General features: G+C 45.9%; 1 protein-coding gene across 1 annotated transcript; it reads left to right on the plus strand.

Moving 5' to 3' along the window:
• The first annotated feature begins 153,041 nt into the window (after positions 1–153,041).
• On the plus strand, positions 153,042–431,753 carry LOC146811372 (integrin alpha-M-like). Its single transcript, XM_085618488.1, has 30 exons — positions 153,042–153,193; positions 226,435–226,552; positions 237,550–237,656; positions 278,120–278,184; positions 278,676–278,790; positions 283,726–283,853; positions 302,911–303,053; positions 306,261–306,414; positions 316,857–317,001; positions 319,853–319,929; positions 320,609–320,735; positions 334,861–335,009; positions 354,027–354,167; positions 354,832–355,038; positions 365,150–365,280; positions 376,337–376,497; positions 383,239–383,390; positions 389,678–389,809; positions 389,983–390,056; positions 392,723–392,864; positions 395,334–395,444; positions 413,622–413,701; positions 415,651–415,734; positions 417,200–417,272; positions 417,378–417,485; positions 423,899–423,973; positions 424,684–424,800; positions 426,371–426,469; positions 426,745–426,855; positions 430,989–431,753. The coding sequence occupies exons 1-30, from the start codon at positions 153,154–153,156 to the stop codon at positions 431,352–431,354; spliced, it is 3,732 nt and encodes a 1,243-aa protein (XP_085474614.1). The 5' UTR covers positions 153,042–153,153; the 3' UTR covers positions 431,355–431,753.
• The last annotated feature ends 122,591 nt before the right edge of the window (positions 431,754–554,344 follow it).

Genomic DNA, 554,344 nt, shown 5'->3' on the forward strand with positions numbered 1-554,344 from the left:
CTCTATCTCCCTTTCTCCCTCCCTCTGTCAGCCTCCTCCCTCCCTGTGTCTGTCTCCCTGTGTCCACCTCTGTCTCTGTCCGTCTCTCTGCCCCTCTCCCTCCCTCTGTGTGTCACCCTCTGTCACCTCAGCCCAGCTTCCTGGGCACACACAGTTTGCAGGTCTTGCAAAGGCCATTGGCTTGTTCATGTGGGTTTGTTTCTTCTCTGCGGGCACCCATTGGGCGGAGTGTCTGAGTCTGTGCTGCTGCTGTGGCGGTGTGTGCTGACACTCTTTCAGTGTGCTGCGTCTTCATTGGCTGCTGTTATGTGCAAATTGTGCCTTCATACCCATGTCGTCCTGCAACGTGGCCACCATTAGTAGGCAAAACAGTACTGTGTGGGGACACACTGTTTGTATGGCTGTGCCCTTAGCCATATGGGCTGAGGGCATTGTTGTGTGCTTCAGAGTTGCTCTATGTTGGTTTTGAGGCCCACCCTCCCAGCATCAGGGACATCTTGTCTTGTGTTGGTGTTTTGTGTGGCCTGTGACTTAGCATGGCCTTGCTTGGGGCATGGGGCATGGAGGCGCTAGTGGCATGTGTGTGTTTTTGGAGTGTGGTTGTGTCTGGTGCTGGCTTTGGGGGGTTGCGTGCATGATTGGTATTTGGGTTGTATATGGCGTTCCCCCCATGTGAGTTGAGTTGTTTGTGTACTCACCAGGCTCTCGGACTCTCGGACTCCTTCTACTCCGTCTACTCCCACCGGCGGCAGCGTGGCCATCACCTTCTCCTCCCAGGGATGGTAGTGTACCGGTCTGCGGGCCGGACCTCCTCCAGTGATGTTGGCCTGGTTGTGGTCGTCTGTCATTTTTCTCCCAAGCCCACACACCAGCACCCTCACCCAACATTGCGCATGTACGAGTCGTACTAAGCCATAGCAAAGGACAGCACTGTACAACAACAAGGCCCATGTACGCACCGTACAGATGCAAAAAACACTCGTACTGAACCAGGACAAACCAAAAAAACACAAGGAGAGTCAATTCGAGGCACACAACACCACAAAACATATCCAACAAGGCCAAATACATCCTATACACTGACCTGCAACTGACAAACAGCTAAACAGAGGCCCAAACCACTACCACTCCTTATAACACACCCACCCAAAGTTCAAACACAGCCACACCCACAAATGGACCAATAAAAAGGCCAAGCTCACACAAACAATGATCCTTTGCAACAGATCCCCTACTGCCAGACCACAGAGACAACGCACTGCACCATACTACATACATCAATACACCTTACACTTGCACTCCTTCACACAACCACCATCACAAACACACCCTCATCACATTCACACACACACACCTGCTCAACCACACTCACACACCCACAACCATCCACACCCCCACCCCCACAACCATCCACACCCACACCCCACACCATGCCCACTAACAAGAATCCAAAGTTCACAAAGGAGGAGCTGGAGGTCATTGTCGACGAAATCGTCAGAGTTGAGCCACAGCTCTTTGGAACATTGGTCAGACGGACCAGCATATCCGAAAAATCTGCCATGTGGGAGAGGATAGTCAATTCCGTGAATGCTGTTGGGGCCACCAGAAGGACCAGGCATGAGTGCCAAGCCAGGTGGTACGATCTGCGGAGGACGGTCCGCCGCAAAATGACGGACGACCACAACCAGGCCAACATCACTGGAGGAGGTCCGTCCCGCAGACCGGTACACTACCATCCCTGGGAGGAGAAGGTGATGGCCACGCTGCCGCCGGTGGGAGTAGACGGACTAGAAGGAGTCCGAGAGCCTGGTGAGTACACAAACAACTCACCTCACATGGGGGGAACGCCATATACAACCCAAATACCAATCATGCACGCAACCCCCCCAAAGCCAGCACCGTACACAACCACACTCCAAAAACACACACATGCCACTAGCGCCTCCATGCCCCATGCCCCAAGCAAGGCCATGCCAAGTCACAGGCCACACAAAACACCAACACAAAACAGGATGTCCCCGATGCCGGGAGGGTGGGCCTCAAAACTAACATAGAGCAAATCTGAAGCACACAACAATGCCCTCAGCCCATATGGCTTAGGGCACAGCCATACAAACAGTGTGTTCCCACACAGTACTGTTTTGCCTGCTAATGGTGGCCGCGTTGCAGGACGACATGGGTATGAAGGCACAATTTGCACATAACAGCAGCTAATGAAGACGCATCACACTGAAAGAGTGTCAGCACACACCGCCACAACAGCAGCGCAGACTCAGACACTCCGCCCAATGGGTGCCGGCAGAGAAGAAACAAACCCACATGAACAAGCCAATGGCCTTTGAAAGACCTGCAAACTGTGTGTGCCCAGGAAGCTGGGCTGAGGTGACAGAGGGTGACACACAGAGGGAGGGAGAGGGGCAGAGAGAGGGACAGAGACAGAGGTGGACACAGGGAGACAGACAGAGGGAGGGAGAAAGGGAGACGGACAGAGGGAGGAGGCTGACAGAGGGAGGGAGAAAGGGAGACGGACAAAGGGAGGAGGCTGACAGAGGGAGGGAGAAAGGGAGACGGACAGAGGGAGGAGGCTGACAGAGGGAGGGAGAAAGGGAGACAGACAGAGGGAGGAGTCTGACAGAGGGAGGGAGAAAGGGAGACAGAGGGAGACGGACAGAGGGAGGAGGCTGACAGAGGGAGGGAGAAAGGGAGACAGAGGGAGACGGACAGAGGGAGGAGGCTGACAGAGGGAGGGAGAAAGGGAGACAGAGGGATACCAAATCACCCATGGGTGGTGTGGCCATGTCCGCTCGTCAGCAGGTGGACTGTGTGCATGTAGACAAGGTTTGGCACTGCGTGAACCCCCCCTTCAACCTTTGACAAACACTGGGCCATGTGTCAATCTGTGCACGAGTACATCCGTGCTGCAGGCACAAACAGAACCTTACACCCAGTATACCCACTCACTGTGTTTGTCAGAACCCTGTCACAAATTGTTAAGTTACCTACCTGCATTCTCAAATAGCATGGAAAAAACACCATTTGGCCATGTACAGTGCAACACGTAAGGCGGCTCTGCATGGCTTGCTACGCCCGCTCACTACACTGCTGACTGCGTTCACAAAAGATGCATTAAGTAAGATTGTGTCACACATAGGTAAAGTGTCGAAAGCTGTGGCCAAGGGACAAACCCATGCACAAGTGCACTGTGTGAGGAATGCTCGCCAAATCCAACCACCCAGAGGAACTGTGCCTAATCAAAAATGAATGAACATGGATGTTGCATGTAACACAATTAACACTGTCTCTCTCACACACAGGTCAACGTCGTCGATCTCCCCCCACCACTGGGGGGGAAGACTCACAGGACCAGGCTCTGCTTGAAGAGGACCCCACCGGCAGCGACGACTCTCACCACTCCGTGGATGACCCAGACCAACCTGGCCCCTCTGGTGTCCAACCACCTGCAGCACCTGCGTCAGGTACAACTGTGCCAACCACCACCCCCATTCCTGCCACATCCCAGGAGACACCCAGGAGCCCTGCCCGCACATAACAACACAGCCAGTCTGTCCAGGAGGGACAAGGTGCTCCGGGCACCCAGGAATAGGCAGGCGACATCGCAAATGCCATCCCTCAGGGGTCCCGTGACCTGATGTGCCCACAACGGCAGGCCAGGCGCAAGTGGGCAGGGGTGGTGGGAGTGGAGGACGGCGGAGGCGCAAACCTAACCAGTTGGCTCAGGAACCGGTAATGTCACACGTCCACAACATCCTGGACGCATACCGGCGTGACTCCAGAGGCATCGACCAGGTAGTGGAGACCCTCAATGAGATGAAGACCCTGCAGGTCGAGCATCATGCCAGTCATCTACAACACCATGGACGGATGGAGGCAAGACTGGCTGAGCTCCTGGCAGTGCACAGGGACGTGAGCCAATCACTCCGTCAGATCGCCCAAAGCCTGGCAAACCCTCCCTGTGCCACCAGGCGTAGACCAGCACCAAAAACAGGGAGGGAGGAGGAGGAGGATTCATCTGACGGAGCGTCCCTAGCATCGTCAAGGCCTGCTTCTGAGGGTCCCCGCAGGAAAGTGGGTCGTCCACGCAAAAGACCGTGAGAGTCAGCGGAACATCACCATCTCCCAGGTCACCTGGCCTGGCACCTGGCCCTCTGGCCCAACAGCAGCACAGCAGCAACTGACATTCTCTGCCACATGGCCTTGCTGGTCACTGTCTGACCAATGTTGACAAAGACTGTGGCACAGACTCTGATGACATTCAATGGCAGGATACCAACTCCCCCTGTGAACTTTGGATTCTACACTCCCGCCAAGCACCTCTTGTCACCCCCCCAAACACGTACCCCAGCACCAATAAATTTCATCACAATCACAAGATGATGCCGTCAGTTTGCATTATTCCACTACATGTGTGTGTTGTAAAGTCAAACCATGCCTGATTTCAGAAGTAACTCCAAACATCCATACCCTGGGGTCTGAGTCTGGCACAGGACACACATGGGTCACAACGTACCATCCAAGACAGACATGGAGCACCATACTCACCCGTGATGGGCCCAACCAGTTGAGGGGGTGCCCGCACAACTGTGCCTACAGACCTATTTAGAAGAGCAACAGTCATGCGCAGAGGTCAGGGATCATGTGGAGTGTCCTGGGGTGGGAGTCCCAGGTATGTGTAGACACGTGGCAGAACCATGTCCTGCATGCTTGAGTCAGGTGGATGTGGAGAATGGTGGGCCAGCCAAGGTTGGATGCATGGAGATGGCACAATTGGGTGTTGGATCACAGTGCCACAAGGTTGTGTTGTGGTTGTGGGCTGCATCCTGAGTGTGTGCGTGGATTGAGAAGGTCATCCTGCAGCTGGCAGTGATCCACTCCCCCCATCTCTGTTGGACGTTGATGTGGCCTGGTCGCCGGATGTAGTAGCAGAGCTGTGCAGATGCACCCTGGATGTGGACAAGTATCATGGGATTTCTAACGCACATGTCCGTAGAGTGCAGGGTAGGATTAGACACGGATGTCGTAGTTGACCTGGGGGATGGTCTCCCTCTTGCCTTGAGGTTGATGGAACTGGGGATCTTGTGCATAATGCAGAGTGTGCTGCCGCATGAGGCACAGATGCTGCTGATCAGCATAGCACATGTCAGCAAGCAATCCATGATGAACACCAGCTCGTTTGCGTGGACACTGGGTGCCCTTGCTGCAGGGCCTGCAGCAGCATGCGCCATGTCAAGAAAACAATGCCACAAGTAGCACACAAAGACAAGGATCTCAGGAAGGAACTATGCAAAAGGTGTATGTCAAGGAAGGAATGTCTGGTTCAACATGGCACACACACACACAATGGATTCACATGCAGCACAGTGGCCGTCGTGGAGACTGACATGCCACAATACCTACACAGCCATGGACATCATGCACAATACAAAATCTAATCCCTGACAAACAGCTTGCATCTTGCTACTCTACACATAGACTCATATGCACCATCTCTGAGAACAATGCCAGACATGCCGCATGCACAGTGGCAACAGACCACCATTGACAGAGATGAGGCACCTTGGAGGCAGAGGGACACCTTTATTACTCATGTGTGTCGGAATGCTAATGCAACTCTGTCAACACATACACAGGTCATGTGGATGAACACGTGGGACCAAAACTGGCACCCCCCTTACCACCACAGATGCTGGAAATCCATGGCACTGGCACACAAGTGACGGGTTACAGCTAAACACCCCCTGCTGCTCACGGAAAGGCTGCTATACACCATTGAGCCCCTAATGGGGAATTCACACACCATGTCAACCCGGTGCAACCCGTATGTTTCCGAGAGCAGTGTTACACACATTGATGGCTCCATCACAATCCACAATCCCATTACAGATGACTGTCACCAAGTCTGACCATCAATTCAGGTGAATTCAGCTCCATGTCATGTGCCCCATGGTGATTCTACATGTATGTAAAGTATCCAAACATGAACAGGAGCAGTGCACACACATTCAAAACAAATACCACTCCCAAAAAGCCGTGCTGCATCCCTTACCCGAAGGAGATTTTCGAACTTGTCCGTGCATGTAACGCTGATTCAGCACATGTTGCTGTGTTCATGAGGAATAGCAGGAGCACAACAATGCCACCAGCAGACAGCATGCGCAAGTACCTGTGGATGGGAGACACACCAGAAGTCAGCCAAAAGAAGCACATCCGCATGCATGTGCATGTACTCGACACGTATAAGGTTGTCAACATGCTAGGTGACAATGATGAATCTGGAAAAACATTCTTCTATTGCACCATCACTCGAGTGACACATCCAAACACACCTCTGACTCACTTGGCAGAAATGCAGATGGACACACACATTGCAACACTTGCCACACACGGCCCAATGCGTGCACACTCAGACACTGGAACTCACCACTAAGCAAAGAAGTTGCGTATGAGCCGACTCCGCATGTCCTCTACCGCTTCCTTCTCCTCCACATCACTTGCCTCGTGACCAAGCCCTTCATCCTCCACGGGTGGATGGTCCTGCTCATCTGGATCCAGGATGAGTGGCACAGCTTTCTCCACTGCCATGTTGTGCAGCATGCAGCACACGAGGAAGATCTTGCAGACCTTCACCGGTGCATATGGGAGTGCGCCACCGGTCTTGTGGAGTCAACGGAATCGGCTCTTCAGGAGGCCAAACGTCTTCTCTATCACTCGCCTGGTCCGCCCATGGGCGTTGTTGTAGCGGTAATCGGCAGCCGTGCTAAGGTTGCGGAGAGGCGTGATCTGCCATGGCATGTTGGGATAGCCAGCGTCCCCTACATGGAAACATCATGGACAAGAATGGGTCAGGAGAAGCAGAAAGACAGGAAGATGACGTTAAATACAGGACTGCCAGAGTATACCCAACAACAATACATGCTCGTTCTATGCCCAGCTGCAGCATCATTTCAGGCACCCTGCTACGCCTCATGATGTAGGCATCGTGTGCTGATCCCGGAAAACGAGCCCAGACATGTGAAATCACCATGTTGGCAAGACACACCACAAGGGCATTAATGGAGTGGTAATGCTTGCAGTTCCTATACGCTACCTCCTGTGCCTGTGGTGGTACCAAAGCCACATGTGTTCCATCTATGGACCCAATGACACGGGGCACCCCTCCCAGGGCATAGAAATCATGCTTGACATCTGTCAACTGCTCAGGACTTGGGAATTTAATGAACTCATCCAGGTGCTCCAACATGGCCTCTAAAAAATCATGCAGAACACAGCTGAACATGGTTTGGGACATGCCACCGAAATGGGCAATGGTATGTTGAAAGGTACCCGTGGCAAAGAAATGTAGGGCTGCCATCACCTTCATCTTGGGTGTCAGTGCAGTAGGATACCTGTGTAGCGGTTGGAGGTGTGGTGCCAGCCGTGTCATCAACTCCTCAATCAAACGTTGGGGGAATCAATCATGTTCCCTCAGGTCAGCCAAGTCCGGAATTGCTTGAGGGAGAGGCGGAGCCCTGCAGTGAATTAGAAGGGACAACGAAGAGTGAGTACAGTACACCACCAATGTCAATGTACTGAGCACATGCTCAACAGGCAATACACATATGCTACATACAGAGTCAGGTCTGTGCAATATGCCCTGGACACATATGCCAGGCATGTGACACTCCTACCAAGAGCCAGCTACAAACGTTGATTCTCAACCTCAATATGCCATGACATGAAACTAACTGTGGGCCAGTGTAAGTGAGCAGGCAGACGCATTACAGGAGTTACAGACATCCAAAAATGTGCAGAAGAAGGATGTTTATTGTACAGACAGGTTGCGGAACACTAGAGGCACAGGTCACATGTCATAGAATAAGGACAGACCACACACCTTGCCATGAAGGATTACATGTCAAGACTGATCACACATACATTGAGAGTATGCAGATATGTCCTTGTTTTGGAACTCCGTGTCGATGCATACATACACACCTTACGTCGGATTACACATGTGTGCTGGTGTGCGTAACAGTGAATAGAACTAGATGCAGTTTCCCTTACTCCCTAAAACTAGAATCTTCTTGATCAGCAATCATGCTGTAGCTGTAAAATCGACGTGTGCACTAATTGTGGGTTTAACCACACCGTCACCCTGACTGTAAACAATCTGGGTTGGTTTCTCTTCCTTTCTTCTGTGTTAATACTCAAAACTGCTCCCGTCATGAAATAATAGTCATGAGCGGGCACATGTTCCCCATATTTCTATATAACGTGTCTACACACGTTAAATCACTCCCTTGAATCTCCAGAAACTATGGCAGGCGCTCCCATTGGACACAAGCTGGTCCCGCCCCACCCCAGGCAATCACCTGAGGTAATGACGGGACACAGGAAGCGGCGTGTCATGGAGCAGCGCCATGTGCTGACACACCCCCACGAGGGTCAGGCAACAAACAGGCAACGTGCAGTCCTTTCTGCATGCTTCACTCAGGACACAGGAAATGCAGCATCATCACTGTGCGCCACGCTCACCTGAAACCCATATCGCATGCCACGATCCCACCCAACAGTATAAAAGCCTGCTGCGCACTACACTTAATGTCACCGGGGAGGAGGCTGGACGCATGCAGCACTAGGTTTTCTAGCGGGGAGCACGCCTTGAACTGTATGTCGTTTTTCTGATTTCTTCTTCCAATAGGTTGAAACTATAGTAGATCAAGCACGCCCTGACGGTTTTTTCTGCTAACTAATTCAGTATCTTTGATATACCTTCCTAACCAGTCTGGTTTTTAACCCTTTTGTCTTCATCCTTTACCGTCTCCCACCAGAATGTGGCCACAAGGATTTACCCCCTACCCCTCCTATGGGGCAAATAGGTTTTTCCAATAGGGTAAGACTTCTATTTTATTCACATGAATGTCAGAGTGAACACAGATGCCTGACACTCATATACATTTTTCACCTTTTTCACTTTAGGAGAGAGCAGTAAGTATGGAGCGTGACTGTGACACATCAAGGTCTACCGAATGACAACCATTTTGAGTATTATATGTTTGTCTCACCCCCTCTCTCCTACAGGTCTCTCTAAACAGGTGGCAGCTGGCTATAGGCCTACGCCCCCAGTGATAAGATTGGAGCCCAATATTTAAGGTCTTGACGAATGCCACGTACCCAAGTGGACAATACAGGCAGAAACATGTTGACCCCCTATTAACAATCACTGATTCACAGCGGCGACGGGATGATAAGGTCCCCACTCACCGCACTTATATATTTTAATCCCACATAGTAACCCCATGGAATAAAAATTGTTCAGGTATACTATGATGGTTTTTAAATTCACTCACTCCTTTTTTTGTTTGGGCCCCCACTTAGTTTAGAAGTGCATCCCTGTCTCCAGGTGTATGCCCGCCCTCTATCAAACGCGGTTTTTAGAGGGTGAGGACTGGCAGATGATGAAGCATGACACCTGGTGGTGTGTGATGCCAGTCCGCCAATTTCTGTGATTTGCCCCCACTAAATTGGGCATCTCTTAGACACAACTAGGGACGGTCCTTTCTGTGGTTCATAGCTTTGGTTGGGGGCTGACCGTTCTCTAGTGCCCTAACGCCTCTAGTTCCCTCCCCGGGCCAGACCCTGGGTGTAACTGTGGTTCTTTCCCTTCTCTGTGCGTAACAGTGTGCCATGCCCATCTACACACAGACACATGTTGGTTGCAGCAACTGCAGATGCATTTGACCAAACACCTACAGCAAACCTATGGGAACACATGACACACACATGACATAGCTACAGAGTGCAACGCGGGCATTCACTTGTCAGGGGTAACATTCCGTGTACCTGGCATCAGGGGACATTTGCGGGTGTCGGTGACTGTGCAATGCCAGTGACGCATGGCCCACCAAGTCTGTACTACATGCACACATGTCAAAGGAGTCAAGGGGATGTGTGGCACATAGGGCACCATCACACGTGACATGTGTACACAGCTCATCATACTTTAATTAGCTTCACACCTCAGGAGTATGGTGCCACATCACAGCCTGACCCACCTGTGCCCGACACATGTAGTACTGCACAGACAATGCCTTGATGTCCAGCCTTGGCCAAGTATGACAGCTCAATTCCTTCCTGTGTACCGCCTGTCACCACTGTCAGGTGTGAAACGCACCGTACATACGCTCTGAGGGCGTGTGTAGGGTCCCTATCACTATGGGAGTGCTGGTGTACGTGTACGCCATAGTAGTTCGGACTGTACACACGCGTGTGTACGGTCCCTATCACTATGGGGGTGCTCGCGTACATGTACGCCATAGTAGTTCGGACCGTACACACGCGTGTGTACGGTCCCTATCACTATGGGGGTGCTGGCGTACGTGTACGCCATAGTAGTTCGGACCGTACACACGCGTGTGTACGGTCCCTATCACTATGGGGGTGCTCGCGTACGTGTACGCCATAGTAGTTCGGACCGTACACACGCGTGTGTAGGGTCGGTCCGTATCACTATGGTGTACGCATACGCCAGCACTCCCATAGTGATAGGGACCCTACACACGCGTGTACGGTCTGTATCACTGTGGCGTACGCATATGCGAGCACTCCCATACTGATGGGGACCGTACACACGCGTGTACGGTCCGTTGCAATGCATTTGGGGTGCCCTAGGGCTGTGGAACGCACCGTGCCTGTGTTTTAACATAGGATTGACATAGGGGACACATGAGGGACAAGTATAGGGGCCTAAATGCATGCTGGTTGTCATGGAGACCGAGTTTCATGTTTGAATTTTGCATCATGTGGCCAGCAGAAGTCGGTTGGAGACAATATACTTTGTTGCAATGTGATTGTTGACATTACATCATGCTCAATTTTTAAGCCATGCAAAGCCTGTCACTGGGGTAGTTTTAAAGTGATTGGAGGACACGTAGGATGCAAATGTGACTGGGCCAATCACTCTGTACTCCTGTAAATGAAACAGTCCAGCAAGGAAGATATAAGGCAGCCAGGTCCCTTGAGAGAACACTTGCCTGCATATCCTTTCATTCCACAACACTGCTGCTGCTTGTGATTCCTCTGGCACCATGTCCAGGTCTGTGGAGAGGGCCCAGCCATTCACCATGGAGGAGAATATGGCGTTGGTGGATGTGATCCTCCCACAGTACACCATGCTGTATGGTCGACCAGGGGAGCAGGTGAGTGCAGACTCCACTAGCTTAAACTGTGCCCCTTTTTGTGACTGTGACTTCTGGCATTGTGTCCAGGTGTGACAGACATGCAGGGTTCTTCATAGTGGGTCCCGGGGGGGGGAAGGGCTCATGTCTCCCATGCAGAGCATGCTGTAGTTCCTGTGTGCACAACGCACTTGCATAGTGCTTACTGTGACGATCACTGCATAGTGCATGCCGCTTTCGGACTTCCTAATCCTCCTGGAAATGTTGTTTCTACAGTCCTGATGTGAGTCTGTGCTCCCCCCAGGGTGACAGGTGCCAGTACCCACAGATGTGTGTCTGTTCAGTGTACCTGTGGTGAGAGTGTCCAAATTATGTGGTCGTCCCCTGGACATTGGTGTGTGTGTGTGTGAGTCCCCTGTCATGTGGGTGTGTGCATATGTGGAGTGTTGCACCCCAGCTGCATGTGGGATGGATATACCCTGCCCATCTGATGTGAGCAGGGAGCTGTGCTGGATGTCTGCCGTGCTGAGACAGCCCCACATCTGTGACACCCCCAGTCTAGTGGCACATGTGCAGAGTGAGGTTTGTAGCGGCAGTTGCCAATGCCAGGTGATTGTTCAGTGCCTGTGTGTGTCTGTGTACTCTGCTGAGGTAGCGTAAGTGGGCTGGGGCATGTGACTGCTTAGGGGTACTGTTCAGATTCCTGGTGTAGCTTGGGATGCACAGTGTGAGCCTGCATCATTGATTGTGTTGCACCCCTCATGCCACCTGTGTACTTTCAATGGCACCTACTGCATTTGCCCATTCCCAGGAGGATGATGTCACTATGACAAAGGTGCAATGAGTTGGCTGCATACTATGGCCAGTTCAAACATGCATAATTTGTAATATGTGTGTCTGTGTATCATTGATAAGGTGGATTGATGTATTGTCACTTTTGCATCCTCACAGGTAGGCGTCTGTGCCAAGGGGGAGATCTGGACGCAAGCCGTCAGTGCCGTGAGGAGGACGGAGGGTCGGAAGCGGCGCCTAGCCCAGGTGAGGAAACGCTGGCAGGATATCCGCTGCTGGACGCGGAGGATCGCATGGGTCCTGCTGGGGGACTCACCTGAGAGCCACAAAAACCGTGGGCGCCGGCGTCTGACCCACATCCAGAAGCGTGTGCTGGCGGTGGTCTTCCCCGACTTGGACAGGCGCTTACTGGAGAAGCAGCAGCAGGAAGGGGGTAGGTACATGTGTGTTTGTTGTGTGTGACCAGCTTTTGGAAGTGCGCAGTTGCATGGATACACTGCCAGGGTTTAAATGTGCAGTGCATTTTCTGTTCCCCAAAGTAAAGCGGTGCTGTTCTTCCTCCCTTCCCCTCCTTGCCATGTTTTCCCTGGTCTATGTGTAGTCACTCTTGCACAAGGTTATCTAGGCTGGCAGTTAATCCAAGTGCCCAATGCTTGCAGCATCATGTGTGGGGGTGGTGTGTAACAGGTTTTTGGACGTTGCCTGTGCCATGGCCAGTTCTGTCATTGTGGGGTCCATGTTAGTTGGCACTGATGCTGAGTCCTGACATGGGAGTGTGTGTTTCATGTGTACTGCCTTACTGCCTGCATGTCGAATGTTGTGCCCTCTGACATGATGTGCTTGAGTGTGAGATATGCATAGTGCAGGGATGGTGGCTTGTGTTCCAGTCATATCCATCCAGGGCCATGGAGTAGTGTGGCCACTACAGTCCCCTGGGGCACCTTTTCCTAGGTATCATGTGTGTCATCAGACAATGTGGACATCCTCTGTGTCTTCAGCATAGTTTGGGCCCTGTGGCATAGTACCCTGGCCTCATTTGTATTCAGGTATACTGTGCTACATGTGTCCACTGTACAGGGTGACCTAATGTAGCTGGTGCATACTCACAGGGGCCAGTGCCTGTGTGTCTTGGTACAACTATCTGATGATGGTTGTTTGTCAGGGATATATGTGGACAGGCGCACCAGGGGTAGTTTGTGTACGATCAGGATTTATTGCAGGCCATGTGTTTTCATCCCAGACTAAGAGGTGTAAGTACTTCCTCTATCTCAATCACATTGTCTCAGGTGGGGGGGGGGGGGGGGGGTTGGTGCGGGCAAGGCCTACATGTCCAAGCCTGAAGTCTCCTTGCTCGGTCTGGCCAGTGTGTGATGTTTGTGTGGACAAACACTCAAGGTGCAGTGACCCAGTCATGTTGGCCATGGTTTTCAGTATTACCTTTGCAGCATGTCCCAAGAGTTGATAGACATGGTTCCTGCTCATTCCTTTCTTGGCTACGCTGTGTGTCGCTGATGCTGTGCTAGATTGTCCCCAGAGCCTGGCTCCTCTGTACAATTTGATATCAAGTTATTTGCTATTGTGTCATGCTCTCCATATTTTAACAGTGGCATGGTGGGTCAACAAACTGTGTGTTGCAGGGACTACATATGTACCTTGTATTGTAGATGTTACTCTTGTTGCTTTTCAGGCTATGCACTGTGACCTATGTAGAGTTGACTCATGTGACATATGTATACAGGTGTCTGATTTCTCCTGTCTCTTCACCTTGCCCACACCATCGTCGGGGGACTACGAGGGAGACACTGGCACGGACCGTGAGGAGGGAGCAAGCACCAGTGCCAGCAGTGCTGAGTTGGCTGGCACATCGAGTGGCACGGAGGCCGACGGGAGTGCAGCGGAGGACCTGTCCAGTCAAACCACCACCGACTATGACGCTGACAGGTCCGAGGCTGAGCTCTCCGAGGGGGCGGAGGCTGCTCCCACAGCTGACAGCAGCACTCCATCACTACCCGCCCCCTCCATTCCGATCACCGGCCTCCCACTTGCTCGTGTCCCTTCCCGCCGTGCTAGGTCACCACGTGTCTCCTTCTTGCCAAGCACCGCACCCCCTGCCCCTGTCTCCACTGCTGCCACCAATGCCGAGTCTGTGGACATCCTGCGGCAGTTGCAGGTTGGTCAGACTGCGATGCTTAATGTCCTCCATGGCCACAGCCGAGTGCTCAACCAGATGGAGGCATACATGGAGGGCATTTCAGCTGCGCAGTCTGACCAACGCAACTTGCTGAGGTCCATAGACTTGACACTGACTGCAGCAGTGGGTCTCCTGCAGCGCTACGTCCCCCCTACCCCTGAACCATCCACACTTCCCACTCCCATGCCTGTCCAAAGCACACCCAGACGTCCCCATGCACGCACCCCACCAGACACAGGCACCACACCACCAGGGAAGGCAAAGCGCACACCTCCTGGCACGGACACACAGGGGGAAGTAGGCACACCCACTGGGTCGGGGGGGAAACGGAAGACACGCAGCCAGAGTGGGAGTCCACATTCCTCACGACCACCACCCTCCAAATCCACTCCCCTCAGCTCTCCTGGCCAAGAGTCGGACACAGGGTCAGTCCTGCCCAGTGTGTCCATCAGCCCCAGTGTGGCACCACCCTGCAAGCGGTGGAGGCAGGACACCGGCAGGGGAGTTGAGTCCCCCCCCCCTGTCCACACCCTCCACCAGTAGTGCTGCAACCCATCCCTCCGACCCCCCCCCTCCTTGGGGCCTGTGGTTCCTTCAGGTGCAGGGGAGATGCTGGGCGACCTGGCAGTAGTGTGCAGCACCGTGCTCGAATCCACCTTTGGCGCTGCCCCACCCCCTGTGTTGGAGTCATCCGTCCCTGCACCCACAACACCTACCCTTGCCCCTCCTGTCCCTGCGGTGCCTGGTCCTTCCCCCCACATGATGCCCCCCCTCTGTGGATGACAAGGTAGTCTGAACTGTGCAGGCAAGCTAGGGGACACACATCCCAATGTGTCCCCCACCTGGATTGGAACTATGGACTGCCCTATGGGCCTTGTGCATATGGAACTTTTCATACAATACATTTTAGAACATTGCTGAATAAAGCTATTTTATTTTCCTTGGCACACTACTGCTTTTCTGGCATTTCTGTTGGTGGTGCTGCTCCATGATTTGGGGTGGCGATAATGTGTTAGGTGTCTGGGATATGTTGTAGTGTGCTGGTCGTGGGGTGGACCCTGTTATCTGTGTGCCATCACACGGTATTTGCTATCAAACTTTGCTCATGTAAGCTGTTACTGCATGGTGACATTGTCCCAAGGTGTGTACCTTCCTCTGTGGACCCTGACATCTTCCCTGCAGGGTGTTGTGAAGACATTTGTGCAGTGCTGTGTCTACATTTGCTGGGTGTGTGACGGACCCCTTCAACTTTGGCCATGCATGCTGGGCAAGGTCTCCACCTGCATCATTTGTGGCATCCTTGGGGGTCACTGTACTTGTGACTGGAGTATATTGACATGACTTCATGTGTACATGTTACCTTTTCCGCACTATGCATGTGTGTACTCCTAGCCTCGCACACATGTGTTTCGTGTTCTGCTGGGTCTCTGAGCACCTGACTGACAATTGTGGGCATTGTATCTGTGGGTACTCCACCCCTTTCTTTCCATGGGCACAGCTGGGAGGACTCTGCACCCACCCCTCCTGTGTCTGGGCACTGCTGGGGGACTCTGCACCCACCCCTCCTGTGTCTGGGCACTGCTGGGAGTGATAGGCACCCACCCCTCCTATGTCTGGACACTGCTGGGGGGACTCTGCACCCACCCCTCCTGTGTCTGGGCACTGCTGGGGGGACTCTGCACCCACCCCTCCTGTGTCTGGGCACTGCTGGGAGTGATAGGCACCCACCCCTCCTGTGTCTGGGCACTGCTGGGGGGACTCTGCACCCACCACTCCTATGTCTGGGCACTGCTGGGAGGACTCTCACCCACCCCTCCTGTGTCTGGGCACTGCTGGGAGGACTCTGCACCCACCCCTCCTATGTCTGGGCACTGCTGGGAGGACTCTCACCCACCCCTCCTGTGTCTGGGCACTGCTGGGAGTGATAGGCACCCACCCCTCCTGTGTCTGGGCACTGCTGGGAGGACTCTGCACCCACCCCTCCTATGTCTGGGCACTGCTGGGAGGACTCTCACCCACCCCTCCTGTGTCTGGGCACTGCTGGGAGTGATAGGCACCCACCTCTCCTATGTCTGGGCACTGCTGGGAGGACTCTGCACCCACCCCTCCTGTGTCTGGGCACTGCTGGGGGGACTCTGCACCCACCCCTCCTGTGTCTGGGCACTGCTGGGGGGACTCTGCACCCACCCCTCCTGTGTCTGGGCACTGCTGGGAGGACTCTGCACCCACCCCTCCTATGTCTGGGCACTGCTGGGAGGACTCTGCACCCACCCCTCCTATGTCTGGGCACTGCTGGGAGTGATAGGCACCCACCCCTCCTGTGTCTGGGCACTGCTGGGAGTGATAGGCAACCACCCCTCCTATGTCTGGGCACTGCTGGGAGGACTCTGCACCCACCCCTCCTGTGTCTGGGCACTGCTGGGAGTGATAGGCACCCACCCCTCCTGTGTCTGGGCACTGCTGGGGGGACTCTGCACCCACCCCTCCTATGTCTGGGCACTGCTGGGAGGACTCTCACCCACCCCTCCTGTGTCTGAGCACTGCTGGGAGGACTCTGCACCCACCCCTCCTATGTCTGGGCACTGCTGGGAGGACTCTCACCCACCCCTCCTGTGTCTGGGCACTGCTGGGAGTGATAGGCACCCACCCCTCCTGTGTCTGGGCACTGCTGGGAGGACTCTGCACCCACCCCTCCTATGTCTGGGCACTGCTGGGAGGACTCTCACCCACCCCTCCTGTGTCTGGGCACTGCTGGGAGTGATAGGCACCCACCCCTCCTGTGTCTGGGCACTGCTGGGAGGACTCTGCACCCACCCCTCCTATGTCTGGGCACTGCTGGGAGGACTCTCACCCACCCCTCCTGTGTCTGGGCACTGCTGGGAGTGATAGGCACCCACCCTCCTATGTCTGGGCACTGCTGGGGGGACTCTGCACCCACCCCTCCTGTGTCTGGGCACTGCTGGGGGGACTCTGCACCCACCCCTCCTGTGTCTGGGCACTGCTGGGGGGACTCTGCACCCACCTCTCCTGTGTCTGGGCACTGCTGGGAGGACTCTGCACCCACCCCTCCTATGTCTGGGCACTGCTGGGAGGACTCTGCACCCACCCCTCCTATGTCTGGGCACTGCTGGGAGTGATAGGCACCCACCCCTCCTGTGTCTGGGCACTGCTGGGAGTGATAGGCAACCACCCCTCCTATGTCTGGCCATGTACGCTCCATGCATACACCGGTGGGGGTACGCACCATACATACATGGGTGGGGGTACGCTCCGGACATACACTGGTGGGGTGGCAGTAGGTGTGTGCGTGGTACGACCCGTACCCACGCTCTTAAGGCGTGTGTACGGTACGTACCGGATTTGTTGTGTTGGCGGTTCGCGTCATCACCCACTTCCGTTGTGGCGGATGCTGGCGTTGCTGGACACGCCCCCACCCCCTCGAGGTGACCAGGCCCTGGAGGTCAGGTATGTGCAGGGCATGTATGACTTGTGACATGGGTGGGGGTTTGGTTTCCTGCCCCCCCCCCCTTTGCCCCTGGGTGTGGTTCTGACCTTCTGCGGCGTCTGCGTCGGTACCTGTAGAGCAGGTGGACTGCTATGAGGGCCGGGATGACACGTAGGTTCGGTTCCATGGCTGTCCGTCGCGTACAGGTGCTCCTTGTGCACATCGTCCTGATTTCCCGGCACTTTTTGGCAGCCGGAGAATATAATCCGTGCGGGGTGACGTCGGTGCGGATCGTACTTCCTGGTTCGTGGACCGCAGGCTGAATGCGTCCCGACGTCACGTCGACGTTGTCTCGGATCACATTGGTATGTATTTTTTCGTCGGTCGGTGTTTTTTACGATTCGTACGGGAATGGTGTTTCCGTGCGAATCGTACTTGCATGTTGTAATGTTTTTTAACCGGGTACGAGTCGGACGGAGAAAATGCTCCGTCCGACGGTTCGTACCCGGTTTCTCCAGGATCCGAATCGGCACCTTTGTGTGGGGAAACAGTTTTTCATTGCATACCGACCATAAGCCATTAATTACCATTTGGTCTCCAGGAAGTGAGAGGAATTCCACAGCTCAGATTGCTCTGCTTAAGTCAATGCTACAACAGTAACATTTTGATGTTACATCTGTACCAGGTCGAAACAATTGCTCAACTGATTGTTTATCTAGATTACCTTGTAAGGAGAACGAAAATAACATATGGAATGATGATGAGAGTGAGTTGGTGGCATTTGTGAAGGATGAATGGGTGATATGTGATGATGCAATTGTTAAAAATGAATGGATGGCTGAAGACTTTAAGGATGATGAATCTCAGTGGTGCACTGCAATCCTTTTCTCAAGTGGCAACAGAGTTAAGTGAGAATGGTAATTTGGTACTCAGAAATAACGAATGCATACCATTGTTGGGAGTGAGGGAGAAGTTAAAGAAGACTTGTCATGCTGGACACATGGGAATATCTGCATTGAAGAGCTTGTTGCATGAAAATTATTGGTGGCCGAGAATGGATGTTGAGGCGGAGCGTACTGTAAGACAATGTCAAATTTGTTCTACAGCAGATAAAAATTATTCCACAAAAAATATACCATTATTGAATGTTGGATGGCCTTTATTGGCTTGCCAAAAAGTGGGTGTAGACATTGAGGGTCCATTAAAAAATTAACCCAATGTCATGTTGTTTACCATTGTTATTATCGATTACCATTCGAAATGGCCCAAGGTTATGGTTGCAGAAAATGTTACTACTTCTGTTGTAATGGAATTCTTCATGGAGATATTTGGCAGAGACAGGTTTCCACAAGTCATTGCCTCTGACAATGGTGTACAGTTTGATCCTCACAAACGTCCACTTTCTTGCAAACACATCACATTAAACATGTCAGGTCTACCCTTTAAGACCCGGCATGCAATGGCCAAGTGGAGCGCTTCAATAGGTACTTAAAAGAAAGCATCTATTTGCTCATGGTTGGGGATATTCCCTTTATTCTAGCAGTGAGGAACAGAATATGGTCGTAATGGATTACTCCAAATTCTGTCAAAGGACTGTCACCATTCATGTTACTCAAGGGAAAGCAACCATCTTCCATTTGTCCATGGTGGCTAAAAACCAGACTGAGGAATAAGATGGGAGTCACTTCAAAACCTAATCTAGAAGAAGTGAGATCTATGGTATCTAGAAAACAGAAAGTCACCAAAGAATGGTATGATTTTCTGCATAAAGTAGCAAGACCGAATGCCTCTGTTGGTGACTTTGTTCGGATAAGATTTCATGGCGGGTGGAAAAGGGAAAAAGTAAATTCATCAAACCTTTTAGGAAAGTGAAAATCAACAAAAATAGTGTCAGTACACAAGATGGAAAATGTTGGAGTTTCAAACGTATTGCTAATGAGAAGTTTGATCATCAAGTCATGTCGCCCCAACTAGAAGGCGGTCAGCAAAACAGTGAGGGATCTTCCCGTGACAATGGTGTTACCATTATCTTATGAGTGACTTATCTATGCATCAAAATGATAGTTCCAATCTGTGTGTGTTTGCGAGTTCAAGTGATGAGACAGTGGTTGAAAGGCCAGAGGACAGTCAAAGTGGCAATGAATCTGTTGCTCATAGTGTAAAAAAATGACCTAGAGCTAGAATGCCTTTAAGAAAGATTTTATTTGATGATTAATGCTAGTCACTTTTTGCTTTGCTTATTCTATTTTTGTCTATGAAGAAATGACGTGTTATATTCATGCATAACTTTATTGTTGTAAACTAAGCATTGCAAATTATTATTATTTACTTGTTGTTTGTCTCCCCCATGATCGTGCTTATAATGATACCGTCCTCCTAGCACCCGCTCCGAATGTTCGGGACTGGAGGATTCTAAACTGAGTGTCTATGCCTCACACGAGTTCCTTCCTCTCTATAACTGAAATGATACATCTTGTTTGCTCCTTCCTCACTGCCAGTTTCTTTAGTGCAACACCTTCCTATATTGGGGATTATAGACAGGCTGTTTTGAGAGGACTCATCATGTCAAATGTCCCACTTAGCAAATGGTGAAACTGCTTTGTGGCATTCTCTCACTATGTTTGTCTGTCTTATGTGTGGTTTCTATTGGCTGCTAGAGTATTGTTTATAAGAATGTAGATTGCTGTTATTTGAATCTGTGGACTGTTGTCACACAGGTCTCCTGAGCCTTTTGCTGTGGACTAAGCTATCCTCTGTTTAGTCAAAATAGGTCTCTATTTAGCATGATTCTGGATACAGACTACATGATTTCACATTTGGCAAGATACCCCTGGACCACTGTCTGCTCTTAAAAAATGAAAAGAAAACTGTTTATTTTGAGGAGAACGAGCTGCATTAAAAAAAAAATATTGCTTTATTTAAAAGCAACTACAGACATGGCGGTATTCTGACCCCAGTAGGCCACCATCCCTGTGATTTTAGCGATTCCTAGGGGGTCACAAATTGCAATCTACCTCATTAATATTAATGAGGTAGGTCCATCTGCAACCCCCTAGGAATTGGTATGTAAAACTCTTGGCGTTTCATACATTGGACATTGTGATCACCTAATTGTGATTCTCAGAAAAGTGCAATTAGGTAACCGCAATTTCCAATTTTGATACATGTGGCCCTTTGTCGGTGTCTGCAAAGAGCCACAAGTCATTATATTATGCATTACGTGCAAGGCACAGGAAGCATCCAGTTGTTATTGCAGGGCGGTTGGGGAAATTTCTAACCACTTCAAGTTCACAATTTCGCTCTTATTTACCTTGTCAGCTTTGCTTTGTGCAGTTGTCAGTTCAAGCCCGAGACTGTCATAGCCTTATGACTCATACTCTAGATTCTAGAATGTCCTTAATGCGAGTTGGCCTTGTTGTTTACACTGTGAAACGTGCTGAGCTGCCTCTCACTGCTGACGACTTCCCATCAGCAGGGTCGAACTGGCCTAAGGCCGATGGAATGGTCTGACAGATCAGTGTGGGGCTGTTTTTTTATGGCCAGGTGTGCCGGATTTTGCATTTGATTTCCTAGATCTTACCACTTTTTATGCTATCTGCTTCGCTCATGGGGGCCACTTTTATTTTTGTCCCAGTCCGACCCTGCCCAACAGTACCTTAACTGATCTGGATGGTGTTTCACTCATTGGAAGGTGGATGGCCATGTCGTCTGCAGGGGGACACTAGAGGGGACAGCCCCTTAGTGTTTCCTCACTGCCCAGGGGTAGTATTTTTTCTGTGGCCTCCTGGCCTATGAAGTTAGCTGCTGTCAGTGCAAGATCACGCCTCCCCAGGACTCCAGTTGTATGATGTGCCTTCCAGGAGGTTGGCGTGGTATTTAGATGGGTTCGCCAACTTGATATTCCTCTTTCACCCACCCTACCCATTGGCACGCAGAGCCAGTACAGGAATGGAATAACAAAGCTCGCCTGCGTAATTCTCAATGGAAGATACCCCTAACCCAGGGGCAGAAACAAGCGAGGCAGTGAACGTAGCTTTCTGGGTGGAATTTACAACATTGGCTCAGGCACAGGGCGCAAACTGGGCCATACGGGCTCTGGCGGATCAAAGAGCGGCAACTTTCGTGGGCCCCCCAAAACCCAACAGCCGACGGCTCTGCTAGGCCGTAAGACTAGGACTCAAGTATAGCTTCCTTGAGCCAGGACACCCCCGCCTCCTCAAGAGGAAAAAGGCGGGAGGACCCACAAACACCCCCAGGCAGAGGAAAGCGAGGAAGGTACCACTAGACTCAGCTGCCCCAGAGGTCAGAGAGTCTGTGCCCAGCACGGCGGCCTAACCGATTGGGACAAAGCTTGCCCTGCAGCTGCACATAGCAAGCGCCAAGGCAAAGCAACCCAGCAGCCCAAAGAAATCAACAATACAGGGGCAATTGGGTAAGATGATGGACGTGATGCAAGGGCTCATGGCTACGGAAAAAACCCTGGCAGAGTCCATCACCTTTGCAGGTAGAAAGAGGGACTCTGAGGGGCAAGGCTTGAGCACAGTGCGGAGTCGAGGTGAAAATACACTGCCCGCCAACCCTGAGAAGGGAGACAACCCTCAAGAGCTAGTGCAGGCACCACAGAAGGTAGTGGCGCAGGAAAGAATGAGACCGGCCTGTGAAGGAACATAAGTGGGGATACAGCACCAATAGGTTATGCACCACAAGCACCCATCTTATCCGTCAGGTCAGTGCTAGCCTGGAGAATCCCATTAGCCGCAAAGGAAAGGATTTGGAAACAGGAATTCATAGACATTTTCTCACTACTGATGCACAGCAAGGAGGACCCTGACACAGCCATGCTGACAGCAAGGAAGAGGACAAGCAATATAAAGGTAGACCCAGGCCGGAGCAGACACTAGATAACTGTCTCGAGGCATTCGCAATCCTGTGAACCATAATCATGGAAAAGGCCCCAGAGCAAGGCCCAGCGCTATGCAGTTAAAATAGGACCATCCAAGATGAGGGCTAGATCAATGGGAGGACAGGTTGGTTAACATACAATAGGGATTTCAGGCCAAAGATGGAATACACACACATAATGACATGGGACAGCAAGGACGTAGCGCTTTAGATGCAACACATGGGGACCAGAAATGCACCTGCCCACAGGGAGGCAGGGCAGTTCAGTATGCCGCTTCTACAACAACGGGGCATGCACATGGGGGATGGCATGTAAGTTTAGCCACACATACGGCAAGTGCTCTGGCGCCCACCCGGTAACAGCGTGCAGAAGACAGGGTCCAATGCCGGACAAACCAAGGGGGACAGGGCCCAACGCAAAGCAGACATAAGGTTGACAACACATTACCTCCCTCACCTATTAAATGTAACACTTTAGCAGCATTACTGGCAGGTTATCCTTGGCATGATGCATGAGAACTACTGTTCGCAGGTTTTACAGATGGCTTCATAATCCCTTACACAGGCCACTGGTAGTGAGAACGGCAAAAAATGTGTAGTATGCCATGAACCTACCACTACCTGTGGAAAGTAAATTAGTAAAGGAATGCCAGCTAGGGCGAGTAGCTGGTCCTTTTGAATCCCTTCTACTAGAGAACTTGATCATTTCCCTACTAGGTGTTGTCTGCCAAATAAGAGCAGGGTAAATTCCGCCTCATCCACCATCTGTCCTACCCCAAGGGCACATTGGTGAACGATTTGATGGCAGAGGGTCCATGCTCTGTGACATATGCGTCCTTCGAAGATGCAGTGGAACTGGTTTGCCAGGCAGGACCACTCACACAGCTGATGAAAGCGGACATAGAATCTGCATTCTGGCTGTTACCAGTCCACCCCAGCAGTTTCCACCTGCTAGGCATGCATGGTGTGACTGCTTTTATTTCGTCACGTGCATGCCAATGGGCTGTTCTGTTTCCTGCTCGTACTTTGAAGCATTCAGCATCTTCTTGGAGTGGGCACTCAAGGCAAAAGATCCGCTGGGGAGTGCCATCCACTACCTGGACGACTTATTGCTGGTTGGGAAGGCAGGCACACATGAGTGCCAAGAGACCCTCTTAGCCTTTTAGGAACTCTGCAACGAGTTGGGAGTGCCACTGGCACCCGAAAAAAACCAAGGCCAAACCCATGCCTTAACATTCCTGGGCATAGAGTTGGACACAGCGAAGGGGATGCGTCTTTTGCCATGGGATAGGGGCACTCTGCACAGAGATACAAAACATGCTGGATATAGAAAAGGTGACACTGGGTAACACCCAGAGCCTATCAGACAGGCTCAACTTTGCTGCTAGAGTAATTCTGGCAGGAAGCCCTTTTGCTTGCAGATTGGCAAGGGCTTTCGCCTAGGCAGTCAGGAAGCATCACTTGGTTCGGCTGAAACAGGGGACCAAAAAAGACCTGGCTATGTGAACCACATTCCTGAGAGAGCTCAATGAGGTTCTGATCTGGCTAACCCCACGGGCAACCAGTCAACAGCTTAGGCTCTTCATGGACGCATCAGGCGCGAAGGATTTGGAGCCATACTAGTAACTAAATGGTGCACAGCAAAGTGGCCCAGCGCTTGGCACAAAGGGGGGCATAACAAAGAACGTGATAGGTGGGTAGGATGTGGCCTGACAGCTAGAGCGGTCGACCTCAGAACTAGGGAACCGGGTTCGAGTCTCGGCAGGGACGCTCAACATCCTGTGATTCTGGCCAAATCACTTAATCTCCCTGTGCCTGACAAAAATGAATATGTGTGTCTGTAACGCAACTGGTGCTCATGTAAAGCACTCTGATACCTTCGGGTCTAGTTTGAGCTATATAAAAAAACCTCCCCAAAAATGTATCAGTCCTAGAGCACTTCCCCATAACATTGGCACTCCAGCTTTTGCACAGGGAACTAAAGGATAGGGAGATAGTGTTTTGGTGTGACATCAGGTTGGTATTGTATGTGATTAATGCCCAGACAGCAAAATGCCCCATCCTGCTGGGCCTGATCAGAGAGCTGGTCAAGATGTGCCTGTACGGCAATGTCGTCTTCCGCTCGCGCCACGTGCAGGGCGTAAAGAATACCGCAGCTGATACACTTACTCCTTTCCAGTGGGAGAGATTACGATTGGCATGCCCAGAGGCAGATCAGGAGATGACGCCCTTCCAAGATGATTGGCGGAGACTGGTGCAATGGACGCCAGATTATTGGCTCTAGGTGAGCGAGCATTGTCACGCAGCATCAGAGATTGGTGCAGGAAATGCTTCTCCACTTTCATGTCTGTAACATCTACTTAGGCTAGTGGAAGTCCGATGCAGAGGGAAGACAGGGTGCAACAATTTGTGCTATGGGCAAAGGACAAAAGGAAATTCCCATGCCTGGGTGTGCAGGCATGCTGCAGCGATAGCCTACTTCACCAAGCAAGCAGGGCAGCCAACCCCACAAGCAGAGTTCCGCTAAGAGCCGCTCTGAAGGGATGGGCATGGCACGACCCCTAAGCAGTGGACAGCAGGCTTCCAAAATAATTTGCTACTCTAAAAAAGATGCTCGACGAGCTGGGTAGCAGGTGCACCACCAGATATAAAAGAAACACTGTTCAGGGTAGCATTCACACTGGCATTCTTTTACGCCTTCAGATGCAGCGAGCTAGTATTGCGATCAAAAAGGGACACAGTGTTGAAAGCCCTGGCAGCAAAGGACGTTTAAGTAAGGGGCAAACAGCTGCACATCACGGTGAGGAGCTTTAAGACAGATCAAGCAGGGAAGGGTGCAACCATCTCCCTACATGCCTTAGAGGGGAGCATGTACTGCCCAGTCATGATAGCGCAGCCATGCATCCAAGTACACTTGGGCACAGCAGGTTTCTTTCTCATACACTTAGATGGCACAGCACTCACCATGTTTCAGTTCCGCAGAGTCCTGTCCAAAGTAGGCCTGGGCCAAAATTCCGTTCCGTTCGCGGAAATTGCGATAATTTGGCATTTTCGCGTTCCGAACAAAGCGCGAAAATTTCAAAATTTCCGCATTCCGCAGCTTAGCGATAATTTGTTTCTTGCTCGCGCTGTAAAATAATACTTCTCGCGTGCGCGCGATCACCTTACCTGAATCCCCGCGTTCGCCGACAAGTTTTCCTGATCCGGTCGCGTTCTCTACGAGATGTTGGATTGTTGGTAGCCATTTGCGCTGTCTCGCGACAGTTCGCGCCCGCAGTAACATCATGCGTCGCGCGATCATGTCTTTCTTCTCGCAATCATACACCGCGAGACAAGTGAAAACAAGATGGCCGCGCCCGCCAGCCACCGCATGGGTAAGTTGGCGAGCTGCGACCACGCAGAAAATACCGCGAATGGGCGTGAAAAAAACTTCTGCATCTTCGTGATATTTCCGCGTGTTTGCGGAGATTTTTTACATTTTTGCGATAATTTGCGAAAGTGAGTTTCGCAAATTCCGCCCACCCCTAGTCCAAAGCCCTGCAAATGGAGGGTTACACAGAAGGAGCCTACTCTGCACACTCTTTTAGGATTGGAGCAGTCACAACTGCATTCAAGGAAGGCTTGCCCAGTGACAGAATAAAATGCATTGGCAGCTGGGCATCCGACAAGTACAAGCTGTGCGTATGACCAAAGGCAGGAGATGAGGTGCCCAGGATACATGCAATGCATCAGGAAGAACTAACAGAAAAGTACAAAGGTGGCACAAGGGGTTGCATGCAAAGGAAAGGCAATGACTAAGGTGGCAATATTTTGCATTATACATAGGGTGGAAAGCAAGGGGCCATTACAGCCCCCAGTAAAAGCTGCTGCACCGACCAACTGCAAGGGTTTAGTGGTGAATTGACAATTCAACAAACGCACTGATGCAATTCATAAATGTGCACGAGAATGCAAAAGACAGAAGCTGTTAACGTCAATGTAGACATTTGAACATAAAGTGTGTTAAATGATGGACAGGAGTGTTCCACCACCATGGGAAGAAGCTCATGAGGAGGAGACGGGCAAAAGTGCAGTGAAGAAGGGAACATCACAAAGCAGGTGTGGGAATGGGGGCCCATTACTTCGAGACCAATTATCTAAGTGTTCCTTTTCATTGCACATAGGTACAAGAGTCTGGGTTATCGGCAACTCTTTCGTGGCTAGGGCAGCTAGATGGGTGAACTTGACTAAGTGGAGCAGACACCCAAGCACGCATGTGACATTGATTGGCACCCCCGTCATGACACGGGCGATGTTGGAACCCAAACCAAGGCACACCCTGAGGGCAGTCAAGGAGGTCGCCGACATACTGGCTATACACTTAGGGGTAATGACCTTACCACACTGGGCATGGGCGAACTTCTACACGACATGGGGGTGACACTGATTAGACTAGCAGTGGACCTGGTTCCCTGTGACATAATCTGGTCTGAGAAAATCCCCAGGGGTGAGTGGCAGGGTTCTCGGTCACACTCAGCAGCGGAAGCCTTTAGGAGAAGGGTGAATGTCACAATGCAGAAGTTTGCTAGGAACTCTGTATTTGGCTTTGTGAGGCATGACCTGCTATGCACAAGAAAGCCTGGCTACTTTACGAAGGATAAGGAGTACCTATCAGACCTGAGCAATGAGGTGTTTGTGAGGAACATTTGGTGGGGCCTGAAAGCATTTGGTTGCAGCGAATGAACCAAAGAGCTACACAGGTGGGGCACCCTGAGTCATGGCGGGTCTTATGGGTGATCTTAATGCAAAAAAGATAAATGCTCCATCAGGTGGAGATGGGGCCGCTAATATGAGATCCTCTGGCAATAAGGAGCCATAAGAATGAAATGGTGACCCCTTCATCCCATGAGGGACAGTTGGCATCCTGGGGTTGGCCTTAACTCGCTTCGTGGTGGTACGGGTGCAGCAACCATTAATATCATTGGGCCGCAGCCCCAATGCAAAATATACAGCATTGGATGAATAATAAGACAGCAAGGTAATGCCCGGTGGCTGTAGATTGTTTCAGGATGGGTGTCAGTGGGTAGTCCTGAACGGCGCTGCACTCGGATGATCACCTGTGAATTAATCCTACGTGTTGTAAGGTGCCCGGGGAGGCACGGGAATTATATTTATTAGAGGCCTAGCGGGTGCGCGGCGCGGACAGACTCAGCCCACACCAGCTTGCAGTGCGGAGACCGCGCCCTCGAGCGGGCGGCTCCTTTTATTCAACCTCGCACGCCACGCCTCGCCTGTGGATGTGGACGTCTAGTCGCACCACTAGACTACGGGATATTACATCCCTATCCAAATCGGTCAAAGAAAATACACAAAAATGCAAACTCCGATCATAAACACAGTTCAAACAGTTCAAACCCCCAGAGGGATAGTACTTGCGTGCTCCCCGTCAGCCGCCGCCGACCATCTTCAGCAGGCAAAGTCCTTCCACCGTTGACTGGAGCGGAGGTTGGGTCTTACTATGGGATATTTCGAGTATGCGTCCACTAAAACCAGCGTGTGCTTTCCTCCCGGAAAGCTCCCAAAGTCTAGACTCACTTGTGACCACGAGATGGTACATGCCTCTTCGGTGACCACCGGTGCTGGCCTCTCCGGGTTTCCAGTCAATTGGCATAGGGGACATCGCCTGACGTACTCCTCCACCATGTTTTCCAGCTCCGGGAACCAGACTTTCTCCCGCATTCTGGCCTTCATCTTTGTGATTCCTTGGTGTCCCCCATGGGCTAGTTGTGTCGCCTTGTGTCTCAAGGTCCGCGGTATCACCAGTCTGGGCCCTCGGAGTAGGATCCCGTCGCTTGTAGCGCTGAATTCGTTCCTTCTGTGCCACATCTTTGCGGAGTACTCCCGCTCGTCCGAGCTCCAAGAGTTGGCTTGCCGTCGGTAGTTCGTCCACGCCCCCTCCTGGACCGCTTTCAGGGTTCGGCTCTACACGGCGTCTTCGGCAGCCGCGTCCCTAATGTCTTCCAGCGTCATATTCACCGGGCATGCCGCTGTGGATGCAAGGTGCACATATTGTTCGTTATCCTCACTGTCTTCCTGCACGTCAGTCGGGGCCGGGTGCCAGGATAGAAAGTCGGCCGGATTCTTTGCCCCTGGCCGATACACGACTTCCATTTCATACGGCTGCAGCTGGACTGCCCATCTCTCAATGCGCGGCGGTGGGTGAGGCGCCGTCCCTTTGAAGAGGGGCACAAGCGGTTGGTGATCTGTGACCATTGTAAATGGTTGTCCCTTGAGGTACAAATGGAAATGATTTCAGGCCCATCTAATGGCCAGCGCCTCTCGCTCAATTTGTGCGTACCTGGCTTCTGTCGGGGTGAGTGACTTGCTGGCGAACGACAGTGCTGCCCACCGACCTGGTTCCTGTTCCTGGGCCAGCACCGAGCCAAGCCCGACGGGGCTGGCATCCACCAGAACTTCTGTCTTCTTGGCCGGGTCAAAATAGGCGAGTGTGGCTTCTCCCAGCAGAGCATCTTTTATTCCTTGGAACGCTGCTTCCTCCGTTGGTCCCCATTGCCACTTGGCGTCCGACCTTGCGAGGGGTCTCAGGGGTTCTGCTCCCGGCTTTTTCGGCTTCTCTGCGATAACTATTGGTGAAACCCAGGGCGTCGGGCAGGATACTTTCTCAATGATGCCCTGTCTCTCCAAGTTCTCTAGCTCTTTCTCGACCAGTGGCCGCAGGTGGAAAGGGACTCTCCTATGTCGCAGCGCGACCGGGACGACGGTTTTGTCGATGTGCAGTTTGACTGGGCTGCACTTGATGCGTCCGAGGCCCTGGAACAGCTCCGGGCATTGATTAAGCAACTCTTCTACCTGATGTACCTGTACTCTCCTCGCGAAGGATATTAGCCCCAGGTCTTCTGCCATGTTGCTGCTTAACAGGATGTCCGCTTCCCTGTCAATCACATGTATCGTCGTCGTGACCTCCTGATCGTCTGCCTTGACGGGAACCGTGATTTTTCCCTTCAGCGGGAGGGGCGTGTCTGCTCCATACGCGTAGATTTTGATCTTGGACGGCTTTACTGGAGGACAAGGCTTTAGGCGTCGGTATTGTTGGAGGCCCATCACGTTCACAGAGGCCCCCGTGTCGATGACTGCCTGCACTCCCGTTCCCGCCACTTGGACTGTGCATGTTGGTTGGGGTCTACGGCGTAGTTTGAGTTCCCTCGCAAAAGAGATGAGGTATGCTTCTCCCTCGTCTTCGTCTGATGATTCTCCGCTCATCTCCTGATATCTCCTCCCTTTCGCCTTCGATTCGTCTTGCGGCTGCACCTCCGTCACCGATAGGTGTCGTACTGCCTTCGTCGGGGGCCTCCGGTTTCGGAGGTCCCTGCCTCTCGTGCGTCTTCGGCATACAGAGGCGAAATGGTTGGGAATCCGCAATTGGCACACGTTTTCCCCTGCGCGGGGCAGTCCTTTGCGGCGTGTGGCTCATGTCCGCAGTACCCACATCTTGATTTGGTCTCGTCAGGCTTCTGACTTCTGATGGCGTCTCCCCTTGGCTTCGTTCGGAGGGCGTCCGCCCGTTCCACTTTGATGTTTTCGGCCTGTTCCAGGGGTTTTGTGAGTGCCTTGTCCATTTCATTTGCTCTGGCTGCTGACAGGTCATGTGTCCTTGCTAGTACTAGCATATCTTCGAGCGCGATTTTTGGTTGGCGCAGGATGAGCCCTCTCAGCGTCTTGTCTCGGCACCCTTGGATCAGCTGGGCGCGTATTTCTTTGGGCTGGTCATCTTCCGTACACGTGCGAGCGAGCTCTCGAAGCCTGGCATAGAATACGTCCATTGATTCCCCTTTTCTCTGTCGAACCATGTCGCAGCTTGAACAGCTCGAAATCGGGGTTCAATTGGGGGTCGAAATGGGCGTCGAGGGCGGCCACCGCCGCGTTGTAATCTGTGGCTACACCCGTGTTGGGTAGGTGTTTGAATAGTTTAAATATCTCATCTCCCGCGTAGTGCAGGAGTAGGGACCTCTTCACTGCGCCGTCCGTCTCCCTGGTTGCGACGAAGTAGTTGTTGAGTCGCTCTATCCAGATCTTCCACCGGGGAGAGGCTGTTGCAGGGTCTTCAAGTTCACTGAATGGGGGCAGGACTCCCGACGCCGCATGTTGGAATGGAACGTGGACTGGGCCGGCCGCTTGACCTTGTGCAGCCCCTGGGCCTGGCGCTGCTCCCCCGTCGTTGTCCCCCATCTTTCCCTTGAAGCCGGTGGTTCGGCTCACGTGGCTAGTGGTCCTGGGCTTGTGCTACCAGTAGGGGTGTCTTAAAATATGTGACCTCCACCCTGTTGCGTGCCCCTCCACCTTCCTCTGGCTTGCTGCCATCTGGCGATATTGAGCCCCTGGTAGGGTGTGCTGTGGGCCTGCTTTGTCCGTTTCTTTGCACCCTCCTTTGGGCCTACGGGTGGTGGATTGCCTTGTGCTTGTTTCTCTATGAATTACATTTTTTTTTTCCTTTTGTTCCTTTATTGGCCACGTACCTCTCACAGCCTCCTGTGTGGCATAGGCTGTTGGATTGCCTTGTGCTTGTTTCCTTTCCCTTTTCCTTTATTTTCCCCTCCTGGGGCCCGTTGCACTCACCGCCACGTTACTGCTGGCACAGCCGACCGGGGGACACATCTGGGGCCTAGTGCACGTGCGCGCTGCTCTCGGCGCTCCGTGGCTCCTCCGGTTGTCTGTCTCACCCTGCCGTCTTCACCCGCGATGCGTCGCGGGCCCTGAGCGGGTGGGGTGCGGGGTTACAGAGGACCCACCTCATCGCCAGTGTAAGGTGCCCGGGGAGGCACGGGAATTATATTTATTAGAGGCCTAGCGGGTGCGCGGCGCGGACAGACTCAGCCCACACCAGCTTGCAGTGCGGAGACTGCGCCCTCGAGTGGGCGGCCCCTTTTATTCAACCTCGCAGGCCATGCCTGGCCTGCGGATGTGGTGTGACATCTAGTCGCACCACTAGACTGCGGGATATTACACGTGTGTACTGCATAACAGAATATGAATAAACTTGCAACAGTTTTTCCCACAAGAAGCACGTGGTCTGTTTTGTTAATGATGCAAATGTATTTAGTCACAAAAATATGTGTGTAGACATGTCAGATGATAGAAGGCTAGGGGTGGAAATGCTAAGCAGCAGCGGCCCGTGCAAGTAAGAGCGCAGGGGCCAGGTGGGGGGGGGGGGATTTCAACAGACGACGAGGGGAAATTAATTCTTTATTTAATTTTCCCTCATGGTCGTCTGTGGAATCCCCCCCCCCCCCCCAACTCGGCCCCACCGCTCTTACCTGGACGGGCGCAGCTGATGCTAAGTGCCGGTACTGTTCTTTCACACCTTGAGAGTTCGGATCCAGCTTTCTCCAGTTGAGGGTTAGCTGGATTCTCATTCTGCACTTCAAGAATATAGAAGCTGATGTGATGCTGCCACCTTCTGTTCACTGTTGTATAAAGCTTGTTGTAGCTTAATAAAAAGAAGTTACTTTTTGTGCTCTGTAAATTTCAGCGATTTGCACACTGTGCAAATTGCGGAATCTACAGTTTAGCACTGTTTATCTGGAACCTTAAAACAATAGAAGTTACCTTTGTGGTGACTGGTTCAACTTGCAACGATTTGCACACTTATACACATCTTGGAATCTAACTGTGGAGTAAATAAGGTATAACACGCAATCCTCTGCTGATGACATATGTGTCTTTATGAAAAAAAAATATTTGTAATATATGTATAGCTAAAATTTAATGGAAGAAGACATGGGCAAATAAGTGTCTAAATACAGTATTAGCATCAGCAGAGGATTGCGGTTGCGTGAGTTATAGTTGCCTGCACTAACTATAACGGGGGAATTTCAATGGTTTTTTATGATTAAAATTTCCGCTAACTATAACATGTGTGAAACCTATGGTTTTTTCAGTGAATTTGCAAGGTTTTTTAAATGCTAATTCCTAACTATAACGTGTGTGAAACCTATGGTTTTTTCAGTGAATTTGTACGGTTTTTTAAATGCTAAGTTACTTTACGCCATTCGTGGCGTGCGCGCCCACTTAACGCAGTTCGTTCCGTGCGCGCACGGTGCGCTTCGCGCACCGTGCGCGCACGGTGAGCACGCGGTGCGCTTCGTGCACCGCGCGCCCACTTTACGCAGTTAGTGCCGTGCACGCACGGTGGGCACGCGGTGCGCTTCGCGCACCGTGCGCACATGGAGGACATATGATGCGCTTCGTTGTGAAAGGTAATATTTTCATTTTTAAGGAATTATTTATGCCAAGCACAAATGGTGCCCTTCGGGTACCATTTGCACACGGGGTGGGGAGAGTATGGATAATTTTTGTTTTTTTAAGGAATTTTAACCGTACGCGTACGGTAAGCGTAATCGGCGAAATTTTCGAAAAAATTAAAATTCCCTTTTTGGCCTTGGGGGATCTTTGGGGACTCCCTCAACATGGCTAGGTGCTTAGGAGCTGTCTAAACAGCCCCTTTACATGTTTTTGGCTTTTGTTTTTCAAGCCCCTCTCAGAGTGCGAGAGAGAAAATGGCGGCCGCAACTTCCTGGTTTCGACCGATTCGAATGTTTACTAAGATCTAACAGCCAATCAGATTCGCGCTCGCGCACGGCACCGTACGCGTACGGTAAGCTTACCGTAAGCGCACCGTAAGCGCACTGTAAGTTGCCACAGATATATATATTGATTTAAATGCTATTTTCTCAGGAACTACTGAACAGATTTACACCAGACCTACAAAAGGCACTTCCTTGACCTGAGGACTACCTCTCTGCCAAATTTCAAGTAACTCTGTTCAGCCGTTCGGGCTGTAGCTGTGTCTAAAGGTCCTATGGAAAAATGCATGGGAAAAACGCGTTTTGGGACCCCCCTTTTTTCTCAGCCCCCGCTTGACGAATCCCCCCGAGACTTTCAGGGTAGGAGCGGAGCGTAGCGCCCCACCTATTTTGAAAATTTCGCGAGGATTCGTCGACCGGCGCCAAAATTATTCCAAATAGAATGTTGCGGTTTTCCTATGGAAACAGGGTCCTAACTATAACTACCTACTGGCGACCGCCAGTAGGTAATATATATATATATATATATATATATATATATATATATACATACATTTTATGTTAATACAACTCATATATTTGGTCTGCATTCCGTATTTATAGCAATCTCTTGCATTTTTGATTCTTATTCCTTGTTCTTTTTCTTTTATCTTCTGTCCCTCTTGCTACAATATGATGCAAACTGTAACTTCTCCTGCTTAATTTCTACAGGAACCTGGTGATCCACCCCTCCTTAAAGTGGTGCATTTGGTTTTGATCAGTCAATTCTTATCTTGGTGTTATTGATAGTATTAAGTTTAAACCCATCCGGACAAGAAGTATTTTGTATTATTATCTTGGCTTTGTGCTTGATGAATTTCAGGTCGCTATCAAACAATTAAGAATTTATTTTGAAGGCAAAATAAATCTGATCATACGCAGACAAATTATTCACCAGGACACCGGGTCCCTCTTAATCTATCCATACGTATGTCACTGCTTTGAAAGTGTTAGCTTCTTATTGTGAGTTTGAAAAGTTTACATCACAAATATTATATGATCAAATAGTTTCAAGATGTTATTCTAAAAAAAATACAACAAAGACTTTTAGGATGCAAAATTCCAAGTGTAGATGAAATCGTGGCCATTACCAAAAGTATACAGTGTTCCCAAGAAGGTTCAAAGCAATTGGAAACCCACTTCGCCCATGTTGTGAAAGTCAATAGTTTCAGTAACACAGGCTAGCCATTTTAATGCCTATGTCAATAGAAGTTCTTACTAAGAATCAGGGTTTGCCCTGCTAATCCTACCACATCCGGGCACAGGAACTATTATAAATGCAAACAGCAATGCGAAGAAATAAGAAAACTCAATGTTTAGAAGGAAAAAACAAATTGATCCCTCTCGCTGAGCATAAATTCCATACACTTATTTGATTTGACAAATACCAACACCAGAAGTAGTAGTCAAGAAGTATATTTATCTTTTAAATAACACAACACACAAATCATGTACACAAGTAAATACATGTATATATATACAATTCCTTCCTACCCGTTCTTGGGTTATGGAAACTAAACAAGAATCAAACAATACAATACAAATAGCAATTTGAAAGGAGAGAAGATAGTCCAATACACACTCAAGGAGATACTTCAACCCTCTTCTTAAAGAGGAGCATGTAGCAATTTCTTATGCATGTTATTCATAATCTTTTGGACTCCTCCAAATTGTGGGGTTGGAGCATTTCAGCCCATTCATTTGGGCCTCATCAGGACAAGGGCAAAAGGAATGCAACACCTATAACTTAACACGTGGCTGCCCGTCTTGAAAAAAATATGGGTGCCTTGAAAAGGTCGTTCCATGTATGAGCAATTAAAATTCAACAGTAAAGTGCAGAGGAGTTATAATTCACCCTCCATCGTGGCTTAGTAATGCTTCGCGGGGAAATATAAGAACTTGTTTCCACGGTGGAAGGAAATCAAGTTCTTGTGTTTGATGCTAGAAATCCAGTCTACGCTCGGACACCCTCCGGTGCGGCATCTTCAGTCCAGGCTCGCAGCGGGATGGCAGTGTTCTCCGTGTCAGAAAGGATCACGTGAAAATAAAATTTTAAAAAATACAAAATAGAGTTTATTTATTCCTACGCATTGCTGTTTTAATTTATAATATGTCAATAGAAGAACATGTTTCTGGACCCCTAAGTCGAGCGCCCCTGCTCTCTCAGACCAGGAAAAAAAGCACATCCTAGGCGGAGGTGTCACACCTCCTCCTTCAGGAAGGGCATGGTGCTTGAGAGGGAAGCTTCAATGGACTGCTGCCTTTGAAATGCAACCCCGCCTCTGCTGCTAGCAGCAGATGGCAGCACCCAGTTTTGACCCTCACTTTGGGCATGAAGACCAGCCGGAAAAACTAGGAAGAATAGGAGATGTGCCCACCTATGCCTACTCTACCCCTAAGCAGTGGTGGCTGGTGTAATTTGGAACTGGTGAGACGTATACAGACCGAATCAATGTATGCGAGCGAGCGCAGCAAGCATGCCCGATGGCAATAAGGGGGGTTCAGGGGGGTTCTCCCCCCATGAAGAATATATTTACAAATTGGCATCTTTTTGGTGCGATTTTCAGCACTATTTCTGTAATAAATGGACTAAAAATTCAGTTCTTCTAGGCATTCATAAAAGAAAACTCATACGGCAAGAGTGATGTGAGGCCCCACCAGTGGCAGCTGTGCGCTATGTACACCACAAGTGCCAAACTTCCAACTTTCTCAACGCTTGTTCCTAAGTGTTGCAGTGTCCCTGAAATCACATCCTGCTAATAAATGAGTTGGCCTCTTATACAGCAATAGCAGTGAAGCTGTAAAGACATTTAACAAGACCATGGGATACAGAAGATCCCGACTCACCTGTCTGGAGATAGACCACCTCCAGAAGCCTTCAGGAGCATCAGCGATTTTAAGATGCAAACCCTCCTCAAAATGGCCTCTTCCAGCCTAGGAGCAGTAGCAGAAATCTGGGGCTTTGAAGAGTGTTATGCTTTCTGCTAATCTCAATGAAGTTGATTGCTGTTACTATTATTAACCTGTTTATTTTGTATGATGCAAAGCAGCAGGCAGCGTGCCTGTCTTTAAAATGTTGCCAGGATTCTGCTAATTTTACCATCTGCATTATTAGCCCTAAAGTTATGTTTGTGCCCTGCTGCCCGTCTGGCTATGTTTGTCGTGTGTAGATGCCTTTGAACGTGCAAGAAACCCAAACTGATGTCATAAAACAGCAATGAATCTTACTGCACTGATGCTAACAAACATTCACTACTAAAAGATCCCATAAGACAGAACAGCGTTCATACACCCTTCGGAGTCCAGTTGTGCTGCTTAGCTGGCTGTCACTGTGCTCATAACTGCACTACTGACAAACTTATGCCACCCGCTGCAGTCCACCTGAATACATTGAACAGAACATGTGCTTAATAATAGCACTTACCACTGTGCAACAGCAAGCACAAATGTCCAGCAAATTGGCTAACTCTTTTCAATTCAGACTTTAACCCATTCCTCTATGCTTTGCTTAGCAAACGGTTTCAAAAGGCATTATGATCATATGAAATACCAGAAAAAGACCTGCACAGTTGCTCAGTTGCTCAAAGCCGCGCGCATACTGAAAAACCTTGAAGTGCACGATTGTCTCAACTTAATATAAACTTTTTTTGGCTTGTACTTCTGTTGGTTGTCAATTTACTTACTCATATACTATTGCGCAACCTCCTCTGATGTGTCTTTAAAACGTACCTTTTGTCCCAAATTTGTGTCCTGAATTTTGACCTTCTATGCTGAATGTTTGTCCTGACATTTTGACCTTTTGAATTTTCAGACCCACCATTCTGAATATGCACCCATGCCAGTTGGTCACCCTACACCACATGGTGGCCATGTCTATTTTTGAGCGGAGCACCCCAGGAGAGTGTTTACATATTCAATATGCATGATTCTTAAAATAATACCAGCTCATCCAGGCCACCCCTGGAGCTTTGTCCACCTGAAATAGTCCAAATTGTCACACCTGTTGGAGTGTGATGTCAGCAGTTATTGTGGCACTGGCATGGGCAGCAATGGTAGGGGCAGCATGTGGTGCAAGCTGCAGGGCTCTCCCGTGAAATACCGTAGGCCCTGGCCCTTTATTCTTATTTTACAAACTAAGCACTCTTTTCTGTGTGTGCCTTAATGTGCAACCAAAGGCAGGTGTGCTGCACTTTATTGACTGCTATGCCTGTAACAAAACCAAGCGTTGAAGTTCCCAAGCCCAAGCCTTGGATTGTACAGAGATTTAAATCTGCACATGATGAAGCATTTCTGCTGATTTTATCGTCAAAGTCTTGCTCTAAATTTCATAACAATGAGGTCCGTAATGGTCTGAATACTTTATTCTGCTGCTATACATTTTGTGTGGAGGGATGTAAATCTTGCTCTGTGAGCGTCCTCTACTCCTGTGTGCCTGCAGCCTCATCTCTGCAACAGGATAAGTCCAAGGTTGGTTGGGTCAAATTCCACCTCCTACCCACTGCTCCATTACTGTCTCCAGAAGGGAGACCCAATATTGGCAGCGGCCCCTAGTCCTGTGTCCTCGCCAGCCAGGTCAAGAGATGAAAACAGGATGTGATGCGGGTAAGGGGGATGTATATACTATCCCTGGGTTGGGTTACCCCACTACTTCCTGTTTTTCTCTCCTGGCCGTAGGTGGGTGTACACCTCAAAATTAATTACTGGGAATAGAGAACATGGGACGTAAAGATAATGGGTAAAACTGATGTTCTTTATGTTTTTTTCCATCAGGCAACACAGAGAAGCTACTCATAGATGACTTGTCGATTCTGATGTTTTTCCTAGAATATACGTTGTTTAACCAACCACTTTATTGTATCGCTCCAAGTCATTTAATTAAGTTATTATACATGTCGTTATAAAGTTTTTAATTAATTTCACGTATTTAAATCCTACTGCAAAATGCTAATTAACAAATAAATTGTCCTCTCATTTTTCATTTGCATTTTACACTTAGCACAAATGAGTCAGTCCTGCTGCAGCTCAGGTGGTGATTCACTGCCTGAGCTGCAGCAGGACTGATGCCTGCCCTGCCGTTGCCGATTCACCCCGTCCTCCGATTTACGCTTCAGCCATTCGTTTGCTGATGGAATTTCCGGACAAGTGCCACTTAGGGACACTTGCAGCCAGAACTTTTGTCCAGATTGGGCTGCAATATATACACCCCACCCCCCACACACAGTCCTGATGAAGACCCGTAGTGACTACCGAAAGGAGCACCTCGTGGGTTGAAACGTCAAGGATACACCTAGGCCCAGACCAACCACGGCCCTGCATAACAAAACAAGCATTAATAGCAACCAGGTCTCACGGTTATTAGGCTGGCCACTAAATAAATAACCTTGTCCTGTCCCCTGTATATAAATCCTAAACCACCCTGTATATACTGCACAAATTGTTTTTCCACTTGAGCACCATATATTTCACCCATTGCAAACAGTCACACTCTTTAAATTTTGTAAAATGAATATATTTGAATGAATTAATTCAGATAAAATGCAAAGTGGATATGCATTCAATGTTTTTTCGTGATTATCTCCGATCAATGTATACATGTGTATAGGCGTGGGCGATATCCATGTCTTATGAATAGTTTGGTTTTGCGATAATTTGTGCGTATATGAAATAACTCTTTAAACACCCTACAGAATCCATTTTCTTTATATATCTTTTAAAAGGACAACATTGAAACCCAAACACAGTAGGCCACTTTTTGCCCTGCAATTAGATACTTGGCCCACATGCCTACTAGCCTGTTGAACTCTGCGTGCTTCTCTCACTGTGAGGGAAAATTAGTATGCACCTGATTCTAATCGCTCTGCAAAGCGTGATCACCAATCGAGAAGGCGCACCACTATTAAAGTCCAGTTGCGGCTCGCAATAGGTAGGGGGGAGTCGGGTGGGGGGTCCTGCGGGTGTGTTAAAAATAAAATAACACAACTTACCTGGTCCACGCCGCCTCTGTTTCTGGCCTGGGCCGTGGTCCCGTGTTGGGGGCTGCTTGGCGCCTTCTGTTCTGCTCTGTCCTGGGCTGGTCCTGCGCTTTCTGAACAACAACCCTGGCCCCTCAGGCTGTGCAGTGTGTCAGGCAGCCAATCCTGGTGCTGCATTAGCAGCGCCAGGATTGGCTAGGGCATGGAGACGCCCCGCCCATTAGAGACCGGGGGTTGCTGCATGAAGCAACCCTCGGCCTCTCGGGTCCCGACTCCCCCCTCGCTCTCCTGGTCCTTAGGAGGTGGCTGTAGTGCTCATGTTCGGGCTGGTCATAGAATTGACCAGCCCAAATCGAGCATGCGCACTATTGCAGCTGCGCTTTAGTAAGCGCTGCTGTCAGTCACCCTCCTTGCTGCTGCAGCCAGCCCCGCCCCCACCCCCTTCAGCACCGATTGAATGCGGAGCGGCTCGCGAGTACTTTAAACTAAGTTTGCCATTTTGCGTGCTTGCGGTGCGACTTGGGGCCATGTGGCCAGGTGGGGGCAACGCCCCAGCGCCGTAGTGGATGCACCACCACTGCCCCTAAGGTGTAGGAGGCAAGGTGAAGCACATCTTTCAGTCCCCGCCATCATGAAGATCGTGAGACTCCTCCAATCAGAGCTAGGACTATGCCCCCTCCCACAGGAGGGTGGCATAATTGAGGGTGTAGACACCCAGGTAAGGCGCCCATTGGCCCTACCTATTACTCCCTTAAATGTAGTATTTAGTTGACTCCCCCAGACCCTGGAACTAGTTACCGCTGACCTTAGAAGAAAAAAGGATGAAGAAGATGCTGTGCAGAGAAGACTGTTGATGCCCACTGACTTGGCCCCAGCCCTACAGGCCTGTCTGCAGCCCTCGAATATCCTGCAAAGAAATAATGCCTGTTCTGCAATCTGTGACCTCCTCAACCCCTGGGAGGACTGCCTGCCTTTGAAGAGGACAGGAACTCCCAAGGACAGTGGCTCTGTCTACATGAAAGCAGCACAAAGGGCTTTCGTGCACTCCGGATCCCCGATCTATGACCACTCTGCACCCAACTGCTCCAGCATGTGTCCAGGTGGCCCACCAATTCAGAAAAGGTTCCCCAGCAATCCGGAGTCCAGAGTTGGCTGACCCCTCCTGGACTCCATAATACCTGCAGTGTGAATCCAAAGGATCCCCCTGACAGCGACCTGCTCCGGTAAGACAAACCTGACGTCACATGACACCCCTTCACCCGAAGCCCCTGGCCCTTGAGGAGTTCGACTGATGATGTCCCTATGGCCTAAAGCATCCAATCTTACCTCTGCTGTCACTGGTTTCCTTCATGCAACCTCCAGTTCGTCACCTGCAACCTGTTCCCCAAACCGAATTTCTCCATTGAATTGCACTAGGCACCAGACACCATGTTTGCACCCTGCACCTGGTTGCCCCTGTGCCGCTTGTGGTGTATGTTTGGTACTGCCTTGTGCCCTCCCGCCTGTGCTTGTCTAAACCTCCGAAGCTTGAGCCTCAAAGCTGCTTTTACTTGCCTGCAAGTAGTGTGTCTTCAAGCACCCCCAGTCTCCATTGAGTAACATTAAGCCTGGTCTTCAACTTTGACCTCTGCACCCTGCAGCCCCAGTGCAGCTGGTGGTGAAGTGTTTATGCTCACCTGAACCTTGCTCTCTGCTGACCCTGCAACCCGAACACTGGATTTGTAAGTTGTTTACTTACCTGTTAAACCGCATTGTTTTTCTACATTGGATGACATTGTAAAGACTGAAAATTGAAGTGTCCACTTTTGAAACTGAAAAGAATTTCTATTTAAAAATGTGCTTACCTTTTTGCAAAGATCTTGGTCTTAAAATAAATCTTGAGCAAAGCTTATTTTTATAAAATTGGTGTGGGTGTCTGTTGTGACTTGAACAAAATTAGACAGTAAACAGCTTAAATCGGTTTATTCAGCGTCACTCGCTGGATATACAGAGGTATGAGAGCACACTCAGGGGTATCGTTGCTGCCACTCCGTGTTAAATGGTTGCTAGAGCTGGGAAGAGAAATGACAGATAAGAAATGGTCCTCTGCCTCAGAATTTCCTAAGAAGGTGTCACGCAATGCTACATTTAAATACATACAGTATATGATCTTACAAAGGGCATACCTCACACCACATCGCCTTAATTGTATATTTCCTAACATACAACTCACCTGCCCTAGGTGTCAGGAGGAGGATGCAGACCTGCTTCACATGTTGTGGGGGTGCCCGCGTTTACGCATGTACTGGCAAACTGTTGGATATAGAGTGCAGGAGGTCACTGGTACGGCTGTCTGGTCATCGGCGGAAAGCTGTCTGCTGGGCCTGCATAAACGACCCAAGGGGCAGAGGGTCCAATATAGATTTGCTGACTTGGCTGTGCTTATAGCAAAACATGCCATCACAATGCGGTGGAAATCAGCTTCCCCCCCCTACACCTCTCTCATGGCAGACAGAAATGGTCTGCTAGGGCACTGCTGAGAGTACGATTACTAGACAAGAGGAATTCAGAGAACTACTTAAAATCCCTGTCTCTCTGGATTGGGACCATATGCTGGAAACATTTAAAGCCATTGATATGCTAACCCCTCCACCATCGCAGAGCGGACCCGGCCCAACCCCACATTCCACATCCCCAAGAGCTGAACTAGCTGCTACCTGATATTGCCGTTTCCCCCTTATCTCTCGGAGGACCTAGAGGCTTATATGTATGTGTGTTATGAAACAATTTGTTATTAACTGTGTGAATACAATCATTATTTGTCTTACACTACACGTTAGTGGACCAGGAACTATGGGGGTGGGGGGGTAGTTCTAAGTTTTTGTATTTGTTGATAAAGAATAGTGTGTCAGACACTTATAGGTCTGCTAATAATCGGATATCTCGCTATTAATGACATGTCAGTTCCGTATTTTTTGCTCTTTAGATAACGTGATTTTGTAATGACGTGTTCTTGGATGAGAATGTCCACATAGTCATTTACATTTGGGAAATACTATGTGTATTCATGTATGACACCTTTTCCTTATTAGCGCCCAATTGCTTGGAAGATGTATTGCATTTATTATGCTGCTTGAAAAATCAATAAAATTGTGTTTAAAAAAAAGAAAAAACGGTTTATTCAGTTCAGGCACATAGACGTTGCAGCGTCACTTTCTCCTTAGCCAGCAGCAACTGCCACTCTGACTGAGTCGCGAGGAGCGCTGCATAACAGAATAACGTCAGTATAGCAAGATTCCACGGAAACACGTGGCCACCAACACAACTGGAATCATAACATACCTCCCTTCCCACTACACACAGGTAGAACCAAACAATGTTAAACGGTAAATACATATGAAGAATAAAACAGTAGGAACAAAAGCAAAAGGGAAGGTAAGATACATTAGAAAATTAATTTGGTGTGCAAAGGAGAGGCTGAAGCCAATGACACTAATCATGGTGAAACATACAAGTTGCAAAGAAACACTGCACCCCGCAGAAAGATGAAGCACTACAAAAGTTACAATCACTAAGTCATAATCAAAGAAATCCTGAGAACAATGAAAGGAGGACTACCCCGCCACGAAATCCTGCAAGTGGTATGGAGGCCCCCTGACCCGTAAGGATCTGTGACTCCATTGTGCAACCTGAGAATGGTGAAAATCTTGACTCCCGTCACTGAGACTCTGACGACCACCCAAGTTATCACCATCAGGACCAGATGCATGCAACTCTGCACACAAACGAGAAGTGTTCAACAACTGGTGATCATGCACCAACATATAACCTGAACAAGCATCTCTTCCATCAATCAACCTAGGTGATTTGTCTTGTGAGCAGTACTTGGCCACCCTACGTAGGTTCCACTTCTTCCCATTGGTCAACACAACATACCACTTGGGAATCTCTTTAACTTGGAAAGGACCTCAAAACTTACTTAGACCTTTAAGCCAACGACCAGATCTAACTTTGACCCAGTCTCCTACATGAATGTAAATGTAAATGTAGTGCATTTATATAGCGCTCCGCACACCCCAGAAAGGGTCTCTCAGGCGCTGTGCACATACCGCTGTGGAACCCTTCTTGGCCTTTCCCTGTGAAGTGCCCATTCCTGGGCACCCCCAAGGTGAAGCCAGGCATCCTAGCGCTTTTGGGGCCGTTGTGGAGATTAAGCAAGCTATTGCCCAGAGTTGCAGAGCGGGGCCCATGATTAGAATAGGCACCGAGGCAAGAATTATCGGGTCCGGGGAAATTAAGCCCAAGACCCGACGAGGCAGGAATTGAACCCTGGTCCGGGCCAGACCTCTGCATCAGGGTCTGCTGCTCTAACCATTGAGCCACACTTCTCCACGTGGCTCAAGGACTTCGTCCGTGCAGGAACGGGAGTGGATGCAGAAGTGGGTGCACACTCATCACCGACACACACCCTTCCCTTTTAACAACTCTCTAACCCAAGAGGGTACTAACCTAAAAGAAGGTTTCCTTCCACGCATGGCAACAAAAGGAACCACACCAGTGAAAGAATTTTCTGTGGTACAGTAAGCCCATATTAAGTCATTCAAGCTGTCTTCAACGTCCAAATTATTGGCAAGGGCAAGACCTATCGCTTCCTTTGACCATGCAGTTAGATCTTTCCACGTTACCATTGGATTGGGGATTATAAAGCGCAGTGAGAGAATATTTATTCCCACAATTGTGTAAAAATTCAAGCTTCTCACTGGAAGTTAACTGTGCGCCATTGTCCGTTATAGGCACAGTGGGAGAACCTTACTCTAAAATATTCTGCGCAATACTTTTATGTTGACCCTAGTGGTAAGTTCAGGAAGGAGATGCACGATCAACCATCTAGAGTGAACATCCATGATAACCATGCCAAATCTCTTGTTAAGATGAACACCTATCATCGGTCCAATGAAATCAAGGCAAACACTATGCCATACCACACCAGGATCATGGATGGAACTCGGGACAGACTGTGGTCCTACCTTCAACCTCTTTTCGCACTCTCTGCATTCACTGCACCTTTCAACCCATTCAACCACCTCACCATCCATAACTGCCCACCAAAATTCGCTCCTCAATCGTTTTTTTGTAATGGTCTGCCCCAGGTGCCCTTCATGGGCTAAATCAAACAACCTCTTACGAATGCCAAACGGAGGAACAATCTTATCACCCCTCATAACAATCTGGTCTGCAACAGTGGATAATTAATCTAAAACAGCATTAAAGGTTCTCACGTTATGAGGCAAAGTGCTCTCCCTTCGTTCACCTTTGATTATGAGGTCAAAATCAAATTTAAAAACCGCATCTTGCATCATGGCATCTGTCCACTCTTCTTTTTTTTTTAAACTTTATTTATTGATTTCAAAGTTGGGTGAACATTCAAAAGTTCAGAATAATGAAAAGCGAGACGGCCATAGAAACCCCGCAAACCTCCCCCCTCTCCCTTCCAGGCAGAACAACATCATAATTGCAGCACATAGCGACACATCCTCTACAGTAAAAGAAACGCATGGCAGTTTTGAGGAATGTTCTTACATACAGTCCACTAATACATACTAGGAATGAGAATACATCAATTCCCGGGTATCTTGTAAAATCTACAAATGTTCTGGCGACAGGCAAACTCCTCCAGAGGGCCCTCATGCTGTGGAAGAAAAATAAAAAACATAGAGGTGGCTGGCCATAGTATTCACAGTATGTCAGGATGAGACATCAAATATGCCGTGAGGGGGGCCCAGAAATCTTTGGGGTGGAATGACCCCGGCAGCTCCTCCTCGTAGACCTGCAGCTGTTCCCTACAGTACATCAAGTCACGGAGCCATTTTTTTTATAGTGGGAGTAGCTCTGGCTCCCCAGCATTGCGCTACCGCCCTTTTGGCGAAGAGGGTGGAAACTGCCACAATGCGCCTACTACCAGGCTTAAGGCGGTTAACGTAGCCCAGCAGAGACAGCTCAGGAGTGCAGCACACAGGCTCCAATACAATATCAGTGAGAATGGTCACTACTGCAGTCCAAAATGCAAACACACCCTTACTAAACCAAGCAACATGGAGAAAATCTGCATCCGCTGCTCCACATCTCACACAGTTAGCAGCCTCTCTCAGACCATATTTGTGGAGCTGTAAGGGGGAGTAGTACACCTGATGCAGGAATTTGAAAGGAATAATTCTAAGATTGCAGTTGGATGTGAGGCGGCCTGTAAGTTGGCAGCACGCCGTCCAGACCTCCGACGCAATAGGAACACCCAACATGGCCTGCCAGCGCAGACAAGAGGGATGCTCCTCCTGGTCCCGTTCACGTAAAGAGGCATTATAAAGATTTGTAATTAGCCCTTTGCGACTCTCTCCCGTCATTAGTACCTGCAGCGCTCGTAAAGTAGTGGGCTCAGTACGATATTCTGGATATGCTGCACGGACAGCTTGACGAACCCGGACGTATGTGAAATTGAACATAAAGCTTCGATCTGTGCCATTCTGCGCCTCATGCAGCGTTTTAAACCGCCCCCCCCTTATATAAGTCGCCCAACCGAGAGATGCCCGCAGCAGCCAATTCCCGTAAGGCGGGAGTCTCCTGTGCTGCTGAAATATCAGGATGGGAAGCTAGTAGCAGCAGTGGAGCATATAGATAGGATAGTTGAGCCCTTGACGCAAGCATTTGCCATGCCCACGCTGTGCACTGCGTAGGGTTAATCTCGGTCCGCGGACCTCCAGATCCCCCCGAAAGGACCACCGCCTGCAACGGGGTAGGAAGCACAGCATCTGTTTCAATAGCCACATGAGGCTGAAAGCTCTGTGGGAAATGCCAATAATGCGCAAATTGCGCTTGAGCGCATAAGTAGCAAAGGCGAAGATCAGGAGCCTCAAAGCCTCCTCAGTCAAACGGCTGCACCAACTCCCATCTGCATCTAGGTTTCTTACCTCCCCACACAAATGTTAATAGCGCAGATTGAAGAGTGCGGAATAGCGCTATGTTCAATTTTATAGGGATGTTGACAAAAAAATACAATAATTTAGGCAAAAAAACATTTTTAGTACGGCCACCCTATCCGCCAGAGAGAGGGGCAGGTGCGACCATCTCGCGGCTTGTTCGGAAATGCGTGTAACCATGCGGCCATAATTCACGGAGACTACTATATCGGGATCCCTGTGTATCCAAACCCCTAAATATTTCACGGGGTCGGAAGTCCAGGACAGTGGGAAGTCCATCTCAACTTCTTTAGTGAGCGCAGTTAGGGGAAACACTACAGATTTGGACCAATTTATCCCTAGGCCTGAAAATCTCTGAAACTGCACATATTCCCTAAGTAACGTACATAAATGCACAGCAGGTTCACGGACATACAGCAACATATCGTCTGCATAAAGGGAGACAATCAATGGCCGCTGCCTGAACCACAGAGCAGCTGCAGCATGTTTTTGGTGCAGTTTACATGCAAGGGGCTCCAGAGCTAGAGAGAGGAGCATAGGTGACAGGGGGCAACCCTGCCGGGTGCCTCTCCTGATGGGAAATAGGGATGACACCCATCCGTTAACCCGGACGCGGGCAACCGGATCAATGTAGAGTACCCTAAGCCACTGCAAATAGAAAGGAGAAAAGCCCATCCTACTCAATACAGTAAGGCCACTGCAGAGAGTCAAAGGCCTTTGCTGCATCTAGCAGCACAGCCACCGCTTGGAAGTCTGACTCAAAATAGTGCAAAGTGGAAAAAAGCGTGCATAAGTTATGGGTCGTGGAGCGTTCCACAACAAACCCAGACTGATCTAGCAATACCAATAGTGGAACCAGGGGTTGCAGCCTAAGAGCTATCATTTTAGCTAAGATTTTGGCATCAATGTTAATGATCGATAGAGGGCGATACGACCCGCACTGATTTGAGGGCTTATCCGGTTTCAAGAGCGTGACAAGTAAGGTCTCCCGGAGAGAGGATGGCAATGTCCCGTTATCATATGCCTCTGCATAAACTGCTAGTAGCCGAGGAGCGAGGTCTGCTGCATATGCCTTATAAAATTCACTGGGTAACCCATCCGGCCCAGCAGCCTTACAGCTGGGGAGAGACATTATGTCCTCCTTAACATCCTCCTCATCAAACGGTTGTACAAGATACTCTTGATGGGTATTTGACAGCCACCCAATGCCACATCATCAAGATATTCATGTATCTCCTCCGTCGATGGAGATTCTCTAGAAGGGTATAGGCTGGTGTAGAACTGCAAGACGATATTGCAGAGATCCGAAGTCGAGTGGCGAGCCACCCCATTTTCATCAAGGAGCTCAGTTATGGGCTCTTGACTTCGTGGTTTTGAGAGTTTCTGCGCGAGAGAGCGGCCAGGACAGCCCCCTTCACCATAATACCGTGCTATCCTGCGCCGGGAGCAATGAAGCAATTCCTGGTCAACTGTCTCATTATGTTCCGTAACCAGCTCCCTTATTTCGGCTAACTTTGCAGTGGTAGGGTCTAACTCAAATTCCCGTTCCAATTTAGAGATTTCAGAAGCAAATTTTTTTATTCTGCGCCTAATGTCGCGCAAAACTCCAGACTAGACCCCGATACACGCTCCCCTGATGGTAACTTTGAAAGCTTCCCATAGCACTCCCGCGCTGTCCACTGTACCCTCGTTATCTCTAAAATAATGTTTTATCGCCTCGGCTATAGATTGCTTAAACACAGGATCTTTGAGTTCTGAAGGTTGAAGTCGCCTCATGCAACACCGCTACTGTCCAGGTACAGACCATCTCCGAGACCAGCCAAAAATCTATGCGAGACCAGGACCCGTGCACCGAGGAAGCATATGTGCTCTCCCGACCAGGGGGATGGCGCTTGCACCAAACATCATGCAAATGGCCAGTGTCTAGAAGCCCCCCCCCCCCCCCCAATACGATTGCTGCTGGAGGAAACAGCGAGATTCTGCGCCACACATCTGAGTAAAAGGATGGGTCATCCACATTCGGTCCATAGACATTCACAATCAGCACACTCTCTCCACCTAAACGGCCATCGCAACCCGACCACACTCGTCTGTTTCAGATCGAATCTCAGTGAAGGGTACACCCTTTTTCACCAGGGTTAACACACCTCTGAAGTAGGTAGAGAAGGAAGACGATGCCATCACACTCGCCCAGTGCGTGCCCACTTTGTTCGCTGAGTCCCTAGTCAAGTGAATTTCTTGCAAGAGGGCAACCTGCACTCCCATGCGATCCAAATAGGCAAACACCGATCTGATCCTTTTGGGGATATTTAGGCTAAGTACATTCCATGTAAGGAACTTAACGACATTAGTCATGAGGCCACATAACAAGCATAGCTGGTAAGCAATACCCAGGGGTCAGTCGCATACACTCGTATTGTGCGTCTGGACCATTACTATTATCATTCTGCCGTTTCCAAACCAAAGCCCCCCAACCCCCCACCCACTTCAGCTGCCCCAACATGCCAAAGCTATCCCAATACCCAATCCAACCACCCCCCAAACTCCCAACAACAGCAATACAAGGTTGGGGTACACCCATTCACGGGGGGCACAAAGAGCCACTAGCCCCCTACGCAGTTGGAGGTAGCCGAGCAGGTCCAAAATGTGTTAAGGCATGCACTTGTCACTGTCAACACGCCCAACCTAAGCTAAGCACTACAAAATCCCGGGCGACAGATGCGCCAATGGAGATCACAACGTACCAGGCCTCAACTGCATGCAAAAGACAATCTCCAAATAAGGGCCCCTCCCACCGAACACTGGCAAATGCCACAGTTCTTTCAGAAGTGCCATCATTCTGAGACAAGACAGCTCCAATGCCAGTGTCACTGGCATCTACTGTGACAATGGTATTAGCATTAACATCGAAAGGCACAAGTATGCCTGCATCACAAATTCCTTGCTTGATTTTTTTGAAACGACTTTGCTGCTCTGATCCCCATGTAAAGTTGACCCCCTTTCTCATAGGTAACTTCAAAGGTTCAATTTTACTTGCAATGTTCCTTCAGACTTGCAGTAATACTCAATTAACTCCAGGTTTGAGCGCAATTGATTCCTGTTGCAAGGGATAGGAGCTAACTCTATGGAAGCAAGTACATCTTTTTTGGGTATGACACCTTCCGAAGAAATGAAGTGTCCCAAGTACTCCACTTCCGAGACCAGAAAAGCACATTTGTCCCTACGTAGCATTAGGCCAGACTCCAAAAGCCTCGCAAGGGCCTCCTTTAACGCCTAATTGTGACTGCTTACACTATCACCAAATACCTGGATATCATCTTGGAAGTAGATAATATTTTTTAAACCTTTAAACAACTCAGACACCATCCTCTGAAAAAACACTATCCGCTAAAGATAAACCAAAAGGCATCCTGGTAAACTGGAAAGTACCCTCCATGGTGATAAAGGCTGTTAAGTGTTTTGAGGAGTCATGTAGGCGTATTTTGTGATAAGCGTGATGAAGATCCAATTTTGAGAAAAATGTTCCCCCTTGCAACAATAAAATAAACTCATAAAATTGGGCAAAGGAAAGGTATCAGGAATGTCAACACAGAAACGCAAATTTCCATCCGCCTTCCCCAAGCAGAACTTTCTACTGGTTCGGTGACTCCATTGGACAACATGTCCTTCAACATTTTCTTGACTTCACCCCTCACCATAATGGGAACCCTCCTAAGCTTATGATGACAGGTTTAGCACCTGGCCTGAGTTTTATTTTGTGAACATAACGCTCAAGGTTACCAAGCTCATACATGAACACCTCTTTGGCTCCCTCTAGGATGTCTTCTACAGTGAGATCATCCACCACCATCACGTGTTCAACATCATGGAGATCAATTTTAATATGAAGATCACACTGGTGGTATCAACCTAAGATTGGTGGACCTGATTCAGCAACGTAAACTTTGCCTTTAACTGACCTGTTCTTAAAAAACAATATCTGTCAGTATATAACCCAGAATGTCTATCTCCTCTCCTTGTTATCCACCTGGGTTTATATCTTTGGGCATCTCCTTGATATCCACCTGGGTTTATATATTTGGGGATCAACCTCACATTGGGCCATTCTTGCTGATAAATACACTTAGATACAATGATATACAATGACCCGGAGTCTACCATGAGGTCAACTTTCTTATTTTTTATCAGAAATTCTGCCTTGGGCCTGCTTTCCCGCCGATCATCCAAATTCGATCCACCAGCCAGTAAGACATCTTCATTGTCAACTACATCCCCTAGTGAACGTTCAACACAAAGTATTCTGTCAGGCCTGGTCAAGTACTCACCAAAGGGTGTCTCATCAGACAACATGACCACTCTTCCTTTGTTGACTTCCCTACACATCCTTGCAAAGTGACCCTTATGGCCACACTTCCTGCACTCTTTACCATTAGCCCCGTAATTTTTTGAGTCAGATGCGTGATAAGTGCTTCCACACTAGCCACATATCTTACTTCCAAATTTATTCGGATAATTCCTGCTGCCAGAAAAGCTTTTCCACCTTTAACATTAGATTTGGTGGACGCAGCTACCTCCCCATCACTCCTCTCCACCACAGAGGTTTCTTCTTCACCAGTAATGTTCAACCTCGAGTCTCTACGATCCATCTCCTTCATCCAAAACTCTGACTCTTCCACAATCTCCACAATGTCAATATCATCCTTAAGAGTGGGATCTTTTGCAGCACACACGTGTTCTTGCGTTTTCCTGCTTCTGCATTGCACGATCAACTGATCCCGTATCATTTCTTCAGCCATGGGACCAAATCTGCACTTAAGGGAGAGTTCACGTAATCCGGTATCAAATTTATCAATAGATTCCCCAACTCTTTGTGGTTGAGTGTAGAATTTAAACCTCCTCATCACCATATTAGTCTCCTTCTCAAACCTCTTCTCCAGCCTTTTCCTGGCTTCCTGATAAACATCCTCAAAGGGTTGACCACACTCATTTGTGGCAACAGGAAGGTACTTAAAAATATGCTGACCTTCTTTACCTAAGCTAGTAAGTAAAATTGCTCTTTTCCTGTTGGAACTGAAATCTTGAGTATCCAACGCTTCCAGGTAGTTGTCAAAAATGTCAATCCATTCATCCCACTCAATACAAGGGCTGCATGGTTGTGTGAGGAAATGAGAAGAAAGAGCTGTCACACCAACACGGTCACATCCATGTTTACAATGATGATGAGAAAAACCAAGAAGGGGAAGTGAAAGATAACAGTCCAGGTTTTGCAGCTTCTTTACCTTTTTAACAAAATTAAGAATAAATGGCAATGCACAAAGAAGCCTGCAGGGGAACAACACTCAAGAAATGAACTTCTCCTTCAATACAGCAAAAAGTTCTCTTCACACCTGACAAAAAAAAAAATTGCCGGTGACTTTAACTCTAATAGAAAGACCTGGCCCTTTAAGAAAAGAAGCTCCTCCCACACCGGCGTGTCTCTCCGAGCTGCTCCAGACTCCGAGGACACATCTTGTTGTCGCACCGCATTCCTTCACCAGCAGGGCCATTGCACGTCAGGACTGTAAAGGCTTATGCTCTCACTGGCTTTTCTGATATCCAAACGGCACACTCACAATGAACTGTGTAAGACTTTATCTTCAGAAATTACGCCAGCTTGAATTTAATGCCTCACTGCTCTGCTGCTTCGCGCTGTATCTCAAACACGATGCCTCTCCACTCGGCTGTATAACGCTATACTTTACATGTTGGCCCCTGGACGCACCATCAATTTCATGCGCACCATGACACGTGTAGGCTCTCCACTGCGCTCTATGTGCAATCAGGCTGAAGATCGTCGCCAGAAATATGATGTGACTTGAACAAACGTAGACAGGAAATGGCTTAAATTGGTTTATTCAGTTGAGGCACATAGACGTCGCAGCGTCCCTTTATCCTCAGCCAGCAGCAACTGCCACTCTGAATGAGTCCCGAGGAACACTGCGTAACAGAAGAACTTCAGTATAGCAAGATTCCACGGAGGCAAGCGGCCACCAACACAAGTGGAATCATAACAGTGTCCTTTTAGAATTGCGTGCCATTTATTGGTCATTGTGTGCACAATAAATGTCCTAAACCCCTCTGTGTTAGGACTAAGGCTGCTCGCCCACACTACCACAAATAGAGCACTTTGGGTTTGCATTGAGCCCTGTACACTTCTGGGGGGATATCTGGACTCAGTGCATGGTATAACCACGTAGGGGTATATCATATACAGAGCCAGCATCCTACAGCGCATCTTCCCATACCAAAACTTCAATGGGTTTTTGATCCACATAGACCTCTTTTGGATCATCCAGATACTACTGCCACTTGCTCAACCTCTTTTGCCATCACCTCTGCACTGGACTTAAGCCCTGCGGATTGAAACCAATACAATGCAGAGGTTAGATACGGTCCTTCTGTTGCTGTTGTTGCCGGTGTTCTGGTTGATGGTGTTGTTGGCTGCTGGACGAAATGATGTCAAGTTGCAGTCTTGTATTACAAGCAAAGTGAAGGAATAAGCTCTCAACCAAATCATGTGCTTCTGTGTTTTTGTTCACACCTGTAGAGGTGAACCTTCAGGCACCTTCTTTACCTGGTCTCGTAACAGATGCAACAACGAGATAGCTTGGCCCATCGTACTGTCCTCCTTGCTAACTTCCCGTGTGAAAATCTCAAAAGGGAGTAGCATCTGTGACAGGCATTTCACTAGGCCCCATTTGTCAGCATCCATGGTCATAGCTTTCCCAACTGCATCCTCTCCTCTTTGAATGGCATAGTCATTGATCTGTTTGTACTGCTCAAACAGATGTTGCAACATGTAATAGGCCAAGTTCCAACGTGTTGTCACCTCCTGCATCAGGGCTTTAACTGGTGCTTTATTAGCTTGCTGAATAATCTGCAACTACTTCCTGGCTTTAAAAGAATGGCTGAAATGAGTACAGATTATTCTGCAGGTGGTCAGTATGTTACTGACTAGGTCTTCTTTTTTGAGAAAGTCTTGCACCACCATGTTGATGCAATGGGTCAACCACAGGACCCTGAAGTAGCAACAGTCTGACATGGCCTTGACTATGTTATTGCCATTGTACGTGGCAATAAATCCAATTTTGAGACTTCAGGGTCGCAGTCATTCTTTAACTTTGCTGTTAAATTTGTCCAAGATGTTTATAGATGTATTTGATTTCTCCATGGCGAACATGACCACTGTTGTATGCCACCAAACGCTTTTAAAACTTTCTTCAGGGCCAAGACCTGTAAATATCTTTGCTTTACCCCTGTAAAAGAGATCCAGTGTGCAGTGATGCACATGTAATCAGTTGCCTGACAACTGTTCCACACATCTGTCATCAGGTGGATAGTGTGAACAACACTTTGCTACAAGGTTGTCCAACCTATTGCAGCACATTGTGATTGTTAGAAACGGGGTAGCTTGGCCCGGAACGGGTAGGCTAAACTCAGGAGCAATGTGTAAAGCATCTGCGCAGCCCACGCTCACAGGTGACACACCTGGCACACACTACAGAAGAGACTCCACACCAGGTTATATAAAAATAACTTTTGTATTAGGTACAACACCTTAGAGAACAGTCACAGATATATATATACTGTGCCAACTGGCACTAGGAAGCAATTTACAGGGGATTATGTACAAGGCAGCGCCAATCGGGTCACTGCCAGAACCATTACAAAGGAGAAATAGTAAATACAACCATCAGTAGTAAAGGTATAACAGCCAGTACCTACTGGCGAGGCCATGCACCTAGCATCATCACGTTAGCATAAATCAAAGTAGGCATAAACATGTGAACATAGAGGCATCATCATTAGCATAAAAGCATGAGCAACACCTTAGGCATAACATTAGGCATACCTCATTAGCATAAATCACGTTTGCAGTAGGCCTAGAATGAAAACATCAGGTCAGGCATGGAAACCCATTATGCACCGCACCAACATAAGTACACTGGGCATCTCATTAGAGAATATTAGGCCCACTCCTAAGTGTAACTACATTATACCACAATAAACAGTGTAAGCGTTAGGGGGAAAAGCGTTAGGCATCATCATCAACGGGCATCAAAATACTTTATACCACAATCATGGGGCATGGAATGCAAGCATAATAGCAGGACCTTTAGGAAAGATCACAGGAGCATGAATGCAACATCTTTAAGCATAAAAGTATATCATGCAAACCCCTATTAGCATGGGGCATACCATAATCAGTAGTGCACACAGTTTACTGTCATTTTGCTGGAGGGTCCTCCTTAGTAAGCAGAACAAACATGCCCCTGGCTGCAGCTGCCGCGCTCCGGTGGGACAGCTGTAAGGACAAGTACGGGCACTACCGTGCCTGGGGAGCCCCCACCCTCTCAGGCACTCGGATGCAAGGATATGCTCACAACATTGCAGATCAGCTTCTGGCGCCACTGCGCCGGAGGAGCCCCTACTCTGGAACTCAAAAAGAAAAATGACGCAAAGGTTGCAGCGACCCGCCGTTGCTCCTTTGCGTCATTTTTCTTTTGGACACCGACAATGTGCCTCGACCCCCCCCAGGCTCGCCACATGCCCCACTCACCAGGCTCTTCTGGGTCTCTCAAAACAAACAAAAATGATATGGCCCACAGGGAGAGAAAAAACGTTGCAGCGGCCCGCAACTGCGGCGCCGCTGAGTAACCATTAGGGTTGGAGCACTTCTTTGTGCTCTGAGGGCAGCCCACACCCTGGATCCTAAAGAAACAGATACTGCCCACAACGTTGGAGCAGCCCGCTGTCCTGCGGGACTGCTCAGACACCACCGGCACGACTGCCCCGGTGCCTCGTGAGCACCAACACTGCGCCCACGAGCGTTGCAGCTGCCCGCTCTTGTACAGCCCAGCCCGGACACGGCCTCTGCTGGTGCCACTACCGGCACCCTTGATCCCTCCAAGAGCCCCCACACTCACCGGGACTCTTGGGTGGCGCTCACCGGGTCCCGCGAGTCTCCCGTTGTCTCTGGTGGCACCTCCTTCTCCAGCTGGCAGGCTCCTCACGGTGGTGTAGGCCCCCGCCTGCCGGTTGGCTTCTGCTGTTGCTACCGCTCGCGGGGCTCTTCTCAGGCACACGGGGGCCCCACTCGGCGCATGCAGGCTACCGGGCTCTTCCTCCTTCGGCTGCGCGGGGTTAGGCGGCCTCAGCTGCCCCCTGCTCTGGAGCCCGCCTCCAACCTGGCTTCCATTCGCGTTCTTCTGGCTCCCCGGGCTGTGGCGGTGATTCTGGTGATTCCTCCATGCGGGGTAGGATCCCACTGTATTTTTAAATGAGCAGCTCTCCCTGCGAGCATGCGGGGTGGGCTCCCGCTGCTGAATGAAATATGAAGACGGGGTGACGCCCGATCCTCTGTCACCACAACGCGGGGTGGGCTCCCGCTTTTAAGTACGCACGCGGGGGGGTGTGGGGGGGAGTCCCAAGCGCTGGGATTTCCTCGAAGATCTGTGTGCTGCAGGATTCATGCTCCTTCCTGGCAGATGTAGCGCTCACGAGGTGCTAGGTAGCTGGCAAAGATTCAGGGTCCCACACAATAAAGTAGTGCCCACGAGGCGCTAGGGGGCCATGGGAGCAGACAGGCAATGTTGGGCAGGATCAGCAGGCAGTGGGCAGCTCATCCGAACAGGACAACAGTTCCTTGGAGCAGTCAACCCCCATAATGTGGTACTCCTCCTGGCACAGCAGTCTTCACTCCAGCAAAGGTCTCTCACTGGCCCTGTGGACAGCAGAGGGGTACAGATGGGCCCAGGGGCCAGCACGCAGGCCCTTATGGCAGTACCTCCTGGCAGAGTGTCCCCTCCAAATCAGAGTCAAAGCACACCCACATGGAGCCTCAGCTCCTCTATATATACATCCCTCACCCCACCTACCAGAAAGGGCCAGAAGCTTCTGGAAGGGTCTCTGGGGAAACCAGTCCCAACTGGTTTTGGGGGAGGTGTAGAGCACCCTGTCTGCCAGACTTCCCTCCTCCCTTCATGAGCTGGGGTCTGGGAGACAGACACACCCCAGGGGGCGGAGCCAGCCTTCCACAAGGCAGGCACACAGCACACCGAAATGCCAAGGTTTAAAAGTGGCATTTCCACAACGGTGAAAATAAATCTATGCACACCATTGCGCAGCATTTAATATTTCCATCTCACACATATCAAACATGGCATATATATTTTCTACCATGGGGGGGAGGGGTTCCTAATGTAAGCCTATGGAAGGCAGAAAGCACACGCACTTTGCACTGCTAACCAGCGCTAAAGTGCCTAGAGTCCTGAAACCACCAACCTTATGTCAGGAGAAAGACTAGGGGGAAGGCCAAAAGGTTTCGGGATGACCCGCAAGCAGGGCCAAGTCCAACAGCGATGCAGCGCTGGAACAGCAACTCTGGCAAAATAGGTCCGACTTGGTACCTTCCATTTCAGGCAGATGGCTTCCACAAATTCTAAGAATCCCATTCCTTCCACAAAACAAAAAGGGAAGAGGTCCCATGCTAACATTTTTGCCAGATTCCTATTGTAAAAGGTGCCATTGGGTGGGTCCGGTCTTAGGGCGCATCCTGTCCGAGCATGTCCGGAATAGTAGCCTGTATTTTTTTCTTCTTTTCTGGGGCACCCAGTAGTGGGACAGTCACTGTATACCGTGTTGTCTCCAGCTCACTCCGAGTCTTGTGCCATTGTGAAGTCGCTGAGGTGGGTGCACTGCTGGGGACAGGGCTGCGTCGTGTGAGGATGTCACCCTCTTCTTCCTCACCATCATCACATCCCACCATGGTTGCACTTGTAGCTGATGTTCCCCAGCTCTCCCCCTCACCTTCACCACCACGAAAATGTTCAGCAATTTTTTTAAGGTTCTTCTCCCACTTGATTGCGTGGTGTTTTTTCATATGGGCCGTTAGGCCTACAGTACCATAATGTGTACCAGACTTACCTTGACATACTGCAATGTGCTCCCCCTCGTTGCTAACCGTAAAAAGGTCTCATACTGGGGAGGAGAAATTTGTTACTGTGCCCCTGTCAAAGACTGAAGAAGAACTGGAGGTAGGTGGGCGTGTCATCGATTGCCTCCTAGCAGTGCATACTTCTACTGAGGCAGTGATTACTAGTGCAGGTCTCTGCTGGGGCTTTGCAAATATGGGAGCTGGGTGCGCTACCTATGCCACATCTCGGGATCAGGTGAATAGCAATTTCGGATTCCTCTGTGTCACCTGTCAAAATGACTGCCTCATCGTGCTCATCATCCCCTTCCATAAGTCTATGGATTTCTGGAATTTTCCTTTCCTCTTGACTCTCCTGGCGTCTCCTGAACTCTGCCGGGTTCCAGTCCATGTCCCAATCATCATCATCAGAAGTGGTGCTTGGAGAAGATGGTGGAGTAGTACCTTTCCTTTTTCTTGCTGGAAATCTGAGAGCCAATGATCATAAAAAGTGAGGTTCTTGTTCGGAAGGGAGCTCAACCTCCTTTTCTGCTCCAACATCAGGAAGATGTACTATTGCTGGCTGCAGCTGCTGTCCACTTTGCTCTGTTTCCTGAAATGATTGGGCACCACTTTGTGAAAGGGACACTTCAAATTCATTGTCACTGTTCATCGGCATTACCATGATTGCTGTGGCCGCCTCACTGACAGACATGGTCTTCATGGGCTTAGGTTGGGGTGCTGCTGTTTATGCATGAGTGCTGCTCTCAGCTAGCTCCATGGAGGCCAGTGCAGAAGGCACACAACGTGGTAGTCCAACAAAGGTTTGGGGTGACATTTCACTGTTGGGAAGCTGCTTCTTCTCACTGACCACTTTCTTGAAAGCATCTTTCTTTGGGGCCATCTTAAAGATCTCAGTTGGCAGTTGCATTAAGCTGCACAAGTGTAAGAGATTGAAGGACTTGCGTGTGACTGCACAGGCCTTCTATTTGACAGTACTGTGGGTGATGTCTCTTCTCTTGTGCACTTAAAAGCAAACAAGCAAGAAAAACATTTAGGGCCTGATTACAATTTCAGACCACCACCGACAGACTGTTAGTGGCGGTCCACCTGACAGACAGCCCTTTGTTATGACTGCTGCATTTTGGTGCATGCCGTTGGGGGCAAGACCACCACAATCACAGTCTAGACAAGAGGCGTGCCTAGGCAGGCACCACCGTCAGGATTACAATGTCCCTTTCCAACAGCTTTTTCATGGGGTTACGACCACCATGAAAAGGCTGTTGGAAAAGTACTTTGGGGTTCCCCATACAGGGTCCTCATCCCTTGTGGGCCACTGAAAAGTGGCCCTGGGGGCACATGTAAGGTCCCCCCACACACTCCAATGCTGTGCTGAGTGCCATGCACCACATGATGCATGGCACATGGTGCATTGATGTGCACAAAGGGCTCTTTTACACTGTGGCTTGTGCTGCCACCCTTTTCCTGAGCCGCAGCACAAGCCACAATATAAAGGAGCACTTTCGGACAGTCATATCATAATTAGGCGGGCCGCTTGTCGGCTGGTCTCCTGACCGCCACAACAGCGGATGGCGGGCCAACCACCTGAAATTACAATCAGGCCTTTAGTCTGAAACGTGGCATTTTTGCAGTTTGAATTAGTACAGACAAAGGCAATATTAGTGTGGTTGTTTATTTATGTAGTAATAACCATTTTAAAGTTTAATCACACCACCGTACCCTAACATTTTATTCACCATCAGAATATCCCACAATATACAGAATGATAGAGCTCTTTCCTCTATATCCATATTAGCTAAAGGAGACACATGTGGCACTCAGGGAACTGCATGGGTAAATAGAATAGTAATCTTTCGAAAAAATTGAAGTTAGGTTGCGCATATGGCAGACAAGGTGGTCCAGGCGAAAATGGAATAATCATCATTACACAAATGAATGATGCTGATCTGTCTAAAGTGCACCGCCGCCAAGGTGTCTAGGAGGGAATGGAATTATATACCTAAAAAAACTGAATGCTGTTGCATGGCTGGGCACCTATGGTGGATGAATGGATGGATAATAGATAGGCAAACTGGAAAATAAATAAATAAATAAAATAAATTTGAAAACAAATTACAATTTCAAAAAATTCCAATTAAAAAACGGCAAATAATTTTTTTTTTAACTATTTAGAAATTTAAAATACGTGGAATTAATAAGAACATCTATAACTAATTAAATATATATATATATATATATATATATATATATATATATATATATATATATATATATATATATTCACTGAAAAAACCATAGGTTTCACACATGTTATAGTTAGCTGGACATTTTACTGATAAAAAACCAATGAAATTCCCCCGTTATAGTTAGTGCAGGCAACTATAACTCACGCGACCGCAATCCTCTGCTGATGCTAATACTGTATTTAGACAATTATTTGCCCATGTCTTCTTCCATTAAATTTTAGCTATACATATATTACAAATATTTTTTTTTCATAAAGACACATATGTCATCAGCAGAGGATTGCGGTCGCGTGAGTTATAGTTGCCTGCACTAACTATAACGGGGGAATTCCATTGGTTTTTTATCAGTAAAATGCCCAGCTAACTATAACATGTGTGTAACCTATGGTTTTTTCAGTGAATTTGCAAGGTTTTTTAAATGCTAATTCCTAACTATAACGTGTGTGAAACCTATGGTTTTTTCAGTGAATTTGTACGGTTTTTTAAATGCTAAGTTACTTTACGCCATTCGTGGCGTGCGCGCCCACTTAACGCAGTTCGTTCCGTGCGCGCACGGTGGGCTTCGCGCACCGTGCGCGCACAGTGAGCACGCGGTGGGCTTCGCGCACCGTGCGCCCACTTTACGCAGTTAGTGCCGTGCACGCTGGGTGGGCCATGTACGCACGGTGCGCTTATCGCACCGTGCGCGCATGGAGGACATATTATGCGCTTCGTTGTGAAAGGTATTGTTTGATTGTTTGTTGTGCTATGGAAAAATCAAATGCTATGCACATATGGTACCCTTCGGGCACCATTTGCACACGGGGTGTGGAGAATATGGATATTTTTTTTTTGCAGTTTTTTTACCTTACGCGTATGGTAAAAGTAATCGGCGATTTTTCGAAAAAAATTATAATTGCATTTTTGCCCTTGGGGGTTCTTTGAGGACACCTCCATCAAGGCTAGGTGGTTGGGAGCAGTCTAAACAGCCCCTTTGTATGTTTTTTGCCTTTGTTTTTCTTCCACCCCCTCAGAGTGCGAGATAGAAAATGGCGGCCGCCGCTTCCTGGTTTCGACCGATTCGAATGTTTACTAAGATCTAACAACCAATCAGAATCGCGCTCGCGCACGTCACCGTACGCGTACGGTAAGCGCACGGTAAGCGCACCGTAAGCTGGCTCAGATATATATATTGATTTAAAGGCTATTTTCTCAGAATCTACTGAACAGATTTACACCAAACCTACAAAAGGCACTTCCTTGACCTGTAGACTACCTCTCTGCCAAATTTCAAGGAACTCTGTTCAGCCGTTCGGGCTGTAGCTGTGTCTAAAGGTCCTATGGAAAAATGCATGGGAAAAACGCGTTTTGGGACCCCCTTTTATCTCAGCCCCCGCTTGACGAATCCCCCCGAGACTTTCAGGGTAGGAGCGGAGCGTAGCGCCCCATTAGTTTTGAAAATTTCGCGAGGATTCGTCGACCGGCGCCAAAGTTATTCAAAATAGAATGTTGCAGTTTTCCTATGGAAACAGGGTCCTAACTATAACTACCTACTGGCGACCGCCAGTAGGTAATATATATATATATATATATATACATATATATTCACTGAAAAAACCATGGGTTTCACACACGTTATAGTTAGGAATTAGCATTTAAAAAACCTTAGAAATTCAATGAAAAAACCAAAGGTTTCACACATGTTATAGTTAGCTGGACATTTCACTCGTAAAAAACCAATGAAATTCCCCCGTTATAGTTAGTTCAGCTAACTATAACTCGCGCGCCCGCAATGCACTGCTGATGACGTCACATATTACATCACTCATGACATGGTCAGTGACATCACTCATGACATCAATGATGACATCTCAAATGACATCACTGATGACATCATCCAGAGAATGTGTGTTTTTCTGAAAATTACATATGTTTTATATATGTATATCTCAAGGTCGATGGAAGAATAAATGGGTATATAAGTGTCTAAATGGATGAATTGTTTTTGAAAAATTGATTGTATAACTGACTGATTAAGTGTATCTTAGTGAATACATGGCTTAGTGAGTAATGTTTAAATATGTAAATATCTGTATCAGTCTCTCACTTTGTGTATAAGTGGCTGCATGGGTTGGTGAGTAGCTACATGAGTGTCTATATAGGTTATTAGTTGGTTTTTTGAGTATCAGTGTCTGATGTCTGTATGGTTCGGTGGGGGGTATTATGTAGTGCATAGGTGCATGAATGAATGACTCACTCTTTGTATGTGTTGAAGACAGCATGTGTGCAGGACTCTATGGGTGGATGAGTGTGTGCATGGGTGTGTTAGTGAGTGAATGACTGTCTCAATAGTGTCTCTATGAGTAACTACATATGTTTTAAACTAGTATATGTCACTATTGGTGTATATAAGCGAGTATATGTGAGAGTGAGAGATTGGAAGAGTTCCTGTATGAATAAGTATGTGTTTCTATAAGTGATTGTTTAAAAGACTAAGTATGTGTAAGTTTCTGTAGAAGTAAGTGTGGCGGTGTGTGTATAACTGTATATGCAAGTAAATGTATGTTTGATTCTTTATTAGCATGAGTGACTATGTGTGTGAGTACCTCTATGGATGAGTGGCATTGTGTAACAGGATGTATACATGTATGAGTACATATGATGAGTGAGTACATGTATGAGTGACTGTATAGGACTGTTGGTGAATGAGTGGATGTGTATTTGGATCTTAGAATTACTGTATAGGTTGTTGTAACTGATATTGGTATGTCCATTGTTTTGAACATTTTAGTTTCTATTTTTGAATGTGTGTATCAAAGGTTATATTAGGGTGAGAGGAGGTCTGCCACTCTATCACAAGGATGATGTCATCAGTGATGTCATCAGTGATGTCATTTGAGATGTCATCAGTGATGTCATGAGTGATGTCACTGACCATGTCATGAGTGATGTAATATGTGACGTCATCAGCAGTGCATTGCGGGCGCGCGAGTTATAGTTAGCTGAACTAACTATAACGGGGGAATTTCATTGGTTTTTTACGAGTGAAATGTCCAGCTAACTATAACATGTGTGAAACCTTTGGTTTTTTCATTGAATTTCTAAGGTTTTTTAAATGCTAATTCCTAACTATAACGTGTGTGAAACCCATGGTTTTTTCAGTGAATTTGCAAGGTTTTTTAAATGCTAATTCCTAACTATAACGTGTGTGAAACCCATGGTTTTTTCAGTGAATTTGCAAGGTTTTTTAAATGCTAATTTTTTTTTTTCTTCTATTTTTTTAAACATATTTTTATTTTAATTTTCTATCCTTTTATAAAGACTATGGTTAAATTTTTAAAATTCTTTAATATGTTTTTTTTAAATATATTTTATAAAATAAACATGTAAAATTTATTTGCAGTACATTTTTTCCGTTTTTTTATTTTTTTTTTAGTACGCGTACCGTAAGCTTACGGTAAGCGTACGGTTTACGCAACGTCCGTAATTTATCTACGCTGTTTGCGTATATTTACGCAATTTGCGTAGCCGCGCGTACTCCGCGTGGGACGCGTACGCGTGTACGCTACACGCGCACGTTACGCGGAAGTGTCGGGGAGTGACTGTTATGCGCATGCGCGCAAGCGCGTGTCTTTTTTACGCGCATGCGTACTTTTGCCGTAAGCGTACCGTAAGCGTACGGTAGGTCATGTGATCATGAAACACAACTTTTGATTGGTTGAAACTACTTTCAGTTCTAGAACTCTCCTACACCACACCCATTCCCCTCATTTCTGCTTGTGATCCCTTAGGAGAAGGAGCTGGGTTGTCTTTGTGATATGATGGCAGAACAGCAGAGCCCTTCTGAGAGTGAGGCTAGCACTAGCAGCACTACCTTGAGGCAGAGAGCGAGGAAACAAAAGACCTCTTATGTATGGGATTATTTTACTTTTCCTGAAGGCCAGCAAAAGGTAAATGCACCCTTAGTAACTTGTAAGCTGTGTAAGCGTGTACTTTCAAGAGGTAATCCTGACAGGAAGTATTCCTTTGGGAATCATACCATGATGAGACACCTCAAGGATGTACACAGAAGGACACATGCTCGACTTACTGGAGGTAACCCTTCAGAAAGTCAACCAAGCACATCCACAGCAGCTCAGCCTGGACCATCATCTGCAGGGCCGAGTCCTTCTTCTGCAGGTCAGGTGAGCCCTTCATCTGTGGGGGGAGCATCTCCTTTTTCTGGCCCTCTGGAAATTAACCCTCGGTTTGCGAGGGTTGAAGTACGGTGCGCCCATTGTCATGATCTAATTACTTATAGGGAGACCAGTGTTTCCCTGGTGAACAGTAAAATAGATCAGCACACTTGTCGTACCGTCTAATATTCCCAATCTTTCTTTCCTCTGTCCCTGCATGAACACAACGGCTCTTTTAAGAGCCAACCTTATCTTTCATCTTTTTTTTATATATGTTTTTAAAAACTTTTTTTTTTTTTTTTTTACCGTACGCGTACGGTGCGCTTAATTTTTTTTTTTTTTTTTAAAAAACACTAAAAATCAATGATCACATTACAAGGTCCTTGAGAGACTACAATTATTATTATTGACTTACCATACCCACTCAAAAAAATATTTATTCATTTGTTTTTTAAAAAAATTGCTTTAAAAATGGTTCTAGTTTTCGAAAATGTTCAATATCAATCTGAAAAAAAAGAAAAAAGTATTAATATTTTTAAAACATTTTATAATACAGTACACATATTTACATATTTATCAAAAAATATTTTTGCCTTATTTTTGCTGTTTTCAGAATATATTGCATTTCACTATAAATTGTGAAAGCAATTGCATTCATCATTTAACAGCGGGCAAAAAAAAAATAACAATCTCAAAGATTGTATTAAAAATGCCCAGAATCTCTTTTTACCTAAACTTAACATTATAGAAATGCATAATATTCTAAAAAAATATCATCTAATATCAATACTTATTTCTTTAAAATACCGTCTGATATTTTTCTTTCAGAAGTATAATCACAATATTATATCTCAAATAACTCCACAATACATCTGGTTCCATTTTCTTTAGGCCAAATAATAATTTTAAAATTCTTTTTTGATTAAATTTCCAATGGTAATCCAATAAAATTCTAAAGTTTTATTTGTACAGATCTCACCGATTCTCTGTAACATATTGGTTCCCGAAAGATTTATTAATAATTTATTAAGTCCACAATAGAATTGGTTACCTTTCCACATGGCCAAATAGTAATTTAAAAAATCTTTTTTGAAAAAATTTCCAATGGCACTCCAATAACATTCCAAAATTTAAATTGTGCAGATGTTACCGATTTTCTCTAAATTTTTGGTTTTCGAAAGTTTCATTAAAAATTAAAAAAGTCCACATTACAATTGGTTATCTTTCCATTAGGCCAAATGATAATTTAAAAAATCTTCATTTTTGAAAATTCCAATGGTAATCCAATAAAATGGTAAAATTGTTTTGTCCAGATCTTGCCAAGTCTCTCTAAAATTTAGGTTTCAGGAAGATTAGATAGGAATTTGCTAAATCAAAAGGCAAACGTTGCTTAAAAACCAATTGGGAATCATTACACAGTGCCCAGCCTTTTTCACATTTAAGATAAACTGTGTAATGTCCAGAAGTAACAGTAGGTCCTTCATGGAAAATTATTGCAACAGTTACAAAAGTTTTTCCTGAAATTGATAATTGCTGTCCTGTAAACTTCTTTATTAAAGTATCCAATTTTGAACCATCAGCTCTACATCGTTGCATCATTAAAATTACATACTGTCCGTATTCCTTTAAAATTAATGTTGAAAACATGTCAGATTGACACTCACCGCATTGCATGCTATGATTAGCATCTTTAACTAATTTAGCAAAAGTGACTGTTTTACTCTCTGGCAATGTCAAAAAAATAAACCTTTCATTATCAACATTAGAGCCACATATATTATAACAGTTTTCACAACTATGTTCCCATTTATAAGAGAGACCAAATAAATTATCAATTGCAACTTCTTCTTCCTCCAGTACCTGAAGAAAAAACATCAAAAATTCGTGTGCATCTTGCTGTTCATTTTGAGAAAACTGTGTTCGTCCTGAACATACATCTAAAAGTTTTCTAATTTCAGTAGCACTTTCTATTTGAGTTTTATCATTACTCAGCTTTTGAAAAAGGAGACTCAGCTCAGAACAGAATCTTTTTCCCTGATTTACTATTATCTGCTCTTGCAAACTTTCCAGATAAAATGCAACATTCAGCACTACATTAGCGTAGCAGTTGACACCAGAGCTATTTTCAAAATGACATCCTACAACCTCTTCTTCATTTTCCTTACTCTTTTTGCTTGCAATTACATCACTCCTCTTTTTTTTCCTCCTCTCTACATCTTCATTACAGATATTCTCATTTCTCCTTTTACGAGAAACTACACGTTTCTCCAACACAGGATACTGACCTAAATGAGGAGCATAGCTTCTTCTTAATCTATTATACTCCTTTACACAATTTGTATCAGCACTAACTTTTGAGTCATCAAAGTCTATCATGAATAAACCTGATAATGTTTTCACTCGTGACAAAGCAACATATGCCATACCTTCTTTGAACACAGTTGAACCAATGTTCATAAAAGCACAATCTACAGTTAATCCTTGAGACTTGTGAATAGTTACAGCATATGCTAGCGAAAACGGAAACTGCTTCCTACGTACATATAAGTCTTTCACAAGCATGAAACGAACTGAACAACGACAAATGTCTTTAACTTCTTCTATCTGATCAAATTTTATTTTTAAACATTCAATTCCATCTTTTTTCTGATAATTAATAAAACCCACAACTCTTCCCATAGCTCCATTAACTAAACCTTTTTCAACATCCAAATTTCTCCTTAAAAATACTCTACAGTTCATGCAAACATATAGATTTTTTTCTAATCCAGCTGTTTTGGAAATGTTCTTCTCTAGTGAATCCAATTTATTTTTCAGTGTGCCTGTTACTGTGACAGTAATTCTTCCATCCTCAATTTTGTCCACTGCTTCCAATTTCCTGATCTCTTCCTTTTCCAATTTCAAAAGCTCCTCATTGAATATTAAGCATTCACGTAGAGTTGGCATTAAGCAGATGACACTTTTGTTTTCTGCAATGTTCTTGTATATCTTCTCTGCAACTATTTCTTCCTTTGGAAATAAATTATGTAGCAGCCGACTCTGTAATGCTTTTTTGCCAACTTCTGTGAGTAGTCCAATTCTGATATCTTTCAGAATACTTCCATATTCTTCATCGCTTGCTTGCCTCATATTAGTAGTAAGTTCCTTGTACTCAAAGAAGGACCAAATATTTGTATTTCCGATGCTTCCCAATGACTTCTTTGTGTCTTCATGTGTGACAGTATTAAACACTGGTTGTCCTTTAACTGGAGTAAGTTGCAAAAGATCTCCAAAAACTATGACGTGTTTTCCACCAAATAACATGTCATAGTCTGTCTTCAAAATTTGCTGCATTCTTAAATGCACAAAGGCAAGCATTAAGTTTGAAACCATGCTCACCTCATCAATAATGAGAACTTGCATCTTCTTCAATACTCTTGAAACTTCCAAGGATGCTTCTCCAGTTAGCTTGTTGTATTGTATTTTGTTCTCATGCTCCACTGGTAACATTAGCAAACGATGTAAAGTGATTCCTTTTATGTTATATGCTGCTAACCCAGTTGGAGCAGTAACCACACAAGACAAAGTAGAATCCGTTTTTTGCTGTAGGTAGCTTCTGATGACTTTAATTAGGAAACTTTTTCCAGTTCCAGCTTGTCCGCTTACATACATCCTGATTGGATAAAATGTGCATGAGCACTCTTTTTTTCATGTAGAAATCCGTGATCAATTTTTTTTCTGATCTCTTCATAAATTTGTTGCTGCTCTTCATTCAGTTGTCTTTCCAAATTTGGTAAGTCTATAAATTCTTCTTGAGCTTGATTCATAGCCGTTTCCACTTCATTCATGGCTATTGCAGCTTCATTTTCAACGATTGGTTGTCCTAGGGGATCTTGACTGAGTGTTTCTGAACTTTGGCTGTCCTGAGAACTGTCTCTAGCTATTTCTGCTGCAATTGTAGTTTCCTGTTCAATTTCTTCATTTAACATTTGCAGATAACTTGAGAATGTACTGCATTGTATGCTGTCTTTGCAAGCATTAAAGGAATCTTCATAGCTTTGAAATTCTCCCAGTAGTTCATCCTCTGTACGCCATGGTTTAAACAGTTGTAAAAGAGCCAAGTAGTAAAATTCCTTCTTGTCAGTAGTGTCGCAACTCAGCTTCCTGTGATTTATCAAACTTCCTTTTGTTTGCTTCACCAAACATCCTTCCTCACCAATGACTTTATATTTTCCATTGTTGATGTCTTCTGCGGCTTTCCGTGAATAAATGTAGTTCTGCAGCACTTCATAGAGACACATGTTCTCCAGATGTTGACTTCTCTTGGGATAATATGTGTCCAACATGTTTGATTTCAAAATAGCTGTACTTTCTGGGTCATTCTCGGCCAAATATTCAATTTCTCCAACAGATTTTAGTACCCGATTTCTCATTGCTGCAAGGCCTAAACTTGCCCAAATTATTCTTCTTGATTTCGAGTAGAGACTTGCAGAAGATAACCTATCTGAACATTCGTAGGATCCAATTTCTCGATGCGATAACATCTTCAAACTGAAACTGTACAGCTTCTTACTGACAGTCTTCTCGTGAGAAATCTCTTCCCACATTTCCTTCAATTCTGTTTTTTCTGATTTCGTAATGTAAGACGTTACATATCGAGCAACAGCAATGGAATTGTCAGCTACATACTGTATATCCATGTTAGCGTTCCACATGGATAAAATGACTGGGTTGTAGTCATTTATATTTTTTGATTCTTCTTTTCTTTTTAGGTTGTAGGTATTCTTAGGTGATTTTCTTGTGATAGTATGTCTCACAGCTGACATAAAACTGTTTACTCTTCCATTTGAAAGAACAGGTCTAGGAAATCCAAATCGACATTTAGTGTAGTATTTATCTTTGCTCTTGTATTTCCGTCGACAGTATTTTCCACACCGATGACTTTGGAAACGTAAAACTTGCTCCTTTAACTTTTTCTCTTCTGTGCTTTTTGGTATAGCACATGTTGCATATTCTTCAATGTAAGATAACACTGCTTCATCAGTATCTGTTCCAAACTTTGGGGCATCCTTGATCCACAACAGCATATGAATATGAGGAGCACCTCTTGCTTGGTACTCTTTTCTCCAAAAGAAATCTACTACTTCTCCAAGAGGTGGATTATTTTTATTGCAGATGAAGGACATCATAGCCTCAAATCTATGATTGAAATATCTGAAAACATTAACCGGATCCAATGAGCACAGTTCTCCTGCTGTCTTGTATTCGATGTTTTTAATGTTTGAATTTGCCTCTCGTAGAAAATCCAGTAAATCATCCCAAGCGTACTCAGCACAGCTTAGGGTAACGAACAGTGTTGGTGTTCCTAAATTCCGTAACATGCATTTTAATTCACCATGACGTCGGTACCAATATTCATTTGTCCCACGCTGACAAGCCATCAGATTGATCAGTTGTGTTTCCAAATGATCATCTCGGTGCTGCACTTTCTCCATAAAATCCTTAGCAGATACATTTTGTAAATGTACTCCACTTTTTAAAATGTGATTTACTGCATAAGACAGTGCAGACAAATCACTTTCAAATAAAAGATGGAACAAATAAGGAATACTTTGTTGAAATCTGGGATCTTCAGCATGTAGTCTTGTAGTCCGATACTCAGAAGCTGGAATCTGTTCCGGACGTTCATCGTATCGTCCTCCTTTTCCTTTAGGAAACAGCTGGGGAAAACATCGAGCTTCCAAGCTCTCCTACCATACACTCACGGGAGTTCCTTTTGCTTTCTTCATCTGAAAGAGATCAATATTGTCTCCCATAACTTCTTTTGAATGAAGAGGATGTATGCTAAAATGTTCATAAATTTCTTCTTCCTTTGACTTGTCCACTTTTTCAATTTGTCCAGTTGGTGTTTCTGTGTCTTCTTGTAAATCTTCTTCTTCTTCTTCTATATAAATTGATTCATACCATTTGTTATTCCTTTTCAAATACAAATTTGCTCTTTGTACTTTCCGCACATCTACCAGCTCCTGCCAAATCTTCTTATTCTTTGTAGGTACACCATTAACCAGAATAATTAATGGTTCAGTTTCCAAAGTATCCGCATCAATAGTTTCCATATTTTTTTTCAAATCCAAGGGCAAATACACCACTCTACCTTTTAAACCTCTCAGTAAATCTGAAGGAGGTAATTTACCAGTTTTGGGCTCCATACGTACTATGGTCTGGAACGGATGAACACATTGAATGAGTATAGACTCATATGTATTTAATTCAGAAAGTTCAGCAGGAATAGCATCCAATTCTAAATTATTATGTACAGCTCTGGTCGGCATTCTATTTTCCTCTAACTTGTTGTAACAGTATTTACAAATACGCTGATCTTCACCCAAATCAAAACAATTTTCAAGAAATATATATGTGGCAAAATCCTTCCACTTATAATTATCTTCATTTTCACTCTTTCTGTAGAGATCAACATTCCTAGTTTGTTTTCTATAATGAGTTCTGCGGCAACAAATACAAGTAAAATTTGGTCTTTCATTAGAGATTATTGCAAATTTTGTTATGTGATCATTAAATGTGTTACTTACAGAGGGTTCTACATTCTCTTCCACTTCTTCCTCATTTACTGTGTCCTTCTCTGCACTGTTTTGTTCAGGACCAAAGTAACAAAACTGAATTTCATCAACAACCTTCTCTACATCTGATACCGTTCCTCGGAACAGAGCCCTATTCAATTCATTTAACTTTATTGCTGGACTTTTGGCAAAATACAACCGTCTCACAAACTTTCTCATTTCAGTATGATGAACAGCCAGCATCCTACAATGATGGAAAACACTATTACACACTTTTCTAGATAGACAAGCCAGAGAATGACCCTGCAAACCAGTATTCTCTCTCACTCTGCATGGATCCAGACTTTGAAGCACCTTAATCTTCTGTTTTATACTTTTTTTACTATATTCTCTTAGAAACTCACGAAATTTGTCAATAGATTCCTGACGCACAGTGCAAATACTACTACAATTCCAAGTGTACACTGGGGCTTTAGGACGTCTCCCCATAGCCTCATCCGCCATCACTTGTACCTCATCTCTTGGAACCATTATCTCCTTCTCCATTATGCAACCATTTTTCACTTCGTAAGCACGACCTCTGGTGTCAACTGCATGTAGCAAACTATTACTTTGAAAATAGCTCTCTTCATTAAAAAAAGGTTCACTACTTGAACTATGCATCCACTTTCCTAAAAACACTTTACAAAAGTTTGTTCTGTTCACTACTCTTTTCCTTTTGCTATGTGATTTCAGTACATTAACCATTTTGTCTAATGTACGCATCCTATTCAAAATTAAAATGAATAGTTTCCTTTTTAATTCTAATGCCTTTGCTGCAATGGCTTCAATTTCTTTTTTTCTTTTATAAAACTTAGTCTTTTGCTTATATTTCTTCACATCCTTTATCAAATTGGACATAACTCTTCTCTGAAACATTTTTCTACGTATCTCTTTAAACGCTGTTTTTCTATTTATGTAAATCTTTTCAGTTGCAGAAGGTATATTTGCATTAACTAAATTCTCAATTTTTTCCTGTCCTTTTCTTTTCAAAACATTCTTTCCAGTACAGACATTTTGTACATTTTTCCTTCTTTTGAATATATTTTTTAGAAATTGTTTTGTCTGCTTACCAGAAGATTTTTTCTTTTTCCCAACATGAGCATCTTCTACTAACTTTGGTCCTCCAGTTGTCTTCAAATATAGGTTTTTTTTGTGGGTTTTTTTAACTCTGGATTTTGTAGGCATCTTAAATTTTGTTCACTGCTCTTCAGCAATACCTGAAAAAAACTAAAATAAAAATCCTTTATTTTATTTAAATATATTACTACATTTCTTTTCACAATAGTCACAAAACGAAATTTCTTTGCCAATTTGAAAGCACACTTACTGCTCTTTTTTTTTGGCAAGTGTTAATCACTTTTACAGACTGACACATTATGAATCCACTTTTCAGATTTTTTAAAAAGCCCATGTCCAGACTGCTTTTTCAGACCACCACCATGTGTATCCTGGGTGACTGCCTACACTCCAGCAAGGGCAACCAGCCTTAGTGATGCTGAATGTATTTGCATTACAGACTGAAACCTCAAACCCCACTCGCTTGTGAATACTGTGCATGATTATACATGGAAAGGAGCAGGGTGTGTGCTAAGAGTCTGCTCCTGCACCAAAAAATCGCTCCCCCTTTTTCCTACTAATGCAACTGTGAAATCACCAGAGCAAAACGCAATAAATCTCTGGCTGTAATTCCTATTTGCACACAGAGTCATGTTTTCACATTAGTCACAAAACGAAATTTCTTTGCCAATTTGAAAGCACACTTACTGCTCTTTTTTTTTGGCAAGTGATAATCACTTTTACAGACTGACACATTATGAATCCACTTTTCAGATTTTTTAAAAAGCCCATGTCCGGACTGCTTTTTCAGACCACCACCATGTGTATCCTGGGTGACTGCCTACACTCCAGCAAGGGCAACCAGCCTTAGTGATGCTGAATGTATTTGCATTACAGACTGAAACCTCAAACCCCACTCGCTTGTAAATACTGTGCATGATTCTACATGGAAAGCAGCTGGGTGTGTGCTAAGAGTCTGCTCCTGCACCAAAAAATCGCTCCCCCTTTTTCCTACTAATGCAACTGTGAAATCACCAGAGCAAAACGCAATAAATCTCTGGCTGTAATTCCTATTTGCACACAGAGTCATGTTTTCACATTAGTCACAAAACGAAATTTCTTTGCCAATTTGAAAGCACACTTACTGCTCTTTTTTTTGGCAAGTGATAATCACTTTTACAGACTGACACATTATGAATCCACTTTTCAGATTTTTTAAAAAGCCCATGTCCAGACTGCTTTTTCAGACCACCACCATGTGTATCCTGGGTGACTGCCTACACTCCAGCAAGGGCAACCAGCCTTAGTGATGCTGAATGTATTTGCATTACAGACTGAAACCTCAAACCCCACTCGCTTGTAAATACTGTGCATGATTATACATGGAAAGGAGCAGGGTGTGTGCTAAGAGTCTGCTTCTGCACCAAAAAATCGCTCCCCCTTTTTCCTACTAATGCAACTGTGAAATCACCAGAGCAAAACGCAATAAATCTCTGGCTGTAATTCCTATTTGCACACAAAGTCATGTTTTCACATTAGTCACAAAACGAAATTTCTTTGCCAATTTGAAAGCACACTTACTGCTCTTTTTTTTTGGCAAGTGTTAATCACTTTTACAGACTGACACATTATGAATCCACTTTTCAGATTTTTTAAAAAGCCCATGTCCAGACTGCTTTTTCAGACCACCACCATGTGTATCCTGGGTGACTGCCTACACTCCAGCAAGGGCAACCAGCCTTAGTGATGCTGAATGTATTTGCATTACAGACTGAAACCTCAAACCCCACTCGCTTGTGAATACTGTGCATGATTATACATGGATAGGAGCAGGGTGTGTGCTAAGAGTCTGCTTCTGCACCAAAAAATCGCTCCCCCTTTTTCCTACTAATGCAACGGTGAAATCACCAGAGCAAATCGCAATAAATCTCTGGCTGTAATTCCTATTTGCACACAGAGTCATGTTTTCACATTAGTCACAAAACGAAATTTCTTTGCCAATTTGAAAGCACACTTACTGCTCTTTTTTTTTGGCAAGTGTTAATCACTTTTACAGACTGACACATTATGAATCCACTTTTCAGATTTTTTAAAAAGCCCATGTCCAGACTGCTTTTAAAGACCACCACCATGTGTATCCTGGGTGACTGCCTACACTCCAGCAAGGGCAACCAGCCTTAGTGATGCTGAATGTATTTACATTACTGACTGAAACCTCAAACCCCACTCGCTTGTAAATACTGTGCATGATTCTACATGGAAAGCAGCTGGGTGTGTGCTAAGAGTCTGCTCCTGCACCAAAAAATCGCTCCCCCTTTTTCCTACTAATGCAACTGTGAAATCACCAGAGCAAAACGCAATAAATTTCTGGCTGTAATTCCTATTTGCACACAGAGTCATGTTTTCACATTAGTCACAAAACGAAATTTCTTTGCCAATTTGAAAGCACACTTACTGCTCTTTTTTTTTGGCAAGTGATAATCACTTTTACAGACTGACACATTATGAATCCACTTTTCAGATTTTTTAAAAAGCCCATGTCCAGACTGCTTTTTCAGACCACCACCATGTGTATCCTGGGTGACTGCCTACACTCCAGCAAGGGCAACCAGCCTTAGTGATGCTGAATGTATTTGCATTACAGACTGAAACCTCAAACCCCACTCGCTTGTAAATACTGTGCATGATTCTACATGGAAAGCAGCTGGGTGTGTGCTAAGAGTCTGCTTCTGCACCAAATAATCGCTCCCCCTTTTTCCTACTAATGCAACTGTGAAATCACCAGAGCAAAACGCAATAAATCTCTGCCTGTAATTCCTATTTGCACACAGAGTCATGTTTTCACATTAGTCACAAAACGAAATTTCTTTGCCAATTTGAAAGCACACTTACTGCTCTTTTTTTTTGGCAAGTGATAATCACTTTTACAGACTGACACATTATGAATCCACTTTTCAGATTTTTTAAAAAGCCCATGTCCAGACTGCTTTTTCAGACCACCACCATGTGTATCCTGGGTGACTGCCTACACTCCAGCAAGGGCAACCAGCCTTAGTGATGCTGAATGTATTTGCATTACAGACTGAAACCTCAAACCCCACTCGCTTGTAAATACTGTGCATGATTATACATGGAAAGGAGCAGGGTGTGTGCTAAGAGTCTGCTTCTGCACCAAAAAATCGCTCCCCCTTTTTCCTACTAATGCAAATATAAAATTACCAGAGTTGTACACAATAAATCTCTGCCTATATTTCCCAACATGTGTAACCTGGGTGACTGCCTACATTCCACCAAGGGCAACCAGCCTTAGTGATGCTGAATGTATTTGCATTACTGAGTCCAACCTCAAACCCTTAAACTATTCTTTTTTTATACCAATACACCTTAATTTATCGTGAAAACATAGTCCATATTATTTTACATGTTCCTCACATTTAAATTTCTCCCAAAACAGAAAATAATAAACACAACTTCAACAAAAAGAATTACATTTCTATTATTCATTTCTTAATTTACCATATACATCTCCTCTCAAACTCTAAACTCACCTTTAAAATTAGTTAGTTGTGAAAGAAATGTGGCACTCAAATAGCAGATTATCAGAGCCAGGATCTCTGTTCTCTACACCTCTCTCCTCTCAGCAGAACCAGATAATGGCAACGTTTCCCTCTATTTTTCCACACATATACATGTAAGTTTCAAATCTCAGTGCTTCCCCCTTTTTTTCAAATGTAATCACACATTTCTATTGGTTGAAAACCAACCCTTTTCCAAAAGTACCCTTCCCCCAACTTGACTTCTGCCTAGTACCCTTCCCCCAACTTGACTTCTGCCTGCTACCATAGCAACAGCTCATGGAACACTGCTGTGTGGAGTTAGGTCAGAAGTTCGCCAAACAATGTTTCAATTCCACAGAGCAAGAGTGCTTGACTTTTCAAACCTTACAGCAAATCCATAGTACTGTTCTTTGGTAACACATTTTTCTGTACCAATACAAAACATGCTTCTATAAATTTACACATACAGCCTAGTTTTTAGTGTAGAATGGTATGAAACAGCCAATCAGTTCTTTTTTTTTATAAAAAAATATGTATGCCTCCATTTCCAAACTGTCTTTCATTTCTTTTTACCATTCTACTGAATTACACCTCCTGAGTGCATCCAGATCTCCTTTGAAGATGTTCACAGTGTGGATTGTAGGACACAGCTATGTCTTCTGGAGTGAAAAGTTTGCAGAGAAAACAGGTATTGTGAGAGACCTTGCTTTGCCAAATGTAGACATTAAATGGATTGGTCAGAGAGGGTTAAAGTGGCACCAATTGATGCCATTGGTGAAATCCTTCATGCAAATCCAACACCCTGACCTCATAATAGTGCACTGTGGTGGCAATGACCTAGGCACTTTGACTGGGGTAGGTCTGGAAATGCTTATGAAGGACACCTTTGCACAACTGTTTTCACTTTTCCCTAAAACTGCCTTTGTGTTTTCCAACATATGCCAAAGGCAAAAATGGAACTGGTCCAATCATTTCTGTCCGCAGATTGACAAAGCAAGAAAGCACGTCAACAAATCTGTTTCTGCTTTCCTCCGTGACTATGGTATGGGTTCCATTTACCACAACAACTTGCGTTACGACATGCAAGACATTTATAGAGGAGATGGTGTGCACTTCAATGATGAAGGGAACAGAGTCTTCCTCTTGAACCTTAGACTCTGCATCGGTACTTACTTGTAGGTACCAATAAAAAATAACTTCATAAACACAACGGCTCTTTTTAGAGCCCCCTAATATCTAAACACTTAAATCTGAATTTCATTTCTTTTATTTTTTTTTTTGTTACCGTACACTTACCGTACGCGTACCCCGTGATTTTTTTTAAAATCAATAAATGTTTTCTTTGTACTTTTCTGTCCTTCTTTGACCCCCTCACAAATGTAAGGGGGTCTGTAACTCTCCTCCTTGCCCCCTTTTCTTGTTATCACTCTTTTTTTTCTGAGTGAAACACACAAAATGGCGGCCGCCGCTTCCTGGTTTCGGCCGATTCGAATGTTTACTAAAATCGAACAGCCAATCAGAATCGCGCTCGCGCACGCCACCGTACGCGTACGGTAAGCTTACGGTAAGCGTACCGTAAGCTGGCTCAGATATATATATTGATTTAAAGGCTATTTTCTCAGAATCTACTGAACAGATTTACACCAAACCTACAAAAGGCACTTCCTTGACCTGAGGACTACCTCTCTGCCAAATTTCTAGTAATTCTGTTCAGCCGTTCGGGCTGTAGCCCTGTCTAAAGGTCCTATGGAAAAATGCATGGGAAAAACGCGTTTTGGGACCCCCCTTTTATCTCAGCCCCCGCTTGACGAATCCCCCCGAGACTTTCAGGGTAGGAGCGGAGCATAGCGCCCCACCTATTTTGAGAAATTCGCGAGGATTCGTCGACCGGCGCCAAAGTTATTCAAAATAGAATGTTGCGGATTTCCTATGGAAACAGGGTCCTAACTATAACTACCTACTGGCGACCGCCAGTAGGTAATATATATATATATATATATATATATATATATATATACTGTTCCACAAGTGCCACTGGCTTAGGATGCACTCTCCATCTGTATACCTTAGTTCCAAACGGCAGCAGCGCAGCCATCAAGTGCACGGGTATAAATCAAAAGCCTAACGCGTTTCAGACATTCCATATGTCCTTGTTCACAGGCATGAGCAGCAACAAATTTAAATGGTAAAAGACTCGGAATCAGATTGCAAGTCCCTTTTATTGGCCACAGGTGAGCCACGTGATATTCAAATTGCATTATGGGATCCGTAGTCTTTTAAATTAATACCATAGTTCGTATTCAAACACATGTTGCAAACTCACATATTAAATTCAATCCAGCCATTAGTGGGCTCCACGTGAGCTGTAGACTGCGTTGCATCATTAATATCTGCCAAACAGATGGACTGATAACAGCTTCCCTCATAGAAAGCCACCGGACCGCTTTGCTTTCATGTGGTGGTGCAATCCCCACGGCGAGGCTGCCGCGCATTTACAAACTGTTCCACAAGTGCCACTGGCTTAGGATGCATTCTCCATCTGTATACCTTATTTCCATACGGCAGCAGCGCAGCCATCAAGTGCACGGGTATAAATCAAAAGCCTAACGCGTTTCAGACATTCCATGTGTCCTTGTTCACAGGCATGAGCAGCAGCAAATTTAAATGGTAAAAGACTCGGAATCAGATTGCATGTCCCTTTTATTGGCCAGAGGTGAGGCCACGTGATATTCAAATTGCATTATGGGATCCGTAGTCTTTTAAATTAATACCATAGTTCGTATTCAAACTCATGTTGCCAACTCACATATTAAATTCAATCCAGCCATTAGTGGGCTCCACGTGAGCTGTAGACTGCGTTGCATCATTAATATCTGCCAAACAGATGGACCGATAACAGCTTCCCTCATAGAAAGCCACCGGACCGCTTCGCTTTCATGTGGTGGTGCAATCCCCAAGGCGAGGCTGCCGCGCATTTACAAACTGTTCCACAAGTGCCACTGGCTTAGGGTGCACTCTCCATCTGTATACCTTAGTTCCATACGGCAGCAGCGCAGCCATCAAGTGCACGGGTATAAATCAAAAGCCTAACGCGTTTCAGACATTCCATATGACCTTGTTCACAGGCATGAGCAGCAGCAAATTTTAAATGGTAAAAGACTCGGAATCAGATTGCAAGTCCCTTTTATTGGCTACAGGTGAGGCCACGTGATATTCAAATTGCATTATGGGATCCGTAGTCTTTTAAATTAATACCATAGTTCGTTTTCAAACTCATGTTGCCAACTCACATATTAAATTCAATCCAGCCATTAGTGGGCTCCACGTGAGCTGTAGACTGCGTTGCATCATTAATATCTGCCAAACAGATGGATCGATAACATCTTCCCTCATAGAAAGCCACCGGACCGCTTTGCTTTCATGTGGTGGTGCAATCCCCACGGCGAGGCTGCCGCGCATTTACAAACATTTTCACAAGTGCCACTGGCTTAGGATGCACTCTCCATCTGTATACCTTAGTTCCATACGGCAGCAGCGCAGCCATCAAGTGCACGGGTATAAATCAAAAGCCTAACGCGTTTCAGACATTCCATATGTCCTTGTTCACAGGCATGAGCAGCAGCAAATTTAAATGGTAAAAGACTCGGAATCAGATTGCAAGTCCCTTTTATTGGCCACGGGTGAGGCCACGTGATATTCAAATTGCATTATGGGATCCGTAGTCTTTTAAATTAATACCATAGTTCGTATTCAAACTCATGTTGCCAACTCACATATTAAATTCAATCCAGCCATTAGTGGGCTCCACGTGAGCTGTAGACTGCGTTGCATCATTAATATCTGCCAAACAGATGGACCGATAACAGCCTCCCTCATAGAAAGCCACCGGACCGCTTTGCTTTCATGTGGTGGTGCAATCCCCACGGCGAGGCTGCCGCGCATTTACAAACTGTTCCACAAGTGCCACTGGCTTAGGATGCACTCTCCATCTGTATACCTTAGTTCCATACGGCAGCAGCACAGCCATCAAGTGAACGGGTATAAATCAAAAGCCTAACGCGTTTCAGGCATTCCATATGTCCTTGTTCACAGGCATGAGCAGCAGCAAATTTAAATGGTAAAAGACTCGGAATCAGATTGCAAGTCCCTTTTATTGGCCGCAGGTGAAGCCACGTGATATTCAAATTGCATTATGGGATCCGTAGTCTTTTAAATTAATACCATAGTTCATATTCAAACTCATGTTGTCAACTCACATATTAAATTCAATCCAGCCATTAGTGGGCTCCACGTGAGCTGTAGACTGCGTTGCATCATTAATATCTGCCAAACAGATGGACGGATAACAGCTTCCCTCATAGAAAGCCACCGGAGCGCTTTGCTTTCATGTGGTGGTGCAATCCCCACGGTGAGGCTGCCGCGCATTTACAAACTGTTCCACAAGTGCCACTGGCTTAGGATGCACTCTCCATCTGTATACCTTAGTTCCATACGGCAGCAGCGCAGCCATCAAGTGCACGGGTATAAATCAAAAGCATAACGCGTTTCAGACATTCCATATGTCCTTGTTCACAGGCATGAGCAGCAGCAAATTTTAATGGTAAAAGACTCGGAATCAGATTGCAAGTCCCTTTTATTGGCCACAGGTGAGGCCATGTGATATTCAAATTGCATTATGGGATCCGTAGTCTTTTAAATTAATACCATAGTTCGTATTCAAACTCATGTTGCCAACTCACATATTAAATTCAATCCAGCCATTAGTGGGCTCCACGTGAGCTGTAGACTGCGTTGCATCATTAATATCTGCCAAACAGATGGACCGATACCAGCTTCCCTCATAGAAAGCCACCGGACCGCTTTGCTTTCATGTGGTGGTGCAATCCCCACGGCGAGGCTGCCGCGCATTTACAAACTGTTCCACAAGTGCCACTGGCTTAGGATGCACTCTCCATCTGTATACCTTAGTTCCATACGGCAGCAGCGCAGCCATCAAGTGCACGGGTATAAATCAAAAGCCTAACGCGTTTCAGACATTCCATATGTCCTTGTTCACAGGCATGAGCAGCAGCAAATTTAAATGGTAAAAGACTCGGAATCAGATTGCAAGTCCCTTTTATTGGCCACAGGTGAGGCCATGTGATATTCAAATTGCATTATGGGATCCCTAGTCTTTTAAATTAATACCATAGTTCGTATTCAAACTCATGTTGCCAACTCACATATTAAATTCAATCCAGCCATTAGTGGGCTCCACGTGAGCTGTAGACTGCTTTGCATCATTATTATCTGCCAAACAGATGGACCGATAACAGCTTCCCTCAAAGAAAGCCACCGGACCGCTTTGCTTTCATGTCGTGGTGCAATCCCCACGGCGAGGCTGCCGCGCATTTACAAACTGTTCCACAAGTGCCACTGGCTTAGGATGCACTCTCCATCTGTATACCTTAGTTCCATACGGCAGCAGCACAGCCATCAAGTGCACGGGTATAAATCAAAAGCCTAACGCGTTTCAGGCATTCCATATGTCCTTGTTCACAGGCATGAGCAGCAGCAAATTTAAATGGTAAAAGACTCGGAATCAGATTGCAAGTCCCTTTTATTGGCCGCAGGTGAAGCCACGTGATATTGAAATTGCATTATGGGATCCGTAGTCTTTTAAATTAATACCATAGTTCGTATTCAAACTCATGTTGTCAACTCACATATTAAATTCAATCCAGCCATTAGTGGGCTCCACGTGAGCTGTAGACTGCGTTGCATCATTAATATCTGCCAAACAGATGGACGGATAACAGCTTCCCTCATAGAAAGCCACCGGAGCGCTTTGCTTTCATGTGGTGGTGCAATCCCCACGGTGAGGCTGCCGCGCATTTACAAACTGTTCCACAAGTGCCACTGGCTTAGGATGCACTCTCCATCTGTATACCTTAGTTCCATACGGCAGCAGCGCAGCCATCAAGTGCACCGGTATAAATCAAAAGCATAACGCGTTTCAGACATTCCATATGTCCTTGTTCACAGGCATGAGCAGCAGCAAATTTTAATGGTAAAAGACTCGGAATCAGATTGTAAGTCCCTTTTATTGGCCACAGGTGAGGCCATGTGATATTCAAATTGCATTATGGGATCCGTAGTCTTTTAAATTAATACCATAGTTCGTATTCAAACTCATGTTGCCAACTCACATATTAAATTCAATCCAGCCATTAGTGGGCTCCACGTGAGCTGTAGACTGCGTTGCATCATTAATATCTGCCAAACAGATGGACCGATACCAGCTTCCCTCATAGAAAGCCACCGGACCGCTTTGCTTTCATGTGGTGGTGCAATCCCCACGGCGAGGCTGCCGCGCATTTACAAACTGTTCCACAAGTGCCACTGGCTTAGGATGCACTCTCCATCTGTATACCTTAGTTCCATACGGCAGCAGCGCAGCCATCAAGTGCACGGGTATAAATCAAAAGCCTAACGCGTTTCAGACATTCCATATGTCCTTGTTCACAGGCATGAGCAGCAGCAAATTTAAATGGTAAAAGACTCGGAATCAGATTGCAAGTCCCTTTTATTGGCCACAGGTGAGGCCATGTGATATTCAAATTGCATTATGGGATCCCTAGTCTTTTAAATTAATACCATAGTTCGTATTCAAACTTATGTTGCCAACTCACATATTAAATTCAATCCAGCCATTAGTGGGCTCCACGTGAGCTGTAGACTGCGTTGCATCATTAATATCTGCCAAACAGATGGACCGATAACAGCTTCCCTCATAGAAAGCCACCGGACCGCTTTGCTTTCATGTGGTGGTGCAATCCCCACGGCGAGGCTGCCGCGCATTTACAAACTGTTCCACAAGTGCCACTGGCTTAGGATGCACTCTCCATCTGTATACCTTAGTTCCATACGGCAGCAGCGCAGCCATCAAGTGCACGGGTATAAATCAAAAGCCTAACGCGTTTCAGACATTCCATATGTCCTTGTTCACAGGCATGAGCAACAGCAAATTTAAATGGTAAAAGACTCAGAATCAGATTGCAAGTCCCTTTTATTGGCCACAGGTGAGGCCACGTGATATTCAAATTGCATTATGGGATCCGTAGTCTTTTAAATTAATACCATAGTTCGTATTCAAACTCATGTTGCCAACTCACATATTAAATTCAATCCAGCCATTAGTGGGCTCCACGTGAGCTGTAGACTGCGTTGCATCATTAATATCTGAACCAGATTCAATTCAAAAGGAACCCTATGGATAAAAGGAGAGGGTGTGCTTTGGGATATCTTTTTTCTATACAAAATGTCCCCCAGCCACTTGGTCAAACAACATGCAAGAGGCATGGCTACAACAAATAAGACATGCAGGCCTACGGCAAAAGCACACTGGCTAGAGGATGTAGCCTTACGGCTAGAGCGGTCGACCTCGAAACTGGGTTCCAGTCTCATCTACGACGCTAAAAATCCTGTGATTCTGGGCATATCACTTAATCTACCCGTGCCTAACAAAAATCAATGTGTTCATCTGTAACAAAACTGTTACTCAAGTAAAGTGCTCTGATACCTGATATCTTCGGGTCTGGTTCAAGCTATATAAAACTCTAAAAAAAAAAAACAACAACAACCAGCAAGGAAGACATGGCCACAAAAAAGAAGACATGCAGGCATATGGCAAAAACCCACTGTCTGGCTACACAAAATAACCACCAGCCACATAGTCAAATAACAACAACCAGCAAAGAAGGCATGGCCACAACAAAGAAGACATTCAGGACTATGGCAAAGGCACACTGGCTGGCTACTTAAAATGGCTGCCAGCCACATTGCCAAACAACAAGCTGGAGACATGGCCACAACAAAGAAGACATGCAGGCTGATGGGAAAAGCACACTGGCTGCCTACACAAAATAGCCGCCAGCCACATGGTCAAACAACAACAACCAGCAAGGAGGCATGGCCAGAACAAAGAACACATGCTGGCCTATGGCAAAATCACACTGGCTGACTACACAAATGGCTGCTAGTCACATGGTTAAACAACAACCAGCAAGGAGGCATGGCCACAACAAAGAACACATGCAGGCCTATGGCAAAAGCACACTGGCTGGCTACACAAAATGGCCCCTAGCCACATGGTCAAACAACAAGCAGGAAGCATGGAAAACAAAGAACACATACAGGCCTATGGACCATGACTATACAAAAAATAATGCTCCCTGGCCAAATGGCATGGAGAACAAAGACGAATGGTGACCTATGGCAAACGCACTCACACACTGGCTAGACAAAGGAGGCATGGTAACACAGGAGAAAACCGCATTAATTCAGCAATGCCAAAAAATTAAAATTAACTGGGCTAAAAAAGTTTACACCACCACACATCCTCCTAAAGCATCCAATATATCACCACACCCATACACTGTTTGCAGAAAAAAATTGAAATACCTAAAAAAACACATTTTGTAATGTGGTTCAATGCCATCCATTGCCTAAATTATGTTTCAATTCAACAGACACCACAGAAACAGCTGTTTCATGCACCCATGACTAGTACTGGGCCTACTGGTTGGAAGGCCCATTGGCAGACTAGGCCACACAGTTAATTAAAGGAATATTGAACATTTATTAAAAAAACATGGAGAAAATGTACTAAACTGTGCAACATTTTTCCTTTACAAAAGAAGACAAAGAACATACAAAAAAATTGCAAGGCCCCTAATGAAACTGCAGGCCAGCCTTCACAATAAATTCTAAAAATCAAATAAAAGTACAAATAAATCCTGGTGCACGCCCCCAATCAAACAAACAACACCCTTATATAACAATTTTTGAACTTACTAGTGAAATCTCAAATACAAAGTGTGAGGGATCACTCACGGCATCCACTGACAGGCTCCGTGTGAAGCAGCCAGCGATGGCATAGTAAGAACTCCATTACCCAGAAGCAGAGAGCATCGGACGTCAGGTGCACCCTGTGCGCGACGTTCCCCAAACCCGGAAAAGGAGGAGAACCAGCAGGAGAAGCTGACGATTATTCTGGAGGTTTCCTGACGGTTGATGGCCGTGCTTCTTTGTGGTTACACTGATTCCCTGGTTGGGTAAGGGTGCCGTAGGTACCACTTTCCTTTCTCTGCATTATTAGCTCGTGGTGCTAACGCTATGAGCTCTTGCTGTAATTTCTTTTGTTTTTGTGCAAGCCTGTATTTTCCCTGCATTGGCGAGTCCTTTGGCTATATGGGCTCTTGCAAGGGAAATTAGCAGGATATTCTAACCTGCCTTAACCTTTGATCATTAAATTACGAGGTCTATCACCTTTTGGGGCAATCATTGAAACTTCCCTGTTGGCGAGTCCAGTGCAGTGTCTCTTGCAGGGGAGTTGTTCTTGCTTCCTGTAACTTTCTGATTTGTTGCTAACAGAGAGTGAACTCAACTCTCTGAACAAATCATTTCATTGTCGCTTATTGTGGTATACCTTTAGATCGATTATTGGAGAATCAAATTAAGCCACATTTCCTTGTTTTCCTCCCCTGCTTGTGAGGGTGCATTTTCTTTCTTTACAGGTAGTTACAGTGGTGGGTACTTATATTGCTAGAGTGGGTTATTACACTTGCCTTATTATTCCGGAAGAATATTACTATATTCTCTTTTGTATCCACAGGTCTCCATCCCCGCTTCCCCATCCTTCCCTTCCCTTCCCCCGTTTGACCATCCTAAAGTCTGCGTATTTCTTAAACCAGACTTGGGGCTATTGAGAGGTGAGCCTCTTTGAGCATAGCTTCGATCCTGAGGATACAAGTGGTCTGGGACATAAAGTCCTTACATCCAATGGTATATATGTAACACGCAGGGAGAGTGATCCTTCCAGCTCCAAATCCAAATGAAAAGTGACCAGGAAATGGACAGAGCACTGGTGGACAGGAACAGGAAGTTGGAGTGGCTGGGGCACTTCCATCCAGTTGGGAAAAAAAAGCTTCTCGCACAAAAAAAACAACTCGAATGACCCTTTGGAGAAGAAAATCCCCTTGAAAAGCCTCTCAGTTGCTTCTTGAGCACAAAAGCTGCTTAAGCAGTGTGTCGCGATTTGCACTACATTGGCTCTGTTGTAGCAGGTAGCCAGGTAAGCGGGAGTGAAGTATTGCGCGAGCCTACTGGCAGCCAGAGATTATTACCAGCGAGCGAGCGTCAAAACAAATCTCGAGCGCGTGAACAGAAAAGAAAATCTGCTTCGCACCCGTGAAGGTTGAATTCCACAAACTCACCGAGCAGAGTTTACCGCCCAGGCATATTGTGAACATTCCAGGGCTCTCTGGGGCACGTCGATCTGTAGGCTGCATCAGTCTACCACAGTGAGACAAAGACATTTGCTCTTCAAGCCATAAACAACGGTAGCGCCAGTGCCCACATGGATCCTGTAGTGTCTTCTGTTATTTTCAGAGCAGTTAACACTTGGTGCATGCCGTAATTGGTCACTTGGCTGCTCCAGACTCTGGTTTCAGCCAGATTTGTACGTCAGGTCAAGAACTTAACTGGCATGTGTGCAGGGGGAGGGAGGGATGGGGCACCCTTGCTGTTCCCGGCCAGCTCTGCCGGTGCAGGACTTCACCTGATGAGATGGGCATGACACTACCAGTCTTGGCATGGCCGGTCCTACTCAGCGCACTACAGCACTGCAGAGAAAACACACTACAGCCGGGCAGCTCAATGGAGGAGAGACCCTCTCCCTTTCCTTAGCTAGCACTCTGCTCTGAGAAAGAGAGCGCTTCAGGCACAGTGGCTTAGTTACCAACTAGGGAGAGAACGTTATCACAGAGCTTGTCGATCCAGCAGGGATAGGACAGGAGCACAGTAAAGGAGAGGCTGCAGACGAAAGGAGTGCGCAGGGGAGAACATTTTCAATTCTGTTTATTCACCACTAAATCAATTTTTACTCATTGATCTGATACTCCTAACATGCATTGGCAATACCAATATAAGCTACTCACAGAAGTCTGGTTTGTTAAAAGAGTATGTTCATTGATGTGTGATGTGTCTGAATGCAGTTTTAGAAACTCACAGAGAGGCACTCAAAAATTGGTCAGTCATTGGTTTACTTGCCAGAAAGTGTCACTCAAAGTGTCACTCATTTGAGAGCAGAATGTCACTCATATGCCAACAGAAAGAATAGAAATGTCACACATAAGCAAACTGAAAACTTGGCAGCTATGGATTGCCCCTGCTTCAATCTAAGTCAATAGGGAAAATACTTTCTTGCAACTATTTTTTTTAAATGTCCCACTTACCTGCTCTAAAATGTTGGCATGTATGCAAGGTCTCTAGTTTTTTCATTTCTTGGCTTGATTCAAACATAGAGAAGAGGCAAGCAGCTCATCTGATATAAAATTAGTATATATATTTTGTTTAAAGTTACTACATAAAAACACAACTCTGCCCGAGTAGGACAATGGATGTAAGTCGAAGACAACAATTTCTATAAAGACTAAACGCCATAATCTGACTTTCTGGAGAGACGAGGAGCACGGACATGTTGAGCCCAAAGTGTCACCCCCTCTGCATGTATACCTCATAAAGGGGTGTCCCCAACACAGCCTTATGGCCAGTAGAGGCTGGCAACGTTAAAATATTGTGGGGTGCGATGCCCAAAAAACTCACCATATAAATGTTGTGTTTGCTGGCCACATGGCACATGGTCTGATCACTGTCTCTCTCTTCTGGCGCTCTCTTCGGTGTCTAGGGGCAGAAAGGGAGAGACTTCCTCCCATATGCCACGAGAATCCAACCAATATTGGAGCTGCAGCGCAGCTCTAGGATTGGTTGGAGCAGGTTAACCCAGCGCTCATTTTGAGGCTAGGGGCCTGCAGCTGCAATACCTTATCTGTTTATCAGCCCTGGGATTGCAGGCTCTGAAGTGTGCAGGTAGCCTGCCAATCTGATATGCGCACTGACAGGGGGCTGAAGTAATAGTGCGAATGCACTAATCAGCCCCGCCCCATGCCCTCGCGCTGTAGCAGCGCGAACCTGCCACTCATAATAAATGATATTTATTACCATTTTATGAATGTGTGTGTCTGCTGCACTGGCAGCAGGTGGGGTGACGCTCCTCTGCCATAACGGAGGAGCCGCCACTGCTTATGATGTATATGTACATCATTGAAACATGTCACATTTGTGACGGAAGTGTCTTTCCAGGGATACTCAAGGCACCGGCACATTTTTGAGAAAACATTAGCCAGTATTTTCTTACTGCAATTATGGAAAGAGGGCTTTATTACCACCATTGCATTAACCCCTTCGATGCGTGTGACGGAGCGGTTCCGTCATGCGGGTCGGTTGCGCTGTGCGCATGACGGGACCGCTCCGTCATGGCCCCGCCCGTGCACGGAACCTTCAGCACGGCGCGGTAATCCGCGCCACGCTGAAGGGGTTAAAGACATCATTTTCTATGAGAGATCCGTTATTAAGGAGCACTGCATAGTTAGAGGAAGCTGTGGTGGAGTTGTTTGCACTTACCACCCCCCCACCCCCCTGGCCCTAGTGGTTTTGTCTCAACATGTAACTGTAAAAAGGAGAAGTGGCACCTACAACTATCCGAAAGTGGCTGGATTAAGACATTTCATGTCTTATAAAGCGCGATCACAGTTCTGCAGCAGAGACGTGCCCTGCTGCCCAGCTGCCCGTGTCTCCTGCCTGTCCTGGGAGGATTGCGCTTCTGCTTCACACAACAGCTCTGTCACTCAGTAAATGCCACGTGTCACCAGCGCCTTGGGCCAAAAGGGGCAGTACAGACCACATACTCGCTTCTTAGTGTGAAAAAGGACGCTTTATTGAAGGCAGATGCACATCACAATAAATTCACCCTAAGCTTTATGCTCACAAAACTAGACCTCACTATACAATATTTCCCCTAACCTCCCCCAACCCCGAAATTTCCTGCTCCGCGTAACATCCTTATCTTGCAAATACACTCAGCCTGTGACATTGACCTGTCAACCTGTTAAATGGTAGCGGCAGTTTCAGTTGATAATCTTTCAAGTATTTGCCCGGCGGTAATCGCCTCTCATACCACTCGATAATTTACCAATAAAAGAGGCAGGCGCCGGAGACTGGAAGGCAGGAAACAAAGTTTTATTCCGTCGGAGCAGAACACATCAGATCAGACAGCAAGGTATCGTCACGAGGTGCTCTAACTGCATCTCTGAGACCTGGTCTCTTATACACTGGTTTATTGCTTTATTACATATAGTACATTCTTGAGATTCCCTTGATGCCTGAAAGAACATCCCCTGAAGCCCCGGCTCAGATCCGATCCCACACATAGATACAGTAGAAGTTCCCACCCTACCCGCAGTGGGAGATGGCTATCGCGCAGCAGGGAATTCCGCTAATTCCCGGGGGTGTGTGCAACTGGCCGGGTCTCAGGGGGTAGGGGCTTTGATCTACTGTAATCCCTTTGAAGTGGGGTGTTTCCCTTACAGTAGGGGCAGTAAACTGCATCCGCAGGGCTAGGTGATGGCCTGGGACCAGTTCAGACAATGGGGCGCAGAGGAAGGGGGTTATCAAAGGAGAGGCATGACCATGTATGGGTTGTCGGTTGGAAGTGGTTCCGTAGCAGGGTCGCGCAGAAGGAGAGGGTTTATGGCCTGTATGAGAGAGCGGGGGTGGCCGGCGCGCGGGGGGGGATGCTTGCAGCGCCAGGGGAAAGCGCTGGCGGTCGAGAGTGAGCGGGGAGAGAGTGGGGTGCCTAAAATGGCGGCTGTGCATTCGCTGCGCGTGGTGCTGGGGAGGGGCAAGATGGCGCAGATAATGTTCAGTTTGCGAGCTAAATTTCCACAGTCCTCCCTTTTAACATATCTCGCCAGCTTGTCCGGCCAATATTCGCCTTTGTTAGCCTTTCAGTTACAGTATCGTCAATGTTCGTCACACATTTAAAGATACAGAGTCTTTAGGGTAGGCAGGAGTAATCTGACACATTTGTACATTGTCTCATACAGTTTGATGAAGCAGGCGAGGAGGAAGTACATTCAAAGTTACAGTATAGTTGTGTACATGGCTGGTGTTGTATGAATGTTACTATACAAAGTTACATTTTCTTAACTTCTCAGTGTACAGTCGGAAGTGATTGATGCAACATCATGAAAACTTGATAAGAAGATAGTTAATATAATAAGGTGGTTGGGAGAGGATTTTCAACTTTGACATGGGTTCTTCTTTCCAGTGTCCTTGTTTATAAAGAGCTATCACTGGTAAGCTCTCATTGTTGTTCTTCTTTCGTTGGCACTGTTGAGCACCGGCGGTGGAACTAAGGTCCAGCTCAAATCCGATTTCTTCACGTGGCAGGGTGTGACCACTCACTGTTCTTTGATCACAGTCCTGTTCCTTAACACAGTTCACCACAGGTACTTTTGAGACAGGGTGCCGGCCTTTTGTTCCTCGGTAGTAGGTCAAAGTCATAGTCCAAATGAAAGAGGAAGAGAGAATGGGGTGGCATGGGATCAGATCAAAAATGCGGACCAAGGAGAGCAGAATCTTTTCAGCACTGGGCCCATCAATCGGGCCCGACGGGTTAAGACTTCAGGCACGCTGGTCAGTGAGCAGGGGCCTCGATGTAGCCCTTCGCGCTCATCGTTCTGATAATGGTGCCTCGTCTCACACTCTTGTTGCTTCGTCGCTTCCCCCTTGGTCGATGTCATAGATGTTTTATGATCCGCAGCCAGACTGTGCGTCACATCCGACCCCTCTCTTCCGATGGCTGCAGGTTATCCTTGAATAGGTTATAAGAAACGAAAGTCTTAGAGATCTTGGCAGGGAAGACATTTACATACTTCATTCTCTCTCCCAACCACTGAGTAGTTGCGGAAATGCTCTTATCTGTTACTATATGATTGGTGTCTATTAACTCTGATGTTAATGTGCGTGTTACTAATCTATTAATTACTGCTGTGGTGCAGGGTTCTGTGGGTGTCCCTGTCCATCGTCTGGCCTTCTAGGTGTCAGTTTCTGCGCCCTATAATGCAAGGTTTGGTAATACCCGTAAGTGCGAGGTGCTATGGTCATGCGTTCACGAGTATCCTTTTCATACAGTAGGTGACCCTTTATCAGTTTAAAACAGGGGCCATCAGCTGTTTTGTTCGGGATACTCTGAGACGGCTAGTATAGGGCTGGAGTTATCTTTGGGAGAACAGGGTGCTTTAGACATTTTATTCCGGGCCAATTGGTCAGGGGTAATTCTGGGTGGTGGAGATGGTGTCCTTTAAGAACAAAAACCACTGACATATAGTCCCCGTGTTGTGGGTCAGATTGGGAGACATCAGTCGTCTTACCTGTCCTTTCCTTCTCAGCCGATTAGACTTAATGTTTGTAAAAAGGAGAGGTAGTAACGTGGTAAAGTATGGTCGTTTTTGTTTCTATCAATTTGTTCGAACACCACTGTGTTCAGGCCAATTATACACTTACCAAAGAGGTGTATGTCGTTAATTTATTCAAGAAAAAAAAGAGGGCAAGAAAGAGCCTTTTGCGAGGGAGGGGGAGAGAGAGAGAGAGAGAGAGAGAGAGAGAGAGAGAGAGAGAGAGAGAGAGAGAGAGAGAGAGAGAGAGAGAGAGAGAGAGAGAGAGAGAGAGAGAGAGAGAGAGAGAGAGAGAGAGAGAGAGAGAGAGAGAGAGAGAGAGAGAGAGAGAGAGAGAGAGAGAGAGAGAGAGAGAGAGAGAGAGAGAGAGACACGTGTGCATCAAGTAGGCTATTCTGGCGTACATACGACACAAAACGAGAGAGAGAGAGATGGGTAAGATAATAGGTCACTTGGTGCACACACAACATGGAGTAGCATGGGTCTGTTCCATGTAAGAAAACACAAGCGGGGAAAAGACATAAATTCGGTGATCACGTACACACAAATGCCGGATAGGGTGTGACAGTACATGCGTCAAGACGGAGACTCAGGGCTGCGTCGAGCACGGGGACCTCTCCTTTCCTGTCCTCTATTCCTATGCATGCTGCGTACCTTCAGTATTTTGTAGTTCATCTTATGGGTTGTCTGACCCTTTATTCTCCTCCCTTTGATCGGTGGACGCACACTTCAATCATACAATGACGCTCTCTTCAAGTGATCCGAACATGAAATGCATACACATTCATATCGTATAATCGTAGTACACACGCACAATCATATCATACAGTTTTTCATGTTCTCAATGGTGGTCTGTAATTTTACACACTATCTCACAACGTTTGTCTATGTTTTCCCTGATGTTGAACTTGGTGCGGTCCATGTCCACTCCACTCTTCAGTCGGAACTTCGTCGTGACCTATAGAGGGGAAATAAGAGGGGAGGGGAGGTGCAGTATTCAAAATACCCCAGCGCGCGCAGACACGAAAGGTTCTACCTACCATGTACCAGGCTAGCCGCAGGGTTGGGTAATACCACGGACCCATTATTCTTTAGTTTGAGGCAAAGATGCTCTAGTTCATTCATCTCCTAAATTCGCGTTCCCTGGTCGTGCATGTATTTCTCAATTGGTCGTGTATTATGGTGCAGGATACCATACCTTGCATGCGACATATACCTTAAGTTATAGTTCATTATTGATTTGACAATTCTTGGAAAAAGGGCAGGCGTGATGGGTACAAATTCCGTTAAACAAAAAGATTTTTAGGCAAATTGTGTCTGTATTATCTGTATGCTTTCGCTTAGGAGTAACAATCATTTATTCAAAAAGAAAAACCTTCAACAACCTAGATGATTAGTCATGACACTGAGTTCGTAATTCCTTTTTAAGAAGCCCTTTATTTAAAACAATGTCAGTATGGAAATACGGGCCTACAGCCGCCACAGACCGGCCACGGTGTGAGAGGCGTCGAGCAACATGAGCAACACTGGATTAACATAAAAATCGGTTCCCCCCTCTCCCCCACCGCCATGTGTGAAAGCATCGCATACATGTATATATATCTCTTTTTAACACGAATGTCACGTGACTGGAACGCCACAAGGAGTTGTAGGCCACTCCTACATCAGCGCCATCTTAGGGCGGGGTCGGGCCAGTGCACAGTCTAAGTCTTTCCATGAATTAGCAGTTGAACCAGAATCCCTTTCGGTAGTTCGAGAACTTTCGTTAGCGTCAACTTTGCGTCACTGCAACCTTGTAGCAATGCCACGGTTTGTTCTTAGGGCGGGGCAGCAGGCGGGTTCTTCCGCCGACGCTTTACTGTCTCACTGTATCAAGCGGAGGCAAGGTGGCTGCCGCCCGGGGGCAAAAAGAGCAATGGTGGTGGTTTTGTCCTTACCGGAAGTCCGCAGGAGTCGAACGTCAAATGACTCCAACCAATTCTGCAAGGCTGAGGGGAGCGTTCTGTCAAGGGTGGGGCCCATGCCCTAGCAAACAAGCTTTCGAGTCCAGAATTGTCTCACGGTGGGCCAGGCCTGGAACCGGAGGGGTCGACCGCCGGAGTTCAAGGGCAGCAGTAGCAGCAGCTCTTCAGTACAGTCACCGGAGAGGAGCCAGCAGCAGTAACAGCAGCAGTTCGGGTGGTGCTGCCACCGGGGTGATTCCAGTAGCAGTGACGACAGCAGTTTGGATGGTATCACCACCGGGGTGGGTCCCCGATTACCTTGCTGCGGGGGCCCACTCCTCACGTCGGGCGCTAGCGGCAGTCCTGGTGAACCCGGTGCTTGGGTGGTTGCCTGGCGGCCGCGTGCAGGGGTGCCGGCTCAGCCGAACGGCGAATGAAATGGCAGGGCGCAACTCAGCTGGCCGACGTGTGAAAGGTGTGGTTTGGGGTGCCCTCATCTGCTGGCGAGCCTCCACCTGGGGAGGTGGGGGAGGTCCGTCCGCGTCGCCTCCCCCCGCCAGGGCACCCTCCGTTATTGAAGGAAGAAGTGACTGGGAAGACCCGCACAGCGTGCCAGGGTGAAATTCAGCAGGCCGATGAAAAAGATGGCTGGGTGCAGCTTAGCTGGCCGGTGAGTGAAAGACGGTTGGGTGCAGCTTAGCTGGCCGGAGAGTTAAAGGCGGTTGGGGTGCAGCTTAGCTGGCCGGCGAGTCAAAGGCGGTTGGGGTGCCTGGCAAGCCTCCACCTGGGGAGGTGGGGGAGGTCCGTCCGCGTCGCCTCCCCCCGCCAGGGCAGCAGCCATAATTGAAGAAAGAAGAAAGAAAACGGGAAGGTCCGCACAGCGTGGCGGGCTCCGCCTTGGTGTTGCCAGAACTTCGGCGCTTCGTATAGCCTCCGGCCTATTCGCACAATCGCTCGCCACTGATGTCAATGGATTTTTGCATGGTTTTTATAGCCCAAAGTCAACTAAGAGGGACCGCCCAAAACAGGCCAATGTTGCAATTTCGAGGAAGGAGAGGCGAGGACGGTGTCACGTGGACGTTAAGGCTTTGGGATGGAGGTTGCAGCAGACCGTCATGTAAATAGTTGTTTTAAAACGTGTTTTAACCTGTTTACCCTGTTGGTGTGTTTGTTATATCCTATAAGTTATTAAAATGTTATAACTACATTACTTCGTTGGAGTGTTTGTACATATTTGTAGTCAGATGACGAGCACCAGGAGGTGACTGTGCAATCGGAAAAATAACATAGCCCAATTGTGCGCGAGCTAGCCCTAGTTCGGTGACGTCGATGGTGGGTGTCAGCAGGCTTCCGTTTGTGCGGGATTTTGTCATGCTTATTGGGCGGGGTGGGCAGTAGGGCAGACATGTTTAGGTAGCGAGAGTAATGGAGTCGGGCTACCTCGTGGTCGTCTCGACCGTGAGCTTGACTCCTTCCCTTGGTTTCATATGTCCCACAAAGGGCTAACTCCTAGCGTTATTTTAGTTTTTGTAAGGTCAAAAAGGATCCTACCAGTGCCTTTACTATCTTGTCGATTCCTGTTCGTTCATCCTTAGCTAATCGATTCATTCTGGTGGACTCTTTCTTTCCTATCTCATGGTCGTCTAGCGTTGTAGTCGACGTTGGGTTCGGCACAAGAGGCTCAGCCGGCGCGGAGGCCGTGAGGGCCGAGGCCCTTGTACTGCTTTCGCTCGTGTTCGGGGGTTGTGGGTGTTGTACTATTGATTGGGAGGGTGCATACGGAGGGGGCATGTAAATGATCGGGGGACCTAACAGTAATTCGTCATTCGTTTGCTGCTTGGAGGACAATACAGGGTAGAGCAAAGAAGGGGTCCTAACAGCGTACTGGCCTGAGGTTTCGGGCTCCTGTCTTAGTTTAGTTTCCCTTTTCTCTTTTATGTCTTCTTCTAACTTTTTAGCGGCAAGGTGAGCTGCCTTTCGTAATTCCTTTTCTGCTTTTACTTCTTCCCTCTTTTTCCGTTGCGTTGCTTCTTTGCGCCACATGCCGATACTGTCAAGCATAGTAGGCGTCGTCTTATTGCTACGCAGAGCTATTTCTAGCGCTTCTATCTTATGGTCGTCGAAGGATCCCATCAGTGGCCACTGACTTTCGGGGTCCTTCTTGGTATATTTATGCCACAGCTTGCTATAAGCTACGGCGACTAGTCCATATTTAGTGAACATGTCCTTATTAGGGGTGCCTTCCAGTGGAGCCGGATGGTTCACCTCTAATAAGCGGTCCGGGCAGAACCAACTACCAATCAGTGGGGAGAAGATAGGCATGACGGGTTTCAACGGGGACAAAAGTCAGCACTACCTATCTTTTCACTGCTTGCAAAGACTAGACAGAATATCTCTATTCTTCGTTATTTGTAAGCAGAGAATACCTCCAAAGAACCAATATCGAACAACTAGTGTTCGGACAATCAATCAATCAATCAATGGGGAGATAAAGATAGGCACGACGGGTTTCAACGGGGACAAAAGTCTGCGTTACCTACCCTTCACTATTTGCAAAGACTAGACAGAATATTCCTATTCTACGTTATTTGCAAACAGAGAATATCTCAAAAAGTACTATTCTTCAAAACAATCAATGTTCGGACAATCAATCAATGGGGAGATAAAGATAGGCACGACGGGTTTCAACGGGGACAAAAGTCTGCGTTACCTACCCTTCACCATCTGCAAAGGGAGAGAGAGAGAGTATTTCTACTCCTCCCCGTTTGTAGACAGCGAATATCTCAAAGAGAACAATCAATGAGCATAATCAATGAGCAATACTAGTATTCAAACAATCAATCAATTATTTCGCACTTTTGTCGTATTTCATGACCTTACCCGGACCGCGTGGACAGTTTCTCGTCTTCCGCCTCCAGCGCCCGATCGTCCTCTATTCTCCGTATTTGCCGCGGCACTCCTGATGGTTCCCAGTCAGGACCGTAGATCACTCGAGAGAGGTCTGCTCGGAACCAGTGAAGTTCGGATGATCGGCTGCCAGACGAGGGTCTATTGGGCAGGAGCTCTCCCGATCGTTGCAGTCGTTCACTCTGTCGTCGGGACCTCTCCCACTGGATCCACGTGTCGCTGATGGGCCCCACGTTTGGGACGCCAATTGTTAAATGGTAGCGGCAGTTTCAGTTGATAATCTTTCAAGTATTTGCCCGGCGGTAATCGCCTCTCATACCACTCGATAATTTACCAATAAAAGAGGCAGGCGCCGGAGACTGGAAGGCAGGAAACAAAGTTTTATTCCGTCGGAGCAGAACACATCAGATCAGACAGCAAGGTATCGTCACGAGGTGCTCTAACTGCATCTCTGAGACCTGGTCTCTTATACACTGGTTTATTGCTTTATTACATATAGTACATTCTTGAGATTCCCTTGATGCCTGAAAGAACATCCCCTGAAGCCCCGGCTCAGATCCGATCCCACACATAGATACAGTAGAAGTTCCCACCCTACCCGCAGTGGGAGATGGCTATCGCGCAGCAGGGAATTCCGCTAATTCCCGGGGGTGTGTGCAACTGGCCGGGTCTCAGGGGGTAGGGGCTTTGATCTACTGTAATCCCTTTGAAGTGGGGTGTTTCCCTTACAGTAGGGGCAGTAAACTGCATCCGCAGGGCTAGGTGATGGCCTGGGACCAGTTCAGACAATGGGGCGCAGAGGAAGGGGGTTATCAAAGGAGAGGCATGACCATGTATGGGTTGTCGGTTGGAAGTGGTTCCGTAGCAGGGTCGCGCAGAAGGAGAGGGTTTATGGCCTGTATGAGAGAGCGGGGGTGGCCGGCGCGCGGGGGGGGATGCTTGCAGCGCCAGGGGAAAGCGCTGGCGGTCGAGAGTGAGCGGGGAGAGAGTGGGGTGCCTAAAATGGCGGCTGTGCATTCGCTGCGCGTGGTGCTGGGGAGGGGCAAGATGGCGCAGATAATGTTCAGTTTGCGAGCTAAATTTCCACAAACCTTTACATCGATAAACACTTTAACCTACATCTATTATCATCTAACTATCCATGTATCCTAACTCTTAACTTTAACTTTGCTTCCTCCAGGTTTAGCTTCATTACCCCCCGCCCCATTGTCCTGCTTCCTCTATATTCACCACCATCATCTTAATGTATAACCATGGCAACTGAAATTGCCTCCTACCTGCACCTGCTCTTAGCGACAACGAAAATACAAGAACCCCCTTCCTTGAGCATCTGTGTCCAACAGAACCACCTAAAACAAGACTCCAAAATTGCCAAAAAAGGCCTCACCCCACTTCCCTTCCCCAGAAACCCTTTTTTTAACAGGCCCGGGTAGGGTGTAAAACTTATTCACCTGACTAAACACTTGGTGGCCCCCGTGTCACCTACCAAAATGATGGTGCCAACCTAAAATGGCTTTTATATATTGGGCATAAAGCCCAAAGATGCATAGCCCAAATTAAGCCCAACGAATCCCAATGTGGCCCAGACTGTACCATTGCCCCAAACTACCCGGGGGGCCCACCTCCTGTTGGTCGGCTGCCCCCCAAGGCCCATTCTCCTTACCTGTTTAATAAGCGCGACATTGACGAGTTACCAAGATAAAATATGAACAATGAGGTTTTTTGTCATTATATTTTTTGTGAGGTTTCCCGTAATGCTGTGCTTCGAGGCAAAAGGGGTATATGCTGTATGACAAGTAGTCAATAGACAACAAAATGCCAATACTGATCTCTCCTTTTACCTTATTTTTAAACACGTCACAAAGAAACAAAACAAAGTGACCACTAGACTTTTTTCTTCCCAGTTAATGAATCTATCAATATTTATTTGAACCACAAAATCAATTAATGGACAGTTCAAAATCATTATAATCATTTATATGTCAAATAGCTCCCATACTTCACTAATGCACAACTCTCTCATACTAACAATCATACATTAGACACATTTCCTAATTAAATTCCCACTCAGTGTTCGAACTTGCTCTCATTCATTCCAGCAGCCAAACAACCAATCATTCATACACACCCTCAGCAAATACTAAAAAGCATTTTTATACATAACAATAGTTTAAGGAAACAATATTTTAAAGCAAGCAGGACCTAAGGTGAATGTATTTCACAATGACTATCAAAAATCACAAACGATTCCAACATATAAAAACACTCAATAGGTCAAAAATCACACAAGTCGACGCGTTTCAAACTCCCCAATCCAATTATTGGTGTTCTCCTCAAGACCAACAAAGCTGCAACAAAACAAAACAAAGAACAATTCACGATCACTCTATGTGCTCCAAAAAACCTCTTACCTCCCTGTCTCACTCCTACCAAGAGTCACAGACTTACCTTGGCTTTTTTAAATAATAGATCAGCCGATCTATTCATCTGCAGGACAAATAGCGCATTCCCTGCAACAACAAATCAAATGACAACCGCTGAGGAGACCATTTCACATTGGTATGAAAGCCAACCATGCGGTAAAGACGGTGTAAATACAACACCAAAGACACTTACTCGTGGCAAAACAACGCGCATTCTCTTTGGAAGCCAGAGACAAGGGACGGAAACAGCTTGCTCACACAGTGTAGCAACCAGGAAAAAACTAACTATGAAGAAAAGTTGTATATAGGCCACTTAGTCGATTGTATATAAAAAGATACAGCCCTTCGTCCACATATCGCAGGATTTTTAAACTTACTTTTCACAATCCTTTTTTCTTTTGTCTGAGCTTTTTTGACACACCCTTCGATGGTAGACCGCTCATTAATTGTACATCTACTCTAAAACAAAACGGGAGGAAAAGAGGGACGCCGTAAGTCTCCTAATTAGCCCAATAGCTTCAACAGCAGGTACTTTACCTCATTGTATTCTCCATACCTGATTTTGGCAAGGGAGTGGGCTCTTCACGATTCCGTAATTTCAAATGCCATCAGGACGCTGCGGATATTTGCTTCCGGGGTGATGCCGAGTATACACGGTTTTATTCGTCTATCGACGTCACGTGATCGCCATATTCTTCCAGGAACGCGCACCGGCGCTTGTCCTCATGGTAATTGTAGTTATAAGTATTTCGGTGATCGAAACCGAAGACTGAATATGCATGTCTGTTCTCCATGAAAAAAATGCTCATAATGGTGGTAAAAAAGATTTATATGTTTGTCAAGAAAACCATAGCCATAGGATCGTATCTACACTTCACTTTGAAGACCCGTTTTTAGCACAATGTTTCACATTTGAAACCCCTTTAAAGAAATTGTCTTCCAAGTAATTTGCCTCAATGAATGACATAAGAAATGTTTATTTGACCAATATTCGCATTGTCAAAGCCGTGCGCGAACGTATTAGTGCTAGAATTGTAATCAACCAATTATGGTAATGCTTCATATCATGAATATGGTCAGTTATGAAATATATGAGACATCCTATCCCAATTTATAAATCTAAGATAGTTAATTTAATCCGTTTACTGCTGAATTATATTTAACAATCAACATTGCTTCCCTGCGAGTCAGTTTTAGTTCTAAATTGCCGCCTCTAGTATCTAGTTCAACTTTTGAAATGACAGTCCATTTAAGGTCCTTTTCGACATGATTGTTTAACCTCCAGTGATTTACCAGAGGTGCTGTATGGACATTTTTCCGAATCCGTGATTTAGGTTGTGAGATCCTAAATCTCACTTCCTGGTTAGTTTTACCAATGTATAGTTTCCTGCACGGCCAAATAATTCCGTTCACTACATTTTTTGATTTACGATTCGTAAAAGATTCATGTTTCCAATAAATGGAGTTATGTGAAAACACTACTCGTTCTTGGGTAGATTCACAGCAAGAACAAGTGCCGCATTTATGATGTCCAATTACCGGAGCCAGGCCTACATAGTCTCGTACCGTCTTTGGTTTTGGTTGGGAGATTGCTGCTCTTACAATTTGGTTTGAAATGCTCCTGTCTTTTTTAAAGGCAAAAAGTGGTTTTAAAGCAAAGGACTTATCCACGTCTTTAATTAAATGCAAATTCTGATGGATGACTTTTTTTAAATTACTTGAGTTGAGGCAGAAAGTTGACACACAAACAATTCTGTCAATCGATGTTTTCACTCTTCTTTCTAGCAGTACCTCTCGCGGGGTAAACCACGCTCTTTTCATTGCTCTTTACAGTAATATTTTAGGGTATCCTTGGTTCATCAAGTCACCTAACAAATTAGTAGCATGAAAGGTGTATTCATCTTTATAGGTACAGTTCCTTTTTATCCTTAAAAATTGTCCATAGGGCAAGTTATCTTTTAGACATTTGGGATGATTGCTTGAAAAATGTAGGGCTTTATTCCTATCTGTAGCCTTCTTGAACAATGTCGTAACTAGTCTGCCTTCTTCTGCATATACCTCCACATCCAGGAAAGGCATTTATGTGTTGGAATAATTCAGACTAAGCTTGATATCCACAGACCTATTGTTCAACCATTCATGGAATTTAATAAAATCTTCAGCAGAACCTGTCCATACCATAAAAATATCATCAATGAATCGTACCCAACTCCCAATGAATTGGGAGAAGGGATTGTTTTTATATACGAATTGTTCTTCATATTTCGCCATGTAAAGAACAGCTAGCTCTGGGGTGAATGGACACCCCATAGCTACTCCTTTCACTTGGAAGTAGAAGTCACAGTTGAAGTTGAAATAGTTTTTTTTAAGTGCAAAACTTGCCAGTTGTATTATAAAATCTGTTGGTACTTGTGTCGGTTTGTCTCTACCATTCAAAAAGGCATTGATTACTGCTAATCCTTCACCCTGGGGGATTTGAGTATATAAAGAAACCACATCTAGTGTGACCAAGAGATGGGTTCCTTGAACAAATTGGATTGAATCCAGCCTGTTGATAAAATCAGTCGTATATTGCAAGAAAGAAGGAACTTCAGACATAAATGGTTTTAGAAAAAAATCAACAAACTTAGAAATTGGCTCCATCAATGATTCACAACCCGAAACAATCGGCCTTCCAGGGGGTGCAGTCTCATTCTTATGTACCTTCGGTAGTACATAGAACAACGGAATTCTTGGATGTTTATTCCGCAAGTATTCTTTTGCCCAGGAATCCCTGGTCAAACCCCTTCTGTAGAATTTCAAAAAGTGCTCCCTGTAATTCAAGGGTTGGATCTTTACCAATTTTTTTGTAACATTCCACATCTCCTAGTTGTCTCATGACTTCCAGCGTGTATTCTGTTGTTCCCCAGACCACGATTGAACCCCCTTTATCCGCTTGCTTTATCGTTATTGATTTGTCATTTTTCAGATTAAGGAGGGCTTCTTTTTCTAGTTTTGGTGTATTATGTTTCACGAAACACTTTTTCTTTTCCATCTCTGTAATGGCTGATAGAACCCTTCTTTCAAACGTGACTACCTCATTTGCAATCTTTGTTTATGGGGGGCAAAAAGACGACTTATTCCTTAAACCTGTAACTTCCATACTTGGGGTGAAAGAATTTGCCGTAAAAAATGATTTTAACTGTATTTTCCTACAGAATTCGATGACCTCTGTTTTCATTCTGACGAAGTCAGTACTCTTTGTAGGGACAAAGGATAATCTTTTTTCCAAAACCAGTTGCTCATCGACAGATAAAGTTTTTTTAGAGAGATTGAAAATGGGAGAGACCGTCAGCTTTTGTAGTTCTGTCTTCTTGTAGACATCTCCCATGGTTGGTCGTTGAATCTGGTTTTTCCACGGGCTTTCTGCTGGCCTCGTCCTAAATAAGGAGTTTGTTGTTGCTGGAAATAACCTATTCTATTTGAATTCCAGCGTCCTTCGTTATTCTCAGTCTCACTCCCACTAGAGGAGGATGAAGTTTCTGAAAATATTAGAAAATTACTTTTAGATCTTCCATGGTATTCCTGTAAGTATCTACGCGACTCGACTCTTGAATAGAAATCTGTCTGAAGATACGCATAAACTTTTTCCAAGCTGAAGTTTTTTTTATCCTTTTCAAATTTGTTACTCTTTTGGTTCACTGTATAGTCTTTGAATTCCCCAATTTCTTCATCGACTTTGTCCAACAATGCTTTGGAGTCTACTATAGTTTGATTACCTTTAATCTCTGACTCAAGAATCTCAATTTCTTCCAGTTGTTGTTTGGGGATTCTAAGTGCTTTTTTCCACAGTTAGGATCATAAGGTCTCTGCTACATTTGGTCTCAATGTAGCTATAGCCTTTTTTGTACAACGGATCCTCTATAAAGATTACAGGCACATTACGAATTTGTAATCCACCCGGTATTGTTCCAGCTTTCAAATGCTGAACTAGAAAATGATCATGCAAATCAGTTCTAATTTGTTTTTTCTTTAGTCTTAAGAGTTTATCTGACTCATTTTGATTTTTAGCTGAGGCACGCAAGGAGGCTGAGGCAATGAGAGGAGGAGTCTCTAGCAATTTTTGGATATGTTCCTCGCTATAGGCAAAGGTTTCACGCTCTGTCATTCTCCTACTGACCTCTCACCAAACAAAATTCTCAAAAAAATAAATCAACAAACACAAACCTTGGAGGTTGCCCGACGTTTGGCAACACCCAATCTTACTCATGCACTTTTTATAGCGACGCATTTATTTCCCATGCAAGAAAACCACACGGATAAACATCCGCTATAACAAGTTGAAACAACTAGGGTTTGGACTCATAATCAGCAAGGCAGAGCCCCAATACACAATAAACAACAAAATGCCAATACTGATCTCTCCTTTTACCTTATTTTTAAACACGTCACAAAGAAACAAAACAAAGTGACCACTAGACTTTTTTCTTCTCAGTTAATGAATCTATCAATATTTATTTGAACCACAAAATCAATTAATGGACTGTTCAAAATCATTATAATCATTTATATGTCAAATAGCTCCCATACTTCACTAATGCACAACTCTCTCATACTAACAATCATACATTAGACACATTTCCTAATTAAATTCCCACTCAATGTTGGAACTCGCTCTCATTCATTCCATAGTATTTGTTGAGGGTGTGTATGAATGATTGGTTGTTTGGCTGCTGGAATGAATGAGAGCAAGTTCGAACACTAAGTGGGAATTTAATTAGGAAATGTGTCTAATGTATGATTGTTAGTATGAGAGAGTTGTGCATTAGTGAAGTATGGGAGCTATTTGATATATAAATGATTATAATGATTTTGAACAGTCCATTAATTGATTTTGTGGTTCAAATAAATATTGATAGATTCATTAACTGAGAAGATAAAAGTCTAGTGGTCACTTTGTTTTGTTTCTTTGTGACGTGTTTAAAAATAAGGTAAAAGGAGAGATCAGTATTGGCATTTTGTTGTTTATTGTGTATTGGGGCTCTGCTTTGCTGATTATGAGTCCAAACCCTGGTTGTTTCAACTTAGTATGACAAGTAGTGGCATAGATGTTTATAATATTATTATCAGCATAAAAATGCCACTGCACGTATCGCCTGCTAAACTTGTGTTTGTGAAAGGACATTTCCGGACTGTACATGAAGCAGTGCCCTGTACAACCTGTTTATAGAGACTTTTTAGTATTTACCTCTAAACGTGCATTGACTGTAATTCCTGATCCCAGCAACAGCAGATTCCTCACCTCCTTCCCACTGACGGTCAGCGCTGCTTGTGGTGATCCTACAGAATGCCATAGCCACGAGGGAACCTGGAGGGGCCAGGCACCCCCATAAAAATGCTTGCCACCTCCTCCAAATGAAACTGGCTGCAGACAGGGCCCAAAGGTCAAGAGACAGTTTTCAAAACAAAAGCCTAGCTCATATTATCACTTCCTTCACCACAGCAGGCAAGTTAAAATTAAAGACCTGCCATACACTCCAAAACGGAGTTATCTACATTATCACTTGTATAATTTAAATACAAAACCAGCCAAAGGAGTGGGGTCAACGTTTCAACTAGTATTTATTATTTGGGTCTCATCAGCACCAAGGTTATCCAACTATCATTTATTTTATTTATTTATAAAGTTTTGTATAGCGTGAACATGACCCCGAAGGGTATCAGAGCGCTTCGCATTTTGGAAGGGAAGGACATAATACAGGGAAAATGGCAAAGGGGGTAACAGAAAATATCACATTTCGCTAATACCATAGTGTACCAGGAAGAGAACAAACATTGATTAATAGGGTATATCAGACAACCCTGAGCGGTACAGTTGTTAGACCAAAATGTAGTCAGAGGGACATTGAGAAAACAGATGAGCCATGCCCGTTTAAGGCAAGAACTTGTTCATTAGGATTATTTTTTCTTCATGTCTGAAGTCAGCCGTGGAGGAGATTCTGCTGACTACCGGTGGGAGAGAGTTCCAGATCTTCAGGGCCAAGCCAGAAAAAGCTCTGTGCCTTGTTCTCTTTTTGTGAAAAGTCTGAGGTTTCAAGAGAGAATTTGCACTTCTTGATGGTCTATCCCCTCCAGATAATTCAAGCTTTTGAGCCAGGTAACCAAGGGTTTTCAAATGGAGGGCTTTGTGCGTCAAACAGGCAATCTTTAGCTGTATTCTTGCTTCATAGGGTAACCAGTTTAGCGATCTTAGGGTTGGGGCTATGTGAGCATTTCTTTTTGTACCCGTAACCAATCTGGTAGCGGCATTCAAGAAGCCCTGAGTGGGATCAAGGTATATTTGGGGAGGCCACAGAGCGTAGCTCTGACAAAATCTAGCCTCGGCAAGACAAGCGCTTGAACCACCTGCTTGAAGTCAACTTGTGGAAGTAATGGTTTGAGATTTCTAAGAATCCTCATCTGGTGGTTAGCACCCTTGCACATCTTACTAATATGATTCCTCATGTTCAAGTGCGTGTCCAGGGTGATTCCGAGAGATTTAGCTGAATCAATGATGTGAGTAGAGCAGTTGAAGGCAGTGAGGTGTTTCATCCAGAGACCTATCTTGGGGGTGTGATTAGGAGGAGATTTGAGAAGGAATTCTGTTTTGGCGATGTTGAGCAGGAGGTGGTTCTCAGTTAGCCGGTTTTGGGTATTTGTCAGGGTAGAGTTGAGTGAAGTGAAGTCTTCAGAGGAGGTGATTTTCAGGTAAAGTCGGGTGTCATCCGCATACATATGATAAAGATTGTTCATGGAGTTTAGTGCATTTGCTAATGATTCAAGGAAAAGATAAAAAAAAGTATAGGAGAAAAGGCAGATCCTTGGGGAACTCCCATGGGTCCACACTTAGTGTGATCACATGGGTGTCCCCATTAAATCACTTTCTATTGCTCCTAAATCTGAGTAGAACCATCAGGTATGTAACAGTTCACCACAGTTCACACCCTTGATCATAATCAATCTCCACCTTGTCTCTGACACAAAGTGGCCCGGTCACATCCGTCCTTATAAGTTAATCTGTATTTGAGTCTGTGTTTCGGCCTGTGGTGTGAATCTCACCCTGGCCCTCGTGCGCCAATAGGATCATCAAGGCCAGACTAGCATCGGACGTTGCCCCGGGAGACTGGAAGGGTGAGGGACACTTTTGTTACTGGGGGCCAGTTTTGTAGCAGTGCAGCAGTTTTAAAAGCATGCAGAGATCCTTGAATATCCAACAATTTTAAGGCAACAATGTAAGTGCCAAGATAACTCTGGTGATTGTTGTACCTGCTGGAGAGAGATCAAAGTTTTGTCAAGTGGCAGTTTTGACTCATCTAAGGTAGCACAGAGGGTTAATATGCCTGCTGCAAGGAGCATGTACTATCGAGATCACAGAACAGCATTTTATGTGCACAGTTCACTTTTGTCACGGAGATCCTTTTGTTTGGTGTTGGGTGGCAAACTTTGCTCCGCCAGCGGAGTTAGCGGAGTTTTGCAACTCCGCGCTCCACTTTGAGCGCGTAGTTTAGCAAAAAAAACTCCATCAACCACCGGCAGAGCGGAGCGGTGCACTCGCCCTTCCCTTCATTGAAGACAAGGCTCAGGAGACTTTCAGTAAATAAGCCTGGGTATGTTTATCCACCGGGTGGCAGTATAGACTGTCTAACATGAGTCAAATTTATAGGCAGGACTATAATAGCTCGAGCTAAAAATACTGCAGTCAGCAATGTGCATAACAAGGTCAGGGATCTCTGCCAGAGTGGGGCTGAGAGGAGGAAGGCAGATTCATGCAAGCTAAGGGGGAAAGCGGGTAGAGCACACAGTCCTTTGTGCCGTCTCCAGTGCATGTAATGCCCTCTCTCAGACTCCCACCATCTCCATACATAGTCCCCTCCATACCGTCTCCATATACATAGTCCACTCCATATCTGTGAATGAAGCTGGATGGAGGCAGCGCTGTGGAAGGTACACCGCACACACAAAGGGGCGCTGGTACTTACCATGCATGGAGCGCTGCCGTACTCCACCAAAGAGCGGCACAGATCAATACGGCAACACACGCTGTACCCTATTCATATTGAAAATATCATGGATCAACAAGCACACAACAGGCCTCTAACACCAGTGGTGGGACTTAGCCAGCTGGGACAAGGCAGCTGCTGAGAGATGGCCAGATGTCAAACTGTAGGTGCCTGTGCGTAGGAGGTGCCATGCCGAGCTGTTCTTCCTTTCATTCAGTGGGATTCAATTTCTCATACGTTGCTCATCTGTGTTGCACTATAAATGATAGCGGCGACTGCTGGACCCTGGTCTCTCTCCACTCCCAAGTCCCGACTTAAGTCCCAACACAGAGTCCATTTCTCTTCACTGGCAGTGGCAACATGGGCCTGCTGGAAGTTGGAATGCTCCAGCAAGGAGTGGTCCATCCTCTGCATCGTTTTTGTGATCGAAGCCACCAAGCTGCCTACAACCAGCATCCGCATTAGGCGAGAAAGGGCCCGGGAATGAAGGGATAGGGAAGATCTGAGACTGATGGCATCCATGTTGCTGTTTTCTTCCAGTTGGTAAGAGCATGATGATGACTTAAAGTCCTTTTTATGCACAAGTCTTGCTTGCAGCCTTGCACTTACTGTAGAAACTCTGCAGTAGATGATATTGTGTTCTGTTAGGTCCAGACTCAAGAGTGGAATACTGCAATACATCGCCCACTAAACTCCGCAGAATTTCACTGCGTTTTTCTGCACCCCCGTGAGCTCCGCCCAGCCTTACTTTTGTTACTGTGCAGTTCAACATAAGTTACAATCGTAATCTAGTTTCAAAAGTTATGTTTTTCCCCAGTCTTTCATTATCCTAATTCTCTAAAAAGGATTTGTTTGGTTAGAAATAAATTCTTATTAGTAAAGTGAAATCTAAGCACTGTGGCAAGGGAGTAGCCAGAAAATTAAAACACCCCCCACTTCGAATCAAAGCTTTTACGGGACCAAGCAAACGAAGCAAGTCATCACAACCCTCCCCAGAGGAGCTCTTTTGTCTCTTCCAATCAAGAATCCATCCATTCATCCTTTCATCCTCCCGCTGACATCCACAATTTCACCTTTACATTCTGTCATTCATTCATTCTTTCATCTATCATTCAGACTTTCACTATTCCATCCATCAGCCCACCTATATTCAAACCTATGTATGCATCTCAAAACCTATCCATCCATCTTTGTTATGTTATATGGGTTTTATAAAGCGCTTGATCACAGGGAGCAACAGAAGACGGAAGAATCTATCCATCCATCCACCCTTTCACTCATCCATCTCTACATCCACTCTTTCACTAGTCCATCATCTTTTCTGTCGTTCATCCAACCATACACCCTTTCACTCATCCATTCACCCATCCTTGCTCTCTATCCATCCATCCTCCCTATCACTCATTCATCCATCCATCCTTTTACTCAGTCATCCAATCATCCATCCTTTCACTCATCCTTCCACCTAACCACTCATCCATCCATTTCCCCTTTCACTCACACATCCACCCACTCACTCATCCATCCATGCTTTCACTCATCCGTCCATCCATCCATCCACCCTCCCTCCCATTCACTCATCCATGCCTTCTTTCACTCATGAATACATCTACTCTTTCATTCATACACCCTCCCTTTCACTCATCCATTCTTTCACTCATCCGCCCATCCACCCTTTCATCCATCCATCCTTACACTCTCCCCTTCACTCACCCATCCATTCTTTCTCTCATCCATTTTTTCTCTCATCCATCCTTTCACTCATCCATCCACCCTTTCACCCCATCCATCCATCTTCCCTTTCACTCCATCCATCTGTCCATCCTCTCTTCCACTCATCACATCTATCAATCCATCCACCCTCCCTTTCACTCATGCATCCATTCTTTCACTTATCCATCCTTTCATCCATCAAACCGCTCTTTCACTCATCATTCATTCTTTCACTCATCCATCCTTTATGTCATTCAGCCATCCATTTACCCTTTCACTTACCCATCCATCTATCCTTTCACTCAATAACTTCTCATTGTCTGCCAAGTTGCAAACAGAAGAGGCCCATCAAGAACTCCACACCACTGTAGCTTCTAAAGTTGGGGGGATCACGGCATCTCTGCATCCATTAATCCATCCATCCATCTATCCTTTTGTTCATCCATCTATCCACCCCTTCATTCAATCCATCTATCCACCCTTTCACTCCACTTATCCATCCATGCTTTCACTAATCGATCGATCCTTTCTAATCATCCATCCACCCTTTCACTCATCCATCCATTCACCCTTTCATCCATCTACCCAAACTGCTTAATTGATCCATCCATTCTTTCACTTATCCATCTAATCTATTTGCAGGTGTATCCATTCATCTACCCTCACTTTTACTTATCCATTCATTCTTTCACTCATCCATCCTTACAGACATCTCTTCACTCATTCACCTACCCACCCACCCTTTAACTTACACACCTATCCATCAGTCCTTTCACTCATTCAACCAACCAACCAACCACCCTCCTTTCACATAATTTAAGAGCGTTGTCTGCCGAGCTACAGACAGAAGAGGCCCAACAAGAACTCCCTCTCTGCTTAAGCTGCGAGAGTGGGTGTTCACGGCGTCCATGCACTGTGATACGTTCTGAATCCTGAGTTTCTGCTTCCCCAGTCCAATCACTCGTAAAAAATGCCTACCAGTATGGAGTACATGTGAATCCTTTACCTTGTCTTATGTAACATTTTCGATACACTGCTTTACACATGTATGATTCATTGTCTCTGTATGTGATGTAAAATGCTCCGACAGCCTACACTGGTATTAGAGGTGCTATAAAATGAATAAAATACTTGTGAGAGAGTGGCTATCGAGAGATGAGAGGCACTGTTGGAGGGTGATAGTGAGGGAATCATTGAAGAGCCCCAATAAAGATGGCTGTATCCTGGCACACTGTAAGGTCATCATTTACTATGCTTTAAAAAGTAATACAATTGAAAATATGAAAAGTGTGTTATAGAATGCAGCATTTGTGCCATTTTTTCCCAAATTATCTTGAGTGGAGAACCCCCCGAGTTCCCTTGTAGTGGTCAGGCTTGCTCACTGCACTTGCTCGCTATGCACTATATGGGGGCTGGTCTGACAAAGTTTGCCATGGTTGCTTTGGGTTCCCATTCCGGCCCTGGGGGTTGTCCTTATAATATGTACATACGATCTTTTCTGGTAGCCAGATTGGGCTTTGCATCAAAAAAGAATGCCTCTTCGAAGCAGGAACTAAGTTTGAGAAATGTTTGAATTTCTTCTAAGATTTGACACATTGTATGTGTGCTGTACTGTACAACACACATCCAAGAATGTGGGATGGTATACAAATTATCTAGGCATTATATTTTGTTTTGTGAGGGTATATTTGCAGTACAACACCTATGCTCGACATCACACACACCTTTGCACAATGGTGCAAAGGTGTGTGCATGACACTTGGCAGCCAGATTGTACACCAGCACAGGGAAAGAAAGAAACAGCAGGCCATTTTTAATAAATATAGTAATTTAGAAAATATGTTCCATTATTTCACGACTTTTTTCAAGCTATTTTTCTAAAATACTCCCCATCACTGGTCCATTTATTAGATCACCAGATCTATCTTTATCCACAACACCCCTTCCCCGTGCTTAGTAATCTCATTAGTGCTTCGAGGTTCACTTGGGATGGAATACGCAGTTGATAAGCAACAAATGAAATCATGTAGGACCCTTAGTGCACTCACATAGGAACAGGGATCACCCTAACATCAGAAAACTAACACATGGTCCCCAGCAATGACACAGAGACCCTGACATGGGGGCACTAACACCCTCACTGGCTCACTGCGGCAGGGACACTGACCTTGACATGGGTACAGCGACAAATGTTGACTGACACTAGGGCAGTAGCAAGGGGACACTGACACAGGGGCGATGGCACATAAGCACTACTACTAGGATAATGACTCAAGCAAATCAACACTGAGTTTAGGTCACTGACAAGTGGACACTGAAACAAGACTACCAATTCTGACATGAGAACAATGACACGCAGCACAATCCCTCATGCCGGGACACTGGCATGTGGGAGTTTCACTGGCACTCAGGGACTCTACGACACAAGAATATTGACACTAAGATATAAATACAGCAGCAAAACACAGGGGCACATATTTAGGGGACAAGACATTAGGGTACCCAAATGAGTATACTGTTGGGGCATGCTGACACAAAGACACTGACACCAGGATGCTGTCCTCAGAGATAGACATATTTCACTATACTAATTCACCACTAATCCTTATGGGTTCTGAAGTAGCGTGCTACTCGCCAAGAAAGTGCTTCAACACCCCATTAGGGGTAACAAGCTCTATATAAATGCTAACTTTTTTCCCTCTACTATCCTTCTCAATCCAAATAACTGACTAATATCCACCATTCAAACTACTTTCATATTTCACTATACTAATTCACCACTAATCCTTTATGGGTTCCAGAGTAGTGTGCTTCTCGCCGAAAAAAGCGCTTTAACACCCCATCAGGGGTAACAAGCGCTATATAAATGCAAACCTTTTCCCCTCTTCTATCCCTCTGCTATCCTTCTGTATCCAAATAACTGACTAGCCTATCCACCACTCAAATTACTTTCATATTTCACTATACTAACTCAACATTAATCCTTTATGGGTTCCGGAGTAGCGTGCTACTCGCCAAAAAAGCACTTCAACGCCTTGTCAGGGGTAGTAAGCGCTATATAACTGCAATTACAATTACAATTACATTAGAACACTGACAACGGTACATCAATACTGACATGGGGATGTTGACATGGGGCAGTGATACTGCAACATTGACATGCATGACAAAAATTTAGGCCAGGACACTGACAAAGGGGCACCAACACTGACACTGGACCCCTGACACAGGGGCGCAAGCAATCACACAGACACACTGTTAAAAAGACACAGTCACGAGGGCACAGGCACAAGAGCACCAACACTTACATTGGGCTATTGACTTAGAAACAGTGACACTGGAACACTGGCATTGGGGAACAAACATTGATGTTGGGACGATGGCAAAGGTCAGTGACACTGGGAGATTGAAAAGGGACACTATGATACAAACACTAATATACTGACGCTTGGACACAACACTAGAGCAAGCATTGAAAATGCAATAGGTCTTGCCTTTGATTAAGTTAAAGCCATTTGATTTGCTAATGGTATTGTATAGAAAAGCAAATGGCTTTAACTTAATGAAAGGCGAGACCTATTGAATTTTTAACGCCAACCTTTTGTCCTGAATGTTGACCTCTTGTCCTGATTTTTTGTCCTGCATTTTGACCCTTTGTCCTGCATTTTACACTCACCGTCCTGAATCTGCACCCATGCCAGTTAGTCACCCTACAGGGGAAATGGCTTCTTTAAGAATGGCTGCTCCTGTTCTACAATGGCACAGATGAGCAAAAGAATGAAATGCTACGCCGAAGCTACCAGTGATTCAATATAATTCGAGCATTCTCTCCCTCTCAGTGAGCCAGCCTGGCCCATGTGCCAGGAAGTAAGCATTGTAGCTCGCTGTGCTATGAAAACTCAAGCGGTCTTCATTGGTGAGGTCCAAGAAAGCCAAAACACGCCCAGGGTTCTTGTTCCCCCTATGAAGACAGACCACCCCAAACCACTTTGCAACCCCCCCCCCGCGGCGTTTAAAAAATAAGTAGTATTATAACAACACATTAACAACTTTTTTTTGTTTTTCAGCCCCAGCAGTTCGCCACCGCAGTGTGATAGGCTCGTGCAGCTGAGTGAGGCCGATCCTCGTGTGGAAGGCGTCACAAGCAGCTGGGCAGCAACTGTACATCCTAAAGGCTGTAGGTACAACTGGGTTCTGCTCACACCGCACTGAAAGAACCAGGGCACAAGCCCTAAACAAGCACTGGCATAGCCAATAGGTCTCGCCTTTGGGACCTTATAAGTGTTTAGCCATGCAACAGTTGATGTTGTTGCACCAAGGATATTGTGCTGCATAACTAAACACTTATAAGGTCCCAAAGGCGAGACCTATTGGCGGCCGTTCTTGTCTCGGTCACTCAACCTTTCCTCCGTCATGGCTCCTCGGTTGGGAGAAGTGAATGGCACAGCAAGGACTGGGGAGGTCTGTCTTGATATTTGCATCCACGGGGGGTGTCAGGGCGCTCTGCTTCTGGTTTACAAGGCCGGTCGATGCTCTGCTTCTCTTCCCGGCGGCCGAGGGGTTCGTTGCACCGTGCACAGAGCGTGTCTTCCCGGTAGTGGTTGGCAGATGTGGGCCCTGGCGCTCTTCAGACTTTGCCTCGGGGGCAGAAGGAGCCCAGGTCAGTATAATGTGTGCTATAATAAACAGCCCAGCGTTAGTGCATCACCTGGAATAACAATCCCTCCAAGATGCATCTGCAGAGGGTTAGGGTTTATCGTTTCATATTGTCAGCCCAGTTGTATTCTGGGACTTGTAGTCCTGATTGAGCCATGACAGGACTTCACCATGACTGCACATACCAATATTCAAAGAAAAAAACGTGCCCCTGACGCGTTACTCAACTCATGGAATAGGTACTATTGAGAGCTCTTCATTAGATCCAGTAATGTAAGCGTGTGGGGCAAGATTACTTCTACGATTTGGAAGATTGTTTATTTGCGTTTTCAAGAAGAGTGGACGCTTTTTTCTGCCGTCCCACTTGGACGGCCTTGGCCTGCTGGCGTAAAAGGTTTATTATCTTCTTTATGGGGCCATCTGTTTTGCCCCATAAAGATAACAAACCTTTTACGCCAGCAGTAAGTCAGGGCAGCCAGTCCAACTGGGACGGCTCTAAAAGAGAAAAGTGTACGTCACTGGAAGCTCTTTTCCAATGGCTGGCCACCGTTTACCATAAACGCTGATGCCAGCCAATGGAAAAGAGGGGTGGGGCTTAAACCCCGCAAGTGAAAGCTACCCTAAATCATTCAATCGTGCCAGCGAGACTGCGCATGTCTGCGCAGCCTACGCCAGGCGAGACCTAAAAAGAAGTGGGGGGACGCTGACGTCACGACAGTTAGTGATGTCACGAAAGGTGGCTTGAACCATCAGACTCATTGCCTCCCCTCACTCACCCCTTAGATGCGATTGCATCAGAGAAGCCTGCATTCAGAATGAGCTCCGATCTCGCCCCAGAGAGGCCAAAGAGTGAATGTGTGGCTCCACTTGTTCCAGTTAGCGAGCTCCCGGTAAAATAAGTGGGGGGACGCCATCCACCCTCGTGGTACACCGACTTGAGCCCTGGAAAGAACCCCTGTCCCGTAGCCCACCGCGGAGGCCCCGGCGCTGATAGAACAGCTGCTCGATGATGCCCCCATCATAGCCCCGCACACCTCTGCACGAGGGCGGCACAGCAGACCAAACACAGCTTTTCTAAGGGGTCCAAGAGCAGTCGTGCGTGCAGAGCAGGACGCGGACTGCAGCTTCGACTTTGAGACAAAGCTAAGTGCCCCCACCTGACTTCCCGGGTGAGAGCGGCCACACAGACTCGCTGGTTGTCTCAAAGTAAGGCTCGTCCAGAGAGATACACGAACAGTCTCTTGGAAACAAAGTGCATCTCACAGGATGTCAGCGAGACCAGTGTCTCTCTTAGTCCGAGCGAGACCCAGGTCAAGGGTCACATCCTCGGCGGTCTACTGTAAAGAGAACATCCTGTGCCACATTAAAGCGCATCAACGACTCGTCAGGAAAGTAAGCGCTATATAAATATAATTATAGAGGATCAAATCTATCTCATAGTGAGGCCACGTCCAGTGTCAGGTCCCTACTAGTGAGTGAGAGACACACCCAGCATTAGGGATCACACTCAGCTCCCCATGAGCCTTAATAGCCCCCTCCCCACCATTTACCCCAATGCAGTGCATGGAAAGCTCTAAATACGAATGCACTGGGGGTGCTGTGTACTCACTAAAGTGCAGTGCACTTTTTTTGTGCAAGCATTATACCGTGCTCCGGGATCTCTGCAGTTATTACACCACAGGCTGGAGTAAAGAACCCCACAATCCCAGGTGTTCTAAGCCCCCCCCCCAGAATACAACCCAAACCCGCCAACTTTCCCCGAAATGCAGTGCAATTCCATGTGCTCAAAGCCAGTGTTCCGAGCCCCGGCAGTTCGGTGCCCTGAATTAAATCCAGCCCCCTCTAGTCCAAGACACACGTAGGCGCTCTGGGCCCCAAGTAGCGTTGAGCCGCCTAGACTCCAGTGTAGCGCTGCGCCACCTGGACTCCAGTGGAGCGCTGCGCCGCCTGGACTCCAGTGTAGCACTGTGCAGTGGCGTCCCTAACGCAGCCCTCGGAGGCCGCCCCTTCCCTGACGCTCTGTCTCATTCCTGCTCCCTGAGATCAGCGGGCACTGCCAGCCTCTTATTGTGAATGAGTCCCACATGCCAGTCCCACTCCAAAAGCCATCTTGTGTTAGGGCAAGCTGTACCCCGGCCCAGCTTGGCGGCTTCAGTAGGGGGTGCATCTCGCTCCGGGGGAGGTGGGGAGAGAAATACATACCTGCCTCCCCTTTGGCACGCAAATACATGTCCGTAGATTATGCACAAAAACGGAAATCGCCTGGGGGCACACAACCTGCTGCTCTCTACCATAGTACCCCCAGGGGCACCCCGCTGTCCCCCCTCCCCCATAGTAGGTTACCCAAATGACACACACAAGACAGTTGGTGTGGGGTAACAATGCTGCAGGTTTATTACATAATTCCAGAATATGTAATGGGTGGGTTATCTTACGGGCGATCCAAGGGCAGGCAACCAACTGGGTCGCCTGCCCGCCTGATGAGCCGGGCAGCACGGGAGAGATGCCCGCTGATGCTGCCATCCATGTGATTCTTTCTACGATTACGTGCCGTTGGTAACTTCTACTCACGCCCCCCTATCGGGGAGGAGCGTCGCTTAGCAAGCCCCCGGTTGTTCAGGCCCACAACCGCCCGCAGGACTAGTGGGGCACGACACGACTTCCGGGACCCTCCCATGAGGCTCCTCGGTTTTCGCTCAGGCACCCCCTATGGTGCCGCGCAGAGGTACCCTTTGTACCGGCCTGCTTCCAGATCGCCTTGTAACTTCGCCACAGCCCTGGAGGCGGCTCACCGTCGCAGCCAGGGCCCCCCACCAACCCGCTATAGTCTTACCTGCACCTCTCCTGTCTAGGGCTTCCTGCAACTAGCTGGAAGGGAAACATCCCTGCCGAAAGAGGAGTTTGAAATGTTGCCCCCTTTCTGACACTTTGACAGCGCTGGCGGGACTCAACCTTTGACCTGTGGGATCCTTTACAACCCCAGGCACAAGGCTTGCCCGTGGGCTATAGATGGCCCCATCTATGTCCCCAAGCCCTAGACGCAATCCTGGGTTGGATAGGGTCTGCTATTGTGGCAAGAGGGAATTACATAACTTTGGACAGTCCCCTCTGTATGCTAAACCTGGTGCACAGGAGTGCTCCTGGCTGACAGCGCGTGACCATGGGCAAGGGGCGACTCTTGCCCCTGCCCACCATCCCTTATTTCATGGAAATGATGCCCCTACAGATCCCTCAGTGATGAACCCCCCTAGGCATACCAGCTTCGGTAATCTGTCTGGTTTGAGCAGTGCGCGCTGTCTGCATGGTTCAGGCCTTGAGGATTGACTAAGTCATATTATGTCCCTTCCATCATGCTCCCCGGTGGGAGGTGCCCCCCCCCCCCCGCTAACCCAGGTTCCCCGTTCCCTGCAGCTGCCGAACGCGAATTAGTAAAACAAGAGACATGGTTCACACTCATGGTTATTTAATCTACCTTAACTTATCCACACAATAACAAAACAACTACAATCACGGCACACCCAAACGGGTGTGGGGGGGGGGGTCGTTGGACATCCTTTCAGGGGCGAACATACGTTTGTAATAGTCCGACTCCCACCGCCCCACCAATTCCACCTTGGCGGGTGCTAAAACAGCTAGGTGGGCCGCCGTGGCTGCTCCGATCCTAAATGAGTGGCTGGAGTATCACTTCTCTGGCTGTCCCAGCCCTGCCCTGGACAAGCTGGCCCCTATCATTCGCTCGAACTGGTATCCGGGGTGGGTTGGCCAGGGCTGTCCCGCTTGGAGCAAGCGGTTGCGGCATGGGGGGCCCCGCATTTGCTGCACTTGTGAGTGAACCGGCATGCTTTGCCCCAGGAGCAAGACCCTGCATTAAAAAGCCTGCAGGTGCCGGAGGACTGTGCCCTAACGCCCGGCTTGCGGCCCCCCCCCTCGACCGCCCCGAAAGGGCATCCTGTTCTGCACTTTCCCCTCCTGTTTGTCTTCCTTGCTCTTTTCACTATTCGCTGCGCCTGATTTTGTTGCTGCCTCCACTGTGTGCTTGCCCATGTGCTTCACCCATAACCTGACTTCCAACTGATCCCAATCAAGTTCTGGACAAATGGCCCTCTGTTTCCGGAAGTCACAATCATAATGGTACCACCCCATGCCCCCACACTTGGCAGCCTCCTCTGTGATTACGCTCGCGTAGTGGAAGAGACCTGGCCCTTCATCCGGGAATTTCTCAACTATCACAGCTGCCATGATGGCGAAAGCCTGGCCCCAGGTCACAATGTTTTTCTCAGGCCATGTATGGTAACGCACCTTCCTATCCTCCTCCTTGGTGCCCATCCTTCTGGTATCTACCCCCTCCGCCCCGTGCATGAGAAGGGTGAAAATATCTATGAATTCCCTACGCCAAATCCCTTCCTTGGCCACTAATGGAACCATCCAAGCTAGGGAGCAGCGGCCAGATACTAGCGGGCAGTGGTAACTAGCGGCTTGGGTACTACAGCTAGAGTCTGGGCCGGCGTGGGTCCCACCGGGGGGACCCCCGCTGTTAGGTTGATGGTGCTTGCCGCGGCACCAGCCACTACATCCGTTGGGGGGGAGGGCAGCGGTGGGGGTGCCACCACAGCCGGAGGCTGGCCCCAGACTTGAGTGAAGGCCCCCGGCCCCGGAGTTACGCATGGTGGGGCTGAGGCGGGCGGCCCGACCCCTGTGGGTGGCCTGACAAGCAACAGGCCAGATCTGACCTCCTCCATAAAGTTTTTTAAAGTATCTGAGAGCTTACCCAGGTCGTCCGATGTCGCAAATGTCACCTGGGATGGGCCCGGGAGTGTGGGGAGCGGCCCAGTGCCCAAGCCAATGATTGCCTGGGGGGCCATGGCGGCCCTTTGTGGGGCAGCGGTTCTGACCCGTGCCGGCGGTTGTTCGGCCGGAAAGTCCTTGATTGTGGGGCGGCGAATTCTTTTCGACCGCGAGGGGCCTGCGTCATCTCCCAAATCCCTGTCTACGGACGGAACGTCACTGGTTATACCAGAGTCCGAGGGGTTACTGGCTTTCAAAAGTTCCGTTGCCCAAGCTAAGCCCTTGGTCTTTGCCAACTCCAAGAAGGCGGCAATGCGGGCTTCTTCCGATGTGCCTGCCTCCTTGGCCTAAGGATGCTGCTTCTGGCCCTCCCTTCCCCCACCTGCCCCTACTTACTCCCGTAAAGGTGCAGAGTACGGAGCGCGTCCGGCTTGCGTTTGTCCGCTGTCAGACCAATGAGCTGCCACTGAACGAAATGGGCCTGGGCGTAAGTGTAAAACAAACCACCGTAAAAACAAGAAGGGGCCAAATAAGAACACACATGCGCGAACTGTAAGGTAATAAAAGAGGGGGGGGGAGGCGGGGGCAAAGAAACGGGTAGACATGCGCGCAGCCATACACATAACGTTTCAATTCAGCCGCCCCGTGCGCCTCTTCACCCTTCTATCCCCGCCCCCCTTGCCCAGCAACATCACTTGTTGCCCCCGATAGGCCCCCTAAGGCCTTAAGGCAGCCAGCAGGCACAGCTCGCATATTTATATAGCGCAAACTCGACCTAGAGGTATTGCCGCAAAATTCGCGTGAACAATGCAACCCCTGCATCAAGCATCGGCCTTCTAGGCAGCCAGCCCCTACATGCTGCATATTTATAAAGCGCGAAATCGACCCGAAGGTATTGGAGCGCTTTACGTGAGCGCCGTATGCAAATCACACCTAGTGCCATATCTCATGCTTGATGTCCCCGATCCCGATCTTAAGCACCATATTAACATTACGCATCGAGGCACGAGGGGCTTAAGTACACTATTACCATGCTCTAATGTCCCCGTACACGAGAGCTCCGCACCCGCCATTGCGGACGAGACCGCTCGGGCCCGAACCTGATTATTCAAAACCGCGTCCGCTCGCAGGTTAAATCGCCCACAACTCAGCCCAACTCCCCTCATCACCCCCACGACAACGTACTCGCTTCCATGCGCACGCAGCCCAATGCCTGCCCCCCCGCCCGTACTGCATCGCAGCCACCGGAGGGGGCGGTGACTGATCTCGGGAGCGCCACCCGCGATCCGCGGGGGGCCAGGCAGCTCCCATCCTTGTAGTGCTGGTGGGGGGGTGGGGAAGACAAGAGGCCCAGGGCCCACGCACGCGCATAACTTTTCCCACCGCACGACTGTCGGAACAGCTCCATGGTGGACACCACAGGCGGGTGCTCACCGATGTTGTGAAAATTCCACCCGTGTCCAATGCTCGTGTTGCCAGGCTCGGGACCGCGGGAACTCGATCCGAACGCATGGAAGCGCTACACATGAGCGCCAGCTGCCTAGCACAAGGACCCAATCAGGTCCAGTTCTTTTCGTAGGCACGGGAAGATCACGCGATTTGGCCAGCAGCAGAGGATGTCGAGAGGATGCCGAGACTCGAAACCACCAAATCGGCCACTCTGTCCCCTACGCTTCCATCAGAGGGACTCGGACATGCACCGTACCCATTTCACCCCTGACACTTTATACAGATTACACGCTTCATCGTGGCACGGGCCGGGGCGGAACGGAAGCCTCTCCGACCGTGCCAAGCGCCAAGACGACGACCCAAGCACGAGACGGGAACCGCCACCGCTGTTGCCAAGGCGAGGTAGGCGACATTTCTAGAATAACACATGCGCTGCCCCGGGGGCGGGGGGGGGGTGGTCCGCGACGCGCGAGACACGAATCGACACCTCAAGAGCACGGAAACATGCTACATTACCCATTCATTTTACGGCACAGGGAGAATCACAGAATGCTTAAGCCGGCACCGAAACTCGAACCTGGCCAGACGTGCAAACCCTGTGGAGCAACTCCAGCAACCTCACGCGGCAGCCGCTGCCGGGGCGATGCCCCCACTAGGCAACGTCCCATCCCCCCCTTCCGAACGGCCCTGCGGCCTAGTAGCGCTCACTATTGCGCTTTACCCGCACGCCCCCCAGGCTCTTCCTTCCCGCAACGAAACTGGCCATATACGATATCGAGGCGCAGGACCCCACTTGCGCCCCCCCCATCCGTGGCCATCCGGGCACAGGGCCCCGTCAACCTGGTACTGCCGAGGGACAGGGCCGGGGCGGGGGGGGTTTTGCAAGACTCACCGTTGCTCGTTGCTTTTTAGAACCGTACGACGACGGTGAGGCCGGGATCGCAACACGAGGACGACGACCGATGGCGCCAGAGACTGCGACCGATCAATGGCGAGGTGGGCGACAAAGAGGTCGCCAGGAGGGTGGGGGAAGGCTAAATAGCCTCCCCCTCACACCAGGGCCAGGAAGTGACACGCATTGCGCGTCACTTCCAGCCAGCCCGAGGAGGTGGGCTCCGGTCTGCGTCCCCGCCCCCCCCTTGTGGGAAGGGGTGGGGAGGGGTGACCGGTGCCCCGGGGGCACTAAGGCGCGGACCGCCAAGTGGCCCCCTGCGGGGGCCGCGGTCAGCGGCAGAGGCGCACATCTCACATGTAATATATGCACGTGTGCCGCGAGGGTACATGACACGCGTGTGTGTGTGATGGAAGTACAGCTCTCCTTGGCCGCATCATATGCACGCCTCTCCTGGCGGGTAAACTGTGTTTGTGGAAGTGCAAAATTTACAAGAGACATATTTTTTAACCCCCTCACACACACACACTCTACAGATTCTGAGTTAAACAAAAGGCATGGCTCGCCTGGGGTGTATCGTATAAAGCTTATTGCACTGTATACACAATAAGTACATCTCTCTTGGGGTGCACCCTTTGCAACTTTCTCAGGAAAGTCACCACACGGAGCTCTCTGCGTGTTTCTTCAGAGAGGAGACATTGTGAGGGGCCCGCACCGAGGGATGCAAATATTCGTTTTCTTAAATGATATGTTCACAATATGCAGATCGCTCCAATAGGTGCACACAACGCATGTGTCACCCGTCGACATGTTTTATGCGGCAATCCACTATGCAGTAAATAAGAATGGAAATAGAGCCAGCAAAATTAAATTACACACTGCAGAAAGGGAGAGAGAATGGAGGCAAGATGGACTAGACGAAATAAAGAGAAAGCAAGAGACAGACAGAGAAAACAAGCTTTTGGACGGCACTGCAAATGAAAAAAAAAGTGCTTACTTTCCTTTTAAAGGAAATAGTGTAAATCCGCCCGTAAAAGATCCAATCCCGGTGGGCGGGGCCAAACGTGGACAGGGTGGTACCCAGGAGGGACTAAAAAGCCTCCTGAACAATCAGTACACCCCGTTTAGCATAATTGGTGACGTTAAATGACGCACACCAATGAAAATTAGGGCCGGAACCGAAAGTGAACTTCGCAAACCGTATCGATTCCAAAAGCCTCGCATGGCGATGCAGCGCATGCGCTCTGCTAACCCCAGCCGAGACCTACAAATGAAATGGCACAGAGACTCTAACACAAGGGCACTGACCAGAGGAACACAATATTGGGGTGCTAATCTGTGGTTAGCTGACATTGGAAGTCTTAAGTGTCTACAGTTTCTGCTTCATGCCTCTTTTAAATATGGCGGCATCTTTGTCGTGTCATAGGAGTGGGCGATTAACTGGCCATAAGAACGTCATGAATCTTCACCAGGTCAGCATTTCTTGACAGGGAAATCACCTGTTTTTAATGCTCAATTAATGGCTTGATATGAAACAGACATTGCAGTTACTGTCACCAAGTTGTCATTGGCTGCGTTTTCTAAATGTGATGCCCATGGGTTGTTTGGTCCCCTAAAAAGCTCAAATAGAGCTGTCTTCAAAGTTCCTGGGTTGGTGGCAATAAGTGAGTGGTAATGCTTAATTAATTATGCCTAACATTCTAGGTCTTACCTACTTAAACCAAATTGGAGTAGGAATAGTGGTTGCTGAGTGTAATTTGGTAGATTGAAAATTCCTCTAAAGGCTTTGCACTGAGGCTTGATGATAGAAAATTTCCCAGGGTAGGCTTGGTGACCATAGGGGATGATTGGCAATAACTTTGCTCGTACTACTTTTATTATCACTTCAGCCTTGGGGCTGTTTAGATTGTTATTAAGTTTACAGAGTGCAAATATGACAGCATGGCTTTCCTCATCAAATGCTACAGGAGGGTGTTAGCCTTTCCATTTCCATTGAACCATACTTCCAGATAGTTGTAATGGAGCGTATGTCCGATTTTTAACTGACCAAGTCTTCTGAACTGTTTGGCTTTGTTTTTATATTTTACAAAAAAACAAAGGCAGAGCCACTGGAATTATGCGGCAGCAGTGGGCCATCTAATGCGTCAGGTGTGATTAAATTATGCAGCAAGAAAAGGCAAACTATGCAGCGTAATGCGATATATTTTGTGATAGTATTACTTTTTTTCTGATTTTTACACTTTTTAAAACTGTCTGGGCTTAGATTGCACCTCATTAGTATTGGTTTAACACCCACATATAGTAATTAGCAAGAAAAAAGTGACCAGTCAACTTTTGCAAAGGGAGTTCCGCACACATGTCCCTGTGTTTTTAGTCACTTTTGAATCGCTTGAGCTAGAAACAAAATCTTTTTTTTGTTAAAATCTGCAGATTATGCAGAAGATGATGGATTATGTGGCAAAGGTAGCAAATCCATTATTATGTGAAAATAGCCGTGGCTGCACAATCTCCTAATTCCAGTGGCTCTGACCATAACCTTTGTCTTCTTGACATTGACAGCAGGGTTGGTATTTTCGTTATAGAGGTGTAGCTGGTCAAGCGGTTGCTGCATGCCAATTTTGGTGTGATCCAGAATGATGGAATCGTCTGCATACTGTAGTTCGTACAGTCTGTATGTGCCAATCCTAGCAGATACAGCTCCGGCTTTGGAAATGGCACGGCCGAGGTCAGCAGTGTAAAGATTGAACAAAGTTGGAGCTAACACGCTACCTTGTTTCAAGCCTCGTGTCGATATGTTGTGTGTGGCCATGATCCCATTGCCTAAGTTAACATGATATATATGGATATACATGTATAAAGGAAGATAATTGCCTTTAAAAGAATCTCGGAGATGCCCCATTTTGCAAGACCTGAAGAGAGCGGTGAACGAGGTGAGATAAATCAACTGTGCTGGGTGGTTTTTGCCTGAAGCCAGTTTGCTAAAATGGAGTTCAGCTTTCCTCTAAAATCCATGCCTCTAGTTCAAGTAGGAGGTGTTTAGCATACACTTTTTCCTCCATGTTTAACAGCGAGATTAGTTGGTAGTTTGATGGATCGGCGTTTCAGGGTATTTTGTGGTTGAGATTTAACATGGGTCCATGCCAGGAATCAGGAATTGAAAGTTGAAAAACATTGGTGATAGAGTGGAGTAAGGATATTGCCTCAGAATTCTGTGTTCGTCCTGAATATGGAGCCTAGAAGGCTGTTGCGTCCCGTTCTCTCGGCTGGTTTTCAAAGCCTTGCCGACTAAGGTGTTGCCAAATGAAGTTGATGAACTGGTAGCCGGACCGACTTAAGGGAGGTGCGCTTGGTGGCACCGCACTTGGCGCTGACTTTGGGGGGCATCAACGTGTTTTCAAGTACAATATGGTTTTAAAAGCTCCTGCTGCCACGTTCCTTGCCTCCAGCTGGTCTCTAGTGATTGATGGGCCTGCTGCAGAGAGATCAAAGTTTTATCTAGTGGAAGTTTTGACTCATCATAAAGTAGTGCAGGTGGTTAAAATGCCTGCTGCAAAGCACGCGTACCATGCAGATCACAAAGTGCATGTAATGTAAATAGGTTAGTGTGTTACTGCTTCTGTCAGAGAGCTCCAATAGTTACTTGCAGTATATAAGTTTAAATCCTAATATAGAACAGTGATCTATTAACTATCATTAAAGAGCTGCATGCAAACTGCAAGGTATAGATGGGAGTGTTATAATATTCCCCCCAGTCTTTCATCATCCTAATGTTGCAGAAAGGGTTCACTTGGGTAGAAATCAATTCTCATTAGTAAAGCCAACCCCCAACCATGGTGTTATGTTTTAAATTCTAAGTTTCTGTTTCTCCAGGCCAAGCACGCAAACTATACTGTCTACCAGTAGGGATGACTTGTGACTCCTACACCTTGTAGCCCTCTGTCTGATGTAACATTTCCTATACACTGATCTACACACTTAATATCCATTGTCTCTTTGTAATGTGATTGTGATGTAAAGTGCTCTGACACCTAACACTGGTATGAGTGGCGCTATAAAACAAAAGAAATGCATGAGAGAGAGAGCAGTTATGGAGACCTGAGGGGCACTATTAAAGGGTGGTAGTGAAGGAATCCGTGCAGAAGGAGGTCATTGGGGGGGCTCCAACACACCGGGCGCCACCCACGCTAAAACCACCCCTGACTGGTAGGATAACTGTCTTGGGTCTGTCCAAAGTGTTTCACCCGTCTGCAACTGTCAGGTTTAGGTGAGGAGAACAGCCTGACCCAAGGAAGAGGTGAGAGGGTAGAGTAACAGAATGGGGGTGAGGGTAACAGAACAAACGAGAGGAGCGAGAGGGTGGCGACAGGGGCAGGTGATGATTGGGAATGTGACCACGAGCAAGCCACAGGTGGTGGGGTTTATGATCAGAGAGGAAGGGTAGAGACAAGAAGTAAAAGTCTGAAAGGATGAAGACAAAGAAAGGAAGGTGTAGTAAATCACTTCTCTACTATTCTCCACTGTATAGCTCTGTAGAATGTATCATGACATCATGGAATGCCTGTGTGTCTCTCTGGGCTTACAGTGGCAGTTGGTCAACTCAGGCTGAGCTGTTGGGAGCCTGCTCCTGGTGGGGTTGTCTTTGTACTATCTATCTACTCTTTCTATCCTGTTCATCTATGCTGGAAACGAGCCTCTAATAAAGGAACATCCTACATGTACAGATGGACTCTGTATCTTCATTTACAACAATCTTTGGCGACGATTTTGAACCTACATGTGCAGTAAGGAGTAAGGTCAACCAAGGAACTAAAGGACAAGCAGTTAAATACTTTAAGGACTTTCAAAACGTCAATTGAAACTGAGAGATAACGCCCTAGACAGCCCCACCAGTGTCCTGTACCATCTGGACAGCCTGCAGCCTGGGCGTTTGTCTCCATACTTTTAAGGAGCCTGCTGTCACCTGTAAGACTTCAAGAGTGCACAGTCTCCCTGGCAACAAGCCTGCGGTGTCCTCTTGCTGTATTTGAGCCCTCAGTCTGCCTGGGAGTGTCGTGACTTGTTTGCACCCTCAGTGATTTGTCACCAAAGTCTTATCGTGAGAGCAGAGGTGTATTTAGAAAATGGAAGGGAGACTTCTTGGGACAATCTGAGCATCCTGCGGTGAGCAACTTTTATTCAACTGGTGAGGAAATCGGCAATTAATGTGTTTGTTTGGTAAAGCTGCATGCAGCACAAGCCATTGGTTCGGTGAATGTGTTGGCTTCTAGTACGTCCTGTTTAACTGTGTACTGAGGAATGATTTGACCGCAAACAGGACCAGTCTTACAATGTCCGTGCAAGCCATCTGATCAGTGATGTTCGAATATTTCTATATTCGCCGCGAGCGCCATTTAGGGAGATGAAACTAAAATTAAAGTTAACAGGAAGCATGCTGTGTACTGCGAGTCGAGACAAACTGCCATACACTAAACATGTCACAGTACTCAACTGCTATCAACTGTAAGCCAAGACGTTTACGTCGCTGAAAGAAAGATCACAGGTCAGAATAGGTGATTTACTGGAGTGAAACCTGCACATTTAATTTAAATGGAGCCAATTTAGAAAGAGACTTGGGAATTTGTTGTCCGCAGTAAAGGCAAGCTGCTAGAGGGATCGTTAGGAGATCGGGTGACACGCTGGAAGGTATGTCTAGCACCTATGAGGCAGCCGTGTTTGAGAAAACTTGGTAATTGGCGGCACCGGTAATCTTAGGTTAAGCATAGTGTTCGTTTGCCCTGAACTGATTCACGGACTGATTCACTGATCTTACCGTTTGCCAGCCGAGTGTTCCTCCTGCGGAGCTGCCATTCTTACAATGATGGCGTCGTGGAATCTCCATATGTCCTAGCGGAGAACCGGCGCATTCACAGTGCTACGTCATCAGCATCCAGAATCTGACCTGAGAAGGACTTTCAGTGCGTCATGGCGCAAGGTCACGCAACGTTGAGCAGCCATTTTGGTATTTTGTTCCCAAGGTTACCGGAACGCAATGCCACGGAGTGTAATTAACAGGAAGATAAACTTGACAAAGCAGTTAAACGTGAGGAAAGGAAACAGTGAGTAATTGCTGTCCTTTTGTTTGAATGCTGCGCTTCGAAAGAATTGTCTAGGAAATCGGGATCGCAACACAATTAACTTAGTGTCAATCCCGAGGTTTATTGTGTATACGCTGCATTCCACCCGTAATGGTGTATGAAGACTGTCACAGCATCAAATTTCTTACAACACTGTCACCTTGTGGAGCTTTTAATTATCACAAGTAAGGGAAAAAATAATACATCTAAGAGCTCGTTCAAGAGGAAAATACATTGTTATTTATTTTAAAACTATTTGCGGGGTGGTAGGACAGGCAGTACACTCATAATCAAAGTTTCCACTGGAATATGTCTGGAGAGGCTGAAGTTCACATGGCATGACTGTAAGTTCAGAACTAGGAAAGTATAATACTGTGGAAAAGAACACAGAGCAAAGACAATGAGTTTAAAACCAGGAATGTCAAGAACAGGAACAGCTATTGTTTTGGTACTGATCTTCAAAAGCACATAAATTAGTAAAGTCACGAAAGAAGACCTAAAAGGAGTATCCTCTTGATCCTCTTGATGCCGCCAAAATGTCAGAACACAGGGTATGAGGTGTTGAAAAGGAGACTGTTGTAGTGCTGGTGGTGTATTGCGTGTTCAGTCAAATTTACACATTTGATTTGGGTGCTGAACTTGAAGGGTTTTCATTCAATTCTGTCTGCATGATGAGATATTTCTCAATCACTGCCATGAGGAATGCAATTACACTGGCGGAGTACATGATGTTAATATCCATCTAAAATATTTTGGATGCACTGTTGGTACATAGCGAGCTGGCAATTAGCAAATATAGAAGCTACTTGAAGGTGATGAGAACAAGGAAATGGTTATTGAGAGCCAAACCAGAACATGGAGGAGACAAAGGTATCACAACCAGTATCGGGCGGGGACAAAGGTCCCAGAACCAGTAGCAGAGGGGACAAAAGGTCCCAGAACCGGCAATGGACATAGTTCACAGAACTAGTACCAGGGTCATAGAACCAGTTCCAGAGAGGACAATGGTCACAGAACCGACAACGGGGATATAGGTCCCAGTATCAGAGCCGAGTGGAGACAAATGTACAAGTAACAGTATTGCAACCAAGACTAAGTGTTCATTTAAAAAAAAAAACTTCAAGCTAGAATGGAGTTGTGTGTAGAGACCTTTGGTAATGCTTATACTGATGATGCATGTTCTGTAGTTGTGCATATCTTTCTTTTGTGGGGGCACTCAGTTTATAACATAGCCTCTTCAGTGGGCGGTTAATGCTTAGCTGTTTCTAGGCGGTCAGTGCCTCAACTTGTTTTTTAGGGTGACGTTTACTCGATTACTCTCTTTGTACCCTAATTAGGGGAGGTTGTGGGGTTTTCCAGGGCGAATGCCCTGTGGTGTACCCTATTTAGGGGAGGTTGTGAGATGTTTTCCAGGGTTAGTACTCTGTGGTGTACCTTATTTAGGGGAAGTTGTGAAATTTTCAAAGGTGATGTATCTTAGTTAGGAGAGGTTGCAGTTTTACGGGAGGTTGTATGGTTTTCCAGGGCGAATATCCTGTGGTGTACCCTACTTAGGGGAGGTTGTGGGGGGTAGTCAATGCTTCTAATTTAGTTTGCAGTTTTACAGGGTTTGCACCTTGTGGTGTACCCTATTTATGGGAGGTTGTGAAATGTTTTCCAGGGTTAGTACCCTGTGGTGTACTCTATTTAGGGGAGGTTGTAGTTTTGTTTCCCAGGGTGAGTGCTCTGTGGTGTACCCTATTTAGGGGAGGTTGTGAAATTTTCAAAGGTGATGTATCTTATCTAGGAGAGGTGGTAGTTTTAAGTTAGGGGTGGTTTACGCACTATATCGGTGAGCACCATTTAGGGGAAGCTGTGTTGTTTGTGGGTAGTCAGTTGTCTGTGCTCTATTTCAGTTTTATCTAATGTGTTGTTAGACAGTGAGCATTATGTACAGCTCACAAGTGTAGTGGGCCTTTGGGCGGTGTGTGTCCCGATTTAGTCTTCGTATGTAGAGTGTACTCATTTCCGGGTTGGTGGGGTAGTCAACGCCTATAATTTATTTTTGTTTTTTTGTTTCCAATTTTCCATAGTGTTCTCTATATTTTTTATATAGGAGGTTGTGCAGTTTTTCAAGGGCACTTCTCCCTGTAATGTACCCTTATTAGGGGAGGTTATGTTCTTTTCCAGAGTATTTCTTTGGGGAGGTTGTGGGGGTGCCTCTAATTTTCCAGGGCGAATACCCTGTGGTGTACCCTATTTAAGGGAGGTTGTAATTTTGTTTTCCAGGGTGAGTACTCTGTTTTGTACCCTATTTAGAGGAGGTTGTGTTATTTTCCAGGGTTAGTACGCTACGCCGGGTTTTTTTGGTGGAGGTTGTTGGGTTAGTTCCCAGGGTTACTGCCCATGGGGCATCTTTTCATGTTGACACTATGCTCCGGTTGAAGTTCGCCTACTTGGAACTCGTGGTCAATTGTTTCAAGTTCGTAGGACTTTGAGGGGGAAGTATTTAGATCTCTTCCTTTACCCTTAACGGACTTTTATCAGTGTCAGCATGCCTTCTCCCTGGTGTATTGTTGTTTTTGTGGAGGTATTCTGGACCGTATCTTACCTCTGTTGTGCCTTTTATTTGGGGATGTCGTTTTCTCCCAAGGGTCAGTGCCTACACTCACTTTTGTTTACCAGGGTGTTTATCTTGTGGTGTACCCGTGTTTGGGGAGGTTGTGGGTGTGATAACTCTCCATTGCATGGGTTTCATTCATCTAAGCCATGTTTCCCTAAGGGAGGGGGATGGGGTGTGTTGTAGTAATGCAATGTTATTTGTAGTTTTAAGGTATTTAGTTTTCCTGCTTCTTATTGCATACCTGCTCATGCTAGTGGTTTTTCTGTTATCTCTTGTAATACACTATTAGATGTGTGCATCTCATTGTTGTACTTTCATGTTAATGTTATATTTGAGGTATCTTGCATATCTTTCTCTGTATTTCTGCTGTCGTTCCCTAAGGAAGGAGGGTGTGTAGTAAATCACTTCTCTACTATTCTCCACTGTATAGCTCTGTAGAATGTATCATGACATCATGGAATGCCTGTGTGTCTCTCTGGGCTTACAGTGGCAGTTGGTCAACTCAGGCTGAGCTGTTGGGAGCCTGCTCCTGGTGGGGTTGTCTTTGTACTATCTATCTACTCTTTCTATCCTGTTCATCTATGCTGGAAACGAGCCTCTAATAAAGGAACATCCTACATGTACAGATGGACTCTGTATCTTCATTTACAACAGAAGGCGAGGTAAGGGGGCTCAGGACGGTTGCGCGTTTTTCCTAGGCCTATTGAGGAAGGAAGGCATTCCTACCACCATGGCCTTTAAAGGCCTTATTTCCTGTGAGGAAGCCGTTATCACAGAGCACCGCTCAGCGCGCAGAAGCTGTGATAGAGCTGGGTTTTGGCAGAAAGGGAAGTAAGTGTCTCCTACAACTAACTGAAGGTTGCTTCATTAAGACATTTCACATCCTTTAAAGCGCAGTCCGTGTTCCGCCGCAGTCGTGCCCTGCTGCCCACCTGCGCGTGCCCCCTGTCTGTCCTCGCGGATGGCGCCCTTCCTGTCCTCGCGGATGGCGCTTCCGTTCCTCACAGCTGCTCTCTCGCTCGGTAAGTGCCACGCGCAGCGCCCCCTCCTCTATGGTTTATTCAAAGCTCGACAGTGCCCGAGTTACCAAGATAAACCGGAACTTTGCTGGAGCTTTCCTTCGTAGGTATTTGAGAAGTTTCCGCCATTCTGTACCTCGGGGCAAAAGGATGTCAAGAAGTGACATAAAAGTTTTATTTTAAAACTATTATACATACGAATGTCACAGCAATTACCACCAGCTAACCCTGTGTTTGGAAGGGTCATTGGTATTTGTGCACGGCAGGTTCGTTTGTTTATACACTCTGACAATTATACAGTTAAGAAAAGTGAGGGACTAAAAGAGGGAGTAATGTAACCAGGATCACACAATGTGGTTAAGTTGAACAACTAGGACATCTCTCAGGTGTCCGGCCCCGACTGCTAAACACTTTAAAACTAGACAGAAAACTCTCTCCCACCCGTGCGCCAGTGTGGGCAAAAGAGATTCCAGAAAGGGCAGAGATAAAGCGTATACAATGTATAGATCTGTGATCCTGAGTGCAGTGGGGGCCCGGAGATAAACTGCACAGCGAGAAAGCAGGAAACTTTGCCCCAATCCTGGCTTCTACTTGACCACATTGTGTGATCCTAGGAAATTACTTTTTTCACAGTGCCTCCTTTTCCTTCACCACCACACGAGAGCACATTGAAATACATCTATTCAGGGTGTGCGCTGCATAAAAACAAAAGACTATAATGTTACTCCATCTATATGAATACCCAATGTATAGGGGCATAAGAAAGCAGACTGCCCTCTTGGTTTACTAATAACATCGTCGTCAGGACAGTGGGGACATGAAGGTTTCTAAGGTCATGTTTAGAATCATCACTTCTAATATCTGGCACTCAGTGTAATGGTATACTTTAGTATACCAAAATGAATTGCTTTGCAACAGTCGCATTATAAAGAAATATACTGTTTTGGATTTTGAAGATGTTTATCATACATGTACTGGTGGTTTCACCTTGGAGATACCCAGAAAGGGACCATCTCACAGGGATAGCCAGGATGGGTTCCCCAGCGGTCTATAGCGCCGGGACGCCCCGTTGCTGGGGCAGCTGTGCGCTTTACAAGTCTACAACATTTACATTTACATTTACTCTCTTAGCCCCTCGTCCCCTTCCCCTGAAGGTCAGCGCTGCTTGTGGTGACCCTACACTGCATGCAGCAGACAGGAACCAACTAAATGCCAACACAAATGGGTTTGAAGTGAGCTGACTGGGCACACTTCCAAAACATGTGTTGTTCAACATTGCAGGCATGAAACATTCCGGCCTTGCTGCTGGTCTTCCATAAGCAGAACCGCCCCCCGCCATCCCCGACTCCTGGGGAAAAGCCTGGTGCCCATTGTAGCCAGTCCGAGCCTGCAAATGGATGAAGGACAGATACCCTGGGACAGAAAGAGAGGGGGCAGAGAACAGTGCCCTGAGAAAGAGAGTGACAGACAGATATATTAGCACTTGGATATGGGTTGGCAGAGTTCTGGAAACTCAGAGTAAGGGGCTGAGACCCTAGAACACAGAAGAAAAGGAGCAGACACTTGTGCACGGTGATAGCCTTATCCGAAATGAGATGGTGGTGGCGTACATGGGAGATGGCACAAAACATGGGTGACAAAGACCATGACACTGAAATGAAAGAAGAGCCAATACTATGGCATTGAGTGCTAAAATAAGCAACAACTAAAATTGCGGCCAAAACAGATAGTGCCCTTCTGCATGCATTGCCAGGATACAGGGGGCTCCTCGAAACACCGTGCTTGAGATATAATGCCCATGGGAGGAATGTGCCCAGGAAAATAATGTTCCTCAAAATAACGTGCCAGGTCAAACAAGCCTCCCTGGGATACTGTATCAAAGAGCCCGGAAAAATGCCACTCAGGGTGTTGTGTGCCAAATGATGCTCTGTGATGTCCCTGAGAATCGGATGTCAGAAGAGATTAAACAATGCCCCAGAGTTTCCTGTACAAGGGGAAATAATAGCTTCCATCGCGCTACACTATGGGAGATAAACAATGCGGACACAAGAGGTGTTTAGGTCGGAGCTTCCCATTACGTTGTGATTTACTTGGAAGAACGTGGCAGCCTGCAGTTAGTTGAGCCCCATCTCAATTTTGAGATTTTCTAGGGAAGAAAAACACCACAAGTGCCATCAAATGAGCACTTAAGAATTTACGCAAATTAGGAGTCAAGAAACAGATGTACTAAGGCACATGGTCTGGGTCACACTCACAAAGTTGGACTTTTTTGCGACTGCAAAATGGCCTTTTGATATGTACTGACATCAAAGTGCGATTTGGTAGCATGTTACAGAATCACAATTCGAGTTTGAGACTACATACTGACTTGCTATTTGGAAGGGGCATGTTTAGGGCGTTCCTTTCAAACAGCGATTCGCAATGGGATGTTTTAATGGTTTGCGACCAAACCTGTAATTCTCCTAATAGAGCTGCTCTCACTCAACCCTACAGCAGTTTTTATATGGCCTCTCCATCACTCAGTATCACGTGGTCTAGCTGATCCGTAATGGCACCTTCTACGTGGACGAAAGTGGTTGCATCATGTCCCCCCTTACCGAAGACCCCTCGCAGGCTAGTTTGACTGCCCTCGCCGCACTGACGGTGTTGCCAGCTGGGTGAGCGTTGGGTGCTTTACCCCAGTTTTCCTGCTTAATACTTAAAACGATTCTTCAATCTGATTTTCTCATTGTGCCACACCATTGCAACCTGGCACCAATTCGTTTCCTGCCCTCCCAGGATTCTGTCCACCGTAGAGGGCACTCACTCTCGACTGATTGCTCTTCCAGCCTTATTCACCAATACCATCAACTACAGATGCCTTTTCACCCTGTGCTTATTAATTAGAGGTAAAGTTTTGGCTCCCAGTCTTGCCTTCCCACCACATGCTGACAGGTTCACTAGCCTTCCTGCATAATTCCTATAGAGCATCACCACGCGACTCGTCCAGATGGCTTGGCTTTTCACCATTGGTCCTTCTTACTCCACACTTTGCCTTCCGGCTACATTTTCTGCGTATTTATTGTGTCGAAACATCACCATACTCCACCCGATTGACTCATACATTTTTTGGGGGCTGAACACCTTACTCCAGTCCCCATCTTCCCCTTCGCCCACCCCCTATGCCAGATCAACTCGCTACCCGCACCCCTCTTTTCCTTGCAGATCTTCTTCAAATCACCCACTCTGCAGCACCAATCCAGTCTTCAGGGTCCACCTGGTCCTTGCAAGTGTTTTTCCCTTGATATATTTCATTTCCAACCAACCCCCTATTATTATTATGATATTACCCTTAATTCTTCTTGTAGACCACAGGGTTCTTCATCGTCTCCCTATTCTGATGATGACTTCCCACTAACTAGAGAGTTTGAAATGGTTTTGCCTTTAGATAAATACACAGAATCGCAGACCCCCAGTTTCAAAAACCCTCTGGAGTCAAGAGTCATTTGCTTTTTTGAATATACACACGTTACTTCTTCAAATGTTTTGCACTGTGTGATCACTGTTCAAAGCACTTACATTTTCACAACACTCTCCAACATTGTATACATGTAATTAGATGTACTTATTATTTTTTCCATTTGATTGCTTGTCGTAAAAGGCTTTAATAACTGATATTCTTCTGGATGGATTATGCATCCACATACCACTGAATGTTACTTTGCAATGAGTCCAGACCATTGTTCTGTTTATATTATATCAGTGTTATTAGCAAGAGGGAGTCAGCAGTGAGCAAATGGAAGTGGAAGTGTGATGTAGGGAGCCTTAGGCTCAGTGCTGGAATACAGTGCTTAATTAATTTGAACCGGTGGTTTCCGGTGCTCGGTACTAGCACTTAATTGTAAGCAGCAGGTCTAGTGGCAGTCCACCACATGGTGGCACTGTTTGCCCAATCTGGAGATGAGCATAAGAACAGTGTTTAATAAGTCAATATTCGTCACAAAAGAGAATAATACCTGCTGCCATTATTGTAGCTCTGGGTGGCCTGGAATAGTCTGACTTGTCACACTTCTAGAAGTGTGATAATTGGTAGCTGTGCATGTACTGTCATTGGCAGTGCTGACAGGGGCAATGGGTGGTGCAGGCTGCAGTGACCTCCTGACAAGGGCCCTAGCACTTATTTAGTTTACAAACTAAGCACTGCTGGAATATCATGCTTATTACGAGCTCCTATTTCACCAGTGCATTTTCACAGGAACCTAGCCACTGATGGAAGACAGGATGTACATTATCGGTGTTAGAAATAGTAAACAAATACATCTTCCCTTGAAATTAAGTCGAAAACAAGTCTCGCCTCTGAACATGACAGAAGATTGGGAATGGACAAATAATGCTTGCTTTAATTAAAAGTATGCATGCTAATTTTTATTTGTATAGCAGGTGTCTCTGTGTACAATACATATGTGGGACAAATTAAATTGGTAATGATTGAGTGTACTTTTCATATGAAAAACAGTCTCCCATGCATCCCAATAGAGGTAAAAAGAAATACTCAGACAATTGAAAGGCAGTGAGACTAAAATGCTCCTGTGAGTTGATCCAAGATGTGATTGACAAGGCCTAAAAACCACTGGCTGAAGTGTCCTGAGCAAAAATGTCAGTCCTTGAAGGAGGCTGGCCCAAAGCCCATTTCTGTATGTGAAAAGTATGTATTGTATATGCTGTGTTCACTGTGAATGTCACAAGCACCATTACATGTCAAACCTAAAATCATCAAAAGTTCACCAGTCTTGTAAAATTCCATCTGTGATCCACAATAACATCCCAATCAAATTTGAATTCGTGCTATGCATGTAAATGCTGCCTTCCAAAACTTTAAAGATAATGGGAGTTAGTAAAGTACTACCACCCACTAGCGGGGCTTTATCAGTCTTGGATATCACGCCGGACATCTAGAATTAGAAGGTTCCTGTGGTTGGAATTTTTAGAAAGGAACTTGGCTTCTGACACGATAGGGGAGGAGTTTATCTAGCTCCTCACAATTGACCACTAATCAATCTTGACTGGTTGCAGCCACTTGGTTCCCCTCTGAAACCTTTGTGCTGGCCAATAAAAAAACACCATAAGACAAATTCCAGTAATATAAGAGTCAGTGGACTTTAGGTCATCCCACTTCAGCCACTGCCCTTCATGTGTTTTTCGCGGTTTGACATTGCTTGGATGGGCTATCCATCAAGACCATGGCGTTTCGCGTATAGTTACTTTGTTCCATTTGGATTGCATTAGGTTTTGGTAATGAGGAATCAAGTAGTTGTTTACTAGGGGCTTGTTTTTTTGACGTCTTACCATGTCATAAGGGCACACTGCTACTTACTGTCCTCCCTTGTACGTTCCTTTTGTTTTACTGTCATGGTAAGACGTAGGATGTACAACATCTTGTTTTACAGTTTTTTTATTCACAAAGTAAGGATATGTATGTGCCTAAGCTTTCTTGAAGATTCAATGGAAATTCTGGGAAAGTATCTAGTATGCACTATTTTGTTGTGTATGCCTTTCAAGTTTGTGAATTAGGGCAGCTAAGGGCAACACACACCCCAAGTTGTCCAACTATTACCAAGCAATTTCCCTCACAAAAATTCTGACCTTTTGTCTTTGTCAGTACTTGTTTTAGAGGTTAACTTAGACAGGAGCATCGTCTATGATCCAACAGCTAATGTTGCATCACAGAATATCGACTAAAAGAAAAATTAAATTACATAGATATGAAGTTAAGTATAGTAAACCTACACTTCCTTGTACAATAATTAGATACATACTTCCCAATATTCTGGTTATGGTAATATTTTTGCTACAATATTTTTGCATCACAATATTTGAGAGTTGATGTTCTGTTACCAAATCCTATCTAAGCGCAAACCTCAGGTGGAGCTAGTCGCCCCTCAGAAGACCTTTGTCTAAGTCTGGGACTTGGGCATCTTAAAGACTAAATTGGCTTTTGCCTGACTAGGTTGGTCTCCAAGCAGTTGGTGCCCAAAGAGTACCCAGCCCATGGATGAGGAAGGCAACTGACCTCTTATGCCACTCTCTGGGGAGATAGAGGGATGACGGTATGTGATTCTCGTTCCTTGGTGAAGGCCTTTTTACCTATCGCCCTGCTAGCCGAGCAGCCTATAAAATATTTGCAGCGTCCAATAACTAGTGTCCTGACTTCATTGTCTTTTTACATCATGTGGACGTGACATATTGCAAGCTGCTGGATTGTGGGACCATAGCTCAAGGACCCTCTTGAGTTTTGGGTATGTAGACCCAAATCCTGCTAGCTAGAAACTCTGTGTGTCAACAGTACCTCAACACCCTTTTCCCTTTGTGTTGTGCTAGGAGTCGCCTAGCAACCTGAGACTTTGGCCATGAGACCCTGGTTTGGATCTGTTTAATAAATAAAGCCTATGAATTTATCATCAGCATTTGCCCTGCCATTTCAGAAATCCTGTGACTAAGCACTACCATTTATTGGCACATCTGTGGATTTACTCATTGTCAAATATGACTGTATAAAGGAAGTCACTGATGAACTGTACATTGAGCCCAAGTGCTGGTGTTGGTGCTTCCAGGGGAGCGAGTCTTTGTGGTGTAGACCGCTGAAGGCTTTAGGCAAGCCGAGGACTGGACCAATTACATTTTTTATATGAGGCGGACAGAGTGCGGCAAAAGTCCAGCGGGACTGTTGGGAGGTGAGCACAGATTGGTGCAATATAGCCTAAATAGATACTCCCGGAGATACAAGCGCCTCGGAGAAGAAAACTCTATAAACCAGTCTTGTATAGGGACTGACCAAAAAGGGAAAGCCGCACTGTCACCACGGCTGCCATATTGGGTGAGGAAAGAAATAAGCTGTGGTGTTCGAAAAAACATTTAATCACAAAAGGGTTTTAATTCATGACTTAATATTGTACAAAACCCCAAATAATGGCATAAAAATGGAATGCAATACTAACTAAATTGAAGGTTGGTAACATGATAACACGTGTCAGGAAGCCCAAAGTCTAACTTGCATGTAATGTAAAATACCAGGCAGTAGAGCAAAATATTTAAACGACAGTTGCCAATTTAACTGACCAGAGCTCTCACTAGAAAAGTGTCAGTTGGAGCGTAAAGCTAAATACATACATTTTAGAAACAATATTAAAAGGTGCTCTTTCAATAGAAGTCTCTGGAAGCTAATCACGTGACAGAAGCTAGTTACTTTCTGCACAAAGTTATCTAATGAGGTGGCAGGATCTTCTTCCAAAGGAAGCCAAGACGTCCTTGAGGAGAAAATACTATTCATGAATATAAAATTGAGCTCATTATTCTCCAAACAATCCAGCTTCCTGTATCCAGGACTGGAAACGAGGTGAGTTACGCTTTGCAGAAATGTGCAAATATACAACCTTAAATAAAACGGCTTCTGTGCGTATCAGAATCATGAAATTTAGCAAGCACGTTGGAGGGTAATGGATACCTTAAATTAATAATAAATAACATCCATCTTTGTTCACAAAATATATTGCTAAACATGTTGCTATACATATTTATATAAAACAATAATACCGTAATACCCTGGGTAGCTGTGATTGTTTTCACCAACGGCGGCTCCTACACAATGGCAGAGGAGTGTCGTCCCCCCCACAGGTCGGAGCCAGTAGCTGAGAAAAACGATATCTTACCATTGTCTTATTTTTTAGCGGCTGGCTCTGAGCCAGCGTGTACAGGGAGGGGTGGGGCAGGGCTATGGGAGGGGGAGGAGGAGTGGTATGTGCACTTGTATGTGTGCATGTCAGTTCGGCCGGCCAAACTGACATGCGCACTTTGCTTTCCCCAACCCAGCTGTTTTGTACAGCCGGGCAGGAGAAACAGCACAGACTCCCTGTGCCTGAGCAAGCATCTTTTCTGCCTGCACAGACCAATCCCCATGCTGCTCTCATGCTCGAGGGCAGCACGGGAATTAAATGGGGAGTCCATAATGCTGCTCCAGGGACTGCTGGGAGCAGCAGAGCAGAGAAGCAGCGAGAGATGAGGCAGGCATCATCATGAGGGACGTTTTTAGTTTTTTTAATCCCCTACACACTCTCCCTGAAATGCCTGTGCCCCTACACCTGCCCCCCACTTTTAAATGATAGTTGCCACCACTGTTTTTCACATGTGTTTAGGCACAAAAAGGGAGCCACTACCTTAAACAGTGTAATCAGCAGTGTGTAGGAGAAACAAAGCTTTATTAAGGAGAAAGCACACTATAGTGATGCACATTATGTTGAAAATGGGTCTATAAAAACAAATCCTGATGAGAAGCCCGGGGCACGTTAGATGCTATAATTGTATTCCCACCTGGTTGCTCCTGTCTCCTTCAAAGTTTGGATTATCACCATTCACTGTGCAATATTGGGATCTGTGTTCTTGAAGAGCTCTATAAATAATCATATTTTTCATATTAAAAAGTTTAGAAGTTTGTAAGTGGAAGTAGACCTGATCACTCCTGTTCAGCTATTTAAACCCTATAGAAATCCTGCAGCTCCCTGATTCGATTTGTAGAGTAAAAACTAAATTGAGTCATAACTGAACAAGTTTGTCTAACAGATCAAATGAAGTGTAGGAATACCTGAGAATATACAATTTAATGAAAAGAACATACATGAGGTATTGGTCCACCGTCTGAACGCCATAGGTGTCAAAGACAAAGCTCTTGCATTGTTAACATCCTCTTATCGGAGAGAACTCAAACTCTGAACCTTGGTCAGTTTAAATTTTCACCCTTTACACTACCATGCGGCGTTCCCCAGGGTTCTTCATTAAGCCCAACGTTATTCAATATCTATGTCTCGGATCTCGCCTCTTTAATCAAAAGCTTCAGTTTAAGACCAACATTGCCCTGAGCAGTTGGATGAGCAGTCATTGCCTAAAGCTGAACTCAAGTAAAACTGAGGTTATACTATTTGGCAATCTCTCTCCAGCATGGTCTTCTGCCTGGTGGCCCGATAGTCTGGGTTCTTCTGCCTGGTGGCCCAATAGTCTGGGTTCACCTCCCCTCCCTGCGACCAAAGCTAAAAACCTGGGCTTTATCGTGGACGATAAGCTCAGATATGAGGCCCAGGTATCCAAGGTAGTTTCCTCCTCATTCTATAATCTCAGAACTTTGAGGAAAATCTTTCCTTTCATTTCTAGAAATACCGGGAAGACTGGTCTCTGCACTAGTCTTGTCAAAACAAGACTATTGTACATGAACCTCCAGGAAAAACTTCTCAGAAAGCTTCAAGCGGTGCAAAATGCAGCAGCCAGATTGATTCTGGATATTCCCAAATATTATTCTGTGTCTTCAGGCATCCAGGAACTACACTGGCTCCCAGTCCAACAATGAATTAAATTCAAACCGCTTTACGCGGCCCATAAGGCCTTGCATAGAGAAGGTCCAGAATTTCTTTGGTAGTTTTTTAACTGGCATACTCCAAACAGACATCTTCGGTCGGCCAGTGCTAGACTGATTACCACCATAAGATTAAAAAAACTGAACTGGGGAGGAAGGAACTTCACCAACACAACAGCCATGCTTTGGAACTCTATTCCACCATATCTTAGGGCCATACCTATTCTGATTACTTTCCGAAAGGAACTTAAGACATGGTTATTTAACAACTAGTAACTCCTGGCTCAGCATGTTCATGTGCAGCAAGCACCAAGACACCCACGGGTAGACGTGCGCTATATAAGTCTCTATAAAATAACATAACATTAACTAATAAGGTCACATCTAAGGAGCCATTTTAGCTGCAGATTGCGAAAGACTTTCATAGTCTGAAAAGGATGCAACCTTCACCTGTGGGTCACAGGGCAAATTTTAAAGATGGTGATTCAGCTAAATCACTTAGGGGCATATTAACAAGGGCTTTATCTCCGCTTTTTTGGCTTTAAAAGCCAAGGAAGTGGAGATAAAAATATCGCCCTATCAACAACAGGGTGTTAACATGCAAAATCGCATGTTAGCACCCTTTTTCGCTGCGCTTCCCTTTGCATCTCTAATGAGATGGAAAGTGGGCGTTCCATAGCAAAATAATAGGAGAAATCTCGCTAAGCGACATTTCTCCTATTATCAAGCTTCACGCTAACCCTGTTAGAGACAAAAAAAGCAGCGCTAACCACGGTTAACGCTGCTTTTTTACGGCTGCTAATTTTCAGATTTAGCCCTGTAATCCAATGGGAGGTGGATTACATGGATAAATCCACCATTGGCTATCAACAAGGATATCCCTATCCTTGTAGTTTTATCACTGCATTACCGGCGATAACCTCCCAAAATGCCGCTATCGCTGGATTTTTTATCGCCTAGGCGGTTAGCGTTGTTAATTACACGATAACCAGGTGATATTATCCAGCGATAGCGGGCGTTAAAAAAATGAACGCTAAGTGCCCTTAGCGTTAATTTTCCCTGTTCCTTGTTAATATGCCCCTTAATGAGCGCCATCCTTGCCTGCATGACATGGGGCCCTTCAGATGACTTCCTATGAAGGTAATAGACTTCTTATGGGTTGGAGAGAAACCAAAGATGAGCCTCAAGACCCTAAGGTGAGATATGACTAGAGTATATCGGAGTGTTCCCAACTTTTAGTGTTATATTTGGGCCTCAGGATTATCATAACTTGAAGGAGCTCATATAAAGGGAGTAGAATTAGCTGTAGCAGTACTATATGAGTAACATTCACAACAGCCTGTAACAGCCATGGTGTGGTTTAGATAGTGAACTAGACCCTTATCCGTAATTCTTTTTTTCCACATTCAAGGCAAAAATGGACTCGGCTGCACAAAAGAGCAGGCGGGAGAGGATGTGGCCTAAGGACTAGATCGGTGATGGACCTCGTATCAGGTTCGAGTCTCGGAAGTGACGCTCAACATCCTATGATTCTGGGGAATTCACTTAATCTCCCTGTGCCTAACAAAAATGAATATGTCCATCTGTAACGTAACCGGTGCTCATGTAAAGCGCTCTGACACCTTTGGTCGGGTTGGCGCTATATAAAACTCAAAAAGAGAGCATGTCTTTACAAGTTCAAAACTGTACCAATTTGCAAATGTGGCTCCCTTATTTAGCTATCTGATTGGCTAATGGGGCTATTTTGTTATTTTGGCGCTCTGACCTATTTTCTCCCCAAGTCCATTTTAGGTCAGGAAAAGCCGATGCATGTCAACTTTGCAGGATAGCTACTACCTATGTAAAGCGGACCCATTTAGATTTATTGTATGCAAGTTATCCTAGGTGGTTATCCTGAAAACCTGGCCTCGATGTTGTCCTAGACCAACATTGGATGTGCATCACAGCATCATTATGGTACAATGAACATTTCCAGGTCGAAAACAAAACAACATGTTTCAGTGTCATGGCACAGGGCATGCTCTGTGACCTTACACACATATTTTCCCAAAAAGGGAGTTTCTGTAGTTTCAGGACCTGGAGTTAATATTTAATGTAATTAGGAAGGGTATCTGTAAATACCTTCAACTCCTGGTTTGCACAGAGAGAATCACCTAGCATCGCTCTAAAATGTCATTCGTAGCTTGTCGCTTGACTTTTTTTTTTTTTTTTTTACCAATGCAGCGATGAATATTAGCTGATTGAGTTCTGAGATCTGAACTGAACTGATCTGAGCGAGGATTTTTCCAAGACACAGGCCGGACGCTGCATGAATTGTAGGGAGGTTGGGGGGCCTCCCCAGAGTTTAATTTGTACCGGTATTTGCCGGTGCGACACACTGGAATTTATTTTCAAACACCGGCACTTGTTTTGAGAGTACACCACATGGCGGCTCAGTCAACCTATTTTTAAGACAGCACAAGAGTTTAGCAGCTCAGTGAACTATACACTAATAAAACTCGCACTTCAGCCTTACAGTTTGGGGTGACGTGCAAAATAAAAAATATTTCACTCGTTTAAGAGTGATGGTTAGTAGGTAATGCTGGCCCTGCCTTTCACCAGCAGCGGCAGGTGCTGTGGGTGGTGCTGGCTGAGTGGAATACCTTGGGCCCTGGAACTTATATTTCTACAAATTAAGCATTGTGTTCCCCATATTTTTAGTTTTTACCCCAAATAACCAAATCCTGACAACCAGTACAAGATTGATTGACAAGTAATGGTACCGCCCCGGCTATTCTGTCGCTTGCGTCAGATGATCACAGTCCTAAATGCCAACAGGGATTAACGGTTAGTGTTGGAAACGGTCAAAGGAGTCGATTCACGCAACTGGTAAAATGTATGTAGCAACTTTTATCTACAGCGCGTGGGCTGCAGTCATGATTAAGCAGCCGCATATGAGAAACTCTGCAAGAGGGGAAAGCTATGGAGGAGTGGAAATCTTGAATGTCGTCTTTCACTACCGCGTCTGTGTTTTGACTTCCTTGGGTTTCCGTGAACAGGCGGCTCTGGTGTGAGTCGCATGCATGCCAACATTTTAAAAGGGAAAAGTGGGAGATTCTGAAAAAAAGTACCCATGGGGAATGTGTTTTCCCCGTTGACTTAAATTGAAGCAGAAGCAATTTTAGCCAGAGGCAGCTGAAATAAACCTATTTTTGGCTTCAAACATCAAGGGGCATATTATTAAGGGCAGTATCGCCGCTTTAGCGGCACTTTTTGCCGCTAAAGCGGCGATATACTTATCGCCCTATTAACAAGGCGGCGCTAACATGCATTAGCGCATGTTAGCTGCCGTTTTTGTAACGCTTCTCATGTTAGCGATATACATCGCCAATGAGATGCAACATAGGCGTTCCTACGAGCAACAACATGTAAAAAGTCGCAAACACGACATCGCTGTATCAACAATGCTGCCCCTGAACAGCGAAGCGATAACAAAACGCGCACTAAGCCCCCATTATCGCATGATTCTAGCGCCTGAAAAAAAACTGACTTACCAGTATTGCCTATGGGAGGTGGATTGTGTGGTTAGGTACACACTCCCCTATTAACAAGCATTTCATTAGCGCTGTGAAATCATCGCAGGGTTTCACACGCTAATGATGAGTATCGCACTCTATCGCTGGATTGTACATCGCCTCTTAGCAAAGCGTTGCTAATACGCCGCTAACACGGCAATGTAATTCAGCGATAGAGGGCGATAATGAAAACCGCGCTAAGCGCGATTTGCGATATTTATTGCGTGTTCTTGATAATATGCCCCTGGGAGTCTCCCGCCTGAGTACGGTCCTTTGGCATGTATGAGTAGGGTTGCCACCTGATACGTTTTCTATCAGCATCGCCAGTATTTTGATGTCCCAGCTGATTCAAATATAAACAAAATCACCCAAAGCTGGTATTTTTAGCATTTAGCTGTTCAAAAGTCAAACAGCAAATATAAACAGAAAACACTTCTAAACGTGTTCTGTCTAGAGCTGCATTAATGATCTATGACTAATAATTAGAGTAAACAAAGACATAAAAGTCATGTTATAATAGAATACAAACTTATTTGATTTAGATTCCTATTTAGAGGGAGAGGTGTGGCGCAGCGGCCAGGGTGGCTGACTCCAAAGTACATGGCTCACGGTTCGATCGCCTGCGGCAGCTCAGCTTAGCACAATGTGACTCTGGGCAATAGCTCACTTAGGGCCAGATGTATCAACATTGCATTTTGCGATTCTATAATTGCGAATTTTACTTATTCACTATTATAGAATCTCGAAATGCAATGTATGTAGGTTTCCCAAAATAAATAGCGATTCCTACATATTGCTTAATAGCGAATCAAAATTTGCAATTCACTATTAAGGAATGCCTTCCCATTCATTCCAGTGGGCCTAGAGACTCATAGGAATGAATGGGAAGGCATTCGCAATTTGCGATTACCAAAGTGGTAATTGCAAATTGCGAATGCAATTCAAGGGTGCAAGGGGGCCAAAAGGCCACCCTGATGCACCCCCAAAAATGTCCTGTGTGCCCATGTGGCGCATACTGCCCTAAGGGCACGTGTATGCCCCACATGGCACTTGGAAAAATGCCATTTGGTGCATTTTTCTAAGGATTTGCAAGTTACCACTGACTTGAAGTTGGTGGTAATTTGCGATTCCTTCAAGCAAGGTTGCAATTTTTTAATGCTTCCTGCATTGCATTTAGGGAATCGCAAATTGTGATTCCCTAAATGCATTCGCAAAATAGATAATCGCAAAAATTGCGATTCCCTATTTTGCGAATGCCTTTTGGGATGATACATCCCAAAAGGGTTTTACCGTTCTCAAACGGGCCGATTTGCGAATCAGCCGTTTGCAAACGGTAAAAAGCTTGATAGATCTGGCCCCTAATCTCCCCAAAGGCCCCAGCACCTTGAGACCCTTAGGGGTGAGAGTAGTTCGCGTTTTACAAATACCGGATATGGATTTAGTATCACGTCCAGGCCTTGCAGACTCTTAAGACAACAAGAAAAGGCCGGTATTTTTCTCTTGGAACCGTGCCAACCTCAGAGGGGCAGATTTAATTAAAATACAGTCAAGTTGTTGATACGGGTGAAATCAAATTTGCAATATCTGAAATTCAACGTTACAAGGTTGGCTGCTGTGTTATGCTTATTTCTGAGAGTGGGCTGCATGAAAGGAGTGGCAAGAGGGAAACGCGGGGGAGCGCGGGAATTTGGCCGGATACGAGTTTACGAGAATAACGGGGAGCTTAACGTCTTATCCCAAAGCTTGAAGGTCGGTGGCGTTGTCATTATTCCGAGTTGCGGATATATTTTGATTATTTTCTGAGAACTTGGTATTAGCCATGTGCGTAAGAAAGGGATATCGTGACTCAGCAGTGCCCTCCTGTGGCCACGTGAGAAAGTGTCTTGTATGTCGAAGCTCTACCTCATTAGTAGGCCTGGGCAAAAATTTCGTTCCGTTCGCGGAAATTGCGATAATTTGACATTTTTGCGTTCCGCGGAGAGCGCGAAAATGTCAAAAATTCCGGTTTCCGCAGCTTGGCGATAATTTGTTTCTTGCTCGCGCTGTAAAATGATACATTCTCGCGCGCGCGCGATCGCCTTACCTGAATCCCTGCGTTCGCCGACAAGTTTTCTTGATCCGGTCGCGTTCTCCATGAGATGTTGTATTGTTTTTAGCCATTTGCGCTGTCTCGCGACAGTTCGCGCCCGCAGTGACGTCATGCGTCGCGCGATCACGTCTTTCTTCTCGCGATCATGCACCGCGAGAACAACTCAAAACAAGATGGCCGCGCCCGCAAGCAACCACATGGGTAAGTTGGCGACCCGCAACCATGCAGAAAATCTCGCGAACATGCCGGAAAAAAACTTCCGCATCTTCGCGATATTTCTGCTTGTTTGCGATAATTTTAAACATTCTCGCGATAATTTGCGAAGGTTAATTCCGCAAATTCCGCCCACCCCTACTCATTAGGCGACGTTCGAGCTTTCCTTTCGCCTTCAGCCTTTTGCACAAGAATCAATATAAATAAGGGCAAAAGGATAAGAATATGCTATTAAAGCATGCATCTTGTCGGTCTTGTCACACATCTTAACCCTTCCGACCATATTTAGACTGACTGTCGCGCCAGCGTTTAAAATTGATTTATCTTGCCCCAGTGATATTTGCAGACACCCATCCTGGCACTGTGCACACTTTAAGCTTGCCCAAGAGATTTACAGCCTTTATTTGCATTCTTACAGTGAGAAGTAAGAGTCTCCCCCTCCCGCCCAGCTCTTTAACACATACCTAGATGGAGCTCTGATAGCTGGAACGGAGAGGTCACTCAGCTGGAAGAATAGGGCCTTTCTGGGTGGAACTGGCCTGAAGGGCAATCTGGCAATGCCAGAAGGGCAGGTCTGACTGTGTGGGTCATTTTTTTTGTCTGATTGTGGGCCTGTTTTATAGCCTCGTTGTTACTGTTGATTTCCGTAATATCACCACAAACATTGCCTGCAGCAAGACCACATGCATGCACCCCCATCCCTTGTAAAACTCATAAAATGCCTTTACAAGTTCAAATTGCCTCGATTTCCAAATGTGGGCCTCTTTTTTAGCTATCTGATTCGCTAACAGGGGTGGGGGCATATTTTTTAATTTTAATGCCCTGGTAGATTTCCTGTCCCAGTCCGACCCTAGTCTTCCCCACCTGGAACAAGGTCTTTGCTTGCAGGTTGTCTTGTCCGATATCACATCAAGAATGGGGTTGTTGATGACACAGTGCATTAAATCTCAGCTGCCACAGATACAAACGTCGATTGCGTTCCTTCATGACCCTCCCAGTTGCAGTGTCGCTTCTTGCTCAGGCCAAAAGGTTGGCGTTCTTTTCTGTTGTCCAAGGGGACTCGATAGGGAGCTTTTCTACAGATTGTCCTTCAAATTGTGATGATTCATGTAATCTGGAGTGCCTGGAGGCACAGGAGAGCGCTGTTTCAGTCTTTTACCATCAGGAAACAGTAGGGGGAGACCTGTAATCAGACAGTACATAACCATATCCTCCCCTCAGTGGGTGCGTGACCTGAATACTGAGTAAGGAATGCCGTTATACCTTAATATCATAATAAAACAAATAAAAATAAACTGACTTACCTGGGTACCGCCACGTCTGCTCCATCTCCTCTGCGCCACAACAGGAAGCTCCCAGCCTCCCAGCATCGACATGTTCAATCACAACGCTGCCTTAAGCTAAGCAGAGTTGTGATTAGTCTGAGCGCCGTGCATTGGCGTTCAGACGGGGGCTGGGAGGATTAGCATGTTCCCCACCAGGCTCTGTAATGCAACCTGGTGGGAAAGAGGCAAAGTGCGCATGACTGTTTGACCAGCCCTCTCAACAGAGATGAAAACGGACCTGTCATAGTGAGATGAAGAGACAGGAGGTGGAAGATAGTGGAAGAAAAAGGCATGAAGTAGAATCAAGAGTAGGCAGACTTGGTATTTGGCATCCCTGGCATTCAACTGCACAGGAGGTCGGATACTAAGAAACACAGAGGGCCCCAGCCCTCATTTTCATGCAAGTTAATCACTGGGTGCAGGGGGTCCCTCACATCCGTTGACCCCGGTGCCAGTACTTCTTCTACACCAATGACCCAGTCACTTACGGGTAATCCTTATTACTCTGAGTCCTGGTGTTCCTCGTCCACAGACCTTACGAACTGAGACCTTCCTAGTCCTAACAATAGACTGGGTTTTGCCTATCCCAGCAGACAAAAACAAGCTGAACTGCTGCACTGATAAACAGCGGGATGTAGTGGTCCTAAGCCTTGCTCCTTTCTCAAGGACACTAACACTAGTTCTAAACTAGGGATTTTGTTGTGATGTTAGTTCATGGTTGTGAACGCTTGAGTGTTGTCACTTACCTGAGGTGTCTCACTCTCCTGAATGAGGTGTGAACACTGCTGTTGGGAATGTGTTGTAATGTATATCCATACTTGCAAAAGCTTAAGTCTTACGAGTTACCCCTAACTATCAGTATTTGCGTAGAGATGATACACTGACTGTGGAACTTCCAATTACTGAAGAAGGGATCCATGGTGTCATACATGAGATGCCAACTGTTAAAATGTTGAAAAGCAATGGGTTTTTTACATAGAATTTTTTTTTTAAACAATACATCCCACTTGATGCCTTACTTTCTAGCTTTTGTTTGGGGCGGTCTTACATAAAGTCATTCCATACAATTCTTGTATGGCTACCATTACAGCCATACCCAAACCAGGTAAGCCTTCCAATGACTGTGCCTTATAAACGCAATTCTCATCAATTAATGTTGAAACAAAAATTCTGGACAAGACCTTAGCTAATATTTGGGCAAAATCTTCTGATCATTAATCAGTCAAGACCAAAATGGCTTTAAGTCATGCCGAGGAACTCACTATTGTATCAGACGCGTACAGTTGGCTCTGGCACGCACTGACCAACTCCGTGATCCTACTGCACTGGTTCTGGTGGGTTTCGAGAATGCCTTTAACTTAATGAGCTAGTGTTTTGTCCACCTGGTTCCAGAAAAAATGATCTCACTGGAGCATTATTTATATAAATTATAGAATACCCCTATACCGTCCCACCTATTTCTTTGCCGGGTTGCAGTTCTCACTGACGAGCTACCTGTGGGCAGCTGGGCCTCTAAGAGTTTCAGTTAACAAATGTGTTCATACTTCATATGATGGTGGACTCAGGCTGGCAGACATTACGCTCTACTATTATGGGGTGCAGTTGATCCCTCCAAATGACTAGCTGACTGATGGCAGGCGTGACCCTAGAGCAAGACTCAAAATAGATACCCTTGACAAATACAGCTGACTGGCTCGATTGTGCAGCAGAACACCCACACAAGTGCTGCCTCCAATCACTAAAATGCCTCTTGGTTGCTAGAATCAAGTACTGAGATTGACTAAAGAGGCAGGTACACTAGCTTGGGAGACAACCTTGTGCCATGGCAGCTGGATCGCTAAGGGAGCACCACTAAATGTTTCATACCCGGGATTTTGATTGGGACCTCAAAGTTAGGGAAGGTCTGGGTTTCCATCCACAATAAATCATTTCAACAATTATCAATAGATTATACTTCATAAGTCAATTTTTTTTGCTATTTGAGCTTTGTCACTCTCTTGATGAATATAGAAGTGGTTTGGACCCCATCCCTGCGCGAAACCCATTAGGAGTCAAAATTAGTTATTGAAAGACTTGAAAAGATTGGCATCTTGAGGCTCTTGAAAGCCCTGGTAATGAATACACCGGATCCTTTGAAAGAGCTTGGAACCAGATGGGAGCCATAACTGGGTGAGATGTATGATGGGTGCTGGATGGATGCTAAGATGGTAGTCAGACAGTTAACAGTACCATCCAGACTCTCTTTAGTCCAGTTTAAGTACCCTCATAGAGTCTACAACGCTTAAAGATTATCGCAGTTAGGAAGAGGGCCGGTCCTAACTGCCTACGATGTAACACAGCTGTGGAAATCTGTTTTCATGCCATAAAGGTGTGTTTATTTTTTAGACAACTTGGACCCACATTTATAAACCACTAGAAACAGTAACTGGTATACCATTAGGCAAATACCCAAAACCACAATACTAGGCATAATGACCGGGCGGGTTGGATCCCAGGGGCCGACTGCTTGTAACCATTGGCTTGATAGTATCACAAAGAGATATTGCTTGCCACTGGCGCCCATACAGAACTAATGCAATTGCACAATGGCTTAAAGGTATGGATTTTTGTCCTACAGCCAAGGGATCTATATAAAACTCAAGAGGATAACCCAAGATACATAAAGAGGTGTGAGGAAATTGATTGGATTATTTTCATAGTACACTGCCTATAATATGATTATTACATGTTGGAATGTGAAAACTAATGTTTCAAATGTAATCTGAGTATTTCCTTCTGTTTCATGTACAAATATTGAAAATGTAAGTACCAAAGGAATGTATTCATGTGCAAGTTGCACATGTAGCATGTTGTTATACTTAAAATGCAATAAGAAAATGTATACACATAAACATTTGGTACTTACCTATGGTGTCTCGATATCAGGCATGAGATTAGAACACTATTTGTTGTTCCTTGATGAGATAGTTGTTAAAGATTCTACAAAGTGCCTTTGGTGGCTCTTGGAGATGGTTGCATTTCCTGGGCTCCCCAGTTCTCTGTATCCTGTCAGTAAACGTCAAAACACCTTTACAGGTGTCCTTTAGGCCCTATGGAAACTGCCTATAGGATAGGGAGTGGAAACTTAGGACTAGTGAGGAAAACCAGGACTCAGAGTAATGAAGATTACAGATAATGGACCAAAACATAACTACATCGCAAAGATTTGCGTCTCCCAAAGCTGACACATTTAACAGAAATTTAACAAAAAATATACAGAACTCATGAAGTTAGGACACTCAACACAAGAGAACCAAAATCTGCAGACAAATCCCCTTGAACACACAAAGGTGAATGAGCTATGAAGGTATGTGGAGAGGGCCATCTTACTTCAGCCCAGATGTCTCTTAGAGAAGCGCCTCTCAACGCTCCTCAAGATATAGGACTCACCCTAGCAGAGAACTTGGCGAGATAGCACCCCTAAGCTCTTATGCTGTTGTGAGCACTAAACAAATCGAACAAATTAATGTAGATAAGGTTGTTTTCTTTCCTCATCATGCAAGACCAAAAATAACAAACAACAAATTGATTTTAGGGAAATGTGTTGTCCCAGCTCAGTAGATAGATAGACTCTATGGATATCCAATGTATGAGGTTTCTCCTCTACCGGCAAGTAAGGGGAGGAAAAAGACAGGTATTAAATCTTGGTAAACATAAAAAACAATGAAATATGGGAAATTAAAACAGTAATGGATGAAGTATTACTTTGTATAATCTAAAGAAAATTTCTGCTCAGAATAAGGCGCCAACCTGTCTCACCTGACACAGTGAACAAACTGCAGTAATTCAGCTGACTGAAGAGTTTCAAAAGGGGCTTCTTGCAAACCTGTAGGACTAGCAGGTCCAGAGAAGTGTCTGGGGCAGGGACTAAGGGCATTTTAGACAGAAACTTTTCAAAAGACAAGAAGCCAAATCCTGGATGGGTTCAGTATCTTTTTTTCCAGGATGGTCTAATAGCAGCCTACTCACTTTTAGAGTCGAAACAGTCAACCCTAGCAACATACGTAAGAAAGTCAAGAATTTTGATACGATCACAAACTGTAGTCTCTAAAACCCTTAGATTAGCATCAGGTATGAAAATTCAGCCAATGTCTGCAGTAAACATTTAGAGTTACAAGGCGTGAAGATTGTTGTATGTATAGTGCAACCTCCGGAGAGCAGTCCTGAGGCTGTGGAGTAAGAGTAGCCCCCGAGCTCCAGGGGGCCCTTCTCGCACTGCGCACAGGCCTGAGGGCTTCTGACTGGACCCAGAGCACGGGGCCCCTTCCATGTACTTTGCAGGTGGCGGCCCTCAAGTTTCATTACGCCACTGTCCTGAGGCATTCAGGTTCTCCTCTCAAACTCCAAAGCCCCATCCAAAGAGACTTGAGGAATAAGCCTGGAAGTGTTGGAAATTGTAATGGAGATGTAGCAATCAGGAATATGCACAAAGTTAAGTCTCTAAACTGTGACACCAGTGGGAATCAAAGGTGCCTGAGCCAATAAGGGATCGCCAGCAAGCACTTGAGCTTGGACATCCTGGATCTTCCAGAGAACCTATGGAATTAGGAGAAATAAGGGAAATGGTTAAAATAGCCCCCTTGTCCCAATGTATGGCTAATTCATCCATTGTCCAATTTCCAGAGCTGGGACTAGAGAGAAGAATTTTGGTAGAAGTGCATCCTTCCGCAATGAAAACAGGTCGTCCAGGGAGGACCGAGCCAGGGAGACATTTACTTAAAGACATGGGGCACTGATTCAGAGTCTCTGAGGTTGCAAACATTTGCCTTAGGTGGTCTTCAGGCCCATTCTCCAAGGCCCTGGGCCTCCAAGATTGCTGGCCTACTTGCCAGTTCACTGGACCAATAGTGCCATTTCTCTATAGTGAAAACCCCTTTCAGTTGGTGTTATTTCTATCCCACCAGCCAGTTATCCCTGCTGTTTATTTATGGTTTTTTTATATTCTTACCCATTATCTTCATCTCCCTCAAACACACTTCAGTCCTTAAATAGGGTACTGTTTATTTCAACAACATGTCTTTGGACACCACCATTTCACTATTATTTCAACTCAGCAGTGAGAACTCATCTTTTTTTTACCTGGTTCTACACTGGTTTTAGCACCACTCCACTACTCAGAAGTAAAATCCTTTTACAGTGGTGTGCAGACAGCGTTGAGCTTCAGCAACCATGTATTTAAAATCAAAAGGATGTGTGCAGTGCAACTTCACCTGATGACATCATTGTTTTCAGGCTTTATAAACGTTCTGCATTTCAGTACTTCGAGTCCGCTTCACATTCATCAGTCAGCTACTGTTTCATTTGTACTCTGTGTGCTTACACCTCTTAAGACATGTTTGAAACTTGTTTATGCTAAAAAAGCAATTGTTGTGACTCCCGGTGTGGCCGTGTGATCAATCCTAACCGGGATGCTGTGTGAGGGGTAAAGGCCAGCTTAATGAATACCTGCGTTCATCTAGTGTGAAACTGCTCAAAAGTGTTGCCAGATTTTGAGACTTTACCCCCCCCCCCTCCCCCCCAAGCCCAAAGCTCTCCAGGTTCAAGCCCAAATTCAGCCCAACTCAGACTAGTATCAACCCAAAAATAGCCCAAAGTTGCAACCTTCAAAGGATGTAAAAACAGCCTTCAGGAAACATTCAGACCGTAAATCTAATTTCAGTTTAACATGAGTATAGTGGGAGGAGTTTCAATGGGCACCCATGCACGTCCACAATCATGTTCAAATTCTATTTATAATTACTCATTTTGAAGATTGGCCCCCTCAAGGACCTTCTAACTGGCACTTCTAGCCCCACAAATATAAACCCAAACCTGGCACTGATAAATGAACTTTACAAGAGCAGACTAAAACCCACTTAAATTAAGCCCAAGTGCGGAAATGTTGAAACTCCTTAAGTAATGTGGCTCCTAACTAAAACAGTATATTTAATCAGTATATTTAATGGCTGTCGCAGGATTGACAGCATAAATGATACACATATAAAGAAACCACCCTGAGATTAAGGTAATTCCAGCACAACTGGTTTGGCAAGCTGGAAGGGTCATCTCAGTCCGACAAAAGGCCCATAACTTCTAGTTAAAATGTAAGAAGTTAAATTACGACAGACGTAGACTCACTGCAGGACAGAGACCTAGTGGATCTCCTTCTAACAGCGGGAGTCAAAATGATACTCACTAAATGGAAAGACACCTCCAAGGCAACGTTCAAGGGATGGCTCAATTGGGTGACGTATCTCAGAGGCGCTGACACAGCTGCCCTACGTGACTCACCATGGAGACAGCCCTGCAGGCGGATGTGGGCATCCCTGGACAAGTACCTAAACCCATATGAGCCGCCCTGAGTAGGACTAGAAGAAGGACCCGGAAGCACACCCTCACATGACACTAGCGAGGAAAATAAAACTTCTGGCATGCTATATCTCTCTCTCTTTCTACCCTAATTCCTATCCTTGCCCCTTCCATTCTCTCTCTTTCCCATACGAGGACAGTGGATGAGGGCAGTCAAGCTACCGAAAATGTACTACAGCTAACCCAGCCAGTTTGGGCTGCCCTGTAACAACAAAGCGTTGATGAGTAGATGTTATATGTTAAATGTTATATGTTGTAAAAAACAATAAAAAGTATATTGAAATAAAAAAAAAAAAGTAAGAAGTCCAGAAGGCAGATAGTCACTTACTCTGAGTCCCCTGCCCTCCACTCCAAAGTCCTTCACTGTGACCACTTGCTTACTCTGGCACTAAATGTTATACGGGGCCTTTGTCGGTGCCTTTGTGTTGCAGCGCAGACTTGACTAAAGCTCTCAGTGTTGGAAAGAAGCAGAAGGGTTTGTTTAGGGCCAAATAAAAGCAAGTCTTATGAAGCAGAACGGGAAAAGACCCTTTCCCAACACCTTTAGTGATACCCTCCCCCAACATCTCAACCCTAGCACGCCCTCAAATCTGCTGACACCGTCATCACTCCACGTGCCCCATCCCATGCCCTTTCTTCATTAGCACTGTTCGGCTCACCTTTTACCACTGACCTGAGCTGTCTCATTAGGCTATGAAGCTAATTTACACCTTTCACCCACCCTGGGCTTTAAGTGAGGCAGGTCCTAAAACTAGCTTTGAAATGGGTCCCTCAGGAGGCCTATGTTCATACACTTAAACTTTAAGGCAAAAGCATGCATTTATTTCTCAGTAGTGCATATAAAAAAAAACATAAGGTAATTCATGTCCGCAAAGTGGTCTCCGTTTACATTTTAACTTCATTTTCATTCCATCCTTCATTTCCTAAGTGTATTTGCTTTTTTTTAGATGCATATCTGTAGTTCAGAAATTCTCTCTCTTTCTTCTACTTGCAGTCTGCAGAAGAGTTGTGGCAAATGTGTTCTTTTCTACCTCTTTTTCTTTCGTCTTTCTTTTCTCCATCTTTTATATCATTCTTTACTGTTTTTCTTATTCCCATTCCTTAGTTTCTTCATGATAAATTCTCTTTTCGGACTGATATGTGATAGTCATTCAATATTTTTGTACTTTTGAGAACAAACATTTTAATGAAGAAATGTGAAACAACAAAAAAAGCACTTCAAGCGCTCGCAAGACTGCTGAGTCACTATTTGTCTGAGTGTTCAGGGTTAAAACTAGTGTTGGGAGGGAGGGTATGGTGCCTGCAGGGTCACAGCTTGGTCAACATTCTGAGAACATTTTATTATGCCCGATGATTCGTTGAAACACCCTGAGAAAGCGATGTTGTAATCTGTAGTGGGCAGGTGGGTCATGGAATTAAGGATGCTCGTAAGGGTCATCTCGCCTTCCAGGAATTCCCCTGGTGTTTGGCAATGGCAGCCCCCGCTTCCTCAGACGGGTTCACACTGACTGTCCGCATTAAACTCCCCCGGATTGTTTCTGCTTTCGAGCTCGAAGGAAGGGGAAGCATGTCATGCCATCTCACTCTTTTTTGGGAGAGTGAGTGAGCTGAACGTGTCAGTGCGAGAGGGAGGAGAAAGTGCACAGCTGCAACAACCACACTGCCCTTTAAACACATCTGGACCCGGGAGAGGCAGCATCGCACTGGGGCTGTCTGCACAGGATGGCGAGGACTTCCCTACTCCTGCTGACGCTGGCTCCAGGTATGTGGCGGGGCACACTGGCAGGATGCGTGCGAGTGCGACTCTTGTCCTCGAATTGTGTGGCAAAGATGCGGTACAGCAACTCAGACAGGAGGTACATGGGCACAGCAGGGTGTGAGTCCAGTTACTGAAATAATAGGATGCATTAGTTGAGAACTGAGGTGCGTTTGCAGAACTGTGTTTGACCCCCTGTACTGCAATAACGGAGGAGCTGCGCATTATGATGTAATTGTGATGCACAGAGTCAGAGCTACGGGGAAACCAGTACTAGTACAGCAAGGAGGGGCCCAGAGAGCAGGTAGCGCTGTATGTGGGTGGATACAGGTACTGGAATACTGGGGTCCTGCAGGATCAGAGAGACGTACTTGTGTGGCTCCCCATGCAGAGAACGTGGAGGGTGCATGTCGCCAGTTAGAATGGCGGCCGCCGATCCCAAGCAGAGTTCTGCATCTCTCTTAGCGTTGCAATGGCTGGCGGTGCTCCAGAGAAATACTGAAGGGTACTGGCAGAGCCCAGTGCTTAATTTGATTCAGTGGTTTCCGGTGCTTTGCACTGGCAGTAATTGTCAGCACCGGCACTTATGACAGTCTGCCACATGGTGGTGGTGTCTGTCTAATTTAGAGATGAGCACAACAACAGTTGTTTATTAATTCAATATACATTAAAAATGACTAATACCTACCGCCCGAGCCACTCTTATAGCTTTGCGGGCATGGAGTAGTCTGAACTGTCACACTTGCAGGAGTGCGATGGTCAGCAGTTATGTTGGTACTTCCATTGGCAGCACTGGCAGGAGCAACGGGTGGTGAAGGTACAGTGGGCTCCTGACAAGAGCCCTGGCACTTATTTTTTGACAAATTAAGCCCTGGGCAGAGCTCAGGGCCCCATCCACAAAGGCCTCCAGTCTCGTGGCGGGACCTCCGCACTGAAGTTTCTAACGACGGAGGTCGCGCCACGAGTAAGCCCCCCCACCACCGACCCTGCCACGACAATAGTGCAGAGGCCTTTGTGAAACAGACTCGGTGTGCTTGTGTCAGCACTGGAATATGAGGGTATGTTGTAGGTGAGGGTTGAGGTGCTGTTGTTGCCAGAGCAGCTATAAGGTGCACCTGGAGTGCTGCGTGCGGCTCCCGGCCTCTAAGAGCAGGGGCGTAACACAGGCCCCTGCAGCCCCCGCAGTGCGGGGGGGGGCCCTCGGCACTGCACTCTGGCCAGAGAGCTCTTGATTGAGCCTGGAGGGGCCCCTCTTCGTACCTTGCAGGGAGGCCCCCTCAATTTTCGTTACGCCAGTGAGCAGGGGCTGCTGCTACAGGTGGGGTTGAGGTGCACTGCCAGAACTGTACCCTCCTTTACTTACTGGTAAGGCGGGGCTGCGGTCAGTACTTTACTGGCAGCTCTGACTTGCTCTCTCTCAGAGGAGGTTCAGCTGTCTGCCCACCTCGGGCCATACCACTCTCCTCTGGCTGATATAGAACATGTTACAGCATTAGTTTAATTTGTGAGGGAGGGCTGCAATTACATACATCGTTCTGACTTACTGTCCCTAATATGTGAGACCGTCGTTTGCCCGCATTTAAAATCGTAATTTGTTAATTCCTTTCCCTGCTCTTCTGGTCTCTCTTTCTTTATTTTAGTCATCCGCAGCTTCGAACCCCCTGCATATTTGGGCACCTGCACTTATTTTAAAAAAAAAATAACAACTGGAGGCAAGTTTTTAGGGCTGGGCTGCAAGTGGGTCCCAGTTTCAGTTGATGGATATACAAGCACATTCATGGCTCGTGTGTAGTACTTAATTTGTCCAGGTTGTGGGAGCTGCCAATAATTTTTGGGGGCCAGGGCTTATTTTTCTTCATTGGACGGATAAACAGTAAAAGACAAAGTAAGGCGGAAAAGGGAGCCAAAAGGGGGAAGAACAGGGAAAAGAGTGACACAGGGAGAACGTAGGGATGAAAAAAAAACCTTCAAAGTGTATACAAAAGAAAATCCTCAGCACATGAAAAATGATGTCACAATAATTATCAAAGTGCAGAAGTGTGAGCACAGAATTCGAGTAGAAATGAAATTCCTGTGGTACAACTTAATCAAAATTAGTAATGTTGGGAAACCCAATTAGTGTATTCAAATACACAGTATTAAGCCCATGTGCTAGGATATATCTAGTTAATGTAAATCATACCATTAAACAATTCAATAAAAACATAATATTTTATTAAAAACCAGTTAAAAACAGACAAAAGCAGTTTATGATCCCGTCATAAATGCATCTAAGACATACAAATGTCATATATACTTGAAACAAATTCCTCTAAGTTCAGGGGCACAACTATTACCCCTTGTTAAAGTGCAGTTTTCGGACCCTACAACACACAATAGCTACATCTAGCAGTTAACAATCCCACAAATTTAAACAGAGAGACAAAGACAGACAGTATAATTTGTCATTAAGGTAACACATCTGTTAATCAATTTCAGAAGGCTTTTCATACACACAATCTGAGAATATAGTGTCTACACGAAAAGCTGTTCCCACAGATTGTGTTGAAGTGCTGCGTCGACGCGTTTCGATGGTTTGATTTAATTATCCATCTTTTTCAAGACAAAAAATATTTCATCGTCTCTCTTATTGTAGGCACTGTTTGGTTGCCGTTGTAAAAGACTCCTTATAACATATCTCGATCTCCTCGGATTCGTCTATTATCTATTTATTCTCTATGACTTGTCACCGGACCATCTTATTCAGCGATGGAGTTTATTATGTTCCAAGACCCTTATCCTTTGTCTTCTCAAAGTGAGGCAGATTGATTCTTGCTTTGTAACTCGTCCACAACTTATCTTTAGTAATTTATACCGTCTTATTTGCAGAAAACCGCTTAGCGTGTTATTATAAAGTTTTAGTGTAAAACGGACCCGTATCGTTGCCTAGTTACGGAATTAGCTTCTTTATTGGGCCGCAACAGTTCCTTCTCAGTGATCCTGTGTCGTATCCAATGGGTTCCTTCTGTCCTCGTAACTGCCCGCATTCAACACAGAAAAGTAAATTCTTGTTCTTTTCTTTTATTCCTTGAACCTCCAAACAGCCGACACGTGTTTTGTCGCTAACAAGGAAAATCGTCCCGCGACGTTATCAACGCTATGGGGGTCATTATTATAGCGGGCGGATCGCCACTGCCCGTATGGCGGTGGCGATCCGCCCGCCAATTCCCACCGCCTGCCTACCATTTCCCCCCACCATATTACGATGGTGGGGGGGGGACCCCGGAGAACGGAAAGACCGTCCACCGGTTTTCCGCCAGTCTGACAGCCGACCGGGCGGAAAAGGGCTCCAATATGGTGCCATCCATATTAGGAGGAATGCGGAGACGTGCCTTTCCTTGGCGGCAACGTCATGCAGTTTCTGCCTTAGTTGCGGGCCCCCAGGGTGTTCGGGGGGTGGGGGTGCACTCGGGGGGTACCACTACATTTGAATGCACAAGGTGGCAGGCACCGCGCGGTGCCTCTCACGTTGTGCATTCAAATGAACAACATGCATTTTTCACATTGCTGCGGGTACTGCTTTCAGCACCGCCCGCCGCAATGTAAAAAATGCAGGATGCGCCCGCCAGTGTGGCGAGCGCATCCTAATGCCACTGTTGGGACCGCTGCACCTTCGGCGGTCGGTCCCTGGCTCCCTTGCGATGCGGCCATCGTAATGGGCCCCTATGTTCTCTGTACGTTTCTCTTTTTATTGTGGTGACTGGTCTAAAGGTGTCGCTCCTCATGTCTGTCCGTGTTCCGTACTCGGACAGACACGAGGAGCGACGCCTTTAGACCGATCACCACATATCACGAATCAGAGACTGAGTGACACACTTGGACCATTTGGATACATACATGACCGTAGAGCTCCTAAATGATTTTAGGCGCTACAATTATATTTTTTGACAAATGTAGCGCTGTGCCTACACACCTAACATTAAAGGGCCTCTTGCGAGCAAGTAAGTGCAATCCAACCCGTGTGTAAACTCTTGTCTGCTCAGGTCGGAATTACGAGGTGAGAGTTATTTATTGCTTTTGAATATTATCGACATTAAATTCCTCACCCTTCGTTTAATTTTGCTAGGTCAAACCTGACGATATTCAACAGAGGAAATGTGTACAGTGTTTACCGTTCAGTGCAGATTTTGGTGCGTTAAATAACAAAATCTGCATGTTATTCCCCGAAAACTCGTAATTGTGCTATTTATCGCACCCAAGAAATACTGCACCCTGGAGTTTTGTTATTTATGAGGTACAATAAATGCCACCTTGTTTCAACACAAACTCGTACTCAGGCCCAAACTCGAAAAAATAACAATAAAGGAGATCACTAGATACCTTAACCTTTCAAGACAATCTGAACTTTAAAATAAGTCAATTGATGAACCAGTCTCCTAGCTCCTTGCAAACATAAGCATTTTCTTCTGAAGAATTTAATTTCAAATTTTTGAACCTGTATAACACGGGCCAGGTGGTTTTGCCCTGGATTGACAATCATTACAGTGGTTTCTAAGTAAATCCTCACGGGGCAACAGAGCACAGAGTAAAATAAAAAAACACACTTTAACACACTGTGGCATAGTTCTCATTAGTACAACCGGTGTAGTAGCACCGGGGCCAAGATATATTAATCGCTCCCTGCAATTCAGTTCTGGCTTTATCTCATTACCCAGAAGCTGGGGCAATTTGCCCATCCACCCTTGAATGCCTCTGGCAACACAAATGAGTTAGCGAAGTTCTATCAAATAAAAGAATGCCTCATTGGGTCTTTCAGAAAACAAAACACAGACGCGTATATGCTTCTCTCCTTCTCTTCACACCTGTATTTCGCTGTATACTCTGAGTTGTGGACGCTCTGATGAGTCCCAGCTGTTTCCTACCTTACACGATTTTGCGTCCGCTTTTGAGTCAGAAGCTCTTAATTTAATTTCTCAAGTAAATCCTCCTGCTTCCGATGCCTTTTTAAAATATATATAGTATGTCTTTATTGGCTGATTAAAACACTATATATACACTGTTTTTAAAAGAACTCCCAGCCCTCCCCACTCTATCCCTCCCCCTTCAGCTTCCACTTCCTGCCTCTGATGCTTACTCTCTTTCTGCTACTCTCTTATCAAGTCTGTGTCTCTTCTACGTATTCCTCAACATTTTAATTTTCTTAAAACTTCTCTGTCATCTGGTATCTTTCCTTCAGTATTTTAATAAATCACTTCCTTCTAACTCTTAAGACATTTCTTTGTGACCATAAATATTGAGAATTCTGGAATGTGTCATCCTGTTTAAGTTATCTTGCTTTTTCAGGGCGCAATTTACTTCCTCATACTCTGGCGCCTGTCCCGGCAACTCTGCTGAGATTACGTAATCTGCAGTATATCGTTTCATCATTCAGTGCCACCATCTGAAACTATCTTCGATTCTGTGTCTATGGATGTATGTATATGGTATTTCTATAGCGTGATCCTAGCAAAACGGCAGAAGAGCCCTGTACAGGATCAAAGAGAAGCATGGAGCCAATGAGTGATAAGAAAGGAACCCGGGTTGTCCACAGTTCATTCTGGTACTTTTTAGTAAAATTGTACACTGGAATATTGAGCACAAAAATATTGTGGCACACTAATATCATCGACAAAATTTCATAGACAAAATATTGAAATGCAAGTACATATGGGGAAGTATAGATATACTCTGACATCTTTGTACCTTGAAGATGTATATATCAGATACATATATGTGGAGCTAGATTTAGAAAATGTTACATATTTACCTTTCCATATTTTGTCCCTCGATATTTTGTCTAAGATATTAGCGTCCCACAATATTCTGGATTTGGTATTCAGGATCCATCCTTGCGGATCTCTCTGTGGCTATTGAAACAGTGGATCTCCGATATCCCATATCTGCACTTAACTCTCTGTATCTCAGGTCCTGCTCTGTCTTTGTTTTCTTATAAGGTTGTTCCTTGTCGCTATTTGGGAAAGATTCTTTGTTCACTACGGTCTCTTTGCAGCATGGAGTCCTAAGAGCTCTGCGCTTGGCCATCTACTCTTTACTTTGTATACCATTCCTTTGTCTTCTATTATTTCAGTTTTATTTTATTGCAGGTGATTTCTAGGTCTAATTTGTATTGCCAACCTTCAAAGCTTTTTGGAATGTTAGCATTTCTGCTTGTCAATCTGCCATCAAAAACCGGGTGGTGTCTCATTTTGTCTACTTTCATCCCTGCAGAACAGAAATACCTTTCTGATGCATATTACATTTCCTCTTTCAATTTCCTTTTCTTCTACAATTGTACCTTCCAGAAGTGAGTGTAATCTTGGTATATTCTTTAATGCTTTCATAAACAGATTTCTTTGGCTTCACGTACATGCCTCAACCAACTGTAAAATGTTGAGAAGATCTTTTATTTTCTTCCCTCCTCCCTGCTAAAGTCTTTATCCAATGTCCCATGTTATCTCGACTCGATTGCTGTTGTTTACTCTGTGTGGGTAGGCCACAGTTTACCCTACATGTACCTTATTTTATTCTACACTTATTCATTTGCCTTTTAGTTGAGTTCGGGAATTCTGACCATATTGCAGTATTACACCTTAACTATCTCATTTGCACTGTATGCCAATTTCACTTTGGTTGTCAATTTCAATACATGTGTTTGTTTTCCAGTGTAATAAGGGTCTAGCTCCATCCTATTTCATTGATTTACCTCACCTTATCCACCTAGCTGATAGTTATTATCTGTTGGAAAACATCTCCTGGTGTGTCCTCCGCAGTGCTAGGTGAAATACATATTTATTCCATTCTATTAGGAAGCGGGTTCCAACATTATTCTGCAGAATTTGTTTCCACCTACAAGAGAAGAGAAAAGGCCCACAAACCAAGAAATAACTGGTTTGGACGAGTTTTGATAACTGTGAGTAGGTGAAGTTCTCACCTACTCAATTCAAGGGAGGTCCATTGACAACCCTGTGAGCTTCCGCTATTCCTCGACTTTCCCGTGTATTTCCCATTTAAGGTCCTTTGTTTTACTAGACCCACAGCCTTTGAATGGCCTTACTGACTTTCTAGAACACTGCCAGTATTTAGAAAGTGTTTGAAAAATCATTTGCTGAATTTGGCTTTCTGTCTTTATTCTCAAAAATATGTGCCCAACTTCTTGTACTCCCATCCCACTCGAGCATTTTCATGATTTCAGGGTCTTTTCCATTCTTCACTTTCTTGCAATCCACGTGTCGAATAACTTTTATGAACCACCGCCACAGACTTTGATCTACGTTTTGTGTTATAAGATCACCACTCTTTTAGCTGTCACGGTCCCTGTGGCATCTGGGACACAATGTTCTTCTGCCTCCATTGCCGATCCCCAGAATGCCAACCAATGCAAACAAGGTAATACTGCTGCTATTCAATTACCCACCCCTTGCTTGTTCCATTTCCTAGACTGTAGCACCAATTCCCTCACCAGCCTCATCACATAGGGATCCTATGTTGCCAGATTCGTCATAATAGCCACCACAGACTCATTGCCCACCACAAACGTCACTTTTCTGTTTCTTAACTTGGTGCCCTACACAGGTGTTACTAGGAGCACTAGAAAGAGTACAACCAAGTAGGCAGTTCCCAGCGCCAGGACACCTCAGGGTAGCAGTGCGCTTTATAAGCTTTATTAACATAACATAACAATCATTTAGGTCGTCAAGTCAGTCATTCCTCTGCTCTTCATCTACCCTTCCAGTACATCTGAATCGCTCGGACACTGCTGTATCAGAAGAAATCTCTACCGGCCTGCGGACCGGATTACAAGCACACCTCAGCACAGTGATATGCTGTGGGGTTCAAATATTAACACCAATCATACTGACAGCTGATGCTCCTTGTAACACCTATGCTGTGGTGGGTCCTGGATGGTCAATCCTTTGCTAATGCCACAAGCTTGAAAAACAACCTACCTGTGAATCAATTTTCAAGCGAAATTCAACTTTCACTGAAACTATAGTATTTTTTCAACTCACTATTATTGTTCATGTGTATCGCAGCCGCGGCCCGTGGAGGGAGTTCCGTGGGGCGGTAAGGCAGGGCGGGGGAGGAGCAGGGTGGGGGGTTCTAAAAACCGGAATATGGATAATTGCAGGTAAGTAAACAATTAAGTAAATAAAACGAATTTTGTAGCGCGTGCTGCATCGCATTTTGCGATGCAGCGCGCGCTACGAAATTCGTTTTGTTTAACCAACTGGGCCGCCTACCCGCCTGATGAGCCAGGCAGCACTGGGGCAAACCGCACCTGTGCTGCTCTTACTGGTGATCCTCTTCCCGGATCACGTGACACTTGGTCCCTTATTACTCACCCCCCTTTCAAGGCAGAGCGCAGCATAGCAAACGCCCGGTTGTTCAGGCCCACAACTGTCTAAAGGACTAACGGGGCCCCAACACTGTTTTCCAGGAACCTCCCATGAGGCTCCTAGGATTTGGCTCTGGCACCCCCTATGGTGCCGTGCAGAGGTACCCTTCTGTACCCGTCTGCTTCCAGATCCCCCTGTAACTCCGCCACAGCTCTGGAGGCGGCCACCCCCACCAAAACAGCTATAGTCTTACCCGCAACTTCTCCTGTCTAGAGCCTCCTGCAACTCTAGATGAAAGTGAACCATCCCTACTGGTGATAGATGGACACCATCTATATCACAATGGCCCCTGACGTTAGCCTGGATCAGCTAGTGTCTGATGAAACCAAAGGCCCTTTTGGCCTGTGGATTTGTGCCAAGAACTATTCACCCTCATGCCGGAAAGTTCCCCTGCATCACATGACTCCGCCCGTGCCAACTCTGGGCGGGACGATTGCAGACACCATGGCTAACCTTGCCCCATCTATTTGCTGATCTCACCTAGCTGCCGTCCTTCTAGCATTGTGTGTGCCTGAACACCTGCGTGCCCCATCTGTGGGACAGCAGCCCACTTGCTAGGTGACTGCTCCCCCAACCCGCCTGCCTACTTGGCTATTATGGCAAGAAGGATTATACTTAACCTTTGAACAGTCCCTTTGCTTGCTAAATCATGGCGCACAAGAGTGTGCATAACTAGAAGTATGTGACAATGAGCAAGGGGGTCATCCTGCCCAAGCCATGTATCCCTTATTCTTTATGGGAATTTCGCCCGCTCAGTCCCCTCTGAGGTGGAACCCCCTAGGCATACCAGCATAGAGAATCTGTCTGATTTAAGCAGTGCACACTGTCTACCATATGGTGCCTAACAGTAAGGATTGACTAACTCCTACTTTACCCCTCATCCTAGAATACTCCCAGATATGGGGTGGCGGGGGTTCACACTGCCCACTCTGCGCAGCCCCAGCGGTGGAAAATTGCCTGCTCCGTTAATTTTAATTCTTTTTTTTTTTTTCATTTCCTGGGACGGCAGCACACTATGATGGCTGACAGCGTCCCCACCCAGCGAGGCTAATCTAGCTAACCGGGCGGGCATTTGAGCTTAACTGCAGGAACATGTCACCTACCCTTATTTCTGGGTGCACTTACTTCGCCCCGTTGACCAGACGCTTGCACCAACCCTTTAATTGCTAAACCCTGGTGAACCTCTTACTGGTGTCAAATCTGGTTTGAAACAATATATGTCTTGTGCACCTTGTTGGAGACATCTCAGCCTTTTGTGCAGTGACAACTTACGCAGCGCCCCCCTCTTGCTTAACTGCCGTCTGATCATAGATGCACAGTACCTACTGTCCATCTCTGACCCTGGATGCTTCAAACCCCCAAAAGTGTTGGGATCCCAGATCCCTAGTTTACTGTTTAGCTGCAGTACACCTTCAGTGGATCCGCTTGGATATACCACAACCGCATTGGTCATGCGAACATTATGAAGTGCACAATTTTCGCCTGGGTGCGCCTCTAGATGAGACTGGCTCCACTCAGCTGTAAGGCCAGAGACACATATATTAAACCTATTTACTAGTTTTTGCCACTTTGCCCCCTTCTGGTTGGAGCTCTGTTTTCTGTGAAGCGTGCGTGCCTCCGGGGCATGATGTCGCTGAATAACCAGTGTATGTTACCAACTCGCCGGTACTATGTATCGCTAACTGCCCTACTTGGATTGACGGAATGCTGAATGCTTCCTAAGGACTGTAGACTTACTGCTCAAACACAGTCTGACCCCAAAACTTTGGGACAACTTTAAGTATTAACCATGCCCTTCATGGTACATCTACATCTACCTCAGCGTTTGCCGAGGGCACATTTTAGCTGCATCGACCAGACATAGCAAGACGACGAGCTTGCGAGCCCCACTCCGCCACAACTACAATTAAACATAGTCCATCAGGGGCCGAGGCTTTGCCTTCGCAGCACCTCTCTTTGCGTTGTAGTTGCCCAGAGTAAGTGTAAAATTGTACGTTCTCACCATTGGGCTGGTAACCAAAGACAAAGAAAGACAGAACCTGGGCACAAGATCCCTGTTCCCTAGTGTAAAACAATAATTATCCTGCACCATTATCAAATGTGCCTCAAGCACCCAATGGGCTCTCCACCTGTTGCTATGTAGATGTCTTCCAATTCCATGACATAGGCGACATATCACCCTGTTCTGCCTTTGTGGTCAACAAAATACTATCTGCCGGGATTTCTCCACTAATCCTATGATGCTGAACCTGGATTTGTAAGGAGCATGTGAGGTGTAGCGATCGTCCCAATACTAGATGCCATGCATCCAACTTATCAATATCGTCCCACTAGTGAGGGCACTACGAGGACTTGTGGGACGGAATAGAGGTCTAAAGCATTAGTGCCAATTAAGAACTGCCAGGAAACCTCTGTATCATGCAGGAACTAACCAATGGGGCCCCTTCCCTGAAAATCGGCCTCAAACCAGTAACCCCCATGATATCGCAATCCAGACATACACCCGGGGGGGGTGGGGGCGGTTCAAACAGGCGACTCTGTTAAAGGTGAAATAACGTGCAAATTCCATCACTGCCACCCGGGCATAATAGTAAGTTAGAACCCCACATCGATATAATGCAAACAAACGGACAGCCGGACACAGCTGTGCCACATCCAAGAAGAGCCTGCTACGGTTTAAAGCCCCCTGAGGGGAGGAGTACAGTTCCTGACTCCTTCGAAACCAACAAAACTAAAGAGAAGGCGGACCTCTCTGGAGCGCCCCATCTTGTCCCCACTGAACAATGACCAAATGAGTGGTCACTTGCGACACCGATTGGGTCGATTGCCCAGACAGAACTGATATTGAAACAATTGAAACCTACATGGTCCACGATTTAACTCAGGCGCCATGAGACGGTCTTGAACAAGGACAGGTGGACAGCGAGTCACCAGATTGTCAATGAAATATTGATGGATTTGAGACAAAGGCACCATCCAAACTACTGAAATAAAATTGGCGAGAATAGTTCTATGAAAGAAAAGCATTGAATGAATCGCTCCTCAAAGTCAAAGGACATATCCACCCACTTTGGTCTACCTTGCTGAGAAGGATGGAGCAATGCCCATTATCGGAATTAGTGAATGAAGACATTATTCATTCATGTTCAGCCAAATTGAGAGAGACTGCCCCCCAAGTGGTCTTCCCACTTTATGGCACCCTAGCAGTACAAATTGGTTTATTGCACCAATAATTAACCCCAAACTGATATACTGTTTTGCCCAAACCAGGGCACCCTGTCCGGTTACCACCAAGGCAGACGTACCGCAATGCCAACTGAAGGCAGAGTAAAACACAATTTCTGACCTAGAGCTGTTCACGGCGAAACATACATAGAGACGCCCAGTATTGCGCAAAACTAGAATCAGCATACGCCTGCACTATATACAGCAAGGCAGTTCTACGGAACACCTGACAATTGTGCCACTATATGCCAGGACTCATGTCAGGCGGCCACTTCCTTTTGCACCACACCTTGCTCCTGCTGTGCTGCCAGTCATAGTAACACCACAACTACTAACCCTGACACAAACGTGATAATTCCGCCTATTCCAAGCCCTCAAAACTATTAGGATGGCTTGGGCAGCTGGCAGCAGTGATTTCAATGCCAATTGCATTCATCCATGCCTGTTGGGTCATCTCTACAATAGACAGACGGCGCCAACTTGTGGCAGACTGTCCCAAGCGCCAGTGAGCAATTAAGTCACGTGCAGCGCAACAGCAACCACTTGGTCAAATTACACCGGTAAACTTTGTGCTGTAATTTAGCCTTAGTGGCCGCTATGTAGTAGGCCGATATGTAGTGGCCGCTTAGTATTTTGCCGCTATGTCATTGCATCCCTGTATTCAATACAATAGGGGCACTACACCTACAACAAGTCCATCTTTTGGCTTAGTCAGTGCTTCTATTTGCATCAGATAAATAAGCCACAATTCTAGGTTAGTTGTGTAGCCAACCAAGAGCTAGCCGCCCCCATTCATAGCTTCCAAGGTTTTAGTTTGCTATGTGTGACATTTTCATCATATCAGTGCACCTATGAGTGACATTTAAAGGCCTATGACTGACACTTTCTTGTGAGCAAAATCAAGCAATGAAGATGAGGGAGACATATCGATATCAGTAATTACACAAATATACCCGTGTACGGTAATCTATAGGCCATACAATTCATAGCTCTGACTAGTTGGATCATAGTGACCGTTACTGGTAGGCCTGGCTAATAGTAACCCCACAGATGGCGCCACTTGCCACACCCCCCGGCTCATGGACCCAACCATGAGCCAACACATGCAAACGAAAGGACAAACCGGCTGTAAATTGCTCCTTTACATGGCAATCCCTACATAACATCGTGCTCAGATAATGGCCAACATATGCACATTGGAGGGGCAGAGTTGCAGTCTTAGAGCAAACCTCTTTTGGACTGTGGGCAGCGTTCCATGTTTAAATGTTTTTTTTTTTTGTTTTGTTTTTTACACGTAGGCCCAAGACGTAGTCTGCAATGGCGGTGGACACGTACCCCACTCCAGTGCCACAGACCCGGACCCCATCAGGCGTCGTAGCAAGATAGGCCTGTGTAGGCCCGGCGTGTGCACCCACATTGAAAACATGGAAGGGCAATGTGTGTTGGGAACCGTAGTGCTCTCCGAAGTGCACTTGTTTAATTACCAGTTGAGAACCTATGCCACCTGTGCATTTACAAGTGAAAACATCATTGCTTCAATCACGTACCCTAAACCTGTGTTTCTTCGAGGAAAAACCACCCCTTCCCAACCTACCAATATATGTTCATCCATATAGATGTGGAACTGAACCAATATGGGTAACTTAACAGCACCCCAAGACCCTGATATGAGGAGATGATACGGTGTTCATCAAGGTAAACTTCTGTTTCATGAGTTCTCTATACCAACGTATCTCTCATAGTGTCTAGTGACCAAGCCATCTTTGCCCTTTACCTCAGCATTGCAGGCAGAATACATATTCGAGCCAAGAGAAAAACATACATATTCAAGGCAACCAGAAACTTCCACTTTCAAAAGATGGCAGAGAAGTGAAGGAGTGTGCGCACTACAGGATCCAAATGCACTACTACCCTGAAATACTCTGTGAGCAGAGCAAAGTGTGTATAGAAACACCACTGTGCTGCGTGGTCTCCTATTCTGCCACGCAACAAATTTCATGCCTTTACTTCTGTCTGTAAATTAATTTGAAAACTCGTGTGCTCACTCCCCTATGGGCTTAACACACTTAGAACATTTAAAACACGTGTGCTAAAATCTGATTAGACTGGTGTGCCACCCACCTTGATCTGGCTGTTTCTTTCATCGCATCCAGATATATGATATAACTCGTAACCTCAACCTACACAAGTCAGGGCTGATGGCTTAAATGGAAACCACGCAGCGAAGTATTTCCTAGTAACTCCATATTGGCAAAACACCGAAATGCCTGTAAATATCGAGTGAAATAAAATCCGGATACTATGCCTTATTCCTAAAATGCACTTTACAAATGTAATTTTCCCTTGGCGCTTTAAGAATCGGTGTATTACCCAACTAAGTTATTTTCCTTCTTAGAAAGAGGTAGGTTGTTATATGCTGACCTGCAAGTCAAATCTTGGCAGCACTCGCAATGACCACCTGAGCTACTCTCTCAGACTCGGTCCAACAGCCATCTCCCCTAGAGGCGGTCAGTGGGCATAGCATCAGTAATATCCATCCACTTTATTTTATTAAGGAAGAGCGCAGGCTCAGTGTTCCAACCGTACCCCTGGAAAAATGTCATTTGACAGCAAGCTCCTAGAAGCTTTCTTCAGGCGACAGCGCTCTCCAATGTAGAGAAACACCCGCCAAAACCGATGTATTCCCTTTCGCCGACTGCGCAACAACTGGCGATCACCCATCGAGACTACAAGGTGATAGTTTTCCAACAGCTCCGCAAATCAAAACCCCGTGGAGCCGGAAACTCCAATGTGACCAACATTTTTTTTTTTATATGGGAAAAATCTGATTTGTTTGCTCAGTGCGCAGCTAATGCCCGCTTCCCACCCAACGCAAACAGGAGCCCAAAGCTGGTTGCCAGTCCAGCTGTAAGCAAAGCCATCCTGGAGAAACAGCGATGCCGTGTGACATCACTGGCTGCACCCCGGGCACTTCTGAGGCAAGCCCATCCTGGAAGCAGGTCCGGCCGCCCTTCACGGCCCCGGCCTGATCATCAATCATACGAGTAATTAGCGATCACCCTTTCTGTGCTGATCGGAACATCATAAATCACACCCACCCATCTCAGAACCAGAAAACCAGATCTGAAAAAGAGGCAAACACAGTGAGTAAAGAATCCGAGTTTGCAGGGCAAAGTCACATCCATGCCAAGTACATGTCAAAGTAAACAATAAAACAGGGATCTGTAAATTAGAGTTGGGAATGTTGGTGCAAAAGAGGGAAAATTTAACATAAGGCAAAATGTTAATTGGCTTCGCCTTTTTGTCAGTGTAACACACCGGCCCAACAAGGCATGGATGGCGGATGGGGGGGGGAGTCGTTACTCATAAGGGGCGCCATTCCCAGCATCATTCCTTTTATTAAATGACCATCGCTCCACTCCTGTCCACCGATCAAGACTATCTAGAGCTTGATCTGGGCAGGGTCCCAGGATAAAGCTACAGGTTGGGATCCACGATGAATAAACACTTTTCCGAATCAACAACGATGTATAGAATTCTTCTTCTATTTGGCCGCGCTAAGGCTTTATTCATAATGGTTACCGAGAAACACGCCACAACACTGTTTACGGTCTCGGTACCCGACCTTGCCAACACCGTGAATCACCACCCTAGCAGGACCACTTGATGGCTGGCTGCGGGGGAGTAAGGACTCTCTCCCTCGCTACTGCTGCAGCTGTTGCCCGGGCAGCATCCTCCACCATTCCGCAAGAAATAAACACCCTAGTTTCTCTGGATACCGCTCAGCGCCCAAAGCAGAGACATCGGAGAGCCCGCCTCCCGCTATCGCCAGACCACGTCAAATACTTGGCTGCGCTGCATTCTGCCTGGCGCGCCCAGCGTGAGGCCTCCCCAGGGACAAATCTCCCTATACCTATGGTAGAAACGAGCAAACCTGAGAGATCACGCATGCCATCCTCACGAAATTGTGGACATAACGGTGCGCAAACCGCCCCCGGCGACGGATCCCAGACACTACGCCGCATGACTCTCTGCGCTGCGACACCCGCCCGGGAAGTCTGAAGACCCAAGTGGACCCCCGCTCGGACAGCCACCGTGCCTCACACAGCAAGACCCTGTGGGGGAACTGGGGAGCACTAGGGACAAGGGACTTTAGGCAGCCAAAGGCTCACATCCCACTCCAACCGGTGTGCCATGCCGCCGCTCACCAGCTAGCCGGCAATCCAGAGCCCGCGCCCCCAAGGGCAGACCTGGGCACCAGGGGCGGTGGATGAGATTTTAAAGTGGTGGGGCGCAAACGAATTAGCATACAGCACCGTAACGAGCGAGCGCAGCGAGCGAGCCCGAACCCCAAAAGGGGGGTTTGGGGGGATAACCCCCCCCAAGAAAATTTTGAAAAAAAAGAAGAAAAATCGTGCATTTTCAAGCAAATTTGAGAAAGCAGGAAGGTTAATAAAGCAATTGTGAAAGTGCAGTTATTACATTAATAGATGGCATAACATAGGTAGCTGCTTATTCAGTATTACCACAGAGCTTCATACATTCTGTCCTATTATGCTCAGGTGCTGAATTCAGACTATAAGACTCATGGAAATCTCAGCTCTAAGAGTAGAAGAAGTTGCACAGCAGTGTAATGGTTGCCAGGCTCGTTCCGCAGGAGCGTCAGGAACTTGAAGAAAAGTCCACAGTCTTCCCCTACGGCCTTCCGACTCTATTAGACTCTAGAGTAACGAATGGCACGCAAGGGGAAAACAGGGAAACAAAACAAGGAAAGGCGGGGGAAGAAAAACAGTCTTACAACATACTGAATAAGACTCTAGAGTAACGAATGGCAAGCAAGGGGAAAACAGGGAAACAAAACAAGGAAAGGCGGGGGAAGAAAAACAGTCTTACAATATACTGAATATAAAAGAGGCAGCGCAATGCGCTGTTACCGTGATTCTGGTTGAGCTGAACTTTGTACACACACTTCACATAGGTCCACGCAAGTACCCCAAATATAAATGGTATAAAGCAGTGTTTCCCAAACTGTGGTCCGCAGACCCCCAGGGGTCCGTGACACATTCCCAGGGGGTCCTCAGGCAGTAATTTTAAAAGCACAAAAAAGTTCCTTGTAGAATCAGCAGTTTTCCAGCAACAATAAAAGTGTCAAGATTACGTCGGTGCCCAATGGTATTCCCATCGAGCTCTACAAGCTACGCCCGGATGTGTTGGCGCCCCACCTGCGCGCGATGTTCCTGGCGGCCCACTCGCAGGGTTCCCTCCCGCCGGACCAGCGCCTGGCCACAATTGTGGTGATCCACAAGGAGGGGAAGCCCCGTGAACGGGTCACATCCTATAGGCCGATTTCGCTTTTGAACGCGGAGCCCAAAATCCTGGCCAAGGTGTTGGCCAACCGGTTGGTTGGCGTGGTGGGCGACCTGGTCCACCAAGACCAATCTGGCTTTATACCGCACCGCAACACGGCGCTCAATCTGCGGCGCTTGCACGGGGTGCTCGCGCGTGTCCCGTTTGTGCGGGAGCCGGCCATCTTGGCGTCCTTGGACGCCACCATGGCGTTTGATACGCTTGAATGGCCATACATCTGGGCGATGCTGGCGAAGTTCGGGTTCGGCCCGGGTTTCATTAGCTGGGTCAAATTGCTATATTCGGGCCCATTGGCGCAGGTGGTAGTGAATGGGCGAGTCTCGGCCCCATTTGCGCTGGGGAGGGGTACGCGACAGGGTTGCCCCCTGTCGCCTCTCCTGTTTGCCCTGGCCCTGGAGCCCCTGGCGGAGTGGCTGCGGTGGCACCCTTCTATCCGTGGTCTCCGCTGGACCCCCGAGCATGAGGACCGTGTGTCCCTCTACGCTGACGACATCCTTCTGTATCTCGCCTCCCCGCGTAACTCACTGATCGTCCTGGTTGATGTTTTGCGCTCATTCGGTCGCAACTCAGGCCTGGTCATCAACTGGGCGAAATCCTGTGTCTATGTGCTTTCCGGGGAGGCTCCGGCCCTACCACGGGACTGTCCGATCCAGATTGCCTCCCAAGGTTTTCGGTACCTGGGTATCTATATCACACTTGACCCGGAGGCCCGCTATGAGCGGAATTTGCTGCCCCCCCTCCAGCGCTTGAGGGAGGACGTGGTGCGCTGGCGGCGTCTGCCGCTCTCGCCGCTCGGCCGAGCGGCTTTGTTCAAAATGATGTCCCTGCCGCGATTCCTCTACGCCCTCCAGAATACTATGGACTTGGTCCCGGCACGCTATTTCCGTGAGGTGGAGGGCCTCCAGCGGCGCCTGTTCTGGGACGGGAGGCCGCGCATTGCTCTGGCTAAATTGACGCTCCCGTGGTACGATGGGGGGGTCGCCCTCCCGGACATTAAACGGTATTACTGGGCCTCCCAACTAGCTGCAATTAATCATGGCCTTTATGGGCCCGCCTTGAACCCGGCATTTGAGATGGATAAAATGCTCCTACCCGGTGGCGATTACAATCGCGCGCTCTACTCTGGCGCGCCCGACTCCCGTTTGACGGGACCGACGCGTGTTATGGTGCGTGTCTGGCACGCGGCTAATGCAGCTATGGGGTGGAAGGACCGTTTGACCCGGGCGTCACCGCTGTATGCGTCTGAGAGGTTGGGCTCCCTATGGACGTCGAAGGGCTTCGAGAAGTGGGACACGATCGGAATCAGCACGGTGGGAGATCTCTGGACGAGGGGGGGATTCAAAACTTTTGAGACGCTGCAGGCGGAGTTTCAGCTGCAGGGCAGTGAGTACTTTCGGTACCTACAAGACCGCCATGCGCTGGGCTCCGTCTTCCCGGACGTCGCATCCATTCCGGAGTCTTCCCCCCTGGAGGACAGAGTGCTGGACGGCCATGTACCGGACAGCACGATCTCCCTCATATACAAAAAACTGATCAACGATAGATCGTGCCTGCTGACTAGTCTCCGCGAGGCCTGGGTTGCCGACGGGCTGGAGCTGGACGACGAGGATTGGATCTCCGCGGTGGCCTCTCCGAAAGAGGTGGCCATCCCGGCTCGCCTTCGTTTCGTCCAGCTCAAGATCCTTCACCGGGTTTACGTGACGGGGCCAAGGCTTCTGCGTATGGGTTTTGCTGGTGACGGACTGTGTAAGCGTGGCTGTGGTGCGCTGGCGACTTTCATGCATATACTGTGGGAGTGCCCGAAGGTGGAGCGATTCTGGCGTGGTGTGCATGAGGTCCTGCGTGTGGTTACGCATGTCGCGCTGCTGCCTGAAGCGAGGAGATGTTTGCTGAATGTATGGGAACCGAATGACTATTCGGTCCCGCAGACGCGGTGGGTGACTCTGGGATACATGATAGCTAAGCGTGACATTGCTCAATTGTGGGGATCCCAGAGGCCCCCTGCGGTGTCGGCCTGGAAAGAGCATATGGATTGGTGTATGTTTCGTGAAAAGGTGGTGTATGTGGCGAGGGGTAAGCCTGGGGCGTGGGTGAAACTCTGGGGCCCCTGGAACGCCTACCGCGGGGGTATTTGTGAGCCACCACTGCTACCGGCTGCCTCGCCTGCTCCGTCTCCCTAGACGGCCCCCCTCCCTCGGCCGCGGGCGCGTGGTCCCCCAGTCCCTGGCCTACTCCCATTCCCCTCCTCAGAGTTCTGCTGCTGGTTTGGATCCCCCACTTATGGAGCACGTGCTGTTACTTTGGATCGCGGGTTGCCTTGCGGGTGTGGTTTTTTTTTTTTGGTGTTGTCTTGTTTCAAGAAAAGGGAACCGTACTGTGGGCTTGGAGCTGTGTGGCCTGCACCATTGATTACTCCTGTTTCACTGCTCTGCACTGCCGAGAGACTTTTGCTGTATGTATGCAATATGCTTTTGTCATTCTAGCGGCCGGCCGGGTGGTTGTAGGCCCATACCTGTAACTTTTACAACCTGCAATAAACGGTTTCAAAAAAAAAAAAAAAAAAAAAAAAAAAAAAAGATTACGTCGGTGATTAATGTACCTGCTGGAGAGAGATGAGAGTTGTGTCAAGTGGCAGCTTTGACTTATCTAATGTAGCACAGAGGGTTAATATGCCTACTGCAAAGAACGTGTACCATGCATTTTGAAAAACATTTTTTATGTGCCTAGGTTAGTGGGTTACTGCTTTAGTCACAGATTCTTTTGTTACTGTGCAGTTCATAAGTGACAATAGTAATCTAGCACAGTGACCTATAAACTGTCATCAAAGAGCTGCTTGCAAGCTGCATGATACAAGTTAGAAACATATGTTTGTTTCAAGTCTTTCATTATCCTAATCCTGCTAAAAAGGTTTATTTGGGTGGCAATACATTTTTATTGTTAAAGTCAATGCTAACCACTGTTATGTTCTGAATCCTGAGTTTGTGCTTCTCCAGACCAAGCACTCTTTAAAAATGCCTACCAGTATGAATAACATGTGAATCCTACACCCTGTAGTCGCATTTGCCTTATGTAACATTTTCTATACACTGATTTACACGTATGAATCATTGTCTCCATGGGGCAGATTTGCAAGGAAATTGACTGTGTGTGTCGCAAGCCATTTGGCTGCGCCGCACTGAGTCACTTTCGAAGCACAGGGATGCGACATATTTACAACAATATGTTGCATCTCTGTGCTTCCCCCTGTGCTGGCGCACAAACTGCTGCCATGCGCCTGCACAGGCACATTTGCACCATGGTGCAAGGATGCCTGTGTCGTGGGGAGATTGTTTACATGCAGGAAGGGTTACTTCCTGCACATAAACAATCAGAAATGGCGTTTTTCAACTTCTAAGTGTGCTGCATTAGCACACATAGAACTTGCAAAACGTCATTGTTTTACTGATTGTTTATGTGCAGGAAGGGAGTCCCTTCCTGTACATAAACAATCACCAGAGGTAATATCCTGTTTCTATGCGTGCTGCAGAATGCAACATGCATAGAAAGAGGAGAAATTAATACATTTCTCCAAGTTGCCCCTCCCTACGCCTCCCCTGGGGTGGCGTAGCATTCAGACACATTTCCAGATTTACGATTCCTCGTAAATCTGGAAATGTGTCTGGTTCCATGGGTTATGCGTGGGAACACCCACAGCAACACTCATGGAACGTCCCTTTCACGTAAAGTGCTGTGTGCAATTGGGCCATATTTACAAGACCAGTAAAAGTCACGCAGGGTTGCTTTTCCTGCCTTGGAAATATGGGGCACTAAAATAAAATGCGTCACCGGTGCATCACTTTTTGTGACGCACCTGTGGCACAAGGGGCTTGTAAATCTGCCCCTATATGTGTGTGATTTAAGGTGCTCTGACATCCTTCAATGGTATGAGAGATGTTATAAAACAAATTAAATACATGTGACAGAGGGGCTATGGAGAGATGAGAGGCACTGTTGGAGGAGGATAATATGGGAATCATTGAAGAACCCCAACAAAGATTGTCATATCCTGGTGCATAGTAAGGTCATCATTTACTACTCTTTAAAAGCTGATACAATTCAATATATAATGATAAATTTGTTGTAGACTGCACCATTGTTTCCTAAATTGTCTTGGGGGGAGAGCCTCCCAAAGCCCCCTTTGTAGTGGTCAGGCGCACTCACTGCACTAGGTGTGCACTGTATGGGGACTGGTCTGAAAACATTTGCCAGGGCTGCTTTGGGTTTCCAGTCTGGCCCTGGCAGGAGTCTCATACTGCGAAATAAAACCAACCATTTAAAAGTTAGTCATGGAGATGCAGCGCTAACCCTCCTGTTTTTTACAAATTCTTTCAATATAAAATACTAAAATCCTTAGTAATTCGAGTATCCGTTTTGTGTGCACACGTGTGTTTATTGTTTTCGAATTACTGTTTTAATGTTTGAAATTTAAGTCATACAAATTGCTTGGGGGTCCCCGGCTTCCAGTGGTGACTCAATTGGGGTCCTCAGGAGTAAACAGTTTGGGAACCACTGGTATAAAGGTTTTCGCAATTTGCCAAGGGGAAAGGTTTGATAGGCAACACAAGCAACGAATCGTTCACCCTGCGGGAGACAGGTCCGGCCAGTGAACAAAGGTGAGCAAATCTGTGTAGTCTCCAAATAGAACAAACACTACAAAACTTTTAAAAACAGAGATAACAATGCATTTCTTACCTCAATCAGAACTTTTTGTATTCAAACAAGTAGCAGCATTCACTTTTTGTATATCAAATCCGCACGTCTCTCTTTCAGTGTAGCAAACTTGTCAATTACTTTCATGTTGAAGTCCGGTATCTTTTGGACTAGCTTGCTCTCTACAGATAGCATCGCCAAAGCATTTAGTCTTTCCTCTAGCATGGTGTTCCTGAGGAATGTCTTTATGCGCTTTAAGGCTGAAAAACATCGTTCAGCTTCTACTGTTGTCATTGGAGTCGTAATCACAATTTTTAGTAAAGTCACTGTCTCTGTAAGTGAGTTTTCCATATGCAGTTTATGAATTAAACTCAGCAAAGTCAAGGCGCTTGTGGCCTTCCGGTACACAGGCATTCCGTAGAGTACAGTTAACTCAGTTCTCAGCTGCTCTTTTTTGAGCATAGGATACGCTTCCACAGCCTGATTCAGAGCACGCTCAGGGAAGGATTCATCATATTGTGCAAACTCTTTACTTTGCAATAAAGTCGCACTCACCAAATGTTTTGAGAACGAAAATCGTTCTTTCGCCTGCACAATTACAATGTCACATATCTCCTTTCCAATTCGAACCAGAGAGGTGATGTTTTGTCTGCGGTTTGCAAAAACAGAATGCTCCGGCAGTTTGCTCTCTAAATCTTCAACCCCATCTCTCACTTTCATAATCTGTTGTACAAATGCAGATGTATTGGCTTTCACAGAGACAGTATCTAGGTCTTTTCTTTGCAACTGATCGTATAACACATCAACAGGAATCATTATGTCATGAAATAAAAACAGTAAGAACTGAAACTCTTTGTCTTGTAGTGTTCTAATAAAGCCATGGGCTTCATTCTGACTTGTGTGATCAAAGTCTGCTCTGGATGCTATGGCGACAAAACATTTCTCAAGGCCCTCCCTCTGTTCAAAGATTAAGTTGACTGTACGAATGTGAAAGTTCCAACGAGTTGAGGATCCCCTTGGTACGCTTTTGTCCACAATCTCATGAAGGGCTTCTGTTCTTTTGGGGGAACGTGTGAAGAATGCTGCTATGCCTCCGATATCCTGAAAGAAAACTCGTGTCTCTCTGATCTTTGATACCGCCAGTTGCATAATAAGATTGAGTTGGTGGGCGTAACAGTGCACAAAATGAGCCTTAGGGTACACATCTCGAATTCTCTTCTGAACTCCACTAAGGCTCCCACTCATTACGGATGCACCGTCATAGCTTTGTGCGATAAGTTTTTGTTTTTGAGGCAGGTCCGGGAAAATTAAGTCCAGTTGACACAGTATTGCTTCAGTGATGGTTGCTGCACTAGAGTCACTTAAATGCGTGAAGCCATAAAATCTTTCCACAATGTTTCTGTCACTGTCAAGGTACCGAAACACTAACACGGACTGTGTTTGAGTGGACACATCAGTGGTGTCATCAGCCTGAATAGCCACAAAGTCTGTGTTTCGCAACTCTTGCACAATATGGCTTCTTATAATTTCGAGCATACAGTCAAGGAGTTCATTTTGTATTGTATTAGAGGTGCCCTTAAAGACTGTAGCATGTGCTAAATGTCTTTCCAAATCCTGGTCTATGGTTGACATTAAATCCACTAGGCCTCGGAAGATCCCAGGTTTTGAGGAAGTTTCCGATTCATCATGGCCTCGCAATGCCAGTTCGAAAGCACCACAGAAACGAATGCAATCAATGATCTTGGATAGATTTTGTCTGTTCTTATCCACAGCTTCATTGTGTTTTTGAATGGATTTGCGATACGCATCATTTATCTGCTGCTCAATTGGTGCGTCTTCCCCCAACATTCCCAGTCTTGTCAGGTTTTCCAGATGATTTCTTGTGAGCGCATGCTTCTTTATTTTTTCAGCGATGTGCTTCAGGTCGACCATTCCTTGCCGTGTCCAAGAAAAGTCACCGCCAAACAGCAAGCAGGGGAAGCAGAACAGAGAATTGCGTATAGGGCAGCCTGTAAGCCAATCAGCTTTTGTGTACCAGGCATTTGAGAATGTACGTTTTGACATTTTTCCTCTGTCCTGGGTAGTTTGCTGTAGGTTTATTTCAGGCTGATGAGGTCCCAATTCTTTTAACTTCAGTTTTTGTTCAAGTGGCCGTGACTGGAATGACTTTGTAATCAGCTCTTGTACTGTATTCATGATGGGGTGTCGGGTGTTGCTGGCCTTACCAATATATATATTCACTGAAAAAACCATGGGTTTCACACACGTTATAGTTAGGAATTAGCATTTAAAAAACCTTAGAAATTCAATGAAAAAACCAAAGGTTTCACACATGTTATAGTTAGCTGGACATTTCACTCGTAAAAAACCATTGAAATTCCCCCGTTATAGTTAGTTCAGCTAACTATAACTCGCGCGCCCGCAATGCACTACTGATGACGTCACATATTACATCACTCATGACATGGTCACTGACATCACTCATGACATCACTGATGACATCTCAAATGACATCACTGATGACATCACTGATGACATCATCCTTGTGATAGAGTGGCAGACCTCCTCTCCCCCTAATATAACCATTGAAACACACATTCAAAAATAGAAACTAAAATGTTCAAAATAATGAACATATCAATATCAGTTACAACAACCTATTCAGTAATTCTAAGAACCACATACACATACAGTAATTCACCAACAGTCCTCTACAGTCACTCATACATGTACTCACTCATCATATGTACTCATACACCTGTACATCCCGTTACACAATGCCACTCATCCATAGAGTAACTCACACACATAGTCACTCATGCTAATAAAGAATCAATCATCCATTTACTTGCATATACAGTTATACACACACCACCACACTTACTTCTACAGAAACTTACATATACTTACTCTTTTAAACAATCACTTATAGAAACACATACTTATTCATACTTATTCATACTTATTCATACAGGAACTCTTCCAATCTCTCACTCTCACATATACTCACTTATATACACCAATAGTCATATATACTAGTTTAAAACATATGTAGTTACTCATAAAGACACTATTGAGACAGTCATTCACTCACTAACACACCCATGCACACACTCATCCACCCATACAGTCCTGCACACATGCTGTATTCAACACATACAAACAGTGAGTCACTCACTCATGACATCACTGATGACATCTCAAATGACATCACTGATGACATCACTGATGACATCATCCAGTGATTGTGTGTTTTTATGAAAATTATATATTTTTTATATTTATGTATATCTCAAGGTCAAAGGAAGAATAAATGGGTATATAAGTGTCTAAATGGATACTTTCTTTTGGAATTTTTTTTCTGTAACTGACTGTTTAAGTGTATCATAGTGAATACATGGCTTACTGAGTAATCTTTAAATATTTAAATATCTGTATCAGTTTCTTACTTTGTGTATAAGTGGCTGCATGGGTTGGTGAGTAGCTACATGAGTGTCTATATAGGTTATTAGTTGGTTTTTTATCACTATGAGTGTCTGAGTTTCTGTATGGTTCGGTGGGGGGTATTACTTAGTGCATAGGTGCATGAATGAGTGACTCACTGTTTGTATGTGTTGAATACAGCATGTGTGCAGGACTGTATGGGTGGATGAGTGTGTGCATGGGTGTGTTAGTGAGTGAATGACTGTCTCAATAGTGTCTTTATGAGTAACTACATATGTTTTAAACTAGTATATATGACTATTGGTGTATATAAGTGAGTATATGTGAGAGTGAGAGATTGGAAGAGTTCCTGTATGAATAAGTATGTGTTTCTATAAGTGATTGTTTAAAAGAGTAAGTATATGTAAGTTTCTGTAGAAGTAAGTGTGGTGGTGTGTGTATAACTGTATATGCAAGTAAATGGATGATTGATTCTTTATTAGCATGAGTGACTATGTGTGTGAGTTACTCTATGGATGAGTGGCATTGTGTAACGGGATGTACAGGTGTATGAGTACATATGATGAGTGAGTACATGTATGAGTGACTGTAGAGGACTGTTGGTGAATTACTGTATGTGTATGTGGTTCTTAGAATTACTGAATAGGTTGTTGTAACTGATATTGATATGTTCATTATTTTGAACATTTTAGTTTCTATTTTTGAATGTGTGTTTCAATGGTTATATTAGGGGGAGAGGAGGTCTGCCACTCTATCACAAGGATGATGTCATCAGTGATGTCATCAGTGATGTCATTTGAGATGTCATCAGTGATGTCATGAGTGATGTCAGTGACCATGTCATGAGTGATGTAATATGTGACGTCATCAGTAGTGCATTGCGGGCGCGCGAGTTATAGTTAGCTGAACTAACTATAACGGGGGAATTTCAATGGTTTTTTACGAGTGAAATGTCCAGCTAACTATAACATGTGTGAAACCTTTGGTTTTTTCATTGAATTTCTAAGGTTTTTTAAATGCTAATTCCTAACTATAACGTGTGTGAAACCCATGGTTTTTTCAGTGAATTTCAAAGGTTTTTTAAATGCTAATTTCTAACTATGCCTACAGAGATAGGACATGTGAAGAAAGAAGAAAAAATGCACAGAAAGAAACAAAAGAAGTGCAGAAAGAAGCAACAGAAGTCCTCAAATACGAAGATAAGTGCAGGAAGAAGGATAACGTGCAGAAAGAACAAAAAGAAGAGCAGAAAGAAGCCTTGTTGCAAAATCATCCTGTACCCTCAACTTTTTCAGACGGATACTGGTGGTAACTGAGTCTGACTAACCAGTCCTAGAGCCAGTGCTATGTTAAAAGACACTTAGAATACAGTGAAAACACCTACATACACTAGGTAACATTATGCGTTGGGGTCCCCCTGTGATTAGCATGACCTCCTCTGTAAGCCCCTAGTGTATAATAGGGCATGGGGATTAAATCTACCTCTTAAAACAGGCCACAGGGCGTTTTTGCACACATTAACTCAGGCCCCGTCCCCTCCCTTCACCACTGTGTAAACACGCCCTGTGTCCATTTTTAGTTGGGAGATTAAGTTCATTTGAATCCTGAGGGTCCCTAGGGTCCAACTAGCCCACTAGGTACCTCCAGTAAGTGCCACAGAGCTGCGTTGCAGAGAGGTGTAAAAAGTGGCACGGCCTGGACCACCTCTCTGCAATGCAGCTCAGTGGCGCTTACTGGAAGCACTTGGTGGGCTAGTTAGCCCCCAGGGGCCCTCAGTATTGAAGGGAAATTATATCCCCAATTTAAAACATGCCATAGTGCGTGTTTGCACACGTCACCTCAGGCCCCGTCCCCTCCCTTCACCACTGTGTAAACGCGCCCTGTGGCTGTTCTAAGTTGAGAGTCCCCCTGAATCCTAAGGGTCCCTAGGGTCAAACTAGACCACTAGGTACCTCCAGTAAGCGCCACAGAGCTGCGTTGCAGAGAGGTGTAAAAAGGGGCTTGGCCTCAGAACACCTGGCTGCAGCGCAGCTCCCTGGCGCATACTGGAGATGCCTGTTGGGGGCGCGTTTGCAGAGTGCTGCACGGAGGGGGCATGGTCTTTTATTTATTTTAGTTTTTTAAGAAGGGGGGCTGTTTGGTTCCCCTTCTTATTCTAATTTATTGGCCCTGATGACCCCACCCCCAGGGCCAGTCTCCTAATTATATTTTTTTGACCCCAATCCCCAGGGCCGGCCACTGTTTTTTATTATTTTTAAAAAATATATATTTATAGACACACCTAGGACATGCTGGACAAACTGTACGTACCTATCACCATGATGATTTGCGTGATATTCATTAAAAGGCGACTATGCATGCAATGAATCCACGTGGAATGTATTTACACCACTAGTGAAGCTCTGACATGTCTGATGCCCTACCGTGCCTAATCCTGGTAGACACCCGTGTCGTTTATTTATACAAACATGGGTAGCTATTGACGGGCACATTTAATACACATGCACACCAAGCCATTCAAAGGGGATTCGACAAAAATTCGACCAAAACTATGCAAGAAACCCCCCTCACGGTTAATAAAACACACATCCACTGCCGGATGTGTAATACTTTTTATTTTACTCTCTGGAAAGGGGACGAACATCACTTGAGAGTCACAGCGTGCTCCTGACAGAGCCCAATGCTGTGTTACACCCACCATTGCCTGCCGAGTGCCACACACCTCTGTGTTGTATTCCACTAGCTAGTGCATATGCTATGACACTCTCTAGCCCATGTGCACTGTAACACCACCCCGTGAATATGTCATGCCACACTTGTCTTCGCACGGGTTATATTGCCCCATCTAACGTGCCTTTCTCGATGCCTATGTTATAACGCACAGTGCTATGCCATACATATTACAATCTGGGATCCATATATTTGTCACAGTGCATATGCAACGTTACACTCCCCAGCACATATTTTATATTACAACTTTAGAGACTAGTTAGGTTACACAACACTGCCCTGTGCATATTACACTCCAAGGCGCATATCGCATAGCACGCGCTAGTGCCTGTGCTATCTCGCGCTCTCCAATGAATCTGTCATTGCGCACAATGTATTGCAAATTATATTTCACGCCCGGTTCATCTTATATCACACTTTTTGGTGCATAGTTTATACCATACACTATATCTAGTTTTCATTTTCAATCGTGCTCTCAGGACTATGTTCTATATAACACTGTGTTCACCTACCCTTTTCACGGGCATTACATTTTGCGATAGGGGGTGGAGGGTCAGGGGGTGTTTCTGCCAAGTGAGCCCGGAGTCACAGTCACAAACGTCCTCTTCTTCCTGAATAAAAGTGAGATTATGCTGCATACTTGTTCATATTTTAAGTAGTTCGCACAGACACAATGTTTTAAAAACAATAAAGTTCCTAATACCCGCCTTCTCTGAACAGTTAGCTTGCTGCCCCATCCCCTTCCTCCCTGTCCTCTGTTGTGTGAATCCATGGACTAGCCTCCTCCCTCCTGCCATGCATGGTCTGATGTGCTGCCACTGCCCTCAATTTAGTATGATGTACCAGTCCAGTCCTCCTGCCCTCCATTGCCCAATTCTATGCCCCATCATTGACCTCCTGCTTAAACTCTGTGCTTAGCTTGCTGCCCCTATTCTCCTTCCCCCTGCCCTCCGATGTCTTTGTGCATGCCCCTGCTCCATCCTTTTTGCCCACCATGTCCCATGGACCTGCCACTCCTATCTACTCTGAGTGTTCTGTTGAGCTGCCACTCCCCTCCCACCTGCCTAGCATTGTCAGATGACTGTAACCTGTCCCTGCCACCTCCACCCTGCCTGTCCACATGCCATGCCCCTATCCTCTTCCTCCTGTCCTACATGGTCCATTGTACTGCCACACCCTTCTGCCCTCCCTGGTCTGTTGTGCTGCAACTGCTCCTCCTGCCTGCCCCGTGTGGTCTGTTGTGAGGTCCCTTCCCCTGAACTTTCTTGTCTGTGCACAGGTCCTGACCCTCCCTTCTATCCTCCATTGTCCTTTGTGCATGCCCCTCCACCCTCCTTCTTGCCCATCATAGCCATTGTGCTGCCACTAACCCTCCCACTTGCCATGCATGGTCTTCTGTGCTGCCATGGCCCCTCCCACCTTCCCTGTGTGGTCAGTTAGCTGCCCCTGACCCCCTCCCACCTTCCCTCCATGGTCTGTGTGTATGCCATCACAGTCTCACTGTTGCTCTTCATGGTGTGTCTTGCTTCTAGTGCCCATCCTGCCTGACCTCCATGGCTATCTTGCTGCTCCTGCCCTGCCCCCTTGCCCCCAGCCCTACTCCCTCCCTCCTGGCTTGTCTGTTCCATTGTAATGCCCCTGATCCGTCCCTCCTGCCCTTTATGGTCTGTTATGCTGCAGCTTTCTCTCCTGTCTGTCCATTATGGTCAGCTAGCTACCATTGCCTCTTGCCCCTCTGTTCTCTGTTGTCCATGTGCATGGTCCTGTCCCCTCCCTCTTGCTTCTATGGATTGTTGTGCTGCACTCCCGTCCTGCATGCCCTGTGTGGTGTATTGTGCTGCTGCAAACCCTGATGCCTGCCCTGCAGGGTCAGTTTGGTGCACCTCTCCATGTCCCTCCTGTCCTCTGTTATCCAAGTCCATGTCCCTATCCCATTTCCTTCCATGATCCAATGTACCATACTTGCGAACATTTTGAACTTGGTAAGAGGGAGATTTTGAAAAAAAACTGGGGTATTGATTTTCCCCTTTGAGTTACATTGAAAAAGAGGATATTGTAGACAGGAGACAGATCAAATAAAGCCCATTTGAGCTTAAAAACATTGGACGTTTCCTGGCTGAATCGGGTCTGTTGGCATGTATGGTTGTACTACCATTGCCTCTTCCTTCTGCCCACAATGGTCTATTACATTGCCACAGCCTTGAAGGAGGGTAGATTTTGTATCACAGGGGGCCCCTGGCCCGTTCTGTCCACACCTGAAGTATGAGACCCTTGTCCTTGCCCTGCCAGCTGCATTTGTAGGCCGTATTAAATTGACCAGCGGGTCCTGTATTGCTATATAATTATCCTGAGACATCCTTACCACTCAGCCAGCATAAAACCCCTGTGTAGGCCCTTCTGTTCAATATGTAGGCCTCTTTGTTAAATTGACCATAGCTCTGCAATTTTAGTGTATAGCAGTCTGAAGGCAGGTCTGCGAGGCCTTCTGATCCAAACTAGTAGCCCCCACCCTACCCGAGTGCTCCGTGCTCGGTATCAAAGTTCAACATCCCCCTGAAGCTGTCGACATACAGTAGGCTGCATCCTGGACTGGTACTTGCTTCCTGGGCAGGTTTCCCGCTTTTAAGGAAGTGGCAACCGCAGAGCGTCAAGTTAGGAGAACTGAGGAGATTTTATACATGAATATATTGAATTCCCGTACAATACCCATTATTTTCTGCTTGCTCTATGGAACTTACGATAAGCGATTGGCCTGAGAGACTGACCTTTTCACCCAGTCCATTGTCAGCATTAAGTGGGTAAATGACGAAATGTCTGGTAAAATCTGCAGTCGAAGCTTTTGGGTAGAATACGTAGGTAGATGTAGCGTGCAAAGGAGCCCACAAAATGATATAAAAAGGGAGCACCCACAGATATCGACGGACTACCTCGCCGTCTGTATGTAGGTTAACAGGCAGTGCAGGTTTTCCCCAAGAGCTGGGAGCTCTTGTCTTCCTTTGCTTAAAATGTCTTGCTCTGCTTTGCTTGAAGTATCTTATTCTATTTTACCTATATGAAATGTCATGTTATGTTTAACCATTGTTCTCTTTACTTTTGCATTTAAAAGATTTTGTATTGTAATTGCAGGAATGCTTGCTCTAAGAGTAAACGTGAGTGTTCCTAGGTAACATTTTCCTTGGTGTAACTTGTTTCTCATGATGCATTTATAGATGTGTTTTCTCTCTCTCTCTGTCAGTACATTAATTGAGATACAGAGAATATTATGACAGCTGTATGATTATCTGGATTCTGTTTTTTGTACTTTATGTCTCTATTCTGCGGTTTCTTTGAAGTTGCATCTTCTCATTAAACTGCCATTGTATTCTGCCTCCAATTCCATGTCTCATATGTCTGTTTTCTTCATTTTTGGAGCAAGCGTTCCTAGGCACCCCGGCTCAAATTAAGGTGCCCCTTTTGTCCCTGACTCACTCTCCTGCTCAGTTCTGTGGTGGCTCCCGGGGATCTGGGGACCGCCCCTAGCTTCCTTGACCCGTAATAGATCTTCCCTCCAACAGCCTCTCTTGCAAGTCCTGTATTGTTGGTTTGTTGCCCCTGCCCCCCTTTCCACTGCCCTCCATAGTCTGTTGTGCTTCCACGGCCCTTCCTGCCTGCTCAGTGTGGTTAAATTGTTGCCTTTGCACCCTCCTACCTGCCTTCAATTTTCAGAGTCCGTGCCCCTGGCCTCTGCCTCTCAACAGTATCCTAATGAACAACTAGATTGCTAACATTCTATATTTATTACAAAAGTGTGGAACGCCTGACATCATCTTGATGTAATCAAAACTGTAATACCTAGAGCATTTCCTTTAGAAATTACATATATGAGAGGGTCTTATTGGCATCAAAATTATGGTTAGTGCTCTAAAAGACTAAAATAAGGACATATTTTCTGAGTTTTCAAATAGCGACAAAGCACTTTTAAATTATTTGTTATCTTTATGTTTTTTTATCCAGTTGACCACTTGATTAAATGTTGCACTTAGGGGAGAGGATGTGGTGTTACTTCCAGAACTGCAGACTTTGCAACTGGGGAACCAGGTTGAAGTTTCTGCTTCAGCTCGACATTCTGTGATTCTGGTCAAATCACTTAGTCTCCCCATGTCTACAACCAAAATGAATTTGTTCTTGTGTGATGTAACCAATGCTCATGTAAAGCACTCCAATACCTGACTAGTCTGCACTATATAACACTGCAAAAACACAAAATAATAAGTGTTTTGCACACTTCTGTCATTGGGCTATATTTGGGCTACATCTGGTTGATTTTGGGCTACATTTGGGCTCTTTTGTCTCCGGTGGCCATCTTGGGAGATTTATTTGTTATGAAGTTTCCTAATTTCCTCATGTACTGCAGTCTCCTCAGTAGGAAATGCTTTCAGTTTTTTACTTTGATTCCATCATGAAGGTATTCAGATATGTCACACATTTGCCATAAATTCTGAATGTTAGCACTCTAGTTGCTCATTAGATCACTGTAGTAAAACTACTCCACCATGGAAGTCTGCTCCTGGTATTAAAAGTGCATGTTTCAGTCTGCATGTCAGAATTTTTTAATGAAATAGAAGAGGATTTGAGAAGTCACTCAAAATGTGCCCTCATTTTCTTTCTTCAGTATTAATCATAATTTCTATGGCAAAATGAACCTCCTCATTGTGTTCCTTTTTAAATTAAATGTTTTAAGTGTTACCAGTTTATTCCAATCAAGATGGCTTCAGGTGTGCCATACTTTTGTCATAATGAAGACAGTAAGCGCTCTAGTTGTTTTTAAGAACATTCTGGGACATTCTGTCATTGGGCTATACTTGGGCTACATCTGGGTGATATTTGGGCTACATTTGGGCTCTTTTGTCTCTGGTGGCCATCTTGGGAGACTTATTTGTTATGAAGTTTCCTAATTTCCTCATTTACTGCAGTCTCCTCAGTAGGAAATACTTTCAGTTTTTTACTTTGATTCCATCAAGAAGGCATTCAGATGTGTCACACATTTGCCATAAATTCAGAATGTTAGCACTCTTTTTGCTCATTAGATCACTGTAGTAAAGCTACTGCTCACCAGGGAAAACTGCTGCTGGTATTGAAAGTGCATGTTTCAGTCTGCATGTCAGAATTTTTTAATGAAATAGAAGAGGATTTGAGAAGTCACTCAAAATGTGCCCTAATTTTTCTTTCTGCAGCACTAATCATACTTTTTATGGAAAAATGAACCCCCTCATTTTGTTCCTTTTTAAATTAAATGTTTTAAGAGTTACCACTTTAATCCAAGCAAGATGGCTTCAGGTGTGCCATACGTTTATCATAAGTAGGACTGTTAGCGCTCTAGTAGTTCTTTGGAACACTCTGGGAAGCTGCAGTAGAACACAAAGGAATCAACTGACAGTCTCTGCCCTTGTTGGATGTACATGTTTTACTGAGAATATCAGACTTCATTCTCACATGACTGAGAAAGATAATGTGAATTTACAAAAAATAAGCTCTCAGTTTAGCCTATAGATCACCTTCCAAACCTCTGTGGTAAAAGCATGAGAAAATATTTTTCTCTCAATCATGATATCCCAGCAGAAGGCTTTTTCACATGGTGAAATCACCTTAGAACATACCACAATTCCTAAAATGAGTATGGTACCATCAACAAATGATTTATAATGTAACTAAAGTCTTAAAACCTTCTATTAACTGCAATGCTTTTTAATGAGGTGCTATCATGTATATTTGTCCCAAGATGGCTGCCAACACTTCTTGGATGAAGTGCTGACAGCCAATCAGATCTCAGGATGAGATGTGTGGTTAGGCTCCGCCCACATATATATATGCTTTTAAATGCTATTTACTCAGGAAATACTGAACAGATTTACACCAGACCTGCAAAAGGCACTTCCTTGACCTTATGGCTACCTCTCTGCCAAATTTCTAGTAATTCTGTTCAGCCGTTCGGGCTGTAGCTCGTTCTAAAGGTCCTATGGAAAAATGCATGGGAAAAACGCGTTTTGGGACCCCCCTTTTATCTCAGCCCCCGCTTGACGAATCCCCCCGAGACTTTCAGGGTAGGAGCGGAGCGTAGCGCCCCACCTATTTTGAGAAATTCGCGAGGATTCATCGACCGGCGCCAAAGTTATTCAAAATAGAATGTTGCGGATTTCCTATGGAAAAGGGGTCCTAACTATAACTACCTACTGGCGACTGCCAGTAGGTAATATATATATATATATATTAAAGAAACCTGTCAATAATCAAAGTACAACGTATAAGGTGCAGTGCAATAATATGAAATTTCAGTATAAATACATTATACATATATATTGTGTGCATTATCCTAATACATCTCAAATGACTGCTAAAAATAGAGCCGTACTGCCTCCTGCCTCTCTGTGCCATAGTGTTGCTGGAGGCACTGAAAGACACTGCTTGAGGGCCTTGAGAGTGACCACATGACATACATGCTCTAACTACGATGTAAAAAAATATATAGCATCAGTTGCCTTACCTTTAACACTGGTGTTTGCTGGGTTGTAGCCGGGGTCGGGTGAGAGAGCAGCAAAGGAGGTTGGGGTCCTCTTGTTGTTTGCTGGAAAATTGCCCCAAAATGCGGTAATGTTGCAGGTTGTCAGGTGCTGAAAATGAAAAGATAACAATTTATTTTTGAAACAGTAGGGTAATGAAACAAAGACTGTGGGGAAAAAACATAACGCTCCAATAAGCATTAATATTAACAATACCCATTACAATTCACAAAACAATAAAGGCAGGCTCGCAACGCACTGGGAAATTCACAGATTTCATTTGAATCAGATTAAATATTCACCAGTGTACATTCAAAAGTTAAAACTTTTATTTAGCTATCCGCATGTTTTTGGACGTCAGCACACGGGGAGGCCGGTTTTGTTACAGTAGCGTAGCTGCAATATCGGCCCCCAGCAACAAAAGAGGCACAAAGCCTTCTGCTAGCACCCCTACCACCCTCATACCCGCCACGCGGCCGGCTGAGCTCTTGACCAGTTTTGGTTCCCAGTCCAGCCCTGGTCCCTGACCATCCCTTTGACACTTATAACATGGGACTCTGCTTTTAAAGGAATTTTCAGACTGGTGGTTGTGCTCCACGAATAAAATGTTAATGACGACTTGAAGATAATTAATATCCAGTATGGGAGGCGGGGCTTTCTTAGTTCAGGCCCCTAACCCAGAAACTTTCACCCGGAGAACCTCCGAATTATTTTCGTCACTTATTCTATTATAAAGATCGACGATGCTGCCCTCGGAGCCTTCCGTACAGGTTCACTCACTTCAGTCGGTTGGGGCCAAGGAACCTTTGAGTGAATTAGCGCATTCTAAACACCTCTACCATACAAACTGTTCTATATTTCCTCATAAAAATGGACGTATGTTAAAAAATTGTGGAAAACACAATTAAAAAAAATATTCCCCCAAAACGTCACAGTCTTAAATCTTTAAAAGCAGCAATATTTTAAATCTCGAAAAATACACGACATATTTCAATACATCGGAACACCTTTAACTAAATGCACTTAACAATTATTATTCAATTCGGGTCTTCTCTGCGGATAGCTGTCCTGTACATGATAGGTTGACCCAGTCATAAGGTAAAGTGTGGATCTTAATTACAAAGCGTAATCCCCCAATGACACTTTCCATATGCATGAAAAACATGTTGTTTATTTTTAAGGGGCAGTAAAGACATGTATCGTATTGTAACATTCATACAGTGCTTACTGTTCCTGCGGGGGCGTTGAAGCGCCTGCCTACATGGGTAGCAAGCTACATGGGAGTGTGGCGCAAGGCTGTAGTCTTTGTCGGTGTTGTATCACGGCATTACAATTTAAATCTACACATACATCTTCAATATATTTAGCAAGCACTATTTTAACAGCCCCCGCATATATTATTTTCTGATGACCGCTGTCACTTAGGTCACCCCCTTAATTGCAGAAAGTGCTGCCCTAAGACCGCAACAAACGGCAAAAAACTAGGAATACCGAATGAAGGAGGGATCTGCAGCCCACCCAGCTTTGGAAGCAGCCAAGGAAGCAGGCCTTTGAGCATGATTGGACCTACGACAATTCGACAAATAATTATCACGAATATAGTGCCAGATTATTCAAACTGTCTTTTTAGCAAATAGAGTGTGCAATTTTGCTGAAAAATGAATATTGAGCCCGTATAAAAAAAAGTCAAGAAATTCAGGGTATAACACTTTTCCAATAACCAATTACCCATATGGAGGATGGGGGCTAGCAATTAGCATTTACTCGGCTCAGTGTGTTGATAAAAAGGGGTTGGGGACTGTCACAGGGTTGTTTTGCCTGCTTCATGGTGGCCTCAATGTACCACAAAACACTGGAGAGATGCCACCTGGTTTGAACAAGGGATGAAACGATCTGTGCGGTATGTGCTTTTAACACAACGGGCCGCAGCCGCGGGTGTTGGCGGTGGTTGGTACATGTGTGGGCACCTCTGAGCGTCACCTCACTCTCAGATATCCTTCTCCCGACCGGCTGGTCCCAGGAGCTGCTGGCCACAGGGCCACTGAGGGGTTCCAATGGAAGTCCGTAAACCAGCCTCCACAGACCACCCAACTCCAGAGGGCACCCCAGCCGGCTCCTCTCGCGCCAGGGGAACTCCCTGGGTTGTGTGGGCACCAGGCCCCTTCCAAGTAACGGCTGGCCTCACACCCGACAACATGGCGCCACGGTCGCCCTCACACTCGAAGCACCTACTGACAAGAAGGGGCTGTAGGCCAGAGAGTCCGCCGCCATCTTGTTCCTGAAAGTGGTTCATGCCTCATGGCTCAGAAGTCCGAAACTTCAGACCGAGTAGCACTAGAAAAAAGTTTATTTCATATTTCACCTACTGTCCCCTGTATTACGTACAAAATTACAAAGGCCCCCGTCGCGCACAGCAGCCTGGCACGAGTTCCTGCCCACCAGTGAACCACCCTGCCAGGCTGCCGCGGGCGCTGTCAGCAGCGGGCACGTTTCTGCCCCTGCCTTGGGTGTACTTTCTTTCACCAGTGGCCTGTGTATGCAAATACAGGCACGCATGCACAGAAGCAGAGACAAGCACATGTGCGCACACCTACACTGAAGTGTGCACACACACATGAGCTCAGTCGCACACACACGTACACACTCGTACTTAAGTGTACACACAAACAGAAACTCAGTCACATGCGACACGCACACTCGTGTTTAAGTGTACAAACAGTGGCCTGGCTGTGTATGCAAATACATGCACGCATGCACAGAAGCAGAGACAATGTGGCTGCTACTAAAAAAACATTTCCCCTGACTGATCGTGCCTGCATTCACCACCATTTATTCTTCTCTGTAAAAAGAACTTTTCCATCTTTGACTTTAACACTCAAACTTTGGGCATTCCTAGAAGCTCTTTACAAGTGATTCGGACCTCCATCCAGTTATGACTCATATAAAATCACTCTCATACATTAAATTAAAGGCTTAGATAAAGAAAGGGCTGCATGGAAAGCAGGTGTGACAGAGGTTGATATTGGAGTAAGGCTGACCTGGTCACTTTTCCATAATTCTTGACTAAAATTTCCAATACCATTGACAAACGTGGTTGTGTACAGGAGAAAGTGCAACATGAGCTGGTACAAGGCTCCTAACAATTTTATCAGCCTCACGGAATGTTTAGTCTTTGGTCCAAGGGCCTTAGTGGTGTCAATTAGTTGTACTGAGGAATCTGACCCATCTCCAGGTAATTCTGTTTAAATTATTATTTTATTGGAGGTCTATTTAGCGCGAACTCGACCCGAAGGTATTGGAGCGCTTTACATGAGCACCATTTACGTTTCACAAGGGAGCATTCCTTTTTGGAAGGCACGGGGAGAATAAGTGATTTGCCAGAATGACAGGATGCTGAGCCTTGAACCCGGTACCCCAGCTCCAAAGCCCTTGACTCAACAGAGTTCTAGTCGAAGAACAGAGCTTCCACATTGTCGGATGTTTACAATCCCAGACACTATGCACTTCTGGCAAAAGTCAGGGATGAGTTGAATATTTCCTCATCTAAATAAAATGAATGATGCTAATGTGATGTCTGTGTGCACTTACGCAACTGTATGATTAGGCAGTCTGTATCTTGAACGTTATGGCGGTGGGGAATGTTCGTCACCGTTTAACGGGAGATGGTGGAGAAATAAATCTTCACAGGGAGACACGAATTCTAGAATAATATTTTCTTTGCTCATTGGGGGTAAAGTTTAAATTGGCCCCGGAGCTCTGTATTTTAGGATTAGATTGCTAAATCAGCGGAGCCAATCACTTGAAGGAACGGCTAAATTAAACAAATGGGTTCTGCTTCAGACTGCGCGCGCTTCTGTTCCTGTCCGCAGGGAGTCGGCGCTGCTGTAATTCGTGCACTTTTGAATCCATAATCATATGGAAAATAGGAGCTCTTCTAATTTATGCGCGTGCTTGACAGGACGCTTGTTCGCAGTTCTTCTGGGAGATAACACATTTCCATACCTCGAGTTCTGATCCGGGATGATTATACAAACGAGACGGTGCGAAGTTTTGAGGCAACTTTTTTTTAAACCAGCTACTCTTCTAAGATGTAGAAATGACGCATTTTAAAGAAACGAGCACGCGATGGTGAAGTGCCTTTTTCAGCAACAAACATAAATAAAGCTGGCTGATTCAGTTCTGATCAAATATGTTTGTACATTTACTGTTAATATATCATCATGCCCCGAGGTCAATTCCGTTTTATCATTTGATTTTCAAGCGAGGGAGTATATCTGATTACCTGTTACAGATGGCCCCCGCACAGGACTCGAGGTGTTTCAGACCTGCTTATATGATTTGCCCTGAATACATTCACATACGGATCGGGGCTACTCACAAATAGAGCAGCCCAAGGGCCATCAACTTACTTCAGTTCAGTTATTCATCTGGTCAGTCCGCCCCCCGCCATAAATACTTGTATCTTACCTGTCTATAGGGGAACTAATGAAGGTCCTGCGCACACACACCGTCCCTCACGACCACGAGGCTGGGCTCAGGCAGCGACACGCACGCACGAGTCAGTCAGTCGAGACAGAGTGAAGTTCAAGTTAGTGAACCTCAACCCGACCGTTACTTACGTCGTCACGCTCTCGGCATCCAATATGGATTGCCCGCCCCTGCGGTGACCGGCCAATCCTGGCGCAGTGGCGCTGCATGCAGCACCAGGATTGGCTTGGAGGGCACAGTGACTCCTCGCCCTGTCGCCCTTTTGCTGCCAGCGCTGCCGCCAGCAGGTCCTGCACCCCCCCCCCCCCTACTAGCTAATGGGGCCGGCCTGGGTGCGCATGCTCGGGCAAGTTGCTGCCCGGAGCATACATGCGGGGATAAAAACGTTTTTTTAAACACAGACACCAGCCAGCCCGGCCCGCCCCCCCCCCCCCTGCACACTCCCGATAAAGTCGGGTGCTGCCCGGCGCGGCGGCGCCGTGTAAATGAATGGTAAGTAATATTTCGAGTTTAAAACTTGATTTATTTTAATTCTTTAACGCGGGTCCAGGGCTGGTGGGGCTACGCCCCTACGGCCCAATGGACGCACCGCGGCTGCTGGGCACCAGCGCCACCCGTCATCGGTGGAGGTATGGGAGTGGGAGGGGGGATGAACGACTCACCAACAATCTCCCTCAGCGCTCCAGCAATCCTGGGGCAAAGAAAACCCGACGCGAGACAACGAGTTGAGACGGCATGTCGGGCACGCAAAAGAGGGCGCAAAATCGTGGGGGAGGCATATATTACCCTCCCCAAGTCCTGGCGCCCAGGAAGTGAAGCCCCTAGCGCACCGCGACCAGGCTGGGGGGACTCCACCCAGAGTCCCTGCCCCTGATCGGGGCGGGGGGTGGGGTGCCCAGGCGACACTAGAATGATGACCTCTCTTGTTTCTTATTCCGTGTCTTGTCTACAACACGTTTCATGCCTGACTGAAAGGCAGCTTTTTTTAGTGTTCACCTTTGCTGCAAGTTAATATGGACCTGCAGTCCAGAAGGACCGAACACCTAGCTCTTCAAAAACTCAAAATGACTATTTGCATTTTGCCTCGATATTAGCATTGTTCATGAACAGGAAGTCATCAGTTGAGTGCAGACATAGACAATTTTAAAACACGTGTGTTGTTGCTCCTCAAAAGCTCGAGCGCTGCACACACTACTGATTTCCTCATCACGGGCTCTGCTGTATATATCCTGCCCTAGTGTGCAAAATCTATTCTTGGGGACATGGAGCAATTTGGAGTCTGAGTTGGCCACTTTCCCCGCCCTCTTCAATACCACGTCAGCATTCGAATACATAGCACATCATTTAGCCTAGTCAGTATAACTGTTCACTCTCCCCTCCCACATCCACCTAGAAGTATTGATGTATCCGCTGAAGCTCCCCTTTTTCAATTTTCACCACACCTCCCCATAGTAAAGCCACCCTGTAACTGAACAGTAGTACGAAGAGCGATCCATCCCCCCACTTTCTTTTCCACCTTTTTTGGGACTACCCACTAGTTTCCCTTCTTCCTGCCCACATTATCTGTGTCTCTGGTCCTTTTAACTTTGTATCTTCTATTAAACCTGTCTTGAATTGCCTCATATCGTCAAGTGTTATCTGCCAATCGAGGTAATGGCCAAGTGGCTGCCTCGGAGTGCGCCGGTTACCTACCTGTAATCTTCATTACTCCGAGTCCTAGTCTTTCTCACCACAGTATAGTTTCCCATCCCTCCCTGCCCTTCTTTGTGTGGGACTTCATCTTTCTTGTGGCTTTGGTTGCAGGATGTTATGTGGAGGGGTGGTTCCTTGTCTGTCATTGGTGAATGACAGAGTCGGCCATGTTGGAGGGGTGGGAGGCTGGTATGCTGACTTTAACTTTTGGAGTTTCTGTGGGAGGCTCAAGCTCATTGTGTGATTACTGTGGCAAGGAAGACAGACAAGGAGGTAATGTTTCTCTAGCTGAGGGATGAGTTCTTCCCCAGCTGCACCCTTTTCTTTCCCTCCTCCCCCGCCCACTACACAAGCCTTTTCTTCTGTCGCATTGTACTAGTGGGTGACTTTCTCCAATCCTGGAAAATTCACTTTTAAAAAGGTGAAACCCTGTCTAATGCAGCTGCCTCTTCTGCACGGCTGGACTGAGAACCAAAAAAAACGCTGGCAAATTTTGGCTGACCAGCCCCCATACGGTGCAGAAAGAGTGCAGCAAACGAGGCTGACCGCTACAAATGGGAGATTTTGAGGGGTGGGCGGGGTTTCACCCCCAAGAAAATAGTCCATTCTACAACACATTTATCATTATATATTCAATTGTATTAGCTTTTAACTCCTTCTGTGCCCATGACGAGCTGGACTCGTCATGGGCCGCGGTTGCGCTGTGCCCATGACGAGTCCAGCTCGTCATAAACCCCGCCCGCTAATGCAACGGCCGGCACAGGGCGGGGAAAGGGCGTGGCACACAAGGGGTTAAAGCATTGTAAATGATTTGCTTACTGTGCACCGGGATACAACAATGTTTACTTGTGGTTCCTCATTTTATTACTACCTCACTATCACCCTCCCACAGAGCCACTCATCTCTCCATAGCCCCTCTCTCACATGCCTTTTTTGTATTATAGCACGTCTCATACAAGTGTAAGGTGTCGGAGCACTTTACATCACACACACATGCAGAGAGAATGAATCATTCATGTGTAAATCAGTGTATAGAAAATTTAACGTAACGCGAAGGTGACTACAAGGTGTAGGATTCAGAACATAACACACGGTTAACGTTGACTTTAATAATAAGAATGTATTTCTCCCCCAACAAACCTGTTTTAGCGACATCAGGATGATGAAAGACTGGGGAAAAATATAACTTTCTAACCTGTACCGTGTAGTTTGCATGCAGCTGCTTGATGGCAGTTCATAGCTCACTGTGTTATGCACGTAAAATATTGTTCTTTGATATGCATGGTTCTTGTTTTTTGCAGCAGCCATGTTAACCCTCTGTGCTGCCTTAGATGAGTTAAAACTTACACTAGACAAAACTCCCATCTCTCTCCAGCAGGTACATTAATCACTAGAAGTAACTTGACATTTTTATTGTCGGTTGGAAACTGCTGAATTTATGAGTACATTTGCAGTGCTTTTAAACCTGTTACAAAACTAGCCCCCACTAACAAAACCGCCCCGCCCTCCCAGCCTCTTGGGAAAAACGCCCATGCCCGGTACCGCCAGTACAGCCTTGCTCTTAGGGAAGTCTATCACATCCGACCAGGGGTGGCCATGTTTCTGACTGGACAAAATCAACGCGTGCTTTGGATGGAATATCCCAGAAAGGGCATGTATGTAACTAGAAATTCAAAGGTGGTGCAACGTTCCACTGCAGGTGTACGCAGGCAATTGGGCACCATCCTTTGGTGCCATATGCTGTTGCCAGGTGCCCCTCAGACAACTGACTTGTCCTTTCCAACACAGGGTCTCAACTCTCCTTGTACCTTAGTCACATGGTACCCTGGGCCGGACTGGGAACCGAAACCGGCCCTGGCAAGGAGCTTTGCCAGACCAGGTGGGGGGGGAGGGGGTGCTAATGGAAGGTGTAGTACCGCTTTTGTTGCAAGGGGACGCCCTAGTAACAAAAACGGGCCCCCACCCTGGCGGACCACCGGGGAAATGCTCAGTGCTCGCTACGGCCAGTCCCGCCCTGGTGGCACCATGCACTTACCGTAGCAGATAAGGCTATATATTGTTGCAGGACCTGGAGGGAAAGCACTTTCCTCCTGATTTTATAAATTAATGTCATAGATGTACTTAGGCAGTGACAAAAATAAAAGTGATGGATGGGAATCAGTGCAACGTACCCCTACTGAAAATGTATTACTTTGCTAACTCTTTTTAAAGTATGGCTGTAATTTTTTTTATTTGCAATATGAATGTCTTGCATGCAACAAATGAAACGATTAACTGATTGATTATTTTATTGCGTTGCATTTGCTGATTACTTGCCATTTTGGCGCCTATCTGTTTTTGAGAATAATGACCTCATTTACTAATGTCTTTGTGCACCTACATTGAACCTACCTCATAACCCAGTCCTGTATATATTTAGCACACATAAGGTGAAGGCAGGAGCCCTTTCAAATTTTCTAAACCACTGACAATTGCTGTAGGTAGCATTTCACCCCATCGTTTTTTTCCCACTGTGCCACTCTAGACAGAGGTCCATGGTAAACACATCAGTATACCGACCCTGCTCCTTATGGGAACAGTCCAGCTCACTCTGCCAAGCGAGGCACGTCCAGCAGTGACGTAGCAAGGGGACGGGGGTCCTTCCCGGGTGGGACAAGTTTTGGGAGAGCTCTTAGCAGCGGCCGTCGCGGGGCGGCCCACTCAGGAATGGCTAGCAACCCCCCACCCATTCTTACCTGCAGCCGTCGCGGGTCGGCAAACGAAGGGACCGCCACAGCAGGGCCGTTTCGACCATTAGGCAAGACTAGGCGGCCGCCTAGGGCGGCAAAAGGGGGAGGGCGGCAAAAAACATGAGTTTTTGTATATCTAATGCGTTAATTCTTCTAGCCTGGATGACGGGGAGAGAGTGATGGTAGTAAAAGGGAGGGGGTGGCATTTTTCAATTCTCGCCTAGGGCGGCAAAACACCTAGACATGGCCCTGCGCCACAGGTGGCAAAAAGTCTAGCCACGCCACTGCCTTCCAGAAGGGGACAGAAGCAACCCAAGATCGATTTCAACTTTATTAGGCCTCATCAGTGAGGCATAGTTTGAATCCTGAAGCACGTCAAGCAAAGGGACCATGTCTGGGGGCCTTCCTATTTTGTCATTGAAGCGCTTGCAATAATGTCAGGTACTTTTGTATTCTCTGGCACTTGAGTTAAGGATTTAGGCCTCTGAAATTGTTGTTTTTGCACTCATCTCATTGAAAACACAAAGAGAAATTTGCAGCACCAATCTTTCATAATCCGGTTGACTTTAAAAAATGGGAAGTTAGAAAGCTGGAAAGGAAATGTCAAAATATACTTCTTGATTCAGCAGCCCTCGTTTTGTGAAAAAAAACACAAGAAATGTGAAATACTTTAAACTGCCTTTCAAGCATTGGGGGGTTGCTGAGGTTTCAAAGATTTGGGTAATAAGCTGTCACCTCGAATTACCACGTGCTAAGTGAGCAGAGCTCCAGCAAAGAACACGTTGACAAAAATGGGGCTAAATGGTGCGTGTTACAGCACAATTTTCAAACAAAGTTGCTAAAAAGCCATTTTTTTGCAAGCTACTCGAATGGGGCACTTTGGAAATATTTTCATACTTTCGATTTGTGCTAACTTCCAAGCTAGACCTAACAAGAGATATAGCGTGGCTAAAAGAGCTGGCCCATAATCAGACTTGAAGGTCATGCCCCACTGGTGATCCACCACCGCGTTGTCCTGCCAGATCCCAAGTCCCCCTGGGGCAGCTTTGCTCAGAGGCTTTGCACAACCTGATCTTCCATATGGAACTCGAGGAGGCCATGGTGACATACTTTGATATTAATTGTGACTCGACAGCAACTAGGGCCCTGGAGTGGGAGGCTTTCAAGGGAGTGCTGAGAGGCGAGTGTCTAAGAAGGTATAGAGTCGAGCTTTCAGCACCAAGTGCATTAAATCTAGAACTGCAGCAACAAGAAAGGTTTCCCAGTTGCAAGGAAAGGCGAGCTTGGATACTGCTGCCCTGCCCGAGTTACAAGCTGCAGAAAAGATCTTGGAAAAATGGGATGTGCTGGATACATTTACACTCAGAGAGTAGAGGCAATGGCTATAAAGAGGTGATGGTAAATCAGCCCAGCTTCTCACATGGCTACTTTGTAGGGAACTCCCCCTTATGCAAATACTCCTGCTCAAAAGACCAAAGGGTGTCTACTCAGGCTGGCATTATTGAGGCTTTTAGTTCCTTTCTGAAGACCATATACATGCGCTGGGGAGGTGACTGCCTCCTCTGCAGCTGACGTCAGTCATGCCTTAATGGGGAGCAAATGGACTTACTGGAGATGGATCTCACAATGGGCTATTATCATGCATTCTGCAGCTGCTTGGGAGACTGTAATACAGAGGTTACTAAAACGCTCCCCATTCTTAAGATCTTTGGAGACCTGCTCCCTACAACCCTTCCGCAGAATCAGCCGAGATGTGACTGTTATCCAATGAGAGGAGGGCGGATGCTTGACTTTGAGAGACAGGCTAGTATTCGATGGACAGATTCATCACATTCGAGGAAGCGCAGTTCCTGTCTGGAACTGGACCGGAGCAGTTCTTACAGTATTAAAAAATATCCCGAGTGGCCCAAGGGATCTGGGCCAGATTCCTGACTGACCCTTCAGTCTCGGCGGTCCTGACTGCGCTTTTGGAGTTGGGTCCCACTATGCTATTTTACCATTTCCATAAAGACAAAAAATCGATCTCTCAGTCCGACAGTTTGGTGGGTGGTAATACACAAACTGGGGGGATCATGGACTTACCTCTTTAGCCCACCTTTTGCTTTACTGGGATTAGTGCTGGCAGAACATTGAGTTGCTATACAATGGATGCAGCCGCGAGCGCGGACCCTAGTATCCTGGGAGGGACAGGCGGGACAGGCGGAAGTGGGTACCGCAGAGGAAATAAGGATGAAGATAGTTAGAGCGGATGATACGTTTGTGGATAATTTAGAAGTATGGTTTGTAATGCTCGATACATTGATATTAGTAGATGAGATGGATGCCAGTGGGGTAATACAATTGTGGTTGAATAATTTGCTTGATGAACGACTGCTGACACATGATTGTTGCTCTGGTCCTATCTTTTGTTTATCACTATGCCGCCTGTCTCATGGTTTCCTGCATAACTACATAAATGTTTATTTTTAAACTTCCAAGCAAGCACTACTCTCCCCGGCAGTTTTTTGGGGAGACTTCCCACAAGACACATTGAATACATGAGAACACATAGTGGATTTTTAGCACACCTCCCCATAAAAAGTGTCCTAAAAGCTGTATTTACTGATAAATCCTATCATTTTTCAAAATATATCTAGCATCTTTCTTCGTGTCTTCCTTCCCCATCTTTTCATTTTCCATCCCACCTTTTCCAAGTAGATTCCCAATAATATAACATGAGTGCAAACCTACCATTAATAGGAACCGTAGTAGTGTAAAATAGATCTTACAGTCTCAGCCCATAGACAAATACTTTTAAAGTTAGAGCAATTTTATAAGATGAGATTGGTGTTATCGGATCAGAGAGCCGCCATATACCTAAGGTTAAACTAGTGGGCTCTAAACTTTATTTTTCAGAGATCACCTAAAGAAAATGTCTTCTAGTTTGGATTTCCAGCGACAAACTTTCGGGTTGGGCGATGGATAGCAGGAGGCTTCTTAAATTGCACGCACAGTGAGGTTTGTACTAGAGTGCACTGGATACAAGATAGTGTGCATTGGAGCACTCCTCTCTCTTCATGCTTTCCATGTGTTACTCTCTTCTCACAGACATCTCTCTCCTATCAATGCCCCTCACTGCCCCACTTCTCCCACAGCCCATACTGACATTGTTGCACACCTCTCCTGTCGCTGTCCATGTCACTGCCCAGATCTATTGACCCAGTCCCCCTACTGCCATTATGGATTCCCCAAATTGTACAGCAAGGTCAAGTTACACATTGCGGATACAAGTGCGTGTTATTGAGGACTCTAACAACTACAGCATTGGTCAGTGCAAAAGTGCTTCTTCATTGGAAGGTGATAGAAAGTGCTTGGCACTTAAGTTGCATTTAAATTAAGACAAATGTCAGAGATCCAACAAATATCAATATTAAACGGTCTTGATCCCTCAGCGGCTTTGATACCCAACCAAGGGCGCTCATCAGCACTCATTATCACCAAACAGGAGTGGTTGAAATGTTATTTTTTAATTATGTATAAAAAAATGGTACCAATATTCACAGTTTGTAAACAAAGCAAATGTCCTGCTTCATTCCAAGAAACCCCTGGAGTTTCGCTAGTATGTATAATATCTCTAGCATGTATATTCTGCTATAAATGGTGCTCCTGTGAGATTTTGCATGCAGTTGCTGTGTCACCGTGACCCAGTACACAGTTTGTACCTACATATGGGTAAAGGTACCGGGGACCTGGATGAGGAGAACATAAGACGATCAATCTTTGGATACCATGTCGATACTAAAAAATTAACCCCGTAAGGGCATTTATTTTGGTAATTTACAAGAGTGTATCACTAAAGTCCTATGAAACCTAAAAGCAATGATTGGAGAATATGAGCAGAATGTAGATACAGAATGAGATTCCAATGCTGAGCCGAAGATCACTGCTAACTATGACGACATGCACAGCGTGTCACAGGTTTTGTGGTGATGAAATTCAGAGCTCAGCATGCCTAATTGATAACATGTTCCAAGGGCCTGAATGATGATGGAGGGGGGCAATCAAGTAAGTTCCAACAATAGACTGAGGGATGTTGCCTATGTAGGGGAGTAAGGAAACCGACCAGTTGGTTACCGGGTATTAGTTTGTTGAGACATAAGGAAACAGGGAAGGGTTTTGGAAGATAAGCTAGGCTTTCGGTAACCAGATAAGATTCCTAGAATAAAAATCTGATTATTTAAAACAGAACAGACAGGAGAAAGAGGCAGGGAACAGCAGTCTCTAGGTGAACCCCAAGGGGTCACTTGCTGATCTGAGTCAGTCAAAGTCAAAATCTCTTTATTCAGCAAAGCCATAAAAGTCAATAAAAAACACAATACAGTACATACCTAAATAATTAATAAATTTTCGGCAAAGAAGCTTTGGGGGAAATTGAACAATTTGAAGATTCATAGGGTCATAGAGGCCACCATGGCTATTACTTAAAGGACCATGTGGTTTTTCCAATTGCCCAGAATCTCCGCCTCTCACATCTAAGTTTGTTTGAAGACCATAAACATTGTCCCTCAGAATGCTACATGCCCCTCTTGAAGGAAGATTAGCTCCCCTAGTACAAGAATTGACGGGCTTCTCTGCGGGATGTGGTCCACTCGATGACATAAGGTTCAGAGCTGGTACAACCGAGCCAGAAGATAGGGATCCTGCTGGCCGCCCTTCTGTAAAGACAGAATTCAACTTGGACAATTCCTGCTCAATTTTAATTAAACGGGACACAATAGGGCTCAAGGCGTCAGCCAGTGAAGTTACAATACAGTAATGAGTTATGAAGCTCCTCCATCAGGGAAGATAGTTTTCTTCTCCATTCATCCGGATATTGTCGTCGAAAACTTGCCTTGGGCTTAGCGGGCACATTGGGGGGGCCAAAACTCAGTCTTTGATTTTGTCTTGCCCTCTACTCTCTTTCTCTTTCCTCCACTATGCTTTGTTTTCCCTCCTTTATCTAACCTTTTAGGTTGATTTGCAAGCTTTATGCAAGGATAATTGTTTGGGGTATTTATAATATCAAAAGTATTCTAATTATTATTGATCTTGGACTGTGGTGAATCCTCAGTAACCGTGGTACCATTACAGTGTCCCGGCAGTATATGAGAGGCTGGTGGGAAAGACAGAGATAAACGCCTCACCGCCAGTACTATCTGCTTGTTTATGACCCCCCACTGCCCGCTGCAAGAAACCATCCAGAGTGATACCAGGAATAGATGCCTGGGGGGTTGTTTTACGTTTCCCCATGAGCAATCAGCTGATGAAGCCCACCAAAGGATAGTTAAGATGTATAAATACCTTGCAACATAGTTGAAAGAGGGGTGACCCAGCCCAGCCGCCTCCAGGTGATGTCGGGCCCGGTCTTAGCCTGGTCTTTGCCCGGTGCACATGCCCGGGTGTGTCCCATGCTGCGGGCAGCTATGAGCGCTAAAGAGCATACTTTCCAGTCCTGAGGCTCCTTCTAGCTTCGGTGTATACTGAGGGACGAAGTCCCACCCCAGCACCTGGAGCAGCAAGCAATGCAGGTGAAGTGCAGGCAGGGAACAGCTGGACTGAGAGACCCCCACTGCAGGAAGCTATGAGCGCTAAACAGTACACTTCCCACTCCTGAGGAGCCGTCTAGCCTCGGTTTACACTGGGGGATGAAGTCCCACCCCAGCGCCTTGAGCGGCAAGCAATGCGGGCAAAGTGCTGGCAGGGTACCACTAGAATGAGTCAGATAAGTTCAAAGGAGAGGTATCTACAAGAGAAAATTAATAAAGGGGGTGGTCAGTTGAGGGACGGATATGAGGTGTGCAGAATAGTTGGGCAGAATGGAATCTGGTGCTGCATTTCGAAGCACTAACCTCAGGAGGAAGTTAGTGTAGGCGTAATGCATGTGAGGCATTTGAAGCCTGCAGCGAACGTACAACATAAAGGGTTTGGAGACCTGATTTATTCTAGATGCAATTTTAGATGCAATGTTAATTCCTTTGGCTTAGTTGTTGGTGATTGTGTAACTATTTTGTAGTTAGATGAGAGCTTTGATAGCCTCCATTCCACTTCTTTCCTTCTAACCTCTTGCTTTAATGTGAAAAGTTCATGTGAGAACCATTCCCTGCTAGCAGAATTACGCAGGCAGGTTCTTAGGTTCTTCCTGTGAGATTATAGTGTCTAACATCTCTGAAAGCACTGAATTTATTTGTTGGAGGAGCACAAGAGAGTTATGCAAGCAGGACGAAAGATTTGGGTTTAAAGTTGCCATGAAGAACGTGAGATGACAAAAGAGATCTAGGATTAATTAAAGTAAAACAATGAGTATCCTACTTAGGTTGCAAAGGGAGATTTAGGGAAGTTTGAAGAGATGTGAGACTGAAAATGAACCATATGATGGATAGAACAGTGAGTGGAAAGCAGAGGGAGGTGTCCGTGTGAATTGACCGACTCTAGACTTTGAGAGATGGAATGTAAGGAGAAAGGAGATGGGAGAGTCGTTAACAAGAATGTTTGAGATAGGAACAAATGCTGAGATTGCTCTAAAGGAAGGATCCTCTTCTAATATTAATTTGGAGAATGGAGAGGTGATCCATCATAAAGTAAAACGAGACACTGAACAGGAGGCAAAGAACAGAGCAGCCAAGCAGGAATCATGATCTGATGAGAGTTGGTCAGAGAATGGTATAACGTGTAGGGAATATAATTCAAATGTAAAGGAAGGTGAAGAGCAGCTGAAGAGGGTTAAGGATTGGGCCATGAAAACAAAAATAAACACCTGTGAGAAGTTTATTACACGGAGATTGCCCCAGAGAAGAGGCATGAAAGGAAAACAGTATGTTAAAATATCATACAAAAACAAACAACAGTCCATTGTACAGAGTTATCTGCATTATTGGGAACATTTTTCTCCCGTTATTTGATTGTACTACCAAGTATTGATATTAAAAATATTGAGATATAGAAATATCGAAGCCAAAATGTCGACATTCACAATGTCGACAAACCCATTCTTATATATAAAATAACTAAAATATTGAATTCTTAATATTGTTATATAAAAATATCTAAAGCTTAAAAATATCATATCCCAAAATGTAAATAACAATAATATGGACTTTTTAAATTAACATTAAAAATAACACAAATATCAGACAGCACAATAAAGACTTAAAAACGCTACATTGTAAAAATTGTAAGTGCATTTTATTAACATTATTTTAAACTTCTAAATTCACAGACAAATTATAAAATATATTATTATAAAATTAAAATCAATTAATAAATGTAATTTTATAAAATATATTCACATTAAAAAAGAAATATATTTCAATAAATAAAAGTATGTAAAAAAAGAAAATGTAAAAACATTTATATTTTAAAACATCTCATATATAAAAACATTACATATAGCCAAAATTGTATATAAATTTAAAATACAATTAATTTATCATACAGTAAAACATATATTAAGTGGAGAAACATCATTGTCTGTGAGGAAATGTTCAAATCATTGGATTGAAATGGAATTGTAATGAAAAAGGTTTGAACTTTCTTCGTGGTTACGGAGCATTATCTTCTGAGAGGCAGGGATTAGTGACGCCACAGATGCGGTCTCTGGCTGAGACTATAAAAGTCACTTGCCATGCCCTACAGCTCATGCCCTTTGCCCTGGGAAGCAGTTTGACCAGAGAGGCCAGTCTCTCACCACACCCACCAGGGCATGCCCTTTTCCCTAGGAAGTGGTCAGACCCGAGAGGCCAGACCCTTGCTACAGCCTACTGTGCACGCTCATCACAGTGGGAAGTGGTCTGGCTGGAAAGGCCTGTCCCTTGCTAAAGCCTACAGTGCATGTCTCTTGCCCTGGGAAGAGGTGTGACCAGAGACACCAGTTCCTTGCCCACACCCTAATCACACGCCCGTCGCCCTGGGATGCGGTCTGACCGAAGAGGCTAGTCTCTCGCCACACCCTACTGTCCACACCCACCGTCCTGCAATGCGGCCTGACCCAAGAAGCCAGTACCTCGCCACCCGCTCACACCCGCTGTCCTGGGAAATGGTCTGCCCAGAGTGGCCAGTCTCTTGCCACATCCCATTGCACACATCTGTCACCTTACGAAGTTGTCTGATAGGAGAGGCCAGTCACTCGCCACATCCTACAGTACACTCCTGTCGCCCTGGGAAGCGGTCTGACTCAGTTCCTTGCCACACCCTTCAGTGCATGCCTGTCACCCTGGAAGCATTCTACCCAGACAGGCCAGTCCCTTGCCACAGCCTACTGCGCATGCCTCTGGTCCCGGAAAGCCATTTGACTGGAGAAGCCAGTCTCTCAACACACCCTACAGTGCACGCCTATCACCCCCGAAAGCACTCTGAGCAGAGATTCCAGTCCCTTACCATACCCTATTGGCATGCCCATTGCCCTGGGAAGCAGTCTTATTGGAGAGGCCAGTCCCTCGCCACACTCTACTGGGCACGCTCTCCACCCTTGGAAGTAGTGTGACCAGAGAGACCAGTTCCTCGCTACACCCTATAGTGCACCTCTGTCACCCTGCAAAGTGGTCTGACGGGAGAGGGCGCAGACACGGGCCACACCCTACTGCAAACACCTGTCAAACTGGGAAGTGGTCTGACAGAAGAGGTCAGCCCCAAACCACAGCCTACTGCGCACCCCCGTCACCCTGGGAAGCGACCTCACCGGAGAGACCAGTCCCTCATGACACCTTACTGCACATGCCTGCCTGCCGGCCTGGATAGCAATCTGATGGGAGAGGCCGGTCCCACACCACACCCACCGACACACGCCTGATACCCTGGGAAGTGGTCTGCCCCAAGAGGCCAGTCCCTCACCACAGCCTTCAGCGCATGCCCAGTCACCCTGAGATACGGTCTGACCAGAGAGGCCAGTCCCTCACCACAGCAGTCTTCTTCCAAGAGCACTGTGCTTGCATTGTAGAGTGTGACAAGGGACTACCCTCCCTGGTCAGACCGCTTACCAGGGCAACAGGTGTGTGTAGTAGGGAATGGCTATAGACTGGTCTCCCTGGTGAGACCGTTTCCAATGGTGACAGACATGTGTAGTAGGGGTAGCTAGGGACTTGCTTCTTCGGTCAGACCACTTTACAGGGCGATGGGAATGCACAGTAGAGTGTGGCTAGGGGCTGGCCTCTTTGATCAGATGTGTTCCCATGACCATGGGCATCCATTGTAGGATGTGTTGAGCAACTGGCCTCTTAAATTAGACCACTTCCCAGAGCAACAGAAGTCCCTATAGGGTGTGGCAAGGGACTGGTCTCTCCGGTCAAACTGCTTCCCAAAGTAAAAGTTGAGCGCTGTAGACTGTGGCGAGAGACTCGCCTCTGTGGTCAGAACGCTTCTCAAGGCAACATCCGTGAGCATTAGGGTGTGGTGAGAGACTGCCCTCTCTGGTGAAACCGCTTCCCAGGGTGACGGGTGTGTGAAATAGGGTTAGTGATAGGGACTCTGAAAAGCCCAAGTGTTGCACGAAGAACAAGTGTGGCAAATGAAACACACCCTTTCAGCTAGAGAGCGGTAAGGGTGCAGCATGTAGCTGGTGGTGAATTTTGGAGCACATTGTAGCAAATATAGTACTAAACAGCCGTGGCCCGTGGAGGGAGTTCCGTGGGGCGGTAAGGCGGGGCGGGGCGGGGGAGGGGCAGGGTGGGGGGTTCTAAAAACCGGAATATGGATAATTACAGGTAAGTAAACAATTAAATAAATAAAACGAATTTCGTAGCGCGCGCTGCATCGCAAAATGTGATGCAGCGCGCGCTACGAAATTCGTTTTATTTATTTAATTGTTTACTTACCTGCAATTATCCATATTCCGGATTTTAGAACCCCCCACCCTGCCCCTCCCCCGCCACGCCTTACCGCCCCACGGAACTCCCTCCACGGGCCGCGGCTGGTACTAAAGCATGGTAAAGTAGATCATTGCCATTTACAGACATCACATTTTTCAATGAAATGGCCACTAACTTTGCACAGACATAGTTTTACTGATAAAACTATATAGTACACTGTTATGTTCTGGGCCCTAGGCCCACATGTCGGATGAAAAGACGACACAGACACAGCGTTTACGGTACTGTGAACTAGCCCCGAGCACGTGCACTCCGGCCCTTTTATTAGCGGGGTCACCTGACTGGTGACGCCCGTGTTGGATGGGTGAGGGGGTGTGTGTGGGCCAGCCCTCGGGGGAGTGGCTGGCAGAAACACTAGACCGTGTCCAGCAGGACACAACATTCCTCCCAAATTTTAATAAAACGAAAAGATAACAAACAAAAACGTCCAACCTATGGAAAGAAAAAGAGAAGAAAAACAAACTAAAAGAAATGGAAGCCTCACAGTTCAGAGATGTAGTTCGCAGGACAGCGGTGGACAGGTGCAGCTGTGAGCATCAAGACATCTTGGCACATGTCCATACTTTAACCAGGTATATCTGGGGACGAACACAGTGCTGATGATATCCGGACCTTTCGGCTTCGCTTCAGTTGAGGAATGGTCCACCTCCGAGATGTTCATCAGTCCAGCATACTCTTGCTGTGAGGCGATTAGTGTTTATTGTTCAACATGGGTGCATCAGGAGCGTATAGATGAGTCCACTGCCACACCGGACGATTGCGTCGCTTGACCCTTTGACGACAGACTTGGCATTCTGTGACCTGTTGAAATTCTCGGTTAGATGGCCTGGCTACTTCCTGGAATCCATTGGTGGGGCACAGTAAATTCCATCTCTCACGCTCTGGGAGGCCCCTTGGATGAGTTGCCCTGGGACTGCATATGGGCTCTGACTCTGGAGCCACTGCCTCGTCACTCGTGCAAACTTCAGGGGTGGATGTGTCTTGGTCAGAAACATGTTCTCGCTACCAGGATCAGAGCATGCGCCGGTTAACCAGATGGTCACTGCCTTTTCGGATCGTCGATTGTTCTGGCAAGTGGTGTGGGACTCCAGTTATTGTCATTGATGCTCCAAGGATGGTAGTGATGCACATGACAGATATGGAGTGGCTGCCATGAGATGACTCGCACCACATCTGGTGATAATTAGCAGTGATTAGGGATGACTGGCGAATCTTGGCAGTCATGATACTCGTCGGGCACTTGGTGCAGTTCTTCTGATTTGGCATTTGTGTAAGTAGAACAGGGATGCCCTTTTCCTTTAAGCAGCCGGCGACAGGTGGATGACGGTCACTATGAAGAACCCCAGTGGCTGTCGTATCTTAGAAGGTGCACTCAGGTGATCGTGCGAGTACTTGTTCTAGTCCCCTTTCGTTGATTCCCACTGCTCACTTGTTGTCGTCCGTTTTCCTGGAATAGGACTTTCACTGTCCTATATCTCGCCACTCCTTATCACGTAATGCAGGTCGCTTCTTGCTGCAGTGGCATCTTGCTGCAGTGGCATCTTGCTGCAATGACATCGTGTTGCAGTGGCATCGTGCTGCAATGGCATCGTGTTGCAGTGGCATCTTGCTGCAATGACATCGTGTTGCAGTGGCATCGTGCTGCAATGGCATTGTGTTTGCAGTGGCATCATGCTGCAATGGCATCGTGTTGCAGTGGCATCATGCTGCAATGGCATCGTGTTGCAGTGACATCGTGCTGCAATGGCATCATGTTGCAGTGGCATCGTGCTGCAATGGCATAGTGTTGCAGTGGCATCATGCTGCAATGGCATAGTGTTGCAGTGGCATCGCAATGCAGGTCGCTTCTACACCTGCTCTGAAAGGTGGCGATAGGGCCACGAAAACTCACAGGGACCTCATGCTCACTCCGTCGTGTTCTCTGGGCTATACATTTGCTCCCGCCACCGATCTCTTCACCGGTCCGGTCAGGTAGGATAGGGCGTCTTCGCAGGTGCGCCCGCCAATTTCAGGGATGGTAGTGGAAGTAGGCGTGCTTTGAGGGATCCGCATGTTTCGGCTGTGATTTCGAATTGCTGTATGGGGTACATATCTCCCTTTTCTTGCGTCAGTAGTGGTGACGCGCCACTCGGAGTGCTGGACTCTCCTCCTGCCTGCAAATGGACTGTTGCGTGGCTGCTTCTCTCGGCTCACTACACTTTCAGCTTGCCAGGGTAGGTAATTCTCAGACTGAAGACATTGGTATTGGCATCAGGGTGTCTCTCTCTCTCCTGGTAGGGGTCTCTTCTTCTCTCCACCAGCCTGGGGTCTCTTCTTCTCTCCACCAGCCTGGGGGCTCTTCTTCTCTCTCCACTGGCCTGGGGGGTCTCTCACTCACTCCACCGGCCTGGAGGGTGTCTTCTTCTCTCCACCAGCCTGGGGGCTCGTCTTCTCTCTCCACCAGCCTGGGGGGTCTCTCCTGTGTGCCGAGTCTTCATAGGCTTTATTTACGTCACGCATGCACGGACTAATCAGGAGCCGGGGAGGTGCGGGAAATCTCAGACGGCCGCTACGCAGCGAAGAGTATGCCTGCTCACCACCGGAGGGATAACACGGGCAGGAAGACACAGCAAACAGGTAGAGCGGCTCACTGCTGACGGGGCTGACACGGCCCCTCGACCCCTCGGGCACACCGCATTCGCTGCTGGCGGGGACAGAGACATCACGGGCAGTGCGAATACGCACACGCGGGAAAAACCGCCGTCGCGGGTCTCAGCAAACTGACACGGGTCATCACATCGGTGGAAAATCTGGGCAGCAGGCTTTGTCAAAATGCGGGGTGGGCTACAGCCGCCTCACCTTCACCCCGGGGCTCTTCACCCGCACCTCGGGCACTCCAGTGACTTCACCTGCTGCAGGGGGTGCCCTGGATACGGGCAGCATACATTCCCCCTATCACCATCGGCTGCACACGCGGGCAAATCCCGCTCGTCGCCAGTGTTATGTTCTGGGCCCTAGGCCCACATGTCGGATGAAAAGACGACACAGACACAGCGTTTACGGTACTGTGAACTAGCCCCGAGCACGTGCACTCCGGCCCTTTTATTAGCGGGGTCACCTGACTGGTGACGCCCGTGTTGGATGGGTGAGGGGGTGTGTGTGGGCCAGCCCTCGGGGGAGTGTCTGGCAGAAACACTAGACCGTGTCCAGCAGGACACAACATACACAAACAATAATATGTGGAACTTGGGTTTCAGCGAATATTTGTCATTTAGGCATCACTAAGTAACATTTCTTGAAATGCTTTCATCTTATTAAAATCTTTGTTTCCATCACAATTAAGAATTACCAAAAAAGTGCCCAATTTGTGCTTTCCTAAGTGCTGACATATTTTGAAATATTTGTACACTTCGTTTACACTTATTAAAATATTATTGAGTAAGTACAAAACATCATCATTCAGTCTTTCTTACACACCAGCAAGGCTGCCACCTTGTTACTTTTACTAAATCTTCTCACTTTGCAATCAGAGAAAGAAAGTTAAACATCAGTCCCCATGTTAAAAGAACAAGCAGCAATTTATCTGAAGACATAGCCTGACATTTGACTGCTGTTTTTGAACGCACAGCAAATGCGCCAAGAGAAATCAATATTAATCATTCAACTGCAGCATGGTTATTTTGAGGTAATAATACCACATTTGGGGCCATATGTAGGTAATTTCTATTTACCGATTCCTAAATACCGAATTTTACCGATTCGGTATTTAAGAATCGGTAAATAGAATGTAGGTAATAAATCGGTAAAGTTTACCGATTCGGTAATATTCGGTATTACTGAATCGGTATTTACCGAATCGGTAATAAGGAATACCTTCCTATTCATTCCTATGGGCCTGGAGGCCCATAGGAATGAATGGGAAGCCATTGACTATTACCGATTCGGTAAATACCGATTCGGTAATAGGGGGAGTATAATCAAGGGTGGCAGGGTGTCACATTGACACCCTGTTGCACCCCTGAATCGTGCATGTGTGCACATGTGGCGCACATACATGCCCTAAGGGCATGTATGTCTGCCACATGGCATATCTAGAAAAGCACAAAATTGCTTTTTAAAAGGTATTCAGTATTTACCACCAACCTGTAGTTGGTGGTAAATAACGAATCCTTAAAACAAAAATGCACTCACTTGAGTGCTCCCTACATAGGATTTAAGGATTCGGTAATTTACCGATTCTGTATTTTACCGATTCGGTATTTTACCGATTCCTTAAAATACCGATTCGGTAAATTACCGAATCCTTAAAACCTGCCTCCTACATCTCAAATGGCTAAACACCGGTCGGTAACGGAATATTTACCGATTTTCGGCCGTTACCGACCGGTATTTAGCTACCTACATATGGCCCTTGGAGTCAACCCCGTAACCCTAAGAACCCGAGTAATTATAAATTACCTAAACAAAATGGTTCACTTAAGATTTCCGAAGCCAAAAGGGGACTGGGGCCATGAACATGAATGAAAACACATCTTAATTAAAAGTCTAAGTAAGCCTAACACAAAGATACCCCAAAGCAACATATCTCTGTAATCCCAAGCACGAAAAAGAGTGTGAAATTATTTCCTTATTCTAAACTCGTGACCAATAAAGAGTCATGACATAAAAATATATATTTCGAAGAGTTGAGGAATTGGTCACAAAGAGAATTTAAATCAAAGACACTGCATGAAAGAAACACAAACAATACTGATAAGGACTATACACAGCAATAGGCTGCCATTCATTTAAATGATTTAAACATAAGACAACCATTCATTGATTTTGGCAATAGAAATGGAATTACAGTATGTGAATCTACCAAATCATTCAACAGTCCATATACATAAGTACAGATCGACGTTTCAACCCAAAGGTTAACTTGACCAGGGCCATCATCAGGACAATGTGTCGCAAAAACGATAATACAATTTGAAACCAAATTAAACCAAGCAGAGGTGCATCCAATAAATCAAGGAATTAGCGTAATTTAAGGCTGTGCTGGGAGTAAAACATTTCCCAACTGTCACAAAGCAATTAAACCTCAGGGCAAATACCGGTGTTACAACCGGGGGAGCATAAATCATGCAGTTGCAGCGCTCAATTAATTAAGGTATCTGCAGCCTCAGTGACAAGGGGGCCACACCCTCATTTCCTATGACAGTTAGACCACAGAGCAAACATCGGTCCTACAGCAGGGAGAGCATAACTCAACCCAAGCATACAGTCACAGCGCTCAATCAATTAAAGTGCATGCAGCACCCGTAATCAGGGGGCACAAACCCTTGTGTCCTTTGTGACAAAAAGTATCGCAGGGACGAAGTGGTGTGATCAGTGCTTGCCAGGATGAGAGGCGTGCCCTGTAGGGTACAGTCAAGTACTAATCTTTCTTCAAACTGCTCTAAGCATATACTGGTATATCTAGAAATAGCTTTGAACTGATACTGGACTTTTATTTCTTATATGATCCTGCAGGACACTTGCGAGAGCCACCCCAACCCGCGTGTACTCTTGCAAGACTTAAAGAAAAGGTATACTACACTATGGCCCAAGGGGGATCCTTCTCTGACCCCCTACAAGTGCCAAGGATGGTGGTCAGATTCCCTTTATCCTGTCCCCTTCTACTAATTTTTGTTCACATATTAAGGACACCAAGATGAGTCCTCGGGTCCTGTAATTGCGGCTGCAACATTAATTTTTAGTTTGTAGCCAGCCATTCAGAGCGCAAACTCCCATGAGATTCGCGGGAGCCTTTCGCTCCAGCTGGAGCGAGGTGGGCATCTGGAAAAAAGCCCCCTTAGCCATTCAGATCACTCTATTATTTGATGTTGAATGCCCGTGGGACTCTCATGGGGCTCCCATATACCCAACCGTCCAAATAGCTACACATTTTTAACCCTATTATTTCAAAAACTACTGAACGAATTCATACCAAATGACAAAAAGCATGCTTTCTGGGTATAGATCTAACTTTCTGCCAAATTTGATGAAATTCCATTCAGGCATTTTGGCTGTAGTGCTGCTCAAAAATCCCTGTGGAAATTGTATGTGGAAATTGTGGTTTGGGGCTGCCCCTTTTTCTCAGCCACTTGTTACAGTTTAACCCAAACCTTCCCAGGAGGAGCTGAGGTTGTTTAACCTTTTTATTGGAAAGTTCCATGTGGAATCATTAAACAGAACCATATTTACTAGCAACACTCAAAATCTATTTCCTATGATAACTAGCTCCTAACTATAGCTACACATTTTATAATTTTTAAATTATAAAAAACATTTATATAATTTAAAAAATATCATTGAATTAAAAAATATCATTGAATCTATTATCTACCTAAAGCTCCAAAATAACTAGGAGCTCAGTAATAAATAACTGTAATTACTTACAAATAATTAATTCAACTAAATAACCACACAAAAATACAATTTAAAACAGTGCCCACCAAAAACTCCTGCAAAACCAGACCAGCAAATAACGTAATTATTTTTTATATGCAAAAAAATAACATTACCCACTCAAACCCCAAAATAACTACAACCCGAACAATGAATAACACAAACAAATATTAACCAATTAATACAACTAAGGAATATGAAAAAGGCTAAAAACACTAACAAAAGACACTCTGGGAAGCTTTCAAAGCTGTAATTAGGGGAGAAGCTCTGTCATTATTATCTGGACAGAAGAGGGAACAACAAAGGGAAGTGTCTAATATAGAAGAGGAGATCTACCACTTAGAAAGAGACATGGAAAAAACGACCACACCAGCTTCGCTCCACTTGCTGCGTCTTAAACAAGATGAATATAGGGCGTTAGTTACAGAGAAGGCCAAAGCACTGGGAAGAGAGAAACTCAGTAGGATTTATGATCTAGGTGATAAAGCGGGAAAATTGATAGCATGGCTTGATAAACGGGAATGGGCGAGCAGATTGGTCCGGGTTCTGCAAGATGCTAACAATATTTGCATCACCGACCCCCAAGATATTGCAAACCGTTTTTCCAGTCACTTTGATGTGGTGTATACTGCAGTAGCGCCATACACCGAGGAAGACTCTGCTGAACTGTTAAGGGACATAACGCTCCCAATCCTCTCCTTGACGGACCAGCAACTAATGGACAGCCCCGTGACAGCAGACAAAATAGCGCAGGCGATCAGATCACTGAACTCAGGAAAAGCTCTTGGCCCTACCTCGTATTCCTATCGAGTTATACAAACTCAACCCTGATAAATTGGCCATCTATCTTAAAGCCATGTTTGAGGAGAGTAGAGAACGGGGGAAGCTACCTACGGACCAACGAATAGCAAACGTAGTGACAATATATAAGGAAGGGAAACCCAAGACAGACTGTGCCTCATATAGGCCAATCTCCCTCCTTAATGCTGAGCCCAAGATCCTTGCCAATGTATTAGCTAATCGGCTAATTAAAATCATTGCTGAACTGGTGCACCCAGACCAATCCGGTTTTATACCACACCAGAACAAGGCGTTAAATCTGCGCCGAGTACATGGGGTCCTTGATAGGGCGGACACGATTCTAGAACTAGCTATCCTTGTCTCCTTGGATGCCACCATGGCGTTTGATACTATTGAGTGGCCTTATTTTATAGCTGTCCTTCGAAAGTTGGGGTTCGGCCAGTAATTCATTCAGTGGATTCGCCTTCTATATTCAGTGCCACTGTCACAAGTCATGGTTAATAATAAAACATCGGACACATTTCTTTTAAGCAGGGGTACCCGACAGGGATGACCACTTTCCCTCCTCCTATTCGCTTTAGCACTGGAACCCCTGGCGGCAAGGATCAGACGGGATCCAGTTATTCGTGGTATGTGTTGGTCGCCTGAGTGGGAAGACCGCATCTCGCTTTATGCGGATGACGTGCTACTCTATTTAACATCTCCCAAACGATCCCTAACTGCAGTTTTAGATATATTGGCAGTATTCGGCAGATATTCTGGGTTGAAGATCAACTGGACCAAATCCCACCTCTATGTCCTGCAGGGGGGTCCACCTGACTTGCCCCAAAATTGTCCACTTCAGATTAGTGCCACGGGATTAAAATATTTGGGGATTTATCTTACCCTGGACCCCACGCTTCGATTAAAAAAAATCTCCTTCCTCCACTCCTACGATTAAAGCGAGATATAGACAGCGGGCAATCTCTTCCCCTCTCTCTCCTGGGCATAGCTGCTCTTTTTAAGATGATGTCCCTCCCCCGTTTTCTTTATGTCCTTCAAAACTCGCTTGACCCTGTTCCGCTGAAAATATTTCAAAGAAATTGAACACCTTCAAAGGGAATTATTATGGACTGGGACACCACTAATAGCCTTGGGTAAACTTACTTTAAAATGGTATGATGGAGGCATTAGTCTTCCAGATATAAGGAAATATTATTGGGCTACACACCTGGTGGCTATTAACCACGGCACTTACGGTGACCCTGATGATCCAGGTTACCGTATGGATCGATGACTCCTCCCGGGAGGGAATTATAACAGATCACTTTATTTGAAACCTGGCCGGCTACGGTTGACGGGCCCCACTGGTCACTCAGTAAATGTATGGCACACCGTGAACAGATCCCTCGGATGGGAGCATAGACTGATGTTGGCCACCCCCCCTGTGGGATTCCCCACAACTAAGTGGCTTATGGACATCGAAAGGGTTCGATAAATAGGACATGATTGGCATTTCACAAATTAAAGATCTATGGGAAAAAGGTGGGGTGAAAACATTTGCCACTCTCCAAAGTCAATACGAACTAGCCGACACTGAGCTTTTTCGATACACACAGGTTAGCCATGCACTACACTCACTCCTCCCAAAGTGCCTCCTCCCTTACCCGAATCGTCCCTATTGGAGGACAGGATTCTAGATGGACACCTCCTGGATAAGACTATCTCCTTAATTTATAATAAGTTGATCTATAATATGGTAGACCCACTCGCTGTACTGAGGCAGAAATGGACGGCAGACGGGATAGAAATGGAGGATGGAGATTGGACGGAGGCAGTGTCCTCTCCTCGAGTGGTGGCTATTCCTGCACGATTAAGACTGGTGCAGCTTAAAATCCTACACAGGATATATATGACTGGCCCCCGACTAGTGCAGATGGGAAGAGCTGAAACAGGAGACTGTCGCAGAAGGTGTGGGCAGATAGGTACCTTTATACACATCATATGGGAGTGCACACACATTCAAATATACTGGAGGGAGATACATGAAGCCATGAGGGAAGTCCTCACAATCACTATTCGCCCTGAAGCACGCAGATGCCTATTGAACATATGGGAACCAACTGACCTGAACACCCATCAAACGCAGTGGGTCACCCTGGGGTTCATGCTAGCCAAAAGAAACATCGCTGAAGCTTGGGAAGCGGCGCTCCACCCCACACTGGGGGAATGGGAAAAGAGTATGGACTGGTGTATATTCAGGGAAAAGACAGTATATTTTGCCCGAGGCTGTCCTAAAAAGTGGTCCCGCATTTGGACACAATGGAACTCATATCGTGGAGACATTTGCACCCCCCCCCCCGCAGAGTATTGAATTGGATGACCTGCTCCATCCCTGAAATGTCTTTACTGTATATAATGTGAATGATTATTGTCTCAAATTGTCATGCCTTGGTTGATATTGAGCAGATTTTGGAATTGCTTGTATGTCGATGATTGTTAATTAAAAAGATTTATAAAAAAAAACACTAACAAAAAAAGGAATTCTATTTAGTACACTACCTACCCTAATCCCCTCCCATACCAAACACCTCATAAGAAAAAAAGAACATAATTTTCAAAAATGTACATTAACATTAATAAGTTTTAACAAAACATATATATAGTTTCTAGATGTTTAGTGACATATATGTGCGTGTGTGTGTGTGTAGAGATGTAGATATAGATATAGATATAAAGAGAGATATATATGTTCTTCAACTATAACAAACATATTTAACACTTTATAAATGTATTTAACATTTAAATAAACAATACAAAATTTACAGGTTTCAACTTTCGTATTCCAACAAGTAACCGTTTTTCGGCCCTAGCGGATATTGATTGGATGGGGAGATAAGATTGTGTGAAATAAAATCAGGCCTGCTCTATATCAACCATCCCATGTTGGATCCTTGGGACTGTGGTGTAAAAGGGAAGGGTGCGAACTCAAGTGAAGCCAAGTGTGACTTGGGGTCTATATGGGAAACTCAGGAAATAAGCCCCCTAATTATGTTGAACACTAGGCGCGGTGTAGCTCCAAATTTGCTAACGCTGCGCTCCATCAGATTCACAACACAGGGATGCACCAAATTCACAAGAATGCGGCGCACCCCTGTGTTTCCCCTAGCGCTGGCGCTATATCTATCTGCCAATCACCAACACAGGCACCCTTGCACCATAGTGCAAGGGTGTCTGTGTTGCAGGGAATAATTTTTTGCATGCAGAAAGGTGTTCCTCCCTGCACATAAGCAATCACTAATGGTGATTTGTAACTTGTATGTGTGCTACCTTGTGCAGCACACATAGAAGTAGCAACTCATCATTATTTAATGATTGTTTATGTGCAGGTAGGGAACCTTCCCGCACATGAACAATCACTAGCGGCAATTTGCTCTTTCTAAGTGTGCTACATAATGCAGCACACATAGAAACAGCAAAAATAAGGAGAAATTAATAATTTCTCCTTGTTTCGCCAGGTTAAGGCCAGGTTTTCCCAGGACTGCCCCTTATGTACGCCAACCTTGTAAATAGGGGGCAGCGTTAAAAGCAATGCCCCCCAACACCCATTGCCCGCCCCTTTCACACTTAGGGTCCGATTCCGATGTAGGACAGGCTCAGGTCCGTCCGACATCGGTCAGGAGCCGTAACTAACCGACCTGCTGTCGTCGGTTACGGCCCTGCAAGTACGATGCGACCGAACAGGGTTCGGTCGCACTTGTATACTTCACAATGGGAGCATGCATTCCGAGCGGAATGCATGCTTGCATTGTGAAAAGCAGGGGTGCAGTTCATCCCTGCACCCTGTGGCCGGCACCCCAAGGTGCCTGCCACCGGGTGCAGGGATCCACAGAGGGGCATCATAGGTGCCCCCAGGCCGCCATTCGGCAGCCTCGCACCCATGGGGGCCCTACTGGGGGCCCCCAAAGACAATTTCCGACTGCCTTTTCGTGCCGGAAAGATCAGCACGAAAAGGCACTGAAAATCTGCCATCGCACTCCCTCGGTCATAAGTACTGAGGGATTTCCGGACGGCGGAGGGGTTCTCTGCGCCTGTCATCAGCCATCCGGAAATCCGAGTCAGATTCCTTTCCGACCAAGCCCATTGGAATAGCTCGGTCAGAAAGGAATCCGGCCGACACGTTCCGATTCGGTCAGAAGGGCTCCGACCATCGTTCGGAGGCCTTCCGTATGAAATCGGAATCGGCCCCTAAGTGCTGCGTGAAAAAGGGGCTTTATTTACAAGGCGGAGTTAAGCCACATCAAGTGGCTTAACCCCAGCTTGCAAATTAGGAGAAGGGTTTATCGCCACCGGAACGCCATAAAAAATGACGTTCTGGTGGTGATAAACCCTTGTAAATATGCCCCATAATATCATGATCTACAGAGAGTGGTGCTTTGCCTTGAGGACATAGCAGATGTCAAACACAGTCTTGAGCCTAATATATACTCCTTCAGCCCTAACATGTCATCTATAACCCTCACAAGTGTCCCCGTATCTGTGACCCCTAATTGGCCTACTGAAGTTGGGCAATAGTCTAATTCTGTGTGTGCCATGGCCATTAATCCCATTATTTGCATAAGCTCCAACCCAACTTCACAGAATACTAAAAATCCTTTTCTGGAACTTAGCTGGTATTGCAGGCAGACTGGCAGATCCTGATTGACTCAAAATGATAAAGGATTATCATATTCTTTGTATACAGGAAACATGGTCATGTACAAATGTGCACATTAAAGGCCACTGTTCAGTAACAATGCCTGGTCTGCCATCCACACATGTTCATAATAGCGGTGGTCTCCTGACCGTAATCAATGGTGCATTTTCATGCAAAATAGTCAAATCCTACTAGGACTCCCCACACTTCTAGATAATTTGCCTCTCTTTTCTCCTACATCCTGTTTTAATCTCGATACATTTTTATCATATTAATTTTAACTGTAGAAGTCCATTCATAATGGACTACCTTGAGTCTGCCCTTGGGGGATGTCATAAGCTGGGTCTTTGGGGACAACTCCATTTTATGACATGGCGATTTTAACCACCACCTCTGCCCGATTGGCAGCAATGTTGTTTGTGGTTTGTGGGACAAAGATATTAGTGATTATTCACACTTTGACCACAATATATGTGGTGAAGGTCTAAACAAAACAATGGTGATTAACCGTCTTAAACTCACTGTTGACTGGATGGAGGAGCCAGGTAGTGGGCAGGTGTCTTTTATTGGGAGGGGGAAGGAAGTTTATTTGATTTTATTGCTGATTCAGAAGATCTGGGATTGAAGTTATCTTATTTCTCCACTCCTCCTAGCAGCTTAAGTGGCCCAAATCCTTTAATTCTACATTTATCACTGGGACAAAATAAGATACAAGATGTACCCACATCACTACTCCCTAGTTACACAAAAAAACAAGGACTTCCGTTGCAAATGGGCAGACATAGATACTTAGACAGTTGTAGATCACCTAGTCTGTGAAAATGCATTTTATGGCTTGTCTCGACAATGAGACCAATCCATCAGACATTCTGGAGGCGTATGCAGGCATCTGCCAGTGTGCATCGGAATTTGCTAACTGCCCCCAAAACTTCTCAGGTGCCCAGACAAAAAAAGTGGTTTGATAAAACTTGCTTGCAAGCATTTAGCCGTTTAAAAACCGTCCTGAAGAAGACTCCCAGGAATTCCGGGGAGGTACAATACTACACATATCATTATAAAGAAGTAACCAGAGTAAGGAGGACAAATATTAGAAGGAATGCTTGGGGACAACTTGAAAGAGCCAGTGCAACTTATGATGCTTCCTTGTTGTGGAAGCTGATGGACTCGACTTACTGCACTGAAGGCCATAAAACCATAACCAATGTCACCATCCAACCATCTGCATGGGTGTCGCACTTTTAAAAAGTGTTTGCACAAAAATCTCCAACTACTGTAGTTCATAGTGTTGTAGATCCCTGTAATTTTCTTGGGCTCAGTGATCATCAGCAGATCACCTTGGAAGAAGGTATCTTGGCTGTGAGAGGTTGCCCTAGCAACAAAGCTCCGGGCCCGGACAGGGTCCCTATTAACCTCTTTACAAACAAACATGGGCCTATGGGTACCACTTCTAGTTAATGTCCTGAACAGTGCCATGAGCAGTGGCCTCCCCAAGTTCTGGTCAAAGGCCATTATAGTTCCTATTTTCAAAAAGGGGGACAGAGAAGATCCCTGTTGTTTTCGCCCCATATCACTCATTGATTCCATGGCCAAGATGATGGGTAGGATCCTGCTGGACCACCTTGAGACCTGGGTGCAGGAGAAAGGCATTTTGACACCAGTACATTATGGGCTCAGGTGAGGTCTAGGGACCATTGATCACTGTCTCAGCTTACATCTTTTGATCACTAAGTATGTTCAGATCAAAGAAGAGTGTCTATACCTGCCATTTATGGACCTCAGTTCTACCTTCGAAAACGCCAACAGGGGCAGACTCTGGTCCAAGATACTGACTATGGGCGCTGATAAGAAGATAGCGCATTTACTATCTAGACTCCATGAGGACGTGGGGGGATGCGTTAGATACGGCTCTAATTGAGAGTGCGCATCCCCCTTGAAGATCAGCCAAGGCGTCAGGCCTGGTTGTGTGCTTTCCCCATTTTTGTTTAGTATTTACATTAATGATTTGGAGGCCGCTCTATCAGAGGTGTTCTGTGGTCCTCCTACATCAGGCACTAAAGGACTACCTGTTCATATGCCCGCCAACCATTGTGTACTTATGTCCAGGACTGGAGTTGGTTTACAAAGACTGCTTGACAGTTGTGCAGGTTATATGAACAGGCTAGAATTGCTCACAAATAAGTCTAAATCGTATGCCATGATTTGTGGCCACCCTAAGAGCAAAGTGAACTATTTTCAGCCTACTGGAACCACAATTGAGACAGACACAACTTTCACTTACCTGGGAATTCTCTTTACCAATAACTCTACTTGGCAGCATCTCTTAGAGGTCAGACGCACACACTTAGAACAGAACAGGGCAGCTATTCTCAAGCTTGTGAAGAAACTGGGCTTGTCTCCCTTGAAACCATGGTCACCATTTATAAAGTCAGATGTATGTCGGCTGCCTTTTATGGGGCAGGTATCTGGGGCTGTTGCAATTCAACCTCGTTACAAACTGGCAAAAACAGCTTCCTGCGCCAAACTGTTGCGGCTACCCCAGTGTGTCACTGCCAATATATGCCATGATGATCTGGGTTTACAGCACTTAGAGGATATAATTAGGTCAACCTCAACAACAGTCATGGCAGCTTGACTCGCGAGTGGAGGGCGGGAGGAGGGGTCACGCGGGGGTTCCCGCCGAGTGGAGGGGGTAATTACAAAAATAAATACACTTACCTTCCCGGGTCCTGTGCCATCTCAGCTCCTGGCCGGGTCCCGCATTTTCCTGCTCTTTTGCCTCCGGCAGGAACAGGAAGCAGGCAGCCTCCCTCCACTCCCCTAAGCCAATAACAATGCTGCAATGGCAGTGTTGTGATAGGTGCATGCAGCCTACATGGAGAAAAGGGAGAGTGCGCATGACTGGTTTGGTCGGCCCCACAATCAGGGCCCGCAGCATTGGACAAGCCACTCCTCCCCTGCCTTCGAGATGAGACGCCCACCTGCCCGCCCCAGCTAAACCCTTCTGCTTTCTTGCGGTGCGAGAAGAAGAAACATAAAGTGTTAGTTTTACCATTTTACGTTTCTGCTTCTCGCACTGCGAGAAAGCAGTGGGGCGACGGTCCTCTGCCCTAATGGAGGAGCCGCCCCTGCACAACACTATAATGGATTTCTATTTGGTGCCGTTGTGAAACCACCCTTAATAAGGCCATTATCACAGACTGTTTGGCCCTGGACCATGCACACTGTTTTCAGTAGCTTCGGTATGTTAAAACACAGCTGTATCTAATTGGTTGCCATGAATACTTTGATAACCCACAGGCTACGAGGAACTCAAAAGCCCTTGTTAAAAAGGAGCTTGTAGCCCTTCTGGCAACCAGCAGAGAGGCAGGGGAAAGTGGTAAGATGAAGGTCAGAACCTACGCTTTATTAAGGGCGAATTTCAATGTACAGCCCTACCTGATTATTATTACCAGCAAGCAAAGATGTTGTAAGATTTCACCTGAATATTGCTCACCTGCCGGTTGCATATCCATCTCATGCCCACCATGACAAAGTTGTGATATCCTGCCCTTGTGATGCAAAATCGCCACAGTCGCAGCTGCATTTTTTCTTTTTCTGTGACCTATATAAGGCCCCAAAGGAAATGATGCTGGTCCCTCTGCTAAGAACCCTTAATATTAGACGATGCAGGCCAGCGTTACTACATCTCCAGCTTCTTCAGAGGAAACTGGAAATGCATGCAATCTATAGATTTATCTCAGCCTCTGGCAGGCTACTTAAAAATGGGGGAATATAATGACCAAATGCAGGATATCCTTTTTGGGTTCCTTGGCAGCAACTGTTATGCACACCCTGCTACTGTAGATTATGCACTGTTTGCACTATGCACTTGATTACATATATTCATGTATGTTTGATGCTACTTTGTGGGAAGCTTATTTAAATGAACTCGGAGCTTGTTGTTAATGTTGTCACGGAATTGCCTTGTTTTTATTCATTGAGTATAGTTTTGTGTGCTTCTATGGTTTCTCAAGCAAATGAAGTTTTTATACCACTACTACTACTGCCACTACTACATTAAAAACATTTTAAAACACTAATAATTTACAATATTTAAGTTTTAGATATTTAATATTTAAATATATTGTTTAAAATAGAGAAATTATATACTTACCAACGACAATACTTAATTCAATATAAAGATTTGCACAATATTATGTCTTCGATATTTAGAACCATCAGTTTTCTGAGTTCGATATTAAGGATGCACTCCGATAATTTAATTGTATATATAACATTTATTTACAGCACTTCTTGACCTAACACTTCACACATAAATAGAAATAGTACAGTTAACAATTTAGGAGGCAAACGAGCAAATATAGAGAAGAGTGGAAAGAAAGCTAGTTGCAAGACAACTAAGTCTAAAGTAAGTCCAGGTGAAAAAGGAGTAGGGACATTTTTCGTGACCTCCTGCAGATGAGGAGCTCTGGTTCGGTTCCTAGTAGTCCAGGAAAGCACTTTCAGAAGTTGGTTGCAGCACTAGCGAAGAATTTCTTCGGGGCATTTTATTTATTTATTTGTTTATTTTATTTTTGCAGTTTTGTATAGCGCGAACAAGACCCTTGCAGGTATCAGAGCGCTTTACAGTACAGAGAATCAACAACAAAAAAGCAAAAACATATAGGTATCGTGAAGTAGGTGAATACAGTAAAGATGAGCATACACGAATAACATGTATTTACATGGGAATATCAGAGAGTCAGGGTAAGGAATGTTTTGAATGTATACCATTCAATATCAAATGAAAAGAACCCTTACTCCAGAGTCACCTCTAACCTCACAAGATGGTGAGCAGCTTGGCAAGATGAGACACTTTTATCACATGTGGAGCCTTGAAATCTGATTTTATACTAGTTTGCGTTGGCACAGACGCAATACTACCTGGGCAATAGCATAAACGCCTAGAATAAATATGTGGCAAAGATGTATATAATCATTAAAAAAAATCAGATGGTGTTAGTACTAATGGCTACTTTTGAGTTCTCAGTAAACAGATTACTCAACCTAAGCAGGCATCGCGTACAAGTGTGCACAAGACTGGAAACATTCCCACCAAAAAACCCCTTTTCAGAAACCAAAAGAGGAAACTGACAGCACTGACTCTTTCCACACCTATGGGAAAAGTTTCGGTACTCTGAAAAAATGTCCTCATGCCAAGAGAAACTAAGATGTCTGTCATGTGAGACTCTTGATATCAGAGTTGGATTAGAAACCAAAACCAGCCCTGGTGACATTTTTAAATGAGTCCCACACTGGACCTTGGAAATTCCATGAAGCATGACATTCTGTCCCTCCCCAGTGGCCTTAGGGTTATTTGCCCCTCTCCCACAAATGTTTAGAATAAAAGGGTCTAAATGGTACAAACTACGACAGAATTTTTCAAAAAATGTTGGCTAAGAGCTTTTAGTGTAGGTCAAGCCTTTCAGCCCCCTTCCCTGCAGCCCGCTACAGAAATAACATAATGCCCAAATGGCCAGTCCACCTCTGCGTGCTACCAAGAGATTTCCACTTTCACTGCCCTCTCTTTGTGAATGAGTTTCCTCTAAGCAGTGCCATGTTTGTGTGAGTTTCGTACAGTAATGCTCTACCACTGTGACCTCCCTCCAGCAGAATTATCCACGCGTACGTTGTTAGGTCTATAAGACTTTGGCACCACAAGCTTGTTGAAGGCTGTGCCCACTCAGAGCTACAGGACTCTTACAGTGTGCGCTTCCTCTAGCAAACCTATGGCGGCGCTGCATGACCCCAGGAGAGTAAGCGGCCTCCATCAATAGGGGAGAGGATGTGGTCCGTCGGCTAAACTGCCGACTTTGGTGCTGGAAACCAGAGTTCGAGCCTCCAGGTCGCGTCCACATCCTCTTATTCTGGGCAAATCACTTAATCTGCCCGTGCCTGAATGTGTAATGTAAATACGGTGCTATGTAAAGCGCTCCAATACCTTCCGGTCGAGTTCACGCTATATAAATATGCAAAAAAAAAGTTTGTCAATGCTGAATGTCTTCAGCCGTGTCAAGCATCCTCCCAACAGTGCCTTGTAGCGTCCTCCTGACAGTGCCTTATAGCATCATCCTGACGAATATATGACGTTACAACGCAAACAATTACAACCCAGTTTTTATGTCACAACTACCATTACATTGCATGATTTTACAACGCATCCCATTACAACACATACCATTACAAGTGCAACAGTAGGGAAAGTGTTGGATAGTGTAGGGGTAAAAATTACTATTCCCATGTACCCCAAAACCCATACCCACCTTAAAACTAAACAAGCATTGGCATAGCCAATAGGTCTCGCTTTTGGGACCTTATAAGTATTTAGTTATGCAGCACAATATCCTTGGTGTAACAAAATTAACTGTGCATGGTTAAACACTAATAAGGCCTCAACGGTGAGACCTATTGGCTATGCCAATGCTTGTGTATAGAATGCATAGAGTATAAATTAAATAAATAAAAATGTAAAAAAAAATAATTGAGGAGACAATCTTATTTGTACATGCTTGTTTCCACGATTTACATACCAAATATTTACACTGTTCAGCTCTTCCATGGTCTGTAAGCCAAGCCAGTCCCTTGGCTTGGCTCTGCTCTCCCTGTTAATGTGGTGGCTCCCCTACTTGAACTGTAATTACCAGTATTATCCAAAGAACTGTTCAATATCAAAGAAAAGGCCTGAAATCTCGGGGCATTTGAACGGCCTTGAGTTACTGGAGATAACAGGAAGAGGATGTAGCATTACGGCTAGAGTGGTCGACCTCGAAGCTGGGGAACCGGGTTCGAGTCTCTGCAACGATGCTCAACATCTTGTGATTTTAGTCAGACCACCTAATCTCCCCGTGCCTCACAAAAAAGTGTCTATTTGAAACAAAACTGGTGCTCATGTAAAGCGCTCTGATACTATCTCGGGTCTAGTAAGCGCTATATGAAACACGGGGAAAAAACACTTACACAGCATCAGTTTGATATTTTGAATATGGCAAAAAGTGGTACTCCGTGAGCGTTCATGGAAGTGATTTAGGGGATAGCACGGTTTTTACCTACAGAAAAGAAAGTTGACTGCCACCGCAGAGTCGATGTGCATTCCGACAGAGGAAATGCTGACATCGCCTTTTCTGTTCAACCGGCTGCAATCTAAGGTATGCTTACAACGCGCAGGTAAATAGCTTAGGAACGGTTGTCGCCATGACTCACTTGACTTGATGGAAATACAGGCAGGCGCTCAAGAGGCACGAGCTGTCAAATTAAGAAAAACGTTTTCACTAGCTTTCCAAGTACTCTTAAGAAAATATTCTAGAGAAAAATATTCCGCCGTAAATAGATAGTATCCACAGATTAACCGCAGCTGACCCTCCAACAACCCCACCCCCCGCCGGCCACAAATAAAACAAGACTTGTTTTTATTTAATTTTTACAAATGTATTATAATTGAGATGCATAAAAAAAGAACCAGTTTTAAAGAGGCACAAAACGGGCCTCAGTAAATATAATCAGAATGACGAATCATATTAAAAACAAGCAGCCGCAAAAGTGATGCAATCGCGATCAAACATCGAAAGTAATCGCGGTAAACATCAAAGCGGCCGTGCGGCCGTGAAAGTGAAAGTAATCGTGGTCAAGCGTGGCGCGCGCGCCCGCGCACATGCACTGTAGGTCTAGGCTGGCCTGGTAGCACTTTTTGGAGCCTTCTCAATAAGTCTCGCCAGACCAGCGCATGCGTTGGGTCAGGCGAGACCTAAAAATCTCTTTACCTACCTTATAATGTGTTGTAATGGCATGCGTTGTAATGGTATGTGTTGTAATGGCATGTGTTGTAGTTACATGCTTGTAATGGCATATGATGTAAGAGCAGTTGCATTGTAACAGTTGTGTTGTAAAGGTGGTGCGTTGTAATGACTGCGTTGTAATAGATGTTTCCTCTCCTGACAGTGCCTTGTACTGCGCTCCTGACAGTGCCTTGTAGTGTCCTCCCGACAGTGCTTTGTAGCCTCCTCCTGACAGTGCCTTGTAGAGTGCAGTTCCTTCGGCTCTGCCCTGTCAGTGATACACGACTCCAGCAGTGCCTGGCAGGTTCAGCCTCCTCCAGCAGTGTCCCTCTAATCCTTCTTCTGTTTCTCTTCCAGTGTTCCTGCTTTGTGGGGCCTTCAATATCGACACCGACAACCCTACGAGGTTTCAGGGCGACGGGAACGGGTACTTTGGCTTCAGAGTCATCCAGGTGAAGGCAGACAACACCTCATGGTAAGTAAATGTGAGACTTGCTCGACACCCACGCTAGTCATCATCGGCATAACTGGGGTGCACTTAAATATTGCAGGAAACGCCAGGGGAGGTCACACAGTCTTAGACACACTCTGAATGTGGTCCAAAGTCTGACACTGGCGCTAGTCTGACCTCTACACAATGGGAGATGCTTTCAACCATGGGTGTCCGCAGAAATGTTTCCGGGGGCGGGGGGGGGGGCAAAGTTTTAACTTTATCATCATCCTCCGACATGATTGAACACAAGTATTAAATACATTTTAAAAAATCTAATAAGACAAAGAGCTTATATAAACAAAGAAACCCATAGGGGGAAGAGAAAAATCTTGTGATGCGCCCCAGCAGACGACCTGGCAACTACAATGAAACAGAGGGAAAAACTAAAAATGGCCGGAAAAAAAAAAATTCTAAATCAGGTTGATGTGGTTCTTGAGAGATCCACATCAGCAAACCTTTCATTGATGATACAGTGGACATTTGTGTCAAATTCAAGAGCTTGTAGGATCAGCCTCGCTAAGCCACATCGTCTCAAATAATATTAATGAAGCAACTCATTAAGTACCAAAGCCATGACTGATTCCATCTATCCACTTGGACAGAAACTCACAGAGGAGTGTCCAGAGCATCGGATTCTTCAAGATGGTCGATAAGTTGTTCAGACATTATTTGCTTTGTCTTTTTTTCTGAAGTGGGTGACAGCACCATGAGATCAGAGATATAAACATTTGCAACATCCAAACCATCTTTTAAAGGCAGACGGCTAACAACACTGGATTTCCAAACTTTGGGGACAAGTGCAGCTGTGAACAATGCATTGATAATATTAGCAATTTCCTAGACACTGGCAGTAGTAGTTCCTTGTAATATTCTCACACAGCACGAGTCATTGGGAAAGCCAGGTTTCAACATGGACAGAAGAATGCCTACCTCCTCTTTAGAGTCTGTGGAAAAGCAAGAGAGGGAGATCTCAGTGCAGAAGTAAAGGCCATCCTGCTTTGCCGATCCCTGGTGAGTTGCACTACTCCTGCTGAAACAAGGCCAATGGAGGTACCAATGGGTGAGGCGGACTGGCCTCAAGGGACCTGTGACTATTGCTCTAGGGTATGCTGCTTCGTAGGCCTACCTGCAAGACTGGAGTTGAACTTCAGTATGGATTGTTGTTTCAATGGGCGAATGCTGCAGGTTCTGGAGCAGGCCTGGTTCTAGCAGGTGGGCCAGGCCCACCCAGACATGACCTTTGGCCCTCCCAGTCACAGCAGAAGAGGCCACAGAGAAAGCACCATCCCACCTGCTCTGTATGGCTGTTTGGAAGAAAATATAATGTAAATCTAGAGCGTGTAGGCTACTCCGGAATTGTCCAAAATGTGGCACACATTGATTCACCTGAACGCGCCCTTGGCCCATCCAGATATAAATTCAGGGAATCGGACCTGTTCTGGAACCTGGTATGCTCAGTCAAAAGACTGGCATTGCCCCACCAGCCGCCACGTAAATCTGTCCTGGTTTCCCCTTAGCGGGTTCACCTCTGGTTGGCGTGATTGCTCGTTCAGCTTCTTCCATCAGGTTAATTCTGAAGGCTGAGCACAAATACAGCCTGCTGTTTTTCATGACGGAGGTAACGTTATGTTTCCCTTTCCAACGAGATCCTTTCTTGAGGTTAGCATATCTTTGTCTAACCTTGCCTTTCCTGCAGCCATTTGTCTCTGAGTTCATTTTGGAGGCTGGCTGATGCATGGAGCGCAGCTTTGATGTCACTTCCGCCTTTCTGCTGGCTGTCGAGTGAGTGCAGCTGCTGGGAGCATGCTCCCGTGTTCTCCTGAAGGAGCTCTGAGTGAAACAGGGAACAATCCTTGTTCTGTCTGACAATCCTCCATCTGAGTTTTTCCCTGGTTGGGTTAATGAATTTATTTTAGACTCTTGTCAATCCAGAACGATTGATAGATACTAGTGGATGTATCAGGAAGCTTGCAATGGTTAAGTAGACAATATTGTATTCTAATTGGTAGCTTGGGGCAGAATTCATACCTGAAATGTTTGCAGCAGTAAAGCTAACTGAAAATCACTTGTCAGACGTTGACAAACTAAGGTTTTCAATAGTGCCTGCTTTCTCTAGGTTTGAGGCATCTATCAACGCTTACTTTGAAATTGCCTACCTTCCACTTCATTAACATCCTATAACTATTACTAGCTTCTCATTTTTTTACCCTAGCCTTATTTGTTTGCCCGACTGGTGTTAATAGCCCATGAGACATGTCCTTCCCACGTAAGTCACCGAGTCGTGGGATGGATCTTAAAGACTTCTCCAGTCAGGTTCTAAACCCAAACGCAGGTTCGGTTTGCTCCATACTACCTTAAAGCGCTGACTTCGCTCAATATCCAAGCTGCTTGTTTTTCTGGTGCTTGGGCTGGGGTCAATCAAGGCTTCTCTTTGGAAGTGCGGCTAGAACAAAGTCACATGCAGTGCAGTTCAACACCAGCAAAAAAGAATCAGAAAACCAGAGCAAGTAACAAACTGCAAGTTCCATTGAAAGGACAAGATAACCGACTCAAACTAGACCCAGATTGGTGCACCGTGGCAGAAGACTCAGGGAGCCACCAATGGCAACAACACACAAATGTGATCCAGATTGTTTAGCGATGACAGGTGTCTCCACAATTTAGGAATACAAGCTCTACTAGTTTAAAAGACTACTGGGATTAGAACTACCACTTGGAATTCACACAACATTTCTAAAACTAATGATACATGTCAGACCGAGTTTGGCTTTCTATGAGGTATGAACCTCAGCACAGATATCCAGCCCTGAAGGTTACAATGATGAATGAAAAACAAGTGCCTTCTTGGGAAATGTCCACAGGAATCTTTACCAGAGTTGAGTTTTGCGTGAGGGAATTCCTCAAAGTCATTTGTTCAAGATATTGCACCTCGCCTCAGTAATGTCTCTGTCCACATTCTCATGGTGGTTTTGCCGGAATTCAATCAACCTACAGTCATGCAAGTAGTCACATTTTTCACATAGCCCCTTACTGCATTATTCTTACTAGGATGCTGCCATGTTGGTAATGCAGACTGTCACAAGTAAGCCTTCCTTTAACATGGGTTGCTTTATGGCTCCTGGCCTGGTCATGCACTGGAAGTGATGATCAACTGTGGCTGAATATGCCCCAGTATCAGTGATGTGTGGTGTCCATCTATCTGCGCTGTGTATAGCAACCCCAGATGCCTATCTGGAAGCCATCCAGAAGACAGCCTCATAGCTCTACCTTTCTTTCTTGAATGCCCTTTTACCTTTCAGGTTTAAAATATGTTCTGTGCTTGGGGATTTGAGAAGTTCTGCAATGGAGGCCTCTACATCAGGAGAATTCTGCATGATCAAATGTAGGTTTTGAGATGCAGGACAGTGGCAGGACTTGGTGAAGAACTTTGGTATCTTAGAAAAACTGTTCAACAGAAGCGCCTAGCTGTTGCAGAGGGATGTCACTGGCAATGTCTCAGGATAGTTCTCCTTAGAGAGGCCCTTTTGAGGTAACAAAGCAGTACAGTGCCTCTCGCTATATATTTCCACATAATCCAGGGGAAAATATTACGGGTAAGCCTACAAGTTATGCAGTTATCTGGACTCCACAGACAATGTATTACCAAGCTGCCTTCACCACTGACATGCTCCCTGGATCTCACTCATAAATCTATTAAAATGACCTCAGTAGACAATCACACAAGTGTAGGCGGCACTGTGGAATGACGGCTGTTCCATTTCACACTGACTGCACCAATCTCAAGATTATTTCCGTCCTGGTTGATTGCGCCACCCTTAAGTGGCCTTGTTACCCTATATCAAGGTGGCAACTCTCATTTTGTTTGGATGACCTGTTTTAGATTTGACTTAAATGTAACCTACATGCTCACATTCTTTCGTATTTGCCCTACTAACCTTATTCCCTGGGATTCTAAAATGAATACCATACTTCTCAAGTATGTTCTTTGGCATAGTCTGACTCTAATTACTCATTGGTCTTGTTTCCTGCTACTTGACATTCACCAATTTTGGTACTCACACAGGAACCAGGGATTGCTACTGGGCATTGAGCGTGAGTTTAGTGTCCTGAGGCGGAAAGCCGGGACTTTTAATTTTTATCATTTGCACGCTTTGCTAGCGCTTTCTTAACATCTGTTTTAAGTATTCATTGCATTGTATCATATTTGCTGCTGATCTGCTGCCGGCGCAAATAATTGAACGATATAGAGGTCGCCGTTTTAAACAATTTTAAGGGTAAAATTGGAGTGCCTACCTAATATTGTACTCACCGCTTGATGTGACTCGGATCAGCCCCGTCGCAGCCGAGTAAGTGCTGCCGGGACCGACGCCATCTTGGGTGAGGGCTGGAGCAGGGCGAGCAGGCGAGTGTTGAGCCCCTCCCACCCTCCCGCCCCTCGTCATTACAAAAAGACCCGTAAGCTTCCCTTCAGTGATTGCTACTGGGCATTGAGCGTGAGTTTAGTGTCCTGAGGCGGAAAGCCGGGACTTTTAATTTTTATCATTTGCACGCTTTGCTAGCGCTTTCTTAACATCTGTTTTAAGTACTCATTGCATTGTATCATATTTGCTGCTGATCTGCTGCCGGCGCAAATAATTGAACGATATAGAGGTCGCCGTTTTAAACAATTTTAAGGGTAAAATTGGAGTGCCTACCTAATATTGTACTCACCGCTTGATGTGACTCGGATCAGCCCCGTCGCAGCCGAGTAGGTGCTGCCGGGACCGACGCCATCTTGGGTGAGGGCTGGAGCAGGGCGAGCAGGCGAGTGTTGAGCCCCTCCCACCCTCCCGCCCCTCGTCATTACAAAAAGACCCGTAAGCTTCCCTTCAGTGATTGCTACTGGGCATTGAGCGTGAGTTTAGTGTCCTGAGGCGGAAAGCCGGGACTTTTAATTTTTATCATTTGCACGCTTTGCTAGCGCTTTCTTAACATCTGTTTTAAGTATTCATTGCATTGTATCATATTTGCTGCTGATCTGCTGCCGGCGCAAATAATTGAACGATATAGAGGTCGCCGTTTTAAACAATTTTAAGGGTAAAATTGGAGTGCCTACCTAATATTGTACTCACCGCTTGATGTGACTCGGATCAGCCCCGTCGCAGCCGAGTAAGTGCTGCCGGGACCGACGCCATCTTGGGTGAGGGCTGGAGCAGGGCGAGCAGGCGAGTGTTGAGCCCCTCCCACCCTCCCGCCCCTCGTCATTACAAAATGGAGCCACCACACCGGAAGCGCAGCGGACGGGCGCAGCGGGCGCGCCGTCAGCGCGCCGACGGCGCGCCTAAGGCAAGCCCGTCTGCGCCCGTCCGCGACAGGCCGGGACCCGGGGCCACAATCCCTGTCCCTTTTCTCTTGAGCAAATGCCTCATCTCCTATTCAGGGAATGAGCTAAGAAACTTGAATATTGCGAATTCTCACACTCAAGCATTATGTGCTAAACTGGAACCCTCATGCTACACGGGACCAGTCAGCTGTGGGAACTGTCAATGGGTGAGCAACCTCGGGCATGGCCCCTTTAATCCCGGCGCCGCAGAAATAACGTTAAAATGCATTTATCTCAACGTTAGGTCCCTCCCCAAACATGCAACGGAAGTATGGGACATTTTGGAAAATGACCAACCAGACCTAGCCTTCGTCACGGAGACTTGGCTAGATAACCATAACACTCCGGATATTGCCATGGCCCTTCCAGAGAATTATAAAATTCTTAACCTGAATAGGAAGAAAAAGAAGAGAGGAGGGGTTGCAGTGCTGTTTAAAGACACTTTTTCTTGCAAACAAGAAGCAATCACCCAGGCTAGTACCCACGAGGTTTTGGCATTTTCCCTATCCTCCAACACCACTATCCTACTCGGAGGAGCTGTTATTTATAATCCCCCGGGCTGTACCTCTGAATTTAATACTCATCTCCTGGCTCAGGTTATGCCAATCTGTCTCCAGAATAAAAACATACTACTCGTAGGGGATTTCAATATCCACTACGATGATAGCAATAACCCTCTTACTAAACAACTAATAGAAAACATGGAGATACTGCAGTTATCGCAGAGAATTGACCAACCAACTCATCAGGCCGGTCATATTCTCGACCTGATTTTCTCCAATATTAACCCTATTTCCATCTTAGGGATAAAACCAGTGCTTTGGACAGATCATTCCTTGGTCGAATTCGATATAAAACTATCAGTCAAAAACACTAAGCCCTCTTATCAAATAGCAACTCATAAAAGAAGTTATGCTAACTTCAAGGCCGAAACCTTTATGGAAAACTTTGTACATCACACCATAGGGGAAACAAGTGTCGACGAAGCAACGGATAGACTGCAGGACCACATCGCAATGGCTCTTGAGCATTGCTCTCGACAGCGTCGGAATCCCAAACCCAGCCGTACTAAGTCAGAAAAATGGTACGGCCAGGAATTAAAGATACTTAAAAGGAAATGCACCAAGCTTGAGCATAAATGGAGGCTAACAAAATCTCAAGAGAATAGGTCAATGTATAAAATAGCACTGTCGCACTATACCTTAGCCATCAGGAAGGCAAAAAAGGACTACTTCTCCCAGAGGATTCTAGAGAATAAAGACTCCTCCAAAGAGCTCTTCAAAATAGTTAAGGAGCTATGTAGCTCGTCTAGTCTATCATCTGATTTGATTCCATCACAAATTAGTTGCGATAAAATGAGCAGCTTCTTCTGTGAAAAGATAGACAAGATTTATTCTTCCTTTCCTAATTCGGAAGCAGGACCCCTCATAGATCATGAGCCCCCCTCTCCCCAAGTCCTTTGCACTAGCTTTGGGCCATTCTCCGAAGAGGAAGTGGGCAAAACAATGATAGAAACTACATCTGGCTCTCCCTTGGACCCGTGCCCCCATCATATTTTCCGACAAATTATTCCCTTCATTTGCCCTGCAGTAACTCAAGTTTTGAATCACTCGTTAGAAGTAGCAGAATTCCCACGCAGTTGGAAGAATGCCATAGTCAACCCCCTTTTAAAAAAAGCAGGCCTAGATATTAACAATCCGGCCAATTATAGACCTATCTCCCAGCTTCCCTACCTGTCGAAAGTCTTGGAGAAACTGGTCAATAGGAAATTGGTCAGTTTTCTCGAGACTAATAATTTACTAGACAGCACGCAAACAGGTTTTAGGGCCAACAACAGTACGGAAACAACTCTCCTGGCCGTGCTTGATAACATCAGAATGCTGGTGGACCAGGGGAAAACAGTTGCCCTAATCCTGTTGGACCTCTCGGTGGCATTCGATACTGTCCCACACAAATTGCTCCTGGAGACACTAGCCACCAGAGGCATTAGGGACAGAGCATTGGGATGGCTGCGGTCCTTCCTATTGGAAAGATCCCAATCGGTGCATTTGGGCAAGTTCTCATCCTCCCCCCGGACCATCAAATATGGGGTCCCACAGGGGGCTTCGCTAAGCCCTACTCTGTTTAACGTTTTTGTGTCTTCCCTGGCCGGAATCGGCAGAAAATGGGGGGTGGAAATTTGCTCCTATGCAGATGACACCCAACTTACGGTAGTCCTGGATGAGAAGACCAATTCCAAGGACAGACTTAGGAGTTGCCTCTCTGATTTGGCTGATTGGATGCATAAACACTATCTCAAGCTGAATGCAGACAAATCAGAGATATTGCTGTTTGGAGGCCACACACAAATGTGGAACGACACCTGGTGGCCTGAAGCATTGGGCATCCCCCCCGCCCCTACATTAACAGCAAGGAACCTGGGGATAACGATCGACACATCCCTTTCCATGAAAGCTCATGTAGCCGCTGTATGCGGCAAAGGCTTTGCGATTCTGAAGATGCTCAAAAGAGTTTTTCCTTGGATTCCATTAGAATGCAGAAGGATCCTAATTCAGTCTCTCTTGATGAGCAGGCTAGATTATGGAAACTCTCTGTTTGTTGGCATGGCGGGTTATCTTTTCACCAAGCTACAAACACTTCAGAACGCAGCAGCCAAGGCTATCTGTATGAAAAGGAAATTTGACTCGGCAACAAATTGTCTGCGAGATCTGCACTGGCTTCCGATGAAGCAGAGAGCAACTTTTAAAATGCTGTGCATTACTCATAGAGCACTTCATGAGATAGGCCCTCTTATCCTTAGAAACAGGATTCGGTTCTACATTCCCACTAGACACCTCCGCTCACAAATCGCGGCGCTGGCCAGCATACCCCGGGTAAAGAAAGCCAGAATGGGTGAACGAGCATTTTCCTACATTGCCGCAAAGAAGTGGAATGAACTTCCCATGGCCCTTCGACTTACAGTGGATCACCTGCGTTCAGGAAACAACTAAAAACTTTCCTTTTCCCTGACTTTGACTAAAGACACCTATTTTTCCCACTGCATCCTTACTGTAGCAATCGCAGCGCCGTGATATCCCCCGGGATGATTGTTAGCGCTTTATAAGTAACCTAAATAAAATAATTAAAAAAAAACACCCTAGTGGAAGCTGCATCCACCTGCAAGGTCTTTATGCCCCCAATTGCTCACTAATGTGAAGTTCTCCTTGTAAAGATGCAGCACTGTGCAATTAAATACATGCAAATACTAAATGGAAACAAAGAGTGGAAATTAAATACAGTCTGGACAGTGTGCTTGACAAACGTTTCCAGTATTTTCTGGAGTCCATCTAGATGAAAAAAGACAAAGGAAGGGAACCCTAGAGAGAGTTGCCTTGTGGGCGCAGGGATCCTCCATTGACCTGTTTGCGTCTAAACGGGCAGAGTTGTAGGCTTCAAAGAGGTCGATCATAGCAGCTCATTGGGTGGTGTGGGAAGGATCGTTTTCAGTAAGCAGACTATGCTGTGGCCATCAAGAGCCTTGTGCATGGGACTTTGACTGGGACTCTTCTTTGTTTGCTTGTAACCAGTGGAGATACTTCAGTGCTGGTGTAAGATAATTGACTGGTTCTCTTGACAACAAGGATGGGGCATGTAGCATAGGCTTGTCCCCTTTGGAAAATGGAGGGAAAGAGGCAGGATGAGGAGAAAATTGGACAAAGTATTTCCAACAATCCGTTCATACTCTGCTGAGTATTACACACACAGGAGCTTACACAGTAGAGGGCTGCTCCTGGGTGGAACTACTGCACCAATTCCCAGTTAGAGGCAGAACCCTCAGTAGGTACCCGCTAGAGACTGCGGGGTGTCAACATAGCTAGAATTATTAGACAAAACCGGAAGCACCAGTCTCCCAGTTGTTAGTACAGTAGAAGTGCAAAAGGAAAATAAAAACAAAACATAGAACACATTACAAGCTAAGAAGGCCTTTTTCAATATGAGAATGTGACAAAGGAAATGTTGTTGAACTTAACTGAAATCATAACAAGATAAATTTAATTTCTGGAGGTATATTTAATCTCGCTCGCTCAGAGACATCTTTTGATGCCTTACCGGCCCACAACACGTACTGCTCCAGAAACAGGACCATCCACACATCTGAAAGACTACCTCAACACTGCTTCATCAACAGAAATAATTTCTAGGGGAACCACCAATCAACACCAAACACAAGTGAGCATTTCATCGAGAGACCGCCTCCCAGTTTTCTCTGAAGCTATGTTTGGCAACAGTCTTGCCTTTTATAGATCACTCATACACTACTTCACTGATAGGAGAATTCACTGCCATGAAGGAAGTACATTACACCCTCAGACATGGAAAATAACTCTGATAGAACCCACATATCTATGTCCGTACCCGTGGAAGCCAACGCTGGTATGGTGGGAACCCCTTGTGCGTTGATCTACTCTAACTCTAACACACACTGCTCCACCTCTGGAAACATCTCTGGTGGTCACATTACACAAGGCTTCCCATGCGAACCCTTGCCGCAGAGACCCTTTCACGCATGACCCTCTTCATAAAGGGACAGGGAAGTCAGAAGTGTACTCACATTGGGTTATGCGTAGGTATTGGGACAACTTCTGACTTTTTACCAAATCTCCCCCCAAAATGTGAAGCCATACTTCTGGGAAGCTGCGACGGTTGCAGATTCCAGGAGTACTCCCACGTATTTATCTATCCATCAATCCATTTATGCTAAGTAGCTTTATTTTGTTTCTACTCAGCAAAAACATTTTTCTCTGTAGTGAAACAACTAGTGCCGAATGCCCTGCAATCTTGGGGTGTTACTTGCTAGTTATTTGCAGGAAAACGGTTTTACTCTTGTTCTTGATAGAAAGCTATAAGTATATTAAGTGAAGAAAACAACCTTCCCATGATCTGCTAGCGCCCCTAGTGTTGCACGCTTGTTGGTGTTCTCCATTTTTTAGATCAGGCCTCCATGGAACAGTGATAACCTCCGCTCCTCTGAGCAGTTCTGTTTGTATGGAAATACCTCCACACATGGGAATTCTGTGTGACCACATTCCCTTTACAGGGGTAAAATCCCAGCTTTCCTGATTCTGTGTATCAGAAAGGGCAAATTGTCCTTGTATGTGATTGTACTTTTTTCACCTTAACCCCTTCCATGCTGCGCAAATTCCGCCGCTGTGCTGACGGAATCTTGCGCGGGCGTGGTCATGACGGAACGGTTCCGTCATGAGCACAGCTCAACCGTGGCTCATGACGGAACCGTTCCGTCATGAGCACCGAAGGGGTTAAATGTCATTTAGGTGCACACATATATTTGTGAATCAGATCCACACTTTCCACTCATGCAGAGCAAACCAAGAAAGACAACTGACACATTGCTTCATGCATGGCAGGTAATATTGCCCTGGAAGGAGCCTTTGTAGCATTGCCCTTTGCATTGGGGACCCCAGTGGTGACAGATGTGAAGGTGAACCCTTCATTCAGCCCACCCTCATGAAATGTTTGGCCTCACTGAAGCATGGCAGAGGGCAACAGTGATGCACTCTTTCAGATGCTCTGCTAGTGGTGTTCATTCAACCTGTTTTTGGTCTTCCTTTCTCTACAGGGTTGTTGTAAGCGCTCCTCTTACAGGAGGAGATTCCCGCCAAAAGACTGGAGCGCTCTACAAATGCAGCTACGTTCAGGAAGCTTGCGAGCCAATCCCAGTAAACAGTAAGTACATCCTTTGCGAAAAGAGGTGAGCCTTACGTGTGGGGAAAAGAGGATAGTTTGGAATTAAAGGCAACAAGATGGCTAAATCCCGCCAATTATCTGCATAGTATCTTTATTTCTAACATAATGAATCACCTAAGACCCCATAACAGTTCTGATTCCCCACATTCATTGAATCCTTCCTTTTTTAGGTCTCGCCTGGCGAAAGCAGCGCATGCGTTGCTCTAGCCAGGAGAGCACCTTTTGTAATCAATTCTGCGAGGGTTCTCATGCACGCGTCTGCAATGGACAAAGATGGCTGCTCTCGCCATTTGTCCATTGCAAACAGCATGCGCGTGTCCGTGGGACTGTGTGGGCAGTCCCACGCCATTTTGTTGCCATCGCGTGTTTTTTTTTAATGTCAGTCCCCCCGGGGCACAAGCAGGCATCCACTTCTGTCTTTTTGCTCAGATCAGCCGTCCTCACAGAAGTGGATGCCTGCTTGTGCCCCGGGGTAACTGCAGACAGCCGTTAGCATTTGCAATGCAATAGGTCTCGCATTTATGTGAGTTTGAGCTATTGACATTGCAAATGACAATGCCTTTTATTTATGTTTCAAAAACAAGAATAAAAGGCATTGCCATTTGTAATGTCAATAGCTCAAACTCGCGTAAATGCGAGACCTATTGCATTGCAAATGCTTGTTCTTTCTTCTGTTCCAAACTATTCACAGGTGCGGGACAGAGACATTTTAAGAAATGGGCAAAGTGGGAAATTGCCCAGGGTTCCACCCTCCAAGGGGCCCCATGGGAAAGCAAGCTTTCTCTCCTTGATCTCTATCTAATCTATTTCTATGTCTAACCCTATCTCCCTCTCTGCATACCTCTGCCTCTGGTTCAGTCTCTCTACCCTGGGCCATCGTAGGGATTTTTGGATTCCCAGTTAAGACTTTTTTTCACTATTATTGAATGACCCTGTTAAAGTTTAACATATAATTTAATATTGTTTGCCATCATGCAGACTTGAGTTGGCAGGAAATGGTTATTAAAATGTAAAATGTATTATTACAGGTGTCCCCAAAACATGTCTTGCCAGGGCCCCCCCAAATCCTTAGGATGACACGTGCGAGAAACCAATCCCTCTCTGGTGACTGGCTTAGAATGTGTAAATCCTGCACTTTTGAACTCAGTGGGCTTAGGAGTCCTATACCATGCCTTCTAAAGTCTTTTAAGGTTCTCCTTCAACTCTTCTTGGGCAAATCTACCTCACTTGGTAAAGATCCTAAAATACAGACTTTTAATCAAGGATGCAGTACTCGCCACAGTGACTATATAGTCTTACGTTCTGTTTTGATTCATTTTTTAACATATCTGTCCTATAGTTATTTTCTGCAGGCCTGGTCAAAGAAATAAGACAGAAAATTAGATATGACGATTGTAGGAGAGTAGGGTCTGCTATCCTATGGTCACCCCAAATTTTTGCTTTTTGCTTCACTGGTTTTTGACATATTGAGGCTGTGGGCCTGCCAATCAGACCCCCAGCCTGCTGTTCTCTCTACTAAATTAAAACTATGCACCCTAGGTGCATAACCAATTGGAAGTGGATCACCCTGTCAGCCCCTGTACCAGTGTACACTAGGTACCCAGGGCATTGGTGTACCCAAGGCCTGCCAGGGGCTGCAGCATGTATTATGCCACCCCAGGCTTGGCCTAACAATCTGACACAACTGGCTGATCACTCAGCTGGGGTAAGTTGGTGTAATCACCTCTTACTTAGGTGTAGTATACCTATACCTAACCTTAAATGGGACACCTGGTAACCTATGAGTCACTCCTATGGCAGGCCTTAACAATCCTGAAGGCAGAGTGCTTGGTTCCATGTGAGATGGTGCTCTGGCATGAGCTGAGCCTGTCTGCAGTGGTCGGAACAACTTCCTTCTACTGTTTCCAGATATCGTCATACCATATACTCTTAAGTGCATTATGAACCTCGCGGTTAAATGCTATCTTTGGTTTGGCTTTATCAAAACATGTCGAGTAAGGTGTCATACGAATTGGAATACTAACCCCTCGCCAATTCTGGCGACGGGGTTAGCATTCCACCCTTCTAGAGGGACACGACATGTACAGTACCTGAAACCCGGGTAAAATCAGACATAGCCTCAGCTCCACAAAATGGATGCTGCCACCACAGACACAAGTCTGCCCTCCTGCTGCTGGGAGTCCTTCCAGCTTGGGAGGTGTGGACAAAGGGTTTCCTGCCAGGGGAGGTGCATGCACCACCCCAGACAGGATTTTGTGTATTGGTCAGGTAGGGCTTGAAAGAAACCAGACATGCCTGTGGCTCACAAGGAGCCTCGGTGCATATGCCAGTTCAAACCGGTCCTGGGGCACACCAGTCCCGGGCCTGGGGCGAGCTGGACAAAGGATTGGGGGTGTAACCACCCCCCTTCCTGGTCCCACCCATAGGGAGGGACCTAGCAGGTAGTCCGGCCCCTAGAATCCGAATAAAGGTAGGAGCTGTGTCCTAGGACTTCAGACATCCTGGAATCAACTTGAAACTAAGAAGAAGACGGGAACTTCGACATTCTGCTGCACAGAAGACTGAAGAAAATCTCCCCTGTGGTCAGGGAGTGACCACCTTGCTAACGCAAGCACCATCCAGCGAATCACCGTCTGCTTTGCCGCCGCCTCCCGCCGGAGCCCGAGCCCAGAGACTGACAAGACCTGGACCTCCAGACCTCTCACCGCCCGATCCACAGTCCCTGAAAAGAGGAGACCCGTGGAGGCACCGAGACACGTGGAGCCAGCCATCTTGGAACGACTACGACAAGCTGACCAGTGCAACAACCGAGGCTCCCTCCAAGTTGTGCTTTGGGTCCTGAGAAGCCCAACCCTCGAGCAGCATCTGCACCAAAGGTGAGCCCTCCAGCATCTCCACGATCTGCGTGGGGCCCTTCTGCATTTTGCCACTCGACGCGCCTAACCGGTTGCTGGCCCGCTGGCTAGTGGCCATCTTGGCGACGAAATCTACGACAAACACCGCTGGTCTGGTTGCTCCAGACTGGCCCTTGCTCCCCTCCAAAGGAGCAATCCCTCTGACCTTGCTGGTCAGAACCAACAGCTGATTTCCGAATCCTCCTGCAATTGCTTTTGCCAAGGCTTGTTTGCTTCGATCAAGTCGCCGACACCGCCGACAGCGAGAGCCTGCGTGGGACAGCTCGTGAGCCGACTCCTGGACGTCGTCGACCTCCAGGGACCACGTGGCTGCGGAGACAAGCTACCCCTCATCACCTGTTTGCACCCGACATCGCCTGGTACCCACCTGGTGCCACGCTGGTCACTGGCTAGTGACTGTGAACACTGTCCCCTCTGCTTACAGGTCTTCAACATCTCCGATCCACTCTTGGATCCACTGCATCTCTTCCCGACCGACCGCCTGCAGCATCTTTGTCCCAGGCTCAACGGAACAGATAGAAGAAACCCGACGCACTTTGAGGCCTATGCACCCGCTTCCTGTGGGTGAGGTAAAGCTGGTACTCCGGTGCCCATGTGTAGTAATACATCTCTAGTGCCTGTGTTCCAAATCTTAAGTTCCTAGGTCATCCGGAAGATTCCTTTTGCAGTAACTTTGTACTTTTTACGCACCCATTGAAACCTATGGGAGCACGCGTGTGACTATTTGCTCTGCACACGCCACCCGTGGACCTCCTGGTCACTAACTGACGTTAGCTCCTTGTAGGCCCAGCGATTCTAGAGGCCCTAGGCCTTTTCCCTTTTCTGTTCGTGGTACTTATACCACTATTTTAGTATATGGTTCGAGTGGCCACCAGGGCCTATCCATATAAAGTGCAACTTCTGTGTATTCTGTGATAATCTTGTTTGACGATTTGTGCTCCTGTGCTCATAAAGAGACTAGGGGTTACTTTGAGAAATAAATACATATATATTTTGAATATATATCTGTGTGGTGTCCTTTCATTGGTATAAAAGGGGGTTACTATTGGTAAAACAGCTTGCTTAACACGCATCACGAGTTTAGCCTCAAAGACTGCTTAGCCTACGCTACCACTAGGGCAGCTAGTCCGAAAAGGTTGACTTACAACCACACCATAAGGGTTGCTTGGCATGGTACAAGGTGGTCACTAGAACTAGTGAACAGCATATACCAGGCCAACTTCTCACATTGGTGAGCAGCGGTGGGATTTGAGCTTGCTGTGTTTTACCATTGTAATCTCTTGGTTACCAATTGAAAGATCACATAGGTACCTGTAGGTACATATAAAACAAGATTAGATATACTTAAGTTCTACTGAACTTAGTTGTTGTAGAGCAAAGGGAGTAGCACACCCTGACTACAACTACTAGATAGGTTTAGTAGGTAAACCCAAGTGTAGGTAGATTGCAACACATCCACCCACACTTAAGAGCAATGGCCGGGGCAGAGGGGTCCACTGTACCCATCTCTGTTGAGAGTGACCCCCAGAGGGCACCATCCAGCTTTGCTACCCTTAATCAGAATGAGCTCAGGCATTTGGCAACTCTTAGAGGCCTTAAACAGCCCAAGAACCCAAACTCTGCTGAGCTCAGAGAGCTCTTACAGAATGATGAGAATCAGAGAGCACTCAAGAAAGCTTCCCAGTTAGCCCCCTTAGGGTCAGGAACAGGAGGCCCCCCTTCTGAAGATACTACAGAGGTACCCAGTTCCAATAGTCACCCCTTAGATGGGATGCCTACCACAGAGGATGAGAGTGAAAAGGATACTGACAGTAGTGAGGATGAAGGGAGAACTAGCCCAGTGCCAAGTATTATACTTGGCCCAGCTAAACCAAGGCTATTGGGGACTGACAGTGGGTTCAACCCACTGGATCTCCCCAGTGGACTTAACACAGGGCTTGGAAGGCAAAGGAATCGCTCAGGTGACTCCCATGCTTCCCATGGCTCTAGAGGCTCTCAAGGTCACTCCAGGAGAAGGATGACCACCCCTCAGAGGAGGGAACATGAGGCCAAGATGCAAGAGGCTCAGCTGAGGATCAGGAAGCAGGAGCTAGAAGTAGCCCTGATGGAAGAGAAACTTAGCAAGGCTAGACAGCATAAAGAGAGTGGGTCTATACCCACTGGTGGCAGCATTGTCCCTAAGGACAAAGATAGGGTTTTCGACAATAGAAACCTGTCTAAGGTTGTGCCCCCCTACAAAAGTGGGGATGACATCCACAAGTGGATAACTGCTCTTGAGAGAGCCTGCAAAGTACAGCAGGTTCCTGAAGACCAGTGGGCAGCAATCCTCTGGCTCTCCTTTGAAGGAAGAGGCAGAGACAGACTCCTCACTGTTAGAGAAGAGGATGTCAGAAACTACAGAGTCCTGAAGAGTGTTCTGGTAGATGGGTTAGGCTTAACCACTGAACAGTACAGGTTAATGTTCAGAGACACCCAAAAGACACAGACTCAGGACTGGTCTGAATACATTGAATGTGCCACTAAGGCTTTGGAGGGTTGGTTGCTGGGAAGTAAGGTATCTGATTTTACAGGATTGTATAATTTGATGATGAGAGAACAGATTTTAAATAACTGTCAAAACCAGCAACTGCATCAACACTTGGTTGACTCTGATCTGACCTCTCCCCAAGAATTGGGAAAGAAGGCAGACAAATGGGTCAGAACCAGGGTTAAGCAAAAGAACCAGAACCAGGGCCAAGGGGGTGATCAGAAGAAAACAGACCAAAAGGGTGGAGATCAGAAACCTAAAGACCAGAAGTCTTCAACAGGGCCCCAAACTACTGCTAAGGAGGGTGGGTCCCAACAGTCCAAGAAGAAGAAAGAAGGTCAGAAGAAACCCTGGTGCAATCATTGTAAAAATACAACTCACTGGACTAGTGATTGCAAAAAGGGTGGAGCCCCCAACACTGTTGCCCCTAAGGCACCTGCTCCCAGTACTACTGTTAGCAGTGTTGGTCCCCAGACAAAGGGTGTAGTGGGAATCACTATGAGAACTGAAGGAGATTCTGACTTAGACAGAACCCTTACACAGGCAGTCTTGATCTGTGATGGGGACATTGATTTGTCCCTGACTGTGAGCCCCAGTAACCTGGGCAAGTACAGACAGACTCCTTTAATTAATGACAAAGTGGCTCAAGCCTACAGGGACACATGTGCCAGTGTCACTATGGTGACACCAGGCTTTGTGGATCCTGGACAGTACATACCAGGTGAGAACTACCTGGTGACCAATGCCAGCAATGCCACTACTTCACATAGTGTGGCAGTTGTTAACTTCTCATGGGGAGGGGTAACTGGCCTCAAAAGGGTTGTGGTTAGTGCAGACCTCCCAGTAGAATGTTTGTTGGGCAATGACCTAGAGAGTTCTCTATGGTCAGAAGTGGAGTACAGGACTCATGCAGAGATGTTAGGTATATCATCACATGTCCTTGCTGTGACCAGGTCACAGGCCAAAAAGTGCCTCACTGAATCACAGGTCTTGGATCCTGGAACAATGGACCAAGCACCTACCAAGAAGAAGAACAGGAGGGTCAAGGCTGTGCCTTCCCCCCTGCCTCAGAGTGATGATCAGCCTTCCCAGGAAGCTGATCTAGAGGACCCTGAAGGAACTGTCCCTGAAGAGCTTGAACCTGACCAGGTTGAGTTTCTGGGGACAGGGGGACCTTCAAGGGCTGACTTGAGGCAGGCTCAGTTATCCTGTCCCTCTCTTGAACCCCTCAGACAGCTGGCTGCTGCTGAGGCTGCTGGGAATGCTCAAGGTACCCATAAAGTGTATTGGGATGAAGGGCTCCTTTATTCAGAGGCTAGAGACCCCAAGCCTGGTGCAACCAGGAGGTTGGTTATACCTCTGCAATTTAGGGGCTTCCTTCTTACCTTGGCCCATGATATTCCTTTAGCAGGACACTTAGGCCAGAACAAGACTTGGGACAGGCTTGTCCCTCACTTTCACTGGCCCCATATGAATGAAGATACAAAGGAGTTTTGTCGCTCCTGTGTTACCTGCCAAGCCAGTGGCAAATCAGGTGGCACAACAAAGGCCCCCCTGATACCACTACCTGTGGTGGGGGTCCCCTTTGAAAGAGTGGGAATAGACATAGTGGGTCCCATGGATCCTCCCACTGCATCTGGGCACAGATTTATACTGGTGGTAGTGGATCATGCCACCAGGTACCCAGAGGCAATTCCCCTTAGGACCACTACAGCTCCTGTTGTGGCCAGGGCCCTGCTGGGAGTATTCTCCAGAGTGGGGTTTCCTAAGGAGGTAGTATCTGACAGAGGTACCAACTTTATGTCAGGATACTTGACAGCTATGTGGAAGGAATGTGGTGTCAACTACAAGTTCACCACCCCTTATCACCCACAATGCAATGGGCTTGTTGAGAGATTCAACAAGACCCTAAAGGGTATGATCAAAGGATTACCTGAAAAGCTCAGGCGAAGATGGGATATCCTTCTACCCTGCCTTCTGTTTGCTTACAGAGAGGTCCCACAAAAAGGAGTTGGCTACAGCCCCTTTGAATTGTTGTTTGGGCACCCTGTGAGAGGCCCACTGTGTTTGGTGAAGGAAGGATGGGAGTTACCTCTCAAAAAGCCTAAGCTAGACATAGTGGACTATGTACTTGGTCTCCGCTCCAGGATGGCTGAGTATATGGAGAAGGCATCTAAAAACCTTGAGGCAAGCCAGGCCTTACAGAAAGCTTGGCATGACCAAAAGGCTGTCTTGGTTGAGTATCAGCCAGGACAGAAGGTATGGGTGTTGGAGCCAGTGGCCCCAGCAGCCCTCCAAGACAAATGGTCTGGACCCCATACAATCCTGGAAAAGAAGGGAGAGGTCACCTACTTGGTGGACCTAGGAACTCCCAGGAGTCCCCACAGGGTACTCCATGTTAACAGGCTTAAAGCATATGTTGACAGGGCAGACATGGGCTTGCTCATGGCTACAGATGAGGGACAGGAGGAAGAGAGTGACCCTCTCCCAGACCTGTTGTCTCAGAACCCTGAAGATGGCTCAGTTGAAGGAGTGACCCTTGGAGGCAACCTCACTGCCCATCAGCAGACTGAATGTAGACAGGTTCTACAATCATTTTCACATATGTTTTCCTTGATACCTAGTCAAACTGACTGGTGTACCCATGTTGTGGACACTGGTGACAGTCTGCCTGTAAAGAACAAACTTTACAGACAACCTGACCACGTCAGGGACTGTATAAAGGCTGAGGTACATAAAATGCTGGAATTAGGTGTCATTGAACCCTCAGAGAGCCCCTGGGCTAGCCCAGTGGTTCTGGTCCCCAAACCTCACACCAAAGATGGCAAGAGAGAGATGAGGTTCTGTGTGGATTACAGAGGACTCAATGCTGTCACCAGGACAGATGCACACCCTATTCCAAGGGCAGATGAGCTCATAGACAAACTAGCTTCTGCAAAGTTTTTGAGCACATTTGACTTGACAGCTGGCTATTGGCAAATCAGGTTAGCTGAGGAGTCTAAGGCCAAAACAGCATTCTCAACCCCAGGTGGGCATTATCAGTTTGTGGTGATGCCCTTTGGTCTGAAGAATGCACCTGCCACCTTCCAAAGGCTGGTGAACCAAGTCCTTACTGGGTTGGATGACTTTTGCGCAGCATATCTTGATGACATTGCTGTCTTTAGTTCCACCTGGGAGGATCACCTGATCCACCTGAAGAAGGCTCTTGAGGCTCTGCAAAGGGCAGGCCTCACTATCAAGGCTACTAAGTGCCAGATAGGGCAGAGTAAGGTTGTGTATTTGGGCCACCTTGTAGGTGGGGGCCAAGTTCAACCACTGGAGAGTAAGATACAATCCATCAAGGACTGGTCCCCTCCAACCACCCAGACTCAAGTTCGAGCTTTCTTGGGCTTGACTGGGTACTACAGGAAGTTTGTTAAGAACTATGGGTCCATTGTGACTCCTCTTAATGATCTGACATCCAAGAAGATGCCCAAAAAGGTTCAGTGGACAGTAAGCTGTCAAAAGGCATTTGATGACCTGAAGGAGGCCATGTGCTCTGCACCTATCCTGAAAAGTCCTGACTACTCCAAAGAGTTTATTGTCCAAACAGATGCTTCTGAGTTGGGTGTGGGAGCTGTGCTGTCACAACTTAATGTAGATGGTCAAGACCAACCCATTGCTTTTATTAGCAGAAGGTTGACCCCCAGAGAGAAGAATTGGTCAGCTATTGAGAGGGAGGCCTTTGCTGTGGTGTGGGCCCTGAAGAAGCTGAGGCCATACTTGTTTGGCACTCACTTCAAGATTCAGACCGACCATAAGCCCCTCTTGTGGCTAAATCAGATGAAGGGTGAAAACCCCAAACTGCTTAGGTGGTCCATTTCCCTACAGGGGATGGACTTTACAGTGGAGCACCGGCCAGGTACTGACCATGGGAATGCAGATGGTCTCTCCAGGTACTTCCACTTAGGACATGAAGACGAGACTGGTCAAGGCTAGTTTAATGTCCCAGCGTTTGGGGGGGGGTTGTGTAGGAGAGTAGGGTCTGCTATCCTATGGTCACCCCAAATTTTTGCTTTTTGCTTCACTGGTTTTTGACATATTGAGGCTGTGGGCCTGCCAATCAGACCCCCAGCCTGCTGTTCTCTCTACTAAATTAAAACTATGCACCCTAGGTGCATAACCAATTGGAAGTGGATCACCCTGTCAGCCCCTGTACCAGTGTACACTAGGTACCCAGGGCATTGGTGTACCCAAGGCCTGCCAGGGGCTGCAGCATGTATTATGCCACCCCAGGCTTGGCCTAACAATCTGACACAACTGGCTGATCACTCAGCTGGGGTAAGTTGGTGTAATCACCTCTTACTTAGGTGTAGTATACCTATACCTAACCTTAAATGGGACACCTGGTAACCTATGAGTCACTCCTATGGCAGGCCTTAACAATCCTGAAGGCAGAGTGCTTGGTTCCATGTGAGATGGTGCTCTGGCATGAGCTGAGCCTGTCTGCAGTGGTCGGAACAACTTCCTTCTACTGTTTCCAGATATCGTCATACCATATACTCTTAAGTGCATTATGAACCTCGCGGTTAAATGCTATCTTTGGTTTGGCTTTATCAAAACATGTCGAGTAAGGTGTCATACGAATTGGAATACTAACCCCTCGCCAATTCTGGCGACGGGGTTAGCATTCCACCCTTCTAGAGGGACACGACATGTACAGTACCTGAAACCCGGGTAAAATCAGACATAGCCTCAGCTCCACAAAATGGATGCTGCCACCACAGACACAAGTCTGCCCTCCTGCTGCTGGGAGTCCTTCCAGCTTGGGAGGTGTGGACAAAGGGTTTCCTGCCAGGGGAGGTGCATGCACCACCCCAGACAGGATTTTGTGTATTGGTCAGGTAGGGCTTGAAAGAAACCAGACATGCCTGTGGCTCACAAGGAGCCTCGGTGCATATGCCAGTTCAAACCGGTCCTGGGGCACACCAGTCCCGGGCCTGGGGCGAGCTGGACAAAGGATTGGGGGTGTAACCACCCCCCTTCCTGGTCCCACCCATAGGGAGGGACCTAGCAGGTAGTCCGGCCCCTAGAATCCGAATAAAGGTAGGAGCTGTGTCCTAGGACTTCAGACATCCTGGAATCAACTTGAAACTAAGAAGAAGACGGGAACTTCGACATTCTGCTGCACAGAAGACTGAAGAAAATCTCCCCTGTGGTCAGGGAGTGACCACCTTGCTAACGCAAGCACCATCCAGCGAATCACCGTCTGCTTTGCCGCCGCCTCCCGCCGGAGCCCGAGCCCAGAGACTGACAAGACCTGGACCTCCAGACCTCTCACCGCCCGATCCACAGTCCCTGAAAAGAGGAGACCCGTGGAGGCACCGAGACACGTGGAGCCAGCCATCTTGGAACGACTACGACAAGCTGACCAGTGCAACAACCGAGGCTCCCTCCAAGTTGTGCTTTGGGTCCTGAGAAGCCCAACCCTCGAGCAGCATCTGCACCAAAGGTGAGCCCTCCAGCATCTCCACGATCTGCGTGGGGCCCTTCTGCATTTTGCCACTCGACGCGCCTAACCGGTTGCTGGCCCGCTGGCTAGTGGCCATCTTGGCGACGAAATCTACGACAAACACCGCTGGTCTGGTTGCTCCAGACTGGCCCTTGCTCCCCTCCAAAGGAGCAATCCCTCTGACCTTGCTGGTCAGAACCAACAGCTGATTTCCGAATCCTCCTGCAATTGCTTTTGCCAAGGCTTGTTTGCTTCGATCAAGTCGCCGACACCGCCGACAGCGAGAGCCTGCGTGGGACAGCTCGTGAGCCGACTCCTGGACGTCGTCGACCTCCAGGGACCACGTGGCTGCGGAGACAAGCTACCCCTCATCACCTGTTTGCACCCGACATCGCCTGGTACCCACCTGGTGCCACGCTGGTCACTGGCTAGTGACTGTGAACACTGTCCCCTCTGCTTACAGGTCTTCAACATCTCCGATCCACTCTTGGATCCACTGCATCTCTTCCCGACCGACCGCCTGCAGCATCTTTGTCCCAGGCTCAACGGAACAGATAGAAGAAACCCGACGCACTTTGAGGCCTATGCACCCGCTTCCTGTGGGTGAGGTAAAGCTGGTACTCCGGTGCCCATGTGTAGTAATACATCTCTAGTGCCTGTGTTCCAAATCTTAAGTTCCTAGGTCATCCGGAAGATTCCTTTTGCAGTAACTTTGTACTTTTTACGCACCCATTGAAACCTATGGGAGCACGCGTGTGACTATTTGCTCTGCACACGCCACCCGTGGACCTCCTGGTCACTAACTGACGTTAGCTCCTTGTAGGCCCAGCGATTCTAGAGGCCCTAGGCCTTTTCCCTTTTCTGTTCGTGGTACTTATACCACTATTTTAGTATATGGTTCGAGTGGCCACCAGGGCCTATCCATATAAAGTGCAACTTCTGTGTATTCTGTGATAATCTTGTTTGACGATTTGTGCTCCTGTGCTCATAAAGAGACTAGGGGTTACTTTGAGAAATAAATACATATATATTTTGAATATATATCTGTGTGGTGTCCTTTCATTGGTATAAAAGGGGGTTACTATTGGTAAAACAGCTTGCTTAACACGCATCACGAGTTTAGCCTCAAAGACTGCTTAGCCTACGCTACCACTAGGGCAGCTAGTCCGAAAAGGTTGACTTACAACCACACCATAAGGGTTGCTTGGCATGGTACAAGGTGGTCACTAGAACTAGTGAACAGCATATACCAGGCCAACTTCTCACAACGATGATGCTATTATTCACCTAGCGCAAGCAGTCATTAAAGTTAGAGGATATATCACTCAGGATGATAGCAGTTCTATATTAAAATATTTTGACCAAATAGATATTATTACAGAGTCTACCTCTGTAACTGCTAAAGGTACAAGTAAAAGATGACTAATTTATGGTATGATCCAGGCTGCTTGGATTCTCAAGCTATATTATACAAAACATTTATTATCTACTCACAGCTGTGATGATTTGGATTCAAGTATTATAATGATCTTAGTCGAAAGTATAAATCGCTGCCTAAGTCTTAAAAAACCTGGTTGAGTAATAGCAATTAGAAATTTGTATATATTTTGGTCTCTGGTAGTCTCTGGAACCTCAGCTTTGCAAGAAGGGCCCAACATTTTGATTTCCAATTAATCTTGGCAGCCCTACCTCGAAACAATTTATTTTGATGCTGTAAGGTTAAAAAATAATGAAGTCAAGTTTGACCCAGATAAATCCATATCTAATGAGCTCACAACACCTGTATACTAATTACCAAATACACTAAAGATAGTATGGTGCCTGGTCCAGATGGAATTTCACAACCTTTTATAAAAAAATCTCTAGAAGTCTGAATGAGTCAAATCTACCCTTGTTTACATTTGTAAGTCAAATTAGTCTAAACTGTGATTTTTTGGGGGAGGATAGTATGGGAAACCAAATACTTCTAGAAAAAGACCCAATTCAGCTGCTAAAATCTTTCTGGCTCTCTTCCTTCAGTGATTGAAGAAGACGGAGGAATAACTCTGCCTGATACCAATGGAGCAGACTGACTTTCACCCCAGTCTTGGTACAGCCCACCCCGGTGTATTCACTATGGCATATTTAGTGGATGCCCACAGTAAGGGGTAGCTTACATGCCTGCTTCCTTCACTGGTGTGTGTGATTCTGTTAATATCCTACGTAAGAGGCAAAACTCGAAAGCTTGGACATTTCCTCCTTCACTCCTTTCACTGATAAAAGCCCACATTATGATACTTGGACCCAAGTGAAGTTGAGTTTTAAGGGTCATGTTTACATTAGTTGTGGCGTTGAAAATGGAGTGGAGCAAGGGTATGTACTAATGCTGATGCTCTTTTCACGTTACTCAGTGGGTTTAATATGTGCCCTTACATTTGCTTTTGGCTTTTCACCGAAGATCATTTACAGACATATAAAGATCTGCCTTCATGCTGTTGATTGGGTTATCTTCAGTAGAAGTCCAACTGGTCTGCAGTGTCAGGTTGTCTGTCTCTATAGACATTATTTGAAGAACAACATTTCTATAAATAATTCAAAATACAAAGAGCTGATTACAAGTGCAACGTTGAATTCCAAATCCACTTTTGTCAACAGGTGTAGATATCCTTGGTAGCTACTGCTGATGCTTGTTGGCCAAATTCCTAGCAAATTTTTTCTTAGTGAGTTGAGTTCCAGTAATATTTGTGAGTGTATTAGTACTAATATTAGCCTAAACCACTTTCCCAGATGGTTCTTGTTAGAAATGGGGGTCTCTAGTTGGCAGAGGTAGGTACCTTTGTCCAAATAGGGATCCTTGCTTCTAGTCAGGGTAAGGGGGATACACTTCTAAAATAACCCCTGCTCACCCCTTGGTAGCTTGGCACGAGCAGACAGGCTTATCTCAGAGTCAGTGTGTAAAGCATTTGTGAACACATACAGTAATAAAGTGAAAACACTACAAATGGACACCACACCAGTTTAGAAAAATAAGTAATCTTTATCTAAACCAAAACACGACCAAACAACAAAAATCCATAATACAGTATTAAAAATAAGGCTTTCAAATTATAGAAATAGTTCAGTTCAATGCAAGTTGTAAATGCAACACTTTTCTCAAAAGTACCTTAGATGCATCAAGCAAAACAAACAAAATAGCCACAGGGAAGGTGCTGCGTCGATTCCTTACTGTGTGGGTAGTTACTGCGGCCCCCAACGATGCAACAGGTGCCTCGATGGGATGAGTCGATCCGGTACGATGCTTGGTTTCGTGCAGCCGCACAGCAGGCTTGCGTCGGGATCGGTGTGGTGATCTCGGACTTCGGAAATCATTGCACCCGATGCGTCGTGCCGCGATTTCTCGAGCCTCGGCAGGCGCTGCAACGGTTTCTTCGGAGATGCGTCGGAAAACAGGTGCGGATGTGACACGCTTCTTCAGTGTTGCGTCGATTTTTCAGCTCCCAGCGACAAACAGTCTCTAGAGGTCCTAAACAGCAGCAGGCACCTCTTTACAGGTTGGAATTCCCAGCAAGGAAATTTAGGGGAGCTGGCGGTGAAGTCTTTGTGTTTCTGAGACTTCAGAACAGGAGGCAAGCTCAGTTTCAAGCCCTTGGAGATCTTTTCTTCAAGCAGGTGACAAGCAAACAGCTAAGTCCTTTTCCTCCTTTACTTGGCAGCAAGCAGCCACTGCAGGCCAACCCTAGACAGCAAACAGCACAGGGGCAGTATTCCTCCTCAGCTTATCTGGTTCTTCTCCTTGGCAAAGGTTCCTCTTGATTTCCCAGAAGTGATATGAAAGTCTGGGGTCTGGGCCCCACTTTTTATACACACAAATCCTTTGTTCTCTGAAGGCAGAGAGTGCCTGTACCCAGCCAAAACCAGTTCGGTCCCACTGGTGCAGCTTCCTGGCAGGAGATGGAGACAGCATTGTTGAAGGCAGACCAGGCCCATCCAGGTGAAAGGGAAATCTCCTCCCTGTACTCTAAATGCAGCCCAGTCTACTCAGCCCAGCCCTGACTCATCAGACTTCTGGAGCCGCAGCCCTGTCATCCAAAAGCCAGACATGCAATACACAAACCTAGCAGAGGCACACTGGACGGTTAGGCCAGAAAATACCTTCTTTCTAAAAGTGGTATTTTCAAACACAGAAAGTAAAAATCACTCTGATTAAAAGATGCATTTTAACATTCTGAGTTCAGGCATTATAAACGTTATTTTTCTACCTTGTTCCTACGGCCAGTTATGTTTATGAGATGTTATAAACAAACTCCCCATTCTGTCCTATGGGAACAGGTAGCCTTGCAACAGTGGAAAACAAAATTGGCAGTAATTCACTATCAGGACATGCCACACACATCGTCCTATCTTTAACATACAATGCACCCTGCCCGCAGGGGTACCTTGGGCCTACCTTAGGGGTGACTAATTTGTAGAAAAGGGGAAGTTTTAGGGACTGGCAAGTGTGTGCACTTGCCAAGTCGACATGGCAGTCCCATACTGCACACAGGCTCTGCAATGGCGGCCAGAGTTACATTTTACAGGCTGCTTCTGTGGGTGGCACAATCAGTGCTGCAGCCCATTAGCAGCATTTGATTTACAGGCCCTGGGCACACACAGTGCACTATACTAGGGTCTGACAAATAAATCAAATATGCCAATCAAGGAATCACTAATCCATAACATCAATTTACAAAGGGAGCACTTGCACTTTGGCACTGAACAGCAGTGGCAAAGTGCCCAAAGCATCTAGACCAGCAAAACGGAGTCCAACACACAGCAAAAACATAGGAGGCAAAAGCAAAAATGAAATGGAGACCCAGGCCAATGGTGCCAGGTCTAACAGTTCTTATTCGTCCCGAGTTCCTCTCTAGGAGTCAGTTGTATCTCTGCTGCCATTTCAGAACAATTCAAAGGCATTTGGCCTTCTTCTTGTCCTGACTACTCTACGGTAGTGGGTCACTTGGTCTCAGAAAATATAATGCATGCCAATAATATTGTACCCCAGAGTATGACCTAACTGGTATTACCGTGATTATGAGTTAGGCCAACTGAAATTACTACATGGAATTTTGCTCAGCTTGATTATGGGTTTGTTGAATATTCCAAAATTGTTTTTTTTCGAGACGGCATTAAGGCTGGAAACTTCACCTAAGGCTTTGGCTGCAGCATCAACCAAGTCATATTTCCTATGTTTTTCTGCAAGGACAAACATAAAATGCTCCTACCTGCCATGAATGCTCCCTTCCACTACCTTCCCCTACTTCCCCTACTTCCCCTACCTTTATATCTCACACCCTAACACTCCCAGAGGATCCTGCATATGTTTACCACCTGCTTAGAGCAGGTGGTAAATGTATGTGTTAACTCCCACAAAATTCGGACTGTGATTTATGGCCAGAAATATCAGTCCCACACATGTATTCCCCATTCCATGGGGTTTCATTCCTACTTGGGTGGTGCTGGAGTGGGTTTTTTCCTTGGTAACACTAAATTTGCATCCAAATACTGTCCAACTCGTAACCCGCACCTTTGTAGCAAAGTGTAGGATAAATGTTCTTAACTGCCCCTGTAAACAGCTGATGGCTTTCCACTTAAGATCTTTCACAGACATACCCATGTTCTGCTTTATGCTTAGGATTTTGTTACCTTCGATCTAACATCCAAAGGTTGGTTTCTCAACTTGAAACTCTTTATACATACTGTTTGACAATAACGTTTCTCTATACAGCTCAAAAAAACAAAAGAGCAGATTACAAGCGCTATGTAGAAACCATGGACCGGACATATCATTCCTGCATGAGGCATGTAGCTGGTGTGTTAAAAATCATACCCCAAAGCTTTTCTAAGGTACATTTTGCCACCTAAAAAAGTGCCGAAATTTACCTGCGAGAACCCATATTTATTTCACATTCGGGTGGGGTAATCTCAGGCCGCTTATGGGGAGCCAGGTATACTTGGCCTCACCTGTGGAGCTGTGGATGTTTGCCTCTGATGTCCTGTGTCTGTTCTACTGTACAGTGGTAGCCGGCTAATAACAGGCAGTGGTGTGGCAGGTGGAGAGGGTATGGGGGGGAGCATGGGAGGGGGAGCATGGGCGGAGTGGTAGGTTTAATAATAATAATAATAATAAATAAATAAATACATAAATAAAAGGAGACTTACCTGGAGCTGCCGGCCACCTGCTGGCATGAGCGGGCTGCTTTTACGCTCTGCTCAAGACATAGGAGTCTGTTCTGTTTCTCCAGCCCAGCTGGAGAAACTTAAGTGCGCATGTGTGTTTGGCCGGCCTAAGACGGCTGGCCAAACACACATGCACACTTTAAGTGCACACCCAGTCCTCCTCCCCCCTCCAATGGCCCTGGCCCGCCCCTTCCTACAGCGCTGGCTCAGCCAACAGCTGAAAAATAAAACGATATTATAATATTGTTTACTTTTTCATCTGCTGTCTCTGAGCCAGTAGGGCGACGCTCCTCCGCCATTGCGCAGGAGCCGCCCCTGCGTACTATGGGGCAGATTTACAAGCCCCTTGCGCCACTTTTGCATCACTTTTAACATGGGAAAAGGGACGCAAAAGTGGCGCAAGGGGCTTGTAAATCTGCCCCTATATCTCTGAAGACTAGGTGATGTACTATCCCTTCAGCACCTTCGCTCTCAGTGGTAGTGATGGCGAGCGGTCACAGGGTTCTCTGGGAGGTAGTGTGAAGGTGCACCAACACAGCACTCACCGAGCGCAGGCAAATGCACATTAGGAATGTGTCTTCCTCGGAATGGCATAATCAGCGCCAGTGCTTGCTGTGTAAGGCTTTCACCTCACCTTTTCAAAAGGGCCTTTGGCCAAAAATTTAACTAATCGTTTCTTTTTGTAGCGGTCTTTTACTTTCAGAAGGTGTCTCAGACCCAAAGCATTTTGAGGCAAAATCTCGAAAAAGGCGTTTCATTACTCATCCCCAGCCCAGGCTGTCATGGGTTGCTAGTGCTGAATGCATATTGGGCAAACCCCTATGAAAAGTTTTCATAGAAGTCTGAAGCCCAATGAGATTTCTGATTGCATTAATAAAGTGCCTAATCCGCTCTGCCAGCCGCTACTTTTTTGCCCTGAGCTCTTTTCATAGAGAAGGTCGTATCTTCGCGCCTTATTTCGAAATTGCCCGTTAGAACAGTTAAGTGGCAGGCTACCTTCTCTTTGTCATGCACTCGCACACGGAGGTGGGTCACCATCTCACAGGAGAGGTGTCGCGTCCACGTGGCAATAATACTGCATTCAGTACTATATTGCAAGGAAAGCGTATATTTGATGTTCTTAGCTCCAGTTATACTTACCTCCTAAGGTAACTACGGGTGGACAGAAGAACAGGAAACATAGTATCGCCATTGGCACCCCTCAGTCCCCCCTCCAACAAAATGCATTACCCAATAATAACACACACACACAGACTGTTTGATTGGGTACAAATGCTGCAGGTTTATTACATACACCGTTATGTAATAGGTGGGTTATCTTACGGGCGATCCAAGGGCAGGCAACCAACTGGGCCGCCTGCCCACCTGATGAGCCGTGCAGCACTGGGGCGAACCCCGCCTTTGCTGCCGTCCAAGTGATTCTCTTACAGGATCACGTGACCGTTGGTAACTTCTACTCACGCCCCTTCCCGGGGCGGAGCGTCGCATAGCAAACCCCCGGTTGTTCAGGCCCACAACTGCCCGAAGGACTAGCGGGGCGCCGACACGGCTTCCAGGACCCTCCCATGAGGCTCCTCAGATTTGGCTCTGGCACCCCCTGTGGTGCCGCGCAGAGGTACCCTTGGTACCGGCCTGCTTCCAGATCGCCCTGTAACTCCGACACAGCTCTGGAGGCGGCCACCGTCGCCGCCAGAGCCCCCCACCAATACAGCTATAGTCTTACCTGCAACCTCTCCTATCTAGAGCTTCCTGCAATCTAGATGAAAGAGAACCATCCCTGCTGGTTATAGATGGTCCCATCTATATCCCAAAGCCCTTGACGCTATCCTGGGTCAGATAGTGTCTGCTGCAACAAAAGGCCCGTTAGGCCTGAGCAGTTGTGCCAAGAACTATTCACCCCCATGCGGGAAAGTTCCACTGCTTCACTTGCCTCAGCCCCGAGCCAACTCGGGCGGGGTGGGTGCCGACACCCAGGCTCACAAAGCCCCATCTCTTAGCTGATCTCACCTAGCTGCGTCCTCCTAGCACTGAGTGTGCCTGAACACCTGTGTGCCCATCTATGGGACAGCAGCCCACTTGCTAGGTGACCACTCCCCCACCCGCCTGCCTGCTTTGACCATTATGGCGAGAGAGATTTTACATAACCTTTGAACTGTCCCTTTGTTTGCTAAATCCTGACACACAGGAGTGTTCATGACTGAAAGTATGTGACCATGGGCGAGGGGCCCTCTTGCCCTTGCCATGTATCCCTTATTCCTTATGGGAATTATGCCCATTCAGTTCCCAGCATGGTGGGGGAGGGCTATATAGCCTCCCCCCCTCGCACAAAGGAGCCCCGGAAGTGACGCCCCTCGCGTCACTTCCGGGCAGGAAAGAGGAGGGGGACACCGGCCGGAGTCCCTGCCCCCCCGGAAGGGGAGGCGGGGAGGCGTGACCGGTGCCCAGGCGACACTAGGGTGCCGACCGCTCTAGTGGCCCCCTGTGGGGGCCGCGGTTAGCGGCATATACTTACCCTAGAATGTAGTGTGTGAAATATAACTGTGCGTCGATGTTGTCGCCCTCGATTTTTTTGTAACGATCTTTATTAGGTTTTATAACATTCATAACATGGTTTACAGACCAGCCATGCCAGCTGATTACGTATATCAATGCAACATGGATCCCATTACAACCTCTACATTCATGTCATGCTTATTCGGGTGATATTTGTCGGCCTTGATATGGTGACATATAACTGCTTCTGATGTAGGTATGGCTGTCGTCTTGTATGTAAACTCTGTTATGTCCTAGGATACTGAGCTGCGTTGATTGTATTATATATTTGTATTATCTGTGTACTGTTTGATATATATTTATATATATACATGTGTGTGTGTGTGTGTGCGTGCAGATGTGTGTGTGAGTGAATATATATTTGCACATGCACATATGAGCAATATATATATTTTAATCAATGTATTTTTTATTTAAATTCTAAATCCGAGCTTCAGTACTAGACTTGGTGCGCCAGGCCCTTGAGATCTTTCCGTTCCTAATGTCCTCTGAAGAAGGAGAAACCTCACAAACCCTGCTTCTTTGATGCCAGTTAAACCCTGACACTGTCCTTTCTACCCTGATGCCAAAGTTGATAAAGTCAGTGGTAGTAACCACAGCTGTGTTTACATTTTGTCATTCCCACCCCGTGCCCCCAGCCACCACGCGCCCGAGCCGCAGGGATGGGAAGCGCGGCCAAGGAGTCAAGGCTGTTGGGTCATTGAGGGTCAAATGGCGCCCTATGTCACTTCCTTTACCCCCGGCATTTTGTTGAATTAACAGACATACAGTGATGGTCAACTTCATTTTAATACTAGGGGGCAGATTTATGAGCCCCTTGCGCCACTTTTGCGTCACTTTTCCCATGTTAAAAGTGACGCAAAAGTGGCGCAAGGGGCTCATAAATCTGCCCCTAGATTTTTACCCACACTTGACTAGGATTTCGTTCGTTCGATGAATCTCTATTAATCTTAAACAGCCATAAAAGAATACTATAATAATACAGATATCAATACAAACTGTCTTAAAAAATACAATAATAATACAGATGTCAATGAAAACATTCAATGGCTCAATCACGGCGGTATCCAATTACAGCATACATTAAGTGGGCGTACAGTAATAAAACAAGCATCATTAAAAAACATTCAGTGGGTCAATTACAGCAGCATCAACTGACAGCATACAATGACTGGGCGCACACTTAAGAGCCGCACAAAGAGATCTAAGACGGGTCTGGTGGCTTAGTGGACTAATGCATCCATGGCAGGGGTCTGTGTTCAACCTCATGGTCACAGGTTCAAATCATGGGGAGTCCACTCAGACTCTCATCCTTTCTGAGGTCGATAAAATGAGTACCATTGATTTGGGTAACAATAAACATCTGTTATTCAACACCAAGTTGCCCCATTGGGGTTGAACGTGTGCTTTACAAATTGTTATGTTATTGACACCTTGGCTTCCAATGTAAAGTGCGCCTCTTGTAAAATGTATAGCAGCTAGGCAAACTTCTGGGGTTTACTCTGTGTGACGTCTTTTGCCAGAATGGACTGGTTTGTCGCCCCGAATTAGCACAGAGAAGGCCACGAAGCTCCATTCACTTACTGTGGCTAAAGGGTCACGCGAGTTCATGGGCGGAAGTGTGTCACTGTTGCTGATGACAGGGCACTGTCACCCAGCTGCAGTTTGTCCATCAGTGAGTTCCCCTCTCTCAGCCTTGTTTTCTTTTGATAAGGAGAGCCACGTGGGCAGCATTGCACAACTTTCAATATGAGCGGTTTCCTCATTTGAGACTACACACAACCTTAGGAGCACGAGCTTTCCCCAACGTAGGTGAAACAGGAACTGAGAATAGTGTCGTGGGAAATGCTGGTCACCCCTGGGGCGTGATCGGCACAACATGGCGTCATTTCTAGGGTGCAAGAGCTCGGGGTACCAGTACAGAGACGCAGTCGGTCGTACCTACGACTAGAGGTGGGCGAGCCAACACATTAACGCGAGAGCCTAGCCGGAGCTGAGCCAAGGGTCGGGCTAACCCTGGCTCTAAGCCTTGAAAGTGTTTGGCTTGTAAATCGGGCAAGAAACATCTTGTAAATGTATGACTAAGTCCCTTCAGAATTTAATAATGTGCGTTTCTTTAACACCTGGAAGCCTTTCACTTTAGCTTCTATGTATGTATATTTTATGTGTGGAAGCGTTTCACCTTTGTACAACATCAGAATATTTCGCTTCATCGGGAAGTAGCTATTAAAAGTTACAGTTTTTAAACACGAACGTAGAAGCATTTATGCCCGTCCCTAAACCCCCATGGGATACAATGAGTGCACTAAGAAGCACTAGTAGACAAGTCAATTGCCGTGAACCCTATATGTGGCCTAGAATTTTTATTATAAATGGAGCATAGTATTAATTAAACACAAGTGATTTTTTTTTATAACATAAGGAGTTTAAGTAGCTGCCATAGGTCACAATGAAGAAAAAGTAGGCATGGTGAAATAAAATATTTGCATAGCATCAAACAGTTTGGTCAAGTAGGGGTGCTGGGATAGATCCCAAGTTTTTTAGTTTCACAAAGTGCAATTGAGTCACTAGTTGTGCTATCCGAGTTTGTGTCATGAGGGCCTGCCCCCTAATGCTGGAATGGGCATTGCCTCTCATAGTGGCCTTGCAGGCCTCCCGGAGACTACCTGGTGAGTAAACTGATAAGCGGTTAATATCTAGGAGTACCTCTAGGTACGCTCCAGGGCTTGAACAAGCTGTGAGGTGGTCAGGAACCAGGCACTGAGGCACCATGTTGTTCTTTCCCCCACCCCTCTGCCATCTCCCACCTGAAAGGTGACTGGTTCGTTGTCTGATATTCCCCTCATGAGATGCAGCATCCTCACATGCAGAGAAGATTTATTGCAGACAATAGGAAAAGATTTATATGGGAGAGGGAGCTGTGGACCCCGCGGTGGGACTATATTCTCGAGGCTGTAGGATCCAGACCTGCCAAGTGTCACAGAGCCCCAGTCCTGAGGCCCAGCCTACCAGACCTCTACCCTCCCTAGGTTCCACTCCAGGGTCCCTGGGAGAATCTTGGGGACCCAAGATATAAATGAAGCCACCCCCATGATCAGCCTGCCAGCCGGGGGGGGTAGGACCAAGTCCCTAATTGCTAGCTGTGTAGGGGAGGCAATCTGCAGGGGATGTATATGCTCAGAAGAGTGTGGAGGGAGTCCTCCATCGTGCCCTTCAGCTGCATGAACCTCCCAAGAGCACTGCGGGTTACACAGGACGCCACCATCGGCAGGGAGTTGTGGAGGAGAATCGCCATTCCCCTAGAGCTGGGATCAAAGCCCGCGTGATACACTCTGAAGTACCCATACTGAGCCAGAAGGGCGCAATTAGTTCCCATGAGGTGTGTTTCCTATAGTATTAAGACCTGGGGCCATCATTATGGAGGAATTGTAAGACTACATCCCTCTAAATATGGTCCAACAGGCCATTCACTTTCCAACCTGGATACTTCCAGGATTGCTGAGTGTAGTAGGTCGCCGGTAGTAACCCATGCTAGACGCCGTAAATACTTTCTCCTATTTTCAGTCTGCGGTGATTAGCACTGCAGAGGCCAGCACTGACTTCCACTTTATTTTTAGTCTTCCAGTTATACCACACAATGTGTGGTTTCCTCTACAATACCTGAGGGGCATGTATTCACTTCCAAGATGGTAGGAAATTATACAAGATTTACGGACTTCCATTCCTTATGTAAGGACACAGATGGGTTAGCGTTGACTCATCTTGTATGTTCTATGTGTGTTTCATCTAATTTGTGATTACGGATGATACCGTAGACAGTTCTTGCTTGCCATTATTATGAAGCTCTGCTTTTCATTTGCTATTTGCCAAAGATTGCTCACTCTGTTATTATGACACCCCGCTTTTCATTTGATATCCGCCAAGGGTCGCTTACTCTTTGTCACATCACATGTTATGAGTATATTTGACCAAAATACACCAAAGCACACCAAGTGGTTGTAACTATTATCCAAAGACTTCCACACTGTGTGGTTCAATTCGTCATGGATCAATGTCCTTTTTGTAGAAATCCACAAAGAGTCTTGAATCAGGTCCTTTTGCTTGTTTTATTTCATTTCTTTAAACATGGAAAACAGCAGCAGCCGACGTACGTTTCGCCCCCCTGGGCTTTCTCAAGGCTCGGATATGAAAATTGAGTTAATTTCCGTATTTTCAAACGCATAGTATTGGTTAGCTACCCTCAGTACTGATCCTTCCAAACGGGATGTATTTGGTGCAATATCGATCAGGCTGGCAGTAGGACCTGATTCAAGACTCTTTGTGGACTTCTACAAAAAGGACATTGATCTATGGCGAATTGAACCACACAGTGTGGAAGTCTTTGGATAATGGTTACAACCACTTGGTGTGCTTTGGTGTATTTTGGTCAAATATTGTTCTAGGCTGTTTCAGTCCTAGTGGAAGCATACCCTGTTGGGTGGGTACTGTGACACCATGAGAGCACCCTGACAAAAAGTTTTTTCATTAAATGACACAATCAAAAGTTACTGTGAATGGACGTGCAGGTCATAGGGCATACCCACAATCTTTGGAAATAGTTCTGAGTATATGCCGCTCACCACTGGCATTTTAGGTCGCACTTCATGTCAGAATGATGCACCAGTAAATCTCCTCCCGCACTACTAGGTGGGAATACTACACTGCTAATGCATATCTGTATCAACTTGTTCTCTGTGTTTTTTCAGATAGGATTTGTCCCTGCGTAACTAGTTTACAAAAGGTAATGTTTTCACCACCATTCCTGGGAGGTTTTCGTATTGGGCACTTAACCATATTTGACTACTATCCTGATTCCATGTAGATTAGGTTTTGAATGGTCCTGACGAATGGCCTTAGATCATCCATGACTACCGTGTTGGAAAGAAACATGTTGACCTCCTTTTAAATAGATCCCTTGAGATGCCTAGGAACATTATTTCCTTCACAGTTTCCCGTTGTTTCAGATATGAAAAGACCCATGACCACAATAAATAGTCCTTAGGTGGCTCTTAGTCATTTTTATACTTTCATACTTCTTTTCTCCAATCTACACTTTTAGCACCCTCACTTTAGGCTCATCATGGCTAAAAACATCTAAAAAGGTGTCCGTCAACGATCCCTCTCAAAGGGCTTGTTGAGCATTGCAGCAACGGTCCAACGAGGAGCTGCCTGATGATGAAGCATGCCACCAACTGGGTGGGTGAGGGCTCTTGGTTCTGAATATTTCTATGCGTTTCTTAGTATGGGTGTGATACCTACAAGATCTCCCATTTGACACATCCTAGGAACTTCATACTCTTATATATTGGAGGTGTCAATTACCTCTCAGAAATCTGAGCCATGTGAGTACGGTTTGTAGTCAGTCCACAGAATAGACTGCTGCTGGATGTGTGTGCCACTTGTAGCACATAACGTTATAACTATACGCCAAAAAAAAAAAACAAGTCAACCAAAACCACATCCCCAACAACCTCTCTCCCTAATCTTCCCTCCAAAAGAAGCATCTGTCACCCAAAAACTATCCCCATCACAATTGTAGGCAATGAGGGAACTGATCACAAAATCACCGTCCTGAAGTTCCCAGCCCCTAAAGTTAAAGTAGGATACATGTTGCTAGTGTGCTTCGATATTGTGTAATAAGTAATAAGTAAAGGCCACAGAGTCACCCTGTGTCAAGGCAATTTGTATTATCTGTATCAGCCTGGGCTGGGGGCCTCTTGGTGGCACCATTCTCTGCTGCGGGCGAGCCCCTCGCCCATTCCTTGTCTGAGTCCGAGCTGGCTGAGATGTCGCAGCAGCCCTTGCAGGAGTGCTGCCTCCATCTGGAACGACTCTGCCCGGCGCCCATGGACCTTGGAGTTCCATGGCCCAGGTGATCCCAACATGACAGCAGTGGGTTCAGCCCCAGGGGGCATTGTTCAGTTAGCCATTTCCCAGCCTCATCTGGAGCATCAAAGAAATATTGCCCTTGAGGATGACCTGCTGGGAAGAGGAGCGTATATCGTAGCGCCATAGACCTGAGTTTATTTTAACTTGGTCATATGATTCGAGTTGAGGCTGGGCCTGTCTAGTGTAATTTAAGAATACACTCACCCGGCTGGATTAGTACATGAGTTGCCCCTTTATCTGTGCCTCCCGCAAGATCAGGTCCCTGTCTCAGTAATTCAGGATGTTGACTATCATAGGGTGTGGCAGGGCTGGAGCGGAGCCCCCAGAGGGGCCTTTGTGCAAGGGAACTATGGGCTTGTCCAATGAAAAACGACGTGGACAAGCGGGTTAGGCCAATCTGGGAGTTAATTTATTGTTCCAGAAACACTTCAGGAGTGTTCCCTTCCACCCCTTCAAGAATTCCAACAAAGCCAAGGTTGCTTCTGGGACTTTTATTTTCAGCATCTTCTGCCCTGGTTATTGGACCTTGGAGGTCGATGTCAGACTGAAACCTCAGTTTTCAGCTCACACATCATGTCCACCAGTTCTGAGATACATCGCTCTGCTTCAAAGACCCTCGCTGTAGTGTTGCCAAGATCCTGGCACAAAAATGCCACTTCTGCTTGTACCTCCCCTACCTTAAATTCGAGGGCCGTCTGTAAGTCCTGGATCGCTTGGAGCATTATCAAGGGTGTCCTCTCCACCCTGGACCTGGGCAGTCTGGGTTTCTATTCCTCGATCCCCTTTATGACAGCCTGTAGGAGCTGTACATTTGTTGATCTTGGTTTTAGCCGGGGTTACCGGGGGTAGGTCATGGCATCTCCCAGGGTCCTCTTATCACCGTTAGGTCCCTCCATGGCCTTTGTAGGTCAGCGGTACATAGGACTCATTGACTCCCGCCCACCTGCATCACCCGAGTTGGGTGTGGGTGGCACAAGCAGCAGGAAGCCACAGATAATGGCCCCTTTGCGGCGCAGGCTAGAGCCGACAGTCCCTCATCTCTGCTCCTTACTACGGAACTCTCCTGCCCTGTGGGGACCTCCTGCTGGCACTCTGCACCTCCCCACACTGTTGACAACATAGGACCCCGGCCCCTCGTGCCCTTTATGGTTTCCAAAGAATTTAGGGGGCCTCTCACCCATCCTCAGATCCGGCTGGTCACGGCCGCCGTGCTGCAATCAGGCCAGACCAAGACGGAATTGCCCTGCGTGATGCGTTCCAGGCCCACATCGCCATTTCTCTCATGGCTGCCGATGCCACCAGGGCCCAGGACACCATCCTGGGTGTCGGTTTCTGGCTATTGTTACCCCCTATTAGTTTTGCTGAGTGGGGATGCTGCCGAGTGATGGGCCGGCCCTCTGCAACCACCCCAATTTGTCCAACACCTACCTGCCTATGTCGTGGTTCCCGATGGCTGTGCTGTGCTGGCGCGGCTCATCTGTGCCCTTCTGTGCTCATGCCCTCCTGGAGCAGTCCCACTGGGCAACCCGCCCGCCAGCACCATCGTCAGTAATTGCGGGTTGGGAGCCGATTGGGACCTCAAGAAAGTGAGACCGCCATCTTGGCCGTCCCGGCACCACCCCTATTTTTTACTTAATTAAAAAAATCTGTTGTAATTTTGAAAACTGATTTGAATTGCATGAGTAGCAAAGTAGCTTTGTTAAAATATACTTTATGCTGCCTAGCTAGAATTGGCTCACCATCTGTTTTGCCACTGATCACACCTCCAGAACGTGAATAAACATTCTTGACAGGAGGAGTTAACAACTCTGGCTCAGAGTAAAATGGCCTGCCTCCGAGCCCAAGAAGCGCAATGGGTAAAAACTGATAGCTACATAGCAAGGATTAGCTACCTGGGAATGGATAGGAACAGTTGGCAGGACAAAGGGAAGCTTAGCACTACTATTTTTGCCTTGGAATGCCAAGGCAAAACACTTCTCCTTTTGGTTCCTACAACCCTTTCAGACAGACAGGCTCCAGTTATAACAGGAAGAAGAACCAGTTTTGTGCCATCAGATGCTAAAACGCCTCATCTAAATAGGGGGGTGATAAAGAAGCTGACGATAAGGCTGCCTGGTGGCTGATGAGTTCCCCCATCTTTAAACAGTGGCTTTCAGAAAGGCAAAGAAGATGTGCTGCAAAGGGTGGTGGAGGAACTACAAGAAAATAGTCTAGATTGGGAAACAGAATTCCTCCAATCACTGGCTAGTGCATAGACAAATCTTGCCTCCTCATAACATTCCTGGACCTGGCAAGACTCCATCTGAAGGTGAAGGCTCAGCTGGAAGAGGGCTCTTGACTCCTGCTGGAAAAAGAAGACACACGCCACCTCCGATCAGCCAACCACGCCCTCGCCGCCGTCCCCCGCATCCGAAGAGCGACTACAGGAGGAAGGTCCTTCTCCTACCTGGCCGCCAAGACCTGGAACTCCCTCCCGACCGACCTGCGCCTGACCCAAGACCACCTCTCCTTCAGGAAGAAGCTGAAGACCTGGCTGTTCGAGCAGTAGCGGCACCCCCCCCCCCCCCCCCCCAGCGCCTTGAGACCCTACGGGTATGTAGCGCGCTCTATAAGTGTCATTGATTGATTGATTGATTGATTGGAATTTAGTCACTTTAGCATGGAGCTGAGGCTCGCCTAGGAAGGTCACACCTAAGGCAGGCAAGAAAACCATGGTTTTTTTTTACTGTGAGAGCTTTTTCTACACTGAAATCTGTATCAGCTGGACTTCATGGCAAAGGAATATGGGTTATAAAGCCCTTCCTGGATGTGGCTTCCAGCCTTGCCTTACTGGAGGATTTCAACTTCCAAAAACTTGACTAATCATGAAGATAAAACTTGAACTGGGATTAGGCTCATCTGATTGATCTGATTTACAGCACCATCAGTAGCCAAGATCTCACTTTGTCCAAACTGTGGATTTTATAACCAAATGTTTCAACCAGAGGCAGCCATATCTTTGGACATGCCCTGCTGGAGAAGTTTGATAAACGAAATCCCAAGATAAAGGCTTCGACCAGGATGACCCGCTTGACATATATCGGACCTCCGCTCCATCACGATCGGCCTGAAATCACCCCTCGGTCCAGGTAAACAGCAAGAACTTGATTATCACTGTACTTTTTCATTGTGATTTTTGCCTTAAAATCTTTGTAATTTTCTACGTTGGTTTGGGACTATATTGTTGTGTTTTTTACTTTAACATTTTTGGCACTGCTTGAACTTAACACAAACGTCTCTGGGGCTTCCCTCCTGGCCATTCAGAGCTACAAGGGACTGAGATTCTCTAAGAACTGTATTTTGATCTAACCAGAGTTGATTTATTGAGTTGGTAGGGGTACCCCGCCCCCAAATTATTGACTCTATTCCGGACAGGTGATCGTTTTGCAAATGATATTAAGGACTCTATACCTATGTCAGACACTATACTGATAAAGGTACCTTACCGATTTCTATGAGTTTTCAAGTGGACTGAAAGTCCTGTTGAGTACCTGGCACAACGTGATAGTTAGCACAAAGTCTTACACGCTGTCAATTCTTCCTACAAAGCAATCATGATCAAAGTTCAGTGTGTAAAAAAATAACCTTTTGTACATATTTACTGTATAACCACATACTTTGAAGTGACAATACGAATAATGATATTTGCTGCTGCTAAACAGGCACGACCGCTGGAAAGAAATTGTAGCAAACACCATCCTTAAAATATGTAAAATTGTCGGAAACAGAGCCTTGGTGAGAAACATTGTGGCAATATCACACAAGGTGTTCCAGCAAAGCAACATAGCAAGTACAAAGTAAGGGTACGGGAAACTGCAGTGACTATAGCAGAGCGAGACAGTAAGGCACGTAAAGGGATATATAATTACTAAAACATATTGCAATGCAGCGCTGCAACCAAAGTTGCTGCACTGTTTTGCTTGAGAGGGAGAGCGCAGGAAAGCACCATATCTACAGAGATAGACCGCCAGCACTACACACACCTTTGCACCATAGTGCAAGGGTGTGTGCATAATGCCTAGCATAGATTTTGTACTGGAAGGGTACCGTTTTAGTACAAAATGCTATGCTTAGACAAACTTTAAAACTTTTCATACTTTGTACGTGTGCTGTACCGTGCAGCACACATGCAAGCCTTCGGAGATTGGAGAAATAATGGCAGTTCACTTCGATAACACCAATGTCAAGGCAGCATTAATTTTTCTGCAAAAACCTGTCTACTTTTTTTAGTAGCTTGTGTCAAAACCCATTGATGGTTGGATGGCAACACCCTTGTGCTGCCCATGAAGCGGCTCCTTGATACAACGTAATGAAAAGCACTGCTGTGTTACTTTAAGGAGGGTTTCCATCCTGCACAAAACTACATTTCAAATAAACATTTTGTTCTCATTTGCGTCACTTTTGTGATGCAACCCTAGCAAAAAATATTGATAAATATACCTCAAATTGCAAACAGGAGAAACCCACCAGAACATAGGGAATGGCTACAGGACATGTTAGAATGTGCGACGTCAGAAGAGATCAGAATGAAACATGTCAGAAAAGACGTAAAACTAGAGGATGACCTAAGGGCTGGAGACAGATGTACACAGACTTTCAGATGGGGGCTGGCGTACTGGGCTCACAGCGCACAGATGACTAATAAACTAATGCACCACATGACACACATGTTGCTCAGTACTGAGTGCTGGAGGAGATAGTAGGACAGATTGTCGGTCTGTATTAATGAGCCTGTACTCTGATCAGGAAATACTATGTGCTTGACCTGTCATATTGTTTTACTTAAATCACACTGTTATCGCCCAAGTTCTAGTTTACATCATATGGGGGTTCGGGGTGGGGGAAGGACTGGGTAGATGATTTGTGTTGGCACATCATAGATGTCAAATAAGTAAATGTAAGTTGTGTGATGCCAGATGTAACAAACCATTAATGATGAAAAACTAATAAACATGTTGGGAAAAAAGTTCAAACAGGAGGCAAAATAGCACTATAATTTTTCTGCACCGAAACACAACATCCATCATGTCCTCCATCTATTCTGGAGCTCCCACCGACCCTGCCCCCACCACACCTTCAACCTCAGACAAAAAGAAATTGGACCCCGCCCACCAGCGTCATCAACGCGGTGTTCAGCTCTGCCACCTTTCCGGAAACCTAAAGCATCCCGAAGTCAAGCCTCTTCTGAAGAAGCCCTCAGCGGACCCATCCTACCTCAAGAACTACTGCCCAATCTGGCTCCTCCCCTTCTCGGTCAAGGTACTGGAGAAAGCCGTCAACTACCAACTCACAGACTACATGGAATCCAACTACCTGCTCGACCCTCCCAATCTGGTTTCTGCCCGAACCACAGCACAGAAACCGCCCTTAAAACCGCCACGGACGACGTAAGAGCGATCCTTGACCGCGGGAAGTCAGCAGCCTTGATCCTCCTGGACCTGTCAGCGGCCTTCGACACCGTCTCCCACCACCTCCGCATTCAAAGACTTCACCACATCGGCATCTATGGCAATGTCCTCAAGGTACTTTCCTCTCTGCTTACCGGACGCACTCAGAGAATCCGCTTCCAGCTGTACTCTCTGACACCAAGAGCATCATCTGCGACATACCCGAGGGCTCCTCACTCAGCCCCACACTGTTCAACATCTACACGACTCTGCTGGCATCCATGGCTCGCAGCCATGGTCTCAACATCATCTCCTATGCCGACGACACCCAGCTCATACTCTCCCTCACCAAAGACACGAGCATCACCAGAACGCCATGACTGACATCACTGACTAGATGAGAGCCAACTGCCTCAAACTCAACACAAAAACAAAAAATGAAGTTCTCCTCTTTGAAATATCCCACTCCATGTGGGACGACTCCTGATGGCCCTCCACCCTCGGACTAGCACCCACCACCACCCACACCCCCCCAACCTCGGAATCATCCTCGACAGAGAACTCTCAGCGTCAGATCAACTCGGTGCCTCCACCTTCTTCAACACCCTCAGAATGCTCCAGAAAGTCTTCAGATGGATCAAAACCCACACCAGAAGAACCGTCACTCAAGCCATCATCACCAGTCACCTTGACTATGGGAACGATTTCTACACCAGAACCACCACCCTCCTCCTCAAACGCCTCCAAACAATCCAGACCGCCGCAGCAAGAATCATCCTGGACCTGCCCAGATGACCCAACATCACCGCCCCCACCTCTGTTGCCTGCACTGGCTACCCATCAAGAAGAGATGCTACTTCAAGGTGCTCACGCACGCCTACAACATGGGACTACAATACCTGAACAACCCAGAATGCTTCTTTCCGATCCAGGGAGGACCTGGCCTGGCAGTTCGTTCTGGACTGTTCTTATGAAGCACAGGGTCAAGACTGATTTACCAGATCCACAAAAACTCTAAGGGACAGGTGGCAGACTGACATTGGGGAGCTTGACGAGACAGACTGGCAGGAGGCACTCGCTTTCCCACGGGAGGTGGCAATACCCTCAAAATTGAAGTTAGTGCAACTAAAAATCCTTCATCGAATCTACTATACACTCACAACTCTGCACTGCATGGGTCGTGCTGACACACCACTCTGTCTGAGGCAATGTGGGGGGCAGGCTACCTTTTATCACATACTGTGGGACTGCCCGGAGATCAAACTGTATTGGGAGAGTATCATGGGCACCATCTTGCGGGTGGCCCGGAGCTACAGTCGAACTGGAACCCAAGAGATGTCTTTTAAATATCTGGGAGCCTACAGACCTTACCCATATGGCCCAGGACTGGCTGACGTTAGGTATGACGAAAGCAAAGCGAAACATAGCTCAATACTGGGGCGTGAGGCTCATTCCCTCCCACTGTCAGTGGTGCTGTGACATGGACGGCGCAATGTTAGCGGAGAAAGAGGAATATGTACATAGGGGATGCCCTAAGAAGTGGACAAGGGTGTGGGGAAAATGGAATGCTTTCAGGGAAAACATTTGCGATCCGCATTCAGAGGAATCAATATCAGATGTCAATGACTAACTGTGCGGGTTGGGAAAATTCGGTGCTCTCAACATTTAGATAAACGTGAAGAATTGACTATGAGGAGGAATTGTGGAGAAGAGCATGTAAATGTAATTAATTGTTCTGTGCCTAATTGATGTATCATCATGTATCAATATCTGTCAGACTGTAATATTAAGTGCCAATTAATAAAAAATGCAAATAAAAAAGTTTTTTAAAAAAAGACTGATTTGCATATGGCTAGGTCCAAACTGGGGTGACATAGTGGCCACAAGAACGATGGATTAACCCCAGATCTGTGACTGGGGTGAGAAGTTGATAAGTTTCAGCACTCCGCCTGACCTTACACCAGCCCACCAAACACCTGGGGTTTGCCGCCCTGGCCCTAACCACCGTCCCTGGCATCCATTGTACCTGAGCCAGGGGGCACTACTTCTCCCACTTACAGCCAAAACCTGGAACGACCTCCACATCCACCTCTGAATGTCTATCTCCCTTGCCGACTTCAGGAGTAGACTCAAGAGCTGTCTGTTCGAGTAGCTCCACCTCATGCAAGCGCCTGGATATCCCTCGGGTGATTAGCGCGCTCTACAAGTTCTCATTGATTGATTGATAATCTAAAAGCGGCCTAACAAAATAAACTGAATACTGAGCCAAATACATTCTTGAGCTCATGCTAAGAATATTATCTAGAACAAGCAAAAAGCACTTTGCAAAGCACAAAGAGTCGAGCCAAGGAGGCAGGCATTAAATTAAGCCTGCCAAATTGCATATGCACTAATGCCAGCTGGCCAAAGCCGCGGAATGCCAGGGAACAAGGAAATGAATCAACTGGCATGGAACAAGTGCAAGTTGGCTATGAAAGCAGCCCCACAACTGATATGCAGGATAGACATGAACAAAGCAAGATCCACCAAATGTGCCTATAAAGCAAAGAAACAAGCATTGGCATAGCCAATAGGTCTCACCTTTGGGACCTTATAAGTGTTTAGTTATCCAGCACAATATCCTTGGTGCAACAACATCAAGTCTTGCATGGCTAAACACTTATATGGTCCCAAAGGCGAGACCTATTGACCTAGAGATGTGCGAGAAGAGAGGCAGCTGTGCTAGAGATGTGCGAGAAGAGAGGCAGCTGTGCTAGAGATATGGGAGGAGAGGCAGCTGTGCTCGAGATGTGCGGGAGGAGAGATAGCTGTGCTAGAGATGTCGGAGAGGAGAGGCAGCTGTGTGGGAGGCAGCTGTGCTAGAGATGTGCGAGAGGGGGCAGCTGTGCTACAGATGTGGGAGGAGAGGCAGCTGTGTGAGAGATGTGCAGGAGGAGGGGCAGCTGTGCGAGAGGAGATACAGCGGTGCAAAGCAGAAAACACCTATGCTGTAGGTGTACAAGACGAGGAAGCTGTGATGCTGATGTGCAGTGAACTAAAAAAACAGAATAAAATGCTGGAATTAATCTCAGCCTCCGGTAATTACTTGGGCCACACTGCAACCCACTGGACAGGGAAGGAAAGGAATATGGAGAAGCACATATAAAGGAAGAGGTAGGAGAAAGAACGACCAAGAGAACAGTGGGAGAGGAAGAGAAAAATCAAGGAAGGGGAGAAAAAAAAGGAAAGAACGCAAGAAAGGGTCGAGAGACAGATGGCATGAAGAGGAGAGGGTACAGGTAAGGTGGGACGGAGCAGGAGAGGGAGAAAGAGCGTGGGGAGAGAGCCTGTAAGAGAATCGGAAGGGAGAAAACAGGAGGTAAGAGAGAAAACGGGAGGTAAGAGGAGAGATAAAGAAAGGAATTATAACGTAAACAGACTCAGAAGGTAGAGGGAGAATGAGAAAAATGGAAGAGAAAGAAAACACGAAAAGGAGAATAGAACAAAGAAAAGGAGAGAAAGACAGAGAAAGGGAGGGACAGAGAGAGAGAGAGAGAGAGAGCGCGGGAGGGAGAGAGAAAAAGATGGGTGCAGGAAAGAGACGTAGGAGAGGTTGGTTTCTGTGACTTCACAGTGTGTGCAGCTGGACGCTGTGGTGTGGTCAGTGCATCGTGGGTCCTAGTGCAAGGCAGGCAAAGGGCCTCCTGGATGCTGTGGCGTGGTCAGTGCGTCGTGGGTCCTAGTGCAAGGCAGGAAATGAGCAAGTTGGCTGTTGTTTGAACTTTTTTTAAATACAGGAACCTTCAAGAATCAGTGGCCCCTCAGGTGTCTGGGGCCCGGTGTCACTGCACCTACTGCACTCATGGAAGCTACGCCCCTGGCTGGGTGTCCACTCTGTCTGCCGTGTCCTGTGCAGAACTGTGAAGGCGTGGGTTGTGTGTTTCCGTGCCCGCTGGGGGGGTGGGTGCTGTGTGTGTTCTATACACGACTGCTTCTGCCTCGTTTGGAAGTGCCAAGAAGCACAGGTGTGCTGTAATCAATCTTTAAATGCAGTGCGCGCATCAGAGTGCGCGAGTCCTCATAAGGATTGTACACGCCACTGAGAGGCCTAAGAAACAGTACATTTTCTTCATGCAGCTCTTTCTAACCACGTCTGAGGTTTCCTAGCGCTATGAGTGACTGACAATGGCGATGAGACGTAAGATGTATTTGTAAAGCACACGATCACACATGGGGTTTTCTGGTGCCGTATGACAGATGTTTGTGGTCCCATAGCTAGAGGCATTGCTGCGGGGAGGGCAGGGCGGGGCGGGGGCGGGCGGGACTCACTGCACTGCCAGTCTGTGGCTTAGGCTGCTTGGGATCCTCCACGGCAAAGATAGTGTACTCTGAGAGGAAAGCGGGCTCTGCTATCATCCCGGCCAGCAGCTGTGGCATTCGAGGCTGTAGCAGGGAGACGGAAATAAAACAGTAATGAGGGGAGACACACACTACACTGTTAAAATAGAACTACTCAGGTCCAGCAGAAAGCAGTACACAGCAGACAGACCCGAAACAACGCTTACATGTCACATTCTAAATGTGCTAGAGGGAAAAAAGCAGGCAAGAAACATGAACACGTTAAATCATTTAAAACATATTTGTAAGAGCCTCCGATCACTATGCAAGACACGGGAATTCTGTGAGTGATGAAAAAAAAAGTAACGGAAGAAGATGAGGGAAAATGGCAGAGTTATTTACATATCTGGGCTGCAGAGGGAAGAGTACATGTGAGGGAAGAGAGACAAATACAGAGGGAATAGCATGTGTGAGGAAAGAGAGAAAAATAGAGAGGGAAAAGCACATGTGAGGGCAGAGTGAAAATACAGAGAATAGCACATGTGAGACCAGAGAGAAAAACATAGAGGGAAGAGCATATGTGAGGACAAAGAGAACAAGTACAGGCTATGCCAAGCGGAAGTGATCGTGTTTGCAATCAAACATCAAAGCGGCGAAAGTGAAAGTAATCGAGCAGAGCATCAAAGGGCTGGGTGAGAAGGGAGGGGGGAATGGAAGGAGCGGAGGAGCAGCTGTGCACGTGCACGCCATCGTGCACTCAAGCTTTAGGCCAGCAAACCATGTGGGTAGCACTTTTGAAAGCCCACTTACAAAATGTCTCAAAGAGACAGCTTTCGCTGTCTCAGCGAGACCTAAAAAGGAATGTATACCTTCGTAACCACATCACATGCACACGATCCAAGAGCACATCTTTTAAGCAAGTGATCCGGCGCACTTTCTGTATCTGGAGGCCTGGGTATAAAGGTTACACCATTGGTTGCATGGAGCTTTTATCATCGACTGGAAGTGTATTAAAGAAGATATGAGTGTAATGTGCTATGGCATGGCCAGGGACATCTTAAGGAATTTGAGGGCCCTGGGCCAAACATATTTTGGGGCCCTTGTTTGGAACAGCTTTGAATATATGATCCAATTTCATTCTTTTCATGCCCTCTTTGGCCAGGTCACTGACTCTGCACAAGCAGTCTGGTCCAAATCCTAAATGTGTTCACACCTGATATTCAGGGATAGTGATGTGTGTTTGAATATTGTAATATAGAAGCAGCTCACTAAAATAATTGCAAATAATCTCTATGGCCTACTGCCAATTCTCACATGTGAGGTTCTGTGTTGATCTAAAATGACCTTTTTTATGGATGTTTCTTGGTGTTGAAAAACTAGCAACATTTCTTTGCAAAATGTCTGTAATAGACTCCCACCCACCATTCATATTAAAAATAAATGAAAGGAAAATGGTATTTAAAAACAATCCGGGCCCGATTCACAGAACTAACTTAAGACAAAATCCTAAACTTACTACTTTTGGTATTCACAGAAGTTATGATTTTGTCTTGTTTGTCTTAAGACAAACTTAAGACAAACTTAAGACAGACTTAAGACAAACTTAAGTCTGTCTTAAGTCTGTCTTAAGTTTGTCTTAAGTCTGTCTTAAGTCTGTCTTAAGTTTGTCTTAAGTTTGTCTTAAGTCTGTCTTAAGTCTGTCTTAAGTTTGTCTTAAGTCAAACTTAAGACAAAATCCTAACTTCTGTGAATACCAACAGTAGTAAGTTTAGGATTTTGTCTTAAGTTAGTTCTGTGAATCGGCCCCTCCATGTTTAAGAACCATTCAAAGTCACCAGGGCAGGAGAATCAGCAGAACGGAGCTGGCTCTATCAAGTGGCCCCCTGAAAGGCTGGGGTTCTCGGCCAGAGCCTACTTTGCCCATGCTTTAAAACATCTCTGGGGATGGCGGGTGGGGGGTAGCAGATGATTATAAATTAATATGTTAGATATTCCCACCATTAAGGCAGGCGGGTGGACAGACAATATAGCTATTGAAATGGGTCGGTTTTCAAAGAAAATGAGATTTTGTTGGAGACGGGCTCTTTTCATAACGCTTTTTCATTGGCAACAGTTGCACAAGAACTAAAAAATGACCTTTTTCTTTGGGAAAAAAATATCATTCTGTCTGCAGAAGGGAGAGATTATTCAAGCTGTTCCTAGAAAGGTGCAACTAACAGTGGGAACTGATTAGAATTCTATTGTTCAGATTTTGTTAACCATTCATTAATAGAATACCATTGAACAATTAACAAGGATTCAACACACACAGCAAGAGACGTAGCCATGAGGCCCGAATAAGCAGCGCTAGAAGAATTTGAAAAGTACAGCATGACACAGCAAAATTACAACACCACAACAAAACAAGTCCCACAGGCTTGCAGGAAACTGAGCAAACCTCTCCCTTGTGAAATGGAATCAGTCAGACAAGATAAAAGGCAAGGCCCACTCATCTAATTGAAGACCCTAATAATACTTTCTTTGTCCAAAGACTAGGTCAAGGACACACAAGGAGGAATTTAACTTCCAGAAGCAAACCAGCAGTTGCAAAACAAAAATTGGAATTAAACATTAATCTCGTTTCCAGCACATGGTTTACCCCTAGGTGGCACTGCATAGGAGCAGTTCTCTTTTAACAATCATTTAAAAACTCTGGGGCAGATTTACAAGCCCCTTGCGCCATTTTTGCGTCACTTTTAACATGGGAAAAGTGACGCAAAAGTGGCGCAAGGGGCTTGTAAATATGCCCCTCTATTGCTAACAACATCATGGTAGCCACTTAAAGAGGAGCTCGTAAAAATGCATTACAATGTTTAAGACTGTTTGATTTGAACCCCTCCCACACAAGATTACACAGCATGAGTTGTATTTGTGCAAATGGCGATGGGGCAGCCAACACTTATTACTGCAGGGAAACACCAAAGAAGACAGCTTTGTATTCAATAACTGTTGATTGGATTTAACCTTCCAATGTTACTAAATTTTTAATGGAAACCGTGCTGCTGAGCATACCTTTTAGAACCCTAAAAAGCATACTCGTACTAAGGGCCGCCTCTAGGGGCGTATTATCAAGAACGGTGTTAAAATTATCGCCGCTTTAGCAGCAGGAAACTGCCGCTAAAGTGGGGATAATGGGCTTGATAATATGCCCTAGAGAATTCCAATAGAAGCCCAGGTTCACACTAGAACAAGGGCTTCTATAGGAATTCTCAAGGGCATATTATCAAGCCCATTATCGCCGATTTAGTGGCAGTTTCCTGCCGCTAAAGCGGCGATAATTTTAATGCCGTTCTTGATAATATGCCCCCTAGAGCGGTGCTGCCGGTGCTACCGCACTGGGCGCTGACTTCGGGTGGGCGTGCCCTATATTAAGGCTTAGCACCCCCTGCCACGTTGTTTGCCTCCAGCAATTTTCAGGCAACCATAACTCCGGTGATTAATGCTCTTCCTGGAGGGAGGGAGGGCGGGAGAGAGAGATAGTTTTGTCTAGTGCAAGAGTTTTGACTCATCATAAGGTAGCACAGAGGGTTAATATGCCTGCTGCGAAGAACGGATACCATGCAGATCACAAAGTGCATACAAGATAAATAGTTCAGTGGGTTACTGTTTTTGTCAGAGAGATCCTATTGTTGCTTACAGTTTATAAATTAAAATCCTAATGTAGTCTTTCATTATCCTAATGTTAGAAAATTGGTTAATTTGGGTAGAAATCAATTCCTATTGTAAAGATAACTGCCATCCTTGGTGTTACTTTTTATATTTTGAGTTTCTGCGTCTTCAAACCAAGCACTCTTAAACTATAGTGCCTAGTAGTATGGATGACATGTGATTCCCACACCATGTAGTCCTCTGTCTTATGTAACGTTTTCTTTACAATGATTTACACATGTATGTTTGATTGTCCCTGTATAATATGTGCATGATGTAAAGTGCTTTGACACCCTACACTGGTATGAGTGGCACTATGAAACGAATTAAATGCATTTGAGAGAGAGTAGTTATAGAGACTTTAGGGGCACTGTTAAGGATGTTAGTGAGGGAATCCGTGGCGGAGGTCGTCATTGGGGGGAGGGGGCCAACAAACAGTGTTGCACCAGGCGCCACCAGCACTAACGCCGGTCCTGCTAATACTAATAATGAACTACAAGACACAGTGAAAAAAAGAGGAACATACACACCTAAGCTGCGATACCCGCTATAAAACATAGCACTGCTTGATCTTTGCTTACAAGGGATACGCTTCCTGCTTGTGGTCTTACAGGGCCACACCACATCCCCAACCGATTCAAAGTATGTATGTTGTAACAAACGGAAGTTTCAAAACACAATTTATTTTCTTTTTGCAATTTTATATAGTAAACTCGACCTGAAGGTATTGAAGCGCTTTACATGAGCACTAGTTACATTACACAAGGACACATTCATTTTTTATAGGCAGAGGGAGATTAAGGGATTTGCTCAGAATCACAGGATGTTGAGCCGATGCTGAGATTCGAACCTTGTTCCCAGCTCCAAAGCAGCTCTTTTTTGTGTCTCAATTCTTTATCAAATTCCAAAACAGCTCTGGCCGTTACTTCACACCCTCTTCAACTTGGAAGATGTTCTACTTTCAAAATCAGTTTCAGGCTAGCCTGGCACCTACTAACCCTATGGCTAAAGGCACTCGTTGTGTCAGATTGTAGGCAGTCTTTCAGAGCTCAGGCCCAGGACTTCTAGGGTTATAAGGAGTGGGTGGTCTGGTTTGTCCAACTTACTAAATTTGGATGATTAGACCGGGATTCACCTTGTAGGGTCAGTTCTGCAGGAGGAGCCTTTACTCTTCAGATGGTTGGCTAGGTTTAAATGGAAATCACCTGACAATATCTAGGGGATATTGCAGTGTGTGTGATCTATAGGTCTGCCATTGGCAATATTGTTCTTCTTTATGGGGAGTCCCTCCTTCCTTGGATCCATTCTCTTACCCGCATTGAGATGCCTACAGGAACTCCAGCTCAATTATGTATCATCTCTATCGCTGTAACCTTCTCTTTCTCTTCCTCTTACCTCTGCAGACACTCTGCCAATATCGCTAGGCCTCACCATGACGACAGACGATCACTCTTTGACTGGACTGACTGTAAGTATCAAGCTTCTTCAGCAAGACCTGGTTGGTGCCCATGACCTGTTACGCTCAGACAAATCAAAACTATTGGTCTGGCCAGGAGCCAGGGGAGGGTAAGGTCTGAGGACCATCATAATCAAGTCTCTCTAATGGTATTCACAGAAACAACCAGGTTCTGCATCTATCAAGTGGTATTATCAGGACTCTGATAGAGGCGAGCCTAATGAAAGATCTTACCTAGGATCATAACGCAGCCCCTGCAGAGCGAGGGGCCTTGTGCATCCCCTTTCAGCTCAAGGTTTATGAATATATGAGATATGGAGATCTCTGGGCGACCACACCATTTTCTGCAGACGGCCCACATCTCTTTCTGTAATCTTGTCAGACCTTCTCTCAACTACACACTGCTTCAATCTCCATTTGTTGTACACCAGGAAGGTTCTTCTATTTGTTTAGGTCCTTTCCCTACTGTGGCCACTCATAACCTTTTTTTATTTTCCCCACAGGCCTGTGGTCCCACGTACACCCGCCTGTGTGAGAAGAATTCTTACCTAAGTGGCATCTGCTATCTCTTCGATAAGGACTTTCAGGTGACGCAGGAGCTAAGACCCTCTTACCAAGGTGCTGGAAAAGATCAAACGCTGTTTAAAGCTGTAGGGTCACCTGCTCATATACCTTGTTTATCAGGCTGTACAAATCTGTTTACCTACCTATGCCGCTACATTTGTGTGTATCCACCAGTCAGAACTCTGGTTAAGGTATAAGAACAAGTTTTATTAAATATCTAAATAATTATGTTTCTGATATTCAAAGTCGGCAAAGTGTTCCTCTGCTAAGTTCATGAAGATTTGTTTCAGAACTGTTAGAGCTTTGTGAAGATCACAACAATTTTGTAGCTTAAACAAAATGGAAAACATTCTTGCACAACGGTTATTTTGTAGAATAAGACATCAAATTCACATATTATTTAGCAGAAGAATGATTTGGAAAAAAGCGTTTTGTGTGAAACTTATTTTGCAAAAATACTTCTTTGAATGAATCTTTGCACGAGAGAAGCTTTCTAAATTTGACATAGAAAGTGCAATGTTTGTCAATTTCATAGACAATTTTGCTGGTGAAGTTTAGATTTCACCTACCCCTAATTTCTATGTATAACAATGTAGCATACCTGAGCAAATGGACTGCCACAGAAATTCATATAGGTTTGGACATCTACATTTGTGTATGAAAGCAATCTTGTAGGAAGTTTAATTCTTGTAACGTTAGCATTATACTGTATAGGAACATTTGTATAGCGCCACATATTTCTGAAGAGGCAGCAAAATGCCCTGATTTTCCCATGGATTCTGGGTTCCTGGAATAGAGTGTTTAAAAAAGTGTTGGTTGTGGTTTAACATAAGTGGGAGATGTTGGGTGAAGTGCCTGGGGTTTGAAGACATGCTGCCACCATGCTGGAGTCTACAGCACATAGCATATGGATGAAATGTTGCCAACAGTGTGAGAGAAAGTGCATCCATGCTTATCTACTCATAAATTGGTATAGATCATCCAGAATCTTCATTAGCAATGATGGGAAGCCCCATGTCGTCAATGCCTTTTTGAAACAAACTCAAGGTGATTGTCAATAGTTTTCCCCCAGACAGGCACTGTATTCAAAAGCTTGGTTGTTCCATAATTTTTTATTGGAGGCACAGTCATTAGTGGAGCAAACATTGACCAAAGAGATCTAGACTGACAATATGTCTGGAGGTTTTGTTGTTGAAGAGAGGTGCTGCCCCATGGATTGTTCGGTGAGCTATGCATATTGCATTAAACAAGACCCATCCGGCTGCTAGAGCCTTTGTAGGAAGAGATAGATTCCATTGGTGACATCAAGGAGAGAGAGAGTACTAATATAATGGCGGCTTAGACTTTTTAGGGGACCCAGGTATGGAAAAAGTCATTAAAGGCATCGCTTCATGTGGAAGCGTTGTTTAGCTGCTTAATTTGCTTGACAAATCCAGCATGAGGCAGTCCTTAATTATTGTCCAAATAAATCCGGTCCCATGCTTAAGCCAGACTGAAAGCCAGATTAGGAGAATTTCTAATTTAATAAAGTCGGAAGTATAACCCTAGCCCAGCTCTTCCTGAGTAACAAATGAAGTGCAGCTCTGAGGTAAGGACAAGAGACATCTGTAAGATTTATTTTCTTCATTTTGCAAAGAGGAATTGCTGACTTAACTCCAAATGCCAGATCCATAAGAAGGTATTGCTACACATTTGGCATAGTAAATCTTAGTCAAAGCTTCAATGGACTTGTTGCCATGTCTAGACACAAAATCAAAAAGGGCTGAGATGGATCAAGTAAAGAGTCATCTTTTACTGGAGAAAAGACTGGGCTGATTGTTATATGAGCCAAGCATGGCCCCAAGGTAGGGAAAAAGTGACCCTACTAATAAGTCGCTCCCTCACTCTAAAAGCTTGTAATTTAGTGGGCCTAGGTCCAACAACAAGACATGTGACTTAGTAAAATTACAATTTAAGTTAAGGCTGTACATAAAGGCAACAAATGAGTCTAACAGTTGTGTTAGGCCATTGGCCATCCTGGAGAGTAATTCTGCATCATCAGCATAAAATAAGGCCCTAATCGGGCAAAAACATGCAGTTGTACAAAAGAACGGTGATGGATCAAACCCAGATCTGTTGACTGGGTGTGAGTGTTTGATTGGTTCTGATGCTCCGTCCATCACCACCCCCTTTTGTACTGCTTTGTTCGCCACAAGTTGGCAGGGTATGCTCAGACGTGAGTCCCTTGCTCACTTTGCCACTGGATTCAAGCAAGCCTGGCTGAAGACGGCTGAAGTGCCAGAAACCGGTCCTAGGAAGCTTGTTTCCGGTCCAGGGAAGGCATGGCTTGGCAGTTCGGGCTGGACTGTTCCCATGAGGCACAGGGTCAGACTGATTTGCATATGGCCATGTCTGAACTGGGGTGGCAGAGTGGGCTAAAGAACGGTGATGGATCAAACCCAGATCTGTTGACTGGGTGTGAGTGTTTGATTGGTTCTGATGCTCCGTCCATCACCACCCCCTTTTGTACTGCTTTGTTCGCCACAAGTTGGCAGGGTATGCTCAGACGTGAGTCCCTTGCTCACTTTGCCACTGGATTCAAGCAAGCCTGGCTGAAGACGGCTGAAGTGCCAGAAACCGGTCCTAGGAAGCTTGTTTCCGGTCCAGGGAAGGCATGGCTTGGCAGTTCGTGCTGGACTGTTCCTATGAGGCACAGGGTCAGACTGATTTGCATATGGCCATGTCTGAACTGGGGTGGCAGAGTGGGCTAAAGAACGGTGATGGATCAAACCCAGATCTGTTGACTGGGTGTGAGTGTTTAATTGGTTCTGATGCTCCGTCCATCACCACCCCCTTTTGTAAAAACATGCAGTTGACATGTTTTGTCCCTCAGGAGTGCCCCGTGCAGGTAAGAGTGGTGGGGCGGGGTGGGGTTGGGATTCAACAGACAATGACGAGGGAAAATGAAATAAATAAATAATTTTCCCTCGTTGTCGTCCGTCAATTCCCCCCCACCCCGCCCACCACTCCTACCTGCACGAGCCCCTCCTGTTGTCCTTCCGAGATCAAAATATTGCCCTTAATGATTTGTATATAACGTAAAAAGAAGAGGGAACAAGATACAGCCCTGGTGGACCCCCCCCCCCCTTCCAGTTAAAAGGAACTGTTACAATTAATTTAAAGAGAAGACAAGTGTTTTGCAGAATCTGCTGCCTAGTCAGGGCAGAAAAAGTTTTGTTCAGCCTCAAATGTATTACTTGTCAGTATTCTAGATTATGGACAGGAAACAACATCTGGGAAATCAATTTAATCTCAGAGACTCTGAAAAGTTTTTTAAAGCTGACAAAAGATTAGTGCTTGGTATAATGTCCCCATAAATTATAATAAGCGCCAAAAATGTGTGCAGCTTTTGTGCTTTTGTGCATTTATAGTAACACTGGATTGTAGCAGGATTGTACTATATCCCTGTGGAACACTTAAAAGTCTCTTATTTGATTTCCATGTGAACATTAGAAGAATTGTGACAAAGAATTTGAGTGACTCTTTACACTTTTTCCTTTGTGTTACATTTGGGACACTTTGGGTGCCTTCAGTGCCCTCTTCTGAAAGCTCTTATGGTGCTATGCTATTTCCGCAACATAGGGGTATGTGTGTGTGTGTCGGGGTGTGCGTGTGTGTGTGGGCATTTATAACCCACGCTGTGGGGACCGGCCCAGTCCTCATGGCATGTATTAACCTGTCAGAACCTGACAAACACTATCTTTGTCATGACCGGTGAGTCAGGAGGACCTGTCCCCCTAGTACGATTAGGTACTTTCAAGCAAGTGTTTAAAAAAATGAAAAGTGCAGTTATGTTTGCCTCTGTCTGCTTTATAACATACCCTACTATCAAAGCGGGCGTGGAGTTAGAATAGTAAATACACACTTCATTACAGTCAATGGCCGGTCCTCATAATAATAGGTATGTTATTGTATTGTATGGTATTTGGATTTATATAGCACTTACAACCCCTGACGAGGCATTGAAGCACTTTTTGGCAAGTAGCACGCTACTCCGGAACCCATAAAGGATTAGTGGTGAAATTAGTATAGTGAAATATAAAAATAATAGTGGATATATTAGTCTATTATTTGGATTGAGAAGGATAGTGGAGAGATAGAGGAGGGAAAAGGTTTGCATCATTTATATAGCGCTTGTCACCCCCAATGAGGCGTCGAAGCACTTCTAGGCAAGCAGCACGCTACTCCGGAACCAAAAAGGATTAGTGGTGAATTAGTCTGGGAGAATATGAAATTAATTTGAGCGGTGAACATGTTAGTCTGCTATTTGAATTGAAAAGGATAGGGGAGGGATGGAAGAGGGAATGGTTTGCATTTATATAGTGCGTGCTACCCCTGATGAGGCATTGAAGCGTTCTTTGGCAGGCAGCATGCTACTCTGGAACCCAAACAGGATTATTTTGGCATTAGTATAGGGAAATATGACATCAATTTGAGTGGTGTACATGTTAGTCTGTTATTTGGATTGAAAAGGAATAGTGGAGGGATAGAAGAGTTTTTTCCGGGGGGGTTTATAGCTGTAGGAGAGGGTTTGGGTTATGTTGTGTGTGTGTGTGGTTTAACTCTGGGGTGGAGAGGTGATAGTGAATCACAGTAATATTGATTATTTTATTTAACATCAAATGAAATTGCCCTGATGAAGTGATGAAAAAACTGTGAAATGTGTTTACATTTGGGTGCAGTCATATTCGTGAAGTTAAAAGATTAGAATGATACTCTCTTGATCATTTGCTGTAACAAATATGAGCTGTTTACAAAAACATTACTTAATGAAACTCTATTTAGTGCTCCATACCATCTTTTATAACTAAAAAAGGATGTTCTAACCTTATACATGTCACAGAGTTCTGCTGTTGGTTCCCATTGTCAGCTGCTCCACTTGTCTTTCTGCTACATTTGCTTCCATACCTTTCTCACTCTTTCCTCTCTGCTTTCCTCCCATCATTCCAGAGTGCATTACTGGGGTGGATGCTGTTATCCTTTATGACGACTCGCGCAGTATCACTAGCGACGATTTCAGCACGATGAAGACCTTCATGGCCAACCTCATCATATCCTTCAAGAATTTCAACATATTGGTATATCCCCATTGATTTTTTTAAAAATGTTTTTATTGTTTTTATTGATTTTATCAAACAGTGAGCCAGTCATCGTCAGGTGTCCAAAGGACATATAGGTTTGCAATATAATCGTACATGTTTAGAACCATCTTAGGCCAAGAAACATCAATAGTGTCGGGCATCCCTAAGTGTCCTCAAATGGCCAGACATAATGAACTAGCATCCTTAAAATAAGTCTCTAACAATATACCAAAACAGATCTTTCTCAGCATTCTTGTTTACATCATCATTTTAGTGAAGCGATGGGTAATGCGTTAAAGCCGTCAAGATTCAGTGCAATTAAACAGCTTAACCAACAAACAATTGCCTAACCCCCTTTCACAAGTGATACCCTCTAGGGATAAAGAGTCACGATACTCTGCTTTAGGTGGGTCTGGTTTCTTTATTGTTCCAAGGTACAAGACACACTATAGGGGTTGCTACGACATCTTCCTGCTTGGCTCGCCTTCTCGTGGTAGGTGTCCCACTGGCTTAGACTCCCGTCCGACTCTCCAGGGCGATGCACCGAAGAAAACAAAAACACGGGAACACACAGGTGAGATGAAGGACCTTCCAACGGAAGTGAAGCAGGGTAAGGGGAGTGAAGGGTCACCGGGGCTGCCACCACGTAGTACTCAAAAAGAGAAAAAAGAATCTTCGTAGGTGAAGGTGAAGGGACAAGTGTGAAAGAACGTTACCGGTGTCCAAACACTGACGCCCACTGTGACCACCCCAACTCAAGCCTACCCCGTCCCTCCCCGTGGAAAAGCAAAACCCAGGACTCGGTCCCGTACCTTGCCCAGCCACGCTCCTCCTGGAACGTGGCGGGGCGAGTCGCGTCTCCGTTGGCCTCCTGGCTTCTTTGGATCCTCGACCTCAGCTTCCTCGATCCCTCCGCTCGTTTTCTCGCCGTCTCCTCCTCTTCCTTGCTCCTGTACTTCCTCTCTCTCTCCGCTCCTGCTTCCTCCACCGGCTTTCGCGCCGTATTGGTCTTCCGGGTTCTCTTTACAGGCCAACATGTCTCCGGATTGGACTGCTGTTGTTGACGTGCTGGTTACGGGCTCCTCCCACAGGGAAGTCCAGTTTGGGTTAAAGGGCCCGCTCTCGTCCTGTGGCCGGGGTGGAAATGAACAGTCATTATCGTCTCCAGCCCGTTCCTCCTCCTGAGTGACCCCGTGACAATTCCCTCCCCCTGGAGTACCCCGATCGGGGGAACAAGGGAAACGGGAGAGAAAGTCTGCATTTCCCTGATGCGACCCTTTTCGATGCCTAACGTCTATTTGGAAAGGTTGTAAGGCCAGAAACCAGCGGAGAATGCGTTCATTATGGCCTCGGTTCCTTTGCAGCCATGTGGGGGGAGCGTGGTCCGTATACAGTATGAAGGGTCTGCCCTCTAAGTAGTATCTGAGTTTTTCAACCCCCCCATTTAACCGTCAGACACTCCTTCTCTATGGTGGAATACGCTTGTTCTCGGGGGAATAGCTTTCGGCTGAGATAAAGAAGGGGGCGCTCATGGCCATTCTTGTCCGGTTGTGACAGGACCGGCCCTATCCCTATACCAGAGGCGTCTGTTTGTAAGATACAGGTGTTGTTGAAGTCCGGGGTCACGAGTACAGGGGAGGTAGTTAGTGCGTCTTTTAGGGCTTGTAAGGCCTGGGCTTCCCGATCGGAGGGGGCTTGTAATCTGGGAGACGTGTGTGTCTTACGTAATCGGTCTGTAAGGGGCCCTGCTATGGTAGCGAAGTGGGCAATAAATCTGCGGTAATAACCGACTAAGCCTAAAAAAGCTCTTAAGTCCCTTTTGGTTTTAGGATAGGGAACTGTCTGGATGGCGGTCACCTTCTCAGTCTGGGGAGCGATGCGTCCCTCCCCCAAGAGATACCCCAAATAACGGACTTTCTGAAAGGCCACCCTTGATTTCTTTAACGTTAGCATGTAACCCTGAAAGTCTCAAGCTATCAAGGATGTTCCCTAAATGGAGCAAGTGTTCCTCCCATGTCTTACTGAACACCACGATGTCATCAAGATAAGCCCCCGAATACTGTAGGTGAGGGGCCAGGAGGGTGTCCATGGCCCTTTGAAAGGTAGCCGGGGCTCCATGCAACCCAAAGGGAAGGACGGTAAAGTGGTAGTGGCCGGACGGGGTGGAAAAAGCAGTTTTTTCCTGGTCGGCTGGGGCCAGTGGTATCTGCCAATAGCCCTTGGTGAGGTCGATGGTGGTTATATATCTGGCCTCACCAAGGCGTTCTATGAGCTCATCTACCCGGGGAAGAGGATGCGCGTCTTGCTTGGACACTCGATTCACTGCTCTAAAGACAATACAAAACCGGATGCTACCATCCGGCTTGGGTACCAGGACGACAGGAGAACACCAATTGCTATGAGAGGGGACTATAACCCCTGAGGCCAACATCCTCGCGATTTCTTCCTGGAACGCGGTTCGTCGGGCTTCAGGTATTCGATACGGTTTTTGCTTACCCACTACTCCGGGTGGGGTGGATATGCAGTGTTCTGCCAGGGAGGTCTTTCCTGGCTGGTCAGAAAACACGTCAGCATATGTCAAAAGGAGGGAACGTATCTCTTCTTCTTGTATAGAAAGGAGATCAGGATTGATGGGGGTCTCCGTGACTGTGTGAGGTAAGGGGAAAACTGCAGACACCGTATGGTCTACGGACGGAGGGGGTCCCAACCATTTTTTGAGCAAATTGATATGGTACATTTGTGTCCTGTTCCGGGTCATTTGTAAGATGTAAGTGGTTTTCCCTATCTTGCGGACTACCTTGAAAGGGCCTTGCCACTCCTTTTTCAATTTGTGGGTGGATGTGGGTAGTAGTACCAGCGTCCAGTCTCCTATGCTCAATTCTCTCCACTTAGTACCCCGGTCGTAAAAGGTTTTTTGTTTGGTCTGCGATGCCAATAACTGGGTATGGGCCAGTGTTCTTAATTTATGCAATCTGGTCTGCAACTGTCGGGTGTAGTCAAGGAGGGCTTCTGCCTCCTGGAGACCTTCACGCTCCCAACTATCTTTGGTGATCTCAAGTAATGTTCGTGGTTTGCGGCCAAAGAGTAGCTCAAAAGAGGAGGTCCCCAAACTAGATTGATTCTGACTACGGAGAACAAAGAGTGCTAGGGGTAGTAGTTGATCCCAATACTTTCCATCCCCAGACAGAAGCTTTATTAAGGTAAGTTTTAGACTACCATTATAGCGTTCGACTAATCCGTCTGTCTGGGGGTGATAAACAGAGGTGGTAATATGTTTGATCTGCAATTGGTCACAAACTTGTTTCAGTAGTCGTGATACAAAGGGTGTGCCTTGATCGGTGATGATCTCGTGGGGAAATCCCATACGGGAAAACACCTCTACGAGTCTTTGCGCTATGGCGGCAGAGGTGGCGCCTCGAAGGGGGAAAGCCTCAGGATATCTGGTGGCATAGTCAATCAACACCAGAGCATACTGGTGTCCGCGTGCTGACTTGGGCAACGGGCCGATAATGTCCATACCCAGTCTATCAAAGGGGGTGCCGATGATGGGCAAGGGGTGTAAGGGAACTGGAGGGGGAACATAGGGATTACGACGTTGGCAGATTTGACACTCCTGACAATACTTTTGGATTTGGGCATATACCCCAGGCCAGAAGAAATGTTGTAAGATAGCCTGCCCCGTCTTTTCTGCTCCGGAGTGGCCCGCCAACAGGTGGGCGTGTGCAAAAAACAAGATTTGGTCCCTGAACTCTAGGGGGACCACTAGTTTGGGAACTGCGTCTTGTTTAGAGAGGCGATATAGCAGGCCATTTTTCTCAATAAAGGTGGGAAAAGTCTTGTGTAAGGGGTTCTGGGGGTCTCGGGCTTTTTGCCATGCATGTGTGAGGGTGGCGTCATTCAACTGGGCCATCCTGAAATGGTTATCTCTCACCCAGGGTTCAGGCGTAAGTAGGACATCATGTTTTGGAGAACCCAGGGCAGCGTGCATTAAGGGAGTAAAACACGGGGTGTCTATCCCTATGATTAGGGGCTCCGGGAGGTTCTCCAATACCCCCACCACTACCTCCACCTGTATATCTCCCTCCGTAGCTAATACCAGCCTAGCCAAAGGGTATTCCTTCACATCCCCATGTATGCACCGGATATGCACGGTTTTCCCAGGTAGAAGCCATGAGGGGTATACCAGTTCTCTCTTCACGACCGAATGCCTGCATCCTGAGTCAAGGAGAGCCCTTACCACCTGCCCATCAAGAGTTACACTTACGTAGAAGATCGGCTCAGTTTCTTGGGTGAAAAGTACAGTGCGGGGAGCATAGCTCACGTCCATTGGTTCTTCCTCCTTCTCTCTTTTCTTGCGACAGTACCGGGCAATGTGTCCCCACTGCCCACAGTCATAACATTGGGGGCCTGAGTATGTCGGGTTTTCCGGACGAGACATACGAGGACGGTTGTTTTCGGGTAGGGGCCGTGAGGGTTTTTTCTCTGGCTTTCCCGGGCCAGTGGGTCGGATGTGTCTCTCAGGTTCTTTTACAGGAGGTCGGCCTTGGGCCCTGGCGTATGAAGTCGCCATCTCAATGGCTTGTTCCAAAGTCAGTCCCGCGTGCTGCTTTAACCAGCGTTGGGTTGAATACGGGAGGGCCTCCAGAAATTGCTCTAAATAGATCTTATTCATGACCTCTTCCATGTTGGCTTCATGTGGTTTAAGCCAGAGGTCAGCGGCTCCTTTTAGCTTGAAAAATAGAGTCTTAGGCAGATCACCTGGGACACCACGTTCTTGGCGAAACTTTAACCTGTGGGTCTCGTCATCCACACCCAACCTATCCAGGACGTACTGTTTCACCACGGTATAGGTGGCGGTTCCATCTCTGTTTACCATCTGATAGGCCGCTTGGGCTTCTCCGGTTAGGAGTGGGGCGAGGTAAAAAGGCCAACGGTCTCCCGGCCAGGCACTGGCCCTTGCGGCCCTTTCGAAGTTCAAAAAAATTGCCAAGGGGTCGTCTCCCGGTATGAATTTCTGCAGGGGGACCACTGTCCCGGGTGGATTGCTGGCCCTACCCTGTCCCAGGGTGACCAGAAGTTAGGCATGTCCCTCGGCGAGTTTTAATAGACTATCGGCTTGGTTCTGGATTGCCGAAGTGAATACTGCGCGATCCGCCTCGGCCTGACTAGAGGATTTCTCCACCGCCCACTCGAGTTTGTCTTGGCCCTCCTTCATCTGATGGATAAGGGCTTCCATCCTGTTTCGGATGTAAGGTGTTACTCCTATCTGGCTCGCCACTTGTCACAAGTGATACCCTCTAGGGATAAAGAGTCACAATACTCTGCTTTAGGTGGGTCTGGTTTCTTTATTGTTCCAAGGTACAAGACACACTATAGGGGTTGCTACGAAGTCTTCCTGCTTGGCTCGCCTTCTCGTGGTAGGTGTCCCACTGGCTTAGACTCCCGTCCGACTCTCCAGGGCGATGCACCGAAGGAAACAAAAACACGGGAACACACAGGTGAGATGAAGGACCTTCCAATGGAAGTGAAGCAGGGTAAGGGGAGTGAAGGGTCACCGGGGCTGCCACCACGTAGTACTCAAAAAGAGAAAAAAGAATCTTCGTAGGTGAAGGTGAAGGGACAAGTGTGAAAGAACGTTACCGGTGTCCAAACACTCACGCCCACTATGACCACCCCAACTCAAGCCTACCCCGTCCCTCCCCGTGGAAAAGCAAAACCCAGGAGTCGGTCCCGTACCTTTCCCAGCCACGCTCCTCCTGGAACGTAGCGGGGCGAGACGCGTCTCCATTGGCCTCCTGGCTTCTTTGGATCCTCGACCTCAGCTTCCTCGATCCCTCCGCTCGTTTTCTCGCCGATTCCTCCTCTTCCTTGCTCCTGTACTTCCTCTCTCTCTCCGCTCCTGCTTCCTCCACCGGCTTTCGCGCCGTATTGGTCTTCCGGGTTCTCTTTACAGGCCAACACGTCTCCGGATTGGACTGCTGTTGTTGACGTGCTGGTTACGGGCTCCTCCCACAGGGAAGTCCAGTTTGGGTTAAAGGGCCCGCTCTCGTCCTGTGGCCGGGGTGGAAACGAACAGTCATTATCGTCTCCAGCCCGTTCCTCCTCCTGAGTGACCCCGTGACACCCCCCTCCCCTTCCCGCGTGCTCAGCTCACAATATCCAATAGCAGCATTTGTATCGCAATCATCTTCACAGGGGTGTGCTTCTCAGTTCCAAATTCTGACGTGAGTGAACTGCACAGAGCTGTTAATTTACCCAACATGGCAATCAAATAATGTGAGGTGCCCAAGTATCTTGTACCCTCGGAACAGACCCTTGTGTGACAAATCCAACGTACCCTAGTAGGACAAAACATCTATTGCAGCGTATTCTTCCAGCATTGCATACCAGCTCAGTGAGATCGGTGTTTTCCTTAAGTCTCTATATTCCTCCCTTTTCAATTCCGTCCCCTCCGCCTTACCCCATCTAAGCATTTCTGTGTGCCATTCCTGTAAGGACGGGGCTCTAGTGGCCTTCCATCGCGTGGTTATGGCCCTCTTGGCTAGAAGGAGCGCAAGGTTAGCAAACCGTGTGGTAGAACTGCCCTTTTTTTTCACGGGGTCCCAGACCTAATATACAGTATTCCAAGGTATCATTCTGGCATGTCGGAGCCACCGCCGTCAATATTTTGCAAACCGTCGCACAGTAATGTCCCAATCTAGGGCAAGCCCATATCGTGTGTACCAGCCCCGCGTTAGGTGTGTAGCATCGCGGGCATTCATCCTTTGCCCCTGAAAACATAGCGCTTAGCCTGTGTGGAGTTAAGTACGCCCTGTGTAGCAACATCAATTGGATAAATTTAAATTTGGGATTACGAGAGACCTTTTTGGTGAATCCCAATATAGTGTCCCATTCCTTATCTGTGAGTGCCCGGCCCACGTCTCCTTCCCATTTGTCACGGAGCTGCTGTAATGAGATCGCTCTCTCCACTCGAATTCCGTAGGTTTGCCATCTTTTCAGTCGAGCCCCATTAGCCATTAGATTTTGCATGGTAAGCAGTGTATTCGTGGGTGGTTCTGTATTCTCGGGCGACCACGTGATGCGTATATATCTGGAAATATGTGCGTGTAATAGGAACAACGTATCAGGGGCATCATGTACGCGTACAAACGTCTCATGTGACATTAATATTCCCTCTGTAAAAAAGTCTCCTAATGTAGTAATGCCCGCTTCAGTCCAAGCCTGTAGGGCACGTTTAGAGGTTAGTCCCGAACGTATGGGGATACCCAACAGAGGAATGATGGGGGCATACGGTGTCATCTGTCCAGTGTACCGCAATGCACTCCTCCAATAAGTAAGAGCTAATTTCAATAAGTGGGGTGTCGACGCCAGCAGGGGGGCTCGTGGTAGAAAGAGTCTGTGGATGATCCCCTTATCCCTGTCTCGTAATGACATATCCAGCTCGTGCAGATTGCGTCCTGCAAGCCAGTATGCCAGCCATTGCAACTGGCTAGCATAGCAATACGCACGCAGATCCGACACCCCCATCCCTCCTTGTTTTGCGTGGAGTTTCAATTTCGCCAGACTAATGCGTCTGCGCCCCGTACCCCATATTAGTTCTGTCATGAGAGAATTCAACACTTTATAGGATCTCGTGGGGACAAGTAACGACAAGTTGGTAAAGAAATAAAGGAGCAGCGGCAATAGCACCATTTTCGTGATGGCCACCCAGCCCGCCACCGATAGGGGCAGTGAGACCCAGAACTGAATTTGGGTTTTGAGAGCTGCAATCGCATGCCCTAGGTTGCCGCCTAGCAGGTCCGAGGGACTGCGATAAATTTGTATGCCTAGGTATTTAAAGGTATCAGGTGCTATTTGAAAGGTCCAGGGACCGAACCGAAAGTGTCCGCTCCTCTCAGCGCCGTCAAAAAAATACGCATACGACTTGGCAGCATTGATGGTCAGGCCAGAAAGACCTTGGAATGACTCAAAAATGGAGGGCATTGGATGCGGTTCAGCGCCCATATCCTTAATGTACAATATGAGATCATCCGCATATGCCGAGACAGTGTGGGACGTACTACTGCGCGTTATACTCTGACAGACTGCAAAAGTGCAGAGTCTGTGTAAAAGTGGCTCTAACGCCAAGATAAACAACAACGGTGACAAGGGGCATCCCTGTCTTGTCCCCCGAGCCACTACATATTGTCCCGAGATGTGCCGACCCGTGCGTGCTCGCGCTGTGGGGTTCGTGTATAGTAAGCGCACCTATTCTATGTAATCTTCAGGTATGCCAAAGCGTGCGAGAGCATAGAACATATAATCCCATCGTAAGGAGTCAAACGCCTGCCTCAGATCAAGGGATATGCAGCCTTCCATAGTTTCCGTGCCGCATGTGCCTAACATAACTTGGTGTAGCCGTCTGGTGTTGAGTGCTGTGCTTCGACCAGGTACAAATCCGCACTGATCGGAATGTATCAGCGCGGGAATAAACTGGTTAAGGCGAGTGGCCAACAGCCTACTCAGGATTTTGTAGTCCGTGTTGAGGAGTGATAAGGGTCTATAGCTCGAAATAAGTAAAGCATCCCTCCCGGGTTTTAATAGCGAAACCACTAGCGCTTGCAATGTAGTAGCGGGGAGCCCATCACCCTTCAATGATTCGTGATAGAGACATTGCAGATGAGGAGTTAGCAAGTCAATATACGTTGCGTAAAATTCTGCCGGTAGGGCATTGTTCCCTGGAGTCTTACTATGTGGTAAAGCCTTAATCGCCTGCCGTATTTCCGCCCCTGTTATTGGTCGTAGTAGGTCATCACGTTGCTGTTGTGTAAGTTGGGGTACGCATAGACCATCAAAGAAAGAGCCAAAGTCGGTGTCAATGGGTCCGGGCAGTGGGCCGTAAAGACATGCATAGTAATCCCTAAATGCAGTAATAATGTCTAATTGCGTGTTTACCACCAAATCTACGCTGTTCTGAATTTCTAATATGGGTGTGGGCAAGGGTGCGCTGCGGACCAACCTTTCCAGCAGCGGCCCTGACCTGTCAGCTTGTGTGTGTTGCTTTTGCGTGTATAATCGGTAATCCACAACACGTAGCTCTTCCAGCAGCTCTGCATATTGAATGTTAGCCTCTCGCAGCTGTGTCAGCTGTTCATTCGTCCCCGCGGCCTCCCCCTCCAGCGCGGCTAAACTACCCTTCACCTCCGTAAGTCGCTCAATAAGATCGAGTCACACACTTGTCTTAGTGCTGATTGCCACTCCCCTAATGAACCTTTTCAAGGCATCCCATTCTATTTTTCGGGAGCTAGCAGACCCCACATTCTCCGAGAAATAATGGACGATCGGTTCTGAAAGGGCGTTGCGAAAGACCTGATCCTCCAACATCTCAGGTTGTAATTTCCAAGTCGGTATCGGAGTTGGAACTTTGCCCCACTGTAAAGTTAACTCCACTGGGTTATGATCTGACAGGGTTTTCCCCATATGGAGCACCAAAGTAATGGAGCACCAAAGTAATGGACCGTAACAGGGTGCCGGAACATAGGAACCAGTCAATTTGAGTATGCAGTCTGTGTGGTGGCAAATAAAAGGAGTATTCTCTATGCCCGCTGTGTTTTGCCAGTCATGTAGTTCCCAGCCCTCTGCCCAGCCACTAAGAGCCTCTGCTTGTTTCTTGCTTTCAGCGGCATGTAATGGGGGATGAGACCTGTCTAAGTCAACATCTAACACAGCGTTGAAGTCGCCCCCTATCATCCAAGGATATGCAGCCCATTCCGTCAATGCCGCGCCTAGTGTAGTCAGGTATTTGTCCTGGTCAGTGTTTGGTGCATATATACAGCCCATGACCACGTGTGTCCCATCCAATAAGGCATGAAGCAGTACATATCTACCGTTGACGTCTATCTTATGCTCTAGGAGCTTGAAAGGGACAGTGCTCCGCATCCACACCGCCGCCCCCCTGGAGAATGCTGAATATGTCGTGGCATATAGTTGCCCTCTCCATTTTCTCTGCAGTTTGGCTGCCTCATCAATATTAAGATGAGTTTCTTGTAAATAGGCTATAGCAACCTTCCTTCTAGTAAGTTGTGCCAAAACCCGGTGTCTTTTATGAATTGAACCTAAGCCCCTCACGTTCCATGTACAATAGGTGTACGTATTATGTAATGCCATTGTGGTGCAGAAAGCGTAATTGTAGTGTGACCTGTGGAGACCGAAATCCTGTAGAAAGAAGCTGCTGAAAAGCCGAGCACACTCTCACATATAAACTCCCCAATACTAGGTTCCCCCGTAAAACAGCAGAGGACCAAACAAAGAACAATAGTCCATCATGGGCTACAAACAAAAAAATGCGTCATCACAGTCGCTTGGGGGTGGAGGCCAAGACTGCGTCAGTTCGTGAAATCAACATAATATACATTCGAGTATGTTTGATCTGAAAGAAACACGTTAGTTAGATTCCTCACCTTAGAATATCCCCAGGCGTCAGGCTGGATCCGGAAAGATTTCTCGTCAGCAATACCCCTTGCGCGTTGCTAGGCGTTGTCTGCGGCTCCACGTCCGTCGTCGGCGTCGTGCGCCGGAATGATGTCGTCGGAGTACTTAGACGCTGCCCTCACGCGCTGATGTCAGTTCTTCTTTTTTTCCGCGCCAGACAGCGCCGATCCGGGAAGAGCTTACTCCTTAGTCATTTTTTGACTAAACTTTTTTGACTCTTTTTGGTCTACTTGTCGACTCGACTCTGGTGCCGGTAGGATGCCTGGGTTTAAAGCCTGTGACTCCTGTCACCGACTGATGTCAGTGACGGATCACCATCGCCAGTGCCTTTACTGCCTGGGGGCCGACCATGATGCGGAGTCGTGCCTCGACTGCCAGGCCTTGACCTCGAAGGCTAGGCGGGAGTGCTCCCGTAAGCTTCTCGAGCTTCGACACTCGGCTCCGCGCCGTTCAAGGTCCTGGTCCAGGAGGAGGTCGAAAGACCGGTTGCGGAGCCACAGCCACCATCACCGCTCGTCGGGTTCGAAGTCTTCGGGTCGAAGCACTCAAAGAAGTCCAAGAGGCGACACCACTCTTCGGACTCCCCTCGCCGGTCGCGCGACTTGGTTGAGGGTCAGGGTGGTCCCACTCCCGCGGCTCCGTCGGAGCTGCAGGAGTCGCGTCCGTCCCCATACCCGCCGGTCCCTGGGACTGACGCGACTTCGGCGGAGATCAGTGGCTTCCTCTCGGCCATGAGGGCCCTGGCTCCGCCGTTGACGCCTTCCGGCGCGCCTTCGGGCCCCGCGGGCTCGACTGGGCGACCTCGTGAGTCGGCGGCTCTGGCCCCGGCGCCGCCGACGACTTCAGTCCTGACACCGCAGGTCCCCGAGGGATCCAGGCCTGGATCTCTGCCGGTGCCGGTCGACCTCACGACGCCTCCTCTGCCGGCGCCGACACCGGTTCCACCTCCGGCGCCGTCTCCGGATGACGCCGTTCCCCTGTTCAGCCCCGGTCCGGGCCCGGCGCCGATGGATGAACATTTCATCTACCGCCCGGATCCGGTTATTCCCCCTGTTTATCAGGAATCGGATGACGGGGGCGACTGGGAGGGGTCTGAGGACCCTATGGCCAGGCAGGTCGATTTATTACAGGACTGGGCAGATGAACTGGGGGATGTCAGTGGTCTGGACACCTCCCCGGACACTGGTTTCATCTCTCCTCCGACTGTGGCCTCGGAGGAAGGCACTGCTTTTTCAGTGGTGCTGCGCAAGGCGGCCGAAGCCCTTGGGCTGGAGTTGCCTGCTATGGCCGTGAGGACTAACTTCCTCACTGAAGTGCTTCAACCGTCAGCAAGCTCCTTGGAGCCTCTGCTGCAGTTTAATGAGGCACTACTGGACGTTCTGCAGGGCACCTGGTCCAAGCCCTCCACAGTACCTCCTGTGGATCCGAACATGGCCCGGCGCCACCGCCCTGCTCCGGGCGACCCCAGTTTTCTGTCCCAACACCCCACGCCCGAGAGTCTGGTTATCCAGGCCTCTACTTCCCAATCCTCCTTCCCGTCCGATCCTCCGGATCGGGAATCCAAGAGGCTGGTACACTTCGGAAAGAAGCTGTTCTCTTCTCTTAGTTTGGGACTGCGGTCCTTGAATACCCCTTGCCTCTTGGACCGTTATTCCCACTCTCTGTGGGATACGGTGGAGGACGTGCTGCCCCTGTGTCTGGAGGAGGCCCGGACACGGCTCGCCCAGGCTCTTGCCAACGGGCGAGATGCAGCACGACATGCTATACGATGTGGACTAGACACTACCGACTCGCTGGGTAGGGCGATGTCAACCACGGTGGCGCTCTGTTGCCATGCCTGGCTGCGGTCCACGTCTTTCTCGGGGGATGTCCAGAGTACCCTCATGGATATGCCCTTTGATGCCATTCGCCTTTTTGGCGAAAAGGCGGATAGTGCGCTGGCGCACTTCAAGGACTACCGGGCTACGGCCAAGTCCTTGGGCATGCTTTTCTTCACTCCCAAAAACGTAGCTCTAGCTTTCTGAACTGCCGGAGTAAAATCCGGGTAGAGCGAAATTGTCCTGTTCTCGAAACGCACAGGAGCGTTCTCTCTGGCAGCCCGTAGGATAGTGTTGCGGTCCTTGTAGTGTAAAATGTGCGCTATCAACGGGCGAGGTGGCGCACCCGACTGGGGAGGTCTGGAAGGCACCCGGTGCGCCCGCTCCACGCTGTACAGGGCTGTTAAGCCCTCCTTCGCTACATGGTCTCTCAGCCAGTCCTCCACAAACTGTGTACGGTTGGATCCCTCGCTGCGTTCCGGTATTCCAAGGATACGAATGTTATTGCGGCGGGACCTCCCTTCCGCGTTGTCCACCCTGTCCTGCAGGCCCTTCAGTTGTTGCTGGAATTGTTCAAGTTGAGTGGAGTGCATAGTCTGCTGGGGTATAAGATCATCCAGCGCCAGTTTATTCGATTTGACCTTATCGGCCAGTTTTCTGTGATCCGCCTGTAGTAAGCTGAGATTAGTGGACATCGTGCTCATGCGTGCCTCTAGTGCCATCCGTGAGTCTCGGATTTCTTTCAGTATTAAGTCCAGCTTAGCATCATGGGGGTCTGTACCAGTAGGAGGTATCACGTCATTGTCTGAAGCGCTAGAGGGATCACTGCCGAATATGGGCTGCGTTGTGCCACCTGCAGTGGCATCCGCTTGTTTGTTTCTGCTGCGACCCATCGTGCCTTGGCGTTCTCCCGTTCGTCTCTTCTCCAGGATGGACTTTTGGGGGGTCTCGGGGGCAATACCCCACAGCATTCACTCCGCTAGCGAAGTACAGGTCACTGGTGCATCCAAATTACCTCCAGGGACACCAGTCTCATAGGCCGCAAGCAGTCAGACTCGTACGCTCCGTGGCTGCACACACCCGGCGGACACCAACCCAGCAACTCCAGTAACCATCAGGACATTTCCAGCGGTAAAGTTATATCACACTTCCCACGTGATCGCGTGTGCCCCTCCACATCCAGGGTGGGTTGCAGGCAGTGAGCGTCACCACGCCCAGTTCGTATGGCCTCTGAAGGGGGCGGGCAGGGACACAGATGCTTGCAGACCAACCATGCAGCAGCCCCTCATCTACTGCATGAAGGACGAATCCTATCCCACCAAAGCGGGTCAGCGCAGGGACAACAGTCGCCGTCACACCAGTGTTTACTAGGGCAGACCCAGTGGTGAGAACTACACTGCTCCCACAGTTCAGCGTGGACGCCTCCCACAACCAGGGTATGCCATAGGTGGAGAGCGGCACCGCGCCCAAACCACGTGAGCACCAGACAGCGCACAGGGATGCAATCGGTCTTAGGCAAGCCACCCAGCAGCACTCCAGTAAATATGGGGCAGGTGAGGCACAAATCCCAAAGGCTCATACCGCCCCAGTTCAATCGCATACAGAGGGCGAGTTTCCCATGTGTGGAGCAACCGCAATGTTCAGTATAGTGACAAGGGCATCCTCCTCCAGCTCTATCAGAATGCCACACAGCGTGTCTTCCTCCCGGTAGCAGCCATGTCCCGATCAGGAGAAGGGTGGGGAGGGTCCATCAGCCTCCACGCACTACAGCGCCAAAGTGTCCATCCGAGTTCATTCCCTTACCGGGGAGTATCCAGTGCTGCGTCTTACACACGCCGACGCCGGGCGCGGTCAGCTGTATCCGCCATCTCGTCCGGGGCTGCCGTAGGTGCGGTGCAGTAGAGCGGAAAAGCAGACGCTCGTCCCGATCAGCGTGTCCAGCACCTCCATTCCGGAACTCTGACCCCCCGTCTTCACGCCAGTAGTGCCCAAAATCGCTGAAACATTGCACAGGCTGTCTAGAGCGCTAGCCGCGTCGAAGCCTCCATGCAGCATATTCGACTCCGCCCCTCACCATCTCGTGCCGTCAGCCATCCTGAAATATTACACAGTTCGGCTGCTTCTGTCAGGTAGTGGGCGCTCAAATCCTAGCCACAGGGTCCCGATGAGTGTCGCAGCCCAAGGAGCGATGACCCAGCTCCGCAGGTCCAGGGGATGTGCAGGATATTTAATTAAGTTTCAGGGTAGGGGACGGAGCTCTCTCAGCTCACGTCCTCCGTGCCCGGCAGTTGGCCATGCCCCCGTATATCCCCATTGATAACGAATGATAAAAGTAGATGGTTCTCTACATAGTTCAGAGATATAAGATGCTATTTTTAAATAACAGGGCAAACCACACCTCATCCTTCCCTCCTTCCAAACTCATGACCCCCAAAAGGACTGTTCCTGCAAGTACCTATTGCTTGAATGTGCTGCTCATCAAATAAATAATCCTTCAAGGATCCATATATTTTAACCTCTTCACTGCGGCGCAAATTCCGCCGCACAGCTTGACATTCCAATCGCGGGCGTGGTCATGACGTCTCCCGGCCGTCGTCTGCACACGCCCATTGTGACTCATGACGGCCGGGAGACGTCATGAGCATGGAAGAGGTTAAGCGGGTGAGCGCATCTTCATTAGTTCCCATATCTCCTATAACCACTTTCTGTTTTTCATTGCAGTAATGGAAAAATCACCCAAAAAATCCCGATTTTTCCATTATTCTTTAAAAACAAGCAGCATGTCATACGTTGTCAAAGTCTTTGTTTTTAATGTATTATGAAGATGAGCAAACATATGTGGACCAGTGGTTTGCAGCACGGAAAATAGCATACCACGGGTTGCATGACGCCATATTGATGTCATTAATCTCGACCTACAAAAATGTCACACTAGCTACATTTCCTAAAACATTATGGTAAGTAGATGTTTACTATGTTTAACTGTTAATCTAGTTGCCTAGACTTACCATGCAATTTGATGGTTAGGAAAATTTTGTGTGCGTGATATTGCTGTCATACAACTCATACAATATAGTGACCCTGCACCCGAAAATTAGAGACCCTGAAAATCAGGTGTAGGGAAGTCAATTGCCAGGCGAGTGCCAGCAACTATGTGGTCGCAGGAAGAGGCCAGGCCCAGCAACCGGGAAATTAATAAAAATGCGCACGCTGAAAACCCAGGCAACAGTTGCACAGGGAGCCCATGTTGTTCCACAATATGGAGAGAAATCAGGTCCAGTTGTCACTACTACTTACGAAAAAGAATCCATGTTCTGCACCACATCACCAAGCCTATGCCTTCACCTTTGTCTGCAAAAGTCTAGAAAATTCCTGGGCCTCAAGAGTCAGCACCAAGGCCACTTATGCATCTTCAGCCTCACTGTGTAGATTAAACCATTTATGACGTATTATTTTGTGAGAGTCCATCTGAACTTAATATAATCTGTGGCATAATGTTAGTGTTGCACATGTTCATTGTTAGGTCGTGTCTGAGACAACGCATGCTCTGTCACTTACGAGACATACATACAAGGGACTTACAGTCTGCCCATGGCTTTATTGTCATAATTGCTGACACCTTTTGGGTCAGCACGTGCTGGCTTCATTTTGGATTAGCTTTCTGTTCATGCTTCCCGTGGCCCTGGAGCATGGACCAAGTACTGCTTCCTTTTTGGGAGTGTCCTCCCGTTGCTTCTGCTTTCGGTTTCAGTCTGTGCTTTTTCTTCTATGTGCAGCACTTCATAAGACTATCTATGTTGTCTTGTTTATGGTTTTGCTCCATTATGTTACATTTACAGTTCCCATGTTCACTCCCTTTCATTTTTCATTCTCTTCCCTTCTACTCTGTGGTGCAGCCTAACAACATCAGAAGGTCACAAGTGGTTAGCTTTTAACAATGATTTTGAAATACATTAACAGCTTTACGCTAGTAAGTAATGACTCCTTTAGTTTGTAAACAAGTGCTTTTATGCTCAAATTCAGGGTGTGTTTTAAATCAGTATACCACTCTTTACAATGACAGGCCATGACATACTACATTGTACTATACATTGACAGGCCATATCATACCATGAAATGCCATACTATACGACAGGCCACACCGTGCCATACCCCACTATACAAAGGCAGACCTTATCATACCATACCATACTATACAATGACAGGATACCATATTATACAATGACAGGCCAAACCATATGATTCCCCACCATACTATACTATTCTATGACAGGCCACACCATTCCCAATGACAGGCCACCCTTTCAAAACCATACAATACAATGACATGCCATACAATCCCATATTATACAATGAAAGGACATGCCATACTATTCAATGACAGAGGATACTATATTATACATTGATAGGCCATACCACAAGATATCATACCATATCACTCCATACCATACTCTACCCTACCATACCATACCATACCACACCATACCATACCATAGTATACAATTGACAGGCCATACCATACCATACAGTGATAGGCCATATCATACCATTCATACCATACAATGACAGGTAATACCCTACCCTACTGTCCTATACAATGATAGGCTATACCTTACCATACCAACCATTAACAGGCTATACCATACTATACAATGACAGGTCATACATGCCATACCATACTATACAATGACAGGCCATAATGTTTACAAAGACAGACTATACTATACAATCACCAGCCATGCCATGTCATACCCTACCATACACCATACTACCACTATGCTGTATGAGACACCATATATTACTATACAATGACAGGCTATACCTTACCATACCATACTATACTATGCTATATGACAGGTCATACCATATCATACTATACTACACAATGACAGGTCATGCCATACCATACTATACAATGACAGGCCATACAATACCATACTATACAATGACAAGCCATACCATTCTATACAATAACCGGAAATACCATACCATACCATACAATGAAAGGCCAAACAATATGTTAATATATTGTAACATTGCATACTGTACAATGACAGGACATAACATACCATGCCATACTATACAATGACAGGCCATACTGTACGATACCATACTATACAGTGACAGGCCATACCAATGTCATACCATACCATACTATACAATGACAGACTATACCATGCTAGACAATGGTAGGCCATACCATTTTCTCTTATACAATGAAAGGCGACATCATACCATGCCATACTATATCATACCATACTATACAATGACTGGCCATACTATACCATACTAAACAATGACAGGCATTGCCCTATCAATACCATACTATGCTATACTATACAATAGGGCATATCATAGCATACCCTGCTATACAATAACATCCCACGCCATACTATACAATAATGGGCTTTACCATACCATACCATACGACAGTCCATACCATATCAGACCATACCAAATGACAGTCTATATCATACAAGACTATGGTATACCATACAACAGGTCATACCATACCATACTATACAATGACAGACCATACCATACCATACCATGCTATACCATACAATGACAGGCCATACCGTTGCATACCACATGATTACTTACCATGCCATACAATCACAGGGCATAACATACCATACCATGCAATGACTCCTCATATTATACCATACCATACTATACAATGATAGGTCATTCCATAGTCATACAATACATACATACTACACAATGACAGACTATACCATACTATACAATGGCAGGCCATATCAAACCATACTATACAATGACAGGCCATACCACAGCACAACATACCATACTATAGAATGACAGGCATTACCATACCATACTACATAAAAGTTGTCAGGCATACTATATTATTATAGTACATACATGATAAACATATATGTGTATAGATAAGCATACAATATATTACAATGTAATAATTCTTTCGTACAACATGGCTTAGAAACACTGACAAAGCTTTTAGATCTTGCACCGGTAATGCCTATTGTCTTTATCAATGCTTGTTTCCAGTGATTCTAGATTCCCAGGCAGATAGATCATAGAGAAGGTTATTGGGCCGCATGTTGTAAATGTTTGACTCCAAGCGCTGTAGCACAGTGATGAACAAGTCACTTTTGATTTGATTGAAAAGGTTATTGATGACAGTAATACTCCGCACTAGTCCCTACACATTTTGAAATCTTAGTGGTTATCTACAAGAATAATTTGTGTAATGTCATGAAAACTGTTTATTACCCCGAGTCCCTCTCCCTAAGTCCCTCTCATTTCATTATTATTCTCTTCTATCATTCTAACCCTCAGTTTGCTTGCTCACTTTGTTTCTTTCTATTTCTTTCTCTTTCGCAGTCTTTTTCTCTCTTACCTTCTCTCTCCTACTTTCTCTCTCTAGCTCTCACTCACTCACCCTCTATTTTTGACACTCAATGTGGCTATCACCCTAGTTCCCTTCTTCTACATTTTTCACTAATCTCTTCCCCTTTTTCTGTTTTTCTTCCCATCTGCCTACCTTTTTCCCTCTTATTATTTCCCTTACCACAACCCCCTTTGATTAGATTTCACCTCTGTTTTCCTCCATCTTTGTCTTCTTGCCTTTTCACACTCTCTTAAATTGTATCTGACTATATCTCTCACGCTAGCTTGCTTCTATCTCCCTTTCCCTTTATCTTCTTCTTTTCTCATTCTTTATCCAATAATGTTTCTGGAACTAAACATCTGCTTTTTCTCTGTTTCTCTTCTATCCCTCACAGTTTGCTGTGGTCCAGTATTCTACAGAGATCAACATGCTCTTTGATTTTAAGTATTACCAAGAAGTAGGTGATCTGAAAGTTCTGGAAGACTTCCCACACACCAAAGGCAACACCTACACCCCTTCCGCCATCAAATATGTTGCGTGAGTTATTTTCTTGTCATTTTGCTGTGTGTCATGAGGAGACCTGCCTCCATTAGGGCAGTGTCCTAAACTCCAAGTGATGGCAGCCATCTCAAGGGCTCTTCTCTCAAATATAAATATCCTCCACACTAAGTGCGCTGATATGATTACTTAGCTCACTTTCGCACTTCCAGTTCTTATTTTGTACTGGAAGCTTTCCCCACATTCACTGCATTAATATGGTTTCTCTCCAGTCAAATCCAAATTCTGTGTTCAGTCTGGTAAAGTAGGTGTGGTGGTGTCACTGTCTTACATTCTGGACATAGGTATGGATTCCCACTTCTTCCATATTTATCATTTTGTAAATTGAGATGGGAACACAGTTTCCTCACATTCCTTGCTCCTTGGGGAGAGGAGTTGGCCTAACGGCTAGGGTGCTCGACCTCGGACCTGGGGAACTGGGTTCGAGTCTCGGCAATGACGCTGAACATCCTGTGATTCTGGGCAAATCACTTAATCTCCCTGTGCCTAACAAAAAATGAATGTGTCTGTCTGTAACGTAACTGGTGCTATGTAAAGCGTTCTGATACCTGATTGGATTCGGGTCAAGTTTGTGCTATATAAAACTCTGCAAAAAAAAAACAATATGGATTCCGAGCTCTCTTAGAGGGTTCTCTGTGAGAAAATAAGATTGTTTTTGTGTTCTATACCAATCCCCTCTATTTATGTGGTGCCCCTTCATTCATGGGTGTGTTTGTCATGTTAAGTGAAACTGACTTTGTGATGAGATCACTGTGCTGAAGTGGTTTTCTTTCTCTTACTTGTGAAACTACTTTCTGGAAGGTGAGGTAAAACTGCTTGTGTGAGGGCAGCTATGTAAATGTTATAATTTCCTATGTGGTTTAATATTTCAAAGTATTATCACATTTTCACGGACATACAGCATTGTGATAAAACATTATCCCAGGCAAACAGATCCTATTACACTTATGTGTGGCAAGTAGTAAAAACTGCCTTCTTTCAATTCTTGGTTCATCATTTTATCACTCTTTTTTCAGCGTTTTTTTTTTATTTTGTTGAGATTCCTGTCCTGGGATCATCACCAACAGTTCCACAGCAAAGATATTGTCAGTTGCTACAAAAAAGATTAGCATTGTATGTGGCAATCACATACCAATTCCCAGTGATGGGGGTTAGGTGCATTTATTATGTAAGCCACAGCCTCTTTACCATTGTGTTGTCCTTTTTCCATGACCCTCCTGGCATCCACTAGCTTGCACATGCTCATCTTAACCCTGCCTGCATCCCTCTCACCAAAGTGTTCAGGCTCCACTGCAGACAACTCCTAGACTTGGCAACCGATTAAGAGTATGACAGCAGACTCTGCCACCCGCTTGGTGGAGTACACTGTCCATCAAACCGTTGGACAGCCCACCCTATTATGAATTAGTCAAACTGTTATCTTTCTGATGGCGGTGCCCCTGCTGGCTGTAGCATTGGAAACCTTACTCCAATGGCCTGACAGAGTATGTGACGTCAGAGTAAGGACATCAGACGGCCTGCCCTCTTTAAAGTTTTTTTTCTGTCTGTCACTGCTAGGAAAACTCTGGCGGTACCAAACAGACGAAAAAGAAACATTACCTCCCAGGGCTGTGGGAGTCATTTGTTTTTTGGTTTTCACTAACAAACTCCCGCTTAGGGAATATTCACTTTTGGGTATTTTATGATTAGACTCAAATTGAGACAGATGCATACATGGGAATGCATATGAGGTGTCAGTTATTTCAAAATGGTCTAGACAAGAGTTACCGAAGAAGTATACTTGGACGTGGTAATATGTATAAGAAGTTAAAATATAGGCATTCTATAATAAACTACTTATCCCAATAAACTAAAAAAGTAGCCTGAGGTTTGTCAGGGAACTATTCTCTGAAAAGGGGCAAATAAACCATGCAAAAAACATATAAGATATATGTAATTTCCACGGAATTACCTTAAGTGGAACTGGACATAATATATGTAAGCGATATGATAGAGCAGACGGGGCATAAGAATGTCTTTAACTTATCATTTCCACATGCAAACTAAATATTGAGCTGATAATTTAGCTAAGGTTTTTGCAATTTGCATATGGATGGATCAATACCCATCACCTAATAATAACTTGCTTGCAAAGCTCATAAAAGGTGCTGTCCTGGTTTCAGGAATATGGCATTTTCATGATTCCAAACAGGAGATATTTTCATTTGCCTTCCATATTTGCATTCACAGTTCAATGCTACCTTTTGTGATGTATATCCAATATAGTATCTTAGTTTGCCCAGTGGTAAAAGACCATTAGAAGAGATTCAAAGATTGAAAAGCAATAGGCTTAAGATCATGTTAAAGAAGTGGCAGATCAGCATTGAAATGGGTACATACCTGAGCCATCCAAATTCAAATTCTATGGTTTTAACCATCTCATCATCTAGCACAAAGCAATTAGTCATGTAATATTGTTCAAAATAATTTTTTTCTGATGTGGCGCAAACTTTATATGAAATGCTCATGAATGTAATATAATTCAATTTGAATGTGACATAAGTGACAGATAGACAGAAAATGGCAAATAGATTTCTGCATGTTAAAAATAAGATAATCCCGGCACACAGTCTTCATTGTTTTGATATAAAGCGGTAAACTATGTAATTTACTTTTCTCAGTCGCCACAATGCTAAGTCAAATAGTGAATACGGAATAAGTGGCTAATAGATGACCACACCACTGGCCTCTAAAGCCTTTTTTTGGGACAGATTAATTAGTTTCCATTTAGGGTGCACATAGAGCCTTACTTTCTTGGCCCATGACTACTTTGGAAGGGCTTAATTTTTTCGAAAGAAGCATTAGGTGACAAAAAGCAAAAAAGGACAATTAGAGATGCCAATTGATGCATGTTTGTTGAAGCAGTGCAATCTGTGATGGGTTAATGTATGAAGATGGAACCTAGAGCACAATATTTCATCCTAGGACAGTGAACACTTCACTGCAATGGGTTGTGTTTGTGTGGGTTTCTTGTTATCCATAAGGTATTAAACTTGCACTTCCTCTAATAAGCCTTTGCCTCATTACATCAAACACACACTTGCTGTCTTCCTCACACGTACAGATCCTCAACTCTTAGACCATCTTTGTTTGCGATACTGAGAACATGGCTTTCTTACTCACTGTTTCTCTGTGTCCTGGCTCCAGGGATAACCTCTTCACTGAGGAGAAGGGTGCCCGAAAGAACACCAAGCGACTTCTGATCACGATCACGGATGGAGCTTCCAATGACCCGACCACTGATTTCATGCAAGCCATTGCAGCGGCAGACCAGAAGCAGATTATCCGATACGCCATTGGGGTGAGAGCAAGTGCCCTATAAAGGGCAGAAAGAAAAATAGGAACATTAAAAATAGATGCAATTCAGGTGGATGGGACTTCTCTGAGAAAAACAAAAAATTATTAATAGAATTCTTAAATTAATGTCAACCACAAGAAATCCCTCTGGGACGCATTCAACTCAATTAAGTCTTTTCTCACAAGAAGGAAAACCATGTACACATCAGTCTTTCCCACAAGGGACAGTTCAGCCAGAAAACCTAGCAATATCCTGTATGAACCAAAGCACAAACAACTTTAGACTTGCTGCAGATGTATGTCACTACATCACAGGTAAGTACATTGGGAGTAGGGGGACTACTTCACTCCATTCTATTATGGGCACAGTTTCCAGTCTTGGGCTTGTGTGTGTCAACCTAATGCATTCTGAGCCATGTTGTTTTGGTTTGAACTGAACTAATTAAACTACCACACACGATATCAACAATTTGTAGGTGAAATCTTCAGTGCTGGACACACTGCCCATGAAGAGATTAAGTGAGGTGGTGACCCCAGCTAGAGGTCATTGCATCATGGCAATAAAAGCACCCAAACATTACTTGTACATATTACTAAAAAAACAGGTAAAGTGAGACACAAGCTAACATTAAAAGCACCCAAACATTACATGTACATATCACTAAAAAACACAGGTAAAGTGAGACACAAGCTAACATTAAAAACCCCAAAACACTCAAATATGTGATATACTTTAGCAAACTAAATTTGACTTTCACCCCCATCATGCATTGCTTATGTCGTTACATATTACATTCACTCATGTCATGTTAAATTACATTATTTATGGCATCACTGAATATATCTAAGTGATTACATTGTTAAAAGTACTAATAAACTCAACCAATGATTCTGAAAGTGTACTATAGGTTTTGTCAACAAGCAATAATACGATAACCTAAATCAATGGATGTTCTCTTATAAGTTTGTATGTGAGCTTTTGAAAGATGCAAAATAAATTGGGTATTTCAGAAGTGAAGAGCTTTGAATGGATGTCATCTCCTTTTTACTTGTATTCAACCAAAGGATGGGTGCAGTGAGGGTAAGTCACGTGTGGAGAGCTGGCAGCTGAGCATCATTGGAAAATAGACCTTTTGGTCAACTTTTCCTGTGAAGGACTGAAGGCTGACCAAGTGTGGTGTTAGGTGGTCATGGATTGGTGGGCGCAGGGCCTGGCCAGAGGCGAGGCCCTGTAGCCAGCCTCCTGCTGCTCATGGGTGAAGGCCATGCAAGAGCAGGTGTTGGCCACATGCAGAGGGTTGGGCTCAAGGTCTGGCCATAGGGCAAGCCCGCTGCCCAACCCCTACAGTATGTTGGATGCAGGGGCTGGTGTGACACCAGGAAATACAGACAAGATCTACTGTGTAAGTTCAAAGTCTGTGTATAGTGGAGGATGCCTAAATGTGGAGGGGTGGATGCAGACCCTGCCCACTGGCTCAGTCATCTGTCAGACTTGTCGTACGTGTGGCTGAAGATTGTGTACAGTGGAGGTTTGATGCATGCAGAGGGTTGAGAGAAGGAATTTGCCACAGCCTAGGCAATTCCTGATGCAAATTGGATACAGGCTAAGTCTGAGATGTAATGAGTGATGTCATCAGTGATGTCATTCATTATGTCATGACATGCAATATGTAATATGATAAGCAGTGCATGATGGTTACACAAATTATAGTTAGTTCACTAAACAATGGCTAACATATTTCAGTGTTTTTTGTGGATGTTATCCTTTTTCTTATTCCAAAATTCTATCTATCTATCTATCTATCTATCTATCTATCTATCTATCTATCTATCTATCTATCTATCTATCTATCTATCTATCTATCTATCTATCTATCTATCTATCTATCTATCTATCTATCTATCTATCTATCTATCTATCTATCTATCTATCTATCTATCTATCTATCTATCTATCTATCTAGCTATCTATCTAGCTATCTATCTAGCTATCTATCTTGTTATAGTTTGACCATGTTTCCATAGAAAGTGATTTTTTTGTTTTGCTTATAACTTTGGTGCCGTTTGACGAACATGCACAAAACATTCCGAAAAAAAGTTAACCCACCTCAGCATCTTCCTTGAACATTTTGGGTTGATCTGCGGGAGGTGAGAAAAAGAGGTATCAAAACATGTTTTCCCCATGCACATTTCCATAGGAAAATTACACACAGCCGCAGCTGAACAGAATTACAACAAATTTGGCAGAAAGCGGGATTTTTGTGATTTGATCTAAATCGCTTCAGCAGTTTTTGAGAAATTAAGACTTAAACTTTACGTATATTTCACACCGAGGAGAATCGGCAGATCCCACAGGTCCCACAGATCTAAAGATAAGATCTGATTGGCTGCCACTAGATCAACAAAGATGTGGTGGCAGCCATTGTAGGACTTAAATATTTTCAAAACAAAACATATAGGGGTGTAGGTTAGAAATACCAAGCCCCCCTTGACCTGGTGGGGTATTCCAGAGGGACTCCACTGGGACCAAACAAGTATTTTTTTTATTTTACTGAAAAAGAACACAGAAGTGGCTAAACCAATGGGGGCGCTACAAACCCCTGCTTCATGTGATTCCTTTTGGCACCCCTCCTACAAACATGGTGTCAAAACTACACCACCTGATGCCTCTGCCTCCTTGTACAAGCAGCAACATCAAACCTCCCCCTCAAGAGGGTATTACGGAGGTACATATAGAGGAAACAATTCCAAGGGTCGTGGTAGAGGGGCCGCAACACACACTGCACCCTCCACCTCAAAACAGTGAGTCTCTAATCATTCCCCCTGACCACTTGACACCAATCCAAGGCCAACTACAATTTTTTTCCCCAAATGGAAAACTATAACATCAGATCAATGGGTGTTGGATATTATCCAACATAGTTACTGTCTGGATCTGATAAACTCACCTCCAAACATTCCACCATGCAGACAAAATCTCTCCATAGAACATCAAAATCTGATCAAACAAGTCCAGGCTCTGTTCCTCAAAGGAGCCATAGAGCCCGCCCATCTTTGACACCAAGGTTCAGGCGTGTACTCACTATATTGGACGACTGGCTTATCTAAGCCAGTACACTTCTCGTGTCAACAACACACTCAAACTACTCTTCAGCTTCTCCATCAACTGGGGTTTATTGTCAAGATACAGAAGTAACACCTTCAAAATTTACAGGTTCAGCCGTATTTTGGGGCCATACTCAACGCACGGTTGTGTTTAACATACTCAAATGTGGTCAGGATTAAACACTGCTACACAGTTTCAACTCAATCAACACATAACTGTCAAAACAGTTATGCAACTCTTAGGCATGATGGCAGCTTCCTTTTCAATAGTACCACATGCTCGACTACATAGGTGCCCACTGCAAGAATGTCTGGTGCACTAATTGTCTCAATCACGGGATCAACTACAAGATCTAGTGTTGGTAGACAGCCGCACTCATTGCTCTCTACAATGGTGGAACACACAAAACCTATCAAAGGGGCGGCCATTTCTCGACCCTGTTCCCCAGATCATTCTTACAGCAGATACATCCCTTACAGGTTGGGGTTCTCACTTACAGGATCTCACAGTTCAGGGTCTCTGCGATACCAAACACCAGTGTCTCCATGTCAACTACCTTGAGCTTTGAGCTGCTCACCTAGCATTGAAAGCATTTCTAACTCAGCTGGCAGGCAAGGTTGTCTTGGTCTGGATGGGCAACACGACAACCATGTACTATTTACATAAACGGGGGGGATACTCTCTACAACTATCGTGCCTATCTCAGATAATTTCGGCGATGGTCAATACGTCACAACATCACCTGCTGGCCGAACACCTCCCAGGGATAAACAACCCCTTTCCTGACCTCCTCAGCAGGATGCAGCAATAAGTCCATGAGTGCGAACTCCACCCCCCAAGTCCTTCTCCTATACTATCACAAGTGGGGGTTTGCACAGATAAATCTGTTCACAACTGAGGACAACGCCAAATGCCCAAGCTTTGCCTCCATGTTCCCACACCCACTATCCAAGGGCAATGCTCTGTGAATTAATTGGTCAGTGATATTTGCCAACTCTTTTCCACCTTCTTCTCCTTCTGTTTTTGGTTCAGAGGCTCAAGCAAACGTTTCTCACCCTCACTCTAGTAGCTTCCACTTGGGCTTGCCAACCATGGTTCACCACACTGCTCGAGCTCTCTCTAGTCCCTCATGGGAAGCTTCCCCTCAATCCAGACCTTCTCACTCAGAACCATGAAGAAACCAGGCACCCAAATCCTAAAGAGCTCAACCTTGCAATTTGGCTCCTGAAGTCATAGAATTTGGTTACCTTAATCTCCCACCTGAAAGTATGACCATTCTTAAAGAAGCTCATAGGCCTACAACTAGAGCATGTTATGCAGCGAAGTTGAAGAGGTCTGTCTTCTACTGTCGCAGTGAACAAATTGATCTATTCGATGCAACTGTGCAAAATATTGCTTGCTACCTTCTTCCCTTCCAGACCTCAGGCCTAGCTTACACTTCCAAACATCTACACTTAGCTGAAGTCGCTGCCTATCTAAAAAACAGGCAACTCATCTTTATTCAAATTACCAGTTATTAAGGGATTTATGGATGGCCTTAAAAGAGTAGTCCACCTAGAGTTCCACCTGCACCTGCATGGAATCTCAATATTGTCCTTACCAGACTTATGGGTCCACTATCTGAACCATTTCATAACTATCCACTCTAACTCTTATCTTGGACGGTTGCCTTTTGGTTGCCATTACCTAACTTAGACGTGTCAGTGAGCTCCAGACACTAACATTGGAATAACCTTTCTTCCAGCTATACAGAGATAGGGTGGTTCTTAGAATCAACCTCAAATTCCTTCCAAAAGTGGTATCATCTTTCCACCTTAATCAGTCAGTTGAATTACCTGTTTTATTTCTGCAACCTGATTCATTCAGTTGCAGAAAGAACTCTTCATACTTTAGATGTCAAAAGAGCTCTAATGTATTATATTGACAGACCTAAAGACTTCCGTAAAACCAAACAAGTCTTTGTTGCTTTTTCACCCCCTCAAAACGGAAAGCTTATATCTAAATCAGGCATTTCTAGATGGATTATTAAATTCATTCAGACATGCTATGCCAAAGCTAAAATAACTTTGCCTACACCCCCTAGAGCACACTCTACTCATAAAATAGGGGCTTCCATGGATTTCCTAGGCAATATCCTAACAGCTGACATTTGTAAAGCAGCTAGATGGTCAACACCACACACTTTCACTAAACATTATTGTGTGGATGTTTTAGCACGCTAAAAAGCTAATGTAAGTCAGGCAGGGCTACTTGTACTCTCTTTCAAACAGTGGCAACATCCACAGGTTAGCCACCGCTTTTGGAGAGGGACTGCTTTACAGTCTATGCAGAGCATGTGTATCTGCAGCCACATATGCCTCGGACGCCTAATCTACTTACCCTGTGAGCATCTGTTTGTGGCATGTAGTGCTGTAGACTCACATGCGCCCACCCTTCTCCCGTACACCTGTGGTCGTTGTAGTTTACTTACACTAATTTACTCGCATGGACATCTCTTTACTGATAGTTACTCTCAATCCATTCTCACTCACCTGCGGGAGAACAATTTAACAATGGTGGCGATGTCCATGTGCATTAGCACCAAGAGGAGGAGTCACTTTGTCTTATAACTGACTTCTTTGAAGAACAACAACTTGCACACATTCAAAGCCAACACTAGATGACGGAAGTATGCAGAGCATGTGAATCTGCTGCACCATATGCCACAAACAGATGCTTACAGGATAAGTAACATATATATAATCCCATCTTCACAAAACCTTTGAAACAAAAAGTCTCATTGACCTAACCTCCTTCCTGGAAAGTTTCAGGGTGATCCGTCAAGCGTGGGCCAAGAAAAAGAGGGATCCCAAAATGCATTTTCCCCATTCAATTTAGACCAGTGACAGCCCAAATGGCTGAACAGATTTACACCAAATTTACCTGAAAGAAAGATCTTGGTCCAGAAAGTGTCCTTTGTATGATCTGGTGTAAATCCATCCAGTCGTTTTTGAGATAACATTCCTTTAATCTGTTTTTTTCAGTGAATTTCTAAGTTTTTTTATTATAAAGTAAGCTAATATTACAATTCCTAAAAGTAACGTCACTTTAGCCTTTGTTTTTTTCTGTAAATTTCTACGTTTTTTAAACATAAAATAAGATGTTCATTGCCGTATGCGGTGCAAGGTTGGGCACACAAACCCATCTTTTTAGGGGGAGGGGAGGTTCCATGGATTTGTGGATCCACTGGGAAGCAACAGGGATGTTGCGCTGGGCACTGCGATGAATCCCCAGGTCCATGAAACTCCCCCAAAAAACATTTTATTAATTATTTTAGCACAGGCGGAGCCCCACCCAATAAGGATCAGACCTTCTGCCCCGTTGATAAAGTCAGTAGGGCCTGCCTTACTAAAATGACGCCCTTTATAGTGTTACATCACATAGTCAGCGCTGAGAACCCGAAGGGGTTGAGTGCAAGGCCTGGAACCAGGCCCAGGGGATCAGATTATCCCCTACCCTGCCCCTTATATCTTATCTTGGTCTCTTGTTTAGGACTCAGGGGCCAAGTCCCCGAGTCCTAAGATGCCTGCTACAACTTTTCCTTCAGGTTGCTGCCAGCCAAGCAGTGTGTGGTAGAGCATGCAGATCCGCAGGTCTGTCGTTGATCTTCCGCGGCATGAAAGATCCAAAGTTTTTGAGCCTTATTATCACACACATATATATATTATATATAAAACAGAAGTTAAAGTGATGTTATTGTTCATTTGAAAATCTCACATAGCGTAACATTTTAAACTTTAAAAAAACATTGAAATTTACCAGTTTTATATATATATATATATTTTTTTTTTTTGCGAAAACTGTTTGAACGTTTGTGACATTAGGAGACCCACAGTGCCTATCCAATTGAAGGACTCACAACAGTTTCCACTTTATGTACATTAATTTTTAATCTGAATAGAGGGCTTTTCGAAATAGTCAAAGTGTGATATATTTTAAACTTGCACTTTTTTAAGTGAGAGAAAATCGTTGTGCAGTTTATTAATGTCTGCATATATTTGAATCGGGGAACAACCTTTACAACGCAACTTTTACAACGCACTACCATTACAACGCATTTTTTACAACGCATAATCCATTACAATGCATGACATTACAACACATGACACTACAACGCATTTTTAAAAACTACCTTTACAACGCATTCCATTACAACGCATACTACCATTACAACGCATACCATTACAACGCATAATATTACACTATACTATCCAACACTTACCCTACTGATGCACCCCCTGGAGTTAGAATAGTAATTTTTACCCCTATACTATCCAACACTTACCCTACTGATGCACCCCCTGGAGTTAGAATAGTAATTTTTACCCCTATACTATCCAACACTTACCCTACTGATGCACCCCCTGGAGTTAGAATAGTAATTTTTACCCCTATACTATCCAACACTTACCCTACTGATGCACCCCCTGGAGTTAGAATAGTAATTTTTACCCCTATACTATCCAACACTTACCCTACTGATGCACCCCCTGGAGTTAGAATAGTAATTTTTACCCCTATACTATCCAACACTTACCCTACTGATGCACCCCCTGGAGTTAGAATAGTAATTTTTACCCCTATACTATCCAACACTTACCCTACTGATGCACCCCCTGGAGTTAGAATAGTAATTTTTACCCCTATACTATCCAACACTTACCCTACTGATGCACCCCCTGGAGTTAGAATAGTAATTTTTACCCCTATACTATCCAACACTTACCCTACTGATGCACCCCCTGGAGTTAGAATAGTAATTTTTACCCCTATACTATCTAATACTTACCTTAAATGTAATTTAATATTATGCGTTGTAATGGTATGCGTTGTAAAGGTAGTATGCGTTGTAATGGTAATGCGTTGTAAAGGTATTTTTTAAAAATGCGTTGTAGTGTCATGCGTTGTAATGTCATGCGTTGTAATGGATTATGCGTTGTAAAAAATGCGTTGTAAGTGCATGCGTTGTAAAAGTGTGCGTTGTAACGTCATACATCCATTTGAATCTCCATCCAATAGGACTGTTAAAAGTAATATATTTTTCCATGAGAATATTTTTAGCACCACCCCCAGTGAGTCATTAATGTCTTATGTTAATATTGTGATGTGATATTTATTAGAGTATTTTGTTTATGTCCATACTTTCATTAAGTATATATACCTGTAACAAGATGGTGCCTCTTCAGATGATGAAGGCTGCTGCGCAGCCAAAACGCGCCCTGTTTGTCCGGAGTGGAAATTAAATCGGTTTGATTTACTTCTGCCCTGAGTGCCGTCTCTTTCACAAAAGTGGGAAGATGTTCTTTGAAAAAAAAAATATATATATATATATAGTACAAGTCCTGCGCAGAGATAATAAAACAGGCGCTGACTCCATGGGTTGATTAATCAAAGAAAAATGTTTATTCTGTTACGATGGCCTAGACGCATTTCGGCGGTCTTTGCCGCCTTGCTCACTACATCAGGCATCTCAGCGTTTGACAAGTTATATCTACTTCACAAGGGCACTGGTTGGGCTGGTTGTCACAGCAACTGGCTACTGATCATAGACATAGAAAACCTGTCAGGTATGTCAACCATGCTGTTGTATAATGATAAAATGAAAAGAAACACATCTATATACACAAACATTGTCGTGTTGCTGTCGCTAATCCCGCTTAGTTACAACAATTAGTATGCATATATCAATGAAGATTTATATATAATCATTGCTGTGAAAACATAATATGAAGAAAGAAGAATTTTGTAGTGTATCAAATAAGGAAGTATCATAAAAAGATGACGAACAGATGCCGGCATTCATTCTTGCATGCAAATTTATATATATATATTTTTTTCATGTACAACACTTTGCCACACCGTCTGAGGGACAATGCTTCATTAATTGTGGGTGTGTGTGCTATTTTTGGCATGCTCTTCTATTCACCACTCTGCTAGCAAGATTTTGCTGGCATATAGATACAACTCCTGGTGCAGTGGCTGCGATGTAATCGTTCCCAATGAAATTAACAGTGGTTCGTACTTAGGGACTGATTTACATTTGGAGGGCAGGTTACTCCATCACAGCGGTGACGGATATCCTGTCCACTGAAATATAAATCCCATAGGACAGAATCGGAATTATATTTTGGCGCACAAGATATCCGTCACGATTGTGATGGAGTAATCCTCCGCCAACATCTAAATCAGGCCCATAGTCATGCATTTTCATTTGAACATGTGCGTCCGGTATTTGGCTCTGCCCTTTTGATGGATATTCCAATGGCTCAGCCAGTCACCAGACCCACAAGCACCTCACTGATGTGGCCCAACAATCCTGAAACCAGTCTAGATATGTTTCTGTTCTAGTTCATAAGGAGTATGCTTAGTGTTTGGGCTGGATTGGACTTTTTAGAGTGGGTCGGAGAGTGATTTAAATGTATTTGGCCTCTACCTGTAATGGAAAAGTGTGACAAAATGATGGAATGGAGTGCTTCCCAGTCCCCTGCCAGTGGTTATGAATGTTTAAAGCATTCAATCTGTAATTTTCTTTTTTTAAATTGGCCCAGCCAAAAGATTGGGGAGGGGGGCTAACCTTAAAACTGATCGATCCAAGGTAGAAGGGACCCATGGAATTGAGAAGAGTAAGGGGTAAGAGGTGTTGTACTGACTTAAAAACAGAGATGACAAACCATTTGACCGAACTCAACCATGGGGGAGTAGGCTTTTGCGTTTGTGTTGAATAGGCCTTCTGAACTAGACCGTAGAAGGGAGTAGGGCCACACAAAAATAATGTAACCAATTAGAAAAGAGCTTTTGAGCTGAACGAATGAAGGGACACTGATGGGGTGAAACTGATTTAACTGACGAGGAAGAATCCCTTAGAACTGACCCAGCCTCATGGTAAGAGGCTGTTGGAACTCTCTCGGCTGAGGGGAAAGTGTCCGTAGAACTGAAACTGTCGAAGGTGGAAGGACCTTTGGAGCTAATCCTACAAAGGCAGCTTTGAAATTCACCCAACCAAGGGGAAACGGCACTCTATACAGACCGCACTCGCTGTCCCCTGAATGCAGGATCACCTATTTTATCACTGCATGGCGGAACAGATTAAACCTCTACAACATAGCATCTCTAACGGTGTCTTTGTCTCCCTCTCCATATCTCTATCCCATATCTCCCTTCCTTCCCTTCTCCTTTTCCCCTTTCTACCTCTGTCCCCTTTCCTGATTCTTCCCATTGTTTTCTTTTCCCTAAATTCCTGTGCTCACACTCCTCTTTTCCCTCTCTGTGCCTCCTATTTCTCCCTTCACTCTCTGAGACAGGTTGGGGATGCTTTCAAGTCACCCCAGGCCCTGGAAGAGCTACACACCATCGCCTCCAGCAAAGAGAATGCCTTCCCTGTGAACAACTTTAGTGCGCTGGCCTCCATTGAGTCTGTCTTGGCCAGCAGGATCTTCATCATTGAAGGTAAGGGATGTTTTGTACTAGTGCCTGATGGGCAAGATCCCAGATAATTTAGTGGAGTAAGGGACCAGATTCCAGCTTTCGGGGACTCACCCGCTCAGCCACCTCAGCAAGGTAAGCTGGGCTCACCATGCATCCTTCGAATTGTCCAGCTCTCAGAGCTTCAGGCACATACCTATCTAGAGATGGATATCAGTGTTACCATGAGCAGAAGAATTAGAGTAACTATGAACCCCGAAGAAATCTGGTTTAGGACCACGTCAGTTTGGATCAGAAATGGTAGCACAATTTTGTTAAAACACACAATTTAAACAAAATCAGGGGACACATAATACTTTCATTACCCAAGGTCCCCAAAGCTTAAATGGATACCCCGGAGCAGAGTGTGTTAACATGCTGGGTGGTAGCAGTGGATGTTAGAAAAATGAAGGGACTCAGAAAGACAAATTTTTGCCGCTTGTTAGATCTTTCAGATGGTGCCAGACCTCCAAATTCAGCCAACCAAGACTCGTGAACAAGAGCAGCGGAAGTGAGGAAAAGAGCACATACCACAACTCTCCGCCATAATTCTAGGGGGAGGGCCGAGCTTGCCGCCTTGTAGCTGACCTTTGGGAATTCAGTAGCCTAACTCTAGCAATATGTTGCTATGGCACTGTGAACTCCCCTCTTTAATGGATCTGAGCTAGATTTGGGTTGAGAGGAATATGGAGAATATTTTGTATTCTTCTGATATTATACCATACTTCCCCAAACCCAGAGTCCCACTTGTCCCTCCGGTGGGAGTGTTTTTTATTTGGATTTTTAACGCACACGGCTATTCACGAGTGTCCCGGCGCGATGTCTAAAGGGGAGCGAGGAGACTAGCAAACAAAAAAGGAAGTTTTCTGATTTTTCTTGAATACTGCCGGGTCTTTGATATTGCGTAATGCCATGGGAAGTGCGTTCCAAGCAGCCGCGGCCCTCCGTGCCAGTGAGCTGCCACCAAGCCTCTGGTACTTAAAACGGGGAACCAGTGCGAAGCGATGGGATGCAGATCGCAACTGTCTCGATGGCACATAGAAGGCGAACCGCTTTTTAAGATAAGATGGTCCAAAGCCATGCAGAGCGCGATGGGCTAGGACCAGCGATTTAAACTTCACCCGTTCAACTGAGGGAAGCCAGTGAAGAGAACGCAGGTGATGACGCATGCTATGTCTGGCGGAGATGCCCAGAAGAAGTCTAGCTGCCGTATTCTGGACGACCTGGAGCTTTTTTATCAGGTAGCCAGGGATGCAAATGTAGAGCGCATTGGCATAATCTAGCCGGGACAGGATGAGAGCACAGGTGACCCTTTCTCTTGCTGCTTGGGACAGGAGAGGAAAGAACTTTCTTAAAGTCTTGAGGAGACCAAAACAAATGCCGGCCAATTTCTTGATGTGGAATGAGAAGGAGAGGCTCTCGTCAAACCATACCCCCAATGTCTCGGCCTGCTTCCCTACAGAGGTGGGCAGGGGGAACTCAGGTGGCCAGAGAGCTTCCCGGAAATTGGGAGGGAATTTTGATCCTTGGTTGCTTTAATTCATGTGACGCTAGATGTGCTTCTGTGAGAAGATTAGCCTCCTTTGTCCATATGCTAGCTCTTTGTTTATGAACATCTGGAGAAGATGGCCACCATCCTTCTATCTGGGCCCCCTGCATTTTCCACAGAACAAGATCAATTGATGTTACTCCTCAGTGTAGTAAGCATTCTTGTAAGAGATTTTGGCACAGAAAAAGAGGGTTATAATATAGACTTCTGATATAGCCAGAAGATAATCTCACCTACCAGGTGCTGGCACTATGAGTTAGAGGAATCCAACTGCAGGGTATTGTTGACTCCCAAATCCCTCTTTTAGGTCTCTCTCCAGCTTGTTCTTGAGGGTCACCCTATAATACTCCTCCTTGAGGTCCTTATGACAACAGACAGACAAGCCTCTCCTTCCAAAAGAAATGGGGTCAAGGCAGGGTGAAGCCAAAGACAGACAATGAAATTACGAACACACAGGATAGCGGGGATGGGGTGGTAGTTACATTACAAAGAAAAAAGGCAATAAGCAAAAAAGAGGAATAAAGTGAAAAAGCCCAAATAAAATGTTTAAAAAAGGTGAAAGTGATTGATGAGAAGAATAGAGCATTAGAATGGAGAACTACAGAGAAATAAAAAAAAACAACAGAGGTAAAAGCGCAGTCAGAACAAATCTAGAAGAAAGAAAATCTGATAGAGAAACTAGGAAATGCTGCGAAAGAAGGAAAAAGGCTAAGACACACAAATATGAAAGCTATAAAGGACATTGTTCGAGCAGAGAGGTAGCTGAAAACAGAAACTTAGACAAGGAAATCCAAAGGATAGAGAGAATGTCTAGGAGAGAGATAGAGAGGAAAGACATCAAAAACAAAAAAAAAGCAGACTAAACAAAAGCATAAGAATTGAAACTTTGAGGGAACGAGAGATCAACTGTATATGAAAGGAAGCGAGATCTAAGAGGAAAGGGTAGAACATGTGAGGAAGACAAAGCAAAGACGATGAAGAAACTGCATAATTGAAAGTAAAACATAAAGGCATAAAAGTGAACAGGGAAATTAGAGAAATCAGAAAAGGAAGGCGGAATTGAGGTAGAAAAAAGATAAAAAAGATAAAAAAGAAAGTAGTATAGACATTAGAGTTTCACAGATACTTTGGGGGAGGAGTTTTACCTATTCATTTACCTTATTTTCTTGTTACTCCTGTAGAAGAGGGGAACATAGAAATAGAACACAATCCTTTCCTTACCTTATACTACACTGCCACACTCTCTTCTGTCGGTGATTTACATCGCTGTTCTTTTCCCGCCTTTAGGAACCCAGCAAGACTCCAATAGCAGCTCCTTCCAGCTAGAATTCTCCCAAGGAGGCTTCAGTGCGCTCATGACAAAGGTGAGTCGAAGTTAAGCTATGTAAGATATCGGGGAGTTCAAGAACTGTGTCACTTTTACCCCTGAACTTATGAAATTCTGTCACTTCATAAATATTAACCAGAATACAAATAATCATTTATTCAAAGAGGGACTGGGCAATATTTTGTCCTGATTTTCAGGATACACAGTGACTATGTAAATGGATTCTCTCTAGGTTAATTTGATGCATGCTTGTCTGTGTTTATCCTGAAAATGCAGTCATATTCGGGGTTTCTTCATCCAGTTTGAACAACCCTGGTCTAAAGCTATCCCTCGCTCTGTGAATATTCATTCATAAGATAATAATAAAATATATCATTATAACAACATACTGTTACACCATGAATATTTGATTGAGTAGAATTTATCACCTCAACAACATAGATTGCACACATTTCAGTTACCTCAATAATATTCCTCCAAGGACATCAGGGCAACTCATTAATATTAATTTCTGGACCCCCATGATATCATTCATATTCATCTAAGGACACTTTGTAATTTCATGAATATTCATTGAAGCTATTCTAATGCAACATAAGTACCAATATTAAAAGAAGTCTCCAATATGGCATTTGCCACACACCGTCCTGATGGCATGAAAATGGGTAATGTTCTTTCAATAGCTCAGTAATGCTCTCTCTCTCCCTCACGGCCAGGATATCCTTACCGTAGGCACCGTTGGAGCATATGATTGGTCAGGAGGGCTGGAGGAAATACGCGGGAACATATCCACTTTCATCAACGTCACCGTGCAGGACAGTGATATGAAAGATTCCTACCTAGGTAAGAACCATTGCAAATGTGGAGCAGTGCAACCCACCACTACTGTGGACTGTGGTATAGGAAGCATTCCTACACCTTTGGTATCAATTAGTTTGAATGTCTCTGAATGTGTTAAATCAGTGTATATCAAAAGTATAATTCGCAATCATACTTTTAAGTAAAACATACTTTTTTGCTACCATTAACTCTTGCTAACTGCAATGGGAACACAACCTCTTACTGCCTCGGAAAGAGATTAGCCTTTGCATGTATGTTGATTGTTTTTGGGCATGAACGCTACTGTGCACATGGCCAATGCCAATTAGCCTTGCTTTGCCAATGCTTGTTGTTTGCCAGTATTGGCTTTGCCAAAGTTGCACAAATATTGACAAAGCCAGTAGAGGTGGGTGGCTATCTTCGATTGTTATTTTCTATACTTTCAAGATGGCCTAGTCGTAATGGAACACACGTTTCTAGATTGCTGAACATTATTGTCTTATCTTCAAGAGGACTGCCACATTACATTTAGACACAATGTCATAAAGTGGTGAACATCTTGGAAATATAAACAATAGCCTTCTAAGATGTCTGGCTATAGCAAATGGCTTTGGCAATGCTTGTAAAATTCCACTCGAGTATTGACAAAGCTAATAGTCATGGACAGACCTCTTGGAAAGTTATTTTTCACACCTCCAAAATGGCTGCTCCATTGCATCTTCACTCAGCAAGACAGCCTATAGAAGGTGTTCCTTCCTGCACATAAAAAATCTGAAATGGCATTTTGAAACTTTTATGTGTGCTGCTTAATGCAGCACACATAGAAGTTGCCAAACGTAATTTTTTTAATTGATTGTTTATGTGCAGCAATAGTCACCCGCCTGCACATAAACAATCAATGGCCTTTTGCTGTTACTATGTGTGCTGCGCAACCCAGCACACATAGAAACATCAAAAATGAGGAAAAATGAAACATTTTTGCTTGTTGTGTTTAAGACCAGGTTTACCCTGGTCGTAATTTTGGTGCTGCTCCATATTTACGCTGCCCTTGTAAATATAGGGCACCATCAAAATCAATGGGAGTTGCGGGGGAACGCCCAACACAACACCCATTGCCCACCCCTTTCATGCTAAGTATAGCATGAAAGGGGCCTTATTTACAAGGCAGCGTTAACCCACGTTAAATGGCTTAATGATGCCTTGTAAATAAGGCTAAGCCCATATTGCCACTGGAACGTCATTAAAAGTGGCGTTCCTGTGGCGATAGGGGCTTGTAAATATGCCCCATAGAAACACCAAAAACGAGGAGAAATGAAACATTTCTCCTCGTTGCGCCTGATGAAGACCAGGTTTTCCCTGGTCTTAATTTTGGCTCTGCCCCATATTTACACTGCCCTTGAAAATATAGGGCAGCGTCAAAATCAATGGGTGTTGCGGTGGAACGCTCACCACAACACCGATTGCCCACCCCTTTCAAGCTAAGTATAGCGTGAAAGGGGGCCTGGTTTACAAGATTGTGTTAAGCCATGTTAAGTGGCTTAACACAGCCTTTTAAATAAGGCGAAGCCCATATCGCCACAGGAATGTCACTAAAAGTGGCATTCTTGTGGCGACAGGGGCTTGTGAATATATGCCCCTTTGTATCTCCTCCACCAGCTGTATTGCACAGCCTCGGTGCAGAACATACACAGGCTCCCAGTCCCTGTCTAAGTGTCGAACCAAGGTGCTGAGACCAATCACAACGCTGCTGTCATGTTGGTGACAGCAGGGTCATGATTGGCTAGGGAAGCCAGTGTGCTTCCTGTGTCGATGACCGAACAGGACTGAGAGGCGGTGGCCGGCCTACAGGTAAGTAGATTATTTTTTATTCCCTCTTCCCCCCGCCCCGCCACCCACGTTAAACAGCAGCTGCCACTGCTGTGAGTATAGCAGACCCTTGGACAAAGCTCACCAAAGTCCCTTGAGGTGAGGCGGAGCCACACACAAGAGCGGTTGGGCCATGAAACCCTAAAAGTCGAGTCAGCCCTCAGGAGTACCGCAAGTCTCTGCCATATTTCAAAACCACGATATGCCCACAGAGCCGACACACCCGCAACCGTGGGCTCTCAACCTACCCAACCCTCTGCCAAAACAAAGCTTTTCGCCTCCTAGGCACCGAAGCCCATGTCAGTGTTGAAAACACCAACAGGCCCCCAGACACCACAAGCACTAAAATCTCACTCGGAGCTGACACCACCTTCAGCACTGAAACTGTGGGAGCTGAGACCTATCTCAGCGCCGATTCAGCCGACTCCAAAGGTGCCACTTCCGAGAGCCAAACCTACAGCATCAAAACCACCGGCTTTGAAAGCCCGACAACTCGCAGCAGTCAATCCTTGAGTGGCTCCAAGCAGAGCTCGATGCCAGACAAAAGAGACTCTAAATTCATCCACAGATGGAAAAGATTATTACGAAATCGCCGCCCAATGTATTTAACAACTTACCACCTAAGCAGAAGTCAGCCTTCGAGTAGGACTTAGCTTTGGCACCAGAACCAGCTCTTAAGCAAAAAAAGAGATGCAAGTGTACAGGCGCAAGCCCTGTTCAATTTGCCCTTCCACTCCCTCTCCACTACCTCCGCCTCCACTTCCTCCTCCTCCACCTCCTCCTCTCCCTCTCATGACCCATCCAGACACTATGACAAAGGCATATATACCTCAGGGTTCAAAACATTTCTCAGCGGACTCACACAGCCCCTACCACAAGGATGAGCTATATGACATAGCTGCAGAACTATGTGAAGACGATACAACCTCATACCACAAGCAAATACAGCGAGCGGACGAAAACCATAAAGTTATCAAGTGGACATCCATGTAGTTTTGGGAGGATGAATTCTTAGTCGAGACCCTCTCTAAGATGGAAAGTACTATCTAGTTCCTACCTGTTAGAACTGGGGGTCTCTAGTGGGCAGAGGTAGGTACCTTTGACCAAGTAGGGACCCTTGTTTCTAGTCAGGGTAAGGGGACTACTCTCCTAAATAACCCCTGCTCACCCCCTTGGTAGCTTGGCACGAGCAGGCAGGCTTATCTCAGAGTCAGTGTGTAAATCATTTGTAAACACATACATTAATACAGTAAAAACACTACAGATGGACACCATACAGGTTTTATAAAAATAAGTATTCTTTATATAGACAACATAAGAGCAAAACGACAAAAGTCCACAATACTGTAATTAAAAATAGGCTTTTAGATGGTAGAAATAGCTTAGTTCAAGTTGATGGTAAATGCGACACATTTCTCACAAAAGTACCTGGAATGCGTAACGCAAAACAAACAAAAGTTTCGCAGGGAGAACGATGCGTCTGTTCCTTGCTCCGGGGGAGGCGATGAGTCTGTTACTCAGTGCTTGCGCAAAGTAGGCGATGCGTCTGTTCCTTACCGGAGAGGAGGTGATGCGACGATCTCGGGTACAATCCGGTTGCGATGCGACAAGATGGGGCCTTGATGCGATGTGACGATCCGGTGCAATGCGAAAAGATGGCGACCTTGATGCGATGCGACGACGTGAAGATGATGCGTGCACGCCCAACGGCCGTGCGGCGAACTCTGTAACTTTGGAGCCGCGACACTCTTCTCCGGTGAGGCGACAATGACCCTTGCGGTGGTGACACACTTCTCCAGTGATGCGACGACCAACAACTGCGACGGAGACACGCATCTCCGGTGATGCGGCAGCGACCTCTGCGGCGGCAACACGCTTCTCCGATGATCCGACGGCAACAGCTGCGCATGCGACACGTTTCTTCTTGTTGAGTTGTGCTTCCAGCTCCCAGCAACACGCAGGCTTCTGCAGACAGAATACCCAGCAAGAGAATTCAGGGTGGAGCTGGTGGTGAAGTCTTGTATCCCTGAGACTTCAGCAGGAGGCAAGCACAATTCAAGCCCTTGAAGATTCTTCTTCAAGATGATGAAAGTTTCAATAAAAGTCTTTTTTCCTTTCCTTGGGAATAAAGAAACCACTGTAGGCCAACCCCAGCAAATAAAACACTGGCGTAGGGGTAGTCAAAAACTCCTGCAGATTCTCTGGTTCTTCTCCTTGTCAAAAGGTCCGTCTTGATTCTCAGAAGTGATCTAAAGTCTTGGGGTCTGGGCCCCAATATTTATACTAGTAAATCCTTTGTCCTCTGAAGGCAGAGGGTGCCTGTACCTAGCCAGAACCAGTTCTGTCCAGCTTCTTGGCAGGAGGTGGAGACAGCATTGTTGAAAGCAGACATGGCCTAGGCAGCTGAAAGGAAATCTCCCCCTACTCTCTATTCTATGAAGGCTGGGGGCACTGAAAGGAAATCTCCGCCCCCACTCTCAAGTCAGCTAAGATCCTATTTAGCCCAGCCCTGACCCATCAGACTGCTGGAGCCCAAGCCCTCCTGTCAACCACAAACCAGACATGCAATACACAACCTAGCAGAGGAAGGCTGGATGGTTAGGAAAGAAAATAAGTTCCTACTTTCTAAAAGTGGTATTTTCAAACACAGAATGTTAAAACCATCTCCACTAAAATATGTATTTTATCATTCTGAGTTCAGGCATACTAAATTCGTTTTTCTACCATGTTCTCTGGGAAAGTTAGTATTATAAGATGTTATAATCAAACTACCCATTCTGACCTATCGGGACAGGTAGCCTGGCAATAGTGAAAAACAAAATTGGCTGTAATTCACTATCAGGAATTGCCACACACATCAGGGCATGTCCTACCTTGTTCATACAATGCACCCTGCCATTGGGCCTACCTTAGGGATGTCTGACATGTAGAAAAGGGAAGGTTTAGGGACTGGCAAGTGGGTGCACTTACCAAGTCGACATGGCAGTACTAGATTGCACACAGGCTCTGCAATGGCAGGCCTGAGACACACTTTACAAGCAGCTTCTGTGGGTGGCACAATCAGTGCTGCAAGCCCACCAGCAGCCTTTGATTTACAGGTCCTGGGCACACATGGTGCACTGTACTAGGGTCTGACAAGTAAATCAAATAAGCCAATCATGGAGTCACCAATTCATCACATCAATTTAACATAGGGAGCACTTGCATTGTGGCACTGAATAGCAGTGGTGCAGTGGCCAAAGCATCTAAAACCAGCAAAACATATCAACAACAGAGGAGACAACAGTAAAAAATGGAAGGGAGACTCACGCTAATGGTACCAGGTCTAACACTACCCATGTTGAAGGGCATGCTAAAACCAGCTACAGAGCCCTTTAAGTATCCTGTCAAAGCCTTAGTAGTAATCTCTAGGGTGGAGCATAAGTACAAAGCCTCACTTTCTGACCCACTACACATTAGGGGACATGTAAAACCAGACTTCTTAGTCATCTAGTCATCCACCCTTGACGTAAACGTGCAAACTCTCAGGGGATGGGGGATGGCCCACCACCCAACATGAAATCGTAAGAATTTGGACGCAGTAGCCAAGAGGGTGGTCCCTAGGAAAGCTTACCACTGGCACGCCCCTGATTCTGTCAGCCTATTATTTTCATAGAGAAAACTATGTATAACAATTGTAAAATCTTTGTTAACACATCCCCTCCTAAAGTTCATCCTCTCCATAGTAATTCATACACATTTAAAAAGATGATTTCATATTAATCATAAAAATAATTCCAAGACATACATAATTTCTTTTCATGAAAATTGAAACGAAAATAGAAACAATATCTTCGTTTAAAAAATGTTGGTATAACTTTTGTTTGGTATACAAGCAGGATATGACTGAACATTAACAACAGAGTTTATATGAGATTTATTGTCGCAGAGATAAACATTTTGGTTGGTTGGTTTGTGGTTGGAGAAAAATCCTATCTCCTTTGTTAGTGAAGGGTTGCTCCCTGTTTTCAGGCACTGCTTTCTTAACCTTTATGCTAGGTAGTCCATTAAGAAGAATGGTATTCAGATTTCTGGAAACCATAATAATGGTAGGTTTTGTTGAGGACATGGAGTATGTATGTTTGCAAATGTGGCCCTTTAATTAAAATATGTTACTCTCAATTGTTTTACTTTTTTTTCTAATTTTGTATTTACTTTCCTTCGTTTTTCTAATCACTTTTCATTTTTAACCCTGTACTCTGCGGTTTCATTCACCCTTTCTCCTTTTTCCCTTGTGGGGGTTAGGTACCCTGTTGTGAACCACCAATTTAATTTTTTTCCTTCCCCTGACTTTTATTTTGCTTTCACCTTACTCCAGCCTGTCTCCTTTGTTTTTTTGTTTTTGTTTTCGGCTTTCCTTTTTGGTTTTTCTATTTCTGAAAATGATCTGCACCCCACTTTTTTCCTCCACGCTCCTCTCTCTTTTTTCTCTCATTGATTTTTGTTGTCCTGATCCTTTCCTTCCCTGTTTTTCATATTTTTTGAATTGACATTTTGAATATATTTTGGATTCTTTTTGAGAAGTGTTAAGCTGAGAAGTGACAAGTTAGAAGTGTTGTGTAGGTACCATATACAAAGACACTTCTAATGGGTTAATCTAGTTATGAAGCAGCTGAGAGCTGTTCGTGGTTGGGGAATACAGTTCTTCAGAGGGGTAGTGGGTAAAGCGTTAGGATTCTTCAGATGGTCCAAGTGGAGAGGGTCACTCTTCAAATGATATCCAGTACTGCCAGTGTAGATGGGGTTTACTTGATGCCCATTCAAGAGGTAAGAACTGGAGGAGTGACGGGGATTATTGGATCTTTTTTTTTTTTTTGAAACCGTTTATTACAAGACTCAAAAAAATATACAAATATGGGCCTACAACCTTCCGGCCGGCCGCTAGCAATAAAAGGAGCATACGATATACATTTATAAAACACATGGTGCTGCGGCCGAGCATGCACAGGAGGTAACATCGTTGCGAGCCACACTATCCAGACCCCACTATACGGTTCCATTTTAAACTTAAAGAACAACAAATACAAACAAACCCACAAGGCAATCCTCAATCGGAAATAGCAACACGTGCTCCCCTAGAGGGGGGATCCTAGCCATCCATAGGAATCTCAAGAGGGGGGGAGAGATCAGAACTAGGGCTGGGTACACCTAATGCCCAGGTACCGGGGGGATGAGTTGGCTAAGGGGACGGGGCCGGCGATGGATCAGGCAATAACGGCGGAGCACAGATTCCCCCGCGGTAGGCGTTCCAGGGGCCCCACACTTTCACCCATGTCCCAGGCTTACCTCTCGCCACATACACCACCTTTTCCCGAAACATGCACCAATCCATATGTTCCTTCCAGTCTGAGACAGTCGGAGGCCTCTGGGATCCCCACAATTGGGCAATATCACGCTTGGCAACCATATACCCCAGAGTCACCCACCACGTCTGCGGCACCGAATAGTCGGTAGGCTCCCACACATTCAACAGGCATCTCCTCGCTTCGGGCAACAGCGCCACATGCGTAACCACTCGCAGCACCTCATGCACACCACGCCAGAACCCCTCCACCTCCGGGCACTCCCACAGGATATGCAGAAAAGTCCCCAACGCACCACACCCACGCTTACACAAACCGTCCTCAGCATAGCCCATACGCAGGAGCTTTGGCCCCGTCATGTAGACCCTGTGGAGTATCTTGAGCTGGACGAAACGAAGGCGAGCCGGTATGGCCACCTCTTTCGGGGAGGCCACCGCGGAGGTCCAGTCCTCGTCGTCCAGCTCCAGCCCGTCGGCTACCCAAGCCCCACGAAGGGCAGTCAACAAGTCTGAGCGGTCGTTGATCAGTTTTTTGTAGATCAGTGAGATCGTGCTGTCCGGGATGTGTCCATCCAGCACTCTATCCTCCAGGGGGGAACACTCCGGGATGGAGGCAACGTCCGGAAAGACGGAGCCCAGCGCATGACGGACCTGCAAATACCGAAAGTACTCGCTGCCCTGCAACTGAAATTCCATCTGCAGCATCTCGAACGTTTTAAATCCTCCCCTCGTCCAGAGATCCCCCACTTTGCTAATGCCTATTAAATCCCACTTCTCAAAGCTCTTCGAGGTCCACAAGGAGCCCAACCGCTCAGATGCGTATAGTGGTGACGCCCGGGTCAAACGGTCCTTCCACCCCATTGCAGCATTGGCCGCGTGCCACACTCGCACCATGACACGCGTGGGGCCCGTTAGGCGAGCGCCGGGCGCGCTAGAGTAGAGCGCTCGATTATGGTCACCACCTGGAAGTAGCATCCTATCCATTTCAAACGCCGGGTTTAAGGCGGGCCCATATAGGCCCTGATTAATCGCAGCTAGCTGGGAGGCCCAATAATACCATTTAATATCCGGGAGGGCAATCCCCCCGTCATACCAGGGGAGCGTCAGCTTAGCCAGGGCAATACGTGGCCTCCCGTCCCAGAACAGGCGGCGCTGCAAACTCTCCACTTCGCGGAAGTAGCGCGCTGGGACGAGGTCCATAGTGTTCTGCAACGCGTATAGGAAACGCGGCAGCGACATCATTTTAAACAATGCCGCCCGGCCGAGCGGCGAAAGCGGCAAACACCGCCAGCGCGGGACATCCTCTTTCAGACGCTGGAGGGGGGGAAGCAAGTTCCGATCATACCGAGCCTCCGGGTCCAGAGTAATGAAGACACCCAGGTACCTAAATCCCTGCGGGGCGACCTGGATCGGACAGCCCCGCGGGAGGATAGGAGCCTCCCCAGAGAGAACATACACACACGATTTAGCCCAGTTGATGACCAGACCGGAGTTACGACCGAATGAATGCAAAACATCAACCAGTACTATGAGTGATTTACGTGGGGAAGCTAGGTACAAGAGGATGTCATCAGCGTATAGGGATACGCGGTCTTCATACTCAGGGGTCCAGCGGAGACCACGGATGGAAGGCTCCCACCGCAGCCACTCCGCCAGGGGCTCCAAGGCAAGTGCAAAGAGGAGCGGCGATAAGGGGCAGCCCTGCCGTGTGCCCCGGCCCAGCTCGAACGGAGCCGACACTCTTCCGTTCACCACCACCTGCGCCAATGGGCCCGAATACAGCAATTTAACCCAACTGATGAACCCTGGGCCAAATCCAAACTTCGCAAGCATCGCCCAGATATATGGCCACTCAAGCGTGTCAAACGCCATGGTGGCGTCTAAGGACGCCAAAATGGCCGGCTCCCGTATGAACGGGGCACGTGCGAGCACACCGTGCAAACGCCGCAGATTAAGGGCTGTGTTGCGATGGGGAATAAAGCCTGATTGGTCCTGATGAACCAAATCGCCCACCACGCCGACCAGCCGATTGGCCAGTACCTTGGCGAGAATCTTGGGCTCCGCATTCAGTAGCGAAATGGGCCGATAGGATGTAACCCAGTCCCGAGGTCTCCCTTCCTTGTGGATGACCACGATTGTAGCCAGACGCTGGTCCGGCGGGAGGGAGCCCACCGAGTGTGCCGCCAGGAACATAGCCCGGAGGTGGGGTGCCAGCGTATCCGGTCGCAACTTGTACAACTCGATAGGGAGACCATTCGGACCCATGGCCTTGCCGGAAGCGACCGAGCGTATGGCGAGGGCGATCTCGTCGGAGGTGGGAGCGGCGTCCAACGACACCCTGTCCTCCCCGGAAAGGGACGGCAGCGCGATATCACTGAGCAGGGCACGGGAATCCTCTTCCGAGCAGGGAGACACCGGGGAATACACCCCCTGGAAATAATCCGCGAAGTAGGAGACAATTTCTTCTGGCTCAGTCACACACACACCATCCGTTTTCTCAATCAGCGGGACCACACGATTCGCTCTCTCTTTTTTGTCCAACCACGCTATAAATTTACCAGCCTTATCACCCACATCATACAGTCGCCCCTGTTGCTCTCTACTGAGGCCCCTGGCCGCCTCCGTGACGAGGGCCCCGTAGGCCGCTTGCTTGAGTTGGAGGACATGTAATGCAGCATCCGTCACCCCACCTTCTAAATTCCCCTCCAACTCGGCTATTTCAGCCTCCATCCGGGTCACCTCCTCCCGCTCGCGCCTCCGGGCGTGGGAAATAAGGGATAGGGCCTCCCCTCGGAGTACTGTCTTGAAGGCCTCCCATAGCGGTACGGCCGAAGGCACAGACCCCACATTCTCATCAAAATATCGCTGAAGGGATTTAATCAATTCAGCACGAATGGTGGGGTCGCTCAGGTACCAAGGATTGATTGGGACCACCCTACCCTCACCCCTCGGAAAGACATCAAAGTGCAGTAGGAGCGGGGAGTGGTCCGAAATACCCCGTGGCAAATGGCGCACCTCTCCCACCCTCCCAACATAGGCCGCCGGGACAAGGACATAGTCTAGTCGTGAGAGACTACCATGGGCTCCCGAGTGGAAAGTGTACTGCAGCTGCGTGGGGTGTTTTAAACGCCAGCAGTCCACTAATCCATTTGTATCCAAGAGGCCGGGTAGCCACACCTGTGCCCGGGGGAGGTCCCTAGGGGGGTGACGATCCAAAGACCCAGATACCACCGCATTAAAATCCCCCCCCACAACTAAAAGCCCCCCCGGAAGGCCAAGGAGAAGGCGCCCAAGGTCCGCAAAGGTGGTCGACTGCAGCCCCGGTGGGATGTATACTGACACAAAGACAACCACTTTGCCCTCCAGTCTTCCCACCAAGACCGTATAACATCCCCTGTCATCGTGGAGCACCTCATCAATCTCCAACGGGAGCGAGTTCTTCACCATGATGCCCACACCCCGTGAGCCGGACGTGAAGCCCGAGTGAGCCACTAGGCGATAGCCACGCCGATTCATGGCGCAGAAGGAGTTGCCAATGAGGTGTGTCTCCTGCAGAAAGACTACATCGGGCGAGATTCGCTTCAAAAACTGCAGGACCACACCCCGTTTGATCCTGTCCCCCAGTCCATTCACATTCCAAGACAACAAAGTTAGTTCCCTACCCCCCATCATATACAGAAGCCATCATTCGTCCCCCGGAGAGCACTTTAGAACTAACACAATAATACGTTTGCCTTGTGATAAAAACGAACAACACCCCATCCCTACCCACCCACCCCGACAGAACTCCCCCCTCCCTGCACCCCTGCATGAGCCCAAACAGCCCCCCCAACGTGCAGTGTGCCTGTCGCCCCATATATAGTTAGACTAACTAAACCCCCTAGAGGAGGAGGGAGAACCCCCAATAGACCCAACACAACCTCCATAGGAGGGGAACTTACAAAAACTGACGCAGAATCAAAAGTGGCATCATTTTCGTCCAGAGTGAGGCCCAATATTAGACCCTCAGTCCTGATCCAGCGTGCCGTCTCCCCCCGCCGCCCCCCCCCCCCGCCCCCCCGATCACGATCCCCGGGCAGAGTATCTAGCCAGTCCCCGGCCGCTTCGGGACGATCAAAGAAGTGCGTGCGACCATCCACCTCCACACGCAGCTTGGCCGGGAAAAGCATGGCGTATTTGAGGTTTAGGTCCCGAAGACGGCGTTTGACGCCTAGGAAGCTCAGTCTCTGCTTCTGGACCGCTGGGGTGAAATCAGGATAAAAATTAACCTCCATATTGTCAAGCTTGACCGGTCCATGCAGTCTGGAGGTTTGCAGGATAGCGTCTCTATCCCGAAAATTAAAAATCCGGGCGATGAGAGGTCTCGGAGGGGCTCCGACCTTCGGCCTTCCCCCGGGAACCCTGTGGGCCCTCTCCACAGCGAAGAATTCGCTCAGCCCCCGTGGCTGGAGATGGGTAGCAATCAGGTCCTCCACAAAGAGATCCGCCGCCGCCTCCTCGCGTCCCTCGGGCACCCCGATAATGCGGATGTTGTTCCTCCGTGCCCGACTCTCGGAGTCCTCCAGGCGTCGATCCATAAGCGCAGTCGCCTGACTATGCCGGCGCACCTCTGCTTGCAAGGCCGCCACATCTGTCGTTAGGCCCGATGCGGTGTGGGCCAAAGACTCTACTCGGTCGTTGGTTTTGGAAAGATCGGCCCTAACCAGGCCAACATCCACGAGGACCGAGTCAATCTTCTGCGCCAGTGTATCAAACCGCTGGCCCACCGAGGCCTTCATCTCGGCAATGGCGCCCATAACATCTCGCAGAGTCAGATCTGCGGGCAGGTCTGGGGCATCAGGAGGGCTCTCAGGGGACTTGCGCGGTCCATCGGGAGATCCCTTCTGGAGGGTATAGCGGTCCATACTGTTGGCCTGATGGACGGCGCCACGCCGGGTCGATTTGGTCTTTGCCCGGTCTCCATCTGGTTTCGTGGCCATGGCCACCAGTCTCCCAGTCGCACCAGCCACGTCGTGTAGGGCAGGAAAGCAGGGCCACGAGCTCCGGGGGGGCCCCCTCAGAGCAGCGGGGTGGATCACAGCCTGCAGGCAGGCAGGGTCTCCCAGCAAGGCCACACCACACCAACACCAAGGGCTCCGCGACCCAACCTCGCAGAGACGACAAGGTGGTGCGAAAGCGAAAGCGAAAGTGCGGGGTACGCGAGTCGCCAGGCCCTGCCTGCCGCTGTTGTTCACTTTGTCACTGGATCACCCCACAGCGCAAATCCGGGGTCCGGCGAGGGGAAGGCCGCACACCTCAATCGGTGCTCACTCCGGTGTCCGAGGTCCGATTCGGAAGCGGGAAACGGGTGCCACCTCAGCTCAGGTTCACCAACATAGTCCCCTCATCCAGGGCAGGATAATTTCAGGATAATCGTAGGAGGTTGCGGAGGTCCTCGGGAGCCTCGCACCTACGCGGCCATCTTGGTTGCGCGCTAGGCTCCTCCTCCGATTATTGGATCTTTGTTGGAAAACTGGCTCAGATCCTTGGTGCATATAACGCTATGGTTCTGAATGATAGTCATTGGGAGTTAATTCAGACAATTGTTATGTTATGTGTATTTGTAAAGTGCACTATCAACCTCAAGGGTATCATTGTGCTGAGTAGGGTGTGTGCCCAGCCCTGCCTATGGTAAGCTGGGTAATTGAAAAGCCAGGTCTTCAGCATCTTGTGGGATTGAAGAAGACATGAGGAGGCTCTGATGTGGAGTGCAGGGTCATGCCATGCTTTAGGAGTGACGTATGGGAACGTCTGTCCTCCTGCTCTGGTTCTGTATATGGTTGGGATGTTTGCGAGTAGGATCCTGCAAAGAGGAGGGGTCTGGGTGGTTGGTGGAAGGAGATGTGACTGTTCAGGTAGGTGGTTGTGAGTTGTGTGGTGCCTTAAATGAATGTGTGAGGAGTTTCAATTGAGCGCATTTGTGTATCATGAGCCGGTGCAGGTCCCTGGTGAGTGTGCCTTGTGCACTGTCAGTGCCTGTCCAAAGAGGGCATGAAAGAGCCTAAAGCGGATCATATATTCAAAGCTGTTTTGAACAGGGGGCCCCAAAATACGTTTGGCGCAGGGCCCCATAATCCTTAAAATGTCCCTGCTTTTATATCACTTTGAGCCTAGATGTCTGAACCATTGAGGCCTGCGCCCCTAAAGCATGCCTATCAGGGATCATATTCTTGAACTCCCTTAACCCGTCGCGCACTTTCAGCTGCCATGTCATCATAAAAGAGAAATCATTCAGCACAGAAAAACAACTTTTCTTTTATAACTTTTGCCAGTATCGATTACTTAATTCTGTAATCTGCGAAGTTGACCATGATTGTGCGAGGATATTTGGGGGGAGATTGGAAGGCGGGGACCCTGTGTGCCGGCATAGTAGTCAAGTCTTGAGAATGTTGTGGGAGGACAAGTGATCTGATCCAAGACTTGACAAACGGAATGGGGCCTGCATTGTCCTCCTTTGTCGGTGGAAGCTGTTTGATGGTAGTCAGATGATCCGGTTTGGGCGTTAACCATTTTTTGCATGGTGGAAATGTGCTCGTCTGAAGGTAACAGTGCATACGTGTGTGCAGATTCTCTTCTTTGCAGCTTGATGTATTGCCCCTCATTTTGGTACTTCCAGCTCTTTCTCCTAATATGATAACCAGCAGGCTTTTGGGGATATTTAGAGAGCTGTTCAAAATTGGTGGATATCCCATAAGCAGTATTTCGAGTACCTGCATGGCTATACACTCTAAATAGGGCGATCAGGGCATATGGCAATTTTTGGCAAATATCCCACATCTGCCTAATTCTAAATAACTACATGTCTTTGAGCAGTGGGTTTGTGTTCCTGTTTGCCCAAATAGTCTGGGGACAATGAGCTGGCCATGTTACTTAAATAATGGCTGCGCTATTTATTTTCTTCAGGGTATGCCGTCACGCTCATACGGAGCAACGGAGAGCTCCTCTACGTGACGGGAGCCCCACGATACCAACATGTGGGGAGAGTGGATGTGTTCCAGAGAGACCAAGACAGTGGTGTTTGGAGAACCAGACAGCACTTGGTGGGGGATCAGGTGAGTCATTCTAGGGCAAAGGTGGGTGTGTACCCCTTTATAGTCATCCCCACTGGGTAATGTGACACAAGAACTGAGGGCAGCAAAGCACCCACTTGCTTATTAGTAGATTTATCATCATATTTTAGAAGCACACTCTACAAACCTCTATTAACACAGACAATTGCCAAGCCGTTCTATTGAACAGTCATCCGCCCTCAATTTGATGCATGGACCATATCTGGTCCTCCACGTCTCAATAACTCTTTAGGGCTTTTGTAGTTTTAAGTCTTTCTTTTGTCATTCCTAGTGTGCACAACTCACTGCTTCTTGTAATGCCATGGAATGCGACAGGTTAAGGCTATTTGTTTTCCAGCACTTTTTTCGTCCTTAGACAATGATTTAGCAGAGACAGTCTTGAATTAACTTCGTAAATTAATTTTCGCCCTGCCACTTCCTGGAGTCAGTTCCACTCTTTTGCCATTCATTCTTTCAGGAAGAGTTTCTGTTTGCTACACCTAAGCATATCCTCCCCAAACATGACATATCATGAGCCCTTGCTCGAGACTAGAGCCACACCTCCACCGGAAGAAGCCCAACTAGCTTATCACTTCTCCTAACACATGACCTTCCTTTTTAATGAATTCATTTATCCTTTATTTATGTATTGAGGATTTTAAAGGTATCACATGCTGCACGCTTCAGAGTACAATGAACTGACAAGGAGCTAAGTTGGCAAGTTTTTAGGAGCTTTTGTGTGACATGTTCACATCGGCTGTCTGACAATGGGTGGCATTTCCTGGATTTACGTATGACTCCATGAGCAACACTTTATCGTACATTTAATTGAACTCCCATCTCATACATTTAACACACCTATACCAGAAGTTGACACAAGCGACCACCCCTTCCCCACCCGAATGTAGACATTATTCAAAGTAGTCCAGTGACTGACCACTAATAGAGGGTAGTCTTCACAGTAGAAGAAATGACTCCACCAATTACCAGCCAATATCGTTACTAGACTCTTCCATTAAGGTAATGAGCAGGATTCTGTTGAAAAGGCTCGAATCCTGGGCCTCAGATAACAAAATCCTCTCACAAGCCCAATATGGGTTCAGGAAGGGCTTATGTACATTGGAATAGTGTGTCAACCTTGATCTTCTTATCAGCAAGTACACATTAGTGAAAGGGGGTGACCTGTTCTTATGTTTTGCTGACTTAAGTAGTGCTTTCGACCTTGTGGACCATTCCATATTATGGAGTATACTACTGGATACTGGTGCTCCAAAATAAATTGTTTATTTTTTGGCAAGACTTTACGAACGTCTATCCAGTAGAGTGCGCTATGGCACCGCAGGCGAATGTACCCCGTTTTTTAACGTTAAAAGGGGCATCCGACAGGGTTGCGTTTTGGCCCCACTTTTGTTTTCATTGTTTATTAACCAAGTGGATGCAACCCTAAAACAGATATCCACAGATGCCCCTCTGATAGATGGCCAGGTTGTCCCAATTTTATTATATGCAGACGATGCGGTTTTATTGTCACGTACTCCAATAGGCCTCCAGCGTCTTATTAATAATTTTATGATGTTTATTATTGGCAGAAAACTTTTAATTAACAAATCTAAGACATTTGTTATGACATGTGGGAAAAAACACCTAAACCAAGCAAGGCCTTTTTTCTGGAGGGTACAAAAATGCACTTGGTTAAATCTTTTTGTTATCTCGGCGTAACCTTCGCAGGAAATGGGAAATGGTTATGCGAATATGATAACATACGACATAAAATGAGTAGAACTATCAATAGTATTTTCAGATTTTCAACCAAAGTGGGAGCCAGAAGAATTAAAGATATGGTTGCCATGTATAATGCTAGGTGTGTATCTTCTGCCTTCTATGGTGCAGGCATTTGAGGGCACCATTCTGAGAAGTCATTACAGCAAGACGAAAACACTTTTCTTAAACGCTTGCTGAGCGTTCCCCCTTCGGCCTCTGTAGATTTGATACATCAGGAAGTGGGACTCAACTATATCTCAGATTTAGCTGCCTTACGCCCTCTTCTATTATGGCGCTCTATCTGGTTGAAAGAGGAAACGTTATTTACACAACGTATTATTAAAGACTGTCTGAAGTTGGACCATTGTTCTCGTATCCCCTGGTTAAGTTTTATTCATTACTGGTATAGACTTTTGTTTAATTGTAATATCTATATAGAACCAGAGTATGTGGCTTTAATTTCAAAAAGTGAGATTAAAGAAACCTTCTCAGACTATAAAGGGGTGGTATGAGAGAGATTAATTGGGAAACAACCCACTTTGATATACTACCAACAATTAAATCTTAAAGCTGGTTGCCAGGCATATCTGACTGATGTAACGAAATCCACTTATCGTTTTGTCCTGACACGTTTAAGGCTAGGGATTGTTCATCACCTTATGGCTTTCCCGATTTTGAAAAAAAGCACCAGCTCTGTGTGCCCTTGCGATAATATGTCTAAGCAAAGTTGTCGCCACTTTTTAATGTTTTGTAAATTTTATCTTTTATTAAGGAAATTTTACTTGAAACCCTTGTTTTTAAAATATAATATTCGGTCCATTAAAAATGCTATGAGGTTAGTTTCCACCCTGGAAAGCCCGGATGTTTGCTTTTATGTGGCATCTTACATTTTAAAAAGTATTGCTGCTAGGAAATCCATCATTCTTTAAGTTTGTATATAATATGAAGTGGTGCATTGAATATAGTGGTTAAGGCATTGCTGTACGTTTTCTGCATAATTTGCACAGAATTGAATACAGCTGACATGTGTCACTTTATAGTAGCCAAAATAGGAATATAGCTGGCATATGACACTTTATAGCGTAATTTGCACATAATGTACAATGTTAGCACATGTCACTTTTTGTAAAATTTGTAGGCATTTCACTGTGTATTCTATTTTGAGAATGTTGCAGAGGCTGTTAAAATGAATAATGTTTTCTTCCTTTTTTTGTTTTTGTTGTTGCTTATATGGTTGTTATTACAAACCGAATAAAGCTTTTGAACTTGAACTTGACTCCACCAATCAATCTGCCCTTTTAGGAATTACCTTGAGCACCAGGAATCAAATATAGTGTGACCTCTCCCTGCAGCATGGCAGTCAGAGCTACTCCGACAATTCACTTCCTTCAGGTCTCATGAAGCAGCACTGGCTTCTTCAAGGTCTTCTATTACAATTAACTCCCTCCTGGTCCAATGTAAGCACTTGCTCATAACTAAAAACGTGTAAGGCCAGCAGCAGGCAAAGTAGAAGGGTAGGTGGATGACACGCAGGAAAAAAACAAAAATAAGAACTTACCTGCCGCCCACCACATCGCCGCTCTTCTGCTCCTCTCTGGCTCCACTGCAGCACTGGCTCCCAGACTCCCCTACGGCCAATCCAGACGCTACTCTCATGCTGCCGGCAGCATGAGAGAAGTGCCGGGATTGGACTTTGTGGCCTGGATTTGTGCTACCAGAGAGACTGGGAGCCTGTGACTGCTGTCACCACCCCAGTAATCCAGCTTGGGTTGGAGACATCTCAGAGTGCATGTTGGTTTGGCCATCCTAAAACAGACAGCCAAACCAACATGCGCACTGACAGCAGTGCCCACCACTTCACCTCTGTGACTGTCATCGCAACGTCCCCGCCCCCAAGACTCGGCTCTTAGAAGGCAAATAAAATGATAAGCCTGCCTTATTATAGTTTTTTTAAACCATTTTTTAGGTTGCTGGCGGGGGGGGGCTTGGGGGGCTACAGTCCTCTGCCATACCAGAGGAGCCACCGCAGTGAATGGCCCAAATCACCTGCAGGCAGCTAACTCCTACTACTACTACTACTGCTACTACTCCAGCTGCTACTGCTACGGTGATTACCAACACTCTCCTGGACTGCACTTTTCACCTACAAATTACTGATTACAAGTGTGTTAGTCTAATTAGCTCATGGAAAGCAAAACAAGACTGCAACACCCAGAATGCATTAGGCTATCATGCAAAAGACCAGGACTGGGAACAGTGTCTGCAGTGACCTGGAGGTTGGTGGTCACCTTATTCCTTGCCACAAGTAGACTCTTACTGCTTGTTTTGGGCACACCGATCAATCAGTGGTGAATACTGCTGCATTGAGAAATGCCAATAGAAAAACATAAGTTACCTGACGAATGACATTGAAGAGTGCAGTCCTCTATGTGTGCTTCATCTGATAGTTATACATCTATCTCAACTTGTCCTATGTAAGTGGCATGGGGGAAAAAGTGTTTTGGGACCCCCCTTTTCTTGGCGCCTGCTTGACGGATCACCCCGAAACTTTCCAAGAAGAAGCTGAGGTGGATTAACTTTTATTTGGGAAAGTTTTAGAAGAACCAAGTCACACTAAAGTTATTAGCAAAACAAAAAGAGCTCTTGCTATGGAAACTCTGACTTTGCGCATCAATGACGAGTGCAGACCTCCAATTTATCTTAGTCCTCTGCCATAACGCGTTTCGGCCGTTCAAGCGGCCTTGATCACATGACCATATCACATGATATATATATATATATATATATATATTACCTACTGGCGGTCGCCAGTAGGTAGTTATAGTTAGGACCCCTTTGCCATAGGAAATCCGCAACATTCTATTTTGAATAACTTTGGCGCCGGTCGACGAATCCTCGCGAATTTTTCAAAATAGGTGGGGCGCTACGCTCCGCTCCTACCCTGAAAGTCTCGGGGGGATTCGTCAAGCGGGGGCCGAGAAAAAAGGGGGGTCCCAAAACGCGTTTTTCCCATGCATTTTTCCATAGGACCTTTAGACACAGCTACAGCCCGAACGGCTGAACAGAATTACTTGAAATTTGGCAGAGAGGTAGCCATAAGGTCAAGGAAGTGCCTTTTGCAGGTCTGATGTAAATCTGTGCAGTATTTCCTGAGAAAATAGCATTTAAAAGCATATATATATGTGGGCGGAGCCTAACCACACATCTCATCCTGAGATCTGATTGGCTGTCAGCACTTCATCCAAGAAGTGTTGGCAGCCATCTTGGGACCAATATACATGATAGCACCTCATTAAAAAGCATTGCAGTTAATAGAAGGTTTTAAGACTTTAGTTACATTATAAATCATTTGTTGATGGTACCATACTCATTTTAGGAATTGTGGTATGTTCTAAGGTGATTTCACCATGTGAAAAAGCCTTCTGCTGGGATATCATGATTGAGAGAAAAATATTTTCTCATGCTTTTACCACAGAGGTTTGGAAGGTGATCTATAACCTAAACTGAGAGCTTATTTTCTGTAAATTCACATTATCTTTCTCAGACATGTGAGAATGAAGTCTGACATTCTCAGTAAAACATGTACATCCAACAAGGGCAGAGACTGTCAGTTGATTCCTTTGTGTTCTACTGCAGCTTCCCAGAGTGTTCCAAAGAACTACTAGAGCGCTAACAGTCCTACTTATGATAAACGTATGGCACACCTGAAGCCATCTTGCTTGGATTAAAGTGGTAACTCTTAAAACATTTAATATAAAAAGGAACAAAATGAGGGGGTTCATTTTTCCATAAAAAGTATGATTAGTGCTGCAGAAAGAAAAATTAGGGCACATTTTGAGTGACTTCTCAAATCCTCTTCTATTTCATTAAAAAATTCTGACATGCAGACTGAAACATTCACTTTCAATACCAGCAGCAGTTTTCCCTGGTGAACAGTAGCTTTACTACAGTGATCTAATGAGCAAAAAGAGTGCTAACATTCTGAATTTATGGCAAATGTGTGACACATCTGAATGCCTTCTTGATGGAATCAAAGTAAAAAACTGAAAGTATTTCCTACTGAGGAGACTGCAGTAAATGAGGAAATTAGGAAACTTCATAACAAATAAGTCTCCCAAGATGGCCACCAGAGACAAAAGAGCCCAAATGTAGCCCAAATATCACCCAGATGTAGCCCAAGTATAGCCCAATGACAGAATGTCCCAGAATGTTCTTAAAAACAACTAGAGCGCTTACTGTCTTCATTATGACAAAAGTATGGCACACCTGAAGCCATCTTGATTGGAATAAACTGGTAACACTTAAAACATTTAATTTAAAAAGGAACACAATGAGGGGGTTCATTTTGCCATAGAAATTATGATTAATGCTGAAGAAAGAAAATGAGGGCACATTTTGAGTGACGTCTCAAATCCTCTTCTATTTCATTAAAAAATTCTGACATGCAGACTGAAACATGCACTTTTAATACCAGGAGCAGACTTCCATGGTGAACAGTAGTTTTACTACAGTGATCTAATGAGCAACTAGAGTGCTAACATTCAGAATTTATGGCAAATGTGTGACATATCTGAATACCTTCATGATGGAATCAAAGTAAAAAACTGAAAGCATTTCCTAGTGAGGAGACTGCAGTACATGAGGAAATTAGGAAACTTCATAACAAATAAATCTCCCAAGATGGCCACCGGAGACAAAAGAGCCCAAATGTAGCCCAAAATCACCCAGATGTAGCCCAAATATAGCCCAATGACAGAAGTGTGCAAAACACTTATTATTTTGTGTTTTTGCAGTGTTATATAGTACAGACTTGTCAGGTATTGGAGTGCTTTACATGAGCATTGGTTACATCACACAAGAACAAATTCATTTTAATTGTAGACATGGGGAGACTAAGTGATTTGACCAGAATCACAGAATGTCGAGCTGAAGCAGAAACTTCAACCTGGTTCCCCAGTTGCAAAGTCTGCAGTTCTGGAAGTAACACCACATCCTCTCCCCTAAGTGCAACATTTAATCAAGTGGTCAACTGGATAAAAAAACATAAAGATAACAAATAATTTAAAAGTGCTTTATCGCTATTTGAAAACTCAGAAAATATGTCCTTATTTTAGTCTTTTAGAGCACTAACCATAATTTTGATGCCAATAAGACCCTCTCATATATGTAATTTCTAAAGGAAATGCTCTAGGTATTACAGTTTTGATTACATCAAGATGATGTCAGGCGTTCCACACTTTTGTAATAAATATAGAATGTTAGCAATCTAGTTGTTCATTAGGATACTGTTGAGAGGCAGAGGCCAGGGGCACGGACTCTGAAAATTGAAGGCAGGTAGGAGGGTGCAAAGGCAACAATTTAACCACACTGAGCAGGCAGGAAGGGCCGTGGAAGCACAACAGACTATGGAGGGCAGTGGAAAGGGGGGCAGGGGCAACAAACCAACAATACAGGACTTGCAAGAGAGGCTATTGGAGGGAAGATCTATTACGAGTCAAGGAAGCTAGGGGCGGTCCCCAGAGCCCCAGGAGCCACCACAGAACTGAGCAGGAGAGTGAGTCAGGGACAAAAGGGGCACCTTAATTTGAGCCGGGGTGCCTAGGAACGCTTGCTCCACAAATGAAGAAAACAGACATATGAGACATGGAATTGGAGGCAGAATACAATGGCAGTTTAATGAGAAGATGCAACTTCAAAGAAACCGCAGAATAGAGACATAAAGTACAAAATACAGAATCCAGATAATCATACAGCTGTCATGATATTCTCTGTATCTCAATTAATGTACTGACAGAGAGAGAGAGAAAACACATCTATAAATGCACCAAGGAAAATGTTACCTAGGAACAATCACGTTTACTCTTAGAGCAAGCATTCCTGCAATTACAATACAAAATCTTTTAAATGCAAAAGTAAAGAGAACAATGGTTAAACATAACATGACATTTCATATAGGTAAAATAGAATAAGATACTTCAAGCAAAGCAGAGCAACACATTTTAAGCAAAGGAAGACAAGAGCTCCCAGCTCTTGGGGAAAACCTGCACAGCCTGTTAACCTACATACAGACGGCGAGGTAGTCCGTCGATATCTGTGGGTGCTCCCTTTTTATATCATTTTGTGGGCTCCTTTGCACGCTACATCTACCTACGTATGCTACCCAAAAGCTTCGTCTGCAGATTTTACCAGACATTTCGTCATTTACCCACTTAATGCTGACAATGGACTGGGTGAAAAGGTCAGTCTCTCAGGCCAATCGCTTATCGTAAGTTCCATAGAGCAAGCAGAAAATAATGGGTATTGTACGGGAATTCAATATATTCATGTATAAAATCTCCTCAGTTCTCCTAACTTGACGCTCTGCGGTTGCCACTTCCTTAAAAGCGGGAAACCTGCCCAGGAAGCAAGTACCAGTCCAGGATGCAGCCTACTGTATGTCGACAGCTTCAGGGGGATGTTGAACTTTGATACCGAGCACGGAGCACTCGGGTAGGGTGGGGGCTACTAGTTTGGAGCAGAAGGCCTCGCAGACCTGCCTTCAGACTGCTATACACTGAAATTGCAGAGCTATGGTCAATTTAACAAAGAGGCCTACATATTGAACAGAAGGGCCTACACAGGGGTTTTATGCTGGCTGAGTGGTAAGGATGTCTCAGGATAATTATATAGCAACACAGGACCCGCTGGTCAATTTAATACGCCCTACAAATGCGGCTGGCAGGGCAAGGACAAGGGTCTCATACTTCAGGTGTGGACAGAACGGGCCAGGGGCCCCCTGTGATACAAAATCTACCCTCCTTCAAGGCTGTGGCAATGTAATAGACCATTGTGGGCAGAAGGAAGAGGCAATGGTAGTACAACCATACATGCCAACAGACCCAATTCAGCCAGGAAACGTCCAATGTTTTTAAGCTCAAATGGGCTTTATTTGATCTGTCTCCTGTCTACAATATCCTCTTTTTCAATGTAACTCAAAGGGGAAAATCAATAATCCAGTTTTTTTTCAAAATCTCCCTCTTACCAAGTTCAAAATGTTCGCAAGTATGGTACATTGGATCATGGAAGGAAATGGGATAGGGACATGGACTTGGATAACAGAGGACAGGAGGGACATGGAGAGGTGCACCAAACTGGCCCTGCAGGGCAGGCATCAGGGTTTGCAGCAGCACAATACACCACACAGGGCACGCAGGACGGGAGTGCAGCACAACAATCCATAGAGAGCAAGAGGGAGGGGACAGGACCATGCACATGGACAACAGAGAACAGAGGGGCAAGAGGCAATGGTAGCTAGCTGACCATAATGGACAGACAGGAGAGAAAGCTGCAGCATAACAGACCATAAAGGGCAGGAGGGACAGATCAGGGGCATTACAATGGAACAGACAAGCCAGGAGGGAGGGAGTAGGGGTCTGCACATGTAAACAGAGGTCTGGCGGCAAGGGGGCAGGGCAGGAGCAGCAAGATAGCCATGGAGGTCAGGCAGGATGGGCACTAGAAGCAAGACACACCATGAAGAGCAACAGTGAGACTGTGATGGCATACACACAGACCATGGAGGGAAGGTGGGAGGGGGTCAGGGACAGCTAACTGACCACACAGGGAAGGTGGGAGGGGCCATGGCAGCACAGAAGACCATGCATGGCAAGTGGGAGGGTTAGTGGCAGCACAATGGCTATGATGGGCAAGAAGGAGGGTGCAGGGGCATGCACAAAGGACGATGGAGGATAGAAGGGAGGGTCAGGACCTGTGCACAGACAAGAAAGTTCAGGGGAAGGGGCCTCACAACAGACCGCACGGGGCAGGCAGGAGGAGCAGTTGTAGCACAACAGACCAGGGAGGGCAGAAGGGTGTGGCAGTACAATGGACCATGTAGGACAGGAGGAAGAGGATAGGGGCATGGCATGTGGACAGGCAGGTGGAGGTGGCAGGGACAGGTTACAGTCATCTGACAATGCTAGGCAGGTGGGAGGGGAGTGGCAGCTCAACAGAACACTCAGAGTAGATACGAGTGGCAGGTCCATGGGACATGGTGGGCAAAAAGGATGGAGCAAGGGCATGCACAAAGACATCGGAGGGCAGGGGGAAGGAGAATAGGGGCAGCAAGCTAAGCACAGAGTTTAAGCAGGAGGTCAATGATGGGGCATAGAATTGGGCAATGGAGGGCAGGAGGAGTGGACTGGTATATCATACTAAATTGAGGGCAGTGGCAGCACATCAGACCATGCATGGCAGGAGGGAGGAGGCTAGTCCATGGATTCACACAACAGAGGATAGGGAGGAGGGGGATGGGGCAGCAAGCTAACTGTTCAGAGAAGGCGGGTATTAGGAACTTTATTGTTTTTAAAACATTGTGTCTGTGCGAACTACTTAAAATATGAACAAGTATGCAGCATAATCTCACTTTTATTCAGGAAGAAGAGGACGTTTGTGACTGTGACTCTGGGCTCACTTGGCAGAAACACCCCCTGACCCTCCACCCCTATCGCAAAATGTAATGCCCGTGAAAAGGGTAGGTGAACACAGTGTTATATAGAACATAGTCCTGAGAGCACGATTGAAAATGAAAACTAGATATAGTGTATGGTATAAACTATGCACCAAAAAGTGTGATATAAGATGAACCGGGCGTGAAATATAATATGCAATACATTGTGCGCAATGACATATTCATTGGAGAGCGCGAGATAGCACAGGCACTAGCGCGTGCTATGCGATATACGCCTTGGAGTGTAATATGCACAGGGCAGTGTTGTGTAACCTAACTAGTCTCTAAAGTTGTAATATAAAATATGTGCTGGAGAGTGTAACGTTGCATATGCACTGTGACAAAAATATGGATCCCAGATTGTAATATGTATGGCATAGCACTGTGCGTTATAACATAGGCATCGAGGAAGGCACGTTAGATGGGGCAATATAACCCGTGCGAAGACAAGTGTGGGATGACATATTCACGGGGTACGGGGTGGTGTTACAGTGCACATGGGCTAGAGAGTGTCATAGCATATGCACTAGCTAGTGGAATACAACACAGAGGTGTGTGGCACTCGGCAGGCAATGGTGGGTGTAACACAGCATTGGGATCTGTCAGGAGCGCGCTGTGACTCTCAAGTGATGTTCGTCCCCTTTCCAGAGAGTAAAATAAAAAGTATTACACATCCGGCAGTGGATGTGTGTTTTATTAACCGTGAGGGGGGTTTCTTGCATAGTTTTGGTCGAATTTTTGTCGAATCCCCTTTGAATGGCTTGGTGTGCATGTGTATTAAATGTGCCCGTCAATAGCTACCCATGTTTGTATAAATAAACGACAAGGGTGTCTATCGGGATTAGGCACGGTAGGGCATCAGACATGTCAGAGCTTCACTAGTGTTGTAAATACATTCCACGTGGATTCATTGCATGCATAGTCGCCTTTTAATGAATATCACGCAAATCGTCATGGTGATAGGTACGTACGGTTTGTCCAGCATGTCCTAGGTGTGTCTATAAATATATATTTTTTAAAAATAATAAAAAACAGTGGCCGTCCATGGGGATTGGGGTCAAAAAAATAGAATTAGGAGACAGGCCCTGGGGGATGGGGTCATCAGGGCCAATAAATTAGAATAAGAAGGGGAACCACACAGCCCCCCTTCTTAAAAAATTAAAATAAATAAAAGACTGGCATCGTGCCGGAGGCCATGCCCCCTCCGTGCAGCACTCTGCAAACGCGCCCCCAACAGGCATCTCCAGTATGCGCCAGGGAGCTGCGCTGCAGACAGGTGTTCTGAGGCCAAGCCCCTTTTTACACCTCTCTGCAACGCAGCTCTGTGGCGCTTACTGGAGGTACCTAGTGGTCTAGTTTGACCCTAGGGACCCTTAGGATTCAAGGGGACTTAATCTCTCAACTTAGAACAGCCACAGGGCGCGTTTACACAGTGGTGAAAGGAGGGGACGGGGCCTGAGGTGACGTGTGCAAACACGCACTATGGCACGTTTTAAATTGGGGATATAATTTCCCTTCAATACTGAGGGCCCCTGGGGGCTAACTAGCCCACCAAGTGCTTCCAGTAAGCGCCACTGAGCTGCATTGCAGAGAGGTGGTCCAGGCCGTGCCACTTTTGACACCTCTCTGCAACGCAGTTCTGTGGCACTTACTGAAGGTACCTAGTGGGCTAGTTGGACCCTAGGGACCCACAGGATTCAAATGAACTTAATCTCCCAACTAAAAATGGACACAGGGCGTGTTTACACAGTGGTGAAGGGAGGGGACGGGGCCTGAGTTAACGTGTGCAAAAACGCCCTGTGGCCTGTTTTAAGAGGTAGTTTTAATCCCCATGCCCTATTAAATACTAGGGGCTTACAGAGGAGGTCATGCTAATCACAGGGGGACCCCAACGCATAATGTTCCCTAGTGTATGAAGGTGTTTTCACTGTATTCTAAGTGTCTTTTAACATAGCACTGGCTCTAGGACTGGTTAGTCAGACTCAGTTACCACCAGTATCCGTCTGAAAAAGTTGAGGGTACAGGATGATTTTGCAACAAGGCTTCTTTCTGCTCTTCTTTTTGTTCTTTCTGCACGTTATCCTTCTTCCTGCACTTATCTTCGTATTTGAGGACTTCTGTTGCTTCTTTCTGCACTTCTTTTGTTTCTTTCTGTGCATTTTTTCTTCTTTCTTCACATGTCCTATCTCTGTAGGCATAGTTAGAAATTAGCATTTAAAAAACCTTTGAAATTCACAGAAAAAACCATAGGTTTCAGGCACGTTATAGTTAGGAATTAGCATTTAAAAAACCTCAGAAATTCACTGAAAAAACCACAGGTTTCAGGGGTGTTATAGTTAGCTGGACTTTTCACTTGTACAAAACCATTGAAATTCCCCCGTTATAGTTAGTTCAGCTAACTATAACTCGCGCGCCCGCAATGCACTGCTGATGACGCCACATATTACATCACTCATGACATCACTGATGACATCTCAAATGACATCACTGATGACATCACTGATGACATCATCCTTGTGATAGAGTGGCAGACCTCCTCTCACCCTAATATAACCTTTGATAAACACATTCAAAAATAGAGACTAAAATTTTCAAAACAATGGACATACCAATACCAGTTACAACAACCTCTTCAGTAATTCTAAGATCCACATACACATCCACTCATTCACCAACAGTCCTACACAGTCACTCATACATGTACTCACTCATCATATGTACTCATACACCTATACATCCTGTTACACAATGCCACTTATCCATAGAGTTACTCACATACATAGTCACTCATGCTAATAAAGAATCAAACATACATTTACTTGCATATACAGTTATACACACACCACCACACTTACTTCTACGGAAACTTACACATACTTAGTCTTTTAAACAATCACTTATAGAAAAACATACTTATTCATACAGGAACTCTTTCAATCTCTCACTCTCACATATACTCACATATATACACCAATAGTCACATATACTAGTTTAAAACATCTGTAGTTACTCATAAAGACACTATTGAGACTGTCATTCACCCACTAACACACCCATACACACACTCATCCACCCATACAGTCCTGCACACATGCTGTGTTCAACACATACAAACAGTGAGTCACTCATTCATGCACCTATGCACTACGTAATACCCCCCACCGAACCATGCAGACACTCAGACTGATACTCAAAAAAACAACTAATAACCTATATAGACACCCATGTAGCTACTCACCAACCCATGCAGCCACTTATACACAAAGTGAGAGACTGATACAGATATTTACATATTTAAACATTACTCACTAAACCATGTATTCACTATGATACATTTAATCAGTCAGTTACGCAATCAATTTTTCAAAACCAAATCATCCATTTAGACACTTATATACCCATTTATTCTTCCATCGACCTTGAGATATACATATATAAAACATATTTAATTTTCAGAAAAACACACATTCACTGGATGATGTCATCAGTGATGTCATCAGTGATGTCATTTGAGATGTCATCAGTGATGTCATGAGTGATGTCACTGACCATGTCATGAGTGATGTAATATGTGGCGTCATCAGCAGTGCATTGCGGGCGCGCGAGTTATAGTTAGCTGAACTAACTATAACGGGGGAATTTCAATGGTTTTGTACAAGTGAAAAGTCCAGCTAACTATAACACCCCTGAAACCTGTGGTTTTTTCAGTGAATTTCTGAGGTTTTTTAAATGCTAATTCCTAACTATAACGTGCCTGAAACCTATGGTTTTTTCTGTGAATATATATATATATATATATATAAATATATATATATATTAGGAGAAGTGCCTCGTGGACTTACAAGGCACACTTCAGGGGTAACCTATTAGTAGATTAAAATATGCTTTCCTACATGGCTGGCAAAGTAACTTTTCCTTTCCATGTGTTACTGCAATGCCTTGCTGGTGTCCAGCCAGAGCGCATTGATGCTCCTGAAAGACATATATTTTAGTCATAAACGTGCTTGGTGTAAATAGACACTGCACACCACATACGACGATTGACTCCCCTGCCATTGGTGCATTTTCTCCTCGATCTACAATGGCCTTAAAGGAAACTTAACTAGGCCAATTGGGTGAATCCAAATGTACCAATGCCATTTTAGGGCCAGAATACAGACACTGTGGCACTTAATATCAGTGCCCCAGTGCACAGAGTTCTAATCAAGGCCGGACTGGCCGGACCGGGCATCGGGTGTTTCCCTGGGAGGGTGGAATGGAGGGAGGACAGTTTTGTTGGTGGGGGCTGCTTTTGTAGCAGTGCAGCAGTTTTAACCCCTTCGCCGCGGGGCAAATTCCGCCGCGGTGCGAGAGGGGGCGGGGTTGGGCGTGGCGCTCCCGTACTCAGGACGGCCCCCGGCCGTCATAAATCACGGTGGGCGTGTGCTCATGATGGCCGGGAGTCGTCCGAACTCCGCCCACTGATTAATTCTCTTGCACAGGCGGGGAATTAATACCGCGTGGGCGGAGCGGCAACGTTCGGACGGCTCCCGGCTGTCATGAGCACACGCCCACCGTGACTCATGACGGCCGGGAGCCGTCATCAGCACTCAAGGAGTTAAAAGAACTGCAAAGTTTCCTGTTTATACAGCATCTTTTGTGCAAGAATACAAGTGCCAAGATAACTCTGGCAATGAATGTGCCTGCTGGAGAGAGATGGGGAGTTTTGTCTAGGGCAGTTTTGACTCATTTATGGTAGCGCAGAGGGTTAATATGCCTGCTGCAAAGAACTTGTACCATGCATATCAAAGAATAGTATTGTATGTGCATAGCAGCTCAGTGAGTTACTGCTTTTGTCACAGAGATTCTGTTGTGCATTTCATAAATTGCAATCATAGCACAGTGAGCTATGAACCGCCATCAAAGAGCTGCATGCAAACTGCGTGGTACAGTTTAGAAAGTTATGTTTTACCCAGTAATTAGTACAAGTACTGTGAACATTTTCACCATGGCCAGGTCACTACAAAATTATTAGTTATAGCATTATTGCGTAAATAATATCTAAAACCTTCAGAAATATTTGCGATGAGTAACCTTTTTGCTTTATTCATAATCCGTTCGAATAGCTGGAGTGGGGATGACGCTCGCACGCGTGAGTAAATATTAGAGGTTTTATCTTTAAATTTAGCAGAGTTAGTGAAATGCGGAAGCTTTGACTTGACATTGAAATGAAAACAAGAGAGAGGCAAAAACTCAGCAAGGACATACTGCGAAATGTTCTACAATGCGGAAATGCAATCCTGTCTGGCAGATCAGGTGCACAAAGAAAACCTGACGAATGTAAACCCAGCCAGCGTCGGCTATAAAGCATGGAAAAAGTGGGTGACCTACCCTACTTGGATGTCAGGATACGTCACATCTGAATCTCAGTCACGTGCGTGTGGAGCACTTGGCGGAATGCGTCAAAAAATAAGGCGGGAAAAGCCATGATACGGAACTGCCAGAGGAGGCCAGATAGAACGTCGTGACATCATCTCTCAGCCCTTCGTCCAGGTCAAAGGACAACACCTACAACTGTGAGAGTCATAGTCGCTGGAAAAAGGGGTGAGTGGGGCTGCAGCACCCCCAGTATAACCATACCGGAGTTCAGAAGGTGATTGAGAAATAAAGCTGCTTTTAAATTGCATTTTTATCATATTTGCTGGCCGTTCAAAGACAGCGGTCAAATGTTAGGCTATGTCTTCAAGCAAATTGCTGCTTAATCGTTTAATATGGAGAATGGTGTTTTCTTTTGCTGACTGCCAAGTTAGTGGATTTTGGAATATGAACTATGGTGACGGTCTGCTCAAGTACAGAGAGTGAGTGTGAAAGGAAAAGCTGTAGGATGACAACATTTAAATAACTGTACAAATATTTCAAAATCTATCAGCAGTTAGGAAAGCACAAATGAAGCACATTGTTTGTAATTCTGAAGTGTGATGGAAGCAAAAAATTTAATAGGATCAAAACAAATCAAAACGCTTTACTTGGTGATGTGCAAATGGTATATATTGGCTGATAACCGATTTCCATACATTATTGTTTGTGTGTTATATAGCTGTATCAGTAAAACAGCATGTCAGTGTGACGTTTGTGACCATTCCAATGGAAACTGTGCTGTCTGTAAAAGGCAATGCAGTACCACACCATGCGTTAGTAATATATTTCCGACAGTGTGTCCTGAAATGCACCACTGTTTCCATACTACACCCATACCATTCTTCTGCGGAGTAGGCGTGACTCATTTGCTATACTTGCTCTTTGTGTGACGCCTGAAATTTTCACAATCCCTATGATTTCATTGATGTAACATTAATGGTAACACCCCCAGTTCGAAAAACTATTCCAACACCACTGGTGAGAGCCGGCCAGCCTGGAAACGCCATCATCTACGACAAGCAGAGCAGCCAGGAAGGACATTCTGTATTGGTGTGGTACAGGGCCAAAAGGAAGTGACATTGTCTTGCGTTGTCAGAAAAGAACAGGTAGGAAGTGGCATCAAATGCTGATTTCAGAGTAGAAAGGAAGTGACATCAGCCATGCTTGGCAGCATTTGGAACCAGGTAAGAGGAGGAGTTACAGAAAAATAGCAGATTGAATTTTTCTTGCTAACTGCCATTGAAGTGAAGGACGTTTTTGGCATGTATGCATCATCAGTCACTAAAAGAGCAGGGATATAAAAAAAAGGTTCATATTTGGTTGAATATTGCATACCTTTCAAACCACTCTGTCATGTATTCACTTCTACCCTCCTTTCATGATAAAAACTTCCTATAAACTTCATTGGGGCCACTTTTGATGCACACCTTCCTAACCTCTAAAGTGTTCTTCAGCTCCAGTGTCCTCCTTGTAATGACAGTCCACAAACACCTTACTTCACTCTCCATAGAAAAGTGATAGGTTGAGCGGTATGTGCTGTGAGTGCACCAAGGATGTATCTACTTCTCATGTCAGTAGGGATCCGGGAGGAAGTAACTTTATCTGCCACTATCCTGCAGGAAGCGCAGGAGCGGAGGAGCGTCACCCGACTTAAATTACCTTCAAAGATAAAAAATATTAATTAACATTTTATTTTTCATCCTCTTGTCCTAAACTGAGCATCAGGACAGGGGTGTGGCAGCTGCTGAATGACAGCAGCAGGGAGGAGGGTGGGCTGTTTTTACACTTTTCAAAGTGCGCATGTACCTTTTGCCAGCCATTTTGCAACAGCCTAGCCAGACGTGCAATTTGAAACCTCTAACCCAACTCTTCCATAAATTAGAGTAGGATTGGAGCGATCCTGAGGGATACTGCAGTGTTTTTCCAGGGTGGTCCTGGGTTCATAGATGGAAACTCCTGTTCACTTGTTTTTTTTCTTGTTCACACTTTGTCCCCAGCCTGATTGTGTCCTGGCTGTCGGTGTGCCACTACCTCACTTTCACACGATTGCTTTGATAAACCACTTTACAATACAACAGCTACTTCTTAGGGTATTGCCCTAAGTTTTAGGAAAATTGGCAGGGTCGGACTGCCCTATAGAGCAATCAGGCATTGCCAGATGGGCTGGTCTCACAGATCAATGCGTGTGCCCTTTTCCCAACACTTTGTGGGACTTTTTCTGGTCTGGTGGGTCAGTTTTTACTGTTGATTTCCCTGATATTACCACAAACATTGCTTACAGTAAACACAAACACATGCAGTCTCCAATACCTTTAAAATACTCATATGGTGTGTCTTTACAAGTTTAAAAGTGGCCTGATTTGCAAATGTGGCCCTCTTTTTTAGTTATCTGGTGTGCTAACGAGAGCAACTTTTATTATGGTGCCCGGGCCTATTTTATGTCCCAGTCTGACTGTGGTTATTGACCAGATATCAGTTTCTTTTGATCAAAGGTCGTTTTATCATGGGCATCCCAATTCCAGTCAATAAAGGTAATTTTTCTCTTTTACATCATTTTAGCTTTAGATTAAAGTTTTCAGCTTTATAATTTTTGTAAAGAAAATGTCTTCAGAGAAGCTAGTATGAATATATGACACCAATATACTGACAAGATAACATTATCTGGCACAAGTTAACATTTTAATGTAGGTAAAATGCCCCGCCACTCAACTAGCCCAGCATTACCTGCCCACGTTTTTGGGCCACTCACTGAAGACACATCTCAAGGTGGTTCTCTCGAAGTGGTTCAGGTTGAATGATGCCCAGGTGATGGAACACGAGAATCATGAGCAGAAGCTCACATGGTTCTCATGCAGAGCCATTCAGCCACAATACTAAGTAGGATGTGAGGAAATCCACATCACACTTAAGCACAGCCACAAGTTTGCATCAACATCCCTCTCAACTTTTGTGGCTCCAACGATGGTTAGTTTAGAGGGTGATCTCATTAATGTTAGTACAGATGACATTTCTTTGGAGTATGAGGGAGGTTTAAGGGTTGAGTGGCCCTGTTCGAGCCCATGGGAGTATTTTGCTTCTTTGGAGAAAGAAGATAAAGGAGGGTGTCAGCTTCGCAACTAGAGTGGGTTGAGAGGTATACGACATGCTTGGAGCATATCTAAGAGCCTCACACAATACAGATCACAGCTGGGCTGATCACAAGGCTCTCGTGATTGGTCGCCATTTATTGTTATTATGCCAAAATACTTTTTTGATTAAGTTGTCTGCGTGATGGAGACAGGCTAAATGGACATAACATAATTCTTATTTCCCTGGATTGGGTCATAAAATTGTCCTTCATGTAATTTTCTGTTCTTTTTATCTCCTGTGCGTAGATCGGATCATACTTTGGTGCTGAGCTCACCTCAGTGGATCTAGACGACAACGGAGAGACTGACCTGGTGCTCATTGGTGTGCCTCTGTACCATGCGCAGGGTGTAGGAGGCATTGTCCAAGTTTGCAGCGTCACACCTGGGGTATGTGTAAACTATGTGTGTTCCAAACAATCAAAAATCACAGCTTCTTGATATTAGCAATGGCTCCTGCAGACCGGGAGAAATGCTTTATATGTTGCGAAATATGTCACTTATGGTGCAAGAAAGATCTTCTATGGTGTTAAGTATGTTTTATAGGGTGTAAGAAGGTCATGTAATGTTTGTTATGTCTCCTATGGTGTAAGAAATGTCTCTTTCAATGTAAGAGATATTCATATTTGTGCAAGAAGTGTCAGGTCACATTCATTTTCAAATATTGATTTTGAGACTCATTTCAGGTTTCATCCCTTTTGTGCTCACCCACATATCGAAAACCTAGGAAAGCAGCTCATTGATGTAAGCGATGTAGCTCATATGGTGTCTGAAATGTCTCCTCTCGTGTGAGAGATTTCTTATGGTGCAAAGTGTATCTCCTCTGGTGTCAAAGAGATCCTTATAGTGTTTGAGATTTCCCCTATTGTTTAAGTGGTCCCTTTGGATGTTTAGATGTTGTCTATGCTATAGGAGATGTCTCTAATAATGTAACAATGTGCGAGATAGCCATCTCTGTGCCAGAGATGTTTGATCACCTTCCTGTTATACTCTTGCTTTGTGACTCATCCCAGGTTTCAACCCTGTTGTTCTTGCCCACCACTCTCTTTTCCAGGAGAACATCACTTGCAATGAAACTCTCAGAGGATCAGCATCCGGTACCCACGGAAGGTTTGGTGCATCAATGGTCTGCCTGGGAGACGTGAGCTGGGATGGACTGGCTGATGTTGCAGTGGGTGCCCCACTGGAGGATGACCACTGCGGCGCTATCTACATTTTCCATGGCCAAAAAGAAGGGATGCTTGGGCCCCTGCCGAGCCAGGTGAGCCTATGCTCCTGGGGTCTTAGAGCTACAAGGGAAATGGGAAACATGCTCCCCTTCAGTTCAGAGGCTTAACTTGGATCATATGTAGGGGATCAGGTTTGCTTTAAGACTGGGGCTATTACAGCATTAGAAATAACACCCATGATACTAGGGTGGCAGGTAAATGGCAGAGGCTCAGGCGCAAAGAAAGCCTGTTAAAGTTACTAGACAACACCAGAAATGTATATGTGTTTTTAAAACTTACATCTTAACCAAGGAATCACAGATGATTTGTGGTTGTAACCGAAATTAAGTTCATTTGGAATATTACAAACAATTTTTTAATTATATTCTATTTCATATTGAAAAATAAACAAAATGATCATTAGGGAGCTTCTGGTGTATTTTCACTCCTCGTGTAGGACATAGGATTTGTCCTTTTGTACTCATTGACAAACCCTAAAACTTACAATTGGATATGAGCATTATAACATCAGCATACATTTAAACTTGCCAGGGGCTACTCTGTGAGGCTGCAAGTTGAACTTAATGTTTTGTTGCATAGTGCATGGATGTAAAACACAAAGCACATCTGCAATTTTTCCCAGATTCACATTCACTTACAATAGTGGCACGGTAAAGGCGAACTGCATGTGACCATTTTTCAGCCGTCCACGAACAACAGCAAAATTCCACCGATGGTCAATTCAAGATGTTTGTGCATTTCAGGTCAGAAATCCACCTGGTTCTGTGGTTTGACTGGGATGCTTGATTCCGGTCCAGGGAAGACATGGCTTGGCAGTTCGGGCTGGACTGTTCCCATGAGGCACAGGGTCAAGACTGATTTGCATATGGCCATGTCTGAACTGGGGTGGCGTGGTGAGCAAAATAACGATGGATTAAACCCAGATCTGTGACTGGGGGTGAATGTTTTGTCATTGTGCAACATTTCGTCCATCATCTTGTGTGTTTTGCTGTTCACCCTATGTGGGAAGGGTATGCCCAGACGTGGGTCCCGTGCTCACTACGCCACTGGAGTCAAGCTATCCTGGCTGAGGACGGCTGATAGCCAGAAATCGGTCCTAGGATGCTTGATTCCGGTCCAGGGAAGACATGGCTTGGCAGTTCGGGCTGGACTGTTCCCATGAGGCACAGGGTCAAGACTGATTTGCATATGGACATGTCTGAACTGGGGTGGCGTGGTGAGCAAAATAACGATGGATTAAACCCAGATCTGTGACTGGGGGTGAATGTTTTGTTATTGTGCAACATTCCGTCCATCATCTTGTGTGTTTTGCTGTTCACCCTATGTGGGAAGGGTATGCCCAGACGTGGGTCCCGTGCTCACTACGCCACTGTAGTCAAGCTATCCTGGCTAATGATGGCTGACAGCCAGAAACCGGTCCTAGGATGCTTAATTCCGGTCCAGGGAAGACATGGCTTGACAGTTCGGGCTGGACTGTTCCCATGAGGCACAGGGTCAAGACTGATTTGCATATGGCCATGTCTGAACTGGGGTGGCGTGGTGAGCAAAATAACGATGGATTAAACCCAGATCTGTGATTGGGGATGAATGTTTTGTCATTGTGCAACATTCCGTCCATCATCTTGTGTGTTTTGCTGTTCACCCTATGTGGGAAGGGTATGCCCAGACGTGGGTCCCGTGCTCACTACGCCACTGGAGTCAAGCTATCCTGTCTGATGACGGCTGATAGCCAGAAACCGGTCCTAGGATGCTTAATTCCGGTCCAGAGAAGACATGGCTTGGCAGTTCGGGCTGGACTGTTCCCATGAGGCACAGGGTCAAGACTGATTTGCATATGGCCATGTCTGAACTGGGGTGGCGTGGTGAGCAAAATAACGATGGATTAAACCCAGATCTGTGACAGGGGGTGAATGTTTTGTCATTGTGCAACATTCCGTCCATCATCTTGTGTGTTTTGCTGTTCACCCTATGTGGGAAGGGTATGCCCAGACGTAGGTCCCGTGCTCACTACGCCAGTGGAGTCAAGCTATCCTGGCTGATGACGGCTGATAGCCAGAAACCGGTCCTAGGATGCTTGATTCCGGTCCAGGGAAGACATGGCTTGGCAGTTCGGGCTGGACTGTTCCCATGAGACACAGGGTCAAGACTGATTTGCATATGGCCATGTCTGAACTGGGGTGGCGTGATGAGCAAAATAACGATGGATTAAACCCAGATCTGTGACTGGGGGTGAATGTTTTGTCATTGTGCAACATTCCGTCCATCATCTTGTGTGTTTTGCTGTTCACCCTATGTGGGAAGGGTATGCCCAGACGTGGGTCCCGTGCTCACTACGCCACTGGAGTCAAGCTATCCTGGCTGATGACGGCTGATAGCCGGAAACCGGTCCTAGGATGCTTGATCCCGGTCCAGGGAAGACATGGCTTGGCAGTTCGGGCTGGACTGTTCCCATGAGGCACAGGGTCAAGACTGATTTGCATATGGCCATGTCTGAACTAGAGTGGCGTGGTGAGCAAAATAACGATGGATTAAACCCAGATCTGTGACTGGGGGTGAATGTTTTGTCATTGTGCAACATTCCGTCCATCATCTTGTGTGTTTTGGGGAATCAGATGTGGGCATTTTTTAAGCCTCATTTTGCTTCTCAAGTGGATAACAACAAAAGAATAGATTTCATTTGCCTAAATATTTTAGTTCTGCCCACTTCACAAATATGGGCCTAATACGGATGTCAGTAGGAAAGCCTCCAACCACAGGTCGGAGGCTTTCCGACCGACATCCAAGGTTTCAAATCCGACCGCCGTATTACAGTGTCTATAGTCCGATTTGAAACCGGCCGGTCATTCCGACTGGGTTCCAACGGGCTCAAGGAATCGGTCGGCCAGTCAGAACCGCCACATAATCTTGTATGGACGGCGTTTCTGCCATCGGGATTATGATGTCGGTTTCCTACAGGTTTTCCATGTCGGGCTTTCTGACATGGAAAGCCTGTCGTAAAGCGACTTTGGAGGCCCCTAGCACGGCCCCCCTTCTTTCACGGCTTGTGCGTCAGCTGGTTTCCGACTGCCGCATAAGCTGCCATAGGGAAATGGGAGTTTGCGACCTCAAATGCTGTTTCAGACCGCCAACCCAAGGTCGGTCGGTTCCAAAACCGCAGGAATGTTGGTCAGAGGCAACCTGACCAACATCCAAATTAGGTCCAATGTGTTTGTGTAAATGGTTTTGCAACCTGTTAAAATCTTCATGTGTATGCCATCTACTTTGAACACTCCTGTTGCCCAAGAGAAAAATTACATTATTGAAAGATGCGGGGCGAATGAAGGTCTAGGTCACATAGCTCTACAACCACACCCAGCAATGGCACATTGGTTCAGTGGAATCATCAGTCCCAAGGTACACATGCGGTGTACCACAAGGATCCACAGTGCAGGTCAATATTTACTCCCACTAGTATCCATCTTAAAACAACTTCCAAGTGTTCTTTGACAATGCCCAAATTCACATCCATCTCAGTGACAAATCAGAGATCCATACAAAATCAATAAAAAGCCCTCGATTATATACACCTCTGGATGAAAGAAGACATTCTCTGAAGAGTCATCTTGGTACTGGGAGGGGCAGATCAGAAAACACTTCTTTTCAAATGGCCTTCAAGTTTGGAATTTCAATTATAGCTTTAAACAAATATAGAATCTCAATGCACTTTTGACATTGTTTTTCATTGGTACCCCTTAGGAAAGGGTGCCAGTCTCTACATGTCTCTACTTAGAAAAAAATCCCTCACTTGAAAGCTAGTCACTGGAATAAACTGACATTGGCTTTTGTGACATGTTGAAATGTTGTAATCAGTTCTGTTCAGGGCTTCGCAAAATGTTATTGTTCAATTTCAAATGTTCAAATCTATGGCTGCACCTTTGGAAACATGACCATGTGAAACCGGTCCTGAAAGACCTCAACTAGAGTCAAAGGTCAAATTCAAAACTCTTTGTACCATACAAAATGGACCAAATGTTCTCTTTATCCTTAAAAGTGTGCTCTTCACACATCCCAACCAGAATTTTTAAATCAGCCGATTTATCCCTGATTCACAAATGCAGCTTCATAGAGAATTGTGAGACAGATGATTTGGGAGTGACCACTGTGCCCTCGGCCTGGTCGCCCCCACACCTCTCGCCTGCTCCTTACCTGCTGGGCCTCCTGCTGCCGCCTGCCGCCTGAGCCACCACAGGGCCGCCGAGTGCCGCCCCAGCCGCCACAGGGCCGCCGAGCGCCTCCCCAGCCGCCACCGAGCCCACAGGTTCCCGCCGCTTCCCACGAGACCCCGCCCCCCCGCCCGCCGTTTGGATCCCGCGCTCCCCGCCTCCCCGCAGACCCTCCCTCCCGGCTCCCCTCTTAAGGGGACCCTCTCCTCTGCCCCAGGTGTGACCACTGTGCCCTCGGCCTGGTCGCCCCCACACCTCCCACCTGCTCCTTACCTGCTGGGCCTCCTGCTGCCGCCTGCCGCCTGAGCCACCACAGGGCCGCCGAGCGCCCCCCCAGCTGCCACAGGGCCGCCGAGCGCCGCCCCAGCCGCCCACCGAGCCCACAGGTTCCCGCCGCTTCCCACGAGACCCCGCCCCCCCGCCCGCCGATTGGATCCCGCGCTCCCCGCCTCCCCGCAGACCCTCCCTCCTGGCTCCCCTCTTATGACGCCCCCAGAGCGACCGCGCAGCGGATGCGCGCAGCGGGAGCACCGATTGAGCGCCGAAGGTGCGCCAAAGGTAAGCCCGTCTGCGCCCGTCCGCGCCTGGACCACGCCCAGCGCCAGAACCCCTGGCCCACGCAGAGGCCACCCCACCCGCCGGACTTACGATGCCGCCACCCTCAACGCACTCAACACCGGCCGAACCCCCGGGTGCTACCGAGCCACTCCGAGACGCACCCACGGACCCTTCAGCTGCCTCACCTGCAAGTTCACCTGCATCCGGACCTGCCCCACACCAGCACCCGCCAAGCCGAACACCAGCAGCAACCACCTCAAGTGCATCCTGCTCAACACCCGCTCCGTCCACAGACACGCCGTTCAACTCTGGAACCTCCTCGACACCACAGCTCCTGACGTTGCCTTCCTCACGGAAACCTGGATGAACGACTCCTCAGCGCCCGACATCGCCATCGCCATCCCAGAGGGCTACAAGATCAACCGGAGAGACCGCGACAACCAGACTGGAGGAGGCATCGCCATCATCCACAGGGACACCATCCGTATCTCAACCAACGCCGACAACACCCTGACAACCGCCGAACACCTGCACTTCCAGATCCACACCGACCCCGAGACCACCCTCACAGGCACCCTGATCTACCGACCCCCGGGACCACGCACTCAATTCAGCGAAGACATCGCCGACTTCATCAGCCCGCACGCCCTCCCCTCTGCCGACTACATCCTCCTCGGGGACATCAACTTCCACCTGGAGAACAACAACGACCGCAACACCACCACCCTGCTTGACAACCTCGCCACCCTCGGACTCAAGCAGCTGGTGACCACCCCCACCCACCTCGCCGGACACACACTCGACGCCGTCTTCTCGTCCAGCAAAGACATCTCCTTCAGCCACGCCACTGGACTCCACTGGACGGACCACAGCTGCATCCACTTCACCTTCAAAAGAACCTCGGTCCACCACCACCAGCAACAGGCTGCACGAAGAAGCTGGAACAAGATCACAGCCGAACAACTCACCGCATCCCTGAGCCAGCACCCTCCCACCAGCTCACCGAACCCCAGCCAAGCCGCCGACAACCTCACGAAATGGATCTCCACCTGCGCGGACGAGCTCGCCCCTCTGAGGACCCCACCCAGCAGACCCGGAAGCAAGAAGGCCCCGTGGTTCACCGACGAACTCAAGAGCTCCAAGAAGAACTGCCGAGCCCTCGAGAAAGCCTGGAGAAGAGACCCAACGCCGGACAACATGACTACCCTCAAGCTCGCCACCCGAATGCACCATCAACTGATCCACGCCACCAAGAAAACAGCATTCAAGGACCGGCTGGACAACAACGCACACAACAGCAAGGAACTCTTCAACATCGTCAGAGAGCTCTCCAACCCCAACGCCGGAACCAACGACATCACCCCATCGCAAGACCTCTGCAACTCCCTCGCCTCCTACTTCCACAACAAGATCGCTGACATACACAACAGCTTCAGAACACAACCAACGCTCCCCACGACCAAACCAACGCCCCCCACCACCACCTTCAACGCCTGGACACCGATCAACCTCGAAGACACCATCAGCACGATGAACTCCATCCACTCCGGATCCCCAACCGACCCCTGCCCTCACCACATCTTCAACAAGGCCGACGCTGTCATCGCACCCCACCTGCGGGACATCATCAACACCTCCCTCGACACCGCCACCTTCCCTGAGAGCTGGAAGCACGCCGAACTCAGCGCTCTACTAAAGAAACCAACGGCGGACCCCACCGAACTCAAGAACTACCGCCCCATCTCGCTCCTCCCGTTTCCAGCCAAAGTCATCGAGAAGACCATCAACAAGCAACTGGCAGCCTTCCTCGAGACGACTGGTTCCCTCGACCCTTCCCAGTCAGGCTTCCGGGCCAACCACAGCACCGAGACCGCCCTCATCGCTGCCACCGACGACATCCGAACCCTGCTGGACAACGGAGAAACAGCGGCCCTCATCCTCCTGGACCTCTCAGCGGCATTCGACACTGTCTGCCACCGCACCCTAGTGCAGCGCCTCAGCAACGTCGGGATCGAGGAGAAGGCACTGGAATGGATCATCTCCTTCCTCACCGGAAGGACACAGAGAGTCCGCCTGCCCCCGTTCAGATCAGAAGCCACGGAAGTCATCTGCGGCGTCCCTCAGGGCTCCTCGCTCAGCCCCACCCTCTTCAATGTCTACATGAGCCCCCTTGCGGCCATCGCACGCCAACACAACCTGAACATCATCTCCTACGCCGATGACACCCAGCTGATCCTCTCCCTGACCAATGACCCCGCCACCGCCAGAGCCAACCTACACGAAGGGATGAAAAACGTGGCCGAGTGGATGACGACCAGCCGCCTGAAACTGAACACAGACAAGACGGAAGTCCTCATCCTGGGCTCCTCACCCTCCGCCTGGGACGACTCCTGGTGGCCCCCCGCCCTGGGCAACGCACCCAAACCGACAGACCACGCACGCAACCTGGGCTTCATCCTGGACTCCTCCCTCTCCATGACCAGACAAGTCAACGCCGTCTCCTCGTCCTGTTTCAACATCCTGCGCATGCTACGTAAGATCTTCCGGTTGTTCCCCACCGAGACCAGGAATACGGTCACCCAGGCCCTCGTCACCAGTCGACTGGACTACGGCAACGCCCTCTACGCCGGTACCACCGCCAAGCTCCAGAAGAGACTCCAGCGGATCCAGAACGCCTCGGCGAGACTCATCCTCGACGTCCCCAGACGAACTCACATCTCCAGACACCTGAGAGACCTGCACTGGCTCCCGATCAACAAAAGAATCACCTTCCGGCTCCTCACCCACGCACACAAAGCCCTACACAACCAAGGCCCGACCTACCTCAACAGCCGCCTCAACTTCTACGCTCCCAAACGCCACCTCCGCTCGACCAGTCACGCCCTCGCAGCTGTCCCCCGCATCCACAGAGCGACAACAGGAGGAAGATCCTTCTCCCACCTGGCCGCCAAGACTTGGAACGCCCTCCCCACCGACCTACGTCTGACCCAAGACCACCTCTCCTTCAGGAAGAAGCTCAAGACCTGGTTGTTCGAGCAGTAGCGGACCCCCCCCCCCTAGCGCCTTGAGACCCTCCGGGTGAGTAGTGCGCTTTATAAATGCCTATGATTGATTGATTGATTGATTGGTGTGTCCTGAGACCCAGACTCTGAAATTCCTTGAACCCCACTGTGGTAGAAGAACTCACCTATCTTACATTCTGCTGCATGTATTATTTAACAAAAATATCAAATAAAGTACACTTGATAGGGGATTTTAACCCACATATGATTGGATTCTAGCTACCCAAATCTGCTGCAGTTTCAAGACTTCCATCTGCCTGTGCAGGCAACCAGCTTTGTCCGTTTAAAGACACCCAGTGCCCAATAAAAAATAATTGAACAAATACACAAACCTGCCCCAGCAAATAGGACAGATCTATGATCCTTATGGCATCAGAGATGGTGAAGGATAGGCCAAAGGGTTTGGAGTATAGGGGGTGATATGCCTTAGAAAATCAAAGAAGAAATTTTGGAGGGAGAACTCTCAAATTGCTAATGATGGAGTACAGAACCTTGAACATCGAAGAACTAAATGTGGCCCAGAGTAAAAGCTTGGTGAGGAACAGTCTACTGAAGGCAAAAGATGAGATCTTGAAGATTAGACACAGTCAAGAATACAATCTTGCCAAAAGGGGCATAAACTTCCAAAGAAGAGGATCAGGCCTTGGTTTGGAAAAGTGGCTATTGTCAATGATGGAAACTTTTATACAGATGAGGAGAATCACAGATGGTCATGGGTGGGATACGGGTGATGGGAAAACATAATTGACCAAACATGAAACAGCTGGAATGTGGCATGGTGGGTTAGGACAAATATAACAAAAAAGAAATGTCAGATTTGATTCACCATTGAGATAGCACAATGGCTCACTAAATGAATCACCATGAGGGAGGGAGACAGCTCAGATAGGCACAGATGTAATCTTAAGTTTAATAGCGAGACAACTCATGCAGCCAACCTCCATATTGCTATCCATGAAACAGTGGAGGATACGTCTGATAGATATCAATGAAAGCCCTTAGAGAGGGGACACCAAACTTGTGAGTGGAAGCACCACAGCTTGTCAAGGATGGCTTGATAGAGAACACCACAGATCAATAAGGATGGACTTGTGATGCCCAAAAGCTGATCTGTTAAGAAAACGATGGAGGGTAGTGCCTTCTTAATTGGTCCACGTCAGTGGATAATCAATATCAGAGACATTGCTCGAATGAAGATCATTTGTGTTGTTTTTATTTATCTTTTTATCAAAGGAGCGCAAAAATTTCAAATTGTGAAGAGAAAAACAAAAGCCGACACGTGTTTCGCCCTAGTGGCCCATTGGCCGTGGGCTTTTTCAAGGCGGTGTCACAGTCTTCCTGTGAGAGTAGAAAAGACGTCTCTGCGGTCCTCGGGCCCGAGGACCGCAGAGACGTCTTTTCTACTCTCACAGGAAGACTGTGTTGATTAATATTCACCGCCTTGAAAAAGCCCACGGCCAATGGGCCACTAGGGCGAAACACGTGTCGGCTTTTGTTTTTCTCTTCACAATTTGAAATTTTTGCGCTCCTTTGATAAAAAGATAAATAAAAACAACACAAATGATCTTCATTCGAGCAATGTCTCTGATATTGATTATCCACTGACGTGGACCAATTAAGAAGGCACTACCCTCCATCGTTTTCTTAACCTAAACTTTTCAATGGCTCTTGGGTGTAGCCATTTACAAGGACTGTGCCACATATAAAATTGGGCCCTAACAACTGCAGCGTCGCAAGTCCAGAACTTTCCACCCATACAGCAACCTATACAAAAGCTGATCTGTGACTGAATTTATATGGAGCCACTGGAAGTCCCAAAATGGGGGATTTTGGTAAGGGGGCACTGATGGTAAAGGGTGGAACATAGTGGGGAGGGATACAAGGAGAGGGGAACACAAATATACAAGAAACATTAATTTTGTGGAGCACTTTAAAGATGGTTAAGAATGAAATCCAGGGGGCAGAGAGGTTACAGCAGATGTGCAGGCAGGGAACTGTGGGAGTAACAACAGATGGACAATAGTGAAACCTTGGGGAGGGAGTGGAGTGAGGATGTACAGGTCTTCAAGTGTAGAGCCTTCTAGCTAGGAAGTGGGTTTGCCACTATTGGTCATTTATTAATCCTTGGTGGTTTCGTGATCACTGGATAAAAGAGCAAACTTTGAAATTGAAAGGAATAGCAGTTGGATAATTAATTGAATTGAGAAGCAGTTACTCAGTAGACTCTAAGGCTCTTTACAGCATGATTGCAGAAGATAGAATGGCGAGCAATGGATACCATCAGGAGATCACATTTCCATTCATTTGACTTTCACCCACAGAGAATTGCAGCCTCTGTCTTTTCAACTGGGCTGAAGTACTTTGGAGTGTCCATCCATGGCCGACTGGACATGAGTGAGGATGGACTTGTGGACATCGCAGTCGGATCCTTAGGGCAGGCACTGATTCTCAGGTACGGCAACGGAAGCACTAGGGCTATTTTGGTTGCCCCCTCTTTCCATGTTGTTGTCCACTCCTCACCTTGTTGTCCTTCTTCCTACTAACGTTCATTCTGCTACCACTGCTGTTGGCTCATCTCATTGGGCATCTCCTAATCTGGTGCTTCCAACTCTTTTAGTGATGCTGCCTCTTTTCCTACCACTCTCTTAATGTAATTGCACCTCAGTCTCTTGCTATCCTTCTTTTATTCTTAATGTATGTATTTATCTATGAGTTGGTATTTGAGGAGTGCAAACCTAACTGGAGAGCGGCAGAGCTCTGAACAGGGAGCATGAGCATTGCCCACAGGAAGATACAATTATTGGGGAAAGGTCAACGGTAGACTGTTGGGTGGTCAGGGCTAACTTTGTATTAAAAAAGTATTGAGGCACATAAATATTAAGTCAACAAAATTGTTTGCATTAATATAGTCTTCCTATACATATAACAGAAATGACAAAAATATATTGTGTCAAGAGTACTGTGGAGGGCATTATGGTCCATAATGAGTAAGGTTTCCAGTTTTACGTTTTTACTGATTTTTGCTGATAAATACAGACAGAAAACTATCTACTTCTGTCTGAATTTATTTTTAAAGGTGAAAAAATACAGAAAATTGTGCTTCTTGTGAATGACACTCCTTGTTGTCCTTCATTAATTCCAGACAAACCGCTAAGCAGATAGACACCATGGGGATTTAAAAACAGGAAGTGATTCCCTTGAATACAGGCATATGTAAACATATATTTGTAGTCTAACGCTAATATTTATATGTGGTGAAGTGTTTTATTCTATTTGGCTGAGTCATTTGCTAAAACACTACAATAATATGAGTGCATGTTAATTAGTTAAATAAATGTGGAAATATACTATTTTACAACTACATTTACTCTCAATACATAAAATAAATATAGATAAATACCAATAAAATGAGCAGGAATTAATATGGATAAATGCAGACGGAAATGTTAAAAAAAGAAATGACATAAAAGAGGGATAACATAATACATGTTAATAAATGCAAATATTATTAGACCCAAAGGTGATATAATGTAAATTGAACAGTTTCAATAAATTATGTAAATGCACACATATATATATTTATATATATTCCTCACCTCGCTCTCTGCATGCGCCTTTTCCAGGAAAAACGAGCGTGGACCCAGGAATCTGTGCAGTAATTTTTTTATTTAATTGCCAGCTCTGCCATTAAGCATTTCGGGCGATCCCGCCCTTGATCACATGATATATATATATATATTCACTGAAAAAACCATAGGTTTCACACACGTTATAGTTAGGAATTATCATTTACAAAACCTTGCAAATTCACTTAAAAAACCATAGGTTTCACACATGTTATAGTTAGCTGTACATTTCACTCGTAAAAAACCAATGAAATTCCACGTTATAGTTAGATCAGGTAACTATAACTTGCGCGCCCACAATAAACTGCTGATGACGTCACATATTACATCACTCATGACATGGTCAGTGACATCACTCATGACATCAATGATGACATCTGAAATTACACATTGTGGATTGCGGTCGCGCAAGTTATAGTTCGAACGGAGCGCGCTTACAGATATATATATTGATTTAAATGCTATTTTCTCAGGACCTGCTGAACAGATTTACACCAGACCTACAAAAGGCACATCCTTGACCTGAGGACTACCTCTCTGCCAAATTTCAAGTAATTCTGTTCAGCCGTTCGGGCTGTAGCTCGGACTAAAGGTCCTATGGGAAAATGCATGGGGAAAACGCATTTTGGGACCCCCCTTTTTTCTCAGCCCCCGCTTGACGAATCCCCCCGAGACTTTCAGGGTAGGAGCGGAGCGTAGCGCCCCATTAGTTTTGAAAATTTCGCGAGGATTCGTCGACCGGCGCCAAAGTTATTCCAAATAGAATGTTGCGGATTTCCTATGGAAACACGGTCCGAACTATAACTATCTACTGGCGACCGCCAGTAGATAATATGTATGTATATATGTATATATATATTAACTGACAAAACCAGAAATTCAGCAGTTATAGTTATATTTATGCTTATGTTAAGAAACTGTAACTCATGTCCTAAAGTTACTTAATCAATCAATCAATCAATCGGGGGGGTGCAGCTCCGGTTCAGTCGAAAAGCCGGGTCTTGAGGTTCTTCCTGAATGTGTGCAGGGTAGGGGAGCGTCTGATGTTCACCGGGAGCTCGTTCCAGGTCTTGACTACGATGTAGGAGAAGGCTCCTCCTCCTGCCCTGTTTCTGCGGATGCGTGGGGTCTCTGCCAGGGCAAGGTCAGCGGAGCGGAGGTTCCTCTAGGGTATGTGGAAGGAGACGCTCTCGTTGAGGTATTTGGGTCCGATGTTGTGGAGGGATTTGTAGGCATGGGTGAGGAGTTTGAAGGTGACTCTCTTCTCGACGGGGAGCCAGTGGAGGGCTCATAGGTGCTGGGTCATGTGTTCGTGCTGTGGAGTCCCAAGGACGAGTCTGGCTGCTGTGTTCTGGATTGTTTGGAGCTTGTGTAGAAGGGCTCGGTTAATTCCGGCGTAGAGGGTGTTGCCGTAGTCCAGTCTACTGGTTATGAGTGCGTGGGTGACGGTCTTCCTGCATTTGGGGGTAATAATTTTTATGGTCTTGCAGAGGATGCGAAGGCAGTTGAAACTGGTGGAGGCGACGGAGTTGATCTGGCGGGTCATGGTGAGGGAGGAGTCGAGGATGATGCCAAGGTTTCGTGCATGGTCTGTAGGGGTGGGTGGGCTTCCGAGGGCGGAGGGCCACCATGTGTTGTCCCAGGTGAACTTAACGGCATGAGTTATAGTTTCTTCAGATAAGTATAATTATAAGTATAACTATAACTGCTAAATTTCTATGGTTGTGTGTGGGTAACACGTCAACCTATCTATAACGTCCCTGTAACCTCTGGTTTTGTCAGGGAATCTCTATGATGTTTTTCTAATGTAAAGTAATATATAATTACTGTTCGTAAATACCACCACCACTGCGTATGGACTTTGGCCGTACACAGCAGGGGATGAGCTGCAGGGCTGGGGTGGCATAGGGTTGGTGTGTATGTCTTTCTTTTAATGTGCTTTGGATCCACTAATTCATAGCATATTTATACTGGGGTTTGCACTGAACTCTGCGGTAGACCCACAGATCCAGAGTTTGGCCGTAAAAAAACATGCACATTTTTTGCCCATGAAGGATCCCTCAGAGACCCCATTGCAATGCCGGTCAGACCCCATGTCAGAAACAGGACACCATGACAAGGAGTCGGCGGTCCCGCTTCCCAAATTAGGATGCGACCGCCTTCACGAAAGCACAAGCCGCCATTGGAAATATTTTCAAACATCCCTGCACCCTGGGTGCCTGCCACACGATGCATGGCTCTTTGGGGTGGTGCACCACAGGTGCCCCACAGGCCAGGCCTCATAGCGGAGACTGGGCGAGGTCACGGGGGCCCTGCTAGGGGCCCCCACAGTCCGTTTTGACAACCTTTCTATGTCGGTCAGAGCGCCATAGAAAGGTTGTATGAAACGTGCATTGTAATCCCCATGGTGGTGCCTGAGTAGGCACTGCATCAATTTTGGGGATTACAATCCGCCCTCTGCCCCAACGGGCTCCTTGAGGCTGTTGGAGGTGGAGCAGATTCCCCCACAGGCATCGGTCAGATCCCCTGGATCATAATACGGAGGATCGATGCCTCAGATGTCAGGCGGAACGCCACCGATGAGCTGTTGGATGGCCTTCCGCCCAACATCGTAATGGGGTCCCATGTGTCCTGTGGGATGCGACTTCCTTCATGAAAGCACAAGCCGCAATTGGAAATATTTTCAAACATCCCTGCACCGTGGGTGCCTGCCACACGATGTATGGCTCTTTGGGGAGGTGCACCACAGGTGCCCACAGGCCTCATAGCAGAGACTGGAAGGGTCACGGGGGCCTTGCTAGGGGTCCCCACAGTCCTTTTTGACAACCTTTCTATGTCGGTCAGAGCGCTATAGAAAGGCTGTATGAAACGTGCATTGTAATTCCCATGGTGGTGCCTGAGTAGGCACTGCATCGATTTTGGGGATTACAATCCGCCCTCTGCCCCAACGGGCTCCTTGAGGCTGTTGGAGGTGGAGCAGATTCCTCCACAGGTATCGGTCAGACCGCCTGTATCATAATATGGAGGATCGATGCCTCAGATGTTGGGCGGAATGCCACCGATGAGCTGTAGGATGGCCTTCCGCCCGACATCGTAATGGGGTCCCATGTGTCCTGTGGGTTCAAAATACCTGTATCCTCAAGCCTTATATGTTGTTTTCACTTTATTTTGGTCTCACCAGGCCCAATATCGACCGCAACTTTTCCTTCAGGTGGTGGCCAGCCAATCAGGGCATTGCAGTTTCCCGGGGATTCGCGGATCCTCCGCAAGTGGATCTACGGAGGATCCGCAATCCTAGATATCCTTATTTTATTTCCTCTAATTACTACAGCACAGATTTGCACCAAATTATAAAAAGCATGCTTTCTGGACCAAGACCTAGGTTTCAGACAAATTTGGTGGAAATCCGTTAAGAGGGCTGGCCATGTCTAAAAATTGCAAAATCCCCATAGACATTGCATGGGAGAAAAGCATTTTGGGCACCCCCCTTTTTCTCGGCCACCGCTTGACGAATCACCCCAAAACTTTCAACACAGCACAGTTCAAGTGAGTGGTAAACTAGTTTTGTAAATTTCGTGAAGATTCGTCAAACGGCGCCAAAGTTATTAGCAAAACAAAAAAACGCCTTGTCTCTGGGAAAAGTTGGTCCTACCTATAATTGACGACTGGCTAAAAAAAACACATATATGCACATATTTATTCACACATAAATATGAAATAACATAACATTCACTAAACAATGTTTTAGAACCATTTAAATTAAAATAGTAACTGTAAAGTAAATTTAAAATTAAAACACCCTACAGACATATACAAATAATTTTAAATATTGACATAAATTTATAAAACTAGCTTTATTTAAAATTTTATCAACTTATTTATCATTGAAAAAATATCAGCAGCAAAAACATATGTAACAATATTTTGTAAATAATTAAAGTAACATATTCAATGTAAAAAAAATATTTTAAACACACATTTGTGAAAAATAATAGAAAGGAAAAAAATGAATTATTATACAAATAAAAGCATACAATATTAAATACCTATGCAAAAATAATTACCATAAACAATGTTTAACAAACAATATATAAAGTATGTATCTTGCAAAGGCTTAATTTAAAAATTCCACTCCATCCCAATAAATAGTAGGGTAAGTGTTGGGATTCTGAATGGTTAGAGTTACTATTTCAACTTCCTGCTACACCAAGGTGCCGATTACGATCCGGTAAAAACCGGGTACGAACCGTCGGTCGGAGCGTATTCTCCGTCCGACTCGTACCCGGTTGTAAAACTTTACAAACATGGAATTACGATTCGCACGGAAACACCATTTCCGTACGAATCGTAAACAACACCGACCGACGAAAATATGCATACGAATGTGATCCGGGAATGCTGCGATGTGACGTCGGGACGCTTCCAGGCAGCGTTTCACGACCCAGGAAGTACGATTCGAACCGACAGCAGTCCGGACGGCAATATTTTCACGGCACCCAAAAAGTGCCGGAAAAGCGAAGTACGGCGCGAAACGACCAGAGTAGGTGGCCCGGTAAGCGCCGTAACCCCCCCCAGCCCCCGTATGTACGCGCCGATCCCCCCCAGCCCCCGTACATTCGAGTCGACCCCCCCCAGCCCCGTACGTTCGAGTCGACCCCCCCCAGCCCCGTACGTTCGAGTCGACCCCCCTCAGCCCCGTACGTTCGAGTCGTACCCCCCGTGTATGTGCACCCGTGTACGTGTCGTACCCCCTGTGTATGTACACCCGTGTACGTTCGAGTCGTACCCCCACCCGTGTATGTACGGTGCGTACCCCCAGCGCGTACCCCCACCCGTGTATGTACGGTGCGTACCCCCAGCGCGTATGTACGGTGCGTACCCCCAGCGCGTACCCCCAGCCGTGTATGTACGGTGCATACCCCCAGCGCGTACCCCCACCCGTGTATGTACGGTGCGTACCCCCGCTGGGGGTACGCACCGTACATACACGGGTGGGGGTACGACTCGAATGTACACAGGTGTACATACACGGGGGGTACGACACGTACACGGGTGCACATACACGGGGGGGTACGACTCGAACATACGGGCTGGGGGGGTCGACTCGAACGTACGGGGGCTGGGGGGGGTTCGGCGCGTACATACGGGGGCTGGGGGGGGGGGGCTCGGCTCGTACCGGGCACCTGTATGGACGTCTCCATGGTTGCTATGGGAGTTCGGTGCGGACGGGCTTTTTACCATACGGTTGTAGAATCGGACACCCGGGACGGATCGTACTAGCACGGTCGGACTTCGCTTTTCACGTTTGGACGGTAAATCGTCCGAGGACGTGTCGGACACTTTTTCCGACCCGAAGACGTGTGGGGACTAATTCCCAATGCGATTCGTATGGACTTTTTCCCATGCGAATCGTACTTGCCAGTTTGTACGGCACTTGTACGATTCGTACGGTAAAAAGACCGGATACGAGTCGTACGGGAATTTTTTTTACCGGATCGTGTTCGGCACCATAGTCTAAGGGCCTGATTTAGATCTCGGCAGACGGGTTACTTCGTCACAACGGTGACAGATATGCCATCTGTCGTAATCTAAATCCCATAGGATATAATGGAATTTTGATATCCGGTGGACAGGATATCCGTCACTGTTGTGACGGAGTAACCCGTCCACCGAGATCTAAATCAGGCTCTAAGCAAGAATATCGAAAGTGGTGGAATCCGGAGGGGTTAGAGTTACTATTTACACTCAACTCTAAGCAATAGTAGGGAAGGTGATGGACTGCAGAGTGTTTATATTTACTACACCCACTCAAACGTAAGCAACAGTAAGTAAACTGAAAAAAAATAGATTATGAAAACAAATGACAGTAAATAGTATGAAAACATTTAATAGACTTAAAATAAAAAATACATAATTTACGCAAAATCTACTTCCTACCTACAAAAAAGTAAACACCAAGAAACATAACTTAAATGATCATTCCAACAACATTCTTGTAACATATTAAATAAACCTTAAAAAGTTACTTGAAAGTACAATAAATTAAAACAATTACAAACATTTGTTGTTAGAAAAACACTTAAAAAATAAATAATTTTGGAAAATACTTAATGTGTCCGACATTAATAATGACATAAATAATTACCAATTAATCTGTTAAATATTATTAATAATATATTTAAAAATATTATAGTGGCAATAACTTCCCCCCCTTCTACTAATATATGCATTTCTTACAAAAAATATGAACTATTAAAAATACTGCATAATTTCAAAACTACGTAAGTAAACAACAATTTAAAAACAATTTGCCTAATAATACATTACATAATTAATTAACAATTAAACATGAATTACCATTAATATACATTTATTTATGATTTAATTAACTTCCCATCCTATTCTCCCTACATACCCAACAACCTGCTACTGAATCAACATAATTAACAAAAACATTTAAATGTAAATATACATTAAAAACAACAAATTATACTTCAATATATATACAATAAGTATTTAACAATAAAACAATTTACACAATGATTAATCAACACAATATTTAATTCACTATACAAAATTAACACTAATATTCAATTAATTATCATTTTAATTTACTTCCCACTCTATTCCCCTACAATCCCAACCCTCTACTACATGATAAATTACTAATATTTTTTTTTAATTGCATACTATACTTTACAAAATCAATAACAATTATACTAACAATACTAACACCTACAATTCATATATTAAGTAATATATATTAAAATAATCAAAAAACAATATTTTTGCAAGTATATGTAAGCAAATAATTTTAAATAAACCTATATTATGTAAAACAATATTGCATAAACAAACAATATTCAGTGACAGGTTATTTTTGTACTAAAAATATTCTTGACACAATAGTTAGGTATCACAATGTTAAAAACTCGAAAGTTTGACCAAAAACCCAGGTCTAGAGCTCATTGAAGAGATGTGTCTTCAATTTATTTCAGAATTGTAGGAGAGTTGGTCCTGATCTGATATCTATAGGGATGCTGTTCCTGTGGCCATAAACATAGAAGGCATGCCTTCTGTATTTTCCTTCTTGCAATGGTTTATCTCCAGTTTGGGATGTCTACGTTCCACATCTGCATTGTCCCCCAGACTATGCTGGTTTTTTTGCCTGGGTCCCTGAGTCCTTGTTGTTAATGGCTTTATAAATGATTGAGCTTGTCTTAAAGATGATCTGGGCTGGAAAGGGGAACCAGTATAGATCTTTTAAAATGGTAGTGATGTGGTCAAATGTATTTTATCCTTTGAGCCAAGCTGATGCTTAGGATACTTTTCAGGGGTACTAGGGTGGCATCGGGCAGACCAGTGAGCAGAAGATATCCTCAAGCCAGATGGGAGAGGACGAATGCTTGAAGTCATTTTCCAGGAGAAACTCCTTCCTTTTGAGAGTTGGAGCCAAGTGTCTTGGTCTTCCTTGCAATGTGTCGTATGAATGAGAAGTTTATGTTGAGGGTGAATCCCAAAGATCTGGCACTATCTGTCAGCTGGATGGTAAAGCCTGGTAGATTTAAATTGGAGAGCCAGACTTGTTTCTGGGACTTTATTGTGCTTTTTGTGAACAGGATGAATTCAGTCTTTGTGGGGTGTAGCTGCAAGACGTTAGATGGCATCCCAGACTGGATGATTTTAAGGCAGTATTTGAACCTCTGTAGGTTGTTTGGTGGGGATATTTTCAACTAAAGTGGGGCTATCTGCATACTGATTGACTTTGATGCTACTGTCTTTAAGAATGGATCAGAGATGTTCCATGTAGAGGCTTATGATGATGGGGAAAATGATGGAGCTCCCATTTGTAGAAGACAGGGAGTGTCCATTATCTTAGAGAACCTTTTTGCACAAGCTTGCACCAGTTGGTGAAGTAGGGTGCAAACTATTACAAGACAGTGGCTGAAAATCTCACACGTATTCAGTGTGTTATTCAGAGCTGGATAGTTGATAGTGTCAAAGGCTACACAGTGTTCAAGCTGGACCAACGAAGCAATGGTCAATCCTTTAATTGAGAAAGAAGGCGTGTGAAGTGTACTTGAAACATGACTGTCTCAGTGCTACAGCATGGTGTAAAGCCTGATTGATTGACCTGCAGAAGGCTATTCTTGCTGAAGTGCTCATGTAGCTGTGTGATGTTTGATTTCTCAATGTTTCCCCAATAAATGGAAGGTGGGTTAGAGGACAGACGTTGGTGATGTTGGCTGGGCCCAGGAATCATTTCATTAGCAGGGGGAGGATCTGATCTGTCTTAAAGAAAGACATCTGAGAATTTTACTTGGCTTAAGGAGGCTTTAGATGTGATGATATATGATCGCCAATTAGAGTTGAGTGTTTTGATTTTGGTATTGTCATCTGGGAGATTTGGCCTTCGCAATTTCTTTTTCTCCTTTTGTATGGTACATTTATTTTCCGTATGCACTTGAGTGCTCCAAAGTGTTCAGGGCTTTGGCTTGGTGGATCAGGTTGTTAGTGAAGCATAATTATCGATGTGAGTTCTCATATTTGTGTTGTAGATGTTGAGGTTAGTATTGGCATATGTGGCTGGAAGAGTTCTGACAGGTTGCTAAGTTCCTCTTGGAGTTTTTCCAGATAAATGTCTTTACTGAAAAATAAGCTTACCCCACCTCTTTTTGGTTGACCTAGATGCTGAGAAGTAGAATATGTAGTAGTGAAGAGGATAGCAATGTGGTCAGTCCAGTCCAGTCCCTTAGGTGTCTGGCGGTGGATATTGGAAGGGGCTGACATGCTGAGGTCCAGTTTATTGCCTTTAGAGTAGGCTAGAATATTGAGTTGTTTTATTTTCAGTTTGTTGAGAAGTATGTTGAATGCGTTGCTCATGTATTTTGTATTAGAGTTGCCGAGGAGGTTGAAATCTCTCAGAAATATGGGCTGGGTGTGTTGGATGGAGGCAGAGGTGATGTTGTCTGGGATTTCTTCTACAGAGTGCTTGTTTCGTCCGAGTATATGAACTGAAAGGAGGCTGCTTTGGAGGTCGAGAGAGGGAAGTTAAAGAAGAGCTCGCAAGATTTAGGTGTGATAGAGCTGCAAAGAGTGCCGGGAATGGGTATTCTCTGTATGACTGCAAGTCCCCATTTTGTTTTCCAGATGTTTCCCCTCTCCTCCTGCTTTTCCACTTTCTCTCTTGCTGTTGTCTCTGTCACCCTGTTGCCTTCTATCACCCCTTCCTTGCATCACCTCTTCCTACTGTTCCATCTCTCTCTGCAATTGCCCCTCATTTGGTTATTACCATGTCCTGCTCTCCCTTTGCTTTTGCCCTTCTTTTTTATTGTTCCCCATGCCCCCACTGCAGCCCTTCTGTCTCGTGATAGTCTGCCACCTTGTTATTGTCACTCCTTGTCCCCTTATTGTTGCCACATTCTTCTCCTGCTCATCCTCTTTCCATTAAGGTCTTCTCTTATCCATTGCTAATAATACCTCTTAAAATCTCTCTCTCAATCTACTGTTGCCCTTTTTTTATTTTGCCATTGGTCCCCCACTTGTGCTCTTTACACCTCTCTTCTAACGACTTCACCCCTCTTTGTGTTGCCTACCCCCTCTAACCCTGCTGTGACACAATTCTTTCTGGTGTTGTGCCTCTGTTCCCCTGGTTTTGTTCCCCCATTGCTTTTACCCCCTCTACCTTATTGATGAGCCTTTTCTACCAGTTGTTACCCCCTTTCTTCCTGAGGTTTTACTCTCCTATTGCTGTTTCCAATCTTAATTATTGTGTCCTCTTTCTCATGTTGCCGCCTCTCTTACTTACTTCTCTTCTTGTTGGACCTTCTTCCTTATCACGCCTTTGCTGATCTATGACCTTCCTCACTTTTTTTTGCGTAGATCTCGCCCTGTGATTGCAGTTTCAGCCTACTTGACCTTTGACCCACCCAGAATACCCCTTGACCGTGTAGAGTGCTCTCGGCGTACACACAACCCCTCGCTGCTGGTTGGGACAACCACGATCTGCTTCAACATAACAAGGGTCAGCCGTGATCGTTTAGGTAAGGCAGGGGACACCTGGAGGGTTTCATTGGAGCACTTTGTAGTGTTCATTATTATTTTGTATGCTTTATGTACAGTAATACCCTTTATGCTGTCCTGGCACTAAGATTTTAAAATAAAATCAATGATTAGGCTGTTCAATTCCTGATAGATTACGTTTTGGGGAGTTAGATGAATTGTAAATGATTGTTGGTGGAGTAAAGAGTAAGAAGAAAGTTGTTCTAGATCAGGGCTACCTTGTAGGAGAAAGAACATCCCACTTGGTGGACTTTTTCATTTTGGGATTATTGAAGAGGAATGAAGCAGAACGTTGATCCTTTCTGGACTGATAGAATGAGAAAGGTTGGAAATTCATTTTAGGATTTGAGCATAGAGTGCTTCAATGCTATTAGAATGCATTTTGTGCTCAGAAAATAGCACACAATGATGATGATGAAAGCGACTTGTATTTTGCACAGCTGCTCCGTAGAGTGGCCCGGCACACTGCACAGGTCGGAGAGATAGTATGTTGCATCGTTTTAAATCTGTCTAAAGAGCCAAATTGTCAGGTTTTGTTAAACATTGCTGAATTACTAACAGCACGGAGTTCTAGGGGGAACTTGTTCAATACTTTAGACCCCAAATAAGCCAGAAATCTACCTCCCACTGTGGCCCGCCAGATTTTGGGGGTTAAGTCAGTAGTTTATTGGCAGATCCCAGATTTCTTGCTGGGACATGAAAGCTGAACCATGCTCTAAGATATTCTGCACTGGACAGATATAAATCTCCACACACTAGCACTAATGCCTTAAACAAGATTCTCTTCTTGATAGGAAGCCAATGCAGGGTGTGCAAATAAGAGGATACGTGCACTCTAACTGACAGTTTTGAAAGTAAACGCGCTGCTGCGTTCTGAACTACCTGAAGCTTCTTCAGCAGGTACTCTGGCAGGCCAAAACAAAGCGCTACCATAATCGAGCCTTGACGTTACCAGGGCCTGGATAACTGGGGGGTTTTTTGCCGAAAAAGAAAATGTCAAAGCTTTTTAAAAGAGCGCGATATCCCAAAACATGTGCCCACCACAGATTTAATGTGTGGCCTAAATGACAGGCAGTCATCAAATTTGACCCCTAAGTTCTTAGCAAGGCCCTCCTGAGGACTTGGATGTGGGGTATTCTTGGGCCAAAAGGTCTGTCTCATATCTGAAGGGGTATTGTCTAAGAAAAGAATCTCCTTTTTTTGCGCATTACATTTAAGCTGAGGTATAGCCATCTAATGAAAGCTGCCAGTCAAGTTTTCATCAGACTTCCTAGAAACTCTTCTCCCTTTCCACATGACAACAACAGCTGAGTATCATCAGCGTAAGATATGACTTTTGCACCCAGGGCCATTTCTAACTGAGCAAGAGGTGTAATATATACATTAAATAATGTAGGGCTCAGCGCAGAACCCTAGGCCACTCCCACTGTCAGCTCATGTGGCTCTGAGGAGAAGGGAGGAATCCATACCTGTTGACTCCTTCCTTCTAAAAAAGGAGGAGAGCCAGTTCAGGCTTGACTCACAATTCCAATTGATTGCAGACGCCACAGGAGACTAGAGTGGAAACTGTATCAAAGGCTAGTGATAAGTATAACAAAATCAGCACCACCTTTCCCCCAGTATCTAAAGTGCCTTTAATGTATTCACTGACCTCCATTAGTGCTGTCTCTATGCTAAAGTGGGGTCTAAACCCCGACTGACTGGAGTGGAGCAGGCTATTGGATCCCAGATATGTGGAGATCTGATGATTCACAGGCTTCTCCAATATCTTAGATAATGTTGGGAGCAGGGATATAGGTCTATACTTAGACTGTACTCCTGGATCCACAGATGGTTTCTTCAGCAAGGGCAGATTTTAGCCTGCTTCCAGGAGCTAGGTACCATAGCAGTTACAAGTGACGTAATAAGCACCTTATTTACTAAAGGGTTAATTACATGTGCTCCTGAAGCACTCAAGCAATGCAACAGAACATGGACAGCAGCAGCCACCAGCCACTCGTTTTTGCTATGTTTATTGTTCCTGTACTACAGCAGTAGGATTTTGGTGCTAAATTACTCATAATTACGCAAATGGGCCTAATGTTTAATAACTTCACGTCAAAAGAGTATCACGAAATTACTGAAATTATTCCGATTACTCAGTTGTAATTAAAATTTCAGAGATACCCCTCAGACGAGGAAGCAAGGGCTCTAAAAAACTGGAAAGCTAAAGGTTACCCTTAATGAATAACTTTACAATTATGTGCACTTACACCACATCTTATCACTCAAATTGATTTGATACCAAGGGAATTTGAACAAACAGGTAGGGCTTTTATTATATAATAAATAATATTCATACATTAGGAATCTTTTTACATAGCACAATCAATGTGTCAATGTGACAAAAACAACATAGAAGACATTGTAAAGAACAATATAAACAAAGGGGGAGAATTTATAAGACACTCCAGTTGGTTTCACATAGGCAAGTACACTCCCACTTCAAGTGTCACTGGGTATGAATGAATATGTTCAGTGACATACCCCGTGGTCCATGCACTGTGGGGTCGTGTTTGTATGTTCCATTGATGCATTTCGGTGATATCAAAGCATATATACCACCTTCCTCAGGACAAACAAATGTATGACTCCTCCCAACGAATATCTATAAAAACATATAACGCATCTCCATAAACATAAAGCCTGACAAATTAAATGACAGTCTTAAAAAACAATCGTTGATAGTGAATGTAAAGAGGTCTGAAAGTCAATAAAACCAAATGAAAAGACAAACATAAACCATACATATCAACTCAATATAGGGTGGTATTAAAGAATATCCATTCCCACTCATCATGTTGCTCTTAACACTTTATAAATTCCACAACTCACTTTCATAAATACAAAGAAACACCACTCCAACTGGCAATTGTGTCAATCATTCACATACATATGTGAGTGATTGACACAAGTGTCAGTTGGAGTTGTGTTTCATATTATAGCCACGGCGAACTGGGAACAGAAACCAGCCCTGGCAAGCACCTTGAGCGGCCCCGGGGGAGGTGGGAGGGAGGGGAAAGGGAAGCACCATTCGCTGTGCACTGCTGCCGCTTTTGTTACAGGGGGCCGATATTGCTGCACTGCTGCAAAATCAGCCTCTTGTAATAAAACCGTCCCCCACGACCCCACCCTTCCGGCCCACCAGGAAAATGCCCGGTGCCCGCTACAGCCAGTCCGGCCCTGATTATAGCTATTCATTGGGAGGAGTAATACATTTGTTTCTCCGACATGGGAGAAAGTGGCAGGGAAGTCCTGCAATTAAGGCAAAGACTGCGCAGCACAGCTGAGTTTGGAGTACCTTACTGGGTGCAGGGGCACAACTTCCACTAGTGCAGCAGATGCAGTGGCACCAGGACCCTGGACCTGAGGGGCACACTGAATCCAGATTATTTATGTTTTTTGCAGTTCAAACAGAAGCCAGGGGGTCAATTTCTTTCCTTGCATTAGAGCCCATGACACACTGGCTACGCCACTGGGTACACCTTGGGGAACAAAATGTCAGGGTTGTTAGGTTTCAGACACAGAAGATATGGACACAAGAACCAGGAGTGGGACAGTTCTGGTGCTGCCCCTGTTGGCACCAAATGGAAAACAATTGAGATAGCCTTCCCAGTAAGAATGCCTGTTAGGCAGGGCATTAGTTGACCTCACTCAAGGTGTCTATAAGATAGAAAGGGGAAGGGGCACAATGTCTGAGGCATGTGGAACGTATAGAGTTATACGGAACGCAGGAGTGCTTATGGTGGGGTTAAAGGGAACAGACAGCGGCGGCTCCTTTGCTAAGGCAGAGGAGCACTGCCCCACTGCTCTTGGAGCAGTGAAAAAAGGAAAAATAAAATAATATTAACATTATGTCATTATCATTTTATATTTCTGTAGTGAGTCAGGCTTACGGAGTGGGGTGGGGCTAGGCTGTCGCCACAGCCAGCAAGGGAGGAGTGGTTGAGGCACTTAAGGGTGCATGACGGTTTGGTTGGCTGTCTTGGGCTGGCCAAACAGTCATGTCACTTTGCATGTTCTCCACCGGCTGTAATGTACAGCTTGGGTGGAGAATATGCACAGACTCATAGTCCCAGTCCGAGCACCGAATCATGGAGCTCTGACCAATCACGATGCTGCTGTCATGGTGACAGCAGCGTTGTGATCGGCTTAAGGAAGCCTGCGCGTGCTTCCTGCTTCTGGCAGGAAAAGAAGAGGATGGAGACGAGGCGAGGCGGCAGCCGGCAGTAAGGTAAGTCACTTTTAATTTATTTTTCTATTCATCACCCACCCCCGCCTAACCCTTACTACTCGGCAGCTGCCACTGGTAACAGAGAATAATGAGAACTATTCAGATATAGGTGGTTTGCGACTTCAAAGAGGAGAAGGAGGGCACATCTCCAGGATTTTGTATGGAGGGTGGCAAGAAAGAAGCAGGGATGGCCTTTCAAGGTACAAGTGGGAGTGGGCAAAATCAACAAAAATTAACGAGTGTCGCTGTTTTAGATGCTGACAATTTTGGCATGTCTAAGAACCAAGCGCAATATATCTTTATTAATCTTGGATCTAATAGATAGGGCAATTAGCCATTTCCTGTGTCAAACCACAGCTTGTACTGTGAGCAGGGGTAATGGGTACAGGTGCAAACAATTCCCTGTGCCCACTGGGCACAACTGCAGGTGATATCCAAAGGGTTTAGGGAGGGGAGTAGGAAACGTGTCTCTGTGCTTGCTAGGCGTAGCCCTTCCCTGAGATTATGTCAGTCATTGGCATGGCATTTTAGGTATTGTATCCTAATTATAATGTCCTTCCTGCAGCGATACTCATATTTCAAAGGAATTATCTCATAACTATAAACTATGTATGTCCCAAATTCTCAGGAAATAGTAAATACCTTGCCACCGTGAATTACGTTATTTTCCTACAGTGCTGGAAAGTAGTAAATGATACTGCTGCACTCTGGAGTAAAATGTAATACTCATTTCAATGCTTATTTCCCTGTTTCAAAAACATGTAATCAAACATAAGCTTAATACATAACATGTTATGGAGTTCTGGTGACAATTACAAAGCACTCTGCTTTATGGTTGACCATCATGTCACAAAACCCCACAATGGCACTATAGAATCAGGGATGTGCAAATTACAATCTTCCAAGTTTTACACCACCCTCTTCCTATTTTCTGCAATCCAATGCCCCACTGGCATACAGGAGCAGGTAATTATTTTGCTTGCTTTTACTCTGGGCTGCCAGCCTAGAATTATGGGTGAACAGAATAGCCATCCTCCCACAAACTGCATACTCCTCCCTGCCCTGCGGCTGGAAGTCCTGCCATGGGACTTCCGGTATCAGGCAAGGTAGGGTACCTAGCTCGTTGGAACCCCTATGTGTGTTCACAGACCAATGTGATAATGGATACATTCCTCCTGCCTCACATGGCTCCCTTTTACTTCCATTTAATATATATTTTTATTTTTCTTAAAACACTAGTGTAACAATTTCCTAAGCTCAGAAGTTTTTAAAAAGAATATACACAGCGCTAAGCTTAGCAATACATAGTTCCCCATTATTCGCCCTCCATAAACACACCTACAGACAAATATAGATATTACACTTGTGCAACATTGCAATGGCGCCACTACAGCTAATGATAAGATACACTTTGCATGGCGAATGTAACATCCTTGTTTGACCAAACCTTTGAAGGTTTTTGACTTAAGTTTAGTAAATTTGAAAAAGCCTCTTGGGGTGCATACATTCGTGCACATATAAGGTTTCTTGAACATTGCCAAGGAGCATGCAATGGAAGACTCCTTGGCACTAGGCTGATGTGTATTGGCATTTAAGGGAATGGACGTGCCCTTTACTGATTACCAGAGAGAAATACTGGAGGTGATCCAGTAAGCAACTGAAGGCAGGAAGCCCGGTGAAGAGAACCACAGGGAGAGGAGGCTAGAGGGGTGTCAGGAGGCTCCAGTGACCAAGAGGTGGAATAGACTGTGGACTGTCGGGGTGAAGAAGGTGAGTAAATGGAAAGAAGAGATGGTGGGCAGATGGTCTCAGGAGGCTATGATGTATTTAGGGTGGTGGCACACTTAGAACTATCATATTAGGTGTTGAACAGACATAGGTCCTTTGTCAGGCCACCATGTATACAGTTTTCTGCCATGTTGAGGGTGTATTTGAGCAAGGTTGTTACCGCCCCTTCAGCATAAAAACAGTGCCAGCTAGTTCACCATGCCATGGCAGCATGGAGGACCAGGTGGTGCTTTTTCTATTTTCCAAAAACAGGCCACCCTCAGTTTGTTTTTGTTTATGAAAAAGTGATGTGCCCTAATGGGATGGTTATTGGTTTGTGTAAACTTTGGCCTCTAATTGAAGATGCCTCTTTCATATGGCTAGAGCATCTCTGGTTTGTTCTTCTCTGCTATGTTAAGTGCCAAATGGGACTACATTATTTTAGTTACCAGATATACAAGAGTAGGGAGAACTTTGGGGCAACCTTCCGCCTCATTTTGCCTAGCCCAGCCATATTACAGTGCTACTGTTAGGTTGGTAACACCCACATTGGTTTCCTTTAATGGACTACCTGGAAGGAAGATAATGAGAAACTGCTGGGACTAATTTCATCCTTCCTCTGGAAAAATAAAGGCTATTTCATTTGTTTTGCCCACTCCTCACCCTATTCTCCCACTCATAGGGGAATTCAGCCTACTAATAAACTACTCTATGAAGGTGGATACGGCCCGGAGGGAGACGGAGCAGAATCGATTGGTGATCGGAGATCAGGACTGGGGATCCTTGAGTGTATCAACGCGCGAGGCTTGCATCCAGAGGAACATTCGTGCTCCGGTAAGCAATTTATTCAATATAAACCACAAAACAAAAACAAAACCCCACATTACTAGGTACCTGTGACATCTGTTGCAGTACTACTTTGTGCAAGGGAACAATGTTCAAAAGGAACTAATTTCTTTAAATTTGATATACTAAATACAAGCTGAAGTTTACTTGCTTAGATTTAATCTTAATCATAAATTTCCAATAACGACCTCTTAGTGTGTTTATTGTAAACAAATACCTAAGAACAACTGTACACAATACTTTACGTAGGGATTCAAAAACAGCCCAACAGACCAGTTAGCGCCTACTTCAGACGAAGTAAGTGAAATTTTATTATGCAATCACAATTTTACCACATTTTTATTTCCTTATATATGACGAAAATTGCAACATTTCCATTAGTGGCACTTTATAAGTGAAATGTGAGCCCCAGTGAAGTGACCATAACCTATTTTTAGTGAGTGCTAAGTGAAAATATATGAAAAAAACGGAAGAACAGGTTATTGGTAAATATCCAAAGGGCGAGCTGTATGAAATGAAAGATAATTGATTCAGGCTCTCTCCTTTATTAATGTCGACGACGTTTCGACCCTCTCTACATACGGGGTCTCTTCAGGACAGCGTATCTGGGGACTAATATTGAAAGGTAAAATTAGGGTGATGGAAATATAAAGTGTTATTTAAAAGGGCTGGGTCTATGGAGTGTGCTATGGCTTACCATTACAGCAAATGGAATCTGTGTCTTGAACGGATGGAGGGATGCTGGATAGATACACGGACATCAAAGGCCTTGGGTTTCTTGGACGAATGGACGGAGACCAGATATGGATGGTCGATCCAGGAACAGGCATTAATGTGAAACCTGTAATCAAGGAAAGCTGTGGCTGAATATTGGATAGTAGAATAAAAGTGGTGCACCATGGAATATAAAGTTAGGTGAACTCACTATGGGTATGTTCCAAAACAGGTGGTAAGCAGGAATATTTCCAGGGTAAGGATAAAACCCTTGGCAGTTCCGGGACGAACTGAAAGAGATAAATTAATCAGCTTACGTGAATACCGAGTGGCATGAATGACATATGCGATACAAATACAGGTGGCCCGCCTGCTTGTAACCGGGAGCTTCAATTTTACTTACTACTTTGAGCAGTCTCTCACTACTGTGGTAATTCAAGGCACAGCTTAGAGGATGCCTGCAAGTTGATAGTAATATAGGATAAGCAAGATGTTTGTAGGGTGCCAGAAAGAAAGGACAGCATTTTTGTCATGTTCCTCCCACTTATTCCTAATTGGTTTTGCTGTCCTTGGAACTCTGCACCATGCTACTACTAAATAGTGGCACAGCTTGTGAGCTTTCACCCTAGAACATATAATGGCATTGTTTTTGCATACGTGGCTTATTTAACTTCCTTGTGAGGCCATGGTAGATGGTACACGAAATGCTCCAGCAAAATACCATATTTTGATTGCTGTGTGTGCTTACACGATCACATATATGAAAAAAATGTATGACTTCAGAGGGCACCGCTGAGCTCTGAATGCTTCAGTTTAAAAGCACTATAGTGACATAGGACAAAGAAAAGTGCCCTTGCCATGTAGAAAATAAAGATTTATATTAAGCTAAGTCACACCTAAAGTGTGCTTTGTGAGCCCACAGTGTTTGGTGCTTAATATAAAAAGTAGATACTGTGGAAAGTATGTCCTGACAGAAAACAACTATCAAGCTGGCGGTAAAGCTGCGTTTTCCAGGAACAGGCCTCGATTTTTAATAAAATCACTCTTTTATATCTAAACATGGTAAAATGCCCAGGAAATGCTTAAGTTATTTTTCACTTAGTTTCAATAGTCTAATTCAATGGTGAAAAATAGATTTTTAATAACCTCACTGGAAAAGTATATTTATGAAAGTTTACTTTATGCGTAGAGTAAGGCAGTTTAGAACTGGTTTACCCTTCAACCCTACTCCAGAGTCTCAATCCATAAACTTGGCTAGCTTGCTAATGACTCTTCTCTTGGAAGAGAATGGCCTGACCTCTGAATACAATAAAGCACGGTTGGTATCAACAAGCAGTCACTTAGAAAGGATTAACCATATAGAAGAGGGAAAGGATCAGCTGGTAGAACACAGGGTCGCTTCCACAGCTCTCCCGTTATCTTGAGAATGCCAAATGGTTCTGTCAGGAACTGCAACTATTGATTCCCACAACCACCAGATTCTTTCAGGCTTTATCCCCAGCAGGCTAGAAACCCTGTTTTCAGACTGACAGCGGCAAGGTGGGGGATTCCTCATCTCCAAAGGGTAGTGGCTAAAGGAAACCAGATCTCCTGCATGTGTAGGGTGGCTGGGGTCATTGTGGGTGACACACTATGGTGATGAGTGCAATAGTCTGAGAAAGAAAAGGGAGGTGAAGGTTTTGCAAGAAAGTTGCCAGGACTGGGTGTAGGGAACTATCCACTCACCGGCTAGTGCACAGGATAAGACAGGCACCTTACCGTAACCTCCTCAGATCATTCCTGGGCATGGGAAGAACTATTTGGAAGAATAAAACATTCTGCATGACTGCTGAGGAAAGAAGACGGTAGGATTCATTTCCGCTGCTTGTGGCTAGGGACTGGATCTGTCATGCAAGGGTCACGCGGTTGGCCTCCACAAAGGCAAAAGGTACTCCCTACTCCAAAGAAAGTCTAGCTGGCCATTTGGGACAGGACCTTCAGAGAGCCCTGGTGGGAGATAGCATTGGGGCCTGCAAATCTGCCGTAAGCACCGGCCAGCTGTAGGAGAGATCAGGTGTAAATTTCCCAGCATGAAGAAACATTTGGAACTCTTGGATGTGGCGGAAATCAGGGGCACTGAAAGGGATAGGCTGGCATAGGTGAGGTGGGGTACACAGGCTGAATATGTACTTTAATCCAAGCCACCCAATCGCCAGTTACACCTCCTATGAGTCACAGAGAGAGATCCTGAGTGTGAGGGCACAGCGGCAGGAGGCGGCCATGCAACTTAACAGAGTATGAGGTCTTGTGAGTACAGCAGAGGATGAAGGTACTGAACACACAGCTATAGCTGAAGTCCAACATACAGAATCCTGTCTGCACAGTGGAGTATGGACAGAATATGGCTACATTTGCAAAAAAAAAGCATAAGTGCCAGGGTTCAAAGTTTTTATCAGAGCGTTGCCTCCTCTGCTGCAGACTGCCATGGTTTATGAATACCATGGCTGTCTAGTCTTAATTCCACTCATGCTTCTTTCTTCCACCATCATAAACTCCCTGTCATTTTATCTAATTTATACATGTTCTTTCTGTTCCTCATCTATTCCCCTTTTTCTGCCTTTCGCTCTCTCTTGCTCTGGGTCACAGACTGATGAAAAAAATAAATCATAGTCCGTAAAACTGAGTGCCAGTGCCCTTCACTAACAAAGTAAACACTGGTGACAAATTAAATAGAAAATAACAAAATCCTATCAGCGAGTGTCAGGGTTACTGTGTTGAATAGGTACCTGAAGCAGTGGTGGAACGACAGCCCCCGCGGGGATGGAGGGCCCTGAAACTCCACGGGGTCCCTCCAGCACTGTGCACGGGCAGCGGCTGAGAGCTCCTGACTGTGTTTGGAGCATGGGGGGGGGGCTCTCTATGTACTTTGCAGGGGGGCCCTCAAGTTTTATTACGCCACTGGCTCAAAGCAAAACTTTTACTGTGCCTGGCTTCAGCATTTGTGCAGCTTGGACTGTGGTTCGTGCTTGCTATTAGATCCATTTTGGAAGTGGAGGAGCCAGAAGCTAATCATAAGGTGGACTGGTGAATTTGTTGCATCCAACCTCTTCAGCTGCCTTTGGACTGTGCATAGAGTAATTGGCAGAGTATGCCAAAACTGCCAGATTGAAAGCCTAAAAGGATGTGCTGTTTCAGTCAGGGAGATGTGCAGTTTGGGTTAGGGGGTGCAGATAGTGTTGTTGAATAGGAATAAGTATTGGGTATAGCCTGGGGCGTAGCCTGGTCAGTAAGACTGAGGGTGTGTAAACTTCAGATTTTCCGACAATCACGATGGCATATCAAATTTATCATTATATGAGAATCAGCGCATGAGGGGGACTTGAGGGCCAGTGGAAAGGAAAAGTAGTGTGGATTGTGAGGGGGTACTTGAAACACAGTATTGTGTAAAATAACCACGTTTTAAGACCTTTAGAACAGAGATGAGTATGTGTGTGTGTGTGTGTGGGTGTTTGTGTCTGAGTGAGTATTTAATAATCCCAGATGAAATCCAACAGACACCTTACCATACCTGACTAAAAGCTCCTGTACCCAAATTTTTTATTAAATAAGACACTTATCAGGGGTGTAACACCCCAAACACCCCCCTACCCCCGAAGCTATGCCCCTGGGTGTAGTGGATGTTTCTAGTTAGGTTGAGGAGTTGGGGTTACGGTTATGGACTAAATTCATATTGGGGCTAGACGTTCCGATAGGGTTATTGATTTGGGTAGGGTAAGGTCTGTGGTTATAGGTAGGGTGAGATTAGGATTAGGGGTAAGGGCTAGCATAGAGGTTAGTGGTTGGGGTATGATTAAGGTTGAGTGCAATTAGAGATTAATTATTGGTGTTGCGTTTAGGTTTAGGGTATGGTTAGAGCTGGGATTAAGGGAGCAGGCGATATAGGGTCACTATCAATGTGCTAGTAAAGATATGATGGCAAAATGTGGGCAAAGTATGCATTGATGGGGAAAACCACGTACTGCCTTTACAATGTGGTCTTTACAACAAAGCATTCCTTTAACATAAGAGTCTTTTCCAATGACTTGCCATAGAGGAAGTGCCCTTGGACTTTGAAGTCCAACGATGTCCCTACTATTGCACAGACTGGACTTGGAATAGTAATTGATACCTCTCCAAAGTCCAGCGCTTTCCCCTAAGGAAAGTCGTTGCTCGTTGTAAAGACTTGCGTGGAAAGGAATGCAGTGGTAAAAACAGATCGCTGTAAAGACCGTGTTTTAAAGCCATGCGTTGTAATGGCTTGTGTGGTTCTGGCATACAACCCATTTAAAGTGTAGAGATATGAAAATGTGAGGGTGTTAGTGTAAATGCTGGTGATATATTGGTTGTGGATGTAGTGATAGTGAACTATACACACTGCTAGACTCATAGAGTGCACTGTTGCTACAGGTTAACAGCGCTAGGGTGATCTGGGGCATAGGTGGAGAAAGATCACACTTCTAGCCAGTATCTTAACTAACTAGTACTGTACCCAAATCTTCTGTTGTTTGCAGTTTTGACTACCAGAACTTCTCCATACACAAGAAGGCTACCAGTACTTCATCAACAAAATGTTGTGTAGTAACAAAATTGAATGTAGGAGAATTATATACTATAGTTCCTCACAGAGGGAGTATTCACTAGAGAATCTCTACTAAAGAGTTGTGAGAGCAAATACAGCTTTTCCGTCTGTAATTACTCCATGCGATACTCTATTAAAATGATTTCAAAATCTAAGGATAAATAATACCTCCAAATTTCAGGAACAGCACATGTGTAGAGGGTTTAAAGAGAAAGCCACAAAAAATAGAAAAAGTTTAAAAAACAATGAGCATAGGAGGAAGAAATTACGGACTGTATCACTTAAACTGAGCAATGGAAGTAATAATTTAAGACATGGGCCACAGTTTTTGGGTGACAGATGTCTTAAATAGTCGAAGAGCTGGAGTAGTTCTATCTTACCACCTTAAACCATGGTAAATGGTAGTTTGTCACCAACAATTTAAAGGGATGTGCTGCCTTCGGCTAGAAATATAGCAACATTTGTTGGCATCTCTAAAGTAATTACAGAATACAACATAATAACATAACGCAAAGTAAGACAACTAAAACATGACAGGGCACTACATCAGAAGACAGCCAAAACTTAATGCAACACAACAACACAGTGCCATAATACCAGGACACATTTATTGTATTCAGCTGAAAACATGTTTAACAACTGTACATATTGGTGTTGCTATTTATATTTTAAAATCAGTAAAGATTGCATACAAAAACTGAATATGAGATTCAGATACTACTCAATCTCAAAGAGATGTTTAAAACAAATATTGTGTTCTAAATATTATTTACAAAAATATTGCAGCACTGGAGTTAATAGAAAAATAAAACTGAATGGCATGGCATTATATTTTTATAAATTATACTTAGGTCACAATACTTTTGCTAACTATATTCTGGCATACCGCCTCAGAGGTGTAAGATTTGTCACTGAGTCTCAGAAGTATCGCCTGGTCACATCCATATTACTCCTCCCCACTCAGGTCTGTGTAGAGGACATCCTCTCTCCGGTGAAGATCATGATGAACTTATCTGCGGCTGGAGATCCCATTGTGAAAGCTAGAGGGCTCCGTCCTATTCTTGACCCTGCATCGAGCACCATGCTACAAACAGAGGTATGAGGTTCCAGCTGCTTTGTTCATACCAGGGACTTGAAACCAATTCTCAACTTTCAGAGCCCTTGGACAGGATCTAAGAGGTTGGATATTTTCTCCTCTGGTGGAAACCCAGGGACAGTACACTAGAGTTGACTCTCTCTCTCTCTCACCCACATCTTTCTTTTTTTCAGGTTTTGTTTGAGAAGAACTGCGGTGATGATGAGGTGTGCATTGCAGATCTAAAAGTCTCTGTCAAGAACTCAGGGTACGTTTTTGACTTAGTTGTCACTGTGATTCTCCATGCCCCATCCTCTCTCTGTACGAATCCCTCCCCTAACATTACCAAACCGACATAGATCCGGCGACATGCGAATATGCAAGTCACTCCCACTCTACGTTTTACTAGTATCTATGAAATTGCTCCAAAAATCAGTCAGTGGTTTGTACCATACAAGCTGTATCCATGTAAAGCAAAACTTTCAATGCACACCACTCAGAACTGAATTCAGTTCTAAAAAACAAATTTCAAAGCAGCAATTTTCCATGCCCTTTCTGAAACATGCCTTGTTCTAAACACCACCCCACATCACCTTCCCAGCCCCCAAAAAGTTCCATACCTTGCCTCTTTTTTGTGAATACTCACCCCTATAGCCTATTTTGAATGCTGTGGTGGGTGGAACCAACATGTGAATGACAGTTAAGAAGACCAATGGATGAAGAGTACAAAACAGTGAGGAATGGGATGCTTGAATTAATCTCAGCCAGTGGTAACTCCACGTCCCAAGCCATCGTATATTTGCCCACCATGCCACCTCGGATTAGACCCAGGTATGTGTAAATCACCCTTTCTCCTGATCTAATGGGGACAGTCCAGCCCAAACTGCCAAGCCGTTTTGGCCTATTTGGGCCTCTTGTGTTAGGTGCAGTTTACTTCCAGTGGTGTAGTAAGTGAGGTGCTCATGGGCATATCCATCGCACTTAGGGCATGATGATGGAGAAAACAAAAAAGTGATGGACGGAATGCTTGAATTAGTTTCAGCCACTGGTAATTGCTCAGGCCACACCACAATCCATTATTTTTTGCCTACCAAGCCATTTCTGATTATACCCAGCCTTGTGCAAATCAGCCTTGATCCTGCTCCAGTGGGAGCAGTCCAGCCCGAAATGCCAAGCCTTGTCGTCTCTGAACTTGAACACAAGCAACCCAAGACCTTTAGAGGCCTATTTGAGCCCCCTGGGTTCGGTTTCAGAGAGACCTTAGCTTGGTAGTTCGGGCTGGACTGTTCCTGTTGGAACAGTATCAAGGCAGATTTTTGTACAGCTGTATCTAATTTGAGGTGGCATGGTGGGCAAAAAGAATGATGGACTTAGATCGGTCCCATGTGATTTCCACTGGCTGAGATTAATTCAACATTCTATCCATCACTTTTTTCATCTTTCATTGTGTGACATTAAGTGCGAGGGTATGCCCAAATACGGGTTCCATGATCACTATGCTACTGCAAACAAGCTGCATGTGACTGAAAAGGCCTACTTAGGCCAAAACTTGCCTTAGTTATCTTGTGTTCAATTTCAGAGAGGACCTGACATGGCAGCACTGTTCCTGGTGGAACACGATCAAGGCTGATTTGCGTATGGCTAGATTCAATATAAGGTGGCATGGTGCACCACAAAAATATGGATTGGGAGGCTGAGATATATTCCAGCATTCCATCCATCACATTTTTGCATTTTTCAATGGAACAGCCTTTCCATTTTTATTTATGATTTTTTTATTACATGAGGTTTAGGCTGTCTCTAGTACAGACCTAAAGCAATATGTGCACATAGGGAAAACAACTACTGTAGGTCGTTCATGCTATCAAAGTAACTCTCCAACCAAAGTCTGTGCTTTCTGATGTTGAGCACATTTGTCACGTCACTGCTATAATGACCCGTTTTGAATTGGCTTGCCACTGTGGGATACACAAAAGCCGGGATCGGTTTTGTAGCAAAATCGACATGCATGTAGTTGATTTATATTGTGCATGGCTGCAGAGGGACCCCAAGGCACCATATGAAGATGTAAACATTGATGGATATGGTTGGACAAACGTCAGAATATTCCATATCAGTCAAATGGTGAAATCCTCAATGAACTAACACATGCCCATCCCTTGAGGATGATTGTCAACCTAGCTTTGGAGATTGAAGTTGGGGTTTGAGCTAATACAGACCTCTTTTAGCAGCATAGCTCACCAGTTCCCTGCCCATGTGCCAGAGAAATAGTTGAAGATCCCAGGCTACAATGTCCCTGGGTCACCACCATCGACTAGCCTAAGTGTATAGATGCACATTTGATGTACTCCTCAGATGTAGAACAGAGAAGAGAAATAGCATTTGGATGTAGAGAAACCCCTGGGCACAAAAGATGCTCTTATGTTTATATTCTTAGTTCTTACAACTGCATTGACTGATTAGCTCATTATGATGCAATAAGTTGAAGTGTTTCCAGTGGAGTTGGTGTGGAATGTGTTACTGCCTGGATCTTGGAGGGGTCACTTCTGTCTTATATTGAACTACAGAATGTAAACTACTGGCAGTGGTGCATCATTATGGCTTATTGCGGATGGGTTAATCACACCCCAGAGCTGATAACATATCTCTACTGTTGCATGAAGTGAAGAAGCATCTGCACCCACCTATTACCTCTCCACATCTGTGCAGTGCTTGCAACCACTTCCTCCCGAACCTGCCATTACTTTTCACCTGCTGTACCGCCTGCCCCCTTAGCCTACGCACCTCTTGTCACTCCTCCCTGTCTGCCTGTGCATGACTGCCCTGTTGCTCCCTGTGCAACACCAATGCCCTCCTCACCTTCCAAAAATGTATTTTCCTTCTCTCCATCTCCTTCCTCTTTTGCTAATCCTTCTCTCTCCATCCTCCTCACAGGACAGTGGCTTTGGTGGCCGTCCGTGGCTTCCTCTTGAACCTAACCGTGGTGCTGGAGAATGTTGGCGAGATGGCATTTAGTCCCCAACTGAAGCTTTTCTATCCAATGGGGCTGTCTTACCGTCGGGCGGTCACGCTTCAGGTATGGAGTGGTGCCAGCGAGACGTCAGTCTCAGTGCATGACCTTTGTTTTCATTTTCATGTACTGGAAGTGTTGAACTGCTTTCAGAAGGGCAAATCAAAAGATGTTTACTAAGATCCAAGGCTGTGATCAGTCCTGTCAGACGTTTTTGTGGGGTTGGCGTCATAACTTGATGTGGGACCCACTGGGCACTTTGTTTGCAGGGGGCCATAAGCACAATGGCTGGTTAAAGCACCACTCATTACATTTAGTACAATGATTGAGTGTGGCCACTTCCAGACTTAGGTGTGCTGCTTCTGTCTGCCCCAATTAGATTTTATTAAAGGGTCACTCATTTGTTAGGGACAACAAGTGCATCTGGCAGCTTACGGACAAGGATTTTTGATAATGCAATGTGTTTAGTTAAAGACAGTGTCAGGGTATAACTATTCACATGCCAAGTCTGGTCAAAGTCAATTGCTAAACTCACCCATCAACCAGGACCAGTGCAAACAACTGTGATTTAGTAGACAATAGTAGATGGGTCAGAATGCGTGCAGGTCAAGGGTGATTAATTCCTCCTCATGTCTTTCAAGATAGAGGTTGATGGGTTATAGTCTGGAATATCGGGTATGGATTATTGTTATACCGTGACACTGTATCCAATTTAGGTAAGTGCACGTATGGAAGTATGGTTTACTACTCTTAACTTCACAGCTAGATAGTGTTATGATAAATACCATCAGACTATGTAGATGTGAAGTTAGGTATTGAAAACGTACACATACTTTTGCTTGTCGATATTTTTGCCCTTCATATTATGGCTACAATATTGACATATAACGATATACCTTACTCGATACTTAGGACCCACACCAGAATGCTTGCAGACAAGAGGTGCTCAAAGCCCTTCAATCAGGACATTGGCCAGTCGGAGATCTCTGAAACAAGTCCTTCTCAACCCAGTAAAATCCCTAGGAATAACTTCTCCATGCAGAACCACATCAGTGCTTCCATCAAAGGGGCTAATCATCAACTACACGCATTAAGGAAACTAAAACCTTTCCTTCCCATGGCAGATCTAAAAACAGTGGTTCAAGCCCTTGTGATATCTAAATTAGACTATGGCAGCGCGCCTTCCGAATATCAAACTTGCACCGTTGAAAGCTACCTTGAACATGGCAGCAAGGTTCATCACTTTCTCCAAAAAAAGGTAGGATCTTCCTCAAAATTGCTTGCATGACCCATAAAGCTTTTCACCATAGCACTCCTTCTTACCTGGCCCCAAAACTGATCCTATCTGGCAGAAACAGATCTTTGCAAAGCACAAGCTCCCTTCTACTAAAGCCACAAAAATTCAACAAAAAGAAAATCTACAAGAAAGCCTTTTCCGGAATTGCCCCAAAATCGAGAACTCTCTTCCTCCGAGATCAAGTCCACCCCTTCAACATTCATCTTCAAAAAGGAAGTAAAACTTCTACTATCTGACAGATTTTTTTTATATGGAGAATATACCTCCCCCACCCCAAAAAAGTCCTGTCCATGCCAATATTTCAGGGAGACTGTATGTTCCTGTGTTCCCACTCTGCTGTTTCCATGTTTTTTGCCACTGTATCTATTACTTTCCTGACCAATACCATGTATCTTTCTATTGTTTATCACTCATATCATAACTTCCTTTTGATATTCTTGTACATCGCTCTGACACCGAAAGGGTCGTGTTCGTGCAATATAAAACTCTCTAAATAAAAATAACAATGAAGATGGCAAAAGTTCCGTACAACTTTGGCAATCGTGTGAAAACTGGAGTATTTTTTTAGTATCGGAAACCCACATTTTCAACATTGTGTTTGTTAATGTAATTTGGCATTCCTTTCCCTCACATTTGTTTAGTCACTCATGAGGAAAAGCAAAACAGTATTTTCCAGGCCTACTGATACTTGGGTGAGAAAGTCTACTGCTGGACATTGGTGAAGAACAATCTGGAAATGTCATTTCTATGTGAAAACTATTAATCTGGACCTATGGAAAGTTTGCTCATGCAATAAAAACTTCACACACCCCAAACACCCATGGGAATTAAGAGATAGGGCTGGCTGAGAGGCTACTGATTTGTTTTTGATAGCTTCTGTGTCTATTGATTTGCAGACTAGCTTCTGTCAAAATACCGCTCAAGTGGTTTACCACAGCAGCAATTGCATGGTTTTCCACTTAAAGTTGGTCGAAGAGCAAGTTATTTGGTTCCCAATAAGATATGTGGCTGCTGATTGCAGGACAGGATTGGTGAAAGTTCTACTTGTTTGCTTAAGGGCATTAAATGGGTCTGGCTTCCCGTAGAACCAAGTTAGTCAACACATTTTTCCCTTGTTTCCAACTATTTGATGAATGGAATATTGTAAATATCAATACCCTAGTTCAGGGCATGCCCATGGTTTTCCCAGCAGAGTAAACCACAGAATAGTGTGTGTAATGATACCTTTTTCCTCTCAGTCCCTGCGCAGGGCCAACCTCATCTGTGACATGACGGGCATCTCCAACAACCAATCAGAGAAGAGCATCATCTGCACCGTTTCCCCTTCCGTCCTACGAGAGAACACCCAAGTAAGTAAAATTAAAAATGTCCTCTACCAGCTACCAGAGTCGCCCCTCATAGATGTAGCAATCCTGTGTGCGTTATTTCTGAAAACTGAACCTCTCTACAGTAGTAGTCAGCCTTTTTTTATATAGTCTTTATTAGGGTTTACAGTAATGCACAGAACACTTCAAATGCATTCTCCAAGCCATCGACCTTTCAGATTTTGAACAATTCCCCAACATCCCTCCACCTGCTTCTGCTCCTACCAGTGTGAACCCAAGGTAAGTAGACTGTGCTGATAGCGGTGCCAGATATTATCTGTGTCAGGCTTGACATTAATATGATCATTTGATACCATGACCTCATGTTATCCAGCCATAGGGCTTTCCTCCCATGGCTTCATCGCAAGGGGGCTTTGAACGGCATCGGCACCTAGTCCAGCAGTAATCAGCCCAGAGCGGCTTCTACAGATCGGGAGTGATGGAACGGGGCAGGGGCAAGTGGGGTGCGGGACGGAACGTAATAAAACTAAAAAAAAAACACTTATCTGGGCCGGCCGGCCACTGCCTCTTCTCTGTCCTCATCTTCCTGTCTCCGACGGCTGCAGGAAGGAGCAGGAAGCACCTGGGCTCCCAGGCTCCCTATAGCCAATCACAACTCTGCAATGCATTGCAGCATTGTGATTGGTCTGAGCGCCAAACCACGGTGCTCAGACATGGATTGGGAGGCTTTGCATGCTCCTCACCAGGCTGTGTAAAGCAAGCCTGGTGGGGAAGATGCTTACAGGCACATGCATCAAGCACAAAACCGGTCGCAAACGGGCAGATTCTCAGAATCTGCCCCTTTGCGACCGGTATTTTTGCATTTGGGATGCATCATCCCAAATGCAAAAATCGCTATTTAAGGAATCTCAAAATAGCGATTCCTTAAATAGCGATTGCATTTAAGGAATCCCTAATTGAGATTCCTTAAATGCAATGCATTACAGTTTAAAAAATAGCGATTTTGCTATTAGCGTGAGCAAATTACCATGAGGCTGGACCTCATGGTAATTTGCGATAACTTAGAAAAATGCACTTATTTGCATTTTTCTAAGTTTCATGTTGCCCACACACATGCCCTTAGAGCATGTGTGTATGCAACATTTGTGCAGAGTGAACATACATGGGTGCAATAGGGTGTCATTTTGACACCCTTGCACCATCGAAATTGCGGGAGCAATTTGCGAGTACCTACTGGTACTCGCAAATTGCTCCCTCAATCTCCAATTCATTCCTATGGGCCCGGAGGCCCATAGGAATGAATGGGAAGACATTCCTTAATTGCGACTCGCAATTTGCTAGTCGCAATTAAGGAATTTGTGGGAATCGCTATTTCTTTAGCGATTCCTACATGCATAGGGTTTTGCTATTCCTTAATTGCGATTCCTTAATAATCGCTATTAAGGAATCGCAAAACCCTATGATGATGCATGTGCCTGTTTGTGCGTAGGACTGTTTGGCTGGCCCAGCAGTCATGAGCACTTAAGGAGTGCAAACCACTCCTCTCCCTGCTCTAGCTAGCTCCACCCCACCCCGAGAGCCACTCACTTCAGTAGGAAAAATAAAATGATAACAATACATTATTATAATGTTATTTTTTCTGTTGAACTCAAGGGGCAATGCTCCTCCACCTTAGCGGAGGAGCCAACCCTGAGTCTGTCCGCATTATTTTTCAAATAAAAACTGTAACAAAACACAGGCTGCTCAGGGCTGGTGCCTCTAAAACGCTCAAAGTAGGTGAGATGTCGATTGCCCTTGACACGTGACTGACTCTGCCCTAGTCCCATTGCTCTTTCGGAAACACCAGTCTGTTGGAATATCAGGAGCTATCACGATTGCCAAACATGAAACTGGCTCCTGCCATCTCTACCACCCGCTTAACGATATTGACCTGTGAGGAACGTTGTTGACACATACAAATGTCCGTATGCATCGATAGCGTCTTCTTTACTGACAATCATGAGGGTACTAGTTCCACAGAGGACCAGAACCCCATGAGAACCAACATGATGGTGTTGGAAATTAACCCTTCTTTTCACCTCTCCGCCCAAAACAGAGAATGTAAATGGGTCGTCACAACCTTTTAATCAACTGTCTGGGTAGCAGCTTAATAAATAGGGTAATTGAAGCATCTTAATAATAGGGTCATTTAAAATTTTTCCCAAATGTCCTTAACCAAGCTTCAGTTGCGATTTTGGGAGAGGGAGTCACCAAATTCCATGCAAGATTTATAAAAATCCTTCCACTTTTTTGGAGGTGTAAATGCTTTGGTACTCAAAATATTGAAAGTAACTGGATCAATGAAAAATAAGGACTTTCAGCTGATACATCAATGGCAGTCGTGCTACCTTGTCATGGCGAACTGGTTGATATTTCCAAAAACGAACCCTCAAAGTAGAAGTTCTGTTTTTTTTTTACTCACAGCCTTGCCTGGCGGTTGTGAAAAGCAAAAAGCAAAGATCAGTACCAAAAGATACCCCCTTAAGTAGGACGGGCCTTTAGTCTGAAAGAAAGACAGCTCTGTGAACAGAGCTTAATATGTGAAAAGTAATTGCAGAGGCCCAAAGTTTTTCTTAGGTGTCTGCAGCCAGGATTGCCAAATACCACGCCTGCTTGGCCTTGATTACACCTTGTGTCTCTTTCTTCTGCCTCTCTCCACTTACTGTCTATTCACCTCACCCTTACAGGCTCTGTTTTATCCATTCTTTCTCTTTTTACCATTATTTTCCTGTCTTTCTCTTCCTCCTTGTCTTTCTCTCTCTTGCACTGGGGCAAAGTCTGATGATGAAAAATATGTCCCAATCCTTAGAAATCAGTGCTGTTGCCTGCCACCTACAACCATTGGCTCGAATTAAGCCTTGCCTGTGGGGGATGGGCTCCCTGCATAGAGTTTCCAAAAGCGAAAGCTCCATTTTCGGAAACTAGGCAGTCTCCCATTGTCTAAAACAAGCATTTGCAATGCATCGATCTCGCCTTTGGGACCGTATATGTATTTAGCTATGCAGCACATTAGCCTGGGTGCTGAAACATCTACTATTCTTTAATATGGAGGGAAAGTAAGCACCAAACTGCATGACATGCCAGGTATGGGAACACATGTAGATAAATATTGCCTTTCAGTGGGGAATGGTAGAGTCCAAAGCTCTGTTTTTAATATAAAATCAGGGCCTTTGGGGGTCATATCACTAAAAATACAAGATTTGAAAAAAATATTATTGTCTACGGGTCCTCGGGGAAGACAATTTCTATGGAATGGAATCTAGAGAATTCAACAGTGATTCTGATTTTTTCTGACCTCTGCTGATCGTTTTCTATCAAGAAAGTGAAATAGAGGAAGTTGCCAGAAAAATTAAAAAAAGAAAGCCCACAGCAGAAAGCAATTCTGGTATTTTAATGACCTCTACTGGTCGTTTTCTATCAAACAAGCTTTTATGATAGGAGCTGTCGAAATAAAGTTTATACAACAACAACAACTGTTGATAGTTTTTGCATTCTCCGTTCATGAGAGGATGTGGTCTCACGGCCAGAGCTGCCAACCTTGGAGTGGAGAACCAGGTTCGAACCTCGGCGACAGCTCAGCAATCTGAGGTGCTCATAAAACACTCTAATATCTCCGGGTCGAGTTCATGCTATACAAATCTGCAAACAAATACATAATATTATACTGTAGTTTGGAAACTTGAGGTTCGTGGTAGGGTCGCACCACTCACGAAGCCACAAAGTACAAATAAATGGACATCATTTTCAACAGCTGGAGGATTGCGCTTAAAACTCATTGGGCCCTCGGAACAGGAATTAATCCTTTTTGGAGCGACACATTTTATAGCAATTCGAAAAGAGAGGAGCAGCACTTAATGCAGCTAATTAATAAAGAGAGCTAAGTCCCTTTACAAGATAGTAGTACAGGAAAATGGCATCTGCAGGAAGCACAATACTCTGTGGAAAATTTGCATTCCCTCAATCCTTTGCTACACAGCAGCCACGGTTTAGTTCTCGCATGATTACATTCTTTAAGAGCATATCATATGATAATTTTGTTTTCAGCTTTGTTTATTATTTTTCTTTGAGAACATTTAAGGTGCATTTATACCCCTGTAACATTGGTGTGATCTAAGTTTTATTTTTAAGTTCTTGTACCATTAAAGACAACCTTTTTTCTTCCTTTGTTCACTGTACTCCGTGTGATAGTAAAGAGGGAGATACTGTGTTAAATATTTGGAGAATTCCTGTGGGGATCCGATAATCAGCTCGCACGCTGCCTTCCATTTAAAGACGGTCAGGAAGAGAGCACGTCATTGCGTGCGCGCCGTTCTCCTTAGGCCACGCGCTCCCTCTTTCATTCTGAGATGCTGTGACCTTCGCTGAAAGCAAACCGTCAGCACCAGAAGAAAGTGCGGCGTGTGTGGGAGTAAAGGGGCCAGTAGGCTTAGAAGGATACAAATGACAACATGGTCATCATGAGGAGGGACTAACAAGCCTTAAACCAATCAAAAGGCAGAATTTACGACCTAAGCCAATGAAAAATATGAGCGGAGAGTGGGCAGATCTTCCATGAAGCTTCCACGATATAGTGTATACTGCATGTCCCGAAGAGACAGCGCAAGCGCTGCCTAGGCGAGACCTAAAAATAAGACCCATGGCACGTCGAAATGATGGGTTGATGGGCATAGCTGCCAATGTACAGCAGATGTCCTGTCAACATCCACTTCTAAATGACCCCTTTAGTCAAGAGGTGAGGCCTCATGACCTACTCATTGGTGAGGAAGTTAGGGGAAGTTTTAAAAACAGTTGTGTTCCTCTTTCTGTGTTATGCAAAATGATTTTCTGTCAAGCTGCTTCCTTCCCCATGCCGTCTGTGAAAATGGGAATTTTTGGTATACTTTCCCACATCTCTTGAACTATATTTATTTCTAAGTTTAAAAGTGCATGAAGGTGCGTGAAGGTGACCAGCAATTTTATGGAGGCGTGAGGGGCACTGAAGCTTTCATATGGAAATACATTTTGTTCTGAAAGAAATAACAAGCATTTGCAATGCAATAGGTCTCGCATTTGTGAGGTTAGAGTTATTGGCTATGTGAATTATAGGGGATATGATAAGGGGGATAGGGGAATGAGTAGGGGAGGAAATGCTGCTGGCTTTCCTATATTTTAACTGTATTGCGTGATAATTGCTTTCATGCCATAATTATAAATTTGTGCGCATAAACATTTTCGTGCAGCATATTTTCATCAAAATAGGGATGATAAAATATTTACTGGATAACCTATCTAATTAGAGAAAATCTTCATGACCAAACATGAACCAATTTAGCATATGGTGAAAGTGGAATATGCTTTGGCTCTCCCGGTAATCGAAATCCCATTTGGTTTCTCTGTCTGATTTGATTTGAAATGTTGAAAAGAACCAACCCAAAAAAGTTGTGATGTTTTAGACTATGAGCTGTAAAGTTGAACATTCTTGTTCATTAGCCTTTGAGTGTTAGGGTCCGAGAGGCAAAGTGATTGGCCCTAGGGATGGGGTTTAGTATAGGTTTTGAGACTAGATCACCATTAGTGGATGCCATTTTAATTGGGTACACCCCGGTTGGTTTAGGGGCAGAGAGATCTTTTTAGTCGTTGCTTTACCAGCAGGGAATCATGAGTAGGAAAGCATTGAGGTGTCCCTGAGTGTAAAACAGGCCCTGCTCGTACTGCAGAAAGCGGGCTGTAGCGCCCTGCTATCAGAGGGAGCCTTGTTGCAGGCGGGTCTGGTCACTGGACCCCGGAGCACCCGAAAAGGAGATCGTGGGGTTGGGTTTGCGTCACCCTATTGCAAGGTCCAGAGATGTGGATTGTTGCGGGGAAGGGGGTTTAGGGGCAGTGCGTCAGGCAGGCTGGCTTGGGCTAAGTTTTTGAGAGGAGAGAGGTGAAAACGGATGACCGCAGTGAGCCTGGCGTGTTGCTTGTTACACAGGGGCCGCATCAGCATTGAGAGCGGGGGAGCAGGGGTGCGGGAGGCAGAGGACACACGTCGCGAGGTGGCACCCATCCACAATCCCCCCTTACTGTTCGTTGTGAATCCTGGGCGGAAGCATGCAGGTGTGGCAGTGGTGGTCTCAAGTCTGGGGAATGCCGTCCTCCCGATCCAGGGCCCACCGGTGTCTGTGCGGCCAGAGGGTGCAGTGATGCCTCTGGGGCACATGGGTGCAGGAGGGTGTGATGCGGAAAGGGACAGAGCCGGTATGCCTCAGGGCCTGCCGCTGGACTTGTCGAATAAGCGCTGGCAGATCCTTGCAGGAGCAGTAGAACTTGGTTGTGGGGGCTGAAGGTGGAGCGAGGCAGCCATCGGGCAATGAACAGCCCCCTGCGATGTTGTTTTCGAAATGGTAAGCAAGATAAGGTCGGTGTCGGGCACGGCAAGGGCTGTGTGTGGGGGGGTTGGTGGTAAAGGGCATTGTCCCCCGCCATCAGCAGGATAAAAAGACATGTATGTGGCAACGCAGCACGTTCTCTCCCACATGCCGATATCAGCAGGAATCACAAGCCGCGGGCTGCATGGCTTCCAGCATTGCGTCTTCCACCGCCGTCATCAGCAGGATGAAAATAAGTGTATTAAGCGACGCCGCAGCGCATTCTATCACACACGCCAAAAGCTGCGGGCAGTATGTCTTTCAGCTGAGAATCACAAACCGTGGGTGGTATGCCTTCCCAGCGCAGGCATTTCAAGAACAGACTCGCGGTCTTCCAGTATCGCGGTCTATTGAAGGGGAACGTGCATTTGCGTTGGGAGGGTGGGGGAGGGCTTATAACATGAAGCGGAAGGGGGAAGCATTCAAAAGGAGTAGTGCGGCTTTGCGGAGGAAAACAATAGTTAGGCGCCGCTGCTTCCGGACTACACGGAAGTCAGTATCCGATCAACAGCCACTTAAAAGTCCGTTAACAGGAGACATGCCAACTTTAAACAAATGGCAAGCGGCAGGAGAAATTACCTTGAGTTTCAGGTAACATACAGATTACTTGACGCCTCGGAGAGGCAGCGCATGCGCTGCCTATACGAGACCTAAAATAGAGATATTTGTGGCATTTCGCGAATACCCCAACAGAAGAATTTCCACACAGTGTGCAATCTGCAATAGAGTGACGGGTGGGTTCTGGGAACGTTTATTGAATATGCCAAGAGCAGGCTTTTCCCAGTAGCTCGTGAGCTACCAATAGCTCTCCAGCTACTTATAAGGCTCTCCTGTGTGCAGCCCACCCTACTTAATTAGAAGCCTTTGCTTTTTTGAATATATGTATACCAAACTTCAAGACAAAAAGTGTGTATTCTTAGAACTCAGTAGCTAATAGATGGAGAAAAATGTCTGAATTTTCAAGATAAATATTTAAAGAGGATATTTCAGTGATGAATTATGAGGCATCAGAAAGATTTAATACTAATTATCAGAACTTCTTTCAGAGGGCCACTGGGCACGCAGGGCTACTGGGCCTAACTTTGATGGGTGAGGCCCTTTACTTCTGATGTCCTGGGGCACAACCTACTATGGATCCTAAGCAACAGGGCCATGTACCCCTTCTGCACTTGACACTCAGTGGTAGCAGTGGACAGTCAAAGTCTCCCTCGGGACTGTAGATACAGATTAGTGATCATGACTCATAACTCAAAGTACACTCAGCAATGTCAATAAATCAGTATCTAAGCAAATACTTATTTTTGTATGGTTCTTTTTCTAACTCTATGCATTCAAAGAAATAACAGCATTTGTACAACACAATCCCTTTGAGGTTGTGACTCACATATTTCTCTGGCAGTCCGTGGCCCACCCTCCTCCTTGCAGTATTGTTGGGGTTATTCCCCCATTTACTGATGGGCACACCAAGGGAATGCTCACTAGTAGCCCTTGCTCAAGAGTTTCCCTTTTACTCTTAGGAATTTGTCAAAAGTGTCTATGATGCTGCAGCACCTTCAGTAGCGTGTTCCCCAGGGCCCAACAGGCCCAATTCAAGCCAAGTCTTACCTGCTCCTGCAGCATGGATGAATTTAGCGTGTAAGCGGGTGCCCAATCCGCAGGCACATGCAAGTTCTGTTTTTGATCGGCGAAGTTTGGCTGCTCTCTGTACATGCAGCAGCACTTGGCAAGTGCAGGCACTCACATGAGCTGCGCTGACGGCTTTCATCAGTGATCGGAGATACTTCCAGCCTTTGTAGATGCGGAAACCTTGTCTCCCACACGGGTGGGTTAGTTGTTCGACTCCCAACCGAAGCCCGGCATCCTCCCAAAGTCCTTGGGGTTAGTCAGGGGCAGATCTTGATGAACGGGCTAGACCCACCGGTCGCAGTTCCTATTCTTCTAGACAACGGCAGCCCCTTCTGGCATACAGATTTGCCACTAAAGCATAGTCACATCAACGATGGCCCTCTCTGGCATACCGGGTCACCACAATGAGGTGGAATGGGGTCGGCACTTCCCGCACTTCACTTCAAGCATAACTTAGTCCACGGTGGCCCTCTACTAGCATACAGTGGGGTCGCCGATTCACTCCTGCTTGCAGGCAACAACCCAGTCGGTGCACAGCTCTATTCTCACACCTTGCACAGGGAATCCTCTCAGTAGGGCTTCCCACTAGACCTCATTCCCTCCAACGCTCTCCTCATCCTCACAGGGCACACTGGTCTTGGCAAGCAGGCAGGCGTGCCAGGGCCTTGGTTTCCCTGGCCGATGTCCCCTCACCCAGCAGGGAAACTTGTCCCCCAGTCCTGGTCACAGGCAGAAGTCTTCTCATACAACCATCTAGCTGCCTGGTAGATAACTCATGTTGGAATCTCAGCCCCCCTTCTTATAATCCATTGCCAGACACCAATTGTGATTTAGGGTCTGGGTCTTTGAAAATTAATGTTGGGGTTCTGCTGCTTTGGAAGTGTACACTTTTCTTTCTCTTCTTTCCTTTTGAACAGCTGTCTGTTTCAGCAGCAGTAGATACTCCAAAGCTGATAGTTCAAAAACACAGCTATGGGAGTGACTAGAGTTCACACCTGGATGTCAGCCACAGTGATACGTGCATCAAAAGGTTAATCTTGGTCTCCCAGTTCCACTCTTTATGATTCCCTTATCAGCCCCATCTCCCTCCTGAGATGTGTTGAGGCCCCTTCACTGCATCAAAGAGCACCCTTTTGAAGTGTAAAGGGGGAGTCTCTCTCACAATTCCTCTAGTGTGTCCACCCAGCTCACAGAAATGCAGCAATATACAAATCTGTCTGGTGTGATTCCTCAACTCCTCACGCTTTCACCAGGCATGCTTGAGCTTCCCAAAATGGGGACCAGGATCCTCCATTTAGCATACGTTTTCAGGCGCACTTGCACTTAGTGTACATAAACAGCACACAGTGGGCCCGATTCACAGAACTAACTTAAGACAAAATCCTAAATTTACTACCATTTTCGTATTCACAGAAGGCACTTACTCATTTTGGTATTCACAGAAGACACTTACTCACTTCGGTATTCACAGAAGTTAGGAGTCCGTCCTAAATGCCTTCTGTGAATACTGAAAGTCTTAAAATTAGGATTTTTCTCAGTTTAGTTCTAAAGTTAGGACTCCTAACTTTACTACTACTAAACTGAGAAATAACCTAATTTTAAGGCTTTTGGTATTCACAGAAGGCATTTAGGAGTCCTAAAGTTAGGAGTCCTAACTTTACTACTACTAAATTGAGAAAAATCCTAATTTTAAGACTTTCGGTATTCACAGAAGGCATTTAGGAGTCCTAAAGTTAGGAGTCCTAACTATACTACTACTAAACTGAGAAAAATCCTAATTTTAAGGCGTTCGGTATTCACAGAAGGCATTTAGGAGTGATAAAGTTAGGACTCCTAACTTCTGTGAATACCGAAATGAGTAAGTGCCTTCTGTGAATACCAAAATGAGTAAGTGCCTTCTGTGAATACCAAAATGGTAGTAAGTTTAGGATTTTGTCTTAAGTTAGTTCTGTGAATCGGGCCCATACTGTCCAGTACTGTCACCTCCATATATTGTGCCACCCCAGGCGCACATAAATCTAGCACACACAGTCACTCTGTGCGCACTGCACAGTACTGTACCCTTTCTGTATTGTACCACGGTATGCTATTTAAAAACACACACACTGACAGCACACACTCTCACCATGCTTACTCTGCACAATACTTCACCCTTCATGTATTGTACTTCTCGCAAGCAGACATATGCCCAGCACATGCTTTAATTGCACACGCACTGCACAGCACTACGTCTCTCATATAATGTATTCTTTGCAGGCATACATAGACTCAGTACATGCACTAACCATACATCTACTGCACAGCACTGCTCTATCCCCGTACTGTACCCTTCCCAGACACATATACATTCAATGCAGTCACTGCTCCTGTGCTCTGCAGCACTCTACATCTACCTAATGTAGGCCAAGAGTGAGTTCAGCACACAGCAGCTGAACCTTTGAAAGGGTGAGTGAGCATGATGGGCCTCACTCCAATGACACATGGTTAAAAGGAGCAGTTCTCTTCCAGGGGATCCTCATCAATAGTCATAAGCACTAGAATATTCCTGCCCAAGCGCGGGACCCCGGAAAAACAATCATATATGTGACAAACATATATGTATCTCCATATATATATACATATCTATATATATAATAAAAAAGCCAATGCAGCCTTTCATAACTAGAGCTGAATAATGCTGTAAGGACTCCCCTGTATATTATAAACAATACATTAAAAACCAGGGGAAAAACAACAGCAAAGCATGTTTGAAAACTGTTTTAATGCTTAGCACTTAGCACAATCTCTCAGATTGGACTGAAAGCATTGACAGCTCACAGGCTGCATTGCAGAAAACATAGCCTAGAAAGTCTGAAAAGCTAACTCATAGCAACATAGAAATAAACTGACACCGTGCCTTTAAGGCAGCCATGACCCCTAGCTTCCCATCATATCTCAGGGGTGACAGTTAGGTCAGTTGTTCTTTCCGGCTCCTTCAGGCAGGATCCTGGTTACACAGCTCCACTTCTTTCTGATGTTTGTCAGAAATAATCTACAGTTTTTCTGGAAATTTTGTATCTTACTTCAACGTCTTTCAGCTTTTGAAGTAAGGTGCTGTCTTTTTTTGACAGAATTTGGCATTTTTTTCACTCCAAAATGCCATCTCTTTTTGACCCCTACCCTTCTTGTGGAAAAAAGAAGGCCAGGTCAGACTCTCATGCAGTCTGTATTCTTTGTTTACCAAAGGACCATGTCCACAAGACTTGCCCTCATTGCCAGTCTTTATCTAATAGAACTCTAAAAGACAGAGAACGAATCCGTCTGTATGGACTGGCAGAGAAAGATAAAACATCTTCCAAAGGCAGGTCACCGGTGAGAAAAGGCTCTAAGAGGGCCAGATCTTCTTCTAGAAGCAAGAAAACTCACTCTACCTCTTTAGCGTCGGGCTCGGCGCTGAAAAAACTACCACCGGTGGGGCATACGTCCAAGAGAAGACCTTCGACGGCGGGCTCGCCGTCGAGAGAACGTCGACATTCAGGTGCGTCACTTCATTCACCGTCGACGTCAAAGAATCGTGAGCCTCCGCCGTCGTCAACCCGGCGACGATCGGCGTCGAGGAGCAGAAGTCTTCCGCCGCCGTCAACTCGACGACGATCGGCGTCGAGGGGCAGAAATCCTTCGCCATCGTTAACCCGGCGACGATCGGCGTCGAGGAGCAGAAGTCCTCCGCCGGTGTCATCTCAACGTTCGGCGTCGAAGGCAGGGAGCCCTCCGCCGTCGTCAATCCAACGACGATCAACGTTGAGGGGCGAGAGTCTTCCGCCGTCGTCAACCCGGTGACGATTGGCGTCGAGGATCAGAAGCCCTCCGCCGTCGTCAACCCGACGACGGTCGGCGTCGAGGATCAGAAGCCCTCCGTCATCGTCAGCCCGGCGAAGATCGGCGTCGAGGACCAGAAGCCCTCCACCATCGTCAACCCGGCGACGATCAGCGTCGAGGCGCAGAAGTACTCCGTTGTCATCGGCGAGATGCTCGACGTCGAGGAACAGAGAGTCGACGTCGAAATCGGCTCCAACACCTGGCCGGAAATCGACGTCGAGAAGGGCACCGTCAGAGCAGGTCATACGCTCGACGTCGAGACCCACGTCAGTGAGGTCTGGAGAAGGTTCTGTAGTTTTAGTGACGGAATCAGCGTCACGGCACTCATCCTCTCATTCCTCGAGACGCCATTTACCGGAGCATTCACCATCTGCATTCCCAGAGCGACATTCAGAGAGGTCGCAACGAAGATCTCCTTCACAACACAGGAGGGATTCCCCTTCTGTTCAGTTATCTCCAAGATGGCTTCTTCCCATCCATCACTGGAGTAAGAATCCGGCAGGAGCATCAAGACGTGAGGAGGAATACACCAGTCCACTCCACAGATCGCCTCTGTAAAGATTGGTGCAGGAGGTGGATAGATCACCTTCAGCTAGACGTAAAGACCGTACTGGCAGATCTTGGGAGCGCAGACCTTCTACTTCCCATCACAAAAGGAGAAGGTCTCCTACATGGTCTTCCTCCTCCAGCCGCTCCTCTAAAAGGGACTATTCACCCACTCGGATAGCCCTCAATCAAGAGTGTCTCCGATAGATGACATAAACACGCACCATGATGTGCTTCAGAGGGGGGCTCAGAAGCTAAACAATGAAATGTCGACTCGTCAGGTTGCAACAACGGTGATTTTTGAGACACTACATCAGAGATCTGCATCTCGACCGTTGGTACCTCTGGTTCCTGGGCTTCTGGAACCGGTGATGGACATTTTTCTAGCTCCATCTACAAAAAGAGCCGCACCGGCTAGAATTCAGAAGAATTACAAGCCTGCGGAATCAGACCCTGTGTTCTTGAAATCAGATCCACCTGCGTACTCTGTTATCATCGCGGCGGCAAGGAAAACGCATGCAGTAACTGCATCTTCGTCAGTCCCCCCCGGACAAAGAAAGTAGGTCCCAGGACTTTTGGGGACGGAAAGTTTGCGGGTTTGCAGCATCATCGCTAAAAGTATCCAGCGCAGCAGCCTTATTAGGCTGCTACGACAGAGCCTTATGGGACTCCTTGGACTGTTTCAAGGAAAAGCTACCAAAAGAAGATCAAAGGGATTTTGAGGAGGTTATCAAAGAAGGATCCCTTGTAGCCAACCAAGTGATTAGCATGGCAGCGGATGGTGCTACACTGTCAGCGCATTCTTATGCGCATGGGATTTGCGCTAGGAGGTCTTCCTGGTTAAGACTAACAGCTCTTAAACCTGATGCACAACAGAGGATCCTTAACCTTCCTCTTTCTGGCTCCTCCCTGTTTGGCACCCATACTGATGAGGAGACGGCTAGGATGAAAGCTGAGTTAGACACCCTCAAGGCTGTGGGATTAGATTAGAAAAAGAGTTCAAACGGAGATACAGGCCCAACCAGCGCAAGGGCTACCAACAGAGGGTTCATACCCCTCAGTGGTCCCAAAACAAAAACCAAGGCAAGCCGCAATTCCAAAGCCATAAGTCAAACAGAGGTAGAGGAGGTAATCAGCAGCAGTCCTCTGCCACGGCTAGATCAGCAGGGAAGCAATGAGCAAGAGCTTCCTCTGGCGCCGTTGAGCACTCCAGTGGGAGGAAGTGTTTCACATCATCTGAGAGAGTGGTGCAGGGAAACAAAAGATCGTTGGGTGCTCAGTATACTACGCAATGGATACGCACTACATTTCTGTGTGTCTCCAAAAGACATACCCCCGAAAAGATCTCGTCCTCACCAGCTAAAGTTACTTCAACAGAAAGTGGTAAACCTTCTGCGAAAAAAGGCCATAGAAGAGGTTCCTCCTGCTCAGCGAGGAAACGGAGTTTATTCCAGGTACTTTCTTGTGCCAAAAAGAGATCAAGAGCACAAATTCAGACCTATCCTGGACCTTCGATTGCTGAACAAAGCCATCTTTAGGGAGAAGTTTTGCATGTTGGCACTTCATCAAATATGTCCACATCTAAGAGCAGGAGATTGGATGTGTTCGATGGATCTCCAAGATGCGTACTTCCACATACCTATCGTTCCATGTCATCGCAAATACCTACGATTCGTGGTCGGAAGCAAGCACTACCAGTTCAACGTCTTGCCCTTCGGGCTGAAATCTGCCCCACGAGTCTTTACCAAGTGCATGGCAGTGGTGGCGGTGGCTCTGCACCGAAAGGGTCTGTTTGTTTACCCTTAGACGATTGGCTCCTGAAAGGGCCATCGCCTCAGCAAGTAAGGAGCGATTTTCATGTTTGTCTGAATCTGCTCCGCAGGCTGGGTCTTCATGTGAACATGGAAAAATCGGTTTACCAGCCTACACAGGCAATCCATTATTTGGGCTCCACTCTGGATTCAAACATAGGAAGAGCGTTTCCTTCGGAGAAGAGACTTTCTTCGATGCAGCAGAAATGCGAGGCTCTTCTCCAGACAGCTCATCCAACGGTCCGGCAAGTGGCATCTCTACTAGGATAGCTGGCTTCTTGCATATTTCTCATTCCCAACGCCAGGCTGAGAATGAGACCTTTGCAACAGGATATAGAGGACAAGTGGGACCAAGCATCGGGTCACTGGGAAGACCGAATTGTTCTCTCGCAAGCAGCAAAGTCGTCCATTCTGTGGTGGACTCGACCGAAGAACCTCTTGGTGGGAGTCCCCTTCCATCAACCAGTTCCGGCACAGTCCTTGGTAACGGACGCATCGCTGCAAGGATGGGGGGCACACATGGATTGCCTACAGATGCAGGGCCAGTGGTCCATCAAGGAGCAGTCTTATCATATAAACATGTTAGAGCTGCGGGCAGTCCATCTCGCTCTGAAAGCTTTTCAGCCCTCAACCACGTCCAACTCGATCCTGATCCAAACAGACAACACGACCACCATGTATTACCTCAACAAACAGGGTGGTACGCGCTCTCGCCCGCTCTCGCTGGAGGCTCAAACGATCTGGCACTAGCTTCTAGCCCGAGGCCTCTCCATCACAGTGGTGCACCTTCCAGGGGAGAGAAATGTGCGAGCAGACGCACTCAGTCGGCACTTCGAAGATCAGCCAGACTGGGTGCTAAACGACGAGGTGGTGGCGGATATTTTCCATCAGTGGGATCAACCTTCCATAGATTTGTTTGCAGTCGACCAAAACAAAAAATGCCACGCCTTCGCATCTAGGTTCCACCGACCAAGGACGAGGAGGAATGCACTTTTGATGGATTGGTCCGGAATATTGGCATATGCCTTTCCTCCCCTGCCTCTAATCCCGAAGGTGGTGTCCAAGCTCATCCGGTCCTAGATGACGATGATCTTGATAGCTCTGGACTGGCCTCATCAGTGGTGGTACCCAGACCTGTTGCAGTTGTCGGTACGCACCCACAAGAGGCTACCTTACAGATCGGACCTACTGACCAAGATGGACAGGAAGACTCTCCATCCCAACCTTCTCTCACTGAACTTGGCAGCATGGTTCCTGAGGTCCTGCAATATGGACACTTGAATCTACCGCAGGACTGTATGCACATCCTGAAAGAGGCAAAGAGACCTTCCACGAGGGCATCATACTCTTTTAGGTGGAAGAGATTCTACTTGTGGTGCACACGTAATCATTTTAATCCTACAACAGGGCAGGAGGAGGTAATTTTTCCCTACCTCCTTTACTTAGCCAAAGCAGGTTTAAAGTATTCCTCGATCAGGGTGCACTTGGCTGCCATTACGGCCTACAGAAAGTCTCCCAACCAGCCTTCCTTTTTTCAACTACAGGTGGTTAAGGATTTCCTACAGGGGTTGAAGAAGGTGTATCGACCTCCTTCTCCTCCTTGGGAGTTGAATCTAGTCCTCCTTTTGAGCCCATCCATAAGGCCACATTGCAGCACTTGACATGGAAGACCGCTTTCCTAGTGGCAATAACATCAGCGCGTAGAGTAAGTGAGAACCAAGCGCTGTGTGCCAAAGAGCCATATACTGTTTTTCACCACAACAGGGTAGTGTTAAGGACTCACCCTACTTTTTTGCCAAAGGTTGTCTCTGATTTTCATGTTAATCAGTCAATTTCCCTACCGTCCTTTTTTCCCAATCCCGCTACTCCTGCGGAGAGGTCACTCCACTCCTTAGACCTTAAGAGAGTGCTCAAGTTCTATTTGGAGGGAACGAAGGACATAAGGGAATCAGAGCAATTGTTTTTAAATTGTGGTTCCATGAGGACAGGCTTCCCAGCTTCCAAAAGGTCCATTTCGAGATGGATAGTGTCCTGTATAAAATTGGCCTACAAGTTGGCAAATAAACCCCTATTGTTGTTGCCTAAAGCACACTCCACTAGGGGGAAAGCAGCTACAATAGCTTTCTTGCATGATGTTCCAATGGCAGAGATTTGCAAGGCAGCAACCTGGAGATTGGTACATACTTTCACAAGGCATTATTGTCTTGAATCCGATTCCAGGGCAGATACTCAAGTAGGCCAAGCCTCCTTGAGGACTCTGTTCAAATAATAACATATCTGGGTTTTCAAGTTTAGTTATCTGAGCTTGATTATTAATTGCTTTTTCCTTTGCCCACAGGGGATGAGGTGAGGCTTGCTATTCTATTCTAGTGATTATGACTATTGATGAGGAACCCCTGGAAGAGAAGGGTTAGTTACTTACCTGTAATCCTAGTTCTCTTCCAGGGGTATCCTCATCAAAGTCATAAGCAACCCTCCCGCCTCCCCGGGCAAATGGAACCTTATTTTTAAGGAATTGTCAACTCTTTGTGTCATGGCTTTTGAGTCACCGCAGAGAACAACTGACCTAACTGTCACCCCTGAGGCATGATGGGAAGCTAGGGGTCGTCATGGCTGCCTTAAAGGCACGGTGCCAGTTTATTTCTATGTTGCTATGAGTTAGCTTTTCAGCCTTTCTAGGCTATGTTTTCTGCAATGCAGCCTGTGAGCTGTCAATGCTTTCAGTCCTATCTGAGAGATTGTGCTAAGTGCTAAGCATTAAAACAGTTTTCAAACATGCTTTGCTGTTGTTTTTCCCTGGTTTTTAATGTAATGTTTATAATATACAGGGGAGTCCTTACAGCATTATTCAGCTCTAGTTATAAAAGTCTGCATTTGCTTTTTTATTATATATATAGATATGTATATATCTATGGAGATACATATATGTTTGTCACATATATGATTGTGTTTCCGGGGTCCCGCGCATGGGCGGGAATATTCTAGTGCTTATGACTTTGATGAGGATACCCCTGGAAGAGAACTAGGATTACAGGTAAGTAACTAATCCTTCACTCCTAGTGATCACTACACAGCATGCTGTCACCCCGCGCTTGTGCTGCTTAACTCTTCGTGAACGTGGTAGACTTAACCACTATGAATCTAGCTCTTTGGGCATCCCTCCTAGTCCAACAAGACGCAATTCATGAGCCTATGTCATGGTACACACGCATGATCTGTGTTTGCCTATGACAACAAAAATCAGCATTAGGGCTCCAGACAACAGTACAATGGGGCAGTCAGTTCAGGGGTACACATCTTTTCCCATACAAAGTCTTTTCCATCCCAGCAATAATATTATTATCTTTGTGCCCCAGCCATGGCTGTTATGTATTACCAACAAAGTGGCAATTCACATTAATAAAGCCTTTTTTACATTACTCATTGCTCAGCGTCCTTATACCCTCCGTTGTGAGTTGTGCCCAATAAAAATACACATAACTTAACTTTTTTGCTTGAAACCATGCCCAATGAGCCGAACTGATCACTGCTAGGTTATTTTGCAAATGGTGGCCACTATTGTAATCTTGTCTGATGTTGTCGCTATTAGAAAACTAATAATATTAGTCACTCAGGATGCTTTTCATTAATCATCAGTAGCTGTTATTACAGAAAAGGTTGGAGACCTCTGGCCTAGAGCCTTTGCCAATCACCCTTGGTTAATGTTTATTTTTCACTAGTGATAATAAAGTGATTGACTAACTCTATAAAAAATCATCAATTTAGTTGCTTTCTGTCCATCTCACAGAAGATACCATTTTTAAACTGCCTCATGTGTTTTCCAAGCACTAAATTAACTGTTGTTATGATTCTGTGGGTTGGAGGAAATAAATTCCCTCTCAATGGATGGGCCCTGTGACCTTATGCTGCCCATCCTCCCCTTTCTCTTCCAGGTCGTGTTCGTCATCTCCTTCCAGGTGTTGGAGGAGGACCAGTGGAGTGAGTGGGCACGTTTCTCCGTACAGGCCTACAGGTAAAGCAGGGAGTGAAGGTTGGAAAAGTGAGGCCGTTCCACAGCACAGTGAAGGCCCATTATTTCACAATTCAGCTGTGCCACAGGAAGGGGGAAAGGAGTTTGAGGAGGTAGAAGAAGAGTGAGATTTTTATTAGGATTAGCAGACAGTGAAATGAGTGATAGAGTGAGGGTGCTGAGAGTTGGGTAATGAAGATTTTCCCAGAATTCTCAGCAAGCTGTGATATTGTGTTTTGACACAGTGTAGACAGTGTGTTTCGAACTGCTTCCTTGCTGTTCTACTTGGAAATTGTGACTTAGCTGACATGATGGGCCACAAAATGGCTTCTTTAACAGGGCTCTTAGAAACCTACGATGTTGCAGGTTTGCCAATCTTCTAAAATACATATTTTCTAAATATTCAGGAAGAGGTGACATTGTTGCCACTACGACACTGCTTCTTCCCCACAATGTTCAGCATGATTTAACATAGCAGAATCAAAGTCCAAAACTTGTTATAACCTCAAATGTTGTTCATGCTGTGCCATATTACGCCTGATTGTACTGTGAGGCCAGGGCTGAGACCCCCAAAATAGTTTTTTCCATGAATGCTGAACGAGTGGGTGAACTTACAGCACATTCTATTTTTGAATTCCCTAAATGAAGGAACCTCCCTGATGTTTCTCCTTTTCAAATGAACTGCAAAACAGAGAAAATGCAGAATTCCCTAAGCATTTTTTTCTATTGAAAGAAAGCTCAAGGTTTTATCCTCCAGTTATCTCCACATAGTGATAATTCCACTTACATTTTCACTATACGTTAGTCATTGGAAATGCTATGGTCCCCTAGACTTTTGCTAAATTTTGAACAACAAATATATCATATTTGCAATACCTAATCATTATTCGCATGAAATAAAGATGTTTTACTTTTTCAAATCACAAGCCAAACCTTTATTTTAAACCCGCAAATTATTCTAAATTTTTTTATAAATCCATCTTTTCTCAAAATTCTTAAGTTATCTTTTAACAAAGGATCCCAATTTTATAAAACTGCTAAATAACTTTTGAAATGTTCTGTGGACAAAAAGATTAGAAATGCAATTTGTAACTTAAATTCTAAAACCGTCAACATTATTAAACCTCCAAATGAGTTATATAACTTTCTAAATACTAATAGCAATTGTTTTAGAACTCCAAAACATCTTTTATGTTTTAATTAATTATATATGTTATTGTATTCCTTTTAAAAATATCTGTAACTTCTTAACTGCTAAGACTGGCCGGTTGTTAGAATGCTCAATGCTTTTAAAATCCCAGAGAGCTTTTCTTTTTTTCAACTAACATTTCAATTTTTTAACATACTAATCTTACTATAATGAACAAAATATTTTTTAACTAAAATACAGTTTATTTTGATTTACCAATTAAGCCCATTTTTAAATAAGATTCTAAATATTTCTTTATTTTTATCTGACAAACATGCTTAAAGCTCTAATAAACCTTTTTTTAATCAACCACCCAAGATAGTTTATGTTTTTTTCATTAGCAGAGCAAGCTTTCTTACAACTCTTAAAAACTTTAAAGGTCTTTACTAACAGTCCCAACTTTGAAAACTCGTAAGTAACATTCATACATTTTTATCAAGCAATCCTAAGACTTTTAAAATTACCGAAAAACAATGATAACATCTGACTAAAAATTCCAATGGGTTTTAATCCAAATTGTTGCAGCAATGAATGGCGTACATCAAAATGCCAGTTTTTAGTTATGTATTTTTGTTCCTTTTCATTACAAATCAACAACGCTAAAATAGGAAAATGCCTTTATTCTCTCACTTAAAAATTGGGCAAATTTAGACACTTATCTAGATATTATAAAACTCAGCTTGACCTTATCCTACCTTCCTTTATGAAAAATATGACATAGAGCATATGCCATCTGACTTGAAATTGTCTTCTCTCTTCTCAGCGAGAATGAGAATGGAACACTGGATGACAATACAGCAATAAAGGACATTCCTGTGTTGCAGGCCACCAACATTATTGTTAACGGGTGAGTACATTTCTCTAGCAATAGACCCTCCTGTGCTGCTGACACCCATAGAAAGGTAAAGAGAAAACCTCTAAGCTACATATTGAAACCAGAAATGTATGGGTTCTTTAACATACGTGGAAGCTCAGGGGTAGTGTCACACTATTAACTCACCACCCTAGTACCCAAGGAACACCTCCTAATTCTGTTAATTGGAAGTTAAGATCTTGGCTCTGCTTTTATTCTTCTTGGCTCTGCTTAATTCAGATTCACAGACTTGGATACCTCATTATCTTTCTAGAAAGGGAGACTTAAGAATTGATGTGTGATTTCTGCTGGTGTGTATGTGTGAATGAGGAGTGCATTACAGCCCAGTCTTCAACCTCCTCAAGCAGCAGTATTATTAAAAACATCCGTGGCACTTGAGTTGTGAGATGAGGCAGAATGTGGAGGCCAAATAGGTGATTAATGGGGTAACAACCCATTAGACGAATGGGGTCAAAATCAATGGAATTCAAGAAAGTCATTGCCTGACACTAGGTAGAGCCAGGTACACCTGTGGGAAAAGCAGGGCCATTATGGAAGGCCTTGAGCTTCATAGCGGCCTTTAATGACTGAGCAGGTTCATTCCATGTCAGGTTTTAGCCTTAAATGTGCCACACTTAGCCCAGATTTACACACTTGTCATACAACGTAGTGCAGCACCCAAAGTTGCGGTGCTGCGTTATGACAGGGAGGGAGCAGGAGAGCGCCATACCTACAGAGATATGGCACTTTCCTCCCCTTTCCCTATCACCGGCGCACAGACAGGCAGCCGTGCACCATGTACACACCTTTGCACCTTGGGGCACGGGTGTTTCTATGAGTGTAGCATAGGTTTTTTACTGGAAGGGTACCCTTATAGTACAAAATACTATGCCTAGACAAGGTATAAAATATTTCCCACTTTGTATGTGTGCTGTACAGTGCAGCACACATGCAAAGTCAGAAATGAAAGGACAAATAAAAGTATTTCTCCTTTTAACACCTGTTTTCAAGTGGCGTTATTTTTTTTCAAGAAACCCTGTCCGCATCAAAAACCATTGGTGGTTCCATGGGAACACCGATGTACCACCTCATGGGGCACTCCCTCGGCGCAGAGTAACGCAAAGCATCGCTTCACACTGGTTTGCATTACACTTTAAAAAAAGGAAGATAACAATTTCATTTGTTTCTAAATGCCAAAAAGGATTTTACATCAGGTCTGCATTAAAAAGTAATGCACTTTGAGACCTTTTGCATTGCAATAGATCAGCCCACTTCACACAAATGCTTTCCTCTGCGTAAGGAGTTGTGGAGGAAAAATCATTAAACTGCAAAGAGTTCTCTGATATTCCAAAAAGCAGGACAGTTGGCTAGCTGGAGGGGTCCTCACCTGCAGACAATTTCACTATGTCCTTATCTGATCCTCTCAGACATCTATCCTTTTTCCTTTTCTTTTTGCCAGACTAGAGTCCATCACCTACCTCAACTTCTCGACCAATGAACCGGAGAAGAGACTGCTATCTCACTCATACCAGGTAAAGTGGGCACATGCTTCCCAGAGATTATCTCATTTCCTGCTGGAGATGGTTTCAGCTTCTCTCCCTTCCCTTCCAACCTGTTGCTCTTTTGTCATCCCACAGGTACAGAACCTTGGCCGCCAAGACGTTCCTGTGAATATTTCTGTTCAATTACCCTTGGTCTTCGATTTTGGCTTTCAGTGGGAGATTTCCAAGAACTTTACTGTGAAAGTGAGTTCCTAGGACAGGGGTGGTAACACGCATGCATGGTGTGTATGTGAGTGTACAAGAGAGAGGGAGGATACCACTATGTAGATATGAAAGAATTTTCATTGAGTGTTTGAGTTGTAGGTTCTGGACCCAGTGACCTGAGTTCTAGATCCAGTGTTTGTACTTGGATACAATAATTTGATTCTGGACAAATCACTTTTTTTCTTTTGTGCTTTCTTATCTACCCAAACTAAGAGCACTTATAAACAAGGTGACCAGCACTATTAAACACTGTGTAAATACCTGAACTGCGCCAAACTGGAGATACAGTTGAGAGGAGACATTTTTCAGTATTGTTTCCACTATGGTTTGAGCCTATATCTGGCTTCATATTATCACCTTTCTTGAACAGGAAGCCAGGGTGGAGGTTGGACTCTGCAAGTGAAGTTTGCACATTTGAAAGCAGGAGTTACACCAATATTACCCCAGTCTCACTAACACCATCATTCTGGAATAGCACCTCTTCAGCAATTCTAATTAAATACAGTGGAACAGGGTAGGACAAAGGTTTATTAATTGGCATTGATAGAAGTCCACCACATTGAATAAGTCAACAAACTTTGTATTGTATAACACACCTCAATTATTTGACCCTTGGTCCAGCCCCCTAGGAGCTATGACACAGAGCAGACAGCTTAACTTAGGAAACTGCGTATTTAGCAGTAACAATACAGTTAAAAAGTCAAAACACAGCACAATAAAAATCGCACAACTAATTTAGAACTTTAGTGAGTAAAATGACACAAAATAATAAAAATCCAATATGAACTGAAGATATGGAATAATTAAGGAAAAAGTTCCAAGAAAAAGTAACATGACAATCAAGTCACGGTTTCGTGGTTGACCGTGACCTAGGTGCCATTTCAGACCAACCACTAAGAAGCCCTGATCAGATACACCAAGTCAGTTTGTCCTAGTCAAAGGTTTTACCTTCTTTCTTAGGGCCTGATTTAGAGATTAGCAAACGGCTTACTCCGTCCTTTGATATAATGCACTTGTAATACAGCGGACAGGATATAAGTCACGTTTGTGATGGAGTAACCCACGTGCCAGACTCCAAATCAGGCCTCTAGTCTCTGAAATAAAAGTTGAAGTTCTCCAGCAGGGCAAAGTTGCATGCTGTATCTGCCAAAGTCCTCTTGAAACCAGATAGCCACTGGACGAGGTCGCGCTGAAGCCTTTGGTTTTGGCAGGAACAGCTCAGAGTGGAAGAAATTCAGATCTTGCAGCTAGCGAAGTCCTTGTTTCAGGCAAATACTATTCGTGCCTTCGCCTGGTCCAAATTCTTACCTTTGGTCTTAGCCTTTTATATGAAGTTCAGAATCCTTCATCAGGGTAAGCCTGAAGTTGTATTTGATGAAGTCACTTCGAAATCAAACATGTTTGCTGCAAGGTCCCGTTGACAGTCCTGAGGTCTTAAAAGTCCAAAACTTTCCCAAGCCCCTACTTTTCATTTGCAGAGTTTCTGGAGTACGCTCTATTCTGGGGCAAATTTAATATGGCAGAATCTTTCTGCCCTAAACGGAGCGTGTTTATGGAAATGAGCAGACCCTTTCGGCTCAGCTATTCCAAGCTGCTTCTGGGACCAGCTACCCCTCTCGCTGCGCTGGTGCCAATATGGCTACAGAGGGCCTACAGAACAAAAGCCTTCTTTTCCCAGATGCCCCTTCACATGTAACTGTGAATTGGCAGTTCTCACCCTGATCTCATTCTGACCCTCCCCAGAAATACTAATCAAGCTGATTTCTGTGGCCTACCTCACAACAAGGCCTTCTTGTGAGAAGGCCTAAGCCATTGTTCCTTCTCTGGGAGCAGTTTTTACTCCTCATTAAGAGGAAGCACTGACTGGGTCATCTGCCGACAGACTAATGCTAATCAGCCTACTGGAGGCTCAGGCATAAGTTCTAACTTGAAAAAAACACCTTTCCGAAATATTTATTAAAAAATCTGACTTCATCATTCAATTGGACTTTTAATAAACATTAAAAAATAGTGTTTGAATTAATCCAGACACTTGTCCCAATCTGAAATTAGTAGGGTTATAATTTTAATATGAACTCTGTTTTTTCACATAGGACAGCTACAGCCCTTCACAGTGAACATAGCTTTTTGAGGCTAATCACTGTAGGTACATGCCAACAATAAATTCTTACATGTATGGTTTTAAATACTAGGGCCAAATGTATGAACACATTTTCCCACAGACATAGAATGGGTAAAACTCTTTGATACATATGGTCCTAGGCACCCTCCCTTGTGGGATACAAGACCAATTTATGGGTGGCTTCTGTAATACTTAAAAGTACGTTTTTCCTGCCAAAAAGGGTTATTTCGATAGATTTTCACAAAAAGGCGGCTGTGGTATATGCACATTGCACTAGCTGTAGTCCTGGCGATATATACTACGGTGCTTTACCCTTTATAAGTTCAACTGCGGAAAAACCCCAAATCAGATCATCAAAACATTATCATTAGAAAGCTGGCATCTCCTGTGTATAAAGAAAATATAAAATAAATCTATTAAAGATGTTTTTCTATATTTGTAGGCTGGACCTGGCATCCTTTGGTGATCCCTGAAATGTTGCCTTGTAAGATTAATTTACAATATAATGGACTCTTTCTTGTCCTCGTTCAGTATCAGGCAGTTCTCCCTCCCCAGCAGGCAGTGTGGCACATGCATTCTATGGAATTGATACCTGTCTCCACCACATTTTCGGCACTAGATATGATCACCTACGTGTGGGTGGCATATGACTGCTGGAGCTGAACAAGCTGAAGGGTCTGATGATGCCCCTGTTCTCTGATTCCTGGTCAATATCACTGCTTAAATCAGTTAACAACCTTCCAGCTCAGTTGATCTGCTATTAACTCTTAACTTCCCACGAATGTACAGATGCAGGAACTGCTATGCTGTCTGAGATGATCTATGAAGGTGATGATTAATACAAACATAATTACATCAATGGAAATCTGAAGTTGCCGTTAGTCTACCTCTGCAGAGGAGGAAAAATGAGATGAGACAAATGGTATTCCACCAGAGAAGATGATACTTTCATGCTGATTTGTAATTCTCAGCTCAAGAGATAGCAACTATTTATTTTACTCCTTCCAGCTAGAGGTTTTGCACCAAATGTGCAGGAGAAAGCAGCATTTGAAAGTTAATACAGAACAGGCTACATTAAAAGCTATTTTAACTGTCATATTTTTAAGAGCTCTTTTGAATATATTCCTTCACATATTGGCCAATCATATTTTTTTTAAAGAAAGGTCACCTGTTTTTATTTATTTTTTAAAGTTGCAGGCGTATGTCTGAAATTAAGTATGGCTGGATTCTGAAGTCGTAGGTTGAGTAGACCGTTCATTAGCAAGGCAGTCATTGTGGGTTAATTGTAACATTCATATCGAACAGTATGAGCTTTCTGGACCACAAATTATAGAAGTTCTGAACGTTTGTCAACAATGGATTACATTTACAGTATGCCACTCTGAAACAAAAGATCAAATGAGATTACAGTATGAATACATATAAGTACATGGTTTCACACATGATTATAGTTCTACCTGGTTAATAAAAGGAGAAGAAAGGTATTACAACTCTGCATGATTTACATATCGATGTTTGTGATTTAGTCTATTCGTAAACGTTATGACAGAGCTTTTGATAGTTATTTGAATGAAAATTGTATTGTTATTTTCATTGTAATCACAGGCATGAAGTTTTCACTTTCATTGATATATGTCAACCTACAGATGCATAAGTAGTCATATGCAAATAGTATATAATGAGGGAAGTCATGGTGTCTGCTGTACTGGCTGGCAACATACTTGGTTTTGAAACCCACTCACAGTGCTGCACCCTAGCCTAAATCAGATGGTCTCAATAGGTATATCTAGCTATCGCCAATCAAAGCAGGCAGGCACCCAGCCTGTGTGAGAGCTGTTAATTGATATCTGAAGCAGGGCTCTTTGACTATCAGTTGGTTGTATGACAGAAGCATGCATGGCTAAACCATGCGTGCCTCAACAACGTGGTCGCAACAACAAATGCATCCTAACCACGCATTCCTTACCGCGCATGCCTTTACTAAACATGCCGAAGTTCATTGTTAAGGCATGATTGGTAAAGGTATATGCGTAGTAAACATTATACCCCAGCCCCCCCTCCCTGAGCCCTAAAGCCTGGCCCCAACGCTGAAATGTACCTGCCCCAGCCGTAAACACTACCCCAACCCCCACCCTGAGTCCTAAAACTCAGCCCCAGCCCACAAAACAACCCAGACCCCAGTCCCCGGCTCTGAGTCCTAAACTGCCCCCGGCCTTGAAAACTGGCCCTTCCCCACTCCCGAGCCTTAAAACCCTGCCCCTGCCCTAATAACTGCACCAACCTCCCGGCCCTAAATTCTGCCCCTTCCCCCGCCCTGAGCTCTAAATCCCAGCCCCTGCCCTAAAAACGGCCCGTTTCCCCGCCCTGAAACCTAAATAAAAAGTAAAGAAAGAACTTACCAAGCCGCCATTCCATCTGCCGACTTCAGGAAGTCTCCAACAACCCCCATCGACTTGCTGCAATGCTAGACCGCTAACTTCCTTTACCATGCATATGCGTGGTTAAGGTATATGCATGGCAAAGGCATATGAGTGGCTAAGGCAAGCATTGTTCCACTTATGTGGAAACAGCATGCGTGGGTCAGGCCGCATTGTAAAGGCCGTTTCCTATCAGTAGAGGAAACCTATCTCCTCTAAACTTGTCCCTCTCTGGAGCTGGGCAAGCATGGCTTAGGGAACCGAGACACACCTTTGGAAGATGTACTGTTTGCACATTTACAATGGTAGTACGATCACATTTTCCACTCCTACTGCACTGAGCCCTTGTGGCATGTTGGTGGGAACAGGATTGTCCTGCAACTGAAAGCACAGGGCATAGTGATGCTCAGTAAGAAAATGTTACTTTGCTACAGTGAGTACCAGGACTTCTGCATTTATATTTCAAGTATTGCTACCCGGTGCAAAAATGGTGACATTTGTGGAATTCAGCCCAAACCTTTGAACACGCTGAGATTGGGAGTCAGTGTGTCACTGTCACCAGGTGCGGCTCCTCCACTAGGGTGGAGGAGCTTCGCCCCACTGCTTTCTCGTAGTGCGAGAAAGTCAAAACATAAAATGGTAATAGCTAAAAGTTATTAACAGTTTATGTTTCCTTTTAACATTTTATGTTTCCTTTTTGCCTGGGCGGGGCTGCTCTGCTCTTTGAGCAGGGCAGGGGAAGAGTTTTTTGCCCACTTCTGAGTGCACAAAGACTGTTTGGTAGGCCCTCTCGGGCCGCCCAAACCAGTCATGCATATTCTGCTCTTCTCTACGCAGGCTGCATGGCAGCCTGCATGGAGGACATGGCCACCCCATTAGCCCTTAGCTGGGCAGCGTCCCGATCAGTCACAACGCGGCTTGCAGCATTGTGATTGGCTTAGGAAAGGGAGCCTGGCTGCCTTCTTCCTATCAGAGGCAGGAAAGCAGGAGCTGAGAAAACGCACGACCCGGTGCGGCAGAAAGGTAAGGTTAATTTAATTGTATTTTTTTCCCCCGATCACCCCTCCCACCCGCGACACCCCCGTGAATCCCCCCACCCGTGGCCCCTCACGCCCACCCACGAGCAATGCCAGCCACTACTGACTGTCACCCCAGAACCAGATGCAGATGGATGACAGAAAGAGTCTGTTCAAGGCATGTTTGTGAGCATCACAGTAACTAGATATGTAGCAGAAGGGTGGCCAAAGCTATTAAGCTGCTGGCCTCACTCTCCTACACATCTCTAGGCAGGGAAGCATGCTTTACCCCGCAGTCAGACCAACGGCCAGCCTTTATGACGAAGTAAATATGGTGACATTACCATGCGTTACTTTTCCATGCAAGGGGCATATCATCAAGGAACGGCGATAATTATCGCTAAGCGCACTTAGCACTAGGATAATTATCGCCGGGTAACGTGGAATTTTATCGCTGAGATAGCGTGCTATCAGCAACGCTTATCTCAAAAGCCAATCTCAATGTTGGATGGATTTTTAAGTCTAAAACCTCTACTGTTGCATAGATTGGAATAGTTATTATACTATTCCAAAGTCCAGCGCCCCTAAAGCAAGTCGCTGTAACGACTTGCATGGTAAAATAACATGTGGTAACGTTGGAGTAGTGACTGCATTGTACAGGCATAGCAGGGTAAATGCATTCAGGGTTCCGTCGTACAAGGCTCTAGGCACAACTGCAGGGCACCACTGCAGCACCCCCTATGTAGTTGTCCTGCTGTTGGGGTTGGGGAAAGAATTCATCTTGTATTTCACCCATACAGTGCTCAGTCTCTGAACCAGTGATTCTTCTTTAAACAGGGACAGAACACAACCTGCGTTAACCTTGGCAGTGATGCTCCCTTTAAACCTAAGCCAGCGAGGGATGGTGTAAAGGTAAGAGATAATTACAACATGGCTGTGACTACTTGCGCATGTGGTGATAACTCTGGGGAGGTTGGGGGTGAAGGGCTTTGGTGTAGCAGAGGATATCATTCTGGTGTCGGAGCCAGTGGGCTGTGGAACATGTATGCAGTCATACTCAGTACTGGCGGAATCCTACTGCCGGAGAAGGTGGGGATCGAATGAGAGGCATTTACTGCAACTTGTAGGTGGCTACAGTGCTTACTTTGTAAAATAATAAGTGCCAGGGCTCTGACCAGGAGGCCACTGCAGCTTGCATCACCCATCGCCCTTGTCATCGCTGCCAGAACAACTACTAACCATCTCTCTTGCCTGCAAGGGCAACAGTGCAGATTATTCCAGGTCCCCAAAGCTAAAGGAATGGCTGGGGAGACAGGTATTAGCAATTTTAATGTATATCGTATTCTCAAACAACCATTGTTCTGCTCATCTCTAAATGCGATGAGCAGCGCCACCATGTGGCAGACTGTCCTAAGTGCGGTGTTGGCAATTAAGTGACGGTGCCGAGCACGTAAAACCAATTAAGTGCTGGTGCTGAGTACTGGAGACCACCAGCTTAAATTAAGCACTGGGTGAAACGCTGGTGTAATTTTGTGTCTGTAGAGGGAAAATGGTTGTGTAACAAGACAATATCATTTGTTGAGCTTGACATCTCTCTCTCTTCCTTTCTCTTTCTGTCTAAGGCTAGAAGCAATGTTCTCCGAGCAAGGATGATCCAGTGCCACATCGCCTCACTGTCCAGGGCTGGAGTGGTCAGCTTTCACTTCGAGGGTCCCTTTTTCCCATCCAACGATGCTCAGGTACCCCGAGTCCCTTGATGCGCACTGGTATATAGGGAATTGTGGAGATTACGAGATAGGTTTCTCCATTTCGTCCCAGAATCTCATTTTAATCAGATTGGGTACGCCCTTTTGGCTCACAACAGACCAAGGGGGAAATCTGAACGTGAGCAAAGACAATCTAGAGCAGTGAAGTAGGAGCTAGAAAAAGGGGTATGGAGAACATGAGGGAAAGAAAAGGAGTATACGAAGAAAAAGAGGGGAGAAAGAGAAATATTGGATTAGTTGTTTGTATTCTTGTGAGAACATTGCACATTTTGTATCTGTCTGGTTCCTGATTTTCATCAATTTTCTCTCTGCCACACAGCTCTAAATGGGGCTGGGTGAGTGATGAAACCCAGAGCAATTTTATCTGGCCTAAGCATTTCAATCCATTGCTAGCAAATTAAGGGGCATTTTATCAAGCACAGCGTTAAAATTATCGCCGCTTTAGCGGCAGAAAACTGCTGCTAAAGCAGCAATAATGGGCTTGATAATATGCCGCAGAGAATTCCAATAGAAGCCCATGTTGACACCAGAACATGGGCTTCTATGGGAATTCTCTGCGGCATATTATCAAGCCCATTATCGCCGCTTTAGCTGCAGTTTTCTGCCACTAAAGGGGCGATAATTTTAACGCCGTTTCTTGATAATATGCCCCTAAATCTATTATCTTTCATTAAACAATATTTTTGCAGTTCTTAGACACACTTTTTGCTCAGCATGTAGAAAACCAAAAAAGGAGAGAAGGTTTTAACTGTATTTCGTAACTGCTATTTCAACACAAGCTGTAGCAGCATGTTAACAGCGGCACATATTCAGTCTATTGAAAATACCAACACAAAAACATGGAAGAGGAGCAACTTTATAAAGACCAATTGAAGCTTTTTTATTTTCCATGCACTCATTTAGGTCTGTATTTCTCCATGGGCGTAGCTGCCAAGTGACCACTGTGCCACTCTCAAAGCATATTCTGCCTTTTAGGCAACATAACGTTGCATTGCCTGACCTAAAGATTTGTTTCTACCTTTTTATATTTGGGTTCCAGTAAAATTGCCCTCGTCTGTTGTCCGTATGTATAGGTATTTGTACATAGATTTTCAGTGTGTGTAAATGCCTGTATATCTGTTGTTTGTGTGCTTGGGCACTTGTAACTAATTCGGTGTGTGTGCATAGATGTCTGTATAGGCCTTCATCTGTCTGCATTTATGAATGCATGTGTGAATATATCCTTGTATCTTGTCTACCTCTGTGGCATTCACTATGAGTAGGCTACTAAAAAAAAACGAAAACGGATATTTGCAGAGCTTGCTTGTTGAGGTGCTGTTTGGGGCTGGGTTGCTGCTGTGATGTGTTGGGAATAGGATGGTGTTAGGTAGAGCGATGTGGTGGCATTGGTTGGCGTTATATTGTTGTGGTGGTCGCGAATGCCAGGCCAGGGTTGATGTTGGTGAGGGATTGTTATAGTTGTGTTGGAGAATATGGTGACAGAGCAGTGGAAGTAATATGTTGGCGGGAAAGATTATGCTAACATTCTTCGCATGCTCCCTAGCTGAGTGTCCAAAAGCGGTGGGTCAAGAGTGAAGCTTCGATCACCATCGACAGGACGAGGTTCTATCAGAGCCCGGAGGAGAGCTTCCATCGTGCACAGGTAACCTATCTATCGAAGCCGAGATACAGGAAGAATTTGTGTAATTTAAAGTCACTGGTGCACTAGGCAAATCACAAGAAATGGGAAAAAAAGCAAAGCAAAGGGAAACTGCATAGATCATTCCCAAAATCTCTGCATATCAGTCACACATTAGTGCCTGCCACTGATCTTTCCAAATGGAGAGAAACAGACCCATATCTCAACTCTTGCTGAACGAGTGAGGATTCTGCTCCTGATCAGTAACATCCCTGTCTTCCTCTTTCTGTCCTGCACAGGTCACCACTGAGGTGGAAGTGATCTCTACGGTCAACCTCCTGCCCATTGTGCTAGGCAGCTCCATCGCTGGACTGGTCCTGTTGGCGCTGCTGGTGGCGATCCTGTACCGGGTACAACCACTCATCAACCTCCGTCCTGTCCATGATCACTCTTTCTTACCCTCATTTTCTCTCTACCTCTCTCTCCTTCTGTTGCTCTCCATCTCTCAACACCTCGCTCCCTCACAAGCTCTCTTTTTCTCTCTGTCAATCTCTCTTCTTGCTTATTACTGTGGACTCCTCTTTCCAGACTTCCTGCGCGCCTTACAATGCACACTTCTTTTCCAGGAGCTCTGAGGAAGTGGGAGCTAGTGATATAATAGGTTGCCTTGTCATGAAGGTGCTGTTAAGTTGCCTCTCAGAGCAGTGGGCTCAGGAGTAGTAACCAAAGCCAGGGTATCTTTCTGAATGGGTTTTCCTGTGTACAGAAGGGTCCATGCCTAGAATGGAACTTTAATCAAGTGAAAAAAGGTTGGGGGGGGGCTATGGGAAAAAACAGAGAGCCCGAGAAATTCACGCTATTACGCCTAGAAAGATTAATTGCAAAATGTGCAGTAAATCTGGATACCGTACAGAAAACAGTTGTGCAATATGCCCCACGCCCCCTGCATTTTTCTACAGGTAAAGTTCAGCTGGTCAAACCTACCAAAATGTACCAGGGGAAAACTGCCTGGTAAATAACTGGATATGGGTAAATTGATCAGTAAGCCCCCAAATCCACGAGATATGTGCCAGTTTGAGGGCAATTATGTAATAGGGTGTTATTTATCACACCTGATGAATTCCAATCCCTGTGGTATCTGAATATATTGCACCCTTCTCTGGGCCGACGATTATCTGGCCTTAACTGTAACTTCTGCTCCGTATATGATCCCTCGCCGTGAAACTCTGGTCGCATAAGATTTACCACACAGTATCTATGCCAGGGAGCTGGCCAGGCAGCCTACATACATGAGGCTTGGCCCACTGGCTCCCCAAAGCCAACCAACTGTTGACGGAATATATTAGGGTATTGGCCATGAAGGCTTTATGATATATGAAAAACACGACTCTTGTCTGTAATGTTCCACTGAGAGTCCAATCCTGACCAAGTCTAGAGTTACTATAATTAGTCAGCAACATAGGATAAGTTGTGTGTAAAGGCCGACTCAATAATGTTATATGGAAAAGGGAACTTGCATGACACACCAAGAAATTTAATATAAATTAAGCATCACATCACCGTGCATTGTAAACTATCTTTTCTAACATTTTAACACACAAATGTATTGATTCAAAATGTAGAATCTAGCAGAAATAGTATTTTACAAGAGTTAATTTATTTTGCATTTTTATTGTGTGGAAGGACTCGAACTTCATTTTGTAAATACTGCACCCACTACCTCGAAGAGTAAAATAGTTTGTGTATAACAAGGGGAATTGCACTCAGCAGACCACAGACCTTTTTCTAGGAAATAAGGGGGCTTATTTACAAGGCCCTTGCGCCACTTTTGCGTCATTCTTAACATGGGAAAAGTGACGCAAAAGTGGCGCAAGGGGCTTGTAAATCTGCCCCAAGGTGTTTCTCTTAACCATCACTTTTTTTAGTGTCTCCTTTAGCCTATGCTTACTCCGCATCCTTCGCAAGTACCCATAGCCAATAAGAAATAACCCTGCAGAGTACTTTTGTACATTGCGTATTTTAAGTGTCTAACAAACAAGCACTTCATTTAACATTAGAGACAATAGATGTAAGCAAGAGATGCAAAATGCTTATTACCTTTTCAGGTTCTGCATTCTAAAATTCCGCAAACAATTATACCTGCTTTCAGATCACTTTGATGTATTTAAGTGGAATGCTATCAACAGCGAAACATACATTTCCATGACAAAAAATGAATTAATTCTTTCCAACATAGTTAAAGTATATTTGCATACACTGAGTTTTTCCAATGTAGACAAAACACAAAGGGGCAGATTTATGTTTGATTTGCGCCTCATGTACGCCGCCGTTGCGTCACTTTTGTGACGCAGCAGCGGCGCAAATCCTGCGCCATGGTGCGGGGTATTTACAACGTGACGCATCTGGGAGATGCGTCACGTTGTAAAGCCCTGCACCACATGTAGGCGTTTCAGGGCAGGTGGGGGCGTTCCGGCACAGGAACGCCTCCTAAAAGTGGCTGAGTGTAATCTACAAGATTTCACTCAGTCACTTTTGAGCCCATGCTGCGTCAAAACCCTGCGCCTGCTTGAAGCAGGCGTAAGGATTGACGCAGCATTGTGCAGATAGGGCCCCCCAGAGCATTGCTGGAGCTGCGTCGCGCTTGCGACGCAACTCCAGCAATGCGCCACTTTTACGGCACAGATGCGTGACGCATCTGTGCCGTTTTTGCCCCATGGTGCGCCGCATTATAAATGCGGCGCATCCATGATGGCGGAGCTGGGGCGCAAAATAACTGGCGCATCCCTGCTGATATGCAGGGATGCGTCAGTTATTATAAATATGCCCCATTGTAAATTGGGAAAAAGAACACTAGCTGTTCAAATTCTCGACCCATCAAAACTTTACTACCGCAGCCACAGGTGAGAGGCAAAACATTGCATATTCTAAAGTGCCAAAAGCTGCATTGCATTCCAAATTTTCATGTTTCTGCTATATTTTTTTAACTGATGATTGGTGTAGCAGATTTTCCCTTGGTTTGCAAATATGGCAAACCGTTTTGGGCGGTTGATGAACTTTTAATACAACTAACACATATTGGTGAGCATGACTAGATAAGCAAGCATTGCCTCACTAAGGAGTAAGACATGATACTCATTTAGTATAAATGGTTCGAAATAGCTATGTGTTTTTATGACCAGGGGCCATATGTAGGTAGAACGTGTTTTGCGATTCTCTAATTGCAATTTTTAGGGAATCGCAATTAGAGAATTGCAAAACGGAATGTAGGTAGGATTAGCAAATAATTTTGCGAATCCTACATATTCCTTAATTGCGAATTGCAAGTTGCAATTCGCAATTAAGGAATACCTCTCCATTCATTCCTATGTGCCAAGAGGCCCATAGGAATGAATGGGAAGACAATCTCAATTTGTGATTCTCAATTAGAGAATCGCAAATTGAGAATGCAATTTCAAGTGTGCCAGGGTGTCAAAAGGACACCCTGTTGCACCCCTGAAATGAGCATGGGTGCACATGTGGCACACATACATGCCCTAAGGACATGTGTGTGCACCACATGCCACTTTGAAAAATGCAAAAATATGCATTTTTGAAAGAAATCGCAAATTACCATCAACCTGTAGTTGGTGGTAATTTGCGATTCCTTAAGGCCAAATTGCACTTTTTTGGTGCTTCTTACATTGCATTTAAGGAATTGCAAAATTTGCGATTCCTTAAATGCAATAGCAAAATAAGGAATAGCAAATTTAGCGATTCCTTATTTTGCACGCAGATTTGCCTTCCTACATACCACTTAGCAAAATTGCGATCGCAAACGCCAAAATTCGGCGAATTTCGGCGTTTGCGATCGCAATTTTGCTTTCTACATATGGCCCCAGGTCTTGTTTTTTGAAATTCGCAAATATGGCAAACCTGTAATTTTACAACAAATGCATCAGAGCTCAGCTATCGCTTGGATGCCCTGTCCAGGAATAAAGTTGCAGAGAGGGTAGCTGAATCTACACCCTCAAGAGGGGCAGTTTATCTCCTGGGCATGTGCAAAGTTGGGTTGCGTTGCCCTTGCTCGTATTCCACAGGCCCGATGATCACTGAACATACTCAGCCCTAGAATTTTTTTGTTAATATGGGATCTCCTTGAGAATTCTCAGTATCAATGCCCTGTTTTTCTTACAGCACAAAATCCTCATTGTTGCCTCTCCATCCTCTAATCTTGTGATTCATGGGAAACACACAGTAGGCTGTTTGTATCAGACTTGCTCTTTTATCATGGAATGTTCACTGAAGTACCTCATATGGATATTACCATATTGTTGTGTAATTAGGCCTAGCTAGAGCTAGGTCTAGTGATGCCTTAGAACAGTGGTACAGGAGTGCTTAGAAGCAGTGACATTGTGATACCACAAGTTCCACTGCTAGCTGCTCTCAGTAGGATGTCATATAGACTACTGAACAGTGATGTGTATTCCATATTACAACACAAACATGGAAGGTCCCTGCTGACTCTACACACACCAATAACATCCTATTTATTTTGTCTTACAAGGTTGGCTTTTTCAAGCGGACATCCAAGCTGAGGGCCAATGACGGTGCTGGTCAAATAGACCTTGACAATGTTCCTCCATCCAGTGAAGAGATTGGAACTCCGGGGAAGGCTGACGGGCAGGCCCACAACATGACAACGGAGCCACCTCTCCCTGACACAACTGACAGGCATGAGGACAGTGGTCAGCCGGCCACAGAGGAAGCATTGGATACTTCTGGTCATGATGAAGCCAATAACCTTGTGGCAGATGGCACACAGATGCAGGAGTTGACATCTGAGCCTCTTGCCCACCAGGAAGCTGACATTCACCTGCACAGCAGTGAACAAGCGACAGATGTAACCTCTGGGCCTTCAGCCCACACCTGAGGGCGAGAAAAATAAAGTTAAATGGAGGGAAGAGATCAGGGGACTCACAAGGAACCTTCACTTGCTACACTTGGAATGCAACTGCAACGACAGGGAGTTGCGTCTGCCTGAAACACCCTCACAGAGGAGGAAGGGACACAAGGGAAGAGCATGTTTAAGGCAGGCCACAATGTCTTGGCTGTGGGAAATGATGGGTTGGGGTGAGAGAATGAATAGCACGTGGGCCAAAATGTCTGGACTAAGTGCCTCAGTGCTTAAAAGAGGTCCTGGCAATTCATTTAAAATCAGCAAAAGGAAAACATATATATATATATTTAATGGTAATGTTTCTAATGTTTGCATTTTCTTTATTAATTTGCATAAAATCTATTTGTAACAAAGATACTTTAAGTAGAAAAAGGGTATTCATTTTTTTAAATATCACTCAAAGAAGAGCATTAGTCTAGGAAAAGCATGTAAAGGTCAGTCAGTGTTTACTAAACTCTCCTGCCATCTGGTTTACCCTAACTCCTTCAAAACAGTTATTCAAGAGGGCAGGTATGCTGTACCAGTAATATGCCATTTCAATACATTGCTCGACAACTCTTGCTGGTAGGGCCCAATTCGGTGGCACGGCTATTGTTCAGGTACATACACAATCGTTGTGGGGATACAATTACTGCTAAGAAATAGACATTTTCAGTGCAGGTTCCAATGGCATTGCTTAGATACATTACAACCACTGCAGCGATAGTGACGCAAACACTGCAGAGACACACACACTGTAAAGTTTTAGAGAAAATCATTGCAGAGACAAAAACATATTGCCTCAGACATACAGATAGAGCCACTAAAGAGATACAGGCACCCTTGTTTTACAATTCCTGAAGCAAGGGGAATACACTCACTGAAGAGACCTCAGACACATCCAGTAGAGAGAAATATATATATATATATAGATATATATATATATCTGTGTGTGTATATGTATATATATATATTCACTGAAAAAACCATAGGTTTCACACACGTTATAGTTAGGAATTAGCATTTAAAAAACCTTGCAAATTCAATGAAAAAACCATAGGTTTCACACATGTTACAGTTAGCTGGACATTTCACTCGTAAAAAAACATTGAAATTCCCCCGTTATAGTTAGTGCAGGCAACTATAACTCACGCGACCGCAATCCTCTGCTGATGCTAATACTGTATTTAGACACTTATTTGCCCATGTCTTCTTCCATTAAATTTTAGCTATACATATATTACAAATATTTTTTTTTCATAAAGACACATATGTCATCAGCAGAGGATTGCGGTCGCGTGAGTTATAGTTGCCTGCACTAACTATAACGGGGGAATTTCAATGGTTTTTTACGAGTGAAATGTCCAGCTAACTGTAACATGTGTGAAACCTATGGTTTTTTCATTGAATTTGCAAGGTTTTTTAAATGCTAATTCCTAACTATAACGTGTGTGAAACCTATGGTTTTTTCAGTGAATTTGTACGGTTTTTTAAATGCTAAGTTACTTTACGCCGTTCGTGGCGTGCCGCCCACTTCACGCAGTTCGTTCAGTGCGCACACGGTGCGCTTTGCGCACCGTGCGCGCACAGTGAGCACGCGGTGCGCTTCGCGCACCGCGCGCCCACTTTACGCAGTTAGTGCCGTGCACGCACGGTGGGCACGCGGTGCGCTACGCGCACCGCGTGCCCACGTTACGCTGGATGGGCCATGTACGCACGATGCGCTTCGCGCACCGTCCGCACACGGACATATTATGCGCTTCGTTGTGAAAGGTTATCTATTATTTGTTCCACGGATATATATATCATGCACAAACGGTGCCCTTCGGGCACCTTTTGCACACGGGGTGGGGCATTTGTGGATATTGTTTTTTTTTTTATTTTTTTTTTACCGTACGCGTACGGTAAGCTTAATCGGCGTTTTAAAAAAAAATAATAATAATTTATTTTTGGCCTTGGGGGTTCTTTTGGGACACCCTAACCATGGCTATGTGGTTAGGAGCTGTCTAGCCTGCCACTTTTCATGTTATCCAGCTTTGTTTTTCCTCCCCCCCTCAGAGTGCGAGAGAGAAAATGGCGGCCGACACTTCCTGGTTTATTCCGATTCGAATGTTTACTAAGATCTAACAGCCAATCAGAATCGCGCTTGCGCACGTCACCGTACGCGTACGGTAAGCGCACGGTAAGCGCACGGTAAGCGCACCGTAAGCTGCCACAGATATATATATTGATTTAAATGCTCTTTTCTCTGGAACTACTGAACAGATTTACACCAGACCTACAAAAGGCACTTCCTTGACCTGTAGACTACCTCTCTGCCAAATTTCAAGTAACTCTGTTCAGCCGTTCGGGCTGTAGCTGTGTCTAAAGGTCCTATGGAAAAATGCATGGGGAAAACGCGTTTTGGGATCCCCTTTTTTCTCAGCCCCCGCTTGATGAATCCCCCCGAGACTTTCAGGGTAGGAGCGGACCGTAGCGCCCCATTAGTTTTGAAAATTTCGCGAGGATTCGTCGACCGGTGCCAAAGTTATTCAAAATAGAATGTTGCGGTTTTCCTATGGAAACAGGGTCCTAACTATAACTATCTACTGGCGACCGCCAGTAGATAATATATATATATATATATATATCTGTGTGTGTATATATATATATATATATATATATATATATATATATATCCCATGTTTGCAGTCTCCAAAAAATCCGTGTCCACGGAAAGCAGAAACCACGCAGATCCAAAGTCAGGCACAATAGTTGTTAGTTTATTTTAAAGCCGAGTTTTCACAAATATCTGACGCGTTTCGGGCATCCGCCCTTGCTCACAGACAATCAGTTCAATAAAATGAGCCCATTTTATACAACAAGACTTTCAATTGGCTACATTTTTTTCACCGTTTTTTTGCACCATGTGACATTTAGAAAGTGAAGACACACTACTCCAACCTCGAAAGTCTGTTTTCCAAACAATACATTTTGGACCACATTGAATATGCTGTGCAATTGAATAACAGGTTAAAATCCAAACAAACTCAGGATCATTATTTAGTATGAAATACATAAAACTCCATATTCATTGATTCAATGATATCCAAACTTGATTGACCGTGCAAATTACGCAATAAAGTGCAAATATTTTCGATTAAAATTCAATATATATACAAATAATGTGCAAATTACGCAATAATGTAAAAACAAAGAATTGTGCAAATAATGCAAAAATTGTCAATGATTCAATATGTTTTTTGGATATAAGTACCAAACCATGGAGATAAAAATACAAAAAATATCTAAGCGCATATAATGCAGTTAGCATAATCAAAATGATGACCATTTGTATTATTAAGCACCTGAGAGTTGAAATATAAAAAGATGTTATAAAGCATTGCAAGTGAATTCACTATTATTAATTGTATGGTCCAAACAGACATGTCTAAGAGTCTATGTCTAATGAATGAAGTGAAAAAATACATTTATCTATTCCTAAATCATGTAGTTAAACACATTAGGAAAAATAGAATTGTGAGTGTAAAAAGAAAATGGGATCAAAACTGGAAATTCATAATCTATATACGCGGAAGCAGGCAGGGCAATACACTCCATAGAAATTTATCCTTAATACAATACAAAATATAGAGTTAAAGAAATACATGTAGATCCTCAGTTGCATTAAGCCCATTGGGGAATCTGCTGTCTAGTTTTAAAATGTATTCAGATTCTAATCTTCTAAGCATTTTGTCACGGTCACCCCCTCTCTTGATTTTAGGAACTGAGGCAATTTCAAAATAATTAAGGCATTGTAGATTGTTATTATGACAAGCCTTAAAATGCCTCGCCACCGGATACGCTGCATCATTGTTTACAATGGCGCGTAAATGTTGAAGAATCCTAACGTGTACTGGTTGCCGGGTGCTCCCGACATATCTAAGATCACAGGTACAGGTTAGTACGTAGACAGCGAATTCGGTTTTGCATGTAAAAGATCCACGTATGTTAGATGGGTCTGGGCTGAAAGGTGTGCAATATTGGTTGGTGTTTTTGCCAAATTTGCACACTCTACATGTAGAGCAGCGCTTAAATCCCGGCCGGGATTTCAACCACTCTTCTTGTTTTCTGAGCTCGGGAAACTCATGGCAAACTTGGGTCCTTAAAGAGGGTCCCCTCCTGTATGTAATTATAGGCCCATCCGGTAATCTGGGTTTTAAGACCAAATCAGTTTTTAATATCGGCCATCGTTCTTGAACAATGGACCTGATTTGTCTCGCCTGTTTACTATAGGCTATGATGAGCCTGGGGGTCTGGCTACTGTTTGTAGAGTCATTATCAACAGAAGAGTTAGATGTTGTTAATAATAATGACTCACGGGTTCTAGCTTCCATTTTAAGAACTGCATCCCTCAAAATGGACTCCCTATAGCCTCTTTGCCTAAATCTTTCCAGAGCTTCAGTTGTACAAATTTTAAGATCATCAGCTTCACTACAAATCCGTTTGAGCCTCAACAATTCTCCAAACGGAATATTATCGATAACATGTTTAGGATGCGCACTGCTGGCATGAAGAGTGTTATTTCCAGCAGTGCTTTTTCGATAAAGTTTAGTGGCCAAATGATTCTGATGTACAAATACTTTAACATCTAAAAAAACAGCTTCACACTTACTGATGGAAGAGGTGAATATATATATATATATACAGAGAACTCTGGGTAGTTCTCAAGTTTGGCGGGAAGGCAGCTCCTGTATAGAGCACTCTCAACACCAGTGACACTCTAGATCTGCTCACCTCAAATGTCTGCTTTTCTATCAAAGTCTTTAAGCAACATGAAGCTGGATGGATATTGTCAGGCGTCAGCTCTGGCTCTGACCGTGACCATGCGTCCACTGTTAGAGCCAGTGCCTTTTTCATTTAACAGGACTGGAGAGGGAGATGAATGGGAGGGCTCTGATGACCCTTATGGATACCAGCATTCCCTAGATAACACAGACGGCAACTGGTATGATAAATTGGTGGATGCCACTTGGTTAGACACCTCACGGACACTGGTTTGGCCTCTCCCTCAACCGTGGCTACAGAGGAAGGTGCCTCATTTCAATGGTGGTGCGAAGTGTGGCTAAGGTCTTCCCCAACAGTTGCTCTCAGTGGCAGTCAAGACAAATGTCTTGATAGAGGTGCTTCAACTGGGAGTTGTCCCTTCCAAACCCTTACTCTCACTTAATGAAGTCCTTACCAATGCCCTTCTCGGGGCCTGGTCCAATTCCTGCAAAGGGGCTCCTGTGCACCAGACAATCTCCCGCTGCTATCGCCCCACTCCTGGGTACCCCATTTTTCTCACCCAGCACCCCACCCCAGAGAGCTAGGTGGTCCGAGCCTCCACTTCCAGAGTCAACTCTGGTGCTTTCCCTAACACTCCACCAGATAGAGAATCCAAGAAGCTGGCACCTTTGGTAAGATGATGTTCTCTTCAACCAGGCTATCACTGCGGACCGTGAACAATGCATGACTCTTGGGTCGATACACCCATAGGATCTGGGACTCAGTTGCACAAGCGCTGTCCATGATCTCTAGGGAGGCCCAAACCATAGTGTCGCAGGCAATCACAGGGGAGTGTGAGAAGTTGGCCTGGTATATGATGCTCACTAGTTAAAGTGATCACCTTGTACCATGCCAAGCAACCCTTATGGTGTGGTTGTAAGTCAACCTTTTCGGACTAGCTGCCCTAGTGGTAGCGTAGGCTAAGCAGTCTTTGAGGCTAAACTCGTGAAGCGTGTTAAGCAAGCTGTTTTACCAATAGTAACCCCCTTTTATACCAATGAAAGGACACCACACAGATATATATTCAAAATATATATGTATTTATTTCTCAAAGTAACCCCTAGTCTCTTTATGAGCACAGGAGCACAAATCGTCAAACAAGATTATCACAGAATACACAGAAGTTGCACGTTATATGGATAGGCCCTGGTGGCCACTCAAACCATATACTAAAATAGTGGTATAAGTACCACGAACAGAAAAGGGAAAAGGCCTAGGGCCTCTAGAATCGCTGGGCCTACAAGGAGCTAACGTCAGTTAGTGACCAGGAGGTCCACGGGTGGCGTGTGCAGAGCAAATAGTCACACGCGGGCTCCCATAGGTTTCAATGGGTGCGTAAAAAGTACAAAGTTACTGCAAAAGGAATCTTCCGGATGACCTAGGAACTTAAGATTTGGAACACAGGCACTAGAGATGTATTACTACACATGGGCACCGGAGTGCCAGCTTTACCTCACCCACAGGAAGCGGGTGCATAGGCCTCAAAGTGCGTCGGGTTTCTTCTATCTGTTCCGTTGAGCCTGGGACAAAGATGCTGCAGGCGGTCGGTCGGGAAGAGATGCAGTGGATCCAAGAGTGGATCGGAGATGTTGAAGACCTGTAAGCAGAGGGGACAGTGTTCACAGTCACTAGCCAGTGACCAGCGTGGCACCAGGTGGGTACCAGGCGATGTCGGGTGCAAACAGGTGATGAGGGGTAGCTTGTCTCCGCAGCCACGTGGTCCCTGAAGGTCGACGACGTCCAGGAGTCGGCTCACGAGCTGTCCCACGCAGGCTCTCGCTGTCGGCGGTGTCGGCGACTTGATCGAAGCAAACAAGCCTTGGCAAAAGCAATTGCAGGAGGATTCGGAAATCAGCTGTTGGTTCTGACCAGCAAGGTCAGAGGGATTGCTCCTTTGGAGGGGAGCAAGGGCCAGTCTGGAGCAACCAGACCAGCGGTGTTTGTCGTAGATTTCGTCGCCAAGATGGCCACTAGCCAGCGGGCCAGCAACCGGTTAGGCGCGTCGAGTGGCAAAATGCAGAAGGGCCCCACGCAGATCGTGGAGATGCTGGAGGGCTCACCTTTGGTGCAGATGCTGCTCGAGGGTTGGGCTTCTCAGGACCCAAAGCACAACTTGGAGGGAGCCTCGGTTGTTGCACTGGTCAGCTTGTCGTAGTCGTTCCAAGATGGCTGGCTCCACGTGTCTCGGTGCCTCCACGGGTCTCCTCTTTGCAGGGACTGTGGATCGGGCAGTGAGAGGTCTGGAGGTCCAGGTCTTGTCAGTCTCTGGGCTCGGGCTCCGGCGGGAGGCGGCGGCAAAGCAGACGGTGATTCGCTGGATGGTGCTTGCGTTAGCAAGGTGGTCACTCCCTGACCACAGGGGAGATTTTCTTCAGTCTTCTGTGCAGCAGAATGTCGAAGTTCCCGTCTTCTTCTTAGTTTCAAGTTGATTCCAGGATGTCTGAAGTCTTAGGACACAGCTCCTACCTTTATTCGGATTCTAGGGGCCGGACTACCTGCTAGGTCCCTCCCTATGGGTGGGACCAGGAAGGGGGGTGGTTACACCCCCAATCCTTTGTCCAGCTCGCCCCAGGCCCGGGACTGGTGTGCCCCAGGACCGGTTTGAACTGGCATATGCACCGAGGCTCCTTGTGAGCCACAGGCATGTCTGGTTTCTTTCAAGCCCTACCTGACCAATACACAAAATCCTGTCTGGGGTGGTGCATGCACCTCCCCTGGCAGGAAACCCTTTGTCCACACCTCCCAAGCTGGAAGGACTCCCAGCAGCAGGAGGGCAGACTTGTGTCTGTGGTGGCAGCATCCATTTTGTGGAGCTGAGGCTATGTCTGATTTTACCCGGGTTTCAGGTACTGTACATGTCGTGTCCCTCTAGAAGGGTGGAATGCTAACCCCGTCGCCAGAATTGGCGAGGGGTTAGTATTCCAATTCGTATGACACCTTACTCGACATGTTTTGATAAAGCCAAACCAAAGATAGCATTTAACCGCGAGGTTCATAATGCACTTAAGAGTATATGGTATGACGATATCTGGAAACAGTAGAAGGAAGTTGTTCCGACCACTGCAGACAGGCTCAGCTCATGCCAGAGCACCATCTCACATGGAACCAAGCACTCTGCCTTCAGGATTGTTAAGGCCTGCCATAGGAGTGACTTATAGGTTACCAGGTGTCCCATTTAAGTTTAGGTATAGGTATACTACACCTAAGTAAGAGGCGATTACACCAACTTACCCCAGCTGAGTGATCAGCCAGTTGTGTCAAATTGTTAGGCCAAGCCTGGGGTGGCATAATACATGCTGCAGCCCTTGGCAGGCCTTGGGTACACCAATGCCCTGGGTACCTAGTGTACACTGGTACAGGGGCTGACAGGGTGATCCAACCAATTGGGTATGTACCTAGGGTACATGGAGTCCATTTTAAAGAGAGAACAGCCAGGCTGAGATCCTGAATAGCAGGATCTCAGGCCAACTAAGTCGAAAAACCAGCTAGACACTAGGCAAAAATTTGGGGGTAACCATAGTCAGATATCCACCTTCCTACACAACCCCCCCCCCAAACGAAGGGAGATAAGGCTGACCTTGACCAGGTAAGCCTATATTGCCCAAGTGGCCATATAAGGAGGAACCAGCACTGGCATGGTTACCCCCTGTCTCATGGTCCACTAAGCAATCCCTCACCCTAAGGGTATCAGAGGGTCTCCACCATAGGGAATCTCTACCTTTGGTGTGTCTTGGCAAAGTAAAAGGCTGGTGTTGAGATGGAGTACTGAAGTGAGTGTCCTCAAAGTGAGGCCTCAGCTTCCTCCAATCCCCCTCCACCATGGATGCCTTTCTTTCCTTAACTGAGTTGCACTGTGCTCTCAGGGTCAGCCTCTGGCTACCTAAAGCTGGAGGCTGGGTCCCTTTTGTGGGCTTACTGGAGGGACAGGTCAGGTTTGGGGCCCTAAGGTCCCAGGTTTGCCTGTGCCCAACAGAATCCCTCTGGGGGAGGTCCCTAACTACCTGTAAAGGAGATCCCTCAGGAATGTTTTTACCCATCACCTGACTAGGGCTACTAGCCAGGCAATCCTCATTCTTTTGATGGGGGGGTTCTTGTGGACAGGGGCCCTCTGGGGGTCCACTGGCCTCCCTGACCTCTGCAGCCCTGGGCTGACTGAGGCAGGGTAGAGAGAGGCAGGCTACCTGCACCAGACTGGGTCCCACCTTGGAAGGGGCCACTGACATCAGAGGCTCTGCCAGGCCAGGCCTGGCTACCTCTGGGGCAGTTCCTTCACAAGGGGTGAGGTCAGATCCCTGAGGAGGCTGACCTTTTCCTAATGTCTGGGGAGAGGGAGACTTTTCTTCCTCCCCACTACTCTCAGTTTGTGTGGAGTGATCCCTTGTTTCAGGCTTCACTACACCTATGTCAGTCTGAGTATAGGCTGAGACCATTACAGCCTTGCCAACCTTTTCAGGGGGGCACTCAGTTTGTGTTTGAGCTGTGACTGTCACAGCTCTGCCAGTCTCTACAGGGAAGTCTGTCTGTGCCTGGGCTGTGGCTACCACTGCCCTTCCAACCTTTTCAGGGAGGAAATCTATTTGGACAGGGGTTGTGAATGGCACAACCCCCCTACCCTTTTGTGACAGGCCTACCATTTTAGAATGGGTGTCTTGTTCAACTCCAGCCCAAGCTGAGAGTTCTAAGTCATTCCCCAGTAAGCAGTCTACAGGCAAGGTTGGGGACACTGCCACCCTTTTAGGGCCAGTGACACCTCCCCAGCTGAGACATACCTCTGCCATGGGATGACTGTTCTGTTTGCCATCAATGTTGGTCACCTGGTAGGAGAAACCAGGCAAAAGCTGCTCAGAGGGAACTAGCCAATGGGCCACCATTGTGATGCTAGCTCCAGTGTCTCTGTAGGCCTCAGCTTTTGTACCATTGATGTAGGGCTCCTGTCTGTACCTACCCAAAGTGTTGGGACAGGCAGTGAAGTTGGCAAACCCCATGCCACCATCACAGACAAGAGTATCTGCTGCAGGGGAATTGGCTAAGCCAGGGTCCCCCTGTGTTCCCCAAGTAAACCCACCCAGATTTCTGGGGGCACTCCCACCACCTGGGGGATTACTGCTGACAGTAATAGGTGGTGTGACAGGAGTAATTGGAGGAACAGTTTTGTTTTTAGCCCTTGGGCAACCGCTGTCAGTTTTCCAATGCCCAGGAGTTTTACACTCATGGCAGTAGGGCTTTTTAGCTGTGGTAGAGGAGGGAGCTTGGGACCCACCACCCTGTGTGGAGTTTTGGGGCCCTGAGGAAGGTTTCTCTTTTTCTTTATCCCCACCCTTCTCTTGAGGCTTGGTGGTATCTTTCTTTTGGTCACCACCCTGGTTTTTAGGCCTGATCCTGGTCCTGACCCATTTATCTGCCCTCTTTCCCAATTCTTGGGGAGAGGTCAAATCTGAGTCTACCAGGTGTTGATGGAGAAGCTGGTTTTGACAATTACTTAAAATCTGCTCTCTCATCATCAAATTGTACAATCCTGTATAATCAGACACCTTACTTCCCAGCAACCAACCCTCCAAAGCCTTAGTGGCACATTCCACATATTCAGACCAGTCCTGAGTCTGTGTCTTCTGGGTGTCTCTGAACATTAACCTGTACTGTTCAGTGGTTAAGCCTAACCCATCAACTAGGACACTCTTCAGGACTCTGTAATTTCTGACATCCTCTTCTCTAACAGTGAGGAGTCTATCTCTGCCTCTCCCCTCAAAGGAGAGCCATAAGATTGCTGCCCACTGGTCTTCAGGAACCTGCTGCACTTTGCAGGCTCTCTCAAGAGCAGTCATCCATTTGTGGATGTCATCCCCACTTTTGTAGGGGGGCACAATCTTGGACAGGTTCCTATTGTCAAAGACCCTATCTTTGTCCCTAGGGACATTGCTGCCACCAGTGGGTATAGACCCACTCTCTCTAGGCTGCCTAGCCTTGTTCAGTTTTTCTTCCATCAGGGCTACTTCTAGCTCCTGCTTCCTGATCCTCAGCTGGGCTTCCTGCATTCTGGCCTCATGTTCCCTCCTCTGAGGGGTGGTCAGTCTCCTTCTGGAGTGACCTTGAGAGCCTCTAGAGCCATGGGAAGCATTGGAGTCACCTGAGCGATTCCTTTGCCTTCCAAGCCCTGTGTTAAGTCCACTGGGGAGATCCAATGGGGTGAACCCACTGTCAGTCCCCAACAGCCTTAGTTTAGCTGGGCCAAGTATAACACTTGGCACTGGGCTAGTTCTCCCTTCATCCCCACTCACATCTGTATCCCCATCACTTTCTTCCTCTGTGGTAGGCATCCCATCTAAGGGGTGACTATTGGAAGGGGGTACCTCTGTGGCATCTTCAGAAGGGGGGCCTCCTGTTCCTGACCCTAAGGGGGCTAACTGGGAAGCTTTCCTGAGTTCTCTCTGATTCTCATCATTCTGTAAGAGTTCTCTGAGCTCAGCAGAGTTTGGGTTCTTGGGCTGTTTAAGGCCTCTAAGAGTTGCCAAATGCCTGAGCTCATTCTGATTAAGGGTAGCAAAGCTGGATGGTGCCCTCTGGGGGTCACTCTCAACAGAGATGGGTACAGTGGACCCCTCTGCCCCGGCCATTGCTCTTAAGTGTGGGTGGATGTGTTGCAATCTACCTACACTTGTGTTTACCTACTAAACCTATCTAGTAGTTGTAATCAGGGTGTGCTACTCCCTTTGCTCTACAACAACTAAGTTCAGTAGAACTTATGTATATCTAATCTTGTTTTATATGTACCTACAGGTACCTATGTGATCTTTCAATTGGTAACCAAGAGATTACAATGGTAAAACACAGCAAGCTCAAATCCAACCGCTGCTCACCAATGTGAGAAGTTGGCCTGGTATATGATGCTCACTAGTTAAAGTGATCACCTTGTACCATGCCAAGCAACCCTTATGGTGTGGTTGTAAGTCAACCTTTTCGGACTAGCTGCCCTAGTGGTAGCGTAGGCTAAGCAGTCTTTGAGGCTAAACTCGTGAAGCGTGTTAAGCAAGCTGTTTTACCAATAGTAACCCCCTTTTATACCAATGAAAGGACACCACACAGATATATATTCAAAATATATATGTATTTATTTCTCAAAGTAACCCCTAGTCTCTTTATGAGCACAGGAGCACAAATCGTCAAACAAGATTATCACAGAATACACAGAAGTTGCACGTTATATGGATAGGCCCTGGTGGCCACTCAAACCATATACTAAAATAGTGGTATAAGTACCACGAACAGAAAAGGGAAAAGGCCTAGGGCCTCTAGAATCGCTGGGCCTACAAGGAGCTAACGTCAGTTAGTGACCAGGAGGTCCACGGGTGGCGTGTGCAGAGCAAATAGTCACACGCGGGCTCCCATAGGTTTCAATGGGTGCGTAAAAAGTACAAAGTTACTGCAAAAGGAATCTTCCGGATGACCTAGGAACTTAAGATTTGGAACACAGGCACTAGAGATGTATTACTACACATGGGCACCGGAGTGCCAGCTTTACCTCACCCACAGGAAGCGGGTGCATAGGCCTCAAAGTGCGTCGGGTTTCTTCTATCTGTTCCGTTGAGCCTGGGACAAAGATGCTGCAGGCGGTCGGTCGGGAAGAGATGCAGTGGATCCAAGAGTGGATCGGAGATGTTGAAGACCTGTAAGCAGAGGGGACAGTGTTCACAGTCACTAGCCAGTGACCAGCGTGGCACCAGGTGGGTACCAGGCGATGTCGGGTGCAAACAGGTGATGAGGGGTAGCTTGTCTCCGCAGCCACGTGGTCCCTGAAGGTCGACGACGTCCAGGAGTCGGCTCACGAGCTGTCCCACGCAGGCTCTCGCTGTCGGCGGTGTCGGCGACTTGATCGAAGCAAACAAGCCTTGGCAAAAGCAATTGCAGGAGGATTCGGAAATCAGCTGTTGGTTCTGACCAGCAAGGTCAGAGGGATTGCTCCTTTGGAGGGGAGCAAGGGCCAGTCTGGAGCAACCAGACCAGCGGTGTTTGTCGTAGATTTCGTCGCCAAGATGGCCACTAGCCAGCGGGCCAGCAACCGGTTAGGCGCGTCGAGTGGCAAAATGCAGAAGGGCCCCACGCAGATCGTGGAGATGCTGGAGGGCTCACCTTTGGTGCAGATGCTGCTCGAGGGTTGGGCTTCTCAGGACCCAAAGCACAACTTGGAGGGAGCCTCGGTTGTTGCACTGGTCAGCTTGTCGTAGTCGTTCCAAGATGGCTGGCTCCACGTGTCTCGGTGCCTCCACGGGTCTCCTCTTTGCAGGGACTGTGGATCGGGCAGTGAGAGGTCTGGAGGTCCAGGTCTTGTCAGTCTCTGGGCTCGGGCTCCGGCGGGAGGCGGCGGCAAAGCAGACGGTGATTCGCTGGATGGTGCTTGCGTTAGCAAGGTGGTCACTCCCTGACCACAGGGGAGATTTTCTTCAGTCTTCTGTGCAGCAGAATGTCGAAGTTCCCGTCTTCTTCTTAGTTTCAAGTTGATTCCAGGATGTCTGAAGTCTTAGGACACAGCTCCTACCTTTATTCGGATTCTAGGGGCCGGACTACCTGCTAGGTCCCTCCCTATGGGTGGGACCAGGAAGGGGGGTGGTTACACCCCCAATCCTTTGTCCAGCTCGCCCCAGGCCCGGGACTGGTGTGCCCCAGGACCGGTTTGAACTGGCATATGCACCGAGGCTCCTTGTGAGCCACAGGCATGTCTGGTTTCTTTCAAGCCCTACCTGACCAATACACAAAATCCTGTCTGGGGTGGTGCATGCACCTCCCCTGGCAGGAAACCCTTTGTCCACACCTCCCAAGCTGGAAGGACTCCCAGCAGCAGGAGGGCAGACTTGTGTCTGTGGTGGCAGCATCCATTTTGTGGAGCTGAGGCTATGTCTGATTTTACCCGGGTTTCAGGTACTGTACATGTCGTGTCCCTCTAGAAGGGTGGAATGCTAACCCCGTCGCCAGAATTGGCGAGGGGTTAGTATTCCAATTCGTATGACACCTTACTCGACATGTTTTGATAAAGCCAAACCAAAGATAGCATTTAACCGCGAGGTTCATAATGCACTTAAGAGTATATGGTATGACGATATCTGGAAACAGTAGAAGGAAGTTGTTCCGACCACTGCAGACAGGCTCAGCTCATGCCAGAGCACCATCTCACATGGAACCAAGCACTCTGCCTTCAGGATTGTTAAGGCCTGCCATAGGAGTGACTTATAGGTTACCAGGTGTCCCATTTAAGTTTAGGTATAGGTATACTACACCTAAGTAAGAGGCGATTACACCAACTTACCCCAGCTGAGTGATCAGCCAGTTGTGTCAAATTGTTAGGCCAAGCCTGGGGTGGCATAATACATGCTGCAGCCCTTGGCAGGCCTTGGGTACACCAATGCCCTGGGTACCTAGTGTACACTGGTACAGGGGCTGACAGGGTGATCCAACCAATTGGGTATGTACCTAGGGTACATGGAGTCCATTTTAAAGAGAGAACAGCCAGGCTGAGATCCTGAATAGCAGGATCTCAGGCCAACTAAGTCGAAAAACCAGCTAGACACTAGGCAAAAATTTGGGGGTAACCATAGTCAGATATCCACCTTCCTACAGGGAGGAATACAGTGAAGTTCACCATCAGATGTGGACTGAATACGACAACTTGCTGGGCAGAGTGATTTCATCGTCATAGGCTGTGAGGTGCTATGTTTTGCTGAGAACCACTGGCTTTTCAGGGGATATCCAAGCTTTGTTAATGGAAATGCCCTTTGATGGCTCTCATATTTTTGATGAGAAGGTGTACCCAGCGCTTGAGTGCTTTAAGGATAGCTCAGCTACAGCTAGGCCCATGGGCATATCCATGGCCCCGCCTCAACCCCAGTCTGCCATGGCTACGGAAGAGGCTCACAGCCATGTCCATTCCCACCTATCCACCATGGCCAACAGGCTTCACAGCCCTTTCACAACGAGGATGCTGTTCCTATAGACCATGTGCGGTCGCTAGCCAGAGGTTGGGCCTGACAATCAACCCCCGACAGCTGCAGCTTCCAAATCCCTTTCATGTGCCCGCATACCAGGATGGGCATCCAGTGTAGGGAGGCATATGCCATCACCTGCACCACTGGCAATCGATAACATTCAACAGGTAGATTTTACAGGAAGTCCAAAGGTGCTGCTCCAGCTCCTTTCCGGAAACCTCTCCACCCTTGCCACATACTTATGACTATCTGGTGGAGGACCATCTCCCCTTGGTCCATCAGGATGGTTTTGGCTGTATTGGCTGAGTGAACCATTGAGAAGGTGCTGGCACCAAAAGTAGGTTGTGGTTGCAATTCCCGCTACTTTCTGGTGCCCAAGAAGGGCAGAGGCCGTGTCCTATCCTAGTGCAAAAACAACAATAGATGGACAGAATGCAGAACAATGTCATACATTCACCCCAGTACAGAGATCTGGGCCTAAATCCATCGTTTTTTGCTCACCATGCCTTTCCAGTTTGAACCCAGCCATATGCAAATCAGTCTTGACCCTGTGCCTCATGGGAACAGTCCAGCCCGAACTGCCAAGCCAGGTCCTCCCTGGACTGGAAACAAGCATCCTAGGACCGGTTTCGGGGTTTCACCCCTCTTCAGCCAGGATAGCTTGATTCCAGTGGCATGGAGAGCACGGGACCCACGTCTGAGCATACCCTTCCCACTCGGGGTGACAAATGCAAAAACAACAATAGATGGACAGAATGCAGAACAATGTCATACATTCACCCCAGTACAGAGATCTGGGCCTAAATCCATCGTTTTTTTGCTCACCATGCCTTTCCAGTTTGAACCCAGCCATATGCAAATCAGTCTTGACCCTGTGCCTCATGGGAACAGTCCAGCCCGAACTGCCAAGCCAGGTCCTCCCTGGACTGGAAACAAGCATCCTAGGACCGGTTTCGGGGTTTCACCCCTCTTCAGCCAGGATAGCTTGATTCCAGTGGCATGGAGAGCACGGGACTATCCTAGACCTGTGCCTTTTCAACTTCTTCTTGAAAAAGGAGAAGTTCAGGAGGCTCACATTAGCTCAAGTCCTGTCTGCCCTGGACCCTGGAGCTGGATAATAGCGTTGGACTTGCAGGATGCATACTTCCACATCTCCATCCTGCCTGCCCACAGGCATCACCTGATGTTCACGGTGGACCACCAGCACTTTAAGTCTGCTGTGCTCTTCTTTGGACTCACCAGCACCTCTTTGTAAAGTGATGGGGGTGGTTGAAGCACATCTGCAGAGGTCAGGGGTTCCAGCCTTCCACACCTCAATGATTGGCTGTTGGAGATGGGCTCACCCCAGGCAGTCGTCTCCCACCTCCAGACTATTGCAGACCTCCTGCACCCGCTAGGATTCACAATCAACGTGTCAAAGTCACTCCTGACTCGTGCTCAGATGCCCCCTTTCATTTGAGCTATTCTGGACACATTAAAGTTTCAGGCCCATCCTCCTGATTCCAGGATATTCAGGCTAGGATACTGATGTTTCAGCCGCTATCCTGTATTTTGGTGAGACTAACTCTGAGGCTGTTGAGTCTCATTGCCTTCTGCATCCTGCTACTGACACTGGCATGGAGAGGCTGGTATTTTAAGCCATTGAGCATAAGCATCCGTTCTCGAGTCAAGCTGTCTCTTCGAGAGGATCTTCTGTCACAGCAACAGGGGTGGGTTACACCCAAACCTGCACACCCTCCGCCTTCATGCGTGGAGATTGAGTGACAGCAGTTGACAGCTTTTGACCTTCCTTGCGCAATCGGTGATGTTATTCTGGCAGTAAGGCATTCCTCAACCAAGACGGTGTATGTCTGCCATTGGGACACATTTGTGGCATGGTGTGCAGCCAGGAACATCAATGCTCTCTCTGCACCCCATTCTCAGGTTTACTATTTCTTCAATCTTCAATCTTTGGCCCAGCAGTGCTCTGCTCTGGGCTTAGTTATGGGCTCTTTATCAGCCATTTTTGCAGTTGCCGGACCAACCTTCTTTAGTCAAGTCACCTGTTGTGACTAGGTTCCTCAAAGGTCTCCAACATATGTTTCGCCCCAGGCCATTCATTATGCCCCTGTGGAACTTAAACCTGGTTATGACTATTCTGGTGTACGCACCCTTCAAGTTGCACAACTGCCCACTCTGGTTGCTAACCATCAAGACGACTTTCCTAGTGGCCATTACATTGGTCAGGAGGGTCATTGAACTGCAGGCACTGTGTGTAAACCCTACTTACATCCCTTCTTACCTAGACAAGCTTGTTCTTCGAACATGTGCCTCCTTCCTGCCGAAGGAAGTGATACCTTTCATGTAGGTCAAAATATCACCGTGCCTACCTTCTCTGCCTCACCCTTCTAAACAAGAGGAGAGGCTCCACCACCTGGACTAAAAAGAGCATTGTCATTCTATCTTAATCACATGAAAAAATTCTGAATGGACAATCAAATCTTCATAGGGTATGTTGGAGCTAAGAATGGTAAGGCCTTGCAGAAATGAACAATCTCACAATGGATAGATCTCTGCATAAATATCTGCTACGCACTGGCCAAACGCAACCCCCTGAGGGCTTGTGTGGTTACTCCACCAGAGCAGAGGCTGCGACCACTGTGCTACCTTGAAGAATCTTTGTTCTGGAACTCTGTCAGATAGCTAGGTAGGCATCTCTACACATATTTACCAAACACTACTGCCTGGACATTCAGGTCCATCATGATGGGCACTATGAGCCTGCAGGACTTTTTGCTCTGAATCTGTTTAGCAGACCCACCTCCGGGGAGGCATTGCTTGGGTATCTCTACTAATGGAAGCAATCTGCAGATATAAGTCTCTTCAGAAGAACAAATTACTCTACCAGTTATGCTACAAGTCTATCTGACCGCAGATCCCTTACTGACCCCTCCGATCCTACCCTCTCTGCAAACTGATTACAGTGTTAGGGTCACCCTTCTCAGGGCCTTAAACACGCAAACCATTCTCTGTCCATATTCCTCGTGGGTCTGTGCTTTTGGTGTGGCAAGTTTAGAAAAGAAACTGACGTCAGCACGCTGGGGTGGAGCCTATACAGGCACTGTGCATGTCACTTCTGGAGTGGACACCGCCGATGCAGAGCCGAGCAACACCACCTACTGACACACAGGGGAACTGCTCAAAAATTTCTACTTCCAGGCTGACACCTGGGGAATATTCTAAGATAAGTATTCTGTGGCTAGATAGAGTGTCTACCAGATAAGGCGTTACCGAAGGTACGTTTTTTTGTTCAACTCCTCCAATAATGATGTACTCATTGTTTCTGACATGCTGACCTGTCCTCTTTAATTCCACATCCAATCTTTCTTCTGAACTTGGATCGCTCACGAAGATATCTTGCCTGATTTTGCTCACTTCTTCCAGCCATTGTCTCCTCATATTTTCTTAATCTGTCTGCAATGTTCTTTCTAAATTTGCTCACTTGGACTTTATTGTATTCTTTGCTTTAAAGTTCTTTAACCTCTAATCGGTTCCAAAATCAACTCTCTGTCAATCTTTGTATATTTTATTAAAACCTTGAGCATATTCAGAGAGCTCTATGCATTCAATCAAGACCATTCCTTCAGTAAGTAGCAGATTTTTATTGCCGGGTGCAATCCTAATTCTCAGTTCTCTAGATGCCTTCCCTACTTCGACATATTTCCTGAGGGACATGCTCTCCTACCAAATAGAAAGTTCAGATTTTGATAGTTTCTAGAATGTAAACACTAATGATTGTAAATTGTCACTTCTTCCTTGAACCTTGAAGTTGCCATCATAATTAGCTGAACCTCTCCCTAGGTCTTTTCCTGTAAATAACAGATTTACTTCCTTGTACCTAGCTTTAATGTCTGTATATATCAAAACAATGCCATTTCAGGTTTAGATTGTCACATAAATTATACAAAAAAGGAAGCAAAAAACCCTCAAAAGTTTTAGGTTTAACCTGAAGAGCAGCTCCTTAATATAGAACACTTGACAACACCACTGACATTCAAAATCTTCTCACCTCAAATGTCTGATTTTCTAGGAAGCTTTTTAAGCATAGGATTAGCGCAGTGCCATTCACGTCAAACTAGAAAAGTGGCAAAGCCTGTCGCCATTTTTGCAGCAAAGTCTTTAGGCATAGAATTAGCAAGTGTCATCAATGCCCAGCTGAAAAATGACAAAAGCCGTTTACCATTCCTGGCACAGCATCACAGCTTTGGATTAGTAAAACACAATCCAAGTGAACTTGGAATAAACAATAGCAGAAGCTGACACATAAGTTTTACTCTTAGTAGTGCTCGTCAGAAATGCGCGTTTGACATGACATATGGGACCAGTCAGTATAAGTTAAAACAATGCCCTTTTGGGCTTAGAGTGTCACATAAGTTAAGCAGAAAATGCAGCTGGGAACATTGGGTAGTTCCCGAGTTTTAGGTGGAGAGCAGCTCCTTTAAAAGGAACACTCTACAACAACATTAACTCTCCAAATATTCTCACTTCAAATGTCTAATAGACTTTTTAAGCATATGTGTATGTATGTGTCTGTGTGGATAGATAGATAGATAGATAGATAGATAGATAGATAGATAGATAGATAGATAGATAGATAGATAGATAGATAGGTAGGTAGGTAGGTAGGTAGGTAGGTAGGTAGGTAGGTAGGTAGGTAGGTAGGTAGGTAGGTAGGTAGGTAGATAGATAGATAGATAGATAGATAGATAGATAGATAGATAGATAGATAGATAGATAGATAGATAGATAGATAGATAGATAGATAGATAGATAGATAGATAGATAGATATTCACTGAAACCTGGAAGGGTAACATCACATTGCAGTTAGATAAAAATGTCATTTTTAACTCAAACTTACTGAAATTCATCAGTTATAGTTTATTGAGCTAACTCTAACTTGTCCCCCCTTCATGCACTACCTATGACCTCACACATTACATCACCCATGACATGTTCAGTTACATCATTGAGACATCACTGATGACATCTCAAACTACATAATTGATGGCATCACTTATTATATCATCCAATGAGTGTGATAATTTCATATACACTTCTGACACTATAACCTATCTAGTGAGGTATCCAGTGCAAATGTACTGTACTGCTAATGAGCATATGCATTTGCAACCTGTTTGGTCTCCTAATATGATTTGTGTGTGTAGAGGGTGTGGGCTCTCCTTGAAGTTTTGTCCACACTTAAAGGCTGAGTGTAGCAGGGACTTTCCCCACCTGTTTGACAATCTTTAGGTGGTTGGCTTTCCGTGAAAAGTTGTGCACATTGCGACAACTTTGTCTAGTAGGGGCTTGGCGACCTAATGGGGCTTGGGCGTCTGAGCTGTGCACAGGGTGAATGCTGTGGGTAGTAGGGGTCTGGCCACCTAATGAGTCTTGGGTCTCTGGAGTGAGTGATCTCCCCAGGAAGAGTAGAGGCTGTCAAATTGCAGTAGGTTACCCACCTAATGTGGCTTTGGTGTCTGGAAGGAGTGAGGTCTCTGTGAAGAGCTGTGCACAGGTCAAAGACTATCTATTTTAGGGGCTTGACTACCTAATGGGATTTGAGTACTTGGTAGAAGTGGCCTCTGACTGAAGAGCTCTTCTCAAGGAGTAGTCTGTACATCGTATAGATTTTATCACCTTATAGGGCTTGGGTGTCCGGAGGGAGTGTGCTCTCCATGAAGAGTCCTCTCCATGAAGAGTTTTGCACAGGGTGAAGGCTGTGTGTAGTAGGAGCATGGTTACCTAATGGGACTTGGATGTTTAGAGGGAGCGGAGTGTCCATGAAAACTTGTGCACATTGCAAAGGATCTGCGTAGTAGGGGCATGGCCCCCTAATGGGGCTTGTGTGTCTAGAGGCATTGCAGTACACTCAATTTATTTTATATAAGCACATATGTTTATGAAATTTATGCTTTACATGACTCGTGTTCAATTTCTTTTCAGTATTTTTTTAACATAAAGTAATATTTTATTACCGTACATTGGGGGTTGGCCGCAGGAGGTGTCCTACATTCACCCCCCCCCCCCCCGGCAGGTAACCCCACCCTGCATGATCAGTCAATGAGAGTGATCATTACAATATAGCAGAATGTCATTTTAAATAATGGAAGTCTATTGGCTTTCTCAAAGGGTCACCATATCAATATATAAAAAGCAGGCCTATAGGCTTTGTCTGGGGGTCACCATATCAATATACACGGCAAGCCTATGGACTTTGTCTACAGGATCACCATATTATTATATGGAGGCAAGCCGAGTGACTTTGTTAAGGGGTCATCACATCATTATACAAAACAAGCCTATTAGCTTTGCCAAAGGCTGATTACATCTATATACAGGCAAGCCTATTGGCTTCGTCAAGGGATTACTATACTGCATCAGTATATAATAAGATGCATATTAGCTTTGTCAAGAACTCAACACATCATTATACAAAGAAAGCCTACTGGCTTTGTCAAAGAATGACCGTATACTTGGCCAACAACTATAATTACGTTTACTTTGACATTCCTCAGGTCAAATAATACAGTCATAGAACCAACCACTAGGTACCCCTGCAATCCTCAGCTTTTTCCGGTACTTATACCTTATGGAGTGGTATCGTGAAAAAATGGTCTCCTATTTATGACCCTCTAAGTGAGTGTATATCCTCAGCTGAAGTACAGCAGCTCAAGCTCAAAGAAAACTTTAAAACTTTAAAACATCACTCACTTTTCATGGGGTCATGTTCTATAGACTCCAGGAAACATAGGGTTACTTTTAATAAAGGTTTTGAAAGGGGCTGCTACACTACTTGCAGCCCCCCCCCCCTTACACTTTGATAGAGTATTCATGGCAAAACATAATATGCAAATTCGTCCTTTTAGATCACTATGGGGTGCTCCTGGCCGGGAGCAGTGAATAATAAATTAGCAGCTCTGGCCGGTGATGTATTATTATTTTTTAACAGATTTAATATTGGACGCTCAGTCCAGCAAGAGGCAGCTCTTCCCCTATGGCAGAGGAGCGTCACTCCCCTTGCAAGAACTTTAAAACATGTAAGAATAAAACGATAATAAAACGGTTTTAAAACTGTTTTATTATCGTTTTATTTAGCTTGTGCTAGGGCTTGGGAAAGGACAAGGTGATTATAGGCTGGAGGGGGAGTGGTGGGCTCTACCTACACTCTGCATGTTTTTTTGGGCCGGCTGTCGCAGGCCGGCCATAAACCACATGCACAGTGAAGCTCTCTCTAATCCAGGGGCGGTGGGTGAGATTTTAAAGTGGTGGGGCGCAAACGAATTAGCATACAGCACCGTAGCGAGCGAGCGCAGCGAGCGAGCCCGAACCCCAAAAGGGGGGTTTGGGGTGGTTAACCCCCCCAAGAAAATTTTGAAAAAAAAGAAGAAAAATCGTGCATTTTCAAGCAAATTTGAGAAAGCAGGAAGGTTAATAAAGCAATTGTGAAAGTGCAGTTATTACATTAATAGATGGCATAACATAGGTAGCTGCTTATTCAGTATTACCACAGAGCTTCATACATTCTGTCCTATTATGCTTTGGTGCTGAATTCAGACTATAAGACTCATGGAAATCTCAGCTCTAAGAGTAGAAGAAGTTGCACAGCAGTGTAATGGTTGCCAGGCTCGTTCCGCAGGAGCGTCAGGAACTTGAAGAAAAGTCCACAGTCTTCCCCTACGGCCTTCCGACTCTATTAGACTCTAGAGTAACGAATGGCACGCAAGGGGAAAACAGGGAAACAAAACAAGGAAAGGCGGGGGAAGAAAAACAGTCTTACAACATACTGAATATTAGACTCTAGAGTAACGAATGGCAAGCAAGGGGAAAACAGGGAAACAAAACAAGGAAAGGCGGGGGAAGAAAAACAGTCTTACAATATACTGAATATAAAAGAGGCAGCGCAATGCGCTGTTACCGTGATTCTGGTTGAGCTGAACTTTGTACACACACTTCACATAGGTCCACGCAAGTACCCCAAATATAAATGGTATAAAGCAGTGTTTCCCAAACTGTGGTCCGCGGACCCCCAGGGGTCCGTGACACATTCCCAGGGGGTCCTCAGGCAGTAATTTTAAAAGCACAAAAAAGTTCCTTGTAGAATCAGAAGTTTTCCAGCAACAATAAAAGTGTCAAGATTACGTCGGTGATTAATGTACCTGCTGGAGAGAGATGAGAGTTGTGTCAAGTGGCAGCTTTGACTTATCTAATGTAGCACAGAGGGTTAATATGCCTACTGCAAAGAGCGTGTACCATGCATTTTGAAAAACATTTTTTATGTGCCTAGGTTAGTGGGTTACTGCTTTAGTCACAGATTCTTTTGTTACTGTGCAGTTCATAAGTGACAATAGTAATCTAGCACAGTGACCTATAAACTGTCATCAAAGAGCTGCTTGCAAGCTGCATGATACAAGTTAGAAACATATGTTTGTTTCAAGTCTTTCATTATCCTAATCCTGCTAAAAAGGTTTATTTGGGTGGCAATACATTTTTATTGTTAAAGTCAATGCTAACCACTGTTATGTTCTGAATCCTGAGTTTGTGCTTCTCCAGACCAAGCACTCTTTAAAAATGCCTACCAGTATGAATAACATGTGAATCCTACACCCTGTAGTCGCATTTGCCTTATGTAACATTTTCTATACACTGATTTACACGTATGAATCATTGTCTCCATGGGGCAGATTTGCAAGGAAATTGACTGTGTGTGTCGCAAGCCATTTGGCTGCGCCGCACTGAGTCACTTTCGAAGCACAGGGATGCGACATATTTACAACAATATGTTGCATCTCTGTGCTTCCCCCTGTGCTGGCGCACAAACTGCTGCCATGCGCCTGCACAGGCACATTTGCACCATGGTGCAAGGATGCCTGTGTCGTGGGGAGATTGTTTACATGCAGGAAGGGTTACTTCCTGCACATAAACAATCAGAAATGGCGTTTTTCAACTTCTAAGTGTGCTGCATTAGCACACATAGAACTTGCAAAACGTCATTGTTTTACTGATTGTTTATGTGCAGGAAGGGAGTCCCTTCCTGTACATAAACAATCACCAGAGGTAATATCCTGTTTCTATGCATGCTGCAGAATGCAACATGCATAGAAAGAGGAGAAATTAATACATTTCTCCAAGTTGCCCCTCCCTACGCCTCCCCTGGGGTGGCGTAGCATTCAGACACATTTCCAGATTTACGATTCCTCGTAAATCTGGAAATGTGTCTGGTTCCATGGGTTATGCGTGGGAACACCCACAGCAACACTCATGGAACGTCCCTTTCACGTAAAGTGCTGTGTGCAATTGGGCCATATTTACAAGACCAGTAAAAGTCACGCAGGGTTGCTTTTCCTGCCTTGGAAATATGGGGCACTAAAATGCGTCACCGGTGCATCACTTTTTGTGACGCACTCGTGGCGCAAGGGGCTTGTAAATCTGCCCCTATATGTGTGTGATTTAAGGTGCTCTGACATCCTTCAATGGTATGAGAGATGTTATAAAACAAATTAAATACATGTGACAGAGGGGCTATGGAGAGATGAGAGGCACTGTTGGAGGAGGATAATATGGGAATCATTGAAGAACCCCAACAAAGATTGTCATATCCTGGTGCATAGTAAGGTCATCATTTACTACTCTTTAAAAGCTGATACAATTCAATATATAATGATAAATTTGTTGTAGACTGCACCATTGTTTCCTAAATTGTCTTGGGGGGAGAGCCTCCCAAAGCCCCCGTTGTAGTGGTCAGGCGCACTCACTGCACTAGGTGTGCACTGTATGGGGACTGGTCTGAAAACATTTGCCAGGGCTGCTTTGGGTTTCCAGTCTGGCCCTGGCAGGAGTCTCATACTGCGAAATAAAACCAACCATTTAAAAGTTAGTCATGGAGATGCAGCGCTAACCCTCCTGTTTTTTGCAAATTCTTTCAATATAAAATACCAAAATCCATAGTAATTCGAGTATCCGTTTTGTGTGCACACGTGTGTTTATTGTTTTCGAATTACTGTTTTAATGTTTGAAATTTAAGTCATACAAATTGCTTGGGGGTCCCCGGCTTCCAGTGGTGACTCAATTGGGGTCCTCAGGAGTAAACAGTTTGGGAACCACTGGTATAAAGGTTTTCGCAATTTGCCAAGGGGAAAGGTTTGATAGGCAACACAAGCAACGAATCGTTCACCCTGCGGGAGACAGGTCCGGCCAGTGAACAAAGGTGAGCAAATCTGTGTAGTCTCCAAATAGAACAAACACTACAAAACTTTTAAAAACAGAGATAACAATGCATTTCTTACCTCAATTAGAACTTTTTGTATTCAAACAAGTAGCAGCATTCACTTTTTGTATATCAAATCCGCACGTCTCTCTTTCAGTGTAGCAAACTTGTCAATTACTTTCATGTTGAAGTCCGGTATCTTTTGGACTAGCTTGCTCTCTACAGATAGCATCGCCAAAGCATTTAGTCTTTCCTCTAGCATGGTGTTCCTGAGGAATGTCTTTATGCGCTTTAAGGCTGAAAAACATCGTTCAGCTTCTACTGTTGTCATTGGAGTCGTAATCACAATTTTTAGTAAAGTCACTGTCTCTGTAAGTGAGTTTTCCATATGCAGTTTATGAATTAAACTCAGCAAAGTCAAGGCGCTTGTGGCCTTCCGGTACACAGGCATTCCGTAGAGTACAGTTAACTCAGTTCTCAGCTGCTCTTTTTTGAGCATAGGATATGCTTCCACAGCCTGATTCAGAGCACGCTCAGGGAAGGATTCATCATATTGTGCAAACTCTTTACTTTGCAATAAAGTCGCACTCACCAAATGTTTTGAGAACGAAAATCGTTCTTTCGCCTGCACAATTACAATGTCACATATCTCCTTTCCAATTCGAACCAGAGAGGTGATGTTTTGTCTGCGGTTTGCAAAAACAGAATGCTCCGGCAGTTTGCTCTCTAAATCTTCAACCCCATCTCTCACTTTCATAATCTGTTGTACAAATGCAGATGTATTGGCTTTCACAGAGACAGTATCTAGGTCTTTTCTTTGCAACTGATCGTATAACACATCAACAGGAATCATTATGTCATGAAATAAAAACAGTAAGAACTGAAACTCTTTGTCTTGTAGTGTTCTAATAAAGCCATGGGCTTCATTCTGACTTGTGTGATCAAAGTCTGCTCTGGATGCTATGGCGACAAAACATTTCTCAAGGCCCTCCCTCTGTTCAAAGATTAAGTTGACTGTACGAATGTGAAAGTTCCAACGAGTTGAGGATCCCCTTGGTACGCTTTTGTCCACAATCTCATGAAGGGCTTCTGTTCTTTTGGGGGAACGTGTGAAGAATGCTGCTATGCCTCCGATATCCTGAAAGAAAACTCGTGTCTCTCTGATCTTTGATACCGCCTGTTGCATAATAAGATTGAGTTGGTGGGCGTAACAGTGCACAAAATGAGCATTAGGGTACACATCTCGAATTCTCTTCTGAACTCCACTAAGGCTCCCACTCATTACGGATGCACCGTCATAGCTTTGTGCGATAAGTTTTTGTTTTTGAGGCAGGTCCGGGAAAATTAAGTCCAGTTGACACAGTATTGCTTCAGTGATGGTTGCTGCACTAGAGTCACTTAAATGCGTGAAGCCATAAAATCTTTCCACAATGTTTCTGTCACTGTCAAGGTACCGAAACACTAACACGGACTGTGTTTGAGTGGACACATCAGTGGTGTCATCAGCCTGAATAGCCACAAAGTCTGTGTTTCGCAACTCTTGCACAATATGGCTTCTTATAATTTCGAGCATACAGTCAAGGAGTTCATTTTGTATTGTATTAGAGGTGCCCTTAAAGACTGTAGCATGTGCTAAATGTCTTTCCAAATCCTGGTCTATGGTTGACATTAAATCCACTAGGCCTCGGAAGATCCCAGGTTTTGAGGAAGTTTCCGATTCATCATGGCCTCGCAATGCCAGTTCGAAAGCACCACAGAAACGAATGCAATCAATGATCTTGGATAGATTTTGTCTGTTCTTATCCACAGCTTCATTGTGTTTTTGAATGGATTTGCGATACGCATCATTTATCTGCTGCTCAATTGGTGCGTCTTCCCCCAACATTCCCAGTCTTGTCAGGTTTTCCAAATGATTTCTTGTGAGCGCATGCTTCTTTATTTTTTCAGCGATGTGCTTCAGGTCGACCATTCCTTGCCGTGTCCAAGAAAAGTCACCGCCAAACAGCAAGCAGGGGAAGCAGAACAGAGAATTGCGTATAGGGCAGCCTGTAAGCCAATCAGCTTTTGTGTACCAGGCATTTGAGAATGTACGTTTTGACATTTTTCCTCTGTCCTGGGTAGTTTGCTGTAGGTTTATTTCAGGCTGATGAGGTCCCAATTCTTTTAACTTCAGTTTTTGTTCAAGTGGCCGTGACTGGAATGACTTTGTAATCAGCTCTTGTACTGTATTCATGATGGGGTGTCAGGTGTTGCTGGCCTTACCAATATATATATATATATATATATATATATATATTAAAGAAACCTGTCAATAATCAAAGTACAACGTATAAGGTGCAGTGCAATAATATCAAATTTCAGTATAAATACATTATACATATATATTGTGCATTATCCTAATACATCTCAAATGACTGCTAAAAATAGAGCCGTACTGCCTCCTGCCTCTCTGTGCCATAGTGTTGCTGGAGGCACTGAAAGACACTGCTTGAGGGCCTTGAGAGTGACCACATGACATACATGCTCTAACTACGATGTAAAAAAATATATAGCATCAGTTGCCTTACCTTTAACACTGGTGTTTGCTGGGTTGTAGCCGGGGTCGGGTGAGAGAGCAGCAAAGGAGGTTGGGGTCCTCTTGTTGTTTGCTGGAAAATTGCCCCAAAATGCGGTAATGTTTCAGGTTGTCAGGTGCTGAAAATGAAAAGATAACAATTTATTTTTGAAACAGTAGGGTAATGAAACAAAGACTGTGGGGAAAAAACATAACGCTCCAATTTTTTCCTAGACATCAGATGAATCTATTGGAGGCTTTGAAAATAAGGAGAAAGTGACTGCCAGGGAAAGAGGTCCCATCACTGCCCTAGAAACAGTTACCAGATTAGAAGGAATGAATTGAGTCCAAAAACCTGCATCCTCTGAGGTCCAGACATCATTCTCATTGTAAGGTCCCTGAAGAGGCAAGTCTGAGTCTGACCCCTAGGTACCAAATATTTAACCTTTGCAGCGGGTGTCATAACTCTGCAGGACGGTCTGTTCTGTGACCTCATCACTACTCTAGAAAAGTGGCTAGGGATAATGGGGAGAGACCCAATCTAGTTAGTAGAGCAAACAAACACACAGAGGAAACAGACAGGGCAACCCTAGTCTTTGTGCTTCTGAAAAGCTGTGTTCTCAGTGTCAATGGGAAATAGGCACATTTTGATTGGTGTCTTGTTTTTTACACCACTTTTTCCCATACATCAAAAGTGTTCCACCAGAATCAGCAACAAAGCAGGCAATTGGACACTGAAAGAGAATGCAGATCCAGGGAGGCTCCAACACAGAAGGGTGTAGAGTCTGGGACATCTAACGTAGTGCAGTTGAAGTGAGTGATGTGTGTTCTGACAGCAGTGAGTGATGTGGACAGTGAGCCTGATGTCTGGGATGTGCCTTCCGTGACTGATATGAGCACCGTGAGCGATGTCAATGGAGTGCGGGATGTGATGATGTCATTGATGCATGTGAGGGGTGTGAATGTTGTGAGTACTGTGAGTGATGTGAAATAAGTGAGCGTTGTGAATTATGTGTGTAATTTGAGTGATATAACTTATGAGACTAATGATACTGGAGTGATGTAAACTTCGAAAGCCAACCCACTACAGCTGACCCCATCAACTGGTTCACACCCACGAACTCAAATGCCGAACGCCGCTCACCCACTGGGAATCTCTCACCACTCTATATGCTATTGCCATCATGAACTACGTGTACTCTGGGGCACCCACCGACGCATGCCCCCATCACGTCTTCAACAACACCAGCATGACAATAGTTGACGAGTTCAGGAAGGTCCTGAACACATCCATCACTGTGGCCTTGTTCCCTGAGGAATAGAAACCTGCTGATTTAAGGCCCCTCCTGAAGAAACCATCAGCAGACCCGACATGTTTTAAGTGCACTAACTCAATCACTCAACAAAAGACATTATCGCAAACTGCATACAACAGTGTCATATTTTTTATGTACTACAAATAATCATATTTGATGCCACATGTAACACCTGATATCAACTTGATTGGTGTGGGATATAAATACAGTCCAAGACTGCATAGTTTGTTAAAGCACTTTTAGTATCCCATATTTTATATTTACTTGCATTTGAGGAAAGCATATGCTTATTATTTCATAACATACAAATGAGTTAATGCTTATAAACGCACTCAGAACACAGATAATCGTTCCCTGGGTTAAACCTATACACACATCTACATAGTTCTGGTAATTCTTCATAATTAGGTGTAATAGTAGATCAATTGATGCAGCTAGAAATGGGTGATTCAAGGGCAGACAAATCAACAGGAAAATTGAGAGGTGTCTGAATGGTGGAGAAGAAAGTAGCAAGAGACTGAGCAGTGGGGTGTGTTTCAGAGGAGTAGAGTGTGGAAAGCAAAGAAATGTTTTTTCTTTAGTCAATGATTTCTTTTAGATTGCTGATGGCCCAGTAACTTCCCCAACCATAAAGTTTTGCACAAACCGCGACAGAATAAAACAAGAATTGCCAGAGCCAAAAAGCTGGCGACCAGCGCCAGACCTATTGGATTTGCGAATGCTTGTTTTATTTAAGATTTTGATTGGTTGGAGTTTTTACTTTGGTACTGAATAAATACTATATACATTTCCCCAAGTTAAGCCTGTCTGTTCTGTGCCACAGCTACCAGGGGATGGAGCACGGGTTAATTTATTGACTTATGGGTTCACCCTAACATGTTAATGTTATTATTCCTCGAGATGGAGAACTGCCCACCCCAAATAATAATCTACTGTCTCACAAGCAGGAACCCCAAAATGTAAATAAACAAAAGGTGACTGAAACTGAGATCCAAACCTCATAGGTGCTCTAATTATAGCAAGGAGAAAGGGTGCCAAGCAAGTGAAAATATAAATCAATTTGAAAACAAAAAAATAATGACAGCTTTCTTTAGAGTGTGAGGTCTAGTAAGGGTAGGATTGTGGCAATGCCCCTCTGAAAGAAGGAACCAGTGCTCCTGGTGATGAAGGTTAGTCGAGTAGGCTTAGGTAAGAGAGGTCTGCCCTAACTGCATATACAGAGAGAAGAAAGTAAAATCATTTGAAATGAATGTTGCTCACTCTAAGCTACTCGTGGGCACATGGCGTATGCCAAACCCCCCGTTCCCCCCAATGAACAATAAATATCATCTTACACTAAGTGCAACTCAACATACAGTGTTTGGGTGTTTATATGTGTGTGCGTCTTCGCACAGTGAAACATTTTAAAAATGCAACATAAAAGGCGTCTTTCAAGGAATTTTATGAATGGTAAAAATACACTAATTCACCAATCGTTAGTTTTATTTTACTAGTGCCTATTAGCCTATAAGCAGGCTTCGAGAGCACGCCTCACGTGATTAGAAGGATATATGTACTTTACCTATAGTCTTTGTATACATGCAATTGCATTTCTGTTGCTTGAAGCTAACTAGAACGCAATAGAACGATGCACAACGAGAGGGGGGAGGCCTTGTGTAATCATGTTTGTTCTCAGCAGCAAAAGGACATGGCATCCAGGCGTACAAACCCAAACACATGAAGGGTTCTTAGCCCCCATAAATGTAGTGGAAGTAATTCAACATCTGGGGCATCCTGTTGTGAAGAAGGCGATGTGGTACCGGAGCCCAGGGGCATATGGAGCCCACTTAAACCCAAAGAGTGACTATTTCTTCTAGAAAACTAGGGGATGGCGGTTCTTGCATGCACTTGCTTTACCACTGATCCTAACATACAGGGTTTTCTTTGAACATGTATGGCGCTCCGCTGGCGTATGCCTGGGTCCACATTGTAGGAATATTTTATGTATGCATACATTCCTAGTTCGTGAATAGAGTAACCCTCCGTATGTTTGCACACTACTAGAAATATCATACGTTCTGCGTGGTTTTAGTAACAAAGCCCCTCTGCGGATGACTGTGGCTTCCCCATTCAGGGGCTGACACGGGTCACTCAGACATGGTTTTTTTTCCAATGAGTCGTTGCTGCATATTTCTCGAAGACACAGTTAACACCAGATAAGCCCCCGTTTCTAATGGCCATGTAACATCGATGTACATGTGGTTATGAGACAGTGATCCTGCGCGAGACACAGAGACTGAAACACTGCACGTGTATGGCCAGCTGGCGCTGGCTGCTTCACCAGGATGAGCTAATGAAGTTGGATTGGAACACTGCTAATGCATTAGCTAAGGCCCACTTGAGTACTGAACATGCATAAGACACAGAGGCTACGATGATCATTCGCACGTAGGCGCTACTACCACCTGTTCTGTGTGCATGCATGAGCTAGTTACAATGAAACGCAGTTTGTTCATGCGCAGCGACTGCAACACGGCCCATGCCTGTGCTGGTCGCCTGTGATCTAGGGAAACTGTACATACGTAAATGACTGACACTGAATTTTGCACGTCCATAAGCCAATGAGACTGGAATGTTCACGTGTGAGACAATAGGAAATGAACAGGGTACACGAGATATTGGGAATGGAACACTGCATGTTTGGGGAAACTGCACTAGCAACGAGAGGGAGGGCCACACAAGTGGGAGTCAAAAGACGGGGTTAATATATACACAAGTATAAAACCAAAGTAGAAGAATACAGGCGCTGCACCTGTTCGAGTCAATTAGACCACATGCCGCACATAAAAATAAAGACACACTGCAGCCTCAGAGTCGGTATACAGTTTTTCAATTTACACTAGTTTCTTTTTTAACCAATCAAAATGTTACCTTACCAGTATTAGGGGGAACTAATGAAGAAGAACACACCGTCCCTCACGACCACGAGGCTGGGCTCAGGCGACGCGCACGACGAGTCGAGACAGAGTGAAGTGAACCCGACCGTTACCTTATGTCACGCGCTCGGCATCCAATATGGATTGCCCGCCCCTGCGGTGACCGGCCAATCCTGGCGCAGTGGCGCTGCATGCAGCACCAGGATTGGCTTGGAGGGCACAGTGTCGCCCTTTTGCTGCCAGCGCTGCCGCCAGCAGGTCCTGCACCCCCCCCCCTACTAGCTAATGGGGCCGGCCTGGGTGCGCATGCTCAGGCAAGTTGCTGCCCGAAGCATACATGCGGGGAAAAAAACGTTTTTTTAAAGACCTGTCAATCAATCCACACCAGCCAGCCCGGCCCGCCCCCCCCCCCCCCTGCACACTCCCGATAAAGTCGGGTGCTGCCCAGCGCCGTGTAAATAGTAAGTAAATGGTAATTATTTGTTTAAAACATTTATTTTAATTCTTTAATGCGGGTCCAGGGCTGGTGGGGCTATGCCCCTACGCCCCAATGGACGCACCGCGGCTGCTCTAATCCCAGATAAATTGCTGGGTTTGGAGAGAATAGGCACAGACTTCCAGTCCGTCCTGGAGGGCACATCCTTGGCGTTCAGGCAAATCATGAAGCTGTAGCTTCAGGTTTGGCCGCAGGGCAGGCTGGAAGCCTGTACCTGCCTACAGCGGCAGAGAGGAGTGGCAGAGCTCGACGCGATGCTGGAGGGCAGCAGGTAAGGTTTTTTTTTTTGTCTCCCATTCCACCGGAACATCACCTTTAAAGGGTGGCATAAACACGGGGCAGCGCCAAAATTAAGAACAGGGAAAACTTGGTCTTAACATGGAAAAACGAGGAGAAATGGGTAATTTCTCCTCGTTTTTGCTTTTTCGATGTGTGCTGCATTCTGCACACATAGAAACTAGTGGTTGACTCTATAGGTGCACTTTGTGCCTTGAACAATGTCCAGAGAAAGACTGAAAAACATGTTAATGTTTTTGTTTTTTTTAAAGCTGCTTTATTCAAAACAACATCCATTTTTATTGAGCATTGCAATGTGCCAATATATGAAATACACATTTGATTACAGTTATTTGTGACTTTTTGACAAAGCCATTATGATTGCCTTACTTAAAATGATACCCTTTATATTGTTACATATGGTCAGCTGAGCGCACCTTTGGCCAGGTCTCTGCATCCAACCACGCACGGCAATCAACATCTACTTTAAGTTTTAAAATAACATAGAAATTCACTGAAAAAATCAGGTTGAAGTGATGTTACAGTTAGGTATGGTAATAATACCTTACTTTGCATGAAAATACCTTACAAATAGAAAAAACTAAGTGTTAAAAGCACATTATAGTTAGGTGAAAATACAGTTTTAAAAAACACAAAACTTCACAAAATTCACCAGTTGAAGTGATCTCAAGTAACTATAACTCGTGCCCTAAAGTAACTATAGATCATGCCTTTGCCAGGCTCCGCTCATTACCTCACATATTACATCACTGATTACATGTTCTATGACATCATTGATAACATCACTGCAACATCTGAAATGACATAATTCATGACAAGACTGTACATATTGAAGGCACGATTTAAATCTACTTTAGGGCATGAGTGATAGTTACTATACGTGATCAAGGCCAGCGGCTGGAGGGGTGAGCATGTTCTCCACGCAGGCTGTAATGCAGCCTTCGTGGAGAACATGGTGTGTGCGCATGACTGTTTTGGGTGGCCCAAGAGGGCCGGCCAAGCACTCATGCTGACATTGGGAGTGCAAACCACTCCTCCCCCTTTTCTGAGAGCAGCCCCGTCCCACAAAGACGCCACAACAGGGAAAACTAAAATGTTAACAACCTCAGGTTGTTATCATTTTATTTTTCCTTTTTTTACACTGCAAAAAGCTCCTCCGCCTTAGCAAGGCCATGGTCTTCAGACGAGTTGCATCATGAGCAGACAAGCGATATTAAGACCTTTTGCACCCAGGAGCTGACACTGAATGAGCTGTGTTTCTCCTTTTTCAGTTGTGGTGGATTTGCATTTGCACAGAGCCCCCAACGGTGTGCCAGCTTGCATGTCGAGGGCAAGGAAAAACAGCAGCATAACTCAGGTTCCAAAACACCTTTTATTTTACTTTCTCCATCGGGTGCAAACACAAAGACCAAGGCATTTCAGCTGTGGCCTTCAACAGGGTCATAGAGTTTCTAAAGTGCAGATAGTGTATTTAAAGGGACATTGCATTTTCAGTGCTTGTTTTTTTCTATTCTCAAGGAAGTCAGCATGTTCTATGTGCAAGAGAACACCAAGGGTGGTCCGTTCCAGAGTTGAGCAGCTTGCATTCTTAATGCCCACCACCTTTATGTACCCTGTGGAAGAGGCACTGTTGAAGATTCACGGCAAAGCATGCTTAGACATTCTTGCAGCCTGCCTACGCTCTTTTTTAGATGTTCACAGTCTTGTCGACCACAGAAGAAGTATGCCTGCCGTTCTTTAAATCTTCCAGCATGCCAGAGTAGAAGGACGTTCCAACAAGGATGCACTCTCCTGTCATTTGTTGTCATCTGTCTTGCTTTATCTCCTCTTAATCGTGCGTAATGGAAATGTTCTTACAAATAAAAAAAAAGTATTGCTCACCTCAATACATGCAACAGAGATTGGTTGGCCTAATAAAATAAATAAGGAAACCAACCCCAACCCAATCACTGTGTTTAATAAACACACAGAGAAGATGACCAGTGACCAGCTTGGAACTCCAGTTTACAGTTCAAAGCCCAGATGTTTGTATGCATTATTTGGATTACAATCGGGACAGCATGCAATCCTCCCAAGATGTTTTTCTTCGCTCAGCTTTTTCTCCATCGTAGATCAAATTTCTTCCATTTTGAAGTGGTAATGCGGTGAACGCTAGAAGATCGCCTCACGCACAGATCCCTCCTTGTGCAGGCGTGCAAAATTAATGAGGCAATGGGTCATTGGACAGTCTCCCATAATAAACTTAGTACAGTGGGAAGGCCAATGGCATTAATGAACTTAGAATAAGGTGGAAGGAAAATAAGAGGTGACTGAGCAAGACTGGAGGTGTGAAAACTAAATGATATAAAACGCAATAAAATGCAATAAATTAATAGTGAACATAAAAAGAGAATACAAATAAAGTTAGAGAGTATAAAATCACTACACGCAATTAAAAGCTGAAGAAACTGAAACATCGTTGAACAGTCACGGGACTGAAGGGCACATGATTGCAACAGCATTTCGACATAGGTCTTACATTAGCACATTGTGCTACAAGGTATAAAGTGTCAACCAAATGTTATTACTGTTAGTCATCATGTATCATACCATAAAGGCAACATAGCGACTTGATTTCTTTCTTATGAAACAAAGTGTTCCTACAATGACAGATTTCAAAAGCATTCCAAATATATGGAGTAGCATCGCCACCTAGTGGGAGACAACAACATTGCACTTCAGTGGGACAGCAATCGCGCTGGCAGTACAAAACAAGTGCGACCCTTCATGGGACAGACAGAAGATGTGCACGCGGGGGGTGCCTTTACTGGCGGCGAAAAAAAAAGTCCACAGAGTATCACGCCGCCAGTAAAGGGGCCAATACCCGCGTTCACATCTTCTGTCTCAGTTTGTCTCCCTGCGTGCACGCTGCAATCGTATCGATTCCAAAAGGCCTCTCATGGCAGAACAGCGCATGCGCTGCTTCTGCCAGGCTGAGACCTAACAATGCAAAGACTACTGACTTTCCCTAAAGAAAGGTACATTATTTCCCCCATGTTGCTTCTGAGCATGAAATTATTTTCATATTTATTTTAATTTAAAAAATTATTTTACTTTATTTTTCAATAATTTAGGTAAAGTACCTAAACCAAGAGTCTCAATTGTGAACAGTCTAAATGTACCCTATAGTATATATGAGTTCATCATGAAATGAATTTCATTTCAGGGAAAGATTGACAATATTGGGAGAAGATAATTTGGCAGGGAAGAAGGGAAATTAATGGAATAGGAGCAAATAATAGATTAACAGTGAAGAGATGAGGAATTTCGTCACCCTTTCAAGGATTAAGCTTGACCAAACGTGCACCTTTTACCTTTTCTTCTGGTGACATTCATGTGCAATATTACTTTTTTGTAATGGAATTTAGCTATTTCAACAATACAAAATATCTAAGCAAGAGAAGCAAACAGCATAAATATTTCTAATACATTCCTATTTCTACAGTGAAAGTGCAAGTGCAAAGATTCAAAACACATTTGAATCTTGTGATAACGTATGCCTTAAAGAGCTAATTTTTCAATAAACAATAAGCCAAGTGCAACAGTCTGAATATAATGTTAAAAAACGGCAATTGTATCAGATATATATATATTAAATCCTTATCTGCATCATTTCTCTACTCAATTTCCACAACCTAATCAATTCTTTAACAAGTCAAAAAGATATATCCTCTCCACATTTTCAGCGACATCAATAAATATCCAATATCATAAAGTGCAATGTTCTTCATCAACAAGATATAACTCACTAACAAGATAATTTGTACATTACAAAGTAGCGGTCACTACTGTGTAGCGGTAGTTATGTCAGACTTTCCATAGGAAGAGCGTTTTTGTTTTGCTAATAACTTTAGCGCATTTAATGAATGTTCACAAAACGTTCCCCAAAAAGTTAATTTACTTCAGCTCCTTCCTGGAAAATTTCGGGGTGACCTGTCAAGCGGGGGCTGAGAAAAAATAAGGGTCTCAAAATGCTTTTTTCCATGGTATTTTGGTTGGGGAATTTCAACAAGCGGAGAGTGAAATTGACTGAACACAATTGCACCAAATTTGGCAGAAAGCAAGATGTCTACTCAGAAAGCGTGGTTTTAGATATTTGTGTAATTCTGTTCTGCTGTTTTCAATAAATTAAGGTTTATGATTTGGGGATATCTGTTTCTGTGAGAGTCCCTCATGACTCTTTCAGGACTAGAGCAGGGAAAAACAGAAAAACACGGATACTCATTGGTCAGACCTGCGAGACACTCATGGACACGAGCAACGTGATGGGCGGCCACAACATGAAGAAAAATGTTGCAACCAACATTTTAGAAAAAGGAGACTCAATCGCTGTGTCATGAATAATAGTATTAAAACATACAAAAGGGTGCATGGTAAGGGTACCCTGACCCCCTGGACTTTGTGAGGGGTGACAGAGAAACCCCCAGGAACAAATTCTAAAAAACACATATGCGGCAATCCTGCAAGAGTCTCGCTGGAGCCAGCATGACTCCTTTTGTGGTCATGCGAACTCCCATGGAAGACTTGTGCCCTCTACAAAGGTCTCGGCACAGAGGCCAGACCCTCACCAAACCCTTCTACGCATAGTCTTCACCCTCTACAAAGATCTTAATGGAGAGGTCAATCCCTCACCAAACCCTACTGCGCACAGCCTTCGCCCTCTGCAGAGGTCTTCATGCAAAGCCCAGTCCCTCACCAATCCATATTACACACAGCCATCATCCTCTAAAGAGGTGTTTGTCAGTCCCTCACAAAACCATACTATGCACAGCTTTCGCTCTGTAGAGAGATCTTTGGGAAGTGGCCAGTCCCTCACCGAACCCTACTATGTACAGCTTTCACCCTCTACAAAGGTCGTCATGCAGAGACTAATCCCTCATCAAACCCTCCTAAGCAAGCCTTTGCCCTGTACAAAAATCTTCACGCAGATGCCAGCCCCTCACCAAATCCTACCATGCACAGCCATCGTCCTCTATAGAGGTCTTCCACGCAGAGGCCAGTCCCTCCAAAACCCAACTATACACAGCTCTTGCCCTCTACAGGGGGAAACATCCTTTACCCCGCTTGTGTTTCTCCACAGTGCCATTACCCCGCAGCTTTTACAGTGCAAAATCTTTTACAACACAGGGCTTAACACCGCAAACTGTTACAACGAATTCCCAGAGTAACGCCACAGTGGAGTTAGAAGAGTAAATTGCGTTGTAATTGGGAATGCATTGTAATGGATTGCGTTGTAAAGCCCTGCGTTGTAAAAGATTCTGCGGTGTCAAAACTGCGGGGTAATGGCACATGGAGTAAAAGTGTGTGGGGTAGAGTGTCATATTCCTCTACAGGTGTCTTCATGCAGAGACCACTCTACAACCAAACTCTGTTACGCACAGCCTTCGTCCTCTACAGAGATCTTCATGCAGAGGCCAGTCCCTCACCAAACCCTACAACTTACAGCCTTCGCTCTGTAGAAGAGACTTTGTGCAGAGTCCAGTCACTCACTAAATCCTACTACGCACAGCCTTCAAACTCTAGAGATACTACAGAGGTCTTCATGCAGAGCCTAGTCCCTCACTAAACCTTATTATGCACGGTCTTTCCCCTCTACAGAGGTGTTCTACCTAAGGCCAATCTCTCACCAAACCCTCCTACACAGCCTTCACCCTCTACAGAGGTCTTCACATAGAGGCCAGTCCCGCACCAAACGCTATAACGCACAGCCTTCATCCTCTACAGAGGTATTCGCCCAGAGGTCAGTCCCTCACCAAAACCTACTATGCACAGCCATCATCTTCTACAGAGGTGTATGCCCAGAGGCCAAACCCTCACCAAATCATACTACCCACCACCTTCACCTCTTCAGAGGTCTTCACAGAGACTAGATCCTCACCAAACCCTATAATGCACAGCTTTCGCCCTCTACAGAGGTGTTCAACCAGAGGCCAATCCCTTACCAAACCCTACTACAACAAGTGTTCATTTTCTACAAAGGTCTTCACACAGAGGCCAGTCCCCCACCAAACCCTATTACGCACAGACTCATCCTCTACAGAGGTGTTTGCCCAGAGGACAGTCCCTCATCAAACCCTAATACACATTGTCTTTGCCCTCTTTAGAGGTCTTTGCGCAGAGACCCGCCCCCTACCAAACCCTATTACGCACAGCCTCTAGTTTCTACAGAAGTGTTTGCACAGAGGCCAGTCCCTCACCAAACCCTTGTACACATGGCCTTCACTGTGTAGAGAATTTTTTGCTTGGAGGCCAGTCCCTCACCAAACCCTACAATATACAGGCTTTGCCCTCTACAGAGGTCTGCGCAGAAGCCCATCCTTCACCACTTCCTAATACAAACAGAGGTCTTTGGGCAGAGAACAGCCACCCACCAAACCCTGCTAAGCACTGCCTTTGTCCTTTACAGAGCTATTCACACAGAGACCTGTTCCTCACCAAACCCCATTGCACACAGTCTTTGCTCCTTTAAGGGGTTTTTGCACGGAGGCCAGTCACTCACCACACCCTAATATGCACAGCTGTTGCCTTCTACAGGGGTCTTCGTTCAGAGCCCAGTCTCTCACCAAACCCTACTAAGCATAGCCTTTGCCCTGTACAGAGATCTTTGCATAGAAGCCACTTCCTCACCAAACCCTATTATGCACAGCCTTCATCCTGTGCAGAGGTTTTTGCCTAGAGGCCTGTCCCTCACCAATGCATACTATGCACAGCCTTCGTCCTCTACAGATGTGTTCACATAGAGGCCAGTCCCTCACCAAACCGAACTATGCACACCCTTTGCTCTGTAGAGAAGTTTTTGAATGGAAGTCAAACCCTCACCAAACCCTACTATGCACAGCCTTCCCCTTCTACAGAGGTCTTTGTGTAGAGGTCAGTCTCTCACCAAACCCAACTATGCATAGCCTTTGACCTCTAGAGAGGTGTTCGTTCACCCAGAGTCAGCCCCTCACTAAACCCTAATACGCAACACCTTTGTGCCTCTGTGGAGAGGTCTTTTTCAGAGGCCAGTCCCTCAATTAACCCTGCAATGCACAGAATTCTTCTTGTGCAGAAGTGGTCCCACAGAGGTCAGTCTCTCACCAAACCTTACAACATACAACCGTCATCCTCTACAGAGGTCTTTGCACAGAGGTCAGTTCCTTACCTAACCCTTCTATGCATAGCCTTTGCCCTCTACAAAGGTTTTCACCCAGAGCCAGCCTCTCACCAAACCCTTCTACGCATATCCTTCTCCCTATACAGAGGTTGTTGTGTGGAGGCCTGTTCTTCACCAAACCCTACTACACACTGGCTTCATGCTGTTTAGAGCTCTACATGCAGAGGCTAGTCCTTCACCAAACTCTACTATGCATAGCCTTTATCCTCTACAGAGGTGTTTGCCCAGAGGCCTGTCCCTCACCAAACCTTCCTACGCATTGCCTTTGCTCTGTTGTGAGGTCTTCGAGCAGAGGCTAGTCCCTCACTAAACCAGACTATGCACAGTCTTCACCCTCTACAGAGGTCTTGACACTCATACACTGACACATACACACAAACACACACACAGTCAGGCACAGATGCACAATTACATATGCATATATACCTACACACTTTTAAATAGACATACACACAAAGTAACCGACAAATATGTACAAACCCTCTGAAATACACAGACACACACATAAACTCTGACACGTTGATATACATACAGACATACACACACACACACATAGTCAGGCATAAAAGTAATCTCACACACAGTCACACAGATACACATAAACACTCTGACATGAACTCTCATGTGCATACCTACTCATACACGGTTACACTTATGCATAAACACATGCTCACATACTCACTCTCACTCATAGTCTCATATATACACACAAATTCTCTCAGATAGACACACATCTAGATACAGACAGTCAGTTAAACACACATACATATTCACACACATTTTCAGTCAAACATACCCAGTCTTGCACTCACACTACCATATACATACAGATGCACTACCAGATACATACAGATGCACTCGGACATACACACAGGTGCACAGTAACACACACAGATAAACTCTCATAGAGTCTCATACACAGACTTTCATGCAAGCACACACATAAACATAGAAACACCATTTTCCCTCATACACACACACACTTGCATACAGTCATATCCACACAAACAAACACTTTGAAATGCAAATAAAACATAGACATCCACATCGTCACATACTCTCACACAAACACAAACACATTGACCCTCATACATCTCACTCTTAAACATACACATACACTCACAATTTGACATACACACAGATAAACTCCTACACATGCATACACACACACACACACACACATATACTCAGTCATACATTCACAAACACACACATACATGTATCAACACTCATATACATACATAGAAGAATATAATAACATACACACGTGACATGCCACAATTTATTTTTTTTAACTAGAAAATGTAGTCTTAAAATGAACTTTTTTTTTTTTTAAACTTCCCCCCAAAAATATTTTTACATTTTTTAGTTGGGGTGAACTTGGGGAAAAAAATTAAGGAAGATGAACTTGGAGGCAAAAGAAAAGGAAAACGAACACAGTTAAGGTGTCTTGGGGCATTTCTGGCACATTACAAATTTATCTCTCACTCGAGTAAGAAGCTCCTCGAAAAAGACAGTGACTGCTGCAACAGATTGACTGCTCCAACAACAGTACATAACCATTTACTTATACTCCACCTTTACGTCTTGCTCCTGTTGGACTACTTGAGATGGAGCTGATTGTCCTACAGCAAGAGGAACTGCAGAGGCAGACATTGAGGGCTCTTCTGAGTCTCAGTGAGGTCCAGCCATAGCCAGATGTCTTGGGTGTATTGCCTTCATATGGTCGTAATGTAAAGTCCTGGATTGGGTAGACACACACACTCACTGGTGTGCGTTTGAATCAGATTAGACCATGTAATGGTGCTGATTGGTGAATCCTCCTGAGTAAGAGAATGTGAACATTAGCTATGATGCGCGGCCCCCAAAAATATGGGGGGCGTCCACTAATCGCACTCGAATTTACCCAACACTGACACAGATCAACCATGGCACCAGACGTGACGAAAGACGAACAATTATGATTACGACCGGGTTACACCTTTAAAACCAGTGATGAGGGAGAGACGAGCTTCTAAATCGCGGGCAATCTATCACAGATTAATAATCATCCCCTGATGAAGGGCACTGCCCGAAATGCATTGGGCATATGTGTGTCACAAAACATATGAGTCTGATCAAAACAATTTGAATTGAACATTGTCACATGAAAATAGAATGTGATTCATGAAAAGGATTATTTGGATTAAAATTTTAAAATACATTTTGCAAAGAACTTTATACCACTGGAACACTTTATTTGAAGTCTTTTCGGGTGCAAGAAGGGGACGCCCCCCATATTTTGGGGGGACCGCGCATCATAGCTAATTGACTCCATATGGTGCCACATCCCTGTGGTACTATGAGAGTACTTTTTTGTGTACTGAAAATGTCTTGTTGCACATATTGCAAATTGCTTCTTGAAGGATGCCTTTTTCTCTCCTGGAGGAAGAAGGAAGAACTGCCACATAAATTATTCCTTCTCCTTGCCAGCAGTTTGAGGTTCATCTTCCTGCTGTTATCACTGGAAGCCATTAACACCCAACAAAAATTCACAAAAATGCAAAAAACAGAGTTTTGGGTGACAGCAATATCAGAAGCTCCTAATAGAATATCCTTGAACTCAGGAATGGGGCAGGAGCGGTGGCTGCAGGTAATCGCGATGGGGCGGGGGCAGGGTGGGGAAGAGTCAACAGATGACGACGAGGTGAAATAAAATTTAAAAAAGAAAACCACTTACATTGCATTTGCCGCATCGCCGAATTGATGATGCAGCGAGGACAAGGTAAGTGTTTTTCATTTTTAAAATTGTATTTTCCCTCGTCGTTGTCTGTCGACTGCCCCCCACATCGCCTAACCGCACTTACCTGTACCAGCCACTCCTGGAATGGGGTAAAAATGGTGGGAACTTCCTCTATAAGGAAGTTGACAGTCTTTCCTACCTATCAGGATTGAATGATAGTTCTTGTGGGTTTCCCGCAAGAAACTAGTAGGAGCGCAAGTGTTAAAAACGGTGCAATTATGACACAAAAGCACAAAAGGAACTCTCATAAACTGTCTTAGTTAAAAAACCTTGGGTGTCAAATTTAACTACAAAGCACTCTTTCATAGTAAACACAACTTTTAAATGTTTGGCACTCCTGCAAGACTCCAATGAGAGTCAGAACAGGAAGTACAGCCTGCTTGATATTCTTGCAGGGAACTTTAATTGTGTGAGCAACTCCCTCAGGACTCCTTGTGTTAGGTTTTACAGCTGCAATATGTCACCTGATAGGTGTAAAAGAAACACTCTGACAGTGTTTGCTATTGTTGACAAAGCCAGTAGGCTTGCTTTCATATAGTAATGTGGCGTCCCTTTGACAGAACCAATAGGCTTGCCTTGTATATTGATATGGTTACTTTTTGACAAACCCAATAGCCTTGCCTTGCATAATGATGTGGACACCCCTAGAGAAAGCCAATAAGCTTATGTGCCTATAATGACCTGGGGGGCACTTGACAAAGTGAATAGGCTTGGTATGTATATTGACGTGATCATCCCAATACAAAGCTAATAAGTCTGCCTTTAATATGTTGATGTGGTGACCCCCTTGAGAAAGCCAGTAGTCCTGCATTATTTAAAATGATACCCCTTTAAATTGTGATGAACACTATCATTGGCTGATCGTGCAGGAAGTGGGGTTGGCTGCCCCTGTTGCTGTTGGGTGCAGGGTTTGTCCACCACAAGCCAATGTCTTTATAGTTCAGCAAGGTAGTAAGATCATACTTAGCATTAAAAAAACTCTAGCTATTTTCTGAAAAAACAAAGGTTAAGGTAGCATTACATTTAGGCAATGAATTTACTTTACATTTAAAAAAATCACCAATTTACTGAAAAAAATAGATGTTCACGTGGCATTATAGATAGGTTTCATAATAGCATCTTTTCATGTTTAAAAAAATGTACACAGTTACTGAAAAAAGAAAGGTTACAGTGACATTATGGTTAGGTGATAATATCACTTAAAACATACCATTTTAAAGTTAAAAAAACACTGAAAACCACCATTTATAGTTTTCTACGCTATCTATAATTTTGCACCCCACCATAACCTGCTTATGACTTCACATATTACATCACTGACGGCATGTTCAGTGACATCACTGATGACATCTCAAATGACATCATTGATCACATCACTGATGATATCACTGATGGCATCATCCATCTTACTGCTGTTCAATTTACTGTACAAGCTAGTACAGCCTTTGAAATATGTAAATAAGTACTAAATGGGATAGAAGCATATAAAGAATAAATTATATAAACATATGTGCTTATATAAAATAATTGGACTGTACTCCAGTGCCTCTAGACACACAAGCCTCTTTAGGTGGCCATGGCCCTACTACACACATCCTTTGCAATGTGCATAAATTTTTAGAAAGTCCACTACCTTCAGACAACCCCGGCCCTATTAGGCACCAAAACTCCCACTACACACAGGGCCTGATTCACAAAGCAAAACTTACACTATTGTGTAAGTTTTGGTTTTTGCTATAAGCGGCATTTATGAGCAGTATATTTATGACTGTGGAGTGTCCACCCTCAGGGTGGAGTTTCCGCACTTGTGGTGGAGACTCCGGTAACCGTACAGAACAAGCCACACACAAACAGATAGGACAGATGGAGGTGTAAGACTCTGCATATAGGCTCTGAATTAGACACTACATTATTTAGTACATTTTTAGTACTACAAACAGTAGTACAAAATGCTAACAAATAATTTGCAGAGTCTCAACCCTCCACCAGTCTGATTTGTATATGTGTGCAGTCCATTTACGAAACTGCACAGTGTGGCCACATGTAAACTATACAATGGAGGAGTGAAGGACACACGAAACTCGGTTGACAAAAGACAACAAATATGGATTCAATGTGAGGGGCATAGAGAGGACTAATGGGAGGGGCTTGGAGGGGTTTTTGAGATAGCCCTCAGCCACCCCCAAAAGAGTATAGTAAGATTGAGAAAAATACATTTAAAGCAATAATATCATGTCATTCAACATGTGTAAACAATAATATTCTTTTTTTGTAACAACATTTCAGCTTTTGCTTTAAAACTAAGAATGACAAGCCTTTCCTGTATTTTGTTTTAAAATCTGTTCAAATGTGAGTGTTATTCATATGTCATATCCTCAGTTCAAAACATACATATCTAACAGTGTTTCAAACACTTCGCACATACCTGGTGAATAAATTAGATTGTTTTAACCAACCCCCACCCATCGCCACCAGAATGTTGTTAGCCCAACAGCCAATCACAGCCAGGCAGAATACATAAAAATGGAGCAAGCAGAAACAAACAATGTCGAGCTTTCATTATATAATTGAATGTGTTTGTGATTTTGCTTGTTAGTTTGTGAATGAATGGTCTTAGGAGGAGCAGAGCAGAGAGGGGTTTTAGACATAGAATTAACATCTTTGGGATGTCTAGCAAAGAAGTGATTTCCAGATTCTGCTGTCCACCTGATGTCATCTTGGACATGGTTTGTGAGAGGGAGCAGGATCTTGAGTCAGATACATGTCGGTCTCAGGCTATCCCAGCCTATGTAAAGATATTAGCTGTTCTACATTTTCTTGCCACTGAATCTTTTGGAGAGTGTTCAGTGACATTGTTGCATCTTACAGTCAAGCCAGTCCTGATGCTTGCATCGTGTCCTGAGGTGAATCAACAGAAGAGTGGATCTCTATATAGATATGCCACATACACTGGCAGGAAGGCACAGGGTTGCTAGGTAAATTTGATGTCATTTCCTACTTTCCACGTGTGCTATGTGCTATTGTTGCACTCTAGTGGCACTTCTGCCACCTAACCACACATTTTCCACACAGACACCGCTGGCATTCAATATACATGCAGGTTGTGGGTAATGCCATTGGCTGCTTCACTGAGGTGTATGCTGTTTTTCTAGGAAGTACACACAACAGCTTCTTTTTTGGCAGATCACCTCTTGCACAGCGATTGGTAGCTGGAGAATTTAGTAACACGTGGCTTCTTGGTAAGCACCAACTCACCATACAGGTCTAATATTGTTCGTGACTTGTCCACAACTATACTGAGGGGCTGATTCTGATCCGCGTCGGAAAGCACTCCGACCGAGCCGGACCCCTACAGTTCGACCGAGCGAGTACGATGCGCACGTATGCTGTCGGACTCGGTTCGGTCAGACTCCCATAGAAGTAAATGGGAGCCAGTTGTACGACGCGTACATGCGCTCCCATTGACTGAATGGGTATGTCTCGAACAATTACGTCCCCTACAGTGGGTACACATTGGTGCCATCCGCACCGTACATGCCTGTGTTGGGGAGACCCATAGGTCTCCCCCTGTGTCCGAGTCGTAGGGCTGCGGGTGTTAGGGTGTCCGACGCGGACCCCCGAAGTCCGACTCCCGGAGCTTTTGTGAGCCGGACACTCCGGCTCGCACAGGCTGTCCGACGCGTACATCGTACTGGCTCAGTTGTAAATCGCATCCATTGCACGCCACGGTTAGATCCGACCAAGACGTACGGAGTGGTTCGGACCCAGAAATGACTCGGTCGGTGAATCTCACGTAGCTCGCATCGTACTTGCTCGCTCGTACAGGTGTACGAGTCGGCCGGAAAACACGCGTACGGCTCGTAGTTTTTCCGGCCGGATCGCGTTCGGTGCCCTTCCGACCCGGATCGGAATCGGCCCCTAAATGACTAGTACTCAAGCAATAAACATGACCCTAACAGATACTGCATGTAGCTTGGTATAAATAATGTGCTCTAAATATGACGAAGAGCCATACAAATGTTTTAGTATTTTCCCCGTCAGGTGATGCTGTTTATGCACTTTCTCCCCATCTGCTAACACCGTACACATGTCCTACCCCAGTATCTCAGCAGAGTTACAATAGGACACACATTTGTACACGAGCCATCATAGAAAGTACTTTTGGTCTCCATAATTTGTGATTCAGCTGTCCTGACCATGCTGGAGGTGCTGCCATACTCCCCTGAAGTTGTGTGCAAGATATTAGTAGCCTGTTGTGGCTTGCACAACATTGCAATATGAAAAGGCTTACACTTGCTTCTGTACTCTTGCTGTCAACATCCAGGGTACCAAGGTGTTGTCTCAAACAGATGTCAGGGTATGCAGGCGTTTGATCAGTAGGTGAATTCTTTATTCTGTTGAGCTCCTAAGAGGGTACTGCCATTATGTGGCTTGACAGTCTATTGTCAATGATGATCAGGGGACATTTAACACTGTCCATAAATGTCATCCCGAGACAACTCTGTAAGCCTTTCATAATATATGGAATTAAATGAATATTGTATTCAAGAGTTAAAAGATAGCCCATTGAAAAATACTTTGTGGTATGTGAATTTAGTCAGTCAGGGCTATGGTGTTAAGAACTCCATTCCCCTCGGGCATTAACGTTCATCTAATTTTGAGATGCCTCCCAGCCCAGTGGACATCTCTACTATTGTCAGCAACAGCTGTCATTACGGTTCTTGTCTATGCATTGAGAGAGTGAGGGATGGCTTTGTGAACATGATGGAGCCTTACAGGTTTATAGCAAAATTTTAATGTTTTAATTTTTTTTAAACTGTGATTTTGGAATTAATAAATTACAAACAAACACCATTATACATTCTTGATGGGATTTAGGTGCCATGCAGTGTGGCTCATTTTCCTATTTTCACTGGCCCTTACAAGCAGATGCCACATGGTGGTGACAGGCAGTGAACACTTCACATTTGTCCACTCACTTTACATTGTGGGGCTGACAAATGGCAAAACCTCAGATAAGAAGTAATGGTTTAATCCATTTGTGCTTTATGTCAGCAGTGGAGAGTGAGTAGCCTCTAGCACTGACATAGTGAGTAAACGAGTAACAATGAGGAGGCATTACCTACAGTTTTGCGGACAAGGTAGGACGATGCAGTTGTGATAAAGTACCCTCTCTGTCAAACTCTAAGGGGCATATATAATATACTAACGGAACAAACGCAGCAAGTTAACTTGCTGTGCTGAGTTGAGTGAAAGGAAGGAAAAAGAAGTGCTCCAAGCTGTAGGAGAGGTAACATTTCTGCTATCCCTTTTCACTGGTGCTCTTGTGGCAGTGAAGCACCAATGTAGGCATCCTTGCACCACTGAGTCAGTGTTCCTGTGTTACGGTCAAAATTGTGTTTAACCAGGAAGGGAATTCTTCCTACAGCACATAAAATCCTAGAAGAAGTGGATTTCTGTGTGTGATGCTGAATGCATCACACAAGCAGATAATAAGTAATGGGGTGAAATAAATATATGTCGCTTTCTTACGCCTAGGTTAGGGAGGGTTACCATTTTGTCTAAAATCCAGATTGGCATATATTTGCAAATCTGAGATTAATTCAAAATCCATGGGTGGATTCATAAGACCACCCTTGGTGAACCCATGGAAGGAATGCTTGATGCAAAGCACTGCAGGGCAGTATTATGTGCTGTTTGCTTATTTTGTTTTCACCAAGGCATACAAGGCAGTGCAAATTGCCATATGCATGGCATTGTAACTAGCAGTTAAGGCGTTGAGGGTATAAATTGGGTTCCAGAACAATTTGTTTACACACATTATATATAGGCTTAATTTAGAGTTTGGCGGTGGGATACTCCGTCACAACTATGAGGGATATCCCGTCCGCCATATTACAAGTGGATCATATCCAATGGCACTTGTAATATGGGGTCTGGATATCTGTCGCGTGTCTGATGAAGTATCCCATCCAAAAATGTTTAAGTGAGGCCCATATTTGTATACAAAACAAGATTTAACTGTTGTCATGTATTTAGTGTTACAAAGAATCCTACCTGGGTCAAAACCATCCATACATGGAGCGGCAGCTCTGCAGTTGGGGCAGTGATCTCTACCTACTGCGAATACACAGAAGGTGACGTCATGTGCTATGAAACAGAGATTAACCTGGTTTTAGTGAAGAAACATTTAAGCACAAAGCTGACCAAATATCATAACATTATCTGCTTCATTAACTGGTAGAATAAAAGGTTTATATATTTATTGAAACCACTAATGACTCATCGTGCAATAACATGCGGTGGAGAGGCCCCAGAAAGAAGGTCGGGTTGTGCCATTGAAGGTGTCTCAGAACTAAGCGGCTCGCCACCAGAGCCGCTTTGTAGGGGCACAGAACAACTCTCTAGATCGCCATCAAGTAAAGAGCTCCGAAGGAGAGCCAGGGCAAAATCCAAGCTTCAAAATCCAGTATGGCTAGCCCTGAAGGCAGCACATCACAAGGCACAAGCGAAACTTTGTATAATCACGTTCCACCGGAATCATCTGAGACACCGCTACTGTCTACCAATGTATATACGGCTGCTGCGTTCTCAAAACCGCCAACTGAATGTTATACTGACAAAAAACACAATATAGGCAATAGATGGACTGCATGGATAAAGACTTTTGAAGATTTCGTAGATGCAATAGATGAAAAAGATCATTTAAAAAATCATAAAGTAGCTGAGAAACATGGCTGGTAAAAGAGAGAAAGAAGCTATGAAAAACATGCCACAAGAAGGTGACGTGACATACAATCTAATCAAAGCTGCCTTGAACGTCAAATTTAGATTATGAATGTGGATTATAAAACATACATGTTCAGTTAAGAAAGCCAGGTGAAACCATGGATGAGTTTGATGAGAGACAGGATGTACTGGTGAAACACTGTAAATTCAATGAATTTAATGATGAGGAAGCTAGTCGCCTCAGAGTAATCGATGGATGTCTGTCAGATTCCTTTCGACCATGAATGCTGAAAGAAACTCTGAGCTTCGAACAAGTACCCAAGGCTGCTCACACTGAAGAGCGTGCTGATCATCTGACATGGAGGCTGGAGGTGCCCAAAGTGCATCAGTCATGAGCATGAAAAGTAAGCCAAGATACAAGGCCGAGTGGCACAAGGCGATACCTCCACAGAAAAAGAAAACGTATTACAGATGTGGACTATCATTTCCACACAAAGGTAAATGTCCCGCCATTGGACAGATATGCATTGGCTGTGGTAACCAAACCATTTAATGATGACTTGCAAGGTGAAGAAAAATTAAAGTTCGTAACAGCGTGAAGAAAAAATGGCCAATCGAAGCTACCTCAAAGATGTTTGACGTGCCCCCACAAGGCCAAACAATCACACCAACTGAGGCAAATTGACACCAAACGAAATTGATTGTCATCTAAATAATCGATAAAGAATTCATCAGTATCAGTTTCCAGTAAAAATGACAATGACAATTGCGCGATGAAGATGTTTACTACAAAAAGGCATGCACATGTGGGACTAGTCAAATGTGTGGAAAAGTCCAAGGTGAAGAAAAATCGACATGAAAAAGCACCACAAACATTCAAACATTGTCCGAAGATCACTCTAAAGATAAAAGGGTGTTCGATACCATTCATTATTGATAGCGGTCCGCCGATAAATATCATGCCTGAGGAGAAGTAACAAGAATTATCTCCGTTACCACAACTTATGAAGTCAAAGACTAAAGTATACACATGGACAGCCTCAATGACCTTAAAGAGTCAAGGTTTGCTTGAAGCCATGATGAACCATAAAAAAACTGTGGTACAAGTGCCTATTCATGTACTTCAAGGAACAGCTTCAAGTGCCTGTCTGCTGAGCTTCAACACTGCAGCTGATATACAACTGATATCAGTGAACTACAATATGAATGCTCATCATGAAATTGTGTTTCTATTTCCTCCATTATTTCATGGGTTAGGAAAACTCAAAACAATGAAAGTAAAGTTACACATAAATGAGGATGTTTGTCCTGTTGCTCAAAGACACAGGCAAGTTGCCTTTCACTTGCAAGAAGATGTTAAAAAGGAACTTAATTTGTTGCTTAAACATGACATCATTGAACATTCCATTGGTCCCACACCATGGGTTTCTCCATTTTAATAATGCGTGAAGGAGCTTTACGCATATGCATTGACATGACAAAGATTTTGTTTGCTTGGGCTGTGGGTTTCATTTATGTCTTGAGCCAAACTCCTCGAGTAGGTCCACGAGGGTACCTACTATTTCAGCGGCGCTGATAAACGTGCGTTCCCTGAAGAAACATCACTCGAATGTGTTTGAGTTACTGGGTGACAACTCTCTGTATCTTTTATTTATTACAGATACTTGGTTGGATAGCTCCTCTGATCCTATAGTTCCATTGGCCATTCCTGGGGGGTATAAAATTTGTAGATTAGATCGGGCTAAGGGGAGAGGAAGTGGGGTGGCTGTTATTTTTAAAGAGAAGTGGGAACTCTGTAAGTGTGACCTTAGTATATGGGGGGCTGTGAAGCCCTTGATTTTAGTATCCGCTTCTCAGCCCACTTTACGTTGGGAGGTCCACTGAAATCTTTTCTTCAGGCCTGTGATGAGGCTGTATCAGCGCGGGCTCTACGTTTCTCCCACTATTTGATTCTTGGAGATTTTAATATCCATTTGGATCAAAAGGATTCTAGGGACACGATAGAGTTCCTTGATATTTTTCAACTAGCGCAGCTTTCCCAATGGGTCACACAGGTAACCCATCAAGGGGGCCATACTCTTGATCCTATTTTTTCTAATTTCCCTATCAAAGCTAATGACCCACTTCCTGTCTCTTGATCGGATCATTATATGACTTACTTCTCATGGGAAGTAGCCTTACCGAGCTCTAGATCTGTAGTCTGTCATAAACCCCCCTTTAAGAAAATTGATCCCACCAAATTTGCTTTGGCATTGGTGGTCAGTAGGCCGCCCCTGCCTCAGGACTTGGATGGGAGCCTTGCAGCCTTTTCTAACTGGATGCTGGGCACCATGTCTGCTATCGCCATTCCCACTTCGAGGAGGCGCTCTAGGGAGTCTCCCTCCAAACCTTGGTTTACAGCTGAGCTGACACTTCTGAAGCAGGACTGTAAGAAATTGGAGCGCTTTTGGCATCTTAGTAAATACTGTCTGGTGGCTAAGGGTCGGCTCAGGCAGGGCCAGAAAATTTATTATAAGGCGATCTTCCTAGCTAAAAGGGAGTATTTTGCCGCCCGTATCGACCAGGCCCGCAATAACTCAAAAGAGATCTTTGCCATCGTACAGAGCTTTATGTCTCCGACAGCACAGAGTAGCGCTCTGCCCGCGACGGCGGCATGGTGCGATACGTTATCCAAATTCTTTCTGGATAAAATCCGAGGGATACAAGACAGCTTTACATGACCTGGTGCTCAATCGTGTTCTCCCTCATCTGAGTTGTCTCGTTCTTCCATTCCTGAGGTTATTTCTCCTAATCACTTCCTGGCTAATTTTTCTCGGGTTGATCTATCCTGTACGTTGAGGATTCTGAAGGGACTGAAGTCTGGCTCACCGGTGGACCCCTGCTCTGCAAGATTATTGGCTTCAGTGGCAGATGTGGTGAATTCTGAGGTCAATAGTATCATTAATCTTTCCTTGCGAGATGCTAGGGTCCCAAGTGTTTGGAAGCAGGCTAAAATCCTCCCCCTACTGAAGAAACCTACCCTTAATCTCTTGACTCCGGGGAATTATAGGCCCATCTCTCTCCTTCCTAGCCTGGCTAAGGTGTGTGAGAAGATAGTGAACAGACAGTTGTCTGAGTTTGTGGAGAGGGAGGGGCTCCTGCATCCAGCACAGTCGGGCTTCTGCCCCTCCTATAGTACGGAGGGAGCTTTGGTGGAAGTGACAAAGGCGATTCGGGAGTGCCTTGATGCCGGCGGGAGAGCAGCATTAGTGCTGCTCGACCTGTCGGCTGCTTTTGATACGGTCCCCCATCCCCTATTGCTAGACAGATTGGCGGAGATTGGTGTTGTTGGTTCAGCCTGGGGTTGGATTAATTCTTTTTGGAGGGCCGGGTTCAGCAAGTATGGTTACCTCCGGCTGCTTCCTCACTCCAGCGGGTCCCCACAGGGGTTCCTGAGGGGTGATCCCTTAGCCCCCTTTTGTTTAATATCTATCTTACTCCTCTCGTTACATTAGCGGAGGGTTTGGGGACTAAGGTGATTGCCTATGCTGACGATACTCAGTTATTGTTCATTTGGGATAAAAACGTGGTTACCGCAGCCCCTGTCCAGTCTTGTCTATCTTCGGTTTTCAAGTGGCTGGCGAAGGGCCAATTAAAATGTAACGAAGACAAGTCGGAGGTTCTTTTGTTTGGTAACTTCCCTGTTGGGTTTAGAGACATGATCTGGCCAGTCGAGTTTCCACCTCCATTGTCCAATAGCCAGATCGCAAAGAATCTTGGAGTATGGTTTGATGAAAATCTTTCCTTCTTTAGTCAAGTTAAGAGACTCACGGGCTGCTGCTTTGGCCTCCTTAGAGTCCTGAGAAGATTCTTCCCGCTGCTCCCTCAGGCTGCACGTGAATCTGTGGTACGTGCGCTCATTCTTTCCCGTTTGGACTATGCAAATGCACTCTATGTGGGGATTCCAGCTTATTCCCTCAATAAACTTCAAGTGGTGCAGAATGCGGCGGCCCGCCTTCTGGGTGGGATCCCGCCTAGGGATAGTGTGCGTGGTTATCTACGCTCCCTTCACTGGCTCCCGATGAGGGCGCGAGTGATGTTTAAATCTCTCACTATAGCCCATCGGGCACTGCATGGTCTAGGGCCTTGCTATTTGCAGAAACGGTTCTCCTTCTTTGTCCCAGGGAGGATACTGTGCTCTTCGGTCCTCAGGCTGGCGAAGGTCCCTTGTTTCCAGCGACGCCGATTAGGGGGTGCTTCCTTGGCCGTTTTTGCGGCCTGAGCATGTAATGCGCTTCCTCTGGTACTTCGCTGTGTGAAAGATCCAGCAGTTTTTAAAAAATTGTTAAAAACTCATCTTTTTGGTTAAAGTCAGGTTATGCTTTGTTTTCTCTATGCTTGCGCCGGGACACTCCTTGGAGTAGCTGTGCGCGTTAGAAATTCAAATAACATAACATAACATAACATAACATGCATCAGGCCAGCAAGGCAAGTGAGCAAGAGAGACATCCCGGTCCGCTCATTGCTGATATGATAACTCATTTGAACGGTGTGAAGATCTTCTCCCAACTCGACCTAAATAAAGAATATCACCAATTGAAACGTGAAGAAAAATCCAGCTACTTATCTATGCATATTGGTTTGTTTCTCTACAAATTATTGAGTTTTGGTACATCCTCTGCTGCAGAACCTTTCTGAGATGTCATTCGACGTATCATACAGCCTGTATTAAATGCATTTGACTATAGAGCTGACATAATGGTTTTTGGAGCTAAACAGAAGGACCATGACAAAACTCTCATGCAAGTACGTCATTTGCTGAATGATGCAGGCTTAACTCTGAATGCTGACAAAGGTGAATTCCACAATTAAAGCTTGGAATTCATTGGCCATGTCTTTTCTGATGGGGATATGAAACCTGATCCACCTAAAGTACATGAATTGTCTACTGCAAATTCCCCACAAAACATTTCTATGTTACAATCATTTCTTGGAATGGCCAGTTCCAGATACTTACTAGACTTTGCTATGGTCAGTGCACCATTACGAGAACTAATGAAAAAAATGTGTCTTTCATTGGTCATGAGAATGTGAGAAGAGCATCCAAAAGATTAAGCAAGCTATTGAGAGTGCCTCTGAAATGGCCTACTTTGATCCCAAACTTCATACAGAGGTTTTAGTTGAAGCTAGCCCTGTTCACGAATACAACGACACAATTCTTCATTGTCCAGGGAAAGATCGGAATCCTGCTGATTAGTTTTCAGGTATTCAGACAAAATATCAAAAATAAAACATTGAGAAGCAAAAATATCAAGGTGCCGATCACGATCCAGTAAAAACCGGGTACGAACCGTCGGACGGAGCATATTCTCGGTCCGACGCGTACCCGGGCTCAAAAATATACAAACATGGAATTACGATTCGCACGGAAACACCATTTCGGTACGAATCGTACAAAACTCCGACCGACGAAAATAAACATACAAATGTGATCCGGGAAAGCGCCGACGTGACGTCGGGACGCACGCAGCCTGCCATTCACGAACCAGGAATTACGATTCGCACCGACGTCATCCCGCACGGACAATATTTTCCGGCAGCCAAAAACTGCCGGGAAATCAGGACGACGCGAACAAGGAGTACCTGCACGCGACGGACAGACATGGACCCGAACCTACGTGTCATCCCGGCCCTCATAGCAGTCGACCTCCTCTACAGGTTATGACGCAGAAGGTCAGAACAACAAAGGGAGGGGGGAAAGGGGGGGGCAGGAGCAGGGGCAGGCCACAAGACCCCCACCAAAGTCACACAGCACACATGCCCTGGACATACCTGACCCCCAGGCCCTGGTCACTACGAGGGGGTGGGGGCGTGTCCAGCAAAGCCAGCGTCCGCCACAACGGAAGTGCTTGACGACGCGAACCGGCAACACAACAATACAGGTACGTCCCGTACCCACGCTTTAAGAGCGTGGGTACGAGTCGTACCACGCCCACACGTACGTCACCCCAGCAATGGCGGGACGGCTGTACCCACGTGGCAAAGGCCTGGGTACGGCCCGCACAAGCATTCCATAGCGTGGGTACGGATATGTACGGACCGTACCCCCACCCCCGTATGCATGGAGCGTACCCCCCACCCCAACAGTGTAAGTATGACCCGTACCCTCACCCGCGTACGTATGGATCGTACCCCCCACCCCAACAGTGTAAGTACGACCCGTACCCTCACCCGCGTACGTATGGAGCGTACCCCCCACCCCAACAGTGTAAGTACGACCCGTACCCTCACCCGCGTATGCATGGAGCGTACCCCCACCCCAACAGTGTATGTACGACCCGTACCCTCACCCCAACCGTGTATGTACGACCCGTACCCTCACCCGCGTACGTATGGAGCGTACCCCCCACCCCAACAGTGTAAGTACGACCCGTACCGTCACCCGCGTATGCATGGAGCGTACCCCCACCCCAACAGTGTATGTACGACCCGTACCCTCACCCCAACCGTGTATGTACGACCCGTACCCTCACCCGAGTACGTATGGAGCGTACCCCCCACCCCAACAGTGTAAGTACGACCCGTACCCTCACCCGCGTATGCATGGAGCGTACCCCCACCCCAACAGTGTATGTACGACCCGTACCCTCACCCCAACCGTGTATGTATGACCCGTACCCTCACCCACGTACGTATGGAGCGTACCCCCACCCCAACAGTGTATGTACGGCCCGTACCCTCACCCGCGGACGTATGGAGCGCACCCCCACCCCAACAGTGTATGTACGGACCGTACCCCCACCCCAACCGTGTATGTACGGCCCGTACCCTCACCCGCGTATGCATGGAGCGTACCCCCACCCCAACAGTGTATGTACGACCCGTACCCTCACCCCAACCGTGTATGTACGACCCGTACCCTCACCCGCGTACGTATGGAGCGTACCCCCCACCCCAACAGTGTAAGTACGACCCGTACCCTCACCCGCGTACGTATGGAGCGTACTCCCCACCCCAACAGTGTAAGTACGACCCGTACCCTCACCCGCGTATGCATGGAGCGTACCCCCACCCCAACAGTGTATGTACGACCCGTACCCTCACCCCAACCGTGTATGTACGGCCCGTACCCTCACCCGCGTACGTATGGATCGTACCCCCCACCCCAACAGTGTAAGTACGACCCGTACCCTCACCCGCGTACGTATGGAGCGTACCCCCCACCCCAACAGTGTAAGTACGACCCGTACCCTCACCCGCGTATGCATGGAGCGTACCCCCACCCCAACAGTGTATGTACGACCCGTACCCTCACCCCAACCGCGTATGTACGACCCGTACCCTCACCCGCATACGTATGGAGCGTACCCCCCACCCCAACAGTGTAAGTACGACCCGTACCCTCACCCGCGGACGTATGGAGCGTACCCCCACCCCAACAGTGTATGTACGGACCGTACCCCCACCCCAACCGTGTATGTACGGCCCGTACCCACACCCGCGTATGTATGGAGCGTACCCCCACCCCAACAGTGTATGTACAGACCCTACCCCCACCTCGTATGCATGGAGCGAACCCACACCCGTGTATGTTCTAAGCGTACATATCCAGAGACAGGAGGGGTGTGTGCAGAGTCCTCCCAGCAGTGCCCAGAGACAGGAGGGGTGTGTGCAGAGTCCTCCCAGCAGTGCCCAGAGACAGGAGGGGTGTGTGCAGAGTCCTCCCAGCAGTGCCCAGATGCAGGAGGGGTGGGTGCAGAGTCCTCCCAGCAGTGCCCAGACACAGGAGGGGTGTGTGCCTATCACTCCCAGCAGTGCCCAGACACAGGAGGGGTGTGTGCAGAGTCCTCCCAGCAGTGCCCAGATGCAGGAGGGGTGGGTGCAGAGTCCTCCCAGCAGTGCCCAGACACAGGAGGGGTGTGTGCCTATCACTCCCAGCAGTGCCAAGACACAGGAGGGGTGTGTGCAGAGTCCTCCCAGCAGTGCCCAGATGCAGGAGGGGTGTGTGCAGAGTCCTCCCCGCAGTGCCCAGACACAGGAGGGGTGTGTGCCTATCACTCCCAGCAGTGCCCAGACACAGGAGAGGTGTGTGCAGAGTCCTCCCAGCAGTGCCCAGATGCAGGAGGGGTGGGTGCAGAGTCCTCCCAGCAGTGCCCAGACACAGGAGGGGTGTGTGCAGAGTCCTCCTAGCAGTGCCCAGATGCAGGAGGGGTGTGTGCCTATCACTCCCAGCAGTGCCCAGACACAGTAGGGGTGTGTGCAGAGTCCTCCCAGCAGTGCCCAGATGCAGGAGGGGTGGGTGCAGAGTCCTCCCAGCAGTGCCCAGACACAGGAGGGGTGTGTGCCTATCACTCCCAGCAGTGCCAAGACACAGGAGGGGTGTGAGCAGAGTCCTCCCAGCAGTGCCCAGATGCAGTAGGGGTGTGTGCAGAGTCCTCCCAGCAGTGCCCAGATGCAGGAGGGGTGTGTGCAGAGTCCTCCCAGCAGTGCCCAGACACAGGAGGGGTGTGTGCCTATCACTCCCAGCAGTGCCCAGACACAGGAGGGGTGTGTGCAGAGTCCTCCCAGCAGTGCCCAGATGCAGGAGGGGTGGGTGCAGAGTCCTCCCAGCAGTGCCCAGATGCAGGAGGGGTGGGTGCAGAGTCCTCCCAGCAGTGCCCAGACACAGGAGGGGTGTGTGCCTACCACTCCCAGCAGTGCCCAGACACAGGCGGGGTGTGTGCCTATCACTCCCAGCAGTGCCCAGACACAGGAGGGGTGTGTGCCTATCACTCCCAGCAGTGCCCAGATGCAGGAGGGGTGTGTGCAGAGTCCTCCCAGCAGTGCCCAGATGCAGGAGGGGTGTGTGCAGAGTCCTCCCAGCAGTGCCCAGACACAGGAGGGGTGTGTGCCTATCACTCCCAGCAGTGCCCAGACACAGGAGGGGTGTGTGCAGAGTCCTCCCAGCAGTGCCCAGACACAGGAGGGGTGTGTGCCTATCACTCCCAGCAGTGCCCAGACACAGGAGGGGTGTGTGCAGAGTCCTCCCAGCAGTGCCCAGATGCAGGAGGGGTGGGTGCAGAGTCCTCCCAGCAGTGCCCAGACACAGGAGGGGTGTGTGCCTATCACTCCCAGCAGTGCCCAGACACAGGAGGGGTGTGTGCAGAGTCCTCCCAGCAGTGTCCAGATGCAGGAGGGGTGTGTGCAGAGTCCTCCCAGCAGTGCCCAGACACAGGAGGGGTGTGTGCCTATCACTCCCAGCAGTGCCCAGACACAGGAGGGGTGTGTGCAGAGTCCTCCCAGCAGTGCCCAGATGCAGGAGGGGTGGGTGCAGAGTCCTCCCAGCAGTGCCCAGACACAGGAGGGGTGTGTGCCTATCACTCCCAGCAGTGCCCAGACACAGGAGGGGTGTGTGCAGAGTCCTCCCAGCAGTGCCCAGACACAGGAGGAGTGGGTGCAGAGTCCTCCCAGCAGTGCCCAGACACAGGAGGGGTGTGTGCCTATCACTCCCAGCAGTGCCCAGACACAGGAGGGGTGTGTGCCTATCACTCCCAGCAGTGCCCAGACACAGGAGGGGTGTGTGCCTATCACTCCCAGCAGTGCCCAGACACAGGAGGGGTGTGTGCAGAGTCCTCCCAGCAGTGCCCAGACACAGGAGGGGTGGGTGCAGAGTCCTCCCAGCAGTGCCCAGACACAGGAGGGGTGTGTGCCTATCACTCCCAGCAGTGCCCAGACACAGGAGGGGTGTGTGCCTATCACTCCCAGCAGTGCCCAGACACAGGAGGGGTGGGTGCAGAGTCCTCCCAGCAGTGCCCAGAGACAGGAGGGGTGTTTGCAGAGTCCTCCCAGCAGTGCCCATGGAAAAAAAAAGGGTGGAGTACCCACAGATCCAATTGCCACAATTGTCAGTCAGGTGCACAAAGACCCTGCAGTACATGTAACACATGTGTGCGAGGCTGGGAGTACACACATGCATACAGGCTAAAAGGGAACATGTCCACATGAAGTCATGTCAACAGACTACATACACAAGTACAGTGATCACCAAGGATGCCACGAATGATGCAGGTGGAGACATCGCTCTGCATGCATGGCCAAAGTTGAAGGGGTCCGTCACACACCCAGCTAATGTAGACACAGCTCAGCGCTAAATATTGGGAACACCCTGCAGGGAAGATGTCAGGGTACACAGAGGAAGGAACACACCGTGGGACAATTTCACCATGCAGTAACTGCTTACATGAACAGAGAAACCTAGCTAACACCTTGTGGTGGCACACAGATACCAGGGTACCCCCTATGACCAGCACACTACTACATTTCCCACACACCCAACACATGATCACCACCCAAAATCATGTAGCAGCCCCACCAACAGCAATACCACAAAAGCAGTAGTTTTTTAAGGAAAAACAAAAGGCTTTATTCAGCATTTCCAAATAAAGTGTGTGTGGATAAAATTCAATATTTACAAAGCCCATAGGGCAGTCCATGAGTCACAGCTGGATGGGGGACACAGTGGGACGCGTGTCCCCTAGCTTGCCTGCACAGTCAGACTCCTTCGTCTTCCACAGCGAGGAGGGCATCATGTGGGGGGGAAGGACCAGGCACCGCAGGGACATGAGGGCGAAGGGTAGGCGTCGTGGGTGCAGGGATGGAGGACTCCACCACAGGGGGTGGGGCAGGGCCAAAGGCGGAGGCCAGGATGTCGCTGCACACCTTAGCAAGGTCCTCCAGAGACTCCCCTGCACCCGAAGGAACCACAGGCCCCAAGGAGGGGGGGGCGGAGGGATGGGTCGCAGCGCCACTGGGGGAGGGTGTGGACAGGGGGGGGGACTCAACCACCCTGACCGGGGACTCCCTTGACCGCTTGCGGGGTGGTGTCACAGTGGGGCTCAGGGACAGAGCGGCCATGAAGGAGTCCTTGCCAGATATGTGGCCAGGAGAGGTGAGGGGAGGGGATTTGGAGGGAGTGGATTTGGTGGAATGCGGACTCCCACTCTGGCTGCGTGACTTACGTTTGCCCCCCGACCCAGTGGGTGTGCCTACTTCACCCTGTGTGTGCGTGCCAGGAGGTGTGCGTATGACCTTCCCTGCTGGTGTGGTGCCTGTGTCTGTTGTGGTGGGTGCATGCTGACGTCTGGGTGTACGTGGGACAGGCATGGGAGTGGGAAGTGTGGATGGGTCAGGGGTAGGGGGTTGGACGTAGCGCTGCAGGAGACCCACTGCTGCAGTCAGTGTCGACTCAATGGACCTCAGCAAGTTGCGTTGGTCAGCCTGCGATGAAAAAATGCCCTCCAAGTATGCCTCCATGTTGTTCAGCACTTGGCTGTGGCCATGGAGGACATTAAGCATCGCAGCCTGACCAACCTGCAACTGCCGCTGGATGTCCACAGACTCGGCATTGGCGGCAGCAGTGGAGACAGGGGCAGGGGGTGCGGTGCCTGGCAGGAAGGAGACATGTGGTGACCGGGCACGCTGGGAAGGGACACAAGCAAGTGGGAGGCGGCTGATGGCAATGGAGGGGGCGGGGTGAGATGTTGTGCCGCTGTCAGCTGCTGGTGCAGTCTCCGCCCACTCGGAGAGATCATCCTCGGACCCGTCAGCCTCATATTCTGTCGTGCCAGTGGACAGGTCCTCGGCCTCACTCTCCTCCGCCTCAGTACCACTCAATGTGCCAGCCACGATGTCAACGCTGGCACTGGTGCTTGGTCCCTCCGCTCCGTCTGTGCTCATGTCTCCCTCCGTGTCCCCCGACGATGCTGTGGGCAAGGTGAAGAGACAGCAATTAATCACACACCTGTATACATATGTCACATGAGTCCAATCTACATAGGTTACAGTGCATAGCCTGAAAAGAAAGATCAGTAACATCTACAAAACAAGGTACAGATGTAGGGCATGCAACACACAGTTGGTTGACCCACCATGCCACTGAAAATCCATGGAGAGCATGACACAATAGCAAATGACATGAAATGGAGTTTGACATAGGAGCCAGGCCCTGGGGACAATCCAGCACTGCATCTGCACCACACAGCGTTGCCGAAAATAGGGATGAGCAGGGACCATATCCATGAACTTGAGGCACATGCTGCATAGGTAAAACTGAAAACATGCCCACCATGACTGGCTCACTGCACCTTGAGTGTATGTCCAGACAAACATCACACACTGGCCAGACCTAGCAAGGAGAATTCTGGTTCTGACATGTATGCTTGGCCCGCACCAACCACCCCCTACATGAGACAATTTGTTGAGACACAGGTGGCACTTACATCTCTAAGTCTGGGTGAAATACACAGGGGCTGCATAAATGCAAGATTGGACGCCAAATACCCAAGGTGCGCCTGTCCAAATAATCATGTACAAATGGCCATCATCAGATGATTGTAACAAGACACACAGGCACTGGCCACCGTGAGTATGAACAAGGAAAATCAGGTCAGGCTGTACAGTGGACACTTGTACTACATTTTACGTCAATATACATGGTGCCAGGGGACAATGGCACAGAGCACAACCTATGCTGTAGACACTGAGAGTGTCCACGTTTTGTGATGACACACATGACACCTTGGAAAATATGCCCCAGGGGACAGTAGTGGCCACACAACTCCATGGTCCTGAATGGGAATGACTGCAACACACGCCACCATCCCTGCACTATGCGTATCGCACACTCATGCACATCATGTCACAGGCCACAACATAGGACATGCGTGCTGTAAGGCATGACACTTGAGAGAATAACTCCCATGTCTGGACTCAGCATCAGTGCCAACTGACATGGAACCCACATGTACTGAACTGGACAGGGCGCAGGCAAGGTCCCAAAACCTTTTACACACCACCCCCACACATGATGCTGCAGGCATTGTACACTTGTAGAAGGTGTCAGGCTACATAACCTTGTGATGGAGTGACTACACACAGACCAGGGAACACATTGCAAGGAGGGGAAGGGAGGCAGGAGAGCACTGCAATACTGTGGGGAACAGGATCTGCACAGCACCATAAACCCTGGAAGTGTCTCCATGGAACAGTGCACTTACAAATGCTGGTGAAACACAACAAACACACACATGTACCTACCCCCTTCCGGCTGCTGCATCTCCTGTAGACGCCTGTCCAAGTCTGGAAAGACCACCGCCAGCACACGTTTCTGGATGTGGGAGAGACGGCGGCGCCCGCGGTTCTTATGGCTCTCAGGTGAGTCCCCCAGCAGGACCCGTGCGATCCTCCGCGTCCAGCACCGGATATCCTGCCAGCGTTTCCTCACCTGGGCCAGGCACCGCTTGCGACCATCCGCACTCCTCATGGCACTGACGGCGGTCAGCCATATCTGCTTCTTGGCAGAGGCGCCTACCTGTGAGGATGAACAAGTGACACTACATCAATACACCAGGCACATGTCACAGAGAGACATATTAGAACAAACTTGCTGTTTACAACAAGGCATAGTATGCATCCAACGCATTGCACCATTGTCATAGGGACATGATCCTCTGGGGAAGGGCAAAAGCAGTACGTGCCATTGAAAGTACACAGGTGTAATGAGGGCAACTACACAAGCAATGATCCAGGCTCACACTATGCATCAAGCTACACCAGGATTATGTGCAGCACCTCTAAGCAGTCACATGCCACAGGCCACTGACGCTACCGCAGCAGAGTACACAGACACACACAGGCACAGGACATTCACCTGCCATTGCCAAAGGCAGTGACAAACCTCACTCTGCACATGTGCCACTAGACGGGGGGGCTCACAGGTGTGGGGCTGGCCCTGCACATCAGACACACAGCACTGCTCCCTGCTCACATCACATGGGCAGGGTATATCCATCCCTCATGCAGCCCGGATGCCACACTCCACATATGCACCCACCCACATGACAGGGGACTTACACACACACCGATGTCCAGGGTACGAACACATCATGTGGACACACATCTGTGGGTACAGTCACCTGTCACACTGGGCTGACCACATAATCACATGAGGACTGTAGAGGCCACATTCCCAGGAGGACAAGACAGGCAGAATGTGGCATACACCATGCAGTGATTGTCACAGTAAACACAATGCAAGTGAGGACGGCAGACATGCACCACAGCATGCACTGGCTGGGAGACATCAGGCATTCCCCCCCCTGGGACCCCTCCTACAGTACATAGCATCTGTGCCACACCTGGACACAATGCCAGAAGTCACAGTCACAAACAAGGGACACAGTCTGTGCTAGTAGACTCTGCACTCACCTGATACCCTGGTCGGCCATACAGCAGGGGGTACTGTGGAGGATCACATCCAGCAAAGCCAGGTTCTCCTCCAGAGTGAAAGGCTGTGACCTCTCCACAGACCTTGACATGGTTCCAGGGAATCAGTAGCAGCAGCTGGGTCGTCGAATACAAAGATGTGCAGGCAAGTGCTCCCTCATGGGACCTGGCTGCCTTATATCTGCCTTGCTGGCCTGTTTCATGCACAGGTGACAGAGTGATTGGTCACTCACATTTGCATCCTATGTTTCCTCCAATCCCTTCAAACCTAGCACAGTCAGTGGGTTCTTATTGTGTTTTTTTCTTGAGCATGATGTCAACTCCAGAACCACATTGCAACAAAGTAGATTCATTCAAACTGACTACTGCTGTGCACCTGCTTAAAAAAATTCAAACTTTAAACTTGGTCTCCATGACAACCAGCATGCATGTAGGCCTTTCTACTTGTCCCTCATGTGTCCCCTATGTAATTTGGAGTTTCACACACAGGTACGGTGCGTCCCGGGGCCCTAGGGCACCACAATTGCATAGCAACGGCCCGTACAGGCGTGTGTACGGTCCGTATCACTATGGGTGTGCTTGCGTATGCGTACCCATAGTGAAAGTGAGCGTACGCACGCGTGTACGGTCCGTATCACTATGGGTACACATACGCGAGAACACCCATAGTGATAGTGAGCGTACAGGCGTGTGTACGGTCCGTACCACTATGAGTACGCATACGCGAGAACACCCATAGTGAAAGTGAGCGTACAGGCGTGTGTACGGTCCGTACCACTATGAGTACGCATACGCGAGAACACCCATAGTGAAAGTGAGCGTACAGGCGTGTGTACGGTCCGTACCACTATGAGTACGCATACGCGAGAACACCCATAGTGAAAGTGAGCGTACGCACACGTGTACGGTCCGTATCACTATGGGTGTTCTCGCGTATGCGTACTCATAGTGGTACGGACCGTACACACGCCTGTACGCTCACTTTCACTATGGGTGTTCTCGCGTATGCGTGCTCATAGTGGTACGGATCGTACACACTCCTGTACGCTCACTTTTACTATGGGTGTTCTCGCGTATGCGTACTCATAGTGGTACGGACCGTACACACGCCTGTACGCTCACTTTCACTATGGGTGTTCTCGCGTATGCGTTCCCATAGTGATACGGACCGTACACACGCCTGTACGCTCACTATCACTATGGGTGTACTCGCGTATGTGTACCCATAGTGATACGGACCGTACACACGCCTGTACGCTCACTATCACTATGGGTGTACTCGCGTATGTGTACCAATAGTGATACGGACCGTACACGCGTGCGTACGCTCAGTATCATTATTGGTACACATACGGCAGCACTCCCATAGTGATAGGGAACGTACACAGGCCCTCTGAGCGAAAGTACGGTGCCTTTCACACATCACAGTGGTGACAGGCAGCACACAGGAAGGAATAGGGCTGACATACTTGTCCATGGATGGACATCAAGGCATTGTCTGGGCAGTACTACATGTGTGGAGCACAGGTGTGAAAGGCTGTGATGTGGCACATTACTCCTGAGTCGAGAAGGCACCAGATGTATGATGAGATGTGTACAGATGTTATGTGTGACGGTGCAATGTGTGCCAGGCATGCCCTTAACTCCTTTGACATGTGTGCATGTCGCACTGCACACTTGGGATGAGCGTCACTGGCATGGCACAGTCAACAACACACGCAAGTGTCCCCTGATGCCCGCTACAGGGGTTACCACACCAGACATGTCACTACACACGGTGCACGATGTGACAATGTCATGTATGTGTGGGGGGTTCCCATTAGCTTGATGTTGGAGCTCCCTCAAAAGCATCAGCTGTTGCAGCAACCAACATGTGTCTGTGTGTAGATGGACATGGCACACTGTTCCGCACACCAGGCCACATGTGGTATCGGATGTGAGGTGCGCATGTATGCATGGGACACGGAGTAGCGTAACAAGGACATGGCTGCATCCTCTCTATGAATGTGTGGTGAGTCATTACATGTACACCTTCATGGCAAGGTGTGTGGGCTGTCCTAGTGTAATGTCATGTGACCTGTGGCTCTAGTGTTCCGCTACCAGTCTCTGCAATCGACATCCTACTTCTGCTGATGTGTGGATGTATGTCACTCCTGTGTTGCGTCTGGCTGTTCACTTACACTGGGACACAGCTAATCCCATGCCATGGCATGTGGAGGGTCACAATCTCCGTGTGTAGCTGGGTCTTGGTAGGAGTGTCACCTGGCAGCCATACGTGTCCAGGGCATGTGGCACATACCTGACTCCGTATGTCGCATATGTGTATTGACAGATTAACATGTGCTCAGCACCAAAAAATTGTTGTTGTAGTGCACTCACTCTTCCTTGTCACTTCCAAATTACTGCAGAGCGCCGCCTCTTCCCTGACCAATTCCGGACTTGGCTGACATGCGGGAGAATGACTGTATCCGGTGCTACCGCTTCCCCCAACCGTTGATTGTGGAGTTGACGGCGAGGCTGGCACCACACCTGCAACCGCTGCACAGGTATCCTACGGCACTGACACCCAAGCTGAAGGTAATGGCAGCCCTACATTTTCTTGCCACGGGTACCTTTCAAAATACCATAGCTCATGTTGGTGGCATGTCCCAGAGCATGTTCTGCCGTGCGCTGCATGATTTCTTAGAGGCCATGTTGCTTCACCTGGATGAGTTCATCCATTTCCCAACCCCTGAAATGTTGACTGGTGTCAAGCGTGGATTCTATGCCCTGGGAGGGATGCCCCATGTCATTGGGTCCATAGATGGGACACATGTGGCTTTGGTCCCACCACAGGCACAGGAGGTAGCGTACAGGAATCGCAAGCACTACCACTCCATCAATGCCCTTGTTGTGTGTCTGTCCAACATGGCGATTTCACATGTCTGTGCTCGTTTTCCAGGATCAGCACACGATGCCTACATCATGAGGCGTAGTAGGGTGCCTGAAATGATGACGCAGCTGCGCAACGAACGAGCATGTGTTGTTGGTGGGTACACTCTGTCTGTCTCGTATTTTGCGTAGACTTCCAGCACGACCGCTTCTCCTGTCCTACTTATGTCCATGTGCTTTCCATGTAGGGGACGCTGGCTATCCCAACATGCCATGGCTGATCACACCTCTCCGCAACCCCATCACGCCGGCCCAGCTCCGCTACAACACCGCCCATGGCCGGACAAGGCGAGTGATAGAGAGGACATTTGGCCTTCTGAAAAGCCGATTCCGATGCCTCCACAAGACCGGCGGCGCCCTCCCATATGCCCCGGCGAAGGTCTGCAAAATCTTCATGGTCTGCTGCATGCTGCACAACATGGCAGTTGAGAAAGCTGTGCCACTCATCCTGGATCAAGATGATCAGGACCATCCACCCGTGGAGGACCAAGGTCTTGACAATGGGGCTAGTGATGTGGAGGATGTGGTTCTGCAAGAGGACATCCGGACTCGGCTCATACGCGACTTCTTTGCTTAGTGGTGAGTACCAGTGTCTGTGTGTGCACGCATTGGTCCCCGTGTGGCATGTGTTGCGATGTGTGTGTCCATCTGCATGTATGGCACGTGAGTCAGAGGTGTGTGTGGATGTGTCACTGGAGTGATGGTGCCAGTGATGTGTATTTCCCCAGTCATAATTGTGACCTAGCATGTTGTCATCCTTACATGTGTCGAGTACATGCACATGCAAGTGCCTGTGCTTTTTGTGGCTGACTTCTTGTGTGTCTCTCTACCCCAGGTACTTGCGCATGCCGTCTTCTGGTTGTATTGTTGTGGCACTGCTATTCCTCATGGACACGTCATCGTGTGCTGACTCAGCGTTACACGCACGGACAAGTTTGGAAGTCTCCTTAGGGTAAGGGATGCATCAGGGGTGTATTGGGTGTGGCAGTTGTTTACGATGTATGCACACTGCCCCTGTCGATGTTTGGTTCCTCTGCAGACATGTCGCATCACCATGGTACACATGACATGCAGCTGGGTACACCTGAATAGATGGTCAGACTTGTTGACAGTCATCAGTGATGGGATTGTGGAATGTGATGATGGCATCAATGTGTGTTACACTGCCCTCGGACACATACGGTTTGCATTGGCTTGACATGGTGTGGGACTTCCACATCAGCGGATCAATGGTGTATGGCAGTCTCTCCATGAGCAGCAGGGGGTCAGCAGGGGGTGTTTAGCTGTTAGCCGACACTTGTGTGCCAGTTCCATGGCTATCACGCATTTGTGCTGCAGAAGGGGGGTGCCAGTGTTGGACCCACATGTTACTCCACATGACCCGTTCATGTGTACTCCGAGTTGCCTCTGCAATCCCGAATACATGACTAATAAAGGTGTCCCTATGCCTCCAAGGTGCCTCTTCTCAGTCAATGCTGGTGTGTTGCCATGGTGCATCCGGCATGTCTGGCATGGTTTTCCGTGATTGTGGCTATGTGTCTATGTGTAGAGTAGCAAGATGCAAGCTGTTTGTGTGGGATTAGACTGTGTATTGTGCATGATGTCCATGACTGTGTGGGTATTGTGACATATGCCATCCCCATGCATCCAACGTTGGCCAGGCCACCATTCTCTGCATCCACCTGACTCAAGCTTGCAGGACATGGTTCTGCCACCTGTCCACACATACCTGGGTGCCCCCCAGGACACTCCACATGATCCCTGACCTCTGCGCATGGCTGTCGCTGTACTCAAAATGTTTTTCGGCACGGTTGTGCGGCCACCCCCTCAGCTGGTTGGGCCCATCACGGGTGTGTATGGTGCTCCATGTCTGTCTTGCCTAATACAATGTGACCCATGTGTGTCCTGTGCCAGACTCAGGCCCCAGGGTGTGGATGGTTGAAGTCAAATGAGAACTCAGGCATGGTTAGACTTTACAAGACACATGTAAGGTAATAATGCAAAAGGTAGGCATCTTCTCTTTATGGTGTAACTTTTTATTTTGGGTGGGGTACCGGGGGGAGGGGGTATGACATGAGGGGCTTTCCGGGTGTGTGGAATCCAAAGTTCACTAGGGGAGTTGGTGACCTTGCCATTTGAAATCCTCAGAGTCCATGCCACAGTCTTTGTCAACATTGGTCAGACAGTGACCAGCAAGTCCATGTGGCAGAGAATGTCTTTTGCTGCTGTGCTGCTGTTGCTCCAGTGGGCCAGGTGCCAGGCCAGGTTTCCTGGGAGATGGTGCTGTTGCGCCGACCCTCACGGTCTTTTCCGTGGACGACCCGGCCTCCTGTGGGGACCCTCAGAAGCAGGCCGTGACGATGTTTGGGATGCTCCGTCGGATGTCTCTTCCTCCTCCTCCTGATCCCTCCCTGTGGGTGGTGATGTTCTACGCCTGATGGCACAGGGAGGGTTGCCCATGTTGTCGGCTATCCGACGGAGTGTACTGTGAATTCCCCTGAACACCATCACGAGCTCAGCCTGTCTGTCCTCCATCCGCCCTTGGTGTCGCAGTAGACAGGCATGTTGCTCCGCATGTTGCTGGGCCTGCTGGGTCTTGATCTCCTCGAGGATGGACACAACCTGGGCCATGCCCGTGGTGTCCTGCCGGTATGTGTCCAGGATGTTTCTGACATGGGAATATACCGGTTCCGCAGCCAACTGGTCAGGCTCACGCCTCCGCCGTCCTCCACTCCCACCACCCCTGCCCACTTGCACCTGGCCTGCCCTTGTGGGCACATCGGGTCTCCGGGACCCCTGAGGGGTGGCATTGGTGTTCTCGCCTGCCTCCTCCTGGGTGCCTGGTACACCGTGTCCCTCCTGGCCAGCCTGGCTGCATTGTGGTGGTGGGGCAGGGATCCTGGGTGTCTCCTGGGATGTGGCAGGAGTGGGGGTGGTGGTTGGCCCAGTTGTACCTGACGCAGGTGCTGCAGGTCGTTGGACACCAGAGGGGCCAGGTTGGTCGGGTTCGTCCACAGAGTGGTGAGAGTCGTCGCTGCCGGTGGCTCCGTCATCCCGCCGAGCCGGGTCCTGTGAGTCTTCCCCCCCAGTGTTGGGGGTGATCCACGACGTTGACCTGTGTGTGAGAGAGACAATGTTAATTTTGTTCCATGCAACATCCATGTTTCATTGGTTTCTAAGTTGGCACATTTCCTCTGGGAATTTGGATATGTCTTGCATTCCACTCACAGTGCACTTGTGCATGGGTATGTCCCTTGGCCACAGCTTTTGCAACTTTACCTATGTGTGGCACAGTCTTACTTGCTGCATCAATTGTGACTGCAGTCAGCAGTGGAGTGGGCAGGTGTGGCGAGCCATGCATTGGCGCCTTCCGTGTTGCACTGTACGTGGGCACATGGAGTGGTTCCACACACTTAGATAATGCAGGTAGCTGGCGTTGTGCTCGTGCACAGGTTGTGACATGGCCCTGTGTTTTGCCATGGAGAAGAGGGGGGGTTCTGGCACTGGCCACCCTTGTCTACATGCACGCAGTCCACCTGCTGACGAGCAGACATTCCCACACCCCACAAGGCTGATTTGCTCTCCCTGTGTGTCCCTTTCTCGCTCCCTCTCTGTCCCCCTCTCCCTCCCTCTGTGTGTCAGCCTCCTCCCTCTGTCCGTCTCCCTGTGTCTCCCTCCCTCTCTGTCCCCCTCTCCCTCCCTCTGTGTGTCACCCTCTGTCCCCTCAGCCCATCTTCCTGGGCACACACTGTTAGCAGATCTTTGAATGGGCCTTGGATTGTTGATGTGAGTTTGTTTCTGATCTGCAGGCACCCATTGGGTGTAGTGTCTGTGTCTGCGCTGCTGCTGTGGTGGTGTGTGCTGCCACTCTTTCACAGTGTTGGCTGTTCATTAGCTGCTGTCATGTGCAAGAACGTGCCGTCACCCCCATGTGTTAATGCAAGGCGTCCGCCATTTGCTGGCAAGTCTTTCATGTGTGGGGACACACTGTTTGTCTGGCTGTGACCTAGGCCATATGGGCAGGGGGCATTGTTGTCTGCTTCTGAGTTGCACTATGTGATTTTTGGGGCCCACACTCCCGCCATCCGGCTTACCGTGTCTTGTGTTGGTGTTTTCTGTGGCCTGTGACTTGGCATTGTCCAGCTGGGTGCATGGGGCATGGTGGCGCCAGTGGCATGTGCGTGTTCATGGAGTGTGGTTGAGTCATGCGATAGCTTGGGGTGGTTGCGTGCCTGTTTGTGAGTTTGGTTGTGGATGACGTTCCCCCCCATGTGAGGTGAGTTGTGTACTCACCCGGGTCTTGGAGTCCTTCTAATCCGTCCACTGCCACCACCGGCAGTATGGCCATCACCCTCTCCTCCCAGGGATGGTATTCTACGCGTCTGCGGGGCGGCCCTCCTCCAGTGACGTTGGCCTGGTTGTGTTCGTCGGTCATTTTGGCTCGGACCCTCCTCCGCAGATCGTACCACCTGGCTTGGCATTCATGCCTGGTCCTTCTGGTGTTCGCAACAGCATTCACAGCATCAACAATCGTCTGCCACATGGCTGTTTTTTCTGAAATGCTGGTCTGTCTGACCAATGTTCCAAAGAGGTGTGGCTCGACTCTGAGGATTTCATCGACAAGGACCTCCAACTCTCGGCTAGTGAACTTTGGATTCTTGTTAGTGGGCATGGTGAGGGGTGTGGGTGTGGATGGTGGGGGGGGGTGTGTGGATGGTTGTGGGTGTGTGGGTGTGGTTGTGCAGGTGTGTCTGTGAATGTGATGAGGGGGTGTTTATGAAGGTGTGTGTGTGAAGGTGTGCAAGTGTAAGGTGTAGTAAAGGTTCTAGTATGGTGCTGTAGGTTGTCTGTGGGGTCTGGCAGCAGTGAGTCTGTTGCAAAGGCTCATGGTTTGTGTGTGTGGGCCCTTTTTATTGGTCCATTGGTGGGTGTGGCTGTCTTTGAAGTTTGGGTGGGTGTGTTATAAGGAGTGGTTGTGTTTTGGGCCTCTGTTTGGGATTTTGCCAGTTGCAGGTCAGTGAATGTGTTGTTTTTGTGCTTGTTGGACATGTTTTGTGGCTTTGTGCCATTCGAATGGTGTATTCTTGTGTTGTTTTGCTTTGTCCTGGTTGTGTACGTGCGTTTTTAACGTGTGTACGGTGTGTACTTCGGGGATTTTGTTGTACAGTGCTGTCCTTGTGTCTGGCTTGGTACGACTCGTACATGCGCGATGTTGTGTGAAGGTGCTGGTGTTGGGGCCTGGGGTGCACTCCGTACTTAGAATGTTGGGGTGGGGGTACGCTCCATGCATACACGGGTGGGGGTACGCATCGTACATACACGGTTGGGGTGGGGGTACGGGTCGTACATACACGGTTGGGGTGGGGGTACGCTCCATGCATACGCGGGTGAGGGTACGGGTCGTACATACACGGTTGGGGTGGGGGTACACTCCATACGTACGCGGGTGAGGGTACGGATCATACATACACGGTTGGGGTGGGGGTACGCTCCATGCATACGCGGGTGAGGGTACGGATCGTACATACACGGTTGGGGTGGGGGGACTGGTCGTACACACACGGTTGGGGTGGGGGTACGCTCCATACGTACGCGGGTGAGGGTACGGGTCGTACATACACGGTTGGGGTGGGGGTACGCCCCATACGTACGCGGGTGAGGGTAAGGGTCGTACATACACGGTTGGGGTGGGGGGACCGGTCGTACATACACGGTTGGGGTGGGGGTACGCTCCATACGTACGCGGATGAGGGTACGGGTCATACATACACGGTTGGGGTGGGGTACGGGTCGTACATACACGGTTGGGATGGGGGTACGCTCCATACGTACGCGGGTGAGGGTACGGATCGTACATACACGGTTGGGGTGGGGGTACGGGTCGTACATACACGGTTGGGGTGGGGGTGCGCTCCATGCATACGCGGGTGAGGGTACAGGTCGTACATACACGGTTGGGGTGGGGGGTACGCTCCATACGTACGCGGGTGAGGGTACGGGTCGTACATACACGGTTGGGGTGGGGGTACGCTCCATACGAACGCGGGTGAGGGTACGGATCGTACATACACGGTTGGGGTGGGGGGACCGGTCGTACATACACGGTTGGGGAGTGGGTACGCTCCATACATATGCGGGTGAGGGTACGGGTCGTACATACACGGTTGGGGTGGGGGTACAGGTCGTACATACACGGTTGGGGTGGGGGTATGCTCCATACGTACGCGGGTGAGGGTACGGATCGTACATACACGGTTGGGGTGGGGGTACGGGTCGTACATACACGGTTGGGGTGGGGGTGCGCTCCATGCATACGCGGGTGAGGGTACGGGTCGTACATACACGGTTGGGGTGGGGGTACGCTCCATACGTACGCGGGTGAGGGTACGCTCCATAGGTACGCGGGTGAGGGTACGGGTCGTACATACACGGTTGGGGTGGGGGTACACTCCATACGTACGCGGGTGAGGGTACGGATCATACATACACGGTTGGGGTGGGGGTACGCTCCATGCATACGCGGGTGAGGGTACGGATCGTACATACACGGTTGGGGTGGGGGGACTGGTCATACACACACGGTTGGGGTGGGGGTACGCTCCATACGTACGCGGGTGAGGGTACGGGTCGTACATACACGGTTGGGGTGGGGGTACGCTCCATACGTACGCGGGTGAGGGTAAGGGTCGTACATACACGGTTGGGGTGGGGGGACCGGTCGTACATACACGGTTGGGGTGGGGGTACGCTCCATACGTACGCGGATGAGGGTACGGGTCGTACATACACGGTTGGGGTGGGGTACGGGTCGTACATACACGGTTGGGATGGGGGTACGCTCCATACATACGTGGGTGAGGGTACGGATCGTACATACACGGTTGGGGTGGGGGTACGGGTCGTACATACACGGTTGGGGTGGGGGTACACTCCATGCATACGCGGGTGAGGGTACGGGTCGTACATACATGGTTGGGGTGGGGGTACGCTCCATACGTACGCGGGTGAGGGTATGGGTCGTACATACACGGTTGGGGTGGGGGGAACGCTCCATACGTACGCGGGTGAGGGTACGGGTCATACATACACGGTTGGGGTGGGGGTACGCTCCATATGTACGCGGGTGAGGGTACGGATCGTACATACACGGTTGGGGTGGGGGGACCGGTCGTACATACACGGTTGGGGTGGGGGTACGCTCCATACGTATGCGGGTGAGGGTACGGGTCGTACATACACGGTTGGGGTGGGGGTACGGGTCGTACATACACGGTTGGGGTGGGGGTATGCTCCATACGTACGCGGGTGAGGGTACGGATCGTACATACACGGTTGGGGTGGGGGTACGGGTCGTACATACACGGTTGGGGTGGGGGTGCGCTCCATGCATACGCGGGTGAGGGTACGGGTCGTACATACACGGTTGGGGTGGGGGTACGCTCCATACGTACGCGGGTGAGGGTACGGGTCGTACATACACGGTTGGGGTGGGGGGTACGCTCCATACGTACGCGGGTGAGGGTACGGGTCCTACATACACGATTGGGGTGGGGGTACGCTCCATACGTACGCGGGTGAGGGTACGGATCGCACTTACACAGTTGGGGTGGGGGGACCAGTCGTACATACACGGTTGGGGTGGGGGTACGCTCCATACGTACGCGGGTGAGGGTACGGGTTGTACATACACGGTTGGGGTGGGGGTACGGGTCATACATACACGGTTGGGGTGGGGGTACGCTCCATACGTACGCGGGTGAGGGTACGGATCGTACATACACGGTTGGGGTGGGGGTACGGGTCATACATACACGGTTGGGGTGGGGGTACGCTCCATACGTACGCGGGTGAGGGTACGGGTCGTACATACACTGTTGGGGTGGGGGGTACGCTCCATACATACGCGGGTGAGGGTACGGGTCGTACATACACTGTTGGTGTGGGGGTACGCTCCATGCATACGCGGGTGAGGGTACGGGTCGTACTTACACTGTTGGGGTGGGGGGTACGCTCCATACATACACGGGTGAGGGTACGGGTCGTACATACACGGGTGTACATACACGGGTGGGGATTCGACTCATAAATAGGAGGGCTGGGGGGTGTTGGGCGCGTATGCGGGCACATGTCTCCATGGTTGCTATGGGAGTTCGGTGCGGGCGGTGTTTTTTCCATACGGTTGTAACATCGGACGCACGGGATGGATCGTGATTCCGCGGTCGGACTTCACTTTTCACATTTGTACGGTAAATCGTCCGAGAACGTGTCGGACACATTTTCCGACCCGAGGACGTGTGGGGAATAATTCCCAATGCGGTTCGTATGGACTTTTTACCATGCGAATCATGATTGGCAGTTTGTACGGCACTTGTACGATTCGTACGGTAAAAAGACCAGATACGAGTCGTACGGGGAAATTTTTTACCGGATCGTGATCGGCACCCAAGTGTTGAATATTGTGATGCAAAAATATCATGTGCAATCATTTCGTGGACAAGAATATTGATTTTAAGGCCAGTAATATTGATGTTAAAAATATCTATGTTGTTAATATTGTTTACAAAAATATAGTGGTTTATAATATTGTTTTCTAATTATTTTATGTATTATAGTATATATTGTAGTTGTATATGTTATAGGTTGTTTGTATACTTATTCTAATGTCCTTTTTTAATATGGTTGCTTACATTTTTAGTTGTTCTTAAATTCAATTGTTTTGTTTATTGTTTTTTTATTGCTGTAGGGGGTTGTAGGGTTTATAGGGTACAGGCTCGGAAGTAAATTAATCATAATTCATCATTTGATTGCTAATTAATTATGTTAATCATGTATTTTTTTATTAAGTTAAGTTTTAGGTGAGGGTTGTGGGGTTAGTTTGGGTATTGGGTGGAAAGAGAATTAAACAGAAATATTAATAATTAATGTTCACAATGTATTAATTATTTAATTGATCATTAATCATGTGTGTAATCAATGTAATTGTTGTTGGTGTGAATTGTTGTTTTTGTATTAGTAAAAGGTGTGAAGGAAATTAATTAAAATAATGAATATTGAATGTTAATTATGAATAATTAATTAATTGATAATTAAATATGAAAATGTGTGTCATTAAGGTAATTTTCAAGTTATATATCAGGTGCGGGTTGTTGAGTTTGTAGGTGTAAAGGGTGGGAAGTTAAATAAATATAATGAATTTATTACTAGTTAATTGTTATTGTTTAATTGATAATTAAATAAGTAATTCATGTAAATAATATAATGTCTAATTATATATTAGGTGTGTGTTGTATTTGTAGGGATAAAGGGTGGGAAGTTAATTAAACATTTTTTTTATTATTAGTTGATTATTATTAATTGTTTAGTTAATTGATAATTAATTATGTAAAATTAGTAATTTATATAATTTTAAAGACATTTTCTAGGTGTGTGTTGTTAACATTTTAGAGGTATAGGGTAGAAAGTTATTCAAGTTATAGTAAATGTAAAAATAGTTATTTATTTTTAAACTGTGTTATTTTTTATGTTATGTGTTAAATGTGTCACTGTTTTTAATTGTAAATAACATTACATGTGTTTGCTGTTATTATTGAATGAATATAGTGTGGTATTTTATTTATATGAATAATATTTGTTGGTATTTAAAATATTTATTAAACATTGTAATACATATGTAATTTTTTTAATTTAGTTTTTGAATTTATATTCAGATTTTATTTTTAAATATCTCTATTTCTTGTTATTTAATTCAGTTGGTAAAATATTTAATTTGTTTGAAGTTAACTACTGTCTCTCTACTGTTGCACAGATTGGAGTAGGGATAGTAAATTGTTACGCCTCCTGAGTCCAACCCTTTCCCTACTGTTGCACAGAGTGGAGTGGGAATTGTAATTTATACCCCTCCTGAGTCCAACGCTTTCCCAACTGTTGCACAGACTGGAGCGGGAATACTCAATTCTACCCCTCCGCAATCCAACACTTTTTCTATTGGTACATTGATTGAAATGGGAATAGTAAATTGTTACCCTGCTGAGTACAGCACTTTCTCTAAATTTGCACTGGCTGGAGTGGAAATAGTCAATTTTACCCCTCCTGACACCCAACACTTTTCCTATTGTTGCACAGACTGGAGTGAGAGTAGTAATTTGTACCCCTCCTGAGTCCAACTCTTTCCGTACTGTTGCACCGACTGGAGTGGTAATAGTAATTTGTACCAATCTGCAAACCAACATTTTCCCTACTGTTGCACATACTGGAGTGGAAATAGTAACTATTACCCCTACTGATTTCCAACGCTTTCCCTACTGTTGCACAGACTGGAGTGGGAATAGTAAATTGTACCCTTACTGCATCCAATGTTTTCCCTACTGTTTCAGATATTGGAGTGGGAATAGTAAATGTATTATTTATACAATGTTATAGTTCTGTTTATAGTGTTTAATTTTATTATTTTTTTAAATATTGTGTGTACTTAAAATTATGTTATCTTTTATTTAGTAATGTTTGCAATTTATAATATATTTTTAATAAAATGTAATCTTTTATTTAGTCTACTTTATTAGGCAGAATTAGCTTTGTTTGTAAAATTATTTCAAGTTTATTTGTTGCTGTTTTTAATGTATTATATGTAGGGCTCCCGGTTTTATGGTATTTATTTTTTTGCCATTTCTGTCTGTATTTATCCATATTTCTTTTTTCTAATTTTATCTGTATTTTTCCATATTTATTTTGAGTTTCGTGGAAAAATTAAGCTGAAATTAGTATATTTCTACATTTATTTAACCGATAAATATGCGCTTATGCTTGAATGTCTGCCAGGTTTCAGTGCTGTGAACACCGGCAGAAGATAAATCAGTGCATTATATAAAAATATGTGAATTTCAGTATCAACCTTGTGCATATCTACTGCTGTTAAAGCCTCTCTGCTAAAATTCTTTTCTTTTTTTAACCCCTTTATCTATCAATCCACACATCTATTGGCCTGGCAGTCATGGCAAACATTTTTTAGAATTACTCAAAAGGCACCCCAATTTTCGTTTTTATCCACATTTAAAAATAGATACAGACAAAAAAATAAATGTTTTCTGTCTGTATTTATCTGTAAAAATCGGTAAAAACGGAAAACAGGGAGCCTTAATTATATGTATACATATATATATTTCATATATTTTATACGTTTACAAATATTAGTGAAGTCTAATATAAATGTAAATTATTATTTTATTAACAGTTTTAAATTATATATGTTTAAATAAAGATATAGATAAAAATCTTTTTTTATAGAATTTATATATAGTTTATAACTATTTAAATATGTTTAATTTAAATTACATTATTGTTAAATATTAACATATTTTAGGGTTCATAACGATGTTGGTCGGAGTTGCCTCCGACCAACATCGCTGCGGTCTCGGGACCGACTTCCGGTTAAATATTAACATATTTTGGGGCTCATTACGATGTAGGTCGGAGTTGCCTCCGACCGACATCGCTGCAGTCTCAGGACCGACTAACCTCCGGTTGGCGATTCCGACACCGCAATAATAATGCGACCGCTCATGGTGCGGTCGCAAGATCCCATTTCTCTATGCAAGCTTGTGCTGAGGTCAGAAAACAGCCACAGAGAAGAGGCTCCAAAAGAGAAATGGGAGTTTCTTTTAATCCATGCACCATGTGGCAAACGGTACAGGGATTATCAGGGGGGGCGCCATAGGTGCCCCCCAGGTCCCAAACCGGAGGTCGCTGAGGCATGGAGGCCCTGATAAGGGGCCCCCATGGTCGCTTTTCGACAGGCTTTTTATGTGGGAAAGCCCCAAACCATTTCACAACATTATCCAAGGGACAGGACTGTCTGTCAAACATCAGACAGAGTCCTTGAAGTGAGTCTGAAATGTCAGTGTAACCACTAATGCATGAATATCCTGCCACACGTCAGTCTGCTGTTAGAAACATCCTTCGTCCTAGTGGCCAATATGTCTGCATGCCATCCCCTTCACATGGGATCCCCTCAGGTATGACCAGCAGGTCAACCAGCACAGAGAGAGGTGGCACATGGGATGTTGTGGGGAAGAGATTCATGCATAGGGGATACCTGTAACTCACCAGCGGTGTTCTATCCTTCAGATGTTTGAGAATAAGCCTGAGATGCACTTTCATAGTAGGAGGGTGAAGGAGAATCCACACATCGACTTGGTATGTGAGGGCTGTAAGGAGATGATGGTTGTGTAGAGGTTGGTAGACTCTGTGGCTAGATGTATGTATGCTGGTGCTGCAGCAAATGTTAGCTGCTACTGAAAACTCTTATATTAATAATGTGCACAAGTTTATGTTTAAAATAATACATGCAAAAATGAAAAGATTTGTGACAGGTACCCATACTTTAGTATCATAGTCTTACATGTAAATAAAGTGCCAATCTGTGTTCCCTTAACTGCTGATGCCGTGTAAACTGGAAAATAATGCATTAGCACAGAAAGGCCTGTTTTCACATTGAATGGTTGTTTGTGCAAGATGTTTTTTTCTCTTTAGCTGCAACTGCAAGCCTACAATATTCTGGTGAACAGACACTTGTTTTTTATTAGATGACTGATAGTGAGATTCTCATCAAAAGGAAATGAAAACGACAGGAAGAATGGATCGAGGGAAGATAGTTTGGACCACAAGAAAACAACGTTTTAACCTTTAAAGGACTAATGTCAGAAATTCTGTTATGCTCTGGTGAGTTAATGGGGAGTGAACCTGTTACCAGGAGTCTGCTAATATTGTATTGGTGAATGAAAAAGGCAAAAGAAAATAATGTTGCAACATTGAATCTGTGTACTTATAATTGTGCATGTTTCTAGAGTAGCGTGGATTCCTTCCTTGACTCTCTGATGGGAAACTAACCTTTTGAGTTTCTGATCCCTTTCTTCATGTGAGTCTGCCTTCTTAGATTAATCCTTGAATTGTCTACTGTTATTTTGAGCTGAGAATACTTTCAAGTGTATAATGAAAAGGTATTATGCTTGCGCATTGATCTGTGTCTCATCTGAACTCTTTATGGGTTTCTGAACTGACACCTTTCCTCTATTAATCCAAATTCTATTTGGAATAGGGAGTTTCCTTTATGGGACACTTGTTGTATTATTACTATCTTGAATGTGATCTTGACAAACATTTTGTTCTATTTTATAATCAAATGTGGATTGTTGGATTATATGAACTTTTAATGATGAAATCTAAAGATTGTCTAAAAGATAAATAGTTGAAAATGCGAAACATTTTAAAATAAAACCCTTTAACTCACACTAAGGGCCTCATTATGATGTTGGTTGGTAAGCCTCTGACCGCTTGTCCGAGGCTTACCGACCGACATGGTTGGTTTACAGTCCAACCACTGAATTTCAATGTCGGCAGTCGGAGTGTAAACTGGCCAGTCAATCTGACTTGGATCCCCAGTCGGAAACCTATCATAATCCCTTACGGACGGCATTTCTGCTGTTGGGATTATGATGTTGGTTTCCGACAGACTATCCATGTCTGAAAGGCCATCGGAAAGTAACTTTGGGGGCCCCTAGCAGGGCCCCATCCCTCCATGGCCTACGGTTGGTGGCTTGGGGGGCACCTATGGAAATCCCTGCACCGTGTGGGAAGCACCGTGCAGAGTCCTCCACTCCAAGTACGGAGTCTTCTGTCACGAGTGCAGAGTCTCTTCCCTGAGTGTGAAGAATCCACCTTGAGTGTGGAAACTCTGCAGTTGTAAAGATACTACTCATAAATGATGTTGTGAATATCAAAAAATCATAAGATTGCACAAAAGTGAAAGTTTGCCTTTGTGAATCAGGCCCACAGACTTCATCATGTGCACCCCTTTCAGACACTCAAGCCCCATAACCTGGTCAAACTGCTACAATATACAGCCTTCGCCCTAAGCAGAGCTCCACACTGAGAACCCATTCTCTCAGGCGCCCAAGTACCATTTGCTGGTCAAGCCCCTACTATGCGTAGCCTTCATCCTGTGCATAGCTCTTCACTGTGAGTTAACTCCCTCCAGATACCCAAGCCCAGTTAGATAGATAAACATCTAATATGGACAGCCTCTATCATGTGGACAACTCTTCATCAAGAGACCATTCCCTCCAGATACTCAAACTCTATTAGGCTGTCAAGCCCCTATTATGCACAACCCTAGCCCAGTGGATAACTTTTCACAGAATGCCTACTACCTACAGACACTCAAGGCCAGTTAGGTTGTTAAGGCTCAACCATGCACAGCATTTGTCCTGTGGATGATGTTCCACAGAGAGCCCACACCCTACACACACACAAGCCCTCTTACTAGGGCAAGCATTGTGCAAAGGTTTACACTTATTAGCACTACATAAGCCATAGAAAATATACTCTAGTCATAGCTCACTAAATACCTTTCAATATCAGAAGTAAAGAGTAAACTGTCACACTCATTGGATGATTTATTCGGTTATGTTATCAGTGATGTCATCAATGATGTCATTGAACATGCCATAAATCACCTTAACCTAGCGTATATGTACATATAGATATATATATATATATATTCACTGAAAAAACCATAGGTTTCACACATGTTATAGTTAGCGGAAATTTTACTGATAAAAAACCAATGAAATTCCCCCGTTATAGTTAGTGCAGGCAACTATAACTCACGCGACCGCAATCCTCTGCTGATGCTAATACTGTATTTAGACACTTATTTGCCCATGTCTTCTTCCATACATTTTTAGCTATACATATATTACAAATATTTTTTTTTCATAAAGACACATATGTCATCAGCAGAAGATTGCGGTCGCGTGAGTTATAGTTGCCTGCACTAACTATAACGGTGGAATTTCATTGGTTTTTTATCAGTAAAATTTCCGCTAACTATAACATGTGTGAAACCTATGGTTTTTTCAGTGAATTTGCAAGGTTTTTTAAATGCTAATTCCTAACTATAACGTGTGTGAAACCTATGGTTTTTTCAGTGAATTTGTACGTTTTTTTAAATGCTAAGTTACTTTACGCCATTCGTGGCGTGCGCGCCCACTTAACGCAGTTCGTTCCGTGCGCGCACGGTGCACTTCGCGCACCGTGCGCGCACAGTGAGCACGCGGTGCGCTTCGCGCACCGCGCGCCCACTTTACGCAGTTAGTGCCGCGCACGCACGGTGGGCACGCGGTGCGCTACGCGCACCGCGTGCCCACGTTACGCTAGATGGGCCATATACGCACGATGCGCTTCGCGCACCGTGCGCACATGGAGGACATATGATGCACTTCGTTTGGAAAGGTAATATTTTAATTTTTCGTATATGTTAGAAGCCATGCACAAATGGTGCCCTTCGGGCACCATTTGCACACGGTGTGGAGAGAGTGTGGATAATTTTTTTTTTTATTATTATTTTTTTTAATATTTTAGTTTAACTTATCGTTAATAAGCCATGCACAATTGGTGCCCTTAGGGCACCAATTGCACACGGGGTGGGGAGAGTGTGGATAATTTTTTTTTTTTTATAATTTTTTACCGTACGCGTACGGTAAGCGTAAACGGCGAAATTAGCGAAAAAATAAAAATTCCGTTTTTGGCCTTGGGGGATCTTTGGGGACTCCCTCAACATTGCTATGTGTGTGGGAGCTGTCTAAACAGCCCCTTTACATGTTTTTGTGCTTTATATTTTAAACATCACTCTCAGTGCGAGAGAGAAAATGGCGGCCGCCGCTTCCTGGTTTCGGCCGATTCGAATGTTTACTAAGATCTAAGAGCCAATCAGAATCGCGCTCGCGCACGCCACCGTACGCGTATGGTAAGCGTACCGTAAGCGCACCGTAAGCTGGCTCAGATATATATATTGATTTAAAGGCTATTTTCTCAGAATCTACTGAACAGATTTACACCAAACCTACAAAAGGCACTTCCTTGACCTGAGGATACCTCTCTGCCAAATTTCTAGTAATTCTGTTCAGCCGTTCGGGCTGTAGCCCTGTCTAAAGGTCCTATGGAAAAATGCATGGGAAAAACGCGTTTTGGGACCCCCCTTTTATCTCAGCCCCCGCTTGACGAATCCCCCCGAGACTTTCAGGGTAGGAGCGGAGCGTAGCGCCCCACCTATTTTGAAAAATTCGCGAGGATTCGTCGACCGGCGCCAAAGTTATTCAAAATAGAATGTTGCGGATTTCCTATGGAAACGTGGTCCTAACTATAACTACCTACTGGCGACCGCCAGTAGGTAATATATATATACACACAACTCCCTCCGTGTAGAAGGACCAGAAGACACAGCGGGGAATCTCTTGGCAGCCTTTAATTCACCAAACAACACAGGCATAATGCATTTCGGCTAATGCCTTCGTCAGACGCCCAGTTGCTTCGGGTTTCACTCGCTTCCTCCCTTGGTGTTCTGCAGCGCTCCCATTAGTTGGAGTGTGGCTGGCTCCGTTATTTATTGCCTCCAGCTGCCGTCAGTTGTTCACTGAACTTCAATTCCCAGCCGGCATTGTCCAGGTAAGTGTGGATGACTGAGCCATGTTATACTGCTGTGAGTGCTTGTGTGCCCAGCAAGGGGGGGAGAGGGCAAATGTCAGCCAAGTGAATCCCACAATCCTGGTGTTACGAGCAGCCTCGAGTCCCCAACGCCTCTACCACAGGTGCAAGATCCAAAAGCGGGCCGTGGCGTGCAGATTAAATAATCCCACGTCCCCATGAAATCACGGACTGCTAACAGCAGCGGCCACTTATCTGGCTTGTCCCCGGGGCGAGCCTGCAACTTCCAATACCTTGGATTCATTCAAACTCGTTGCCAGTGTTTATCCCAGGCCACTTGTGAGGCGGGTCCTCTGTACACGCGTAACTGGCCAACGCGTGAAAATATACACACAACTCCCTCCGTGTAGAAGGACCAGAAGACACAGCGGGGAATCTCTTGGCAGCCTTTAATTCACCAAACAACACAGGCATAATGCATTTCGGCTAATGCCTTCGTCAGACGCCCAGTTGCTTCGGGTTTCACTCGCTTCCTCCCTTGGTGTTCTGCAGCGCTCCCATTAGTTGGAGTGTGGCTGGCTCCGTTATTTATTGCCTCCAGCTGCCGTCAGTTGTTCACTGAACTTCAATTCCCAGCCGGCATTGTCCAGGTAAGTGTGGATGACTGAGCCATGTTATACTGCTGTGAGTGCTTGTGTGCCCAGCAAGGGGGGGAGAGGGCAAATGTCAGCCAAGTGAATCCCACAATCCTGGTGTTACGAGCAGCCTCGAGTCCCCAACGCCTCTACCACAGGTGCAAGATCCAAAAGCGGGCCGTGGCGTGCAGATTAAATAATCCCACGTCCCCATGAAATCACGGACTGCTAACAGCAGCGGCCACTTATCTGGCTTGTCCCCGGGGCGAGCCTGCAACTTCCAATACCTTGGATTCATTCAAACTCGTTGCCAGTGTTTATCCCAGGCCACTTGTGAGGCGGGTCCTCTGTACACGCGTAACTGGCCAACGCGTGAAAATATACACACAACTCCCTCCGTGTAGAAGGACCAGAAGACACAGCGGGGAATCTCTTGGCAGCCTTTAATTCACCAAACAACACAGGCATAATGCATTTCGGCTAATGCCTTCGTCAGACGCCCAGTTGCTTCGGGTTTCACTCGCTTCCTCCCTTGGTGTTCTGCAGCGCTCCCATTAGTTGGAGTGTGGCTGGCTCCGTTATTTATTGCCTCCAGCTGCCGTCAGTTGTTCACTGAACTTCAATTCCCAGCCGGCATTGTCCAGGTAAGTGTGGATGACTGAGCCATGTTATACTGCTGTGAGTGCTTGTGTGCCCAGCAAGGGGGGGAGAGGGCAAATGTCAGCCGAGTGAATCCCACAATCCTGGTGTTACGAGCAGCCTCGAGTCCCCAACGCCTCTACCACAGGTGCAAGATCCAAAAGCGGGCCGTGGCGTGCAGATTAAATAATCCCACGTCCCCATGAAATCACGGACTGCTAACAGCAGCGGCCACTTATCTGGCTTGTCCCCGGGGCGAGCCTGCAACTTCCAATACCTTGGATTCATTCAAACTCGTTGCCAGTGTTTATCCCAGGCCACTTGTGAGGCGCGTCCTCTGTACACGCGTAACTGGCCAACGCGTGAAAATATACACACAACTCCCTCCGTGTAGAAGGACCAGAAGACACAGCGGGGAATCTCTTGGCAGCCTTTAATTCACCAAACAACACAGGCATAATGCATTTCGGCTAATGCCTTCGTCAGACGCCCAGTTGCTTCGGGTTTCACTCGCTTCCTCCCTTGGTGTTCTGCAGCACTCCCATTAGTTGGAGTGTGGCTGGCTCCATTATTTATTGCCTCCAGCTGCCGTCAGTTGTTCACTGAACTTCAATTCCCAGCCGGCATTGTCCAGGTAAGTGTGGATGACTGAGCCATGTTATACTGCTGTGAGTGCTTGTGTGCCCAGCAAGGGGGGGAGAGGGCAAATGTCAGCCGAGTGAATCCCACAATCCTGGTGTTACGAGCAGCCTCGAGTCCCCAACGCCTCTACCACAGGTGCAAGATCCAAAAGCGGGCCGTGGCGTGCAGATTAAATAATCCCACGTCCCCATGAAATCACGGACTGCTAACAGCAGCGGCCACTTCTCTGGCTTGTCCCCGGGGCGAGCCTGCAACTTCCAATACCTTGGATTCATTCAAACTCGTTGCCAGTGTTTATCCCAGGCCACTTGTGAGGCGGGTCCTCTGTACACGCGTAACTGGCCAACGCGTGAAAATATACACACAACTCCCTCCGTGTAGAAGGACCAGAAGACACAGCGGGGAATCTCTTGGCAGCCTTTAATTCACCAAACAACACAGGCATAATGCATTTCGGCTAATGCCTTCGTCAGACGCCCAGTTGCTTCGGGTTTCACTCGCTTCCTCCCTTGGTGTTCTGCAGCGCTCCCATTAGTTGGAGTGTGGCTGGCTCCTTTATTTATTGCCTCCAGCTGCCGTCAGTTGTTCACTGAACTTCAATTCCCAGCCGGCATTGTCCAGGTAAGTGTGGATGACTGAGCCATGTTATACTGCTGTGAGTGCTTGTGTGCCCAGCAAGGGGGGGAGAGGGCAAATGTCAGCCGAGTGAATCCCACAATCCTGGTGTTACGAGCAGCCTCGAGTCCCCAACGCCTCTACCACAGGTGCAAGATCCAAAAGCGGGTCGTGGCGTGCAGATTAAATAATCCCACGTCCCCATGAAATCACGGACTGCTAACAGCAGCGGCCACTTATCTGGCTTGTGCCTGGGGCGAACCTGCAACTTCCAATACCTTGGATTCATTCAAACTCGTTGCCAGTGTTTATCCCAGGCCACTTGTGAGGCGGGTCCTCTGTACACGCGTAACTGGCCAACGCGTGAAAATATACACACAACTCCCTCCGTGTAGCAGGACCAGAAGACACAGCGGGGAATCTCTTGGCAGCCTTTAATTCACCAAACAACACAGGCATAATGCATTTCGGCTAATGCCTTCGTCAGACGTCCAGTTGCTTCGGGTTTCACTCGCTTCCTCCCTTGGTGTTCTGCATCGCTCCCATTAGTTGGAGTGTGGCTGGCTCCGTTATTTATTGCCTCCAGCTGCCGTCAGTTGTTCACTGAACTTCAATTCCCAGCCGGCATTGTCCAGGTAAGTGTGGATGACTGAGCCATGTTATACTGCTGTGAGTGCTTGTGTGCCCAGCAAGGGGGGGAGAGGGCAAATGTCAGCCGAGTGAATCCCACAATCCTGGTGTTACGAGCAGCCTCGAGTCTCCAACGCCTCTACCACAGGTGCAAGATCCAAAAGCGGGCCGTGGCGTGCAGATTAAATAATCCCACGTCCCCATGAAATCACGGACTGCTAACAGCAGCGGCCACTTATCTGGCTTGTCCCCGGGGCGAGCCTGCAACTTCCAATACCTTGGATTCATTCAAACTCGTTGCCAGTGTTTATCCCAGGCCACTTGTGAGGCGGGTCCTCTGTACACGCGTAACTGGCCAACGCGTGAAAATATACACACAACTCCCTCCGTTTAGAAGGACCAGAAGACACAGCGGGGAATCTCTTGGCAGCATTTTATTCACCAAACAACACAGGCATAATGCATTTCGGCTAATGCCTTCGTCAGACGCCCAGTTGCTTCGGGTTTCACTCGCTTCCTCCCTTGGTGTTCTGCAGCGCTCCCATTAGTTGGAGTGTGGCTGGCTCCTTTATTTATTGCCTCCAGCTGCCGTCAGTTGTTCACTGAACTTCAATTCCCAGCCGGCATTGTCCAGGTAAGTGTGGATGACTGAGCCATGTTATACTGCTGTGAGTGCTTGTGTGCCCAGCAAGGGGGGGGGAGGGCAAATGTCAGACGAGTGAATCCCACAATCCTGGTGTTACGAGCAGCCTCGAGTCCCCAACGCCTCTACCACAGGTGCAAGATCCAAAAGCGGGTCGTGGCGTGCAGATTAAATAATCCCACGTCCCCATGAAATCACGGACTGCTAACAGCAGCGGCCACTTATCTGGCTTGTGCCCGGGGCGAGCCTGCAACTTCCAATACCTTGGATTCATTCAAACTCGTTGCCAGTGTTTATCCCAGGCCACTTGTGAGGCGGGTCCTCTGTACACGCGTAACTGGCCAACGCGTGAAAATATACACACAACTCCCTCCGTGTAGCAGGACCAGAAGACACAGCGGGGAATCTCTTGGCAGCCTTTAATTCACCAAACAACACAGGCATAATGCATTTCGGCTAATGCCTTCGTCAGACGTCCAGTTGCTTCGGGTTTCACTCGCTTCCTCCCTTGGTGTTCTGCAGCGCTCCCATTAGTTGGAGTGTGGCTGGCTCCGTTATTTATTGCCTCCAGCTGCCGTCAGTTGTTCACTGAACTTCAATTCCCAGCCGGCATTGTCCAGGTAAGTGTGGATGACTGAGCCATGTTATACTGCTGTGAGTGCTTGTGTGCCCAGCAAGGGGGGGAGAGGGCAAATGTCAGCCGAGTGAATCCCACAATCCTGGTGTTACGAGCAGCCTCGAGTCTCCAACGCCTCTACCACAGGTGCAAGATCCAAAAGCGGGCCGTGGCGTGCAGATTAAATAATCCCACGTCCCCATGAAATCACGGACTGCTAACAGCAGCGGCCACTTATCTGGCTTGTCCCCGGGGCGAGCCTGCAACTTCCAATAACTTGGATTCATTCAAACTCCTTGCCAGTGTTTATCCCAGGCCACTTGTGAGGCGGGTCCTCTGTACACGCGTAACTGGCCAACGCGTGAAAATATACACACAACTCCCTCCGTTTAGAAGGACCAGAAGACACAGCGGGGAATCTCTTGGCAGCCTTTAATTCACCAAACAACACAGGCATAATGCATTTCGGCTAATGCCTTCGTCAGACGCCCAGTTGCTTCGGGTTTCACTCGCTTCCTCCCTTGGTGTTCTGCAGCGCTCCCATTAGTTGGAGTGTGGCTGGCTCCGTTATTTATTGCCTCCAGCTGCCGTCAGTTGTTCACTGAACTTCAATTCCCAGCCGGCATTGTCCAGGTAAGTGTGGATGACTGAGCCATGTTATACTGCTGTGAGTGCTTGTGTGCCCAGCAAGGGGGGGAGAGGGCAAATGTCAGCCGAGTGAATCCCACAATCCTGGTGTTACGAGCAGCCTCGAGTCCCCAACGCCTCTACCACAGGTGCAAGATCCAAAAGCGGGCCGTGGCGTACAGATTAAATAATCCCACGTCCCCATGAAATCACGGACTGCTAACAGCAGCGGCCACTTATCTGGCTTGTCCCCGGGGCGAGCCTGCAACTTCCAATACCTTGGATTCATTCAAACTCGTTGCCAGTGTTTATCCCAGGCCATATATATATATATCATGCTCGTGCTTGTTCCGTTGGTTTGAAAGGCACTCGGACACACACACAAGGCTTCAAGCATAAGCCTTTAATAACTGGTAAAGAAGCGTCTGGTTGCCCGCTTTTCACAGTCAGATTCCCACTGCCTGACGCTTTTCAATACATTCTTCCTCAGAGGCTTGTGTGGAAAATGAAAAGAGCACCGGCTGGGTTCACTCACATCCTTATTCCTCATATAGCACGCCCCCTGATGGGCTGCTCTGAATGAGCGCTGTGCATGAAGGTTGTTGTAGTCCCATTACTTTCTCGGCGCTCATTAAAAGTGTTCTGTTAGCAAGAAAGACCTGCAGATAGGTCTCGGCAACAGGCGCTTCCTAGATCCAAGGAATGTGCCCCACATGTGAGGACCGGCAGATGATGATCCCCGTGGCCCCCAGGTTCTTGGGATGGTGCACTTTTGACGGCACGGCAGCCGCCAATAAATCATGCTCGTGCTTGTTCCGTTGGTTTGAAAGGCACTCGGACACAAACACAAGGCTTCAACCATAAGCCTTTAATAACAGGTAAAGAAGCGTCTGGTTGCCCGCTTTTCACAGTCAGATTCCCACTGCCTTATAAAGATAGATATACATATGTCTATCCATCTATCTATATGTGTGTGTGTAAATATATATATATATATATTCACTGAAAAAAACATAGGTTTCACACATGTTATAGTTAGCTGGACATTTCATTCGTAAAAAACCATTGAAATTCCCTCGTTATAGTTAGTTCAGCTAACTATAACTCGGGCGCCCGCAATCCACTGCTGATGACGTCACATATTACATCACTCATGACATGGTCAGTGACATCACTCATGACATCACTGATGACATCTCAAATGACATCACTGATGACATCATCCATTGAGTATGTGTTTCTGAACAGTTTTAATATGTTTAATATATATAGGGAATGGCCTGTTGAAGAATAAGTGGGTGTACAAGTGTGTAAATGGATGATTTTCTGTGGTGCGTAACTGACTCTATAAGTGAGTCATTAAATGTATCTTACTGCAGACTAGTGACTAAACTGTGTAAATGTCTGTATGTGTCTGTATGTTGGTGTATAAGTGGCTGCATGGTTTTGTGAATAGCTATATGAGTGTCTATATGAGTTATTGTTTGCTTGTCTCAGTATCTGTATGAGTTCCTGAGTGTTTGTGTGGGTAGGGTGTGTGACTCTATGCATAGATGTGTGAGTGGGTGATTCTATGGGTGCATGGTTTTAAGAGTGCATCTGTGATGGACTGTATGGTTGAGTGAGTGTATGTATGGGTGTGTTAGGGATTGAATGTATATCTCAGTGGTACATTTGTGACTAACTACATATGTGAAAGGCAGTATATATGCGTGTAAGAGTATATAAGTGGGTAGATGTGAGAGTGTGTGATTGTGAGAGTGACTGAATGGATGAGTGTGTGCTTGTTTCAATGATTCTATAAGAGCGTAAGAATGTGGTACTATTTTTATGAGTAAGTGAACTTGCGTGTGTATAACCGCATAGGTGAGTAAATGGGAGTGTGATTATTTGCATGACTGACTAGGTGTGAGAGTACCTCTATGGTTGATTGGTGGTGTGTGAGTGTCTATATAGGTGTATAAATGCATATGATAGTCTTGTATGGAGTGACTGTAAGTATGAGTGACTGTACAGGTGAATGAGTGGAGGTGTATGTAGACCTAAGAGTTAATAAGTGGGTATGTAGTTATTGGTATTGGAGTATGTATGGTTTTGAGAATGGAACACTGAAATTTTGAGTCGGTGTATCAAAGGTTATATTAGGGTGTGAGAAGATGTGGTAATTTATCACATGGATGACGTCATCAGTGATGTCATCAGTGATGTCATTTGAGATGTCATCAGTGATGGCATGAGTGATGTCACTGACCATGTCATGCGTGATGTAATATGTGACGTCATCAGCAGTGGATTGCGGGCGCGCAAGTTATAGTTAGCTGAACTGATTTTAACGGGGGAATTTCAATGGTTTTTTACGAGTGAAATGTCCAGCTAACTATAACATGTGTGAAACCTATGGTTTTTTTCAGTGAATTTCCAAGGTTTTTTAAATGCTATTTCCTAACTATAACGTGTGTGAAACCTATGGTTTTTTCAGTGAATTTGCAAGGTTTTTTAAATGCTAATTCCTAACTATAACGTGTTTGAAACCTATGGTTTTTTCAGTGAATTTGCAAGGTTTTTTAAATGCTAATTCCTAACTATAACGTGTGTGAAACCTATGGTTTTTTAAGTGAATTTGCAAGGTTTTTTAAATGCTAATTTATGAATGTATTATTATATTTTTTAAATATTTATTTTACAATAAGCTACCTATGTATATAGTTATAGATTGACATTATTCTGTAATATGGAATGGCTCAGCTCTTTTTTTTTTTTTAATTTGGATAAAGTTGAACAGCATAGTTAATATCTTCTATAAACTTATAAACACTTTAAAAAAAATCTATTTTTTTTTTAAGGGTCTTGGACGTACGCATGCGCACGGTGCACGCATGCGTACGTGCTCCGTGTGCGCATGCGTACGTGCTCCACATGCGCATGCATACGTCATGCGTGCTCCGTATGCGCATGCTCCGTACGCACATGCGCGCGAGCTCCGTACGCGCATGCGCGCGTGCTCCGTACGCGCATGCTTCTTACGCACATGCGCGCGTGCTCCGTACGCGCATGCGTGCGTGCTCTGTGCGCGCCTGCCTGCGTGCTCCGTGCGCGCACGGTGTGCGCACGGCAAGTCATGTGATTTAGAAACAACACTTTTCATTGGTTTATAGTAGTTTCAGGTCATGTGATTAAGAAACAACACTTTTCATTGGTTTATAGTAGTTTCAGTTCCAGAAACTTCCAACACCACGCCCACTCCCCTCATTATTTCTTCTGATTCCCTGGGAGAAGGAGCTGAGCAGCTTTTCCAGTACTCCAGTACTTGAGAATGGCAGAGCAGCAGTCATCTTCTGGGAGTGAGCAGGAGACCCTTGTGAGACAGAGACAGAGGAAACAGAAAGACTCTTTTATATGGTAATTTTTTACATTTCCAGAGGGGCAGAAGAAGGTGAATGCTCCAAAAGTCACCGGCACTATTTGTGGTGTTGTTTTATCAAGAGGAGATCCTAAAAAGAAATACTCTTTTAGTATTTTCACTATGATCAGGCACGTTAAAGGAGTACATCCTGTGGCTTTTGCTCGAGCTGCAGCAGCTCAGCCGAGCACATCCGCAGCAGCTCAGCCGAGCACATCATCGGCAGCTCAGCCGAGCACATCATCGGCAGCTCAGCCGAGCACTTCATCTGCGGCGGCAGCTTCACCTGCTTCTGTTCCTCTGGATATACACCCTCTGTTCAAGAGGGTGCATATACGGTGCAATGCGTGCAATGCTCTTTTCTCTTATGGTGACACCAGCATTCCCCTAATAGAGAGCAAGATACAGCAGCACACATGCAGCACCCCATAATGTTTTTCATTTTTTTGTTCCTCTGTTCCTCAATTAACACAACGGCTCTTTTTAGAGCCACCTAACATCTAAACACTTAAATTTGATTTTTAATTCTATTTTTTTAATGATTTTTTTCCGCCGAATTAAAAAAAATAAAAATGTTTTTTTCACCCTTCGGGGTCCTTCAGGGACCCCCTGACAAAAGCTAGGGGGTGAGGAACTCTGTACCCTGCCCCCTTTTCACATTCTCCACCTTTCTTTTTCACTGTCACACACAAAATGGCGGACAACGCTTCCTGATTTCGACCGATTCGAATGTTGACTGACATCTAACCACCAATCAGAATTACGCTCGCGCACGGCACCGTGCGCGCACGGTGCGCGCACGGTGCGCGCATATAGATATTTATGTACTTTTAACTGCAATTTTCTCAGGAACTACTGAACAGATTGACACCATATATGAAAAAGGCACATCCCTGACCTGAGGACTACCTCTTTGCCAAATTTCAAGTAATTCTGTTCAGCCGTTCGGGCTGTACTTTCGACTAAAGGTCCTATGGGAAAATGCATGGGGAAAACGCGTTTTGGGACCCCCCTTTTTCTCAGCCCCCGCTTGATGAATCACCCCGAGACTTTCAGGGTAGGAGCTGAGCAGAGCGCCCCATTAGTTTTGAAAATTTCGCGAGGATCCGTCAACCGGCGCCAAAGTTATTCAAAATAGAATTTTCAGATTTCCTATGGAAACACGGTCCTAACTATAACTATCTACTGGCGACCGCCAGTAGATAATATATATATATATGTGCGGCCTTATCTTTGATGGTGCAATTGTTGGGTCATATATATATATATATATATATATATATATATATATATATATATATATATATTATCTACTGGCGGTCGCCAGTAGATAGTTATAGTTACAACCTAGTTTCCATAGGAAATCTCAAAATTCTATTTTGAATAACTTTGGCGCCGGTTGACGAATCCTCGCGAAATTTTCAAAACTAATGGGGCGCTCCGCTCAGCTCCTACCCTGAAAGTCTCGGGGTGATTCGTCAAGCGGGGTCCGAGAAAAAGGGGGGGTCCCAAAACGCATTTTCCCCATGCATTTTACCATAGGACCTTTAGACACAGCTACAGCCCGAACGGCTGAACAGAATTACGTGAAATTTAGCAGAGAGGTAGCCATAAGGTCAAGGAAGTGCCTTTTGCAGGTCTGGTGTAAATCTGTTCAGTATTTCCTGAGAAAATAGCATTTAAAAGCATATCAATATCTATACGCGCGCACCGTGCGCGAGCGCAATTCTGATTGGTTGTTAGATGTCGGTAAACATTCGAATCGGTCGAAACCAGGAAGTGTCGGCCGCCATTTTGTCTCTCGCAGTCTGAGGGGGTAAAAAAAAAGGAGGAGAACGTGAAAAGGGGGCAGAGTGGACAGTTCCTGACCCCCTAGCCTTGGTCAGGGGGTCACAGAAGGACCCCCAAGGGAGAAAAAAACATTATTTTTTTTTTTTAAATCGCGAGGTGCGCGCACGGCACGCACTGCGATTTGCGCACCGAGCGCCCACAGCGCGCGCACGGTGCGCGAAGCGCGCCCACAGCGCGCGCAGGGTGCGCACACCTCGCGATTTGAAAAATAAATAAATTAATACATAATTTAGCATTTAAAAAACCGTACAAATTCACTGAAAAAACCATAGGTTTCACACACGTTATAGTTACGAATTAGCATTTAAAAAACCTTGCAAATTCACTTAAAAAACCATAGGTTTCACACATGTTATAGTTAGCTGGACATTTCACTCGTAAAAAACCTATGAAATTCCCCCGTTATAGTTACTGTAGGGAACTATAACTCACGCGACCGCAATCCTCTGCTGATGACGTCAGATATTACATCACTGATGACATATGTGTCTTTATGAAAAATAAATATTTGTAATATATGTATAGCTAAAGATTAATGGAAGAAGACATGGGTAAATAAGTGTCTAAATACAGTGATGTAATATCTGACGTCATCAGCAGAGGATTGCGGTCGCGTGAGTTATATTTGCCTACAGTAACTATAACGGGGGAATTTCATAGGTTTTTTACGAGTGAAATGTCCAGCTAACTATAACATGTGTGAAACCTATGGTTTTTTAAGTGAATTTGCAAGGTTTTTTAAATGCTAATTCGTAACTATAACGTGTGTGAAACCTAGGGTTTTTTCAGTGAATATATATAAACACAGAAATTCACCAGTTATAGTGACTTGAGATAACTATAACTGATCAATTTCTGTGTTTCTTTGGGTTTAAACGATTACTTTGTCTCTGAACACTTTACCTAACTATTACTTTACTTTAACCTTTGTGTTTTTTCAGTGAACTTCTGAGAATTTTTAACGTAAAGTAATATTTAATTACTATATTTAAATCCAAACACCTTTGGTGCCATTACTAAACACGAAGGAGGGAGACTGTGTAGCTCCCTTCACACTCAATGGGGTCCCCTGGCTGAAAACAGCCAGGTATGGGGCTGCATGCCTCCTTCCCCTGAAAAAGAAGCTGGGCCCTGAGGGGTGAGGTTCCTGGGACTGTAATCAGCCGAGGGAAGGTGGTCTGGTGCCCCCCTCCACCTAAATAAAACATTCGGCCCCAGTGGATGGGTTCCCCAAATCGGCCTGGGGAGGGGGGCCAAGCAGGCCCCTCTACCCCAAAAATAAACCCATCTTCCCCCCACCAGGCCCTCACCCAACCCTGGTGGTGGGGGTTAAAATATAAACACAGAGTCCATGTTTTTTTCGCAAATTTCCACAGATTTACAATACAGTTTTTTTTAAACGTTTCTGTCTCCTGGTTGTATTCCTAGTTTGCTCCCTTATATATTTTTGGGGGGGTTTTTAGGACTCAGACTGAGTCCTGAGTCCTAGGATGGCTGCCACCACATTGTGGTTGCGGTGGTAGAAGTCAATCAGACCTCAGCTTGAGATCTGTCGGGATTTGTGCGTCTCCTTGTACCTAGACATACAATGTTATTGAGCATTTATTGCTCAAAAACTACTGAACGGATTTACACCAAAACACAAAAAGCACTGCTTGTGGACTTAGATCTAGCTTTCTTCGAAATTTGGTGAAAATCTGTTCAGGGGGTTAGACTGTAGCTGTGTCTAAAGTTCCTATTAGAAAATTAATGGGGAAAGCACGTTTTGGGGCCCTCCTTTTTTTCTTGGTCCTGTTAGAATTGAAAATGTAATCGCCTTTTTGCTCATACTTCGTTCTGTTTTAAGTTAGTATTCATGGCACCATTTTATTAGTAGCCGCCATTTTGTTCCATGATGGAAGCTGAGTTTCTGTCTCACATTGCTTGCCTCAGTAGAAACCTGTCTTGATGTCTCCTTAGTTGATCTTTCTCCAAGGCCGAGTTTCACTGCACTAATGAATGTACTCTCCATTATGGCATACTTTTGCTGTTAGATAGGCCCGTTCCCACCTTCTACAATGGCGGGTGCGGGCAGAGTAACCTTGAGGGGGAGCTAGCATGTACCCGGTCCCAGGAACAAAGCTCATCCTTCTGTGCCTCCTTTGTTTGCTGTAGCCTGGACCAGAATTTTCCAGTCTGGGTGTCTTCTTGGGGAATTGGAAATGTAGAATAACTGATGTTATGTTGGGGAGAGTCAGTCCCTTGGCAGCTATCTCATGAGGCTGGTCAGACTGAGCTCCGCTGCAGCACAATACTAATAGATAACTTTGGTTTGTATTCTCTACTGTCTGACCGACTCTTCATTTGTTTGGAATGCCGAGAGGTGGTCACAGGTGACCCGGGTGACCCTATTCGGGTCACTTTCTCCAGTTGGCACCTGAACAGGGACTCCATCGGGTGACCCATCCTTGCCCGCGGACGGGTGAGGAGGACGGGGCCACGTTGGGTCAGATGGGCAGATCGGGGATCCCTGCACGATAGAGACTAGTACTCGCAGCTACCCGGCCTGTCTGATCGCGCGATGCCTCACCCAGTGATCTTCCCGGATGGGGTCCCGAAAGGCGAAACCCTTGGATTTGACCGTTTGGTCCAAAGAGTCGGCATTAGAGAATACATTTGTTCGATCTGTGTGCACCAGGTGAGTTTGCGTTGGTTGTCTGTGAATATGGTGCCTTTTGAATAATATTTGGTATGGTCTGCAGACCGAGTTGGGTACAGAGTGTCTGCGGACACTTTGCAAAGCAACGTAATGGATTTAGCTTACTTTTAAAAAATGCCTGGGATTTGGCTGATTTTTGGTTTCATGATATTGACTTTGGTTTGGCTCTCTGGTGCAGTCTGAGGACTGACTTTTGGTTTTCTTTGTTCGACACGGTCTGAGGACCGATCTTTCGCAAGATATTTGCAAATTGTTCGTCTGGTACAAACAGTGAACTTGTTTTCCTTTTAAAATGCCCTGCTGGAGCAAGTTGTGTTGTTTGGGGTGCCGTTGTTGTTCCGCTGATGCTCGATTGGAGGAGAGGTAGCCTGCATCTCCGGAAGGTCCCCCGAACTTTGATATGTATGTGAAGCACGGCCTTAGCCCTATTATGTTTAGTACACTATGGCACAAATATACGAGGGACAATGCTGAGTTGCAGTGGCCGCTAACAGGTACCTTTGATGAACAGAAATTGAATTTCCTGCAGGATAAATTGTTTGCAAGATGAAGTAGGCAGTCGATGTTTGATTACCTCCAGGTATGGCAAACGAAGCTAAGCAGAGACAAATGAGAGCAGAAAAGGAGGCTCGAAGAGGAAAGATGCAGACAGTAACCCAGAAGGCAGTAGCCTATGATAGAGAGAAAATAGAGAGTATAGAGTGTGCTGACCGAAAGTTTAGGTTGCAATGCGACAAAAGCTATGTTGCTCGAGAAGAAGGTGATACCTTCATAGAGGATCTGTTAGATGCCCGAACCCCACCTCCATATGCTCCGCAGAGAATATATCCAGCTGTTCCACAGCCCCAGCCTTCTGTCTCTCTTGCTCCTGCCTCTGGTTCTCTTGTTATTGACTTGGCTGCTTCAGCTACAGCACCTCCTGTTTCTTCCTCAGCTTTGCCTACCATGCCTGCAGCTACTGCAGGTATCTCTGCTACGCCTTTTGCTCCAACTTCTTCCCTCTCTCCATCACTTACACCTACGACACAGTCATTGGTAACTCTGGTGCCTGCCTCTTCGACTGTTGTGCCCTCTCCACATCGCCTCTCCCCAATGTTAGTGAACGTTGGAACGCCAGTCAATGGACTGGATGACGGGGACTGGGTGGCGGCAAGGGAACAAATGGGGCGAGTGCTGATTCGGTCTGATATGGAGGATGCGAGAAGAAGATGGTAGCTAACCAGGCTGCCCAGTGAGTCCGGAGTCTGATTTACAGTGTGGAAGATGTGTGGAGCGTGCTGAAAGAGTATGAGCCATTTGTACAGCAGCATGCCCTCAAACATATGTCGGCTACTTTGATTGGGATGTAGGAGCAGTGCTTTAATGGTGTTGCACCCCAAATTACTTATGATATCCAGGACCGCGCGTATGTGTCTGATATACCCTCTAATTACGTTTTTAGTAATATCATGACGTTGATTGGATACCGAGGCAGGTTGCACCAGAAGAGCCCAACAGCAGTGTCCCATTTTCCGATGAGGGAAGTACATCTGTTCTTCCACCCTGAGATATCGGAGCTGCAAGACCAGAGGGAGGCTGTCGTTAGACAGTGAGTAAAGGCCCGCTTCCAAGAATAATGAGTTTAAACTCCTTGGAAGAGGAGTGAAGTCATGCCTCTTAAAACTCAGTTACCTGACCCTAGGAAGAATCCAACTGCATACTATAAAGAATTAACAGAGGCTGCGTCGTCGACGGTAATGACGTTGGCAGTCATTGAGATGTTTTTCGGCTTATTGGTGGCAGTTGACATCTGACGGCAGGTGCATACGCAGGACCACGTTGTGGAGTTGGGTGGCACTTGGGATGAGATCAGGGCATGGGATAAAGAGAGGAAGCCTGGTGAGAAGCCTAAGGCTGAGATACTAGCTTTGCCTGGTTGAATTATTACTTACATGTATTCCCTAACTCCACCTAGAAGAGTAGATTGGGACAAGTTAATAGCATGTCGTCAGAAGAAAGATGAAAGTCTATCTGATTTCTTTACTAGGTTTGAAGGTGTGTTTTGGGATTTCAGTGGACAGGACTTGTTGATGGACGGAGGTGTCTGACTGTTTGTTAACAGATATGTTACGAATTTGCTTCCCGAAATCGCGACTCGGTTGCAGGCTTCGGAGAGCACTTGGACTACCTCCTCCCCATCAGTGATATTAAGCATGGCACAGTATTATGAGCATAGAGAGAATGAAGAGAAGGAGAAGGTAGAGAAGAAAAATAAGGAGTTGAAAACAAAGGTGTTGATGCAGCAGGTGTCCAGGGGGAACAGTAGAGGACGAGGCATTGGTCCAGCTCGACAGTTGCCCGCGCTTGGAAAATTGCCACGCCTGTGGGACCGGACCAGTGTGCATAATATAAAGAGGAGGGACATTGGGGCAGTCAGTGCCTGACGTTGTTGCAAAAGGTTGTGGCCCCTAGAGGACAGGGTTCTCGTGGACAAGGTCGTGGGACAGGTGGCCATGACGGAGGCCAGGAAAATGAGGACCAGCAGGGTCGCTCTGATCAGAACTATTTTAATGACCCTCGGGAGTGACAGTACTATCATGATGACCATGATTTGGATGAAGTGACAGGGTTAACTCATGGTTAGGACAGCCAGGGACAGGGTGAGGGATCAGTTCAGATCCATGAAGATCCGCGCGGACCTTATTTTACTGCTGATTTGATGGGCTCAGCTAAAAGATTCTTGGTGGATACAGGCGCAATGAATAGCTCTGTTTCTCGTTCACTGGTCCCCAGGGCAGCCCTGTCCAGCCAAACTAATGTTTCGGTAGGCTTTTCAGGTATACCGGTTGTGAGCCCCATTTCCGAGCCACTTGCCCTGACTATTAGTCCTTTTACTGTAGATTCGCCCTTTCTACTGACATCTAACTGTGGAGAAAATTTGATGGGCTTGGACTTGTTGAAGAAGTTGCACATGACAATTTCTTGCTCCCCGGACGGAGTCTATATGACAATAGGACCCAGTGTAGTGAGTACCAAGCAATGTTTGTCAAAGGATGAGCCCCTTCCTGCTGAGTTTAAGGATGTGCCTACAACTTTATGGGCTACAGGTGATACGGACGTGGGGCTATTGCAGATACTTCTGGTTTCTATTAGGGTCAAGGACAACGTTGTTCTCCCTCGTATCCCTTAGTACAAAATACTGCAAGCAGGGGAGTGAGTGCTATTGCAGATTATACAGGATTTGATTAGGTCAGGGGTTGTTGAAGAGATGACTGTGAATGTGTGTAATAGCCCTACTCTTCCAATTTATAAGAGGACGCCTTCGGGACCTTTGATGATCATCCAGATGTCTATCGGTTTGTGATTGATTTGCGTGAGATTAATAGGCTCGTGGTCCCTCAGTTCCCAGTTGTCAGCGACATCACTGCCCTTCTGACTATGATTCCTTCCTCTGCCAAATACTTTTCTGTCAGTGATTTGAAGAATGCGTTCTTTAGCATTCCAATCCATCCAGATAGTAGGTATCTGTTTGGATTTGCCCTTGCCGGCAGACGTTTTAGATTCTGTCAGGCTCCTTAGGGCTATACTGAGTGCCCTAGTATCTATAGTTGAGCTTTAAAAGGCCAATTGGATTCCCTCAGACTTCCCCCAGGTAATGTATTATTGCAGTATGTGGACGATCTCTTGATCGCTTCTGACACAGAAGACGGTTGCAAAGATGCGACAGTTAAATTGTTGCTACATCTGGCCCATCACTGACATAAAGTGTCCCTTTCAAAATTCCAATATTGTCAACAGGAGGTCACCTACTTAGGGCACCTACTGTCAAAGCAGGGAAGTAGACTAACACCTGAAGGTATTAGTGCTATTGTCAAAATGCCCATCCCTAAGACTCAGAGGGATGTGTGAGCTTTCATAGGCATCACGTTGTATTGTCGTCACTGGATTTCTAACTATTCTCTACTAATAAAGCCGCTGTTGCAACTAACCACTAAAGAGGTGCATGAACCCTTACCCTGGACACATGAATGTCAACAAGCTTTTGAGCAACTAAAGGTAGCACTTAGCTCTGCGCCTGGGCTTGGCATGCCTGATTATCAGAAGCTGTTCGTGTTGTATGTACATGAGACGGCTGGCTGCACACTCTCTGTCTTAACACAAGCCTTTGGAGGTAAGCAGAGGCCATGTGCTTATTTTTCTCCACTTCTTGATAATGTCGCGAGAGCCCTTCCGAGCTGTCTACGAGCGGTCATGGCTGTGGCTGTCTCTAGTCGACATTCGGCAGGGCTAGTCCTTGATACTGATCTCACAGTCATGATACTGCATGCTGTGGACACACTTTTGAACAGAACAAAGACGCAGCACCTTACCAGTGCATTTCTGACTGGCTATGAGCTGACCCTATTCGCACTATACATCACCATCAAAAGATGTGCTACCCTGAACCCAGCCACGTTACTACCCCTCCCTTATGAAAGTGAGGAAATACATGTGCATGATTGCATTTTTTGTACCAAGTAAGAGACGAAGGGACAGGTAGACCTGACTGATGTTCCCCTATCTGAACCCCAAGGGGAGCTATTTGTTGATGGCTCTTGTTTCTAATTACCGGATAGCACAACAACTGCGGCATATGCCATAACTACCTTCCGCACAGTGGTCGAGACATCACAAGTTCCCTATCAATCGGCCCAAGCTGCTGAGTTAGTTGCCCTTCTTCGAGATGTAAGTTAAGTGAGGGACTGACTGTCAATATTTATACAGTCACTACGCCTTTGGAGTTGCCCACAACTATATGCGGCTCTGGGCAGAGAGAGGATTCCTGACTTCACACGGGTTGAAGATCCAGAACAGCCCATTGATGCACAGGCTTTTGTCAGCCCTGACACTTCCCAAGAAGTTAGCAATAGTGAAGTGTAGTGCCCACAAGGCAATTACTGATGATGTGGGAAGGGGAAATGAATTTGCAGACCTAACAGCTAAGGAGACAGCCCGAACAAAAATTAAAAGAATGTTAGTGGCAGGCCCTGCTAGATGGGTACCCGACATTACTATGTTTGAGGATACACTGGATAGTGTCAAGGAGATACAGAGTGAGGCAACGATTGAGGAGCTAGCAGTATGGCAGGAAAGCACAGCACGTTTAGACGAAGATGGGTTCTGGACGGATAAGTCAGGAAAGCAAAGGTGGATGTTACCGGATGCCTATGTTCTCCCTGTAGTCACGATGGCACACAGCCCAGCTCACATTAGGAACAAGGGCATATTCAAGCTATTGGACCCTGTGTGGCAGAATGATAATATCCCAAAGGTAGCTGCCCATTTGGTTAAGTATTGCATAGTATGCATGATATACAATCGTGGGAAGGGCACTCCCACACCCCCCTGGCAATTTTGCACCCCCTTCATTCCCTTTCGAGGTCCTTCAGATGGACTATATCAAAATGGGGCGGGTTAACAATTTGAAATATGTGTTGGTGGTTGTTTGCGCATTCAGTAAATGGGTAGAAGCTTACCCCACTAAGGAGAACACAGCCTTGGTGACGGTGAAAGCTCTCCTGAAGGAGTCCTTTCCTTGTTTTGGTTTGCCTCGTTTGATTTGGAGTGACAATGACCGTCACTTTAATTCAAAAGTTATCCAGTTGGTGTGTGATGGGTTGCACATTAGACCGAAGTTCCATGCTGCATACCACCCCCAATCAGCAGGCTTGGTTGAGAAGTACAATGGTACTCTCAAACTGAAATTGGCAAAAATTCATGAAAGCACAGGATTGAAGTGACTAGTGGCCAGATGTAGGTAAATTCAATTTTGCGAGTCCTTAATAGCGATTTTTATCGCATCGCTATTAAGGACTCGCAAAATGGAATGTATGTAGGAATTTCAAAAATATTTGCGATTCCCTAACATTCCTTAATTGCGAATTGCAAATTGAGATTCGCATTCATGGAATACCTTCCCATTCATTCCTATGGGCCAATAGGCCCATAGGAATGAATGGGATTTGTGCACGCAATCTGCGAGTACCCAAGAGGCACTTGCAAATTGCGTGCGCAATTTCAAGGGTGCAAGGGTTCCAAAAGGACACCTTGTTGCACCCCTGAAATGTGCATGTGTGCACATGTGGCGCACACACATGCCCTAAGGGCATGTATGTGTGCCACATGGCACTTTGAAAAAAGCCAAAAGTGCTTCTTTAAAGCAAATCGCAAAATACCAACAACTTGAAGTTGGTGGTAATTTGCGATTCCTTATGGCAAAATCGCAATTTGCGATGCCTACTAGCATAGCATTTAGGAAATCGCAAATTGCGATTCTCTAAATACTTGCACAAAATAAGGAATCGCTATTTTTGCGATTCCTTATTTTGCGTGAGGGTATTTGCCTACCTACATTGCTCACAGCCAAATTGCGATCGCAAACTCTGAAATTCTGCGAATTTCAACGTTTACGATCGCAATTTGGCTTCCTACATCTGGCCCTAGATGCTTTACCGTTAGCTCTTTTGTCAACAAGAGCTACGGTGCACACTAGAACAGGATTGTCACCATATGAGGTTGTGTTCTGCCGCCCAGCAATTGTTTGGGGCGTCCCTCGACCGAAACACTTCTCTGATATTGAGTACCCACTGTTAGTGGACTATCTTTTTGCGTTGACTAAAGATTTGCATTCTATTCATCAACAAATACACGAGGCGCTGCCACCGCCAACAGAGGGGCCTGAGCACACCATCTGACCCGGGGATTTTGTTCTCGTACAGCACTTTCAGAGGTGAGGGAGCCTGGAGCCTCGCTGGAAAAGGCCTCTGTAGGTGCTTCTTGCAACCAGAAGTGCCGTCAAAGTGACCGGTCGGAAGAATTGGCTCCATCTCAGCCATTGCTGCAAGTTGCCATTGCCTCTCCCCTATGACCAGTGGGTGATCAATGGCATAGGTGACCACAAGACGGAGAAAGAGCCATACTTCATCCCTTTTTTGGATGTCCGACCGACGTGGCTGCAAACAGAAGAGGAGAATGATGCAGTATTGAATGAGGCGGTTCCCCAGAAATAAGGGCCTTCCAGGATTCTCCTCCACCTGCCCCACAAGTGCTTGAGCATCAGTCCCTTGGCCCCTCTGAATTTGTGCCCCTGTTTACTGATCACTCTCTGCCCAGAGTGGCTAGGTTCAATTTACGCCCCAGACGGAGGGACAGTGAACCAAAGGAAAAGTCAGATTAGTAGGGATGCACTGCATGGATGAACAATAGGGTGTATGTGTCCTGTCCGCGGTACCAACAATAGCTTGGGAAAGAGAGATTGGTGTATCGTCCCAGACACTAAACAGGATAAGCTGAGGGTGTCTACCCAAAAGTGGGGGGTGCTCTATCCTGGACAACGTGGGATTTCTTCAACGGGTTGTGATCACGCTGCCCCACCGTAGATGAACAATAGGAGTCTACCAGTGAGACTCTGACGAACACTGGGAACAGTTGCCCCTTTTTGTTTTTCTTTGCCATCAGACTTATTGTGTTTCCTCTCCTTTGATTGAAATGTATCCCTATGGCCGCCCAATTGTGGAGAAGGAAGAGCCTTTTGTAGCATCACGTTTGGAGAGGGATGGGGTTGGTTGGCCCAGTTAGTCGAGAAAGAGTAAAGTAGTGTTTATGCTAATTTTCATGATTTCTCTTATAGCAATGCTTGGAATAATGTGGTTCCTTGAAGAAAAATATCCTGTGCATTCCTTGATTGGTACAACACCTGACCCCCCTGAACATATGTTTGTAACCTTGGCACCTCACAAATGGGAGCACCAAAAGTCTTATAAGGATAATGTGTTCATACCAATGTTACACCCGACACATAATGCATCTAACTTGACAAACTTTTGGGTGTGTGGACTACTTCCCTCGGTGACCCATAAAAGTGAGAACTTATTATCTACGCCGTTGTCCTATATTAATAGCTGTGAGGGGTGGTTTGCATTGCTTAGTATGGTATGTCCACCTCCCACATTTAATATGTTAGAAAACAAGAATATTGGTCCACGCGCCATAACACAAAACGTACCCTTCCAGCATAGAGCACCTCCTGGTTCTCCTACAGGTCGAGAGCCATTCGGCAGATTGTTCCTAAGCTCAAAGGAGTAAGAAATAGGACATGGTCGCGTACAGAAGTAGATGATTTCCTGGGGTTCAACACGTCAGAATATTTCCAGTCCTTTCAGACTCGTAATGTCACTGAAGATAATCCAGTGCCACTGTTGGTGGTTAACACCACAGCTACTTTTTGTGTCCAGGGGAGTGGGAAGGTGGAGGTAGGGGAGAGCAGGTGCAACACTACATATAAACTGTGAGCGATAGATAGTCCACCCCTGGTACTACCCCATAATGTTTACTTTGTTTGCGGATCCCAGGGATATTCTTGGCTCCCTGAGGAATGGTCGGGTAGGTGTTATCTCTCTTACCTCTTACCCCCTGTTTGAGTTTGAGTTTGAGTTTAAAAATTCTTATATAGCGCTCTTACACCAGCGGTTTCATGGCGCTGTAACTGGCAGATCTCCTCAATAGGCAAGGAAGGGAGGTCGGGTAACAGAGGATTAAATGAAAGTTTTGCTGAAGAAGTAGGCTTTAAGTTTCTTTCGAAACTGGGAATATGGGGTTAGGGATCTGAGATCAAGGGGTAATGAGTTCCAAAGGGTTGGGGCAAGTGTCGCAAATTTTGAGCCCCCCCACTTTTTCCGGCGAAACCGGGGAACTATCAGGAGGGATTGGGAAGAAGATCGGAGCTCCCTAGTTGGCGAGTAGGGGATAATCTCCGAAGAAATGAATGCAGGGGCCGTACCCAATCGAGCCTGGTAAGTGATAGATGCAAGCTTGAATTGGATACGTTCCTGAACCGGAAGCCAATGTAAAAGTTTCAGAAGGGGGGTGACATGTGAGGGTTTAGGAAGGTTAAAGACCAGCCGAGCCGCCTGGTTTTGGATCATCTGCAACCGCCTGAGACTATATGCAGGTATACCTGCATATAGGGCGTTGCCATAATCCAGGCGGGAGATGACCATCGCAAGGACGATCAACTTCAAGGCCTCAAAGGTGAAAAATCGAGAGACCCTGCGGATGGTGCGAAGAGACAGAAAAGAGAAAGAAACCACAAAACTAACCTGGGAGTGAAGGGTAAGGTGAGAGTTGAGTTTAATACCAAGGGTTTTGACCGAAGTAGAGGGGACCGGAGAGGGACCAAGGGAAGGGGGCCAAAAGAGTGAAGACCAGGGACTGGAACAACCACCCGTCAACACCAACTCGGTCTTATCAGGGTTGAGTTTCAGGTGGTTGAAATCCATCCAGTCCCTGATAAAAATCATAATGGACTGGAAATTAGAGATAGAGGCAGAAGAAGAGGACAGATTAAAGACAAGTTGGAGGTCATCCGCATAGTTGAATACGGAGACCTCCATTTGTTGTAAAGAAAAAATGAGGGGAGAAATGTAAAGATTAAACAAAAGAGGTGAAAGGGAGGAGCCTTGGGGGACCCCGCCCAGAACTTTCCGAAAGTCCGCAGTGAAGTCACCCAGGCGAACTGCCTGGGTGCGGTCCCTCAGGAAGGAGGACAACCAAACCAGGGCCGTACCCCCGATCCCCGCCGCCGCGACACGGGAAAGTAAGATGGTATGATCCACCGTGTCGAAGGCGGCAGAGAGATCGAGGAGGACCAGTGCCTGGAATTGATTGGTGTCCCTCCCCTCCCTGAGGTTATCAAGGACCGAAAGAACTACGGACTCCGTAGAGTGTGCGGGGCGAAAACCAGCCTGGCGGGCAGCCAGTACCCCATTTTCTTCCACAAAGGTGCTCAGAGACCTGGTGACATGGCGCTCGAGCACCTTAGCCAAAAATGGTAGGAGAGAAATGGGGCGAAAGTTGGCTGGGATCGAGGGGTCTGCGCCAGGTTTTTTTAAAATGGGTAAAATGATAGCTGATTTCAAGGGGTTGGGAACAACCCCCTGAGAGAGTGAACTGTTTAGTAAGTGAAGGGGAGGATCAGGGCAAGAAATGTAAATGTGACGAAGTATTTGAGCGGGACAGGTGTCAAGAGGAGAGCCAGATTTTACAAGGGGGATTAAGGATGTGAAGGATTCCTTGGTCAGAAGAGGGAGAGAGTTTAATTGTCCTTGGGAAGGAGGGCACTGAGGATCAACAAAGGACAGGGAAGGTGCAGGGATATTAGCTTTAATGGCAGCAATTTTATCAATGAAAAAGCTATTCAGAGAGTGACAAAGGGCAAGGGAAGGAGAGGGCTTAAGAGAGGTACGATCTGAAAAGGCTAGGTTCTGAACAATCGAGAAAATTTCCCTAGATTGGTTCTCGGCTGTGAGGATCTTGGAGGAGAAATAGGCCGTTTTAGCGGCCAAGATGGCATTCTTATATTGAGCTAAAAGGGTGGTAAAATCAGCTCTTAAGATGGGACAATAGTTTCTCCTCCAGGCCCTCTCAGCACGGCGTACCGATAATTTGATGGTTTTCAAGTCATCGGTAAACCACAGGTTGGCATCTTTCTCTCGCTTAGAAGTCAGACATTTCAAGGGGGCAATGGACTCACTGGCTGAGGAGAGCCATTGTTCAATGCTATTAACCTGAGCCGAGGTGGAAAGCCCGTGTAAGACGGGATAGGAAGCACTTAAAAGAGCTGATAAGTTCGCCGGGTCAACTCTACTCCACGAGCGGACCCAGACATTATTAGGAAGGGGGGCCCTAACTGGAGAACTGATAGGGAGAACAAAAGAAATCAGGTGATGATCAGACCAAGTGCAAGGAGAGATAAGAAGGGAGTCGACAGGGCAGTTCAAGGACCAAATCTGGTCCAAGATATGCCCCTTGACGTGAGTTGGGGAAGATACGTGAGAAACAAAATTAAGAGATAAAAGTGTGTCTGAAAACTCTCTAGAAGATGAACACTCTGCTGGGTCGGAGGGCCAGAAATTAAAATCACCCAGTAATAACACTGAAGAGTTATTGACAGAGAGGGTGGCTAACACCTCCTGGAAATCAGAGAGAAATCGTAGAGGCGACTGGGGAGGTCGATAAATGAGAAGACAGGTGAGAGGGGGGGATGTGGACGCCCCTGTATATATAGTTCCACCCAATTACCATAAAGACCATAGATTGCAGAGTAGGAGCATATACCTGTCCAGAGTACAGAGGGTTGTGAACACAAAGATGTAGATCAGACAAACACTACTCTGAAGCAGTTCACCGATGCCATGAAATGTAGTATACCCTTTTGGTGCCCTATGTCCAATAGCCTAAATATTCGTAGACTCAATAGGGTGGTGGAAGGAGTGATAAATACAACTGCAGGTATCCTGACTAATATTACAGCTGAGCTCCCGGCTACGAGACTTGTTGCCCTTCAGAACAGGATGGTGCTAGACGTCATCCTTGCTGATAGGTGTGGGGCCTGCCGCGTCATCGGAAGTAGTTGCTGTGTATACATACCGGGCCACGCTTCGAATGTATATGCTGCTTTACAGAAGCTCCATAGGCTTTCCTCTGACTTACACCAGGAAAACGGCACGTGGTCTCTCACAGGGTGGTTTTTGGGCCTATTCACCTCTTGGGGTTGGAAGATTATTATTTTCCTGGTTGCCATCGCTGGTATCATTTGAACATGTTATCTGTGCATACACTGCCTCCCTGCCTGTTATGCCTGCTGTGTATCAATGTTGACGCCTCGCCCAAAGCCCACGGAACATGATTCTAAAAGCAAGGCCATGATGATGCAGGACATCCAAGATATGATGTGGAGGGCATGTTTGAATTTTAATGATGTATGTCTAGCCTTGTAGAGTTTTTAGTTCTTGTTGGTAGTCACATAAATTAGCAAATGTTGCCTATGATCAAACATTCTTCCTATCTTTAGAATTGTTAGGCCCTTACCTGATAGCAATAATAAAATTTAGCTATGAATGCTAAAAGAAGGGTGTTAGAATTGAAAATGTAATTGCCTTGTTGCTGATACTTCGTTCTGTATTAGGTAAGCATTCATGGCACCATTTTATTAGTAGCCACCATTTTGTTCCATGATGGAAGCTGAGTTTCTGTCTCATATCGCTTGCCTCAGCAGAAAACAGCCTCGATGTCTCCTTAGTTGATATTTCTCCAAGGCTGAGTTTCGCTGCACTAATGAATGCACTCTTTATTATGGCATACCTTTGCTGTTAGATAGGCCCATTCCCACCTTCTATAATGGCGGGTGCTGGCAGAGTAACCTTGAGTTGGAGATAGCATGTACCCGATCCCAGGGCTCATTCTCCTGTGCCTCCTTTGTTCGCTGTTGCCTGGACCGGAATTTTCCAGTCTGGGCGTGTTCTTGGGAAATTGGAAATGTATAATGACTGATATTATGTTGGGAGGTGTCAGTCCCTCGGCAGCTATCTCATGAGACTGGTCAGACTGGGCTCCACTGCAGCACAATACTAATAAATAACTTTGGTTTGTATTCTCTACTGTCTGACTGAATCTTTATTTTTTTAGAAGGCTGAGAGGTGGTCACGGGTGACCCGGGTGACCCTATTTAGGTCACTTCCTTGAGTCCCTGCTTGATGAATCACCCCAAAACTTTCCATGCACAAACTAATCAAAAAGTAGAACTTTTGAAAAGTTTTGTGGAGATTCGTCAAATGGTGGCAAAGTTATTAGCCACACAAAAATTGCATTTCATATGGAAACACCACCAAAGCTTTAAGTACCCAGTGGGTATATATGTTTGTTTCACAATCCATTTAGCGAGCGTGCATTCCTCCTCTCAGCGCTCCGAAATAGGACACGGCACTTCCAACACAGTACTGTCAAGTTTTTTTATTATTATTTATATTCAACCATGTGCAACAACAGAAATATGTGGTGGCCTACGCGTTTCGGCCGCAGCCCTAAACAGGGCCTGTTAGAAATGGAGGTCTCTAGTTGGCAAGGGCTTGTGCTGGAGCAGGGTTTTCTGTTGAAAATTTATCGGGTTTTTAAGCTCCGGTTTTGTCTATATGTCAAGACTAAAATCACTAATCTATAATCGATAATTATTGGTTTTGTGAGAGACTTTGACTAATCAACTTTATTAACAAGAGAAACTACACGTGGGAATGCATATATGTTGCTTAATAATATGTGCGGTTATTTAATATAAGTGTGCTATTTGTTTTGTGTTGATGCTTTTAAATAATAACGTGTGCTAATGCTTATTTATGTCGCAGATGGCTAGTTAATTACATACACATAAGGGTATTAGTGGGAATTAACACTGTTTAATCATTGCGACGATGTAGTAACGTTGTTTGTGTTTCTTTCAATTAAGATGGTTCGTTTTAGCCTAAAACAAGATGGCTGCCGTTTACAGCCTGCACTCGAGTGAATGTGAATATGTCAGAAGGCCTTGCTGTACATGGTTGAAAGTCACCTGACCATGGCTTCTGCTGGAGTTTTGAAAGTTTCCGTGATGACAGCGACTCCAGGCAAGCGTCCAAATAACCTTGGAAGAGAATAAAGCCACAATGAACTTTGTGATTACAGCGGTGGCTTCACTATGGTTCCGAGGAAATGTGTTCATGAAAGTATCTTTTGCAAAACTCGAGTTTCCTTCTTCCGTCTTTTTATTTTTGTGTTTTTTCTGAGCGGAGGTTCTTACAAATGTTGCAACGCAGCATCCTTTCCTGCTCGTTTCGCTTGGTGATTCAATGAACATTTAGAATTTTTATGTTGCTTTATTTTGTAAGTTCTATTATAAATATTGTTAGACTAGAGAGGGTCTTAGGCCACTTCTTCCCAAACCTGCGTTGGTGAGGATCGATGCTGTGTGGACGGCGACTCGGGAGACTTTACTGAGAGACCTGTCCTGACCCATTTATGACATTTAGCTAGAATAGGTAACTATGAGAATAATGATTTTGCTTTTGATTGACTTTCATTTGAACTAATTTTAGATAAAGTACCATTTATGAATTACAGTGTTGGTGGTTATTTCTTGTCGTTTATTGAATACTCTAATGTGATTACTGTTGTTTATATCATGACTCAGGACAGTATCAATCTGATCGCATTGACCTTACTGTAGATACAGGGTGTTTAGGAGTCTTCTCTCTCCATGTTTAGCGCTGATAGAGTAATCGAGTGTATGTTAGTGAAATGGGCCCAAGCGTATGATGAGTGTATGTGCGTGTATCTGTGAATTTACTCTATCCGTGGAAGTAGGAAGAATTTGTATGCCCTGATCTGCAGCAATTTCCTGGTAGCAGAGTAATGGTTTTGATTATTGTCTTGATCTGATTAGATTGCTTGTACATTGGCTTTTTGATTCATTGATTTATTGATTAATGTTGGTATATGTACTAATACTATATGTTGAAGTCGTCGTATTGAGTTTTATGTAGTGCTTCTGGAACTTGGGAGCTGGTGGCAGTTCCGTAGTAGGGCAGAGGGAAGTGTATTCTGCTCTCGGGAAAGACGGGATTGTTGGTCCTGTACGTAGGCAGGAGAAACGTGTGACAATTGAAGTTGCGCGTCACATTGTCTGGGTTCGGAATCAGTGACATCGTCGTGTGTTACTATTAGGGATACATTTCTGGTATAAAAGGAGTGTGTATGGTAGCGAAGGTTATCTGTGAAACTCTGGTCTTAAGTCCCAGGGATCCGTAAGGTTTGCCGTTAAAGCTTACCGCTGGAGAAGTAATAGGTATTCTCTGAGCTTGTTTGAAGGGCTGAGCAGAGGTAAACACTGCTTGGTTAACGTGTATTATAATTCTGTAGTAGGGCAGACTGTTTGCTGTTCTCGGAAAAAGCAGGATTCTGTGTGTATGTACTACATTTTCTTGTATGAAAGTGCGTGAATGTATGAGCATTTAGTTGATTGTAAGACTCTTTGGAGCAGTCCTAGAGGAAACAGTTAATGAATGCATGTTAGAAGGGCAGAGTAGAGGGATGTGCTACTGTGTCAACGAGAGTATTAATTCCGTAGTGGAGCAGAAGTGAGTGCTGTTTCAGGGAGAGACGGGATTCTTGTGAAAAAAAAATGTCTTTACTATTCTATGGTTAGCGAAACAGACAATGGAGATGTTTATATGTTGTAACTAATAGATTTTGTAGAAATTTAAAACGAAGTCTACTGAGTAGGTTTTGTAAAGAAGGGGTAGACGAGTGACAGGAGACAGGAGCAAGAGCGACTGCAGCGACTGCTGACGTCATACAGACCGCGCTCTGATTGGGTAGTGGATCAGAACAGTGCTCGCGCTGGGATTGGTGCGTTGGTGTGAGTCGCGCTGCTATTGGACGAAATATCGTACCGTACAGTTGTGTTACGGAAGGGATTAGAAAGTTTTGGTAAACGCTAAAATGTATTACCAAGAGGAGAAAAAAAAGAAATCCTTGTTCGGTAAAATGAAAAGATGGTTTGACAAGGATAAAGACATTAAAACAAGAGAAGGTGAATTGTTACCTCCAACGAAAACGCCTGCATCCTTCATGGTTGCGAGATATGGGTATCATACCTGTATATGGTTGGAGAATTGGGCTAGGTATACTAAGGAAGATGGTGTCTTAGCATTCCCAGAACATGGTTCATTTAATATGGCCGTGTTGAGAAATTTACGGGAGAAGATGTTGTGTCTTGACCCGAGACCAAGGCCGACACAGTTTGAGGCGTTGGTGGAATGGGAAGATGAAGTACATGAGCGAGAAAAACAGAGGTCTGGAGGCAACTATAGGTATATGTTTGGGAGGAAATATGATCGTGAAACTCATCATGATCGAATGAGGAGATGGCGAGATGCTAGTATGACAGAGGGATTATATCCTATGAGAACAGTTGACGAGAAGGAAGAAAGGAAGGGTACAGAAAGAGTTCCTGAAGCAGAAGTGACAAGGTATGGAGCTAATGATTATGAGGATGAGGTCTTGGATGACATGATTTACAAGAGACCACCTCCATAAAGACCAGAACCAGAAGAGAGCACACCGGTTGCTACTCCAATAAGAGACACTTTGCGTATCATTAAGACAGAAGTTGGGACACCTGATTTAAAAAATGGTAGCCCTTTCAGAGAAAAAGAGAGAGAGAGTCGATGTGGTGACGAGAATACAAGAGAATTAGCCAGAACTACATCTGAGCTGACTGAAAAGATTAGAGAGCTGACGAAGAATTTGGAAGCTGTTACGGTGCCTGTAACCATAGGTCCGGTTATGCCTATTTTTGATAAGCAGAGGACGGGTGAGAATGGTTTGATGGTTCCATATGTTGGAAATAAATTAACAAGTTTGGCTGGTCCTTCAGGAGAGTCAGGAATAAGGACAGAAAGTAATGATTTGAGACAGTCAAGACGTGACACATGTAATGGAGGATTAGAGGTGCAGACTAATTCAAGATTGGATACTAGTGATACTAGTTGTTCAGGGATGCCGATTTTGGAACCACAAAGGATGCCAGAGAAAGTGGTTGCAGTGAAAAAATCTACTGAAATAACAGCTGAAGATTTGAATGATTGGTTGAAAGTTCTTCAAAAGAAGAATAAAGATTCACAAGCAGTTGATGTAGCTAAGTTGCGCATAGAATTGGAGGAGCTTGTTGTAGGGACAATTTCTTCAGACATACTCAAAAACCATCATGATGGAGAATTGTTATTTATGTGCAAGAGCATCACCTGGAGGGTTAAGAATACACATGAAAGGTTAAGAGCAATAGCGAGTGAACAGGGAGTTGACATGGATAAAGTGAAAGTTTTGCAGAAGTCTTACAGGGTGGATTTCTCTGATAAGGATATTGAAAATCTAAATGGTGCTGGCAGAACAGGGCAGATTAAGGAAATGATTTCCCTGTTGCGGAAATGGGGTGATGTAGAAAGATGGAAGGACAGGTGGTACAAGAAAAGAGAAGAATCAGTGGACAGGACTTATTCAGCATTTCCTGTAAGAGAAAAAGAGAAAACAGTGGATGCTTATCCTATGAGAGAAATACCTGGAGGAGGATATGTACATGTCCCATGGACTAGACAGGATATTTTATCATTTACAAATGATTTCCCTCGATTGAGAGAAAAGCCCGTCGAGTGGTATAGGCAGGTAGACAGGTTTGTGAAATTGTCAAAAGTGCTGTGGATTGACCTGAATAGTCTGTTTGATATAATTGTTCCAGCAGATTTGTGGACTGAGTGTAAAATAGTTGTAAATTGGCCTACTGAGGAATATCCAAGAGATCCGAGAACAGGAGCACCAGATCCAGAGGTAATGAGAAAGTACGATCAGGTTATTGTGTTCCTGAAAGGCAAGGTACCTCCAAAAGAGACAGACTGGGTTAAAATAGATCGAACACATCAGGAAGCAAAAGAATCAGTTCATGCTTTTTATGAGAGGCTGATACTGGCTTTTAAACAATTCAGTGGGGATGAACACCTGGGTGACAAAGATTTGAGTCATTTTGTATACAGATTTGTATATGGCCTGAGACCTGAGATTAGTGAAAGAATTCGTGAACATACAGTGGACTGGCAGAGTAAGAAAATAGATGAGATCCTGAGACATGCAAAGTACTTCAGTGATGAAATTGAAGCAAAACAGAGAAAGCTGAAAGAAAAGGCAATGTGGGCACAGGTGAAAGTTGCGGAGAGACAAGAAGCACAATTGGTGGAACAGGCAAATAATTCAGGAAATAGGCCCAGATATGCAGGGAAAGGAAAGGGGAACCTTGAGGAAGCTAAGAAAAAGTTCCCTTGTCACAACTGTGGTCAACTGGGACATTGGAGATCCGAGTGTACCAATCCACCATTAGCGAATAATGAGAGTAAACCATTAAATCAACAGGTACAGACTGAGGGGTGTAATCATCAGCAGCAACAGCAGAAGGTTGTTAAACAGCAGAGTCAAGAGCCAAGACCGCCCTTGCCGCAGAATAGAGGGTCCCAAAAGTACAATCAGGATTCGGGATTCTACAATGATGAGCAGGTAAACAAACCAAGGCGTTCTAACCCGGTACAACAGTATTGGTTAAAGAATGAAGGGAGTGAGTCCGAAGGTGATTATTGACGGTGCCGAAGAGAGGAGGAAGAGTGCATACTTGGTGCAACTCTAGAAATAGACCAGGCAGGACCATTTGTAGATGGGAAAATAAATGAAGAAAGTGTTACTTTTTTAGTGGACACAGGTGCGACGAGATCAACTGTCAGGTCAGCAGATATTAGAAATCTTCCTCTCTCGGATGAAGCAATCCAAGTAGTTGGTGTAGCTAATACACAAATCAAGACACGTCTTACTGAACCAGTAAGGGTAAGAATAGGGAAATTTTCAGACATGCACAGATTTGTGGTCTGTGACACTAGTCCAGTGAATTTGTTAGGTAGGGACCTGTTGTGCAAGATGAATTGTACAATTTTCTGTACTCCGGATGGAATAGCTTTTGAAACACCAGATGAGGATGTTTTGTACCGAATGACTCTAGATAATAGAGAGAGTGAGATGGTTGGTACATATGCTGTGTTTAACCCAGAGGACTTGCCTCAAGAGCTGAGAGACACAGTGAAAACGACAGTTTGGGATTTTACTGGAGAAGATGTGGGATTGATGAATAATGTAGATCCTGTGAAAATTTCAGTGAAAGAGGGAATTACTTATCCTAATATTTCTCAGTACAAAATGACACCAGAAATAATTGAAGGAATAACTCCTATAATGGAGAAAATGATTCAGCAAGGAGTTTTGAGAGAATTACTGAGTAGCCCGTGTAATTCACCGATAATGGGGCTAAAGAAGCCTAATGGGAAGTTCAGGATTGTACAAGATTTGAGAAAGGTTAACAAAAGTGTGGTGGCATGTTGTCCCATCGTGCCAAATCCGTCAGTGATTTTGTATCAGATTCCACATGATGCTGAGTGGTACACAGTGATTGATTTGTGTCATGCTTTCTTTTCAATTCCATTGCATCATGACAGCCAGCCGATTTTTGCATTTAGGTTTGGCCAGCGTATTTTAGCATGGTGTCGAATCCCACAGGGCTACACAGAGAGTCCTTCGATATTCAATCAGTTATTGAAAAAATCATTGGAGAGTTTGATCATGCCTGAAAACTCAGTACTGGTGCAGTATATTGATGACCTACTTGTGGCATCAAAGACACGTGAAGCTTGTGAAGTAGATACCATAGCTTTACTGAATCATCTGGCAGATGGAGGGTTAAAAGTATCTCCAGCCAAATTGCAATTTTGCAAGAAAGAGGTGCATTATCTTGGACACAATATTGAAAAGGGTCTGAGAAAGGTGACCGATGAGAGGATCAAAATTATCAGGGGAATGAGAGCCCCAATGACCCAGAGAGAAGTGAGGATGTTTCTGGGGATGGTGGGTTATTGTCGTCAGTGGATTAGTAATTTCTCCCTGATAGCAAAGCCACTGATTAAGTTGACAAAGAGTGAGGTGAAGGACCCATTGGAACTAGATGGAGAACAAATGGCAGCGTTTGAGGAGTTGAAGAGCAGAATGTGTGAAGCACCTGCTTTGGGAATGCCAGACTATGAAAAAGAGTTTGAGTTGTACTGCAGTGAGAGAAATGGATGTGCACTTTCAGTGTTAATTCAGAAGCATGGACAACTGAGAAGGCCTATTGCGTACTTCTCATCGACACTTGACCCTGTAGATGTGGGTTTACCAGGTTGCCTGAAATCAGTAGCTGCTACATGCAGAAGCTTGGAACAGAGTGAGGGTATAATAATGGGATATCCTGTAAGGGTATTCGTACCTCATAATGTGGCAATTCTTTTGACAAGAAGCAGAACTCAATATATGTCACATAGTCGGCTGACTAAATATGAGAAAATCATTCTGGGAGCATCAAATGTGACTCTTGAGAGATGTGTGAATGTGAATCCAGCAACATTATTACCTGATACTGAAAATATGGGTGTGAAGGATGAATTTGATCACAATTGTTTGGATGTGCTTGATTACTGTACAAAACCGAGACCAGACATAAGAGATCTTCCATTGCCTGAAAGTGATCATGTGCTGTTTGTGGATGGATCATGTCTGAGGAATGATGATGGTGTGCTGAGTGCAGCATATGCAGTTTGCAAAGTTTCAGAAGTGATGGAAGCTTCACCATTGAAAGGAGTAAAGTCTGCTCAAGTTGCTGAATTGGTGGCATTGACGAAAGCTTGCAAAATTGGGAAGAATCTGAGAGTGACTGTGATGACTGATAGTCAGTATGGATTTGGAGTCGTGCATGATTTTGGCCAGCTTTGGCTACAGAGAGGTTTCTTGACGTCGAGTGGGACTCCAATAAAGAATGCTGAAGTGATTGGGAAGTTGCTTGAGGCAATACAGCTGCCTAAAGAATTAGCAGTTGTAAAATGTGCTGCTCATGGACAAGGAGATGATTTTGTTACCCTTGGTAACCGTTTTGCAAATGACATTGCACAATATTGTGCTAAAAACAATCAATCGATTAATAAGGCACGAGAGAGGGAAATGTCTTTTTGTTCTGTGATGTTTACTAATGTCCTAGAAACGTGGGATGAAGTGAAACAGTTACAGGATGAGGCAGGAAATGAAGAAAAGAAAGACTGGATTAAGGCAGGTTGTGCCCCAAGAGAGACAGATCATGTCTGGATCTATAGAGATGGTAGACCAGTCATGCCCAACTCAATGTTGTCGACAATGGCAAGAATGTATCATGGCCAGGGACATTTGGGAAGGGATGCGATGATCAGGTCTTTTAAGCAGACTTGGTATAATGCAAAGTTCAGGTTGATTGCAGAAAGCATCTGTCAAAGATGTTTGATTTGCCAGCAATTTAACACTGGGAAAAAGACAGTGGTGAGTCTGGGGACAATAGGCAGAGAAGGTGGTCCTTTTATCAGAATGCAAATTGATTTCATTGAAATGCCACAAGTGAACAGATTGAGGTATGTTCTAGTGGTGGTCTGTTTGTTCTCGAGATGGGTGGAGGGCTATCCGACTAGGAAAAATGATGGAATAACAGTGGCAAAGTTACTGTTAAGAGAGTTGATTCCTAGGTACGGGTTTCCAGTAACGATTGAGTCTGATAGAGGTGGACACTTCTATAATGAGCTCATGAGTTTAATTTGTGAAGCATTGAGCATACAGCAGAAGCTACATTGTGCTTACAGACCAGAGGCTTCTGGTGTTGTTGAGCAGATGAATGGCACAATCAAGAACAGGATTGGTAAGATGTGTTTAGCCACTGGAATGAAATGGCCTGATGTCTTGCCTCTAGTGCTAATGACTATTAGATCTACTCCAGATAGAACTACTGGTTTGAGTCCACATGAGATCTTGATGGGACGTGCAATGCAACATGCATTTGTGCCTGTCAATAAGTTGATGACAATAACTGATGACATGATTTTGGATTACTGTAAAGGCCTGGCTGACGCAGTTCATTCTGTGTTTCACCAGGTTGGAGGAGACGCTACCACACTTGAGAAGAAGCAAGCCCATGATCTGAGTCCAGGGGACTGGGTGAGGATTAAAGTGCACAGAAGAAGAAATTGCTTGGTTCCAAGGTGGGGAAGGCCAAGACAAGTTATTCTGACTACAACGACTGCAGTAAAGTGTGCTGGTGTAAAAAACTGGGTGCATGCAAGTCATACTCTGAGAGTTCCTAATCCAAAAGATGGGACTGGTAAGGAGTATTTTGAAGAGTCAGATTCCAGCGATGATGAAGAAGCTGAACCAGTGAGAAGGAATCGGAATTTTGGAAGAGCTGAAGGAGAAAGAGAGTCAGGTGATTCTTTCTTTCCAGGAGAGGCTTCAAGAGAAACATTGAGAGTCTCAGAAGGGAGATCGGATTCTGTAAGAGTGTCTGAAGTTCCAACGAGCAGTGGTGTAAACAGAAAAGAAAAGAGCAATTTCACAGTGACTACATCTGAATCAGATGAAGAAGTTGAGAATCCACTTGAGATTACACCTGAAGAAGCAGGGTCAGTAGAAGTTAGAGAGGGACAGATTGCGGAAGACCCCCGAGGAGGTGTAGGGAACATTCCTGATAAGCTAGGTGAAGGGACAAGTAGACAGCAAGAAGATTGCGTGTCGGAGACCCGAGGAGGGACAGAATTAGGGAAATCTCAAACAGTGGTGGTAAAGACTGTGGAGCAAGGGAAAACTGCTGAAGAACGAAAGGCAATTGAGACAGAATCAGATGAGAGTGAGGATGAGAAATCAGAGGGTCGAGTTCTGAGAAAGAGAACTTGGATTGGAGAAAGAAAAAATAAAGAAGTGAGACCAAAGAGAGTTGCAAAAGGAGATCTTTGGCCTAACAACAGGATAAAGAGGTTGAGATACAGACTGACACGAGCAAATACATCGAAAGCTGAACAAGTGAACGAAGTGTCTAGTCAAAATCCAGCGAAAGGTGAAAAGCGGAAAGAGTCGAAGGAACCAGAAGAGATCAAAAGAATCAGAAAACCTAACCAGAAGTATAGGTCGCCGGAATGGACGTACGTGGCACTGTCTGAAGGTGAAGAGGCAGAAAGTCAGGGAAATCCAGAGGAGACCATACGTGAAGTGGTTGAGGAAGATACAGGTGAAATCCTGAAAGTTATCTTGACTGACATCGGAGAAAAGTCGGATACTGAGGATGTTGTTGGAAATCTAATACAATTTGATGTTGAAGAAGTTGAAGTGAAGAGTGATGAATATCCAAATTGAGTGAACTGAAGAAGTCACTTGGAGAAAAGTGAAAAGAAGAAAGTCTGAAATGTAGCTGTTTGAAGTAATCCAGAGTTCTAGAAATTCCAGTAGTGGAGTAGTAGAGGCTGAGTCAAAAGACACGGTCAAAGTAGTAAAATGGCTAACACAGAAAATAATCAAAGTAGATGTGCCTTCTTAAAAAGATGGTGTAGAATGTGCTGCTGCTGTACTGGATTATTAATGCTATTGTGGGGTGTACTAGCTTTATTAGTTACATTTAGAGTTACAATAGACACTTTTGGAATGCATACTGATAATGTGACTAGGATAGGGAAGAGTTCGCAAAAAGTAGTTCCAACTAGAATTAGTAATACTTACATACATAAAGATAGGTCAATTAATGATTTTTCTAGTAATGTTTTTTCAAAATTGTTGTATGAATACGTGAAGACAATGGAAGTTAGGGATTGCTACGTATGTATGCAGTTACCTGCATCCGTTTCAGAGGGTGTTACTTATCACCATTTACCAGCTACGTATGGAATTTCATGTAGTGTGTTGAGTAGTGTTTTTTATTTGTTAGGGAAAATAGATTATGAGATGTCTAACAAAGATAACATTTTTGGGCAATTGCCTATGGATAAAAGGCTGAATCCAGCTAAAGAAGCTAACATTTTTGGTGAGATTTTTATTGAGAAAGAAGAATTAACATTAGATTACATTTTTAAGAACAATTTAACTTGCAGTTTGAAAGAAGAGGAGAAAGCTTTCCTAAACATGATAGAGGAAAGGTGAATGAGCATGCATGAAAAGGCAGGGAAATATAAAGTGAGTGAGACAATTTGGGACATTGAGATGGGGAAGGAATGGAAGAATGGGGCTAGTCCAACTTTAGCTCTAGATGCACCACAGAAGGGTAAGCTATGCATTACTAGAAAGAAATCCCAATATGATACATATTTTGTTGGGGCTAGTGAGTGCCATGATACATATTTCATTGCGACAGGATGGGGTTTCAAGGGAGGAGAAGATCCGGTTTTTCCAGGAGTGTATTATGTTTGTGGGAACAAAGCTTATTACAAGTTGCCTGACCATTGGTATGGCACGTGTTATGTGGGCCTGGTCTTTCCAAAGATTTTTCATATAGATAGGATAGAAGATGTAGAACATATTAACTTACTAACACGTTTTAAGAGAGAAACTTGGTCAGAAATAGTTGGTGATATATTTGGAGCTTTAATTCCAGCAGTGGGAATTTCTTTGAATGCATATGGGATTCGGAAACTGTCAACAGTGGTGGATCGTTTATCGACAAGTACCGCTGGAGGGTTTCTCTTGGTGAATACGGAGATGATTGCCGTACGTGCCATGTCTATGCAAAATCGACTTGCCCTTGATATTCTATTGGCCAAGGAGGGTGGAGTTTGTGGAATGCTGAAAGTTCAACATTGTTGCACTTACATTCCTGACGAAAGCAAAGACCTGAAGGTCTATATCAAAAATATTACTGATTTGCATGAAGAATTAGTACCACTGGAAGCTGAAAGTATCTGGACTAAATTAGCTAATAAGGTGATAGCTGTTAAGAGTTTTATTGCTAAGATAGGTAGTACTATTATAGGTAAGATATTGTTTCCTTTGACATGTGTGATTGTTGCTTTATTGATACTAAGATTGGTGTGTTTGTGTTGTAAAAACAGGGGAGGGAAAAATAAATTAATCAAAAGAAATATTGAAAAGAAACAAAAGAGGTCAAAAAGAGACCCACAAGAAATAGAATTAGAAGAATTGAGGGAGAGTGTTTACTTAGAGGCGAAGAGGGATGATGAAAGGGAGTCTGGTGTGTAGTGTTGTGAAAAAGAAAAAGACATTTCCAATTTCTCCTAAAATGGGACTAAAATATTTTTTTTTTTGGGTTGTTTTATTTGGTGATGATATCACCAAAGGGGGGATTGCTGGAGCAGGGTTTTCTGTTGAAAATTTATCGGGTTTTTAAGCTCCGGTTTTGTCTATATGTCAAGACTAAAATCACTAATCTATAATCGATAATTATTGGTTTTGTGAGAGACTTTGACTAATCAACTTTATTAACAAGAGAAACTACACGTGGGAATGCATATATGTTGCTTAATAATATGTGCGGTTATTTAATATAAGTGTGCTATTTGTTTTGTGTTGATGCTTTTAAATAATAACGTGTGCTAATGCTTATTTATGTCGCAGATGGCTAGTTAATTACATACACATAAGGGTATTAGTGGGAATTAACACTGTTTAATCATTGCGATGATGTAGTAACGTTGTTTGTGTTTCTTTCAATTAAGATGGTTCGTTTTGGCCTAAAACAAGATGGCTGCCGTTTACAGCCTGCACGCGAGTGAATGTGAATATGTCAGAAGGCCTTGCTGTACATGGTTGAAAGTCACCTGACCATGGCTTCTGCTGGAGTTTTGAAAGTTTCCGTGATGACAGCGACTCCAGGCAAGCATCCAAATAACCTTGGAAGAGAATAAAGCCACAATGAACTTTGTGATTACAGCGGTGGCTTCACTATGGTTCCGAGGAAATGTGTTCATGAAAGTATCTTTTGCAAAACTCGAGTTTCCTTCTTCCGTCTTTTTATTTTTGTGTTTTTTCTGAGCGGAGGTTCTTACAAATGTTGCAACGCAGCATCCTTTCCTGCTCGTTTCGCTTGGTGATTCAATGAACATTTAGAATTTTTATGTTGCTTTATTTTGTAAGTTCTATTATAAATATTGTTAGACTAGAGAGGGTCTTAGGCCACTACTTCCCAAACCTGCGTTGGTGAGGATCGATGCTGTGTGGACGGCGACTCGGGAGACTTTACCGAGAGACCTGTCCTGACCCATTTATGACATTTAGCTAGAATAGGTAACTATGAGAATAATGATTTTGCTTTTGATTGACTTTCATTTGAACTAATTTTAGATAAAGTACCATTTATGAATTACAGTGTTGGTGGTTATTTCTTGTCGTTTATTGAATACTCTAATGTGATTACTGTTGTTTATATCATGACTCAGGACAGTATCAATCTGATCGCATTGACCTTACTGTAGATACAGGGTGTTTAGGAGTCTTCTCTCTCCATGTTTAGCGCTGATAGAGTAATCGAGTGTATGTTAGTGAAATGGGCCCAAGCGTATGATGAGTGTATGTGCGTGTATCTGTGAATTTACTCTATCCGTGGAAGTAGGGAGAATTTGTATGCCCTGATCTGCAGCACTTGCACCTTTGTCCAAGTAGGGACCCTTCTTCCTAGTCGGGAAAAGGGAGTTACACTCCTAAAATAACCCCTGCTCGCCCCCTTGGTAGCTTGGCACGAGCAGTCAGGCTTATCTTAGAGGCAGTGTGTAAAGCATTGGCACATAACCAACAGTAATACAATGTAAGCACTACAAAAGGACACCACACCAGTTTAGAAAAATATCCAATATTTTTATATATTTAAGACAAGACCAAATACAGTACTTACAAATTTTCAGTTATCAATGTATCCTTGAAAAACAGTTCCTTGATGTCAATAGCTCCGTCCGGGGCTATCACGGCGTCGTGAACAAACAATTCCAAACAGTTCTGGCTGACCACGGCGTCACGGGTCAGCTACGGTGTCGGGAAAAAAAAAAAGATGGAGCTGCCCTGTAACTAATTATATGCCAGGCACCTGTTCAAACGGTAGGGCAAAATAATAGACTGATTGATAGGCGGACCCTTCCCTGCTAGTGACTTGTGAACAATACAGAGAGCCTTAAATGTAATTCTCTCCAGTATGGGAGGCCAGTGGAGGGTAGTAAGTGCTGGTTTAGCAGATTGGCGGTCCAGAATCCGAAGGAGCATACGCCCTGCGCAGTTTACACAGTCTGTAGCTTCGCAATGGTGGCACGAGGAGCTCCTAAATAAAGAGCATTCCCGTAGTTCAGGCGGGAAAGAATTAAAGCCTGGACCATAAGTCTCCTTGCGAGGGAAGGTAGAAGAGGAAGAACTTTCTGAAGCATCCTAAGGATTCCATAGCAAGTGGCCACCAATTTCAAGGCCTGATACTTAAAGTTCAGATCACGATCTAGCCAAATGCACAGACTTTTAATCTGGTTTTTGGGAGCGGGAGTGGGGCCAAGACAAGCTGGCCACAGCACTCCTGCATTAAAGATAGTGGAATCACCTAGGAGCATCAGCTCTGTCTTATCTCCATTCAATTTCAAATATGAGCGCTACATCCACTTGGCCACCTTCTCCAGGCATGGGCCTGGGCCAGGAGAGGAATTATCAGAGTGGTTTAGGGCAACAACAAGTTGTGTATCATTGGCATAAGTAATAATCTGGACCCCAAAAGGGAGCACCATCTCCGCTAGTGGGCTCATGTATATATTACACAGAGTAGGGCTCAAAGA

Source organism: Triturus cristatus, chromosome 7 (assembly GCF_964204655.1).
Source record: "Triturus cristatus chromosome 7, aTriCri1.1, whole genome shotgun sequence".
Taxonomy (NCBI): Eukaryota; Metazoa; Chordata; class Amphibia; order Caudata; family Salamandridae; genus Triturus; species Triturus cristatus.

What these genes read in the sequence shown, in the direction of transcription:
- LOC146811372 (XM_085618488.1), top strand. Translation starts at nt 153,154, where the DNA reads ATGGCGAGGACTTCCCTACTCCTGCTGACGCTGGCTCCAG. An exon ending in TTGGGCCCCTGCCGAGCCAG is followed by an intron (nt 355,039 to 365,149) that starts GTGAGCCTATGC and finishes TTTCACCCACAG; the next exon opens with AGAATTGCAGCCTCTGTCTT. An exon ending in CAGCGAGGGATGGTGTAAAG is followed by an intron (nt 423,974 to 424,683) that starts GTAAGAGATAAT and finishes TTTCTGTCTAAG; the next exon opens with GCTAGAAGCAATGTTCTCCG.